The following is a 548,733-nucleotide window of genomic DNA, read 5'->3' on the forward strand; positions in this document are numbered from 1 at the left end:
TGGTCATAAAAATCATTAATTTATAATTTTAATTTATAAAATATTTTTTATTTATAAAATAATTATTTTTGTATTTAATATATTTATTTTATAATAACTATATTAAAATAGTGATTTAATAGTCATAATTAAAATATTATTAAAATAAATATTTGATAAATTATTTTGGTTTAATTATCCGATTGCTATAAATAATTAAACCAATGGTTTTAAATTTTGTGACAATATATTATTAATTAATAATACATAAAATGTATTATGTACAAATATATAATGTGTTAAAGTTATGATAAGATTAATTTTTTCTCTTAAATAATTCATTTTTAAGTTAAAGTATATCATATGTTATTAATAAATTAATAACTCAATGTATTAGTTTCGTTTTTGTTATTTATAACGTTATTTATTTATTATTTATAATTAATCATGTGCATATTTCATTGGCTCAAGTAATTACCATATGAATGCATAATAAAATATCTAATTCAATTAATAAATATATTAATATATTTAATTATATATTAAATAACTTATTCGTGTAGTAATAATGGTTGTTTTACCTAATTTGGGGTTTAAGGATTATGTTGTAATTAAGTGTACTGTAAGGGTTTAGAGACTCTCTTGTTTTTTACGTTTTTCTCATGTTGGGGCACTAACACGGGAAACTATTTTCCAATATACATGAAGTCGTCAACACTAACACCAAGTGCGAAGTTGAAGTTCATGTACATGACTGAATAAACAAAGTATATTGAGATTCACATTTATTAGTAATAAATTAAAATTTTTTAAAAAGGGAGAATTTTTTCATTGCTACCAATGATCGGACAATAGATTGTTAGATAGGAAAGACATCATTTTCTCTAGATCAAACTCATGGGCACTTCTCAAAAAATTGGTACTCTTAACCTTTATATCATGAGATTTATCAAACTAAAAGATAGGGGTGATAACTTCACCACAATTAGCCATGATAATGAGACTTAGAACAACAAAACATGGTACTAATGATTATTATGGATTAAACAGGGCATAACTTAGAGAGCAACATACACTTACCTTATCCAATGAAACACTAACGACCTCAGGACATGAATTGAATAATGCGATTGAAGTTCATATCCTGATGCATGTTGACTAAATACTTAACTATTGGTCTACTTTCAAGAACTGAAAAAACCATGCAACTTAAAACCAAAACTAAACGCTTTCAAACTAATGAATGCCGAAATTGGAAAAGATTATGTGTGTATAAACAAACTCTCTGTTTGATCAAAGACAACTTGTACAAACCAAAGAATGGTGATGTAAAATTAAAGTAGAGAGGAAAAAAATTGGTTTCAAAAAACACTCTCAAGAATGGGGCATAAGTAGAGACTAAGCTCACCATCAGTCCAAGGGTTGAGGCAAGAAAAAATAGTGGAAGAAGATGGGAGCCTGCTTTATTTGATGCCAAAGTAACATTGTTCAGAATCTTATTGAGAATATCCCAAGAAGAAGACCAAAATTGTACAATTAACTTCCCTTCACCTAGATTCACTCTGATACCATAAGAATTTTCAACGTAGAAAATATGCAAAAGAAGAGGAAAATTGAGGAAATGAGTGAAAAAAGACTTAAGAGCTTTTATGTGGTAGTTATGGAGGAGGACAAGAAGAAGAGTTGGCATTCGATTATGGAACACAAGGAGGAAAATAATCACCTCCCTCAAAGTTTAAACAATTTGGCAGAAAAATAAAAAAATAAAAAATAGATTCATAGGAAAGCTATAAAGAAATAAAAAAAACTTATTTTCATATTTAATTCTTATCAATGCATTTTTTGTCTTTTATTTCTCTTACCTCTACTCCTGTGTAGGCGCTTAAGTCTCCTTTCCCTAAAAACCATGGTTTTTTTACCCGATAGTTTGACCCATTACTCGACTACAAGGTTGACCCGGATTTTAATGGGAGAGGGTTAGGTCGAGGGATCAGACTTGCTCCTTTTTTTTTGGGACTAGTCATGAGTCTAGCTCTAGACTCGAGCAGAACCAATCCAACTTGGTTGAGTTGACCCGAGTTTTGAAGAACGAGGTCAGATCCCAATTCTAGGTAAAAAAACCATGCTAAGAACATGATTGCCACCATTCACATAACTAAATACATAATTACTATTATTAATTTACTGGCAAATGGAAAATACAATGCATGAAATTCTTCTCTAAATAAAAATTATAATTACATGGGTATATATGCTTAGGATTAAGAAAAAATAATAAAAGTTTCAAGTAGTTAAAACCCTCATCCCCAAGTTGGGCCTCTACATAAGAGTTTTTGGAGCAGATATCTGAGACCTCGGTTAAGTATCAGGTATATTGGCTATACACTCCTGTATCAATTTACCTCAGCTGATACAGGATGTATCAGACGGCAAAATCCGATCCGATATCAGCTGATATACAATATAGACCAGTAGGAATTCCAAACTGAACATCTCTGTTCATGCCTTTGAGGATTGATGTATCTTTATTTGAAGTTGTTTAAGACCAGAGGAATTCCAAACTGAATATCTCAGTTCAAGCCTTTGAAGCCTGCATCCCTTGTGAATATGATGTTATTTATATGGGGATTAGTGTGTCTTAAATTGAATCCCAACTGAATGTCTCTGTTCATGCCTTTGAGACCAAAAATAGCCATGGGGATGGGGCTTCTCCTTTCTGTTATTCTTCTTCTCTTTTGGAAGAATAAAAATTCGAGAAACGTCGTCACCACAAGAATTTTTGTATTTTGAAGATCTAGAATCTAAACACTTTAAACCTGTTTTGTGTCAATGGCTGCCCTGCAAATTGTGTACTTCTCAAACAGTCAAAAAATTGCTCTAAGCCTTCAGAATAATAATGTGTAAGATATGAAGCAACTTATGTACAGATTTCATGGTAGGAAGTCTTTGTGAAAGAATATACCTGCCTGACAAACTTATAAGTGTATTTCTACATCATAATCAATTTAACTATCAATCACTAGCTCACTGAACAAGTTTTTAGTGATGCAACCTGTAACACACAATTTAATGTTACTCTTGGAAATGCTGAAGCAGCTAATATTGGACCATAAATTGAGGCTGTTTTCTTCACACAACCTCCTGCGTTTTTTTTGGCTTCTTTTGTTCTTTGATGGAGCTCAGATCAGAGACCCTAAAGTTCAATCATGAACCTTTCATGATACAGCTGATCTTTTGCACAAAAATTATATCATGATAGTCTGTGTCACTAACTGATCTTGGATGGAAATTGAGCATTCTCAAAATCTTGTCCAAATTCTAAACCCGGAACATCTTCATGGGCAACTGATTCTTCCTCAGAAAATTTCCCATCCAAGTTTTGGGTATCAAAGAGGTTCTTCTCTTTCTGTTGCTGATCAAACATCCTTTGTAGTTGCTTCCCTTGTTCTTCAATTTGCACTTGTAACTTTCTCTGAATCTGATCCAAACAATTGTAAGATGGGTTGTACTGGAGCTTGATTCTAACTGCTCATGTCATAATGTTTGAAAAAATAAAATACCTCTAACTGCTCATGTCATAATGTTTGAAAAATAAAATACCTCTAACTGCTCATGTAGCCGCCTTTGGACATCCAATTGCAGCCGAAGTGCTTCTGTAATTTGAATACCACTTCAAAATACCCATTAAACAATTATATTAGAAACCACCATAAACCATGAAAAATGACTAGTTTTAGACCCAAGGAATGTGTGTGTGTGTGAGAGAGAGAGAGAGAGCATACGCTTTCAGGTTCAGTTGTGGAATATCACTGGTGAGTTGTGTTTTCTCAAATTTCTCTGTAGTAGAACAGCATAACATATTTTAAATGCTTTATCATCACAATCACTCTGCAAGTGATCATATTTTCTCGTTTGATTGCTCAAGAAGTGAAGATAAAAAATCAGTGAGAGATTCCACACACTCATGTGGTATCATAACCCTAACAAAATAAGGAAAAACGAGGTATTGATGAGCACTGGCAAACTTAAATGCTAGAGCATTTTTTTTTCCACCCAACTGAAGAAAGCTTAGCATATAAAAAATCCTTTGATGCTTGAGAATTGTTAATATCACATGATATAGTTTTCAAATTATCAGCATTTAGAATATCTCACTATTTAGGCACAACCTTTCTAAAAGCAGTCAATGACAGTTTGTTCCTCACTAAAACAGAAAACATACAGTTCAGAAAATGGTATGTGAAATGTTCATCAGTTTCGTGTAAATATAGAAGCCAAGAAACAGAAAGCTACATAATAAGCTTCAGTAAAATGGTTTTCTTCTGGTTTATCACTTTCTTCTTTAATTCTTTGATTATTTAACTCAAAGAGACATCACAAGCTTTGATCAGGTCAATTTTTTCACAGACAAGACGAGAAGTAGACTAGGTTCTCACAAGAGAACTTTCTCACTAGAGAAGTAGACTAGTTTCTCACTAGAGAAGTAGACTAAGCTCTCATGATAAAACTCAAAATCATAACCCATCAAGTAGATCACTCACCAGCTTTAGCTCCAGCCAGAGATAGAAGTAAAAATGACACCAGTTTGACAACAAATCCTACTCATTTCTCTCCCTCGACCCACTTAATGGGGAAAAAAGAAAAAGTAGGTCCAACAGATTTCTTTAACATCACTAATGTTCTATTTAATAAAAAATGTTTAAACAAACGAAGGTCTAACCAGTTAGGAAGATCTAGTTGATGGAAACGTTTGAAAAACACCTCATAGACACACATAGAGACAACGCAAAAGAAGAAATGGAAAAGCAAAAGTCAGTCGACATTGCAAAAGAAAATAAGTGAAACAAGAATGGATGGTTTCCCCAGACTTATTTGACTAACTTATTGAGTAACATATGCCAGAAAGAAGAAAATGCACACGGTAAATTCAACAAATCTAGTTAAACAAATAGTCAAATTCTCTCCTTAATTTAACATCTCAAGTACAGCACTTGAAAAAGAAAACTACAATCAAAATCCCCAGGTTTAAGTGCTGTGTGATATTTTTCCCCCCTCTTCAGTCTGGCTCACTAAGAAACAGAAGGCCCTCAAAAAGGGTACCTTTTATGTCCCAAACTAGAGCAGATTGGCAAACTAATGTATGATAGTACAACTAACTAATTCAAACACAAACAAAGTTGTTACAAATAACTTAAATCAATTTCATCTTAAGCATAATGCATTTAAACATTGAGAGATAAGCATCACATCAGTCCAATAATGTTCCACAAGGGCAAAAACACCTGTAATTACCTATAACTAACCAACAATTACAAAGACAGGTCAAACAAATGACAATTAAGAAAATAAACTTGCCACGTAAAATTGACTAATCATGTGCAAACATTTACCTTCAGTGGAATTACATACATACTTGGCCATTCGATATTTCTGAAATCACAAATAGAATAAGTTCCAAGATGAAAAGTACACTGTGCCAGAGTGAATTTGTTCCAATGGAAAGTGGTGGTCTAAGTTACCTGTAAATGGCTTTTCACATGAAAGATCGTCAATCCCTCATAATCCATTAACTTCAAAATCCCTTTTGGAGTTGCTTCTGAATTCAATTGAACAAAATTAATCTTCACTCACTGAAGTGTTTAAACGTTGACACTAGTTTGTCTGGAGAGAAGCTAAAGCCAATAGCTCTCCAGAAATTACTCACTCTCAGCTCCTCCAAGTTGATGCACTGCTTCAACAAATCGCTCATGAAGATCTTGAGTCCACCTGATCCGAGTTTTGTTTGAGACACTGGATGGCAAATTGCCTGGAGAAAGTGCACCAACCCCTGAAGGTTTTGGAGAATGCTTTTCTACTGGGGGTTGGAAGCTTGATTGTACTGGCGAGATACAGGTATCAGAGATGACCTGCAAAAAACGAAAGGAAATTCAATTCTTATCACAAAGTTACCATTGCTGGCAGATGATTCATCAGTATAAGGTGAGAAACAGGAAAAAAAAAAAAGATTACTGAATTCAAGCCAGGATTGCGAAGACTGTCAACAGGCAAGAGGCACTTCCAATTTAAGGTGGCATTGTCATCCATACCCTCACTTTGCATTGACTGAAGGAGCTCTCCTCCCTGAAAATTTGTATTTGTTATCCTTGAACTACTATCATAAGTTCTAACACTTTGGTTGCTGTATGAAGGAAATTTTACAACTGACTGCAGAGTATTAAAGGATTGAGGAGCTGTGTCATTGTGCTCTTCTATGTCGACGGAGAAGGCAGTGGAGGACCTGTAAGAAGGGAATTCAGGTGGCAAACGACCTACTTGGTAGATGTAAGGAGGATAACTTGAGTAAGAATCACTAAGATAGAAAGAGGAATTTTGTGACTGGAAACCGCTGGATGCGCAAGAAGATGAATTAGTGGGTTCAAGATTTGGCTGGGGAGAGGACCCTTGCAACCAACCCATAGAATAGGGGTACTGAAAAAGCCTGCGAGCCATGTTTTGCTGAACACATTGTTCAACCAAAGGACCCTGAAGAGAAGCATCCATGTGTGACAATTGGCTGGAACTTGAACTCCGACCAGACTGACCAGAGAACTCAACCAACGTATTCGTCAAGGATCTTGTCCTCTCCTCTATCTTCTGCGTGTTCATTTACAAGTGATGCAAAGCTGTGCAAGCACGACTGCAAGCCAAAACAGCACCCACTAATAACAGTTCGTTTCCTCTGAACTCAAAAATAGTACTTCCTGTGTTAGTTGGTCATCAAACAATACACACACCATAGCTAATAAAATTAAAGTCACTGACATTATTCTTCACAGGATAAGACACGGAAATCACACGTAAAAGGCAAAGGAAACAAAGTCATCAATCAACTAACCCTATTGCTGAAATTCAAAAAGGTTTTATTCCCAGATAGTCTCTCTTCTCCATTCTACAAGACTTGCTGCATAAGATAACGCATTAAAATGCATAATCCCATCGAAGCTTTTATACATTCCTAAGATGGATGGGGATAAGCACCGATTTAGTGATATGCCCAATGCCAGAAACATGAAAAAAGTAACATAAGATTAAAAAAAAAAAAAAAAAAAGTTACCCGGTTTTCCCTTCATAACGATGGGTTCTTGGTACAGACAAAGATAGATTTTCAACTGGCACAGCAGAAAAGGACACGGAACCGATGAGAGGAGAACTTAAAAGAATATATGAGCGCAATAATTTCCAACTCGATGCGAAGTTTACAGAGATCCTCAGAGAAGGATAGGGATGAAGAGCATTTGCTAATAGCGCCAATGCATAAAACAATGTAGAATAAAGTATTTAGTATCAATAAGAAACCAGAAAGTAGAAAACCAGAAGGAATCTAGCTTTTTTAATCCATTGAGTTGTATTCTCTACGTGGGTGGTTGAAAACAACACAAGCTTCGCATGCGTTTTTAACCCGCGAATAAAGAACGAAGACAATACAGAGAAATACTGTAGTAGCCATGAAAAGCAGACAATGATTATGATAAGCTTAAATCTAAAAACCTCTTGCAGATGTAAATACACTCGAACTGCAAACACGTAGGAGTTAAAAGAAAGACAAGAGAACAGTAATCTGTAAACGTAATATATGAAAACATGATATAAAAAACCTACTGCCTACTTCTACCGTGATTGCATTGGGATCTCCAAATCGCCACTTCACTACCAGTGAAAAACATTGAAAAGGGGATGAAAGTTATTCTCGTGGAGTCCGAATCGGATTTTTTCTAGTTGAAGGGTCGGATGGAATAATTAGAGCCGACCCGAACTCCACGACAGCGTAAAAGGACCGAAGATTTTACAATCTCTGCTGCTGAATCCGTATCCCTCTGCACTGGTGTAGTGGAATATGAGAAAGATATGAGACCCTTTGCGTAGAACGCATTAAAAGTGCAGCCATTTCAAGTACAAGATTAAACAGGAAAGTTACAATGACCCACGAGCATCGAACGTTTTCTTAATTCAGAAACCTGTTCAGAATCAACAGTCCAGCATCGTATATTTTATTATCCGATTAGAAGGGTGAGTGAAGAATGAATTTTGCTAGAGATTATCTAAACGTAGTTACAAATTCTTTCCTGTCCCCCTGCCCTCCTAGTATATCAAACGTTCGGGACCATCTCCACAAACAAGGAGAAGATCAATCTGCAGTATGAATGAAACAAGGAGAAGATCAATTAAAAATAATTTCTTTTGTGATCATTTCAATACATGCTTGCATGCAGAAATCTTTAGAACGGCTTTCGTTGTTAACAACTAATACACTAGAAAAATGTGAAAAACAAAGCTGTCTCCTCGAGGAAAAAAAATTTCCGAGAGAAGGGAGGAAGAAGAAACAGTGAACAAAGTCTTTCCTTTTTCTGGTTTTACAACGTGCCCGTCTTATGTGCGGGTAGGCCCCTGAAATATTGAATTCAATATTTTAATCGCAGGGATTATAAGAGTTTACAATCCCAGAACATGTAGGCAACATGTCATCGTCGTCCAAAATGCGGCAAAAACACAGTCGATCGCCAATTGTCGTCGCATTTCTGAGAGTCCAAACTCCAAAATCCAAACCCTTCGATAATTACACACTCACCCGGAGGGTAAAGAGAAGAAAAATTGGATGGTTCGAAACTATAGTCTGAAAAATAATGAAAGTGACCACATTGGCGGCCATCATTGTTTGACTCCGTGGCCTTGCAACTAAGTTTTTGGAATGTTCAGATTGTTGCTTTCATCAAAAAGACTGCGCTTATTCCACGTCCTTCTTCACTGTACCAAGGATCAAATGGCCCTTTGAGAGCTGAAAGGACCACTGCTTCGTCTTCCTCCATATGCCTCCACATCAGCTTCCATGCTAAAGACCTGAAGAAGCTGGTTAAATGCTTACTTCTTGTGGGTTCCCACAATCGCACTAGCTCAAACTTAGGGTGGACATGGGTGAGGTTTGTGTTAGGTTTCTTAAAAATTAAATGAATTTATTGCTCAAAAGATTTGATAGAGGACTAGTTTAGCTGACAAAAGCTCGAATTAATGGTTCAAAGTGGATTTCAAAACTTAGATTAGCATCCAAATATCAAATTTTGGTTCAAGGCAATTCAATTGTCAATTCTAATCTAATTTTATCTAAAGCAAGGAACAAACTTTCGACTTTTGAAAGTTCAAAAATAGTTATTTGAGGGCGATTAGGACTTGGGATATCCTTTTAGAAAACTTAAGTTGATATTAGAAGGCAGCATTACTATCACTAAAAGTTGCTATCACCTTTGCACACAATTGCCTACAAAAAAAAGTGATTTTTCTTCTAAAGTACACTAACGTGATCTAAATTCTGAAAAATTAGAAGTTTGGGTAGATATTTAAAAGGTGAAGTGGAGAGGGTTGCATAATATCCTCACAATTTGATTCTGTAAGATGGAATTTTATCCTTGAATATAATCCCTGTATTTGAAGGTTTAACTTGAGACTCGGAATTATTTACTTCAATTAGAGTATGCCTACACGATTCTCCCTATGCTTAACGTAACCACAATCTCGGTCTGCAATCTCCGATCTCAGTTCTCCTTGGTTGATATCCTTACGAAGAACTCGAATAATTTGAAGAATCCATTGGCATGATTCGACGTCCTTAGAGCTCGCCTGTTATGGAATCTCTACTGGGGAGAATTGTCCTGCTAAATGCTAAATAAAGTAAGAGCAATTTGCCGGAAAAAATTCCGGTATCGGAGCTGCTCGATCGTACACGCAAGAATAATATGCTAATTCATTGACTGTCCTTCCCATCCACCGTTTCGATACTCCCGGAAAAGAAAACCCATTTCGATATTCCATTTCCTCCCTGGGTTTTGGAGGAGAGAGAGAAGGAACAAATCCCCTGTGGCTACTTGTGAAAGAACCTTGGCACTTGGCAGTGCCGCAGTTAGCTGACATTCTTTCGCGATGAGCTTATCCTGTTGTCTTCCAGAGAGACCTTTCGCTTGCCCTCCCCTCTTGTCACTTCTCTTGTCAAAATAGTAAATTAATCTTTACATGCATACGAATTTGCTGTACATTACTATTTGTTAAATGGAATATGTGTCAATAAACTTTTTGTGTCATATTTATCTGCTTACCCAAAAAGGGCAAGCGTTGATTTAACAACAACTTGAAATTTTAATGAACAAGTTTACATACTTTTTATTCTTTTAATTTATTTTAATTTTATAATAAATATATATATATTAATATTTAAATGTTTATTTTAATTATGCATTTCCTTACACAGGGATAATCGAGAAAATAAGTTATTTCATATACCATTTCAGTTATTATTTGAGTATTTTATATCTATTCCGTTCGATATTTAGATTATGTTTATTTATGCAGTTATTGTTGGGTAAACGGATAAACATGTAATTATATGAAAATAGTAAATAACAATAATAAAGTAGATAATTTTTCTTTAAAATAAAAAAATATATAGCAACACGTTTATAATTTTTAAATACAATAAATAAGCCATATAAGGTCTTCGCTACGTAGGTATGTAAAAAATTACAATAATACTCATATATAATCAATAATCAGGTAAATAAGTGTCAATAAGTATTTACCCAGATCTATTCAGTTAGTGTTGAAGAGCAGATATAGAAGAGTTTTATAAAACTCTCAAAGTAAGATATTTTACAGAGCCAAAATTAATATGGTGGAATCTTATAGGAGTCTCACAAGAAAAGGTCTCACAAAAGAGTCTCAGTTAAAAATATTTTAATTATATTATTCTTCTATTTATGTTTAATTGTTCAGTTTTTGTAGGACTTATCTTTTAGTGTTCAAGTTTGGGTGTAACTGGAATAAGGGGTAGTTTAATTGTAATTAAATTGTAATTGTTTCTTCTATTATAAATAGTGGCTAATATACTCAAATTACAATAAGTTAATGATTTTTTTTTTTTTTTTAGAAATTGAGCACTCTTTAGGTTTAGTTTCTTTAGAAACAAACTGTTTCTGACTCTAAGCTATATTTTTTAAGATATCGATATCAGAAGTACCAAAGTTTAGTTTTGTAAAAAATCTCTCATTTTTTTGTATTTTCTCTCATATTATCTCTCTATGCATTCATGTGAATTGAGTTTTTTTTTTGCCTAAAATTCGAGATTTTTAGCCAAATTTCTCTTTTAATAAGAGAGTTTTGGTCAGACTCAACGACTCTATGATGTGCTCATTCAAGGTATGCGATATCTTGCTTCAATGTTGCTTACAAGTTTTATGGTTTTGTTACTTGGTTGTGCATCTTCCTCATAGTTAACTTCAAAAAATTGTGATCACCCCAAAAAGTTATAATTGGTCAAATTTATTATGTTCTACAGTTATAGTCTCCCCTAGTTTTAAAAAAATTATCACATTGGAAGTATGGGTGTTACATTGTCATCTCCTTCCAGTTACAATTGTTTTCCTGCACTATTTGTTCAATTTATTCAATTCAGAGCAATGTTTAGACCCACTACCTAAAAAGTATAGAAGTGTGCCCAACATCCAGCTTGAGTCAAGTATTTTGTTCTTCTCCCAATATGTGATTTGTGTTTTAGCTACCCTTAAAAGGTGAGCAGTCTCTTTGTTGTTCCTTAAAGTTAGATCGTTTTTTCGCCTTTAAAATTGAACATAATATGTTTTAGACTATGACCATTTTTACCGATGTATAGAGCTTTGTAGTACGACTAGGAGGAATTTTCTTCTCCCATATTATGTTTTGTCCAAGCTAGGTCTCTGTCTTTTTTATTCCCTGCTTAAGGGGAAAAAGTAGAAGAAGTACAAGAAAAAAAATAGTTTATTTCACATGTTGTAGTAATTTTTATATGACCAAAATATTAAAGACAGGGAAAACACGAAAGAAGAAGTTTTTGCATAAAGATTTTTCTTGCATATATGAAGATTTTTTTTCCAGCAAAAGAAAATTAATGACCAAAAATCATTTTCATTGCAAGTTGAAGTTATGAACTCCAACTTGAAGGGGAGTGTTGAATAACAGACATGGAAGAGTTTTAAATGACTATCACAGTAAGAAGTCTCATAGAGCCAAAATTAATATAGTGGAGTCTTACATAAGTCTCATAAAATGAAGTCTCACATAAGAGTATCGGTTAAATGTGTTTTAGTTATGTTAGAATTAAATTTATGTTTTGTTGTTCAATTGTTTTATGACTTTTATCTTTTAGTGTTTAACATTAGTGTAATTGGGACTAGAGTAGTTTTAGAGTAATTGGATTCTAATTGTTTCCTTTATTATAAATAAAGATTCATTATACTCAAATTACAACAAAATTATTAAATTATTTATCTTTTCTAGAAATTCAATAGTTAGAAAATGGGTAAAAGTACCTGATGATATATACGGGTAAGATTTGTCATTTTATATCTTATTCCGTTCAATAAATGGTAAATAAAAAAATAATTAATTGAATAAAATTGACACCCTTACTTGAGAATGATTGAAGTCTCTTTTTTCTTAGTTAACTCATCACATTTTATACAGATTGGGCAAGTCACAATGGGGGAGTGACTGAAACTATTGTTCCTTTTACTTTGAATTGCAGAAAGAAGGGCAGGATTTTTTATTTTTTTTTGTACAAAAGAAAAGAAAATTTGGGCGTCAAGTCTAGGGTTTAGTCTGTTGCTTTTGGATGTCAAAAAGAAAATTTAATGGTTTTTTTTATTTTACCAAAATTTCCAAAATAAAATAAAATTCAGAATCTTCATTCCCTGCCTGTCTGTCTTCTTCTCCAAGGAAGAATTCTTGCCGGCCATCTTTCTGCAGGCCTCATCTCCAATCTCTCCTGGGTTTTGAGTCATTTCTTTCTTCTCTCGTTTCTCTTTCTCGATGAATCGCAGCAAGTCTTTCTCTCCTAGAACTTGCAGCATCTGTGCAACAGGCACTCTTTTATTCTCCGTTTTCATCGTTTGGGTTTTCCCTCTTTTAGGTTTATTTCTTGCTCGTTCTAGAATTGTTTTGTATTCGTTCGCCAGAGAACACCCAGGCATTCCATGTCTGCTTTGTATCTCAACTCTGGTACAAACATTGATTACTGGAGTTGTACTGTGGAGATTGGACTTGTTTCATGAAGAAAATACAGTGAAGCTGCTTGGGACGGGAATCAACCCGAAATGCCAATCTTTCATTCTCTTCATTTCTACATTTCTGTTCCAAATCAAGCCTTGGGTCTCAGATTTTGCACCTCCTGATCCAATGTGAAGCAGGATTCTGCTAACACGGCCACTTGAAGACAGTGTGAACAGCTTTGATGATTCTAATATTTCTTTCATTGTTGCGTTTTCAATCAACTCCATTGGGGATCAGTCTTGGAAGGAGAGTGGGGAGAGGGGTTCTTATCTCGCCATTATAGAAAGAAAAGAAGGAAAATTAATCGATTGAATCAACATTTTGAATGCTGAAGAGAAGCAGTGATGCGTTGCAGAGAAGTCTTTCCAATTCTTATGGGGAAGGTGAGAGAACCGCCGCCTTTAATAGTGGGCCCGAAGTGGATTTGGTGGGTCCAGGACAATAAAAACAATACAATAGCGAGCCCATAAGAACGAGGAAAAGCCGGAAAGAGGGAGACGAGTCTGGTCAGCTTCCGAAGCAAGCGGCGGGGCTCGTGGTGAAGATTTGGCTGTGAAGTGGAGAGAGAAAGAGGAAAGAAAGGTTTAGAGAGAGAGAGAGCGTAGGAGAGTGAGGTGGACCTGACCGGGTCAGGGTCACCCTCCAGCCTTTTCCCAACCATATACCTCCCTCCCCAACTCCCGCGCCCATGCAAATCCCACTCTCACTCCCCCCTCCTTCTCTTTCGCGTTTTTTTCTCTCTCAAACCCTCGACCTCTCCAACTCTCGTGTTTCCTTATAGAGCAAAAACAACTTCCTTTCTCCTCTCCTCCTCCTCCTCCTCCTCCTTTTCTCCCCTTCTGCTTCTTTTCCTTGGTGGATTTGATCGACAATGGCGGTGTCTCCATCGATGCCGGCACCAGCCTCCCTTTACGTAGGGGATTTGCAACCTGACGTTACCGACGGTGATCTTTTCGAAGCCTTTTCTGGTATCGGTACTATCGGCTCCGTCAGAGTTTGTCGGGACACCATCACTGGTCGTTCTCTGGAATACGGCTACGTCAACTATATTTCCACCCAAGATGGTATTACTCCGCTAAACGTGTTACTTCTCCCTGCATGTTATTTTCTTCCTGTTAATCGTTACTCTTTTTTCTTTATTTTTATTCTGGGTGCGAGTTTCTTTCTTTTTTTTTGTCGTAATTTTCCCTTTTCTTTACTGTCTCGGTTGTTTGTTTCCTCAATTTCTTGAGACATACATTAGGCTTTTGTTTTGGTAATTCTGCCTACTGAATGTCTATTTTATTGATGAAAGTTTTGATTTTGTATTGAGGATATTGGAGGGCCGAGCATTGTTTACAGATTTCGTTCTCGTTACTTGTCCATCCCCATTCATTATCATATCCTTTTATTTTGTCTATTTTTTTTTTTTTTTTAGTGTTCACTTTCACAGTAATCTCTTCATTAGTTTCTATTACGAACCTTCCAACAGGAACTTTTACACCATTTTCTGGGCTTCTCTCTTTCCTTTCTTTTTATTCTGTTACTACACGATTCTTGGAATGGATCTTGTCACGGGAAACAATGTCGGCTGTTTTATTGTCTTATCATAATTTTTTCTTTGTTTTCTTAACGTTGCTTTCTTGTCATTTCTTTTGGTCAGCAACTAAAGCAATTCAGGAACTGAATCACACATTATTGAATGGGAAAGTGATAAGGATCATGTGGTCTCATAGAGATCCTGATGCAAGAAAGAGCGGGATTGGAAATCTGTTTGTGAAGGTATTCGATGGTATTTTTTGTTTTTGTTCTCTAGGTTTCAATGAAGATTAGAGGCTTTGCATGTTTGGGCATTAATTGTGATACCGTTATTGGCCTGTCTTGTCCAGAATTTGAATGAATCAATTGATAATGTGAAGCTTCATGATATGTTCTCGAAATATGGGAACATTTTGTCCTGCAAAGTTGTTGTATCCCCAGATGGCAAGAGCAAGGGATATGGATTTGTCCAGTTTGAGTCAGAAAAATCTGCAAATGCAGCCATTGAAAATCTCAATGGCACCATGTTTGGGGATAAGCAAATGTGAGTTCAATTCTTCTCTTTTTCTCTCTGCTGATCCTGGTGATCAAATCTTATGATTTCTTACATCTTTGGCTATTTCTTGTGAAGGTGATGCAGTTTCCTTTATTGTTAGTGTTCTTGAACATCTGCTAATTTTACTAATATATTTGCTGCAAGTTCCAAAATATTCCTTTAAACTAAAATAGTTTGTTTTTACTCTTTTTTTTGCTAACTTTTTCTGTATCATTTTAGATATGTTGGCATTTTCATAAAAAAGTGCGAGCGAGTCTTGCCCAGTCCAGATGTAAAGTATACAAATTTGTACATGAAAAATCTTGATCCTGATACAACTGAAGAGCTTCTCCAGGAGAAGTTTTCTGAATTTGGGAGTATTGCAAACTTGGTTATTTCAAAAGATAGCAATGGAGATTCAAGGGGGTTTGGGTTTGTGAACTTTGAAAACCCTGATGATGCAAAACAAGCGATGGAGAAGATGAATGGTGTACAACTTGGTAAGCTTTTGGTTTTCTCCCTTCTTGAAGCACAGACTGAAGATAGGATATTGACTTTTGTGGCTGATAAATTCTGTTTCACAGGGTCCAAAATTTTGTATGTTGCACGGGCCCAGAAGAAAGCTGAGCGTGAACAGATTTTACGCCATCAATTTGAGGCAAGGCGGAATGAGCAAATGCAAAAATTTAAGGTTTTCTTTTATCTCTTTTTGTTAACCACAATCTCTTAAGGTTTATGTGTTATATGCACTACTGCTGAAGTATTTCTCTATCTCCAGGGTTCTAATGTGTACATAAAGAACGTTGATGACGATGTTGATGATGAAGATCTTCGTCAATATTTCAGTCAATGTGGAACCATCACCTCTGTGAAATTAATGCGAGATGAGAGAGGAATTAGCAGGGGTTTTGGATTTGTGTGTTTTTCTACTCCTGAAGAAGCCAACAAGGCTGTGAGCACCTTACATGGTAATTAAAGCACTTAGTCCTTTGTTTTATTCACAAAAGAAACACCTGTTCCTTGAATTATGTTTTACAATGTTTTGTGTTTATTTTAGACATTATAAGGTTTCCTGTGTTGCACTCTTAAGCTCATCTGAGCCTTTGCATTTTCTCATATAGGATATATGTTCCATCGGAAGCCTTTGTATGTGGCTATTGCTCAGAGAAAGGAGGACAGGAGAGCCCAGCTGCAGATGCAGTATGTGCAACGTATGACAGCTTTGACAGGTCCCACCGCTGCTGTTATACCTGCTGGATATCCACCGCTATATTATACTCCGCCACCTCCTGGGGTTGTTTCACAACTTCCTCCAAGGCAAGGTCTGATGTACCAGCCCTTGGGTCTGAGACCAGGATGGAGGGCTAATGCATTCCCAACTCCTGCAAGGCCTGCCTTCCAACCAATGCCTCTCTCAGTGGTTAGCTAATTGGGGTGCTTAATTGAGTTAGTGAGAACCAAATTATCCAATGCACATCGCTTCTTTTTTATTATATCCTATTGTCTTTTTGCAGATACCTAATACTCCAGCAAGGCAGAACCGACAAAACAGGGGTCGGATGAATGGGCATGTGCTTTCTCAAAGTGGTCAATCTATGTCGTTTATGCCCCATATGCAACAAACAGCACAGTCACTGAAAGACGCCTCAGGCAATCAACAAGTACTGTTTTCATCCTTATCCAATCATTTATGGAGACATTTTTGTCAATTGCTTGCAGTTTCTCTGAGTTCTTTATTGTCTGTGCACAGCCTCTGGTGTAGTTTTAACTACAGTGTTAAGTAACTCTTGCCAAACTGCAAAAGTGATATCTGTTAGTGCAAAGTTTCTCTATCAGTCACTGGAAGATACTTCTGGCAATCCAACTATTTTGGTTCTCTTCAGTTTATTTGCTAGGGCATACTGTATAGCAGTTGGCTTTTCTTGAGTTCCTTGCCTTTTGGTGTGCCAATAGTCTCTGGTTTGGTTTAACTGCACTGGTTCAGTCATTTTCTTGTGAAGCTGGTAGAAATGCTTTCCTTTTGTGTCTAGGTGTATAATCATGTGGGCGTTGTTGGCACTGAGAAAATACTGTTGTTACTTTTGGGTCTAGCACTATAGTGAATGGCTATGACATTTCTTGTTCGAATGGTATTTTTAACAGAGCTTTCTTACAAGTATGCATCTTCTTAAATGAGGCCGAGAAATGGTGCTCCAAACTGTTTTTTCCATTCTACCATAAAAAAAGTCTCCTGAGTTGACATCAAAATGAAGAGCTGTTGACATGACTTCAACACTCGATATCATATTTACATATCCCATTTATCTTTTGTTGATGGTAGAAACAGTGTCTCAGTAGATCCACTGGTGGCTGTTTTGGCCCGTGGATTGCCTATGTTTGAATTTGGATTTGGGGAAGTCCCTTTATGAGCATATTTTTATTCGAACTGATTCAACTACCCACTACTAGAGTCACTTGTCATTATGAGGCAGAACCAAATATGGTACTCACAGTCTCTATTGTTTACAGCAGCGTGGCGGTCAGACTAAGTATGTACCCAATGGACGTTCGCGTGACCTCCACAATGGGCCCAGCATCACAACTGCTGCTCCTAACTCTCTTGGATCAGCAGCTTCCCAAGGAAGCTCAGAGATTTTGAGCAGTATGCTTGCTGCAACATCTCCGGGACACCAGAAACAGATACTCGGGGAACGCCTTTTCCCTCTTGTTAAGAAACTTAAGGTGATTATGATCAGCCCTGGACCAATTCGGCGATATCTTCTGACTATGGTTATGTTGGTGAGGTTTTAAATGCTGATGTTATTCTTTGCGTTCGTGCATCTTTCCTCTGACCTGCAGCATGAACGTGCTTCTAAAATAACGGGAATGCTGTTGGAGATGGACAACTCTGAGTTGCTACTGCTGTTAGAATCGCCAGAATCATTGGCTGCCAAAGTGGAAGAGGCAGTTCAAGTTCTGGAGTTGTCAAAGGCCAAAGTAAGCAGTGGAACTGGTGGCCAGGATTCTCTCCACACCAATTATTTGTCTGCGGAAGTTGCCGTGAACTGAAAAAGGTTTAAGTTCCCGACAGAAGCATTTTATGAGGTTCTGATTGTAGTTACTGTTTGCGGCAATTGGTAGAGCAACTTTGGAGAAGATCTTTCTGTTTTTTTTTTTTTTTTTTTACAAAAATTGAAACTCTTTACTTTCGTTTTAGTTCTTTGTTTTTTTTTCCCCAATGGTAGGAAACCCATTTTACATCTTGATGCCTCCAACTGTCATCCATAAATGGTAACTTGAGTTCACCACCATTCCACCCTATTCGTTTGAATGTCATTACTCAAAAAAACGTATTGCCTCTGCTTTGATATTGTGGTTCTCCACTTGTTTATCCTTCTTTTGCTCAACTCTGTTCTGTGAAAGGGAAAAAGAGTGTTACTATCACCCAATACAGCAATTCTTGAATCATGCCTATTGAACAACTGTATCTTTCCTTCTCTTTACAGGATCTGAATCTCTTAATTAAAAATAAATGGGTCCAGCTTATGGTGCCAAATTTTACCTAATCATTCGCTCTATGGCTTGTAAACAGATATATCCTGTACCCAGTGCAATAAAGAGTATCAAGTAACTGTTTTAAGATGATGGAAAATTTACTTTCCTCTTGACCAATATTTCCTGTGGAAGAATTTTCTCTTAGAAAGAAACTCCCTTTAATTCTTCCTGTTCCGTTTGTGCAATTGTAAGAAACAGTGTTTGTTGTTGCACCTACACTATCCTTGCATTTCTTTTCAATATAGTTATAAAAAAAATAAAAAATCTCTTCTCAAATGAATAAATTGACCCCAAGAAATCTTCTTTCTGGTTCTTCCTCTCATTTAGTGCAAAATCATCCACTTCTTGTCTTGTTTTCTAGATACGGGAATGGAAGCAGTGAGCAAGCTGCTGAAAGAACGAGCATTGAGTTATATTAGTGCACAAGGGAGAGAGCTGATCCTCCCCTCCTTTTTCCTTCACATGCAAGGAGAAGGATTTCCCAACTTCCCTAGACTTACGTATTTTCTGGTAAGATGTTGCCATTTTTATCTGTGTTTCCTCCCGTTCCCATTATCAGAAGGGAAGAGACGATACCAAATTACAAAGAATATAAAAGATACCAATATTGAGTGTGAGACCCTTCTGGTGGGGCGTATGCTCTGATAAAATCCCTGCACACACTCAAGACCCTTCACCTAAACTTTCAGTTTTCCAAACGTCTGGGTTAAAGTATGATCTTCCAACAGGAGTGTATCTAGATATTAGGAGGCAACATATAAGTAGAAAGAAACACCAATTCTCGGACTACACATAAGAAAAGCTATGTAACTAAAAATACATAAGGGAGAATATCACCCAAAAGAATATCGCTCACATTACCAGCCAGAAACTGCACCAAATGATGCAAATCCGGCCTGGAAACGAGCCTGATAGTCACCTTAAAGACCCTCTCACGCCTGCAAAGACCAAATACACAAGTAGGTGGTTTCAAGCTGTAAACAGACATGTATTGATGATTAACATTCTAGAAATATAATCACGAGTCAACGTGGTAACCAACTAAAATAAAACATGCACAATTGACGAAGTTACAAACCTAGTGAGTCAGCAAACAAGATGGGTCACATGTGGAGGTGGTTGGAACTTATAGACTTGTCCTAAATACTGGTTTTGTTTTAGACATTGAAAATACCTTTTATGTTCCATCCTTTTTCTAGAAAACCTTATCTTAGTTTATAGACTTTCACCTTATGGTTTCAGTTTCAATTTTCTTGGTCATTCTCTTCATTTGTATAAAGACAATATTCTTATTGGAAATGACATTTTGGATGTGAGTTGTTTAAACTTCTTTTAACTTCTACCCTTGATTGTAGTCTTAAACTGTGTATGGTACAAATATTGGCATTAAGCGTGGAGTTATAAATGAGAAATTCATCATGTTGTGGCACAAAAGATTAGGTCATATCTCCATTGATATAATTAAAATATTAGTAAATGGAGTCCTTGAAACTCTTGACTTTACTGATTTTGGTACTTGTGAGGATTGCATTAAGGGAAAACAAACTGACGAGTACAAGAAAGGTTCCAAGAGGACTTCTCATGTTTTAGAAATTATACACACTTTTATTTCAGGTCCTTATGATGCATGTTTTAATGGAAAAAAATATTTAATTACTTTTAGTGATGATTATACACGATATATGTATCTCGTTAAAATACAAGTTCAAGGGTGTTTTTGGTCATTTCCTATATTTTTCATATTATATTTTTCTCTTATAGTATGTTTATTAGATAGAGAATGTCTTATTTTATCTCTAGTTAAATTTTCATTCAATTTAGACATATATTTTAGGAGATGTAATTTTAAGTATTAAGGGGCATTTTTGCCCTTATGTAAATTTTCATTAAACCCTTATTACAAAGAAGCAGGAAGGAAACCTTTGTTATGTCATTGTCTACTTCCCATACACCTCATTCAGTGCAAGAAGCCTTGTGCTCTCTAGAATGGAAACAAGCTATGGTTGATGAAATGAGTACTTTAGTGTCACGAGAACATGGTGTCTATGTGATCCACCAATAAGAGTAGCTATTGTGGGGTATCGTTGGGTGTATACTATCAAATATAATGCGATGGCTCTATTGAACGATACAAAGTCCGGTTGGTAGCGAAAGGGTAAACGCAAACTTTTGGAGTTGATGTATTTGAGACATTCTCTCCTGTGACATGACTTACTTCGGTACGTATTTTGATATATGTGGTTGTTAATAAGGGCTGGTGTCTCTTTCAACTCGATGTGAAAAATGCCTTTTTATATGGTGATCTACATGAGGAAATGTATATGGAGCAACCTCCTGGGTATGTTGGTCACGGGGAGATAGGAAAGGTGTGTAAGCTGCAGAAGACTATTTATGGACTTAAACAAAGTCCACCGGGCCTGGTTTGAAAAGTTTAGTGATGTGGTAATACAATTTGGGTTCTATAGGAGTCATTGTGATAATTCTACATTCCTACTTAAAAGGAAAACTAGTATGGTGGTTTTGGTTGTCTATGTAGATGCATTGTGTTATCTGGTGATGATCTTGATGGTTTTACAGAAGTTAAACAATCTTTTGGCCACACATTTTCAGACAAAGAATTTGGGCTCTCTAAAGTACTTCATTGGCATTGAAGTCGCTCGTAGCAAGCGTGGTATTGTTCTTTCTCAAAGAAAATATATATTAGATATGTTACGGGAGCATGGTTTATTTGGTGCTAAACCCATAGATACCCCCATGGTAATTAATCATAATCTACATTACACCCAAGGTCCTACACTCAATGATAAAACTCAAATACCGATGATTAGTAGGTAAATTGATCTATGCTACAGTTTCCAAGCCAGATATCTCATTTAGTGTAGGAGTTGTGAGCCAATTCATGGAAAACCCTCAAAAAGTCTATTTAGAAGCTACTCAAAGGATTTTGAAGTACTTGAAGGGTACACCTAGAAAAGGTCTTCTGTACTCAAAATAGGAAAGTTGATATACTTGGGTATTTTAATGCCGATTATGCTGGGTGTAAGATGGATAAGCTTTCTACATCAAGCTACTGTTGTTTTGTTGGAGGCAACTTGGTAAGTTGAAAAAGTAAGAAACAAACAGTTGTGGCTAGGTCCAGTGCAGATGCTGAGTATCGAGCAATGACTCATACAGTTAGTGAGCTTATATGGATTAAGTACGAGCTTCTTGAGTTTGGTTTTACTTTACCTGCCACTTAATTAGAGATGCAATTATATAGGGGAAAGTGGTAACTCCTTATGTAAAGTCTTCAAACCAGTTGGAAGATATATTTACTAAGCCTTTGGAGAGACCTGAACATGTATCTTTTAGTGATAAGTTGAGATTGTTTGATATCTACTCTCCAGTTTGGGGGGGGGGGGGGGGGGGGGGGGGGGGGGAGGGTGTTAAAATATAAGTTCAGGGGTATTTTGGTTATTTCCTATATTTTCATATCACATTTTTTTCCTATAGTATGGCTATTAGATAGAGAATGTCTCATTTTATCTCTAGTTAAATTTTCGTTTAATGTAGACATGTATTTTAGGATATATGTAATTTTGAGTATTGATGGGCATTTTGTCCTTTTTATAAAATTTCACTTAAACCCCGATTATAAAGGGGCAGGAAGGGCCTTTCTAGCTCGGATTCCAAGGCAACAAAGTTGCCCCTCTTCTAGAAATCTTTTTCCTCTTCTATTTTCTCCCCAAATCGCCTATTTTTCATATCTCTATTTGCTTTATGATAAAAATGAAGCACTATATACTTTTAAGGTTTATAAAGCAGGGAAACAATTAGGCAAATATGTTAAGATCGTGAAGTTAGATAGAGGAGGTGAATACTATGGTAGGTACACGAAAAAAGGACAATTGCCAGGTCCATTTGTAAGGTTTCTTGAGGAACAAGGTATTGTGACACAATATACAATACTAGGCTCACCGTCACAAAATGGTGTGGCTAAAAAGAAAAACCGAATATTAATGGACACAGTGAGGAATATGATTAATAACTTTTTTTCTCTCATTATCTTTGTGAAGTGAAACTCTAAAAACTGCAACCTATGTACTAAATAGTGTTCCAACCAAGGCAGTTCATAAAACGCCACTTGATTTATGGAAAGGTCGAAAACCGAGTTTAAGGCATGTACATATTTGGGGTGGTTGTCCAGCTGAAGTTAGAACATATAATCTACATGAGACAAAATTACTCTAAAATAGTCAGTGGAAATTTCATTGGCTAAGCAGAAAAATCTAAGGGATATAAATTTTATTGTCCATCTCACGCAACAAAAATTGCAGAATCTAAGAATATTAGGTTCCATAAAAATGATGAGATTAGTGGGAGTAGGCAACCTCAAAACATAGTTTAGCAAGTCTCAACCTGCTCCTATATCTTCACATAAATTGGTTGTGTTTTAAAATAATCATCAAAACTTGATTCCTCAAGAACAACCAATAATTTAAGAATCATATCATCATGAAGATATTCCTATTGTTCATCTGGTGTCACACCTATTGTCAAAAGTGACAAATTAAATTTGGAACAAGGTCTTAAAAAAGATTTGAAGAGCAAAAAAATAAGAAAACATTCTATATGCTTCAGTGATTGGGAGTTTAACGTATACTTAGGTTTGCATAAGACTTGACATTGCATATGTAGTGGGAATGTTGGGCAGATATCAAAGTAACTCATGTTTAGACTATTGGAGAGCTACAAAGAAAGTTATACGATACTTTCAAGTGACTAAAGACTACAAACTTACCTATAGTCGATCTAATCATCTGGAATTGATTGAATATTCAGACTTTGGTTTTGCTGATTGCCTTGACTCGAGAAAGGCATCATTGAGATATGTTTTCTTATTAGCCGAAGGGGTCATTTCTTGGAGAAGTGCAAAATAATATTTAAATGCTACTTCTACCACAGAAGCAGAGTTTGTAGCATGTTTTCAAGTGACATTATAAGTTATATGGTTAAATAGTTTTATTTATGGGCTTAGGTTATATGGTTAAAGAGTTTTAATTTTGGGTTTGAAACTGTTAACACAATTTTCAAGTCATTTAGGATCTATTGAGATAATCATGTTATAGTGTTTTTGGCCAATAACAAGAAAAACGGAAGTCGTAGTAAATTTGACATCAAGTATTTAGCTATTCGAGAACATATCAAAGCAAACAAAGTGGTTGTGCAACACAGACAAAAAATCTACCATCCATTACTTATAAGAGACATATTGAACACATGAGACTTAGTTCTACTACGTAATTTTATGTAATTGAGATTCACTTTATGTTTGTATCGCATTTTTATCAATTGAAAAACTCCAGTAATTTAATATTTGTTGAGTATTAAAAAATTTATTTCATTCAATATATCACGCATGGTTCTCATTCAATATAAAATATTTCATTGTGATAAATGAAAGGTAATACTTAGTTTAAAGTACTTATTACGATTCATAGTTGCAACTAAAGTTGACGGTGGCGGCAGGCAGTGGCGGTCGAAACGGCTGGCAAGAGGGCTGTGCTTGGAAAAGTCACGGTTCCAAGTAGAGAGCAGTGATCCAGTGCAAAAGCCTCTATCGTGCAAAACTTATCGATTTCTGATTGTCTCATCCAGTTTAATTTCCTCCCGTATCGAGTTTCTTCTCTTCCTTCTTTCTCCCACCTGACCGAGAAGAACCCTGAGCCACACAGACGACCCTCACAGTCGTGAAGAGCTCGTTACTTGGTGCTCCTCCTCTTCTGCCCCCGGCTGGATGTCCAATTCATCACTGTCACCAACTGAACCTCCTCTCCCCAATTCTCGTATCATTATCATCATCTTCTTTCTCTGTAGCCAGCTCCTCTCCCCTACAGAGCATCCCTTTTTATCTTTTCTTCCGTTTCCCATTAGAAAAGAGAGCAAGTACAAAGACCCCTCCACTTCTCACTCAGACATTGGCTCTCGTTGAAAAGAAAATCATTCCTTAAATATTAACGATTGTTCTCCACTCTGTTTTAGATTGAGATCTGCTTCTAATATATATTTTTTTATTTGGAGTGATTTATTAAAGAACGGGAAGATTAGTGTCGTCGGTTGCTAACATTTTATTTTATCTCGTTTGAATATATGATTGATTGTTTGTTGAAAGCCAGTAGAAAATATATATTATTTCCTTCGAAAATTTGGGGCTTCAATAATCTCTATGCTCTAGTTGGAATAGAAAATTTTGATAAAAACTTCAACCTCCTTGATTTGTTTGTTAAATATTAAACCCATAATCAGGTCAACCAGATTCAAACTTGAACCCAAGACCTCACTGTGGAAACCTTTGAATCACCGATCCGTAAGTTCAAGACAAGGAGAACAATACCTAACAATCTCCCTCTCCACAGTCTGATTATTTGGGTGAAATAAGAATTTCCTTTTTAGTGTTTAGCATCAACTTCATTGCTCTCCTGCAAACAACTGGAATGGTGGTCTTCTAGACTAGAATAATCCATCCATATTTTCAGATCTGCATCCAAGCAATAGGCCTTGATTGTGTTGAATAAGTTCAGAATTGAGCCGGGTGAAAACATCCAATAACTCTTACCCGAAGAAAAGAAAAGAAACACTTACCCGAAGATAACTAAATGTGTCGATGCTAGACTTATAAGACCAACCACCGCCTAAGTGGATGCACTCCTCTCAAAGCCTACAACAAAGATACACTTTCTGCAAATAAACATGTTTTCACATTGAATGAATAGATTTATTATCATATTTGATGCTTTTTTTGCGGGGGGGGGGGGGGGGGGGGGGGGTAACGCAGCCTATTTAATATAAAAGGAATAGAGTAACTTCTACAGAAAACGAAGCAAGCAAACTTGTCTTTTCCTAACCCCAAGTCTAACACTTGGGGTAACTTAAGACCATATTAGACCGCTAACTCTTTAAGCCAGCTTACGCAGTTGGTACAACATCTTTGCTATGTAGTGGATAATTCTGTATCGCATCTAGACTGGTTGCAAGCAAACCACCAAGACTAATACTGTCTCCATTGATGATCTGTCTTGATGAAGATAACTGGCCCAGATCACATGGCCCCAAAGAACAAGACTGCATCCAATAATAAGAATTGAAAGAGAATTAGCTTCAGTCAAAACAGAAAGAAGAAGAAAAATGAAGGCAAATAATCAGATTACCCAGGATAAGTCTGTGTTTCCAATATTGTTTACGACATCATCTTGACATGTTTGATTGGTTTGAGAATTGTCCGCAGGTTCATCTGGACAACCTAGATGCTGTACGAGCTGTAACTCAGGCTTCACCTGTAAAAATACCACAATGAAAAACAATCTTACTAACATTTAATCACAGAAAGTATATTGAGAACCAAGGAAACCTCAAATGAGTGACAGGTTGTACCAAATGTGAACTAACATTTTCTCTCAAAGATTCAATCTTTTGGAACAAAAAGCCCTGACACGTTTCTTCAGCATCCAAAATGGATGTCGGAACCACTTGAGTGGAGAAAATTGGACTTTGATGTCTGTCAAGGTGCGCAGCAATAGCAGCATCAAACGAATCAGAGTTGAATGAAGCTTGTCTAAGGTGTGAATCTCCTTTCACGGCCATCAGACCAAAACGACTGACATCCATGAATAAAGATCCCATGCTAATGTTAGATAGACAATCGGCCCATGCATTCATTGACATTGTAGCTGCATCACTTCTTTGATTTTCCTGATGAAATTGGAAAACACAAGTAAGCACAACATAGAAAGAAAATATTGGTGAGAACATTTTACACAGACCTGCTAACAAAAAACTAGCTGCTTAATTTCATATACGTTCAAGACCTGCCAATAAAAACCTAGCTGCTGAATTTCATGTATGTTTTACTTGGTCTATACCAGAGAATGATCTGGTCAACTGGATTCTCATCTTGAAATTTGGAGAAATTCTCAATTGGACCTCACCAATTGATCTATTTTCCTATTGCAGTTGGAGATTTCATACAACCACTAGCACAACTGTTAAGCATATAGAATTGTTCAACTAATCAAATTGGTCAGTTGGAGCTGATATGCAATATGCACACTCGAAAATTTCTCTCTTACAATAATCTCCTACTTGAAGGGTCCATCCCAAAGTAAGAATCACTGAAAGAAATGGAGATGGAAAAATAATGGCATTTCAACCTCTTCATCAACTGTCTCGTTCCCGCCTTCTTTAGAATCTGATAAGTCGCTTGTGGGCCCTGGCAATGGCTCTTTAGATGGTTGAATTTCTACTCCAGAAATATGTACATTTTTATACTCTTTGTCAAGGACCTCCAGTTGCAAGGGATCCTTGACACTGGAAGATGTTAAAGGCTCCTCAAAAAGTCTGTGTAGTGGATTGGAGAACCAGCCATATCTGGAAAGGTTTCATTTGTACAATGTAAGTAATTGCATCTCACAGTAAATAGAAAAGTTTGCTTACCATAAAGAAACAAAGAAAAAAGTTCATGCATTAAATAAAGCTCACAACAAAAAGTCACAAGTAGGATTTTTAAGAAATATCAAGTAATTGATATAGTAGTAAACAGAACCAGGATTGCCAATCTCTGTAACTATCATGTATCAGGTCATTCATATAAACTTCTGGGGTACCATAGTACTAAGGTACTGACTAACCCATATCAGCTAATACAGAAGTCTAGATCCTGGTTCAGCACATCAGTATCAGGTACTCAAGAGTCCATGACATGCACCATAGATTGACCTCTATAAAATCTTATATATTGAGTGATATACAAACCAGTGATGAAAGCGACACGGTTCAGATCGTCATTATGTGAAAACCTCTAAAGAACAAAAACGCACATCATTTGAAGCGTGGTGAAAAGGAATCCCATCTGTTTCCGCCTGTTATTTTTCTATCTTCTTCTTCTCCTTCATCTTCTTCTTCTTTTTGTGGATTTGGTTGTTTCATCATAACTCATAGTTAAAAAGTAGATCCATTTAATCAGAAAAACCTGATATCTCCAAGATTTAAAGATCTCCAAACTTCTAATTCCTTTATCTAGAGGAACAGATGTAGAGAATTACACTAATTATCATGCTTGGCAGTTTTATAGTAAATGAGAATGTACACCTTAGACGGAAAACGGCAGGTCTTCCAATGATTCCATACACATCTGCTGCAGTGGTTTCCACATCATTAGATGTCCACCTCTTGCACTTGGCAAGGTTTCTGAGATCAATGTCATACGGGAAAAGCATGAGCTCCCCTAATGCGGCGTTTGAATTACCCCACTTACTATTGAGGTGCTTGAGCACTGATATTATCTTCTTCCGAGCACTAAGAGTCAACTCCAAATGTGGATTACATTTATCCTAGAAAACACAAATTTTATTAATAACTAATACCTCAGCACGGCAATTAGAAAGCTTCGAGTATATAGAAGTTATTAAAGATCTAAAATTACCTTTTCCAATCTTTCACGTGTTCTTTCATCTATAGGAAACAGCTGCAGCTTCAGCTTTGTACGGTGCTGTAGTGTCTGTTCAGATTCCACTTTGAGTGCTTCCATTGCAATTTTTTGGCGTTTTACAGGGTGAACCTCTGCAAAACAATATTTGAAGTTGGAATGAGAACTTATCCCAAAATTTGCACTGTTACAACTACTTATTTCTGAGAACGAAATTTTTTTTATACTCAGACAAGACATAAATTTGACAAGGGCCACCTTCTTCCTACAGCATACCAGGCAGGGTGTCTGAGTTGTGCAATTCAATAACATTTGCTTCGGTGGAGCAAAAATTGCTCGTTTTTGCCCTTTTGGAGTGTGCAGATTCTTCACAAACTGTGGACACTTGAATTTGAGTAAACTTTTCATTATGCTCACACGTTGGAGATGTACAATTTGAACTTCCACAAGGCAACCCTAATTCTACACCGCAGAAGTAGAAAGAACAAACAAAGAAGCAAAAAATCATAATTATTTCTTGCATACTCTACATCATAAAATTAGTGGATAGAAAAAGTAGATTTGTTAAAGGAAAGCAGAACAACAAAAATTGCACCAGTAAGTGAAAGAATTCCTAAAAATGACCTTTGATGGATATGGAAACCAGGGTCAAAGAAGAAATACTAAAAGCAATGAAATTAATGGTATGCAATAAAAACTTTCTGTGGCATCACCTTGTGTTTTCTTCTGCTGTGCAGAAATGACCATGGGAAATGCCTCAGCTTTGGCTTCAACTTTGGAAATAAAGCCCAAACTTGCTCTAGTCTTCAAAGGAAGCTTACCAGTTCTCTTACAAGGCTTGATGTTTTTGGTATTTGAATCAGGTTTTGGAGACATAACAGCTCCACTCACATTCTTCTTCATATTAGCCCATTTCCCTATAATTGTGAGATAGCAATGGTAGCAATGAGTCTCATGATCTGAATATTGACAAATTTTACAGACAAAGAACTAAAGAAGATTGACCAAGCCAATTGTCAAAGACCTGCAACACTCAGATGGACAATATCAGGTCCAAGAAAAGGCATGAAATTTCCCAGTACAAGGTGGAGGTTTAGGTCCTAAGATGTTTTCTATTTCAAATGGTAGTCAGGCAATACTCAAGGATGCTGAATGGACAAAATTTGGGGCAGAAATATCAAATAGCAAATGAAAAAAGCTCTCATCTGTAGGAACAGGAATGCGATCAGATATTCAGAAGTGATAACGCAAAAGGTACCAGCCACTTATCTCCCATAAGATGCATTTGGACACCAAAAGACATGTCTATCGCATCTACCAGATAATTTGTCAACCATTACCTCTCCATCCCATTAACCCAGTTGGCCATCCAATCTAATTCATTGCGGCAATGACAACTGTAGTTGTAGAGGTTTGGAGCCCTACTGAGGTTTATCCGCCGCAATATCAGGACAGCAAACTGCCTAAACTGACAATTTTCTCTAATAATAAAATGAACTGAGAGATATTTATTTGGATATCAGGAACATGATAAACAGACATAGCAATTTTCAAGCATGATATTACAGCCTGAGCACTACAGATAGAAGTACATCAATAGAGTAACCTAACAAATATAAAATTGTTCCCCCGCGTCTTCTTCCACCCTCCTTTTAAAGAAGGAAACAGCCAATTTGACACTTTTATTCTCCCACAATTACTTCTTCTGTCCCTAAATTTCGTTCCACAGCGAAACCCCTGAGTAGGCTCTCGTGACAGATTCAATGACTATTTTCTACGTTTCGCGTGCTTTCGAAGTAAAAAACCAAGGAGATAAGATAGAAAACAATTAAAAACTGCAGATCAAAGAAATCGCTTCCCCGTCGCTAAGATTGAGAAAGATGGGATCGAAACTCACCTCCAACTTCATAACGTAGAACGCGTAGTCAACTTCTCTGCTCGGAGATAGCAATGAACAGGAGCGAAAGATAAAAAACCGCCGACGATGAATCGAATTGGGAACGTAGATAGCAAAGGTTCGAGAAGCGGGGAAACGTGGGCGGGAAACTTTTTCCAGCAATGGGCGCTGAGGCGGTTCTTTATTTAAACCAGGCATTCCGCTACTGAAAGTCACGTAATGCTAAAGTGCGCCGCTGTCTCAAGTTTCAAAATAAGTGGCGTGACGAGTCACGTCGACAAGTGATGATAATGAAAATATACAATAATTGTAATATAAGAGGTTTTATGAAGGAATGGTGAGTCCCATTCTAACTTGATCAATTCGAACTCAAATTTTTATATATTTGAATCGAATCCCTAGTCATGTCATATACCTCTGACCCAAGCGTATTTGCTATTGTATTGTTGGGTATTTTTATATGGGATAAAAAAGAATTTGTCACCAGTAATCCCCACAGGAACACTTCCCACCTTCAAAATGATGGAACCTATTTGAATCTCTTACAATTATCTGTCGAGAAACTATCTTAGAAATATATCCTAATGCAGAGTGACAATCCCCACAAACTCGGAGGTTCTTCATAATCCGTATTGGAATGCCTGAAGTGTGAATAAGAAGAAAAGCAACTGCCAATTTCTCACTGTGATAACTTAAAATTTCTTCCTTGTTCTCCACTTCCAGATCATATAAGGCAAATTTTGTCTGGGGGATATAACCAGCACTCTTCATCTTCTCATTAAGCATCTTGAGCTTTGCATAGATTTTGTGACTCTCTGGATGAGATCGATCTCCAGCTACAAAAACATGGACCCCATCTTTCAGAGTGGCCCAACTGCAGCCAGCTTCCTTCTTGACTTGTTCACCCCTCATCAAGGTCCGAATTTTTGCTACATCTTCCCACCTTCCTGCGGATGCATGCATGTGGGATATAAGAACATAATTTGCAGGGTTTTCAGGCTCCAACTCCAAAAGCTTTTTAGCTGCTTGCTTCCCTAAGTCCGAATTCCTGTTACTTTTCCGGCAACATGCTGCAATAACTGTCCTCCATATAAGAGTATTAGGCGTCATGGGCATCATCCTAATGAATTCATCCATTTTATCAAGCTCACCAGCCCTGCCTAGGAGATCTACCATACAGGAATAATGCTCCAGCTTGGGAAATAAACCATAAGTCTTCACCATAGAATCAAAATATTTCAATCCTTGGTCAACCAGTCCTACATGGCTACAAGCTGATAAAACCCCGACAAATGTCACATGATCTGGCTTTTGATCCTTCTCTAGCATCTCTTTAAATACATTTAGTGCCTTTTCACCATGCCCATGTCGTGCATAGCCAGAAATCATTGAATTCCAGGTAAACTTATTTTTGGAAGACATGGAACCAAAAACCTTGGAAGCATAATCTATTCTTCCACATTTGGAGTACATGTCCACCAGTGCACTCTCGACTACAACATCGGATTCCAAACAAGCTCTAATCCCATGGGCATGTACTTCCGTTCCACACCCTAGAGTAGCAATGGAGGCACATGCACTAAGAACAGTGGCATAAGTGAAGGCATCCATTTTTTGTCCATTATGCATCATGTACCAAAGAAAATCCATGGCTTTCTCCAAAAGCCCATTTCGGACATACCCTGAAACCATTGAATTCCAAGAAACTTCATCTCTCCTATGGGACATCCTATGAAATATGAGCTCACAAATACTCATTTCCCCACATTTGGCATAGCAGGAAAGAAGAGCATTCTCCACAGCACTATCGTCTGCCAAAGAATACTTAATCACTAAAGAGTGAATCTGTCTACCCAACTCTAGCAAGGAGAGTGATGATATAGCTACCAAAATGTTTATAAAGGTTACTCTATTAAGACTCCATCCTCCCTGCATCATAGATGAGAAGGTCTCCACGGCTTGCAAGATAGATCCCTCTGAATTGGCTAATGCACCAATCATAGAATTCCAAGAAACTTGATCATATTCTGGCATCAGATAAAACAATCTGCAGCACTCGGACATAAAACCAGATTCTGCATATAGCTTAAGAAGAGAATTTGAAACTGAGACATCTAAATCAAGGCCAAGTTTTATTCCTTCACAATGCACTTGCATTCCAATTCTGATCCAGCCTAAGCTTGCACATGAACTCAAAGTGCTTATTAATGCAAAATTGGAAGGAGAAAATCTGTTTTTTTTCAAATCACAGAAGCAGTCTAATGCCTCTTCAAAGTGCCCACTTTGGTCAAGACCAGCGATAAGGGAATTCCATGAAATCAAATCTCTGACAACCATAAGCTTAAATACTCTGCATGCCACATCAACATAACCACACTTTGCATACACATTTATGAGCCCATTTGAGATGGCAACTTTCTCATTGCTCAAAACATTTTTAACCACATATCCGTGAACTTCTCTACCTTTTCTCCTGCCTTCTTCTTTATCTGTAAATTCAGCACAAGCACTAAGCAGAACCACGTAAGAATCAGGATTCTGCCCAGCTAAATCTCTCGATTCTCTGAAAACCTCTAGTGCTTCTTCTCCACGCTTCTGCTGCACCAAACCCACCAATAATCCATTCAAAGACACAGCATTTTTATTGGGCATTTGTTCAAAAATCCCTCTGGCAAGATCAAGTAATCCAAGTCTTGAAAATGCACTAACAAAAGCACTACCCACATATAAATCACTCAAAAATCCATGTTTCATAATCAGTGAGAGCATTTGTTTAAGAAGATGCAAGTTGGAACGGGGGTATAAGAGGTAAGAAGAATAGGTAGCAGTTATCAAACTACCATAAGTATATTCATTTGGCTTTATGCTGGTCCAAAATTCATCTCTTTGCATTTCTGAAAATAAATCGCATGCTGAGCAAATATCTCCTATTTTCGAATAAACAGAAATTATTGAATTCCAAGAAATTGAATTCTTAGTGGATATTCCATCAAAGAGTCGTCTGGCATTGTCTGGAGAGGAAATGCAACAATGTCCATACATGGAAATGAGTGCGTTGCCCACCACAACATCAGATATGTACCGGGTCTTCGAAATTAGAGCATGAATTTGCTTGCCGAGCTCAAGGCTGCAGGGCCCGGAGTCCTGGCAAGCCTTGAGTGCAGTACCATAAGAAAAGTGTGTGGGTACAAATCCTTCCCGAACCATTGAGCAGAAGAGACTGGAAGCCTCATCAGGCATGCCCCGACGAACATAACCAGACATCAAACATGTCCAAGAAACAGTGTTTTTTTCGGGCATTCCTTCAAATATTTGTTGTGCAAGAACCATCTCGCCAGTTTTACACAGTAAGTTAATGAGGGTGTTACATAAGAAGACGTCTTTAGTAAACCCGTTTTTGATGAGTTGAGTTTGAAGGCTTTGTGCATCAGAAGTATCGCTTGAACTTCCATATCGATGGATGAGCTTCTCGAAAGTACTGAAATACGACTGGGAATCATCCGCATGATTGGGAAATTTAGTTTCCGCTGGACTCGGAAATGGAGAGAGAACTGGGATATCGACACTAGGAAGAGATTGTTTATATTTTTCGACCAGATTTTGCAGTTGAAATGATAAGGAAGGAGGGTTTCTGAGATTAGGATTGGAACCTCTCCAACCGCTTACAACAAATGATGAAAGTGTTGAGAATGCAGCGAGACAATCGTTTGGAGAACTGTACTGCCGGAATGTGTTAGAAGGCGCCAATACGCGATTCATATTACTGGAGAAACACGCTTAACATGGTTTGTGCCGTGTGGGCATCACCTTGGAAATTCGTTGCAAATTTCCAAATCGTTGAGGCGGGGGCCTAGGTATAATTTCTGATACTCTTATGGTTGTTCCCAATTTGGTTCAAATAAAATCGACTCTGAGCGGTGACTGGTGAAACCGAAGGGGGTTCGAGGTAACGTAGAATTCTATTGGCTGGAATTCTCCACATTCCAACTAAAACTTTATTACAGTCCTGTTAGTGCCTTTTCCAGAAATTGTGGGAAAGTCATTTACAGTAGAAATATATTTTTTGGGATTATGAGTGTCTCTTGTTTTGTGGAAACACATTTCTAATTGAAAAATTCTTATCAGAAAAATCCAAGAAAATCATATAATTTTCTAATTAAAATGGGCCGCAAAACCATATAAAATTATTAATAAATATTTAATAATTAATGTTGTAATCCTTTCAACACAAGGTAAATTTTCTTGTCAATTTTCTATTAGACATTTTATTTTACTAAAAAATTATCGGATAAATATGATAATGCATAAAATTGATTATTAATTTTTATTTATTTACCTAAAAAAATAGGTCCATTTTATTTTTCTTGAAAATTTTAAAATTTTTCCATATAATTTCTTAATAAAGCACTAATAAGATTTTATCTGAAGGTTTCTTAAAAATGTGTATCCTAGGAAATGTAATTTTAGTTTTTTATGGGATATAACTTTTCAACCAGGGGCTTTTTGTTGCTCCAGGCAGAACTCAATCTATAACAGAGTTGAAAAAAGTTGTTACCAACAGGAATTTGCGATCAATATCTCCATAAAGAGCTGAACAGTAGTAGAATCTTGGTTCAAACTCACCTCTGCCAGCAATATCTTCTTCACTTAAAAAACTGCTTCCAGGAATTTGCAATCCAAATGAATCTAAATTAACTCCATGAAATTCTAGAAAATACATCAAAATATAACAAGCCACTCTTTGAGATGCATCTAACTGGTCAGTAGAAAGTTAGAGAACAAATAGAAGAAATCTAGCTGAAATCAAATGGAAACATTCTGTATTTGAAGAATGAAGGAAAAAAAGGAATTTTACAACTCATATAACACTATATGGTACCAAAAAAGAGTATACAAAGACTACAAGGTACACAACAGATAACTGATTTTAATATTCTAGTAGTTACAGAAACATAAACAGGATACTGTTGATGAGCATAAAGATGGTGGAGAAGAATCATTCCAGGTCTACAATTCCAAAATTGGAGAGCAGGATCTTTAGCTGATCAACAAAATCCGAACCTGTTGCATATTCTGTTAACAGCCCAACAGCAAAACCGAACATTGCCCATCTGCACAAAGAGCAAACTTGTATCTAGCAAAAGAATTGCTTGTCCAAATGCAGACAACCAAAAACCATGCAATGTCATCTTAGAGAGGTCAAAGTAATCAAAGAACATACCTATAATAAGTCTCTTAATTTGCAGAACATTATACGAAATAAGTTTAATTTACTAATGACAAGCATTCAGCAAGACTTGATACACCTCATCGACCCAGATTGAAGACAGTGGAGGAAAATCTGCTGCAGGGGTGGAATTGAATTTCTTAGAATACCAAACCATTTTTATCTTTTTCTTCTCCTTCTAACCTTCTCCACCAGTTGCCATCTGAATCAATTTTGGTGGCATTCAATCAGACTGCGCAGATGACTCTCTCAGCAGTCACCACCACTGCTTCTTCTACCCTACCCCAATGGTCATATTGGCTTTGGGTCCTATAGCAAAATCTTTTGCTTCCTGGTTCCATCCCCTTTCCCCACTTTCACTCTTATGAGCAGTACTTCCAAAAATAATTCCAGAAATACACTATGGGTGGAATTCTGCACTATAGAGCAACATGTTCTGGTTTCAACATTCCAAATACACCACTCCCAAACAAACAAATCTTTCACCTTTTCTCTTCTTCTTTTTCCTCGAAACATCTTATTTTCCAAATTAGACAACGAAAATGTCTAATGGTCTAATGTAACATGATTCTCAAACTCCTAAACCTTTAATAATGAATAGCTGGTAAATTTTTTAACATATAAAGCATCCATATAGTTCCCATGGAATTGTTAACCCAAAACCTGAAACTCGTAAGGTGAGCAGAATATCAATCTAATTCAATTTGATTTGTAAACTTTCGCAAAGAACATATCCATCCTGGGATTTTTTTATAGCTCAATATAAAGCATATCACCACCAAAGTCTTTTCCCAACTTCTGTTAGAATTGGTTAGAACAATCCACCTTCTCCATTCCCCTCCATGACTTCATGTATTTCATCAAAATATGAGAACATAATAAACCCATGTGATCATCCTTTTCTTTTTTTTGGATAGGCATGTGATCATCTTTCTCTTTTTTTTTTTTTTAGATAGGCATGTGATCATCCTGATGTATGCCTCTCAAAATTCCAAATGCCTAAATAATTCCAGCAATCGTTGCATCACTAAGCAAAAAAGAATCTATCCGATCTTAATTCTGTTGATGAAACCAGTATTTCATTTGGTAGACTGGGGTCGCAACAAGAACTATATTTCTCAGTTGCAATAATTAGATCTACAGGGTGAAACTGGAGAATTCGTGACCCCAAACGGACATCCTAATTGTTTGCCCTTCAGAACAAAAAATTCCTAAACAATCGCCACAGTTGCTGAACCATTGAGAGCGACAAAAACACGCATTTGATTATTTGCCTTTCTAGATTTCAATAAGCTAAATACCAATCAAACTGCTATTCACTAGTTAAAAGCCGAATGTCACATGTGAAATTGCTAAACTCTTGAGCTCATGAACACGCGCCGTCTAGTGGTCATCAGATTTCTAAATTATCTAAAATAATAAAGCATGTGAATTTCAACCATCGAGGAAAGAAAATACAAAGAGAAATTAGGGAGAAAAGAAAATTTGGACAATCTCACCTGCCATTAGCAATTTCGTTCTTTCCAATAAACCCAAAGAAGGGTCCCTGGTCGGCTTCTTCAAGCTTCTTCTGCCGGAAGTATTCCTGCATCTCCTTTGCCCTCTTTCTCTGGAATTCCAAGGTGACGACACCCTCTGGAGCAGCGGAAGTCGCTACCTGCTTTGGCGGCGCAGGAGAGGGAGATGGAGAGGGGGGCGGAGAGGGAGGAACAGGCTTAATAGGCGGAGCGGGTTCTCTGAGAGGGGTCACTGGTCTTCTCAGGGGGCCTTCAGCCTTAGAGCTCCTGATGATGGAAGACTTCCCCGCGAACCTGACATTGAATGTGGCAGACGACGAAGAAGAGCAAGACGAGGAGGAAATTCTAATAGAAGGAATTGAAGATGCTATAGACATTTTCCCCTTTCCAGTTCTTCTTTTCCTCTATCTCGACCACTCCTAGTTCCTGTTTTGCTTTGGGTAAGCTCGTCCGCGTAAGCATTTGAGCGTGGAGAAGACCCATGTGGATAGGATGTAGCCAAGTTTTCCACGCAGAATTAGCAGAAGAAAAATTGAGAAAAAACCAGTGATTGGCGAGGCTGTGGTTCGTTCCGACAAAATGACATTACGAGTCACGACTAGCAGGCAGCAGCAGAAGAGACTGGACCCGTCACTTGATCCAGTTCACTGACGGCTCCATATTCGAGTTCGTCCAGCCCAGATTCAAACGACCGGGTTCATACTGCAATCCCTAGGGAATCTGACCAACCCCATCCAAAAAACCGTTTTAAAAACTTAGGTTTAGGGTTACCAAAATTGATACAAACCTGACCCAACCCCGGCCCTAACTCAATCCGATCCGGCGTTAACCTTAACTAATTACCTTATATATCATTCTTTAATATATATATATATAATGTATTTAAACAATATTTTTTAATTTTTAGAAGATTTTTTTATATTTATTTATGTAGTATAATATTTTTTATAGATTTAAAAATATATATATATATATATATATATATATATATATTAAATGAAATATAGATTAGGGCTTTGGGTGTAAGCAGGGATAGTTTAGGGATATTAAAGATCAGTTTTTTAGACTATGTTTTCATCACATTATGAAGCTAAAATTATTTATATTCTCTAAAAAATTGGTACGGGATCTAATAGACCGAGAGGGAAAGGAGGCCGACTCGAGTAAGTGATCTCTATCGATGCAGGTTTCCACTGTAACAACGAAGGAAGTGGGGATACAGGGATGGAACAAAAACTAAAAGCCTAGAGACAAAATTGAAATCCCAAAAAGAGAAATCACCATAGAAAAGAACAATGGTCAAAATCAATTTCTCTCACAAACCAGGGCGCCGTGCGAGTCAACTGTCTTCCATAAATACATTAGCAATGATCAGAAGAATTTAAATGTGGAACAGAACACAGGATAAAACACATTGCCAGATACATTTATCGAGTGGAGCCTCTCCTTTCTCAGCTGGCATCTTCTCCAATCAATCTCTTTGCCTTGCACGTTTAGGTAACAAATCAAAGTTGCCCATGCACCAAATAAGTATCAAAATCAATTATTGGATCACACACCCACAGCTTTTGTCACGCTCATCCTCAAATGCCTCTTCAGAGGCGCAAGAAGAGCTGTCAGATCAAAGTTGATGTCAGCTTCATATTGTTGCATTCAACTGAATACAGAATTTTAAACTTTTAAGTGTTCATGAACTGTTAGCTTAATTTTGCAAACTGTCACATATAGGACATGAAATTGCACAAATGAATCATTTTAATTGATAAAAAAACTCCATTAACTGAACTTAAGAATGGGATAAATTTTTTAAGAAATTCGAACAAGGATGACAGATGCCCACAATGATTCTGATGCATCTGGGGCTTTCAAGAGGTACTTCCTTAAAATAGCTGGCTTGTTCACAGAAAAGTATGGAGAATGTTGATACCTCATCCGACGTTATAACATTTTCACAGACTTCTTCTCTTCATTTCAAACCAAATATAGGGAAAAAGCACAGAACTAGATTTGTTGTAGACAACAATTCTTCAGTAATAAGAAAAAGATGAAGGGGCAGCTCAATTTTCTTGCCATGTCCAAGTATCATTGCATGAAATTTAGCAGAAAGGGCTGAGAGAGAGAAAGAGAGGGGGGTGGGGGGCAGTGGAACTACAGAAGGTCTCCAGATGCCAAAATACTCAGGGCATTTTAGTTTTCAAATTTGGCTAGTTGCAGTTCACAAAATCCCTCCTTGACAACATGTCACTTGATTCAATCAAGACATATCCATGGAGGCATACATGGACACTAGAACAAACAGACATGAAAATACACACAGTCATACATGTACATATGAGCAGTATTAGTTCATCTATGAGGAAAGTAGCACTATTCAACATTTTAGTGGCGGGAACACTATCAGAGAACTGTTATTAAGAACTTTCATACCCTAAATCTGAAGTGAGGAAAGAAAAAAAATCATGCAAACAATTGCTGCATGAAAACAATATTTATGAGCAGCAGAATTCTATCAAAAGCAAATGGATCTCAACTTGGCACAACTATAGAGTAACTAATCAAAAAGTAAAAACAAACAAAATTAAATAAGGGCACTTAAAGTGCAATTTAAAATTAAATAATTGAAATGGTTCTAGAACGACCAAGAGTAGAAAATGGAAGTGTGGACTGCAGATTGGTTTGTCAAAAAGGTCACAGAGATGGTAACTTTCTTCCACCCCCAACAGCAAGTGAAAGGCCACCATAAGATATACGGCACCATAGCTGAGGTAGGAAATTATGCCGGAGGCATTAGTTATGGCCTCATTTTGTGGTACGGGCAAGAGTCTTTTAAGTTTATGAGGACTGAGCTAACACCATTTGCTCCTAGCTGATCTAGCCATTATTTTGTCTTGCAGATATCACAGTGAAGGAGACTGTAAATAAGAACTCAAAGCAGGATGACTGGGATACTCTATCAAGAACAAATTAAGATACTATTTTTTGTCCTCCATCACATTTATGGAAGCTGTTAGAGGAGGAAAGAGTTAAAAAGTGCTCAAAACATATAAGGCAGTAAGATATACTAGTGAACACAAAAATTGTCAGAATCAAGAATAGAAATTCTCGTCATTATGCACAACCTGTCAGTGTATATGACCTAGTAAAAGCAGAAAGAAATTGCAGCACACTCATCATGCAGGATGTCTGTGTTAACCATCTTCATTGAAACAGGCACAGGCATAGTGAGAGCAAAACAAAGTTTTCTTGATGGATACTGATTAGAACTAGAAGAGGAGATACCAAATATAGTTGAGACTTTCAAACCATAGTTAAATAGAAGATAAATTATGCTCAAGGTCACCACAGCTCCAAATATGACATGCTAGCTTTATATCATGTAGATGGAGTAAATGCACAGTATTTTCACTAAAACATACAGTGTTTTCTTTTAAAAGCAAGTACAGTACCTGACTTCAAATTCCCGAATCTCCACCAGCTCTCCCCCACATGTATCAGTCCATTGAACTTTCCTTTTTTCAGTATCCTGTGAGACTGCACTTAAGTCCTGTTCTCCTGCACCAACGACTACCGAACTATTTGATGGTTTCTTTAGATTACTCTTGAGAGAGACCTTCTTCTGATTGTTTGCATCATTGGCAATGTTTGATGAGTCCTTCAAGGAATCAGGGTGGTGGACGGGACCCACTTTAGGAGGAGATGGGCCATCTAGTCCTGCGGATGCACGATGAAAGCATATAAAAGATGCACATCCGCGGGTAATTCGGAACTCCCTGGGAGCCAGCTGGAAATCAGGGTCAGGTTCACGGTCCACCAATTGGTACTGATTCCACGGCGCAACTCTCATGGGTCTCTCTTCGGTTCTCCGGCCCAGTAGCAGAAGGGTCAGGCCCTTACTATACCCAGAGGCCGAAGAGGAGAAGAAACCTCCTCCTTCCACTGCCAGTAACATCAGTTCTGCTCATCGGGGCATTTGAGGTGCCTCATGCAGTCAATCTCGTCAACCAGTTGCAGTGTTTTCTTCCTTTAATCTGTCCAAGTACTCTACGGCTCAAGGAGGACAGAAGGAAGATCGGGGATCTGGAGTAGTTCTGCACAGTTGTTTCATATGAGTAAATTCTGTATTAGTTGTCCGCGAAAAGCACCAGACAAAGATGTAAGATCAAAGAAGGAACCAATAACAAAGACAAATTTGACCTTAGTGAATTTTAACGATTTTTTTCAAAAAAAAATGAACAAAAAGTCGTTATTTTCGTCTACAGGCAGGAAAGCTAAAGATGCAAGAAGCCAGCAGAATAATTTAGGGAGCTGCTCTGAAAAGAACAGGGGAAAAAAAGATTTCAAAACCTGTGCAAAGAACCGCGGCAACTTTTTATGAAATAGTTTCTTCTCTGGAAAAAAAAAAGAAGCAAAAAATGTGCCAGACATACGAATGTAGGAGACTAACCAAAACGATCAATCAACCCAAAAATTTAAGAACTAACAACGGCAACTAAAGAAAGATCCAAGGGCCATAAAACAAATTCCAGAGACATTTTCTATGGAACTAAATAATCTACATTCAAAACTACCAAACAAAAAGAAGAAATTTAAACGTAGAAAATCGAAATGAATAACACGCATAATATGCACTTTAAGTCTAATTTCTTGACTACTGTTAGCAACAAGAGAATGAATTTAAATCAGTTAAAATGTCAAAAACACGGCAAAAGAGGCACATACAGATGACAAATCTCCCAAAACAGAAAAAGAAAAGAACAAACCAAACAACGTGGCTTCGATATCGCAAAATTCGTTAGTGTGTCCCCCGTAGAAATCCACTCTTCCCCAACTAAAATCTTCACAAATTTCATCTTCTCCAGAAACTCCACCCTCGAACCCGAAATTAAAAGCGTAAAATAAATCAATTACAAGAGATGACTGAAGAACGTACAAAAAAAAAAAAAAATCCTCCTTGGAGCTCCGAAACACCGAGAATATCCCTGTCAGATCCCGGCCGTTCCGCAGTCGATCTCGTCTCCCGCTTTCCCGATCTCGTGTCGGAGAGAAGAACTGGAAGAAGAAGAAGACAGAGAATACGGAAAAAGAGGAACCGAAAAAAGGATAAATACGTATTAACCGGAAAAAAAAGAGAGAGAATAACGCGGGAGCGGAGGCAAGCGTAACGAGAGTAGCAAAAACATGCGATGACAGTTTCGAGGGGAGTAAATAAAGAGGTATAATGATGCGAAGGCGCATGATAGCGTAGGGCAGCCCATCCTTTTCCATCCTTTTCCTTGTTGCGAAAAAAGGGAAAGGTTGCTTTTTTAGTGGCCGCCTGGTTCACCACTTCTTTTTTTTCTCTTTCTTTCATCCTTCTTTTCAAGCTTAACTCGTTATCATATTTTTGACTCGTTGTGTGACTCGGTTACGTCCACTCAAACTTGAGAGGGTTTTACTACGAGTAGAAGGATCCAAAAAGATGACAAACGGATTAAGGTTGGGAAGGTGGAAGGGGGGGTTAGCCCATAACCTTCCCTACCTTCGACATTGGGATGATGAAATCACCGGAAAAGAGGGCAGGCGGCTATATTTCTATCTGGTTTATCCATATGAAGAAATGGGGGCTGATAAGACACCAGTAATTAGCGTTTGGATGCGTGTGGTTTCAACTGCATTGAGATGATAATTGTGTTTTTACATACAGATAATGGCATTTGCTTCCAGAAACCCTCTCCTCTGCTCAGTGCACTCAATCAGGCACTTGCATAGATTAAGGCTATTATATTGATCATGCTTGGCATGCGAGGACCACAATTAAGGATGCCCATGATAAGCCACAACTGTCTGATTCATATCAGATGTTTGTTAAAATGCTCAAATGAACAATACTGGCTTATAAAACTGAAAACTTCCAATTAGGAGCTCATGGGGAAGGGGATAAGGGAGGGGAGTATTGGGTAAAGGAGCAGACAAGTGCAGGAAAAGGGAAGAGGGGGCCAAGTTGAGGCAAAAGGTGCTCCTCTTCGCTAACTTTACATCATTTTCCAAGCTTGAAAGAAAAGCTCAGAAAGACGACCTCCAGGGGTTGTTGGATGCATGATTGGATGGTCAAAAAGTGGGCTAATTTACCTCAGATGTTACACCTGGACATCACGGGCTTTGCTCATATTTTATGAATTAAATGCAGTCGGAGCCGACGAGGGGAATTTTGGGACGCAGAAGAGAGAGGAGATAATGAGACGAAGGGACTGGCAACAAATCGGTTGAATACGCAGGAAGAAGCAACCCCACCTCAGCGAGAACGATTAGCAGAAATCAATTCCTCTTCTGGTGCTTGTTTGCAGGAAGGGATGTGCATGGGATTCCCCATAGTAGGATGTGACATTCTGTAGGAATCATTAACAGAGGACAAATTTTCGCACCAAACTCCGTGACAAACCTCAATGGTTTGAACTCTTCAGACTTGGAATCAAAACCCACTTTGGCCTGATGTGAAGGGTTCTAAACCATTGGAAGTGAAGTTAGGAGTAAAAGATGCAAAATGAAAATATAAATTGGCTTTTCTCTCTCCCTCTCTGTCTCTCTCTCTCTCTCTCAAGGTAGAAACTGTCTCATACATGAAACATATATCTTCACTTCATATAGTCTGTGTTCATATACGTTTTCGTATCTTACAATTGTGGAGTGGCTCTGTTACGGTTTCACGGAGGGGCTGAAATCTGAAAGTAAAGCAAGCAGAGAGCTGAGGACTGCGGAGACGGGTTCAGTCAAAAGACAACTGATCATGGGCTTACACTTTACAGTGGAACGACGCCGACGGCGCCAAGTTCCAACAGCGAGAGTAGGAGGGAGACAAGTGAATCGATCGATGAAAGCAATTATTCAGTACAGGAATGGAAAGCAAAGCGAGCGCTTCCAAAATATGATCCCATCAAGGAAGGTAGGTGAGTCGTCTAATTTGTTCTGTTGAAGACGTGACAGCGAGTTGAGTGCGAAGCAACTAGACAACACGGGACGGGACCCCTCACCGCCGGGGACATTCATTCCTCGCTCCTGCTCTGCCGCATGTCGCGACGATGCGCGCTGGGCGGTCTTTGCAGACGAGCAAAACGCAACGTACTAGACGAAAGCATTAACAACTGCACTCGGCCTAACAATTTAGGTCGAGGCTTTTGAACCAGTCCCGTCGCCATTTCTGTCCCAATTCCCAATTTCTAGATGACTTTCCGATTACATAACCCCGATCAAATGGCTTATAAAGGGGGGGGGGGGGGGGGTTAGTCGAATGAATTCCCCCGTATTACTTAGTTCATTAAAAAATAGCGTTAGTGTAAAAAGACTTGAATTAAAGCGAGATTATACTATTTCATTCGCTCAGGCAAAAACTGAGTGAAAATTTCCCACCTATTCCCCCCCCCCCCCTCCACGATCGTTTAGCAAAGTATTTTTTCCTCCTTTTGCCCCCGCCTCTGTTGCAGGGCACGGGAGGCCGAGCCTATGTCGCAGAGCCCCCCCCCCCCCCGTCCCCCACCCCCTCCATGATCTTTTAGCAAAGTATTTTTTCCTCCCTCTGCCCCCACCCCCGTCGGTCGTTTTCCCTCGGCCCACCTCCGTCGCAAAGCACGGGAGGCCGAGCCTCTGTTGCAAAGCCCCTCGGCCTTCCACTCTTTTCGCCCCCACCCCCCTATCGGCCTTCCTTCCTCTGTCGCAGAGCACGAGAGGCCAGAGCCCCTTGGCCTCCCTATTTTCTCCCTCTTGGCATACCGTTGGAGCGTCGCCTCCGTCGCCATCGCCGTTGCCAAGCCCGCCGCAGAGGAAGACGAAGATGATGTTTAATTTTTCCTAAGTTAGGAAAAATTAAACCATCGTCATAATTGGTTTAATTATCCAATTAATTAAACCAGTTTTCATTTTTTGTTAATATATTATTAATTAATAATATTTAAAAAATATATTAAGTTATTGATAAATTAATATATTTATTTATTTATTATGTATTTTTTATTTTTTATTAAAATAGTGAGTTTTAATGTTAAACTATATCTTATGTTATTACAGAATAATTTATTTATTTATTATATTCACTTATGCTATTTTTAACTTTTTTATTTATTTTAAATAATTTATTATAGTCACACGTAATTAGTATATTAATTTATAATAAACTATAATCATTAATTGGTTTAATTATCCAATTTTTATAATTAATTAAACCATTAGGTTTATTTATTATATTCTCTTGTGTTATTTTTTTATTTTTTATTAATTTTGTATAATTTATTCTAGTCACACGTAATTATTGTTTTAATTTATAATAAATTATAATCATTAAGTAATATAATATAGTTTTTCATTAATTAGGATATTAATATATTCTAATACTACACGTTAAATCACTTATAAGTGTAGTAATTACATTTATTTTTGTTAATTATATGTTTAGGTATATATTCTATTTAAGTATATTATAAAAGGTTACTTATTCTTTTTTTTATATCATATTTTTTATTTGGGGGCACTAATACTGGAATTTGTTTTTCAACCACTTGAACTCGTCTATACTAACACCCAAACATGAGTTGAAGTTGAATCAATTCATTTTATTTCAATTTAATTCTTCACTTCAATTCAAGTTCATTGTGGACTAACCCCCCCCCCCCCCCCCCCCCAAAGAGTAATTCATTAAACTTATTAACAAATTTATTCAATTAAATATTATTTAATTATATATATCATAAATAGCTATGATAGGGGGCCATGTAATTATGATAATATTTTATAAAAATGAATGTTCTTTTTAATTTTATTAAAAAAATTAGTTATGGTACTTGTGTTTATACTATAAATTAAAATATTTTTATAATAAGGTTATATAAAAAAATTAATTGATCAATAACCACTTTCTCTGTTTTTGGTTTTATATTTGGCATGTATGAACCCTATCAATGGCACCGCTGATCCAATACGAAATGTCATTGGGTACGAAACGGCTATCTCAGCCATCCGATCATGATAGGATGCTAAGATAGCCATTATTTGGAAGGCTGAAATAGCTGTTAATCATGTTTTGCACAAAATAACTTTTTTGTATTGGATTAACCCTCCTAACAATGGATCGACCAAATTGGGATTAAAAAAAAAAAAAATCTTAAAATGATGTTTCAGACCTCCCGAACGAATTAAGCCCAGATGAAACTGGACTTGATTGGCCCACGAGGGTGTCTTGGGCACAACAAAAAAGCCCCATAATTTGTTGAAAAGCCTAAAACTCAACTTATGGGCCTAGCCTAATTTGGGAAGAGTTGGGATGAGGTGGGCTGGCCCAACTTCCATTTACCGAATAAATTCATGTTCCTATTAGAAATAACGTAATATCTGAAAACTGTCAAAAATATTATTGTAACTTAACAAGTTAACACGATTGATTATACTAATATTTTAAAAACATTTTCATAATTAATTGAAATTAATTATTTTTCGTGCTTAGTTGAAATAATTATTTAGGGTAAAGATCAAATATTTTATGAATTTTTAATTTCTATTGTATATAATTACTAAAACTTGTTATTCTTTAGAAAAGATGATTTTTATAAAAAATATCATTTACTTCATGTATTTAAAATAATACTTTTAATTTTATTTTATTACTAAAATTTAATTAAAATAATAATAAATCACAAAATAACATCAATATATGATATAAATAAATAATAAATAATAACAATAAATCAGTTCTTAAGTCAAATTTGATAATAAAAATAAAAATCGAGTTTCCGACTTAGATCATACTACTTTTCTCTACACAAAAATGATTGTATTATACAAGAAAATATTTTTTTCTGAAGAATATAAATATATTAGATATAAATAGTTTACATATATTGAGTTCTAAGGCCAACACATAAACTCATGAGATCTTAAGGAAAGGAGAGAAGAAAAGAACTCCAGTTTTTTGGCGAGAAGAGAGAAGAAACCAATGAAGAGACAGAAGAGATAAGTTGCATTTGTATATGATCTTGGCCACTACTCTAATAATGCAAATTATGAGACCATCATAGTTTATAGCCTCATGACTCTAATAAGATGAGATTATAATTGAAAACTTGGATTATAACGTGACGGTAACTATACAGACGGTAGGACCATAATCGTACAAGTGTCAAGCTCAAAGAGAGATTTAAGGTGGCAACCATGTTAGGCATGTTCATATGAGATTCAGTCGTGGGTATCCTTTATTTGCTCGAAATGAGTAAAAGGTGTTGGAGAAGAGATTAAAAACGAAGAGGGAGGGGACAATCAGATTAAAGAGAGAAAAGGGGTGGGTCTGAACCTTTTGGGGCATCCAAAGCAAGCAGATGACCCTTCGTTCTATCTTTTATAAAGCTGTGATCAACTAAGAGAAGCAAATAGGATGATTGAAATCTATGAGTTCATTTTGTTTACTCTTTTGATTTTTCCTCAGCTGACGGCAGCATCTCCCGTTCCAATCATTCGACTGCACAAGGTAGTCTTTCGAGTTTGGATTTATCCCAAAGATATTTGTTAACTGGAACAAAAATAGAAGACCAAAAGGCAAATTTAATTCTTCCGAGTTTTTTTACACACAGTGTTTAATTGAGGTTGAAGAATACCCCTTTCTCCGTATAATTGGAACCATTGGGATGCAAGAGAAAACTACAAAATCATACACACTTGAACTTTACACAATTGAATAGATTCATCCAAAGCAGGTATAAGTATATTCATGTACACTAGACTATTTTATAGAGGGAGACTATGCCAGAACAATCTATAGCGTTCCAATAGAATCTTCACACTAAGAGAACTGTAACTAAAAACTACGCCCATGGTCTTTGGAGAAATCAAAGAGTGGACGAAAGCAATTTAAACCTTCAACATGCAATTATAAGAAACGCAGAAGATACAGATTCAGATTCACATGCTCCCACAAAACTAATTGACTACCCTGTACGCCTTTCTTTTCCTTCAACATCACCAATCTGCAACTGTGCATGCTTATTCTTTTGTTAAGCAGCAATCTTTCTATAAGGTGGTCCCTCCTTCTCGAGGCTGCGGTAAAAATAAAGATTGAATCAAGGGACCCACCGCACAAAATTTCAGTGGCTATCCAGAACCAAAACCCCCAAATTTTATCAGTAAGATTCATGCGGTGGGGGACTCTCTGCGTGCATATCCATAGATGTATCATTGGAACTGAGAGAGTTTGAATCCCTATTCTGAGGAGGAAAGCCGCTTTCACTGTTTCGAGGTCCACTATTACCAGAATGCTGGGTGTTGGTATTGTAATATCCATCCTGTGCCAAATGGAACGGCTGCAAACTCCTCCGGACAGGGCTTGATAGAGCATTTGAGAAAACCGAATTCCTGGATTGATCAGAATGAACCATCCTTGTACCTGTAGCCTGCCCAAATGAACCAGAAGTGGCATTTTGGGAGCTCGAATTTGAAAAGTGTGTGGTTGGCTGGTGGTGGTGGTGTTGGAACTGCATTCTTGGGGACATTGATGCTTCCTCTCCACTATAATCAAGCTCATGCTGCAATAGAAAAACAAATTACTAATTAGAAAATGGAAGTGCACAACCATTCTTGAACAAGTACAAATATCTGGATATAATGTTGCTCTCCCAGAGATAGTTTAACTGGGGGGAAACAGGAGATCGTTTTGCTACAAAGCAAAAACATAACCCACAAAAGAGACTTGGATACAGAGGAAAACAGGCATAATGCTGCACTGGTCAAGTAGATGCACACAAAAACGAATGTCTGTCATTTGGTCCAAATAAAAAAGAGTTTTTTTTTATGAATTAATAATAATAATAATAATAATAATAATAATAATAATAAGAGTTCATAAAACTTCAAAAAAAAAAACACAAATATTGGGCATTCCACGCTTCTGCTTGTTCTTGAATATGTTTTACCCTGGCCAACTATTTATTAAATTCAATACAGATACAGAGATTGCTTGGTTGGTTGTAATCTATTGATGAGAAACCAAGAAGCAATAGTTGCCAACAATTAATACATCCAACCCTAATGAGAACTACAAAAAACGTTACAGTGATAAACTTTGGTCTTTGGTGGCTATGTCTTGGGATTAATACCAAGCTTTTTCAGGTTAAAAACGGTGTACTTATTAACATCCCCTCTCAAGAAACAACATTTTCTTTAAAAAAATTAAGATATCAGAGAGCAAGTTAAGCAAACCTGCAAATATGCAACTAAATCTGCTCCTGAAACCCTTGATCCTTCCTCATGTTGTCTCAAGATCCACTGGTAAAATTTTTCCTGCACAAAATGCAAATAATATCTTTTTTGAAATTTAAATAAACTGATTTACAAGTATAAAATAGAAATCCAAAACTCAATTATCCATATGAAGTGGTTTCCAAAAATCATGAACTAGTTAACTTCACCATTAAGGGGTTGCATGGGAAAACTACTTAAAAGAGACCATACTTAAATCAAGAACAAATGATGGCAGCATTAAGTGTAGTAGCATCATTTTTTTATTTTTTTGAAAGTTATAGTAGTTTCTTTTTTTTCTTCTTTTTTTTTAGAGAGGGTGCAATGAAAATTATCGCAGTATAGCAGCATCTTTTGACTTGAAGAACTAAAACAAACTTTCACAGCATTTAAACAATGAAGAAAGGTTGAATCTAACAAAATGCACATACAAGTATACTGAAAAAGAGCATTTTTTTCGAAAAATGATCAGCAAGATTAGAAATTAAAAAAAAGTTTGTTATCCTCTTATGACATGCATTCCCTCTTTTCAGTCAAAGAGGGAGTTCAAGCTTCCATCATTCAGTGGATAGTTTACACAACATATCAAGGATGTCACATATCAAATAAAGAAACACCATGTGCTAAAAATACAAGCAAAAGTGAACTCTCTTAATGCAGATAGACAACACGAATTCTCCAAGGGCAGATCCATAAGATGCTCGAACAGTAGGAGCTTTAGCTGAGCTTTATAAGTTCTAATAAACCAATTCCCCATTTCTCTGCGAAAAGAGGAGGTGGGATGATTCTAGAAAAGAGCCAGAAGGCTTTTTGATTGGAATGACAAGAACACTTTCATTACTCTTTTACCAGACATAGTGAATGAATCCAGAATTCCACAGCTTCCAGTCCAATCAGAGAATCAGGGAAGAGAACAGAAACAATAACCATTAGAACATTTAATACTTGTCAAGGAAAAAATTACATCTTCCAAATAGAATGCTTCGCAAATGTCAAAGGTGAGATGAGCAGCAGATCCCCAATGTACATAGTCCAAAATGTGAATGATACATGATCGTCATGATAACTGGACTGCTAAACCTTATCTTTCAGGTACTATATACAAGTATTGAAACCCTACACAGGGCATCAGAAAGAAAAGTGATCTTGAAAAGCAGACTCTCATAGACAGGGCCCCTGGAACACACACACATACACACAAAGAAAAAATCGCTAAAATGTATTTCCATCTGCTGATTCTTATAGTCAACTAATTAAGTGTCAAGTGAAACATCTTTGCACACCCTAAGCTGAATTTAGTGATTGAATCACCGTCCATATTCCCAACTAAGGCAATAAAATAACCCTTTGTCAATAGTTCCCCAATCATTTCCATAGTAATGCAATAAGAAGAAAAACACCCAATCACAGCATCTGATTTATCATTACACTAACTGGATAAAAAAAATGCAATCGCCACATTATAATTCAAGTTACTATTCCCAATCAATGAGTTTCTTTTCAACAGGGAAATTTCAGTACTCATAGATTTTTTTGAGGCATCCTTTGAAGCACTTAGATCATTTCTTTTGATGTATTACTGATTTAAGATTAGGTGACATAGCGCCAAGAGCAATGTCAATAAATAGCACAAAGCAAATATTAAGGTCTTAAAAAATGGTACATTTTACCAAACATAAAAGGAGCTTCATCACAACAAGAATCTGCAGCTTTAGATTTAGTTTCATAAATAGTAATTTTGAAATCTTTCAGGTTGGTATGATGCTCGACCTTGAAGTGAAAACCAAAGATGACCATATACTTTACACAGCTCATTTTTCTAAGGATCAGCTATATTGAACCAGAATAGGAAACAGGAATTGGAGAATGCACATTTACAGGGCATAAAAGAAGAAATCCATACAAATCTCACATCATAGGTCAATTGAAATGAACAATAAAATTTCCTAAGTGCCAGTTTCCATGCCTCAAACACTTTTACCGGATTTCAAAAAGATTCTCTCCAAATTCCACAATTAAGTTGTGATTACATTAGACAGCCATTTGTGGTCTGGATAATATATTCAAATAATGATTATACTTTCTGATCATTCCCAAGGGCATCCAAACCTGTCACATTCTATAAGAATTTCCACCATTTCTAGGACAAAGGGAAGAGAGGGGGGAAGTACTTGTCATACGTCCCATGTATCTCAATATTTTATCATTTAAGAAGAAAATTTTAATTTACAAGTTTAGATTCTACACGTAGATATCATATTAATTTGTCTTAAGAACCCAAGAAAAAAATAAAGTAATAAAACTTCTGCCCATCTACACGTAATTCTTGATTGTCTACCAAAAAAAAAATCAGCAATGCTTCTGCATACATGAGGTACCTCAGACCAATTGTTTAGGTCATCAATCTTCATCAACAAATCAGAGAAATTGCAAGTGACAATCAGATCCTAATTGTTAAAAGCAGATGTATCGAGAAGTAGGATGCATAAAGTGACCGACACTATGAAGAACTTAATTGAAACTAATTTCAACATTCAAACGTACTATGCAAGAGTTCTCAACGAAGTTACTCACGCTCTTTTTTTTTCTTTTTGTGACTGGACATGTCGGCAAGATCTAACAAGTAGATGGTTAGACCCATCCACCGGTAACTTTGTATACTAAATGCACAAACGAGGAAATCAATTGATCACGCAAACTATTGAGCAAGCACCAATCAGTATCTCAAACCACTTTCTTCAAGTTAAGCGCTGCTTATCAGACTCGCAAGTAAATTGAACTCGTAAATTTGACATAGCTGCAACACAACGTGATCAAGGATTTACGATCAAACAGAAAACAACCGAATTTAACAGAGAAATCTCGAATCCGGATACAAACTATATTGACAGCAACGAACACAAGTAAGAGATAAAACAAGCAAGCGTCATACAGATTAATAGTAGGCGAAGATCCAACCGTAGTCGACAATTGAAAAAAGAAACATCCTTTTTCATGTAAAATAAAATTGACATCCAGGTCCAACAACAACCAAATCCCTGACAGAACCACGGAAATCCAAAATTCATGAAATCTAATTTAGAGAAAACACTACAGCTTCGAGCAAAAACCAAAGCAGTTAAGCAGGCGGGAGAAATATGAATGAAGAAATAGACGTACCATGGCATGGCGCTCTCCTGCTTGAAAGGAGAGTTTCTGCTGATTCATGGCCTGCGTGTAGAGCTGGGAGAGGGAATTGGCCGCACTGCAGAAGGTGGTGTACATAGTCCGATCGACCTCGTCAAGCCTGGTGGCATCGGATTTCCTCTTCTTCGCCATCTCAATTGCCCTTTCGTGCTCTTCAAAACCCTAGAAAAGCCAAGTGCAGTTCTCTCCTCCTCCTTCAACCCCTTGCAAGAGCTAGAAGAAAAGACACACGGGATGCTTTTAATGCCTATTAGTAGTCGTCTTGCCCAAAGCCCAGATTAAGAGGAACAAGGGGGCGACAGGTTTATTAACCTGCGCACACCCATTTCCGTGGCGCGCCGGAAGTGTTGACACGGATCGGGTTTTGAAAAGCCCGAACTTGCTCGACTCAAAACCATCCCCCGGAAAGACTCGGTCGAGTTAAAAAATATAAAATATACATAATTAAGAATTATAAAAGATTATATAATCACATAAAATGACATAAAAATAAGTAGTGTAAAATAAAATAATAATTTTTATTCAATATAATATATTAAAAAATGAAAACTAATTATATAATTAAATAATAAGTTCAAGTGCATACTATGACTATCTGACTCATCGAGTTGACTTGTGATTCAACCTTAGTTTGATAGAATTTGAAATTGGGGTGAGTCGATTTGAAAGGTGCGTTGAGTTTCCTTGTGATTTAAACCAGAGAGTAAACCGGTTTAAACCACTATGACCTGGCAAAAATCACTAAATAGTGATTTAAGCCAATCTGAACCGGGTCATGCAAACTGAACCAGACTGACCCGCACGGGTCTAGCTACTTTGAAGGTTCCAAACCTTGCGTTCTGTGATCCGTGGACCTCAGTGCAATAGTTTCTGGGCTTCCTGCTTCTTCATGGACAACCTTACTGGGCTTATTACGTCTCCGCCAAGGCTCAACATGCTAGCCCAGAACATTCTGTTCCCTCAACCAGCAGATAGTTTCTGGGCTTTTGAAGTGAAGAATCAACTCGCAAGACGACTTTCAAATCAATTGTGTTTTTCTTGTATTGAATGACTAAATGAGAATACTGAAATTTAAGGCCCACTAAATTTAATAGCTATCCACTAAAAAACCCAACAAAGTTGGGTCTGGGTTTGGGTAAACCCAACATGTCTTATTTTCAATTATGATAGACTCTTTTTGAAAATGACCAAATTTTGAGCAAGTATAAAATGATCAAAGAGTTTAGAGGTAAGAAATCATTTTAATTAAAAATAAGTAATTATAATGACTAGAAAATGTTAAAAGAGGGGTGGAAGGAGGGAGAGGGAGTCTTTCTCCTTCGTTTTTCGTTTTTTTCCTTTTCGACTGAGGGGTATCGAGGGTTGAGCCAGAAGGACTGCTAAGGCACGGAGACGAAGCCCAGAAGCTGAGTAATCAATCTACTTATCCATTCGAAGGATTGGAAAATTGAGAGACTTACAATGTAAAAAAAACCTTTGTCCAGAGTTGCAGGTTGGCATGGCACGGAGACTCCCGTATTCAATTCATTTACGGAAAGAGTTAAGGCAGTTCCAGTGTCGACAGTTGCAGAGACCCAGCTTCCATGAAGCCTCGCTCTTACTACCTTCAACCCCCCTTCCAAATCCCAAAGTGGTCCAAGCCTCCAAGGAGAGACCCACAAGACTTAAAGAGCAGTTTCATTTTGTTGTTAATTTAAGATTTCAATCGATGGAAGAGGAGAAGCAGGAAGAAGCACGAGGCCCCACGTGACGGCACCGTCGACGACCCTTACTTCAAGGGCGACCCCATAACTTACTCTCCTTATTATACTCCTCTTGTCCCCCTTTTAATACTCACACCAGACCCTGCCTGCGTGACAACGATACCCTATCTGCGTCACTCCCATTTGCAGTGTTCTAAACAAAACGAGAGAGTGAGATGCCCGGACCAAAAGCTTGATAACTAATCTCTGATTAACTAATTTAATTAAATATCTGGGTGGTGTCGCCGGTGCCGGGGCTCGAGTGGCTCAGCTTTTTTTGTTGGTTTGTGCTCTACTGGTCTCGGTCCTTATACGAGATCGAGGAGGGGACAGGTCACGGATCAGAGAGGTGAAAGGAGCTCCCGGCAGGATGGTGGCCCGCTGTCTATTGATCCCACGTGGCCCGGGCTGACCTGCCGCCTCCTCTCAATTATTTTTATACCGCCGGCCACACCCGTCTCCGTCTTGATTCTCAGTTCTTACTTCTTCACCCTCGCGGCGCGCGCACGAACGCGGTCATTGGCCCCTAGTTAACACGGTCATTGTCACCTGCTTTGGTGCCTTTCTCTATCCAATACTGGATAATTACGTGATTAGTATTTTATTTTTTATTTTTTTTGACTTGCAGGTACGGTGGTTGGATGATTGTCACACTCACCTCAGCTGTCCTATGCGCGTCATTAATGTACGTGAACTCCGCAGTTCGGAACTTCGTACCCGATAATAATTCGATCGGAGGTGATGCTACGTTGGATTTGAATAATGAAGGCAGAGCGGGTGGAATTTGAAAGCTTCAATCAAATGTGGGGAAGACCGACAGGGTCTTTGGAAGGAAGAAAGATGTTTGTAGGGTGGGCAGGGAAAGGCCCATGTGTCGTTGTAGGTGCGCGATATATGCCGAGAGCTACGCCTTCGCCTCTCTCCTCCACGAAAAATTTCTCCATCTTCTTCTCTCTGGTCCTTGCAACTGATCTTTCTAGTGTTTTTCGTAAAGATCCAAATCTCACCAAATCTGGATTTCGAAACAACACGTATCCATCAGAAAGAAAAAAACCAACCCCCATTTTATATTATACACTATAAAAAACACCTCTTTCATATATAAATATCAAGATTTTGATAGGATTATAATACATCATTGAGAGAGAGCCCGAAGCAATCTTTAGTTCTTTATGCACCGTGAAGGATAGTGAAAGAATAGTATGAGCTTCTTTAACTAGAATTGTCACCATCACTACCAAAGAATGTGGAAATTTCTTTCCATGACTCTTGTCTCTCTCCTGCTGCTACGGATTGCTTAATTCAGGGCCTTCTGTCAAGATGCTCATCTCCACCACACCAAAACTGCTGCCATCGGAAACTGAATCTGTGGTGTAACCTACCTGAATTTCCTTGAACATTGCCATTACCTGTATCATATTGGGTCTTCGCCATGGTCGATCATCTAAACAAGCACAAGCAATCTTCAAGTGCTGCAATAGCTCCATCTCTAAATTTGGATCTTCCTTGATAAGCTCTGGGTCAAACACATTGCTGATCTTTAGCTTGGCATGCTGCTTCACCCACCCCACCAGATTATTATCCCCAAAATCAGAAGAATCGGTTGGCTGCTTCCCTGTTAGCAGTTCCAGCAAAACCACCCCATAGCTATACACATCCCCCTTTGTGGAGCACCGAAAGCTTTGGTAGTACTCTGGTGGGACATAACCAGGTGTGCCTGCCAGCGTGCTTACACTCAAATGTGTGTCCATGGCGCTCATAAGTCTAGCCATTCCAAAATCAGACACTCTAGCTTCTAGATTCTCATCAAGTAGGACATTACTAGATTTCATGTCTCGGTGAATTATGTGAGGATTGCAGTTGTGGTGAAGGAAGGCCAATCCCCGTGCAGCCCCCACTGCTATTTTTCTCCTAGCAGCCCAATTGAGCTTGATACCAATCTTTTTCCGATCATGAAGTACATCCTCAAGACTGCCAAATTTCATGTACTCGTATACCAAAAGCCGCTCTTCACCGACTTTGCAGTAACCTAGCAGAGGAACCAGGTTCCTGTGCTTAATTTTCCCAATTGTTTCCATCTCTGCAGTGAATTCACGGTCACCTTGTCCACTGATGTGTATTAACTTCTTGATAGCAACTATGCTTCCATCTTTAAGCTGAGCTTTATAGACATCTCCAAATCCCCCGGAACCAATGAGACTATCATCATGAAATCCATTGGTGGCTTCAAGAAGATCAGCAAAAGTCAGCTTGCGAAGAGGCTTCTCAAAGGCGGCCAGATTGATGCTTAGAGCTTGTTTTGCACCGATGAGCTTCCAACCAGTGTGGGCTGTGCTTGAATGAGAAGGGTTCTCTATGTAGACATCAAGATTAGTATCCTTCTTCTTTTGTCTCTTTTTGCTCTCCACAGCTACAATTATGAAGCCAATGATACAAAAGAGTGAGAACAAAAGGCCCATTGCCACACTCCCAGCCAGTGAGGCTTGTCTACGATGAGATTTCTGGTGTTGAAAACTTGAAGAGGAGCCCGAACCACTTTCACATGCAGCAAGGGGGAATCCGCACAGGCCTGAGTTGTTTGCATATTTAGATGGCTGGAATGTGACCAACTGACCCAACTGGGGTATAGAACCACTAAGATTGTTGTTCGAGAGATCAATCTCAGTAAGCAAAGAGAGACCAGAGAAGGATCCAGGGATTGGCCCCTCAAGGGAGTTGTGAGACAGATCAAGAACCCCACAGCTCCTCAACTCTCCCAATTCATCTGGAATAACACCAGAAAGAGCATTATGTCCCAAATTCAGTATATAAAGATAAAACATTGTACCGAGTTCCTTTGGAATGTTTCCCTCTAATTGATTGTAGGACAAATCAAGAAAGATCATGGAGCCGTTGTTGTTGAAAGTGTATTTAGTGTTACCCATGTAGATCCTGGTGAAGTTACAGGAATGCCTGGGGACCCGGTTGAGCTGGTCCTGTCTGATTCCAGAGAACTCCAGGAGATTTCCAGCCCCCTTGCAATCAGTGCTGCCATCACTCTTCAAGTAGACATATCTCTTGCCGTTAACCAGACCAACAGCAATGTTGCCAGACTGCTTTGCAAGGGTGGGAGGGATGGTCCCATTCAAGCGATTGCTATTTAGATCCAACCAAATCAAACTCTTGCAGTCACCTATTTCGGGAGGAATCCTACCAGAAAATGAGTTGTTTCCCAGCTTCAGAATTGCCAGATTACTGAGCTGCCCAATCCATGATGGTATCTCCCCATTCAAACGATTGCTTGACAATGAAATCCAGTTCAAGTTGGTACAGTTGCTTAATCCAGATGGAATGGTTCCTGTCAACCCATTGTTGTCAAGAATTAGTTTCTCAAGAGTTCGAGCGTTTGAAAGCTCATCCGGTATCTCTCCCTCAAGAAGATTCAGCCACATGATCAGATCGCGAAGCTGAGACAGGGAACCCAGGCTCGCAGGGATTGCACCGGTGAGATAGTTGAAGCTCAAATCCAGAGAAACCAAATGGGAGCAGTTACTCAGAGACGCAGGGATAGATCCAATGAAGTGATTGTTCTGAAGAAAGAGCACTTTCAGACTGTTCAGAGGGTTTTGACAAAGACCCCATGGTATAGAACCAGATAAGGTGTTCGAGCTCAGGTCAAGCAGCTCCAAATAGGCCAGATTGGACAGTGCATCTGGCAATTTTCCCTCAAAATTGTTGTAAGAAACATTCAGATTCTTCAAAGTTGACATTGAGGCTAGGGTTTCAGCAGGAAATTTGCCGGACAATGTATTGTTGGCAAGGTTAATAGATTCTAAAACAGAACAAGAAGCAAAAGCAGGAGGCAGAGTACCGTGTAAGCTGTTAAAAGAGAGATCCAACTCAATGAGAGTTTTACAGGAGTCGAGAGCCAGTCGGGAAGGAATTTCGCCTTCAAAGCTGTTGCTTGAGAGGATAAGGGTCTGCAAGTTTGAGCTGCTGAAGGTCGGAACTTCGCCGTGGAAATTGTTGGACGAGAGATTCAAAAAGCTGAGATTCTCACACGAGGCAAATCCCAGCTTAATCTCGCCAGAGAAGTTGTTGGAAGAGACATCGAGTCGTTGCAATGTCTTACAATCGCCAAACGATGGAATAGGACCAGATAAAAGATTCGAGGAGAGGTCAAGAACTTCCAAGTTCCGGCAACCTGACAACGGAACATTGCCGGAGAGGGAGTTTCCAGCCAACTTTAAAACTTGCAGCTCCGTACAACCGCCTGAGGAAAGTGATAGTAGTATCTTTTGCCCGGTGAGCTGATTAAAAGAGAGATCGAGACTACGCAGCGTAAGGCTCATAGGAGCAGCTGAACTCTTCCCCGAAGACGCTAATCTGTTCGCAGAGAGATTCAAATATTTTAAGCTCATGCACGAGCTCAAGCTCGAAATGTCTGAAACATCGCCGATGAGGCCATTTCCGGAGAGATCTAGCTCGCTCAACGCCTTGCTACATGTGTGTTGTGAAGTAGAAAGAAGATTTCCGGTGAGATTTGCAAACTTTATCGTCAAACTCCCAATATTTTCTAAACTCATTAAATACGAAGAAACATAGCGCAAATCGCAGTCCAAATGTAGATAGCTAAGATCTACAGCAGACACCATTGAATCCTTACAAGTAACCCCTGAAAAATCACACGGGTTGCCGCTCTCCACCCAGGTCTGGAGCACTTGCGGAGAGCGGAGGGAAGACTTGAACAAAAGAAGGAGATCGACATCCTTCGATGCTCCGGAGACGGGCCAAGTTATGACCGCATACACGCAGAAAATGAGTAAGTGAGACTTCATGGAGGAGAAAACAAAGTTGCTCGTGGGTTTTTGGTAGACGTTATCAGTCAAGGTTTCACTTCCGCCATTAAAGACAGAGAGTTCCAGGACTCAAAAAGTATTTCGGCTGTTGCGGCCGGATTCTAAATTTCCATTTAGGTTTCAGAGAAGAGAAAAACAGGAGGGAAGAGAGTCAAAAGTCGGGGCTAAGGAGACGACGCATTTATACGTGACACAGCTGTTGGTCACATGCCACGTGGGTCCCTAACCTTGGTTAATGTGGATCCCACAATCTCCAGAAAACGGCGTTTTTTATTACAAAAGGAACTAAGATTTATTAGCCAAAATTACCAAATCGTATCCCATTTTTCGATTATTTACGACCCCTCCCTCCCGCCGTCACCAGGTGGTACCCAAAAAAAGTACAGAAACTATAAAATAAATAACACTCTTTAATAAGATTAAGCCTCGGAGCAAAAAATCAAAACGAATCTAGTTCAAGATGACGGAAGGGTGTTATCGTCACTCTATCTTCTCTTGTCCTCGTACATTTTTCCCTTACTGGAAAATGAATGAATTTTTTTAAAAAAGAATCATGGTAACTTACGAGAAATAACCAATGGCTTTAGGAAATGACGCACTTAGAATGCGAGCGAGATTTCTCCTCTTTTTACTTCTAAACATTTAAACAGGAGGACATCTGATCGTGATCTGTCCAGCTCTGGCTTGTACTCCGCCCTCACACGTGTGCGGCACTTGCCGACAGGCGGGACCACACAAGTAATTGACACACAAGCGGCAAACCCGATCCATTTCACTTGATGATTTTTTTTTTTTTTTTCTTCCGCTTCTAAGCAGAATTGAAGAGATCCCAGCATAAAATTGAGGCTAGCTGTTCTCGATGCTTCAACATTTCGTATCTCTCTCTCGCTCTCTCTTTAATACTGACTGTCAATGGCGGATTGGGGCCCGCGCTGCGTGCCTCTGCATGACGGTTCCATTGTGTTCCTTTTCTGCTCTCCCCATTGGAAATCAGAGAGGAAGTAACTACAATGTAGATCTGTTCCTGATACGGATCCAGGATCCACTCGTCGTCCTCGCGGTGGGATTTCAGATTTCTACTTGATCCGAGCTCTGTTTCCTTTTGGAGCTCTTCTGCTGCCTATTTGTCTATGTCATATGCGAACTGCGATGTTCTTATTTTACTTTTTCCACTGCTGTGTTATCCTAGAAAACCATGCCTGAATAGTTGCTTCGCTGTCATTTATATGACTTGGCAGGATGACCAAAGTCGACCATTCCGCTGCTTAGATTGTTGCCCTAGAAAACAAAAGCTGGAACGGGTTGAAGATCTGATCTGATTATCTACTAAATAGTGCTTTTTGTTTGGACATGATCGAATATTTTTGCGAGCAGAATGGTTGGATTGATCGTGTAAAGATGGAATTCGAGCAGCAGAAAACTGATCGCAAATCTGGTTTAATTGGAGGTTTTAATTTCAGTTAAGTAGCAGTTAATCCTAATCAAGTCAACGATACAATTGGATCTTAGGAGAGAGATGATGGGCCCCGCAGTCACCTGTATAATCCGCTGTATCGGGGCACGTTTTCTGGTTGTTCTTAATTGCCAGAGGAGATATCAGATAAGGTGGGCAATGGAGCCGAGCGAGTCTGGCGTCGGAACAGAGGAAAGGAAGAGGAGGAGAAAGGGCAGGACGGGAGTGGGTCCCACATTCATGCACACGGACACGTGCCTCTGTCCAGACCGTCTACGTGGCAAATTTTTACCCGTCGCGGGACCTGATTGGTACAATCATCTTCTTTGACTAATCGGCACCGACAAGATTCCAAGCTGTCGCTGTAGCAGGCCTCCCTATTTACACGTACGGATCACCGTAGTGCATCCACACAAGGGGCGCACGCTAGTCGAGCGGATGCGCACTGGGTGCGGCTTCGAGCCCGAGATCCGTTGTCGGTACCGTTGGATGGATCCGTGACCCATCTTCCTTACTCCGAGGCACCAGACCAGTTCACCTCCTCGCGAGACCCGAGATCCGGGTCGTGCTGCTTTACTGCAGAGTCGCAGACCTACAGTAGTCTCTTCGGTTCCATTTGTTCAAAGTAAATTTAATGGTGTGCGCAGGATTAGTGCGTACATTGAGGTGCACACGTTAGATTCATTCGGCTCCGCCTCAGAGATTATATGGTCCGAGAAGATGGATCGGGAACGAAAAAAACAAGCGATAGAATGCGGATAAGAAGGCCGGTGGGCCCAATAAGCATGGCACGTGATGTCATGCAAGAGTGTACATTAATGCGCGCAGAAGAGAGTCCAGGTCCAGTGCCGAGTCTGTTGCTTCTCTCCTAAACAATTCAATCAATGGCGAACAGTTGAAAGGCGAGAACGAAAAGAAAAAAACCAGTAGAAACAGAGAGTAGATTGCCGGTCTCATTAATCACACTATGGTCCCTCGTCTGCTCTAACTCAGGTGCTCTGGCTGGCACTAGAAGCCTTCAAATGTGAGGGTCGTAGTGAAAATGATTTCAGATTGTGGGCGCGCGAGGTATGTTCAGCTATTTCTGTTTTTCTTTTTCTTTTTACCTCCGCCATTGTTTTACTTTCACCAAGAACAAGAAAAACGGGGAGTCCTCTTTTTCTGCGCTAATTAATTAGTCTAAAGCAGAAATAGCGTAATAGAATTCGAAAGATGAAACTCTTTCAGGGAGTGAATTGCTGAAATGCCACAGAAACAAAGCATACATGGACGAGTCTCAATCCTAAAAAATCTCACACGTGCACAAACAAGCAGGACTACAATATCATGAAAGAGACGTAAAAAAATGTGGTCCACATCTTCTTTTCTGGATTCTGGATACTGGATACGTGACACAGATGTAACAAATAGTAAAAGCTCAAAAGCACTCAAGTATATATCAGCTGTTGGGAAGACTGGACAGGGCTGTCCTGGGTGAAGTAACCTTACCTCTTTGGGACTGATATGCTGAAAAAAGAGCATCCCTGAGAGGAAATGATGAAATTTAGTTATTTATCACAATTGATAGATTGATTGATGACGATTGTGTGTTTGGACGGGGAAAGAAAAAGGAAATGTAGTTTTATTTCCTAGATAACTTTTTCCAATTTTTCTGAATTTTTTTTTATTTATCATTTTTAAAATAAAAATAATCGTGATATAAATTAAAAGATTATAATAATTATTATATATAAAATAGAGATACGTAAAATATAGGAATAGTGAAGGTGTCAAGGCATCTCACGTAAACGTATGGAAGCAGTGTACTTTGGGACTCCTAAAATTCTTCAATAAGTGAAAAAGTGGGAACCACTAATGATAAAGAAAGGTGGCAATGGCTCTCCTCCACCGGAGAGAGAGAAAAAAGAGGCCGAGTTGACACTGGACATGGACTAGCTGAAGGGAAGACCACTTCGTTTTGTTTTTGCTTTCTTTTCAGATGACGTCAACCTCAATCTATTCCTCAGCATCAAATTGCCCCGTGGGCCCTCCACCACTGACGGTTCAGATGGTTTCTTCCCCACTAAATTATTTTATTTTATTTTATTTTTCTTTCCTTCCACCCGATACACGCACACAAAAATCCAATAACGGGCGCAGGTTAAAAAGGTCCCATCTCAAAAGTGTCACACACGTGCGCACGCTAGCAAAAATTATTGGGACTTTGAAAGGGGAGTGACCCACTGGGGGGCGTGTAGGATACTTACATGCGCGGGAGATGGAAGACAAAAGCGGGCCCAGCGGAGAGCAGACAATAATGGTAAAGCGAGATGTGTGTAAGATAAGGTACAATATAAAAACACTCAAGTGTGAGTGGGCCCACCACTTTTTTGGTCTTTTCAAAGTACAAAAAAAAAACATAAGAGGGATATCGAACGCTTTATCTTCAATAATAATCTGATTTTAAACAAATCAATGTGATTAACCCGTACTTAATGATGTTTTCTGCTTTTAATCATAAACACCGGAACGGTGATTTACGATCAATACTTAAAATGATAAACAAGAACAAGATCAGAAAAGCAGAAAAAAATAAGGTAACCAGTTGTTGATCTTTCCACTCTGAGTCCATCGCCTCCACCAGAAGAAAACAAGCCAGGGGGCATTAGTAAGAGACGAGGAGGCCAGATTCTTATTTGAAAAAAGGTTGCATTTGCAGTGGGCTAGTGGATGTGATTTGGCTTCACGTGAATTGTTATGGAAAAGAAAATCTTATCAGTGACATGAAAGCCTTCACCTTCATGTGAATGAAGAACCAAGTACTAACTATTAATGTTGTTCATTTGCAAGTGGAAATAACTGTCCATACGCGGAAGCCTTCATGTCCACCTTTCACGTTCCAAAAGTGAATGTATCAAACGGTATGTTTTGAATTCTCAAATTTTAGTTTTTATATATTTTACACAATAATATCATATAAATATAATTTTTGTTAATTGTGTTAAGGATAAAAACGATCAGCTGGTTATTTTTTTTATTTTTAAAATAAGATACATGATTTTTTTCCTTTATGTAAGGACAAAAATACCCTTTGAATCTACTTAAACACTTTTTATTATGAACCACTGAGTACCATAAATAATATTAAAAAATCAAAGTAATTTTTATTATTAAATTAATTAATTAACAAAATACCCGACTTTTAAATTTAATCTTCAAAATACCTAACTTTAACTTGTCAACCGCTAACAACATCATCATTGCCCACTAGTGTGGCGACACATTATCCTTGCCACATCAGCTCTAAAACCACGTCAACCCTTATTTTTTCATCTTTCTTCCTTTTTTTTTTTTCTATTTTTCACAATGTAAAAGAGGCGGCAGAAAAGTGCTGCCTCCAGCTACTGTTTTTTCTCTGCCACGCTGGCGGTCGTGGTTGACCGTTCGATGTGGTAATTCAATATTTTGATACAATTAAAATTGGGTATTTTGTTTAAAAAAAAATTAAATGGATTTTTTTCTCAAAATTCCCTTTCACTAATTGTACAAGTGCACTAACGGCCTCTTGGAGTATTTTTAAAAGTGGCGCGAGTGATGCTCTGGTTCAACACCATGAACTCATGAAGTCTCTTTTTCCTTCGTATTCGCCATGAAATTTCTCTCAAAAACCATTGCGCCAGCTTTCTCTACCCTCTCATACTCTGCTCGTGCTGGCCTCAATCAAATGATTCAAAAGGCTTCTCCTTCCGCGGTGGTTGGTGATTTCAAGAGATTTTGCTACCAAAAGGATCTCCCCCAAGCCATTAGTGTCTTGAAATCCCTACTGGACCAAAATATTCACGCTGATGCAGTCATCTATGTCGACATCATCAAATTATGCGCCCAACGCGGCGCAGTTGAACAAGGTAAACTGGTTCACAATCATATTTTTGCTTATGGGCCCAGTCCACCACTATTCTTAGTTAACACTCTCCTCGGCATGTACGTGAAATTTAATTTAATTGACGAAGCGCAGAAGCTATTTGACGGAATGCCTGAAAGAAATGTGGTATCTTGGACAACTTTGATTGCGGCATATACTAATAGCAACTGTGGCGAGAAAGCTTTGAAGCTTTTGGTTGTAATGAATCATGAAGGCGTGAGACCAAATGGTCATACTTTTTCATCTGTTTTGAGAGCCTCCGATGGGTTAAGGACCCTTAGACAACTTCATTGTAGTATACTAAAGTATGGTTTGGAATCCGATGTGTTTGTTCGTAGTGCTTTAATTGATATTTATTCAAAATGGGGTCACTTGGAAATGGCTTCCAGCGTTTTTGGAGAGATGGTTACTGGGGACTTAGTTGTGTGGAATTCAGTTATTGGTGCATATGCTCAGAATGGCCATAGTGAACAAGCGTTGAGTTTATTTAAGCAAATGCGAAGGGCTGGTTTTCCCCCTAATCAGGGTACCTTAACAAGTGCTTTCAGGGCATGCACAGGTTCGGTTATGTCAGAGTTGGGCAGGCAAGTACATGTCCAAGTTCTCAAATTTGATAGTGACCTGATTCTTGAAAATGCTCTTCTTGACATGTACTGCAAATGTGGAAGCTTAGAAGAAGCAGTCCTGCTTTTTGAGAGAATGAAGGAAAGGGATGTAATATCTTGGAGCACCATGGTTGCAGGTTTAGCTCAAAATGGTCAAAGCAGAGAAGCTTTGGAACTTTTCAAGTCCATGAAACAATCTGGAATCAAACCAAATTACATAACAATGGTAGGGGTGCTATTTGCGTGTAGCCATGCAGGCTTGGTTGATGATGGTTGGAACCACTTTAATTCTATGAAGAGGCTTTATGGAATTGAACCAGGCAGAGAGCATTTTGGTTGCATGGTTGATCTTCTTGGAAGGGCTGGCAGGGTTGAAGAAGCTGTGAAATTCATCAATGAGATGAAATGCGAACCAGATTCCGTCTCTTGGAGAACTCTTTTAAATGCATGTCGGGTTCATCGAAAAATGGAGCTGGCCATATTGGCAGCAAAAAAAATTCTTCAGTATGACCCAGAAGATATTGGGGCTTATGTCCTTTTATCTAACATATATGCAGAGTCCCGTAGGTGGGGAGATGTGGAGAGAGTGAGGGAAACCATGAGAAATAGAGGGGTGAGGAAGGATCCTGGCTGCAGCTGGATTGAACTGGAAAATATGATTCATGTGTTTACTAAAGGTGATAAGTCGCATCCATCAATAGATGAAATTATTTTGGAGTTAAATATGTTAATTCAGAGAACAGTGGAGGTGGGTTATGTTCCTGACACAAGTTTTATATTGCATGATCTGGATGGCGAACAAGGAGAGTACTCACTTCGGTATCACAGTGAAAAGTTGGCTGTTGCATTTGGGTTGATGAAGTCTGCAAGAGGAAAACCTATTAGGATCATTAAGAACCTTAGAATATGTGGTGATTGTCATTCCTTCATGAAACACATATCAAAGGTAGAGAGCTGTAATATCAAGATAAGGGACCCAGTACGATTCCATCATTTCAAAGATGGAAGATGTACTTGTGGGGATTATTGGTAATGTGCTGGTTATTCCCAAGAGGCTATACCCTTCCTTAGAGCTGGTTTTCAAGAGCATCCATGAATTTGGCCGAATCACTTGAGGCTTTCCATCAAGTCACTACTCATCTGATTGTCACTTGTGAGGCATATGACTCTCCTAAATGACCTCCTATATAAATGGGTCAGGAGACCATATCTGGTTCCTACTCATCTGGTTGTGTCGCGTATGAGCTCTCCTGAAATGACCTCTTATGTCAATGGGTCAGGAAACCTATTATGAACAGGAGAAATTAGTCCAAAGCCTCCTATTGCCGATTGGGAAGAGTGTTTCTCATTTTTGTATTGGCATAAGAAGAAAAATCACATGCTAGCATTTTGTAGATGCCTAAGGGAAACAGCGAGTTCAGCAATTGTTGGTATCATTGCTTATGGATGAATGACAAGCTTTCAACTGCATTCTCAAAAAAAAATTCATTGATGTAATTCTGTTGAAACTTGTCCCAGCGCCTGCCACTGGTAAATTTTAAGAGGTGAAGGAGAGACAATGTAGAAGATTTAGATCTAGAAAGGGGTGAAACTGGCAAGACAAATTTTGACATGCGCTCTGGAATTAGTTCCTCAGCTCTAGTAGAGTTTATGAAGAGAGTAAATCATTCCCTGTTATTGCAATTTGGTATAAGTGACTGAACCCTGAAAATTTTCAAGATAGAATGCCTAAACTCTTTCTCCTTGGAAGTTTCATGGACGGTGTTACCAACAAGAGATTGACATAGTTACATTAATGTTTTCAAGAATTCCTGCTTCAGAAACTTCTTACTGATGGGAAGATGCAGGAGTGAAGCCTCATGCTGGGAATCACAAAGTCTGCTCATGTTTATCATCTGTGCTTTACTCTTTTATCTTTTTTCCTCTTATAGTAGGATGTTTCATTCATTTCCTATTGGAAAAATGTTGATTATTCATTGTTGACTATTACAGTTTACCAATCATTTTATGAAGTAAAAATAAAAGACATATCTTGAGCACATCAAAGTGTGTATTATCAGTGTGGATTTAATGTGATTTTTTATATGGTTAATATTTCATATACTCCTGAAATTTAATAAAAGTGGAAGACATTCCTAGCCCTAGTTTTCAAAATAATCTCCATATTACTATCATTAAATTCAGTAAAAAAACTTTAATTTTCTCATGTGAAAAGACAAGAAAAATTTTTATAATATAAAATTTTGCAGTATTTATAAATGTGCATATGAATGTTTTAGTGTATGTTCATAAGCAATGTAGGACCTACCTAAACTGTATAAATGTATGACAGATTATTTTTGGAGAATCTTATTTCAAATTGGCCTATCTTTTCTATATAGACCTCAATTGAACAACTCATAAGGCCGTATGATTAAAAAAATTCATTGTAATATTCTCGTAATGGTCTATTAATGTTTTTAATCATCAAAGTTAAAGTTGACAGTGCATTCTGCTTGTAGATACATTTTGTGAAATAACAAGCATATGTAAATGTTGAATTTTTGGAAAAAAAATATTCAGTAATTTGAGTATAATAAATCTCTATTTATAATAGAGAAAACTAGTAAAATCCAATTTTAATTAAACTGCTTTTGTTTCCAGTTACACCCAAAAGTTCGAGTTCAACACTAAAATATAAGTCCTAGAACAATTGAATATAAATAAAAGATTAACGTAACTAAATCACCTTTAAACTTCTTCTATGAGACATTTTTCCATAATAATTTTAGTTTTGTAAGACTTCTTATTGTGAGAGTCATGTGAGATTTTATCATACCTACACTGTAAACATCAATTTGACAAACAGGCAAACTATTTCTTTCACTACTATACTTGGGGTGTTGGATAAAGTGGCTGCTAATCCTTATTGTTCACATTGAATGTTATCTGATGATGCAAGAAAGGTCTTGATTTCTGGACTTCCAAAGCAGCCCTCACCACAGGCTGTCAATGGTGTCCACTTCTGTCTGGGACCAAGAGCAACACCTGGAGCCCGGACCTTATGTTAGAATTGCCATTCGAGCCGATGATGCAAAGATTGGTAGATTAGTTTATACTAGTTAAATTATATAGTCAGTAGCACAAATTCTAGCTTTCCCTGTAGCCTCATCGAATCCACAGACGTAAGAAAAGTGATCTACACCTCCCCAATGCTGTAGAAAACTTGAGAGAGTTGATGCAAGAAAAATGGAGGCGAACCCTTACCTAGGCATTAGGGGCAATCTCTTAATTACCAAAAATAAGTTCCACCAAACCCTTAATCGATTTTTCCTCCCACAACGCTTTAGCGCCTTATAACAATCCAAATTGGTAGACTTAGATTGAATGATTTGCTCAGAATTAGATCCAAACCAACTTACTTTTGTAGTTAAATAAGAAATCCATCCGGTCTAACAAAATTATGTATCATAACCTGGCTACTTTCTTTGCCACTCTACTGCGGAAGTTGAGCATCATATCAATGAAAACTCTACAAATGAAATCCTAAAAGGCTCCTCTTCAAATTCCAAAACTCTTGTAAGACGGCAGCAACAAGGAAAAGCTCAACGCTTCTTGGACACACCAACAGTTTTACCTCTGCGGCCTGTTGTCTTGGTGTGCTGACCACGAACACGGAGACCCCAGTAGTGCCTCAAACCACGGTGGTTCCTGCAGTTAAGAGAAGATTATTAGGAACAGCTCTTCAAACACAAAGAGGAGACGCCTGGTCAAACTGACATGAAGAAGATGAGCAGGCACCAATGTTCTGATAAAAAACCTAATCAATGTGGCATTAGCTTAGTATAGTGTGTGTGGTATTCACAAGAAACATATCATAATTTTTACAGCAGATCATAGACCTATTTTTGGTTTTTTTACTATTTCTGGAAAAGTTGGTTTTCTTTAATGTAGGCTTAGTTAAAAATTCAGATACCCAGGCAACTGGGCCCCACAAGATTGTGTAAGGACACCCAATCCACAAAAAGAAAAAAATAAATGTCATATAGATAAGAAGTACTAAAATAATGCCACATCAAATCGTCAAACAAGCACCCAATACCTTTAATAAGTCAATTTCCATATTCTTCTTTTTTTCTTCTAAATTCAGGTACAAAATAGCTTGTCATAAAACCAAGCAGGACATGAAACACTGCTTTCCAATTATCTTAACATAGAAGCCACTTAATCAGCAATTCAGTTTTGCTCAAATATATTCTTGCAGCAAAAATTTCAAAATAAAAATTAAAATAATTCAAAATTATTCAAAAACAGGTCATAACTACAACAAACCACTGTATCCAAAATGAATTTGCATAACATGTCTTTCATAGACAAAACTTCTACAATAGGAAACAGGCTCGAAGTTGATAACAATACATTGTAACTCACTACATGTTACACACTATAAAAAATTGTGCACATGTGGACACAGAATTGCTTTTATATGTTTATCTTGGATCTGAATATGGCAGACAATTATAATAATTCTAAATACAACTTGGTTTAATCTCACTGCATTGCTGGGAGAATTAAAACTAAACAAGAATATAAGTAGGAACTTTACCTGCAATAGTTTCAACTCTAAAATAAAAATTGTTAAAACTAAATTGCTATAAATATGCCAGGTAATGTGCAGATCACACCCTTCAAAAACTTGAACCAGCATATTTCTAGAACCATTCAAATTGTTGGAAAATAGACCTCATAAGAAAGTAACATGCAAGTTTACCTATAGTCTTCGAGCTCAATTTAACAGAAAAATGATATAGCAAAGATGAATTCCTCAGAAGTCCATTACAAAGTGCAATTGTAGACAATCCACCTCATTTTTCTAATGAAAATAATTTATAACAAGATACCAAATCCTTGTGGTTAGAACAGAAAAAGAAGAAAAAGCAGGCTCTGAGACAGGGAAGTGTGAGGTTTAAGAAACCTCCCCACTGCTATATCTAAAAGAGCAGTCTCCTTACAATAAACAGAAGCCCGGTAACACAGACTCTGTCATTGTATATTTGATAATGGCATATAATGAAACTGCCATGAACAAGGAAAAAACAAACAAGGATTCTAGTTTTGTGGGCAAAGTCAAAAACGTAGTGTAGTGTTATATAGTTACAAAATGAAATGTACTTCCTCCAGTTCCAATTGCAATCTTCATGGCCCAAAAACTAATTTTATTCTGTTTGGCGTGACTTTACTGGGCTCCAAGCACATGTACAAGAAGTTATGGGCATAAGTCATAACTTGTATACCGTCATGAAAAAGACTACAAGATATCACTTTTTTTATATTAGTAGGATTCAACTACTTTGCCAACTGACAAAAAAAACCATATCCACTAATATAAATTCAGACTCAACTGCATCATCAACAAGTCAAGAAAATTAGTTACAAAGGTTTCGTGATGAATTTCAATAACCAGAAAATTTCAAGAAGAAATATTTTAGGTGGCTCTTACCATGGAAATTTTAATTCATTCATGACAACCACACATGCCCAAGTAAGATGAAAAGAATGAGAATCCAAGAAACAAAAACAGATCGAAGTTTGATAGGGTACTCATACTAAGCAGCACATTGTAACATATGATTTACCTGATCTTCTTCAGCCTCTCCAAGTCATCTCTTAATTTCATATCCAGAGCATTGGATACTACCTGAGAATACCTCCCATCCTTGTAATCCTTCTTCCTGTTCAAAAACCAGTCTGGAATTTTGAACTGGCGAGGATTGGCAACAATAACCATCAAATTCTCCAACTCTGCAGCAGATAGCTCACCGGCTCTGAGAGAAGGGCAGGAAAAAAAACTCTTAGCTAAATGGAAACCTAAATTAATAATACAGAGCACGGAAATCTGTGGATGGTCTCAATCAAAGCAAACCTATTTGTATTAATTTTTACAGACTGGGCAAGTAAACTGCAGTACCAGCTTCCCTTTACCAGAATCTAATAAAATAAGCATCAGATAGATCACACGAACGCAAAATCCATCGCCCAGCAAAAACCACTCATTCATACGTCAAAATATATTATTGAAAGATGAAAATCACCAAATCGTCATACCACGGATATAATAAGGATACTAAATGCACCAACGAAAGCCAAACAAGAGGATACCTTTTGTTCATATCAACATCGGCCTTCTTGCAGACGATATTGGCGAAACGCCTACCAATACCCTTGATGGAGGTCAGGGCGAACATGATCTTCTGTTTCCCATCGACATTGGTGTTCAGAACACGCAATATATGCTGAAAATCTTCGTTCGCCACCAAAGACTGAAAGAAAAAAAAAATCATCAAACCCATAGATCAAACTTCATAGTTTTTTTTCACATAAAAAAATTAAAACTTCATAATTAGGGCTCACTAAGTTTCTACTAACTATAAAATAGAACAAATCGAGCCAAAAATAAATCTGAACGGAAGAAAATAGAACACTTTGGAAGAGAACATACCATCTTTGCGACGTTCGCCGAGAGACGCAAGGGTCTAGAGCTTCTTCGCCGGTGATCACGGAAACAAAAAGCCGCGTAGTATCGGAAGATAGGGTTCTAAAGCCTTTTATCTGCCAGTTCGAGGGTTTTTTTTTTCCTCTACTGAGACGATAAAACCCTCTGAAATACTTCAGATTGACCATCATGTCCTACTGCAAAATGTTCTAATATAATAAGTGACTTTTACTATCAGGCTTCGGGATGGGCTATTTTGGATATGTTTTATGGGCCTCAAATTCCACCCATTTACTCTTTGAAAACATTTCCATTATCTTTCCCTTCAATTCACATTTTAATTTAAAAATATTTAAATAATTCATATATTTAAATATAAAAAAATCTAATACTTTGGTATTTTAAAAATATTAAATTCTATTAATTCATAAAAAATCATTTTTGACATAAATTCTAAATATTTATCTTTAAAACAAGCAAGCAAATCCATTAGAAGGATAGGGGGAAGCTTCCCATAAATAAATATTTGTATTAAAATAAGTAATAAATAGTTTTCATTCAATTCACTCAGTCTGATTATTGTCATATTTGTGGATGATTCTACTCATTTAACATGACTTTAGTTAATGAAATATAGGTCTAAAGTGTTATGTCTTTACATATTTGTGTACCATGGAGACTCAATTTCAAAGGAGAGTCCAAATATTTCATTCTAGTAATGCTAAATAATATATTTTCTAACAATTCCAATCTTATTGTAAACAACAAGTTATTATCATTAGATTTCATGTAAGTTATTGGAACAAGGTCCTCTAAATATTTTGTAGAGAGAACAAATGAAAACATTCCTTATGCTTTCGCGGTTGGGAATTTAATGTAAGTTTAGGTTTGCACAAGAGTTACATTGCACATGTAGTTGGAATATTGGGCAAATATCAAAGTAACAAATGTTTGGATAATTGGAGAGCTGCAAAGAAAGTCATGCAATACCTTCATGGGACTAAAAACTACAAGTTTACATATAGGCGAACTGATCATCTGGACATGATTGGATATTCATACTTTGATTTTATTGGCCACCTTGACTCGAAAGATAGCTGGCGTGGTCGTTTCTTGGAGAAGTTCAAAACTATATTTGATTGCTACTTCAACCACAAAAACATAACTTGTAGCATATTTTGAAGCGACAACACAGGCTATATGTGATAAATAGGGGTGGCATCGAATCGAGTCGATTCACGAGTGGCTTGGTTCCGGCTTTGTTCGATTTGGTAGAGGTGGATCTCAAACCGAGTTTGAGATCTGGCTCGTTTAAATTAACGAACCGAGCTCGACCGAACCAAGGTTCGGTTCAAAAGCTCGCGAGATGGCTCGTTAATTTAACGGGTGACCCAGGATTCGAGGGATTTGGGGGAATCAGGAGAAGAAAGAAGAGAGTTGCGTCACGGGAGTGTGGGAGCAACTCTTCCATTCCGTCTCCTCTAGCATGGCGGCACGATTTTCTCACTAACATCGTGGACCGTTGTTCGTGAGGCAACAATTCATCGAAAAATGGGGGATTTTGGTCTTCATATCCCTCGTTCTCCCTCTTCATTTCCCTCGTTCTCCCTCTCCCTCTTCATATGTAATTTCTTCATTTGCGATTTCTTCATCTGCGATTTCTTCATCTTTTATCTTCTTCCTCTTCTATTTCTTCATTCGAAGTTCTTCCTCGCCGACGAAAGTGACGCTCTGACGGAAGGAGGTAAGATTTTTATTTAATCTTCTGTTTTTTTTTTTTGTCGCCGACCTAACCCTACAAAAGCTCTAACTCTCGCTTCGCTTCAGCAGTGCTCCTTCATTATTGGAAAAACTTTTGAAAATATCCCTTAACACTCTTTCTGTTTCTGTAAGTGAAATGTTGATTTATTTTTTCATTTTTATCTGTAAGTGAAATGTTGATTTTTTTTCATTTTTATCTTTTGTATTCCATTATTTATCTTCTAACTCTCGCTTTGAATCAATAGTGCTCCTTCATTATTGGAAAGGCTTTTGGAAATATCCTTAAACACTCTTTCTATTTTTGTAAGGGAAATGTTGATTTTTTTTTTCATTTGTATTTTTTGTATTGCATTATTTATTTTCGATTAAGTGTTTTGTATTAATGATTCGGCACTATGCGTGTTTCATTCGACTTCTACATTAACCCAAATCCCATTACTCCTTTTGTGAAGAGAATACTAAGAGAAAAAGTGAGATTGAGAAGAAAGAAGAGGGAAAGGAGAAGTGTGTGCGTGAGAGAGACAAAGAAAGACATAGAGAGATAGATTACTATTTCTGAGAAGAGAAGACTAAGAGAAAAAGTGATATTGTGAATAAAGAAGAGGGAAAAGAGAAGTGTGTGCAGAGACAGAGAGAAAAGTAGTCATTAAAAAATAAATCACCCAAAAATAACAGAATAATGACTGCCTCATATGATTTTTTTAAAATATATAAGAATGTTAAAGTCAGGGGTATTTGGGTAATTTTATTTTAGGATATTGTGCTTTAAAGTTATAGTTAATGTAGAAACCTCCCTCAGGAGGTACATACAAGTTCCTACTTCAACACTTTTGAATTTTTTGATAATTTTGCTTTGTCTTTTCCTATCAATGTCGTTAAAGTGTTCCCCATAGAATTGTTAATTTCCGTAGGCATTGTTCTCCTTATTGCTTCTAGTATCTTATATTATGTGTAGGATCTTTGTTGTTTGGATTCCTTTATTTTTTTATGCTTTTAATTTACAATTTTATTTTTTTGTTGAAGTAAAAATGTCAACATCTCCTCCTCAATTGACATCAATAATTAACACTAGTTATAGTGTGGTCATAGATAGTGACTCAACTCCACCAAAATCACTTCCTCTAGAACTGTTAATGTAATAGAAGTGGCCTATATGAAAGTACCCTAAATGAGGATGAAGGTGACTCTACCCATACTTCAAAAAGACAAAAAAGTCTCATGTGTGGTTGAAATTCAAAAAAGTATCACTTAATGGTACAAAAAAGGCTCAATGTGTTCATTGTAAAATCATTTTGAGTGTTATTAGTAGTGGAGTGACTACACATATGAGTTGATATTTGAAACGTTGTCCTAGTTGAAAAGTGGCAATGAGAAAATAAAAAACCATAAACTTTCAATTAGTGAAAGTGGGGTCTAATGTTGATCAAAGTTCATTTGGACTTCCTTTTATGGATTTTGGAGGCAAATACAATCAAGCTAAAATGAGAGTACTCATTGCTCAGTGGATTCTTATGTATGAGCATTCATTCATGATAGTAGAAGATGAGAGATTTAATTTTGTAATGAAGATGGCAAATGTGAATTATGAGAAAATATCCCTAAAACCATTAAGAAGGAGTGTATGGAGGTGTACGAGGTAGAGAAAAAAAATTTAAAATTTTTATTAAAAGATATTAACAAGATTAGTCTTACCATAGATCTTTGGGAGTCCCAAAATCAAAAGATTGAATACATAGTTATTACTGGGCATTTTATTGACAGTAATCAGAAGCTAAAAAAATGACTCAAGTTTTATGCATGTTCCTCCTCCTCCTCGTGGCGTTGATATAACAGATGTTATTTACAAGTGTTTGAAAGATTGAAAAATTGAAAATAAAGTATTTAGTATCTTAGTTGATAATACTGCATATAATGATATTTGTATAAGAGTTTTGAAAGAAGATTTTTCAAGAAAAAAATGGTTTGTGGTGGAAAATTTCATGTGCGTTGTTGTGCTCATATTCTGAACTTATTAGTCCAAGATGGTATTGTTTAAATTATGGATATCATTGAAAATGTATGTGGGAGTGTCAAATTCATAAATCTGTCTGAGGCTAGACTTCCCATTTCTTTTGAAATTGTACAACAATTAGAACTAGTGAAAAGAGGTTGGTTATTGATTGTCCAAATCGTTGGAACTCCACTTATGACATGTTGTCTTCTGCATTAAAATTCAAATACGCATTATCTAGATTTAAAGTTAGAGAACGAACTTAAGATTGTTTGCAAGTCTTGATAAATAGGAAAAGGTTGAAATAGTGTGTGAGATTCTAGAAGTTTTTAATGTAGTTACTAATATAATTTTTGGGAGTGACTACCTTACTTCAAATTTGTACTTTAGTGAGGTATATAGGGTAAAAGAAGTTCTTAATTTTCATTCTACAAATGAAAATGTTTTCATTAGGATAATGGTTAGTAGCATGAAAGAGAAATTTGAGAAGTATTGGGGTGAATGTAATTTATTGATGACTGTTGCAGTTTTGGATCCAAGGGTCAAATTAATGTTGATTGAAATGTGTTTTCCAGAGATATATTATGAGGAGGAAGCTACGATGAATATAAACTTATTTCGACGCACCTTGTATGAGATCTACGATGAATATGTATCCTTATATAATGTGGATATTAGAAATGAAGAGATTGCTTCAAGTACTAGCTCTACGGGTGTTTCTACAAGTCGTATGTCATATTCTTCATAAGTTCAAGTGGGTCAAAGTTAATGAATTATGTGAAACAAGAGGAAGTAGTTAATTCACCAAGGTCATAATTGGAAATTTGTCTTGAAGAAGGTGTGTATTTTTGTGAGGAAACTTCACAATATGATTTTGATGTTTTAGAATGGTGGAAAGTGAATCAGATGAAATTTTGGGTATTATCTAAGATTGTAGCAGACATCCTTATAATTCTCATATCCACAGTAGCTTCAGAGTCTACATTTAGTGTTGGTGGTAGAGTAATATACTCACATTGTTATTCCTTGACACCAAATACAGTTCAAACTTTGATTTGTGACAGTGATTGGGTTCGGGCTCTTGATGGTGTCAAGAAAAATCAAAAGGTGAATTTTTTTGATTAATTATTTATTATGATATTTTCTACTATATATTTTAGTTTTATTTATTCAAAATTTGTTCTATGATTACAGCTTGAGAAGAAGAGTGTAGAGATAATGCTACCAGTTACATAATTTTTCATATTTTTCTCATCATGAAAATATTAATATTTTTAACTACATTAAGTAACTAGTAGTGGAAGAGTATTTTTTTATCTAACAATAATTAATTTTTTTTTTATCATAGGTGGAGATTTTGCTCATGCAGGGACGTATATTATTTTATAGCATGAAGAGAAACAACTATAGTTAATAAATTTATAATGGATTTATAGTTTTTATTTGGGTGATTGTAAATTGATATTGATATTTCATTTAATTTTGTTGTGTTTGATTATTGTATGGAGTTTATTCCTAATATTATGTAGTGTTTGGAGTGTTTAGACTATTTTATGGAGTCTATGGAGTGTATAAACAATTTTATGGAGTGTTTATGGAGTGTATAGACAATTCTATGCAGGTATTATGTATATAGATTATGCCCAATTTTAAGTAGAGGTCATGCCCAATTTTATATAGGTATTATGTATATAGATTATACCTAATTTTAAGTAGTGGTTATGCCCAATTTTATATAAGTATTATATACATAGGTTATGTAAAACATATGCATAAATTTATATAATATTTATTTGATATGTATTTTTTGAAAATTTTTAAATGTATGTTGAATCGGCTTGAACTTGGTTAAAATTATTGGGCTCGAGCTCGATAATAATTTTAAGCTCGAGGTTGGACTGGGTTCGAGCTCGAGTTTGAAATATTTAAATCAACTTTGACTCAAACATAGGCAGGTTCGGGCTCGACTCAATGCCACCCCTAGTGATAAATAAGAAACCTCCATATTAAATGTGATCAATAAGAAACCAAACCAAGGTAAGTTATTTTGTTTTAAATCTATGGTTTGGAAAATAATTGGTCAACATGCATTAAATCATTGTAAGAATATGTTTTTTTAAAAATAACATAGATATATTTTAAAGATAACATAAAGTAACTTACAAGTTGTGTAACTACGATTAGGTTTTGGCCTCACGCCCTAATTGTCCCTTCCTAATTTTGGTCAGATTGGGTTTCCCTTACCCAACGGTTGCCTGGTGCTATTATTGATACATGTCATATATCCGCCAGTTCAAGGTTTATGAAAATCCTTCCTAACCATTATGGGTGTGTCAGACGATATATGCCCGTATTGGGAGGTATCCCTAACCGTATCGGATTTTAGGTATTATTTGATATTTATCGAAAAACTGTTACGCAAAGCTCTTGCCGTACGTTGCCCTACCTGCCTCGCAGAAGCTAAGAGTTATTTCCACTTGAGCTCGATTAGGGTGCCATCCAATGGAGCCGGTTCGCGAGCGATTCGAGATAGGTTCGATTCGATTCGATTTATTTGGATATTGAACTGAGTTGAAGTACTCGTTTAAGTTGGATATCGAACTGAGTTCAAGTAGCCCAGACTCGACCGAACCATGATTTGGTTTAAAAGCTTACGAACCGGTTCGTTAACTTAACTATTGGCCCGGGATTCGGGGAGAAAGAGAAACCTCTGCAGTCGGGACCGAAGGAGGAAAGGCGAAAGCTCCTCCCCTTCTCCTGCTCGTGAACGCTCCCCCTTCTCCTGCTCGTGAACGCTCCCCCTTCTCCAGCTGAAACAAGGGCCGAGAGGCCAGAGCCAGTGGGACGGTCGTGCGTGCCTTCTCCGGTTACAGGTACTTTCCCCCCTTCTCCCTTGTTGTGTCTCTTTTTCTTTCTTCCTATAATCGCCTACTGGAGCATCGTCTTTTATTTTTTAAATGATGTATGAAGTTCTCCTTGGGAGCTTGTTCCGGCTGCGGCAAAGCAAATACAGGGTAAGGAGGAAATCCTGTATTTGCTTTTGTTCCTGTTTTTCCATCCCGAGAAAGCATATTCGCTTTTGTTCCCATTTTTCCACCCCGAGAAAGCATCACTGACTGACCTTCATTTTTCTGATATCTTCTTTGCCCTCGAGCTACAACCTTCTCTCAGATTACTTTGATTTTCATTTTGTTTTTCAAGTGGCGAATATCTTGTTCCCTTTTACAGAAATAAAAATCCTGTTCCCTTTTACATTCTCTCAGATTTTTCTGTTCTTTCTCAGATTATTGAATAAAGTTTATGCATACTATTATGTTGTGTTTATGAACAATTTTATGCAAAGTGTATAGACAATTTTATATAGGATTTATGTATAAGACGTCATGCCCAATTTTAGTAAGGTGGGCTCGAACTCGGTTAAAATTCTTGGGCTCGATCTCGATTACAATTTTAGGCTTGAGGATAGGCTCAACTTGAGTTTGAGTTCTAAATATTTAAATCAAGCCTAGCTCGAACATATGCAGGTTCGAGTTTTGCTCGATTCGATGCTACTCCTACTCTTATTTGCTTATTGGAGTCATTTATTCCGTAGACTTTAGCAACAAATCAATGTGGATTATTAGCTGACCAGGCCTACCTCTCCCCTGGCCCAATTTTATGCAGAAATTATGTACATAGGTCATGCCCAATTTTATGTAAAATGTATGCATAATTTTATATACAGTTTATTTAACATGTATTTTTTGCAAAGTTTTAAATGTATGTTGGAGCTTGAACTCGGTTAAAATTATTGGGCTCGAGGTCGGTAACAATTTTAGGCTCGAAGCTGGCCTGGGCTCGAGCTCGAGTTCAAATATTTAAGTCAAGCTTGGCTTGAACATAGGCAGGTTCGGGCTCGGCTCAGCTCGGCTCGATGCCGCCCCTACCTTCTACCTTGCTGAACGAACCTTCAGCAGATACCCTCTCGATTTCTCGTTTTCTCGCGCTTTGGCTCTCTGGCTCTCTGGCTCGCTCATGCTCTCTAGGTAATAAGGTTAAATTGCTTGCTCAGCTCTCACATTTTCCTTCTCCTTCTCTTTTTGGAAGTATTTTTCAGCTTAAAGAAAAAGGGCAGGTACTTTTGAAGAGGGACTGGTTACAATTTCCTTATCATAAATTTCTGGTTGCAGATATTGCAATGGTGTAGCCTGAAAGAGATAAAAGATGTATTTTTTTCTCTGCCAGGGATGAGAAATTAGCATCTCTCAAATGATAAAAATGATCCTACATTTCCTTATATCTTTTCTCTCTCTTGCTCAATCTTGCCTCCATTTCCCGCTGCCGTTCTGCATGGACAGCCTCCCAGTAACAAGGCATCATTATTCTTTGATTTAATAGCTTATTTATGGTCTTTTTCTCATGGCACACAAAGAATCTGAAATAATGCCATCATGAAGATCCTGGTAAGTAAAGCTCAATTCGTTGTACTGCAAAAATATTTCTTTACCTTTTTGTTGTATTCGTGTGTTTTAAGCTTTCATGATAAGCTCCAAGAAAACCTTGTAGTCCTTATAGTCTTGAACTTCTTGTTGTTTTGAGGGAGCTAGAGAACATTCTAATCACAAGGACTTGGACAAAAAATGCTCTTGTGCTTTATTCATTATTTAACCCCCACTTAGATGAAGATTACACTCCACATTAGACCCTAAACTTAAGGAGGAATATGTGGCAATTACTTTTCAACTCTGATCCTGAACTTTCAAATTAGATCCTAAACTACCTTCCAACTTGGCTACTAAACTTTAGTGTTGTAGAGAAATTGAAAATATATTCTGAGGTATTCAGCTTTCTCTAGAGAATGTGTGTGTGTGCGTGTGTGTGTTTTTTTTTTTTTTTTTTTGTGTGTGTATGTGTACGTTAGTACACGGAAAGTGTGTGGGAACACAATCTTTTTTTTTCTTTTTCGAATCCATGTTTGAGATGAAGGATCACCACCTCTTCTCCCTTAATTATTTTCTATTGAATGTGAAACTTCACCCATTTGTAGGGAATTCTATTTTTCTTTCATTTTATGTTCCAAATATGGCTAAGTTACCTGCCAGCTTGACACGGATTTGGGAGGGGTAGGGCTAGGTCAGGGGGTCGAACTTGGCCCAAGTCCAGCTTCTGGACTCAGGAAATTGACCTGACTTGTTTGACTTGACTAGAGTTCCCCATGGCTGATTTTGAGTCACATATCCATGATTTAAGTAAGCTGATTCACTTTTTCTGAGCAATGTGGATTCCATCAGAATTTTTCATCTATTCTAACGCATTCTGGGCACATCCTCTAGAGGTTCATTACCTCTTTCAATGTTTCCTATGCACTACCAGGTACAAAAAAATTACCTCTTGTAGGATTCTAGAAACTCTTGTAGCTAGGCTCTTGAGTATAACTGTAGGCTGGGCCAATGAGTCCCTTTGTTCATGTCACTTCATCATAGAATTGAGGGCAATATTTCTGATTTTCTCTTTTGTTTTTTTTTTTTTTTTTTGTTTTTAAAATGTTGAAATGGCCTTTTGGAGGAGCTGTCCTTATTTTATTATTATTTCAAGCCCCAAAAGTATTTTCCTGGTTCTTTAATGCATGAGTGGACCATCTAATTGAATGCGCTCAGAATGTCTCTTATTCGGTTAAAACAAAAAAAGTAGGGTTAATGAATAGGCAAAAAAAAGTAACCACATAATCCTTACTTTTCCTTTTTACCTATTTACATTGTTAAGTTTGCTTCAATATAAGTGTCCTCAATTACTTATGCTGTTCCTTTTATTTTATTTTATTTCTTTATATCCTCTTTGTGCAGCGAGTTTCAGGTTAACTAGGATGGATCAAAAATTGGCCAATAGCTGGCATATGACCATCAATGAGAAGAAGTTCATTGAGCATGCATTACTTTCTGATCTCAGAGTAGATGGCCGGCGCCCTTTTGACTACCGTCGCTTGACCATTAACTTTGGAAGGCATGTATATCTTCAAAGAATTATCAATAACTTGTCAGCTCTTATATTTGGATGTTGAAAAGATTCTTTGGTGGCAGTATGTTGTGAACAATTTTAAGTGCTTAAATAATGTTATGATAGTGGTTTTAAAACAAGCTTATAGCAGTCTCGAACAATTTAATCTTATAGCATTCCAGATACTCATTATTGCTTTCTGTTACTATTTACTTATTTATATGGTATATGCAGAGAAGATGGTTCATTGGAGGTGCAGCTTGGTCAGACTCGTGTTATGGGGTTTGTGACATCTCAACTGGTTCAACCTTATAGAGACAGGCCAAATGAAGGGACACTTTCCATGTTCACTGAATTTTCGCCCATGGCAGATCCATCATTTGAGCCAGGGCGTCCTGGAGAGTTTGCTGTTGAGCTTGGACGAATCATAGACAGGGGTCTTAGGTAATTACTGTACCATTTGCTAATGAAATTAAAGTAAGGACATCTATTTTCTTTTACACCACTTTGAAAATTTAATCATGGGAATGCAGGGAAAGCAGAGCAGTGGATACAGAATCACTTTGTGTCCTTCCTGGGAAGTTAGTGTGGGCTATTCGTGTTGACCTTCACATTCTGGACAATGGAGGGTAACATCCTTGACAAATTCAGTTTCTAGTTCTTGATTCTTGGGCAATATTATTTATGTTAAACTTTCAGGAACCTTGTTGATGCTGCTAATGTTGCAGCTTTGGCTGCACTGTCTACATTCCGAAGGCCTGAGTGTACTCTAGGTGGAGAAGATGGTCAGGAAATTGTTGTCCACCCACCTGAGGTTCGTTGTTTCTGCTGGTCGTCTTTCACTGAGTCAGTTCATAAATGGTGCAGCTTGCCTCAATGTGTAAAAATTGTTTCCACTAGAAATGTTTCATGCATCAAGAGAAATGTAGACACTATTATGCTTAGAGTCTTTCTTTTTGTAGCTTGCCCATGATTTTACAGCTACAATCTGTCAAGCTGGATATATGATTTTCTTGTTGAAATTGACAAAATTTTGCAATTTATCTAATTGTTAGTCCTTTTGGTTTTTTGCAGGTCAAAGATCCTCTTCCTCTGATAATCCACCACTTGCCTATAGCTGTCACTTTTGCATTTTTTGATAATGGGAACATTCTGGTACAGATGCTTGGTTCTAAAATTGGTATTTTATTTTGATTATTTCAGATTATAAATGTTTCATTTTCCTACACACATTTCTTCAATAGGATCTAAGAGTTTTTGAGAGTCTTATGACACTGTGAACTGGTTCCGGATAGGTGGTAGATCCTACATATAAAGAAGAGGCTATTATGGGAGGAAAGATGACTGTTACAATGAACAGCAATGGTGATGTTTGTGCCATACAGAAGGCTGGGGGAGAAGGTGTCTTGCAGAGTGTAATCATGCAGTGTTTACGAATTTCTGCTGTCAAAGCAGCTGATATAACTACTAAAATAAAAAATGCTGTGAGTTTCTCGTAGAAATTTGAGTATCTTTTTGTCAAGTTGTTCTCCTGTTTCTCTTGAATTTGACTTTCTAAATGATAGTTTATCTAACATATGGTAAGATGGGCATGTATTTGTGCAGTAGAAAGACCCACTTCTCTTAGATAAAGGTTACTTATGAAGCTCGACACATGACCTCAATTCTTAGTGTAATGGTGCATTACTGTAAATGAGTAAATCAAGTTACAGCTAGTCTTGAGATAATTTAATGAACCATATAAAGGGAAACCAATGCTCTTTTTTTTTTTTTTCCCTTTCACTTTGGCACATGATTTGGAGAAGAAACCTGCTTCAATAAATTTCACTTTTGGTTCAATCTTTTACTCTATTTGAGAGGTAGCTTCTACAAAACTTTTGGAATTATTATCATTATAGAGTTACATTACGTGAGGCTCACTATTCATATCACTAGATCCAAGACTAAGACTTAAGTGGGATGGATGGTAACAGAAGGTACCATTTCCTAGATTGTATTTGGTAGCAAAGTGCTGGGCTGGGTTCATTTCTAGTTGTGCTTGGAAGGTCATGACCCTGAAATCAGCCAGAACTCACTGTTGGTTGTGGGAACACCACTCCACCAGTTGACATGAAACTTTAAAAATATTGTAAATGATAAGGAAGGTCAGAGAAGGTAATACTGTCACACCTGGCAATATGTCTTGAGAACAACAAACTCTGCTACTGATATCTTGTCAGGGAGGATACTTATCTTCTTGATGTAACAATGGTGGTTTAGATTCAAGGAATGACAAATTGAATGCTTCCTCTGAGTGTGGGTAACCTAAACTTCTGAAACAACTAAAAAAACTACAATCTGTATTCAATTTAAATGGGTAAAACTTGAATAACAAAAAGTAGGGTTTCTGCAGTTATTTAGAAAAATAGCAAACAGAGAAATAACAAAGGATAGCTTTGTCTAAGAGAACAAAAACCAGTACTATATTCAATAGCAAAAGAGTAATTTTGTGTAACACATGAGGGCATTTTATAGGCATGCAAATCAACAAAACTCTAGACTCCTATACTGTCCACAACAAGAATAGATTCCAATTAGGATTTACTAAATCTAGCTCAACTTGATGGAAAGAAACTCAAAACAGGATAATAACTCGAAGACTGCTAATTTTAGGCTACACTAATTTGGAAACAAAGATGAAAATTAAGACAGGAAGCTACTAAAAAAGGACTTGCTAATTGAAGCTTTTAACTAAAATAGCAAGTTGCTCTATGGGCGATGCTTCCCATAAAAAAACAACAAGTTACTTGTCTAGTAAAGCTTCTGACTTTAGCAAACTTCAAACAGGAGTTCGTAAATTAGAGAGACTTTCTAATTTTAGATTTCCTATTCTCGAAACTTGAGTCTAAAATAGGAAATTTAGGCCTCTTTAAATTGATTTTCCTTTTTCCATAAACATGGGAAGTTGTGGGGTGATCTCTTGTCCTTAGATATTCTTCTGTTAGATCTTCTGTATTAAGATGTGCTTCGTCACTTTCCTATTATGTCAACCAGTTTGTCACTGTTTTGCAGGACTACTCCTAGTTTTTTCTTACTTTGCTGTTCTTGTTGTTGTGTGCAGTAATTTTTAGTTTCTTGTAATTCTGGGCCTCCTCTCTTTGGGGTGGGGGAACGAACTTCTGTTGTCTTCTCCACTTTTATGAACTCTCCTATCTGCCTTCTCAGAAAAAAAGAAAAAGAAAAGAAAGAAAATGTAATACTATCACCCCTCTGTTTCTTTTGGTGAAATTTTCAGAATATGAGTTGAAAATATACTTCAGGAAGAGGGTGTGTGGACTCTAGTTTGTCTAAGTTGGGTGAACCCATTTTCTAGTTTAGTTATTATTTTTGGTTCTAAGGGCTGAATTTTAATTTCTTTCTGTTTCCATATGTTCATGGTTGATGTCGTCAGTTGGCGCTCCTCCTTCGTGCCCCCACCGTGGCACCATTGGCTGGTCTTCCACCACTTCTGAGACTTAATTTCCAGTCTCCATTGTAATTGGTTCCATGTACCTTGCTCAGCTAATTCTTTAGCTGATGTTCTTGCAAAGAAAGGAGCCTCTCTTCAATTCCTTGTTGTAAAGGGAGGTCTCCTTTAATTGCCACTGTAATTCTGATTCTTTAGTTATAAAAATTCTCATTTTTCTAAAAAAAAAATGGTTGATGTCTACTTTGATTTATTTTTTTAATTAATGAATGATCTGAATCAGATTATGGCATTACTGTAGTGCATGACCCTACTTCATATCGAGTGTAAATATGATCAGAATTTTTTTTTACTATATTCTATATCCCAAACTTGTCTCTTCTTATACCATTTAGGTAGAAGCATACAACACAGGAAGAGCACTAAGCAAGGTGAAGCGCCATTCAACCTTGGTAGGAGTAGATGTTGTTGGACCTGATATCAAAATGAGGGCCATCAATGACTTCTCCACCAAGAAAGAGATTGAAGAAGGCTGTAGCAATGATATGCAGTTTGAAACTGATATGTCCCAACAAGGAAATATTAAAAAGACTAAAGCTTTTATAGGTGGTCCTTATAGTTGGTAAGCCATATTGTGGACTCCGAATCTTATTTTTCTTTTTGAAATGGCCTAGTCTTATTATGTATATCTATGTTTTGGATATTAACCAAATTATTAATTTTATATATTTTGTCTTATTATTCAGGGATCCGTACTCAAAAGGAGTTGCTTTAGATTCCTTCAGAAAGTCCACCAATTTATCAGGTTTGTGACTTCATTCGTTTTCTCAATTTTGAATAAGGTACATTTGGAATTCCAAATCTTTAGTTGATGGTGTGCTTCTTGATTGCTTAACATTTTGATAAAGGCAAATAGAAGGAGCAGTTACTATGATGCAAGGCTGTAATGTAGTAAACTTTATTTAAATAAAGCAGCAATTTTAACCTGAGAGTAATCACAAGGGAATTCTTTTCCTTGATCACAGCAAGAGCAGAAAGAGCTCCCTGGGGAGCAAATTGTACAGGAAGAGACAGACAACAAAGAAAGTCTAGGGAAAAAAAAAACTGCAGAGAAAGGAAGGTGGGAGTGGAGAGATGTTGTTGGGGAACCCTTCCCTAACTAATGTGTCAGAGATATTGTTTGTACTTAAGGCTCTCAACTCGAGCAGAGTAAACAAAAAGGGTGTTCCTTGAGGAGTCGCTAATCACGCCACACCATCTAGCTGGAGCCAAGTTGCCCAACAAGCTGCCATCAAAATTTAGCATCGGCAACTCCCTAGGAGAAAAATCCAGGTAGTCAGTTTGGGAATGACCAAGTGTGAGGAGTTTATTATTATTTTTCCAATTTCTTTTCATTAGGAATCTCGGGAGATAACGAAGTGTTTTGGAACTTGTACAAAAGATGATGGAGTGAGTTGTGGCTCCAATGATACCTACCTTTAAAAGCATGGCAGTTTCTTTCTTTTCAAACATTCCAAACAATTGCACCAAAACGTAGCATTCAAATATTTTTCCCAATAGTTCCTATGTGAGTGAAGGATGTTGGGGCTAGAACAAAGCAAGGAGTGGAGGAAAAATAATATTTAAGGCCAAACTTGAAGAGGAATGTACTCAAACTTTGCCCTAAGATGGGATAATGGAAGAATAGCTGGTTCACAATCTTGGGGTGCTCTCCACAAAGCTTGCAAGTTTGGTCCTCAATGTTGCTGCCCCTTCTACAGAGTTGGTCTGCTGTGAGGATCCTTCTTTTGTTACACATCACAAGAAGTGGTTGACCCTGGGTGGGAAGGGATATTCCAGATGATAGCCTCTGGGACTTTTTACTTTAAATCGTAGCCACCAAGGAGGGCATATTGGAGGTCAGCATGTATGACCCTGAGGCATTACGTTTCCAAATCATAATGTCCTCTTCCAAACCTCTCATGTAAATGTTTTCTAGAAAAGATGATCTTCATGGCATCACTGCATCAAGTTCTTCATTGTTCCTTAATACCTTCAGATACAAATTTCTAGACGCTGATGTTGTTTGAGGTGGTTTATGAGTTCATTATTGATATGCTCTGGTCTGTAGCAATGGGAATGGAGTTGCTAGGTTTTGCTCCCCCACCCATGTATCCTCCTAGATGGTGTAATGGTACGTCTGTTTGACAATTTTTCTCTGCAGACTACCTTTATCATTTCCAAATTTCCAAATCTTTTTGATAGGAGAACAGAGGTCATATGCCTTATGCTTCTAATGTGCAACCCTCCAATGCCTTTGGGTTGGCAGACTTCCACCCAATGTACCAAATGGTATTGGATCTCTGAGGTGACGTACCACTGCAACATGGCAATCAAGAAAAAAAAAGGAATATTTGGGCAAGCCTGCACGTAGTAAGAGTGGCTTGCCTAGCAAATTTAAGGAGGCTATCATGCCAATTCGCTAACAAGCCTCTTGAAGTGGTCAATGATTGGGTTTCAAAAAGATATTTAGGCCTACCAATAGAAAAAGGGTAGTCCATGTAAGAAACAGGAAGGACACCCACCTTATACCCAAGAACATTTACGAACAAGGTGACCAGATCTAGGCCTTAATCCCCATAGAGTGAGATTTTAACCAATTGACACCTTGGCTAGATATCATTTCATATACAGTTAATAAAGCCTTTATGCTTGTCATTTGGTTAACTTCTCCACTATATAAGCAAATAGTATCATCCACAAACTAGACTAGGGGAAACTCTTGCAAAAAAGTCAACGGAGGATGGTAAGGAAATTCAAACCCTGTTTCAAGTGTGAGGAAAAGCGTCATGAGGGCTTCACTGACAATATCAAATGAAAGTGGAGACCCCAATCAGGACCATGTTGTCAGTGTCATTCAAAAAAGGTCATGCTTTTTAGTTGCACTTGGAACGTTAAGGGTGCTGGTCTCATAATTATTTGTTAGAATTCATTTGACTTGCACTGTGATGTTCCTTTGCCTCCTTTCAAGCATTCCACTTTCGCCTCTTATCATTAATTGGTGTTCCTGATCTACATCCATGAATTACATTGTACGATCGATCTTCATGTGTTATAAACCAAATCCTATAGTATAATGTATGGGTGGAAGGAATATTTCCAACCATTTCATTACAGGGGAGGTCCCTACAAAGCTGTTTTGCAGTGGATGGCCACCACCTGAATATTGGTTATCAGGAAATATATTGTTTCGTCCATTGTATGGAACAAGGCAATACATTTGCATTGAACTGCTATAGAGAACATGCCATTTTGGTTGGTTGTGTCTGCACTTGTGAAAGATGCTTATTTTGGTGTTGTAGGATACTGCGTAGCTAATATAGGCTTAGAACATGCCTAAAGATCCTGGGAAGTGGGAATCAACTTTTCTGGCAGTAGCGAATGCCTGCTTTAAAAGGTTGCCTGACATAATAGGGCAAGCTTGGAGCATTCTACCTTGGGATGAAGCACCCGATCTGATTGCGCTGAAGCACCTATTGCTATATCAGGTGTGTGTTCTGCTGCAGTGCCTGTGGGCAGCAAGTGCCCTGAGAGTTGTGTTCAGTGCTTGCTAGTATGAGCTTATGCGGGCTTTTTTATTTTTTGCCATTCCTTTTATAATTAGAGGCACTGATCTATGAAGTTCACTGTCTATTCATTCACCACATCTTTGTTCTTGTAATTTTCTATAGCAGTGTTTTTTAAGAAATAACAAGAAATATATATGGAAGTATTTAGTAATTCTGGTTGCACACAGCACTTGTACCAAGTATTTAGTAATTCAGGTTGCATGTAGCACTCATACCATCCATACCACAAAACCTTGCACTTTGAGCTTGGTGAAAAAATTTGAAGTCTTCAACCCGCTTGGAATTATAACTCATATTTTAGTTTTTTTTAACTGCGTTTTAATTTTAGTCCTAGTTAGGCAGTGTAGTGTGTCTTATAATCACTAACTTGGTTAACTAGCAGAGCGCAAGCTTGGATGGTTTCAATGCATTTTTGGGAGTTACTCTCTTTGTGTAAGCAAGAATATTATACTTTGACACTTCTCCATTGGAAGAGGAGGGTATAAGATCTTTCACATGAGTACCAAATTAACAATACGAGAAAATGATGCATTTCCTTTTTGTTTCAACTTTATATCTCCCACCATTGGAGCTGCAGGTTCGTCAAAAATGGATGAAGCAAAGGAGGAAAGCGACCTCATAAAGCCAGATGAACAAATGCCCGAGAAAGTAGCAGTAAATCCTTCTGAAGTAAGTATGGTACAAGTTGAAGCAGTCCCTGTGGGTTCAGATTTGATTGGGAAGAAGAGTCTCAAGGATGCTGTGAAGCAGAAAAGCAAAAAGAAGAAAAACACTTCATCAGCCAGTAGTAAATGTTAGTTTACTTGATGGCTGGCTGGAAAAATCAAAAGCTGAAAAGGTACTCTTCATCCATTTCAAAACATGAGGGTGTTGCACGCCTACATATTTAAGTTGCGTGGCCTTACTCAGCATCATGAGACGGGGCTGTCAAGGAGCAGTTTTTTGCCAGAGAATGGTGCTGGGAAAGTCCAGAGTGGCTTCACTGTTGCCTATGCTTCTATGCCTAATTTCATTGTTACCCACCAAGATCAGAATGAACTCTGCATCTGCTTCAGTGCCTTTAATGCATCTATTCCCGGTGTGGGTCAGTGAAGTGTATCTTTTTGTTTTCTTTGGCCCCTTTCAGGTAGGGGCTGTGATTTTAGATTGTAGATCACATGCAATTTTGCAGGAAACGATACGTTAGCGTTTTGAGATGGTTACTAAATCAAGGGCTTCAGAATTAGGAATCAATTAGTTTCCTCCCGTCTCCTCGTACCTTTTCTTTTTTCCCCACACATCTGATGTTAATTAAGGCTGGCTGGTGATAATATAATTAAAGTTTCTGAGTTGAATTTTGTTACGCACAAGATAGGCTGTACAGACTAATCAGTAGGCAAGACCATGCCGCTATCTGTTATCATTTAGCCATTCTTTGCACAAGTAGGCTTGCTGGAGAAACGGATAAGCTTGAACAGGGTAAATGATGAAGGGTTTTTTGAGACGAACACAGTTAGAATGGGACTTGCAACTGATGGACCCATTTTGCTACTTGACTCAGATTGCAATCCCTTATCTATTAGTCAATGTGGTAAATATCTTGAAGCTCTCACAGCAAACAGGCTAGGCCCAGAGGATCACGAACTGGCTTCGGAGATGAAAACCAAGGTAGTAAGTCATTGTTTCCAAAGAGAGAGGGATAGGTCTGCTCCCTCAAAGACAGAGGGGCCCTTCACCCTCTTGGGGCCTTTTTCTTAGAGCGACGACGGGGAGAGGGATATCTCCTCCCTCTGGAGAAATAAGGGGAACGGCAGGACTCTGATCCCTCCCCCTTCGAGTTCAAGCAGACCAAGTCCAACTCGCCAGGCTAAGTGGTTCCAATATTATAACATTGCTTCTGAGTATTTTGTCCAGCTTTAATCAACTTTTATGCTTCAGTGAGCATGGTTAGCAATCAAATAATAACCAATAAGGAGACCGATTTCTTTCCAGCGTTCGCACGTCGTCGTCACTCTCCCCGGAGCAAACAAGCTCTTATATGCTCTCACTTTCAAGACCCTTTGGCAATCAAATCGAGATAAGCTAAGATTATAGCAGAGGGTGTCGGAGTTTTTAAAATAAAAGGTACGCACGACGTGTGTGTTTATGGCTCAGTTTGGTCACAAAGTATCTCTAATACGAAGAGCTCACTTGTTTGAGACCTGCTGTATTTATTTTTTATGAGACTCACACCAAATATCTTCAGTTAGTAGGGATCTTCAGCCTCGGCCTTGAAAGAGGTATTATTTAATTATTTTCTATCTGATTGGTGAAACGGATGGATAAAAGGTATGCATAATACCATATTTAATTTGGATTTATTCAAGTATTTATTTAAAGTTTTGTGAGTTTTGCACTATATTATTTTTAACAATTTCAAAAGAGATTCAGACTTCAAGAATGGGAAAATCAGAAAATTCACTGAACAAAACATTAAAATTCAAACCGTTTGATGGGAAAATTTTTAGTAAATTGTAGAAATGAATGGAATATTGGTTAACAACTCTAGAATTTTTCTCTGTGGTTGCGAGTACCCCACTAGTTAGTAGCCCAGAGGATTGTTAACCAACAAGATTAGGTGTTAAACACAAACATGTCAAAAATGATTATATTTGTCATGGTTTAATCCTTAGTGCACTAAGCAACAGTTTATATGACTTGTACGGTGATGCTAAATGTGTAAAAGGTTTTTGGAAGACTTTAGAGTCAAAGTATGGGCAAGAAATAGAGACTGAACATAAGTTTTTTCATATGAGAGTATTTCACCTACACGATGGCAAATGGGAATTCCGTAATCGATCAAGCATATGAAATTCAAAACATTGTTGCTAAGATTATCGCCAAGGGTATTCTTATTGATGATAGAATACAAGTATTTTCCTTCATAGAAAAACTTCATCCATCTTGGTCACACTTTAGGATCCAAATGATACATAAAAAAAAAATTCCCACATTAGATGAAGTGTTGGTGTCGATTCAAATAGAAGAAAAACACAGAGAAAAATGTGGGTAATGGATATGAAGTTAGTGGAAGAGTAAATTTGATAGAATCAAAGAAGATTAACTTCATAAAGAAGAAACCTAAGAAATTCATTGGTAAGCCTAAACAAAATATTCAAAAGGAACAAAACCGGGTCACTTTGTTAAATAGTGTAGACACAAGAAAAATAAAAAGCAAGGTGATAGTACGATTCCTTAGCCTAACATGATATCAGAACTAGCTCGGCTAGAACCGATGACAGGTTAGTAACAACTAACTTGGAAATAAATCTGGCATTTAATCTAATCGATTGGTGGATTGACACAGGAGTAACTGTCCATATTTGTTTTGATATTTTCTCTTTTCCTTCTTACCACGAGGTCAAAGGGAGAACTGTGACAATGGGCAGTTCCAATATTGCTCAAATGACAGGTGAAAGGAGAAATAGAGTTGAAGTTCACATCCAGGAACACTCTCACTCTTCACAATGTGCAGTACTTGTCAAACATATGGAAGAATCTTGTTAGCGGTTTCCGTCTGAGTCAGTTAAGTTACAAATTAGTGTTTGAATCGAATAAGATTGTAATTATCAAGGGTGGGTCTTTTGTAGTTAAGAGTTATGTTTCTGATGGTTTATTCAAATTAAATGTAATTTATGCAAGAAATATTAACGAGAATAAAGCTTCATCTTATGTCATGCTAGTTGATTCCTTTGACTTATGGCACAGTACACTTGGACATGTAAATATGAACACTCTAAAAGAAACGATGAGCTTAGATTTAATACCTAAATATAACAGAGAGTTAAAAAATAAATATAAAAATGTGTCCAATCAAAACAAACTAGAAATCCATTTAAGTCAACAAGTAGAAGCTCAGACCTTCTAGAGCTTATACACAATGACGTATGTGAGATGAATGGTATTTTGACCATAAGAGGGAAAAAATATTTTATTATCTTTATAGATATATCAAAACATTGCTATATGTTTCTAGTTAGGAATGAAGCATTAGAAAATTTTAAAATTTATAAATCAGAAGTAGAAAATCAGACCCAAAAAACAATAAAAGGATTTGAGTCAGATAGAGGAGAATATAGTTTTATAAATTCTATTAGGAACATGGTATCATACATGATACCACGACTCCTTATTCTCCTCATACAATGGTGTAGTTGAAAGGAAAAAACATAACATTTTTCAGCATAGCTAATTCTTTTTTGTCCAGTTCTGGTCTTCCTAATAATATGTAGAAAGAAACTTTACTTTCAACATGTAAAATACTTAATCTTATTCTACACAAGGACACTCAGAAAACTCCATATGAGTTATATGGTGGGGTAGAATACCAAGTTTTAAATACTTTAAAGTATGGGGGTGTCTTGCTAAAGTTAAAATTAACTTTAACAAGACGAAATGGAGTCCTAAGACTTACGATGCAATTTTCATAGGATATGCAAAAAATAACAATACATATCGGTCTTTAGTAGTACATTCAGATGTACCTGAAATTTCAGTAAACACTATTACAGAATTCGATGTTGCTGTATTTTTTTAAAATATGCTTCCAATGAAAGAAAAAAAAAATTAGTAGGAGATACTTCTAGATATCGCGTGAGGATACTAAAGCAATGCCACAAACTGAACTTAGGCGGAGTTAGAAACCTAGGATAGAAAAGATCCTATGAGATGATATTACACATTCTTCATACAGGATGATCGATTAACTTTTACCAAAGCAATGAAATCTAGTGAAACATCCATGTAGGAGTAAACAGGCTTACTTCTATGATATTGACCGATTGGATGCAAAATGATTTTCAAAAGGCAACAATTACAAATCTGATAAAAATAATTACAGATTTAAAAGTTAGATAAAAAAAGTAGTTATAAATATGAACCGTCAGATAAAAATGGTTACAAATGTGATAAAAATAATTACAGATCTAAAGGTTAGATAAAAAAAAATAGCTATAAATATGAACCGTTAGATAAAAATTATTACAAATTTGAATGATTAGATAAAAATAATTACAAATTTAAAGGTTAGATCAAAAGTAGTTATAAATTATAAATCTGAACCATCAGATAAAAGCGATTACGAATCTAAATGGTTAGATCAAGAGGTGGTTTTTCCTAAGAGTAAAAAAATGTTCATTTAAAATTCTGTGAGTTTTGCACTATATTATTTCGAACAAGAGACCCTGTAATATGCAACGGAGAGAATGTACGTGGCAGAGAAAAAAACTGCGGAATGAACTAAATTACGGAGTCCCAATACTCTATTCGGCACTCACAATCCTGGTTTCTTTTCCACTGCTACGCTCTCGACAATCGAAGGCGATGGGCTCTCCGAGATAGAGAACGCGATGGTTTTGTCTCATTTACAGGCAAGGTGGAACAGAGATATAAACCTGAGTCATGGATGAGTATGCTGTAGAAGATTTGGAACTTTTCATAAATTGGAGTTTGCATTTAAACCATTGTGCGAACAGGAATTGATGTTATTTGATTTCTTAGTCGCGTATACAATAAGTTGAGGCGGACCAATTCCAGCTCCATTAAAGTCTGATGGAAAATAAGACTTCTCGACGATCTTGAGCCTCTCTCATACTCGACTACCTTGACTTTTTTAAAGCCAGTTCGCAACCGTTTACCGGGAAAACATATTTTATTATTAGAAAATTTTACACGGAAAACACGAGAGGTATGTTTTAGTCAAATAAAAAAAATTATTCTTATTCTTATCCTTAAATAGGTTTAGCTCTCGTTTTTTTACTACGTATATTACAACAACTGAAGCGCAGGAGTTAACAGCGAACGAACCTGACTTATTTTTGTACTCTCTTTGTGCCAAAACAAAAAGCTCAATTATATATGGACATCCATCTGTGTTATTCACTTTCAGCCTCTCGCCATCAGGCATCTCCTCACCACCCCTACAACGAAATTATAACCGTCAATTCCATGCTTGGAGGATTTGACAATGAGTTCCCATCGCCTTCTCAAAGAACCACTAGCAGATTGAAAAGAATGGCCTGTAACTTGGTTTACATGCCAAGATCGCTCACTTGTCGTTTGTTTCTGTAACTCCATGTACGAGTTTGAATCTTGGAAGTACCAATGTAGAATTTTAGATCTATACCTGTGGCATGTCAAGTTCAAACTTGGGTAACCAGGATCTTAAACTACAAATGGATCCAACCAATAAAATCACTCCAGGATAGAAAATTAAATAATCAAATGATTGATAACTTAAAGATCTTTTGACTTCTTCTAAGAGGGCCAAATATGAGCAAAATTATAGGGAAAACCTGAAAAATTGACATTCACACAATGATATGTACGATATTTAAGAACGGATTATGTAACAGGCAAGGCAGACTCCGCTCAGATTGCTTTCCGAATTGTAATTCTGCGGATGGGTGGTGCCTGAGATACACAAATGGCATAAGACAAAATTAACCACAAAAAAAAACATCCAGCCTCCCGTAATATCATCCTCCATTGCAAGAACAAGCCTGATTCACCGTGTCTATATGAACAATGGAAATTTCAACTGGTTCCTATCTACAGTCCGTAAACCAGTCATGTTAAATACGAAAATGGATATGGTGATGAATCTTAACTAGCCCACCTGATCAGCAGCCCCCACCAACCTATGAGGGAATGGTGCAACCCAGTTCCTTAGCTGCAGCATCAAGGAATAATAGGGTCAATCCAGTGGCCCTCCGGCTGTTAGCTTCCCATCTCAAGCATTTCTCTATGTCTGCACGCCAGTCTATGATGCCTATAGTTAAGAATTGGAAAGAGACGGCATGAAGATCCTTTACACCCTGCGGTGTTAAGCTGGATTTAACAGATCCAATATGTATGATATGTCGAAGCACCGATGTACTGAGTGCACGCACATGTGCACTTGGATTAGAGAGACAACGGATTGTAGCAGGTAAACGACACTGCATGAGTTTGGTGGAGAAAACTGTATTAATAGAGAGGCTTAATTGAAAGAGGAAAGTTACGTCTCCAATAAGTACCTTCAGCAGGTTTCCAAGGCCATCAACTACAGCTGAGCTAGAGTCTCCCCAGCTTAGCATGAGCTCAACTGCTCTCGCCGTTGCTTCCAAGAGCTGCACATTTTTGTTGAGACAGAAAAGGTTATCCCAGCAATAATGACCATGCAGGTACAATTCTAACATATTGCATATACACATACACAAAAAAAGTGCTACAGTACACGAGCTCTCGTCAACGACATGCCAACTAATCAGAAAATGTAGTACAACTTACAATGCCTAGTTACCTACAATTATAAGAATTCAAGAAAACGCAAAGAAACTGCAGGAACGGGCCTTGGAGAAGAAGTTATTATGATGGTAAGACGATAAATACATCATTCAAAACGACTGAAGCACTAACTTAATGAATTCCTTGTTGATTAACTTTTTCAAGATACAAAGACATATACCTCTAGTTGTGGCAGAGTGCATGCTTCTCCATCAATGAGCATCCCATCTGTTGCACGAAGAAGTAGGTCTGAAGCACTGGCCAGAATTATCAAAGCTTCTGGGCTAACATGATTTCTCATCAGCTCTACCAGTAACTTTACAATCCGTTGATTGATTCTCCACATTTTCTGACCTTGCTCGTCATCTTTAGCAATCCAAGGCTGCAAATCTTTCTCAGCCTGCTCACAGGCACACGGCACTGGGTGAATGAAAAAGTTGACTACTGAAACGGTAGTAAAAATAATACAGCTTGCATGATATTTCAATAAACTTGAAAAAAGAAACTGATTTGAAACCTGCAAAACCACCGCAGTTGACGCTTTGGTTGGTGCTGACAATACAACATTGCATAGAGCATCAACTACCTATAAATGACAAATGGAGAAATTAAAAGATCAGTACATCTCAGATGCAAGTATCTGCATTACTAATCTAGGCTTCATTCTGATTCAGCCTGGTGCATTGCCATCCGTAGATGTGCGATAACTTGGAGAATCAAAGAAAGCTAAAGATTGTTTTTGAAATAGGATGGTCATGGGCATCTACATGTAGAAAAGGGAACTTTCATACATCAGAGTCTTTAAGCCTATTTTATACATCCAGACATACAGATACAAGTTCTTAGATACAAATAAATATATATTTGGTTAGCTACACCACATGATTATGATATATGATCAAGTTCCACATACTATATAAAAGGGTATCTTAGATCTTAGCCAATCTCAATCTATCATCCAGTTCATCTATTCATTCTTATAGAAAAATATGCATATCTGCCCTTTCAAAATGGTCTCACATACCCAATTGAAGTGTGGTAAGCTTTGTTAAGTAAATAAAACAGTGGCTGACATCCAATAAATTCAATTCCCAAAGTGTTCTTTCTTCCTCTTCTCACTTCCTTTTCATCCTGAGCTTATCATTTTCTTTTTTGTTATCTTTTGTGTCAACAAAAAATTTTTATACGTGTTTGAGATTTAAGGACACCCCCTTATCTTGGTATCCACTGTTATTTTGCCAAAGATTTCAAAGTATCCTCAAACTTTGAGAAACATATTTTAGACAGGACTGTGTAAGTCAATGGACACTTAAGACAAAAATCCATGGCTCATGCATTCCGTAGCGACCAATCTTTGCATCACGGCCACACTTCCACCTTCTACATGAATGAAGAAAGCATTGTCCACAATTGACAATACAGTTGGCATCAATGTCTCTGTAATATGGAAAACCAGCTGTTGGCATCCCTACAACAGTAATCTAAAACCACTGGCCAACTCCTAAATATGTTTTTATAAATCATTGAGCACATGAGAAAATTAGCCTTCAAGTTTGGCATAGTTGAGGAATAGCGTATAACACTACTTTTGGTTTGATACAGTGAACTAACTCTTAAAGTTTTGAGTATATTTCCTATATGCAATATAACAATTATACTGTAACATTGTTTTGTTAATAAAGACATTCTTTGCATTAAGACATGCAAAGAAACATCGCATTAGAGATTATTACACTAAAAACTTGAGTTCTTGATGCAGTATCTTTTTTATGTAATCATAAAGATTTGACGATAGAGAATTACCCAGGTCAGACATAAAAAATCTAAGTTGAATTCAATCAAAATGGGAATGTTCTCAATAAACAACCTAGCACTTACTCTAATCATACTAGCATCTGGAGAAACAAAAGAAGAAATACAATCCACAGAACAATAGAACCAGAACTAAGATAATAGAAAATGTGAACTTTGACAATCAAATGTGAACTTTCACACAGAATGAAAAGCAGTAAAATCCATTAGTCAACTATTCCAAGAGAGAAGATCTATATACTCTTAGAAGAAGAATTTCCAGATAGGTGCAAGTAATTTCAAAAATGTAAGTGATGAAGATTGAAACTAATACTTGAAACAATCAATAAAACAATTAAAAAAGAGGTACAATTGAAAGTAAGCAAAGATGGAGCAGAACAGAAGAGTTCATGAAACTAGACTGTTGGGACATAATACCTGCCTCCATCCTTGTTGAGCCGACGTACTTTCTGCTATCATTTCTGTTTCTGGAGATGCAATCAACTTGTGCCACAACAATGAAACAACAGAAAAACAAAGTTCTTGTTTTTCTGCTAGTACAATTCTAAGAAGTGCTTGAGCACTACAATTGAATCCAATATGCCTGTCAGTTGTCAGAAAATTGGCCAAATCTGATGCATCCACTGGCAAAGTGGCAATCTCTTTTCTAGAGTTATTTAGCATAACATCGGTTAAAAGTAATGCTTTGTCACATCTAAGGAGTGCTTCTGAATTGGCTACATCTTCTTTGTCCAAGCTTTCATTCTGTCTTTTTTGGTCCTCTAATTCAATGCTACTACTACTACAACAACTCATTCGCTTTCGACTATTGATGCACTTTAGAGCATCTCTCCACACGGGGGCCTGTACTATGTGAGCTTCTAGGGGCTCAGCCTTGTTCACAATAGATGCCACAGCTTTTCCATGAACGTCAATGAGATTGTATAGTGAAGAAGCCCTGGTATAAATTTCATTGTCCCACTTACATCTCATCAAGACAGAAAGAGCATGCATACATGCCTTAGATCTTCCAAACAGTTCAGAAACATGAGCAGCAACCATAGCAGCAGCAACAATCTCATTTGAACTGTGACTCCAAGAAGTCCCCACATTAGATGGTTTCAATGAAAACAGTGCTTCCAAAATTCCTAGGATACGACGAGTATGACAAATTGCTGAGCCAAGTCCATTTGGGAGTTCATTCAAAGACCGATTAACTTTTGTAACATTGACCAAGGAGGGAGACGGGGTCTCCTTAGGCTCCAAGCATTTGCCATTTCTTGATACCAAAGGAAATAGCTGGAGTTCACAAGCCAAAGCACAAACTGCTGCTAAGACAAAAGAGTCAAAAGTTGCAACTGGCCCTTGCTTTTTCCTGGTTCTGCTCCTGATTCCTGTTTGACCTCTGTTTAGCACCTGTGATTCCTCATCAGGAGGTTGGACATCTGCCCCAGTGGGCTTCTTACTCCCGTTTGGCAAGGCTTCATGACTGACACATACAGTTAGCACAACAAATAGAAGACGGGAAGCAAGTTCCGTTGATGCACACGACTCCAGAAACAATGAATGGATCATTGTACGAAGTTCTGCCACAGCTAGATTCTTGGAGGTGGGGCCTAACCCAACCGGATATCTTGATCTTTGGGTTTGCTCTTTCGGTGAATGCAGAGGAAATGTTCTTCGAAGGATAGCTTCAACTGTAGCTACAAAGATCCGCATAAGGCATGCTTCGGACGGGCTTCCTCGAGGGAGATATTCTAAAACTTTAAGTAATGGGATATAAAGGTTCCAAGATAAAGCAGGCGGTTGTAGTGGAGTTGCAACTATAATTTCTGGCAAATCAACTACCGATGAACTTAAAGGAAGGAGGCCATAAGCTGCTTCCCAGATTGTACAAATTCTCCATTCAACCTCTGGGCCATGGGCACATAGCATTGAAGCAATCCCTTGGGCTGTAGCCTCAATTGTTGCCTCATCATTAGAAGCTTCCATCTGTATAGGAGTTATTTGCACATGCAGCAGTTAGGTGTGATACATGCATGCACATATATGAAAAAAGAAGCAAACTCTAACACCTGCAACCTAAGTCTAGCTGTTTTTATGGTAAAAAAAGAACATGGAAAGTCGAGCACAAATATGATAAAGCAAATCCATCTTTGCATTATGTGTGTGGGCAATCTTCAGCCACCATTTGCTGCATCCGAACAAAAGTGAAAATCATATAGGTTAGCTCAAGTGGCATGCAGGTATCTTTGGACTAACTGAAGCGCATTTAGTTCTGTGTGAGGCATCCCCACAGATATGCTCATGTGGACCATCAATCTTGATACTAAATTCTTCTGACCAATTCAAAACAATACTTCCAGTGAGTCTTATTTCAATCACATATGTTTATTGGAAATCAGTTATCATAATGAAATCCCTTTCTCATTGTGCTCAAAGAAAAACAAAAAACAAAAAGCAATTTTGTAATATGTTACAGATCATTCATCAACATAGAGGTTAGTTTGTTTTGTAAGGTCATCAGACTCTCACCAGTCCTCAAATGACCTCTGGAGAGCAGGTCCAGCCTTATGTAACAGCAGTTTAACTTGAAGCATCAGATTACCTGGTTTTTATAGGAGATGTAGCCATTTAAGGGCTCATGTTGAATGTCAACTCCTTCAACATGTCTAAGTGGAGGGAAGAGTAAAGTGGGCTGTGATAGTATGCGGAAAAGCAAAGCTGCTGCAGCATCAGCAGCAATACCAGCTCTCAAGGACATTGCAGTTCCAATTGCACGCAAGAAATGCAGATGCATCCAGTTTCGAGGAAGCTACATGCGAAACCAAAAAGACCAAAAATTGTCAGTAAAATATTTATACACTAATTTTAATCAAGTTACAATAATTAATGACCAGACTAAGTACTCCATATATGAATTTACAAATGAACAAGGATATTATCTCCCTGTTATCATCTACATCAGTCCACTTCGCATAACATGACAGTGATGATGGTGGCAGGTTCTTCAATAGTTACAGCACAAGCTGGTACCCTTGTAAAAGACTAAACCAGTGACAGGGATATGGGATGTTTAGTGAGATTACTAGCACTTTTCTGATAATGATTTAAAGAAATGCTAGAAAACAAAGAACATCAGGGATGAAACATTATTATCAGATAGTCTTAATCGGTTGTTCCCACCATGATTCCACTCACCCTCATGCCAGTGGCATAATCTTCAGCTGCCCTAAGTAGTTCCACAAGTTGCACAGCAGCATCTAGTGCATCCGGTGCCCATGATGGCGGTGCCTCCAACAATCCAAGCAGAAGCCTTTGAGTAGCACTTGGTGTAGCAATTGCGTAGTACCTAGCCACAACAAACAACCTTCAGAAATTCTTCAAAAAGTGCCTAGCCTTGAGTATGCAGTAAGGAGGTCTAGTATTAACCTATGAAACAAACGAGCATAGGGTTCAAGTGCTGGCAACCCAGCAACCAGATGCTCATCTAAAGCAGATGTTGGAGGAGGAAGCAGAAGGGCAGGTACAGCTGCAGCTGTTAAATTTGCAGTTTCATAGCGAGCAACTTCTTCATCACAAACACTTAATATAACACCAGCTCCATTTGCAACTGCCCACCTTGGGGTTGATGGCATAAGCTGAGGATGCTTGCCAGATCCACGACCACAAGCTGCACATTGGAAAAAAAAATTACTGGGTTCAGACCCATCCCCAAATGAGTGGATGAGGTTAGGAAGCTTTTTTAGTGGGTCTTTTTAAACCTAAACCAATGCGAAATGATTATTTCCTATATAAAACAACTTTCATCCTTGAACAACTATCCTGAGATATGGAGCATGTACACCTGCAGACCAGTGGAGTTTTAGCCATATAACATTCCTCCTCATGTCCAGGCCAAAACTAACGCACAAGACAAGGAGTACGTACACACACAGACGGCAAAGCAAAAACAAAGAGGCCACACAAACACAAACATGAACTTGGGTTCAAACTTGGCTTTCATACCATGTTAACATTAGGTCTGGTTCCATCCAAATGACTTGCTGAAGTTAGGAGGCCTTCCCCAAGTAATAAAAACAGGGTCCAGACATTAAGCTATGTGCGATTAGTCCCACTACCAAGCCCCTTTTCTGCTCGAGCAAAATCACAAACAAGCATGAAAAAAGCAGGATATGGTCACTCATGGCTATTACCCTTTATCTTTGCTAAAGTAATGTTGCTGTGCTCAAATACTTTTCATACAGAATGTGATGCAAGGTGACAAAACCATAGAATATGTGTTTTTATTTATAGAGAAGGCATCATAATTCTGAATTTTTTTAGTTTTAGCCTAATTTTCCCAAGTCTACTCTTCGCTGTACAACAATTATTTTTAGATTCTTATATAAATTACCTTTTTTCTAAGAAAGTGGCTCCTCAGTAAGTTTGAGTAACAAACTTTAGCAAATCTAATAATTCTTAAAGTCTTGTGAAGATGAGAAAAAGAAGAAGAAGTCAAAAAACATTTGCCATTGTTACAGTCAATACCATGTTCCAATTACTTTGGTTTTAGTGCTGAAGTTTTTTCCCTCACTGGCCTTCACCCTGATTAATCATATAATCTATTGTCAGGTTGGCTTTTTCAAATCTTTCATCGCCGACAACAGGGCTTTGTAAGTCAGTTGATGAACTAACAAGAACTAAAAGAAAAACTAAAATCAGTGGAACGGTGTTGTTAGTAAGTGTTTTTTTTTCTCTCTCTTTTATCAAACTCTCATCTGAAAATTCTTATGTCTTGACTTATTTTTAGATATTGTCACCTCCATTCAACTTAATTAGTCATGGTCATTGTTAACACTAGTCACATTGAATTTCTCTTTACACTTTTCACATGCACCTATTGCACAAAAATTCAAACATTTTACACTCCTCCATTCTGCATTAAATTTGTTAGCTATCTCATCAGTCACCCCTTTAGGGAATTGGGGCTAGACAGCAGGTGCGGCTTGACATCTCCACTAAATGGCAGTCACCTGAGCTTGTCCTTTAATGCAATTGGCCAACTTTAAACCCCTTAAATTCTCCAAGAAGCTATATAAAAGCCAAATAACCCAAGAACAGCATAAAAGGCAAGACCAGAACTAGAGAAGGATTCTTGAAAAGAACATTGATGGGGCTGTAAACACATGCAAGTTCCCTGAAAATTTCAAAAATTCTAAATAAGCATTAACTTGCTGTTTTATGCATGAAAAGAATCCCCTAGACTTCAAACTTGAAAATTCGAACTAAATTATGAAACATACCCAATGAAGCATTCAGACCAAAAAAGTAATTCAATTTTCTTGCGAGTGACAAAAAAAAAATTATTTATCACACTTTAGTCTCGGATAATATAAAGTGGAAGTGGAAATTTTACTCACCAGTCGTTGGCGGCTTAAGCTCCCCACCAGCTGCATACTTTCCCATAACTCCACCACACCTAATAAAAGAAGCTCTTTAGGAACTCGTTAAATCAAAATGAGTCTCTAGGATTAGTTTATATTAAAGTCAAAAGGAACTTAAGAGACCAACTATGTTTTTGTCAAAGCTTCTTTTATAATAAAAACATTATGACAAAAATTCTCTGATGGAAATCAATCAAGTCCATGCAGAACATGTAAATAGCAAATTTTATTTTTTGAGTTCCAGGATAAAATGCCTGTGCTTCGGGCAACATCATTCTCTATTCATGCATGGTCATTACATTATCAACCATTTTGCAGGTAATCCTCGACAGTTATCTCACAGCAGTGTAAACATTTTTTTAATGTAAAATCTGATATCTGACTGATTTCACTGGGTATTCTACCCACCCATCAAAAAAAACTTACAGAATAAAACATAATAAATGTCTGTTTAGCATAAACTTTAGAAATAAAGAAGCACACTCAAGGGTGAGCTTTTTATCCAAGTAAAGAAGCTATTCTACCACATAATACTTAAACAAGTCAATTGAAAGTGGAATAAACTTTAGGTAATGAGTACTTTGCAGCACTGGATGCTGCCAACAGTGGACATATTTATACTGAAAAAGAACTAACTTTTACATGCATCCCAGCATACTTCACATAAAACCTGAGATTCTGGACAGTTCTAGATATTTTATGCATGTTATCAGGTGGCACATGTCACTATTATTATTACCTTCCTATAATTAACTTGTCAATTCTGTCTTAGAAGTCAAACCCAAAATGCATAAGCAATCCACAACCCCCCTAAAAAACATTACAACGTAACTCAATTCCAAAGGGAGAGCACATGTCACTATTTTTATCACTTTCCTATAATTAACTTGTCAATTCTCTGTCTTAGAAGTCAAACCTAAAAATACATAAGCAATCCACAATCCCCCTACAAAATATTCTAATGTAACTCCATTCCAAAGGGAGACCTCAGTGCCACATGATGTTTCCAAATGCTCAGAAAGTTAGGGAGCTCCTCTTATTAAAGGTGTGTACTATGCATGTACCTAACTGGATGGGACTTCTGTGTGAAATAATTTAAAGCTTTATGACATTTGTCAGAAGCCCAAAGTTTTAGCCCATTAATTTCTTAGCGGCCAAAAACTCTGAATTTCCTTCCAATGAGAGAATAAAACTGCATTTTTTTCAGAATATTCAGTAAAAGGCAAATCATTAACATGAATAGTCACTAATTTGTCGAAGATTACAGCTAAATCCTGCAACTCCTCTTGAAATAAATCAAATCTACAAATAAAAAATATTTACCATTCATGTATTTCAGTCTTGGGTCTACAAACTAAATAAAAAACAACAAAAAACTAAAGAAAATGGACTTTTACCCAGACTAATACAACTCCAACAGGTGAAATAACAAATGTCACTTACCAACGAAAATAATCGCTTCTAATACCCAGTGGTGCAGCTAGCAATATGTCGGTAATCCATGGAGTTAAAGGTCTTAAAGGTCTTCTTTCATGTTCTTGGGCAACTGAATGGCGAGCTTCTGCCTTCGAAGAAGTACTTGTTGTAGCCTCACTGCCACTGTTACTCCTCTCATTCTCAGTATTCTGATTCTCAATCTTATAAATTGGGCGATTGTAGTGAGTTAACACGCGCAAAATTTCTCCACATGCCAAAGCCCATTGTTCGGAATACTCCTTGTGTAAATAAGGAATCAGTAAAATGAAGAGTCATAACTACATTAAGCATTTAAAAAAAAACATATAACATTCTAGTACACAATAAAACATTAATCAAAATGAAGAGACTCATATCCAAATCCTCTCCCTTGATTTTATTTTTAACTGATGGAGGGCCAGCTATACTATTGAGCAGGCAAGGAGTTCTAGCCATCAGAATGCAATGCAAGAAAGAGAATTAGAAATGAGAGGTATCACTCTATGAGAAAAATGACAGGAAATTACCGATGTTAATATGTTTATACCTCACTGCTTGGGCAGACTAAAGAAATGAAAGAACTAAATGGAGGGTCATTCTTATCATACAACAATGTCCCATCTATGATACATGAAAGAATTGGATGAACAACAGCATGTCCATGCTCCGGATGATGAAGAACAAAGATTGCTGAAATTTAAGATAATTTGATAAAATTTAATCAGAAAAAGGAAAAAAATATTAAGGCTGACATTTATTGAACTAAGAGATGGATAAATAAGCAGAAGTACTATTTTCAAACCTAAAACTTCATCCAAAAGGCGTTTTTCTTTTGAAGGGTAGCAACTATGTATTAGCTGTAAGAAAAAAGCAGAATGCCACACTCAGACATCAGTAATGAATTAAGACCAATTATGCATGCAATATTTTTTTTGCTTGAAGATTCAACTAATATGCACTAGAGTAAAAATAGCAATTACCTCTGCAATATCCTCAGGGAAACGCTCTGAAGTGAACTGACTGAAGTACTCAACATAAGCCATGATTTGTGCCTAAAAGATTAAAAAGAAGATCAACTGTTGTTGTGAGGAAAACTAAAACACTCTTCAGGATCAACAAAACACTATAGAAGCCCTGGTAACTTATGATCAACAAAACACGCTAGGTAGAACCTGAAGGACTCTTTTTTTTTTGGACATTTACGGACAAGGGAAATTAAATGTGTAGGAAAAGTAGAAAGAGTAGCAACAGTGGGACCCAAATTGAAGAAGTCAACCAAAAAGACAGCGAAGATTTTTTTCCAAGAGTAGGAACTTTTTTTCAACCCAAAATAAAGTGATTATATCCTCAATCTACTTAGCACAATAAAAAGGTTCTACACCAAAATCTTTTCTTGACATGCTGAACCCAAGTAGGTGCAGCACACAGTCACGGGTCTTCAACTAATATAGATGTATAAAAACTTAAGAATCTAATATTTTTTAATTTCCATAAATTGAAAAATAATTCAGGGACATCGTAGGAAGTATGATGACCCGGTCTTTACACCAGATACATAGGTCCATTCTATTCTCAGTCTTTTCAGATGTTTGCTTATCGTGCATATCCTTGACCACAAAGTAATATCAGCCAGTTGCTTTATCAAGGCAACATCAATATCTTAAGCTGGATTTTAAGTGTCTTGGCATTTAGTGTTGCTAGATGTCAACTTCTTCATGTATGCTCTTCTGATCTCAAACTTAAGCTGATAGCCTCTCTCCTTGTAGGTATTTAAAGCTCGGTCATAATTAGGAGCTTTAATATTTACAAGGTTCTAGCGAGTGAACCCACTTTTTCAGACCATATTAGTAGGTTCAATTTTCAACATACTTGTTTGCATGTAATCGCAGTGTTTTCTACATATGACATCTCTTCACCTAGTGCAGACATATAGAAAGTAAAGGTATCCATTTTCCAGATTTAAAACTTAGTACTCGAGCTCAAGAGTTCAAATATAAATGATCACTTTCATTCCAAGAATGTTATTTCACTTTTTTCTTCCTTTCTGAAGGAAGAAAATTCAAAGAACAAAATCGAAGACAAAGAAAGAAACATGAATAGCAAAAAATCAAAGACAAAGTACGAAAGATCTTAAGCACTGGCTAAACAACATTGAAAAAGAAAAAGAACAGAAAAAAAGTGACAGTACGTATAAATTAACTTGTGTACCTGTCGTTGCTGGGCATCCTGTGGTGGAGGCCAACACAATGACGAAAATTGTAAGCCATCAACCCACTTTTCAGATGAAGACGACATGAGCATCCTCTCTCCAGTAACTAAATTATAACAAGACAGCAAGATGTTTCGACTTCAGCAGTGCAAGTGAAGAAGAAGTAATGGAAACTTATATTATAACTGCACTATATTTTTTATCTTCATAACTCTCACCTTCATGGACATCAAACAAAATTATATCCAAATCTTCATTAATCGCCACCAAACAGCCTTGCTTTTAGTTTATGATCACTCCATGCATCACTGCAAATAAATTCAGCCATCAATATAAACTAAAAAAAAAATAGATAATTAGATTTTTCTCTGCAAAAAACACTGAAAGATGTAAATAAACCCCGTTCATAGAGAAGTGATTAAAAAAATTGGAAATCAGACAAAATCCAAGTTTTCAACACCAGGCTAATCACTGCCAACCTCCTTGATTTTAATTTGAAACAAAGTCTGCCAGAGTTAATTTTGTAAAAAGTAGAAACTCACAATATTCGACAAATATAAGCATAAAATCAGTAGTTCAAAACCAAGAAGCACAAAGAACTCCAAAAAACAGAAAAAAAATAATAATAATATCAGTAAGTAAAAGATATAATTGCTCAGAAAAAAAAAAAAAAAAAAAACTTCCAACAGCTTATTTACTCCAACTAGTCTTCAATGACTCAGTCTTGGCTCAACTGTTATTGATAAACGAATCAAACCAGCACAGCCAGAGAAGCCACTCTCCAGGAAATACATGAAAAAAAAAACGTAAATAATCACTTTAAAAATATCTCCCTTCGGTTTAAAAAAACGTTCAATAATAACTTATAAAGGGAAAAGCAACTAACTAGCTGCTATGAGTAACATCAACGACGTGAAAAGAATACCCTAACCATCTAAGCGAAACAATGAATACACATAGCAGTAAAATTCCGAAAAAATAAAATAAATAAACGTGATAGATGGAAAGATTTGTAAACCAAAAAACAAAAACAAAAATAAAAGTAAGATAAATGCAAATATAAAAGTCCAAAGCGTAAAACACTAAACGAGGAAAATCACAAATGAAAATCCGCCGAAATTTTATAGGTTATACAACCATCAAAAGCATCGCAACGTCGGCAGCATCCGAAAATCTACCGATTTGAATGCATAAATTAGAACAAGAAGAAAACGCGAGAGCAAACTGAGACTACCTATGAAGCTAAGTGTTACTGATCGTAGAGTGACGGAGCTTTGGCATGTACTTGCAGTTCTCTTAGTTTTGGAGATTTTGATTTGGAGAACTCAATTATGCAGTTTTTCTGGTTCGGGGTGGTTTTTGGTCGAGAAAGGATACTTCGGCGATCCCTCGAGCTGGCGGGCTCGCTTGCTGCCTACGTGGCGAAGATATTTTCTAGCGCACAAGGATGGCCATGAGTAGAGAGATCGATCGTGTCATCTCAGTAGTATGCATAGCATGTTATGTATGACGCATGCATAAGTGAGCATTGCATTGAAGCAAGGACAAGGCAAATGCATCTCGTCAGTTTTGCGTGTAAACTCGGGAGTCGCCCACGTCAACAAGAATCGTAGTTTCCGAGAGGCGTGTACTTTTTTATTTTACAATTTTATAGATAGAAAATTTATAAGTTATCAATAAAATAACACAAAAATTATATTTTTTTATTTTTTTTTTATTTTGATTCTTTAATCTTTGGATAAAAATATTTTATAATCGATTAAATATTTAGATATTTAAAATAAATAAATAAATAAAAAGCACATGATTGTCTAAATTACATATATGTATAACTTTAATAAACAAATATAAACAAATATTTATAAATATTCCAATATTTCTGATTTATTTTAAAAGTTAGATGTTGGTAAAATTCAACAAATCCAAATATTTCAAAAGCTATGTCTTAGTGATCTTTGTTGGATTTCAATTTTAAATAATTAAAACATTATATATATATATATTAAATCTCTTTATTTTTATAATTAAAGAAATAAATAGATAAAAAGCACATGATAGTCTAAGTTATATATTAAATATTTATAAAATTTTACAATAATGTATAAAGTAAACAACATAAGTTGTACATGTTAATAATGTTATAGGTTATTTTTATGAGTATGTTTCTTATATATAATAATTAAAATACATTAGTTTGATTAAATAAAATACAATGATTAGTTAATAAAAATGTTACCAAGGTAATTTAATTTTATTAGATAATTTATTTTTATATTTTATTGTACTAGAAAATTCTTGTCCCGTCCTGTCACATGGATTAGGTCATGAAGCAATATAAAGTGAGATGAATTACTCTTTTATTACTTACGAGGGGTTAGTCCACAATGAAGTAGAATGAATTTTCCCTGCATTACTTAGTTCATTAAATAACATCGTTAGTGTAAAATGATCTCATTCACTCAAGAAAAAATCGAAGAATTTGGTTTCCCACCTATTTTGCGAATCAACCAATTGAATCGCACGTCATGCGTTGCTCTTCTCCCCCCGGCGATCCATCAGCCAATTTTTTTTTCTCTTCTCCCTCTCTCTCGTTGGCCTTCCTCTCTTCTCTCTCCTCTCCCTCTCGACCTCCGTTACAGAGCACGGGAGGCTGAGCCTCTCGGCCTCACTCTCTTATGATTCTCGGTGTACCGTCGAAGTGCCGTGGCCCATTGGCCTGCCATCGTCACCGTTGCCCGTGGCCCGTCGTGAGGAAAAGATGGTTTAATTTTTCCTAAGTTAAGGAAAAATCAAACCATCGTAATAAGAATAACAATTTATATTTTTATTTATAAAATAATTATTTTTATTTATTTAATATATTTATTTTATAATTACTATATTAAATTAGTTACTTAATAGTCATAATTAAAATATTTTTAAAATAAATATTTGATAAATTGTGTTGGTTTAATTATCCAAGCTATAATTAATTAAACCAATGGTTTTAAATTTTATGACAATATATTATTAATTATTAATACATAAAATATATATTATGTTATTGATAAATATATATATATATTTATTATATTTATTTTTTAATTACTATATTAAATTAGTGAGTTTTAATGTTAAAATATTTCTTGTGTTATTAAAAAATAATTTATTTATTTATTATATGCGCTTCTGTTATTTTTTACTTTTTTATTAATTTTTATAATTTATTTTAGTCACACGTAATTATTGTATTATTTTATAATAAACTATAGTAATTAAGTAATATAATATAGTTTTTCGTTAATTAGGATATTATATATTTTAATACTACATATTAAATCACTTATAAGTGTAGTAACTATATTTATTTTGGTTAATTATCTATCTAGGTATATCTTCTATTTAAATATATTATAAAAGGTTACCCATTCTCTTGTTTATATCATACTTTTCGTTCGAGGACGCTAACACAAATCTGTTTTTCAGTGCACTTGAATTTGTTTACACTAACACTGAACGATCAGTTAAAATTAAATCAATTTATTTAGATTTAATTCATTATTTACTTAAATTTAAGTTTATTATGAACTAACAAAGATGCGTGGATTATATCTGACGCACATAGTCCCTCCCACTCACTTTTATTTCGAGATCAGAGGTGATAATTTAATTTTTTATTTTTTGAAAAAAGTTTAACACGTGCCCTCCTAAGGTGGAGCCGTGGCATGGGCCGTACATGTCAAGCATCCAGAGAGATCTTGGTGGAGGATGCCGCACAGGTGGCGAAGATATTTTTGTGAGGAGAGTGGAGCAGTCGGCCAGCACATGTAACTGAAGTGACGTTTCGGCCACTAGGGTTTCAGGTCCGGATCTGTACCGCTGGATCTCGCCTAAAGGCCACGTGGCTCGCTATCCTAAGAGGAATATATCTCGCTCTGATCTACTCACGTGGGCCTATAATCTCCTCGAAGCCTTTGGTTTCATGAGCAGCCTGATATGTATGATACGGAAGGCATGATGTGCATGATAAGAGCTTATCGTAGCGGTGCGTGGTCCCCGCAGTCACAGTTGGGCATCACGGGCGGTTTTAGCTCCTGATGCTTTTTACCTTGTGTGAACTTGCCCAATGCGGTAAGAGGTTCGGAGTTTCGGATTTGTAACTGCAATAATTTACCCTCCAGAAACTTCTACGGGAGAAATTAGAAACTTCTTCCGGAATCCTGACCGGCCGTTCCAGTCTGGAGTGAAGATCAAGAATCGGTAAGAATTCGGAGGCTACGATGGATGTAGGGCCACTCGAAAAACGATTAATCTCAGCCATCATTCTAATAACACGACAGATTTGATGGAAGTAATTTCCGCGATGGGCCACCGTTGTTCTCCAATCTTAACACGGTTATTTGGTCCGCTTAAGACTTGTATTAGAGAGTTTAAAAATGGGATTAGTGAGAGGGACAGATATTTGCAAAAGCCGGTGCGACTTAGATTAATTAAAACGATTAAAAATTGAATAAGTAGGTAAAACTGTCTTTCGATAGCACAGTGGACGTCAACACCGGTTCTGCAATTATCAGAGACGTGTGTAAACCGTAAGTAGGGCAGAATAATAAAAGAGGGATATGGGCTAAGGGCCCACTATCGCATCATCGATTTGGCTCTAGAAACTTCGCCTGGACCGACCAATCAGTAATTGTTACCCACCTACGATTAGTGTTGTCTATGGGAATTCGTCTTTTTCAGCTATTCGCTGTCCAAGTCTGATTTCTCCGGTGACTTTGAACTCGTAATGAGTGGGCCAAAGTCGAGTCAATCAAATCGCCTGAGCTCAACTTGAACCATTCCTTCAGCTTAAACCAAAACCATCTTTTACTACGTATTAGTATCAGGGCCACATGGGGCCCCTATACACATGGGAACCCAAATCCGTTTAATAACTCAAACTAGACTCAAACTAAACCTGATATTGGCTTGACCTAGTTAGACTTGATTTGAATTAAGCCAAGTTAGACTTGATTTGAATTAAGCCAAGTTTGACTTGAACCAAACCAACCCAATGTGGAAGGAACCAAGCAAAAAAAAAAAAAAAAAATCCGTGTTCCATATCATTTCTATAACTTTTGACATTTGGACTTTTATAGCTCATATTATTGTTCTCCCATGTGTCACACATCAAAGACAAAAGGAAAAAAATTCGAGAAAGAGTGATGAAGAACGATTATACTTCCTCTTGCACAATCAAACTTCAACTTGAAGAGATGAATTAAAGATATCCTCTATTCAATTTAGAAGAATTCGTTTAGAGATGGTTATAAAATCTCTACTTATAACCATTGAATGATGTATCCACACTCAATCAATCAATTGATCAATCAATCAATCTGGGGCGGGCTCTTGTAGGTTTGCAAACTATTGGACTCAAACAAGGGGCCAAGTTCAAGTAGAATTTGGTCTAGTTTAATTTTTTAACTCAAGTTAGGGCTATCAAATTTGAGAAGATGTTGCACAAGAAGATTTCATTTTTAAAATCTCATCAAAATCTACATATTTTAATCATTTCGGTCATGGCTGAGTTAAAATATCATCTATCGGATGTTTTCCATATCACTATTATCTATTATCAAACAAATAATAATCATCCCCTTAATTTCTCAAAATATCTAGAATTTTATTTATATCCCCTAATTGTTAGCCATCCATTTCTTTCCTATTTTAGGGGGGGTTAGTCCACAATGAAAAATTGAATTGAACTGAAATGAATTGATTCAACTTCAACTCATGTTTGGGTGTTAGTGTAGACGAGTTCAAGTAGTTGGAAAACAGATTCTAGTGTTAATGCCCCCAAATAAAAAATATGATATAAATAAAATAATAAGTAACCTTTTATAATATATTTAAATAGAATATATACCTAAACATATAATTAACCAAAATAAACATGGTTACTACACTTATAAGTGATTAATGAGTAGTATTAGAATATATTAATATCCTAATTAATAAAAAATTATATTATATTACATAATGATTATAGTTTATTATAAATTAAAACAATAATTACGATTGACTAGAATAAATTATTAAAATTAATAAAAAATTTAAAAATAACATAAGAGAATATAATAAATAAACCCTATGGTGTAATTAATTATAGCAATTGGATAATTAAACCAATTAATGATCACATTTTATTATAAATTAATATACTAAATAAGTGTGACTATAATAAATTATTTAAAATAAATAAAAGAAGTTAAAAATAACATAAGTGAATATAATAAATAAATAAATTATTTTTTAATAACATAAGTTATAGTTTAACATTAAAACTCACTATTTGAATACAAAATAAAAAATTAAAAATATAATAAATAAATATATTAATTTATCAATAAAATAATATATATTTTACATATTATTAATTAATAATATATTAACAAAAAATAAAACTAATGGTTTAATTATCAAACAATGGTTTAATTTTTTCTAACTTAGGAAAAATTAAACCATCTTTTTTCCTTAGCACGCGTCATCTTCCTTAGCGGTGGGCCAACGGGCAACGACGACGGCGACAGGCAATAGCGAAGGTGGAGGCGGCGCTCCGACGGTATGCTGAGAGGGAGAAAAGAGGGAGGCCAAGAGAGAAGAGAAGTCGGGAGGCCGAGAGGCTCTGCGATAGAGGCTCGGTCTCCCGTGCTCTGCGACGGAGGTCGAGAGGGAGAGGAGAGGAGGCCGAGAGGAGGGAGAAGAGAGGGGGAAGAGAGGGAGGCCGAAAGATAAGAGAAGTTTGGAGGCCGAGAGGCTCTGCGACAGAGACTCGGCTTCCCATGCTCTGCAACGGAGGTCGAGAGGGAGAGGAGAGGAAGGCCAACAAGGGTGGGGGGAGGAGGGAGAAAAAAAAACCTTTGCCAAAGGATCGCGGGGGGGCAACGTGCGTGGCGCGAGGAAAGTGGATGATTCGCAAAATAGGTAGGAATCAGTTTTCTCCCGGTTTTGCCTGAACGCAAGAAACGGTGTAATATCACTTCAATTCAATTTTTTTTACACCAACGCCATTTTTTTATGAACTAGGTAATGCGGGGAGAATTTATTACACTTCATTGTGGACTAACCCCCGCGAATTGGACTTTTTATAATTAATCCTTCTAATGCATTGAGATCGAGATAATTTTTCTCTTCCTAAATCTGAGTTGACCCGCTCGAGCCCCATGTAACCCATGTAATGAACACTACGAATCGACACTGATAGAGTATGCAAAGAAAAATCAGAAGCCTGCAACGATTGCCTGAGGAATTGTCACAAGGCGGAGTTACAAGTTTTTCAGGTATCATCTGCAGTAAAAATACTTGATATTTCATGCAGGATCTAAATTTGAAACGTCATCTGAGCTGCTGCGACTGTAAATGAAGTAATAAACACTCTGTAGCAGAAGATTGAGAAGTAATTTGTCAAAACATTAGCAGTACTTACAAATTTCATTAAAAGCTCCCTTTTCAGTTTTCAACATTACAAGTTACACATCGGAACCTGGAACTCAGAAATCACAGTGCAAGCTCCAATACGACACCGTCTCCGACAAAACCGACAAGAAGAAGGGCGTTACGATCGTCCTCGTTTTCATATCCTCATCACCACCCCCATCAAATCTGACACCAGAGAGTGATATATAGATATGTACAAACCAGAGAAGAAAACTTCATGGCCGCACTTTTCCAGGATTTTATTAGTTCCGGAAATGGACAAGAGAAGCAAATGGAGTGAGGACGCTGCACGCAGCGCGTCGGACTACCAGAAGAAGTTGATATGGAAGGCTGCTTGAGGGTTATCCACATCGTCACGAGATGGCGAATGCACGTGCCTGCCTTCGTAGGTAGTGATCACCATGCGGGGGTCCTCAGCCAGCCGCTCCACCCTCTTCTTCACTCGGCAGTTGTCCTGAGTACAACGATAGTAACTCCTGCAACCCCAACAACTGACCTCCATTACTGACCTCTTTTAAAACAAATTTCATGTAAAGAACGTGATTGAAGTGAAGACGGGCTCCACTAGTTTCGAAGATGGTTGATGATGTCTTGCAATCGGACCCAAACATTGGGCCTTCCTGTTCCTTTGCCCCATATTAAAATACCCATCCTCTCAGTTCATGTGAAATCAGGATCGTTCATTCTGAGAAGTGGCTCAGGAAATCCAAAGTTAAAAGTGAGTGTGAAGAGGGGAAAAGGGATTTGCTGCTATGATACGAAAGGATTTCAAGATCAACAGTTAAGCACTTATTTCATCATCATTTGCTTTTTGCATGTTACTGTGATCCATAGGGTACCCTATGCATGAACTGTTCTCAAGAGTTTCCACTTTATTGTTAAACCTTAAGATGACTACTTTATCACAGAGCTTATAATTGCAGAAAGTTGATACGCTTTTAGAGGTGTGAGAATCTCAATCATGGAAGTTTTTTTATGAAATGGGGAAACGGAAAAACGAAAATGGTGTATGAATTAAAGGTTAATTTACATAGACAAAAAAAAGAAAAAGTTCTTCGAAATCATGGGAGACAAAAAGCATTGAAAATCCTCCCAGGCTACCATACTTTGCTGGAAAAATGACAGAAGAAATAACCATGGCACCTCAAATAAAGCAGATGATAGCTAAAGCAACACAACAGGTACTGATCTAAATGATGCTTACTGGTAGCTAATATTAACGAAAACAGAACTTTTTTTGTACTAATTAATTTCATGAAATAATGAACGAATGATTCCCAGATCTTCTGCTGTCTTAGACATTGAAACTCTGAATCTTAGGAAGAATCGCAGTTCTTCAGCCTCTAATCCCACAATTTCCTTGATAGGTTCTCTATTGCAGAATGTCTTGGAAAAGACTCCGGTTCATTTGGCTCTCCCGATGAGTTTCAGTGGAGTTTCGGAAGGCTGATTACAACTTGAAACTAGTCTAGGTTTTGATCAAGTTGGAGTATTTCCATGTAGTTTTTTTTATTAGGGTTTAAAGCATTTACACATGTAGAAAAACTGTCCCAGATTTAAATCCTACCCAGTTGGCGTTTTCTTACTTCGCTAGCATTGTTACCACATGAATTATATGAATTGGGTTATGCTCTTCCACAGAGGTCACTGATGGTATGCTTAGAAACATCAGTTGTCTGTGTGAACCTCTCACAATGTCTATGTTATAAAGAGTTTGCAGAACTAGATTTCTCATATACGAACTGATTATTAAACTATGTTTGATTAGTATCTTAGTTCGGCTGGAAATAAACTAACAAGATAGAACTAACAGAGATAAATTTTTTAGAAAAAAATGAAGCAAAATTGGCAGAATGGATCAGTGGGACAAGCATCGTTGCTACCTTGGATGCTGTGTGTTCTTCACCACCTTCTGACCGTATTTCCTCCACTTGTAACCATCATCCAGAACATCCACATCGCTCATGGTCTTGAAGCAGAATCTCGGCTCCCGAACTTTCCTCCTCCCCTTCACTTTCTTCATCTTCACCGCGGCAATTGACAGATGATCCTCTGCGCTGCTTCTCTTACTGCCCACTTCCGCCCACGGCCTGATTAAACCGTCAGAAAGGAACGCAAAGCCGTTAAGAAAAACATACAAAAAGAAAGATCGTTGGAAAGACTAGTACTACTGGAGACGTGATAAAGGTTATCGTATATACCATAGGTTATTATTGCTGGATCTTTGCACCAAAGATGCGCCAAATTCGGCCATACCACCAGCAGCAACAGCGTCGGACCTTTGCTTCGGAACAAGAGAAGTAAGAGTTTCAGCCAACTGTGAAGTCGCATCTCCGGTCACTGAAGAGAAGCTTTGCAATGTTCTCAGCTGCTGAAACCCTAACGGAGGGATATTCCAGGTGGAAGGAGGGTAGGCGTCGGAGCTGTGGAAACCACCGACGTTACATCCCACCATGCTCTCGCTGCCATGATCTACCATCAGCCCCTGATTAAGCATTTCTGCTGAAGATGGCATGAGTTACCTGCGTCGTTTGTTTCCTTTGCTCACCCTCTCTTCCTCTCATAAATAAAGATGGTTTCCGCCTTTCTGGTACCGGTATCATCTCCAAGAGCACGAAAAAGGAAAGACTATTATATTGCGGTTCTTTTCGTTATCAATTTATTTCAGATAAGAACCAGCCTCGGAAACCAACCTCCCTGTCCAACTAATTGCCTTATTGGCTCTAGGGTTACTTAACCAAGGGGGGAGAGGGATGGCAAAACAAGCTAAAAATAGTGTTGGACAGTGAATGTCACCGCGTGGGACATGAAGACACTTGTTAACTCTAGAGATGCACGCACTTTTGCTCTGAACATTACAGTAGGAAGGCTCTGGGTACCTTGTCTAGACATGGAAGTGACTTCCAGCATATTTTTGGTTGTTTCACGCGTATATATTCACTGTCCAAAAAAGGAAGCCTACCCCCACCACTACAGCAGAGAGTCTCCTGTTACTAGAAATTTGTTTAAGGACTTAATTAGAAAAATCTTTCTGTACTGGGTATCAGCTAAACCTCTTCTTCTCAAGTGTCTTCTTGTAAAAGAGTATCATTTGAAGAGACAAAAAGAATATAGTACTGAGACGTGAGAGGAGGAGAAAAGTTGCATTACATTGTCTGTGTAAACTGTAAACTAAAGCCATCCAGAATTTCGCACAGGAGCGAGAGAGAGAGAGAGAGAGAAAAGGTGATCAATGGTGGAGTTCAGATGAGTACATAATAATGGACGAGACATATAAGGTGGTGTAGGGTTTCTTTTGCACAGCCTAAATATCACGGCAATGATGATGAATCTTGGGGGCAATCTCGCCCTCCGCTTCGGCGGTGAAGATATTATGATTCGATGAAGCGCCTGTTTGACTTTGGTAAAGCCCCCAAAAAGACCATCGCCTTTTATTAGTAACCTTTCCATCAACTTTTCTTTTCCTTTTTTTTTTTCTTCGATTTACTACTCCCTAATCAGTAATCACCCTTGCACCCAGATTATAATTTGTCTCTTACTAAGCTTAGATTTTCACGTAGACCCACTTTTCATTCATATCCACTACTGAAGCCGCATCAGCCAATTCTTTCAAACATCACTTCTTCTTTTTAATAAACATCTGCAATCTTACCAGTAGTCATCTCTGGTTATACTTTTACAGTCTTCCTTGATTTATGGCCGAGTGAATTCTGAGCAGAAGAGAGTAGTCTGTGCTCAAATATCTATGAATGGTATTTCCTGCAGATCATGTAAGAAGAAGACTAGCTCATATATCGGCAACCATCATTTTCAAGTATTTTACTGAACTAAATTTAACAGAGTTGATCGGCCATTTGCATATACAACTGAAAGACCAGGTTCTCAACAATGAGGAACGTTAGAGAAACAGCCAAAAAAAGAAAAAAAGAGTGAGTTTTTCCAGTTTATTTAGATCTAGTAGATGCTGCAACAAGAACAAGAAAAATATGTCTATATGTTAGAGCAATAGAGTCTGAGCTCCCATTAGATGGAGCAAAGCAAGCGGTGGTGGGGTTCTCGGCATCATATCACCGGGTCCCACTTTGCTATGCCACTGGCAAAGACCTCGGGACACGACATATCATGTTCTTTCCTCAAAGCTCTGATAAACCCAGAAGCAGAAAAACCAAATAGATCAAGTTCAAACCAAAAAGATTACATACTACAAAAAAGGAGAAACAAGACAGAAAAAGAGCTTGTTCTGGCCTTCTGGGTCCCATCTCTGCTGCCTCCACAGTCCTCCCACTGCACCCTTAACCATCCCTAACATCCAAAGAAAAAGAATTACAGAACAGATAGAGAAAGAGAAAGGAGGAAAGTAGGGTAAAAGGAGAAATCCCGTTTCTTTTCTTTGAGAGTCCAGAATTGCGTAAGAATAGCGTGGGTGTGACATCATGGGGCCTACGTACGGGGGAATAACATTTTACATCACCTACAGTACAGCAAGAGGGCTCGTTTTTAGTTTTCTATTCTTTATTTCGTTTTTCTTTGGGAAAGTGAAGGTTGATCAGAACATTGGGCTGAGAAGGAAAAGAGGTGGCAAACTGCATCATTTCGTTTTGTCTCTGCTTATTGGTGGCCTCTGCCCATTGTCAATGAGACAAACTTTCCTTTTGTGATTTCTCGCTTTTTAATTCCCCAAAATTCCTCCATATTTTTCTTTATACGAGCTTCTTTCTCCCATTTTTGGCCAAGTTTACCAACATGCCCCTCTTTCATGCAAACATGGAAATTGAATTCCCTAATTCTGAGAAAGAAAACATTTTCTTGAAGCCTTTACAGAACAGCACTTGTGTTGATCTCTTTTCACAGTTTCATGTTTTACAGCACTTAACAGCTGGAAAAAAAAAAAGTCACAAATCCTGATTGAGGTTATTCCAGTGGGACCTTATCTTCATGATTAAAGAGATTAATTGTGAATTAGCCGTACATAAACTTGATTTTTTTCTTGGAAAAATACACTATGATCAGCGCATGAAAAGATCCATGATCAAGTTTACAGCTTCAAAATCTGTTGTTCATGGAAAGGGCAACAAGGGTTTTGATGGGTGATAATCACTTTATCATATTATGATCCTCATGAAATGAAGGGCATATGAGGACTTTCATTATTATGGATTGTTAACTCATTATTCTCTTTTCCTGTTTTTTAGGTGAGAATGAGAATTTAGAAGCAGATAACATGGATTTGAACTTTGAAAGACTTCCAGAGCATCAATCATCCTCAATTCCTTTGAATGATTACTCCACCCCACCTTCCCTCTCTCCTCTTTCCCTCTCTCACTGTCAAGAACCATCTGCTGCGCGCTCAGACCTGCCGTCTCCCTTCTGCGTTCTTGGCAGGCTTCACTTCCTCTCTTCTTTCTATGTCAGCCACTCCATTCTCTCTCTCGTTCACGTGGTAGTTGAATGTACATATAATGATAAAGAATTTCACCAAATCATTAGATGTTATATTCCATTTTTATTCTGTCTGCTCGCGAACTCAAATTCGTGATTACTTTACCTGTACCTTTGATCCTTCTGGTTGTTTCAAATACTCGTTCCCCATCTCAAACAAGGAAAACAATAGAGAGAGAGAGAGAGACACACACACACACACAGCAGCAGCAGACTTAGGAACTGGAAACAAGATACATTAACAAGGCAATGCTTATAGACAGCTCCTATAATTGGAATCACCAAAACCATTTATGTACACTTTGATGGAGTTTTGATTTGAGAAGAGGGATAACAGGATTTGTAAATTTTCTTTGGGGTTCAGGCTGTGACGAAAGTTTTGATCTGTGGGGTCTTAATGACACTTACCAAAACCCCATTAATGTCAGGGTTATTATTGCTATTTTTCACTTTAGTGAGAGAGTCATCAATGGTTTCCTCTAGTCTGCACTTTTCTCTATTGTTTTTGGTTAGTGTTTGAAAAAACTCTCCCATCCTTCCTCCCTTCCCTCTTGAAGACCCATGCAGTCTCTTTGGATTCCTTCACTTTTAGTTTTCTTGAGCTTTTTTTTCTTTTCTTTCATGGTCTGAACCTCAAAGAATATGTTTCTAATGCTGGGGGAAAAAAAATTGTTTCTAGAACCAGAGAAGGAAGAATATCTTCCCAGAAGAGTGCGGGAGGAGCCATTTTTACATTCTATCATTTGTGTTATGAACTCCAAGCCACAATGATGCCACCAACCCATCTCATAATTATGATCTCAAACGTTGTAGGTGTACAATTGTTTTCGATGGGAATGGCGGCATTGTGCAAGAATTTTTCGTGCAAATTACCAATAATTTTGCTTGCTCTTTCAGGGGTAATAAAACCCCGTACTGACTTTGCATATGCTGATCATGATGAATTCTTGCAATGGTTAAAGGTGAAGGAGATGGATTACTGTAGCTTAATACATGAGAATCAAAGAGCTCAAAAATGGTTTATGATTTTCTTAATCTTGACTCTTGTTAAACTATTTTTAATATTCTCTCTCACATGACTCTTTTGAAAGGAGAAATCCACTTCATAAAAGAGTGTTTATCAAGCTACCTTGTGGAGGAACTTCTTGTCTAACAGATAGGTTTGTGCCAACCTACTCCTTTGTTGCAGAGCAAAGGAAAGGCACCCATCTATCAATCGGGAATTCAACGGAAGAAGCTAAAAGTAAGAATCATTCTATTTCATATTTGAAGAAATGATTGAAACGCCATTGTCAAGTTATTCAAATTTCTTTACGGATTAAACTCTGATAATCATTTCATTTTTATATGAGGTTACGGAACTACACATTCATGGTTCTGTTGAAATCTTCTAGATGCTGGAGTGAATCCTTCACATAATCAGTGGATGATCAAGGATCAATAGCCATTTATACCAGAGTTGCCCATGCATTAACTATAATGAATGCATCAAAATCATTTTACATGCCCAACTGTGTGGCTTCTTGATTCTAATAATTATCTATAAACCGAAATGCTCTACCAAACTTTATCTGTTAGGGTAAAATTTATTTTAATTACGTATAAATTCATAAATTAAGTGAAAACCCAAAAACATCAAATTCCTAAATAATTCTGAATCGCCCATCTAGTTTATCCAAAATTTGATTGACGGAAATCACAGAATCATAAGAGTAGAAGTTGTAATTGATGGACAATCGACTACTTTGGAAAATTGCTCCCTAAAAAAGAGTAAAAAATTGAAGGTGTATCAACCTTGGAGTTGTACCGATGAAAAAAAAGTGGAAAAACACATCGGAAAAGTCCAAGGTTGAAGCTGATGATCACCTTACCAGATTGATGGCCAAGTTCATGTCTATGCCTACAAGTAAAGGATGTCACACAGGTGTAGGTGAAGTTTCTTGTCACAAAACTAAAAATACTACCGAAGAGCATTGATGGAGAAGCATGATCTTGTCCCATTTTCGAAAAATAGTTGCAGATTCTGAAAACAAAAATGTAATGCAATTGAGTTCCTCCTTTCTTAGAACTAAAAAGGAGAATCCTTTACGCTAGAAGTAAATGAAAACATTGAAAAGGAAAATGCAGTGAGAGAGATTTTGGATTTGAACACCAGTAAACAAATGGTCGGTAACTATTGCTGGGGAAAGGCTCCGGAAATCCCATAAAGTCAGTTGTGCCGGCACTAGAAGGATCGCCGGACTTTTCTGAAACTGGGCTTTGTTGCCTTGCTTGGAGAGCACGCGAAGCCCCAGTGTCCATTCATTTCAGTTGTTGAACGTAAGCTCAAATGGATATCCATCATTTGTTCTTTTCAACGCAGTGGGTGCTCTCTCACTCTCTCTCTCTCTCTCCTTCTCTTTCATCCCTTAATTGAAGTTTCTGGGAATCTGATTTCTCCCTTGTCGTCCATTGAAACAACAGTTTTGTGTAATGTCTATAAAATTTTCAGGCGACTAACAGTTTCAAACCATGCGGATTCACTGTTGAGGCGGCTCTTCTTTTCTCATACGTGAATTCTTTTTGTTTATTATTATTAAATCTGAAATACCCTTAAAACATTATCATCTTCTTCTTTTTTTTTTAATTTCAAATTTATCTCTCTCGTAACATATTAAAATCTAAAAGTACCTTTTTGTTCTCAACGGTCAATTGGGTTAACTAATTAGATTTTATTAGTTGATCAATGTTTTTTAACATTAGGGCCCCATTAGTGCACCTGGTCGAAAATTTATATCTCAATAAAGGCTATCAATGCTTTTCCTAGGATATACACTTCCAATAAAGCTTCAGATAAAAATCTTATTAGTGTCTTATTAAGAAATTACATGAAAAATTATAAAAATTTCCAAGAAAAATTAAATAGACCTATTAATGCCTTTTTTAAGGAAATAAATTAAAAAAATAATCAATTTCATATATTACCATACTTATCCGGTAAATTTTTAATAAAATAAAATGTCAAATACAAAATTATTATGACATTTGCCTTGTGCTGAAGGTATTATAACATCAATTGTCAAATACTTATTAAAAAAAAAATCATAAGGTTTTCTAACCCATCTTAGTTGGAAAATCTTACATATAGAAAAGTATTTTTAGGAAACATGAGGTACTAATGGTCATTAAAATTGTATTTCTACTAGAAATGTATTTCCAACATTTTTTTGGAAAAGGCACTAACAAAGCCTAGATGTCAAATGGTTAATTCAGTTAACTCTAGGATTCTTATATGTGAGTTCAATTAGTTTATAACAATTTGTTTGTCTATTATGTCCAATAGTCAATTGAGTAACCAATAAATTCCTATTAGTATTTTTATTTTATTTTATTGCGAAGACTCTAAGGCTTATTAGTGCCCTTAGTTGGAAATTTATATCCCATGAAAAGCTAAAAATATTTTTCCTAGGATACATATTTTCAAGAAACCTTTATATAAAATCATATTAGTGCCTTACTAGGAAATTACATGAAAGATTTTAGAAGATTTCAAGGAAAATTAAATGGACATGTTAGTGCCTTTTTCTAGGGAAATAAATGGAAATTAATAATCAATTTCAAACATTACAATACTTATCCGATAATTTTTTAGTATAATAAAATATCAAATACAAATTATCTTATGTTGAAAGTATCACAACATCAATTGTCAAATAGTTATTAAAAAAATCATATGGTTTTTTGGCTCATCTTGGCTAGCAATCATACGTAAAAATTATATGATTTTCCCGGTAAGAATTTCCATTTAAAAATATATTTCTAAGAAACATGAGGCGCTAATGGTCCCTAAAAATATAATTACACTAGAAATACCTTTCCAGTGTTTCCATTAGTGCCCCACTTTTTAAAAAAATACATATTTACCTAGAAATCCTTACTTGGAAAATTGAATGTCATTCCAAGCAAGATTTTCCGGCCCTATAAAATTCCTAAGCTGGAAAAGCATCATCAGGTTAACAAAGGCTTTGTTAGTGCACTCTGAAAGTGAAAGTACTTTCATTAGTGAAAATAACTCAAAACCTATTAGTTTGCACTTTAAGTGGCGAGTGAAAGTGAATTACATACAACTTCACTTATTCTTAAGAAAAACGAGTGAAAGAGAAATCACTCTCTAAAGCTAGTAAATTCACTTTCATTCACGCGCTCACTCTCTTTCTGTCTTGTTTTTTTTTTCGCCCTCTCATTCTTGCACTTGAATATTATAAAATTAAATATTTTTTAAGTATTTTATTATATATATTAAATTTAAATTAAAAATCTTAATTTATTTTTTAATTATTTACTATTTTAAACAACCTAAAATTTATCTTACTTTATTAACATAATACTTAAATAAAATTATCTTATAAAATTAATACAATAAAATACCCTCTTATTATTTATATAATTTCATAATATTATCATTATATTTTATTTCTAATTTAAAAGTGAGAAGTTAGATATTACAAAAGTAACAATTTGATTAAGTATTTGTTTAATCATTTTATTTTTATATCTAACAAAATAAATAATAAATTTTCTTTAAATTATTATTTAATTAAAAAAATTTAATTTATTTTAGTTTAGTAAAAAATATCTAAAATAAAATTTAAATATATTAAAGTAATGTTATATAATATAATACCCTTTTTATTATATATATTTTTAATATTATATTTAGTGACTATTTTAAGAGTGAAATTTTAGATAATGTAAAAGTAATAATTTGATTAACATTTGGATATTATAAAAGTAAGGAATTGTTTAATCAATTTATTTTTATATATCTAATTAAATAAATAATCTTAATTTAATTTTAATTATTTATTAATTTAGAACAAGTTAAAATATGTTATATTTTAGTTAAATAAAACTATATTATAAAATTAAATCTATAAAAGTAATTTTGTGTAATAAATAACCTTTTTTATTTTCTTAAATTTATGATTTTTAATATCATATTTAATTAATATTTTAAGTATGAGAATTTAAGCTTTTGGATGTTATTAAATTAAATTTTTTGACATATATATTTTTTAAATTAAATTAAATTAATTTTATTAATTTTATTTAATAAATACTTTAAATTAAAATTTTAATTAATTTATTAATTTAGATAAGTTAAAATATTTCAACTTATTAATAAAAATTAAATAAAAACTATCTTATAAAAGTTAAATTTATTAAATTATTTTATTAATAAATTTCTTATGTAATTTCCACTATACTTTTTACTATTCACTAACACAAAATATTACTTTCCTCTGTATTTTTCTGTAACTCAAAATAAGTAATTCATATTTTTACTTTTACTTTTAAGTTTTATTTTCGGTAGGTGAACTTTCAAATTACACTACCCCAAAGAAGAGAAGATTCTACGTGTCCCTCTGCGTCCTCGAGTGTGGGATCCTTCTCGCCTCGCGGTGGAACATCATCAGTTTCATGCTTTACTGGTACAACACCACCATCGCCGACGTGGCTGTCCGGTGGCCGGCACTGTATGCGTCGGTTCTCTTTGGGACGGTGTTCTGCCTCCTTTCCATGGTGAGTGTTCTCGCCGTGGCTATCCCCTCAACTATTGTTAACTGGATCACTGTCCTCGTTCTCCTAGCCTTCGCCGGGAAGCCCGCCTGACCACTCGTTCTCGAGGGGAGGAAGATCACCGTAGACATCGCCACTTTGGCCATCAAGATTCTCCTTAAAGAAGAGAACCTCGTTGCTGCCGTCTGCGCCTTTCTAAGCTTCGTCGCGCTGTTCTACAACCATTGGGGGTAGGATTGATTGTCTGAGCGAATTTTTTCACGATTGCTCTGCCTTCTCCTGTAAATTTGTTTTTGTTTTTTTGTATATTGGATCGTATTTACAGATTTCGGAGATGAAATCCCATACCATGCAAATAGATCCCAAATGGTCAATTACCTACCAAATTCTTATAGATTTCCTTGTCAAACCCAAAAATCCAAGAGTGTGTTTTCACAATCTAATAAATCTCTACCATTTGGTTAAATATTTATTATCTTCTTGATGCAGCAACCCTAGCGGCCGCTGGAGCTGCCTTAAATATTACAAGCTTTTGGGTCTGATTTTTTAGCTTTGCTTAAGTTTAAAGCATAAAAAATGAAAAATAAGCTACATGTAGGGATAAGCTGTAACAGAGACATTTTAATTCGCCATTATTGGAAGCGAAAACAGTGGGAAAAGAAAACCTCAAAGCCATTAAACATATTAGAAGAGCTACCGTGATCCTAATAACATTTCCTGATAGAAAAATTAATATCCAGTAATAGACTTTTGAACATGGTTTTCCTATTGAGAAATCAATATGTTCATGAACTCTCGTACTTTTTACATAATGAAGGTTACTCAACTGTAAGAGCTTAACAGGCGACCCCTTTCAGGATCTTGAATCTTTCGTCCCAGGTCAGGAGCTTTTTTGGGTTAAACAAAGCTTATCGAGGCTTCCATTTGGGACGTAGTCGTTGAGGAGAAGTAATTCTTTTTTTCTTCTACACTATCCTTGTAACTGGACCAGGTTGGGATGCTGTAATCTTCCCACACCGGTAATCTCAGCGACAAATTCCTTCTTTCCCTGCCTCAGTCGTGGGAAATCCTCTTGATTGCTACTTCGATGCCCGTGCTAGGGACCACTCCCTTGTAAACACTCCCAAATCCCCTTGAACCAATTAGATTTTTTTCTCCAAATCCCTTGGTTGCAGCAAAGAGCTCATCGTAGTCGGATCTGCGGGCTCCATATTCAATTTCCCAGTCTTCCAACTCTTCGTCGCCGTTCTTCAGTCTTCTCACAATCTGATAGAAAGCGAACATCCCCAAGAAAACGAGGGTAGTACCGGCCAATGCCCTTGGGCAGACCCATCGGTCCTGAGGCTCCATCCAAGTACGTTATGTTCAGCCGTGAGAAGACCAGTGGAAGCAGAAAACCCTATGTACATAATACTCCTCAAAGATTGTTGCCAGATCGACAGGGAATGATATCAAAGGCAAAGATGGCCGCGGTTCTCTGAATGGAGATATTGTGACATTCAGTAACTTCTCCTTGCGGCTATACTCAACCATGCTTGAACAGAAACTCCAGATTTCATGTTATGTTTGTCATTAGGCCTGTTGCAGTGAAGTAATCAGCTGGGTAGAATGCATGACCCAGGACTCTATGCATTCTTTCTGGGTTGTTGACTAAGTTGGTTTTATAACATTGTTTTGCACATTAATGTTTATAGAATTGTTATACTAAAACTTTATTGTTAGTATATATAATTGTAAAATAACATTTTTAGAATATAGAATTTTTGAATTAATGTAATTAATTAAATCTATTACATAATTGGCATAAACATTAGACAATCAAACAAGCAATATCCAATGTCAAACTACCAATTTATTTGAAAAGTAAAACTCATTAATTATTTAAAATTTTATTTTTTATTACGGAAATTCAGATCCGAATACTACCCGAATGGTTCGGATATTCAAAATCGGATCGGATTCGGAATTCCAGGATCCGGACCAGATCCGATCCGTTTACTCCCAGAGGAGAGTCGTTCGTCCTTTGGTTCCGGTAGTACTACTGTGCCAGCTATACCGCGTTGAACTCCCCAGAGGAGCTGGGAGAATCCCTGTCTTGTACAAACTTTGAAAATTGTTTCTTCTCTATTGGAGATGGAGCTTTTCTCGGTTCCATTTCTCATGCTTGTCTTCTCGTTCTCGTCTTTCCCGATCTCTACGTATGCCAGAGGTGGAGAACAACTCGTGTGGCGCTCAGGTTTTTTCCCCCTTCAAAATTCATTATTCCATATGTTTCCTTTATTTTTCAATTTATTCAATTCGATCTTTTTTTTCTTTTCTTCTGAAGCTGTATAATGATCCGCTATTGTCGAATTGAAGCTATTTGCGTTTTTTTCTCTCTTGAAATGTTGAAGTTCCCTCTGAGACATTTAATAGTATTGGTGACTATTTGACGCCTCTATGAATCATTGTTGTGGTAACCAATGAAGCTGTAACGACTTATTTAGTATTACTGGGTTGTATTGACTTTCTCATTGATGTGTACTTGCAATTACTGGGGACTTCAATGTACTAAACTCACCCACAAACTTAAAAATTTAGTTATTTACGTAATAATTTTAGGATTGTGATTCCGGCGTCCCAAGGTTGTAATCGCATTTTCTGAAAAAAAGGTCGTAATCGTATTCCAACATGTTTCTATTACTTTACCGCCTTCTTTTTGTCTTGATAACTTCATGCGCCACTGTGTTTTAGACGTTTCGATTTTCTAATGATTTTTTTCAAGTTTATAACAGTATTCCCAAGTTAATATTAAATGTGGCTGCTGTTGTTATTGCATTGGATGCTTCTGTGTATTTTTATTTTTAATTTTTTTTAAAGGCTTTGTTAACTATTCAGATCACTGAGTGGAAATTCCCGCCGGAGGATGCTTTATTTTTTAGCTTTATTGCTCACTATTTAATCCTTTTCATTCGGTAGGTATTGCAGGTTACTTTAGTGATGGATTTTTTTCTCGTCATCTATTTGACGAAAACCAATTGAAGACAAGGTATGTGAGAACTTCTGCTTCAGATGTTTAGTGTTATCATTACTATTATTTTGTTGTTGGTACCATACCAATAATGATAATAGCAATAGTTTTTATTTGTATTATTATTCATACTATACTATCACTATTACTATCATCATCATTATCATCATCTACTTTTACATTGCAAGAGTGATTTATAAACAAATCGGTCTAAAAATTTTGCTCCTTTGATGGTGCCATAGAAGAGTTGAGGTGGATGGCTACATGACTAATTCTGAATTGGAGAAGGCTGTGAAAGAATTTGGTCGAAGATGCCATACAATTTCTAGAATATACAGGTGATTTTTTTGTAAATAGTGGAGATTGATTTGTAAAGATTTAAAAAAAAATAAAAAAATCAAGTATATATATGTGTTATTTTCCTTCTTTTAAACAAGCTGAAAGAAAAGAAAAAATTTCCACTATTTTTGACAATAGAAAAGGAATAATAGTGTGACACAATTCACACAGATTGCTAGGCTGTCATTGTGTAGCTATGTTCTTCTCATTTGGACATTCAACATCAGAGAATGTACTGTCCATGATCCATATGAAGGAACACATCAGTAGTTGGTATATTTGATTCATAGAAATATTTGCTACTCCACATTCTATTGGAGGGAGCAGCAGCATCTGATGAACTTTTTTTTTTTTTTTTTTGAGAGGGGCATGGCGCGATTCGAACTCGCGACCTGATGCACCTAATGTAAACAGAATACCACAGACCAAACGGCCTTAGGTAGCAGCATTTGATGAACTTATAAACTCATTAGACCAAAATTTATACCCCTACAGAAAGAATAGTATGTTTCATGCGAGTCTACACATTTTGATATGCAAGTCATAGTCATTGTCCTTTCCAAGGGTTTCAGACTTAGAAACAGTTGCTAAGTACCAAATAACTGGCTACAATCTACTTGTAATGGGCAATCTGATGTCCAGCCAATGGTTCCTTGTCAATATCTACACAATGAAAATGCACATTCATTTGGTTGGTGATGATTGCTAGCTTTTTTTTTTTTTTTTCAATTTTATTTGGTTGTGGGATAGGGATTCTTTCTGATTTGTATTTTGTTCTCTCTTTGAGGGATTCTTGAAATTCATAACCAGTATTGGCAAGAGCGTGAACCACATACCTTTGGTAATTGCCCTTCCCTGTCTTAATGCTATTTCCTGCTCTTCTCTGTTTTAATTCTTTTGCTAAGCAACAAATTATTGGCTATAGATGGGCTGCTGTTGTTCTTGCCCTTTTAATGTTGGTATCTTTTCTCCTTAACAATCTCTGCTTTTCCAGAAAAAGAAAAAAATATGGGCTGCAGTTGGGCGGTCGATTTTTCTTTTTTCATTTGATGGAAGGAATTTATAATTTTTTCCTTGTAGTGGGTGATAGAGATTGCAGACAGGGCAGGTCAAGAAGAAGCTGAACCTGCATTCAAGGTGATAATTATATGGTTTTTCAGGATGAAAGTCCTTTCTTTTTTTCTGTTCCTAGTATCTCATTTTTGCCATCAATGCAAACTGTTGAGAACTCTCTCTCTCTCTCTCTCTCTCTCTCTCTCTATGGTTTTTTACATATAAGAAGTATGTTGAGTCGGAAAAAGTCAAACATTGAAAAACGAAAGAAAAGTTAATGGGTTATAAGGTTGAGTAATAGGCCTCCTAAGTGGCTAGTCATTTGGGGATGAAACCGGGCTCAACCCAAAAATCCAACAAAGTGATTAATGACATTGTGTATACAACAGAGTTTCTTTATACTGTTCTTGACAAATTTACATGTTTTTTTATTTTTTTATGTAGTTCGTTGGTAATGTGCATGGAGATGAACCTGTTGGTCGTGAACTACTCATGTTTCTGGCAAATTGGCTATGTGATAACTATAATAAGGATCCACTGGTATTTACGTCATCTTTTTTAGTTTTTCAAAATTTTCCTGTATTTCTTCCTATCTATGTTATTTTTTATTTGTGAATTGGCTATGTTTTATTTGTCACTGTCATGTTATTTTTTTAGAGCTATTTTGGTATTGAGTTCTCCTCAAAATGTTCATTTGATCTGATTTATATATATGCTAGTGTTCTAGGATGTTCTTTAGACTGTCTGGAGCAGTTTGACTGGAGTAGATTCCTTTTTATGTGGTGGATATCTTTGCCCTTCACGGACCTTTAATTTCTCTATGTTGGAACTGTGTGTTATATTGTCTTCTGCTGCAGGGGCTGAAATATTTCAAATTGCTCTGCCATCTTTACAGGCTACACTGATAGTAAAAGGCGTTCACCTTCACATACTTCCTACAATGAATCCCGATGGTTTTTCTCTTAGGCAACGTGGTAATGCTAACAATGTTGATCTAAATCGTGATTTTCCTGACCAAGTGAGTTTATTCATCTCTTTGTTTCCTTTCTTTAATTTGAGGGTTCCCTGCTCATATCTGCTAAGTCATTGTGAGAGCAATTTTCAGCTCTAGAATCCGTCTTGTTTACCTTTGTTTGTTCTTGTAAAAATTGCATCAGTGGTGCATATTGACTAACCTAAAGTTTAACATAGTTTTTTCCTAACAATGATGATGTGGACTTCCAACAACCTGAAACAAAAGCAATAATGAATTGGCTTAAAAAGCGTCATTTCACAGCATCCGCCAGCTTGCATGGGGTAATATTAACTAAATCCATTTCATTGCCATCATGTTCATATTTATATAGTCTGATTAGATACAGATAATTTGAACCTGCAGGGTGCACTTGTTGCAAATTATCCCTGGGATGGTTCTCCAGATAGAAGGTACTGTTTTATCTACTTGTGATGTGTACAAATTCAAGCTGTTGTGTGGTCATTTGGAAATTTTAATTCTTCACTGGATGGAGGTTCTATTCTCACTTCCAATTATGCCTTTGATATGCACTGAGCCTTTTCTTTTCCTTGTAGACTTGTATGTCCAATCATTGGTTTGTCCCAACTGGAATGGGCTTGCATGTACCAGTCAACAGAAAAAAATTATGCTTTAGTATAGCTTTTTCATTTAGCTTTTGATTTGGAGCACCAATAGCTGCAGTTTTCCTTTTTGTTTTCTTAATTGTTTAATCTCTTTATCAAATCTGTATAGTTTATGAGGATTCTTTCCCTTCAAACTTTCAATATAACTTTTTGATCCCCATATTTTTCTTAAAATGTAGTGCTGCATATTTTTAAAAGTTCTGCCACAAATGAAATTCTGATTGATATTTTATGCTATTATTATTTCAGATTTTACTCAAATTGGTTTTAGTTGCTTGGTGTTCATGTTTTTCATCTTCATGTTTCTGTATTTATTGTTTGCCGACCTCCAGACCCGTGATGCCTACCATCATAAATTTGCTATTAATTAACCTACAACTTACTTAATGTCTTCTTGATTGATGTGAAAGGAGAACTTATGATGTAATTTGATACTTTCCCATTCAGGTCTGATGGATAAATCTCCATATCATTTTGGAAATGCAGGAAGCAGAATTATGCATGTCCTGATGACAAAACATTTCAGTATATGGCAAGTGTGTATAGTAGCTCACACTATAACATGTCTCAAAGTGAGGAGTTTGATGGAGGGATTACAAATGGTGCCCTTTGGTATGATATACACGTAAAATATTACTCAATTCTGAAATTTAAAGTGAGCTTCTCTATGCCTTTTGGAATACAGGTTGACTACACACAATGGCTTAAATGAAATAAATGGAAATCTTCTGTTAGTTTACAATGTATGAAATCCTGCTATGCTAGCTAATTGTTTGCTGAGGTCAGCCTTTTCTATTTGTACTGATCTCATGCTGCTGTCAGCCATGTGCCGTATTGTGGAAATTGGACGAAGAAGATATCCTGTGCTAGCTTCTTTTGGAATTTATGTGTTTTATACAATTTTAATCCTGTAGATATATGATTGAGCAGCACTCGCTCATTTTTGTAGTCAATCCTAGTATTAGTCTACCCCCCACCATAATTCTATGAATTTGATTTCCATCCATTCATCTGTCCATCTGTGTTCTATCTATCTATTTAAGTAGCACCTAGGCCCTGCATGTACGGACTATAAATGTTTTCTTCACTGAAGTCTCTCTGTCATTTTCGTAAATCTGCCATCTGCCACCCCTTTCTAGTTATAAATAGTAGGTGCAGGGCCTAGTTGTGTAACCAGGCCCAGGTCTCATAACTTGTAATTGGTGGGGACTGCTGAATGACAATCCCTGTGGATCTAAAGAACCGTGAGACCAGGGCCTGGTTGTAAGTCCTGGCTCTGCACCTATGATCTATGACTGGGACAAATGGTAGAATAATACTCCTCTAAATATGGGGAACGGTGCAATGTGAATAAATCATTGGTTGAGGCCTGGTTGTGTGACCAGGCACATATGCCTCTCTCTCACTCTCTCTATCTCCCTCCTCCCCCATATAGAGGGATGATCCAATACAAAAAGCCATTTGGTGGAAACATGCGAAATGCTATCTCAGCCATCTGATCAACGACTATCTCAGCCGTCCGATCAACAGCTATTGCAGCCATTTCACACCAAATGATTTTTTGTATTAGATCAGCCGTGCCCCCATATATACCTATCTATATATTTTTGCATTAATGTATGTATGTATGTATGTATGTATGTATGTATGCGGGTATGTATATACTTTAAGTTATATATGCATAGACATGCACAAACTCATTGTCATAAGATTTGTGAATGTGCTAGCAGAAATAAGTGAATTAGCTTTTATCTAGTTGAAACACATTGTCAAATCATGTTCTATGTTCCACAACTTATGATGCAAATGCTGCTGTTTAGGTACCCCATATATGGTGGCATGCAAGACTGGAACTATATACACGGAGGTTGTTTTGAATTGACTCTGGAAATTAGTGACAATAAGTGGCCAAAGGCAGATGAGGTCCGGTTTCTCTGTTGTCCTCTGATGGATCCTTTGCAGGTTGACTTCATGAATTTTGTGGGTATAAAGTCACTTTTTAAGATTTCCAAATCTTTCGTACATGTGCAGCTTCCTGTCATTTGGGAGTACAACAAAATGAGTATGTTGAATCTTGTAGCAAGCCTTGTGAGGGTATGTTCCCATTCTGGAATCACAATGTAATGTTAGTCCTTGCAACATTGTAGAGTTGTGTTGTTGCTTCAATGATTTTACCAACACTGAAAATTAATAAAAAATCAGTTATTTTTTATGAAATTTGCTGAGCATCTCATCCAAAAAGCAATTATTGAGCCTGGTTGGCTCTGGTCTTATATCCAGGACTAGCGAAGTACTTCCTTCCAAGTAATTAGCATAATTTAATGGGGGGTTTGAAGTGTGAGGTCTGAGGTTTGTTTTAGTAGGCAATAGAGTTCAACATTCAAAAAGAAAATGTTGATGATGTAGTTTTAACTTTTTAAGTTATTTAATGAAATTTGTGACGGTCAGATTTTGAGAAATCTAATATCTCTTTAGCTTCTTTCCTCTTGTATTGTTGCTTCTTCTTTAGTGAAATTCTCTTCATTATAAAAAAAAGAAAAGAGTTTAATGTCTCTCGTAATTCTTTTGTTAAATTGCTTCCTTTACTTTTCTTTTTTTTTCTTGTTTTTCTTAGGGTCATTGTTGTCATTTGAAAATTTACTTGTGTGCTAAAAGCATATATGTATATAAGGAGAAGTTCTCCTAGCACTTCTTGAGAAACATGTACGAGTAGCAATATAGGACTTTAAAAGCATTTTACTGAATAAATAGAATGATACCAGTCATAAGTTTGGCGTTTTTAAAAAATATACCAACAGTCAAATGAGAAATTATAGTTCATTTACATGGAAAAAAGAGAATTATAGTTCATTTACATTGAAAAATGAGAATTATAGTTCGTTTGGGGACATTGGAAATCTTCACCATCAGTAAACAGTACTTGAGGAAACTGAGGTTTCTGGTTCCCAAAGGTTTTGAAGATATACATTTTTATTTCTTTGTATCTGCTTTTTACACTTGAAAGTTTTGTATATGCTTGCTAGGGAATATAGTAGTTTTTCTTATTGTATGTTTGTACCAACTTCATTCTATTTTTATTTCAGTTTAGAACCTTCATCTCAATGCTACTAATTTTTTAGTCAGGAGTTCATGGAAGAATTTTGTCATCTCGGAATGGTCAACCTTTGCCTGCTTCTGTCATGATCAAAGAAATCAATTATACCGTACGCTAACACTTATATTTCTTCAGAACCCTTCCTTTTCTGGAGGAAACGTTTATTTCTGAAAAGTGTTTTATTTGGTTTTTACCAGGATCATAAAATTTGCTAATTACCATTGTGCATTACAGGTAAGAGCTGGCAGTTTATTTGGTAACTACCATCGTATGCTTGCTCCTGGCAAAAGCTATGAAGGTTATATATAATCTTTTAACCTGTACTGTCTAATTTCTTTATCTGAAAGTTTTACCTGCCTTTTAAAATTTTATAATAGCCCCACAGATCCAGGACTAGTAAGATAGAGAAGATTCCTCCTAAGTTTGGTTAAGTCACTTTGAGCTGGACCTGAATCAACTTTAACGAGGTATTAGAGTGGGTACCTTCCATGAGCCTCGGCAAAAGATGTTCATGCATGTAAGCCATAAATAAGGTCCACACATGAGCAGGAGTTTTAGAATAGTCTCACATAAATCTTGGAATTGAAAGATCATGAGCTTATTAATTTGGAGACGTAACTATAATATGGTCTCAGAGTAGGTACCTGAAGGTGGGCCTCTACACAAAATTATTTATTTATAGAATCATTAAGAGGGTCCACATGTGAGGAGTGTTAGAATACTTCTATGTAGATTCTTAATTAGAAGATTTGTATTTATTGCTTGGGAAGATGCCTTCTCATTTCGGATAATCTTTTTTGGGAATGGACCTGGACCCAACTTTAACATTAAGTCATACTGGTTTTTTATTACTATCCACTCAAGAACCTCTATTATGTTTTGTTTTCTTATTCTTTTTCTCCTTAGTAGTTCTAATCTCCTTATTGACACTGTTCATTTGATATTTGCTGACAATATCAAATACTTCCTTCCCTATCTGTTAAATACCCTCACTAGCCAAGGCTCTCTTTTATGGAGAGCTTGATCATTTTTGGCCGGAGCCACTGAGGTGTGCATTAATGCATTTGTTGCAGTTGTGGCTACCATGCCTGGATATCGATCAAAATCTACAGGTATTTTGTTGAGAGATGAAGCTATGACTGTTGATTTTGTGTTGGATCCAGAAGAAGATCAGCATCGACAGCTTAGTAGTGTCTGCAAATGCAACTGTGAAGGCGAGGACAAACTTGAAATGATGGAATATGTATTAGGTAGTCACTTGGAGTTCTCTTTCCTTGGTCTTTCTATGCTTGGAGTTATATTATTATTAGTGTTCTTCCTTTGGAGAAGGAAAATGACGTCAAGACAGACAATTAGGGTAGGACATAAAAGAGAAAACGAAGGCCACGGTCTTGTATAAATATCTAATTCAGTGGTATTTGTTATTGGACGATGCCTCCCAAAGGTGTTTTTTTATCCTGTTTAAGGGTTTAAATGTATGGCACAGTCCAAGCAATCTAATCTTTTCACTTGGGCCCGGTTGAGTGAAAGACATTTTAGAAATTCTAAAAAGGGTTGGTAAGTTTGGAATTTGTTTTGAATTGAGTTGAGTTAATATATATGAAAAAAAAAAAAATAGTTTGGAGAAGGGGTGGTATCTTTGACCACATCGGAGGGTATTTAGGGTTTAGGGTTTAGGGTTTAGGGTATATGGTTAATAAAAAAACAAACAATAAGGACTACATAAGGCCAATAAAACTGAAAAATATTCATAGGCAATATAATAGTTCGGCCAAATGAAATTGCTTTATAGAAGTTTCTGATCTTATCAAGTATTTGTAAATTTATTTTCTATATTAAAAAGAATTAAAGAAACAAAAAGAAAGAGAAAGGAAGGCACAATCATCGTTTATTATTATTATTGTTGTTGTTGTTGTTATCGTTGTTGTTTCATCACATATTGAATAATAATTTTTTTATTATTATAAATTAAAGATTTATAATGAGTAAAAGAGAGAAAAAAGAAAATTATAATAATTTTTAATGAATAATAGATTACCTAGCAAGAACGGAAGTAAAAGTGAATTACAGTGCAATCTACATTATTAAGATTGGTGTAATTGGTTTGAAAAATGAAATCAACAATATCATTTATACTTGGAAAATTGGGTTTTAGAATAGATTTACTAATCTCGATAGAACAACTAATTGTTCTCTTTCAATGAATAAAAAACAATTGAATTGACATCCAATCTTTGAATCCTTCCAAGTTCCAACACAACATCAAATCATATCTCATTTATGACATTCATACCTGCCTAATTAATTTATTAGTCAGTCCAAATTCACGCGTAGGAATGTGGATAATTTGGGTGGAGATCCACATACGAGTACTTGATCTAATACTATGTTAAATTGGGTCCAAGACCTATCCCAAAATGACTAGCCAACTTTGGAAACCTCTTTTCCAATTAATAAACTCAAGATCTTTAGTCTCACTAATCCATGTGGGATTATTCATTAATATTACTTTTTTTTTACTATTCTTCTAAGTCATTTTCATATAAAATTTTGAGTTGGAATCTACAGAACCATGCAAAATACATCTCATACTCTTATATGCCATGTATTTACTTACTTTTTATTTTTTTCTATTGAAAGCAGTTTAGTGTTATGAGTTCTTGAAAATTTTCTTTTCTTGAAGCTTTTCATGGTGGCAGAAGGGCATGGTTAAACAATATGATTAAGAGCTAATTGACCAATAACTAAAAGTAACTAATCTTACTTAATAATGACTAATTAAGTTGAGTAAATAATATTTAGTCATTTAATGTAATTTCAATACGGAGAAAACCCTCTTCCCAACGTATTTCAAAATTCGTTTGGAACGATTTTTTTTTTTACGTTAAGTTGTTTTTCTTCCTTTCCTTATACCCCTTGTTCTATTCTTCTCCTTCTTTTTTTTTTTTCCTTGTGAAAGAAGAAAACAAATATTTTTCTAACACAAATAAACCAAAAATAACATTTGAGTATACTATTATTGAAGGATTTGCAAATGCATGTTAGGTTGGTTATGTATTTTCAAAGCATTTTACTTATTATCATCTATCAGAGTTTTCTAATCCTTCTACCACATCCTTCATTATAAATAAGAGTACAAAATGAAAATTTTATTCTTAAATACTAAGAATTTTTTTTTATTACAGAAGTACTTAAAATTATAAGTATAAAAAATATAAAAGAGTTGTATCACAGCTATTACTCAATTATATTAAGTAAATAAATTATTTTCTTTTCTTAAAAATTTTAAAATTATAAAGTCGGCCACCCTTCTTCCCTAGAATAAAGATGAATCACTTTTTATACCGTATCTTTCTCCCCTACTAATTCTTGAATGCGGCGCAGCAGCACATCGAAAACATCTCCACTCTTCAGAAGGCTTAGGCGCACGTAGCGCGATTCCGCTTCAAACTCGCTACCCTCACGGCCGATTATTCCCGCAGCTCTGAGAACAGCATAGCAGTCTTCGTCTTCCTCATGCTCGCACTTCAACCATGCATAACCTGTCGTGCCATTAATACTCAATTAAAAATACAAGATGAAGGATAATCTAACACAGCAAGGAAACCAAACCCACCTGGAGACGGACCCGTAACTTCTTTGAAATATGAGCAATGCCGAGGAGCAATTTTTTGGAGGGAGAAACGTCCGGAGGGTGCCAGGGCTGCACTCAGTTCGACCCATCGTTTCCTCATTGTTTTGTATCCAAACTCAAATAATTCCCTTCCTTCTCCCTTCAACGCTGCTCTGATCAGTCTCAGAGCTCTCAGCTGGGTGTCGCGAGAAACCCCGAGGGTGTTTATCCGCACGTAGGACAACATTCTCTCGTACACATCCTTGTCTTTTATTAGAGCCCACCTGGGTGAACACATACGACATAATTGACTTGAGAGTTAGAGAATACAGATGCCATTGTCATCAAATGTTTACTTGAGGAAGATGACGATTACTGCAATATCAGTGAAAAAGAATTAGTGCATCACCCAAATCTGCTGCCAGCATGACCGGTGAGCTTGGAAAGGGAGAAGAGCATCAGATCTTCATCTGCAGGACCTTGAATTGCCGTGAACTGAGGCCAGTAATAAGCGTGATCGTGAATTGTGTCGACTTGAACCAGATGTTTAAGGATTGATTCTTTAGGCTGTCCATCTGGATTATTGGGTGATGTCACAAATTCGATGAAGTTCACGGACTGGTCAGATGAATTTCTCCATCTGGACGCATCTCCACTCCACTCGTAATCCCTTCCCTTAAAAGTCGTTGATTGGGTTCTATACGCCTGCCACAAGCGATGATCACACTCAACAAAATTAAAAAAACTAGAAATTAGATGCAGAGACAAATCATGAGTAAACCATTCTTGTTTTTAGCTTTTGAGTTCATGGGGTTATAGAACTAACACCGTAATATGGAACAGATGCTACTACTCTTGCAGGTGGTGGTGTCGAACTTTTTGCAGAAAGAGCAGAGACGGCAGCTCCAAGTAGTTGCATTGATCCTACACCGAAGACAATATACCTTCCAGTGGTGTTTGCATTTCCCACAACCGAGTGAAGCCGTCTGATTTGCCTCTCGAGCTCCACAGAGATCAGATTGCCTTCATTCATTGAATAACTCATCCTATGCCAAGCAACCTCTGTTATGGAACCAGAAGCTTCATGCTGCCTCCAAAATGGCTCCAGGAACAATGGATCCCCGCTGCCAAAGTATCAAGTTTTGATTAGGCTTTCAATGCCAGGAAAAAGAACTTTTAATGAAAATTCTATTCCTCAGTACTAAGAACTCCTTACCACTTTTCCTAACACTAACTACTTCATTTAAATGGGTTAATTAAACACAATTTTTTTTCCCAGAAAATCATAAAATTTACATAGTTCCCTGCAAAACTTCGCAACTGATTACATTCACAGCTCACCCTGTTATATAACTCTAATATATAAACAACCAACAAGGTATAAAATTCCCTTGTAAACAACCAACTGCTCACAACTGTTTTAACTATTATATCTTCTTCTTCCCTGTTTTTTCCTGAATCCTGCCGCTGGTCTAAGCCCTCTATGCTTATGGAATTAAGCGGACAACGGCTCACTTACCTGTTGACGTCAGCCGGACAACCGGACTGGAATTCCGAGCAGTCAGGCCCTCCATAGCATGCATGGCACTCGCAGACGTGTCTCCCTTGCTCATCCAAAGGCCCGTCCACGAAGGCCTCGCCATGGCCGGAGCAGTAAACGGACGCCGCAGCTTCAGCATCTTTAGCTGATTCTCTGCTCCAAGTTAGATCACACCCCCCGAAGACGAAAAAATAGGACAAGAAGAGATTCAGAAGAACGGAGAAAGACACAAGAGACATGAGGCTTCTTCCAGCGTGGATTCTTTCCATGGAGGAGAGGGATCAGGAGGATACAGGTGATCGTTGGGAGAGATTCTGGCTTCGGATGAAACAGCCGTAACGGTGATAAATCTTTAAAATAAGAGACGGGCCCTTTCATGGGCAGCGAGTAGGGAGGAGGAAAGACAAAGGGAAGGGACATTGTTGTGCGTCCCAGAAGTCAAGATGAAAGGGTTGCCAAGCCACTCCATGGCCATTCATTTTGGTTAGAGGTATCCGTTTATTCAATGCTCGTATTCAACGAGTGAAGATGTGAAGGCGGCTTTACAGAGAAAGGAAAAAGGTTACGTGATGAAAATTTTTCTCTCCCGCTGCTTTTCAAGCTTTGGACGCAACTCAAGAGATCTCAGGGTCATGCAATCTTACTCTGATACGTAAAATTCTTAACATTCCATCTGACTTTTGTGCAAAAAAGATTTGTTTATTATAAATTTCCTTCTGATTCCAATTGATATCGACATACGAAAGAAAGATGGGAGTTAAACTCTCGGTATATTGGTAATACCAAAGAGACCCATTCTAATCCCCATTTCAGCAAGCTCAAATCAAGTTTATGAATTTGCCATATTTTCAAATCTTTCAGGCGGCTAACAGTTTAAGAAACTTGATTCAAACTTTTCAGCGTTGCTTAGTCAACCCTAGCATGTGAATGTAGCACGATTCTGCTCTGCATGGTCAATTATCAGGTGGCTTTTAGCGACTCCTGGAAGATTTTCTCTCTGATACGTTATCTGTGTTGTGTGTATGAAGAGGCTCCTGCATGGAAGAGGAAGATGTTTTTCATCAATTTGAACTCTTTAGTTTGACCAATGGAGAGATTTATAAGAAGTTGGTTATCCTTAAAACTTCTTAATTATTACCCAAATATGATTTTTATTTCTTACTGATTCATTATTTCAGTTTATGTATTTGGCTTCATTTACTTTTCTTCCTTTTGTTCTATCACACACAACAAGCAGAATTTCATGTTGATGAAGAATCATATTGAATAATTTGCTTGAATTTTTTGAAGAAAAAAATGACTAGTCAACTTAGGAAACCTCTTTACTAACTAATAAACTCAAGATCTTTGTACTCACTAATTTATGTGGGACTATTCCTTAACACTCCCCCTCACGTGTAGACCATCTTTTGTGGCTCTACAAGTGCATAATTTAGGAGTAGGTAGTTTAGGTGTAGGCCCTTTTTTGTGGCTCTACAAGTGGATAGTTTAGTTGTAGGCCCTCTTTTGTGGCTTTATAAATCAATAGTTTAGGTGCAGGCCCACATATGAGTACCCGCTCTGATACCATGTTAAATTGGGTCCAAGGCCCTATCCCAAAATGATAGGTCTTGGAACCAACATAACATTCCTTAACACTCCCCCTCATGTGTAGACCCCCTTTTGTGGTTCTACAAGTGGATAATTTAGGAGTAGGCAGTTTAGGTTTAGGCCCTATTTTGTAGCTCTATAAGTGGATAGTTTAGGTGTATGCCCTCTTTTGTGGCTCAACAAGTAAATAGTTTAGGTGCAGGCGCCCCCCCCCCCCCAAAAAAAAAAAAAGGCCTACACCTAAACTACCTATTCCTAAATTATTCACTTGTAGAGTCGCAAAAGAGGATCTACACCTGAGGCGGAGTGTTAAGGAATAGTCCCACATATATTAGTCAATACAAAGATCTTGAGTTTATTAGTTGGTAAAGAGGTTTCCTAAGTTGACTAATCATTTTAGGAGTTGAAGACTTTATTAGTTGACTAACAAACACTCCCTCTCACATGTAGACTATCTTTTGTGGCTCTATAAGTGGATAATTTAGGAGTAGGCAGTTTAGGTGTATGCCCTCTTTTGTATCTCTACAAGTGGTAGTTTAGGTGTAGACCCTCTTTTGTCTGGTTGAAGATTTTAGAGTTGGGACTTGGGAGCGAGTAAGAATGAGGGTTTAAGGCATTGGGTCATAATAATTTTCGGTGGTCTTTGGCTCTTCGTAATGATTCCTCCACCATATACATCTTTGGTACTTGGAGAAGTCTTGGGGCTAACAAATTAGAGTCCATACATATCAAAATATCTAAAACATTACCAACTTGAGAATACAATTAACCAACATGTATTCAATTATTCATTCTCAAATTGCAAAACACACTACATATGGGTAAAACATGCATTCCATACTTTTTTAGATAGGATCCAACCTGGATTATCTCCTTCATCTAGGATGCCAAAGAAATGCCAACCCCGACTCAAGGACTTCAAGTGTTGGCTCACATAGAAGTGTCAAAACTCTTCTAAGTTTCTAAAGTTCACGTCTTTGAGAGAGAATCCTAATCTCCAGTTAAAGTTATGTTTTTTTTTAGGGTCTAGTGAGGTGTTTTGGAAAAGTCTGATCTTGTATGGTTCTGAATTAAGCACATTTTTGTTCTAGGATGGGTTGAGACAATTTTGAGCCTTTGCTGGTTTCCCTGCGAGAAGCCATTAAGGACTAGTTTCTTGAGAAGGGGAGGAAGTTGAGAGGCTTAGAGAGAGAGAGAGAGAGAGAGTTGCAAGTTGTTGAAGATTTGATCAACCAGCGTATTGGCATAGGGAATGGAGCTTTCTCTAGCTCATTGGCAAAGGATAAAGGGCAATGTCTTAGAGATATCAAAGGACGCCTAATAAGCTCGAGATTTCCCAAGTTTAGCTTGTTAACTCTTGAGTCGACTCGTTAACATATATTTTTTTACAAAAATACTATTTACTCTAATTGCTCTCATCAATTCCCTCTTTAGTTGGTTGATAGTTGCTCTTATTTACCTCAAACCTAAAAACCCAACCGATCATTTAGACCTTTTGGGTTCTTCAATATCTAATGTTGTTGATTGTATATGGAATAAATACTATTGATAGAGGTGTTTGCTCTTTCTTTTATGTCTATTAAGATGATTATTATAATTAATATGCTTTATTGCAAAGTCTTGGACTCCTCTGTGATAGCTCGCAATTTAATGGTACTAAGTTCATCACAATATTTTATTTATTTATTTTTGTAACTTTAAATGTAAGTTGGAACTTGAACCCGGCTCGAGCTCGAGTTCAAACTCGGTTAAATTTTTTGGACTCGAGCTCGATTCCAATTTTACGCTTGAGGCTGAGCTCGAGTTTGAAGTATTTAGATCAAGCAAAGCTCAAACATATGTAGGTTTAAGTTTGGCTCGGCTCGTGCCACCCCAATGGCGGACCTTTGTTGTCGGAGTTTAATAGACTTCATTCCCATCCGGAAAAAAGAAAAAAAAAAGAGTTAGAATATAATGAAATTTTAAAACTCTTTTAGAGGCAATTGTGAGAATTTGATGGGGGCGGGTGACCAAGTGGTACAGAAAATCAGTGACTATATGTTTACAACTTCATAGCATGAATTGGTTTTGAAATACCAAAAAAATGGAATCGGTTTCAGTGCCACTTCGATTAGCTAATTTTAACAAATGCCAGTTTCGTGCCGGAATTCGGAGATCCATCAACTTCCAACTGCCGTTTGAACATTTCCACCGGTGGAGAAGCATTTGTTCCTCTCTTCTGTTTCTCTGTCTCTCTAACCTCTTCCAACTCCTTCCCATTCTGCAACCCCAATATCTACCCCGAAGCTCATACCCAGCCTCTTTCCCTTGCTGGTCCTCTCCGTTGACGGGCTGGAACCATGATCCGTGCCCACAGCGCCATGATATGGCTCTCGACCGGTCTCCTCCTATGCGCCACTTTGGTTCAAGGCATCGGAGTCAACTGGGGTACCATGGCCTCTCACCTCTTGCCTCCCAGTACCGTCGTGGAAATGATCAAAGCGAATAATATCCAGAAGGTTAAGCTGTTCGACGCTGATTCTTGGACAGTCAGTTCTTTAGCCGGGACGGATATTCAGGTCATCGTTGCCATTCCTAACGACATGTTACATCTCATGAGTAAAGATTACAAAAATGCTCAGGAGTGGGTGAAGCAGAACGTCACCCGCCACCTTTACGATGGAGGGGTCGATATCAGGTAACGCGACGATCTTGGTGATAACTTGATTTTTTTATTAATTTGAAGTTATTACCAATTCTTCATGGATTTGGAGGCGCAGAGTTCTTAGATTTGTTAGCTGGCTAAAGTCGAACAAGGTTTAGTTGCTTTAGAATAGGAGTTTTGATTCTAATCAGGCTTAGAGAGACCCTGCATGGTATTTTTACCCTGTTGTCATAATCTTTTCATCTGGGTCTTTTTCTGGACAAGACTTGTAATCTCATTGATGATATTGTCGACAGATATGTGGCAGTTGGAAATGAACCCTTCCTAAAGAGTTACAATGAAACCTTTGTGAACGACACACTTCCTGCCTTACAGAACATCCAAAAGGCCCTCGACGAGGCTGGCGTAGGCGGCAAGATCAAAGCCACTGTTCCCCTAAATGCCGATGTCTACGGATCACCGGCACACCAACCAGTGCCATCGACGGGTAACTTCCGTTCTGACATTCGAAGCGTGATGCAAACCATAGTGAAGTTCCTGAATTCAAGCAAAGCACCCTTCATAGTAAACATCTATCCTTTCCTCAGTCTCTATTACAGCTCTGATTTCCCCGAAGATTTTGCTTTCTTTGACGATACCGGCAAAGGTCTAGATGATGGCGGTAAGCACTACGACAATGTGTTTGAAGCCAACTACGATACATTAGTTTGGTCGCTGAAGAGAGCAGGCGTACCTGACTTAAAGATCGTAGTTGGGGAAGTAGGGTGGCCTACAGACGGTGACAAACATGCAACTGTAAAAAATGCAAAGAGATTCTATGACGGATTTCTGAAGAGGCTTGCTGCTAAAAAGGGCACTCCATTACGGCCGGGACCCCTAGAAGTTTACCTCTTTGGTTTGCTTGATGAAGACCAAAAGAGTATTGCTCCGGGAAACTTTGAGCGGCACTGGGGCATCTTTAGTTACGACGGCAAACCCAAGTTCCCAATGGATCTAACCGGCCATGGAAATGATAAAAACTTGCTTCCAGCCAAAGGGGTGCAGTACTTGGAAAAGCAGTGGTGTGTGTTGAATAAGGAGGCCAAAAGTACGAGTAAGTTGCCTGCTAATATGGACTACGCTTGCTCAAACGGTGACTGCACTGCTCTTGGATATGGGTGTTCCTGCAATAACTTGGATGCTTCTGCAAACGCTTCCTATGCTTTCAACATGTATTTTCAGATGCAAGACCAGGATGTGCAAGCCTGTAACTTCAACGGGCTGGCCAAGATAACCACCAAGAACATGTCACAGGGCGATTGCCTCTTCCCGATTCAGATAGAAAATGGCAGTGAGAGACTCTCGTTGACGCCGCGCAGTGTTGCTCTCACCTTACTCTCAGTGCTAATTGCTTTGGTTTCGTTGTAGGCCATTGGACGATTCCAGATGTCTCGTACGCAATAAATTTTTATTTTTTGTTCATAGCCGAAGGATTTTGAATGGTTTCAGACACAGAAAGGAGAAGAGGGAGGGGGCTTGCTGCATTCTGGGGCTGCGGAGAAATTGTTAAAAGAAGGGGATAATTGTATAAAATGGGTCAAACTACTTTGAATCCCAAAGATTCAAGGGATTGCCCCTGAGTTTGCATAATCAAGCCCAACTTTTCTCAATCTCACTTAAACGTAAAAAGAGTTTCAAGAACCTTTACTCCTTCAAGAATCACTCCAAGGTATTTCATATTTATAAGACACGAGATTAATTAAAAGTCAGGAATTTCCCTTAAATACCCATTTAAAATAAAATATTTTCAAAAATACCAACGTCATCAAAATATTTCTAAAACTATCCAACTTTGACTAGTCAAATGCTTATGTTTGCAGTCAAAAGTGACACGTAAGCTTTGATTGCTTATGTGTCGCCACGCCATCATTGCAATACACACAGATCGACACGTCGTCTGCCATGTCATTATTTTACCACGTCATCTGCCACGTAAGCTGACACGTCATTAAATAAAAAATTAAACAATCCTCACCATATTCCACCGCATTGTTTTTCAAAATAAGTTATTTTAAATGCCTTATGTGTCCCCTCTCATCTTTCTCCTCTCCTCTCACTCCCTCTCCTCTCGCCCTCTCGCCACCGTCGCTCGGCCTCCTCTCCTCTCCTCTCACCCTCTCGCCGCCGTTTGGCCTCTGCCTCCTCTCCTCTCGCCGTCTTGCCGCTACTCGGCCTCGGCCTCCTCTCCTCTCCTCTCGCCCCCTCTTCTCTCGCCCTCTCGCCGCCGCTTGGCCTCGACTTCCTCTCCTCTTTCCCCCTCTCCTCTCGGCCTCTCACCGCTCGTCGGCCTCGGCCTCCTCGGGCCTCGCCCTCTCTCCTCTTGCTGCCGTCGCTCAGTCTCGGCCTCCTCTCCTCTCCTCTCCTCTTCCCCCCTCTCCTTTCCCCTCTCGCAGTGCCTGCTGCCGTTGCTCCCCACCGCTCGCCCTCAGACCTCGCCCTCGACGCCCCCCTCTCAATTAAAAAATTAAAAAATATTTTAAATCGATAATAAAATATATTAAATTAGTAAGAGTAAGATTTTTTAATTAATTATATAATTTTTGTATTTTTAATTATTTTAAATATAAGGTAATAATAAATTTGAAAAAAAACATATTGATAAATTTGATTTTTAAACTCAAAACTAAAATTTTCAAATTTTTTTATTAAAATAATTTTTAAATCGATAATAAAAAGGTGTTAAAATGGTAAGAGTAAGATTTTTTATAACTTATTATTTTAAATATAAGGTAATAAAAAGTGTACCGGTACATTTATTTTTTAAACTCAAGTAAAATTTTCATATTTTTTTAGTTAATAAAAATTTTTAATTGATAATAAAAGGTGTTGTAAGATTTTTAATTAACTAATATATATTTTTAATAATTTATTATTTTTTAAATAATGTGATAAAAATTATACAAATAAATTATATTTTTAAACTCTAAAATAATTTTTAGGCTTCGAGACATAAAATTTATTACTTTTCCCAAAGATAAATATTCAATATTGTAGATATTAGGTAATAAAAAATATATCTGATTTTTTTTTTTTAAATTATTTAATTTTTATTTAATGAACAGCTTACGTGGCATATGACGTGGTAGAATAATGACGTGTCAGACGACGTGTTGATCTATGTTTACTGAATTGATGATGTGGCGACACATAAGCAGTCAAAGCTTACATGTCGCTTTTGACTGAACACATAAGTTTGACCGATCAAAGTTGGGTAGTTTTAGAAATATTTTGATGATGTCGGTATTTTTGAAAATATTTTATTTTAAATGGGTATTTAAGGGAAATTCCCTTAAAAGTCAAGGTGTGTTTATGTCAATATGACAGGGTAGAAAAAAATGTCGTAAGAAAATTTTCCAGTTGACTATTTTTTTCAGCATTTATGCCATTTTTTGAATCGAAAATTTTATCCTTTTGATTCTTCTTAGTTCTTCTCACCTTTAAGAAATGCTAAAAATTATCAGAAAATAAGTTGCTATTGCTTCAATAGGAACTGTAAGAAAAATAAACCAATGATCTCTAAAAGGGTTCCTGATCACTTACCTCTTACTTTTAACTTTATTTTTATTATTTATAAAAAATAATTTATTTCTATTATTAATACAAACATCATAAATAACTTTTATGTGGGTTTCTATGACAGCATAAATGTAAGAAAATCGGTTAAAAATAATATTTTCTAATAAAAAAATTCAATGAGAAAATTAGTTCATTTGATTTATCCGAAAAAGGTGTGATAGTTAAACGGGATTATTAGTTAATTATTGGATTTATTCATTTAAAAAATAAAAAAATTGATTTCATATTTTCCTCTTATTTTTAAATTCACGTCATTTTCTCAAAAAAAAAAAAAAACAAACAAATAAAATTTAAGCGAAATTAGAAAAGAAGAATTGACATATGTAACCCTAAAACAAGGCACAATTGTCTACGTAATCTTGGATTCTAAAATTAATTTTTAACTTTACTAGGATAAAAATTAACTCAAGTAACTATGTAATATTTTGAGGGGTATTATGGTAATTAAACTTAATAGATTTTCTGTTTCCTCTCTGTCTCCTTCCACGAACGCAAACTAAACCCTCACTCCCCCTTCGTCTCTTAAGATCCATTTCCCGTTCCTTATCTTAAATCCGATAAATTATTCTAGAATGAGGATCAATTCCACCTATCCCTTCTTTTTTCATTTTTTGATGTTTTTTGCGTCGTCTACTCTGCCGAGAGGGAGGTGCTGCTCGTTTGGCGTCGAATTCAGCTCATTCGACTAAGGGAAAGGTTAGTTCTACAATACTTACTTTTTGATTATTATATTTATGATTCGTTCTTTTTTTTTTTTTTGTTTTTCCTCCCCGATATTTGCTTTTTGTTTGAATTAGCCTAGGGTAGGGATGCGGTTTGGGGCAGGGATGGGGTCAGATTTAGGTTTTGGTTGGGCGATGCCATGCTTAATTTTCAGCCTACTTTCTTATGATCACTTGGAAGCCTCCTTGCGTCATGTCTTGGCTCTCAAAGATGAAGTTCCCAGTCCTCAAGAAAAAAGTGATCATATCTTTATGTTGCTCAGTTTCTCAGATTTTCTTCTGGTCAACTAGCTTAAAACTCATGCACAAATACGCCAACCATTGAGAAATTTATTACTTTAAAGTTTATTTTTATTATTCACGAAACAATGTCAAAGCTTGTTCCAAGAAGGAAAAAAAAGTGAAACAATATGAGTTAAGTTTACGTCAGTAGCTTCAGCAGCTCCATTGCCAAGTGAACCAAACTCAGAATTACGTTGTCAAGTTGTCTCAAAAGCGCCAACCCGGCAAATACCTCTGGAACTTCATACATTTTCTTTCGGAAGTTAGTCACAGAAAGAGGCTCAAGAATCCAAAAATATTAATGGATTCCTGAAGGGTAAAAGAGAAATTCTTTTCTCAGATTAAATAGAAAGAGATCACAATCTGCTTACCAGTCCTATTAGTGATCATGGTAGAAGGAAAAGGGTTAACACGATGGAATCGATGGCAGGCTATGAATGAAAAGCATTGTTAGTTTGCCATTCTAGGAACTACACATCCCTGAGAAGCATATGGCGGTTTCTGCCAACAGCACAAACTGTTAGTCACTTGGAGCTGATAGCTCAAAAATGGAGAGTATTTATGGAAGACAACTCTGGAAACGAGAGATTGGGACAAATCAAAGAAGACAACTCTGGAACCTCAAAGTGAAATCACATAAATAGTTAAGAGTTTTAATTATGGAATCAGTAAGCCTATAGAATTCTCTCCTGTATAATCTAAAAGATATGAGGAAGATGTTCTGTTTTCTTTTTAGCTCTAGCTTAATGTAAAGTAGAGACACGGAGTAAATAAATATAGTAAAGCTAAGTGAGAGAGAGATAAACCAAGAAGGTGTAGTTCTAAAAATTTTCTCATTGGAGATGATGTCTTACTACCTGTCATAGCCTCTTATCTACATTTCCTTTTTTTTTTTTTTTTCAATGTTTGAAAGTTGAGTACAGACGCACACTACACCCTATACCCCTAGATAGACTTGAACTGAAGACGTCGCAATGGATCTCTGCCCACATGCATGTGTCCATCGAGCCAAAGGCTCTGTCCACAACATTTTCCATCAGATTTCAATTTGTTCAAATAATAGGGATAGATAGAAGAATTTAGGCTTTTATCATTGGGGAAGATGTAACTGTGTATTGAGTAGGCTTGATGTTTTTTCTTTCAGTCCAATAAATCATTAAGCAGTTAATAGAAAAAGTAAGAAATGTTGTAATGTAGTTTCCTCACACAAAACACAATTGAAGCAAAAACAGAGATGGTCATGGAAATTTACCTTTTCAAGTTGGTCGAATACAGGAGTTTAGGGTGAGATGAGTCTCTCTATTCTATAAGGACTGAACAGGTGTCTCTCTAATCCAAATCTTTGGCCGAGTGGGGATTTGGTCAAATTTATTTCACAGTGCTAGTCTTGTGAATGAGAAATTTTACATCGGGAGAGGATCCCATTCATGAATGTGGGCCCATGAATGGGTTCTATTAGTACATTTTAATCAAACCTCTAAGTATATCTAATAGATAAATAGTTAAAAAAGCATCTTAAAACTACCCACCCTCTTCACTACTCTTTATTTTGATTAGCATACTTGACAAAAAACAAGCTAAAATCGTCGTGGAATGAGAAAACAAAATGGCATTGCTTCTTAATAGGCATGTTATGAATTTCTCATTCTTACAACAATCTTTTTGTTCCAATTGATAAGTTAAGAAATTCATAATCAATCAAATGTAATAAGTGAGAAACAATCATTGACAAAAACCTGGTTTCGAGGAGGCAGAGTCACGAAGATGCAATCTTTCGTTTTTTGGATATGAGATGTTGTATTATTAAGAAACAATAGTTACACGATAATGTTAAACCCCTAAACAGGGTTAGTATAAAATCACACAGCGAACAGTGATAAAAATCTCTATTCTGTATGTTTGGGGTTCTAAATTCGGTGGAAGAAATGTCTAGGACATGAAGACTTTAGTAAGAGCTTCCCTCTTTCGTCAGAGCATTTGCTACAGAATTTGCAGACTGGGGGATGTAAATCCATTGAACTATTATGTGTTCCGCTGCATCTTATAGCTGCATAAATAGCATAGAGCAGCCTCCAGAGAGTGTAAGTAGCTTAGTGCTGGAAAAGGTTCTTTCATTATACCGGTTGAGGCAATCTAAAGCAAGACTGTTCAACTAACATGTTGACTGGGTCAGTAAAATATCAACTGCTGGATCACCTGCTAAGAATGAAAGAATAAGTTCTAAATGACAAGAGAGAAGTGGAGTCTTAGTTTTCAATTCATCTGCATTTTATGTTTTGATTTTATTTATTTTTGTGTTTGTGCATGTGTTCAGGAAAGTTCTAGGGGGTAATTTTCAAATATGGTCCTCTTAGTTAGCGTAATTCTTAGTTATCGTATTTCCAAATATGACCATCTGGAGACTATACTTTCAAATATGACTTTCTTTGTAAGGATGGGAAATTTTATTAAAGAAAAAGACAAGTCGAAAGGTCAACAAATATTGCTAAATTCTAAATATATTATTCCAAAATTTAACATGGACTGTTGGATAGGGACAAATTTGTTATTAGTTAATTTTTAAAACCAATTTGTTTCTTCAAAAAGTCAGACCCGCCTCCTTTGAATTGGGTACCCTTCTTTGTCATCGTTGAGAAAGAATAGGGAGATGGGCACACAGAGACATGGATACAGGCATGGGGATGGGGGTCACCCTCTCTTGCCCCTGTCCTCCCCATCGTGCAAAAACAGGGAAGGGACCCACTCCATTCCCCCATTTTTCCATAGGCTAAGGAATCTCTCATAGGAGATGGGGCTGGGGTGGCCATATCCTACCCCCTTCCTCTTCATAGGGCTGCCTTTACATCCATTTCCCTATGCAACAAATTCCACACAAAAAGTGGGGAGAAGGGATGACAGACAACCCGTACCCGCATCTTTTTTTTGGGAGGGGGAAGGTTCAACTCATTAATTTGTGACATCTAAACTGAAGCCACCCCCACCCAGCCCACCAATGGCCACTGTGCCAAAGGCCCAATAAAATTGCGGAGTGGGGGGGAGCCAGCCCACCAATGTGCATGGCCATTGTGCCAGAGGCCCAATAAGATTGCTTTTTATAGCCCCAGGTCCACATTGATGTCACATGTGGTTAGCTGATCATATATCAGAAATTGTTGAGGTTAATGAGTTGGTCACTATGTTAAGTAGATAGTCATTCTAATGCAAAATGTAGTTTTTTTTTTTTTTTTTTGCTAATAATCTAAAGTTATACTAAAAATTTAACAATTTTATGAATTGCAGGTATATATGAGCATTTAGTACAATGGAAGTAGGTGTACATGAAGGTCACGAGTTAATGGAACCTGACATTGGGGGGGAAGATGATACTACAGAATGTTGCACAGTTGAACCTGCCGTGGCTGGCGATTCTATTGCAGTCAATGACAAGGAAATAGAGAAAGTTGTACCCAAGGCGGATGGTATGGTTTTAGAACCATATGTGGGTTTAGAATTTGAATCTTTGGAGAGTGCAAGGTCATTCTATAGCTCATATGCGAAGCGTCTTGATTTTGGAACCCGTGTCAGTTATTCCCATCGCTCAAGGCGTGATAGGAACATTACTGCACAACAATATGTTTGTAGTATGGAAGGATTTTCTCCTTCAAGCAATGAAGGTCCAAGCAAGCACGCTCGAGCAGGAATTAGTGTAGGTTGCCATGCATCAATGACTGTAAAGAGAGCAGGTCCCACTAAATGGGTTGTAAAGAGTTTTGAGAAATGTCATAACCATGATCTGGCAAATCTGAATCAATTGCAGATGGTCCAAGTTTTCAAGGATATGGACGCTGCAGGAAGTAATGTGTATGCATCAGAAGCATCTGGAGGAGAGGACAAAAGACAGGAAGACGAAGCTTGTGTAAGTGACAATGCATTGGTGGAAGATTTTCAAGGAAGGGACTTATTTGTAACTAAAAGAGATTCCAATTTGGAGCCATATGTTGGCATGGTGTTTGAGTCTGAAGTCGAAGCAAGGGCATACTATAATGCATATGCTAGACGTGTGGGCTTCGGGACCCGCATTAATTATTCCCATCGATCTAGGCGGGACAAATCTATGATAGCTCAGCAATATGTTTGTGATAAAGAAGGATTTCGTTTGAACAAGGAAGGCACAAAAAAGCGTCACCGAGCTGACACAAGGGTAGGGTGCAAGGCGCTGCTAAATGTGAGAAAGGTCGGTCCAGGGATATGGGTTGTTAAAACATTTGAAAGGGAACATAATCATCCACTAGCAAGCCCAAGTCAAGTCCAGTTTCTGCGTTCTCACAGAGGCGCTTCTGATGTACCTAGACATCAGATCTCAAGTCTGCATAAAGGAGATACACAGTCCATCCTTGATTACTTTAAGCACATGCAGAATGATAACACATCCTTCTTTTATGCCATACAAGTTGACAATGATAACTGTATGACTAATGCTTTTTGGCTTGATGCTACCTCAAGGATGAATTATAATTACTTTGGTGACATGGTTACCTTTGATACATCCTACTTGATGAAAAAATATGGGGTTCCATTTGCTCCATTTATAGGAGTGAATCATCATAACCAGCCTGTCTTGTTTGGTTGTGCACTACTAACAGATGAGTCTGAATCATCTTTTGTTTGGCTTTTCAAAGTATGGCTTTCTGCAATGTCAGGGAAGGCTCCGACTTCTATAGTTACTGACCAAGATAGGAACATTCAAGCTGCTGTTGCAAAGGTGTTCCCAGAGACTCAACATCGATATTGTATGTGGAATATTGAAAGAAAATTCCCAGAAAAATTTGGTGCTATATATCGTTCTCACAAAAACTTCAAGGAGGAATTTCAGAAATGTATTTATGAAACTTCCACCATCAATGAATTTGAGTCCAAGTGGGAGTTGCTTTTGGAAAAATTTGGTCTTGGAAAGAACGAGTGGCTTGAATTGTTGTATGAAGATCGCAAATTTTGGGCACCTGTTTTCTTGAAAGGCGTGTTTTTTGCTGGAATGCCATCAAACCCTAGTAGCGAATGTATCAGCTCTTTCTTTGATGAGTACATCAGTGCAGGGGGCAGTTTGGAAGAATTTGTGCAGCAGTATGATAATACTCTGGACAATTTGCATCATAAGGAAGTTGAAGCAGATTATGAAACTTTATACACAACGCCAAATTTAAAGACATCATCTCCTATGGAAAAACAAGCAGCGTCTCTTTACACTAGAGAGATGTTTAAGCAATTTCAAGTTGAACTGTTTGAATGTTTTGGTTATGTTGCTAAGAAAGTGACAGAAGATGGGGCTATCAAGACATACAGGGTTGCCAAGTTTGGCGAAGATCATAACCATAACAATGTTGAATTTATTCCTGCTGAAATAAGAGCCACTTGTGATTGTCACATGTTTGAATTCATGGGGATTCTGTGTAGACATGTTTTGAATGTATTTAGGGTTGCCAATGTATTTATGCTTCCTGATCACTATGTCTTGAAAAGATGGACAAAAAATGCCAAGAGTAAGGATTTGTTAGCTGAAGGAAATATTGAAATAAGAGATTATTGCCAGCAATCTATGATGCTGCGGTATAATGATTTGTGTCGACGAGCCATGAAAATAGCAGAGGAAGGAGCAAGAACAGCAGAGGGGTATAGGATGGCAATGTGGGGTCTTCATGCTGCATCAGAACAGGTTGCTATTGTCAATGATAGTGTCATCGGATTCTCACAGCCTGGCCTTGTTGGTGGTAGTATGCCTTAGGGTATTTCATATATTCCTTGCCGTTAATTTAATTTTTTTTACAGGCATTCTTGATATGGTTGTGTACAGGCAGTCATGTATTGTTTACCTTGCATGAAAATTACTCACCCATAGATTCGTTTCAGTTGTGTGGTATGTTGTGCTTTTGGACTCAAGTGGATGTTAAAATGCCTAAGTTGGTCAAATTGCTTTTGTTGGAACGATTCTATGGGGATTAACTTTGTGCAGAATCTGTCTTTTGCTGTGGAAGCCGTTCTTCAGAAGAATTGAGTTGTATTTATGTTCTATATCACACAAGACATGTCTTCTATACCATTCTTCAAGTTTTGATCTTATAGGAGTCGGACTCTGTTTCGGTTGTATATAATATCAAACCAATAATATGATGAGTTCGACTGTACAATTTGACCTGTAATTGCTGTAATTTTTACTAGCTACATTGGATGCTCCTTATTTGGTTCGTCTTTATGTGGACTTGATGCTCTCTTCTCTTCCCTTGGCCGCCGTTGTGGTGTGTCGGAGGAACCTCTAATGGTTGATTTAAAGTGAGTCAAAGTGTAAGAAAGAGATTCGAATCTTCAGTCCTACGATCGATCCAACTCGAATTTTCAGTTGGTCGGGTCGAATCTTCGGTGTCAGTAACTGTCAGAACTCGTGGCAGCGTTAAATTCCAATCTCCACGTGGACGTCCGTCCAAGAGCCACACCCACATGATTGGCTACAGAATCCACATGTTTTTCGAGTCGAGCGCCGCTGACACAGGCTTTTCGGAGATTGGGAGACGCGTTTCTTACTCTTCAGTTCTACCGCCATTGTTAGACAACTATAAAGTATAAACAGCTTGCTGAGATGGTCTCTGCTTCTCGATTCTCCCACCTTGTCGCTTCGCCTTGGTCCTTGCAGCTCGCCAGTCATCGCCAATTTCGCTCTAGCTCTTGCTCGCTGCCCTCCCGGTTTCCGAAACGTATTCTTTCGGTTGAAGCCGCTGGCATTTGTTTGGTGAGTTTTTCTTTTTTTCTGTTCTTTTTTTCATTTGCCGTTGCATGAATTTTTCTTATCGTTTGGATGTATGTTAGGATTTTGTTTGTCCGGGCGGAGTTTCATCATCGATTGGAAGACTATAGTTTGGCTTTCTAGTTTCTTTTTTGTCTTCGATGAAAATCTTTCTGAAAGTGAAGGGCTGTCCGTTTAATTTCGTTTTTTTTATATCGTTCTTTCGACTTTAGCCTTCTGCAGACTTGTGGATGCGCCGGGGAGAAGAGAGCTGACCTCACTTCTTAATAGATGAAATGAGCGAGAGCTGAGGAGTGTCTCTCTTGCAGTTTAGATTCCTTCTTTCTAAAACTAAAGTTTCTCAAACGAAATTCAAATCGAATCTTGAAGTTTTTTTTCTTATCCTGTTTCTGTTCAGTCCATCAGATTTCGGCTTTGATTTTTTAAACGATCGTTCATAGTCTTTTCTGATCCAAAAACGTGTTTGAAAGAACGCCGCGTACGAGCTGACCATGATTGTAAATCGCATTTGTTTTAACAGATTTTCTTGCGCGAGAATTAGATTAATCGTGGCTTTCAGGGATGTCGTCCTTGTAGATATCCCTATCGATAGATGTTCACAGCTCATCACTTCTTTGTATTCAGAGATCAGTACCATTCACCTGAACTTCTCATGACGGCCCTGTCCAATTTCCATAAATATCTGTCGGATAAGTTTGTTTTGAAGGTCACCGTAATTGGACGGTTATTATGTCCCGGAAAGAGGGTTGCGCTCATTTAGAAAGGTACTATGCTGCGTGCAACTGACGGCTGGTCAACTTTGAAGAATGATCGGCAGTTCGACTGCCACGTCAAATGCGTTAGCTGGCTCAGCGAAGATTTCTCGATTTTCCACCCTGCGGTCGAAAGTCAAGAACGAGAAAATCTGAGTTGGGACTTTCTGGTTGTAGATATTCGTCTAGCTTTGTTCGGTTTCGAATGCTCTGATTAGGACCACAGAGAAATCTCACCTAGTTCCATTTCTAGTAACTATCACAAGAACTTTATTGCTATTGAATCATTAATCGGTTGGTCCACCCATTTATCGCAGACAAGAGAGCAAAATCGTTAGGGCAACTTTTGTGAAATAGGAATAACCTGATTGACAAATTTATTCTCCGTTTTCGGATTTTTCTACTGTTTGCGCTGAGTAGAACAGGACTTTCTGGTGCAGTTCCGGTTTAAAATATTTAGTTTTCTCGGTCAAATCTATTGAGAGATCTGGCTTTTAAAATTTAATCTGTAGGAGCTATTAATTTGATTATAGTATCGTTAATCGCTTGGTCCACCCTTTTGATCGCTTGCAAAAAAGAAAAACTCAAGGGCAACGGGACTTTAATATTATTCTTTCTTTGGATTTTTCTGCTCTTCTCGCTGAGTAAAACAGGACTTTCTGGTGCAATTCCGATTTTAAATCCTTGTTTTCCCGGTCAATCTATTGAATTTCTGGGTTTTAAAAGGTTACTCTGGAGTAGATATTCATTCGATTAAATATTACATTGTCGTCTGAAATTCCTCTACTAACTTCTCCACCTTTGCTCTTCTTCGCTCTCTGTTCCTTTCTTTTATTTCATTTGAAGCAGTCCGCATATATTCTGAGGAGATTGGTGCATCCATTTCTGTTTATCAAAGAATCTTGTACAGCTTTCTGTTTCCTGGAGGTTTTCAATATGGTTGCTGATGAGATTGATAAGACTAACGATGATGGTAACAACAATGACATCCGAAACAGTCAATGTCAGCTTCCAGTAGAAGCTAAGAGAATTTTGCATTGTTTGGCATCAAATTGGAACAATGTCATTGATTCGAAGGCGATAGAGGTACTCAAACTAAAAGGTGCACTGACAAATCAGGTCTACCAGATCATCTGGCCAACAGATATAGGGTCAAAATCAAGGACGGTTCTTGTTAGGATTTATGGTGAGGGACTGGAGGTTTTCTTTGATCGGGAAGATGAGATTCGGACTTTTGAGTGCTTGTCAAAGCATGGGCAGGGCCCCCGGCTTCTGGGTCGTTTCCCAAACGGGAGGGTTGAAGAGTTTATTCATGCTAGGGTAAGTGACGTTTATCACTTTCAGTATCACTCATTGGATGTAGCTTATAATATCTTTTGAATACATTGACTATTTGTAATTTTTGTTTCCTTTATAGTAGCTGTTGGTATTGTTCATTCATCTCTTTGCTCAACTTCATCGGTATTGCATAACACCTTCAAATGACAATATCTTTTGTTTCATGAGTCTTTCAACTTTTATTTGTCTGGTTCAAATGACAATATCTTTTTTGTTCATTTGTGGGTTGTTTTAGTTTTTGCTTGTAAAGCAGTTTGGTCTGTAAATTTTTTCTGCTATCTCAATACTTAATAAATTTATTTATGATCTGTTCTTATGTTTGACTGAAGGATCCAGACAAAAAATTTCAAATATTTGCTAGGTATATTCAGCAGTGTCATGTGTGCAAGTTCAGTCTGTTTCTTGGCCACTTTGGTTCAAGCATCACATGTAATCAATGCTTGAAATGAACACCCTGTTTTTTTTTTCTCTTCCTAAAAGAGAAAGAAGTCATTCCAAAGGGATGCATGGTCAGGCTTCTAGTTTGAAACTTCTTCTAGGAAAATTCTGTACTACTTATTAGATGAAATTTTATTATTTTAGTAATAAATAGAATAAATTAGATATCATGAGGGAAGAAAAAAGAAAGAAAAAGTTAGCTCTTGATTTTGTGAAAAAGTAAGGAAAACAGGGGAATACGAACATGGATTCAAATGTTTATTCTTAATGTCATACTTATTGAAAAGTACCATGAAAGTCCTCAAAAATGAATGAAAGAAGATCATTATTGAAGTTTTCTTCTTCCATTGAAAATTAAAGGATCCAAAGGGTTTGTTCTTAATGTCATACATATGGAAGTACCCTGAAGTTTTTTCAAATGAATGAAAGAAGATCATCATATGAAAAGAAGTTGAAGTTTTCTTTTTCCATTGAAAATCAAAGTCGTTTACTTCCTATTTTAACATGGTTACGATTTAGACACTTTCGGCTGCTGACCTGCACGACAAAGAAATATCTGCCCTTATAGCTGTGAAATTGAGGGAGTTCCATGATCTTGATTTATCTGGCCCAAGAAATACTCCCCTCTGGCAGCGGTTAAGGTATTGTTACTTTTTCATCTGAAGAAGTCCACGGAAAAAAATCATAATTCTAAAGTTCTTAACAGAATATTTTTTTGTCGCTCTTTCAGGAGTTGGCTTAAAACGGCACAACAACTGTGCTCCCTTGAAGAAGCCAAACAATTTCAACTGGATACCTTGGAAGAGGAGATAGATACCATGGAAAGGAAATTGTCACATAACAACCAGACGATTGGCTTTTGTCACAATGATCTTCAGTATGGAAACATAATGATTGATGCTGAGATCAGAACTGTGACAATAATAGTAAGTCTAATTTGTTAAGTACCATATTTCTTATCATTTACTGCATCAAATGTCCATAGTTGAGTCTTTCCTAGTACCCCAAATGCTCCAGAACTAAATGGGTTGATTTAAGTATTAGGGAGAGGCCAGACTCAAGTCTAACTAACCTTGGTTGCATCCAATTTTTTCTTCTTAAGAAAAGTTACTCACTTACCTCATTACAATATACAACAATGCTATTATCTTTATTTTATCATTAAAATTTTATAAAAATAAGAAAAATATCAAATGACCATTACCATTAATGCATGGGATGATAAATAAATGTAGAATAAGAAGAACTTAATTTTTAATTTGTTTAATTTAATTTTGATGGTTAAATTAAAAATTGGGTGCACTTAAGCGTATATAAACTTAGGTCCGCACTCCTTAATATTAAGTTTATAACATTTGGGTGTCAATAGAAGATATATAGTTGCACTGTTTCTCAGATTTACTTGTTATGTTATTAGGACTATGAGTATGCTACTTTCAACCCTGTGGCATATGATATTGCAAATCACTTCTGCGAGATGGCTGCTGATTATCATACTGATACACCTCATATTTTGGATTACAGCAAATATCCAGGTCAGTTGATGATTTTGAATCTAACACTCTTCAACTATTTTGTTATAGAAAACAAAATAAAAAATCTTCAAAAGTTTCTAGGTATTTATTTATGTGAAAGTTCAATTCAAAACTCTATGTGGCTTCTGACTATGTTTACCATTTGACCTTATTATGGTGATAGAATTTGAGAAGCGCAAGCAGTTTGTCAAAAAGTATCTGAGCTCTTCAGGTAAAGTTATTTCACTACAATTTAGCATCTTCCAGCATACGAAGGTTAAATTATAACTTGGCAGAATCAAACAGTACATTTTTATTCTTTATGGATTTGGGAAGTTAACAGTGAATGGTGCTCTTGTTCATTCTGGTAGAATAATTAAAGAATACTTTCCTCTGCTGCAAATTTTATTAAATTGCAGGTTATTTGTAGTATGATAATTTAGTAGCTGTAGTTTAAAAGGAGAAAAAAGGGTCTCCCGATTTGTTGTACTCATTGATTAGATTGGATTGGATTCTTTTAGTTGTGATGGGGATTAGTAACATAGAAATATGAAAGAACTCATATGAGCTTAATGCGGAAATAGGCCCATAACCTTTTCTTGATGTTTATTTGTCCTTGAAAGATAAAGAATATTGTTTTCTTTCTGAGCAAGCTTCCAGGTTGATAGGCACCATTGGTTTATTCTATTTCTCATAGTGAAGGTGTCTTGGTTACCCTATTTGCCTCAAAAGTGTAGTCATTCTCAGTATGCCTTCATCATTACGTTTACAGGAATAGTAAGTCTGAATAAGAGTTTTAGCTAAATAGACGTATAAAAGTTTAGTGTGATATTGTGAGAAATAAATTGTGTTTAATTTCCACTAGGTAGTGAGCCTAGTGGTGACGATGTTAAGCAGCTGCTCCAGGATGTCGAGAAGTACACTCTTGCAAGCCATCTAACTTGGGGTTTATGGGGAATAATCTCGGTAGACAACCTCAACCATCATTTTTTTCTAATTTTCTTTTCTTACTTGTAGTGATTCGGATAGACCATGACGGTGTACTTTCATTACTTTACCTACAGGACCATGTGAATGAAATTGACTTTGATTACATGGAATATGCGAGGCAGAGGTTTCAACTGTATTGGTTGAAAAAGCCTATAATACTCGTTTCATCCTAGTAACTACATTCCAGATTTTTTTTTTGTAGATTATAGCCTTTTCTCCATATTTTTTGTAATCTGTAAATATTTTAAGTTTCAAAGGAAGATTTTCTTATGGAAGTGTATTGCAGTTATTATGGGTTTTTTTAGCAGAATTATTGGTTGGAGTTAAATCTGTGGGGTTTGTAAATGGTAATAAATGGAGTGGTGATTTGTTTAATCAAAACCATTTCATTATAAAGTAAGTTAATTTCTAAAGTACTCAAAATTCATGTGTACCCACTTTGCAATTGTATTTTCTCTCAGCATCTCCTAATGCTCCCTAATGGTTAAGAATAACCTGCAGATCGTATTATTTCTTTTAATCAAAACTCTGAAAGCCCTCTCTATAGAGCAGCACCAGTGGTCTAGTGGTAGAATAGTACCCTGCCACGGTACAGACCCGGGTTCGATTCCCGGCTGGTGCATTTTATTATTTTTGTTTTTTCCCTTTCCCTGCTACGTTTGGTTGTTATAGCTTAGATCTTTAGAAGAAAAACATGCTGCCGCTACCGAAATGGTTAGCTTTTAATCCTTAATTTGATTCGCTTTCAAATTGAGGGCTTCGATTTGTAAATAGATCAAAGTTTTTGTTTGTTTGACTCAAGAGGCTAACTGATACAATCTAAAAGATTAATCGTTTAAGTACAAAAAACCGACCTAGTCAAGAGAGTTAGATATATATATATATATATATATTTTGGACTCAAATCAATCCAAAATAGATACTAAGCTCGTAACCCGCATATAAATATTTTATATTTTATTTATATATTATGTCTATTAGACCAATGTTATAAAAAACGGACCGAACCGGCTGGTTCAACTAGGTAAAATCGAAACCGAACTCTTTTTTGGTTCTTATTTAGGAGAACCTGGATTTTGCTTGCTCTAGTTTGACCATAAATCGGGTATGGTTCGATAATCTATGTAAGAGACTTTAAATTTTTTTTTGTTGAATAATAATAGTAAAATTTTGATTTTCTTTTCTTTTCCCTGGATCCAATGTACCCATCAATTAGGATGTCAAGTCAATTGTAGCATGAATGGCAGGGGTGAAGAACTTTTCCCCTTCAGCATCCATACGAAGGAGACTAGGCTTTTACATGGGTGGAGATAAGAAACTCAAAAGGTTTCCTTATACTCGAGTTTGTCAAACAGGTATCAGAATTACAAAAACAACCAGAATTATGATACTGTAACAGAGGATTCACAACTACAAAGACCCCTCAGGCTAAATATTGCCGAACACTAAAGAGTTTGTCACACACGGTGGAAGTCCTTCCTGGATGGTTCAAAACTTATTTAGGAAGGTTGCACAAGGATTGGAGACTGTCATAGATGGAACCAATGAGGACATGGGAACCAGCGGTCCCTGCAAATGGCAAGTGTTTTGGTGCTTCCGCCCGATCAAAATAGAATGCGCCTGATACCAATTTTTCTTTGGGCTGTAAAGCTAACCAGATTATAGTGTCCGCACCTTCTTCACTCGATCTAAGCTTTCCAGACATTCTGAAAATTTCATAAAATGTAGAAGAGAACAGAAAATATGTCAGGACCAAGTGGAGTCTTTGTAGACTAATTTTGGCTTGTAATAGCATCAGGCAACAAGTTTTAAGAACATCTATTGTGGATTTTAGAGTGTCTTTTGACTCGCTCAAAGTTTTAGGCCATAAAGTAGCTGGCCCAGATCAAGGTTTGATTAATCGCCAATTAATATTCATGTAGGCTGATATGTATGGATTTTCAAGGTCCCAATATGTTTTTGTATAAGCTAATGTGTTTGGTGAATGCAACTTTATGTCAACTTTTCCTTGTATTGTCGACAGAAAATTCTTACCTTTGGGAAAAATCAGGTAAACTTTTGGCAACTCCTGGTGTATCAGCCCAACCGGGATGCATTGAGTAGAAACCAATTCCTTTGCTGCCATACTTGTCCGACCATTTTTCAGTTAACGCAACCTTGAAAGAAGGATAGAGATGTAACATGCAAATTACAACAATAATAAGAGCAGCCAATATCTAATTGCTTCTCAACTGGATATCTGGTTAGTCCAAAGAGATTGAATTCCTAAGACTGATTTACAAACTCCAATGAATAAAACTAAGACAACCTTGACAGATGCACTGTTTTCCTCCTAATAGAAGAAAATATAATACAAGAAATAAAGAAATAATTCTATTTCTGTGGCTCAATGCCTTTGAGATGTATTTCCATGTCCCAGCACACAAAAAAAGACGGAAACATGGGCTGGGTAGGTTATAGTAGCATATTTTTTTCTTGAAAAATACTAATAGTATATTAGCAGTTCCAGGTCTTTACTTGCAACAATCTCACAATTTTCTAGTGCTTCCTGCCTCTCCACACGAGATCTTCCAGAAAGCAACATTATTTTTCAGCATTTCTAACTTTTACCAATTACCGCTATAAATGGAATCAAATGGCAGAAACACAATACTTTAAATGCAGATGAAGAGTATGTTTCTGCAGCTCAGCACAGTGTGAATACAGCCAGACATGTAAATTATGGGTCCCAACTCCTTGAATGGGCTGAAGAATCACTTGCAAGGGGTTGGTCTCAATGGTATATAACATCCCATGCTAGAAATTGAAGATTTTCTTCAACAACAAATACAAACCGGCAATTGATTTGGCAGAGTACTTTGAAATTAGCATCTTCCATTTTCTACAAACAAAGAGCAGAATTAAGTTTACTGACCTGAACACGCTTATTCCTGGCGTATTGTTCTGTACCATTAAAGTTACTTCGACTAAACTGCCACAGATAAAAATTATCCAAATTAAGAATAAGCAAAAGACTCTTCATTTAAAAGGAAAAAAGTTATGCCCCCTAAAACTTTACCTACTCTTCCTCTCACGAGGATAGCTGCCCACTACATATGTTATCCTAACTAATTAATTGCATTATAGCAACCAATTGCCATCCTCACACGGCTAGCACTGTTGCCATTATTAGTTTTGGAGAAATGTTAAGCTGTTCCTATCATTATTATTGATAAATGATGAGCAGTTGCCATTCAGTATTTGAGGTTTAACCTCTTGGTTTTTTGTTCCTTCCTGTTATGAGCAAAGCGTAAAGAAGATGAGGAAAAGGAGTGACCAAAAAGAAGGTGACGGCTTCTTGTGTAGAGAAGAAAGAAAGAAGCTTAGCAGAAAGTAAGAACATTCTCTGAGTAAAGCCCTTTTAGTTGTTGTATTTCTAAAGCAGCTTCTTAGATGCTTATTTCTAAATATGGACAAATTCTAAACATAGTCCTCAATTTTCGGAAAGAATCATCAAATGACAGTTAGACTTGTCTTTTGATCATTCATTATATAATTCTTTAAAATATAAATAGTTATTAGAAAACCAAATGGTCCACCTCCCTTGACTGGAAAATCGGAGGGCAGACGAAGGTCATTCCCCTTCCCACCTTCTGCCTTGCCATGGAGGAGGGTGGGGAGAGGGTGACAGGGGAAGGGAAATGTGGGGAACAGGGGAAGGCCACGTCCACCCACCCCCCATGTACCTAAGAGGTTGAATTTGAAAATTTTCATATACACATCTAAGAGGAACTCATTTCAACCTTAAATAAAAAATTGGAGCAGTGTCTGCAAAAGCAAAGAGGAGGAAAATAAGACAAAAGAAAAAGAGAAAGAAGTGAAATAGGTTAGCTAAAGTGTCTCATCTGATGGACCATGAGCACCACCATATAAGACAAGACCTCTGTTCCCATGATCACCTCTCAGTCATGACATGAAGAAAGGTTTCACATTTTTTCAGTCAACCAATGATTATTGTCTTTTAGAGGTCGTATATCTAATAATAAGCTATGTGACTCAAAATGTACTATGCCACGTAATTGAGGGTCACGGAAAAAAGAACCATGCAAAATGGTCAGTTTACCATATGCAGAGTCAGAGCTGTTTCAAAAACAACTCACAAGTTGGGGCGTCTTTCAATGTTCTAATTTTTAGCTTCCAATGAAAATAACTTGCCTGCATATCTTGTGTCAAGGGTGCAGTATACATTCCACCTGAGGAAACTGTGATGACTCGAGCATCAGGAGCTGTTTTCTCCAATAATGGCAATATCGACTCCGTCATTAAGTATGTTCCTACTACATTAATGGCAAAGTTTAACTCCAACCTGGAAAAAATGATCAGCAAAAAAAAAAAAAAAAAAAAAAAAAAACATATTAGTCTCTCACAAGAATCAAATACAGAATCTAAAGTGGAGAGAACACTAAGGTTGCAAATAAAGAAGCGGTCCTACCCTTCTGAAGTAGTGACACGATTTTGCTCAAGCCAGCCAGCATTGTTAACCTAATTAAACCAAAAAAAAAATTATTAGCTCACCTGCCCGTTCTATTAGAAAATCTTATAATGCATGCCACACATCGCACTAGTTAAGCACATGTAATAATTCATCTGAAGAGACATATCAGCAAGGAACATTAAGTAATAAGTTCATCAATGTGACATTGAATCTCTAGGAGTTTTTCAATTCTACAGAGGAAAAACCGGTCAAGGGAACTAGAAAATGAAACAAAATTTTAAGGCCTCAGAAGAATGATCTGTTGTCAGTCGTGATACTCAGAGTGGATCAGAATAATATGTGAATAAACAAACAAACAATGGTGGTCAAAAGCTAGAATTTTATAGTGCAGACCAATCAGGAGACGTTCAGGGTGTGCATATAAGTTTTATCTCCATTGAGCATCACCATCAATGCAAGGTAACTATGCTGCCTCAAATATATATAAATAAAACAGAAAATAAACTGAAAGTCTTCATCCCTGTTAATGAAGTATACTTTTTTTTTTATTATTATTAGCAGAAAAAAATATATATGAAATAAGAGTTTCCGTATCATTTTTTCCTTTTCGAATGAAGTTGAACATTTTAGAACACAAAAACAAGAAATATTCCACATTTTCTCATTGCGATTCTGAGCTCACAACTAGAACATGCGACAAGTGCCCATAAATTTTTAATAGTAATAAAAAAAGTTATTGGAATTATGCTAATTCAGGCTCCATAGAATGTGCTTTTAACTTCCTAATCAAATTATCTCATTCTTAGTAGCAGTACACCTTGGTCTGACAGCAGTTATTCTTGCCTTTTCTCTACTCATCTTCACTTTTTTCCCACATTTCCACAAGAAATTCGACACAGCTTTATTTGATCAAGCATGTATCTTGCATTCAGCCAAAATATCAATTAGTTGAACCGGTGTTAAACATCCTATACAAAGCCCAAAACTTTACCTTAGATAATGATTCACTGTTTTTAATCCTATACAAAGCCAAAAACTTTACCCTAATTTAAACATCTTATACAAAGCCAAAAACTTGACCATTTTTAATCACTGTTTTTTTTTTAACCGATGGAATTATTTAGTAGTTATTTAATTATGCAACAAGAAGAAAAGAGGACAGAAACACCCTCAAGCCCCAAGTAGTAACGATACCCCTCAACAATGCACAGCCTTAAAACTCCTCCCTTGGCATTTTATAGTTACTGAGCACATAATTTATTATAATCACAGAAAGTTTTTATTGAAAGGTATAAAAAACCTTATTTATGTCAACTAGAACCAAAATAGTATTCTTTTTGCACCCTGAATCAAAGGGTTGTTAGTATCATGGCCATCATAACCTGTGACACCTTTAATCTAAAGATTACATGGAACTAAATCATACAATACCTAAAACTCAAATTATTGATTGAATAAACAGAATGACACTGTCAAAACAAGACTGAGGCAGCGAATGATGAAAAAAAGTGTACTTGACCATGTAAGAGAACTTCCATACTCACTCAGTATAACCAGAAAGCAAAAAATAACATTAATTAATTCTCACCTGCAACTTGTTACTAAATGATATTTTGGTAAGGAAAGGCAATACCAGGATATGAAGTGGCTGCTCCTTTGAAGAGAATTTTGATGCAAACGACTTGATCTCACCAACTGATGAAAGATCACAAACCTTCAAGAGAATCACTAAGTTATTTTAGCTCAGTAACTTTCTTATAACAGGGTGCCATTCTTCAAGCTTAGGCCCGAGCCCAGTTGATGATACAGTGACCTATTCAGAAAATGCCAGGTCCTGTACCAATCTATGGGCCTGGCCACTTGCTTCAAAGGCTTCATGCTGTTTTTTTCTAGTTTTAGGGTCCTGAGAAAGGGCATCGTTTTTTTTTTAAAAGAGAATATGAACCTCAAAAGACTGATAATAAAAATCTAAAACCTCAAATATGGAAATTACATAGGCAGGGGCATTTTGGTCATTTTCGTATATCTGATAAGTGTCATAATGTTTCAGATAGGTAGTCTTTTATGTCATGTGCCTATCTGTCAATTTGTATGAAAATATAAGTTGTATAGAGAGATTTATATAACGTTGTATATGAGGGGCATTTTAGTCCTTTCACACTATTTTCACTTAAAGAGATTATAAAGGGGATGAGTCTTGATTTCCAGAACTCACTCTGGTCCTCTTCCCTCTTCACTTCTTCTCCTCTTCTAACTCAAATTTCTCTTATTTTTTGTTTTCTTTTATGGTATAAGAGCAGCAGCTGCTGTGATCCTTAGGCATTTCTACTGCAGAACATCTCTCTCTCTCAGATTACTCAATCCCAAAGGTAGAAATCAGATCATTTTTTTTTCTTCTCTCTAGTGGGAAAAAATCCATTTTTTTCTTTTTTCTACTGCCATAACCTCCTTTGGTTGATAGCTACTGCTGTTGATTGAGCAGTTATAATGTTCGATTTTCTGAGCCTCATACCTGCCAAAAGTCAACTTTATGCTGCATTGATAGTATTATTTATGGAAATTTGGTTTAATTGAAGATTTGTGCAAGATCTGAGAAGGGTGTGCCCCAATTGGAGTGTGGAACCCATGTGCCCTAATTTAGAAAAAAATGAAGTGAACTTTAATTGAGTTCAATATTTTTTCTAATTAGTTTAATACACTTGTTGGGGTAAATTTGACACTCCAAATGGAAAAATCAAACACTCAAACAACTGCATTTAGACATCTGAGGCTAAGGATTCTGTGTCTATTCAAATCACATCAATTAAATTGAATGGGTCCAATCATATGAATTGGTCTAAGTCTATACTAATGTACCTGAAAGCCAAAAAGAAAACTAAATATATAAGGGACGATCCTCCTGCATCCATTAATGAAGATTGGGAAGCCGAGGACAACCAAGTCATGACTTTGTTAGTTAACAGTATGGAACCCAGGTTTAGTGACCAGATTATGACATGATGGTTTGGGATCAGAATATGATTCCATCAGGGCACAACTATTGGCTAAAGATGATACCGCTACTCATGAACAAGCGTTTAATAGAGTTATACAGGTAGAGGGAGTAGTTGTAGGCAAGGGGCAGAACAATACCCGACCATTTGATGCAACAACTCTCAACCTTCATCCTTCATATAATAAGGTTGAGAATAGAGGTCAAGGAAACAATAGTAGAGGGTGAGGAAGAGTATCCTCTACTTGTGGACATGGTCAGAATGATAGGGGTGACAGGAAATGTATTCATTGTGGAAGAAACAACCACTTCTCAAATAAATATTAGGAGAAGTTTGGTAAGCCAACTTGGGCTAACTCTATCATGACAAACCCATACACATCTTCTCATTCTGAACTTCAGGATAACATACAACAGTTGATTCAACGGTTGGGTCAATTCACTACTACTTCTACTCCAGCCACTACTACCACTGTGTCTGATCCCTCTACTATAGCAAGTGCCACAATGACAATAACAAGTATGATTGCACTAAATGCGTCACATTCTCCGTCCTGGATCATTGATCCAGGAGCGTTTACTCACATGTCAGGTATGAAATATTCATTTTAATCAATTAGTTCCTCCAAGTCCTAGTCATATGGCTTTGGTTGCTGATTCTAATTCCCCAATTCAAGGGGAGGGTACTGTTCAACTCCAAAAATGTCATTAGATTCTATTTTTTTTTTGCTCCTAATTTTTCAGTTAATTTGCTTTATTTTAGTCATATTATTGAGTCTTTAAATTGTTCTATAACCTTTTCTCCTACTTCATGTGTTTTTCAGGACTTGAAGACGAAGAAGATGATTGATTTCGGACATCAGAAATATGGACTTTATGTGTTGGGTGGTATTTCTACTCCAACACTATTGGCATTATCTGCAAAAGATTCGCTATTCTTATGGCATTTGAGGTTGGGGCATCCATCACCAACAAGACTTCATCAATCCTTTCCATCTATCCTTGTTGATATTTCTTTTGAGTGTAAGTTCTGTCACCTGGGAAAACATCATAGATCTTGTTTCTCAGTTAGTTCTAGTAATAGTTCTCGTCTTTGTTAATTAATTCATTTTGACGCATGGTGATGGGGCCCATATAGAGTCCTGAGTCCATTTGGTTTTAAGTATTTTGTGTCTTTCATTGATGACTTCAATCGAGTGACTTGGTTGTATCTTTTAAGAGAAAAACCTAAGGTCTTTGATGTATTCGTGAAGTTTTATAATGAAATAAAACACCAGTTTGATGCACGTTTTAGTGTGTTTCGTACTGATAATGGACTTGATTACCTTAATCAACAGTTTACAACTTTTTATATGTAGCATGGAACTATTCATCAAATTTCGTGTATTTATTCTCCCCAACAAGATGGGGTTGTCGAGCGTAAAAATCAATATCTTCTTGAAGTAACCAATACTTTATTATTTCATATAAACCTTCCCAAATCATGTTGGGGAGATGCAGTGTTGACATCTTACTTGTTAATCGGATGCCATCATCTGTAGTACATGAAAAAATTCCAATCTAGATTTTAAAGTCGGGATGTAAGCTATTTGATGTTATTTCTCGTATATTTGGGTCTACCTGTTCTGTTTATTCTTTCAGCTCATCTATGAATAAATTATCTCCTCATGCTATAAAGTGTCTTCTTGGGTTTTTCCCATAATCAGAAGGAATATAAGTGTTATGATTGAGTTAACAGGAAAACATATATCTTTTTTTATGTCACATTTTTTTGAGTCCACTCTATATTTTGCTTCTGCCACAGAGTTTCCTACAACACCTTATATGGATAACCCAACTCCTATGCTGTTATGGATGCTCCTCCTATAGGTCATACTCCACCACTTCAGGTGTATAGCAGGTTCTCTCGTCGTCTATTACCTCCACCACCATCAACAGACTGTCCAGCTTGTGAGCTCCCATCTCATGGCCAACCATCTTCCTCTTTGCCTGCAAGTCCTACTACCACTGATTTAGATCTTCCTATTAGTTTCTAGAAAGGTAGACAATCTTGTACTTCTCATTTGATATGTCAGTTTTGATTTCTTATCTCACTCCTACAAGCCATTTGTTATATCATTGTCCTTTTCTTTTGTTCCTCGTTCAGTGCAGGATGCTATAATTTCACCAGAGTGGAAACGTGCTATGGATGCATTGGTATCTAGAGGTACTTGGAGCTTCTGTGATCCTCCTTTTAGAGCAGTTGTTGTTGGATGTCGTTGGGTCTATACTATCGAGTATAAGGCGGATGGGACTATAGAGCGGTATAAAGCCAGACTAGTAGCCAAGGGCTATACACAGACATTTGGTATGGATATCTTTAAGATATTTTCACCGGCTCCTCGACTTACTTTTGTGTATATATTAGTTTCAGTGATAGTGAATCGAGGGTGGTTATTGTATCAATTGGATGTGAAGAATGTCTTTCTGTATGGAGATTTGGGAAAAAGTCCATATAGAGCAACCTCCAGGGTATGTTGCCAAAGGGAAGAGTGCTAAAGTATGCATGTTGAAAAAGCTATCTATGGGCTTAAACAAAGTCCAAGAGCTGGTTTGAAAAGTTTTGTAGTATGGTGATACAACTTGGGTTTTACAGAAGCCATTGTAACCACTAGATTTTTATACTCAACAGGGCACAAGGTATTATGATTTTAATTTTGTACATTGTTGATAATCCTGTTTGGTAGTGACAAAGATGGAATTGCAGAAGTAAAAAAATATTTGGCCACACTTTCAAACCAAAGATTTGGAATAGCTTAAGTATTTCCTTGGCATAGAAGTAGCTCAGAGTAAAAGAGGTGCTGTTCTTTCTCAACGGAAATATGTTCTGGACATGTTGCATTAATAATAGTATGTTAGGTGCTAAACCAGTAGAAACCCCTATGGAGGTGAATTCTAGTTTCTATGATTTAGATAGTCCCTTAGTTAAAGATAAGACCCACTACAAACGGTTAGTTGAGAAGTTGATTTATGCGACCGTACCCTGACTTGATACATCCTTTGCAGTGGGTGTGATGCAGTTTATGGAAAATCCGAGGTTGGTCCACTTAGAAGCAACTTACCAAATCTTGGTATTTGAAAGGAACTCCTGAAAAAGGTCTTCTATATACTTGAAGTGATATGATAGACATACTGAGGTATTCTGATGCAGATTATGCTGGGTATAAAATAGATAAAAGGTCAACTACTGGTTACTAGTGAGCTGGAAGAACAAGAAGCAAGCTATGGTAGCCAGATCTAGTGCAAAGGTTGCATACCGAGCCCATGTGGGTCAAATCAATTTTGATTGAGTTTGGTGTTTCTTTCCCAGATCCTATGACTAAGAAATGTGATAATCAAGTAGCAATTTTCTTAGCAAGTAATCATTTGTTTTATGAAAGAACGAAATACATAGAAGTTGACCGTCATTTTATTAGAGATGTTGTATTGTAGGAAAAAGTGGTTATTCCATATGTGAAGTCCTTAGAGCAGATTGAAGATATGTTTACAAAACCTCTTGGAAGGAAAGAACACGGGATTTTGTGACAAACTGAGACTTTTTTATATTTTGAAAAAAATTAAGGGGAGAGAGTTGAAGAGAGGCAATGAGAGGGAGAGAAAGCGGAGAAGAGAAAAGCTCAAGAGAGGGTTGCATTGGGGGCTGTGCATGTCCCCCAACCTCTATTTATAATGCTGGATAATACAATTTATAATTATGCCCTTACTTTTAAGTGAAATCCTAATCTTCTTATATCTCCTATTCTACATGAAACTTGGACCATAGATATGATTGGACATACAAAATAAGATTACATCAAGACATATAAATAAAGATAAAATTAAAAGACTGCAATGCCCTTTATACTTATTTTTCAATATATTTACTTTTCAGCATAATCTTCTTATATCTCCTATTCTACATGAAACTTGGACCATAGATATGATTGGACATACAAAATAAGATTACATCAAGACATATAAATAAAGATAAAATTAAAAGACTGCAATGCCCTTTATACTTATTTTTCAATATATTTACTTTTCAGCTTGAGGCAGAGTGTTAAATTACATACGCAGGGGTATTTTTGGTCATTTATATATGTCTGATAAATGTCATAATGTATCAGATAGGTAGTCTTTTATGTCATGTGCCTATGTTTCAATTTATATGAATCTCTAAGTTGTATAGAGAGAGATATTTAATTTTGTATCTGAGGGGCATTTTAGTCCTTTCATACTGTTTTCACTTAAAGAGATTATAAAGGGGATAAATCTCTGGAACTCCCAGCAGCCACCGTTGCTGCTTCTCCCTGTTCCTCTTCCCTCTTCATTTCTTATCCTCTTCTAACTCAAATTTTTCTAATTTTTTGTTTCCTATCATGGGAAAATATGCAACCTTAGTGAAATTACTTATAGAAATGAAGGAAACATGCAAAATTTGGCCAGCTTACCTCTAAGTATACGTTAGCGTTACCTGTTGCAGCACGAATTTTGGAGCATGCAGCTTCTCCCCTCTCCTTACTACGGCACACCATGTAAACAGTTGCACCACTGAAAAATATTTGGAAAATGCATGTTCATGAAAACTGCAAATTGCAAAAGAAATCCTCATTCAATTTTAACTATTGATGGATTATTCACCGTGAAGCTAGAGCCTCAGCAGTCACATAGCCCAGTCCAGAATTAGCTCCAGTAACTAAACAATTTTTTCCTTCCATTCTTGCTTGCAAATCCTCTGCTCTGAAGTTTCTGGAATGTTTTCTGGGACAAAAAAAAAAAAAACACATTTTATTACAGCATTTAGAAGGTCAAAAGTTCCAAATTGTATGAGAAATTGTTCACAGGGAACTTTCAAAGTGACCGTGCCATTTGTTGAGCCAATAAGCAATGGCAATCCACAATCCAAATATAGAGAAAAAGGTAAATGACGACGACAAAACATAGAGACTGAGTTACTCCTCTTTAGCCATTTGAAAAAATAATAATTATGATGCATATTCTTCCTCTTACCACTGCAAATACTTCCAGAAGGATCTACATAGGAATAGGAGCAGAGTGCTAGTTAATGGATTTTTTCTTTATCATGTCTGGAATAAGTTCCTTTGATGCTGAGAACGAAGAAACCACCAAGTTTCTGGTTAGTTCCTAGTCTTAACTTATCCTGAAGCCTTGCATGTTAGACAACTGGAAGGAGAAGGAGAGGGAATCAAGAAAAAATTTAAATTTTAAAAATTGAAACTAAATAAAAAAGACCTATATTAATTGGATAGAGGCTACTGGAGGACTTGTTAGATTCAGCACACGCAAGTAAGAAATAAAATTGGGAAAGTGAAGAAATACGCTAGAAATCCAATTTAGATGAAATTTAAAATCTTTATGGAGCTATTTAGCATCAGAAGTGCCCAGTGGAGATCAACAATTCACATACGCAAACAAAAATTTGCTCATCCGCAGCACATAGAAGATCCAAACGGAATAAAACAAGCTGGAGAAGCAATTTTAATAGCTAGAACTATAAATTTAAACACGATAAACGGAAGAAAAAAAAGACGAACTTACTCGAAACCAGATTTTGTAAAATGCATTAACCCGTACAAGCCGAAAGCTGTTGTCCTCCATGCCTTGTTCAATTGAAATTCAACTTGAGAGTTAGCAGAAAAAAAAAAAAGAAGAAGATATTTTTCGCGTGAAATTTGGTAGTTAGAATTGTGAAAAAAAAAATAAAAAAACGAAATTACCATCTGAAGAAACATTGACGGTTTATGCAGATAGGACGTGCTCAAAGCTTTTGAAGACTGGGGGTTCCTAAATGATCTTACAAAACTAGAGCTCCAGATTACGTTGGAGCAGGGGTGTGTGGTCTATTAGTGATGAGCTCTGTAATAAATGGAAACGTTTCATACATGGATGTTCACGCCTGTCACAAGCATACTAGATTCAGAACCAACTACAAGCATTCTAGATTCTGAATGCATTTATCAAACTCGATTCGCATCGTTTAATTACGTGACATTCACTTCGTATACGTGGCTCGTCAATTGAGAAACACGTTTCAAAATAAATAAAAACACTTAAATTACTCAAAAGATGTTATAAACATTGAGATAAATAATAAAATAGCCCGAAGACATCAAAATAACCAACTCAAACATTTGAGTTGCTGTGTTTGCCCTTGAAACGCACTTAGACGCAATAACCACATAAAAATTTAGAAGGTGATTTTATTTTATTTTAAAAGGAAAAAGAGGGGAGACTGTGACAATAAAACTGTAAAAATAACTTAACAAAGTAATTTAACAAGAATGACTCGAGGGGAAAGAAAATGAAAAATACAAACCTAAACTACTAAAGATGATAAATAAATAAATAAAATAATATTATCTTTGAAGGTTTACTAAGTAAAGTCATGAAACGGACTTTGATACCATATTGAATTTCTTAAAAAGAGAAATAATTCTATGTACTTAATTATAAACAAGTCAATGAATTATTTCTTTTTTTCATAAATTCAACAATTCCTCAAACAACAAAATTCATGGGAATACAATTCGAATTTTGAACTCTCGACCTGGCACACCTAATATAAAAAAAATACACTAGACCAAACGGCTATTATGAACAACAACAAAACTTCAAAACCTGACCAATTCCCATAACCATTGTACTCCTTTTCGAACTGTTTGGGGGAAGTAAATGCTAGATTAGGTGGAATACAACGGGATTTGTAGCTGACGCTAATACATACTCTTCATCGTCAAAACCTGACCAATTCCCATAACCATTGTACTCCTTTTCGAACTGTTTGGGGGAAGTAAATGCTAGATTAGGTGGAATACAACGGGATTTGTAGCTGACGCTAATACATACTCTTCATCGTTTATTGAGTGGGAAACACATAACACTATACATGAACATGCAATGTAATTATAAGATATACATAATTGCATGACTGTTAACTAGTCGTGGAGGCTAATGCCTAGCATCTCTTCCTCATCAGTTCAAGAAGGCGAGTCAACATTTAATTCAACGCTCCCAGTCGAGAAATTCCTGCACGGGTAATGAACAAAACATGACCTGAGGGGCGAGGCTTGTTTGGTAGCTAAGTTTCTAACGATCCGATGGCAGTCTACTACGGATAACAGAAATAAAGAATCAAATTTTTAACAGAATTAAGTGTGTGGCGAGAGGCCAATTCGCATTGGACCAACCTCATCTCTTAAGCGCTCCAAGCTAAAATCAATTTCCACATCTGATATAATGTCACCATCTTCAATCTCTGCATCTGTAAATGCAAGAGCCTTTTGAAGCTTTCTAGAAGAAAAGACTTCAACATCTGCCATGAAAGTGGCGGTTACAGGTCGATGATCCGAAAGCTTCTGCTCTACTCTTCTATATTTCAAAAGCCGCATTCCCTTCCCAAATGAAAGAATCCTATCGCACCTGAATAAACAAAAGTGGTTGTTACAAACTTTACATGCTGAATCAGGAAAAGAGAACAGAACATGCCTAGTGCAGGAAAAAGGTGCAGCCTTTCCAGGTTTATTGGTCACACTTCACTGTTTTCATTTATCAAACAATTAAGGTAGCGAAGAACAAAAACAAATTAGAGGGGAAATAAACTATTGGAATAGTGCTATTTCTGAAACGCAAAGGAAGTTACTTATCCAAACAGTAGTTTCTTCAGATTTCTCTCCCAGACGGTTCTAAAAGTACTCCAACAACTGGGGTTTCCTAATAGCAGGCACCCAGAGTCCTGATTAAGCATAGATACCAGTTTCATACACCCTTTAACTACTCTTCCGACATTAATCATTTGGTGATTCTGGAGCAGCGGAGGTCAGTCGCAACCAATCACTTGACTGTGTGAATGATCTCTGCACTTAGCAAGCCCCATTTGGGAGGCTTGAGTGATTAACCAGTTGTATTTTTATGCTGGACAATGATACCAATTCATGCACACAGACTCAAGTCCATATTTTATTTTGGTCGGAATGCCTGTATTGGCCTGTTTTAAACTAAATCAAAATTGATAAATCAACAGTGAATAAGTAACTTGTGATTAGCAATGCTCACCATGCAGGAGTCCGTCTCCCAGCCTTTGGATCCTCTCCGAAATACTTCTCTGAATTAAGTTCATATTTATATGTTGGGGGGAAATTTAAAGTACCTTCAGACCACCCATCGAATGCTCGGCCTTTCTTTAGTTCCCGAACCAGCTGCCACAAAATGCAGTAATATCTTCAGCATATCACAAAAGGGATAAATAAAGGACCAAAGGAGCCAGTCATATAAGTAACTGCTAAAGCCGGTTGCTTTGATTTCTATTCAAAATTTATGTTGCATGGGAAGATGTCGCCTGAGGATCGGTCAAAAAGACACTTAAAAATATCGGTGAGCTTTGGGGAAATGAATCTTGTCCGCTGTGAAAACTGTATTATAAGAATTTGAAAGAAATAACAAAAAGAATAACTTTCAAAAAAAGGAAATTTGCTATGTAAGAAAGTCACGAGAGCTCGTGCTTAAGGTTATCTTTAAAGATAAATTTTTTGCTATTTTATTTTCCACATTAACTAAAATAAATAATATTTTTGTTCAGGTAAAACTAAAACCTTCGTTAGAAGTCCCTACACACCCAACACATTGAACATTTACAGAAACACAAAATGAAGAAATATCACACCTTGTGACTCAGGACAAAAAGTGTCCGTGTTCACCATAAAAATTGGGTGGTTCAATGAAAGAAATGAGCGACACTCAAGTCTAAAACTTTAAAAGGGGAAAATTTCCTGAAATCCCAGAAGGCATTTAACCAGTACCTGATCCCCCTCAGCCAATTGTGACCACTCTTTCCTGGAGATGTGTTCTCGGACTTTTTCATATGATAAGTTGAGACGATAATTTAAATCACCAAACCAGATAATTCTCCTGAAAAATAACTATGATGTTAAATGACTGCACCGACTTGAAGCATTAAATAAAGACAAGGAAAAGTGATACTCAATTGTCAGATATGTGGCTGGATTTTATACACATTCACTCACTTAGAAGAACTAAGCGGTATACACCACATAAACTGAGTTTCCTACGTCACATGTGAATAGAATTCCACCATGGAATTTGAAGTTTCAAATAGTTTTTTAATTATTTATTCTTATGTCCTATGTGGGCTTAAACAAAAGAAGAAGAGAAATATGCTTCAGCTAAATCAACTACAACAAATGTCTCAAAATCATTTTAAAAATAAAGCAAACTTGTACTATCAACATAAATGAAGAAGAGTGTGGAGACTTACTCATGATCACGTATGCTTTTAGTGCTGAAGTGTGTTCTGCGGTGTATTTCTTGCACATCAGCATTCCTTCGTAGTTCATCTCCTTCCTTTTCTCCTGATGTGAGGTGGGTGCATATGAAACAGAAAGGTGTTTGATGAATAGACATGCTGATTGATACTGATCCCTGATGTGCATATTCAAGGACGATGTCAGTCAGTAAATCTGCTTTACCCATTTAACATATCAGTGAACTATTTCAGAAACTTAATAGATGGATCTGCTAAATTCAAAATTGGGGAGAACTGACCTTGTTGCCTATGTAACCCATGACGCCAACACCAACTGTAGATACCTTTAAATTTTGGATATGCTGGCGTAGGCTTCTCCTTACCCATATTGTCAGGAAAATCCCAACCATTTGCTTACTGACAATCCTTACAAAAGAGCTTTTCTTTGTCTTTAGAAATGAATCCAGGTCAAGCTCTTCTAAAAAAGGTGGAGTCTTTACACCCTTTAAGTCCTCACCTCTTGGCAACTTGAATGAATTTGATGCTCTGAAAGACTTGACAGATCTGAAAGAATTTGGTATTTCCAAGATACCTTGAGGAAGCAAATCCAGTGGTTGCTCAGGCCAGCTCAATCCTAGTCGTTCCGTACTACTTAATGTTTTAGTTAATTTGAAGTTAGAATGCATAACCATATTTTCTGAATCTGGGTCATCGTCTGTTAACCTCAAGCAGTGTAACCTGTCTAATCTCTTTGAAGAAAGATTTGTTTTGCAGAAATCAGCATTTCCAGAGCTTTGCACTTCTTTTCCAAATCTGAATAGACTTCTCACATCGCAGTCAGTAAAAGTCGGAGCTTCTTCTTCTTCCAGTGGATGGATTTCTTCTTCATTCTCACTATCAGTCTCAGATGACAAAGCATCATCCATAAATGGGTCATCATCAGAAGGTTTGAACCTTGAAGGAGAAGAAGGAGCACTGTAGCATTTAAACTTTGTCTTTGCAGGCTGAATCCTGTTTAAAGTTTCGCGAATGATATATTCCCACTTCAGAACAGGACGGTTGTCTTCAGCACCAAATATATTGCCAGCATTCAATGGAACAACCTCCTGAAGACTTCATGTTCAAAACAAGAAAGAAAAAAAATGCTACTCATCAGAATGACACTCAATGGAGCATGATCAAATGGTCACATAAAACACACTTCAAGCCATATGTGAGGCCTACCATCAATGCTAAATGAACTTTCTATATAGTACTACTCCTAGCAACATTGTTGAAAAACAAGTATTAAGGAGTCTTACATGACTCTCACAGCAAGAAGTCTCACAGAACCAAAATTATTATGGTGGAGTCTTACAGGAGTCTCACAGAAGAGTTTCAGTTAAAGGTGTTTTAGTTATGCTTGTCTTCTATTTATGTTTAACTATTCAATTGTTCTAGGACTTATCTTTTAGTGTTTAACTTTGGGTATAATTGGAATAAGGGTAGTTTAATTGTAATTGGATTTTACTTGTTTCCTCTATTATATATAGAGCATTAATGTATTCAAATTACAACAAGTTAGTGAAGTATTTATCTTTTCCAGAAATTTAACAAACATAATAAGATGATTATGGAGTTGGAATACAAAATTATTTTTTTCTATAACAATGAGAAGAAGTATTCCATTAAGAAAGCTCCTTAGGGAGAGAAAAGTACAAGTATCGCACAAACAAGAGAAAATGGAAAAAAAAGCGGTTCCCTAGAAAGAAGTGTCAGGCCCAAGTTAAAGAGGAAGAGTGGAATATCAAATGATGTTTAATCATAAAAAATGAAAATTCATTTGTTGAGTGAAACAAAAGTTACAGCTGATATACAAAGCGTGAAAAATCACACACATAAACAAGAATGCAGAGTCAATCAGATTCAAAACTATGGCAACATCATAAATGTTATATTTGTGAGTAATCACTAATAGACGGAGACAGCATAAAGAGCTATACCATGTAGCATAGGTTTGTCTTAAAACTACATCAGAGCAAACTCCAAGGCACATATTAAGTTACATAACTTAGGTGTTAACTCCCTTGAGAAAGAAGGTCTAGTAAAAAGTGTACCTTGCCATTTGAAGGAAAAAAAGAGAGCACGATTTGCACTTAAATTCATTCAGTTTGAGCTTACAACAGTTAATGTGGAAATCAAGTTTAGGAGAGCAACTTAAGCCCCAGCGCATTATGGTCTTCCAATGATATGTGATGATCAGAAAATCTCCTAACTAAAAGGCTATATGGAAGCTTCTCAAGAAATTTTTCAAAAAACATGCTTTGGAGATTGGTTGTTGTGGATGCAGAATAATGCATCCAATCAGGAAAATGGGTCCAAATTGAAGTTCTTGCATAGACACAATATTAATCTACTAAAAATTATTCCAGATTATGGAACTGAATAAACTGAGTTAAAAGATATGTATGGGAAAAAAAGGAAAATCAATTGACTGTGTTATGTTGTTCGGAGAAGGCATTTACCCCAGCACATAGATGTCTGCAGGTTCTTCCATGTCCAGCCATTTTTTTATGTCTAGGTCATCTGGTGGTAATTTCCCCCCAACATTCCATGTCCCAACACAAACCCTGCAGTATAACTCATAGTCACACATCACATAGGGGCAAAAAGAATAGAGCAACTCCAAACAATCTACCATGCAAAATGTTGCTCAACTGCTCTCAGAGAACAGTGTTGTCAAGTGTACCAAATTGAAGATTTTTTTTTTATGTTTATTAGCATTTAAAATTTTCATAATTGGACTTTTGAGAAAATTTTGTGAGGACATTGGTTACTAAATGACTCTGTGTATTATTTATGGCTAAACAATCCTATGGGGATTCTTACTGTAAGGTCGTGGGTTCAAGTCTCACCAGTGTATCAGGTACTTGCATATGCATAAAATCTACATCCAAAATATATTACAATGACCCTATTTCGGGGGCTCTACTGCCAATGAAACAGTCAGCATAAGTTGGTCTATGATACTTCTATCAGAAACGGTGAAACGCATATCTACTTGTTTAGAGGATAGTGGGAAGAGAGTGAAATGAAAGAGTATGCTAGACTGAGCCTATACAGGTAATGGACAACTAGTGTGCATCTTTTATCCTACAAACATATATGTATGTGGGATTTACCCCACCAAAGTTTGAAAGATGGGAAAATGGTAAGAGCTTGAACTGACAGTATATAATGAGTCATATGGAGAAAGGAATAGCTTGCCTGAGTTCCTTGGTGTTTATATACTGTGCCCTGAGAGTCTCAGAGTTGCGTCTTTTGAGCTTACACGAAAGAATCTCAGATGGGTTGCCTGCACATCAAGTCCATTATTGGAAAAGTATCATAACCTTTCACATTCCAGGATAAGTTCATTAGTAAGAAAGTACTTGTAGTTTTCCCAGAGAGTTACACAAATTTAAAGTCAAAGAGATAAGTTTAATATCCTTCCGGAGTACCTAATTTCAAGCAACAGATAGCTTCACACCACCGACCAGCCTAACTGTATGAACCTCGATTGGATGTAGTACAGATCTACATCCACTGTTTAACTATGGTTGTCTGATCTATAGGTTTCTTAACATTCAGCTCGATTCATGAGCAGCTATTTTATTCTATGTGAAAAAATAACCTATTTGAAGAGTATCTACCGAACTCACAACCAACTATATATAAGATGGAATCATATTTATAGGATCCTAGGAAAACTAAAACTTTTCCATGGGAAAACAGAAGTGCAACTTTTTTCGTACTAAATAACCGAGAAGATTGCTGAAATTAACATATTGAGAGCTCAAACAAATTAATTAGATGTTTATTACCATTGTTACCCAACTGATACTCTTCTGTATTCTTGCTTTCATTGTGCAATTCACGTTCCGAACCGCATATTTCTGCCAGGGAAGCATTGATTAAGAGCAAGAAGCTGAGAAGTAGAAATGAGTAGTGAATAAAAATCTGTATTTAGTTTCGCAATCTAACAAAAATATACAATTATCCAAAATAATTTCAGAAAATTAAAAAGAACAAATAAAGCAAAAATAGTACAAAACAAATCACCTCCATCATCACCATCGCTGTCGCTGTCTCCTTCATCGGCGCTGAAATCGGTTTCTCTTGTTTCTTTGTTGAGCCATTTCCTCAAGACAACTCGTGGCCAGAAAAACTGTAGTCATGTGCAACCCAAACAACAGAAATCAACCCAGTCCCACTGGCAAATTTTCCTCTTCAGAGACAAAGAGAAAAAGGGAAACGAAGGAGGTAATTCTCTACCAAGAGCAAATAGGATTCCGTTGAAAGATTCAAGGAATATTAACCAGGGATGTAGAGAAGTACCTGTCTGTGGTGACTTGGAGAATTCTTCATTAAGAGTCAACGTTCTTCTTCTGCTTCCTTGATTTTTCCTGCTAAACGTGAAAAATGGAACGGGGGCTTCCTGCGATCTAAAAATAACCGCAATGAAGAGCTTCGCCTTCATTCATAGGAGAGCAGTTATTATCAGAGGAGACCAGACTTGAGAGTTGGGAGCAGTGTATCGTGTTTGCCGCGATTTGGAGAGTTCAGAAAAGGCTACGGTTGGACTGGACGAGACGAACCCCAACCAAAAATAGAAAAATGTGACGTTCGGCATTTTCCTTTCGTCAGTGGCCTCTCGCCTTCTGGTTCCGGGAACGGGAAAAAAGTACTCTCTCTTCAGCGAATCAGCGGAAGAGATGGAATGATTAACAGTCAACTCCCAGTAATTCATCCAGCTTGTCATGGACTGTCAAGCCGACATTATCCCGGTTCCCATTTTCAAAGATAAAAACACGTGAGTAATAATCATCGCGCTCGGAGCAATGCAGGATTAGCAAAGAACCATCAACAAAAAGCTATACCTCAAGACTATGGTGTCAGTCGCTTACTCTCTATATTTCTTCATCATACTTTATGGTTATATACCCTAAAATCCTCTATACTTTCGTTTTGGGTTTAGTCAACAAAATAAAAAATTTATCTTCGTTTAATACATTTACATAATCTTCATCTTCGAAATGGGTGTTAGTGTGGACAAGTTCATGTTCAAAATCTTCATAATAAGGTGTTACTGTAGACATCTTCTTCTTTATCTTCAAAATTTAAAATCATTAATTTTATTAATTATAAAAATAAGTTAATTAAACCAAGTGTTTGAATCAACAATATTTTAATTACCACTATTAAATCAATAATATAATAGAGTAAATAAAAAATAAATATGATTAATGAATAAAAAAGTATTATATTAATAACATAAGATAGATTTTTTATATGGTATTAATTAATAATATATTTTTACAAAATTAAAAGTAATTAATTAATCAAATTTTATTAATTATATTTTATTTACTAGAGACTTAAATATGAAGTTTAATATAGTAATAAAATTGATATAGTACTGGGTTGCATTAGGCGTTGAACCGACGCCACATTAATTTTTTCCTAACTTAGGAAAATCAAATTTTCCAACAGTGTCTTCTTTCCACGGCACCGAAAAACCAGAGATCACGACGAATAAAGAAAATCAATCTAGGCAGCTAATTAAGCTCCAACTGAATTTACGGAGCAGATCAATACGGCTTGTCCTTAAACTCGAAAGTAGGGTTTGTATGCCGACGTCTCCACCTGTGCCCAAGTAGCATCCACGATAGCTATCTCCACTCTTTGGACGCCCAAAACTGGAGCCTTTTTTTATTATTTTTTTTTATTATTTTTTTAGTTGGCCTGGTCCGAGTTAGCATGGGTTGACATGGTTCAGTAAGCTCGGTCCAGCACGCGACTGCGCTGATTAAATTTTCCTAACTTATGAAAATTGTAATCAGAAACCTTCTTCCTCCTTATGCGGAAATTTCATCAACGGGTCGTTTGTCGTTGTGCTACTGAGACGGAAGTTGAGCAGAAATGTCGCCGACGGAGTCTCCTGCTTCTCTGGTGGCGAATCGCAGCCCATTGGGGCTTCGCCGCGTAGATAGTTTCCGAGACAGAGGGCTCTCGAAAACTTGTTAAACTCTGTTTCTCAGCCCCTCGAAATAGAGAACTCTTACGGAAATTTCACCGACGTAGTCTCTTGTTTCTCCGGTGGCGAATCGTAGTCTGCTGGAGTTTCGCCACTTGGAAAGTTTCCGAGACAGAGTGCGGGAGAGAAAAAAAAAAAAAAAAAAAAGGACACGCGAGAGAGGGGGGTGCGAGGAGAGAGAGGGGAAAAGGAAGTGTCGTCACGCATCCTTCATCTCAAAGAAAATCAAATATAGCCTTCTTTGAGATGAAGGATTTTAAACCGTAGAGATGAAGGACCGTTTCATCTCCTACATCCTGATAAAATGTCATTTGCGCTCTACTAACTACTTCAATTTTTTAAAGGCATCATACAGTTAAAGATTATCTCGAACTTAAAGTTTGACTAACCCCCCAAATAACACTAAACTTAGAATGATAAACTCAGCTAAGAGCAAAGAAAAAAAAAAAAAAAGCTTTCCTTTTCGGTGAAGATTCAAATTTTTTGTGCTTTCCCTTATCAGTAAGTGGGGAAAAGCACGACCTATACGACGGCAGACAGTCCAGGTGCCTCCGGAGGAAGCGCCAAATCGTTGTCTGAATTGACAAATAGGCGTTGGACAACCATTTGTCCAATTACACGCTACGTCCACGTTCGTCTTTATCTGATATCGACCGGGCATATCCTCCTCTTCATTGTAAGAATCTCCAACTCCTCCAACCGCCCAGATGAAAAGCCTTTTTCTCACTAGGTTTTCTCACTATTATATAGTACCTAATTTTGTTTCCTAAACATAGAAGCTAGGGCAGATTCTATACAAAAGAGTTGCCAGAGTATTGGAGGGAACAAATCATTACTAGGCGTTTTTTGGTTTTTAATCTATTCTCTTTTATGTGCGTTAGGCAGAAAGTTATAAAGATAAACACAAAAGGGTCCTCCACTAATCTCTTCAGTAGTAATTTATTTGCCCAGAATCATTCCAGAACGAGATAAGAGTTAAACTTCAAATATTTAAACAGCCTAGAGATAAAAATTACTCATTAAGTTATCCATGATAAGACACTTCATTGGATAATTAGATAGATACGGGTAGGTGCCATTAAAAAAGGCGAGCTGACACGCGTCAATTTTGTATCAAGTAGAGTAGATAGTGGACGATAAAGAATTCACTGGATTATGGTAGTTCTTGTTTGGGTGAAAAAGTAGTTTGATTCTCTGGGTTTTCATTAATGGTTCTTCCAATTGTGAAGGTCTCACCAAGAAATGTCGTATACTACCGAAATAAATCAGCGAACCAAATTTCTTTGGCGATCTTTAATCTGAAAGCTTCAGCAGTTTGTTCAGAAGCATTTAAAGCTATTATACCGATTAATAGGCGAACTTCATTAATGAGTATTTTAAACCATGTGAACTATCTGTTAGACGAGCTTCTAAGAAGGATCTAAACCTAAAAAGGTAGAATCTCACACCACTGCAGGAAACATTTTGACATCTGAGAAGACTACTGTCAATGGCGATTGTGAGTAAAAAAAGAAAGAAAATTGAAAAAGATATGTCTCGTTTATGTTATCACACAGGACTAGTTCATACTTTCACAGTCCTCCAGCAATCCGTTCAAATACACTAGCACTCGCCTTTTGAATTCAGTAACAGACTCGACAGTCTTAACGATTTTAAAATATCGAAGAGTAGGGGCAAAAAAAAAAAAGTAATGGAAGAAAGCAGAGATCTAGGAAGAACAGAGAAAGCTAAAGAGGAAAAGAAATAAAACCGTACCTTACTCCAGTTGCTCCACTGCTCCTCTTCCTCCGGTACATGAGAACAGCGGGAAGTATTTCGCAGGACGCCGTCCATTTATAGCGCCAAAGGAAACAAATAGTCATGCGTGTAAGTTACAAAAATACCCTGATCGAAGTAGTCGTATTTGACTCGTCCAAGAAAGACTTAAAGGAAGCCACAGCCACAGCTGCACTGGGAAAGGCTCCCGGAAACACTCGGTATAAAAGCGGAAAAAAGTAGAAATGTGAACAAAGATCGGAATATAGTCGGTAAAGATTTAAATATAACCTTTTCCGGCAATGTTGTCTAGTCGGTATCTGGTTCTGGGCACCAGCCCTTTCTGTAATTTCGGGACAGAAGGAACAGATTAACAACTTTTCAGCCTTAATACTTGACTGCAACCGTCGCTGTCGTCGTTCTCTGCCAGATCCATACGAAACCAGCTCGTCATCGTCGAAAGCATGTGCATTGAACCTGTTTATTAATTTCGAAGACCCAACGCAGCCACTTGTCCCAGCCTTCCGCTTCAATCACCCAACTAATTCAACGCTGCTTTTGCTTTTCTTCTTCATTATGAAGGGACGACACCGGGAAGAATAAAACGGAGTTGAGGTTCTTTGTGTCTGTTCGTTGATGCCACGTGAAACCGCACTTGTGCCATATGGGGCAAGCATTTTAAAGTTTTAAAACATGTCAGATAATACATATACCATCTTATTAATACGCGCACCCTTGCCCGTTTTGTGACATTGGATGAAAGCAAATTGCACCTCTTATAAACTTAAGGAAAATGTTTTGTATTGTTAACGGATAGAGATAGAGATAAATATAGTGATAGATATAAAGATAATGATAGAGATTCAAATTCAAATTATAGAGTCCTAATTACCTATGATCTCTTTGTATAAATAAATAATTTATACGTGATCAATAATAATCATGACAATATTATTCATAATTCTTATATTCTATATTAACTATGTTTCATTGTCAGCTAATTGTAACCCTTCCAAATACAAACTTCTGTAGCAAATTAGTGCTTGGATAGAGATGGCAGCTGTGAGAGTTTCGTGGAGAAGTGTCCAACTCTGCTCTGCCCCTTGCTAAATTGTAATATAGTGACTATTTTGGAATATATATTTTAAATATTTTAAAATAATTTTTTATGAAGATTGTTAAATTGGGTCGAAGACTTTATCCTAAAATGACTAACCACTTTTCTGTCAACTAATAAATACAATATCTTTATACTTACTAATGTATATATAAAAAATAACTGATGAACTCACACTCTCGAAGATGACTTTATCAGCCACTAAACTGAGGCCACCTTTGATGACCAACCACATAATTCTTTATATTTTAAAACAAAATGAAAGATTTAATGATCATGATCACGTCTCACAAAGCTTAAGTGTAAACATCTTGAGGTCAAAATGATACTCATTGTTAGTTAAAAACAGGATTTTTTTGTAAGTTTCAAGGAGTGGATCATTGGAGTGAAAAATAGACAAAAGACTTTTGATGCTCGATCCTGAATCTGCTCCTCTCGTTGCAATTGACTACAGGGTTTTGTTTGTCGTGGTTAGGTTTGTCCGTAGTCTTTCCTCGAATAAATTGCATTTTCAGCTTTTGCTTTCTGGTCCACGATAAATTTTTCAAAGAGAAAGAAATTCGTTAGGGGCGAAGGAGAAGTCAGAGTCTGAGAGAGACGTGTTTCTTGTTCGTCATGCACCCCTGGCCCTGCCCCTCCTCCGTCTTCTTCTCCTTGTTCCTTTCTCTTCAATGGGACGTTGCCTGTTAGAATTTTTCTTTCTTTTGTGGCCGTAAATCTTTCTCCAATAGTATTTTGTTGACGGAGAGCGATGGGTACGCCTTGGATAAAATAGATTGTCTGTCACGATTCAGGTCTGAGACACTAATATCATTTACAGTTTGCAGGGAAAGCGAGTGATGTTTACCTCTACTGCACTCGAGAACGAGAGAATGGGAAAGAGTGATGTTTACTTTTAGTGCTCTTGAGTCTAGAGAACTCGAGAATGGGAAAGAGTGATGATGTTTACCTTCTAGTGCTCTAGAGAACTCGAGAATGCCCAAAACGATAACCCAACTAAGAAAAAAAACCCACTAACAGAAATTTTTATGAGGCAAACAATTACAAATCAATGACAATACTCACATAAGCCATTTACAAATAAAAAAAAAAAAAACATAAAAAAATTTGGTCTTTCAATTTCAAAGTCTAATTTTTTTCTTACCTAAATGCCCTCAATTAAAAAATTTTAGTTTTTGTACGGAGAAAAAATATTTAGTCTTTGTTTTAGAATAAAAGGGTATAAACATCCATGTAAAAAATGTTTTCAAATAAAAATTTTGTTCCTTAAATACACTGATTAAAGTTAAGAAATTATGTTCTTTTGTTTATTAAACCTCATGTCATTTTAAAATAAAATAGGGGAATTACATGTATAAATCTTCACAGTCGATTTCGAGGAAACCCGTCCTTGATCCGAAACTTGACAGGTTTTATTTTCCATCTCTGTCCCCACCCCGTAGGGTGGAAATATAATCACGTCCCCGCTTTTTCGAATCGGATCAGGTTCCCGCCGAACTTGACCCAATGCCCACCCTTACCACTCTAGGGACCCACTCTGAGGTTAACAAATACATATAATCAAATCAACTTGCAATTTTAGTTTAAATGTTTGAGGTTACATATCAAACTAGGGACTCACTCTGAGGTTAACAAATACATATAATCAAATCAACTTGCAACTTTAATTTAAATGTTTGAGGTTACATATCAAACTACATATACCTTTTTTTCAGGAAACATTGGAAAGGTATTTCTTGTAGAAATATATTTCTAGGGATCATTAGTGTTTTTTGTTTCTTGGAAACACTTTTCTAGCTGGAAATTGTTACCAAGAAATTCATATAATTTTCCAAGTAAGATTTTATAGCCAAGATGGCTGAAAATTTGTATGATTTTTTTTAATAAGTATTTGACAGTTGATGTTGTAATACTTTCAACACGAAACAATTTTTCATTAAAATTTTGTATTTGATATTTTATTTTACTAAAAATTTATCCGATAAGTATGGTTATGTATGACATTGATTATTAATTTCAATTTATTTCCCTAGAAAAGGCACTGACAGGTCCATTTAATTTTCCTCATAAATTTCTAAAATTTTCCATCTAATTTCCTAGTAAGGCACTAATAGGATTTTATTTGAAGGTTTATCGGAAATATTTATTCTAGAAAAAAATATTTTTAGCTTTTCCCGGGATATAAATTTCCAACCAATGATACTAACGAAGCCTTATGGTGTTATATTCTTCTTGTGTAAAAAATAAGTCATGTATATAAATCTTATTATATGTTAAACACTTAAACTACAATTGGGAAAATTGAGACTCGGGATTGATTCGGACAACTCTGGAAACATTGACTTGGGTGACTACTTGAAAAGAATTTTGTAAATTTTGACTCGATATACATAAACTAATAAATATTAATATAAATATGTGCATATTCACAAATTTATGTAAATATATTGTAACTATTTTATAACTTCAAATATTACATGAAATTAAAATATAATTCTTCATCATTTAATTAGGTCTTCATCTTAGTGTTTTTCATATAATTCCATTTTTTTTAATTTTCATTCGGATTGTAAGTTTAACATTATTTATATATTGGTGACCAATTACCAAAAATCATAAATATTAAATAATTTTTCCAAAGTACATATTAAAAATGCAGATAATATGTAGCCTTGTCCTTCATATATTCACATTCAAGTCAATAAATAAAGAAAATAAAATAACACGTGTTATATCTTTATACTTATTTAAATACATAAAGATTTAAATTTTAATATTTGAAAAATAGAAATAGAAGATAACTCTATGGGGGAGCCCCTGTCTCCATCAACCTCTTTATCTGTTGATAGGGAGGTGGCGGTTGGGTGCTTTGCTCCACCATCCCTCATTCTTGAACCATTTGTAGCTAGGATGATAACCACAAACCCTCCCCGAGCAATAGAAAGGAAGGGGAAGGGTAGCTAGCATTTTCTCCATGCCTATCTTCCCATTGCGACACCATCACGGTGGAGAAAATTTCATGCTCTCTCCAATTTATGATTTAAAGAGGTGATATTAGTATAAAGTCATTAGATTGAGCCAGGTTCAACCATATCCAATCACCTCATTGCATTGACTTAATAACATGAGTCTAAATTTAGAAAGTGAGTACTTTATAACATTGATTTTGCAACGAGTTGGGCGTTCATGATATTTTCTTACCCCCAGTTTGAGTGGGAGTGTTGGAAGATGGGTCCAAACCCACACAACCAAGTGTGTTTGAAGATGGGCTCAAAGTCCACACAACGATGGTATGATGGTAAATAAAGAGTCATTTTATAAAGATGACATTGATGTAATTAGTTTAAGTTCTAGTGGCATAATTGTAATATTATAGGATTATTAATCTATAAATTGAACTTCAAGGAAAGGGTTAGGACACAAGTTCATAACCTCTTTTATTCCTCCTGTTTTTTCCCAATGAGTCCTCTCTCCCTGAGTTAAATCCATGGAATCCTAAAAATTAACAAAGACACATCTTGTTGCATCAATATTAAGAAGAAAAAAAAAAGTAAATCTATGGAGTTATAGCTTATGCTATTTTGGTAGGATCTGTTCTTCAGACTGGTACAGTGGGTGGTGACGACCATGGAAGAAAAGGGTGGTGAGTTAGCATTGGTGTGGGGCTTGGTAAGACTAAACTTATCGAAAATTTATGAGATATTTTTTGGGGGGCAAAGCAATTAATAGATTTGTCATTCGAAGTGGTCAAGTCACATTTACATTTCGAAAAATTCATCTCCCACCACTATGGTCTAGGAATCAAAAGTTTATCAAATTAACCATTTTCAAGCCTAAAGAAATAGTCATAAAGATTTCCTTCAATTCATGAAAAAAAATGGAGAGGCAGCAAGGACAGACCTTCTGATTGTTGGAAGGTACTTTTCTTGTGTTTGTTCTGCCACTGGAAAATTAGACGCAGGAAGACGCAGGAAGACAAGAGTAAATGGTCATTCACATCAACCTTTGGATAATTTATTAATAGGGATTTACTCTCCCTGTCCTCGTCAGAACCTTGGACGGGAAGAACTTTTAAAATTTCCAGTGGATTTATCAGGCCTGTCCATGCAGCTCCTTTGACAACGTACGACTTATAATAAGCTGCTTTGAATGCAAAAGAGTAAATTCTTAGTAGTTTGTGTAGTGTGAGTCTGTGATAGAACGTCATTCAAGTACTTCAGCAATGACTGAGCTTTTTACTTTCCACGCTTATGTTAGCTTATTGACCTTCAGTCGTTTGAACAAGGTGGCCTGACTTGGGGAATGACTCAGCTCCAGTAAAACTCCGGTCGAATTGCCTGGATCGCTTCGGTTTGGGGTCCTATATCTTCCTTGTGGCATCTATATGGGTTAGGAATTTGTGGGGATGCTTTCTCTTGTTTGGTTCATGCCTCCCCATGGAGTGAGCTTATTCGAGTTTGCGAAGCAAGCATAGAAACCCACCACCCACAAATATACATACACACAAGCAAGGAGGAGCCTTGCCTACCCTTGCGAGAAAGATACCGTCAGAAATCACAAGCAACATAGCTTATTTTCATGAAACGGAAAAGAGATAAAATCCTGTAACAAAGACAAACTAAAGAATCATTAGCTCTAACAAATACGAAGATAATCACGAACTCAGCTTTCCATCTCCTTATTATCTTGCTGGTGGAGATGAAATCCTGAAACGAAACCAACAACCATCACAGCGATCTCGAACTTTCATCTCCCATGCATTTTTAGAGACGAAAAGATCCAAAGCAGATAAAGAGAGAAGAGGAAAAAGGAGATCATGAATCTGCAATCTTCATTTATTTCTTCACAGGCGTCAACCTTTCCTCTACGCTTGTCTCTCTTACTATCGTTCTTTTTCGTGAACCCCCCTCCCTGGGTCTTTAATGGAAAGGGAGGTTTCTTTCTACCAAGCTTTCAAAGGGTATCTGTGGATGCAGTCGTTCCATGGGTTCTCTGCTTCTCTTCGTGAGTCCCTCAGAGCCTTCCACACCAGACTACAGACTTTAAAGCCGGTGCCGAAAGCCAACATCCACATCTTGTCTCCCTTCTTCACCCGCCCTTTCGCCTCAAAGTACGCCAGCTCATAGAACACCAAGCTGCTTGACGTGTTACCGAATCGGTGCAGAGTCATCCGAGCCGGTTCCGTCACCTCGCCACCGAGACGCATAACCTTCCCCACCTGTTCGATCACCGCCTTCCCCCCCGTGTGGATGCACATGTGATCGAACGCCGTCGTGAAGTCCGGCACCTTCTCCTTCGTCTCCCCGCGGGAGAGTTTGGAGGAGAGTATTGAATAAGCGCAAGAGAAGAGCTGCGTGAGGGGCAGCACTCGTGGAGCCAGGGAATGAATGTGCACCCGCAGGCCCTCGGTGGCGACGCGTATGAGGTCCTTCGTCAGGGAGATACCCATGTTACCGTCGGCATCTTCCTCCTGGAAGGCGGCCTTGTAGGAGGCATCGTCGGCGCCGTGGTGGCTACGGAGAGAGGTCAGGAGCTCCATCTTGGCTGTCGAGCGCCGGGTGGGATCGTTGGTCACCAAAGCTGCAGCGGTTCCCACTCGGAAAATGCAGTTGGTCACGAGCATGGAGCGATTCTCGCCGAAGTACCAGTTCAAGCTGATGCTCTCGGTGACCACCACCAGCGCGTACCGAATTCTCCTGTCCCGACTCAGAAGCTTCGCCGCCATGTCGATGGACATTACCCCTGAACTGCAACCCATTCCGCTGAGGTTAAACGTCTGCACATTGGGCTTAAGGTGGTAACGGTTAACGATCATGGAGGACAGAGACGGGGTAGGAGAAAACATCCCGCAAGTGGTTATAACGATATCAATTTGACTTGGGTCGATCATGGTAGTCTGCAGAAGGGAGTCGACGGCGGAGAACATCCCTTCTTGGGCTTCCTGAACTGCAGACTTGAGCTTGGCCTCGTAGTCCGTCTGGAAGATGAAAGGAGGAGCGTAGGCCTCGTCCCCCAGCCCGGACTTGAGATATATCCGCCGCATGAACTCTTCACTCACGGTGGTAAACCGGCGAGATCGGCGGACCAAGTACTCGCAAACTTCGTAGCTGCATTTGCGATCAAAGTCGGGCTTGAAGCAGGCATAGTCGACAAGGAGAACCGGGCGGCGACGACGGGAAAGGTACAAGAAAAGCGAGAGCGCGAGACAGCATGCACAAGTCAACAGTATAACGCCGTTCAGCGAAACCAGGTGAAAAATGAGGCGGTTGAGAGAGGTGGTGGTGGACAAGAGGAGGCGCAGAAAGATGGTAAGGGTGAGCAGACAGGCGAAGGAAGCCCGGGGGAGTTGGATTTGGGTGATCGACTTCATGGTGCCTGTTGAAAATAACCAGAGAAAGGAAAGAAAGAATCAAACAAGAAGAAGAGAGGAAATTTGATTTTTGAAATAAAGGATTCGGAGAAGGACTTCAATATATAATGCTCCTTCCGCCGTTACAGGTTCTCTTCATAATTAGAGACCTACTCCGGGAGGCTGGTGAAACTGGGAAATGTTGTGTTGAGGACTGAGAATTGAATGAGAGTTGGGAACCGTTGGGAAGCGAGGCATTAAGAGAGCAAAGCAAGGCGAAAAACAGAGATGGTTGATCAAAGAGAGAATGAAAATTGAAGGGAAAAACAGAGTGAGCAGTGAGCATTATGAGAGATGGTTTTGATGTCAATCTCAAAACCCATTGGCAGATAGATGCTCTCACTTCATCTGTTTCAACAAATAAGGTACTACAACGAGTCCTTTTATATTGTGAATATTAAATTCATTTACAAAAAATAAAATTAAAGGATAAAAATTATCCTAAAAAATCAATTAATAAATATGTTGTTTAGAGTATTTGAAAATAAAGAATATGAAATAATGACTTCACTCTACAGCTGCAACACTGAACACTTACCTCGTCGTCTTCAGGGAACGATTCCGACTCTCTGATGGCTAAATGCAGTTCCAGGACGCTTGCTTTCTTGTCGCTTCTGCTGCAACACTGAACACATACCTCGTGGGAACGATTCCGACTCTCTGATGGCTAAATGCTGTCCCAGGACGCTTGCTGTCTTGTCGCTTCTTCTGCTCTCATCCTCTCCTATCAAATCTCAACCAAAACTGATGTTGGAAGGAGCAATCCACCTACCCCGGTCTTGGTCTGCTTTAAAATGACCCTTTGACCTCGTTAAGATTTGGCTAAAACTCAACGCGCGAAGGAGACAAAGCTATGACGAACGAATTTCAAGGTTAAAACGAAGCGCTCATGGCTGTATCTGTTGGACAAGAACTGCTGTCTTCATTTATTCCGGACTAGGTTTCAAAAGCTCGTAGAAGCAGCCAAGCGCCCACCAGAACCAGTTGACGATAGTTAAACACTTGATTGTGTAGAAGAGTCCGGGTCTTCGTGCTTCCGCCATGAAGTGTTGGAATTAAAGCGCCGTCTCGTCCCATCGGAGATGAAAGAAAAAGGTTACCAAGTCAATAGGCGACAGTGGATTCAGCTCGTTCGGCTCACAGACATTCACAGACATTCACAGACATGGATTTTATCGAACCAGTGAAATGTCCTATTATGATTCAACCGGGTCCAATGGGGAAGATGTCATCTACCTATATAAAATATCCTATTAAGATACTTATGTACAAAAAAAAAATTAAAAACTATTAAAATGACTTTATGAAATTAACAGTTTAATCTAACCATATTTAAAATTCAATTTATCCTCAAATAATTATGTTTTCAACAATTCTAGTATAATCGACTTCTTCAAATAAAATCAAAATAGTTATGTTCATATATAAAAACATAAAATTATTCTAATGCTCCATGAGGTCCAAGTTTTCTTGTCACCTACTATAGATCTAAAAAAAAAATAGTTCATAAAAGTCCCATTCATTGGAATTTTATAATGGGGGGTTAGTCAACAAATTGGAAGTTTGATCTTCATTTTCATCTCATGCATCTACATGATCTTTATCTTCGAAATGGGTGTTAGTGTGGACAAGTTCATGTTCGAAATCTTCGAAATAGGGTGTTAGTGTGGACAAGTTCATCTTCATCTTCAAAATCAAAATGGGGAAATTGAACGAAATTGGAAAGTATTTTGGGGGAAAGGAGAATAGCCAGAGAGAGAAGGGAGTGGGAGGTCGAGAGGGATAAGAGAGAGAGAGAGAAACGAGAGAGAAAAACGGAGAGCGAATTCGAAAGAAGAGAGGGAGGCACAAAGACGAGAGAGGGGGTGCAAGAGAGAGGGCGAGTCCGAGAGAAGACCGAGAGAAGGAGGCCGGAGACGAGAGTCTGAGAGAAGAGAGGGAGCAGCGACGTTGGGGGTGCATGGAGACGAGAGAGGGATGTGGGAGAGAGGGAGGAAAAAAGGGAAATGAGGACACGCGAGAGAGTGGGAAAAAAAAAACCAAGCCGCGCGCGTCCTTCATCTCGAAGAAGATAAAAAATGGTCTTCAACGAGATGAAGGATTTTAAAACGTGGAGATGAAGGATCGCTTCATCCCCAACATCCAGATGAAATGTCATCTGCGATCCACTGACGACTTCAATAGATGAAGGGCATCCCCCCCCCCCCCCCCCCCCCCTCCAAATATGTTTACCTTAATCTCCATTCTCTGATTGAACTAAATTTGGTTGCATATTTTCCCAATTTTTTATTTCTGTAACATCAATTAAAGGATGTTTTGTTTATGCTAGTCAATATTCTAGTAAGTCCATGTCCTCAAAAGAAATTGGATCATAACAAAATAAAAAAAAATCCAATAAGTAAATCCAAGCTTTAAAAAAATTTATAATAAAAATACATTTGTATAAAAATATGTATTGACTAGAAGCATTTTGTCACTTGACTTGATAACCATCATCCATCCAAAATCCCCTTGCAGAGTCTATATATATATTTGAGTTCATTTAGGGGGGGTTAATCAACATGACTCAGGACATAATCTTCATGCACATTATTCAGTTCATGTCCTGATGTCGTAAACGGCGCCAAACTTCATGTCATGTACATGATCATCTATGACTCAGAAGTTCATGTCCCAAGAGTAAACGGCGAAAAGTGTTTTTTGCCCGATTTTGAGAATCAAGTACATGACTCACGCACGGGGCTCTCTCTGGCGCACCCCTCTCTCGTTCCCGTAGCCCCTCTGTAGTCTCCCTAAACCCCAAGCTCTCTGCTCCCTCTCTCGTCTCCACCGTCCCTCTCTGGTCTCCCTCTCTACGACCTCTCCCTCTCGACCCCTCTCAACCTCCGTTGTAGAGTACGGGAAACCGAGAGGTTCTGCGATAGAGGTCGAAAGGGATTCCTCCCTCGGCGACGACTTCTCTTCTCTCTCGGCGTTCCTCACTTCCGCCCCCCCTCCATGAATATGGCCCGAGCAATGGAACAACGACAACAGTTGCAACAACGTAAGCCGGGTTGGTTGAGTGAGAGGAACACTTCCTCGACGTGGCAAGGGCGCCACTATAATTCATCTCAGGGAGCATCTACAGCAGCACCATCCATACACACTCCGACTACGACTCGGGTAGCCGATCCCCGCCCTGGTAATTCCCTACCGAGCTTTATAAAAAAATTGACGAGTGCGGAGATGGCAGAAAGGCGGTCCAAAAATCTCTATTATAACTGCGATGAGCAGTATCGGGTCGGACACCAATGTAAACGATTATTTTAGCTCGAGATGGAGGATTCGGAGGATCTAGAAGAACCAGAGGATATTATCGAGGAGGAACCACTAGAGATATCCTTGCATGCTATTACTGGGCAGAAGTCGCCTACTAAAATGCAAGTCCGAGCTCATGTCATCGACCGAGAACTGGTGGGACTAGTCGACTTGGGGAGTACACACAATTTTCTGAGTTTGACAGCCGCACAACATCTCTAGCTCCAGATACACACTCATCCGACAGCCACCGTCTCAGTGGCCAATGGCGAGAACATCCCTAGCTATGGAATTAGTAAGGCGGTAACTTTTTCCATTGGATTTACTTTATTTAATGCGGAATTTTTTGTTATTCCCCTGGCGGGATTTGATATGGTTTTAGGCATTAAATGGTTACAAACATTGGGGCCCATTCTGTGGGACTTTTCGGCTTTAACCATGAACTTTGATTTGGCCAAAAGTCGGGTGCTCTTACAGGGTTGTCAGGTGGACAGGGCCCACCGCATACACACTTTGCAGACACAGGATCAGCCTGACAGTACTAGTGATGGTCTGGTTGAGGAGTTCTATGACCTCTTCCAGGAGCCTTCGAGGTTGCCTCCCATGAGGCACTGTGACCATTAGATCTGTCTGAAACCAGGTTCTGAGGTAGTGGTCGTGCCACCATACCGTTACTCACACCTTCAGAAGGACGAGATAGAGCGTCAGTGCCATGAGATGTTGAAACAGGGTTTTATTCGTCCCAGCCGCTCCCCGTTTTCTTCACCCGTCTTACTTGTGAAGAAACATGATGGGACATGGAGGTTCTGCGTGGATTATCGGGAGTTGAACGTGCAGATAGTCAAAGACAAGTTCCCGATTCCGATAGTGGATGAACTTTTGGATGAGTTACATGGGTCGTGGTTATTCACTAAACTCGACCTCCGTTCGGGATACCATCAGGTCCGGATGCACCCCTCTGATATCGAGAAGACGACGTTCCGCACGCACCATGGCCACTTTGAGTTCGTCGTCATGTCGTTTGGGTTATCCAATGCACCCTCCACTTTTCAAGCTTTGATGAACGAGGTATTTAACCCCTATCTTCGAAAATTTGTTCTTGTATTTTTCGATGATATTTTGATATATAGCAAGTCGGTTGAGGAGCACTTGGCACACTTGAGGATTGTTTTCGACTTGTTAAGAGCACATCAGCTCTATTTGAAACACTCCAAGTGTTCTTTTGCGGCTTCACATGTGGGATATCTGGGATACATTATCTCACATGAGGGGGTTACGGTGGATCTTGAGAAGATCTGAGCTACTCACCAGTGGCCGCAACCACAGTCGTGTTCTGCATTACAGGGTTTTCTGGGTCTTGCGGGCTACTACTGCAAATTTATTCAGAACTATGGACCAGTGGCAACACCATTGACAAGTTTACTCAAGAAAAATTCTTTTATTTGGAATGAGGGGGCCACCACGTCGTTTGTGGCACTCAAAGCTACCCTCGCATCTACGCTAGTATTACAACTTCCCAACTTTGACGAATTGTTCGTGGTAGAGTGCAACGCTTCAGGCGTGGGCATGGGGGCCGTTTTACAGCAGCTGGGCCATCCTATTGCGTATTTTAGCAGACAGTTGGCAGTCCGCCATCACAAACTGCCGGAACAACTTTGGGTTGGCCAAAGTCGCCCAACATTGGAGGCCTTATCTCTAAGGCCGGGCTTTTCTCATACGCACGGATCACTACAACCTTAAATTCCTATTAGAATAGTGTTTAACGATGTCGCCACAACAACACTGGATCAGTAAGTTGTTGGGGTTTGACTTCTCGGTGGAGTATTGTGTGGGGAGATTAAATAAGGCGACAAATGCCTTGTCACGGTGTTTTGAAGATTAGCAGTCGGTCTATTCTATCAGCCAGCCGAGATTTCTCATTATGGACTTGGTGCGAGAAGCACATGCTACTAACCATGCACTGCAGGAACTGCATCAGCAGATCTCAGAAGGGACAATGAATGTGAAGTGGTCCATCCAGGATTCACTTATTTATTACAAGTAGCGGATTTTCCTTCCACCTGAGTCCGAGTTGATTCCAGCTATTCTCTCGGCCTACCATGACAGTACACACGAGGGGATCCAGAAGACCTTGCACAGAATTCGAGCTGATTTTTACTGGCAAGCCATGAAACCCTCTATTGCGACTTATGTGGGCGACTGTCAGGTATGCCGGCGCAACAAAGCCGAGTACTTGAGTCCAACCGGTCTTCTCCAGCTTCTGGCCCTTCCTACGCAGGTTTGGGCCGACATTTCAATGGATTTTGTGGAAGGCCTACCCCTGTCAGCCGGCAAATCCGTACTTTTCATAGTATTTGATCGATTCTCCAAGTACAGGCATTTTATACCGATGGCTCATCCGTATACAGCAACATGGGTTGCTCAGACTTTCCTGGAGCAGATAGTCCGCTTACATGGCATTCCAGAATCCATTGTGAGTGACAGAGATGCAGTTTTCACGAGCACCTTTTGGCGGTAACTGTTTCGCTTGAGTGGGACAAAATTTAAGTTCTTCTCCGCCTATCATCCACAGACAGACGGGCAAACTAAGGTGGTGAACCGCACCATCGAGATGTATCTACGGTGCTTGGTGGGGGATCGTCCGCCACAATGTGTTCAATGGCTTCCGTGGGCTGAATACTGTTACAACACTTCGTTCCACTCTGCATTGCAATCCACTCCTTTTCGGGTTATATATGGTCGGGATCCACCTTGCCTCCTCTCGTACAACCCAGGGTCCACCTGCGTGGACACGATTGATCAGGCACTCATAGACAGGGATCTACCGCTATAGAATATCACAGAACGGCTACGACGCGCCCAAGCTCGGATGAAGGATGTATACGACAGAGGCCACCGTGAGGTCTCTTTTGAGGTTGAAAAGTATGTGTGGCTACGGCTCCAACCCTACCGTCAGCAGTCTCTAGCGGGACCTCCACGTCATAAGCTCTTACCCAGATTTTTTGGGTCGTTTCCTATTCTTCGACGCGTGGGACCAGTCGCCTATCAACTCAAATTACCGGACACAGCCAGAATTTACGATGTGTTTCATGTCTCTCTTTTGAAGCCGCATTTCGGAACACAGCCTACATCCACTCCATTCCTACCACCGGTTGATCATGGCGAGGTTATTCTTAACCCAGCTGCGGTATTACGCGTACGGCTGACCAATGATCATTGGGAGATTCTCGTTCAGTGGACGGACACTGACCCCGATGCTGCAACATGGGAACGTGTGGACATCTTCAAACAAGTCTACGTAGCTTTTGAGCTTGAGGACAAACTCTTTCTCCATGGGGAGGCAGATGTTGTGGACTCAATAGCACACTGAGTTACACAACGAAGAAGACAACAACAACTCACTCAATAGGATTTAATTCTTATATTTCTTTGAGTAGGATTTATTTCTTATATTGTTTTAAGTAGGAGTTATTTCTAATTACTTTATATGTAAGGGCATTATGGGGAATTATTGTAACCCTAACCCTAAAACTCCCTATTTAAGGGAAAGGTATGAATGAAATAGGTAAGCTTTGAGATTTTAGAATAACCTAGTCTAAACAGGTTGAGATCACCTCTTGATCTCGAGTTTAGGGTTTACTCCAAAAATCCAACCTATCCTTCACCCCCCATTGCCATCCATCTTCACCCAAATTCATCCTCCATCATCCATACTAAGAAGAGGAGCTTCCTGCCCCTTTTCCAAGCCCAAAGAAAGGGTTCTCCCTCTTCATCAACGTCAGCCACCATCAAGGGGTCTAACACTCTTGACGAGCAGCAAGTGGAGAGTTTTCTGGTCATTCACGTGAAGGAGATTAATTGTTGTTCCTAAGCTTGGAGCCAGCAAGGAAAGAGCGCCGCCTCTATCGGCATTGCCCGCTGCCGTCGCCGTTGCCCACTGGCCTATCGCTGTTGCTCGCTGGCTCGCCGCTGAGGAAGATGACGATGGTTTAATTTTTCCTAAGTTAGGAAAAATTAAATTATCGTCATAAAAATAATTAATTTATAAATTTTATTTATAAAAATAATTTTTTTATAAATAAAAAATTATTTTATTTATTTAATATATTTATTTTATAACTACTATATTAAAATAGTGATTTAATAGTCATAATTAAAATATTTTTAAAATAAATATTTGATAAATTATTTTGGCATAATTATCCGAATGCTATAGTTAATTAAACCAATGGTTTTAAATTTTGTGATAATATATTAATAATTAATAATACATAAAATATATTATGTACAAATATATAGTGTGTTAAAGTTATGATTAGATCAATTTTTTCTCTTAAATTATTTATTTTTAGGTTAAAGTATATCATATGTTATTAATAAATTAATAACTCAACGTATTACTTTTGTTTTTGTTATTTATAACGTTATTTATTTATTATTTGTAATTAATCATGTGCATATTTCATTGGCTCATGTAATTACCATATCAATGCACAATAAAATATCTAATTCAATTAATTCATATATTAATATATTTAATTATACATTAAATAACTTATTCGTAGTAATAATGGTTGTTTTACCTAATTTGGGGTTTCAAGGATTATGTTGTAATTAAGTGTACTGTAAGGGTTTAGGGATTCTCTTGTTTTTTATGTTTTTCTCATGTTGGGGCACTAACACTGGAAACTATTTTTCAGTGCACATGAAGTCGTCAATACTAACACCAAGTGCGAGGATGATCTTCATGTACATGACTGACATGATCTTCATGTTGGACATGAACTTGAACTTCAAAAATTCATTTGGGGGACTAACCCCCCCTTAATAGTTGCTCCTTGAATATCTTGATCATTACTGTAAAACTTCTCAATGACATCTAATAGATTTGCCTTGACTCGAGGTCGTTGAGCTATTGATGTTAGGTTAAAGTGAAATATGGGTTTCAACCAGTAACCTACTAAATGAAGAGGTCGATGGAGTTGACTTTCCTAATGATCATTTTTGAACTTAAAAGTAAAGCTCATAGTCCTCTTTTTGCCCTTCTGCGATGGCCTTTACTATCTCTCTGGCTCTTTTCATCCCTCAAAGATGTATCCCATTGATCTATAATCACACACAATCATCCTTAAAATTTTAATAAGAGGCTTTGTGATATTAATGTATTTAGTGCACATGAGGATCGAAACTCAAAATTTAAAACTTAGAATTGCATTCACTATATGTTGTAAGAATCTTATTATTATTCTATTCTTCACTAGTCACCATAAATTTGTTGCAAAGTGAGTAACTGCTAAAGAAATCAATTCTCCCCTAGTTGAATTTTCTCATGAAATTCAACACAAGTATATCATTGCAAACAAGGTAATTATCCTTGCATCATTAACCACTTTCCAAATATTTACCAAAATCCTTAAGCATCAAGCCCATAAAATGCACATTGTAGGGAGTCCAATGTGACTTTGGAATCTCTTACATCAAGAACCTTCTAACAGCCACATAGTTTGTTGCATTATCTGTTACTATTTGGACTAAATTATCTAATCTAATGGAGTTCATAAGTTCCTTGAACACTTTAAACAATATTTTCATATTTTTAAATTCTTTAGATTATTTTAAGAAAACTAACCTTCAAGGACAATGAACCAAAAAAATCATTAGTCTTGCTACTTGTGTTTGTCCAACCATCAACTATAAGGTGCATCTTGTTTGTGCCCGATATCTTTTACAAGATTCAACATGATCTTTAACATATGTAACACTTAAATCCAAAAAATTTCCCAAAAGTTATAGCATCAAGTGTAGGTTGAAATTATTGATATTTAAGAGCATTGAAAGGAATACAAACATGAAACATTCATTTCATATACTCCAATTTTGCCATTGCAACAACTCTTTCCCCTGTCATTAAACATCTAATGCATGGTTGAGACCCAGGGTTACTTTGCAAAGGATAATACTGTCCCAAGGACCCATTATTCTTAGATTGAGTACCTATAAATTCAAGTCTTTTGTTTTTCCTAAAAGTTTACCATTTATTTTCATCTTTTACATCCACTACTCTTGCCCTAGATGAAAACGCCCTCTTAAAGCCATCTAAGGCACAACAATTCTAATATTCTATTTCGAACTTTTAGACAAGGAGTAAGTTTCCCTTTCCCTTTTCTTAAATGAGATTGCATCCTATATATTCCTCCACTATGAAAGTTTTTCGAATAATAAAGACATTAAAGTTTTCTACCATTAACACCTTTATCTACAACAAGTAATATGCAAAGATTTTGTCTTTACTCATGTTACTTGTGATGCAATAGGTGGTGTAGATAGAGTTGAGCTAGAACTATTAGCCATGACAATAATACCTTACAAACTTCAAATTCAAAAGATATAAAAAAATTTACGTACTAAAAAAAATCGGACTATCAATTAAATAGGTGCCCTGAGACAAAAACTGCATATTCATAAATACAAAAACAAAAACACACAAAGGTGACAAAAGAGGATATAATTACTTAACCCTGCATAAAAGAAAATGAGTAATAAGCAACTAAGGATTTGAGTGGTGTGGTTCATCCTATTGTTTTTGGTCCTGTAAGATTGACAATATTTGGTAATAAATGAATTTGTTTTGACAGGTCGATCCATATATATGAGTTGAAATCTGCTCTCACATAAGTTAATTGAAGAAATAATTAGCATGGTTCGTATCATGATTAACAAATACAACAAGATGTTAAAACATAAACATTTGAATTCCAAAAAACAACTTTAATTCAAGTTAAGCACAATGGGACTCTTTTTTCAATAATTACAAGCGCAATGGCATTAAAAAAAGCAACGCATATTCAATCTTCCACCATGCCAAACAAACCAACAAAATAAAATTCCAATAAAAACAATGGGAGAGGTAACTTTTATACAAATTCGTAAATTGAAACATAAGATTAGTCAACAATGGCCTTGAATTCAGGAAGAGATATCCCTTTTCAGCATATTGACTATGACATTCTATAGTGGATAAAATTCTACCAACCCTCGTAGGTAAGAAGGCCTATAAGGATCTCTGGAGAAATGTATTGACAAGAAAACAAAAGAAAAGATACAAAAAACAATGAATAGCAACAAAATCCAAATTAAATAGTATGAAACAATTTATTGTACAATAAAGAAATTTTTGCAATAGGATGCTATTGGGAGACTCCAGGACTAGCCAAGAAACTGGCAAGGTGGTTAGTATAACTAGGGGAACAAATGCTTGAGATGGTAAAAAGTCTACATAATCCCTTAACGCATCTCATGAGATTTTTGTAAAACAACATAACAACTACATGCTAAGAGGTCCATTACATGATAAAATGTGAAGTATAATGGTTTCTTCGACCCCTTCCTTTATATCAGTGATCCCTCCAAATACCCCTTCAAATCTCTGCAAGCCCCTGGGTTTAGATGTACTGCACAAACATCTATCGCGAAAGTAAACCTTTAACAAAAAATTTAGCTAACCAGGTTTTCTAAAAATTGCTCACTCTAAGGTACCAACTTCCCCTTAGTATTGTTTTTTGTTGTTGTTCTTTCTCTTTATTTATTTATGTTGTTTCTTATCTTTATTTAATTTTGTCATTTCATCACTTTATTTTCATCTCATCCTCATTGTTAGGAATTAGAAACCTTAATTCCAAACTAATGAGAGTAATAATAATAATCGCGAAAGAAAGGAAAAGTAAACACAAAAATAAACAACAAAATTTATATAAGTTCGCCTCAAGGTGAGACTACGTCTTATCTTCCGCTATTGCAGTAATCCACTATAAAGATGAAATAGTTTACAAGAGAAATCACACACACTTATAGGTGTTTTCTCTAACCTCTTTCGGGTTGCAACTCCAGCTCCTTCTTGGTGATGATAAAACCCTAATAGTGGTACCCCTCAATTATAAAGAGAAAATTAGGTCAACCGCGATACAAGAGTAAAATTTCAAAAATGCCCTTAATGAAACAATAACTAATATATCCATGTATCGACTCAGCATATGGCGTTGATTAAGCTCCACAATTTAACACTCATGGTGTTATGTTTTCCTATTTAAGTATGTGCTCCAAATATATGAAAATAGATTCACAAGTACATGGGGAGAAAGAATTCAGTATAAGACAAGTTTGACGCCATAGAGTAGATATCTACCATCGAACACAAGTCAATTATTTGTTTGTATAGTAATGCTCTGAGGAGAAATTAAGTAGTAAAATGGATACCATCGGTGTTTGTCCTTCATCAACTGACAATTACATAAACCCATAGGGTTACACAAAAAAAACAAAAAACTAGACAATCAAAGAGAGAGGCTCCCATGAGATGGAGTGCAACCTCAATCTAAGAAGGCAATCGTAGACCTCTAGATGAATGCAGCTCCCGGTCTCCAAGAAGATGATTGTTGAACTACTGATCCTTCTTAAAAATAGAAGAGTCTTAAAACCTAGAGACTAAAGACTCAGATTGTCAGAAGACCCTCTGAAATGGCCAAGGACGAGTCTTCCAAATAGACCCTTAGAGTGTTGCACCTCCTTCTATTTAAAATTTCTGGAGTTAGTTTTGAAAGTAGAGTGCTACATTATTGCTTCATTTTGTCTAAATTATGATGTACTATTATCCTTGTGTTTCTTTAATATTTCTTCAATTTATCATATTTTTATTACTTTAGAGCAATACCTAAACCCACTACCTAAAAAGTATAAGAATGTGTCCAATATCTAGCGTTAGTCAAGTCATTTTATTATCCACTCAAAAAGTGGTATTTTGAGTTTACCCTTAAAAAAAGAGTAATCTCTTTTTCATGCCTGAAATTAAGTGTGTGTTTTTTTTTTTTTGCCTTTGAACTCTATGACCATTTTGACTTGTATATAGACTTTTGTTAAAGTTATGAGTAATTTTCTTTCTCATATTTATTGTTTGAGGGGATGCTCAATGGTGCTTTGTTCGAGGAGAAGATTGTTGGGTATACAACTAAAGTCCCACATTGAATAGAAATAGGGAAGATCATGGATATTTAAGTGTGGACACTACTTCTATTGGTATAAGGCTTTTTGGGGGTAAAACTCAAAAGTAAATCCACGAGGACTTAAACCCAAAGTGGACAATATCATATCAAAGAAGATTAAAGATAAAAAATATTTTTCTTTGTAAACTAAAGTTATAAATTCAAGTTTAAGCAGGAGTGTTGAGGAGCTTTTTAAGTGGGAAAAAGTCCCATATTAAGAAGTATTAGTAAAATGATTATGTTATAAGGTTAAGCAATAAGTAGTTAGTCAAAATAATTCCACCTAAAAATAGAATACAATATGGGGTTGAAAACGATTCTAACTACTATCTGCTGGGAAACGCTTATCAGCCGTCTGCGCCATCGAAGGATGGGGAGGAGGGCGTCTGCTCCAGTTTTATGGTCTTCCTCATCTTCTTGACCGTCGTCTCAGCGGATTTTTTGGCAAGGAATTGGAGAAAGAGTTGAGTGGACAGAGTGATGAGGAAAAGCGCTGCGGATTTACGATTTCCATTACTCAGCCCAGAGGAAATGCGGGAACGAGAGACTCGATGCTTTCTTCCTCCGTCCCGTTCTTGTTTTCTACAAACAGAAAAGCTCCGATCAGACGAGAAGCGCTCAAATGGGTATAAGCGCAGAGTGCACCGAATCGCATCTTCTCCTTGTGTCAAAATGTCGACTTCACAAGGGTTCCCGCCAACACAATCAAAATACCGCATCAAAACTATGGGCCTAATGGGGCTACTGATACAGTGAAATCACAAATTCTGGGCTGAGCCATCTTTCGACCTTGGTCACTTTCTTTTCCTTTCTTTTCTTTTCTTCGGGTTCCTAATTTCAGCTAAAATTGGGAAGAGGGTCTCCTGTCCTTCAACCCAAAATATGTTCTCTGGTCTTGGAAGAAAAAAAATTAATCTGAAAATCCCTGAATCTTATCAATCAACCCTTTTAATTTATAAAATAAATGATTCAAAACGTTGATTAATGAACTACTTAAATTTGAAGGCTAATTAGAATAAATGATCACAATCCGCCTCCCTAACCAGGGAGTTTCTCCCTCTGTGCGTGGACAAGGGAGGGCCATGGATCACTTCCATACTCTATCTGCTGTAGAATAGCAAGCTTTAGTAATTTACTACAGTTTTGGACGTTAACCCCCCCGCCCTGGTGCCCCTTCAGAGCAACCTGCGACTTGGGCAGTTTGGCACTCCTTTCTCCAGCGATTCTAGCGGATTTCAGTGGGGTAATGCGAAGCGTCTCTGCAGTGGGCGTTTCGTGCGTATCAGAAGAAACCACATGTAAAAGTAAAACAAGATAGATAGAAACAATGTTTTCCTTCCTTAATTCTGGAGGACTACAAGCACTTGTATTTATAGGAGTTTTGTAGATAAGATACATCTGTTACAAATATTTGAAAAATATTTAAATTTGAACAGATTTGGTTATATCTTGGATTATCTTCCATAATCGTCATCCTCATCTATTTGTTTAGCTTTATCTGTTTGTTGAGATTCAGTTGTTCCAATACGCCCCCTCAATCGCAATGGGAGCTCGTGTACATTGTGATTGGCTCGAAGTTGGCAGAAACGTGCAGTGGGAAGCGCTTTTGTGAATGAGTCAGCTAGTTGATCTGCGCTGGAGATGAACCGAACCTGTAGTTGACGTTGGGCAACCTGATCGCGCACAAAGTGAATGTCTAGTTCGATGTGCTTTGTGCGTGAGTGATAGAGAGGGTTAGCCGTGAGATATGTGGCCCCTATATTATCGCACCAGAGTGTAGTTGTACGTTGACTTGAGATGCCGAGTTCAATGAGAAGAGAGCGGAGCCACATAACTTCTGCAGTGGTATTAGCAATGGCACGATATTCTGCTTCGGTACTGGATCGTGAAACCGTTGGTTGTTTGCGGGAGCTCCATGATATTAAATTAGAACCAAGATATACACAATAACCATTTACAGATCGTCTGTCGTCGGGACAACCGGCCCAGTCGGCATCAGAGAAAGCATGTATTTCTGTGGATGAGTTACGGCGGATGAGAATGCCATGGTGAATAGTTTGCTTAAGATATCGAAGAATGCGTTTGACTGCGGTCCAGTGCTCTGTAGTTGGACGTTGCATGAACTGGCATACTTTGCTGACTGCAAAGGCGAGGTCGGGTCTTGTAAAAGAGAGATACTGGAGAGAGCCAACTGTGCTGCGATAAAAAGTAGGATCACTGAAACAATCACCTTTGAATATTGATAAGTTGGCTGTTGTGGACATGGGGGAGTTAACTGGCTTAGCTTGTAGCATATTGGTTTTCTTGAGCAGGTCAAAAATATATTTCTGTTGTGAGAGAAAAAGTCCACAATCATCATGTAGTGCCTCAATACCCAAAAAATAGTGAAGCGGCCCAAGATCTTTTAGGGCGAAATCTTGCTGAAGATTGGTGATGATTGAGTGTAAAAAAGATTGGTGAGGCCCAGTGATGATAATGTCATCAACGTATATGAGTAAGAAAATAACAGTATGTGTTGACCTGAAAATGAATAAGGAAGTATCGGCCTTGGAACCAGTAAAACCCATTTCTACTAGTTTATTGCTGAGTCGTGAGAACCAAGCACGGGGTGCTTGTTTGAGCCCATAAAGAGATTTTTGGAGATGACACACAAACTCAGGACATGATGGATCTGAGAAACCAGGAGGTTGGGTCATGTAAACCGTTTCTTGTAGATTTCCATGTAAAAAGGCATTTTTGACATCTAGTTGTCGTATAGGCCAACTGTGTGATACTGCAAAAGAGATAACAGTGCGAATGGTTGTGGCCTTGACCACTGGACTAAAGGTAGCATCATAGTCAATACCTGGCAATTGATGAAAGCCTTTTGCAACGAGGCGGGCTTTGTAGCGATCGATGGACCCATCAGCCCGTTTCTTGATTCGGTAAACCCACTTGCAGCCCACGAGGTTAATGTTGGGTTGTGGAGGAACTAGAGCCCATGTGCCATTATCGATGAGGGCCTGAAATTCTTCAATCATGGCCTGTCTCCAATGTGGATTTTTCGAGGCAGTAGAGAATGAAGTAGGTTCAATTTCCTGGGTTTCAGTGATTAAGGCCCGTGGAGGGGGAGTCATATCTGGGGGGAGACTTTTGGGTTTGTGTATATTATTTTTGGATCGTGTGATCATGGGATGGGAGTTTTGATTTTCAACATGGGGTTCGGGTTGAGATTTTGGGCGGGACGGTAGGTCTGGTTGCGACGGAGGGTTATGTGGCGACGGGTTCGGAATGTGCGTCGGGTTTGGATTTTGCAACGGAAATTCATTCTGCGACGGAAGGGTATTTTGCGATGAGAGGTTGTTGTGCGCCGGAAGAGGAGGTTGCGACGGAAGGGGATTTTCCGTTAACGGAAGGGGAGGTTGCGACGGAAGGGGATTTGCCGTCAATGGAAGGGGAGGTTGCGACGGAAGGGGATTTGTCGTTGACTGAAGAAGATTTTGCGACAGAAGGGGATTTTGCAATGGGGGGTGTGTTTGTGACGAGTTAGATTCTGAAAGAGAGAGAGATGAGGGTAGTGATGGGAGAGGGGTCTGGGATGCAGGAGAGGAAGAATCTGGTTGCTGAAACGGGAAACGGGATTCATCGAAGATTACGTGCCTGGAGATAAATATTCGGCCTGTTGATTGTTGCAGGCACCGATATCCTCGATGATTGGGGCTGTAACCAAGGAAGACACAGAGGTCGGAGCGGTAAGACATTTTGTGTGAGTTATATGGGCGAAGATAGGGCCAACAGGCACACCCGAAGGTACGGAGGAATGTATAATCGGGAGGTTGGTTGAAGAGGCGTTCAAGTGCAGTTTTGTGTTGAATGACGGGAGAGGGGAGGCGATTTATGAGGTAGGCGGCAGTGGTGAAAGCATCGTCCCAATATTGGTGGGGAACAGACGCAGAGGCCAGGAGAGTGAGACCCGTTTCAACGATGTGACGATGACGACGTTCAACAGTACCATTCTGTTCGTGAGTGTGGGGACATGATAGACGATGAATGATGCCAGAGGTGAGAAAATGTGATTTTAAAGCCTGAAATTCACCTCCAAAATCAGTTTGCACGCTTTTGATTTTACAGTCAAAGTAGCGTTCAATTTGAAGTTGGAAAGTGATGAAGGTATGTGCAACTTTTGATTTTGCAATGATAGGAAAAAGCCAAATGAATTTAGAAAAATCATCAATGATGCTTAAGTAATAGAAATTTCCATGAAAAGACTCGGTGGGTGAGGGCCCCCATACATCCATAAATAGTAACTCAAAAGGAGTAGAGGAAATAGATGGGGATAAATGAAATGGTAATTTATGACTTTTCCCTAATTGACAAGCATGACAAACTGAAAAACTTTTATTACTGGTGACTGCGAGATGATGCTTGGAAAGGATTGCTTTCACTGTCCGTAAAGCAGGGTGACCGAGGCGTGCATGCCATTGTGAAACCGAGACTCTTTCGCCAATGTAAGAAGCTGGACTGGTGGAGGGAGATGAGAGAGGATGCAGCGGATAAAGACCATTCTTACTCGGTCCTTGAAAGAGGATAGCTCCCGAGGATGGATCCTTGACACAGAAAAAGGACGGGTGAAATTCAAAATAAACATTATTATCATTTGTGAATTGAGAAACTGATAATAAGTTCTTTTTGATTTCAGGAGCATGCAAGATTTTGTTGAGAACGAAAGATTTTGAAGCTGAATGAAGAAGAGAAGAGCCAGTGTGAAGAATTTTCAAACCTTGACCATTGCCCACTTGAATTTGATCCGATCCAGGGTAGGGATCTGCATTGAGGGAAAGGTTGTGGAGATTGGAGGTAATGTGATTTGTTGCACCAGTGTCAGGGTACCAGTTTGGATCATATTTTAGTGCAGGAGTTGGAATAGGAGGTGGGTGTGATTGAGCTATGTTTGCTTGAGGATTTGGTGTGGAGGGAGGTTGGAATTGTTGGTCGAACCTATACCAACAAGTAGTAGCTGTATGGCCAATTTTGGAGCAGATTTGGCATTGAGGTCTGTTTGAATTTGACACATGGTGAGGTGAGGTATTTTGGAAACCACGCCCCCTACCTCTGAACCGATTTCCAGAGTGAGGAGCACCTCTATTTGAAGGTGAACCACGATGACCTCGACCATGGTAGGAGGTGGCAATATTGGCCGAGGGTAAGGTGAAGTCATTGGAGTGATTTTGGTGCTCAAGGCGATTTTCATAAGTGAGCAGGTAACCATATAGGTCATCAATAGAGATTGGATCTAATCTGGTGGTTATAGAGGTAACAAGGGGGTCATATGAGGAAGGAAGACCAGCAAGAAGATAGGAGGTGATTTCTGAGGGGCTGAGGGGATGACTAATAGCGGAGAGAGTATCTGAAAGTTGTTTTACTTTGGTGAAGTAATCGGTGATTGAGAGGGAGGCCTTTTTAAGAGTAGATAATTGGAATCGAATACTGAGGATTCTGGCAGAGGAAGTGGAAGAAAATGATTTTTCTAATGCAAACCAGACTTCTCTAGAAGTTGTAAGACCAATAACTTGGGTGAGAAGAGATTCGGTGAGGGAAGAGAGGAGAACACTTAGAATGGTTTGATCTTGTTGTGACCAGTGAATATATGCAAGATTGGGGATGTGTATGGAGCTATTGGAAGATGAAGGAATTGTGAGAGGTGGGCAAAGAATGGAACCATCGAGATAACCAAAGAGATTTTGACCACGGAGGTATGGAATGAATTGGGCTCGCCAAAGAAGATAGTTGTCTTTGGTGAGTTTGATTGTAATGATATGATGGAGTTGGGTGGGGAGAATGGAGCTGGCTGTAGACAAAGAAGAACTGTTGGAAGAAGGTTGGCTTGTAGAGGACACGTTGGAAGCCATGGATGAGCGACGTATGTCTTTGGAAGCTCTGATACCATGTAAAAGTAAAACAAGATAGATAGAAACAATGTTTTCCTTCCTTGATTCTGGAGGACTACAAGCACTTGTATTTATAGGAGTTTTGTAGATAAGATACATCTGTTACAAATATTTGAAAAATATTTAAATTTGAACAGATTTGGTTATATATTGGATTATCTTCCATAATCGTCATCCTCGTCTATTTGTTAGCTTTATCCGTTTGTTGAGATTTAGTTGTTCCAATACCACAGTCCTAGAGTCATCTTCCCTTTCTTAGATTCGCTCCTGGATGAGGTGCTCTCAGTAAGGATGGCCGCGGTGCTTCATTCTTCTACCTTCTCCTCTAACTTCTGTCAATCGTCGCAAGTCCTTTGTGGCTTTTCTTCGAATATCTCAGCTTCGTACACCCGTAAAAGCTTCCTCTCTTGTCCTGCTCAAACCACTAGCAAGAGGATCGTAGGCCTCTCATCAGTCCGAGGTAAAAGCCACGTTTTATTTTGTGCCCCCATCGATTACATTCGCCAAGGAAATTTTCGGCTCTGTCTCTCAGCAAAGCCCAACGACGAAGTTGAGCTCGAATTGCTTGGAAAACCATCACCAGTGGTACCTCCATCTCCTGGTTCTACTATAGAAGTAGAGGTCACGGATTCTCAGAAGGCACAAATAGATGAGGTCTTAGCTCCATTTTTGAAGTTTTTCAAAGCTAAAGATTCATTAGAAGCTCAAGATGACAAGGAATTAGAGGTTAGTGACGAGAAAAAAGAAAAAGAGCCGAAAACAGTAAAAAAAGTGAAGGTGGAATACTATGATCCTAAACCCGGTGATTTTGTAGTTGGGGTTGTCGTGTCAGGTAATGAGAACAAGCTTGATGTTAATGTTGGAGCCGACTTATTAGGTTCAATGCTCACAAAAGAAGTACTTCCTCTGTATGGCGAGGAGCTTCCGTACCTTCAATGCGATTTGGCAAAGGATGCCGAGGAGTTTATGGCGCCAGGGAAGATTGGGATTGTTAAGGACGAGGAGGCTTTTAACAGAGAATTGATGCCGGGAAGGCCAGTTGTTGAGGTGGGTACTGTTGTTTTTTCGGAGGTCCTGGGAAGAACGTTGAGTGGAAGACCTTTGCTGTCGACAAGAAGATTATTCCGGAGAGTTGCCTGGCATCGAGTGAGGCAGGTTCTCTTCTCGTCTGCATTAAATAACTTTGCCATGGGCCATACTTCCACTTTAATTTGCTCTCCATTTTAATGTTCATATAAACCTGTTACAATCCGAACGCCAAAGCTACTTCTGCCTATGTATATATTTTTTTCCTATATATAACCATTACGATTTGCTGTTATACATAATCGATTTCTAATTACATGAAGTCAGGACAGCGTATTGCTCCTTCATTGCTTGGATTTAGCCTCTTCTTGGGTGAAAGCCCTTTCTGTGGAGCGGCAGTTCTGAAACAATCCCTCCAAAAGATAAATATCTGCTACTTGTAGAATGCAACAAAGGAGGAGAGAAGCAAAGAGTTGAGGTTTCCAAACGAGTTACTACTCATGTATTAATCTTGGATTCTGAAGTGTGGGTTTAAGTTGGAAGGAGAGAGACTGAGGTGGAGAGAATCATCCTCAATAACATTTTGTATTTTTCATTGCTTATGCTAATCCTTCAGTGAAAATTTTATCCTTTTCTTCGTGAACTCTACTGTATAAGCAGTTGCATTTCAGTTTTAATATGTTAAAAGTTTTGATAATTGGTCAAAAAGAAGAAATCTCGGCATGGGAAAAAAGTATCCTGTATCCGTCTCTTTAGTCAGGGTTGCTGTTTGATGTTATTCCTGTATAAGTCTCAGAGGAATGCTGGTGAATTAATATGCAGCTTGAATCAAAATGATATTTTTTTGTCCATGTGCTTCTCTATTTTATAACTTAATACATGCAGTGAGTTTCTGAATTAGTATTTTATGGCTGTAGATAAAACAATTCAATGAGCCTATTGAGGTCAAAATATCTGAGTGGAATACTGGTGGTCTTCTTACACGAATAGAGGTATGTCAGGTTTGCGGTCTGCTACAATTGCTATAATTCTTCTTTCTAAAATGAATATGAGTTGTTACAGTTTTTATTTCTTTTGTTATAGTTGATTGCACATTTAAAAGTAGTATTTTGCAGGGTTTGCGAGCATTTCTCCCTAAAGCTGAATTGGTGAAAAGAGTCTATAGCTTTGCAGCTTTAAAAGAAAATGTAACCATATTTTTTTGGAGAGTTTATTTTATTTTTTCAGTTTCACAACACCAACTTTTTGAATTGTTTTACTTGGACTTATGCAAACCTTCTGTTATCTTACTTTGATAATATAAAATGTGTCTCAAAAGAGTTTGTTCTGTTCAGTAACGTTGAATCTCATTGGAGTCATTCATTCTGATGCAGGTTGGCCGCAAGATGTTTGTTCTCATTAACAGAATTGACGAAGCTAAGAATGACTTGATAATTAGTGAGAGAGAAGCATGGGTCAGTTGCTCAAATTGATATTACATCTGAAAAATGTGTATTTTTAATTTCACCACTTACTTTTATCATGGAAGTTGGTCACGAGTTCAACAAGTGCTGTCTGTTGATGTTGACGTTACTGATTTGCATGAAGCTTAAGAGCTGCTAAAGGCTGTGGAATCGTAGCTTCTTTTATAGTTTTACTGACAACTTTAGAACAGTAAGCAGGGTGAAGCAGGTTTCTCACTGCTATGTTTTGGCTGTGGTTTTGGACAAAAGCCAACTCAAGATCTCAATATTAAAGTGGAGAAGCCCAACCCAAGTACTTATATTAGGTTGTTGTTCAATCTAATCTAATATAGGACTATTCTTAACACTCTCTCTGGCTCCTAACACATGTGTCATTTTGGGTGGAGACTGACTACAGAAGGAACCAGCATACCTGCTGTATATGGTAGGCTGACCCACATCCATCCGAAATGACTGTCCCTAAGGAGGCTTATACCTAACATATAAATCTAACAGGCTAATCTGGTACAAGCTACAACAATTTGATCTTACCTTAAAACTTAAAAAAGAGAACCATCCATCCATTCCAGTGGGTAAGACTTCATTTGTCTCCATCTGCTTCCTTGCTCTCCTGGTATGCACTGTCTTCATCAGACCCACCCATGCAGAAGGGCTTGCTGCTGCTGTTGCAGTTGGCACAAGAACACTGGCATCTGGGGTGGCACAACCACCCTTCCACTCACAAAGTTTGTGACGGAGGATTTGGTTGAAGAAGATGACTTGAGTTTTTTCCAGGAACGTGCTGTTTTTATGGGTCATTAGAGTTTTCCTAATCAACTCATTAGTGACTAATAAGAATGCTTTACTGCATGATTTTCTTCTTCACCTGTTTTAAGCTATAATGCACTTTTAGCCTTTTGAAATATCTTTGTTCTGTTGTCTAGATTAATGATTATATTGAGTTTGGAGAAAATGTTTGATTGAGGTTATTGGCCTTGGGATGTAAGAATCATCTCCAAGTATGTTTCACTAAAAAATGGTGTTAAATTTCTGAAAAAGATAAATAATTCATTGACTTGTTTTTATTTAAGTACACTAGGCCTTTATTTATAATAGATGAAATACATGGAATCATAATGAAATTAAACTACCCAAGTCCCATTTACACCCAAACTTTAATTAATAAAGATAAGTCTTAGAAAATAAACATTTGTACATAAATAGAAGACTAAATAACTAAAAGTCCTCTAAACTGAAACACTTTTGTGAGACTTCAATTTTCATTGGTTAAAAGAATTCTTAATAAATTGAAATTCTTCATCTTCCGTTCTCTCCTTTTCTTGGATATTTTGGTTACACAAAAAATATCACAATATGTGGAATAAAATACCTCTTTCTTGTACTTCTTCTTGTACTTTTTCTCCTCAAACTAGGGATAAAAAGGATATAAAGACTTAACATGGATAAAACTAATATGGAAGATGAGGAATTCCTTAGAGACGACGAGGTAAACCCTTAGAGAGGTTTGATGGGGAGTCAATGTAGGGACAAGGAACTAATGAAAATAAAGAGACATTGTAATAAAAGAAAAGTAACTAAACTAAACAATAGACCTATGGTGGATTAGAAAAGCATAATTTGTGGGTAGACTAAGTCAACTAACAGAATATGCTCTGATGCCATTGTTGGGTGTTGGGTTGAATCCGCTTCCATCCCAAAATAATTAGCCACTTAGGACACTTGTTGCTCAATCTTATAACCAATTAACTTTTTTTCTCATTTTTCAATGTGGAATTTTTCTCCACTCAACAAATGGAATTGGAAATTTTATCTTTATCTAAAAAGAAAACAAAAAATCCAATAGGATCTCAAATCCCAAGCCATATCAAATATGAAACTTTTAATGGGCATTATGGTTTTTGTTGATTAGTCTAGTTGTGTTTATGTGGAGCCTATTTGTTGTTGAATGTAAGATATTCACTAAGGTTGGGAAGTAAGCACAATCAGCCTTGTGTCTTGTTGTTTTTCTTTTGTCTCTCGTTTGTAGCTAAGTCTGTATTTCTTCCTTTCTCATTTAGTGTTTTATATTTTTCAAAAACAATAAAATTTCAATCTGTCAGCGATATATCAGATTCAAATACATGCACTACGAATGTATCACAAAGTTGAATCTTCGAACTCCAAAGGATCATTAGTTATACAGGTGGAGTCTTGACTCCTGCAATGTTTCTAAGATGCCTGTACGTGCTGTAACTATTAAAAATGTTGGATTTGAGTAGCCTATATTTGATTTTTGTGAGATAACTATCCAACGGTTTTTGTCATTGGGAACTTATTCCACCAAATAAGAGCTTTTAAGGTTCTCAAACTCATCATTGGAGTTTGGTGTGATAGGACATGTTGCAATCCCTTGTATGTTTATTTGTTGTGCTCAACTTTGCAGGATATGTTGCATTTGCGAGAAGGAACTCTGCTAGATGGAACCATTCGCAAAATTTTTCCGTATGGAGCACAAGTGAGGATAGGAGAGACTAACAGAAGGTGAGTTGACTAAGATTGAGGTTATCAAGGATGCTAACCTTTGATTTACTAGGTATGTAAATCTCCTACTTGATGTTTGTCTGCTATTAGGAGTAAGGATCCAAAGCATCTTTGGTTGGACATACTGGCTCCGTAGCTCAATTAATAGCACGTAAGGTGACTGAAATACTCAATAAGATTTTGTCCAACAGCAATCACAATAAGTTTCAAGAGTCATTTGAGGAGGTCGCTGTCTTGAGAAATTTGCATGATTGTGTTTTCTCTAATTTCTGTGTGGAAGAATGGGCACAAAAGTGATAATAATGTGAAAGGTGATGGATAAATGCATCATCCAAGTTACTAACCAGACAGAAAGTCTACATTTGGGTATGTAGAACTAAAAGGCAAGCAGAATTGGTTGACATGGCTGAGATATGACAACCTTATGCAATGAGTGAGCACATTAAGAGAGCACTATTCCCAAATTTTTTAAGTGAACACGATGAAAGCAATTAAAAATGCAAAGATTACTCAAAACAGCTGATAGGTTGAAATAAAGTAGATGATGAATATTAGTTTGGGTTTAAAAGTGCAGTAGGCTACAAAGAAGAAGAATGAACATCGGGCAGGCATTTTCTCATCAGTGATCAGAACCATTTCTCCCTCTTTTGCATCCTATTAATGAAAGGAAAATGATCATGCGTGACCTGGACTGAATCTATACTGGCCTAAACCTTGACTTGCAGCTAATCCCTGGGAATGAGGCTGGGCAAAATCCATGAGATGCAGCTAATCCCTTGGAATGAGCCAGATGATGATTTACTTTTTTTGGTAAGAGAAAATACGAGTAAATAATGGATAAGATTGAGCAATGCACGTGAAAGCTTATTTGGGGTAAAAAAAAACCAAAGGCTCTACTATCATTTTTAGCTGTTTGTGCCATTCCATATGTTGATTAGTTGAACAATTTTCATAGAAATGTTTCCATGTAGATTTTTATCTGCAGACTGAAATGCTTATATGTTTTATGCATTGGCAGCATGTTTTTCCTAAAGAACCATGAAACTTGAAAGTAATCTGTACTGCTTATTCATGCATGGTGTTTATATTTTGCATAATGTGCACCATAGAAGAGAATGTACTGTTGTACTTTACGTGTTAGGCATGAGAGAGAACAGATTTCTTTAGTGCTAGATTTGGGTAGTCTTCCACCTGTTTACTAATATAATATCTTGGGAACATCTACAATCGTCGTGCAATTGTAGTACTTCCATGCTGCTCAAATTTTCTTTGGTGCTATGAATGCTGTTGGTTTGATGATCTAATATCTGTTTGGTAATTTGCAGTGGATTGTTGCATATATCTAATATAACTCGTGGCCAATTTAAATCTGTAAGTGAATTATTGTCCGTGGATGAGAGGGTGAAAGTTCTTGTGGTGAAGTCGATGTTTCCTGACAAGATATCTTTGAGGTAAGCATGTTATGGATACAGTGATTCTTGTTTAAATTCACTCTTTTGTACAATGAAGCAACTACATTTCCTTGCTGTGTTATTTCTAATGTTGCATCCCCTCGTGTGGTCTTATTGATTTATTGATATATTTATTTTTTATCATACACGTATCAGATGCCTCAGCATGAGAATAGAGCAAGTAACTTGAAATTTTTTCTCTCTCTCTCAGGCACATGCTCACTCACATAAACACACCCATTTTCTCTCTAAAAATCATACGTAATTGTTGTCACCAAATAGTTGTGTAGAGAAATCTATTTTATTTAATATACTCATTATTTTTTTCTCTAGGTTTGTCTAGTAATCAAGCCTGTGGTTGAATCCATGGAAGGAAATGAAAGGATAACATTGCCACTATTTGCTTATCTTCCTTACTGCAGTTTTCATTTTTCTTTCTTCCTTTTCTTTTTTTTGGTGCTTATTTATACAACTCTTGACCCGCCGCTCTTCTATTACTTCAAAATTTTCTTCTTTTATTCTTCTTCTTCTTGTCATTTTTTTTTCTTGTTCTTCTCTTGCAATTGCTTGTGGTGCTAATAAGTTGAGCAAGCAGCAGCAAAGACTAAGAAAACCTATCATTTTCCTTTCCAAAAAAAGTAAACTAACAAAATGTATCACTAAACACTGAAGAAAATTTAAGAAGAAAGAAGGTTTGCAACTAGGACACTGGTGCTGCTTAAGCTTGCTGCATTGCTTCACTGAAACTGTTTCACGATATGATTTAATAATAACCCTTTGCATATGTCACTTACATTAATTTGTGGGATTCCCACTAACAGGTTTTAACGACAAATGCCAAACAAGGAAAAAGCTAACCTAGTCCAAAACCACTTTCAAGTAAAATGCTCCAGATAAATTAGGTAGTCACAACCTACAAGATAATCATGAACTTGTGTGAACCTTCTAAAACAACAAACACAAAGTCAAAGAAAAGACCTTACAGTGAAAGTCAGTTGGAAAGAGAGATTACACTCAGTTTAAGGAGCTAATGACAACTCCACAGGATGATCATGAATTTGTTCACACATTCTAAAATAATTTTCAACAAACAAGTATACTGGCTGCAAGGGACTAATAACAACATGCCCTCTAATTTGGGTATGATTTTACTTAGTTGATTGAATTTGTAATTTGAGAAACTGGAAAACTTAGTTTCGTAATCTTAAATTAACGAGAATAATTAAACTATTTAAAGAAAATTGGTTAAAAGACTATCAAAGAAAATATTTTGCAAAATGCTTGTCATTTACATCAACAAGTTTATAATTTCTTTCTTTCTTGCCTACCAGTTATTGCAAGTTCTTTTGCTGGCTATACCCAAACTGTCTTCTTTTTTTATTTTTTATTGTACCACGTGATAATGTTTGACAAATAGGTCATAGTTTAAAATAAATGTCTGATAGTAAAAAAAACAAAATCTGTCATTGTACATGTGTTGGCTCTGATAGCTTTTGTGGTGTTCAGCATTGCAGATCTGGAGAGTGAGCCAGGCATGCTTATATCAAACAAAGAGGTGAATAAATCTTGCACTCATGTTTAATGTTTACCATTTTCTTGCCTAGACCCCTGTTCCCATTAGGAATATTGATTTCTTCAGTGGACTAATTTTTGCATTTATTTTTATTTTCAGAAAGTGTTTTCTGAGGCAGAAAAAATGGCCCAAAAGTACAGGGAAAAACTACCCACTTGGCTAGTAACTCGAAAATCAGATCCGATTTCTCCCCAAGTGCTTCCATTCGATGATGAAGCTAAACTGTATGCAAACTGGAGCTGGTTCACCTTTCAAAGAGAGAAGGAACCCAAGGCCGATTAGGGTGTTTACCGTGAGTTATCCAGCGACTCTGTAACCGTTCCTGTGCTGATCCCAGCTTCATACTGGTAGTATAGGCCACTTCTTGACACCGCCTGATTGAAGCAGTCACCTGTGTTTTTATTTCAGTAGTGGGTTTATATACTATTTAGATCTGCTGTAAATTACAATTTTGTTCTCTAGCAAATATACAATTTGTTGTTCTATTCGCCCGTACTGGTGTCACCTCTGTTTGCAGACCAAGTTAATCTAATACAGTAAAACGACAACTATGAGAAGTTTTTCATCTTCACTTGGAACAAGCATCAACTCTAAATCCCTTTCAGAGCTTACATTTGGTAAGATGGTAGATAATTTAAAATCTTACATTCAAGTGCAGAATCGTTAGAAGCACAATGCTTCTATAAACAAACAACCAACTGATCTTAATTTTAAAATCTCTGGATACGATCTCAGTGATCTCAACATGAAAATGAATATATATCTTCTGCTCCATCAAAAGTGATCGATAGTCTTGGACTAGTAGTGGTAGCCGTAGGCTTGCGGCTCTCAGTAAAAAGATAAACGAGGTGAAAGACTTTCAGCCAGAGCAACATCTCCATCTTTGGAAAAAATAAAAGAAAACGCCGTTGCCGGGGATCGAACCCGGGTCACCCGCGTGACAGGCGGGAATACTCACCACTATACTACAACGACTCGGTTGATAGTTTTTTATTCACTTAATTTATGACAATACGAAGACTTCCAGAGTGTGGGACAAATCTGTTCTTATCGTTTCGATTTAAATAATCCTTACTCGAATAGGGAGCCAACCTCAACGAGTCGACTCGCTCATTGACCTACCCGATCTAACTAGCGACTCGGTTTACAGTCCACGCCGAAGTCAAAAAAATATTATGCAGTCAACATTATATCATCTCGTTCATTATCTTTTATTCTCGTGAGAAGTCAATGCGTAAGAGACTTGGGTGAGTAGACGATAATAAAGCGTCTAAAGTCGTGCGAGAAATTGAAGCAAAGACGAAGCATATTCTCGCGGGTTACTAGTCAAAGGCCCCTCACGTGATGTCTCTAGGTGTTATTATTATTTTAATCGACTCTGATTTCTGTGCGATTATATAAATAATTATACGTAATAATAAAAAGTTTCGCACGGTGCTCTAAGTCTCCCAAACTCATGTGTCACATCGAAAAGTGGAGCCCACAAAGCTGAGTCGTAAAACTTAAAATGGGCCCCTGCCTATGGGCCCAATTTGGTCCCTCCCACCCCTCCCAAGAAGACTCACACCCTATCCGAATTCTGAGTACTGAGACATAAATTAATAATTTATTTATTTATTAGGACATACAGAAAAATCGTACCACCGTCCCCAAACAAAACTGAAAACCCTAACCAGGGAGAATCAGAAACCCTAATCGTGACTCGAGCCTCCCGGGAGTAAAAATTGTTAAAGAGTCCGGTCCCCGAAACAATCCCACGATTTCTTCCTCGAGAAACACTCGCCTGAGCTTAATTAAACAAGGAGAAGGTGACCAATAAACTAGCTTGGAAAAGCCTTTTTCCCTCCGCTCCGCCCCCCCCGAAATATTTTTTTTCCCAAAACCCGGCCTCTGTTGTCATGGCGGAATGCAAATTTTAAAAGAAGCAGAACTCTGGATTTCAACAGGGGAAAACATTGAAGTGGTTGCTCACTCCAAGCCTTTTTTTTACTTTCACAACCTCCGACGCTGCCTCACTCCCATAAGAAATAGACTCCCATATATCATATCATCAAATCTCCACTTCCCAAGGCTCCACCTCTCTTGTTTCCCGCCGGAATCCCCCCCACCCACTTCTCCCCGGATTCTCACTCGCTTTCCCCTTCTTCGGACCGAAAGGCCCTTCTACTTGTAACCGGGTCTCAAGTCTGAACCATCGTATTCCTATGGGTCGACTTGTTTTTTTCAAGAGGTCCGGTTCGAGTCGATGGTCGGATTTTGAAGTTGTTTTTGACTAATAATAAAAAAATAAAAAAATATATTTTTCAAATATTTAAACTGAGTTTTTAACCTAAAAAATGATATTTCGCATAATAGCCCAAAATGGTTTGAAAGTTTTATTTTAACTTGTTGGGTTGAGCTATCAAGAGACCCGGGCGGGTCCAGGTTGGAGTTTAAATTAAAGGGTAAATTTAGACAATCGGAGAGCACGGTCCTGGAGAGCCTAAAACCTACAGCGTCACGGTAAAAGATGAGCAGCGCCATTTCTTCGAAGGCTGTTCTGTTCTCTTTTGGTGAATGTGGGTGTGAAGTCCAAGCATTTTCTGCTTCTCACTCCCTCTGCTGAGTGCTAACCTCTTCTTCTTGGTCAATGCACTTTCCCTCTCCTCCTCCATCATTTCCTTCTCTTTACAGCACGCTTCCTATAAACTAATAAGCCCTCCCTCATCTTCGGAGATAGCTCTTTGCCAACAAAACACCTCGCGCCATTTGAGCTTTCAATTTGAAGATATATAACGCTTCCCACCACCAGAGCAACGGTGGCGGTGTCTGTAGCTGTAGCGCCACCACTAGTCCACCACTCAGTTGCAGAGGAGACGCACGCCCTTACAGTCTTGAGTATCTCCATGATCAGTATCCTTTGTTCCTCATGTGCATGCATTCATGCTCTAGTGTGTACTTTAAGCATCACTCTCGACCATCCTTCTCACATGGACCTTGTCTCTTTGACTCCTAACTCGCATCCATCTTCTTTCCGTCGGCAGAACTCTTCCTTCTAAAAGTGTTTCTTCTGTCTTAGAACCAGAGTATAGAGAGTGGGCGAGACGGAGAATCCAAATGAAGAAACCCCATTGCTGTATCATCAAACCCAGTACTTCTCTACTGTCAGTCTTCTTCTTCTATTTTGTTTTGTTGCCGTCTTCTTCGACTACTTTGGTCTCTTGCCTTTCGCCAGATGGTCGGGCCCTTCTCTCTCTTCTCACCGAAGCCGACGTCTCCTTGCCTTCCTCTCCGCTCCCCTCTTGGGACCCTTCGCATTCCACGCCGTGCCAGTGGCAGGGAGTGACGTGCTCTCCCCAGAACAGAGTAATCTCTCTCTCGCTCCCGAACACATTCCTTAACCTCACTTCTCTTCCTCCGAGCCTCTCTTCTCTCACCGCACTGCAGCTCCTTAACCTCTCGTCTGCTAATATCTCCGGCTCAATACCACCGTCACTGGGCCAACTCTCCCATCTTCGCCTCCTCGACCTCTCCTCTAATGGTCTCACGGGTTCTATTCCTCCACAACTCGGTGCTCTCTCTTCGCTCCAGTTTTTACTTTTTAACTCCAACCGACTCTCCGGCCAGATCCCCCCACAGCTGGCTAACCTATCCTCACTTCAAGTCCTCTGCCTCCAAGACAATCTCTTTAATGATTCAATCCCCTCGCACTTCGGTTCTTTATTCTCACTCCAACAGCTTCGTATTGGCGGAAATCCTTACATAACTGGCGAAATTCCACCCCAACTTGGCCTGCTCACCAATCTCACAACTTTTGGCGCCGCAGCAACTGCCCTCTCTGGTGCAATTCCACCCACATTTGGCAATCTGTTCAATCTCCAAACGCTGGCTCTCTACGACACCGACATCTCTGGCTCGATTCCGCCAGAGCTAGGTTCCTGTTTCGAGTTGCGAAACTTGTACTTGCATATGAACAAGATCACGGGTTCAATCCCAGCCGAATTGGGCAAGTTGCAGAAGCTGACAGGCTTGTTTCTTTGGGGTAATTCAATCACCGGAACCATCCCACCTGAACTTTCGAACTGTTCTTCTTTGGTCATTTTTGATGTCTCTGCAAATAAGATTACAGGCGAAATTCCACACGAGCTAGGGAGGTTAGATGTGCTGGAACAGCTCCATCTCGAGGATAACTCGATCACTGGTACGATTCCTTGGCAGTTGAGCAATTGCACAAGTTTAACTGCTCTTCAGTTAGATAAGAATCTATTATCTGGGTCCATTCCTTGGCAGATTGGTAATTTGAAATTCTTGCAGAGCTTCTTTCTTTGGGGTAATTCCATATCTGGAACCATACCTACCACCTTTGGAAATTGCAGCGAGTTATATGCTCTTGATCTTTCCAAAAACAAGCTTACTGGGTCTATCCCAGAAGAGATTTTTGGACTTACGAAGTTGAGCAAACTTTTGCTTTTGGGAAATTCTCTATCTGGTGAGTTACCTAGAAATGTTTCTAATTGCCAGTCTCTGGTAAGATTAAGACTTGGAGAAAATCAGCTGTCGGGTCAGATTCCTAAAGAGATTGGTCGGTTGCAAAATCTTGTGTTCTTGGATTTGTACACGAACCATTTCTCCGACTCTCTTCCCGCTGAGATAGCCAACATTTCAGTCCTGGAATTATTGGACGTACACAACAATCACCTTACTGGAGAAATCCCACCTCAGCTTGGTGAACTGGTCAACCTAGAGCAGCTTGATCTAAGCCACAACAGCTTCGCTGGTGAAATTCCTTCGAGTTTTGGCAATTTTAGTTACTTGAACAAACTCATTCTCAATAACAATCTTCTGAGTGGGCCGCTGCCAAAGACTATAAAGTACTTGCAGAGACTGACGTTGCTTGATTTGAGCTACAATAGCTTCTCGGGGCCTATTCCTCCAGAGATTGGTTCAATAACAAGTCTGGCAATTAGTCTGGATTTGAGTTCAAATGGGTTCACTGGTGAAATTCCCGAGGCTGTATCAGGTTTGACACAGTTGCAGTCATTGGACGTTTCACATAATCACTTGTATGGTGGGATTAGAGTTTTGGGTCTTTTAACCAGTCTAGCTTCGCTGAATATTTCATTCAATAATTTTTCAGGTCCAATACCTGTGACTCCTTTTTTTAAAACCCTACCAGAAACTTCATACCTTGAGAACCCAAAACTCTGCCAATCTTTTGATGGATCAACCTGTTCTTCAGCTTTAATACACAGAACTGGGCTTAGGTCAGTTAAAATGGTTGTTTTGATATGTGTCATAGTGGGTGCAATGACTATGCTAGCTTGTGCTGCTTGGATTTGGTTGAACAGAAACAGAAGGCCTTTCTTTGAGAAATCATCTGATTCTTCATCTACCTCTTCTGGAATTGATGATTTCTCTTATCCTTGGACTTTCATTCCATTTCAAAAACTCAACTTCAACATAGACAGTATCTTGGATTGCTTGAAAGATGAAAATGTCATAGGCAAAGGATGTTCAGGGATTGTCTATAAGGCTGAGATGCCTAATGGAGAGATAATAGCAGTGAAAAAACTATGGAAGACGAAGAAGGAAGAAGAACCTGTGGATGCATTTGCTTCTGAAATTCAGATTCTTGGGCACATTCGACATAGGAACATTGTGAGGCTTTTGGGGTACTGTTCCAATAAGTGTGTGAAGCTGCTTCTGTACAATTACATCTCTAATGGTAATCTGCAGCAGCTGTTGCAAGAAAATAGGAACTTAGATTGGGAAACTAGATACAAGATTGCTGTTGGTAGTGCTCAAGGCCTAGCTTATCTCCATCATGATTGTGTACCAGCAATTCTGCATAGAGATGTCAAGTGTAATAACATACTGTTGGACTCAAGATATGAGGCTTATCTGGCAGATTTTGGGTTGGCAAAGTTGATGAATTCGCCAAATCTCCATCATGCTATGTCCAGAGTTGCGGGCTCATATGGCTATATTGCACCAGGCAAGTCTTTTATCAATCTTTTTATCTTCTTGTTCATGTTTTACAGTCTCGGTCATTTTTTTCTGAGTGTTACTAGTGAATTATAGCAGGTTTTAGGCTGGCATTCTCATTACTTAAAAAAAAATTTGTTGGCAGAGTACGGGTACACAATGAACATAACAGAGAAGAGTGATGTATACAGCTATGGCGTGGTTCTGCTAGAGATCCTTAGTGGCCGCAGTGCTGTTGAATCACAGGTTGGTGATGGACTCCACATAGTCGAGTGGGTGAGGAAGAAGATGGGAAGTTTTGAACCTGCCGTTAACGTGTTGGACACAAAGCTTCAAGGATTGCCAGACCAGATGGTGCAAGAGATGCTTCAGACTCTTGGCATTGCAATGTTCTGTGTCAATTCATCCCCAACAGAGAGACCCACCATGAAAGAGGTGGTGGCATTATTAATGGAAGTAAAGAGCTCACCGGAAGAATGGGGGAAGACTTCCCAACCTCTCATAAAACCTGCAAATCAAACTTGATTTACTCTTTTCTGATTTCTAGTAGATATTCAATATTTTCCTTCCATCCTAAAAAAGAAATGATAGCCTAATAGTGGGAACTGGGGGGAACTTAGGGAGGGTTTTCTGGGTGTTAGCTGGTGTTGGGGTCTACTGTACAGTTTAGGCAATGTGGGCTGCTCCACGGATTCCTGTCTTTTTTATTGTTTAATCTTTTCAGTTGTCTCTGAGATTGGAATTTGATTTATGGCAGAGAAGCATTTAACCTTAGAATATTTTTCATGTTAAAGCATCAGAGCTAGTCTGAAGCATAGTAATGAATAAAACAACAATCCACACGAAGGAATAACAAATAAAGGATACTCAGAACTGATTGGAGGTACTTTCAGGGACAATGGATAAAAGTCATAAACCCCACATTAATTTCAGACGAATGTAAAAGTCTGATGTTTTGTTCTTAAATAATGGAGAATCCTCCGGGTTCCTGATCACAAAGGAAAGGATTACAAATGAACGAAGAGAAATAAAAAATCCATTTCTGTTACAAGGGACCAATCTTTTCAGTGATGGGGGGACAAGAGGGTAGCTGCCCCATGTCTTCCTCCCGTTCTCCACATGCATGACAGAGGGCACGTCGTTCTCAGAGCGGAGCACCTGCTTTCGGCCCCGTGAACTGTTCCGCTTCCAATAGCGGAGAGGATCTCGTCCTGTTCTTTTCCCTAGGAAAGAGATGCAAGAAACTCCACATGAAATGTTACTTCCTGCGCTCCCTGAAGTGATCCCGCTTTGGCCCGCTATAAATGTCGCCCATATGTCCTGTCTCAGAGAAAATTCCATACGCCACAGATTCATCTGTTTTGTTATCTGCATATCTGACAGAGCAAATAATTGCGAAAGAAAGCAACTATACAGAAGACCTTGATCACGTTTGAGATCTATAGCTTCTAATCCTGTCCTTCTCTGAGTTGTTTCTAACAAGCTGCTCGGCTTCGGCTTCCATAGGCCCAATCCTTGTCCCTTATCAACAAAGAAATATCTCGGACATCAAAACATATTTGAGTATAGGGTGGCATACCTGCTTGTCGGCCTGAATGGTCCTTTGTGAAGAGAACAGTTTGTCCGTTCCACTCGAGGGGCTTCGGCCACTTTCTGTGTATCTCTTCAAAGTTATCCGCACATAATTCGTCTCTTCCACACACTTTTCCTCGGTTCTTTTTGAACAGTATTTGCAGTAATTCCTGTCAATCTTTTCAGTTATTATATTCTTTTTACAAAAAATAAAACTGCTTACGAGGTTGTATGTCAAATACACCTGTTTACAGTCTTGTTGACAGGTATTTCCCGAGGCCCCAGTTCTTGTGATACTCCAGTGATACTCCACTCACAGAACCTTGAGCTTCAATAATTTAAGATAAGGTTGAGATACAAAGAGTAAGCCATGAGAGGGACGCACCTTTCTGGGAGTAGTGGTAGCGTGTTAAGGGACCACGAAGATTCTCAGATTCAATGTATGAGTGAAACCTTGATCCTGTCTACAGCCATTTTGGTTAAAGTTACGGCCACAACAGCAGCAGGTAGCCTTCATACGCCAGTCACAACAGAAGTGTTTATGATGATAGAACAAGTCACCCACTTCTTAAAGAACATCAAACGCAAAATCTGAATGAACCCATTTCATTCATATCTGTAGCTTCTGATGGGATAAGCTGTCTGGTTGTTCATAGACAAACAAAAAGGAAAAAAAGTTAAAAATGGTAATGCTGATCAGGCATTCTGGCTCTGTCATGCATGTGATGCTCACGACCTTAGACACAAGTTGTTGCATTAGTGGACAATCTTCATTCAAGAAACCAAAACAGGGATGAAGAAAACAGAAGAGGAAGGAAAACGACTCACACTTGAGAAATTGGATCCGAAATCAAATAATTTTACATGCTTAGCTGTTTAATCTTCCTTGTGCATCTACAATGAAATGAGAAGGTTACACAACATCTGTGCCTTAACACAAATACCTGAGTCAGATTCAGCATGTAAGTAAAATTAATGACTGCCATTCTTGTCCAGAAACCACACCACTGTAAATTTCCCTGCATGAGAAAACCAGTACTCCAGTCCAACTGGCTTCTTCTGTAAATTTCCCTCCATGAGAAAACCAGCACTCCAGTCCTACTGGCTTCTTCTGAATGATTGAACTGTTTGATGATCATCAGGCTAGATCCCAAAATTTAGACCAATCATATGTTTTTTGGCTTTCTCGCAAGAAATTAGACAATCTATAAGACATATCCAGCTGTGACGGATAACCCTTAATGCTAATTTAATTGCATTGCAAAATTACCATATTTTATACTCAAAATTGCAGATTTTGGCGGTGGGAAGTACAAATACAAGCAAAGGTGAGGTAAGACGACAAAGAAATAAAGCAGTCAAAGTGAAGAGGATTCAGCAGCAGGATCTTTTAGCAGTTGAGTTGAAGGCATTTGATATTCGAAAGGGTTTTCAAATAAGACTTGTAAACAATGCAAATAATGAACTTGGAATTCATCTTGGCCAAAAGAGTGTTACAATATCTATTCATCTCCTTTAATGGGCAAGATCCAAGAAATTTCGCTAAGAACTAGAGAAAAAGGAAAAAAAGGTAAAACTAAAAAACCAGAACTTCCTTCAATCATCCAATTGCTCAATTTTAAGGCCCATCGATCTCTCCGCTTTCTCGTCTTCCGGAAGTCTAGCCAAAAGGCCGTCAAACATATCCAAAACAGTTTTCACCACATCTCGAGTGCAATTCGCCTCTTCGTTAAAATAAACACTCTTTTGACTCCAACGCTATCTCTATCTCCTCGCGAGCTTTTGCAAATTTCAGATTGATTTCATCTATTGTTGGAATGACTTGTCTTTAATATGCATGTTGCGCCTTCGCTAAAAGACCGGTCTTTTGGCGCAATGGTTAGTAACATGTATCAGAGCAGGTGGTCTCGAGTTCGAGTCCCGCTCTCCCCGTTTGTTTCGTCCCCGCATAGGTGGGACTTTGTCTTTGTTTCGTCCCCTCATAGGCGGGACTTTGTCTTTGGCCGTCCCCGTTTAGGTGGGATTGTACATTTATATTTATACACGAGTGTTCCCGTGCGGCGGGGGAGTGTTAGAATGACTTGTCTTTAATATGCATGCTGCGCCTTCGCTAAAAACCGGTCTTTTGGCGCAATAGTTAGTAACATCTATTTCTTTGCTGTGATCAGAACCTGCGTCAGACACATAACTAACATGCTTAACAGTCTCATGATCCCTGAATCGGCCCAAGGGACTCGAGCGGCCAGGGAACAGAAACGGACGAATTTTCGAAATGAATATGGAAGATAGGTTAGGATTCGCGAGTGAAAGAAGTCCTGAAATGGACCGTTTTTGCCGAAGAACAGTGTTTTCCAAAAGAAAGGACGATGAGGGTTTCAAAGGTTGTCGAAAATGGTAGTGGAGAACAATTTGCAGAGCAAGTAAGGTCGAGTGGGAGGCATTATTGAGAGTTGAGAGGAGAAACGGTGAGAGGCAGAGACGACCGATCTCCGCCCGGTTAGTTGAAACGGATAAATCCGTCTTCTTGGATTCTGATTTCGTATTATATATAGTCGTTTAATCTTCTCATAAACGATTTCAGGCTGAAGTCTGTAGTCTGAAAGACGTTAGGTATAACATCCATTAACACCTTTCTTGAATCACCAAAACCACTGGGGTCAACCTGCCTCCAAGATAATACTGGTCGAACACAACTAATCCTCTACACAACCTGCACCACCGACCTAACCTTATAAATTGGGAGAGGAAGACGGAAAATCTTGGAAACCAGAATTAGACTTGCAGAATCGATCGACTTTCTTTCTCCTAGAAGCTCTGAAAAACCTGAAATGGCCCGCTTGATGCCTCTTCCACATGATCTCATAAGCCCAGCTCGAGCAGGCCGCATAGGAGCCATGTCATTTCTTCTCTGTGTAGTTGCCTTCATTATGTGTGCTTCCCGTCGTAAGAAATGGCCCCGGTCCCGGCACAGCTCTGATCCTGTTATGCAACTTGACTTGGATTCCAGGTTCCTCACCACCACAAGGGTTCAACCGGGTGGGTTTGAAGAAGGGTTTATGGGAGGAGAAGCAGGAGCAATTTGTGTTTGGCAAAAGAAGATCCTGATGGGAGAAAAATGCCAGCTTCCTGACTTTTCTGGCATCATTTCTTATGATTCTGATGGAAATATCATTCCTGCACACTCCATCAAGTGAAAAAAAAAAAATTGCAATTCAGAATTTGTGGTTTAAATACATATAGAGTTCAAATATATGTAATGTATGATTTAATTTATGTTTAATATATTTTTAAAAAAGGTCTCTCCCACCCCACTTAGTAGAAAGAAGGGGGAGAAGAGTCGACTCGTCTCTAGGGCCGGCTCGGTTTGATTCGGTATTTCTGGATTTCGAGCCGAGCACGAGATCCGGGATTGGCTCGTTCAAATTAACGAGCCGAGCTCGATCGAATTCAGGTTCGGCACGACGGCTCGCGAGCATGTTCTTTATTGTTATTTAGTGAATTTGAGATAAATGTATAAGCCATAAATAAGTAAAAATTATTAATAAAAATAGCATAAAATAAATAATAAAAATAGCACATTTCTCAACTAAGTAACATTTCATTGATAAATAAAAAGTCATTGTTTTGCTGGGACAAATTCCATTGATAAAGAGCTATTCTTCGAAGGAATTCAAATTCCATCAATAATTATTTTCTGGCTAACACCTAAAAAATCTTTTGTCCAATGTTTTTTACTGGTAACTATACATAAAAAAATAAAAATAAAACTCATATTTTTGGTGAAATTCATTTTCTACCAATAATAAATTTTCAACAATCCCTAAGAAAGTCTTTTACTTAATAATTCAATATTGATAAAATAAATTCCTTTGAGTATAGAGTAATTCTTTGGTAGAATTATTTTTCTTCAATGAATAAAATTAATATATTTTTTATATTCCCAATAATTTAATATTTAAAATAAAATATTATATACAATGTAAGTGTAATTAAAGTGAAATAAATTTTAAACTTCATGATATATTAGTGTATTTAAATAATTCGAATTAATAATTTAAATGATTTAATTATACATTTATTAAAATTAAATTATCAATTTTAAATAAACTTACTAAGATTTTTAAAAAAAATTAAAATGTATACAAAAATAAATACAAAAGAAGGAATTAATTAAATTTCATATTTACTAATAAAGAAATTAGTATAGCTTAAATAAGTCAAATAAATAAAAACAATATTATATTTACTGACCTAATAAATAAATAAATTCTTATTCTGATTCGAAATGATACTTTAAAAAAATTTCAGCAAAAAATTTAAAACCATAATTAATCATGGGCAAGAAAATTAATATACAAGTCTTTTCTTATATGGCTCCATATCGACATTACTGTTCCATTGTTTCTTTACACAAAGAACGTCGTTTTGTGAGTCGAAAATCTTGAAGATGTTAGATGGCTGCTGGTCTTCCATTCTTTCTGGGGTCGCTTACAGCAGTGAGTAATCCCTGGTTTGTCTTTTTGGCTGCGTTTCTCAGATCATGCACGACTAGTTGGCAACTGGCCCCTCTTGGTAGAGGACTCAGAATGTGGCCCCATTGCTTCAAGAACAGCTCGGACTCTTGCTGGAGCTCTATGTGATCCCCGTCAATGGCGGTGATGTTCTCGTAAAATACCAGGTTGGGCGTCAGCTGCATCATCCATATATTGCAGAAAATATATAAAGTTTAGCGAAGAAGACGAGTAGATGAGAAGAGGGAATTAGCTTAAAATCAATATGAAGAAACATACCATATGGTAGACTCTTGGTCGCAGGACAGCATCAAGAGGTTCCATCCCCACTACAAAATGGTTGAGAAATACTTGAATCACTGCTGGAGTGATGAAAAGACCGCCACTACCACCAAGAACCCCGGCCAATTGATCGCCCTGAAACCCATAATTCACACTATACCCAAAACTGTATTAATTAATTAACCATGAACGGAACTCGTGATTTCTTGAATGTATAATATATATTTATACCTTGAGAATGATAATGGGAGTCATAGATGACAAGGGTCTTTTGTTGGGTTGAATGAAATTGGACGGTGGTGGAGGAAGACCGTCGATGGTTTTTGCAGCAGGAATTGAGAAATCATCCATCTCATTGTTGAGCAGAATCCCTGTGGAAGGTGAAAGCATCTTGGCCCCAAAGTAGTAATTCACTGTAGTCGTCATCGACAGGGCATTTCGATTAGCATCCACAATGCTGAAATGGCTCGTTCCGTGGTCTCTTAGCTGACTCCATCTGCACCAAGAGAAGAAATTAAAACACTCGATCATCAGATTATTATGAGCCATACGGTAATGGCGTAGAAGCAAAAGAATGCCATATTCATTCTGTAGAGAGTTCTGTTCCTTACTTGGCTCCATAGTATCCTGAAGCGAAAGTTGTGTTGTCAACGATCGCTTGGTGAATTTGCTGCGCAAAAGAGGAAGAAAGCATCTTCGACACTGTGTGGGTGACGTTGACTAAGTTACGATCACCGAGATCTATGCGAATGGCGAGCACGTGCTTGTTATGCATGCAATAATATTATTATTTTAGTTATTTTATTTTATTTATTTTATTTTATTTCAGTTTTAGGCCATAGGGGTATTTTTGGAATTATTTATTAATAAAGATATTTTTGGAATATTTTATTCATAGGGATATTTCTGTAATATTTTATTAAACCCTAACAGGGTGAACCCTATTTAAGGGGTAAGAGTAATGAGAAAAAGGAAGCATTGAAATATTAAGAATTAGGTTAAATCTCGCGTAAAGAGACTTAGAGTTCTCCTCAGTGAGCTCTAGGGTTTTTAAGTTTCCCTTTGGCATGATCTTTCGTTTTCGTTCTCCATGTCTTCCTTCAATCCTTACTATCCGTACAGTAATCTGTGGCAGATTGCAAATCCTCCCAAAGAATCCACATGTCAGATCCGGGACCGTAACAACTGGTATCAGAGCAGGAACACAATGAGTTATTTTATATCTCAAGAAAGATAGATGGCTATGGGTAAGGAATTGGAAGAAATACGAGCACGGTTAGATGCTTCCATTGAACGTTATGCATGGGAAGAACTCGTTACTGCAGCAAAACAGGTCACACGACCTCAAATCTCCGACCAACATGAAGTACCAGAAGCTATCTCAGACGGGGCAACAGGCCAAGGGCCAAAAAAATCAAAAATTTCGTCATCGTTACCGGAAAAAATCCATGAAGAAGAGGCGGACGCTGTTTTTTTAACAAAAAGGGGCGTTGATTTCGACCTCAACATTTTCGAAATCGCACCTACGAAATCACGGCCGATTTTGGCCTCCACATTTCCGCAATCTCCCGGCGGGACCTCAATTTTTAGCATCTCGGAAGGGTATTATGCCTCGCTCCCGTCGGTAATCAAGAGTGGGGGTTCCACCTCCCAAAACCCCTCCCCACGGCCAACCCAGTGTCTTCCGGCGATTCTTCAGATAGGGGTGTGTTTCCGAGAGCCCTAGGTCTCGGAAAATTACCAAGCGGCGATGCCCAAAACGGCTGCTCTTCACCACCGGATACGAAGGCGACTCCGTCGGCGCCGTCATACACAACTCCGGTGGGATTCGACTTCCAGCCACCACCTCCCACACTCAATCCACCTCTCGGCAGAACAGAGCAAACCATTGTTCCAAATTGGGAGGGGACAGTGTATCAGAATTTTTTTTTTTGAGGGGCTTTGTGTTTCTGTGGATGAGCACAATACCTGTGCGGATGTGGATCTTCGAATTGCAGTTGTGGGATTTAATTTTCTGGATCTTTTGTATATTGTTCGACCACAAACTTTCCACCCTGGTCGGAGCCGTGTGGACGGAAGACGACCGTCGCCCGCCTTCGTCGGCGCCCTGAGGTAAGGAGTAGTTGTCGACAAGGTTTCAGCACTTACCGACGGCCGCTATGCTCGGGATCGACAGGAGGATAACGCCGGATTTCAATTTCCAAAGAATCGTCGATGAAATTTTCGCCGAAGGAGGAAGAAGATGGTTCAATTCAAATTTTCCTAAGTTAGGAAAATTTCATCAGCGCACGAAGCTGAGTTGTGCGCCGGACCGGGTTCCTGAACCGAGTCAACCCAGGTTCACTTGGACCGGGCCAAAAAAAAAAAAAAAATCGTGTCCAGAAGGGGGGGTCGTGCGCCGGACCGGGTTCCTGAACCGAGTCAACCCAAGTTAACTCAGACCGGGCCAAAAAAAAAAATTGGCGTCCTGAAGGGTGGTCATAGCTATCACAGATGCTACTTCGGCACCGGTGGAGACGTCGGCATACCGACACTACTTCCGAGCTTGAGGACAAGCTCGTCTTCCAAGGGGGGTGTAATGTTATGCACGCAATAACATTATTATTTTAGTTGTTTTATTTAATTTACTTTATTTTATTTAAGTTTTAGGCCATAAGGGTATTTTTGGAATTATTTATTAATAAGGATATTTTTGGAATATTTTATTTATAGGGATATTTCTGTAATATTTTATTAAACCCTAACAGGGTGAACCCTATTTAAGGGTTAAAAGTAATGAGAAAATGAAGCATTGAAGTATTAAGAATTAAGTTAAATCTAGCGTAAAGAGACTTAGAGTTCTCCTCAACGAGCTTTAGGGTTTTCAAGCTTCCCTTTGGCTTGATCTTTCGTTTTTGTTCTCCATGTCTTCCTTCAATCCTTACTATCCGTACGGTAATCCGTGGCAGATTGTAGATAATCCCAAAGAAACTTGAGAGGAAGGCCGAGAAGACCCTTTACCGCATCTACAGAACCATAACTCTCCAAAATCTTCAATACCAGAGATAATCCGACGGTTCCGGCGGAAGCAGGGGGCATGCCCAGAATGGTGTAGCCCATGGCATCCACTCTCATGGCCTCCGTCACTTCCACCTTGTACTGCCTCAGGTCATCCATGGTTATGATGCCGCCTGCCGCTCGCACGTCGCTTACCAACTGCTCTCCCAATGTACCGTTGTAGAATGCGCCGGGGCCTTGATCTGCCACCATCTCTAAGGTGTCAGCCAGCTTGGGGTTGTAACAGACATCACCTGCTACGAGCGGCTTGCCATCGGGTGCAAAACACTCGGCGTAACCCAGGGTCGGCCATGACTGCTTTCTGGGATGTCTTGAGAACGCCCGCCAGACAAGGAGGGACGACGAAGCCGTCTCTGGCGAGCTTTATAGAGGGTTGGAAGAGGGAACGCCATGGGATTCGACCGTGCTGGAGCCAAGCTACGTGGAGGCCTGCTATCTCACCGGGGACACCCAGGGACAGCGGACCGTTGCGCTGAGCTTGGGGGTTCCGCTCGTAAATGTCCAGCGTTGCGGCCAAAGGTGCCGTCTCTCTGAAGTTGAAGGCCTGCGATCGACCGGTTTGGCCGTCTCGGAGCACCATAAATCCACCGCCTCCGATCCCACTAGACATGGAGTTCACCACACCATGGCAAAGCGCGGTCGCCACTGCAGCATCCACTGCGTGACCCCCTTCCTTAAGCACGGACACCCCAATGCTGGAGCACCTGCTGTCATCAGCCGCCACGACACCCACCTCCGACTCTGCCACATCCCGGTCTTTGCTTTTGATTTTCTCCCAACTGGGTAGTCCATCCCATCCCTCCGCGCCGAAACCATCGTTGTAGTAACCGTAGCACAGGGCGAGTGCTGAAGCTACAACTGTGAATGCCGTCAAAGCTGCAATCAGCACCTTGAAACCAATCTTCCTATCTGTTCTGTGAGACCCCAAGAGAGGGTCTTTGAGATTGATTTGAGCCATGGAATCTAAGAAGGGAGGTCAAGGAAACAGATGGTGGCGGAGATAGAGAAGCAGTAAGTTGCATAAGCTATGGGAGGGTGAGTCACTAAAGATTGAACTGATATCTCCTAGTCCATAGGAGGCCTTATAAAGCGTAGGAACCTCATAAAATAATGGAGAAGTGATCTTCCGCGAAACGGGATTTACTGTGTGGGAGATAACTGGACTTGCATGTAACGGAGACGTGAGATATATCGAAACGATAGCGCGGTTTGTTTGACAGTCAAGAAGATAACTGGACTAATAATGCAACTGCAGCAAATCCCGGATACGATTTTTTTAAAGGAACAAAGGAACGTGACAAATGTGCAGGCAGAAATGGAGAATAATGACAGTAGAAAATAGGGAATTTCACTTAAATACCTATTTAAAATAAAATATTTTTAAAAATACCAACGTCATCAAAATATTTCTAAAACTACCCAACTTTGACCGGTTAAATGCCTATGTGTGCAGTCAAAAGCGACACATAAGCTTTGGCGGCTTATGTGTCGCCATGTCATTAAATAAAAATTAAATATATTTTTTAAAAAAATAAAAAATCAGATATATTTTTTATTACCTAATATGGATGGACATTTATCTTTGGGAAAAGTAATAAATGTTATGTCTCGAAGCCTAAAAATTATTTTAGAGTTTAAAAATATAATTTATTTGTATAATTTTTATCATATTATTTAAAAAATAATCAATTATTAAAAATATAATTAGTTAATTAAAAATCTTACAACACCTTTTATTATCAATTAAAAATATTTATTAACTGAAAAAATATAAAAATTTTACTTGAGTTTAAAAAATAAATGTACCGGTACACTTTTTATTACCTTATATTTAAAATAATAAGTTATAAAAAATCTTACTCTTACCATTTTAACACCTTTTTATTATCGATTTAAAATTTATTTTAATAAAAAAATTCGAAAATTTTAGTTTTGAGTTTAAAAATCAAATTTATCAATACGTTTTTTTCAAATTTATTATTACCTTATATTTAAAATAATTAAAAATAAATATATAATTAATTAAAAAAATTACTCTTACTAATTTAACATATTTTATTATTTATTTATAATATTTTAATTTTTTAATTGAGATGGGGGCGTCAAGAGCGAAGTCTGAGGCCAAGCGGGGGGGGGGGGGAGCGGCAGCGGCAGGCACTGCGAGAGTGGGGAGGAGAGGAGAGAAGAGGGGAGAGGGGGGGTGATGAGAGGAGAGGAGAGCAGAGGAGGCCGAGGCTGAGCGACGGCAGCGAGAGGAGAGAGGGCGAGGCTGAGCGACGGTGAGAGGGTGAGAGGAGAGGGGGAAAGAGGAGAGGAGAGGAGGTCAAGGCTAAGCGACGACAGCGAGAGGAAAGACGGCAAGGCCAGAGGAGGCCAAGGCAAAGTGGCGGGGAGAGGGCAAGAAGAGAAGAGGCAAAGCGGCGACGAGAGGGCAAGAGGAGAGGAGAGGAGAACGATGAGAGGAGACACATAAGGCATTTAAAATAACTTATTTTGAAAAACAATACGGTGGAATACAGTGAGGATTATTTAATTTTTATTTAATGATGTGTTAGCTTACGTGGCAGATGACATGGTAAAATAATGACGTGGCAGACGACGTGTTGATCTATGTTTATTGCACAGATGATGTAACGACACATAAGCAGTCAAAGCTTATGTGTTGCTTTTGACTGCACACATAGGCATTTGACTGGTCAAAGTTGGGTAGTTTTAGAAATATTTTGATGATGTCGGTATTTTTAAAAATATTTTATTTTAAATAAATATTTAAATAAAATTCCCAAGAAAATATTGTGAAATAATCGGTGAACGCCCCGCCAGCACAGATGACTAGAACTTGGCAGATAAGAAAGCCGAACCAAAATAATTATCATCGGAAGCGATGTGATTAAATAGCCGCTTCTCTCTTTTTAATAACACAAGTCGCTTTTTTTATCTTCACACGCGAGATTCCTTCGTCCTTCTTGCTGCTTCCTATAAAAATAAAACTAGAAGAAAGGTGTTAAATTAAATAATTGGAATTATCTCAAAGAAAAAATTATGACGGCATGCAAATGCATCATGAGATGCCGAAGATAGGTTAGCCTTGCTATTTATTGATGATCTTCGACGAGATAAAACGCAGATTTCCGCCATCCTGAGACAAGTCACAATCTTCTGAAATCAGACAAATAAATGCCGAATCATAGAAGATTTTAATCAAAACCAATGTCTTAAACCTCTTCTATCGATTTAATTAAGTACAGAGTCTTGAAGTTCCACTCCCTATAATTAAATAACTCCATTATTTCTTCTGATTCAAGTGGGTGGGACGATTTTCAGTGCACTGGTTTCAACAGAAAGAATCAAAGATTACACGGGTAGAAATGGACAAATGGAATTATTTCAAGGAAGATATGAAGTCACTTTGGTTGGTAGAACTGCATGCAGCGTGGGTAGGTCTCGCGGACGGAATGGCAGCAAATCAAATAAAATCTGATATTTTAATGTGGAGGATTTCATTCACGTGAATACGAAGAAGAGAAGTTATTCACTCACAGGATACGCTGCGCAGAGAGCAGAATTACTGTAATAGAAAAAAGGCTTTCCGCGAAACCATGTCTCTGTGTTCAGCAGCTTTCATATAATCATAGTGCAGTCAAAGTAACAGTGATTAGAAAGAAAACCTGTCGTCTATAAAATTCGATTGGGAAAGACCAGGGTCGCATGGGGGAGACCCTTCTTTTTAGAGATTAGAGCCTTTGATATTAGTGGAGGATCCTTTGATTTTGATCACAACTAAGCCGTAGTTGTAAGGAGCCATTAATGGGTTTAAATGAACAAAAGCTGAGTACAATTCTTTTGGCGATCAAATGCTAGTCTGAGGCAAGTAAAGGAGTGAAAACTCTGAAAATTTCATCAGGACGAGTAAGACCTGGCTTCGCTATTCCGAGAGGCTTCCTAGTGTGGGCGCTTACAACGTCCGTCTACTTGGCAGCGCCAACGCTCACAGACACCGAAGAGCGTAAGCACAAAGGGCTGCTTTATTTTCTCAACGGAAACCAAATCAAAGATGAAAACTCTGATACCAAAATGAAAGACTTCGTATATGAACTTCATAAACTTAAAAGGGAAACATAACTCCCATCACGTCGATCAATTTGTGGCGATGATCGTAAAGTCTCGTCTATTTCAGAACCTCGTCGATGGAAACATCCAAGCATCCCTCGACCAGCTGAAATAGCTTACAACCGACGACAACCGTCGTCACAGGGAAACCGACAATAATCCATCCAGAGCATTACGTCTTCATTTTACCAGTATCTAGCTCTGCCAAACCCATCCATATGGTGGGACAAGCTAGAGAACACTCTGGAACAAATCGTTTAGACATCTTGTAAAGGGGTTATCCCATCTTGACTTCTGGTAGGCACAAAAATATCTCTTCGCTTTGTCTTTCCTCCTCCCTACTCGCTGCCGATGAAAGGGCCCATCTCATATTTTAAAGATTTCTCACCATTTCGGCTGTTTCATCCGAAGCCAAAATCGCTTCCTCGGATCAGCTGTCTCCTTCTCTTCTCTCCTCCATGGAAAGAATCCACGCTCGAAGAAGCCTCAAGTCTCTTCTCTTTGTATCTCTGTCCGTTCTTCTGAATCTCTTCTTGTCCTATCTTTTCTTCTTCGGAGGGTGTGACCTAACTTGGAGCAGAGAATCGGCTAGAGATGCTGAAGCAGCGGCGTCCGTTTACTGCTCCGGCCATGGCGAGGCCTTCTTGGACGGGCCTTTGGATCAGCAAGGGAGACACGTCTGCGAGTGCCATGCATGCTATGGAGGGTCTGACTGCTTGGAATTCCAGTCCGGTTGTCCGGCTGACGTCGACAGGTAAGTGATTCGTTGTCAGCATAATTCCATAAGCATAGAGGGCTTAAACCAGCGGCAGGATTCAGGGAAAAAAACAGGGAAGAAGAAGATATAATAATTAAAACAGTTGTGATCAGTTGGTTGTTTACAAGGGAATTATTTATACAAGGGATTTTATACCAGGGTGAGCTGTGAATGTAGTGAAGTTTTGCAGGGAACTATGTACATTTTATGATTTTCTGGGAAAAAAATTGTGTTTAATTAACCCATTTAAATGAAGTAGTTAGTGTTAGGAAAAGTGGAGGAATAGAATTTTCATTTAAAGTTCTTTTTCCTGGCATTGAAAGCCTAATCAAAACTTGATACTTTGGCAGCGGGGATCCATTGTTCCTGGAGCCATTTTGGAGGCAACATGAAGCCTCTGGTGCCGTAACAGAGGTTGCTTGGCATAGGATGAGTTATATAATGAATGAAGGCAATCTGATCTCTGTCGAGCTCGAGAGGCAAATCAGACGGCTTCACTCGGTTGTGGGAAACGCAAACAACACTGGAAAGTATATTGTCTTCGGTGTAGGATCAATGCAACTTCTTGGAGCTGCCGTCTCTGCTCTTTCTGCAAAAAGTTCGACACCACAACCTGCAAGAGTAGTAGCATCTGTTCCATATTACGGTGTTAGTTCTATAACCCCATGAACTCAAAACCTAAAAACAGGAATGGTTTACTCATGATTTGTCTCTGCATCTATTTCCTTTACTTTTTTTATTTTTTATTTTCTTGAGTGTGATCATTGTCAGGCGTATAGATCCCAATCAACGATTTTTAAGGGAAGGGATTACGAGTGGAGTGGAGATGCGTCCAGATGGAGAAATTCATCTGACCAGTCCTTGAATTTCATCGAATTTGTGACATCACCCAATAATCCAGATGGACAGCTTAAAGAATCAGTCCTAAAAGATCTGTTTCATGTCGACACAATTCACGATCACGCTTATTACTGGCCTCACTTCACGGCAATTCAAGGTCCTGCAGATGAAGATCTGATGCTCTTCTCCATTTCCAAGCTCACCGGTCATGCTGGCAGCAGATTTGGGTGATGCACTAATTCTTTTTCACTGATATTGCACTAATCGTCATCTTCCTCAAGTAAACATTTGATGACAATGGCATCTGTATTCTCAACTCTCAATTCAATTATGTCGTATGTGTTCATCCAGGTGGGCTCTAATAAAAGACAAGGATGTGTACGAGAGAATGTTGTCCTACGTGCGGATAAACACCCTCGGGGTTTCTCGCGACACCCAGCTGAGAGCTCTGAGACTGATCAAAGCAGCGTTGGAGAGAGATGGAAGAGAATTATTTGAGTTTGGATACAAAACAATGAGGAAACGATGGGACGAACTGAGTGCAGCCCTGGCACCCTCCGGACGTTTCTCCCTTCAAAAAATTGCTCCTCGGCATTGCTCATATTTCAAAGAACTTGCGGGTCCGTCTCCAGGCGGGTTTGGTTGCCTTCCTCTGTTAGACTATTCCTTCTTCTTGTATTTTTAATTGAGTATTAATGGGGTTTTATAGCACGACAGGTTATGCATGGTTGAAGTGCGAGCATGAGGAAGACGAAGACTGCTATGCTGTTCTCAGAGCTGCGGGAATAATCGGCCGTGCGGGTACCGAGTTTGAAGCGGGATCGCGCTACGGGCGACTAAGCCTTCTGAAGAGTGGAGATGTTTTCGATGTGCTGCTGCGCCGCATTCAAGAATTAGTGGGGAAGGAAGATTTCCGCCATCCTGAGACAAGTCACAATCTTCTGAAATCAGACAACTGAATGCTGAATCATTAAAGATTTTAATCGAAACAAATGTCTTAAACCTCTTCTATCGATTTAATTAAGTACAGAGTCTTGAAGTTCCACTCCCTATAATTAAATAACTGACTCACTCTGATTCTCTTCACCCTCGCCTCTTGTCTCTCATGTTTTCTGCTTCCTGGTTCCTACAGAAAGAATCGAAGAACACGGGAAGAACATGCTAAGTATGAACAAACGGTATTATTTAAAGGAAAACCAAGTGAACTAAGAGAGAAAGTATAAAATATCTGATTGTAGGAAATCAAACACTATCAGATATTCTATTGAGGTGGTTCTCATTCAGCTGAATACGAACGGACTCATTCGCTCACAGGATTTGCTGCGTAGAGAGCAGGGTTGCTTGAGATGCCGGAAATTAGCCTAATCAATTCCCCCCTTTTCTGCTCGAGGATTCGACTCAAGTCGATACCTCAAAACTGGCGGCTATCAAAAGATAGAGAAATGATCTAAAAGCACTCAAACCAAACATACACGTAATCCTTCCATGTAATGAGTATGGACACAACCTATCTCGACATTGGTATGATAATATCTATTTGGGCCTAAACCCTCATGGATTTATTCGTGGGCTTTATCTCAAAAAGCCTCGTACCAATAAAGATAATGTTCACACATATATATCCGAGATCCTCTTCACTTCTAACCAATGTGGGACTTTGGTCGTATACCCAACACTATAGAGTCTATTTTTCCAGATCACTTGTAATCTTTATTAGAATCGATTCCTTTGTTCACTTCATAGATCTGACTCTACTTGATGAATTTCCTAATAAAATCCCTAAAGTCTTGGGTGAATCCATAAGGAGTACAAAAGATTTAATATCAATTAAGTTTCATCTAAGAACTATGCTTACAAATGCTTCTGTTTTGGTATTACAAACCCTCTTACTGGCTATTATAATGTAGCCTTCCCTCAAGAAGGTTTCCATGTTCTTCCATTGTAGACGCATTTGTATCTCTGCTCTTCTTTGTTTTACTGCTATTGACGAGTAGCCATATCACCTCCAATCTCGAGGCTTCCGCGACTTAACAGAGGCGTGGGTGACCGCCATTATTGTGTTTCAAGACAAAGGTGTCTTCTAAACATATTTTATTTCATTTGTGGAGCCCATGGGAAGCAAATTTGATCTCAGCCCATTTTCTCTGGAACAAAACTTCAGCTACGTACTAAAAATGATATAGATGTTTTTGAATAAAATGAGGTAGATATTTCATTATTAGGCTTTAAAGGAGCCATTTTATGATAATCTTCTTACGTCTGCATAAGAATCTTTTCTGATTTCTCCATGAAATAATCCACCACCAACCCGTTCTTGTGGTATGTAAGAGTCTCTTATTTCAAGAACTGGTGAGCAAAATTTTTGAAAGAGGCCAACTAGGCAATAAATGATCGAGCAAAGTGGAGGAGGACCATAGGCTGACATTGACATAGTTGGGACTGGAGATAAGGCTAAAATAAAATTGACAAGAAACCATCTCAGGTGAGTCTGGAATCTGTACATAAACATACACAAACAGGATCTGTGACCCAAAAAGCAGGAAACATTTCCCTCGTTCATGTTAACCAGCTGCATCCAGGTGTTTTACTTGACCTAGCTCTATTCAGTTTTACTTCTCAAATTCTCCAATTCATCTAATCGACCTGTTAACTGATACATCCTACGCAGGTGCAAGTATGGTAAAGGATCCTCAGGATTCAACTGAAGTAACTTGGTAGCTGCTCGTTCTGCCATCTCAATATTAATATTGAATTGGCATCCGGTAAGAAGAGAAGTCCAAATTACACAATCAGGTTCAAACAGCATTGTATCAACTAATTTATCTGCATGTTCAATAAACGCCCATTTTACACAGAAGATCAACCATGCATGAATAATGTGCCATCTCTGGAACCATGAAATGGAATTGACATCATTTTCTCAAACAACTGCATCACCTCCATACTGAGGCCATTAACTGCATACATATAAATCAAGGCATTCCATGTTACCAAATCATGCTCAGGCATGTTTTCGAAGATCAATTTAACTTTTGATACACCTCCGCATTTTCTATACATGTTTATTAGTGAATTTGCTACCACCAAGCATAATTCAACACCATACTTGATGGCAGCCACATGAATTTGCTCTCCACAGCTCAGGAGGGACAGGCTGGTACATGCAATGAGAAGGGTAGCTATCACTGACTCACTAGGTAATATACCAGACAGTATCATTTGATGGAACAAAGAAAACGCCTCAACATGAAATCCACTCTGGACATAAGCCTTTATCATATGCCTCCAAGATATCTCATCCTGCTCTTGAGATTTACAGAACAACTCATACGCTTCCATGACCTTACCCCAGTGGATCAACCTAGCAACCATAACATTATAAGATACAACATTGTGCTCATGCATCTCATTAAAGAGCTGCCAAGCATTGCTGAACAAGCCTTCCTTCACATAACCTGAAAGTAATGCAGTGTAAGCCACCACATCTCTTTCAGGCATCCTATAGAATAACTTCTCTGCTTCATCAAGCTCATGCATCTCATTAAAGAGCTGCCAAGCATTGCTGAACAAGCCTTCCTTCACATAACCTGAAAGTAATGCAGTGTAAGCCACCACATCTCTTTCAGGCATCCTATAGAATAACTTCTCTGCTTCATCAAGCCTTCCATTTTCAATAAAAGCTGACATTAAAGTAGTTACAGTTTCCAGAGTTGGTTCAGTCACTTTTGAGATCATTTCAGCAGCTTCGTCAATCCTATTGTCACTCAAATACCCACTAATTATTGAACTCAAAACTACTGGGTCTTCTATGCCCATCTGATCAAAGAAGCTCCTAGCCTTGTCAACCTGGTTATTACAGGTATAACCACATATCAGGAAATTCCATGACTTCATATACTTAACATTCATTTTATCGAATTCTAACTTTGCTTCATCAATTTTCAAGCAACAGACATACATAGACACTAAGGAGGCCTCAACAACTTCCTTAAAATCATAACCAATTTTTATCACATGAGCATGAACTTTTTTGCCCTTTTTTCACACTCCTCATACTTGAACAAGCATTAAGGACACTTGCTAGACTCCCTCCGGTAGCCTGAACTCCATCCCTGATATGATCGTCATGGCTGGCAGAGGGTACAAATGAAGTACCATTTCAGCACACCGAATCAACTATAATGTTCAGGCTTCAACACCCCAACATAGGGCAAGTTCCTGTATAGTTCAGCAAAGTCCATGCCATAACCAACGACGAAATAATCTGGGCACTGCATAAGAAGTGGTGAAATCATATTAACTTCATACAGAATACGGAAATAATATTCCCATGTGCATAGTTCAGATTGTATTTCATAGCAAATAAAGATGATATAAACAAATCTGTCTTACAGTTGTTCTTTTATTATTTCGAAAAGGCAAAGCATTACACATGTGAGAAAAGATTAAGGAACTAAACCATGAAGTTCATTGAAAGGAACCACGCTGTGAAGGAGAAATCAGGTTGCTTGTCAATTTTTCCACTTGATAATAACATATAACCTTTCTCGCTCTGCTTAACTCTCTTCAGGGGACCATACTCACCCAAGGCCTTTCTGATTGTCTTTGTATGGTTTTACTCAATACAAGATGGTAATGTTAACACTGTGACAGTAAGGTAATAGAGTTCAGCTCTTTCTAAATTGTAACTTTTGTGAAGACCAATGGTTACTAATGGTTTTCCGGGATGAGGCGATAAAACAGTAATTGAACTCCTTAAAATAACTGCATGAAACAGGACTTGTGGTCTCATCTCAGTTTTATTTTATGAGGAACTATTGCAGCGACGCTTTAAGTAACAAAAGTTTATCTGTTATTTTTACCCATGTTTCTTTCTATGCAAGTATGTTTATGTTAGAACTTAAACACTGTAGCAACCAGTGATGCAAGAAACTAAGCTCTGGATGCAGCAGTTCTTTGCTTTCACAAAATACAGTATGTAATTGCAATGCTTACCATGTCACTACTAAGCCACATGAAATTATTACCAAAAAAAAAAAAAAAACACATACATGAAGTAATCAAAATAAAAAGTCTGGTAGTCCACAAGTACATTACCTCAAAGCCTCTATAAAGCTTCCCATCTCCCACAAGTTCAAAATGGACCTTCCTCCGCGAAGGCTTGTCTAGAAAAGCACAAACCGAAACTGAACTAGCTCCTTTTGATTCCAAGTGTGAAACTAGACAAGATAAAGTATTTCCTGTGTCCACAATGTCTTCCACCTACAAAAGGAAATGCATTGTCATATTTTGAAATTAATTTGCACAGCCACAATCTTCCATGTACAACTAGAAAAGGTAACCGAAACTGATGAGGTTGGGTGCTTCCTCCAAGATAATAACTCGAAATTTGAAGTCCCAGCTAATAAGATCAGGATCTTCCAAAAACATTAACCGAAGAGCATTAACCATGCACTTACTACCAATCTCTGCCTTCTAAATCTAAATAGACAACTCAACCCAAGACAAGGAACATGCACAGATGGACCATAAAATATAAAACTGGATTCACTCAAAGACTATTATGAAGTTGCATTATTTCCAGTATCATTTAAAAAAAAAAAAAAAGTTGCATTATTTCCTTTCAAAATAAACAACTGAAGTTAAGAGGTCTTTTCCCAACTAAAGACCTCACATGATTCCAAGCCAAAAAATGATATGAGATTATCCACCCACTAACCATCCTTCTCATATCAGACCAAAACATACAACTACACGAATATGCAGAGAAACAAACATTTCACCATATTGAACACATATATGCACACACTTCATGGAGAGCTGAAAAGAAACAGGGAAGAGATTCCATGCATGGAATATTAGGATAAGAATGTAAATAAATTATTTAGCAGACTGAGTTGAAGAAAGTTTTGTGCATCAATATCAATCTTATAAATGCAATTAAGTAATGAATCCTTTTATACTACAAGTAGATCATCCCTAAATTACTTGCTACTAGAAGTCAGCATCATAAACAGTCTACTATTTAAGCTCTCTCTCGGTTGACTAAATTCTTCGACACCACGTAAAGGGTCTTTATCTTCTTAATTAAACTACTGTAAAAAATTAGACCTCTATGATATTGACAAAAAATCCTTTTATTACAGATAAACATTGTTTCTTATAAAGTGTGAAGGCAGTAGTAGGCAGTTTCAAAGGAAGAAGAAGCTCATCATATACTCTAGAAATTGTGCACATACTATTGGGTAAGCACATCCTCCGACACACGCAAGTACGACATGATTCAACCTTAAAGCCTTCATGGCTTACATCAAAAAGCCCAAATACCAAGTTGAAACCCTATGCATGGTTGGCCTTCACAAACAACAAATCAAAAGGGGGTTAACTTGAAAAGTGTTTACTTTTAAAAATTAAACAAATTTCTGCAATCCATTTCTATTATGTAAAACTTGATGCTCTGCCTCATGTTGATGAGACGAGAAACAGTTTGCAAGCTGACAAGGTTAACGTCTGTAAAAGGTCATGCAGCTTAGACACACCAGCCACACTCTCTTTCTCGAAAACATAGCCACATGTTCTAATATCCTTCCCTCAGCAACACATACATAGAGATCATCACGTCCTCTTAAGTCTCTGATAAAACCAGTAAAACAGTGACAAAATACTTGGGTCAAACTAGGGTATTCGTCTTCCTAAAGAAGCATGATGAGGATTAAGGCAATTACAAATACTAGAACCACCTCACAAATGTACTGAGCAAGTCACCCGCTGCCTATTCTAATTGATAATTAACTAGAGATAGAAAAGTTAGAGGCATTTCCACCAGAATGATGTCATTTATTGTAAGTGAAATTCAGAATTAAAGCACTTACAGACCTCCAGGGCTCCATCTAGACTTAAAATAAATAAAAGAGCACGACACTATACCAGAATAACATGTTTTCCTTTGACATCAGTCATGATGTCCCAAATAATCCTCGGAGCACCACTGGATTCTGTGCCAGAACCGTAAGATTCAAGTCGGATAAAATCAAGTGTTAGAGATAACTTGATCTTCCGAACAATGTCCGCAAAGAAAAGGAAGGCGCCTGTGGCAACTCCGATAAGGACGAGAGGAGAAGTAGTTAGTTTAAAGTCGTCGGATATTTGCGCGGCGAGGTCGGAGACTCGGGCTGCGATCTCCGTTTCCGTCCACAGAATACGCTCGATATGATCGTCCAACGCCATTGGAGATTACAGCCAAGAGTTGGGAAAACTTCGTCTTCCAACTTTAACTTCTAGGGTTTTGCACTGCACACTATTATAAACTCAATCTTAAAAAGGCGGGAGGGGGACCATTCTCGTTTGAAAAGAAGAGGAGGAATAAGAATAATTATAAATCGCGGTTCCTTTGCTCCATCACCTTGGCGATGATCGGAAGTAATCGAATCAATTCAGCTTCGAAGCCAAAAGTGGGCAGTTTGGTTTTGACCCTATTACCCTGTTTTACTTTAAAATGAAAAAAGGGTATTTATCAAACGTGACCTCCCTAATGATTTCAATCGTTATTAAATTAAGATTTTTAAAATAGAAACAATTTTCAAATAAACATTAACTCAAAAAATGGGGGTCAAAATCAAAGCGAGGTTCTCTTTCTCACAAGATCTAAGAACCTGCACTCTGAAAGTGAAAAGTGAAATTACTTACCGTGGTGAAAATAACCCAAAACTTGTTAGTGTACACTATAAGTCGTGAATCATAAAATGAAGTAAAATTGAAATCATTCCTTCGCTTGCGCTTTCACTATCTCTCTCACTCTTGTTCTGTTTATCCTACCCCTTTTATTCTTGTATTTGGATATTATAAAATTAAGTATTTTATTTTATATAATTAGTTCAATTAAAAATTTTTAATAAAAATTTTTAATATTTATTAATTTAAAAAAATTGAGATTTATCTTAGTTTATTAATATAATATTTACATAAAATTATATTATAAAACTAAGTAATTTTAATAATTTAAATTTACATAATTATATTCATAGAGTGGACGTGCCGGAGTGGTTATCGGGCATGACTAGAAATCATGTGGGCTCTGCCCGCGCAGGTTCGAATCCTGCCGTCCACGCTTCAAATTTTATAAAAAATAAAAAACCTTTGCTTTTATTAATTTGTTCATATTTTCTTCCAGGTTCTTGTTAGGTTTTTTCTCTGCCGTGAACCATCCAGTCTCGCACAAGAAATAAAACAGTTTGAACCAGAAACTGCCATTGCTAAGCTCCAGAAGAAGAAGAATCACCCAATGCCTCTGTATTGCAGTTTCGAGAATGGAAAGAAGCAGCGTTTACAAACCACGCTAAACTAAAATAGCGGTTTAATCTTCCTCCCCTTCTTCGGAGGCGGAAAGTTGAATGGAACCAAACTATACAAAATTAGCTTCGACTTCATCTGGCTGGGACTTTTAAATTGTGAATAGTGTGTGTTTTTTTAGGGTATTTCACTCGTTCTTAAACTGAAATCCTTCTCCTGACCCTGAGAAAGTAAGAACATCCCACCCTCGGCACGAAACCCTATGTTGCCTTCCCCGTCGTTGAGAGGCCTGATACGAACCCCATATATCAATTTCTTTGAAGGTTTTGTCGATTTAATTGATAAAAACGTGCAAACTGGAGCTCCAGAAATCTATCTCCCAAATTCTTTGAAGGTTTTGTCGATTTAATTGATAAAACGGTGCAAACTGGAGCTCCAGAAATCATCTCCGTGTTTGAGCATAATTCTGTAGGAGTTTATAGAGATTGAAATAAATATAGCGATGGATATAAACATAATAATAAAGATAAAAATAATTAGAGATTAAATTAAAGATAAACTCAAATTATAGAGTCCTAATCACCTATAATTTCTTTGTGTAATTCTATAAATAATTTACACCTGATCAATAATAATTATGATAATATTATTCTTTATTCTTATACTCTATACAGGTTTACTGGAACAGTAAAATGCAAAATGACTTAAAATAGTGCTCAAATGAGGAGAAAGTATGGGGTATTGATACAACGTTGCAATTTTGTAATTTTTTTTTTTTTTTCTGTCGAAGACAAGATGAATTCCAAGTTTAAATTTGATGAACCCATTTATGGAGTAGCAGCGTTGTTATTTAGTAGAGAAATTAAATTGTGCTGAAAAAAGGGAAACCTTTTTATGTTGATTTTTTTATAAATTTTATAAATTTAAGTTAAAAAATCCTTTTTAATTTTATATATTGTGTTGTAGTGTTGTATTTAAATGATTTTATTTATAAATAATTATATAAGGTAAGGTGGATAAGGATGGGTAAGGCAAGGACTGGATAAGTTAAGTAGGAATTGTCAAAGTTAGGTGGTTCTGATCCACTTGGGTTAGGTTATGTCCACTCCTGGTCCACCTAGGTTAAGTATTTGGTTTTTTGCACTTAACAAATCAATCTGTTGGGTTGTATTAACAAAGCGTTTGACAAGAATATGCCAGGAGTTGGATTTTTGAAAACCTGAATCCGATCTCAGCCAAAACCTAAAAGTAACACTAGAATTATAATAAATAAATTAAAATTGAAAAATAATTAAATCACAACATATTATTAATAGTTGGATTATAAGAAAGGTTAATCAATGTAATTGATGTCAATATAATCATAATATGTAGGCTAACAATGTAAAAAGTGTATGAGACGGCCTCAGAATATCCCACTTGTATAAAATAAATTTGAATTTAAAGTACAACATTAACATATCAACAGTGCCGGTTTAGTCGGTCATAAAATGGGCTAAACTGGCATTTCCAAGGATTAATTAACACAAAAAGGAAAGAAAAGGAAGCAAGCAGCAGCACCAGTAGTCACTTGGTCTCCTGCATTTTAACACGATTGATTGATTTAGAAGCATTTCCTGTGAACAATAGATGGCCCAGATTCATCATACTCTGCCTTGGCAATCCACATCTGCAAAAACAATTATAAGAACCCTCAAAACTTTAGACCTCGGCAAAGAAAGAAAGAAAAACAGAACGCCCAGAAGGAATTTAGGAGACGGGGAAAATTTTTATTAACATCTCACCTGCTGGAAAGTGCTAAGGGAAGCCAAAATGGATCCTCCAATCCAAACACTGTACTTCCTCTCGGGAGGAGCCACCACTTTAATTTTCATGCTGCTGGGTGCTAGGGCTATGATCTCCTTGCTCATCCTGTCAGCGATACCAGAGAACATAGTAGAGCCACCACTGAGAACAATATTTCCATACAGATCCTTCCTAATGTCCACATCACATTTCATAATGGAGTTGTATGTGGTCTCATGGATACCCGCTGCTTCCATACCGATCATGGATGGCTGGAAGAGCACCTCTGGGCACCGGAACCGCTCAGCTCCAATTGTAATGACCTGTCCATCAGGGAGCTCGTAGCTCTTTTCGACAGATGAAGAAGCTGTCTTTGATGTCTCCAACTCTTGCTCATAGTCAAGGGCAATGTACGCCAACTTCTCCTTCATGTCTCTTACAATCTCACGCTCAGCTGTCGTAGTGAAGGAGTAGCCACGTTCAGTCAGGATCTTCATGAGGGCATCTGTTAAGTCACGACCTGCCAGATCAAGACGGAGGATTGCATGGGGCAGGGCATACCCTTCATAAATGGGAACTGTGTGGCTCACACCATCACCAGAGTCCAGCACAATACCTGCAAGAAAACGCACATCAACAAAAGTGCCAAGAGCACTTCAAAAACTGTTTTTTTTTTTCTTACCAGTTGTACGACCACTAGCATAGAGAGAGAGAACAGCCTGAATTGCAACATACATGGCTGGAGTGTTGAATGTTTCGAACATGATTTGGGTCATCTTCTCACGATTAGCCTTGGGGTTGAGAGGTGCTTCAGTGAGAAGAACAGGATGCTCTTCTGGAGCAACTCGGAGTTCATTGTAGAACGTGTGATGCCAAATCTTCTCCATGTCATCCCAATTGCTCACAATACCATGTTCGATAGGGTATTTCAGAGTTAGAATACCACGCTTCGATTGGGCTTCATCCCCAACATAAGCATCTTTCTGACCCATCCCAACCATCACACCAGTGTGCCGTGGGCGACCCACAATGCTAGGGAACACAGCTCTTGGGGCATCATCTCCAGCAAAACCCGCCTTTAAAAAAAAATAAAAAATGTAAATGAGACCCTGAAATGAGATAAATACCACATAATTCTGCATTTCTTACCTTCACCATTCCAGTTCCATTGTCACAAACGAGAGGTTGGATATCCTCAGTGTCTGCCATCTTCTATATAACTGCCAAAAGCAGAGGAACAAATGTCAAGTAAAGAGCACAGGTCAACCAAGGGGAAAATTTACTTCAATATCCAACATGTAAAATGCCACATTGCCTTTAACAAATAGTTGGAGTTGTTTCACTTGACAAAAGCATTTAAAAAGCATCAAAAGACTCGCAGGTGATTTGAGGAATAGAAAATTTAATCAAATATAAAGATTATGCACAATCGAATCTACAAAAGAGTTGGCAATGATAAGGAAAAACTAATTGTAAGGACACATGAAGAATGGAGAACATTTTATAAATATATTTGATCAGAAATTTTGACTTAGATAAATTAATTAATTTATATTTTTATCAAGGAATACTACAAAACCGTCTCTCATTAACCATAAGCCTCGGTAGAGCAATGCGCAGCGCTCAATCAGATAAAAGAACCCTCAATGTCCTCCTCGTTTTCTATAACTGGAGCAAGATCGATTACTAAATGTAAACATAGTGGGGCAAAATCCAAAGCCGACTCATGAAACATCAGATTAATGACACAAATCAAAATGCTCAAGAAGAAGTCTTCGGTGTAAAAACAAATTGCAAAAGCTAAAGCTGACTTCAAATAAGAACACTCATCCCTCTAAAACTAAAGCACAACATAACATCATCGACAAACAAAAACCGTAAATGCAAGCATTTTCCACCAAATGAATTCAACAAATCAAAAACATATAAATGCTCAAACGCAAAAAAAAAGTTTGTTTAAAATCCGATGTCCAAACACATAAGCATTTCCACAACGAGAGAATCAAAATGTGAAAAGAATAAATGCAAAATGAAGATGTACCTTAGAGGATTTAGATTTGAGAGTGAATTTTGATCGAGGAACGAGAATGGTTTTGCTGCTCTCTCTCCCGTTTAACCAACTCTAGGCGATCCTTGTAGCTATGCACTTCAGCTTTTATCATAAAAAAAAAGGCCGGCTAATTTTTGGATCCGAGTAATAGTAGGAAAGATTGTTTTGACTAATTCTATTGTAGCATTTTAGGGTAAAAAGCGAAATTCATCCATCTAATTTTCTAAATAAAAAATAAAGTTTAATTATATTTAATAAAATAAAATTAATTTTCAAATATAATCTTATATGTCATTCCTTGATTTTTTTTCTTAAATAATGGTTCTTAATATTTGCTTTAACACAGAGACCCTAAACCTTAAACATTTTTGTTTGAAAAATTAAGAATAATTATTTTAGAAAAAAAAAGTGAAAAACTCAAAAAAAATATTATTTCAAAAAAAAAAATCGAAGAATAGTGATCTATCCATAATCTAGGGAATTGAAATGTAATTTTTTTTTCCTGAAAATCATTTAAGTGCTAAATTTAGTCCTTAAATTAAGACATATAATTAGCTTGTCTTAACAGAAGGAAGGAAGGACAATGTGTTGAGTAAGACAAATTTACCCTGGTTTGTTGAGTTTTTTCTTAATAGCAAAAATACCCTTTAGCAACTTCCCTTGCAACAATCGGTTTTCAATTTTTAACACTCCAACAATAGTCTTCTTTTAATGGAAGAAATCTTCTATTTTTTGGGGTTGCAAAGAAAAGAAAGAGGCATAATCTGTTTGAAATGATAGAAAAGATGAATGAAGAAAAGAAGAAACGGAATGAGATTGTAAAATAAAATTCATCTCAATTCAATTGATGCCTCTAAGTCGGTCAAACAAGCCTTGAAGCTGGCCCAAAACAAACAAAAACAAGAGATGTCAAGATATCGTTGCTTTTAATGCTTGATTTTTTAGGCAATCGAAGAATTCCCAGGCATTGTTGATGCCTCTTTAACCACTTATCTCCATGGTTTTGTTTTTCGTGTTTTGGAAAGAGAAAAATCAAGATCTCAACCGGATCTGACTTTAGAGAGATGAATAAAAAAGTTACCAAATTCCTCTAGTGGGGGGGAGAGACTTTGTTGTTGTTTTTGTGTGCTCAAAGTAAAGTGCGCTGAAAAATATTTTCTTGTATTAATGCCCCAAATGGAAAATGTAGTGTAAACAAGAGAATGAGTTACTTTCTATAATATACCTAAATAAATAATATTCCTAAACAAATAATAAACCTAAACAAACATGATTACTTTCATAATAAGTAATTTAATTAAAATTTAAAATATATTAACATAATAAATAAATAAATAGGGTATTTTATTAAAAAAATAAAATAGATTGTAGTTTAGTCTAAATTAATAAAATAATTACGAGTTAAAATTAAAATGCTAATTTAATTAACAAAAATGTATAATGTCCAGATACTTGATGAAATTCTTACTTTAACAATATCTTAATTAGCACTCCTATATCACTAATTTAATATATTAGTAACAGTAATAAATATAATAAAAATATAATCTAATATTTTATTAATAACATAAGATAGATTTTAGTGTAAATACTTGAACAAATTCTTACTTTAATAACATCTTAAGTATCACTCTTAAATCACTAACTTAATATAGTATTAATAGTAATGAATATAATAAATAAATAAATATAGGATTTTATTAATAACATAAGAAAATTTTTAGTGTAGTATAAATTAATATACTTAGGAAAAAATAAATTATTAGTTTAATTAATATAATTGTGAAAAAATCAAAGAAAGATAAGGAAATCGAAGGAAGAGAGTCAATGAGAGAGGGAAATCAAAGACGAAAGGGGGAAATCAAAGCGAAACGGAGGAGAAATTTTTTAGGGAAATCGAGGCCAAATGGGGGAAATCGAAGAGGGTTAGTCGTTGTGAGAGGAAAATCAAAGCCAAATGGGGAGAAAAAATTTAGAGAAATTGAGGCCAAATGGGAGAAATCGAAGGGGGTTAGTCATTGTGAGAGGGAAATCAAAACCGAAAGGGGGAAGAACGAGAGGATTTGAGTCGGAGAGAGGGTTCGACGAGAGGGCACGACAACATGGCGAGACAACGAGCTGGCAAAGACCACAGAGATGAGGGTTGGGAAGGATAGAGGGTCAAGAAAGAGGAGGATGCAAAGAGCGTCAAGTGAGCAAAAGAAAATGAATGAATTGGGTTTACAGTCAGAATTCGCTTTCACTTGTTTTACATTGAAGTGAGTGAGAGTGAATGAACGAGTTCATTCATTTTTACTTTCCATTGTGTGCATGCACTAACGCTTTTGGGGCCACTTTCTCCAATTTCACTTACACAATGCACTAACAGGCCCTTAATGTCTAATCATATAAGATTAAAAGATATTTGTTGTACGTTTGTCTGAAATGATCTTGAACTATCCAAGGAGAATAGGGCTACCTCCATTAAATTTTGCTGGCTATGTTGTTTATGTAAACATTCAGTCGATTGAGCATGTTGATGAATGAATGAAGGCCAAAAGTTTGTCCTTTCAAATCTCTTAGATTTAACGTTTTATCAGTCCTATAGAGTATGGAGACGAGAAAGAGGTTAATAGAAGAATGAGAAGTTACTTCCAAAAATCAATTTTTGGAACATGCTTTTGGATGAAACTTATTGTAGAATATAGAGATGATAAAGAGGCTAATAGAAGAAAGCATTTTTTATTGCATATTGAGAAGCTGCTTCTCATGACCCAAAAAAATCAATCTTCGAAACAGACTTTTGGAAAATCCTACTTTTTCTGAGACCGGCCAAATACAATGGTGGAGGAAATAAATTGTCATTACTTGCACATACTATTCACTCGATCGAAAATTGATAACGACATTTTCAGTCAGTATCCAACAATTCATAGAATAGAAGAAGATCAAAGTTTGGAAACAAACTTTGCTCATAACCAAGGTAGAAAGCTGACACACATCCCCAATATGAAGAACATGTCGCAATCCGTTAAGCTGTAAAGGAAACAACAATTCACACTCCTTTAGTTGTTCAACTTCATCAATTACATATAATGATAAGGGATTATCTTCCCTTTGTATTTATTCTTATCCCTTAGGTTTAGGAGATAAGATCTTCATGATTGTATTTATCCTTTTTGTTTTAAACTGTATGTAAATGCACCCTTAATCGATACGAGGGTGTGGTTCAGTTCAACATCTCATATGGTATCATAGTTTACTTGATTAGCTTTGTTCTAAATTATTTTTGGCTTCCTCTACCTCTCTTCCTGTAAAGCTCCCTCCTCTGCAACGCCCTCCAACATTTCAAACTGAATCACTGGTTGCGCTTCGTGTGAGTTGTGCGCATGTGTCACCCCTGCTCTAGTGTTACCGCAATTGGAGCCTCCACCATCCACCCGTTACTCAGACCTCTCCGCCATCGCTACCAAACCTTCTCGGTCCCCGCTGATGCTGCCCACTCTACTTGTCGTCAGCTCCACTGACCACTACACCAATCATCCCCGTCGGGACTCGCCGATGTCGTGCCACATAGAACTTTTCCTCACCCCTACGCAAAAAACCTCGCCATCTCGTCCAGCCTATCCTAAACTGGCACTAGCTGTGATGTTAACCTGCACCACTCATCGAACCCCAGGCCCGACCTCCACCCGTCGCACCTTTAGAACGACATCTCCACCGCATGGCTCGCCAGCACGTACACATTCACCTCTCCTCGTGAGCACTCCATCCAGCGACCACCGCTCTCGATCCCCTCCGCACAGACGATTAGAGCTTCCACTTCTCCGATTGTTGTCACTAACACTGGCCTTTCGTGACTTTATCTCATCTCTCTGATTCCGTCCACGTCGCCCTCATCCACCGTCGTCCTTGGTCCGACTCTTCTCTTGTTGCCTGATGTTGCATTCGCTGTCACCAAATACTAGGAGCCAGCTAGTCGCACTCCCCCTGTGTTGAGCTTCAATTAATTAGCTTGATTAATCAAATCCCTAAAGGGAATTGCACACGTGTGACTTCAAGGTCAGTCACACGTGAGAGAGAAAAAAAAATTCCCACCATCAACGTCTGATTCCTAGTCGACAATGAACGCAGCAGATGCTGAACGGTTTCGTCGGTTCCAGTAAGACAAAACTAAATCGATTCATCAAAAATTTCTTGGAGGTTGTCGTCAGTTCCTTGCTGCATTAAAAACGGTCTGCAGCCAGAGGGTTTTAAAGCAGATTGCAGCTGATTGTTCCACCCAGAAGTGATCCTCCACGCAATCTTCCAGAAAGATTTCATCTAATTCTTCCTCGTCGATTTTCATCTTTTGCAGGCGGCCATAGAGCACGATATCTCCAAGCAAAAAAGCTTTCCCCCCGGATGCTTTGATCTGCTTAAGCAGGCGAAAGGCGATCTGCACGACTGCCATATTGGTAGGAACGCAGGTAACACTTCTGTGCTTCTTCCGAACCAGTGGCCATAACAATGTGCTCATAGTTTCAGTATTCTCTGTCCACGGAGGACCCCATACGAGCTGCACTCGATGCTTCTGATCGCATTTTCTTATGGACATGGCATCTGATATTGCCGCTGTCTGAGAATCGTTCAGCTGGGAAAGAAAGAAGGCACCTTTCCTAGATTCAGAGCAGATATTGGAGTTACTGGCGCCCTACAAGAAGGATTTCAAATTGCAGATAGAGGACGGGCTGATCGACCAACTGAACAATAGTAAAATCAATTGAGATTTTCCTGCAAAGATATGAAACTTCCAGTAGCAGAGGAAAAACAACTCATGGAATTTTCTTCTTGTTGTTTGAGAAATCAAAGCAGAATAGATCATGAATTAAAGGGTATCGAATTTTTTTACAGAAGGATCCGTATTCAAAACATTCTGAATGATATTCAAGTTCTTCGCCATGTTCACGTTGAGCGACATCCATAGCCTACTGTTTGTAGTTAGAATCAAGAGTCGGGCAGCGAAGTCGTTCGTTTTCCACCACTGCGATCGACCTCGATGCGTTGATCTTTATTTTGTACTCCAAAGGTTGTTAACACACCGTGAAGGGGAGACGTAATTTGGTCTTTCTTCCATTATCCTAGACCTGAACCCGGCTGCTTCTCTGGGTCGTCGGTTCGTTCATGGGTTGAGGGTCGGTCCATTTACGACACCAACCTTTATGATTATTTATTACATCATTAACCAATTAAGCTCTACCCGCCAATTTCTAACGCCTCTCTTAAGCCACGCGTCGCACATTTAGTGGCTCATACGATTTCTCGCCTTTCTAAGATCACCTCAGGATAATACGTACATAATAATGTTAGAAACTCCGACGTCCGGCAGCCATGGCGCTTTCTCCCTCCCGAACTCTAATCCCCTGTAGGAGATCACTCACCAGGACCAAAATCTCCCTACCCAACCTCCCCTTTCTCTCCGTCCCTTCTCGCTGTCGCCCCTTTCTCCCCTTCTGCTCTTGCCGATCGTCGTCTCCACTGCTCGAAGACCCATCCAACGATCTCTCAGCCGGCGACTGGCATATCGATTTCCCCAACCCGAAGCGTCTGCTTTCAGATCCCTTCAATTTCAACCAATCCATATGTAATCTCTGCAAAGACCCACGAACTGAGGCACTCGCGTTTGATTACTACCAGAAGGCGAAGAACCATCCGAATTTTCGTCCGAATGAGCTGACCTTGAAGCTTCTGATCCGGTTTGCTCTGAAATTCAAACATTGGGGGTATCTAGTGGCTATCGCGGAGGATTTTAGGAACTTCCGAGTGTTTCCTGATGTGTCTACCTGCGAGAAAATGATGAGTCGTTGCGTAAGGGCGAGGAAGATTAAGGTGTCGGAGAGTTTGCTGAGAGTTTTCGAATCCGAGAGGGAGATGGCCGTGGCGGTGTTTGATTCAGCGATGAGCAGCTACAACAAGCTTCATATGTATATGAGCACGATTTCGGTGTATGAACAGATGAGAAAGGCTGGGATTTCGCCGGATTCCCGGTGTTATTACCGGATAATGGAAGCTTACTGGAGAACTGAGGATACTGACAATGTAATTTCTCTGTTCCATGAATTCGAGAATAGAAAAGTAGATTCAGATGCGTTTTCGACTAAGATTTACTGGATTCTGTGTGATTCATTGGGAAAGTCTGGGCGGCCTCTGCAAGCGCTTGAATTCTTCAGAGGGATGGCAGAAAGGGGCATTCCATACGATTATTCGTTTTACTCTTCTTTGATCTGCTCTTTCGCTAAGAACAAGGATGTGAAGCAAGCAGAGAGTCTGTTTCTGGAAGCTAAAAAGAAGGCCATGGTGAAAGATTCAGTGATCTTTCTTAACCTAGTTCTGATGTATGTAGAACAAGGTTTGGTAGATAAAACATTAGAACGGGTAAAAGAGATGATTCGCATGAAAAGCAGGGTCTCAGATTGCATTTTCTGCGCAGTGATCAATGGCTACGCCAAGAAAAGGGGATCCAAGGCAACAATCAGGGTTTACAATGAACTGACTGCACTGGGCTGTGAACCAGGGCAAGTGACCTACGCTTCAATTATTAATGCCTACAGTCGACTGGGGCTCTTCTCCAAAGCAGAGATGGTTTTCCATGAAATGAGGAAAAAAGGTTTTGATAAATGCGTTGTGGCCTACGCAAACATGATCTCCATTTACGGCAAACAGGGAAGATTAAACGATGCAATGAAGCTTGTGGCGAAGATGAAAGAGAGGGGATGTGAACCTAACGTTTGGGTGTACAATACCCTGATGGATATGCACGGGAGGGTTATGAATTTGAGGCAGGTGGAGAAGCTGTGGAAGGAGATGAAGCGGAGGAAGGTGGCTCCTGATAAGGTGAGCTACACTAGTCTCATCAGTGCCTACAACAGGGCAAGGGAGCTTGAGGAGTGTATGAGGTTCTACAGGGAGTTCAGGCTGAATGGGGGCAGGATTGATCTGACCATGGGGGGGATTATGGTGAATGTGTTCTCCAAGAGTAGTAGGATCGATGAACTGATCAAGCTTCTTCAGGAGATGAAAGCTGAAGGGACAAGGCCGGATGGGAGGTTGTACAAGTCGGCCATCAATTGTCTGAGAGACTCGGGGCTTCAGGTTCATGTAGACTGGTTTCAGGAGAGTTTTGGGTAGAAGAAAGGGCTCGCTGGATTTGAAGAAACATTTCTTCTGCACCCAGGGTACTTCAATTAACACTGACCAGTGACATCTAGGAGGAGAAAGAAGGAGAAGAAAAAGAACAAGAACAAGAGAACCATGGACACAGCTTGAAGCTGGATCTGGGTGAAGGCTGACACTGAAACTACAGAGTCATGGATGAATTAACCTTGAAAATTGATCCCCAAGGTTTCTGTTTTATTATTTATCGTTTACACTCTGCCATTAAACTGCAGTTACATGGGCTATCAAGTTCTATTTGGGGAATATTTTCACATGTGCCTAGAGCCCAACCTTTTATTCTCTTCACTAATAATTGAGATTTTTTTGGCTATCAAAACACAAAGAAAAAAAGTTGAGATGTTTATTATTTTTTGCCCTATTTGTTGTTGTTCAATTCCCAATCTGGCTGTTGCAGCCACTTCTTCAAAATGAATTCTAGCAATATTTAGATTCAAATAAGGGTTCTTATATGATTGATACGTATTATGTATCGGATTTTAGGGGTATCAATACAAATTGTTGATTTATAGGGTTATATTTATAGTTGCGAGAAGGTGTTTAGAACCTCTACCAAAAATATTAATTAGAGAAAAAAATATTTTGTTGTCTACGGTAGGACAAACCCCATAAATTTTCACTATATTTTTTTAATTTTTTAAGATAATTTAAAATTAAATTATATTCATTTAAATAAAAAAGAAGAGACTCTAAAATAAATTAATCTCGTTCTTATTTCATTTAAATGGGATGGATCTCATTTTTTTTTATTTCAGTAGTCTCATCCTTTATTTAAAGACAGTGGAATTTTTTAGTTTTATTACTTGAAAAAACAAAAAAATATTTTTTTATATATATAGTAAAAATTAATCAAATTATAAGAAAAAGGATTATGAACTCGTTTCATGGTGAGCATGTAAACGGGCTCTCAACTTTGGGAGAGACAAAGATCAATTTCTTGATCTTGTGCAACGAAACATTCCCTATTCTGAGAGATCGTAGCAGCTGCTTCATCCAAGATGATTTTTCTATAGATCACATTTGGGTGTCAATCTTTTGAAGAACATTTGAGTTCACATGGATCGAATTTCCTTTTTTTTGTTTTTGAAAAGACGATGAGAAAAGGAAAGAACAAGCTTTTCTATTCACAGAAGATCGTGTCGCAGAATTTATCGTTGTTTATCGGTACAGAAATCACCAAAATCATATAGAAACTGTAAATTCGTTTGTACAATGAGAACTTTTCGTCTAGTTCAGGTTATATAGAAGACACAGAGGCTTAAAAAAGGGGCCTAAGATCAGCAGTTCCTTTCTCGACCGTGGAAGGGAATCCTGGTTCCTGACCCTTTTCTGCAAGACTACAAAGAGATGGAAGAGATAGGTACGGCCATTTTCTTTCACTTCAAGCGAACAAAGCCGTTTGGTTAGAAAGATTTGCGGTCCTTTGGCGAGTGATTGGGGGTTTGTTGGCACAAAAAGCTGTTCCTTTTTGCACCTAGTAAGGAGCAGGAACCCTTCGAAGCCTTCTTCGAGATCGTCCTGGAGCTGGGTTTGGGGGAGAATGATTTGTGATGGCTGTCCAGTTCTCCCCCATAGCTCTTACATGATTTCAGCTTCTTCTTGTACGGATTCTCTGGTTTGGCCAGATCTTCTAAGCACCTCACGTTCGAGAGAGATGTGAAAGATTGGGACTTTCCGTTGAAGAACTTTGAGAGACCCCTCCTGAAAGATCCATGAAAGTGCAATCAGAAAAAAAAAAAAAAAAACGACACGAAATGATCAAATGGGTTTCTAAAACAGAAGAACGAAGATCTTTGTTTTTTTTTTTTTCCTCATCAATCAAAGAACAAAAAAATCAGGAACTCACTTGAAGGGAAGCTGTTCCATGAAGGTCGACATCTCATTAAGCGGTCCAGCTGCAACAACAAGCTGATTCGGGGAGGAAGACGAAGAGGCCGACGAGTTCTCATCCTCTGCAAAATCTTCCGACAAAGTGGACGATACCCCAGAATCGCAAGAAAGATCAGACCCGGAAGACAAACAGTTCCCGTATTGCTCCTCGTCTTCTTCATCCATGATCCCACGGTTGTTTCGTAGGACGAAAGAAGCCTCCATTCTCATTCCAAGAACTACTCCAGTGCTCCGATACCATGCGTCTGAGTCTCAACAAGAAAAACCAAATTATACCCAGATATCCCCGGCCTTCAACCTCCCCGATATCTATCCCTAACCCCTCTCACCCTACAAAAGTTATCCAGAAACATAGAGAACATGGAGTGCAGCGCTGCAGGGAGGAACAACCCAATTATATATAAACGAAGATCAAGGGATAATCTCCTTCGTTAAGAGGATTAAAAACAGGAAGAAAAGGTGAGGAAGAAGAAGACGATGTAGTGAGAAACGGAATTAATAAAGGTAAGTAATTTAAAGATTCGGTATTATCCATTTCCATCCATTTCAGCTTTCTGCATCTGCCTCCGTACTGTGGAAAAGAGAAGAGGATAAGGCTCCACCCATGAATTCAACCACATCCTGCTCGTCCCCATTATTTTATTTTTTAAAAAAAACTTTTCAGGTAGGGTGGGGGAGAAAAGGCTAGCCCGGCACTCCAAATTTTGGACGGATTTATTTGATTTGATTTTATTTTAAAATAAATATATTATTAAGATTGCAACTCGTTAAGTTAGGTGAGTTAATATTCAAGGTTACACTCGCTATGAGTGTCAATGAATCGAATAAAATTTTGTAAGTATTGAGATACTTTCTAGTGTGGGTCCAATAACCCATGTTTCTAAGAATAATTGACCAAAATAAATTTATTATTTAATACAAAAAAATTAAAATTAATTATCTCATAATTTTATTTTCCTATGATGACACAAAGGATCCCTTAATATCCCAAATCTTTTTTTTAAATAAATAATAAACCTCTCATATTCTCAATTTCATGTATACATGAGTACACTAATATAAGTGAGTACACTAATTGGAACATTAAATCCAAAATTAAAGCTTGCCCTATCAAGTGACCAGACCTAAAGGTGGCAAGGTGAGGTTCATAGGAGCCAGCTGACGCTTATGAGAGATGAGAACTGAGAAAAGATGTGACGATGGTGATGGTAATGTCTGTTTGCTTTCAAGACTACAACTCTTCCTTCCTTGCCACGTTTCTTCACACGTCACTCCGTCCTTATCCCTCGCATGCATTAGTGTGCGGACAGGCGCAGGTATTAATCGACCAAAATTAATCTTAGTGTCGGGGAGGAAAAGACCAAAATTCTGGGCCCTTTTAAGAGTGTGGGACCCATTAAGATTTAGGACCTAAATCTCGATGGCGTTTTGGGGGACATGTGGGCCCGGGATACCCTCTACTCCAATTGATTTAATTAATTATTTGTTTATTTTGTGGTTAATTGATGAGAAATAAGATTTTGTTTTTTAGAATTATTACAAGCACTTAAAATACCAAATATTCATTATGGAATAGGGCGGACAATTTTAGTTTATTTTTTATTTTATCATTCTACTTTCGTGCATACCAATCATAAAAATAATTAATAAATATCAATAAAATAATAAAATCATTTTAAGTTTAATTATCTAATCACCTCAACAAGTAAGTGGGGTACCTTTAAATTTTTCCATCCCTACCATAAGAAAATAGCACCTTTTTTCAATGTGATATCCAACACTGATATCATATCAAATGCCTAGCCAATACAACTCAACAGACCAAGTCTGAATACAGAAAACCAAGTATCTAACCCAAGTGGACCAGGGGTGGACGGATAATCCTGGATCATATCTAAAAAAGTATGGAATGCATGTTTCACCCATATGTAGTGTGTTTTGCAATTTGAGAATGAATAATTGAATACATGTTGGTTAATTGTATTCTCAAGTTGGTAATGTTTTAGACGTTTTGATATGTAAGCCCCAACTCTTCTCCAAGTACCAAAGATGTCTATGGTGGAGGAATCATTACGAAGCGCTAGGAGCACCGAAACATACTCTTGACCCAGTATGCCTTAAACCCTCGTTCTTACCCAAGCCCAACTCTAAAATCTTCGACCGGACATTCTGTCCTCTCCCACTGAAAACTTGCTCTCTGCATCTCAGGCTTTGCGACTCGCAAGGTGTAAATTTTATCTCTGCTTCCTCTACGATTTTCTTTTCGTTTGCGCGTCATGAGTTATCGTCTTCCTGGCCTGGTCTTCTACCAGTCGTTTATAAGCAGCACTTCATTCTGTAACTCCCTCAAGTACTGATGTGGGTTTTATGTCATTAGGACATACAAGAATTTCCCATTCCGTACGAGGAGGTGACTAATTTTCTGTTTTTCTTAGCTGAAGATTGTCGGACCTCCATGGGTCATCCAATCATTGCGGTGGATGGCAACACTTCTCTACCAACGTCATCAGGTACATTCTTTCGATACAATGCCAGGACTAAATTTGTGATTTATCGCCCCCAATTCTGCTTACTACAATTTAAAAGACATCTTCAATGTTGACCAAGTCTGCATTTTATGTAAAGTGAGAATTTTCCTTGTTGGATGATAAATGCCGTATTATGTTGTGGTGTTGTACTTTGAGAATTACGAAGGAGCATAATTTTCGAGCAATGACACTCTTGGATAGAGTTTAGAAATGTCAAAATCTAGGTATTGCTGTCTCGTTCTGATCCTACGTCCTTCTCTTCTTCTTACTCTCTAGCAGAACCTGTAGACAGTTTAAAAAATCCTATTTTTATGATTCAGATTCATATACTTGGGTTATTTGCACACTTTGGTTCATGATATTGATTTATTTGTCTATGATTGCACCTGTTTTACTTCGTATATTTTGATTATCCTATTTAAGGTTCTTCTTATTCTCACCCGTTCTCTTATTTTAGTAATTGAGCCCATTTTGCAGAAGCATTCAGAATCGAACATCATAACCATGGAACAAGGACAGCAAAGCCTTTTGCATCGGTCACTGTCCAAGAGGAGAAGCCATTTGATTTCTTCCGTGTTTTATGTGGTATGTCTTCAAGAGCTGCATTTTTTAAAAAGAGATATACCTGATGCAATATCGTGAAACATTGTAGTTTTCTATGTCAAGCCTACAATTAGAATTGTTTTGCTGGTTATCAGTACTTCTGGAACTCATCTATTCACTCTAGCTGCAAATAGGTACAGTATGAACCATCTTGTATGTGATTTATTAAAAGATCTGTGTTTCATCTTTAACGGACATTGTTTTGGATCTGCAGAGGGTGTTGTAGCTGGTGGTGCTGCAGGTGTTGTGGCTGAAATGGCTCTCTATCCCATAGACACAATAAAGACTCGGTTGCAGGCAGGTTTATCACTTTAGTATTCTTAAAATTCCTGTTTTTTTTTTTTATTTACTATTTCAAAAAAAAAAATCTGTTTTTTTTGGGTCGAAATCCTACTTGTTCCACTATTAGTTACGCCATATCAATGTCTAAAAAAACACAAAGTGAAAAAAGTAGCAAAATTGTCATTGCTCACGAGTTTTTACCTTGTATGCAGCCAAAATTATTTAAAACAAACAACTTGGGTTTACAGTAATTGGATTTTAATTTTTTTTAATGTTGTTTCTACAGTAATTGGATTTAACCTTTTGTGTTAAGGCTGATGCATAAAGCATATTCCCAGGTTTCGTGCTAGGCTAAAGGGTTAGGTTGAAGGTTTTACACTTGTCCAGTGCCCACATAAAGGAGGAGGGCTGTCTCAGGAGTTGATAATGGTGTAGAACATTTGTCTGTTGGCTTTATGGTTGTAAAAAAATTATAAATATTTTGAAAGGGAAGAAAAGAGAAACTGATACATTATGGTATTACCCATTGAGATTATCGCTGTTATGAAGAAACAGAAAATCATGAGGTGTCTTACTTTACTGGTTACTTATAAAGCCATATCTTTCCATCCTTGTCGGCTAGGTCATGTTTACGAACATTGTTTCTCTGTTTCTTTCTATGTATGCATAAATAGTATTTGATTTAACATATACTGAGATAAATGTTCTTTATCACTAATCTGTTCAATTACATTTTATGAATTTTCTTAATTAAAATAGGCTGCTCGTGGTGGAGGAAAAATACTATTGAATGGCTTGTATTCTGGACTGGGTGGAAACCTTGCAGGAGTTCTACCGTGAGTACCTAAAGCTCACCTCTTAAACATGGGTTTCCTGATCAGAAAGACTCGTATCTAACTTCTGTTTGTTTTACCAAGTTGCATATATGACTTCACCTTGTGTTGTGAATACCATTATATTGTTAAATCATATACTAGTTCTACCCTAACCTTTAGAATTTGTCATAATGTTCTGGTCTGGATTGAATATTTTGTACAAGTACTTTGCCTTTTCAGCCTCGTAAGATTCTATTAGCTTTATTTTGGAGCATTCTGTTATCCTGGATTCCTTTTTAGTTGACTATTGTTTTTCTTATCTAATAAAGGGCATCTGCCATATTTGTTGGCATATATGAACCTACAAAGCAAAAGCTGTTAAAGATGTTTCCAGAGAATCTTAGTGCTCTTGCACATTTGGTAAGTTGAACATATTGCTTCAGGTCATAAGGTCATTACTGTTTATCTATCATGGGTTCATGCAATTGGTTATATGATTTTTCTATTCTCTGTCTTAGGGATGTTGAATGAAAAATGATTCCACTTATCACACTTCTTATCACATTTTCTGATTATTACCATGGACTTGTTTCTATCTACTTGTTTAGTACTTTTCTATTTTTTTTTGGAAAGGATGCGATTGTATTAAGGCAAAAGCCAAGGCAAAACAGAGCTATAAAGAAGGCAGACAGGATCCATTTACAATGAGAGATTGGTGCGAGGTCTCTTGCCTAGCAAAGTGGTCAGCCGTATAATGGGCTGACCTAGGAACATGAAACCAGGAAATATAAAAATTTACAGAAAAATCCAAAAATCTCCTGAAGGGTCTGTCAGTGACGGCACAGGGGAGCCGAGAAGGAGGAGACCCAGCCAATAACCACTTTTGAGTCACCTTCAACCTAGAGACACTGAGACCGACATCAGACATTGAAGTTAGAGAAGATAGAAAGCCTAGATTTTAACCGCCAGAAGCTTAGCTGTGGTTGCATCCGCTCTGTCAATGGGCCTCGAATAGGTGATTTGGACCTACTCATTTTGGTCTCTAAACATCCCCCTGATACCAGCTGGCCCTGAGCACCACCCCAAAGATTGTCATCAAAATTAAGTTGAATAACACCAGGGGAGGGGTCCATTCTTGCTGAGAGTGGGTCGTGGGATAGACAACTGGGCAATAAGGCGCCAATTGTCACCAAGGGGGGAGGCTAATAAACTTCTAAATTCACCACGGATACTCAACCAGACCACAATGGAATCGGTAATTCTACAAATGACTTCATCGTCCATGGCTCTAGAATGCTGAAAACGACGCTTGTTTTGCTCAAGCCATAGTCCCCAAGGAACATGAGTAAGTATTGCTGAGAACAAGCATTTCCCATATTTTGGGAGACTTGCCCACTTGCTGAATTGGCAAGGATACACAGATTGCTCAGGGTCTAAAAGGAGAGACCAATCCTACTAATGAAGTGAGCCTAAATGCACCAAGCAAAGGGGCAATGGAGGAGGATGTGGTCAACACTTCTTCTGCAACATCACAAAAGTCACAGAATGCATTTAGGACAGAATTGCCCCGATGTCTGAGATTATCAATGATGAGAATTTTACCAAGAAGAGCATACTGCAGCTATTAGCTATTTAGTACTTTTCTATTGTGGTGCAGCTGTCTCATCATGTCCTAAGTATTGCATCAAAGAGAGAAAAAAGTATTTTTTTGTTTCAATTAACAAAATAAAAAAAAGATAAAAGCACATTTTTTTACCAGCAAGAGGCCATGTAGTAACGGACATACCCTCCTTTCTGTTACTTCAGTTGCCTATGAAGATCAGTTTTAACTCCTGCTCCATGGAGAAATATGCAACTTGATAACCCAACGAGGGCCTTTCTCATTATTTTATTTGAGAAGTAATCTGTTTATCAAGTCTGGAGTAGTTGAGTCGCAGCACTTTTAAGTGTTTTTTGTTTAGTTTTAGATGGACGTCACTCGTGTTTTTGGCTGAAACGGATTTTTCCTGCAGACAGCAGGTGCCATTGGAGGTGCTGCTTCCTCTCTCGTTCGGGTCCCTACAGAGGTCAGAAAACTATAATTCTGAAAACTTATTGCTTTCCCATGAGATCACTATATTCATCTGCAGGTCTACATTACAGGTTGTGAAGCAAAGAATGCAGACCGGGCAGTTCAGTTCTGCCCCAAATGCTGTTCGTCTTATTGTTGCTAAAGAGGGTTTTAAAGGTCTTTATGCGGTGTGTGTTATCTACGTGAACCTATTTTACAGTTAAATTATCAGAGAACTCATTGTTTTTATCTCTTTTTTACTATTCTATAGGTTTCTTCATTTGAGTAATGTCTTGGATATAACATAATAGCTATTAGGTATTATATCTTGTGACTTACTGTTGTACCTGCTGTTCACTCTCGTTTTCTATCTTCTTGGAGCTTAGGGGTATCGGTCCTTTTTATTGCGAGACTTGCCATTTGATGCCATCCAGTTCTGTCTTTATGAGCAACTTCGATTAGGATACAAGCTTGCGGTAAGCACATATTTGTCTTATAAGAAGAGACATCAGTTTATTTCATAAGCAATGGGGTTTAAGTACTGGGTTGGAGATATCTGTATTTTTCTAGGTTTCCCATGGGAACTCTTGGGGAATGGTGTAAAAAGGACACAAACCTTAAAAGTAACTGATGACAGATGAAAAAAGAAAGATTTATCTTGATCAGGTTGTACAAATGTCTGTCTAAAGTATGTATATTTTCCAATTATTATTTTGTACAGTTTGTTATGGAATATAATTTATTATTTTTAGGAATAGAGTTCATTATTTGCATTCCTCACAATTTTTTTAATTAGTATAATTTTTTAAAGGATTTTTAGGTTTAGGTTAAATGCCTTAATCTTTATTCACTACTTTGTACAAGACATCTAGTTGTTCAACTGCTTGACGAATTTTTTTTATTATGCTTGGTTTTCTCTTCAGGCACAAAGAGATTTGAATGATCCTGAGAATGCTATAATTGGTGCCATCGCTGGTAGGGTAACCCATTCCTGTTGATGGTTTATATCTTTGCTTCTAGAATCTTGTTTGATTAAACTTTTTCTGGAGGTGCTAGATGTTCAAACTATGAATTGTATTTTGTTAATTTACATATGTAATGTATTTTTGAAGGTGCGATAACTGGTGCAATTACAACTCCGCTTGATGTGGTTAAAACAAGGCTAATGACTCAGGTACTCTCTCTGTAGTTTCTTGCTTCGGCTTATCTAGTTAGGGCTTTATTAGTGTCTCTCCAAATAACCCTTGACCTTTATTTAAAGTCTACTTCTCCTCCATTCGCATTCCCCATTAATGGGTTTTCTCACTTCTTTATCTCTGACATTAATGGGTTTTCTTCCCCCTCTGATGAGCAACTCCAACTCTTGCAAAGGAGGTAAGAAGAGGATCTTCCTCTTCTTAGGTGTTTTCTTTTTTACTTGACCGAGAGGAACATGGATGGAGACTCTCAGCAGTGTGTATCCATCAATCCAATGAAGGTGAAGGTGGAGAGACAAAAAAAAAAAAAATTTTAAGAGAACCCTAGGATGAGTATCTGCCTCTCCTCTTTGGGTATTTTTGTTTGAAAAATAAATTCTACTTCCAAGTACCATTTCATATGTAGAAATCACTTCCTAAGGAATGAGAAGCCATTAGTAATGTGAGAAGGTCATTTCCTTACAGGAACAGATGTCCTGTAATTCTTTTTAAGGGCTCTAATGTGCTCTAATGGTGCCTTACTTTCTTTTGAAGTTGTTGCTGAGCTGATTCATTCACCATGGTCTGTTTTACAGGGCCCAGCAGATCAGTATAAAGGGATCTTTGATTGTGTTCAAACTGTTGTCAGAGAAGAAGGACCTAATGCTCTCTTGAAGGTTTCTCTCTCATGTTCTCTGCTCTTTTAGTGCTGAGTAGCGTTGTATAGTCTAGTAGACATTCTATATGAGCTAATTATCCAATAGTATTGGAGACTTTCTTTTAGTTAGAACAGTTATTTTATTTACACTCTAGTTTCCACTTTGAAAGAGTTAATCATAACATGTTTCTTTTTGAATGGCTTCACCCTCGTGCATGCTGTCCTACATGAGTTCTGCTCCTAGGTCACAGATTACACTCCTTGCAGCCAAGGTTCATCTTTTGGTGATCTAGTAGCATTAGTATAGAGTGTTTAGGTTATGTTTTGCTCTTAAATTCCCCAAATTTCTCTGTTTGTTTGTTGTTACAACAGTTCCTAGCTACCTTTGCAATTGAGAATTTGGATAAATGAGAAGTGGAAATAGTTAATGGAAAAGCGAGAAACAGGTAGTAATGCATAAATGATAAAACATTCACTATAAGCTAATCATCTAATTATTTTGGAGTTCGTGTATTTAGGTGGAAACACCTACCCTGAGTGATTTCATCTCTACAACTGTGAGAAAGTCCGCTGCTTATGACTTTTTATATTCATGAGGTCCAGGAATTGCACATTGGGTCCAAATTTTGCTCTTAGATTACAGAATACTCTTGTCTTCAGCTAAGGCTGATGTTTTGATAATGCTGTAATCTTTCCTCATTGTTGAGCTTTGCTTGTTAGATTCTTAAAATTTTTCTTTACAGCTAATTTCATCTTTGGAGAATAGAATAAAATCTTTAGCTATGAATAAAAGGAGGAGCAGGCCTCGCATTTAACTTGTTAAATTCTGCAAATCTTTCTTTACAGCTAATTTCATCTTTTGAAAATAGAATAACATCTTTAGCTATCAATAAAATGAGGAGCAATCCACGCATTTAACAGGGTTCTTTAATTTTCTGACAGGGAATAGGGCCGAGAGTTCTATGGATTGGAATTGGAGGTTCAATATTTTTTGGTGTCTTGGAGAGGACAAAACAGTTTCTTGAGGAGCGGCGTCCTGTAACCCAAGACTTGCATAAGTCCAAACATGAGTGATCCTGCCTTTCTCAGTAGATTATTAAATAATTTCTCCTTTAGTCCATTATTCCTCATCTATTCTATTAGTTCCGTTCTGATGGAAAAAATAAAAGAGTATCTGTACTATGGGTATTATTTCTAGGATCTCATCTACCAGCACAACCACTTCTTACCACTACAATCCATTCATTGATGAACTCGAGAGGACATTGCAGACAACATATCGACCACTCATCTCGGAGGATGAATCGACCAAAGACAACTAAAAGTAGACCTTGGAAGCCAGTACATTCATCTCTACTTAGATCATGTGTTAAGCAGACAAATGTAAAGCCAACGTGACATTTGTTCAGAGATTGCAAATGTGTATCAGAGAAACGTGTTACAAGTAACCACACAAAGTGAACTAAAATGGGACAAAGAAAAGAGGCCTGATTAGCATATTCTTCATGAGCACCGCGTAAGTATATCGTGGTAGCATTGCAATCCTAGCCAGCTGGTCTTATTAGTCTGTTTCTGGGTTCAATTCTATAGCTGGATGACTTTCAGATTACAGCATCCATACACTGAAGTGGGAACTGGTGGAATGCTGTTGACTTGCTATAGAGGCTATCTTCCTTTACACTCCCTTGTAGGATAAGAACGTAGGAACTCCAATCCTACGTTCTTTAACTCTGAAATTTTATGTTCTATGAGATGAAGGTAGAACAGTTACAGAGACGAGGAATCACTCAATTGGGTTTACTACTGAACCTGGATTTGGGAGTGGGCGGGTTGGACTCGATGTCTGATCTGACTCAGCTAATTCAACTTTAAGAGGTCAGCTAATTATTGTTCTTTAATTTTCCTACGAATTCCGCGGTTGATGAAACCTAAAGTCATTTTCAACACAAGTCCTTCGATTTTAATTCAACGAGCCATTCTCATTGGAAGGAGTAAGTCTAAAAAATTTCAGCAAAATTTTACAACTTCTAAGACCATAATTCATGGGCAAGAAAAATATACAAGACTTTTCTTATAAGCTCTATAGCTCAGAAAAAAGAATGCAACTGCGCATTGCGGCCGATCCATATAAGTATAATTACTGTTGCTATGTTTCTTTAAATCTTGAAGATGTTAGATGGCTGCTGGTCTTCCATTCTTTCTGGGGTCGCTAACTGCAGTGAGTAATCCCTGGTTTGCCTGGTTTGTCTTTTTGGCTGCGTTTCTCAGATCATGCACGACTAGTTGGCAACTGGCCCCTCTTGGTAGAGGACTCAGAATGTGGCCCCGTTGCTTCAAGAACAGCTCGGACTCTTGCTGGAGCTCTATGTGATCCCCGTCAATGGCGGTGATGTTCTCGTAAAATACCAGGTTGGGCGTCAGCTGCATCATCCATATATTGCAGAAAATATATAAAGTTTAGCGAACGAAGACGAGTAGATGAGAAGAGGGAATTAGCTTAAAATCAATATGAAGAAACATACCATATGGTAGACTCTTGGTCGCAGGACAGCATCAAGAGGTTCCATCCCCAATACAAAATGGTTGAGAAATACTTGAATCACTGCTGGAGTGATGAAAAGACCGCCACTACCACCAAGAACCCCGGCCAATTGATCGCCCTGAAACCCATAATTCACACCTTTATATACCCAAAACTGTATTAATTAATTAACCATGAACGGAACTCGTGATTTCTTGAATGTATAATATATATTTATACCTTGAGAATGATAATGGGAGTCATAGATGACAAGGGTCTCTTGTTGGGTTGAATGAAATTGGACGGAGGTGGAGGAAGACCGTCGATGGTTTTTGCAGCAGGAATTGAGAAATCATCCATCTCATTGTTGAGCAGAATCCCCGTGGAAGGTGAAAGCATCTCGGCCCCAAAGTAGTAATTCACTGTAGTCGTCATCGACAGGGCATTTCGATTAGCATCCACAATGCTGAAATGGCTCGTTCCGTGGTCTCTTAGCTGACTCCATCTGCACCAAGAGAAGAAGAAATTAAAACACTCGATCATCAGATTATTTTGAGTCACACGGTAATGGAGTAGAAGAAAAGAATGCCATGGTCATTCTGTTGAGAATTCTGTTCCTTACTTGGCTCGATAGTATCCTGAAGCGAAAGTTGTGTTGTCGACAATCGCTTGGTGAATTTGCTGCGCAAAAGAGGAAGAAAGCATCTTCGACACGGTGTGGGTGACGTTGACGAAGTTAGGATCTCCGAGGTCCATGCGAACGGCGAGCATGTGCTTGAGAGATTCGATGAGGCGATGAAGGCCGAGAGGACCCTTTACCGCATCTACAGAACCATAACTCTCCAAAATCTTCAGTACCAGAGATAATCCGACGGTTCCGGCGGAAGGAGGGGGCATGCCCAGAATGGTGTAGCCCATGGCATCCACTCTCATGGCCTCCGTCACTTCCACCTTGTACTGCCTCAGGTCATCCATGGTTATGATCCCGCCTGCCGCTCGCACGTCGCTTACCAACTGCTCTCCCACTGTACCGTTGTAGAATGCGCCGGGGCCTTGCTCTGCCACCATCTCTAAGGTGTCAGCCAACTTGGGGTTGTAACAGACATCACCTGCTACGAGCGGCTTGCCATCGGGTGCAAACACTCGGCGTAACCCAGGGTCGGCCATGACTGCTTTCTGGGATGTCTTGAGAACGCCCGCCAGACAAGGAGCGACGACGAAGCCGTCTCTGGCGAGCTTTATGGAGGGTTGGAAGAGGGAACGCCAAGGGATTCGACCTTGCTGGAGCCAAGCTACGTGGAGGCCTGCTATCTCACCGGGGACACCCAGGGAGAGCGGACCCTTGCGCTTAGCTTGGGGGTTCCGCTCGTAAATGTCCAGCGTTGCGGCCGAAGGCGCCGTCTCTCTGAAGTTGAAGGCCTGCGATCGACCGGTTTGGCCGTCTCGGAGCACCATAAATCCACCGCCTCCGATCCCACTAGACATGGAGTTCACCACACCAAGGCAAAGCGCGGTCGCCACTGCAGCATCCACTGCGTGACCCCCTTCCTTAAGCACGGACACCCCAATGCTGGAGCACCTGCTGTCATCAGCCGCCACGACACCCACCTCCGACTCTGCCACATTCCGGTCTTTTCTTTTGATTTTCTCCCAACTGGGTAGTCCATCCCTTCCCTCCGAGTCGAAACCATCGTTGTAGTAACCGTAGCACAGGGCGAGTGCTGCAGCTAGAACTGTGAATGCCGTCAAAGCTGCAATCAGCACCTTGAAACCAATCTTCCTATCTGTTCTGTGAGACCCCAAGAGAGGGTCTTTGAGATTGACTTGAGCCATGGAATCTAAGAAGGGAGGTCAAGGAAACAGATGGAGGCGGAGATAGAGAAGCAGTAAGTTGCGTAAGCTCTGGGAGGGTGAGTCACTAAAGATTGAACTGATTTCTCCTAGTCCATAGGAGGCCTTATAAAGCCTAGGAACCTTATAAAATAATGGAGAAGTGATCTTCCGCGAAACGGGATTTACCGTGTGGGATGGATGTAACGGAGAGGTGATATAGATCGAAACGAGAGCGCGGCTTGTTTGACAGTCTAAGAAGATAACTGGACTAATAATGCAACTGCAGCAAATCCCGGATACAGTTTTTTAAAGGAACAGACGAACGTGAAAAATGTGCAGGCAGAAATGGAGAAGAATGACATCAGAAAATACAAACTTTTATGTTTTTACTCAATTTTTTAAACATAATTAGATAACTGAAGAACTTTTAAACTTATTTAAGAAAATACCTAACTTTAACTTATAAACAATACACGTATACAGTCAATAGTAACACATAACGTGTCATCATGCCATGTCAGCTATCAGTGAGTTAAACGACACGTCATTACCTATGTAAGCCCTTGTCACTTTTCTTATTTTGTTTAGTTTTTTCTCGCCTCGTTTGAACTCACCCAAATTTTATAAACCGATTTAACAGGGTTATTTTTTAAGATTTTTGTTAATTAAATATAATTATTATGTTTAATTATCATATGGTAGTCAAAATATTATCTCTTTGTTCCAATCTGCGGTGGTTGGGTTTTATAGCAAACAGCGGTTCGATGATTAAGATTACAAAATTTTGGAACATTTGAAATTGACAGGGGCCGCGCGTACGCGTACCCCCGCTCCCACAAATTATGACGTGCACTCTCCCACTTGGGGAGATGCTAAACCGATGCACCTCCAAGTGCAATGGAGGCCACAAGCTTAGGCCATGGGCCGTATTGATCACCCACCGACCCCGCCCAGGTAAGTATGATTGCAACTGCCCCTTCCCTCTGTATTTATAGTCCTCTCTTTCTGCTCATTCTCCTCGTCCTTTCCCGATGTGGGACTAAAACATATTAAACTATACAACGTTGTTCAAATTAAACTCATTGCGGTTAAATAAATTTATCTAAAATAAGTATTTAAACAACAATAAATATCAAGTCAATTTAATTTGAAAATTATGTTCACTTAAAGAACCATTTTTATTTCTTTAAAGGTTTGGAATGAAATACCGATTTAAAATAATATTATATTTTTAATAAACTAGAGAGAATAAGAAGAAAATTGTAACGTTTTTATTTATATTATTGGGAACCTCATAGGATCTTGTAATTGTCAGAATAAAAACCAAAAAATATTTTTTTTACTTATAATCATCTCTAAATTGAAATTATAAATATTTTATATTATGGGAAAATAAAAAATATTAACACCAATTTGATGTGACTTTAATCCACTTTAAGAAGTTGTTGAGACATGCAATCAAGAAAAAGGTGTTAAATACGTAAGAGTAAATTTTTTAATTAATTAATAGATTAATTTATATTATATTAAATAGGTAAGAGTAAGATTTTTAATTAATTATTGTATTTTTTTATTATTCTAAATATAAGGTAGTAAAAAGTGTAACGATAAATATTTTTTTGATTTATAAATAATTTAAATTGATAATAATAATTTTTAAATAGGTAAGAATAAGATTTTTAATTAATTAGTATACTTATTTTATTTTTTATTATTTTAAATGTAAGGTATTAAAAAGTGTACCGATAAATTATATTTTTAAACTCTAAAATATTTTTTTGAATAAAAATTTTAATTTATAAATATTTTAAAAATATAATAAAAGGTTTTAAATTGGTTAGAGTAAGATGTTTTAACTAATTAGTATGCTTATGATATTTTTAATTATTTTAAATATAAGGTAATAAAAATGTACTGATAAATTTGATTTTTGAAACTCTAAAATATTTTTTTAATTAATAAATAATTTAAATCAATAATAAAAGGTGTCAAATAGGTAAGAGTAAGATTTTTTAATTAATTAGTATATTTATTTAATTAAATTTAAAACTCTACTATAAAATTTTTATATTTTTTAATTAATAGATATTTTTAATCAATAATAAATGGTGTCAATGAGGTAAGATTAATATTTTTAATTAATTAATATAATTTTTTAATAATTTATTATTTTAAATATAAGGTAATATAAAGTTATCGATAAAATTTTATTTTTAAACTCTAAAATAAATTTTTTGAATAATTTTTTAAATTTTTTAATATTTTAATTCGATGATAAAATGTTATATTCATGTTATATTGGTTTTTGTGTCATTTAATAACGTGGCATCCAGGTGATGTCGTATCATTTGACTCACCGAAAGTTGATGTGGCATGATGATATGGCAAGCTTACTTGTCCACACGTATAATTGACCGGTCAAAGTTAAGCATTTTCCGTTTTTCTAATTATGTTTTAAAGAACGAGTAAAACGGCCGCCGGCGCAGATGACTATTTAAACAATAATCATCCGAAGCGATGTGATTAAATAGCCGCTTCTCTCAATTGAAACACAAGTCGCTGTTTTTTATCTTCACACGCGAGATTCCTTCGTCCCTTCTTGCGGCTTCCTATGAAAATAAAACTAGAAGAAAGGTGTTCAATTAAATAATTGAAATTATCTCAAAGAAAAAATAGTGACGGCATGCAAATGCGTCATGAGATGCCGAAGATATCTCTACCATTGCTATTTATTGATGATCTTCGACGAGATAAAACGCAGATTTCCGCCATCCTGAGACAAGTGACAATCTTCTGAAATCAGACAAATGAATGCCGAATCATAGAAGATTTTAATCAAAACCAATGTCTTAAACCTCTTCTATCGATTTAATTAAGTACAGAGTCTTGAAGTTCCACTCCCTATAATTAAATAACTCCATTTTTTCTTCTGATTCACGTGGGTGGGACGATTTTCAGTGCACTGGTTTCGACAGAAAGAATCAAAGATTACACGGGTAGAAATGGACAAATGGAATTATTTCAAGGAAGATATGAAGTATCTGATTGCTTGCACTTTGGTTGGTAGAACTGCATGAAGCATGGGTAGGTCTCGCGGACGGAATGGCAGCAAATCAAATAAAATCTGATATTTTAATGTGGAGGATTTCATTCACGTGCATACGAAGAAGAGAAGTGATTCGTTCACAGGATACGCTCCGCGGAGAGTAGAATTACTGGAATAGAAAAATGGCTTTCCGCGAAACCGTGTCTCTGTGTTCAGCAGCTTTCATATAGTATTCAAATCATAGTGCAGTCAAAGTAACAGTGATTAGAAAGGAAACCTGTCGTCTATAAAATTCGATTGGGAAAGGCCAGGGTCGCAGGGGGGGAGACCTTTCTTGTTAGATATAAGAGCCTTTGATATTAGTGGAGAATCCTTTGATTTTGATCATAACTAAGCCGTAGTTTGAAGGAGCCATTAATGGGTTTAAATGAGCAAAAGCTGAGTACAATTCTTTTGGCGATCAAATGCTAGTCTGAGGCAAGTAAACGAGTGACAACTCTGAAAATTTCATCAGGACGAGTAAGACAAGTCAACATGCAACCTTTTCCTTTCTCTGTAACACCGCCTTACGATCACATCTTCACTAGTGATAGGTTTGATTTTTTATGCCCGATCCCACCCTGCAACCCCCATCCCTGTCTTGTCCCTATCCTCGCAATGGAATTGATTTTTTAAGCAAAAACAAGATGCTCCTCCACTGGTATAATGACAGAGTAAATAACATGAGCCAAAAAAGAGGATTAGTGAAAGAAGATAAATAAACGTAGCAGCCAATATTAGTTTCAAAGAACATTAAAGGCCCTTCCCGTAGGTATTATGAGAGATCAATAACAGGAGACGAAAGAGAAGATCAGTCCAAGAAGATAAATAAAGTAGCAGCCCATATTGGTTTCAAGCAAAAACTACGTTGTTGCAATTGTTGTCAGCTGCTCTCTCAACCTCAGGTCCCTTTGTTCTCTTCAACAAGCTTCTGAATGACTTTCTGATTTTCAATTCCCAATCTACCATGGTTCTGCAGTATATGAAGAAAGAGAGAGAAATCAACCATTGAAAAAGTTTGACCTTAATATGAAGAAAGAAAGAGAGAAATCAACAATTTCACAATAAGATGTGAGCTTCTACAAGTTTGCGCTGACTGATATCAACTTAGGAACCTTATAAAAATAATGAAGTAAGCGATCTTCGGCGAAACGGGTTTTACTGCGTGGGAGATAACTGGACTTGCAGGTAACGGAGAGGTGATATTCATCAAAACGAGAACGCTGCTCGTTTGACAATCAAGAAGATAACTTTGGACTCGGCACTAATAATGCGATTTTTTAGAGGAACAGAGGAACGTGACAAATGTGCAGGCAGAAATGGAGAAGAATAACAGAAGAAAAGAATCAGTTGAACGCCCGCCAGCACAGATGACCAGAACTTGGCAGATAAGAAAGCCGAACCAAAATAATAATCATCGGAAGCAATGTGATTAAATAGCCGTTTCTCTCTTTTTAATAACACAAGTCGCTTTTTTTTATCTTCAGACGCGAGATTCCTTCGTCCCTTATTGCTGCTTCCTAGAAAAATAAAACTACAAGAACATGTTTAGTACGAACAAACGGTATTATTTAAAGGAAAACCAAGTGAACTAAGAGAGAAAGTATTAAATATCTGATTGTAGGAAATCAAACACTATCAGATATTCTATTGAGGTGGTTCTCATTCAGCTGAATACGAACGAACTGATTCGCTTACAGGATTTGCTGCGTAGAGAGCAGGGTTGCTCGAAATAAAAAAAAAAGGGCATTCCTCGAAATCACAGGCCTGTGATTTGTCTTTGACAGGGATCCAATCCCATTTGCACCAAACACAAGACGATCTCCATGACTGTCACAAATCCATCTGTATCATTGTAAAGGCTTGTGAGGTATTTTATTTTAACTAAAAAGGTAAATTGGTAATTAAAAAGGCAATAATTAATCCATCTGTATCATTGTACTCTTGCAATTGAGCTACCTTGATATGTTGTTATATGATTTTTTAATGTCTTTAGAGATTATAAATGTGATGTTTTCCTTAATAATTTTATAAATTTTTATTATTTTATACTTTTTTCCATTAATCTATCCATTTATAACAAGGTAAATAAACAAAATCAAAATGCTTTAAAAAATAATTGACAAAATGGATATAAATTAAGGTAATAGCAGTGGAAATTTTTTATGGAATAACTTATTCCATTATGTCCGTTTATCAATTATAACCCTAAATGTAGAGTTAACTGCAATTCAAAAGAAGGCAATGCCATGAGGATATCTACATTACTAGCAAGGAAGCATGTTATGCAATCACAAGTCATGACTCTATGCCCTAGTAGGTTTAGATAGAAAAGGATAATTGATGCAATTATCGAAGAGTACTTTGTGGCACTTTGTTATACCAACCAAAAAAATTGGTCAAAGTTGTCCAATTCTTAGATAATCTTCAAAAAGTTGAATGTCACAGACAATTCGAGTTGTTAATTGGACAACAACCCTTAACAATGATGCCCCACGCCTTTTGCCAAGCCAATCTCGAAGGAGCACCATGGCCCCACAACCGTCCAAGAGATGACAAGTACATGTTGATCTTGCACATTCCTTTGTAAAGTTGTCTATCACATGAAGAACTTAGAAGATCAACAAAGAAATTGGAATTCAAGGTCATAAACCTTGGGCTCATGAAAGTTAGACCAAAACAATTGCCAACAAGGATGCAAGTTCGCAATGTTTTCTATGAATGTAACATAAAACGTTATAATGAAAACGCATGTAAGCTTTTGTTGAATTTTAGGAAAAGGGAAATAATTCACTCACTTGTTCTTAATTGAATATAATAAGTCTATATTTATAATAGAAAAAATAAGTAGAATCAGATTATAATTAAACTATCCATTACCCCCAAAGTCAAATACTAAAAGATAATTTATAACACAATTAAACAACCGAACATAAATAGAAGACTAACATAGCTAAAACATATTTATTAAAACTCTTCTATGAAACTTTCTTCTATGAGACTCGTCTTAAACTCTACTATAATAATTTGGCTCTATGAGATTTCTTGTTGTAAGAGTCATGGGTAAGACATTTCTATTGATATTTCCAGGGCAAACACATAAACACAAGAGATATTAAAGTAAGAAAAGAAGAAAAGAACCCTATCTCTTGGAAGAGAGGAGAGAAGAAACCAAAGGAGAGAGAAGAGGAAAAAAGAGAAAGGTGTAAGGACAAACATGAGGCAAGAAAAAGGGGTTTGAATGCTCTACCCTATGCCTTGAGGTTGTATTTATAGTTGTGTGAAGGTGTTTACAATGACTACAATGTCTTTAAGGTTACATGTTTCAAAAGAAAAAAAAAAGACATAAGAAAACACACACTAACTTTCATAATTACAATTCAATGACATTTCTATGAAAGTTTTTTTCGTATTTACTAGCCATGTCACCCTTACTTGGATATGATTCATCTTCCTCTTGTTGGCATTTACTTGTAGTATTCATCTTGTTTGCCCTTTACTTGGATATTCTAGCCACATAAAACTTGATTGCAACATTGTTGGAAGATATGGTGGACTGCTATTTTATATAAAAATATCCTACACACTATTTACAACAAGTTGGGCGTTCATGATGTTTTCTCACCCCTAGTTTGAGGGGGAGTGTTGGAAGATGGACCCAAGTCCACACGATCAAGGAATGCTCACACATCCAAGAGATGTGAAAGATGGGCTCAAAGCCTACATGTCAAAGGGAAGGCCCATAGGCCCTCATAGTGATGTCAGGATGGTACATAAACAGTCATCTCATAAGAGATGACATTGATGTAATTATATTAAGTTCCAAGGGCATAATTATAATATTATAATTTCATTAATCTTTTAAGGGGAAGGGTTAGGACATAAGTCCATGACTAAATCTATGGAGTCATGAAAATCAACATTGTATCAGAGCATTGATTTTCAGGACTCATAGCTATGAGTTTTTAAACCAATTTCTACTTATCTTTTCCTTTTCTCTCTCATACTCTAAAATCACTCCTAGCCATATGACAAAATTCCATACACTTGTTAAAACGGTCATTCTGAAACACACTCCTCTCAATTTCAAAGGCAAAAAAATTACCCAACTTTAGGGTATAATAAAGAGACTATTCACTTTCTAAGAGTAGCTCAAACAAAAAACACTTCTTGGATGAAGAATAAAAAGACTTGATTCAAATTGGATGTTGGGCCAACTCCTATACTTTTTAGGTCATGGGTCTATAGGTATTGCTCTGAAGTGATTTTAAAAAAAACAAATTGAAGAATTAAAGGTGTGAATAAAAAAATAACAACTTTCATACTTCAAAACGAAGGAGGCTCACAATGTAGTTCTTCATACTTCCAAGTAAGAAGGAAACACTTGAAGACCAATAGATAGATACAATGTAACCAAGTTTTACACAAGAGAGAGGTAATAAAATAATTCATCTATAAACATGATGATTAAGGAAACTTAAAAAATCCAATAAGAAAGTTTTAAGATAGAACATAATATGGAAACTTCCTAAAAATAGACTTCTCATATAAGGCAATTACTTTTTAATAATTTCTGGAATATGGAAAGTTTAGGATACTAATTTTTGGAATTTAGAATGAGCAAAGAAGACTCTCTAATTCAAAATTTCCGGACTTTGTCAAAAAATAAAACTAAACTCATGTGGGGAAAAACGTCTCTAAGGAAATTAATGTGATGTGAGATCAAAGAAAGAAAATTTATAATGAAGGAAAGATACTCAAATTAGTAAAATCTTGACTAGATTTTGAAAACAAATAGGAACCTTAACCAACATTAACAATTCAAAAAGTGAAGAAAAATATCAGCTTAAATTCGAATTTTTCGCATCCAATATGATAGTAACATGACCTTTGATTCTTCCCATGCAGATATTTCTCTCTAGAAAGATCAGATTGACAAACAATTTATTAGTATAGAAAACAGAATCACATAGCTTTCTTTTGAGATATAATTCTCAATATAAATTCTCAGTTATATTGATACAAAACATTTAGAAATTTGAGGTTTTCTATTACTACACAAAATGTTTTTGCTATTTGACCTCTGCTGCTTCACATGTCAATTTCTCTTTTGATACAAATCTGACTTCAATGATTTTTTTTGAGTTGGAAACTAGACTCAAAGATGTTTCCAATGGTATATAATTTGATATATTAAACATATAGTAAGAGAGTGAAATATCTAACACAAAATAAGAACCAGGAAAGAAGACTAAAAGAAAAACGAGAAACTCTTATTTCTTTTTATTTTTCTTCGTCTTGTTCTTCCTCCCTATCTTCTCCATCTTCTTCTCCTTTTCCATCTCAGATATTTGCCCGCTCTGATACCATGTTAATATCTATAACCAATACATAAACATAAGAGATCTTAAGGAAAAGAGATAAGAGAGGAACTTTAGCTCTTGGAAGATATGAGAAAAGAAACCAAAGAAGAGAGAAGAGGAAAAAAAAAAAGTTTTAAGGATGAATTTGAGGCAGGAAGAAAGGGTTTGAATGCTCTACCTCATACCTTGAGGCTATATTTATAGTTATGTGAAAGTGTTTATAATTACTACAATAAAGGACTATATACTTCAAAAGGAAAAACACTTAAAAAGGACATACACCAGTTTGCATAATTATCATTCTATGTTATCTCTATAAAAAATTTCTTTATTTACTAGTCATGTCACCCTTACACACGTGGGTGTTTTTTAACATTTTCCAAACCTATTCTTCAACACCCTTCTCACACATTTAGCTTGATAGCATCAAAGATCTGAATACCACCTTTAAAAGAAGGTAACTATATCATTGATGATTAAGAGGGGCTTGTTGCAAAGTGATGTTACCTGGCAACAAGAAGCAGAGCTGTGACAATTTCCATAGGAAAATTGGTGAAGAACAACATAATTTTTCCATTATTTTTTTCCTGTGACGACAAAAACAATGCTCTAGAAATCACATGCAGTTGATGATAGTAAAATTTAAACAGGTAAGACATGATTGGTGTCAAGAAAAATCTCAGGTCACGTCATGTTGCTTCATAATCAAGAAAAACCCTCATTTTAATTTCACAAATTTGTATACGGAAACTTTACCTTCCAAATCTTTGTTGTGTATAACCATTTCCTGCTAATCTTGGATTAACTTGATGGATATCATGAAATTCTTTTCATTTCACAGATGAACGGAACAAGAAACACAAGCCTCATAAAACATGACCAAACCACTCTGCTAATGGCAATCACCTTAATTGATTCATAACAGTCTCCAAAATTATATAGATTTTTTGGAGTAAAATAATGTAGATATTTCATTATTAGGCTTCAAAGGAGCCATTCTATGATAATCTTCTTACGCCTGCATAAGAATCTTTTCTGATTTCTCCTTGAAATAATCCACCACCAACCCGTTCTTGTGGAATGAAAGAGTCTCTTTTATTTCTGGAACTGGTGAGAAAAAAAATTGAAGTCATAAAAGATGGAGCAAAGTGGAGGAGGACATATGCTGACATTGACATAGTTGGGACTTGAGATAAGGCTAAAATAAAACTGACAAGAAACCATTTTCAGGTGAGTCTGGAATCTGTACATAAGCATAAACAAACATGATCTGTGGCCCAAAAAGCAGGAAACATTTCCCTCGTTCATGTCAACCAGCTGCATCCAGGTGTTTTACTTGACCTAGCTCTATTCAGTTTACTTCTCAAATTCTCCAATTCATCTAATCGACCTGTTAACTGATACATCCTACCCAGGTGCAAGTATGGTAAAGGATCCTCAGGATTCAACTGAAGTAACTTGGTAGCTGCTCGTTCTGCGATCTCAATATTAATATTGAATTGGCATCCAGTAAGAAGAGAAGTCCAAATAACACAATCAGGTTCAAACAGCATTGAATCAACTAATTTTTCTGCATGTTCAATAAAGCCCATTTTACACAGAAGATCAACAATGCATGAATAATGTGCCATCTCTGGAACCATGCCATAATCACTTCTCATAGAATTGAAATACCCCCAAGCTTCATGAATTAGGCCATTATGGGAACAAGCAGACAAGATACCAAGAAATGTAACACGGTCAGGTTTAACCCCCATTGACCTCATTTTCTCAAACAACTGCATCACCTCCATACTGAGGCCATTAACTGCATACACATAAATCAAGGCATTCCATGTTACCAAATCATGCTCGGGCATGTTTTCGAAGATCGATTTAACTTTTCTTACACCTCCGCATTTTCCATACATGTTTATTAGTGAATTTGCTACCACCAAGCATAATTCAACACCATACTTGATCGCAGCCACATGAATTTGCTCTCCACAGCTCAGGAGGGACAGGCTGGTACATGCAGTGAGAAGGGTGGCTATCATCGATTCACTAGGTAATATACCAGACAGTATCATTTGATGGTACAAAGAAAACGCCTCAACATGAAATCCACTCTGGACATAACCCTTTATCATATGCCTCCAAGATATCTCATCCTGCTCATGAGACTTACAGAACAACTCATACGCTTCCATGACCTTACCCCAGTGGATCAACCCAGCAACCATAACATTATAAGATACAACATTGTGCTCAGGCATCTCCTTAAAGAGCTTCCAAGCATTGCTGAACAAGCCTTCCTTCACATAACCTGAAAGCAATGCAGTGTAAGCCACCACATCTCTTTCAGGCATCCTATAGAATAACTTTTCTGCTTCATCAAGCCTTCCATTTTCAATAAAAGCTGACATTAATGTAGTTACAGTTTCCAGAGTTGGTTCAGGCACTTTTGAGATCATTTCAGCAGCTTCGTCAATCCTATTGTCACTCAAATACCCGCTAATTATTGAACTCAAAACTACTGGGTCTTCTATGCCCATCTGATCAAAGAAGCTCCTAGCCTTGTCAACCTGGTTATTATAGATATAACCACATATCAGGAAATTCCATGACTTCATATACTTAACATTCATTTTATCGAATTCTAACTTTGCTTCATCAATTTTCAAGCAACAGACATACATAGACACTAAGGAGGCCTCAACAACTTCCTTAATATCATAACCAACTTTTATCACATGAGCGTGAACTTTTTTGCCTTTTTTCACACTCTTCGTACTTGAACAAGCATTAAGGACACTTGCTAGACTCTCTCCGGTAGCCTGAACTCCATCCCTTTGCATTTCAGTGAAAAGTTCAATCACTTTTTCAAAATTTCCTGCACTAACAAGCCCATTTAACATTACTGTCCATGACACAGGATTCTTCGCTGGCATGGCACTAAACAACTCAAAGGCAGCCTCGACTTTCCCTACTTCGATGTACCCATCCATAAGAGCAGTCCAAGAGATGACATTCTGGCTCGGCATCCGATTAAAAACCTGATGAGCCTCATCAATCTGGTTGTTTCTCACAAAGCCCGATATCAAAGCATTCCAGGATGCCACATTAGGGGCATTTATTTCATTGAAAACTCTGGGAAGGCATTCAGATACATGACATTTAGAATACATAGTTATCAAACCAGTGCCTACAAACACATTAGAAGAATAGGAAGCTTTTATAGAAAGTCCATGGATCTGCTTGCCTTGATCTAAAGCAGACAGCGTAGCACAAGAAGATATAGCAATAGAAAATGATGTTGGCGTGGGCTTGAATCCAAGACTCTGCATCTCTGGAAAGATGCGAAGAGCACTCTCAGGATGCTCATTGTATAAATATGCGGACATAAGGGAATTCCAGGAAATGACATCTCTCAGGGGCATTTCATTGAATGCCTGGCATGCAGAGACCAAATCTCCGCTTCTTGATAATCTTACTATGGTACAGTTTAGGGCGGCAATGTCCAAACTGGGATTTTGAAACTTGTCGCAAAAGGGATGATGTTTCTGTCCATACGACGGAACGATATCGTTGGTAGTCAGATACGAACATGCTGCAAGAAATTGAGGATTTGTAGAGGTCCGAAAGGGGTACTTGATAATCTGAACCTGGAGCCCGATCGACCATCTCAATCGCATCCGAGGCACATGAGAGAACTCGTCAGCTATTATTCGCCTGGAGGTAGTTAATTTAGTTGCTCCTTTCAAAGACCAGTCTGATGAATCTGAGGGAGTTGACAGAGTGAGAGGGTCTACACTGCCAATTGGAGATAAATAGCGCTATAAAGTTAATGTAGCTGACTCGCTGATATGGTTCACGGGACCCGGTGAGTTGACCCACAATTTGATAGAGTTGACTCGGTTTGTTAAGGGGGTGGGTCCGGTAAGAGGGTTTGGGCAAGTCTTCCTTAACTCACTCCTGAGTTCAGTTTCAGATTTGAATTGGATTTGGCTCAATCTAACTTAGCTGATCTGACCCCGATTTTGAAAAACCTAGGTCAATGTTTGAGTTGGCCTAAAAAAGACTATGACAATGAGTCGAGTTCCTGACAATATACTTCAACTCACTTCAACTCACTTCAACTCACTTCTAAACAGTTTTCACTCGAATTTGTCCGTTAGGGTTTAAGGTTTGGACCACTTGTTTTCCCACCACTAATTACTGAAGTGAGAAGGTATGGTAAGATCCCCCATTGCCTTGGTTCCATATTTTAATTTAGTTTTTAAATTTTATATTTTTAAATTTTAAATATCTTCAAGTTCAAAATGGGAAGAGCTTTCTATTTTTTAGAAGATGTAATTCAAATCCACCGATATCCAAATTATTAGTATTAGGCACACCATGTCCCGCGTTCAAATCCCGTAAGAGGCAATAAAAAATGGGCGAAGTGAGTATCAAAATAATTCAGTCTTTTAAGTGTATTAACTAACCGTTATCATGGTATTAGTATTGGGCATGCTATATCCCTAGTTCGAATCCTGTGAAAAACAATCAAGAATGAGCAGGTCAAAATAGTTCCGTCCACTCTTGTAAGTGATTTAACTTTCCTTACCTAACAGATCGATCTTTTAAGTGTATTAGCTAACCGCTGTCAATTAGTATTATCTTAGTACAATAGGTATTTTTAGTTCTTATGCATAAATAATCATATTATTAGTAATTAATTTTAAAAGTAAGTTATTATACTAAAATAATATTTTATCTCAAGTTTGTGTTAAGAGTATTTTGGTAATTATATAAAGGAGCATTCAATAATTTAACTAGTATGAGTTGCCCGTGATTTTTGTATAAGTTTAGCAACTAACATCTTGTTAATTTGAATACTAAAATTTAAAAGTAGTTATTAATATGCTGCTAAACAAGGATATACTTGTCTTATTATATCTAAATATTTTTATTCTAATGTATATAAAATTATTATAAAATTAAATAAAATTCAAAATAATCATATAGTGACAACTTTTGAATTCAATTTTTTTAACTTTTAAACTAATGAGTTTGTTAAATTATAAACTGTACAATAACAATGATTTAAAAAGAAAATAAAAATAAAATAATAATATATTTTAATACAGCATTTGGCGTTAAAATAATATATATATATATATATTTGGCGTTGCTGCCTGCCCATTGCAATCTCAGTTTTTCTCATAATATAATTTGTTTTAAAAAATGGGTAGAAATGAGGTACCATTGCAGCACACCGAATCAACTATAGTGTTCAGGCTTCAACACCCCCACAAAGGGCAAGTTCCTGTACAGTTCAGCAAAGTCCATGCCATAACCAACCACGAAATAATCGGGACACTGCATAAGAAGTGGTGAAATCATATTAACTTCATATAGAATACAGAAATAATAATCCCAAGTGCATACTTCAGATTGTATTTCATAGCAAATAAAGATGATATTAATAAGTCTGTCTTACAGTTATTCTTTTATTATTTCGAAAAAGCAAAGCATCTACACCATGAGGTTCATGGAAAGGAACCACGCTGTGAAGGAGATTCAGGTTGCTTGTCAATTTTTTCATTTGATAATAACATATAACCTTTCTCGCTCTGCTTAACTCTTTTCAAGATGGTAATGTTAACACTGTGACAGTAAGGTAATAGAGTTCGGCTCTTTCTAAATTGTAACTTCCATTAAGCACAATGGCTGCTAATGGTTTTCTGGGATGAGGAGATAAAACAGTCATTGAAGTCCTTAAAATAACTGCATGACACAGGGCTTGAGGTCTCATCTCATTTTTATTTTATGAGGAACTATTGCAGGGATGCTTTAAGTAACAAAAATTTATCCGTTTTTTTTTTTTCCCCATATTTCTTTCTACGCAAGTATGTTTATGTCAGAACTTAAACACAGTAGCAACCAGTGATGGATGAAACTAATCTCTGAAGAAGTAGGTCTCCAGCCTGGATGCAGCAGTTCTTTGCTTTCACAAACTACATTGTGTAATTTCAATGCTTACCACCTCACTACTAAGCTACATGAAATTACTGCCAAAAAAAAAACACATGAAATAATCAAAATAAAAAGTTTTGTAGTCCCCAAGTACATTACCTCAAAGCCTCTATAAAGCTTCCCATCTCCCACAAGTTCAAAATGGACCTTCCTCCGTGAAGGCTTGTCTAGGAAAGCACAAACAGAAACTGAAATAGCTCCTTTTGATTCCAAGTGTGAAACTAGACAAGATAAAGTATTTCCTGTGTCCACAATGTCTTCCACCTACCAAAGGAAATGCTTTGTCATATTTTGAAATTAACTTGCACAGCCACAATCTTCCATGTACAACTAGAAAAGGTAACTGAAACTGATGAGGTTGGTTGCTTCCTCCAAGATAATAAGTCAAAATTTGAAGTCCCAGCTAATAAGATCAGGATCTTCCAAAAGCAATAACCGAAGTGAATTAACCATGCACTTACAACCGATCTCTGCCGTTTCTAAATCTAAATAGACAACTCAACCCAAGACAAGGAACATGCACAGATGAACCATAAAATATAAATAGACGGAGCTAGATTCACTCAAAGACTACTATGAAGTTGCATTATTTCCTTCCAAAATAAACAGCTGAAGTTAAGAGGTCTTTTCCCAACTAAAGACCTCACATGATTCCAAGCCAAAAAATGATATGAGATTATCCACCCACTAACCATCTTTCTCATATATGACCAAAAGAGATTATCCACCCATAAAGCATCCTTCTCATATCAGACCAAAACATACAACTACATGAATATGCAAAGAAACAAACTTTTCACCATATAAAACACATATATGCACACACTTCATGGAGTGCTGAAAAGAAACAGGGAAGAGATTCCATGCAGGGAATATTAGGATAAGAATGTAAATAAATTTGTTAGCAGACTGAGTTGAAGAAAGTTTTGTGCATCAATGTCAATCTTATAAATGCAATTAACTAATGAATCCTTTTATACTACATGTAGGTCATCCCTAAATTACTTGCTACTAGAAGTCAGCATCAGAAACAGTTTACTATTTAAGCTCTCTCTGTTGACTAAATTCTTCGACACCACATAAAGGGTCTTTACCTTCTTAATTAAACTACTGTAAAAAAATAGACCTATATGATATTGACAAAAAATCCTTTTATTACAGACAAAAAATCCTTTTATTACAGACAAACGTTGTTTCTTATAAAGTGTGAAGGCAGTAGTAGGCAGTTTCAAAGGAAGAAGAAGCTCATCATATACTCTAGAAATTGTGCACATACTATTGGGTAAGCACATCCTCCAACACAAGCAAGTACGACATGATTCAACCTTAAAGCCTTCATGGCTTACATCAAAAAGCCCAAATACCAAGTTGAAAGTGGTCCACATTCACCCTATGCACGGTTAGCCTTCACAAACAACAAATCAAAAGGGGCTTAACTTGAAAAGTGTTTACTTTTAAAAATTAAAAAGTTTCTGCAATCCATTTCTATTATGTAAAACTTGATGCTCTGCCTCATGTTGATGAGACGAGAAACAGTTTGCAAGCTGACAAGGTTAACGTCTGTAAAAGGTCATGCCGTCTAGACACACCAGCCACACTTTCTTTCTCGAAAACATAGCCACATGTTCTAATATCCTTCCGTCAGCAACACATACATAGAGATCATCACGTCCTCTTAAGTCTCTGATAAACCCAGTAAAACAGTGACAAAATACTTGGATCAAACTAGGGTATTCGTCTTCCAATAGATGCAAGATGAGGATTAAGGCAATTAAAAATACTAGAACCACCTCACAAATGTACTGAGCAAGTCACGCGCTGCCTATTCTAGTTGATAATTAATTAGAGATAGAAAAGTTAGAGGCATTTCCACCAGAATGATGTCATTTATTGTAAATGAAATTCAGAACTAAAGCACTTACAGACTTCCAGCGCTCCATCTAGACTTAAAATAAATAAAAGAGCACGACACTATACCAGAATAACATGCTTTCCTTTGACATCAGTCTTTATGTCCCAAATAATCCTCGGAGCACCACTGGATTCTGTGCCAGAACCGTAAGATTCAACTCGGATAAAATCAAGTGTTAGAGATAACTTGATCTTCCGAACAATGTCCGCAAAGAAAAGGAAGGCGCCTGTGGCAACTCCGATAAGAACGAGAGGAGAAGTAGTTAGTTTAAAGTCGTCGGATATTTGCGCGGCGAGGTCGGAGACTCGGGCTGCGATTTCCGTTTCCGTCCACAGAATACGCTCGATATGATCGTCCAACGCCATTGGAGATTACAGCCAAGAGTTGGGAAAACTTCGTCTTCCAACTTTAACTTCTAGGGTTTTGCACTGCACCCTATGAACTCATTTTAAAAAGGCGGGAGCGGGACCATTCTCGTTTGAAAAGAAGAGGAGGAATAAGAATAATTATAAATAGCGTTCCATTGCTCCGGCACCTTGGCGATAATAGGAAGTAATCGAATCATTTCAGCTTCGAAGCTAAGAGGGGGCAGTTTGGTTTTGACCCGATTACCCTGTTTTACTTTAAAATGAAAAAAAGGAACGATGCAGGCATCTTCCTCAAACTTTAACTGCCCATTTGATTTTAATCATAAAATCTCATTTGGAAATATAAAATCTAGTTGTTCATATTTTATGGTTTATTAAATATCATTTATCCGATAAATAAATATATAATAAATCTGCGATATTTTAAGCAAAACTGGATCCCCTGAAGCAAAGTGGCCCATTAGCCTCTCAAATGGGCCTAACAGTAGCCGACGTGAACAATCTGACGTTTCGTTGGCGCCAGCCGCCAAATTTCGAAGCAGAATTTGAAGTTTTACGGCTTGCCAAAATTCCTCGCTCCTGGTATAGATCTGTCTTCTGAAGAGAGGAAGGAGGCCGCCAGGAACAGGCAATGTCAACCATCTTTCTCGCGTTTACTACATTCTTTCTCGCTATCTCACTTCTCGCGCTGTCTTATTTTTCGATTTTTTCCAGGTGAAGCAGCAGAAGATGAGCAGCCAAAAATGGACGTGCGTCATCTGTAACCAGAAGCAATCAGTCCGCAAGGTCTTCTTCCGTGGATTTGTGGCCAAGGACGTCCGGAAGTTCGTTCAGGATTTTAACATGTCGAGGCAAATCGTCGATACACTATTGTCGGTTTCACCTGATTGTGAGGAAACTATACTGCAAGAATCTAATCAGCATCAGAAGAAGAAGACTGACTGGATGGAGTATTTGGACGATCAGGACAACGAAAATAAAGGTACGTTGATGGAATTTAATCTTTGTGGTGTTTTATTTAGGTTTTTCAGTTTGGATGTTTTAAACAGGGCTGCAGTTTGTAATTTCCCCGTCTCCTTCAATAGAATCTCTAAAAAACCATTTATGTGGAAATAAAATTTTCCTTTCCTGTTTTGATCATTAGATTCGGACTCCGATGGTAAGCTCCAGATTGTTACGGAGCCTCCACGAGAGATGTCAGAAAAAGCTCGTGTTAGAGCGAGTGACTCTTCTCCAGATTGTTGCGTCAACGACGGCTGGAGGAAGCAAACTTTTGAAACCTAATTCCCCGAAAAGGAAGGGAAATCAGAATTTAATCCAACAAGGTGCACATCATTTCAGATTCTTGTTTCCAATTTGCGGTTTCTACTTTCTAGGCTTAAATTCGGCTGAACATCATATCCCATCTGCTATCATTTCTGCCAGATTTTTTTTTCTCGTTTTTTTCATTTTCAGTGGCCACTACCATTAACAAATGATCAAGCCATGGGCTTTACACTGTGCTCTTCTTCATATGAAATTACATAACGAACTTGGCAATTTTGTTAAGATTTACATAAGCATGGTCCGTTTCGTGTCTTGTCAGACAAGTTTTGCTAAAAAGATATGTATCCCTCGGAAATGCAGAGCCCACGGTTTGGTCTGTGAATGGAAATGGAGACATTTACCTTTTTCCTTTAGCAAATCTAAGTCTCGTCAACGTTTAGCATGTAGCACACAACTCACCGGAATGCACATATTGGCTGACTGCTTCTGTTTGGCCAGAGAGCACTGATTCGAATAAATGCAGACGGGATGAAACACAGATTAATGGTTCGAAGTGGTGCGACTATTTGGACGAAGAGGAAAAGGAAAGACTCCCTGCATCCTTACATGACTTCGAATGAGGATTTAGCTCCCAGAACGGATTCAGAGAAGAAAGACGTTCACCCCGATTTCTTGTGATGTTTCTTGGGCAATCTTGTATGATATCCAGTGTCGGAAGAGTGATATAAATCTCTTTTCTGTTCTAAAAATACCTTGGATAGAAATCATTCTCTTTGAGGTCTAAAAAGCAAAAAAAAAAAAAAAAAAAAAAAAAAAAAAAAAAACAGAATCTTTGCTCATCCATACATAACTTCTATGGGTATTATCCACTTGATATGTAGGAACGGTAACGGGCATGGAGGAGGACTTTGGGGATTCGCTATGTGGCGTCCCAACATGATTTTCAACGGGGATCTTGTATTTAAGGTTCTCCAATAGAACTCCAGGTTCATGGAGGGTCCTATTCAGGTATTCTGTATATCTTTGGCACAGGTAGTGTACAATCTCTCCCCACAATTTTTTTTTTATTTTTTATGGCACTACGGTCTTTCCCTCTTCTCTGGCTCTCTGTTAGTTTGATACTGAACCCTAAATCCTAAAGCCTTACCCAGCTCCTTACCCAGCTCCTTTCTCACTCACTTACAATATCCAATTGCACGAACGTTCAACGTACCCTTCATCTTATTTTTTGGCCGGACAATGTTGTAGATCTAGGGTGGAGGAGCATCGCCCCAGTGTGAGTTTCTACATAGGAAGTCCTTTTTTTTCCAACTAATAAATTTAAGATCTTGGTATTCACTAATTTATGTAGGTTTATTCTTAATACTCACCCTTATGTGTAACTATTTTGATATCATGTTATGTTGGGTCTAAAACCCATCTCAAAATAACTAGTTAACTTAAGAAGTCTTTTTCCCAACTAATAAACCATAGATATTTATATTCATTAATCCATATAGAACTATTCTTTAAAATGGGATTTGCAGGGTAATATGCCTGGAGGCATTTTCAAGTACAAAAACTGTCCCACGGCCATCTCTATTGGTTCAAAGTGTATTACACTACAAAGATTTAGCCCATTTTTTGGTCTGCTATGTGCACCCACCTAAACAAGAGCATACAGGCATTCATATTTCCATGCTTTTCACAGCCCTAAGTCCTTATACATCATAAAAGGCTTCCAAGTCTTTCCGCAGCAATGCTACTACCAGAAGTAACATGCTAATATATATTAACAGTCAGCTTTCACAATATATAGAGATTAGAAACTTAGCCCACAAGAGAGGGGAGAGTTACCAACACATTCACTATTTGTTGATCCCTTATGAACTCCCAAAACATCATATTACTGTATATACATGTAATGAAACAGTAACTGATACTCCTATATTTTCTCGTTACAAAAATCATATCTGAAGACAGAAAGGAAACCCCAGTTTCAAGGATAACTCTCATAATCACCTGTAGAACAGTCCCTTCGAAGATTGAACTCATATTCCATCTAGCTAGCATTGAAAGACGGCGGCTATAACCTGTTATAAATGGTAATGAAACTCGTCTTTCTCATATCTGGAGCTTGTACAGACGAGAGCTAGCTCATTCTAATCATTTCTTTTCTTGGTTCAGCACTACCTGTTAGGATTGATGCAACTGCTTCAAGAAGAAAGCCAGAGAATGATCTCCCCAACGGCTAGCTTGAAGATTTCTTCCACTGATGCTGCCAGGGGCAAGTGATCAGAAATTCCGTTCGCCTGCTCAAAATTGAAGATCAAATTCGAGTATATTTGATCTAAAGGGCTAATTAAAAAAAAAAAAACTTATTTCTTGTTGATTAGGGAAAAATATGACCACTCTCTTTATTATTTGAAAAATAACTGCACTTTGAAGCAGATAACTTCGTCCAATTAGTCTATTTTAATCTCTGAACCAGGTAACCATATCTCTTATCCTACCTGTGTAATTAAATCTAAGGAAACAAGATAGTGCATCAATTTTTTCTTAGTAAATCCACTTGAGGGAAGAATTAATGAGAGAGCAATTGCACTTACATGAGCGTGAATCATGTACATGCTTCTGAAATAGTCGGACGAGATGTGAGCAGTTAGCACTTCCAGCCTATGCTTCTCCAGAATGTAGAAGATGTTGACCAGAAGCCCTGGTTTCCTGGAAGCACAGACGCTGATATGTGCATCATCTCCAGTTACACTCAAGATCACGTTAGGAGAAGACCACGTCTGGAAGCAAAGGGGAAGGCGAGGAATGGAGATGGCGGGGGCTGAGTTTACCATGGCCCAGTTCTTGGAAGATCCTTTATCAGCTAGATATGATTCCCTAGACTCATAAGGGACGGTTTGTGGCATCACCATTGCTGGCTCGAAGTCCATACTTGCTCCTTGAATCATCTCGAGCCTTTGTTTTTGCAGTTTCTGAAGGGAATGTTGAAGAGTTTTGATGTAGTTAACTGCTTCGTCAACAATGGTCGACTTGTCAGCCTGCAAAATTTATCCAGCAAAAACTGAGACAGAATATCTTGAGTTGGAACCCATGTAGAGTGGATTACTGGGTTTTATTTTATATAACAGTATTCAGTATTCATGAAACGACGAGTTTTGACAGAATCAATTTTGAATCAATTCAAAATATTTACAAGTGCCAACTACGATTGGTACCCAGATAATCCCCTTCCAAAACCTCCATGTACAATAAATGCAAGACCTCGAGAAGTATAAATGGTTGCTTAGATAAATCAGTTTTCGCTTAGAAGAAAACTAAATATAGAAATTAAGCAATCTATTGGTCATTGATCGAGTAAAAGGAATCCATACACGACCCTCTGCATGGTACTTGTCTAAATGAATAAAATTAAAGTTAAGAACGCTTCGCTGCCACTGTATTTTAGTTAGAAATAAGGCGAACACAGATCTATCTCCTCTACCCAAAAGAATGTAAAGAAAGAAGAAGAAGAAGAAGAAGTTGAGAAAGAATAAAAAAAAGTCCATAGTGTTTGAAAAGCCTTTTAAGTTTAGATTGAAGATCGAAAGTTGTATGTATTGTGGAAAGCACAAATTAATCAAATTAAACATCATCATTTTCATGAGAAAGCATAAGAAAACTCATCAAATTTTTTTTCAGAAGAAGAAAAAACAATTGAGGGAGAGAAAGGTCTGTGTGTGTGTGTGTATATATATATATATTTCTCCGTCGATGTGATATCATAGTAATCATATACTAACCTTGGCCGGCAGCTGAGGGAGCAGGGCATGAAGGCTAGAGAACATGTTTCTCATCTTCTTCCTTCTCTCTCTTTCCGTCCATATATGTATCTCATGATCTGATTCACTCCCTTTATTCTCAGTAGTCCACTCTGTGGCCTTCCCATTCTTGGCCAACCCATTCCGCACCCGCTTGGGAACAATGGAGGCGGCCTCTAAGGGGCTGCCGGACCTCGATTCTGGCGGTACTTTTTTAGCGGATTTGCTGTCGATGCCGCCGGGGGAGTTATCGGAATTAGAGAAAGCCCATGAGGTCGTCTCCCAGGGAGGGTTGCAGCCATGCCGAAATCCTCCTTGTTCAGACATGGCGATGGCTGGCGGTGGCATAGAGAGACGAGAGAGAGAGAGAAAAGGCTTTGGGGAGACGTTTAAAAAGGTGGCGAAATTTAGGTGCGGAGACGATTCGACTGCGGGAAAAGACCCAAAATACAATCATAAGCCAATGCCGTTATTGGCGTCAAGACAAAAATGGATACCTACGCGCGTGCTACAAATATTTGTGGGACTTGGGACCCACCCAGGGCTTACCCAGAACTTCCCCTCTTATTTTCTATCTATTTACCATATATGCCACTCACTGCTTCTGCCGTAACGATGGGGGCTTTTTCTGAAGCTTTTATCTTGAATAAACACATGAAATATGTCACTTTTAATATTTTAAAATAAATTTTTTATCTTGAATAAATGAAAGGTTCTGAAAGCTTTTTCTTGGAGCTTTGAATAATTTTTCATTAAAAAATCCGATTTTTTTATTTTAAGAAAACGAGTTATTTATCTGGCTCTCATATTTGCTACATTGGCCTGGCAAACCCATGTTTGAGACCTTCGTTTCGATCTCCATTCTTCCGTCTCCGAATTCCACAGACATGAAAATTAAAACAGTTCTGAATTCTGAACTGTTAGGGAACTAAAATATTTGTAGAAAAAATGAGGAGGGTGGAGTGGATGCGTGGGCAAAACTGAAGTTACGGGGAGAAAAGAAAGACAATTTGGGAAGGAGCGAAGGGGAATACGCGTCATGTAATGGCGGCAGCTGAAGGTATGATTTGGCCGTTATTTATCAAGAAATCTGGCACTCAAACTGCAGCTGTGGCCGTCTTTTCCATGCAATTTCTGTTGATGGATATGATAGCCTCCTCCAGACGACAATTCGACTACTCCCACAACGAAACCCCCTTTTCAGTTTCGGTTTCGGTTTTGGATTCTTGGAGCAGAAAAGAGGAGGAGAGAAGCAGAGAAGCCTTCTTCCCCTCAGTCGTCATTCCTACGACTCTTCCAGCTGCCAAAAAGGCCTCTTTTCTTAATCATCATCGCGAGGTCCCACGGCTGCTTTCTATCCTTCCTCTGTTTCCGTTTCACCCAACTGTGTGCTGTTACAGTTAGGGGTGATGATTAGTGTAACTCTTCCCTCCCCCCCTCTGTAATAATTTTCTCTCTGCAGATTCGTTTTCCATGGCAGACTCACCCTGTTTTGTCAAATGGTATGTTTTCTTTAATAAAATTTTGTTTAATAAGTAACAAACACATTCCCAAATGAGAAAGAAAGAAGAAGAGATATCCAATGCTAGAAGTAAGGAAAACATTGGGAAAAAATAATAATCCCGGTCTGGTCTGGTCTGGTCTGGTCTGGGTCAAACTGTACCCCACTCGGGGTCTCGGCTGAAATAAATAAACCCGGCGAGTGGCGAACGATCCTTTTTTCTATATCGAATTCAGTAGACAAAGTACGACTCTTGCTGGTTGCTTCAGTCCGTCTCGGACGTTAGAGAACGAGGAGAGAGAGAGAGAGAGACGCGTCATTTATTTGTTTCTCACGATCCACGTTGTCATTCAAAAGAGCGACCCGCACGTGCATCTCCTTCTGAAACCGCTTCCCTTGTCGCCACCTCAGCATCCCCGCGTGCCAAACCTTCCTTTTTTAAGCAGTTGCCCTGGCGTTACACTTCCTCTTTTAAGAGACTCGTTCTCTCTTCCCTGTTTTTCCTCCCTCCGTCCCTCCGTCGCTCCTCCCCCTCCCTCCGCCCCTCTGTAAAACCTTAAGCGTTAGAAAAACTATAAAAAAACAAAAAATAAAAAAATATCTATTCTCTTCCTTCGGTCTCCATTTGAATTCCTACTTTGTATCTATTTTTTTCTTTGCGTTTGATTTTATCCGGTTTCTTTTGATCGACAATGGCTAGTGTTCCACCTCCTCCGCCTCAGCCGATCCAACAACAACAGCCGTCGCAGCAATCTCAGTCTCAACCGCAGAGTCCGCAGTCAGGGTTTAACAATCCTTCGCTTTATGTTGGAGATCTCGACGCTACTGTTACCGAGGGACAGCTTTATGATCTCTTCAGCCAGGTCGCTCCCGTTGTTTCTATTAGGGTTTGCAGGGATCAGATCAGAAGAGTCTCTCTCGGATACGCTTATGTCAACTATAACAGCCCGCAGGACGGTAAGACCGAGGAGACGATCTCTGCTTCAGTGTCTAATGTATGGAGTTGCTTTTAGGGTTAGGGTTTCGGTGTTGTCTCTGTTCTGCATGTTTGGTTTTTGCTTGTCTATATACAGTAGCGAGGTGGATATTGTTATATGCATCGTTTGATTTTAACTCTAGGATTGATTTATTTTTTTCATATCAGTGTTACAGTGTTACCGATTCAGATGTGGTACTAGTGCGATTGTTTTTAAATTTTCTTTTTTTTTGAAGATTTATTATGCCTTCAACGATTCCGCTATCGGATTCTTTTGGTATTCAATTGGCAGTGCCTTTGTCATGCTTGCTCCGTTCGTTTGGTCATTATATCATTACTTTATTTGTCTTTTCTAGTTGAATGCTTTCAGCCCTATATGAACTTTTCCAGTGCAGTAACAGGAAGAATGACGGTTTCATTCATCTGTTTTGTTTTTCATTTTTATGAAGGAAATATTTTTTTCTTGTTGTCAAAGCACTGTCTCTTTGTTGGCAGTTACTGCCGCCTGTTGCTTACATGTTGAATACTCAGTAATGTATTTGCAGCTTTAAATGGAAATATGTCTTTGTACTAGGCTAATTCCGTATTTTCCACTAACTCTTTTGTGCACCTGGTCTTTTATCTCTGTGAATGAACTATGAAACGTTCAAAGTTTCTTCATAAATTTTCTCTGAGCAAGTTATGCTGATGACTTAACAGGTGAAATCCTTGTTGTACTATTTTATCTAGGTGTGGAAATACACCATGTGATGGAACTTTTTGGTATCTCACACTGATGTGCCAATAGTGGAAATTTATTTGGTAATATGAATTAGAATTCTCATCTACTTCTGGTGACTTGTGTGTCGAGTGTTTCCCCTTAAATTAAAGCATTCTATGCTACTCATTACAGATAGTAGGAAATGAGGTTTATTTATTAATATCATGTTAATTTGACATGACTGAACTTTTGACTGCAGCGGCTAATGCCATGGAGATTTTGAATTTTACTCCTCTTAATGGTAGACCAGTAAGGATCATGTTTTCTCATCGTGATCCTAGTATCAGGAAAAGTGGGTATGCTAATGTGTTTATCAAGAACCTGGACCCAACCATTGATAACAAGGCATTGCATGACACTTTTGCAGCCTTTGGCACTGTTCTATCCTGCAAAGTGGCCACTGATAACAATGGCCAGTCAAAAGGTTATGGGTTTGTACAGTTTGATCAGGAAGAGGCAGCAGAACATGCCATTAAACAACTCAATGGCATGCTGATAAATGACAAACAAGTCTATGTTGGCCTTTTTGTTCGTCGCCAAGAACGAGAACGTGCTAATGGATCACCAAAGTTTACTAATGTATATGTGAAAAACCTCTCTGAAACAACTACTGATGAGGACCTTCAGAAAAGTTTTGGTTATTATGGTCCCATTACAAGTGCAGTAGTTATGCGAGATGCTCATGGAAACTCGCGAGGCTTTGGATTTGTCAATTTCGAGAACCCTGAAGATGCAGCTTCTGCAGTTGAGAATCTGAATGGAAAAGCTTCCAGTGATGATAAAATTTGGTATGTGGGCAGGGCTCAGCGGAAAGCAGAAAGAGAGGCAGAACTGAAAGCAAAATATGAGCAGGAAAGAAATGGCAGATTAGAAAAATTACAAGGTGCAAACTTATATCTGAAAAATCTTGATGATTCTATCGATGATGAGAAACTTAAAGAGTTGTTTTCTGATTTTGGAACTATTACTTCCTGCAAGGTACGATGTGATGAGCTATCTCCGATTCTGATTTTAAAACAATAAAAGAAAGACCTTTTGGTGTGTATTAATTGAGTAATGATCTTCTTTGTTTTGTTTTTTTAATTCTTTTCAGGTTATGCTTGATCCGCATGGGCAGAGTAGAGGTTCTGGGTTTGTGGCATTTTCTACTCCAGAGGAAGCTGGTAGAGCTGTATGTAAAATCTGCTATCATTTGCATGTATCTTTTACTTTCTATTTTGTAACTTTTTTTTTTGTCAACATATACCTCATGGATATTGTTCAGGTGAATGAAATGAATGGGAAAATGGTTGGGAGGAAACCTCTATATGTTGCTGTTGCACAACACAAAGAAGAAAGAAAAGCAAGACTGCAGGTATGTGTTGTTCTAGGTTCCCAGCGAATATGAAATCTTCTTTTCTCGTGTTGTGAGTCAAGGTGTATAAATAAGTTGGGAGTTTCCTGCAAGTTAATGTGGCAAGAAATCTTTAGATATATTTTTTTAAATCCTACTGAATGTACTGCAAACTAACTATCAAGCAAGTGCAATTTTATATACTATGTCAAATTGTGCAATGGTGATTATCACGGTTGTAGGCTAGATGCTTTAATCAAGATATCTAGAAATGCTTACAATGTATTTTTATTTAACATTTTGTAGGCTCATTTTGCTCAGTTAAGAGCTCCCGGTGGAATGACACCTGCTATGCCCTCAAGTTTGCCTGGATTCCATCCAGGTGCACCTAGGCTAGCACCTCAGCAATTGTATTTTGGTCAAGGTACACCTGGTCTCATCCCGCCTCAACCTGCTGGATATGGCTTCCAGCAGCAACTTATACCAGGCATTCGACCTGGTGTACCTCCAAACTTTATAATGCCATATCATCTCCAGAGGCAAGGACAGCCTGGACAGCGTATGGGTGTAAGACGTGGTGGAACCCCTCAGCATATGCAGCAACAGCAGGTACATTAGCCTTTCTCAGTTATCTGGTTAGATTTGTCTTTTCCTTCTTAAAGTTGATGTTTATTTTATGTTGTTTTCTTGAGCTCGACTGGGATATAGTCTTTTCTTCGTCTGCAAAGGTACTATCTTAGATGGTTCTTATTTTCCTAGATGGACACAACACGCCTTCTTTGGTGCTGTTGTTATATTACTAAATTTTTCATGGAGATTATGGCAGATTGTCTAAAATTTCTGTTTCTGTGGTTTGTGGCTTAAAACAACTAGTTAGTTTGCATGTTGGTTGAATCTCTCTTGAAATAAGCCATAATTGGTTCTATTATCATTCCGGTCAAAGTAATCAAGAAGCAACTTATTCTAGTTATTTCCTCTGGCTTTCTCCTATTAAGTGTTGATTTGGTAGTGCAATATTTCATTTGCCCGCAAGGTGGTGTTTTTCTTGCATAATATTTATCCTTACATTCATTCATTTGAAACCAGTTTTTTTATGTAGCTTTTATCTGCAAAAGAAACGATAAACATTAAAAACAAATGCCAAACTTTACATTGCCTTCTGATGGTTGGGTCAATAAAATTGTTTTCTTCGTATGAGAAGGATCTGGGTTTTGTCTCTACCTGCAAATGGTTGATGGTCAATATTTTTTTTCTCTAATTCCTGCTCGATGGTCTTTTGCAATTTCCAAAATGTCAGTTGGTTCAGCGAAATGCAAATCAAGGTGGATTCAGATACATGCAAGATGCTCGTAATGGGGTTGATCCATCCATGGTGCCTCCTCAGGGTCTGATGGGTCCCATGATGCCAATGCCCCTGGATGTTTCTGGAATGCCAGTAACTCCATTGGATGCACCCAGGCCTGGGCCTATTCCAATTACAGCACTTGCCTCCGCTCTAGCTTCTGCAAGTCCTGAGCATCAACGACTGGTACGTTTCTCAAAAGGGTTTTGTTTTTCTGCTTGTCTCAAGTTCGGTTTAACCGTGTGCCAATTTTCAGATGTTGGGAGAGCAGCTGTTTCCTCTAGTTGAGCGTCTGGAGCAAGATTATGCTGGGAAGGTTACTGGAATGCTGTTGGAGATGGACCAAACGGAGGTTCTTCACCTAATAGAATCTCCTGATGCTTTGAAGAAGAAAGTTGCCGAAGCCATGGAAGTTCTCCGGTTAGCTCAGGTATCAAGCCCCGACGCTGTTGACCAGCTTGGTGCGTTGTCCCTGAACGACTGAAAGCAGTTTCTTTATACTAGACTGGGAGCTGCCTTGGCCATAGCGATGGTGGTAAGGAGCTGATTTTTTCATTCATGTAGCTGGTTGGGGTTGGTGAGTAGCTGGAAGGGTGTGTCGTTGGAGGAGTCTTTTATTTTGTTGACTATATTGCTTTTCCATTAGATATTTGATTTTGGCTGTAGGTTATTAATATACCTAGCAGTTATGCTGCTGGAAATTTTTGGGCGTCTGGTTTGATGTGAGGACTAGGTAAAGGTAACTTTTTGAAGGTGGTATTGGGTGATTTTCAGGATTAGATATTATGTACCGAGTTAAAACGAATTATTTTGGCTTTTGCCGTTGTGGTTGGTTTTTTATTGACCGAGCACTTCTTTTGGTGGGTAGTCTGCCCTTGATAGGATTTATTACATTTACAACAGTGACGATGAGATCGAAGGAGAGGGCTCCAAGTGTTTTGCGCCTAAAGGGACTTCGAACCCCAGAAGGAAACATCTGCTATCTAATGAACAAGTCACAGAGAAGTGACCGGTTAAGGATTTTTCTTTTGAGTAGGGTAAAGTGTCTTTCTCTCTTTGACACTATTTCCGAGGAATCACTTCACAAGGCATTTCGAGCAGAAGTAATACGACGACTAGATTCTCCGTTGCATCGTGGAAAATGTAATGTATGGGTGCCTCGGAGATATCTGTGTCAGCTAGATTTGAATTACAAGGCCGTGTATGAAATTTCAGCATCCAACTACCCATATTTGAAATTACTCTTGTTTATACTGTTCTATCCATCTGTTTTCTGTAAATTTTGACCAGCGATCCCAATTTTTCATAAAAAACTGGTTTGTTGAAGATAAAAACTTCTTTCTCAGATGTAATATTAACCCTCAAGTAGGCTTTACATACAAGAAAACTGCTTCAAAGTACCATATGATACCACTCAGATACTATCTGAGCTTTGAAGGATCATCTGGAGATGATTTTCATGAATTTGTTTAGGGAAGAAAACATGCTTGTCGCTTTAACAAACAATGATGGCGCCTCGTCTGATTTTTCAGCCACTTCCCCAAATATTATCTGCAAGGAAAACAAAAGAAGATATTCATGAACCAGCAGCTTCAGAAATCTAATCATAAAAATTCTGTAGCCAAGCAGAGTCTGAAGGCACCACTCCATGTCCACAAAACCCTGAAAGGCGAGTCAGCCATTGGTAACACCAGCAACAGATTGCCCCAGGAGATGCACAGAAAATTAAAACAAATCAAAATAATAATAAAAAAAGAACACCCTGGACTGTATGACCTCAAGTTCTTCTGCATCAGGCCGGCTGTATTGTTCTTTAGCTAGCAAGTATCGATTTGGCCGGTCTTTGTCATCATAGAACACCTTCCACAAGCTGGTGGATGTTAAGAAACGAAGAGGAATCAGTTAAAAATGCACTTAGTCTGTCATGTTCGGCACCTAAAAGCTTTTGGATAACACGAGTAAGAGAAACTTAGGGTTGTTTCTTACCCTGGATGGAACAAATATCAGTTAAAATGCACTTTTCAAGCTTTTGGATAATATAAGAGAGAGAAACTTGGGGTTGTTGCTTACCCTGGATAGAATCGAAAGACTGCACCTGAGGGCAAGGGTCTCATTGAGTATACTACTGTAAAAGTACTGCATGGTGCAAAACAATTGTCACTGAAAATTCCAGGATAGGCAACTGGATACAATGTTCACCTCCATACTCAAACATGAAACACAATATCCTTTAATATTGAAAAATCAGCTCATAAAATGGAGTCAGAAATAAAAATCCAAAAAGCAACCCAGAAGTGTGCACAACTTTATTTTTTACTAAAGAAACGAATAGGAGTGGCTCAGACTTAGGATTTGGTGTGGAAAAGAAATTAAGAAGCCTCTTGGCATTTCCCTGCAAAAGAATGAAAAGATTTTGGATTCTTTTAAGAGTGTTCATAGATTTCTAGTAAATCAAGCGAGATCAACAATGCCTTTGTAACAAAGTGAAGAGACCAAAAATTATGTAGCTACCTAACTTTAAGATGGATATTAATTAATTTAGAAACTTCATTTTTTCTTTTAATACTACTATCCTACCCAGTGATAATGCTGGTAAACTATGATCTGAACTCTTGTTCTTTGAAACTTCTATCACCTACTACTGCAAACTAGAAAATCCCATCATTCATCGCCTATACTTTACAGTATGCAAGAGGTAAAATTCTTTCTAAAGATTTTCTGCTTCGTTCATCTACAAATTTCTTAAATAATAAATCATTTCATGCCATAATGTGATCCCAGTTCCTTCATAAAGGTACTGGGAAGTAGTAATGTTTCCAAAAATTTTACTAAACAATTTGATTCAAGTTAACCAAAATGAAAAGTCCACAGTTCTAGAGGAAAAATTCTTCAGTGAATAGATGTAAAGCCACTGCAAAACAGCCTGGTCTTGGAGTAGCATTCCTGAAATCTAAGTTGGAGTCAAAGAGAAACATACAATTTTAATGCTCTGAACCTTTAAAGCACAATTTGACAGTGTTTCACACGACCACTGTGGTTGATCACAACCATTAAAAATGTACCTTAAAAAGTATCTACGCAGCCTCCGAACATTGATGCCAATTCCTACATCTTCACTGATAAGACGTGGGTTCCACATGATAAGGGGCTTTAGCTAAACATAAGAATCAGAAATCTAGTATAAGGGATCTCTCTAGCAAGAAGAAAACATAAGGAATTTGCATGATTTGCCTTTATTGAATATTACAAAGCAAGTGGCAGCTGGAAGGACAAGAACAAGATGCCACCAATTCAAGTACATAGAGTTTTCTCAAATGTGTTAATTTTTTTAGCAGACATTTCAGGCAAATTATTATAAGTTGCTAAGACATATTGGAGAGTTCTTCCCAGTTTGGAGCAAGGGTTACTCATGAAAACTTGAAGATTGGTAGATCTACTGTTTGTTGTCAACATCACAAGTGGGTGAAGTCCTCAACCATATCTTTATGCGTAAGAGTAACTCAGTAAGCGAATTAAAAAATAAAAAATAAATAAATTCAGCCATACCGGATCCTCTGACAATTGGGAAGCAATTCGCTGGACATATTCCAGCATTTGGTAATCAGGAAGCACCATGACCACAATTTCATCTTCATTTTCAACTGGCTTTCTGTCACTCAAGCTATTACAAGATAAGAGAAAGCACAGTTACACGAGGTATTTAAGGACAATGCAACTGGTACAGAAAAACACCAAACAGTTGATATAAGTTTATCAGGTTAATTGAGTGAGCTCGTCATAGAATAGATGCAGAGTCCCAGAATGATTGAAGCTTGAATAAATATATAGATATAGGACAAAATTTTACATCCACCAGTTGAGGCATCACCTAATAGTCCAAAAATCTGTATATTGGAGACTCCTAAACATCCTGTTCTACAAGCTGATTGGAAGATGTAGTCTTAGACCTTCAGCTCTATATAGCATAAGTTTTTTGGACCAAAACAGGGATGATAATTTCTCCTAAGAATCAAGGGGTGACGACTTATAATTGCCAGGTATCCATATTGCAGCATGTGCCAGGCACTTCCACTCGAAGTGACAATTATTACTACTTTAATGATGAGGAAAGCCTACTCATTCTTTCAAAAATAAAATAAAAAATAAAATATTGAGGGCATGAAATCACCTTGAGAACCCGAAATTAGCATCCTTCCACTGGTGTTTTAGCAGTGCAGCTGCTCCAGCATCAGGAAAAATCGCTTTTATTCTCTGAAAGAGGAAAAAAGAAGGTCCGGGTTTTACAGTATTTACAGGTGAACTTCAGCCAAGGAGATGAGCAAATGGAGTCAATGAAAGACTGCTACTTTGATTCAAACTGATATTGAGCTGACAAGCCTACTACTTGAAATAAGCTTAAAGTGCCAAATCAGTGTGTATAAGAACACAAGTCGAAAGGATGAAAAAATTCCCCTACATAATTCATAAGTTAATTAAACTTCAAATACATGAAACAAAGTTCAGAAGAACAGATGCAACGGTCAAACCTGGAACCCGGTTTCCTCCCTAAGCGACTCCAGGAAAATTCTCGACAATTCCCAGAGCGCAGCTTGAGCACCTTCATCATCGAGAAACTGCAACTGAGGAATTAAAAGTTCTACCTGAAAGTAGAAAATCAAGAACAAATGACAATCTTAAAATTGACTTCCGCTGCCAAGGTTGCAGATAACATGAATAATAGGAAACGCACAATTGCTCTCATGCCGCCGGACGACACAAACACTGCACTAGCACGGCCTGACTGCCGGATTGCATCCTCCATGTCACTTGGCAAGTCACTGCAACATAAGAGTTTGGTCATCAAACAGAGTCTCATCCATCATGGGCAAAGAAAAACATTATAGCGAATGAGTAGGAGGTAGCAGAACCTGTCATCTTCTTCTTGGTCACCTAGCTCTTCTCCGACGGTAGGCTGTTGAGTGGTGGGCGAATTATCAACATCATCCTGGAGACCTTCGAATTTCTCAAACTTGGCACGGCACAGGAGGACGGACTCTCGCGATTTGAGAGGTTGAAGTTGAAGAAAGCCGCCGTGAAGGGTGGAAGAAAAGAACCCTCGGGAGGAATTGGTGGCTGAAGGATAGCAGCATATAGGATGGCCATGGAGGGAAGCCATGCCTAACATCCTCTACCACTACCAATCACTTCAGCTCCCTGACAGTTATGAGTATACAAAAGTAAACTTTCTTCTCTTGACCACCATGAGTCGCCGTAAAAAAGAGAAGCCCGTCAGAAGCTGTTTGAAAGAGAGAAGAAGCTTTACTGCTGCATGAACAACCCAAATTCTGCTGAGAACAAATTAAACAATAATTTTCATTTTACATTTTACTGATCAAGTTGTGATCAGAGTTCATCCTGGTCAGGGAAATTACCTCCGATCGACCAAATCTACTACTCCAATTCACGTTATATAAAGCTCCATCAAACCTTTTCGACAAAGCTAAGCCCTTTATTTTTTTCCCTTTTGATCATGTATATTTAGACCCACTGAAGTCTGCATCACACAATCCGAATCTTTTGACAAAATTACTAAATCTTACTGCACTGTAACCATCAACTACATAATGCTCCGTCAAATTACGATCATTCCAGATTTCAAGAAATGTCCTGCCATTTCGAGAATCAGAGTATGCCCTCTGAACTAACAGAGAGGTAATAGTTATACATGAAGATATTACTAAACTAGTTCACGTATTCAACAGAAGAGTGACGAGATGATTAATGGCTCTTTCTTGAGAATCAATGTCCAGTTTACAATCTAAATACAGTATGTGCCCATTTGAACTTTCTTTTCGTTTATGTAAACAGTCTGGGTTATATTTTTTTTTTTTTCACATTTCAGCAGCAAAGGATTTGCCGCAACCACAAGTTTGTGTTGCATTGGGATTCTTAAAAGAGAAGCCACCGCCAATGAGGGCATCACTGAAATCCAACTGCATCCCGAACATGAAGAGGAGACTCTTGGGATCACAAACTGCAGAGAGTAAACAAAAAGAAAACACAAGTTAGACTGCTAGGCAGAAACCAACTGCAACACCTCTCTAAATAAGTGATATCAATTCTTTGAAATGAAATGAAAAATTGGTGACAGACAAAGTAAAATACATCCTTAAAATTGGCATTGAGCTTGATTGTTCATATTAGCTTTTATGGGATTCCAATGATACTATAATTATTTCTACTGCGTCAGATTCTAAAGAAAGAAAGACAAGAAACAAGGAGGGATTTACCGATGGTGAATCCCTCATATTCAATGACAGAGTCATCAGGTCTTGTGTTGGAGCAGTCTTCAAAGTCCATTGTGTATGACATGCCAGAGCAGCCACCTTGTTTCACCCCAATTCTTAAGCATAGATCCTGATTCCTCTCTGACCTCATCCTATTCAAATGCTTAAGTGCATTGTCAGTCAATGAAATTGCCGGTGCGATGCTCCCAGGTGTAGTGGCTGAAAACACAGGAAACAATCACTACATAAAGAAAAAGCCACAGAACAAACAAGAAAACGCTGCAAACTTGACAGCTTATCTGGATATCTTTGCTCTCCTGCTCCCAAAGGGAGGGAAACAGCCTAAGGAGAAATTAGATTACCATAACTTGGAATCATTACTTTATAAACAAATGCAACCCATGGGAGAGGATACAGAGAAATGGCTTCAATGATAAAGACACTAGATGAAAATTCAGATAGATGACCAAAACGATTGGGTTTCATGTTTCTCACCAATTTTTTTTATTTTTTTTTGTTCTTCTATATTCCAAAACAAATTCATAATGGTGGAGTTTACACCACAAGGACTATATTTACATTGTAGGGTATGATACACCAAATCTGCACCTTAAAATTTTTTGTCCTTATGTAGATGGGACAAAAAAAGAATATAATTGAAGAAAGCGCACATACACTTATATTTCCTAGGACATTGATGAAGACTGAAAATGGACTATGGGTAAATTATATGCAAAAGAACGAATTGCAATTTGCATAAAAAATCCTATATGGGTAAAATATCCTAAAGCTCATAAGAAATAACTCAGATAAACAAAGAGAATGATATCTTCCACTGAAAGCTAACAATGCCCATACGGCTATACCCTCGTCGATGCTTCAATTAAAGGGGAAACATAAGAAGCTTATCATATCTAGCTCAAAGAGGAAATCTCTCCAAAAAAAACAACCTAAAGACTCTGAAGAAAACACACATCAAGGCCGTCCACCATTAATCATACTTATATCCAAGTCCTCCAAGAGGATGAAATGTCTAATTAGCAAGAGAAGCTTCTGCTTATGCATAGACATTGGAAACTAATGTTAAATCGTTTTAAAGACTGACACATAGAAGAACAAGTCTACACGTATTACTCCACTAAAAGTACAAATTATTCTTCAAGGACAAAAATTCTCCACAATTACCCTTTCATTCTTAACCATTTCCAGATCTGTAAATAACATGGGAGAAGTTAATGTTGTAGCACAGATAGGAAATAGACCAAGAACATAATCATGAAGTGACTATTGCCAACACCAAGATAAGCCAAAACTTAAAAATTCCCTATTAACTGATATCATTCTTGGTTTAGATCTAAAAGTACTTCCATACGTTAAAATCTTATGTCTACATTTAAGAAAGGTCGCTGGCGATTGCATACTGATTGAAGTCAACAGCTCCAGACAGTAGCGGAAATAAAATACGGAATATAAGAATTTCTTGTCTTCCATGCATTTTCAAGACATATTTGTCTTGAGTAAGCATTCAGTTAAACCGAATCCCTCGAAGGAACACTGCGTGCCTGTTGAAAAAAAGTGCTCAGGAGGAATTACACAAATTGCTCGATCAAGCTAAAACACAAACCTTAAAGCCTCATGTAAACGGATAACGTACCCAACAAAATAATACCTTCACAACACAGCCAAATTTCATCACGACATAATAAATTTGAGGAGTTATAAACATCAGTAAAGATCAACAAAATAAAAATTACAGAAAGGTTGATTACCAGAAAGGGAGCTGGATCGAATCGAGACGAATTTCAGGCGACTGGCAGCGGTCGACCACGGCCGGAAGGAGACGGAGGACGTGGAAGGGGGCGAAGAAATCGAATGTCTGACCGAGCGGCAAATTGGAAGAGTGTGAGAAGTCGCAAAGAGAGCCATAAGCGAGGAAGTCAGAGGAAGGGCCGGCGAAGCGCTTGCCACAAGAAATATAGTTTCGAGTTTGGACTAGGGAGAGTCGAACTCGAGACGTAAGAAAATGGTAGAGTCAAATCTTCTCGCGAGCCGTAGCTCTTGATCAAAGACGAAACTGGGCTCGAATTGCAAAAGATCTGCTTTCAAATCTGTGGTTAGTATTCATTCGGTATGACCCTCGAGAGAAAAGTAAAGAAAAGAGGTTTTTTTCTCTTATTCTATGGAAAATGAAAGAAAAAATAAAAAATAATAATAGTTTATTTGGTTTAGATACATATAGAAAATGAAAAAATATTTTAAAATTTTCTCTGTAGTTTCTATTTTTTTCCCAAATTTTATCATTTTGTGAGAGAAAATTTATTAACTAAGAGAGAAAATAATTTTTTTTTCTATCAATTATCTGTTATCAAATAACAAAAAATAATTTTTTTCCTTCTGTGGGTTCAAACTAACTTGGTGGGGATGTAACCGGTTATTTCTGGTTAAATTTTGGTCAAAGGCCCTATCCTAAAATGACTAACCACTTAAAAACTCTTTTTTCCAACTAATAAATTCAAGATCTTTGTATCTACTAATCCATGTGGGACTATTTCTTAATACTGTCACTCACATATAGGCCCACTCTCTTTTGTGGCTCTACAAGTGGATAATTTAGGTGGAGCCCAACATACTCATGTTAAATTTGGATCGAAGGCCCTATCCTAAAATGACTAACCACTTAGGAAACTTTTTTTCCAACTAATAAACTCAAAATCTTTATATCCACTAATCCATGTGGGACTATTTCTTAACACTCCTTACTGAATGGTTTGTTCTGATACCATGTTAAATTTTGGTTGAAGGCCCTATCCTAAAATGACTAACCACTTAGAAAACCTTTTTTCCAATTAATAAATTTAAAATCATTATATCCACTAATCTATGTGAGACTATTTTTTAATATTTCTTAGTAATCAATAAACAATTAAACAAGCGGTACTAATTAATAAAATTATTGTTAAAATCATTATTTTTACCATAGAACTATTTTTAAAATTATTATTTTTATTACCAACGAAAATCACTGCCTTTTATTGTAAAAACACCGTGTTTGATTGGGAAAACACTGTTTATTGCTAAAATATTATTTTAAATTATTATAAAATCAGTGTTTTTAAAATATATATATTTTCTTAAAAAACTATTATTTTTGCTTCTCTAGTAACTGTTATTTTCAATCTCCAAATTTGATCAAATAACTAATTTTTCTTGATCTGGTCTGGCCTTTTTTGTTACAAAAAGCTAGTTGACCTTGTAAATCCAGCTTTGACCTGGCTTAATCAAGCCATAACTGGGACTTAGCTGAGTAGGGTTTCGAAACAGCCAAACATCCCAGCTGGGTTAATTAGTTCATCTGGTAAACTGAGCTAGTTTATTTGGGGATTTTAGCCTTGAAATTTTAGGAAAAGAAGTAAATAATTAAGCTGTTAGGTTTTGTTTGGGGTTGAACTGTGGTTGAAATTGTAGGATCTAAAGAGCTCAATTTTAAAAATACCCTTTTAACTGTCTAATCTCAAGTGGCAATATTTTAAATTGAGCTATCTGTTTGACTGATTGAATAAAGAAAACTCGGATTGGACCGACCAGATGGACCTGATTCATTTGGATCAACCCCAGATCGGAGAGATCAAAGTATAAAAAAAAAAAAAAAAAATTAAAAGGAAGGAAAGAACCGATAAACCTGACCAGTTTTGGCCGCAGAAACCGTCTGGATAGGACGATCTCATCCCCTCCTCTCTTGGACATGGCAGATGAGGCTTCCCTAGTTGCACCGGGTCTGATTGGACTGAATCACCAAATAATTGACCATATTGATTTTAATGTAAACTACAAGGAGCGAAAAAATGGAGCTGAGAAATAGGGGAGGGGAGAGAATAAGGACTCCTTGTATTTGATGAAGGTGGAAGGAAAAAGCAGGTGCGGAAAGGCAAGAAAGAGAGCAGGCGAAGCGTTACGGGAAAAAGGGTGCGAAAATAGGGAAAAATATGAAAACTCAGGCCCCCAGAATTCCCGCCAGACTTTGCTCGAATTGGAGTACGCCCAAACTCACTTCAAATTCAAAAAATCAGAACAAATAGGGATTTCTTAATCAATTTCTCGTGGAGAGAGAAATTAGGCACTTTGACTAACGGTCAGATGAACGAACCGGAAGCGGGTCCATCTCAGACAACCGACCCGCTTCCGATGCTGTCCGATGCCTCACTACATTCCATTCGTAAAAAGGGCACCGAAAATTTCCCTAAAAAGACAAAATAGAAGTGAGCGCACTCCACTAAGGTGCGCGCTTTAGCAAGTTCAGACGGCTGAACTACGCTACTGCTGCTATTTACTGTTTCTTACCTGGCTGTCAACCCTTCCGTATCTTATTCGTCTTTCGGAACCAGGCGAAGGAGGGAGAGAGGCCAAAGTTCCTTTGAATCGTATCCTTCACTGTAAGCTCTCTCTCTCTTTTTTTTTTTTTTTTTTTATTCTGATCTGCTCTTGAATGTTTTGTTTTGCATGCTATTATGTCCTGTTACTTGGCTGTCTGCCTTATATCATGTCCGATCTGCATTTGTTGACCAAGTTTAAGTTGCGGCGGCTTTCAAATTCTAGGGTTTTCAGTTCCTACTCTGGTATAGTTTACATCTTTTTACCATTTAGACATTTATAGGAATAATTTTTGTGCTCTGGAAATATCGACAGACGTCAATAGTTGATTGGCTTTTTTTTTTTTTTTTTCTCTTCTCTTTTTCTGCTTGTGAATTTTGATAGTTCTTGTGAGGCGATCGGATGAATCGATAACGCATTTCTTTGTTCAAAATTTGAACTATTTTCTTCCTGAGAAATTTTTCTACAGTTATGTGCGTATCTTTGCGATTTTCAAAAAATAAAAAGAAAGTGAATGGATCTTTGAGTTCAACTGCTGCATTTTGCTTGTTTTGGATTCTGTAATAAGAGTAAATTCCTGACGTGTTCAGATTTTTTGGAGAAGTGAAAGCATGAGTTGGAACTGAGTAAATGGGATGACTTTTAGTAAGCTGAAGTAAAGTGGTTAGATTGGAAGGGAAGGAAAGTTAACAAAAGCTTTTAGTCATACTGAATGTCCACTTAATGACTTAAAATTCAAATTTAAAATTTTAAGTCACGTTAGTTATGAGTCAGTGGAAAGTTAGCAAAAGCTGTTAGAGTCATTCTTAATATCCACTTGGTGAGTCAAAATTCAAATTTAAGTTTTTAAAAACACTTCAAGTCATATTGCTTATCAGCCAATTTATTACAGATAATAAAGACTCTTTCCAGTCACCTTTACAGATAATAAAGATTTTAAATATCTCTTTCTCGTTATGCTACAAAAAATGCAAACACAAACACCAAGCTTTTCAATCAGTTTCAAGAACTTGAGTTAACATTGACTCATATACAAGAATATGTAAAATATTCTTTGTCATAATTTACATATTCATTTTGAATCTATGGGCATTTGAACCGTGTACATGACTCAGAACTGGGCGACCTGATCAGATCAAAATTTCCTCTTTTTACTAATGACTTTGTTATGCTTTTAAACAAAAATGAAAAACCTTTTTGATGTACATGTCTATGCTAATGACATGTAGATATCAACTCTGTCCTCTTGATCCTTATCTTTTGGTCCACTGTTACATATAATCTTACCATAGATTTCAAACTCAAAGAACTTTAGTTAAAATATGGACAAGCAAATTAGTAAGTCTTGATAACTTTTAAGAAGTCTTCCATTTCTCAAAAAAGCAATAATTTTATATTTTATTCTCCTTTCAGTTATGCTGATGGTTGAATTCAGGGTTTTCCGTGATGAGATTTTTCCTCAAGATAGAATTGACTTTTATTTTTTCTTTGCTCATTTTTCTGTCTTAACTTGCAGTTTTTTCTTCTGTTGTATATTGCACTGCAAATGTTGCTTAATTTGTTTTTTATTAGGCGATGTCTGTGAAAACGACCTATATAATATACTTAGATGATCCAAGTTAATCGTTTGTACTTAAATGCAAAGGATTATATGATCAAGTTGGCATCATTTGAGCAAGTGAGTATTAAATTTCATCATGTTTGCTAGATCGGAACCCTGCACCATTGTATGATATTGGCTCTTTTTAGGTCACATGTTTGGATGAGTAATGGATCCGACCTTTTGGCTCAACATATCTCTTTTGCATCATCAACTGACTTAGATCACACAAAAAGTGCTCTAGAAAAGCATTGGTTACAACCAAGAAGACATGTGGCAAAACACAGATTTGTATGATCTAGGAAATATGGGGAAACACTGGGTGTCTGTTAATGGGGGAGGTTTATTTGGTAAATGAAAATCGGAATGGGGAGAAAAAAATGCTTGAATACTGTAAAGAATTTTGCACCTCTCTCTCTCTCCCTCTCTCTATCTAACTACATATTTGTGCATGTGGTTCTTGACTAACTCCTGAACTGACACTCTTAAGATAGAATAATCAAGAAATCTACTTAACACCCTCTTGCAAATCGATTATTCTATCTGGTCTCATGTTATTGTATGACTTTCAGACTCTCTAATTGATCACTCGCTTCCCTATTGTATTCTATCTACACAAGCAATTTAAAGATATCCTCTACTTGTTATGTGAGTTCAAAGAATAACATATCTTCAGGAAAAAAAGAAAAGAAAAAGGAAAAAGTTACTAAATATCATAATTCATGGGATTATCTGGTTATTGAGGACTGAAGCTGTATCTACTTCAAAAATTTTGACTTCTAGTTATTAAGTTGCTTGCAATTGTAGATTTAAAAGGAAAGTTTATAGTTCACAAATTCCTAGACTTTTATAAATCTTTTCAAGATTATGTTGTCAGAATCTTCTGCTACTTTAATGTTATTCTGAAGAAGTAATATCACTCGTATTTTTTAATATCTGAAATTTTGAACTGCAGTCTGAGTATCCAGTCTGACATCAGTTTGTGTTGTCTGATCAAAATCCAAGCTTTTGTTGGCTCGCTAGAAGGATGTGTAGAATATAATGGTTAGGTTTTCAAGCTACAGACTCTTGACCTAATAGTGAAGATCAAGTTTGTGGAATTTTTTGCAGGAACCGTATAGATTCTTTTTTCATTTTTTTGAATGCTTCCCCTTAATCAATCTTATTGGAAGTTTGGGATTATGAATAATGGAACAACTTTGATTTACTTGTGCAACAAAACCAACATTATTTCTTTGTTTTAGCTGCTGTTTTGCAGACTAGTTTGTCAAGAATATGTCAGGCATAAAGGCTGATGATGACAAAGAACTGGAACATGTGGAGAATGCTAATGGAGAAGGGGTTGATGAAAATTCAGCCATGGGGGACCCAGAACATTCAAATACAAGTGAGGAAAACTCAATGCCGTCACCACAACAGGAGGTATTCTTATTTTTATTTTCATCATCATCATCATCATTATTGTTATTGTTGCCGGTATTTTCATTATTGTTATTATTATCATCAATATAATAATTATTGCTATTGCTGCTTTTTTTATATTATTATTATGATGATGATGATGAGAATGATGATAATGATGATGGTGTTGTCTTCAAGAAAAGAGGATGTACTGTGATGATGATGTTGTCTTCAAGAAAAGAGGATGTACTGTGCATTATTTGCAGTTACCTTATATTCTGAGATGGATTGAATGATCTATGTCCAGAATTGAAAGCATTAATTTAAAGTTTATATACTTGAGTTTTCTGTATGGTCAACTCTTTGTCCATCCAGTTCATTCTCATTGTTAGTAACAATTACGGTCCTGTCTCATGTAGGAGGAAGTGCTAAAGAAAAAGTATGGTGGATTAATACCTAAGAAACCACCTCTCATCTCTAAGGTAATAGTTTCTCACTTCACAATGAACTTGCTAGTAGAGTATGTAATCAATGGAGTAGCATTTCTGGGAGACTTTATTCATTTGCTTGCTCATTGAGTGAACTTCGGATGTGAACTATATGAATTTAAATTTTTTATTTTGTTTCCATGGCAGGATCATGAACGAGCTTTCTTTGATTCTGCAGATTGGGCTCTTGGAAAGGTTTTAAAATTTGTTCTTTATCCTTCATCATTCTGAGCTGTCTCAACAGTAACTAATATGCTCTCTCCTGGTTCTTTATGTCTTTGGCAGCAAGGTGCACCTGTAGGTCATAAGCCCAAAGGACCACTTGAGGCACTTCGGCCAAAACTGCAGGTATGTTTTTTCTCCAATTCTTATTTATTTCGTACAAGTTTCTAAACAGTTTCTTATTCATTGGCTAACACCCCACTACAAGTTCATTCATTTCATTTTGGTTTATTGATTATATACCACCTTTAAAATTTTCCATTGGATTTCCGCTTTTGTGGTTTCCTTTTCCATTTCCATTCTACTCAACTCTGTTTAGCACAGTTGGCTGGGTAAAGTAGTGGACTTTGCTAGAATATTTAAACTAGGCATGTGAAGTTGACATTTATATTAGCACGGCCATTTCTGTAATTATAATGTGACAAGTATCCGCTATTATTTTCAGCCTACACCACATCAGCAAGTACGCTCTAGGCGATCAGCTTATGCCCCAGCTGAAGGTGAAGGTATGTATCCTACCACTACGTACATCTTTATCTGCTGGCAGCCATAATAATCTATGTCTGGTTTTTAAGTTTAAGCAGGATAATGCTCTCACTAAATCAACCTGTATTGTGGTCTCTGTTTCTTTGTCATTTTGCAGATGGGGGGAATATAGCTTCTGAGGATCCTGGGAGCAACGAGTAATGCTGGTGATTTTTTTCTCATATAACCAGTAAACTATGATGATTGTTCTGATAGGCGAGGAATGAACTTGATAAGCTAGTCTCTCCTTCACACCCAATTCATGTATCAATTAGTGATACAATTGCGTTTACGTATTTGTGAGAAGGAATCTGCTTTCTGCTGTATCATCTCACCGTGCCAAGGTTATGCATTGTTAAGAATACGGCCTGTCTGAGATACAGAAACTAATGAGTAACGACAGCTTATTAATATGTTCAGTGAAGGAGATGGGCATTAATATCATCGAATTGTTACATTATGTGTGCCACCGGCGCACTGATACTCCTTTAACCTATACTTACCCATCCCATTTACACAAAGGATAAGGAGTAAAAACAATTTTGTGTCCCCATAGATTCAAGTTATATAATACAGCTTTGAAGTTTGAATGAACAAAAAAGTTGCGCTTCACAGCTATGATAGCGATTGATAAGGAACACCTGCATTGCTGCTCATTTTAGTGTCAGGCAACCTGCCATAAAAAAAAATGCTTAATATCGAAAGTCAACATATCTTTACCAAAGAGTATCACCGATCACAAGCGTAATATGCTCTAATTCGAAACAATTTGAAGTATGCCTCAATGAAATTTGTCAGAAGATGTTATATGAGCAACTGAAATTCTATTTACACAAGGGGCCAATTGCATGTATCTTATAGCAACAGGCTGAATACAACAGAAAAGAACTTCAATGGATCTAAGGCAGGATCTCAGAATTCCTACCTCCTGGGCTTTCTTCTCCAACTCGTGTTATGACTTATTACTCAAACAACTTTTATACTTTGTTTTCTGGCGTAACAGGAAGAAATTACTTATCAGGTCTCTGAAATTAAGTGTCATTCTATCACAGTAAAAAATAAACAAGAAATGTAAAGTTTGCTCTCAGAATCAATGGTGAGTGTCTTGGATTGGAGCAAACAAAGGATGGTCGAGTCAATGTTTACAAGGGGGAAAGGGATTCAAGATCATAAAACAATTTTTTATTTTTTGAAATCACTTAACAGGTAATTTTAGAGTTGGAAGCATTCCGAGAGAAGCTATGCTTCTGCCTTGACCAGGACAAACACCAAGAATGATGCCCACATTATGGATCAGAAGAAAGGATTCTCCCAGTTCAAAGGTTTTTCAACTGATATTTAACAACTGAGAAACTAGTCAGTTAATTGCATGACATGTGGGCTGGAAATAATACACAATTTATCCTGCCTCATGAAGAATAATGATGCCACCAGTTACCCTGTGCAATCTATAAAGATCACGTAAAATTCAATCATCATTTTCATCATCAATGGCCCTAGTGAGGTGGGCAGAACTGCCAATTCAATGAATTCATAAAGATGGAACATAATTTCGTACTTGCCTGCTGCTACTGTTCAACAGGACTTTGTACAGTGGCTCTTGTGAGGATAACTTGAATAGCTGAATTACAATATAAGTACATGTGGTAATGCTGCACAGATAGAAAAAGGACATTACCAAAAACCCTGAGGCAATAATTAGTTCCATGGTAAACTAGAGACGATTCACAGCATAGTCATGGAGATTTGACTACAGATTGGTGATAGCATGGTTAAATCTTGACATAATTAACGTTTAAACTGTAAAAAGATCATTACCTTCCAAAGCATACCAATAACAAAATCCAAAAGAAAGCACTGATCCAACTTGCTTCCTTGTAAGTGATCCAAACCTGATGATAAAGCATACACGTAAGGAATAGATTGACATATTTTATTTCAAGTAAAGGAAAACATCAAAACGAAAAGGTCTGGTATCTGTTAGAAACATCAAAGAATACTTGACAAATAAACTTGAAAAGCCAGCGCCGCTTGGAATAAAGTATCTGATGACAACTAATGTAGTTAACCATTCCTGACAGCTTAAACATTATAATCTCGTACCGCTATGGCCACAATATTAATATAGAAGTCAACAAGAGTTGCTACCAACCACCTGCAAAGATTGTCATGATATCAGCTGATATTTATTTGAAAATACAAATGCAGTTCCAGAATAACAGAACAAGTAATCACCAAAAGAAGCTTACATCATGTCATGCCTTGGTTACTTCTCTATTTTAAAGAACTTGAAAAGACACCACCAAATAATCACGGATAGAACAGCATAAGAAAAGAACAGAGATGAAATCCAACTCACGGTGTCAAAAGCTCTCTACGAAAAGGAGAACCATCAGAGAGGAGTGTGTAAAGCAGAGTTGCCAACATCAAGCAACCCAATGCAGTGAAGAGAATCCTACCCGCAACAACCAAAGAGAAGTTCCTCTTTTTTTGATTAACAGTCCTACAGACAAAATATTTCAGTCAATAATTGATTGTTCTCAAAAAAAATAAAATATTAGAACTACTTTTTTGAAACGTAATGAACAGAATGATTTTTATTTTGGGTAGTTAAATGAAATTATAAATGGAAAAGAGCCCTCTAAAATTTAAAAAGGCAAACAATGACGAATAAGATGCAGCAAACAAAGCAGTTTGTCTGTGGATGTCATTCTTTGAAGGTATCGCTTTTCTTTTCAGAATTGCGATCTTTAAGCAAAATTTGATTAAATAAAAAGAAGTTAGCTTTTGAAATTCTTTAGTACTTTTGTGTGAGGATTTTTCTCTTTGTATTTTTGGAATAATTAACCTGACCATTCGGAATAAGACGGGCAGTCCAGGAATTATAAACATCAGCTCATGAAGTTTACGAGGAGAAGAGATCAAATAATAATAAGATCCATGTACCCAACCTTCACAAAAGACATCTCTCAAAAGAGAGAGGAAGAGGCTGTTTGAAATAGTGAATGGCATATGAAGTAATGTTAATCAAGCCCAAACAATGAAAAAATGAATATCAAATACATAGTGTGAATAAGAAAGTAAACGAGTCACAAACAACAGCTCATCTAGGCCCATGACCTACTCAAGGAACTCAGATAGCACAGATAAACAAAGTTCTAGTCTGGTCCAATTGAGGATATGTGCGATTGCAGAACAATGTGTCCGGATAACTATCTTTTGTCTGAATTAGATTATAACCTGCCTATAATAAATTCTTTGAAAAAAAAAAGAAAAACTTGCCTGCTATCGGATCTCAGCAATATATGATAGAAAGGATCTTGCATCTGCTGTGGTGAGAGCTTGAAAAGCTGAAAAATAATATAGGTGCATGTAGTAATGCTGAAATAGACAAGAAACCAATTGTTATTAATTTCAATGAAACAAGTGTATGGGAAAATTGTGAAGATCTGGAAAACTTTGAATATAATAACTATAAGCCGTTGTTGATAACTATAGTGGTTGGCCTCATCTTGTATCAGCTTATATGTTTCTTTGATGAGGCTCAAACATATCCAGTCACTTCATCCATACCCATCTTCATAACATACTGTATTTAACCATTTCTGAGATAAACCATCCATCAAAGTGACTAAAAAACTCTCATGCAATTGGGTCTTGCATAATTGAGAACGTGATAGAAGAATTTTCCTTCACAAACATCAATGGAGGAACCTAGAGTTGAATGAAATATACTCCAAGAAATTATGAACAACAGATTGTTACACAAGGAAATGGAGTTTAAGAACACAACCTTGAGCCGACTATTGATTGTTTTAAAAGAAAAAGGTATATAAACTAAGCTGCTAGATCAGATATAAATAATATTGATTTCCATTTGAAAATGAAGGCTTCTGAAAAACATATTTTTTGTCTTACAAAGTCTCATTTCTTTAAAAATAAACGCAGAGAAGATAGAAAACATGTAACCTAGTGGAAGTTATTCAACTCAATTTCCAGGATTCTTTTGAGGAATATAGTCTTTACTCTGTTTTTTCAACTAAGTTGTGTGCTGCTACTATTCAAAGATGGAATAATATATCACAGGGTGCCAACAATTTGACATTATTATTAATGCAAAGACAATTCATCCCTTTTCAGCTTATCTGAACAAAAAAAAAATGTAAATTTCTTTCTATTTGAATAGTTAAAAGACGAAAACAGATGAGAACAAAAGGATCATTCAGAACTTTACCTTCCCAAACATAGTAGAAGAATTATCCAGAATACAGCACTGATCCAGCTTTGTTCTTTGTAAGCAACCCAAACCTGGTAAACAATAGTGAGGTTTCATGCTTCTCAGTTGTCATGAAAAAATTTGTTCTTAATTTCCCCAAGGCATGTATATGTGGTGCTGTGCCACTATTTTTCAAAAGCGCCATGGGGAAATTAAGAACAAAATTTTCAGTTGTTCAAATAGTTTTTGCAGTAGCTTTATAATGGAACTTTGTTCCACCCTCACCCCCCTCCACATACACACAAAAAGAAGGAAAAACAAAAAAAAAGGTAAACTATACAGGTTTAGATCTGTTAGTTCATGGACTAGCATTGGGGTTGGTCCGTTCTGATCACATGAGGAGGGTGAATGGGACCTATCTCCCCATGTGTTTAGAAGGGATCAAACCTGGTGCTAGTCGATGGACTAACAGATCTGAACCCAACAAACAGACTCAAAATCTTATTTTATTTCACATCTATGAAACTGCAGATATCCTAATAACATCATTCAAGCAACAATATAACTTGAATAGAATGAGCTGTTCAACACATGTCATTTTAAAAGTTCAATTAGTCTTTCTGGAATGTCTAGTATGCAGTAAAGTTTTCAAAAATCTTGTCATAAAAAATACGCCTGTAAATCAGTTTAGCAGTTTTGTTACTGGAGCTCCAAACCCCATGACTGTGGATGCTAAAGTTGTGTTCACGGAATTTTCCCTAGTATAACAAGAAAGACAAGGTTGTTGTGACATACGGCAATAGGAATGATGTCAATATAAAAGTCAACAAGAGTAGCCACCATCCATCTGCAGAGAGTAAAAAATTGCTTTAGTTTGATTAGTTTAATCCAAAAGGGAGTGTATAAGTCATTTACGCTCCACTGCACTTTTTCAGATGGCAGAAGAAGATCAGTTTAGCTGGAAGACTACAATCATTTGAAGTTTCATGCATGCTTAGGAATATAATTGCATGCATTGTCGCAGAGATGTCTACCTGAAATGTTCAATATGAGGTAGGGCCTAGGGCAGTCACTGGTCATGTCAAGCCAAAATTCAACATACCTAGGGGTGGGCAAGGATTGGGTTTCCCGAAACCCCAAACCCTGACAGTGAAATCCGAACCCGAAAAAAAAAAAAAAGCCCGATACATCGAACCCGACCTCTACCCAATCATCATCCCCACAACCCAGTCCCTGCCCCAGCCTCATAAACCCAACCCATCTCCGCCCCATCCCTCCATTTCATATCCCCGCTTCGTCCCCGTGGGTTGGGCCCCGTCCCCAACCCACACTAAAACCCGACACGGTGTCCACCCCTAAACATACTTGAATTCAAGTATTTTTTGGTCAAATAAGCAGCTACTTTTGAAATTAAAAAATACACTATCTAAACCGACATAATAAAATGTACCAGACAAGTTGCTCAAGTTGAAAGCTAAAGTAACTAAATAAATTACTCATAATTGAATAAATTTCTCATGTTCATATCCTGTGGTATATTATTTTAAAAAAAATAAAAAAATCCAGCAGTATATCCTCTCAGCACACAAACCAGAGTACAGACGGAATACATATTAATGACCAGAGAATGTATTTACTCTTGTAAATTCACCATACAAAAAACATGAGATTACTGTCATACTTTATAGATATCCAAGTCAATGTACAGATTTTTCTGCTCTTCAAGACAAACTTTATCTGATGAAGCCCAACAGCTTATGTTCACTCACCAATAGTCCATACATGAACATGACCCATTCTCGAAATGGTGAAAACGGTTACAGTCTCTCACAATTATCTTACGATCATAAAGTTTCGAAATAAGCTTTATTGCTGAATGACAATCTCCACATATCCGTAAATTCTTTGTTATTTGTAGTGGTGTACTGGGGCTGGTGCTAATTAGACCGAATGCAATTGCTATCTTCTCACTGTGATAGTAAAGAATGCTTTCTTTCTTCTCCTCACCCACATTGAGCAATACGTGTGAGGTGTCTGGTCTGTAACCTACTGACCTCAACTTAGAAGCCATCTCCTCCAACATAGAGTGGATCTCTTTGGCTCTTGGATGCAAATCATCATCCACCAGGAATTCATAGACTATCCCATCAATGATAATGCTGCTACAACCAGGATCTTTTCTTATGTCCATCTCCTTCATCATCAACCGAACCTTAGCAACAGCCTCCCAATCTCCCAAAGATGCATACAAGTTTGATAGAAGCACATAGCAGCCACTATCTTGAGGTGCTAACTCCATAAGATGCTCAGCTACGCGTTTTCCAATCTCAATCTTACCATGGATTCTACAAGCACTAAGTAGTGCTTTCCATATCACATCATCTGCTTCAATTGGCATGTTCAAAACAAGCTTCTCAGCTTCTTCTGGCAATCCAGAACGTCCCAACATATCAACCATACATCCATAGTGTTCAAGCCTAGGTCTTATATCGTATACTGTGACCATTTTGTTAAAGCATGACCTACCCTCATCCACCAATCCGGCATGGCTACATGCATTCAGTACAGTAATAAATGTGACATCGGTTGGAGCTATGCCTGATTTCTCCATCTCAAAGAAAAAGCTAAGTGCATCATTAGCCCTACCGTGCATGGCTAGGCCTCCAATGATCACGTTCCAAGTTACTACATTTCTCTGTGGTAGAGCCTCAAATAACTTAAGGGCCTTCTCAATATCACCGCATTTTGCATACATATGAATAAAAGCAGAACCGAGCACCTCATCTAACTTGATCCTATTCTTCTCTGCATAAGCATGCAACCACTTACCCAAATCAAGAGACCCTAGACGTGAAACTGCGGGGAGGACACTAACCAAAGTGAGATAATTAGGCTGGATGTTGCTTATTTGCATATCGCGGAAGATCTCTAATGCCTCTTTAAAAAAACCATTCTGTGCATACCCAGCTATCATCTCGTTCCATGATACCACACTTCTTTGAGGCATTCTATCGAACAAGTTTCTAGCTGCACCAATATCACCATTTCGGATGCATCCGTCCACCATAACATTCCACAAAACCACGTTGTTTTGTCCCCTCTCGTCACTCATTTGACCCAATCGAATGTTTCTATTGAACAACTTCTGAGCGTCATCCATGACACAGGCAATGACATACATCCGAAGGAGGTTGCTTAAAATAAACCCGTCTTCAACTAAACCAAGTTTTACAACCTGACAGTGGACCTGTCTCCCCTCTCTGACTCCAGACACACGAGCACAGGCTTTTAAGACCGAAGGGATTGTGTATCCGTTCGGTCGAACGAATTCGTCATTAAGCATTTTGCAGTAAAGATTTAAAGCCTCAGCGGGGTCATCACTTTCAGCAAAAGCTCTAATGATGGTGTTCCACGAAAAGCAGTTGGGCGTTTCCATGCAATTGAAAACAGTACGAGCATATGGTAGGTCACGGAAATGGGAGAGAGCATAGAGGTGTAAGATTTCTGCGGCGGTGACGGGATCGCGGATTCCGCCTGTTTTGATAATGAGAGCGTGAATTTGCTGCAACTCTCTTATAGTTTTACATTGTTTCGTTTCAATACAAGTGGAAGAAGAAGAAGAACGGTGGCCAGCTCCTGGAGCCGGAGAGACGATGGGAAATAAAGAATTTGAAAGTATCATTGCATGCATGTTACCAACATAAAAAAGATACAAACTTAAGAGATAAATCAAGCCGTATAAAAAATTGATAAGTGATCCTTATCAATGCTCGGTCGATGCCCAAAGTTAGAAATAGAGGAGAGACAGAGAGAGCATCAAGTAAAGCTTACGGCGTCAGGAGCTCTCTGCGGAAGGGAAAACCATCGGTAGCGAGAGTGTAGATGACAGAGGACACTATCAAGCAATCCAACACGATGAAGAGGGTTTTCAATACACTCACAGATGAAGACGACATCGTAGGAGTCCGCCAGAACAGATGGAGAACTATGCGATTCAGAAAGCAAAAGGAATTAAGCAATTCACGGTGAGAGTTGCGCGGAAGAAAGACAAAGCAACGATTCTGGACAGGCAAGTTCCACGTCGCCGGAGGAGACCGCAGAGCTGGAAATTGAAGTACAGCCACTCGACCCGCCTTCTAGAGAAACTCTCGGTTGGGCAAACCGATGACGTTAACGATAAGAATTACAATGGTTAATACATTCTTTAGTTTAAATAACTTTGAATTAAATAACTAAAAATACAATTTTATCAAAATGTCAAAAACCTGGTTAAGGCCCTGTTAGTGCAGTGGGTAATGGGAAAGATTCACTCCATGATACTTCTGAATTCGCTTTCACTTGTCATTTCAATCGTGTCATTTCAATCGTCTTGTTGTTCTCGTCCTTGTTTTTGTTCCAGTTCGACCCGTCCAGCACCATTGTACGAAGGTCTTCCACCATGATTTTACACAGCCGACGAACTACACAGGTATTATTTCTTTTTCCAGTGCTTTGATTTCTCCTTTTAATTTTTACTTTCTCTTTGACAGTGAGGGATTCACATCGGCAATATCGCATCTACAGATTTGACACCGACGTTTTCGTCAATGTAAACTAATAAACAATCCAACCATTTTTCACAAGTGAGAAGAGTTGTTCGACGATCATGGTATCGTCTACCATCTGAATACAGAAATGCATCACCCTGGATGGCAGCCATGATTTCAATGGTGCCCTTTGTTGAGCATTGTGGAGACTGGTCCACACCGTTTGAGTAGGTGGGCCCAAGGGACACGGAGGACCTTCTCATTGCGTTAGTGTGTGCTAGGAAAAATTAAGTTCCTTATATGTTGATTTACCCCCTTCGGGACTGATAGAGGGAGGGCGGGCGCAGAAACAGAGAGTCACCGATAAACAGAGCCTCGGGACTTAGCTGGAAGAGGAGCTCGAACTCGGCGCCAGAGCACTGCCACTCGGCGCTGTTGCCGGAAGAGGGAGCTCTGACACCCGGCGTTGTTGCCGGAAGGGTGCTCTGGGATTTGGCAACAGCGCCGGAAGAGAGAGGTATTCGGGATTCGGAAGAGAGGGTTCGAGAAGGACGACACCGTTGCCGGTGCTTCTGGACGACGCTGTTCTGTTGAGAAGAAACAGAGACGCTGCAGCGTCTCTCCGGTCGACGCAGCAGAGTGGGACTCTCCGGTGACGCGAAAGAGAGAGCGTCGACACTGATGCTGTAGAAAAGCTCTCGGGATATCGGATCTCTGAGTCGGTGTGTGCGGCCAGTGGGAGAAAGCTCGGGACTCAGTTACAGAGGAGTTTTCTCACTGTTTCGAGTTTCGGCACTATCGCAGGAACAGGGAGGTGTGCCCGATGCTGCTGGGGGAGACGTCTCAGGTGTTACTGATAGAGGCAGTATGGATAGAGGCAGTATGGAGGCGTGCCCGGTGCTACTGGCAAAGGCAGCAGGGAGCCATCTCAGGTGCTACTGACAGAGGCAGCAGGGAGTCGTCTCAGAGCCGTCTCAAGGGCAGCAGGGAGCCGTCTTAGGTATTACTGATAGAGGCAACAGGGAGGTGTGCCAGGTGCTGCTAACAGAGGCAACAGGGAGCCGTCTCAGGTGTTGCTGATAGACGCAGCAGGAAGGCGTGCCAGGTGCTGCTGACAGAGGCAGTAGGGAGTCGTCTCAGGTGCTGCTGACAGACGCAGCAGGGAGGCGTGCCCGGTGTTGCTAGTAGAGGCAGCAAGGAGTCGACTCAGATGTTGCTGGTAGATGCAGTAGGGAGGCGTGCCAGGTGCTACTGGCAGAGGTAGCAGGGAGCCGTCTCAGGTGCTGTTGACAGAGGCAACAGGGAAGCGTGTCCGGTGCTGTTGGCAAAGGCAACAGGGAGCCGTCTCAGGTGTTGTTGACAGAGGCAACAAGGAGGTGTGCCAGGTGCTGTTGACAGAGGCAGCAAGGAGCCGTCTCAGGTGCTACTGACAGACGCAGCAGGGAGGCATGCCCGGTGTTGCTAATAGAGGCAGCAAGGAGCCGTCTCAGGTGTTACTGGTAGATGCAGCAGGGAGGCATGCCAGGTGCTGTTAGCAGAGGTAGCAGGGAGCCGTCTCAGGTGCTACTGATAGAGGCAGTAGGGAGGCGTGCCAGATGCTGCTGGCAGAGACAGCAGGGAGCCGTCTCAGGTGCTACTGATAGAGGCAGCAGGGAGGCGTGCCCGGTGCTGCTGGTAGAAGTAGCAGGGAGGCGTGCCCGGTGCTGCTGGCAGAGGCAGTAGGAAGCCGTCTCAGGTGCTGTTGACAGAGGCAGCAGGGAGCCATCTCAGGTGTTGCTGACAGAGGCAGCAGGGAGCCATCTCAGGTGCTGCTGCTAGAGGCAGCAGGGAGGCGTGCCAAGTGCTGCTGACAGAGGCAGTAGGGAGGCGTGCCAGGTGCTGCTGACAGAGGCAGCAGGGAGCTGTCTCAGGTGCTGCTGACAGACGCAGCAGGGAGGTGTGCCCGGTGTTGCTAGTAGAGGCAGCAGGGAGCCGTCTCACGTGTTGTTGGTAGATGCAGCAGGGAGGCGTGCCAAGTGCTGCTGGTAGAGGCAGCAGGGAGCTGTCTCAGGTGCCGCTAGTGTGTACTGCACTCAAGGGAAAATTAAGTTCCCTGTATGTTGATTTGTCCCCCTTCGGGACTGATAGAGGACGAGCGTAGAAATAGAAAGTCGCCAAGAAACAGAGCCTCAGGACTTGCTGGAAGAGGAACTCGGACTCGGCGCCTGAGCACTGCCACTCGGCGCTGTTGCCGGAAGAGGGAGCTCTGAGACCCGGCGTTGTTGCCGGAAGGGTGCTCTGAGATTCGGCAACAGCGTCGGAAGAGAGAGGCATTCGGGATTTGAAAGAGAGGGTTCGAGAAGGACGACGCCGTTGCCGGTGCTTCTGGACGACGGTGTTCTGTTGAGAAGAAACAGAGACGCTGCAGCGTCTCTCCGGTCGACGCGCAAGAGAGAGCATCGACACTGATGCTGTAGAGAAGCTCTCAAGACATTGGATCTCTGTGTCGGTGTGTGCGGCCAGTGGGAGAAAGCTCGGGACTCAGTTACAGAGGAGCTTTCTCATCGTTTCGGGTTTCAGCACTGCCGCCGAAACAAGGAGGCGTGCCTGGTGTTGCTGGCAGAGGCAGCAGGGAGTCGTCTCAGGTGCTGCTGACAGAGGCAGGCATCAGGGAGCCGTCTCAGGTGCTGCTGACAGAGGCAGGCATCAGGGAATCGTCTCAGGTGCTGCTGACAGAGGCAGGCATCAAGGAGCCGTCTCAGGTGTTGCTGACAGAGGCAACAGGGAGGTGTGCCCGATGCTGCTGGCAGAGGCAGTAGGGGCAGGCATCAAGGAGCCGTCTCAGGTGTTGCTGACAGAGGCAACAGGGAGGTGTACCTGATGCTGCTGGCAGAGGCAGTAGGGAGCCATCTCAGGTGCTGCTGACAGAGGCAGCAGGGAACCGTCTCAGGTGCTGTTGATAGAGGCAAGCAGCAGGGAGCCGTCTCAGGTGCTGTTGATAGAGGCAGGCAGCAGGGAGCCGTCTCAGGTGCTGCTGACAGAGGCAACAACAGGGAGCCGTCTCAGGTGTTGCTGATAGAGGCAGCAGGGAGCCGTCTCAGGTGTTGTTGATAGAGGCAGGCAGCAGGGAGCCGTCTCAGGTGCTGCTGACAGAGGCAACAGCAGGGATCCGTCTCAGGTGCTGCTGATAGAGGCAGCAGGAAGGCGTGCCAGGTGCTGTTGATAGAGGCAGCAGGGAGGCGTGCCAGGTGCTGCTTACAAAGGCAGAAGAGAGCCGTCTCCGGTGTTGCTGACAGACGCAGCAGGGAGGCGTGCCAGGTGCTGCTAACAGAGGCAGCAGGGAGCCGTCTCAGGTGCTGCTGACAAACGCAGCAAGGAGGCGTGCCTAGTGTTGCTAGTAGAAGCAGCAAGGAGGCGTGCCTAGTGTTGCTAGTAGAAGCAGCAAGGAGCCGTCTCAGTTGTTCTGGTAGATGCAACAGGGAAGTGTGCCAGGTACTGCTGGCAGAGGCAGCAGGGAGTCGTCTCAGGTACTGTTGACAAAGACGGCAGGGAGGCGTGCCCGATGCTGCTGGCAGAGGCAGCAGGGAACTGTTTCAGGTGGTACTGACAGACGCAGCAGGAAAGAGTGCCAGGTGTTGCTGACAGAGGTAGCAAGGAGCCGTCTCAGGTGCTGCTGACATAAGCAACAGGGAGGCGTGCCCGGTATTGCTAGTAGAGGCAGCAGGGAGCCGTCTCAGGTGTTGTTGGTAGATGTAGCAAGGAGGCGTGCCAGGTGCTGCTGGCAGAGGCAGCAGGGAACCGTCTCAGGTGCTGCTGACAGAGGCAGCAGGGAGGTGTGCCCGGTGCTGCTGGCAGAGACAGCAGGGGACCGTCTCAAGTGCTGCTGACAGAGGTAGTAGGGAGGCGTGCCCGGTGCTGCTGGCAGAGGCAGCAGGGAGGCGTGCCCGGTGCTGTTGGTAGAGGCAGCAGAGAGCTGTCTCAGGTGCTGCTGACAGAGGCAGCAGGGAGCCGTCTCAGGTGTTGCTGATAGAGGCAGTAGCAGGGAGCACTCTCAGGTGCTGTTGATAGAGGCAGCAGGGAGGCGTCTCAGGTGTTGCTGATAGAGGCAGCAGGGAGGCGTGCCAGGTGCTGCTGATAGAGGCAGCAGGGAGGCGTCTCAGGTGTTGTTGATAGAGGCAGCAGGGAGGCGTGCCAGGTGCTGCTGACAGAGGCAGCAGGGAGGCGTCTCAGGTGTTGCTGATAGAGGCAGCAGGGAGGCGTGCCAGGTGCTGCTGACAGAGGCAGCAGGGAGCCATCAAGGAGGCGTCTCAGGTGTTGCTGATAGAGGCAGTAGGGAGGCGTGCCAGGTGCTGCTGACAGAGGCAGCAGGGAGCCATCTCAGGTGCTACTGACAGACGCAGCAGGGAGGCGTGCCCGGTGTTGCTAGTAGAGGCAATAGGGAGTCGTCTCAAGTGTTACTGGTAGATGCAGCAGGGAAGTGTGCCCGGTGCTGCTGGCAGAGGCAGCATGGAGCCGTCTCAGGTGCTGCTGACAAAGGCAGCAGGGAGCCGTCTCAGGTGTTGTTGACAGAGCCATGCAGTAGGGAGCCGTCTCAGTTGCTACTGACAGAGGCAACAGCAGGGAGCCATCTCAGGTACTACTGACAGAGACAGCAGGGAGCCGTCTCAGGTGCTACTAACAGACGCAACAGGGAGGCATGCCCGGTGTTGCTAGTAGAGGCTGCAGGGAGCCATCTCAGGTGTTGTTGGTAGATGTAGCAAGGAGGCGTTCTAGGTGTTATTGGTAGAGTCAACAGAGAGTCGTTGTTGTGAGGGACAGTGGGACGACGTTGCTGCTGTTACAGATAAGTCTCTCTATTATATTGTGATTTCTCTGATTTGAAATGAAATTCTCTGTAGCTCCCGTGGACGTAGGCAATTTGCCGAACCACGTAAAATTTTGTGTCGTGTGATTACCTGTCTCTTTATTGTCGTTCTTCGTAACACCCTTCTGTGATGCATGTTTTTATTAAGACATGGTGAATCGATATATTAGCATAGCAAACAAGATTATGCTATGAGTGGTCTGCTCAAATCGACTATACAAGGTTCCGTTCTGGCTCGTGATTTCTAGGGAGCCAAACAAAAGATAACAACTTCCTCTGTCCACCAACAAGCCTTACAAATCTCTCTCCGTTCCTCTTATGGGCGTGGAGACTACGAGCTTCAAAACTCCCTCTTCTAACATAGTCCGTCTAGAGATGCTCAGATGACTCCGGTCATGTTTAGCAAACATATTAGAAGAGAATGGAAGGGAAGAAAAAATCGACCCAAAGCGTCACTCATCGGGATCCTCCTCGGCGTCGAAAGCTTCCTCAAAAATGGTGTCCAAGTTTGGGATGTTAGAAGATTTCGTTGGAGAGATGACATAGGCGGGCACCACCGCCATCCATGGCTGCAGACGTCTGCCTTCTTTTGCCATCGCTCCTTTCAGTCTCTATGTTTCAAGGCTTTCGGGGAGACGAGAGAAGAGAGAAAAGAGGAGGATTTTTGTGAGATGCCTGTTGAGGAGAAGCTGAGCACCGGGCACTCTTAATTAACTATTTTTATATTATAAAGTAAGCATTTGTTTAATTTTTATACTATACTTTCTATTGTAATTCAGACCAGAAAACTGGTTATTAGTTATTACAGGTTTTGTCCGCAAGGCCATTTCCCAGGCACCTGCCCCCCTTGCAGGAGTGGTGGAGAGTTCGCTTCATCTTCTTTCTTCCATCCAATCTACGTCTCTTGGTCGTTTAAATTTTCGAATTCAGGAGTGGTGGAGAGTTCGCTTCATCTTCTTTCTTCCATCCGATCTACGTTCTCTTGGTCGTTTAAATTTTCGAATTCGGAATTCGGAAAGGAGAGGAAATTACGAGACTAAACATGGCAACGAACTTAACGGTCCCAAGAAGTATCTCTGACCCAAACCCTGCCTCTCGGAGACCGAATCGATACACCGTTCCGGCCACAGTTTCTCTGATCAAAATGTGTAAAATCACGGAAGAGGTTCACCAGGTTCATGGAATTCTTGTTAAGACTGGTTTAATCCAAGAAATTGGCGTTGTTAACGCTCTCATTGAGTTTTGTGCAAGCTCTTCGATTAATCTGCAATATGCTCAATCAGTGTTCCGCATAACCGAGGATCCGAGTCTGTTCACCAAAAATATTATGCTCCGCTGCCATTCTCGAAGCGAATGCCCTCCGTCTGCTGTTTCCTTTTACGTCCAACTTCTGAATGAAGGGTTCCAGCTCAATAGATTTGCTTTCTCGTTTTTGGTTCAGGCGTGCACTAGGTCTCAATTAAATGCAGAAGGGAAACAGATCCATGCCCAAATTATTAAATCTGGGGAGATTGACTCCTATCTTGCAAGCTCAATAGTTAGTTTGTATTCTGGGCGTGGAGATTTACATTCTGCTCAGCAGGCTTTTGAATTGAGCCGTGGGGTGGTTGCTTCGTGGAATGCCATCATTGATGGATATGCGAAAATGGGGGAAGTTGATGTGGCGAAAAAGCTTTTAGAAGAAATGCCTAAAAGAAGCCTAATTTCGTGGACGGCTTTGATGACAGGCTATGTGCATTCAGGAAGGTACAGAGACGCACTTGATTGTTTTCAGACCATGCAGAAGGAAGGAATAAGGCCTGATGAGCAGACATTAGTGAGTGTTCTCCCTTCTGTTTCTCGCTTGGGAGCTCTAAGTTTGGGCAAATGGATTCACTCTTATGTGGAAAATGCTGGGATGGAGATGAATGTTTTTCTTGGATCAGCAATGATAGACATGTATGCAAAGTGTGGAAGTATAGACAGTGCTATGGAGTTGTTTGAGAGGATAGAACCCTCCAAAAGGAATGTAGTAACCTGGAATGCAATTACTGGTGGTTTGGCAATGCATGGCCGAGGAATGGAGGCACTGGATATGTTCCAAGATATGCTCAGAAATAGAGTTAAACCTACTGATGTAACTTTTGTTGGTGTGCTGAAGGCTTGTAGTCATGGTGGAATGGTTGATGAAGGAGTGAAGTATTTTAAGGAGATGGAGGAAGTTCATGGCATTAAGCCCACAATGGAGCTCTATGGCTGCATGGTTGATCTTCTGGGTCGTGCTGGTCGGCTGGAAGAAGCAGAAAGATTAGTGAGGAGTATGAAAGAGCAACCCGGTTTAGTGGTGTTGAAGGCACTTCTAAGTGCGTGTAAAGTTCACAGGAATGTTGATATAGGTGAGCGCATGGGTCTGGAACTTATTGAGTTGGCATCTGATGATAGTAGCTGTTATGTGCTTCTTGCGAATTTGTATGCACAAGCAGGTAGATGGGAAGATGTGAAATCTGTGAGGAACTTGATGAGAGAGAGGGGATTGAAGAAGATAGCTGGATGTAGTTCAATAGAACTGAACGATGAGGCTCATGAATTTCATGCAGGGGACATGACCCATCCTTGTACTAGAGTGATATATTCTAAGTTAGATGAGATGAGGCAAAGATTGGAGGAAGAAGGATATACACCTGACACGACCCAGGTGTTGGCTGATATTGAGGAGGAGGAGAAAGAAACTGCACTATATCGTCACAGTGAAAAACTGGCAATTGCATTTGGCTTGATAAATACGGAACCTGGAAGCACAATACACATCATTAAAAACCTTAGGGTTTGTTCAGATTGCCATGCTGCTACAAAACTCGTATCAAAACTCTATAACAGGGAAATCATAGTCAGGGATCAAAACCGTTTCCACCATTTCAAGAATGGATTATGTTCGTGTATGGATTATTGGTAGCTTGTTTTTTCTGCTCCCAATCTTTCTACTACAATTTCACACTGTAAAGATATCATGCTTTGTTTCATGGAACCATTTATAAATCCTATCAATGTCGGCAGATAGTGTTGCAGACGATGTTTAGAATGAACAAATGTATTAGCCATTGGCTGTCTTTCTTTATCGAGATTCAAGTCGGTGTACAAAAATCTTCAGCTCTCAATTGCGATCTTCTCACTGTGATGCGAAAGAATGCCCTCTTTCTCCAGTATTTTGAGGTTTTTGGTCTTTATGCTGCTGGGTTCAACTAATTGGGAGTCAACTCCTCCAACATACTCTTTGGCTCAAATCATCCTCTACGAAGTATTCATGGCTTAATCCATAAAAAAAAAAAAAACAAGGCTGCTACAACCAGGATATTTTCTTATGTCTTAGCAACAACCTTCCAATCTCCCAAAGATGCATTCATGTTTGATAGAAGCACATAGCAGCCACTATGCCGGAACTGCTAACTCCATGAGACACTCGGCTGCAGGTTTGTTCTATCTCAGAGTTGCAGTGGATTTTACAAGCACCAAGTAGTGCTTCCAATATCACATCATCTGCTTCTAATATTGGCATCTGCTTCTAATACAAGCTTCTCAGCTTCTTCTACTAAACCAGAACATTCCAACAAATCGAACCATACATCCATTTAGTACTCAAGCGTTGGTCTTAGACCATATACTGTGACCATTTTGTTAAAGCATGAGTCATAATTTATGCTACTTTGGAGAATAGTTGTAAACTAATTAGACATATTACTTTGATTTGTTAATGGGGTTATTGGTAACTAACACTACTCTGCTAACTTAGAATTAATAATTTAACACTAGTCTGCTAAGATAGGTAACCAATTTACCCTGGTCAAGGCTGTGCCATATGAACAAAAATACAATTCTAGTCGTGCTTTCTTCAATTTGACTCATACTTTTGAGTTTCTTCCAGAAAAAACATCTGTCATTCATACAGCACCCGCAAGAATAAAATTCAAGAGGTCTTTAATGGAAGTTAGTATACATGTGGTACACTGAAAAAAATTGGCCACAAGGTGTAGGAGAACAAAAAGAAAACCCCAGCATAGAATTGGCAAACTGGAAGATTCAAAAAACAGTAATTGCATTTGTTGCTTCTGTATAATCACAGGAGCTAACATCAACAAGCGCAACCTCCTCTTTGCTCGGTGTCTGGAACTGGTTCTGGAATGGTCTGGAAATAGCTGCATAAGGAACATAAATTTGAGCTATTGAAACAAAGGATTACAAAAAGAGAGGCAAGATTTATTGACTCAAAGTCTCGTGCAATCCAAAAGGATTAATAGATGGCAACAGAAAATAGCAAATAACACATCTTCAAAAAAAAAAGGAAAAGAGCAAATAACAAAGACCACACTGACAGATGATACAAACTAATTAGAGGGCCTGAAACAGATTGGTATGCATTGGGAGGCAGCAAACACTAAAAAATAAAATGGAAATCAACCCTGTTATTGAACAACTACATTGATACGAGGCACTAGTTTACACTAGTATATAGTACCACCATATGTGGGATAAAACAGACAGTCAATTGTGCAATACTATGAAATAATCAGAATTAAACACTTCTGAAAATAGGAGGGAGGAAAAAGCATAGGAAAGCTATGTAAGCAGATACCTGAGAACTAAATCAAGGTTAAAACTCCATAGAAATGGAGACTGTCCTGCAAGACATCTAACAGATTTATATACGCTTATCTTTGCAATCAAGCAACAATAAAGAATTCTTTTCCAAATAAATCTGTCCTTTCATGTAAGTTCTCTATCTCATTTTTTAAATAACTGCAAGGATGGGGAACTGCATCAAAAAATTTTAAAAAATGCTGAGTATGGCCATCTAGGACCAAGTCGCCAACAACTAAGTGTTGAAAACGAACCCCATTACATGCAAGCGAGTTGGCTAGACAATTGTCTTCCTTATGGATGCACATGTAAGGTGTCTCAGGGTACATCTTGCTCAGTCTTTTTTTTTTTTTTCAGAATGAATACACAAGCAAACACACTCAACTGTTGGTGAACCATGAACCCAAGACATTGGACCAGAATAAACAACCCCCCAACCATTGAGCCACTCTGCTTTACAACAATTTTTGACAAAATGTTTTACTCAAGTGAGGGTTCAAGTAAATCAAAAGGTGACATCAAAATATTCAGCAGCCAATCTTGCATAAACATGATATAAGTGACACTTTTGGGACGAAACACTGGAAATTGGATAGCAACCAAAAAAACCCTCACAAGACATATTTATATATTAATCTCATGTTCAATGGCAACTGCACACCTGGAATTGAATTCAGAACCCAAAAAAAAGATGAAACTTATAGGCCCACAAGAGATACTTACATATCCTGCTCATGTTCATTAGCAAGAGCAGTTTTTGCAACACATAGAAAGGCGGCATCAACATTATAATCCTCCTTTGCAGAGGTCTCAAAATAAGGTAAATTTCCCCGGGAAGCACACCACTCCTTTGCTTTTTTCTCAGAAACCTGTATACTAGATGTTAGATATCTAAAATGATGTCAAAAACAAAAAAGTAAAGAACTCAAGGGATCTCTTGACTTTACCACTCTACTGTTCCCACCATCTATGTCAACTTTGTTTCCAAGTAAAATAAATGGAAATGTCTTGGGATCTGATGGACTTGCCTGGAGTATAAGAGAGAATCATAATACAGCAGAAGGATTGGCAAACTATTAATAAAAGAATCACCTAATACTGATTATAGTGATACCACAAAAAGGTGAGAATCAACAAGAATCCAGCACACCCCTCTACACAAATTGCATGACTATGCTGATGCTATGATTTGAAGGCTAGATCTTGTCTCCTTCATGCATATCAAGAACAAAGATTACTATAGAACTAAGATTAGTTCTGCAGGCGCCTTCCTTTGACAAGAAACCATCTAGGATGGCTGCCACAATGTGCCAAGACTCAAGTACATATACTTTCCTGGTAGAAAGGTATGCATGGAGTGCTTAAAAGGAGAAATATAAGGCTCTGAAGTAATCTCAAGAGAATAAGATCGACTATATCATGGAAAATACAAGCAAATGACATATTTCTGAATTAAGGTAAACTATTCTATCCTCTGTGGTGCTTAAATTTTTTATGAGCTTAAAAAGGTTGAGGGTGGATGTCAAAAAAATATATAAAAGAAAAAGCATAGAGGAACAAAGAAGAAAAGCAAGACCAAAGTTTTAAGACGAAGACAGCATATACCTGTTTAAGAAATTCCTCATGCCAATTATCAAGGTTATCAAATGATTTTAGCACATTGACATCATATACAAGAACACAACAATCTGCTCCGCGATAAAATGCAACACCAAGGCTTTGAAATCTTTCCTGCCCTGCCGTGTCCCAGATCTAGCACCAACACATGGATAAATTCATAAAGATGTTTAAAAAAACAAGAGAGAAAAAATAGTAACATATCTTATAAAAGAGAGCTCACTTGCAAAGTGACTAGTTTGTCATCAATTTGAAGTTCCTTAGTGACAAAATCAGCACCAATTGTAGCTTTGTACTGTTGGCTGAACTTGTTGTGCACATATCTAAATAGGCAGTTGAGGACAATGACTGCTTCAGCCCAAATAAGAATGCCGATCCAATGTATTGAAACTTTAACCCTAGCAACAATAGACGCTAAAAGCACGAGTAAACATAGTAATAGAAGTACATATTCACTTCGTTCCCTGGCATATCAATGAACAGCGATATTCTACTAGCCAACCTTAAATTATAGCATCTCCAAACAGGTACTAAACCTTTCGCTCTGCCTCCAACTCGTGAGGTGATCAGATCAGACAAAGACGAGTAGATTTTTATAACACCAGTATAATCTTCTATTAGTCCGGAAATGTGTGGATCAAGATCTAGAGGAACTGAATCCACTGACTATCATAGCATAACAGAGAAAATTCAGACAAGAAGCAAAGAGTTTAGCGAAAATTTAATCAAATTACATAATCCTCGTAGAACCAACACGACGTCCAACAGTAACAGTCATCAATCACTGCAATCTCGAAGTACGAACATCACTTAAAACAAACAAATAAACCATTAACCAGCTCCTACAGATCCATTAATCACACGAAGGATACTGATTCATCAAGGACGTCTTCCCTACCCTGCAAAATCGACAACCAAAACGAAAACCGTCAAACGCTTCTAAACGCAAATCAAAGAAACCTACAATTCTGGAAAACAGCGAAACAATGACGACAAAAAGTCTAACAAAGCTCGAATAAACAAAAACGAAATCATAAAAAAAAAAAAAAAATGTTAATAAAAGTAATCAGCGAAAATTAAAAAGGAAAACAACTACTGACCCGCTGTCACCGAGGACGATGATTTTAAGCAAGGTCCGCCTTCGCATTGACATTGCGGAGAAGATCGAGGAAAACGAAACTCTGAATCGCGCTTCTGTAATTCTTCAGCTTTCAGGTTCAGCAACGGAAAGTACAAGAAACAGGAAGAAGAAAGGGGAGGGGTAGTTCTCGAGGCTTCGCTTTCTCTCCTCTGTATCAGGCACGTAGGCAGCACGGGGACATGCAAGCGAGCGAAGGTGCAAAAGGCTCAGGCTCGAGCGCTGGACCGCCGGATTCGGAGCGAATGTTGTTGATCAAAAGGAAAATATTTATTTCACTAGCAACAGAAATGAAAGGGAACGGAGGGATCAAACCGAAAGAAGGTCGTGAAGAGGAGGCTCTGGAGATAAAAAAGAAGACAGGTCAGAGTCAGACTCAGACAAAGCTCGTGCAATTTCCTACTTTTTTTTAGGATTGGACCTCACACGTTCCGGCACGGCGCCTCTCCTTGTGCCCTTGTTACAACCTTCGCGATTATTGCGGAGAAGACGAGCCCACGCTTCGTCCTAAATGGACAGCGGCTGGTGGGGCCTAGGGATCCTACCTAAACCTTTTGGCGCGCCTTGCTGTGGGCCTCGATGTTCAAAGGGCCCAATGTTTTTATTACTCCATAAGACTAATAAATCTCAACCCAACAATTGTGGTTTTTAGCATTATTATTCTCTAAATGGACGCTAACAACAATATTAGGTTTTTTTTTGTTATTCTATTTTAGCATGTTCGTTATGGGGTAGGGGCAAGCATGCAACATGTTTGTAACTAAGATAGAAAAGAAGTGTAAGAAAGAAAAGTTCATTTCCATTTCTTTTGGCCTTGCATTGCCTATAAATGATGTAGCAAGAAATCTATGTATCAACCCCAACAATGACTGATAAGAGGAAAAGGAAGCCTCGGTGCTTTTCTCAATTCTCACTAGTCATGTGACAAGGGGGACCCTTCCCTCTTTTTCCATTTGATACCAGGTTTGGCACGGTAAGCTCTGCAACATCTGTCCTTGTTAGCTCATGTAGTTGACATTGGAAATGAACTGGGATTGTGCACATTGTGTGCAGTTCTTCAGAAGAAGAAAAAAAAGTTAGTTAACCATAACAAAACGAACCCTGTAGAACTTACTGCAATCGTAAAGAATCACATCAGGTTTTGATTCATTAATAATCAACAATCAATATACATTCTCAACATCTGAAAACATGGGTGAGAGAAACCCTCTCAGTCACACAGACAATCGAACAAGTTACAGGTGTGTATCGCATAAAAGGGGGGAAAAAAAAATCATCACCACCAAGTGCATGCTCCAAGTAGATAAATCAGACGTTGATGTCAGCACGTCTTGATTTTGTATTGCCCATCTCCAGAGAGGTATTCATGGTGATGAATCTTGGAAGATTACTCATATTATGCCCTTCAGATATGGAGGATGACATGGGCTGTTGAGGGTAAAGAGTTGGAGGCGGAGTGAGATTTCGCTGAGCAGGAAGTGGAGGAAGTGCTTTGGACTTGTAAAAATCACCGTTTATGCTGCCAATATTTAACAACAACAACAAAAAAAACAGGTCATGACATTTCTTGATAAGTTCACTGCATTCCCAACTGAAAAGATTTATTTAGTAGACACCGTATGGCTCAACACCAAATTTGAGACCTTCTTCCATCCTATGTAATAGGTGGTAAACAGTCGTTATAAAGAGATCACAAGCTTCTACCCTTGTGAACTGAAGAAAATTTAGTGCAGAGCAGCCAAAGAATATGGTCAAAGAGGGTATTTGCCAGTATCAGAAAACTGCATGAGGCTGCTAGTTGTTGCAAAGAGTGGAAATCAAACGACTAACTCATATATGTTGCACCATAAATATTATTGGAAAGCATACAGATCCATCTTTAAATGTAGCTTCAGGAGTCAGCATTTGTATGGCACAGTATGCTTATTCAATAAATTGGTAGAGAATCCATTTTTTCTTTGAAGCCCTCTTGGAGGACACTGCTATCTAAAAGAAAGACAGAAAGAGAACTGGCATGGAGCATATTGGGACAACATCTCCAGAATATCATGACAACGGAAATCAGGAAAGTAATATAAACCTAACTCATCGGTGGAGGCACGAACCTTGGATTCTTGTGGAACTCATCCTCATCATCAAGTAAATTGTCTGCTGACGAATGAATGGACCTCTGGATTGGCAGTGTCGACCATGAATTTGATGTTGACAATTCGTCAGAGAAATATCTCCTCCTAATCAACTGCAAAACCATACGTTTTTCACTAATACTATATTAAAAGCTAATTGTCTGCCAAGAATAGACAGTAATCAAGCAAGATTACAATAGTAACCAGGACAGACCAGCCTAAAAAATTTGATTACTGCTTCCTTGTCAAACCTGGCTTCTTTGGCAGCCTGTCAAATAATAAACCAATGATAGTTAATATTTTGAAAATGATTTATATCAAAGTTTAAACCCAAAAATTTTTTACCATTAAATTTACTTTCCAATGAAGTTTTTAGAAAGAAGGAAATTATAACTCTTCTATTTCTTATATAAATTGCAATGGTTTAGTTTAGACACTGAGGAGCGAACTCCCAAAGAGGTATAAGCTACTCATGGAAAAGAAGAGACATTTCTAAAGCTCTAGTAAGTACATCTAATAAAAAAAAGTGTTTACTTTTCCCAAAACAACACCAAACCTTTTCAATATAATCAGAAATGAGACAGCCAATTTATATACAGAAAAACATGATATTAAGAAAACTGTTTTAAGACCTTCTGCATATCATATAAAATACATAATAAATCTGCCAGAAGTTATAAGTAAATCCATGAGAGGATCACCCGGTACGGTATCTATATAGGCCATCCATTATCTGCCACCCCCAACAACTGCAACTTCATTCTAAATCCAACTGAGACAGCCCCATTATGGGAGGCCAGAGCATGAAACTCCCAATTTGAGATTGTGTGGATCTAACCCTCCTAATAATGGATAAGCAATCCACTTAAGTTTCATAAATGTTAAAGTTGGTTCGAGGTCCATTTTAAAACGGCCAGCAGAAATTAAGAGACCTTTTTCCAACTAATTAACAAATGGATTTTTGTTGACTTTCAGGACTCTGTAGGAATATTCCCACTAATGCTCCCTTACGTCCAAGACTAGATAAACTGACAATACGCTTGAGAAGTGGATAACATAAATACGATACAAATTAAATGGGGCACAAACGAGGCTCAATAAAACATGCACACTATACTAATACTATGTTAAATTTGGATCCAGGTCTATCCCAAAAATGATTAGCAGAAACTTAGAGGCGCCTTTACTGAACTAATAAGCAAAAGGATCGTTCTAATCCTGGATCAATGTGAGACTGTTTTAACACTCCCCCTCACGTGTGAGCCTTTTTTGTGGTTCTTACACCTGGATAATTTTGGGTGGAGACCCATGTAAAGGCACTCGCTCTGATACTTTGTCAATGTTAGATTCATCCATCTTGAAATGACTAGCAATAGTTAGGACACCTCCTCTCAAGTAATGAGCACAATATTTTTCTAATCTTAAATCCATGTGAGACTATTCTTAAAAATAAATAAAAGAGTGACATGAATTAGAGCATGTAGATCATTTCAAAAAGGACATTTGCCACACAAATTAGATGTGAATGGAACTGCACAAAGTTTACTTTAGGCACCGGTATTGGCTACATCAAACAAAAATCAGGGTCTTTAGAAAAGTGTTACTCCATAAGTCCACAAGGCAACTTCAAACTTTTCAATCAGAACTCAGTACCATAACTAAAGATATAACTTGGGCTAGGTTTTACTTTCAAAAGGAAAATACTGGGCATGAAACGAACAAAGTGTCACCTAAACATTTTGAAAACAAAGTATCAAATTAAAAGAGGAGCTTTTACCACAGCAAGTCCTCGACTGCTAGGAAAGGCTTCTACAAGGGGAATTTCTTCACTAGATGGAAGCAAACCCTGCTTCTCTACCCATTGACGGGCAGCATCAACCAAATTTCCACTGCTTCCTCTAGTTCCTTCCTTGGCCACAATGTCTGCTTTGTTACCAATCACAATGTAAGGAACTGGAAGACCACCAGGCCCACCTGATCCTAGGGGAGCAGAGAATGTCCCTGTTGCTGCAATCTCTGCTGCCCACTTCGACAAGTTTGTTTTTGTCTTTCTTTGAGAAAGGTCATGAACAAAGATTACACCTACACAAAGAATACAGGGAAGAACAATACAAAACAAATGCCAACTATCAATACAGCATACATTTGACAAGATGGATACGGAACACGATGGGCACATAGAAGTACATTTTGATACCATTGATTTGTGTGTAAAAAAGAGATCTGCAATCCTTGTATCGCTCATGCCCAGAAACATCCCAAAGCTCAACAAAGAAGTCCCTTTCTGCATCACCTTTGATACTGCTTGAAGAACTGCCAGAACTCCCTTGAGTGGTATGCTGAGCAAGAAGATAAAAATGAATGAAGATTTAATAAAACTTGCTCGAGGTCATCCAAGTGAAACAATTAGCTGGTAGGTAATCACCTTCACACTAACAGTACATCCAATTGTTTGATTAGGGCGAGTAATTGCAGAACCCTTCACAATTAGATGAACAAGAGATGTCTTCCCCACACCTGCAAACAGACAAAAGAGAATTTCAAGTGATCAAACTGTCCCATAGCAGGGAAGTGAAGAAGCTAATTTCCACACTAGCACTGAATATATACAAATTTCCGACTGCTCAATGCTTCTTTTGTGCAAGATGCATAATTTCATACAAAGTTGGGTTTTACCATCTGGCAAGGAGCAAGAAGTCAGCCCCAGAGCTCCCTCCAAGCCATATAGTATATTAGGTCAAAAAGGGGTTATAAATATGTGTGTGTGTGTGTGTGTGTGTGTGTGTGAGAGAGAGAGAGAGATGTTGTGTTTAATGATATATTGTAAATGTGATCAATCGGAGGTATATAGGTAACTTATTAGAAAAATATCTAGCTACTTTTATATTGACAAAAATCTCACATCTTCAAGCTTCTTTTATACTGATAAAAATCTTTCTCACCTCTGAAACTCATACATTGGCAAACCATATTCCCTTAATCAGATCCAATGTCAATGAATACTCCCAGGGAATTACGAAACAGCTTGCAGCAGTTTGCAACATATATATCCATGATTGTCATTTTCTGAAATTCTATGTCCATTAAGGAGTAAAGCATACAATGAAAGCCAGGGCATGATCTCCAGTAACAGGCTATGGATCTTCTGCACAACTACTTTGCACCTCAATAATGACGACCCTCTCAAAATGACTAATAAAGAAGAGTGGCCTTGGAGATCACCCAATATTAGAACATACTGTGTGATATCAGTCAGATATCTGACAGTTTTACCAGTCCCACATCCTCAAAGGGAGTGCTTGCTTATAAAGGAATGGGCGATCCTCAAAATCAGCTAACTATAGACCCGCTTATGTTGTTTAAATTCGGTGACCTGACTTAACATGGATTATCTTACTGTTTTGTCTCATCAATCCAATTCAATGTCGAGAACAGAGTAATAAGTTTTTGCTTAGTGCTACACCGACCTGTTACAAATTCAAAGTTTAGGGACTAATAACTGGAACAATAATCATATTCCTCGAACTTGGTGTAGACGAATCATTTGACATTTAGCTCAGAATTGAGTAGCAGTGTAATATGCATCTTTGTATTGTGTAATCAAAGCTTTTCTCATGGAAAAACACACATACGATACTCAACGGTCCTTATATGACCTGAATTTAAGCAGCTAATACAAATGGGAAAACAAAGAGCACAATACATTTCGACCACATTCCAGGCGACTTATAGCCTTGAAAATCAGTATTTCGTTGATATATTGTAGTTGATTCATTTAAAATGAAAAATAATAGAAACCCAACCTTATTGTTCGTTCCAAGAACAAGGTTGGAAATAAATAATCAAAATCGAAGTACCTGAGTCTCCAACAACAAGGACACGGACCTGTCCGCAGGGAGGACCGCCACTCTGCTCCTTGATCTCCCTTTCTCTTTCACGCCAAAACATGATTGCTCAGATTCGCAAACTCAGTTATAATCAACACCCAACCGCAAGAAGATCTCAAGGATAAACCCCCTCGAAATGCCACAAACAATGTGTCTTAGAGATTCCACTTTAAAATTCGAATCTGCCATCAAATGCCCGAGTGCCTCGCCAGATCGAAGAAAAATCCCAATTCCCGATAAAGCTCTCGATGAACTCCTCTTACTAATCAACCTTACGCTTCTGCAACTAATCCTTGGAGTTTTTGGTCTCGACGTACAAAACCAATCTTCTGAAAGCTAGATCCAAAGCAGAGTGGAAATGAATTACTGAATCGGAGAAGAAGAAAGCTGGAGCTGACGGCGCTATTCTTGACGATGTTTTATTATTGCTACAGTTGACGGGCGTCGGCCGCGGTGCTGTATTACCTTTCTCGTATTGCTTGTCGCTGGGGATCCGGACAACCGGAAATTAGGTCGCCGGAAACTTCTCCAAGAGCCCAAGACTGTCAGGCGGAAGCAAGTCGAGCGGAAGCGAGTCGGGTAGAAGCAATTTTGGGGAAGAAGAACATTAAACCAATTCTGCGGATTTTGATTTCCCGGAAACGCTTTTTCAGGTATTCGTTTCCCAGTCCATTTATATTATTTGAAAGAAACATGTTCCTGAAGAGTGCAAAAAAGGCATTGTAAAAAATAAAATAAAACCGACCTGGTCATCAACTCGGTGAAATGACCGGGTCCGATTTCACCCGGTTCAACTGGGTTTGACCTTCAGCTGAATCAGATGACATCATAAATAAAAATAAATGTATTTAAATAAAAAAATCCGAGAGGCTCTCTACTTCTCCGATCCCAACTTATAGCGATAGAGAAGGAGAAGGGGCAGGCTCGAGGGAAACAAACTCTCCATTGCCATATAAGGGAGGAAAGGCAAGGGTCTACCCCCCTCTCCCCCATACATTTTCTCTATAGCGAAGGAGGATCCTCCACCCTCCCCACCATTGATGGAGGAGAAGGTAGGGGATCCTCCCTATTGATACACAAATAAAGGGAGTGAGGGTTCTACACCTTTCTTTATCATCCCTTTTCGTGCAAGAATTATCCCTGGAAGCACATCATGATCGAAAGATCGATGAATTCATATACTAAAAGGTATATGTATCTGTAATTTTTGCAAAAAAAGGTGAATGCATCTTAATTTCTTTATTTAACCATTATGAACTTCAAGATTAATAATCTAGTGAGTTTGTTTGTTTACTTGATCATTTTGTTGTCCTTAGCACATACATGAGAGGAAGATTTGTTTTAAGTTGAAAAATTGTGATTACTAAATGGCAATGGTTTCCACTTGAGGGGAGTGTGATAATCACAGCCCAATGAGTAATGAAGTTCATAGCCTTGCTTAGCAAACTCAATAAGGAGAACCGACATTGGGGCCAAATTCATATGTGCCCTAGTGATAGGAAATTAATAATCCTAATAAGGATAGCACTAATACTAGGGTTATAATATTATATTAATCGACATGGGAAGCGTATTGGCCAATACGATAAATATGTACCGATAGGACTATGGATACGGTTAGGTTTAGGTTGGACCCTCTGTAACTGATATCTACCGATAAATTCCAAAATTTATTTGTTTCTAAAACTTAGGAAACGATAATTACAAGTCGTAACCCTCTTTATTAATAATTAAACCCATTTTCATAAGTTTTTTAAAATTTCATATGTGTCGATAAGCTTCCACTTGGATCAATTGATACGTATCCTTGTGAATCGATACCTCAATTTTTCCTATTATTATAAAAATACCCACTTAAAAATATAAATTTTGTGCATAGTTTTTATTTTTAAAGTTATATTTAATAATTATTATTTTATTTTCCTAAAAAATTAATTTAAGTTTTTACTAAATTATAGATTAAATTAACATATTTTCTTACTAGATATGTCCCAAACTTAATTAGGTAACTTCATCATATAGACCTATTTATAATTTGAGATTGGTTGCTTATATTGTTATAATTATCATTATTATTGTTGTCATTATTATTTCAGTGTTTAACTTATTTTCGTATATTGACCATCACATTGTAAATTTCAATTTTCACTAATTTAATTTGGTTATTATTTTTATGATTTTTCATAAGAATTTTTTAATCTTTTATATTTAATTTGCTACTATTAAAAAATAATATTAGCACATAATTATATAAAAAATAAAAATAAAATAAATAAGTATATATTTTTATAATACTTAATCATAACATCTTTCTAATAATTTTAACATGTCCATTATGTTCAAATAATAAAAATATAGCACCATCAATTCCCAAAACCAGACGTTCCTTAATTCTGAAGGAATGATACAAATCTCCATCAGAAAAGAAGAGAAGTCGGCCAAGAGAAAAAGAGTCATACAAAGATGATCTGAGTTATCGGTTTCTACATATACTCCTATATGGTGATTGAAAGTATAGAACTGCATTTTTATTTTTGCTTAATTGGCATAAAAAAATTACTTATATCGATTACAAACGTAGTTAACAAGATGTTACCTAAAACTTTCATATAGTAAGCAATTATAGGCCATATCCATTTCATAGGAGAGGTCTAAGTTCAACACTAGAACTAGTAAGAGGTTGTAATTGTCCTTACTTGTGTTAAGGCAACATTTGCTAGCATGGGAAGGAGGCAAATAAAGGGTCCAATTGTTTCTAGGAGCCTTGTGCTTAGCTTTAGAAGAAAGTGTGTGTTAGGAGGTAACGTTCTACCTTACAAAGCGATTTCCTCTATTTTATGAACTACGTAGAGATCAGGAGGCAGATACATTTTACAAAGGAAAATATCTGTTCAAGCGATACCTCTTGATTGTCTCATCATGAAACCGCGGGAATCTCACGCTTATTCTAGAGCCATTTATGCCTGTCAATGCAGCTTTTTTGCGAAGGGGACCAATTTATTTTATTTCTGTACTGTAAAAAACCAGATACAGCAGCAAAAGAGCACAGCAAAAAGTAAAAACTATGAAGAACAAGCAGATCTAAGTGCGAAGCTGCCGCTTGTGATGAATGAGACTGTCAACATGACATTGGCGGCCTTGATGCTAATACCCTGAGAATTCTTTCCCAGAACAAACAAGAAAGTATCTTGATTTCGAAAAAAAAAAACCCTGATCTGAACTGCATTCTATAATGGGTTTTGTTCTGGGTTAAATTTCTCAAAAAATTGATTCCTAGTTCCTATCGTCACCTGGCCCAGTGTTAGAACTGATTTTCTTGCTATGAGGACTGCAAGCAGTTCCATAAGTTCATCAAATAACCTCCATGACAGGAATGTCAAGTAAATATATAGATGACCAGACGATTGAGGGAAGCCCGAGCAAAGAATTTTCCGAACTTCAGGTCTTCTGATTAGCTGATTTACATCCTATCATCACCTACCTAAGTACATTTCTTCGACCTCTTTCCGGGAACAATGAGGACGAGTGCGTCGCCTGTAAAGTTCCATGGCCCCGTCGTTGGCTTGGTCGAGAGCGGCTGTGGCTACATGTGCCGAGGCGTGCAGTAGATCACGCAGGGGCTCTCGTGGTTATGTATCCCCTCGTACGTTGTAATCACGTAGCTCGGGTCTTCTCGGTCGCGTTCTACTCTCTTCTTCACCGAACACCCTCCACTGGAACATCTGTAGTAGTTCCTGTTAACAGCCGTCGTCATCTATGTCAGATAAGTCGGTTTCCTTAATCCCCAGAAAGAAAAAAGAAATGGTAATGCTTCGTCGGTTCATTCCATTTCTCAATAAAATTCATCTGTAACACTGTGAAAAAGGATTTTTTCACATTGTTCTCATCTTTGTTCATGACTAACAGTAGCGACGAAGATTCCAATTTATAGGTTTGTCATTTTCAGGAAGGTAGCATTATTAATTGGACTGAAACGAGAGGGAGAATCGAAATGGAAAACTCATTTGGCTGTAATAATTAATGATAATAGAAAAGCTGTTATACGAATCAATTAACTTACCTTGGGTTTGGGCTGTTCTTTACAGTCTTCTTCCCATACTTTCTCCACTTGAATCCGTCATCCAGTATCTCGAGCTCAGATTTTGTTCTAAATGCAACTCTAAATCCGGCATCCATCCTAACTCTCGTCGCCTGAGTTTCATCATTTCTGACATACGTACAAGCAAAACAACAGCCAAAATAAGGGAAAGATCGGATGAACAAAAGAAAGGAGGAAAAGCAAACTTCCATTAAAAGAACCAAGCAAGGAAAAGAAAAAAAAGCCGAGAAAAAACACTTACGGTTTACTACTTGCGGAGACAGTCCCTGTACTGATCAGGCCCTGATCATCGATATTATTATTATCCATGGAAAACACTGGACTTTCTGAAAAACCCATCATGGCAGAAGAGGAATCCTCCTCGGAGCCTTCATGCAAGACGAGATAATCGGACCATTCGAGGGGTGGATTATCCGGATTAACAGCCGGAAAATCAGCATAAAATTGGGCATCAGAGAAGTTCTCAGATGAGTAAGGGAAGCCCGCCATTCCGCTCATATTGCCCACTCGCTAGATTAATTTGTGTTTCTGACAGACAGGCTCATGAATTCCCAACAGTCATGATCGTCAACTTCACAATATCTAACAAGTGGTAAGCAACCAGACGATGTGATTATCCCCTATATATAAAACCATATCCCCGAACGCCATTAGAGTGGTTTAAAGACTTGAGAGGAGAGGCTAGTGCAGCTTCGCGCGTACTTTCGCCCAAGGAGAGGACGAAGCTTCTTCTCTGCTGCCACGTATCATGTGCTCATGACGTTACCATTGGTCCCTCCTGCGTCAGCAGCTTGACGTTGGAATTCTATGAGTGGGGGAGAGAGAAGGAAAGGACGACCATGACGGCGACTCGAAGAGAGACTAGGCTGCGAACTACGGTTTTGCTTTCTGTTAATTACAGAGGGAGAACCGGAGGAGGAAGAGAGAGTGTGAGTTCGTCAGCAAAAGGTGATTCCTTCAACCCTGTCCCACCTTGGCGGCCCGCAAACTCGCGCACGTGCTATCCAAAGTCCAGTCTTGACAAGTTTCGAAACTCTTTTAACCACGTAGAGGATGTGGGATCCTCTCGACCAACCGTTTGGTTCAGTGGATCTAGACCAGGTCAACAACCTGATCTCTTTTTTAATGGACCTGGGTTTCTTATGCATACGGCCCATTTATCTCTAACTGACACATGAATATTTATACAATAATAATTAGGGTTAATTGGATCCACTTAAATTGAGTTTCACGAGCCCAAATGATATCAAAGCGTATTTTTTAGCAAATGGATTAATTAGGCTTATATTTTTCCTGTTAAATACCGCTACAGAGACACGACCCGACCCGACCCGACCCTCGGAACGATAAGAGGGGTTGACCGCCGCCCGGAATTAAACGGTGTGGAGGGCGCCATTGATGATGCTTAGTTTACACGACACGACACGACACGACGTCGCCGAGCTCAACAAAATCTCATCCATGAAACCCTTTCGATCTGCCTCTCCCTGAAATCTGTGATAGATCGGCGAGTGACACCGCCCACATTGATTATTGATGTTCTTATCACTTGTTGTCCAGATCTGTCACTGGTCAGCATCATTTTTACAATGACATTAACTTCTCCCTAACGTTTCTCGGCCTCTGTCAACATAAAAAGCCAACGTTGGGCTAATAACGGCCTGAGGCGGCTTCTGTTTCTGCGAATTTCGAGCAAAAGACGAGCTCTTCAAACCAAGGTTGAAAACCTCAAAACGCTTTACGGAAAACGATGCTAATCTTTTATCAGTTTTTCTTTTTGCATTTTGTAGGGATGTTGTTAATGGTGCTGTGATGCCATTGTTTAGGTCAAGAAGGGTTCCAGTTTCTGTGGTTTATTGTTGTCATCTGACCGACAGACTCGAGCAGAGACGGTGTTTTCATCAACTCTGACCGTTTGGCTAAAATATTAAAAGAAAAGATTAATGATGTCAATCGCTTCTCTTCGGTCTTTCGCGTGGGTTTTGTTGTCACTGACGACTCAGAGGACAGGACGAGGCTGGGAATGGAAGAAATACAAAATATCATCCTTCTCACTTCTGGGATGAGAGTTTGATTTTCTATTTACAGAATTGCTCCTCACACCAAGTCTTCCGTACATAATCTTTAAGAGTGCAATTGTTTAGAAATGAGGGAAAAAAAAAGACCTGGAGTGGCTTCTTTCAATCTCTCGTTCTGTTCAGACAAGAAGCTGAGATTTGCTGAAAATTCAAACTGATATGGGATGAATTAGAGGACTTCTGCGGTCAGAATCGTGACATGTTTTCGTAAAGCTATCTAGCCAATCCCTCGGCTTCATTTTCCACAGGAGGACCCACGTGAAATACTGAGAGATTTCTCACCGTTCCTGTCCCCTCAGGCTCCAAACCGAAACAAGAGAAATCTTATCGTTTCTTGCTTGACTCAGTCGTTTTTTAGGCAGGTTTTATTGGCCGTTGCCTGAAGAAGCTCCATCCAACACATGTCTTTTCGCTTGCTAGCTTTCTGAGTGACATAACAGGGTAAGGTTTGGCAACTGGCAAGCACAACTCGAGCAATATCCTGGAAGCCCACGGAAGATGATAAACCATCACGAGTACAGCGATCAGAAACTGCTAGGAAATGTCTTTCGCGTCTATAAGATTGACTTATTCGGAGGTCCCTTCTGTGGGGCATTTCATCGAACACAAAGGAAACTTCCTATCCAAGAAAAAGTGGCCGCTCATTAAGATGATAATCTAAATTTTTAACGTCAGTTTCATAAAGTGCTGTCTTCTATAATCTATTCTAACTTGCCCACAAATGGGTAGTCACGGATGTGGGTCAGTAAATGATGTTTGCAGCACTTTCGGCATATTCTGATGGGGAATCCGGAATTCTTTCCCCGAGAAGAAGAACGAACTCAGCAAATCTACACGACTTTGTGTGAGATGAAGAACATACAATATTCAAGCTGTATTTATCTCAAACAGAGGATCTTTTAGCGTTACATAACATCATTAATGGTTGACTCGTAGTGGTTGATGGGAGCAAACTAAGTCTATCTTGCCGGTATCTCCATACTGCAGCTGATGGACGTCAAGTCAACCTGGGTACCCTTGTCTTTGCCAAGATCAGAAGGAACTGAGAAGTTCAGCCTTTTGTTGGATTCTACGATGGCGTGTTCGTTAATTGTCTTCTTTGAGAATATCGTGAAGAAGGGTTTCCATTCGCCTTTGGTTTGGAATCCAGATTAAGGATTGATTAATATCTAGAAGGTAAATACAGAGTCAGCTTAGCTGTAAACCTTAACCTGTTACTGCAATCAAGACATGAAAATCCAAGCTTCTTTCAATTGATCAGGTAGAGTCGTTTTCTTTTTCTGTAGCTCTTACCCGTTGTCCGTAGTTAGATACCTGGGATCACGCCAGACTCTGGGCACAAGCTTCTGTGAAGTGAGTAATTGACCTTTTAACTTAGAAAAAAGGGCTGTGAATTTACGACCCTTTGAAGACGGTGAAAGGGGTGTCAATTCAAGATTCGGCAAGTGACACTGACCATCGCCTTCGAAGCTAGTCAATATGAAAGGAGAAGCAAGTTCACGGGCTACTACACCTGGCATCGCCAATTCTTTCCTGAAGCTTTCCTTCTCTGTTCGTGTTGTTTTACTTTTCGTAAGCTTAACTGGGTGCAATGAATCCATTTTTAGTCTCCGAGCAGTACTGGAAGAATTAGAGGCCAACCGCACGAACCTGGCTTTTGCAGCAATAAGTATCTCATGAGAAGTTAATTTACAGAAAAAAATTTGTGTTCAAATATAAGGATTAAGGGCCCCTCTTGAAATTCCCACTATCTAAAATAACCAAGCAGAACTGCTCAACTTGGAATTCCAACAAGCAATCCATTAGTGAGATCCCAGGTGAGTAACTGCAGAATTTTAAGGATCTTAATTTGGACGAAATAAAAAGGTCTGATTTGCTCAAAAATCAGTATTGAGTTGGTAAAGAACCTTGCCTTCCTGGTTCAAAACCTAGAAAACACGGAAAGAAGTCTTCCAATTCCCAAGTGACATCTTCAATAATGGAGTGGTCCCATTGAACTACTTCAGTGTGAAGGCTCCAGTGTTTCTTCAAATTGCCAGGTTGTTGAAGGACCGAGGAACTGCCAAGGTACGATAGAAATGAAACAGCAACATGGCGGTCTCCCATTGGAAAGCCTGAACACATGGAAGACGGGATGAAGGGTAGAATTGGGAGAGAGCTGAAGTCTATAAGCAATCAGGAGACCCAAGCCATTCTCCCTGTGCCACAGCAAGTGATAAACTTTGAACTGCAAGCTTCACAGAACCGGCCCCCTTGCCCTGGAACTCTTTTTTCAGTTTATGGCAGAATTGGATGGGATATTATTGGTTTTTTCAGTAAAATTTCAACCCTGTGTCACTGCATTCTGCCAGAAACCAATTATAATTCAAACTTGACCAATTCAAACCAGCCCATCATAGTGGGCATCCACAGCATAATGTGACAGTCACTGCATTCTGCCAGAAACCAATTATAATTCAAACTTGACCAATTCAAGCCAGCCCATCATAGTGAGCATCCACAGCATAATGTGACAGATAGTAGAGCCCTTGATACAGAGAGAACACTTGACACTAGCTCCATCGCAATCAGACTCTGCCATAAGGTAATCTCATGTTTTTCGATTAGTAACAATATTTAATGGTTTTGCTTCAAATTTGTCATCTTTTGTGTTTTTGCTATGCTTGCTTGAGAAGGTTGCGCCCTCAATTTATGTCGTCCAGATATATCATATGCAGGAAAACAGAAGTTAGAATTACCAAAACATGAAGTCGAAATTGCAAAAAGAAAACTTAGTAGACATTCATTGGGTTGCATGGGGTCTGACTGTCATCAAATAGGCGAACGCCTTTGTCGGTGTTGCTAAAGGGATGGGATCATTTGCATTTTTTACCGGTTGAAGTTTTATCCTTGGAGCTTCAAGCAGCTCAATCAAGAACTTCTCCTAACAATCAAAATGAATTGCAAAAGTTTGTACAGAATTGAACGATTCTTTGCGAGCAAGAGGGAATAGCTTCAGTATTTATGTAATTACCAGTAGCTTCAACATATTGACGAGTCATCTACTAAAAAAAAAAAACTACTTATAATAATCAATCATAGTTCCTTCAGCTCCACATTGTATAGATGGCTCAGACATCCATTCACCACCCATACCTTTTCAAGAAATCCCTAGTTCTCTTCCTCATACGAATAAACACTATGACAATACACGCAAGAACCCAAGGAGGGAATGTAACTCCACCAATTGACTTCTTGAACCATTCAGGAGTTTCCCTTACAAAAACTGCAATTAAAATCACCAAGACTGCTAGACTGAAGATTGCCTTGGTTATCGGTTTGACCAAAGAGTCCTACAAGACAAAACGTGAATATCAGAGTCAGATATCAGTTGAGATAGCTTAAAACTGGTATCAAATATCTAAGTTGAGAAGAAACATGAGCATTCCAGCAATGAGAAGGAAAATGTTAGAGATTTGAAATAAAGAAACACTACATGGAACAACAGAGATCCAAAAGAAAATTCAGCAAACTTCTTTCCGAAGATAAAAGAGTAGCCTAACCATTTATGAATAAAATGAAATAACAGAAACCCCATAAGTTTACCTTTAATGGAAATAACGAGACTTTTCATGAAGATGAATAAAAGATAAAGATCTCGCCGCGTAACTTAAGGAAGTAAGTACCCTGTGGAAGGATGTTACGAAACCAAAAAGTTTATGACAAGACTAGTTTCCTACTAGGATATCATGGACTAGAGTGTGATGCTTCAGACAATGCATGTAAGAAGAGATCTTAATGGTAAAGTAACTGCAGGTAAAAGCTCACTTGAATAACCATCTCCGAAAAACTATGTACACATTGATCGAGGAACACCATACTCATTTGACCTACTCAAGGTGAAGTATACAACATTAGATAGGTAAAATGCATCAGAAGCATGTAAATCTTCTTCCCTCACAACCTTTGCAGTTGAGGATAACTACTAAACCAGACAACAAATTTCCTATCTGCCAATATATTTTCTTTCTCACAAAGTCAAATAAAGAACTAGACATCCACCTCAAACAATTTTCAGGAACAATTTTTCAAGCCTCTAAACCATGTAACAAGTCTTTTCTGAATGAATCCAATTTCTTCAAAAGCTTCAAAATTAAATGAATACATCCTGAAGCAGAATTATAGTCATGAGAAATTGAAGTGAAGAAGCTATCAATCACCTTTTCCACAGGGAGTCCACTGGAGCAAGTCCTGGTTCTTTTAATATGAAATATCAGGTCAGATAGTGGATGACAAGCTCAGTGTTGTCCTAATCTCTAATTTGTTTCATTGCCCTGATCCATGGCCACTCGTTTTCCAGCAATTTAAAAGGTGTATATGGCAGAAGATGAGTAATTGGGTCTTTAGAAACATAGAGGACTCCCATTTAGAGGACAGATAGGCTGATCATCTTACAGATTACAACTAAGAAGATTTCCCATTAAGTCAGGAAAAATTGTTCCACAGTTGCTTGGTCTTATATATTTGATGAGACCTGTCAATCTGAATTTTGATGCGTTCAAGCAGTTGAGAAGGTGACTTTATGGATCACCCCAAGATGATCATGGAAGCAATGGCAAACCATGGACATGGAGGATGATGGACCTTGACTAATCTCAGTCTCTTCTGGAGGGAAGCGGATATCCACAGCTTCGCGAACAAGTAGACCTTATCATAATTTTGAATTGTCTTACCTTTAAATATAAAACCATTCTTAAAGAGACTCCAATCTCCAACTATGCTCACAAAAATGTCGGACAAAATGCTAATTCAGCTATAGTGAAAAGTGTAAAACTCTCTTGTTCCCACTGTTATTTTTTTCCCTTTTCAGGAATGTGTCATATGTAATTTGAAACCTCAAACGGATCTTTCTAACTGTTACATCCAAATGTATGCTCATGAAGCTCAGACTATACATCCATTAGCGTTCAAAGTTCAGACGGGAAACAGCTACTAGCACGACAATCACCTGGCGCTGTAACTTTATGCTATATCATCACGAAATTATGTAAATTATTGTGAAATGAGGATATTATTTCAACCTCCAGGATGGTCCCAATATTCAATATCAGGACTTACAAATCCCGAGTGACGCTTTGTATAATGACTCCAGCCAGAAACGAAGATAACTAGGAAAACGAGACGAACATATCCAACTCAAAACCTAAAACATATAAAATAAATAAATAAATCAACAAGATGTACCTTTGGCTCTCCATCAATATAAACAACGGACCCGTCAGTGTAAGTAAGCAACGACCTTCCGTTCTTCGGATTGAAACGGACGGGAACGCCTCTTTCCGATTGGGTATTAAAGGCATAGAGGCATTTGAAACCGTAGTTGTCGAGAATGTCAAGCACCTCCAATTGATCTCGATCCCAACCTCCCAAAGTCGATTTAAAGACATCGACGGGGCCTTTTCCACGACGAAAGAGATGAACTTCAATTTCTGGGACTTTGGTTTTTACCGATTTGGCGGTCTGGTTCGGCGAAGGCTCCTCGTCTTTGACGAGCTGGATCTCTTCCTCGGCCTTCTCCATCCGGGCGAATCTGCGTTAAGAATGCTGTTGCCGTCTCCGAAGCCGAGATTGTTTTTATTGGGAAAGAATAATAAAAGTAAAAGAAAAAGGGTGACCGTGTCTATTTCTGTTCATCTGTACTTGAGCCCTTTTGGGCCTTGTCGGTTCAGATAGGCCTGGAATGGATCTGGGCCTACCAAGAAAAGGTCAAGTGCAGATTTAAATTGATTTGGGTTAAGAAATTTTGTTCCTAGATTATAACGTTTCAATAGACTTAATTATTTGGTAAAGCCCATAATATTTTCTTTAAGAAAAGTTTTGTTTTCTCTCCAAATTCCATAATTTTGTGATAGAAAATTATTAACTAAAAAAAATTGATTTTCTCTCTTATTTTCTTTTCTCTCAATAATTCTCTATTGTCAAACAACCAAAAAATCAATTATGCAAGGGTTTATTTATCTAACCCAATTACTAATCGGGTCCGAGTTATAGTTTAACACAAGGACCCTATATGTGTTGTTTTAATTGCGCAAAATAGTAAGAATCCGACCAAAACACTCCCCCGCACGGGGAATACCCGTGTACTAATGCAAATGTACAATCTCACCTATACAGGGACGAAACAAACGGGGGAACGAGACTCGAACTCGAGACCACTTGCTCTGATACCATGTTACTAACCATTACGCCAAAAGACCAGTATCTTAGCGAAGACGCAACATGCATATTACTTAAAATAATTTTAAAATATATATTTTTTGAAATTTATACATTTAATTTTACTTATTTATACATATTTTTGTCATATTTTTAATTGCTGAGGCATTATATATGAGAGCATTATCCTTCTATTTTAAAAACGTTTCTTTTTTGTGTAAATTTAATGGGTAACGTTGTTCTTTCAGAAATTTAACAAAAGTCACTATTAATCTTTCTCGGTTATGAAATGCGTCCATTTTTTTTTATAACATCAAGGCAATAAATTTAATTCAAAACACGGATTACCAGTTTTATTCCATCGGATTCTATGAAGACTCATAAACTCGACCTGAATGAGTTTAAATGATGCTTATTCGAATTCAAACAAACTCATTTAAGTGAAAATTTATGGGTTCTCTTTATTCAGTAGATTTTCAGTTTTTGCAGTAGCAAAGTATTAATTTTTACATATCGATTGTTCTTCAACGTGAGACAGTTTTTGCGCTCCTTTTTTATGTCTGATACAAGTTTGAGGCCTCTGTAATTCGTCTCAAGAGATCCCTTCAAGGCTTCAAGCTATTTAAAGATCCAAAACTACTATATTTCTCCGTGGTCGTTCTGCTTCTGAGAGAAAAAAAGTAACGAAAACTTGATCAAATGGAAGACTCCTCGCATCGGCCTCCCAGTTTCTTTACGCAGGCAGATGCTTTGGTGAGGAAGAACATTACGATTCAGGTAAGCTTTACCATGCTTTGTGCATCTTTCCAGGTTCGTTAAGGCTTAGAAAAGTTCTGAAAGAAAACCAGTCTTTGATATGTTGATGTCCGAATCCAGAAGCGGGATTTGCCAACAACTATCAGGCTCGTCCTGTTTCCGGCTCTGCTATGCTTGCTGCTTTACGGCATACAAGGCCTGGTTAACCAGAGCCTGGGAACCACCGAAGAGAGCTGCGACTGTGGAAGTCGTAACTGCCCGCCACCACTTATGGCTGCATTAAGCGAAGAGCTCTCTACCTGTCCAATTTCCAGCCCAATCCAATGGCCTGTTCTGTTTCAGATACCAATGCCTGAATTTCGTGCCACAACAAGTAATATGGGTTCCAATCTTTTTCCGGATTTGCCTAATGAATCGTGCAAAAAAAAGGGTTCTGGTTCATGTCCTGTTACTGTTCTTCTTACTGGTGGTAACCGATCGCTGGTGGAAAGTGAGTGATCCTTCATCTCTCATGGAATAAACATTCGACTATGAGAAGAATTTTCCTTGCATGAATAACACTGATCATGGAAATTAATTGGTAGAGCTTGGCCGGAATCTGTTTTCGTATGGGCTGCGTTCAGATTCCTTGGAGGGTTCAAAGCCTCTGGATGCTTCAAAAATATCATCAGAACACCTTCTTGTAAGTCTCTCGTGATGTTCTTTCCTGATTAAAGGAAGTCCTCTGACGGTTTTTTTTCTTTTCTTCAACTGTTTTCATTCCCAGGGAACAGATTCATTTCCTCCATCCACATATTTCTTCGAGTCTGCATTTATCACTGATTTGTACGCCGTTGAGCCGGATTGCATGCAAAATTCAACCTCCACGTTATTGTTAGAGATGGAGGGATTCCCATTCCCAATAGGTGAGCAGAAAGCAACACAGATGCCTTCTCTGTAATACAGACCTCAGTGCTTTCTATCATGAATGCGCATCTGATTTGCTCAACCATAGGTTTACAATGTGTACCTGGTTTGCATCTATGGCGTGATAGCTCTTCAGAAATTAGTGAGGAGTTGTACAGAGGCTACCAACAGGGTAATCCCATGAACAAGATTAATGAAATTGCCGCAGGTTAGACGGATACAAAGCTTTTAAAACACTCCGAAGATTCCCCATTCTCGTTCTGTAGCACTTCATTCCGTTTATTTTTTCTGTTGCAGCATATGATTTTCTCAGCACTAACAAGAGTAATTTCAATGCCACTGTCTTCTACAATGGAACGAACAGGGGTGCTGGATTGACACGGATTCTTCGTTCCGTAAATATGGTATGTTTTCAGAAGAGAAAAATGAAAGTCTGTGTCGAATTCTTTTCTCTCTTCTACTCTTGATTCAGCTGCCAGTTTGCCTCTGAGATCTCCCATTGCTTCCAGGCATCAAATTCCTTCCTCAAGCTGTTGAAGGGTGCGGGAGTGAAGATGATAGCAGAATTTGTAAAAGAAATGCCCAAAGGGCTGACTGCGAAAAGTAGGCTAGATCTCTCTTCTCTGCTAGGTCCACTATTCTTTACATGGGTCATTCAGTTACTCTTCCCGGTAAGCATGAAATGTGATAACTGGTGTATTTACAGTCGGTTGATATGCTTCTATGGGCTGCTGAAGGCCACACTCTCTTTCTTTCGTTGACCAAAAGCAGGTTATGCTGATAACCCTAGTCTACGAGAAGCAACAAAAACTAAGGAAAATTATGATGATGCATGGACTGGGACATGGAGCTTACTGGACAATTACTTACGCTTACTTTCTTATAATTTCTTCAGTTTACATGACATGTTTTGTACTGTTTGGATCCATGTTAGGTGAGTTGTGATCTCAGAATCTAGAACAAATCACAACAGTAATCCCTTCAGTGAATCATGACCCCATCAATCTTAAATTTTTCAGGCCTAAATTCCTTCAGGTTGAACGATTACACCGTGCAGCTCGTGTTCTACTTCGTTTACATGAACTTACAGATTGCTTTTGCTTTTATTGCGTCAACGTTCTTCTCCGAAGTAAAGACTGCTTCAGGTTTGAACTGATAGAGGATATGGATTTATGCACTTTGCCCGCAATGTATTAACATAATCACCTCTCTGGTAATTGAAAAACTCTACTATTTTGCAGCTATAGGATACTTATATGTGTTTGCTTCGGGGCTTATGGGTGCCTTCCTATTTCAGCATTTTCTTCAAGATATAAAATTCCCTAGTAAGCTACAGACCCATTTTGTTTGAGTTACTTTTATGTTGGGTTCAGAGGCTGAGAAGCACTATAATGAGAGTTATTGTTGCAGGATACTGGGTCACAGTAATGGAAATTCTTCCAGGCTTTTCTCTCTATGGGGGACTCTATGAGTTTGGACAGTATTCCTTTTCGGCACAGTTGATGGGGACTCATGGTATGACCTGGAAAGATGTCAAAAGCAACGACACTGGAATGAGAACAGTTTTAACTGTCATGTCTGTCGAATGTCTGGTAATGCTCCCAGTTGCATATTGGTTGGATCAAGCTGCCATTCTCAGTTACAGGATCAGAATGCATCGTCAAAAGCTTTGTCAGTATTTCTTCACTACCAGATGTTCTTCTTCTTCCAAGGCAAATAATTACCAGGAGAGGAAGGGATATGATGTTCTTGTCAACATGGAGAGGCCCGATGTGTTGCATGAGGTAATGAAACCTTTTCCTCAGAAGAATGTTGATATCTTCTTTATAAGTAACCTGTGTCAGTGGCTCACATTCTGCTCTTGCAGAGGGAGGTGGTTGAGAAATTACTCTTGGAAAACAGTAGGAATTATGCCATCATCTGCGACAGCTTGAAGAAGATCTACCCAGGAGAGGATGGAAACCCTGACAAATATGCAGTACGAGGATTATCCCTTGCTGTACCGTATGGAGAATGTCTAGGAATTCTAGGTCCAAATGGTGCAGGGAAGACCTCTTTTATCAATATGGTCAGTCGAAATCTGGGCTCTTACTCATTATTCAATTTATCGAAATAATGAGGCTAAACCAAACTCTACTACTATCTTTTGTCATCCATCTAACTCTACCAGCTCCTGATTTAGGAATCAGGATCAGCTTTACATCCTCACCTTTAAGCTCGAAATGTTTTCAGATGACTGGCGTCACTGTTCCAAGCTCTGGTGCTGCATTTGTTCAAGGGCTAGATATAGAGACTCGTATGAATGAAGTGTACTCCAGCATTGGTGTATGTCCACAACACGAGTAAGCAAAGGCAGTCAACTACATTTCTTCATTTTCCAGTCTCGAAAGAAAAAAAATATGAAAGGGGTTTGAAAGAAAATATAATACTAAATTCTGTTGTTGCAATTGTTAGATATTGAACTGAACCACACCTTTACAATTCTTTTGTTTATTGATACAGTTTGATCTGGCAAACGCTAACGGGTCGAGAGCACTTGTTGTTTTATGGAAGACTAAAGAATCTCAAGGGCCACTCTTTGATGCATGTGAGTCTGTACATATGATACTAATTACTACCTTTCACTCAAGTAGGAACGAGTGATAGAATCAGCTTTTTGTACTATATAAGAAAGATCGAACATAGATCTAGCTCCAGGAAGTAGCCTATCAAGTTCTAAACGATTCTCCTGTTGCTTACAAAAAATTGCAGGCAGTGGAGGAAGCTTTGAGGAGTGTATATCTGTTTGATAAAGGAACTGCTGACAAACCAGCAGGCACATATAGTGGTGGCATGAAGAGAAGGTTAAGTGTTGCCATTTCACTAATAGGGAATCCCAGAGTACGTGAGAAGCAAGAAGAAACTACCCCTCTGCTGGTTTCTATTGTCACTGTTCCCTGAAATATTACTGAAACTGACATTGGTACAAACACAATTTTGTCATAGGTTGTCTATATGGATGAGCCAAGCTCAGGTCTTGATCCAGCTTCCAGAAAAAATTTGTGGAAAGTAGTGAAACAAGCCAAGAAAGGGAAGGCAATTATTCTGACAAGTAAGGTTCTCTTGTCTTCGTTTCCGAATCGAACATCCTTGATCTGAATCAAACAAACAGTTCTTCTCTTCTACATCCTTGATCTGAATAATCAATCAGTACTGGAGTTCACCTACAATCTGATTTATCATTTGGATTTTCAAAGAGAACAAAACGATAACTGGTGTATCCCTTCCTGGTAATTTTCAGCACACTCCATGGAAGAAGCAGAGATTCTATGTGACCGAATAGGAATATTTGTCGATGGCCATCTACAATGCCTGGGAAATCCAAAGGAGGTAATACAGTCTTTCTTATGTTCTTCAATCTTATAATAAAAAAGAGTAATTTGCTAAAGTATTATCAGTGATGCAGCTAATAGCCAGATATGGAGGACACTACGTGTTAACCATAACAACACCTTCGGATCATGAAGAGGAGGTGGAAGCCTTGGTTCGTAGGCTTTCTCCAAATATGATCAAGACGTATCATACGTCAAGAACGCAGAAGTTCGAATTACCAAAAGACGAAGTCAGACTTGCTGATATTTTCCATTCGGTTAAAATTGCAAAAAGAAAATTTGAGATAGATGCATGGGGTCTGACTGACATCAAATTGGAGGAAGTTTTTATCAATATTGCTAAAGGGATGTGGCCACCAAATACATTCAAATAATTACTGCCTACCAATGGAACTGTTTTACTTAATTCATTCCCTTGTCATTTGCAATTTTTATAGGTTGAACTTTTATTTATTGGGGCTTCAAGCAATTCGATCAAGTATTTATGTAATTATCAGTTCAGGCTTTTGAAAATAAAGGGTGTGGGCACCAGATTTAATTCGGGTTTGTTTAGTGTTTATTGAAGTTTTGTGAGTTTGCATCATATTATTTCCAACACAGTAATACCCTTCCGATCTAAAAGATTATGTTTTGTATCTTTATAAAAAAAAATTATGTAGTTGGATAGCCTAAGTTCTGTAATTTTATTTTTATTTCTGTTGGTTTCATCTATAAGAAGGTTCCTGATCCGTCACTTAAGTGACCTATCCGTCGGACGGTTTTCCACTAATGGTGTTCGCCGTTTATGACCTTTAGTTTTTCGTTGTTTGGTGGTCTCCTTTGATGGAGAGGAGCCTATAAAATACGGTCAGGTCTAGCAGAGGCATGCCTAGCCGTTGCCATCGACGAGCCTCTGTGATAGACGAGACGTTCTTTTCGCCGGAGATGATAGCCGAGAAGCTCTGTTCGTTGGAAGTTGACGCCATGTTAGGAGGTACGATTTTGGTTTATGAATTTCATATATGTTTCCGAAATTATATTTAAAGTATTCCTACATCACCCATTACATTTTAAGATGAAAGGTATAATGTTTATAAAATTTTATTGGTTCATTTACAATGATTTCAAGTCTTACATGCACAAGAAAAGTTTTTGCTTCCAGCAATAGCAGTCCCATGCACGACCTTGATGAACACGTCCTCCAAAGAAGCATCAGTGAGACCAAATGCAACAATGTTGATCTCTCTTCTGAACTTTTCAACCGCAAGGAATATGTCTGCAATTCTTAGTTCTTCCTTGGGAAGACGAAACTTCTGAGTTCCACCGACGTCAGAAATTTTCACTGCATTCCAAGAGAGATCCCTCACCATGTCTTCAACCTTCTGTGCATCAGCCGGATTCGTTGATATTGTCAGAAGATATGATCCCCCATATATCCTTTTGAGCTGCAGCAGCCAAAGAAGGGCCAAGAAATCAGATATGAAAGAGTAGAACAAAGATTAATGAAATGTTTCCTGGCGTGGTTACCTCTCTTGAGCTTCCTAGACATTGCAGGTTGCCATCCACTATGATGCCTATACGATCACAGAGGAACTCCGCTTCTTGCATGCTATGTGCTGTCATCAAAAACCATAATTCATTAAAAAAAAGTCCAATATAACTCTACAATCCAGTACAGAGAGACGAGATTACAAGCTCCATCTCCTTACCCATCCATTCAATAGTTTTTAGAATTGAAGAGAGTTATACATTTCATATGATCAGTTCAGATGTCAGAGTTAAAGATGGAAGTCCATTACAGGAGTATAGCTTACTGGTCAGAATGATAGCCCTATTTTCCCTGGCTTGTTTAATGACTTTCCATAAGTTATTCCTTGACTCAGGATCTAGTCCTGTAGTGGGCTCATCCATAAAGACAATCTGCAGAGTTGTTGCAGAATATAAACAAAGTGAAAGGAATACAAGAGGCGTAAACAGTTTTCTTCAATTTTAAGATAACTCTGAGCCTACTTGAGTATCTCCAATTAGAGAGATTGCAACACTGAGCCTTCGCTTCATGCCTCCACTATATTTACCAGCAAGCTGATCACCAACATTACCTTCATAGAGATCCAATCGTTTCAAACATTCATCCACCTCCTGTTACTCCACATTAATTGGTTGTTATCTTTCGACTGAACAATGGAGCAAAGGCATATGAAAAAAAAGAAGGAAATGTCCAAGATATCTTACGTGTTTCAATCTTTTTCCTCTAAGATTTCTCAATCTACCATAGAATAGTAAGTGCTCTGTGCCAGTTAAATCCTCCCAGATTAAGCTGAATTGGAATGTTCAGTCGGATTAGAGGGAAATTTTTACTTGATTCATGTGTTGAAATGAATATTTATGAACAATGTCAATCTAAACAGAACGAATAAAAATTTTAAAATAATATATGCAGATGAAGACAAATTAAACATGTTTCAAATACAATTATTTTATTCAAATAAGCAATTTTGACAGCAAATTTTCCTATTTCCCCTTGTCATAAAAAATTTGAAAAAAAAATTTTCTTCACAAATTGTGATAGAACAAAAGATGCTGTAATCTCTTCAAACCCTTTTTTCCTCTTGACAAATTTCATGAAGAGCTTGCCTCAAACTGTTTACCTTGAGGAGATAATATGCTCGCCTCCAAGGCCATACTACTGAGGTAAATAACGGAAGTTCATATAGTAAAAAGAATGAAAAAACTAAACATTATAAGTTCAGCTTTCTTACTCCTGCTGCGGGCAAATCCCAACTCTTGTGGAAATATTTGCTCTGAAGTCAGTTCCAGCAATCAACACAATACCAGACGTGGGAGAAAGAAACCCAGTCACCTGAAGAGGAAAAAAATCACAAAATTCTTAAAGAAGATCATAGATGAAACCAGGAATGGAAAACATGAAGCTAACAAAAAATATGGAAAGGAGAACATGTATAGGTACAGAGAAAAGACAATTTTTAAATGAAAAATCACAAATTCCCCCATGATGGTTTGTTTTCTGACCATTTTAATTATTGTTGTCTTCCCTGAACCATTAGGACCCAATAGACCAAAGCATTCTCCCTGTGGCACAGCAAGTGACAAACTTTGAACTGCATGAGTCTTAGAACTGAGCCCCTTGCCCTTGAACACTTTTTTCAGTTTATAGCAGACAAGCGGGTGGGATATAGTTGGTTTCTTCAGTAAATTCTCAACCCTGTGACTCTGCAAGAAACCAGTTATCATTGTTCATTTGATCTCATCAAAACCATCGTATGAGACACCACCCCAGATTACTAATCAATGGAAAATCAAACTACCGACAATATAATTACCTCTTTCACAATATTATATTTCTCCATATCAATAAATACTGATGAACTTTTTCTTGAGCTTGATTTTGGGAGAAGTTTCTTGTTTCTTTTCTGAAATTTTTTAAAGAAAGTATGTTGACGAAAGCCTATTCCAGTCCCTGAAAAGACAACTTGATCCAGGTAGTGTGCAACAAAAAGAAGCATTATCCACTCGAAAGTCATGACTGCCAGAGTTCCCTTCATGCCATTGTATCTGTCATTCAAACTTGACCAATTCAAACCAGAAGTTGAATCATAGCGAGCATCTACAGCATAATGTGACAATTCGTAGAGGCCTTGATACAGAGAGAACCCTGGTACCAGCTCCATTGCAATTAAACTCCGCCCTACAGGTAATCTAATATTTTTCCATCAGTAATGATCTTTGATGATTTTGATTTAAATCTATGATATTTGGGTTACTATAATGCTTACTTGAGAAGGTCGTGTCCTCAATATAGTGTTCAAACAAGAAAGCACCCAACAGACCCGAACCAAACACATATATGTAGCCTACAACTGCACAAGTTATAAAGGAAGTAAGTCTAATGTCCATATGAAGGTTATTAAAGAGCCCTCTTGAAAGCAAAACCATCCACATGAGAAGCAAATTCATTGTTACAGGTGATCTTGGGTTCCAAAATGGCTCTGCTAATTTAAACAGAGCTAAACTAGAGAAGAAACTGCAAACCTGATGCAGTTCTGGCATCTGAAAAGACAGAAGCAGCAAGAAAGGCAAAGGTAATTTGTAAATTTATATAAACGAAGAAGAACAGGAGCTGGACTGAGTAACTATTGCGCTGGAAAATCTCCAATCCTGTCAGCACAAAAAATGTAAGAGAATGAGTGTCTTTTCAGGTGTAAAGCACCCATTAGGAAAGCATAAAAACAAGTAAAAGAATCACATACCAATGGCAGAACCAAGAAGGAAAAACCAGAACATATATATGGACGATATGAACAAAAAATAAACATATGAAATCAGCCAATATGGCCCATCTCCCAGTCCATGCATTTTCATCATAATTCTGAGCTTATGTTGCTTCTCATAAACCAGAGATGTCAAGAACACCTATAACAAGCGAGATGTCAGCTGTATTTAACAGAAATATGTCAATATGATGAGCAGGAAAGACATCTTAATATAAAAGAAAACAGAAGCCAACGTTCACCTGAATCTAGAAAGACATTTAAGATGATGTTTCTGGTTATAAATTAATAAATTTCTCAATGAACTGTCAGCTGGCAGTAAGGAAAAGGGAAAGTTAAAACCAATTTTGTCTTCACCAAGTGAAATGCAGAAAATTAACTCACTGGGAATAACATCTGAATAACCCAAGCAAAAAGAAGCGGACCGATGGAAGACAAAGTCAGGGCATTAATGTGCCCTGCCTTAGGCATTTCTTTGACAAAATCAAGTAAGACCTGTATATTTTCATCTTTGAAATGTCTGAGGAATGCATTTGAAACCTGCATATAGAAGCAATCAAGAAAGGGCAATCAGTGAAACAAGTAAACTCTATTCTTACAGCTATTGATGCATAAGTGGATCCTACATAAGGTTAGATTTTGGTCTAGAGAAAGCTTTAAAACACAGGGAAAATAAAGAAGAGAAAACGACACAGTAGAGATAACATTCAAACGCGGGAGGATATCATACAATGTTTAAAGATTGAGGCACTCGCAGGACTCGTGGTTTTATGGCCACATTGCTGTACGAGGAATTGTACCAAATGATCACATTGAAGTTACTATTACTCGAATTTGAGAAATCATAAGCTGCATACAAGAAACGAAAAATCAGAGCATTCCATATAAAAACAAAAAAAAAACGATAGCAGAAACCACAAACCCAGAAGTATAAAATTTACCAGAAAGAATTTCGTTGATCTTGAGAGCCGAATTCCCCTTCTGGTAACCATGAAATATTTCCCGATTGATCATCGACGAATTTTCACGCCATAGGTACAAGCTTTCTACACAGTCGATCACTACAAAACATAAAGAGGACTGAGTTATGATCGTGTTTAAGCAGCGCAAAAAGATGCACAAGTGACAAAGGCGTGTGCTGACCGTGCTTAAAAGTTGCGGTTCCCAGTTTCACAGAAACCGTAGAGTTGCTCTTTAACAAACATCGGGGAAGAAGAACATGAACAGGAGATTTGGAGGTATATCCAGGCTCTACGTAGTTGGTGAAATCGGGCTTGCTCTGCGTCCCCTAAACCACCAAGTACTGATTGTTAATGTATGAGTGTAAAAACCAGAGATGTGGATGATAGAGATGTTCAAAAGTCAGAGCAGAAGACGAATTACAAAATGAAAAACGACAGCATGGAAGGAGTAATACAAGATTAGAGAGAGAAACAAGGTGGGAGAGGTCTGCCGCTTCGTAAGCATCCTGAAGTACCCTTTCTATAACACCTGCAACAATTAATTTGCAGAGTCAGTTCAAAAAATTTGCCGAGTCAGTTTAGCTTCGATACAACATAGAAGGAACGACATGAAATCGATTGACAACCGAATTTTCCAGTGCATTTGGTTCTTTGATTAATATTGGAATTAAGAGTGAAAGTACGTATACCGTCAGCAACAGTTCTGTTCATTCCGGTGAAAAGCGAAGTAACCGGACAACTTTGTTCATTCATACAAGAACTATGCGGCAAGCCTGTAAATGGGTGAGAAGCCGTTTGCACTGCTCGATACTGAGGTGCCGGAACTTGCAATAATGCAGGCCATTGCTGCGGCGTTGGAATTGGGCAAGAACTTGCCTGCATTGCAGTGGAATACTCAATTCCACAAACATTTTGGCATCTCCCCTTTCCATCTGTGTCTATACATTTACACCCACAATGATGCTTGGGGTTATCTAATTGATTGTCGATTGCTGCTTGGATGAGGACGATCACTAAACACAGAACTGCTGGGAACATTACCAAGCTGACATTCGTTTTGTAATTCCGTTTCTGCAAAGAAGATATGTGACTGATGCTTCTTTAGCTCCATGCATGGATATGACAATGACCGTGCTTGCAGAAGAAAAGAAGAAGAAGAAGAAATCCTTCTAAGAGAAATCTCTTTCACCTCGGATAAAAAAAATTGTGAGGTTAAATGTGTTTTGGAAGAATGTCTTGTCTCTCTGGCTCTTCAAAGTCCAGACTTTCAAATTTGTTTGAAAAATATTTAGAAAAAATAGAAAAAAATTACACACGCATAAAAGATTACCTGGAAGGTGAGAGTCTTTCTCAGCAATGCGTCTGCTTGAACGAAAAAGGAAGCGGAAGCCATTTTTTGAAGAAATCAAGAGAAGTCTGAGAACCACTCAAGACTCTGAATCAAAGATACAATGAAGGTCGTGGAAGAAAGATATATCTCGAAAATTACGTCTGTCACCAGAGAGCAACTGCAGCAGCGGCTACTTTCGTTCAACGGCTGACGATCAACCCAGGCATCGACGTAAAACTAATTTCACAGCTTTTATTTGCTACGAACTGATCTTGTCAATAAATCCAATGATCCATGGAAAGACATTAAGCCTCCGTTAGCAAATTGACTATACGATCAAACCACGAGATCTTAACAATTGGCAGCAGCAATCATGTCGTGCTGCAAATTAAGTTCATAAATAGTCGTCGTCATTTCTTCTGTACCGTCATGCAAAGTTCGAAATTGTCGTCTTCTTTCGTCTAAAACAAGACTTGATCGGCTGGCGCTTCCGGAAGAAAGATATGAAGCTTTGGAGAGTCAAATCCTTGTTTTGAAAATTGACATGTTTGGCTCTTAATGTTGCAGAAGGGAAGTGATTCATCGATGTGTCCATCGAGAATCCTAAATCTTGTCAACGAAATGACAGAGTTGGATAGATTGGAGCTTATCTTAATGCATTGGGATTAATTTACATTGAATTTTCAGATCGAAAACAATACGAATTATTTATCGAGGATATCATCAAGGCGCATCAGTCCTCGGCGAATTTTTCGAAGATCAATTACAGTACTGGACAGAAGAAACTGCCAATAACTTGTAGGCATCAGCTGGAAACACAGACCTCTAAATTTCATGGGTGACCCATTCAAGGGACCAACTAACGATTTGTCTCTATCTTAATGAAAATTTAATTTAATTACTTCTTGATCTTATAAAAAGATGGTCCCTACTCATGGACCCCTTTATTTTTATTTTCCCTGCCCCGTCTTTGTAAAATCCGGCCAAATCTCCACCACTCCCTTCCTGTTTCATATCCCCTCGGGTTGGATTTTGGAGAAACCCATCCCCAACCTAAGACCCAACGGGTCTTTTCCCACCTCGCTCCCAACCAATGCGATGAAACTCGAACCTAAACCTAGGGTTTTCACGTATAAATAATAATCATAGAAACGTATTGCTTTACATCATCTTATAAATGTACAAAAAAAAAAAAAACCAAAAACAGAAGCACAATAGATCAAGTAAAACTCTCTATACATCAGGAAAGAATGAGAGACGACTGTGCCCCTCGAGCAACTTCAATGAAGACATCCTCCAAGGTGGTATCAGCTAAACCCCATGCATGAATACTGAACTTCTTCTTTGCATTCTCTACTGCCTGGAAAACATCAGCTATTCTTACAGCTTGTTTTGGCAGTTCAAACTTTTGGGTGCCTGATATGTGATATATCTTGTTTGCATTCGGTGAGAGTTCACGGACCAATTTTTCAACCTCTTCTTCTTGATTTGAAGATGTTGTCATTGTGAAAACATAAGATCCTCCATACCTAGCCTTTAGCTACACCCAGAACCAGAGTTTGCACAAAGTTGGAACAAGCTTATGGGACCGGCTATATATCCTATCACCAAAAAAATTTAACTTACCTCCTTCGGGTTTCCTATGCACTGCAAGCCTCCATCCACAAAGATCCCCAGCCTATCACAAAGAACCTCTGCCTCTTCCATTGAATGTGCTGCAAGAAGAAGGAAGCTTAGTCAAAGGTAGGAAAAGCTTTTACAAGAGACGAAAGGTTTTATAATTAGTCATGAGACCCAAATTTACCCATATTGACAAGTTAGTTTGACTATGAGAAGAAAGTACTGATACAAATAATATAACAGAGGAACAGAATATTAAAAATTTTGGTAGAATTCTCAAAAACAAAATAAATATATTACTGGTGAGAATAATAGCTCGCTCTTGTTTTGCATGCTTGACAACATTCCATAAGTTATTTCTCGAAGCTGGGTCCAATCCAGTACTAGGTTCGTCCATATACACAACCTACCAAGATTTTAAAGACTAGTTAGATAATATAAAGATGCAGAAAACACAGTTTTGAGCAAAAGAAACTATAAGTTACACCATACTTTAGGATCTCCAATCAAGGAAATGGCAACACTAAGCCGCCTCTTCATACCACCACTGTACTTCCCAGCCAGTTTGTCACCAACGTCTCCATGAAACAGATTCACACTCTTCAAAGATTCATCCACTGCCTGCAACAACCCACCAAAAAAATCGTCAGCAAGCTTATTTTAACAGCATTTGGTCACCGAGTCCATTAAAAAAAAGAAAAAATAGAAAATAAAAGAAGCATGCCAAAGAACTAAAATTTCAACCAATCTAAGACAACTCTAACAGACTTCGGGGTGCGGTGGCTGGTAAGGAACTAATTCCTGCTAATGTAAGCAGTGATTTTAGGCTCTTGGTATTTGTAGAGGGATAGCCCAAACAACTGAAAAAATTAATACACCGATATAACTTACATGAGTTAAAGCTGCACCTTTGAGGTTCTTCAATCGACCATAAAAGAACAAATGCTCCCTACCTGTTAGAGTTTCCCAAAGCAAGCTGTATTGGAATAAGACCACATGAAAATTATTACTGCACTATATTATATTTAGACTCGTATATGACACTAAGTCCATCATCCTGTTCAAGCACTGAATCTGCCATTCATAAAGGAGAAAGGAATAGTTGGACTTACTCATGCTGTGGACACACACCCATGCTGGTGTATATTTTATCCATATCTTGTTGAATATCCAACCCTTGAACAAATGCAGTGCCTGAGGTTGGAGGGGTGAGTCCAATCATCTGTAAATGATGCAAGGTGAATATCATGTTCCACATTTATCTTAAGAGAAACTAGCATTGTGCAGAACACCTCTATTGGGATAGACACAGAAAACTAGAAGCCACTGTTTGGTTCCCAAAGCCAAAAGAGAAGAAGAAAACTAGATGCTAATCCACTACCCATTGGGATGACATTTACAGTATGCTATTATCCAGAAAACCAAAAGCTTCAGTCAGTGAACCATCTAATTGAGCAAGATTTAGAACAGGTACTATAATCTACTGACCATATTGATAAAAGTTGTTTTTCCAGCACCATTTGGACCAAGCATACCAAAGCACTCCCCCTGAGGTAAAGCTAGAGACAGCCCCTTAACCGCATATTTACCAGGGTTGCCATCCTTTCCTGGGTAGAACTTTTTGAGATTGTCACAGATTATGGCATGATCCTTTCTGGAGTTCAGCAGTGATTTTTGCACCACCTCCCTCTGAAACCAAATCAATTAAAAAAACGGTTAGTTTAACTCTAGAGACTTATTATGAAACTGTGAGACAACGCAACAGATTCAACAAAATTATTTTCACTTTATAGTGTTCACAAGAAATCCATCTATTGGGTCTGGCATCATTCAACGGGGGACATCTCCAGATTCACTCAAGTACGTTTGTTTATCTCAAAGCACCCAACAGGTCCTCTAACACCATAATTCACTTCCAGTGATTTCAGAGCATTTACCTCATGAGCAACATCAGGCTTCTCCATCTCTATACAAACTTTTGAATCCTGTCTCTCCAAGCCTGTCCTCTGGATGGCTGGAGGGACCTTCTTCCCAAAATATTGCAAGAAGAACAGAGGATGTTTTCTAATTCCACTACCTAATGAAGCTACCTGATCCAAATAATATGCAAATGGAAGCAAGACCATCCATTCCACAAACATGATAATTAAAACCTCTTTGATCCCATTATCAGCATCATTCAGATCCCTCCAGCGCATTCCAGAAATTCCCATATAATTCCCATTAAAGGCATACTGTGCAAACTCATATAGACCTCGGTATAGAGAAAAGCCGGGAAATATCTCCATCACTAAAACCCAGCCTCCTGAACAGAGAAACACGGATAAAACAAAGATCATGAAAGAAATCTGGAAGATAAAATAATAATTCTACCAATCATGATTTCATTCACTTACTTGAGAAGGTCGTATCTTCAACAAAAAATTGAAAGAGAAAACCTCCCAAGAGTCCTGATCCGAAGACCCACGCATAGCCTATAACTGTAGTTTCCAAGATCCGGCCAAGTTAGTGAATGTACTGATCAATGACCTAATTTAGGCCTCTTTCTAGATATGTCATAATAGTAGCAAGCGTAAAAATTAGGTTGTTCGCAATTCAAGAACCATCAGTATACAGAGAACAAAGAGAAAGTCTAACAAGTTAGACTAGCCACCATCTTGCTCAATCAGCCTCATTGATGACCTTTCACTTTAGCCATCCATTTATTAGTCAAAAACAGGGTAACAAGAGTTGCCTAGCAGCTGGAGATTTTCTAACTGTGACTAACCGTCACTATGGAAAATACAGACAACTAACACATGTGCCACTGTATCATGCATATTTATTGAGTCAGGTAAACAAATGATTACTGCATCAATGCAATCTTTTCTCTACAGTAAGACAAAATGGATGCGGACCTGAAGCAGTTTTTAAATCCGAGAAGACATTTGCTGCCAAAAACCCAAGTGCAATCTGCAAATTTATATAAATGAAAAAAAATACAAACTGGATGCTGTAGTCATTCAAGGTGAAAAATTTTAACCCTGAAAGAAAGAAGACAACAGATCAGGAATTGTCCAATTCAAAAAGGTAAGAACAACAACAACAGAAAAAAAAAAAACTGTATGTTACTATACCTACAAGGGAGCCAAATATCACAAACATCAACAAATAGACTACTGAGATGAAAAGAAAATAAGCATAAGATATCATCCAATAAGGACCATCCCCAAGTCCATGCATTTTCATCATAAGCCGTAGATTGTGTTGCTTTTCATAAATTAGACTTGTTAAGATGACCTGCAGCAGGAAAAGACAAGAATTAAGAGATAAACAGATCCAGCCAGCTGAATATGCAAGTTTCTTTCTTTTTCCCTCAGAACTTAATCATTGGGGAAGTAGTTCATGTTCCAACTATATTTTTCCTTATCAAAAGAAGCTTTTTCCTTTTACCGGCCATAATACACTCCTCACATATGCATGAGTATAAATTAAACCATAGATGAAAGATAAACGAATTGACTAGTGTTGGGACTGGGAAGAGGTCCATTTCCACAGTTGTCCCCATCAGAATCGTTTCTGCAATGTATATAGAAGAACCAAAAGAATAAAGTTGTCTATGGCAGAATTTATTACCGGGAAGAGCTGCACAACAACCCATGTAAAGAATAAAGCTCCAAGAATAGATGAAAAATCCAAACTAATCTCAGTTTTGGGTTTTGGCATTTCTTTCACAAAATCAAACTGCATGTTTATCCCAGCACCTCTCAAGAACTGGAGATAAGCATTTGATGCCTACAAGTATGAAAATTGATACAAACCATTAATCGCACTTCAAAGTAAACCAAATATTAAAAGGAAAGTAAATTAAAATAAAGCCTGATTCCATCCCAAAATGACTAGCCAGTTAGGAGGCCTATTGCTCAATCTGATAATTCATTAACTTTTCCAAAAAAATTGGACACCGCAAAAGGTGAACAAGAAAATGATTCTGAACATATTGTGCACAAAAAGTGCAAAGAATAGTATCCGTACCACATTTAGTGAGCGTGGAGCCCGCACCAATGCTAGAGGCGAAGTACCACTATCATTCCCATAGGTTCCATTGTACCAAAGTCTCACATTAAAATGACTCTCGTCAGTATCTAAGAAATCATAAGCTGCGAAAGATAAAACAAGAATATTTTTTATAAGCCATCATGAGGAACAAGAATATATAACATAGTAAGAGATGAAATGTCATAAGAAGAACCTGCAACAATTTCATTGATCTCCCTCTTTGGGTTCCCTTCCCTATAACCCTTAAACAGTTCATCATTCACTGCCAAGGCATTTGCACGCCATAAAGGCAATCCTTGCACACACTTCACCTCTGGATCCAAGAATGACAGATGTAATGCAAAGTTTTAGTACAGGAAACACACATCAAAGGTCACTTAGAACATAACAAAGACATACAATTATTGAATAAAAAAACGGAGATGTACACAGTAAAAAGAAAAAAAAAGACAGCTATCTTTCATAAAAAATATAAATAATTGAACATTGGGCATCTTATATCAAGAAGATTAGGACAAAAATATATAAAGAAAGACAAAGACATGTTTCATCCATTGTTCATTAGCGTGTACTTGATATATCTGTCAAAGACCACATCATATAAAAAAGTCTCACATTAAAATGACTCTATCATTATCAGCATGTAGTTGATATGTCATAGGAATTGGAGAAAAATGAGCATCCTTCTATTGGAAACAAAAGACTTACCTTGCTGAAATGTAATTGTTTCCACTTGGATGGGAATCACAATCCTAAAATTTGGGGGGCATTGGGGTTGAACAATGTATATAGGTCTATTAAAGGAAAAAGCAGGCTCAATATAATTCAATGATTCAGTCTCCGAGTCCGATCCCTGAAAAAGTTCCAAAAGCTTTTAGACAGATAACCTTTTTTGATCAATTCTAAAACTATTTGCACCCCATACACAGTTACTTTAAAACTATCCAGAACACTAAACTATCCATACAAAGAGATAAAATGTAAATCCTGACCGGGACAACTTTTGCTAAACTGCTCAAGTAATCCGAGACATCCAGTGAAGAAACAGTTGGGAATAACCTCCCGACCAAATCTACAAGGGTCAGCAAAAAAGAGAGAAAAAAGTTACATATCTTTAAATTAACTAACTAACAGTAGAGGAAAGTCTCACATACTTTCTGCAAAGGATTGATTGGTCCCAGTCAGAAGTACTGTTGCAGGGCAGGACTGCGTCTCCTTGCAAGATTCATCTGGCAAGTCTGTGGAAGGAATAAAATCTGCTCTAACAGCGCGATATTCAGGAAGAGGTATTTGCAGAAAAGCAGGCCATTCAGGAGGATTAGGTATTGGGCAAGTTGCAACTTGATCTGGAGTAGAGTATTGGATTCCACATACAGTCTCACATGATCCATCACCATTTGTGTCAATACATGTGCACCCACATCTGTTTTTTGCCTTTCTCAAGTCATGGTTGACAACAGCTTGAATGATAACGAGCAAAATACATAGTACAAACGGAAAGAGTATCAGCCTAATGTTTGTCCTCAGATTGCGTTTCTGCAAAAAGGTAGGGCAAAAGAATACGTATGAAACATATGCAGATAGTTTACATAATTCGAAGAAAAGAAAAAATTATTAACAAGTCAGAGCTCACTTAAATTGGAAGAGTTAGAATGTCATTATTCCACTTTTTTTTCTGTTGAATGCTTTTACTGGGTGGTGTTACGGTACAAATTCAGAAACTAAACCACTTTACACTCTGACACTAACAAAAAATCAGACAAAATCTGATGCCTTTTTGTTTTAACTGTTATGGCAACCAATGCTAAGACATATAAACAGATCTTCACGTTCCAATTACACGTATATGTTCCTTTTTTCGTTTGAAGAACCAATTCACGAATGAAGACCCTTACTTCATAAATCATAAGAACTTTCGAAACCTCAATGAAATACTTCTGTTGCCCCGGGTAAGTGACATAGCAAAAAGGAAATTTACAAAAAGCAGTTAAAAGAAAAGGGAGGGAAAAAGGACAAATTGAAAGGAAACAGTGAAAGAAAGTCCATGAGCTTAGTAAGATCCTAAAACTAAAACTTTAAGAATATAATCACGTTTTTAACGTGACTTCAGAAGATCAAACAAGTTCAAACTTCAAACGCCGCTGCAGATTGAGATGAACACATCGACCAATCCATGCATCAACAACAACAATCACAATGATAATAACAATAATAACGATAACAACAGATAAAGCAGAACCCCAAGTACATGCTTCGCAATCAAACGGACATCTCTAACGAGCCATAACATGAACGACACGTTCATACATTTCGACAAGATCAAAGTTGACTAGAATCTCGTGGGCTAGTAGAAGATTTTCCTTCAGAGTGATTTTTCTAAACTTTTCTCTAAATGGCTAAGAATGATTAAATAGAAAAATCTATATAGATGGAAAGTTCAAAGGAAAAATAGAGAGGAACCTTCCATATGTCTCCAACCAGAAAAGTCGAAATTTAAGGCCGGCAAGAATTAAACAGTCAAAACGCTTCAAGATTAAGTGCGAGATACAGAAGAATTTGCAGCCCAACATATCACTATAAATCGAAGTAATGAAGCGATTATGGTACAAGAATAAAAAAGAGAAATAGAAACATAAAAAGAATACGCTTAGACCTGATAGCAGATGTTCTTCCTCAGTAGAGCGTTTGCCTGCGTCCAGAAACTTGGAGGTCCATGTCCCTGCGAGGACGCATCCATCTTTCTTGATTTCTTTTCTCTGCTTTCACGCTTCTCGCTGTGGTGTCTTCACTGTCAATCTATTCAGCCATCAAACTCCCGCCAGATTCTGCTAAAGAAGCTGCAGGGCAATTTTATAACTTGCAGAAGTCTTCCCCTCTGGTAAAATGACTATAATGCCCTTTTCCTTATGTAATCGGAATGTCAGAATCCAAATAACTGACAGACGCACCACTCCAAAATTAGGTATTTATGCAGCTACACATGGAATAACTCATAAATATCAATATTAAATTATGAAAAATTATAATTTGTGATATTGGAGACTTAATTTAAATTTTTTAAAATATATAAATTTAATAAATAAAAAAGGAAAATTAAAATCTTGTTGATTCTAACAATTTTATATTTATATTTATATATATATATATATATATATATAAAATATAAATTGGTCCGAAAATTGTTGAATATGGAAAAGTAGTATCTACATCACTGGTTCGGTGCCAGGAAAGTTCAGGGATCCAAGAAAGTCAATAAATTTTAAATTCCATGATCTTACTACGACCAAATCCAGAACGACTAAACACCCGATGTAAGTCCCTCACCGACTAACACAGATGGATAGCTACTACGAAGTTCCCTGGGATTTTTTAATTTCGCTCTACTTCCGTTTCGCAAGATTCACAACTCCTCTCAATCTAATAAATAATGACTCTGTTGTAAGCTTTTCTGTTCTTCGTTTTCGACCTGCTCTTTCACCTCCTCCCTTCCATGCTGTCCAAGGGGCAAAGATAAACCCGATCTTTCACCATTTACCTGTCAAACCATGAAAAGGGATTAGGTCGGCCATTTTTTCAGCTCTCCAGAGGTTTATATCTTTTAAGTTTTTTTATTTAAACCACTTGGCATGCAGTTTCCTCCGAAAACATTCTGCGTCAGACATTGTTTATCAGAGGAGGGTGCTCACTCCTACTTTGAACCTGGTTTTGCTTTCTTCAAGGACACCCCGCCCCATGAAAGCTACTGGTAGATGTGAGGAACTACAGAAATCTGAAGTCTGAAACCCACCCATCAAATTCAAACAAACAAGTATGACTATGAATTGAATGGTGGACAAGTTAATAGGAGAGTTCTCAGCAGTTTCTCGCTTTTTCAGTTGATATCTCTGGGTCGTTCGTTAGTATAAAATGCAGGAATGTGAATAAGAAACTGGATTAAAAAACTTGCAAGTCCCCACAACTCAGATTCCTATACACCTACAAACATACACAAAATATTAATAAATCGATGGAAATTTCAAAAGTATTGTAAAAATACTAAGGGCGTGTCAGTGCGCCTACTCTGGGTCAAGCGAAAGTGAGAATTATTACACTGTCAATTGAACTCGTCGGGTCGCGAAATTTTCTCTCTACTCACGCTCTCGGCACCCTTTCCTTCTCGCTCTCAGCCCTCTCCCTTCTCCCTCTCGCAATCGCTCTCGCTCTCGGCACCCTTTCCTTCTCGCTCTCAGCCCTCTCCCTTCTCCCTCTCGCAATCGCTCTCGCTCTCGCTCTCTATTGTCCCGCGGCAGCTCTGCCTCTCCTCTTCGACCTTCCTCCCCTCTAGCCTCTACCACTCTTTGTTCCCTTTCTCTCGCTTCTCACTCTCATTCCCCCTAAAAATCCTCCCGATTTCCTTCGATTTCTCCGATTCTACTAAGATTTCCCTCCAATTTCTCCCTTCGGCTTTGATTCCCCCATTGGGCTTGGTTTTCTCCAAATTTCACAAGGTAACCCTAAATTTCGTGTTTAGGGTTAATGGTTTAGTATTTATGGTTAGGGTTAATTAAACTAATATTTTTAATTTTGTGGAAGTATATTATTAATTTATACTACATAAAAATATGTCTTATGTTATTAATAAGATTTTATATTTATTTATTTTTATATTTATTATTTTTGTTACTATATTAAATTAGTGATTTAAGAGTAGTAATTAAATTTTTTAAAGTAAGTATTTTTGTTTAATTATTCTATTTTTATCATTAATTAAACTAATGATTTTTAATTTTTTAAAATATATTATTAATTTATACTATGTAAAAATCTATCTTATGTTATTAATAAAATATTATATTTATTTAATTATAATATTTATAATTTTTATTACTATATTAAATTAGTGAGGTAAGAGTTGTAATTAAAATAAGCATTTGATTAAGTTTTTTCTTTAATTATTATATTTTTATCATTAATTAAACTAATGGTTTTTAATTTTGTGTAAATATATTATTAATTTATACTATGTAAAATATATCTTATGTTATTAATAAAATATTTTTATTTATTATTATTATATAAATATTTTTTATTAATTAAAAACAAATTGGTTGTTGATGAAGAAACAAATTGACTGAGTTGTTGATGAAGAAACAAATCTCGAGTAACTGGAAATGTTATAGAGATTCTGATCTGGTCGAGGCATTCCACCGAAGACCTTACGAGCACAACCAACGAACGAGAAATAATTCAGTAGATGCTTCATAAACAGTGTGTTGTGGTCGAGATTTCCACATTTGATAAGGGCGTGATTTTGCTTGAACTGGTTCGCATGGAGAGTAGAAGACTTTGATTCATTTACTACCAGCTTCAGACATTGAAAGCAGCTTCTTCTTTTCTTTCAGTAAGAGATTTCCAGGTTGGGATTGTCCAGATCATATATATCATAAGGGATAAAACTTCTGAGATCTTGACCACAGAGACGAGTTGAACAGGCAAGAATGAAAAAGACAGGGTTTTTATGAGACATCACACAACGACTATCGCTGATAACGAAGCTGCGATAAAGTTTCACCTTTTGACGTTTCGATTTATATATGTTTCCAAAGACTCCGAGAGTCGATTCCTTCCCAAGTAAGGCTTCTGCTATTCCAACTTATGCAAAATCTGGTTCTTAATTGTCTTCATGCGAAGCATTACTCTTTATCTGGTCGAACACATTATTATTATTATTGATCTGTTTGATGCGAAACTGGTTGAAAAGAGAAGTTGTACTGTTGTTTCCTTGAGACTTCTCCTGATCTATATAATCCACCGCTTGTTCGCATCTCTCTCTTCTGTTCTGAAAGGGACACAGTAGTTACCTCGACAGCGAGCTTTCCACATTTGACCTCAGCGTTGCATCATCTCCGATTGTTGCGGCCGCTTGGTCTTCATACTCCGAAACAGACCTCCATTGAAAATTTCGCAAATTTGGAGGCGCACAGCCGTGTCGAAGCGCGTGGCGGAGATTGCGAAATTTCCGAGGGTTAATTGAGGAAAGTCAGGCGTACCCAAAGAAAAAAGAAACTCTGAAGAGTAAGGAAACCAGAATATTGTAATCGGCGAAGCTAATTGGTGAGAAATTCCAATTGAACTGCAATTTGAAATTTGTGGAAAGAAGGATCGGAAGCTTTGTCTTTTCTGTCGATCCGTTTAGGTCGCGGGTGCTTTCAAATCGCTTGGCCGTTACCTTCAGACGTGATTGAATGGTCTTTCTTTTATAGCAGGACGTTATTGAAGTTAAAATTGAATGTTGGCACCAGAGTTACACTAGGATTCAGCTCTTCACCGGCTGGGGGGTTCCTCGAGAGTACTTCCAGAAACTTACGATAGCCGTTTAGCTTAGGACTCTACATGTCCGCCCTCCGCGCGAACCGACCCCAGACAATATAAAATGGAACCTCGAACATCTCGGAGCGTTTTGTCTCGCGCTCTCTGTCGCTCCAATGGCGAGCTCGGATTCTCAGCTGCAGACGGGATTTCCTCTCTTTCGGCAGCAATTCGGAGCTCTGATTAAGAAAAATTTTCTTCTCTCATGGCGACAAAGGACAACTACCTTTACTCAACTCTTCTCCTCGCTTTTCTTCATCTTCCTTATTTTCTGTATAGACAAAGCTATAGACTCTCGTTACTCCACGACTACTTCGTATCAGAATGTCTTCGATCCGGAACCTCTGGTTTCTCCCCCGATTCCTCCCTGCGAGGATAAGTTTTTCGTCAAATTGCCGTGTTATGATTTTGCTTGGAGCGGGGATAGCAGCCTGAGAATTCGGTCAATCGTGAGGAGAATCATGGAGAATAATCCTGGAAGAGAGATTCCTGACAGCAAGGTATTGCCTTTTGAGTTTAGACTTACGAAACTTCGGAAGAAACTTGATTTATTTTCCGCTCCTTTCATGAATGAATCAGTGAACGTGTTGTTTCTGAAATTTTCGGATTTAAAAGTCTTTAAAAGAACATTGGTTTCTTACTTTTATGGGTTTTAATGAATTTTGTGATAAGATCGTGCCTTTTTGCAACAAAGGAAGTTTATGTACCATGGAATCTGAAAGGAGTTCTGACTTCCAAGGTAGAACTGCTTGAAGTTTTCTGATATGGAAAGTGGGTGGTAGGATTCAAATATTTAGACTGGGGGACTTCTTAATCTTTTCTCTGCAATGGATAACGCTGATTTTCACGCGCACAGGTTAAATCCTTCCGGACACCAGCTGAAGTAGATGCTTGGCTTGAAGCGAATCCCATGCACTGCCCAGGAGCCCTGCATTTTGTGGAAAGAAACTCAACTGTCATTAGCTATGGCATTCAAACGAACTCCACCCCTGTAGCTAAGCGAGGGCAATTTGAGGACCCCACCTTCAAGTTTCAAATACCTCTCCAGGTTGCTGCTGAGCGTGAAATTGCCAGGACCCTTATCGGAGGTCGAGCTGACTTGTGATTCTCTTTAGTTTCGACCATTAGAAATTTTTTGTATTTACATTCTTGTTGTTATTGAAAGACTGCAGGACATAAGAGTGAAACTTTCTGCTCTGCTCTGCTCGTTTTGTTCTAAATTTCTAACTTCTGTATCCTGATTTCTTTCAATTTTTTAGTCGTTTGAGTAGATTAATATACCTACTTTTTTTTCTTTTTGATAATTCTAATAATACATTATGCTAGTTTTAGCCTTTTTCTTTCTTTCACTGCTGCCTCTAACTCACGCTAACCTGCTTGTACAGTTACTAATTTTAGCTGGGTCGTTGGATTCAAGGAATTTGCACACCCGGCTATAGCAACATTCTCTGCTGTTGGGACTGCAGGACCCACCTTTTTCCTTGCGATTGCCATGTTTAGTTTTGTTTTCCAGATGAGCTCATTGGTTACTGAAAAAGAACTTAAACTTCGTCAGGTACATATTAAATGTCTTAATTATGTGACAAATTCAAATTTTCATCATGGATTTTCCACCCCAAGTTGAAATCAGATTTCCCATATTTGTCTCAAGTGCTCTATTCTAGACTCTAGTGGTAAAGAAGTTGAATGGATTGACAGGGAATTTTTTGAATTTGCAGGCAATGTCTATGATGGGTCTCTATGAATCTGCCTACTGGCTATCATGGCTTACATGGGAAACCTTTTTGGCACTTATATCTTCAATGCTGTCTGTACTATTTGGGATGATGTTTCAGTTTGACTTCTTCCTTCATAACAGTTTTGTCATTCTTTTCCTCGTTTTTTTCCTCTTCCAGTTCAATATGGTAAGTTTCTGAGTTTCCTTACTCAATGAATTAAGCCTGTAGTTTCTTGAGAGCATGAAATAGATTGAATCTCATGGAAGTTCATTCTTATTTTCTCCATGACATGGCTCCATCTCAACATTTTTGCAGACTGGTTTTGCTTTCATGATTTCAGCTTTCATTAGCAAGTCAGCATCTGCCACTACCGTTGGATTTTCAATTTTTATTATTGGCTTCTTGACACAGGCAAGTTTCTGCTGTTAATATTGCCAAACAAACATTTTTTACCAAAGACTCTGAAGTTATCTTTGCTCTTTGCAGCTTGTTACAACATTCGGATTTCCATATAATAATGAGTTCTCGAAGACATATCGTGTTATCTGGTCATTTTTTCCTCCTAATCTTCTTTCCAAGGCACTTAGTTTGCTCGGGGATGCAACAGCAACTTCTGAAAACCCAGGGATTAGTTGGAATCGACGAGCAGAATGTCCTTTCAATGATCATGACTGCGTGATTACTATTGTATGTTAAAAGAAATTATAAGCTAGCCAGTCATCACATTTGCAGTATACACAATACGTTATTTTTTGTTTTGGATTATTTCAAATAAACCTAAGAATGAGTTATTTCAGTACCATTGTGGATAGCTACCTGATAAAGTGATATGTTTTTATTACAGGATGGTATTTATAGATGGCTTATTTCTACATTCTTTCTTTGGTTTCTCTTGGCCATCTACTTTGACAACATACTTCCAAATCCCAATGGTGTCAGAAAATCTGTGTTTTACTTTTTGAAGCCTTCATACTGGACAGGGAATGGTGGAGACAAGGTTGAAGGTAATTGACCCTGGATACCAGATACCCTTTGTGAGACATCTCTACTTGATTAGGGATCATGAGTGTTGTTCTGTTCATTATTTCAGAAGGAAGCCTATGCACTTGCATGAGTTCAATTCCTCCTTTAGATCATATAATCCCAGATGATGAAGATGTCCTTGAAGAGGAAACAAGAGTAAAACAGCAAGCAACTGAAATTGAACTTGAACCAAATATTGCTGTGCAAATACGTGGTCTCACAAAGACTTATCCTGGCACGACAAAGATTGGTTGTTTTAAATGTCATAGGACATCCCATTTCCATGCAATTAAGGTACAAACAACCAGTTCTATTTTATACTTGGGAATTGTTATAACAGTATTTATGTTTACAAGCTAAAAGCTTGAAATAAATTGATATTATCCTACTTTGTGGAGGGGTTGAGGCCCTCTCCTTCTGACTCTCATGGGGAGGGGAGCAGAGTGCTGACCCTCCACTTTCCTTCTTCCTGATGTTGCGAGGAAGTGGAAAAGGTTCCCTTTCGTGTCCCCCCCCCCCCAAACAACAAAATGCTTGTTTTTTTGTCTTTTTTAAAATTAATAAAATTTAAAATGGGTAAATAAGTCTTTTTTATTTAAAAAGCTACGGGTTAGAGTGCAATAATTTTTTAAATTAGGGGGACCAGTGTAATTTATGATTTGTTAGAGGGTGAGAGTAATTTTGTCATTTTCTATACGCTTGACTGTAATTAACGAATTTATGTTTTGTTTTTTTATCATTCATGAACATATAATCAGGGAATATGGGTAAACTTTGCAAAGGATCAACTATTTTGCCTTCTTGGACCCAATGGAGCTGGAAAGACAACTGTTATTAATTGCTTGACTGGTATAACACCAGTAACACGGGGAGATGGTAAGGTTGCTATTGCATGTTCTTCATTTCTGTGATCTCATTTTATGTCAATATTGAGCAACACTTTCATATCCAGCTTACGGAACACTTTACACAAACAGCATTAATCTACGGGTATTCCATCCGAAGTGCTGTTGGCATGTCAAGCATCCGAAGGTTGATCGGAGTTTGCCCTCAGGTGCTCCCTATTATATAATTGTATTTGGTATCTGGTTAAATAACATATTATATAGCCTCGGAATTTTGGGATTTATTGGAAACTAGAGCTTATAGTTGCCTTTTACTTTCACAGTTTGACATTCTATGGGAAGCCCTATCAGGGCAAGAGCACCTCCATCTCTTTGCAAGTATTAAAGGCCTGCATCCGGTTTCAATCAAAACGGTACAACCTGGTGAACCTAATTGATCTAGATTGATATTTACACTTGGGTTCTGTTGGAATAAATTAGTCAGATTTTCCCTTATTTTGACTACTTTTGTTAGGTTTTACTTCTCTAAATTCTTTGGCTTATTTTTCTACTTGTTTCTCACTTGAAAGAATATTTCTCTTACTGTTACAGGTGGCAGAAAAAGCTTTGGCAGAAGTAAAACTTAATGATGCAGCCAAACTTCGAGCTGGGAGCTATAGTGGAGGAATGAAGCGCCGCCTCAGTGTAGCAATAGCTCTTATTGGGGACCCTAAATTAGTTATTTTGGATGAGCCGGTAGGAAGATCATGGAATCAAGCATCTATTTTCTATGTTCCTTTTGTACGCTTACCATTGTTTGAATGAATAAACACACACAACTTTGGTTTCGTTTGCCCATGAATCTTTATGCCATACCCATTCGTATTTTTATTCTATATCTTGATGCTCCTCTCCAATTTTCAGAAGCATTTAAACTTTTTTTTTTTTTTTGAATCATCAAAACTAGCTTAAATGCAACTAGCAATAGCTATCCAGTAGATAAATTTTCTTCCTGTTTAGGTTTTCATTTCATGTGCTTCTCAATAACTTCAGCATTTTGTTTGCAGACAACTGGCATGGATCCAATTACTCGGAGACATGTGTGGGACATCATTGAAAATGCCAAAAAAGGGCGAGCCATTATATTGACAACTCACTCGATGGAAGAAGCTGACATACTGAGTGACAGGATAGCTATCATGGCAAAGGGAAGACTTCGTTGCATTGGGAACTCAATCCGATTAAAGTCACGGTTTGGGTCTGGCTATATTACTAGCGTGAGTTTCTCTGGCGGTACTCCTGGGCAAACCCCCAGTGCTTCCAGCGAAACAGGTGCAACTGAACATCAACTGGAGACTGTAAAGCAGTTCTTCAAAAATGTATGGCAGAAAACCATAAGGTCTTCTATACCATTTTGCTAAGAAAGTAAAGAAGTGAGTGGTGACTGACATAAGATTTGATTTAATTGGCAGCGTTTGGATGTGGTACCCAAAGAGGAAAACAGAAGCTTCCTGACATTTATCATCCCACATGAGAAAGAGGAACTGTTGATTGTAAGTTCTGTTTATTGCTTATGATTTCATTTAAAGGACTTAAAAAGCTGTGTGAATCCCAAAACATTTTTCAGCTACCTGCAAGGCTAGAAGATGAAATTTACCATTGCTATTGCATAAAGTGGCTTACTTGCTAGGCTTTATTCATAGGTGACACCTATCTTTTGGCTGATTGTTTGTAGGGATGTCCACCTGTTATAAGTTCACACTTTTATTCTTTCTAGTGATCAGCTAAATGAACTCTGTCTTCTGTATCATTCGCTTGTTCTGTTGTTATATTTCATATCAATTTCCTTACAATTATATTCTTTTGCAGAGTTTTTTTGCTGAGCTCCAAGATAGAGAAAGAGAGTTTGGGATCTCAGATATCCAACTTGGTCTCACAACTCTGGAAGAAGTGTTTCTGAATATTGCAAAGAAAGCAGAGCTAGAAGATGCTTTGGCTGAAGGCAGAGGGGTGCCTCTAACATTGGATTCTGGCATGTCCCTTGAGGTAAAGTCACTTGACCCACTTGTTAATAGTTATTTACTATTAGGCACAGTGGCCCTACTCATGGAAGACAATTGCTTGCAAGAAGAATGTAGAAGCTCAAATGCAATCATGTGCATGAATTAGTTAAAGAACTTAGCAACTACACATTTAAATTTTAAAACGGTTCAACCTTTCGCACGAATAATTCTACAATATATACATACATACAGTTCAGGATTAATGTTGATACTCTTGGAGTAAGCTAGTCGTACTGAACTTAATAGAAAAGGCAATTCCTTTTTGATGGACCTGTAACCGCCTCATGACTATTACCATCAAATTGGCATTCTCTAACAAAAGGTAGGAGCATGAACAGACTTAGACTTGTTTGGGGAATGTGAGACTCAAATACGAGTTAATGCTTTAAACCTTCAGATGTCTCTTCTCACTGAACAACAAGAAGTAAATTACATATCCATCTTTCAGAGGACTTGAATTACAAAACGATTTTGTTTATGGACCAAGTTAATATCTATACCAGGAATAGTTTCTGTTAGGAAAACCAATAATGAGCTATTGAATGACTCAATAAATATATGCTGATGATACTTGCCCCTCTGTAATTGTACAGGTACCTAGTGGAGCCAGGTTTATTGGGATTCCAGGAACAGTGACCACAGAGAACCCACAAGGTCTCATGATAGAAGTCTACTGGGAGCAGGATGAAGCTGGAGCACTCTGCATTTCAGGTCATTCGTCCGAAACCTCTATTCCTCCAAATGTTCAACCGGTTGCAGTTGCTCCCACGTCCCAGCATGGTTTCCTTGGTCGATCAAAACCTGTACGGGGTTTTGTGATTGATCCAAATCAAATTCAAGCTCCTAATGGCAGGTAAGTGTCACTGTTTAAAGAATTGCATGTACGTTCCTAATGGAGCAAAGACATGCCTCTATCTCTTTGTATAGATATACACACATAACCTTATTCGTGTCAATGTTGTCATTGTTTTTACTTTATTGGTGGCAATGCTACTGCCATAATTGTTAGTTTCATGCTCTCAGAATAAAATGGAAAATGAAAGCTTTGTTATCATATGCTTCAAGATTGAGATAGAGAGAGAGTCATATGTTTCAGAGCAAATCCCATTACTCCCAAACCAATATTCTACTCCCTAGCATGAAATTAAATACGACAGCTTATGGGTTTTTTGGATTTCAGATATAGCCGTGTTTGAGCCTAATTTTTTTTTTATTGTCAAAATAGGCACGCTTACTATGGATAATCTTGTCATCCATAGGCTGAGAAAAACAAGTTTCAATTTCTTGCGTTTCTAATGTAGTAGCTCAGAGAGTAGTTCTGTTTAGAACAAACATCGAATTCAAGGCAGAATCCAATCTTATAAAAATCGACCCAATCATCGACATCGTTGATTAATTCGTAATGATATCAATAGGACATAATTTTTATTAAAAACTGAAAAATAAAAAAATGATAGAGGTGTTGATGGAGTGGTGACTGGAGAAGTGATCCCCTCTGCAACAAAACTAGATGAAAGAAAAGCCCAAGAAATTTTTAGCTACCTGTCAAAGCTTCCAATGTGTTTTTCGTTTTGGTATTTCTTTTTTTCCTCCTCTTGTTCTCTTTCATGCTTTGCTTCTTTTTCTTATTTCCAACAAGTGAAACTTGGGCACGAAGCCACTAAGACACCCACGAGTCCTAACTAAGAAACTTGCATGTTTTGGCTCACGACTCCATCAGCATTTCAAGCTAAGACCGTCATACAAAAGTAAACTTCTTGACTGCTATCAACAATAGAGAGGGGTTTAAGCATTACCTGTTTAGAATGGAGAGTCTATAAGCCTAAGAAGCTGGGTGACCTCAGCATAGAAAAATAGGGGAAATTTGATCATTATCTCAATTACCAAGCTGTAGTATATGAAGATGGGCCTATTGACAATTTGATGACTCCCTTCCCCTTTGCTAGGAACAACCAGATATTTTTCTTTTGGGGATGATTGGGTATCAGCTTCTGTACCCTTTCCGGTTTCAAGACTAATCTCCCAAGAGCTCGGAATAGCCATGCCAAAGCTGGGTAGGATTATATTCCAGCCTCTGCATAGCTCACATTCTATGGGGAATCTAGCTAAAGAGAAATCATAGGCACTGAACAAAAAACACACTAGGTGCAGAAAAATGTCACCTGAGTTGGCCTTGGGACACTGGTTGAAAGACTTAAATTTTTGTAACTGCACTTGGAAACAATTGTAGCTATTCAAAATTCGACCAAAATATAAAATCGTATTCACCAAATTACTCTTAAATCAATACAATTTTCAGGAAGATCCAACTGCACTCTTCTCAGAAGTAGCAGTTCCCAGGAGTAGAGCTTCTAGAAAGAGCGTGTCTCACCAAAGAAATAACGAAACTTAGACAGTATTCAAAGAAAAGACTACAAAAGACTGAAGAAACAATGGAGTGCATCCACCATCGGCCAGACATTAAAATATCACAGAAAGATGTTTCAAGTTTCGATGATGAGAAGTCACATACTATATGGTGGATCACAGACACTTGACGAGCAGGTCCTCAGCCGTTTGCATTGGACAAAAAGGGAGAAGAGATGAGATTCTAGTTCAAGCCAATTAAATCAAATCTCTCAACAGATTAAACATCTCTATACAAGGCACTCGAAATTCACAAGTCCTAGACATATGAGGTCAACCATCTCGGCACACCACAACCCTGTTTGTTATTCATCAGTCACACATTTAGGTTTTACATCAGAATTTTACATCATAAACACACCTATGCAAACAAAATACAACATAAAAATCGCAATAATTAACCCTTTAAACAACGCTTCACCTGGACATCTTCCTTTTGGCTACAATCACCTTCTCCACTCTGTTATCACCTTCTCTGCAATTCAACAGTAACTCTTAGATAACATCCAAGATTCATATGGCACGAGACATTTGACAGTGGAATTAAATTCAGAATGCTGGTAAGTAGCTTCCTGAAAACTAAACAAGCATTTATTATACAAACGGATAATGCTGCAGCTATATATATATAATCCATTACAGTCAAGATACTTGTTTTTAACTTTTTTTTCTTTTTCATCAATACTTGCATTTCATCATAATATACAAAAAATAAAGCTTGTCTTTAGGGTCTGAAAATGACTTTCCAAAATCATATCTGGAATAAAAAATAAAATAAATTAAGTGAAGCAAATTTGAAAGAAGAAATTAAATCAAATTAAAAAATTGACTCAATCATCACATGGTCCAGGATTTTATTGTGATGCTATAGGTGCAGGTCTCACAAGGTTAAGGATTGTAGTGTGCATGAGTCAATCAACACTTGGAAGGGGAAGAAGAAGAAGAAGAAGAAGAAGAAGAAGAAAAAGAAAAATGTGATAGAAAAGCTAAAAAAGTTCAAGTGGAGAAAGTAAAAAATTTTGGTCTTGAGTATTAAAAGAACCAAATAAAAAAATAAATAAATACGTATGTGTAACCCAAACTAGCCTTAATTTAATAGCAAGTCTATTCTTTTACTTTTCTTTTTTGTCTCTTCTTTTCCTCACCAGCAAGATCATCTTTGTCATGCAACTTGAGAAATACAAAGCTAGAAATAACTACAGGAATATACTCTTGACTGACGCAAGTCAGGAACCCAAGGAGCAAAAACCAGAAAGAACAAGCAACATAGGAAAAGAACACTTACCATTCCCATCTCTAGAAGACAACAGTGATCGGTCACTTCTGTTTCCTCCCTTGCCACTTCCTTGAACCAACCTCTGGGACCGCATTGATGGTGAATTCACTTTGCCATTTGTAGAAGTTGGCAGAGAATGTCTCCTAGTAAAACCATTCTTCTCAGTAGCATCTGAGCCAAACCTTGGTGAGCCTTGGCCTCTCAGTTTTGCCTTCGCAGATTCTGTAGCCGCCATGTAACTCGGAAGGGATGGAGTACTTGGCAGATCATTTTCATCTGCCTTGGTAGACAAAGATGCCCTCCTCTTACTTGTTTTAATGTTTTCTTGGCCAATTTGGTCCTCCTGAGATTTTAATTCTCCATTTGTCAAAGGCACACTGGCATCATTTCCTCTGTTTTCTGATGGAGGTAACTGGACCGCTGGTTGATCATCATGTAAAGCATCTTTTGGCCAATCTTCATCTGCAATTGACTTCACAGCAGTACTTTCCACTTCAGGAGGTTTCATTGAAGCTACAGGAACTTCTTTCTTCATCTTCTCTGCAGAATCCCCTATGGAATGATCCAAAACATCAGATGGAGGGCTTGGTGCCTTTCTCACACCGCGTTTTGGTCTCTCAGGTTCAAGTTCCTGCCTATCAGAAGAAGGCTCTACGGTGGAGGCAGAAACCCTTCGCAAATTGCGCTTTACCTTTTCAAGCTCACCCTGTGGATTTTCTAGAGCAGAATCCACAACTGGGGAACTCGACACTTTTCGCAGGTTGCGTTTCGGTTTGTCATTTTCAGAGGTCAACTGAGTTGAACCAGAGGACTCAATGCTAGTTGAAATATTCCTTCGGACATTGCGCTTAGGTCGACCAGGCTCTCCACCATCCAAGCCTTGTTTCCTCTGCGACTCTGGATCCATTGCCACTTTCTTTGCTGGTGAAATTGATATCCAGAACCGGACCAAGGTCCAGCGCTCTAGCCAATTCCATGCCGAATTTACTTCTCCTTTAGCATAATGAACCCGCAGGGGCAAGGCAGTAGGAGACGGAGCAAGAAGCTAACAGAAAGTACAGAAGAACTGAGAAAATGGTGCAGCATGTAATGGAGACAGATAAGGAGTAGAAACATTATACAATTTCTTAAAGTAAGTAGTGTTGCAACGTATGAATAATCATGACATGGATACTTGTGAACTATTGGAGATAACAACAAGAATGAGATAAACAGGCAACTACTCATCAAATTACACATTCTGTTACCAAACTGATGGTAACACATGAAGCTCAACTTACTTTGCAAATAAATGCATTTGTTGACAGTTTATCCCTCTGAACTGATGCATCCAAAGGCTGGACCTCCTGACAAGGAATGAAGCAACTACTCTTACTAAAAGTGAGACAGCCAAACTAACCAACAATCACTGAGAACAATGTTCACACAAAGACTGCAGACAAAGAGCCAACAATTAAAAAATGGTTACATAATGATGTATCTTTTCTTATTATACATACACACAAATATCTGAATTCATCTGTCTAAATTTCTCACAAATAGCTTCTTTTCCAGTATCTCTCTTGGTCCAGAGAGAAGAGATTCATTACATGGTTAGAAAAGACTAAGGTTCTGTGACCCAACCTCAGGATCTGACATGGACCTCATAAAATTCTGGTCAGGGCAGTCCAAGTGAAACCGATTCTCCTGAGTCAAGAGGCCAGAGTCAGGGGCGACTCAAAGCAAGTACACGGGGCAAGTCCGACCTCTAGACTGAATTCAACCTCCCCCAAAAGCAGGTCCACCATCCACCTGGCTGATTCACAGGTTAAAACTTCTATTTTACAACTCAGGATTTCATGGGGAGGGTGAGTTGATATCAGGGTTTAGGGAATGGATGGAGGACCATTCCTTTACAATTCTTCAATAGAAGTTGTAAAATAAAATAACTCTTGGTCAAAACTTGATTCTTTACAACTCCAAACACAACTCTTCAAAATACCTTGGATCTCCATAAAAGAGAAATCTGAAAGGGCAGGCAATGAGATTTTGTTGGATGGGTTCTTAGCTTGCCTTCTAAATAGATCCACAGAAAATATATCAAACAGAGAGCAGGAAAAATATAATCATCCTTTTTATTACTTGTGACAGCTTTTGCTTAGTCACTATGACCACTACAAACTCCAAATGTTATTTCCATTAAGATCTAAGCAAGTAGTATAATTTTTCTTTTGAAATAGAAGCAAACAGATATTTAAGGTAGAGAATTAGTATGAATGAGGGGTAAGTTACCGAATTCTTTCCCTGAATCTTTTTTCTGTATGTTTCAAGCCCCAGATCAGAATGCCTCACTCTTCGACCTCGAACCAGTGCCTGAAACTTAACAATTCCATGCAAACAATAGAGAGTGGCAATAGCTTGTCTCCTCACCAAGTGACCACGAACTAAGGCTTGCAGCCTTATGATACCTCTTAGTGCCCGAAATGCCCTGCGAGCCTGAAAAATTTTATGCTCAAGTTAGCCTATACTGCAAAATTACTATTTCAGAGAATGCACCTGCAGAAATAGAGTTGAGGTCCACAAAAAAAAAAAAAAACTATGCAAAATACAGTCTTTTCCAGATGTTAAAAGTAAGCATAAGATGTATGAAATCTACCAGATAACCTCTGAAAGCTGCCTGTGCTTTTATAACGGCTTGCTCTTCTCTGAGTCTCTCAGGACCATGAGATACCACTGAACCTACAGGTCCTTGAGTTTGTCCAGCATGATTGACTCCAGTGCAAGGTACTAGTAAAGGTACACCGGTTTCCAACTCCAAGACCCCACTTCTGTCACTGGTCACAGGTAGTGGACGTGAGATGGAGGGAGAATCTGAACACACTTCAGCTGTTGGTCCCTTACTTGTAATCCAAACCTCTTTATCATTTCCCGGTTTCTTTGCACATGAGTAGCAAGATTGATTAGAAAGCCACCATCATAGTTAACATACATGCAGTGCTCTGCAACTTTATGTTTTTGTGAGAACGTGATAAATCAAGTAAGCTGTACTTAGCCAAAAATCCAGTTCACATGATACATTTTGAAGACAAGCTTTCTGGTTCATTACAAATGGGAACAGAAGAAGCCCAGACATATAGTTGACCAAACATTGGCTTCTTTTTTAGTTTTTTGACACAATAATGAAAAGATGTCATTAAGAATCAAATATAATTGAACTAAATAATCGAACAGTTAAAACCAACAAGTTCTCAGAAATAGATGATAGATGGACAAACGGGCAGACGGACATGCAAATAGATACATAAATAGATATAAACATCCTAAGTTTTATGGACATTATGGTCAACAATAGCTTAAATATCTCTTAGCCAAAAAGATAATATTTCCATCTTTTTGAGTCAACACTACATCCTGGTGATAGGTACCAACAGACGTAGCATCCCAACACTATTCCTCACATGCAACCCACAAGAAAACAGATATACTAATTTTACTGCCAGCTGAAGGCAAATGAAGGCTAACAGCAAATCTTTCTCTAATATTGTTAACTACAAACTTATAAAGGATAAAATATTAAACATACAAAGGATAAAACTAGCCTTTTCATCAAACTAAATTTTTTAATATATATAGCTTCATCATTTCCATTCAATGAATGAGAAAATGTGTTAATGTAGTGAATAAGTTTATATCTCAACAACATAAACACTAATTTCAGTAACTGATCAAAGTATATTGTTTGAGACTCAGAAATTTCCAACCCAGACACAATTATCTCTTCCAAAACACACTGGTAAAAAAAATCAATATAAATTCGCTCAGAAACAAAAACTCTCTGAAAAGTTTACATCGAATATACATATGCCAAAAACCAAAACTTCAAAGAAAAACAAATCAAGTGCACAAGACAAGAAACTTGTTTAAGAGTATTGCTAAAAGAAGGAGGAAACAACCAGCCATGACAAAAGTCACTCTTTAGTAGTCTAAGAAGCATAAATAATTCAACAATCACCCGTTAGATCGAGTAGAGAATTTGATACCACATAAGATCAAACAAAGAGTTTTTTTTAATTTTGCATATACTTCACATTATTACAAGATTAAACAGAGAATTCAACAACGTACACATATGAAACCTCAGGTAGGTCAATACCCTTAGGATTTAAGTCAGAAAAAAACTAGAGGGGTTCCTCGCACAACCTCCAACTATCCAAGTAATGGGATTGTGGGATGACTCACACCTATGGCGGCATGTTTCCTAAAGATTAAGCTATAGACTACAGGACTTTGGTTATTTACAAAAGTAACTCTCTAGCATGGTTTTTTTTTTTTGCTACATCAAGTACTCTACAGTGAATAATATTCATAAAACATGAAAACGAATCTACAAAAGAATAATTAGGGGTTGACTAGGTCAACAATAATCACACCAACTGTACTTGCACGATCAAAATCAAACCTCAACTCAAGGCTAAAAGCATACCTGAGCTTCTCTTCCTTTTCCTGCAGTAGACTTGGATGATTTCTTGCCAAAAAGTAACGTCTTAAGCCATTTTCCAGGAGATTTCCCCATTGAGGAAAAGGAAGACCCTTAAATCTCCAGAATCTAGAATCAAAACCTACAGGCCAGTACAGAAGAAACACAATATAAACAAAAAAAAAATTAAAAAATATGAACTCGTCAAGAGAATCATTAACAGATTTGTTCACCATTTGAAGGATCTAACGGAACAACTGTTTGGGAATTAACTGAAAATATCTACCATTTAGAGGATCTAACGGAAAACCGAAAAGCTAAGCCAATTCGAAAACTCACTTCCAACAACTACAAACTAGAGTAAGCAACAGAAAGAAGCTCGGAAGAATGGGTACACCCAAGCAATAACAATAGTTTTCGGCCATGTATACCATCCGAAAATTTGCCAAAAACTATAACGTGCAATAAGATAGATCTCCGGGAAAAACGAAAAAGGACAAAACAACTGAAGGACTAGGATCTATAACCCAGCACAATGTTCAGTATATTGAAAAAGTAATGATCTTTAAGTGACACGCACCAAAACCTCCAATATCAACGTTCAACTCTGACGAGAATAAAAATACAAAACCCTAACACCGCATTTTTCAGCATCCTCTCCCAAAAAACCTCTGAAGAAAAAAAAACATTAGCAATGGAAAGCGTAAAAGAATAGAAGAAAAAAGACACGAAATAAAACCGGAAAGACAAGCGTGATCCACTGATAGAAGTATCTATTTCAACATAAACAACATGACCATGAATCAAACAGATCTGATACTCACCGGACCAATGCCGTTCCTCTAAACCTTCACTCCGTCATGCTTTCAACAACAAACCAAAACCAAACAGCACTCATCAGAGTCCAGAGATCTGAAGATCATATTCATAGACGAAAGAGTAAAGGAACTTTATTTAAGAAAAATATCGAAAAAAAAAGGAAAAATGTACCATCATTTCGTTTCAATTTCATTTCATGTCTGCCGTCTCAAAGACCTAAAGAGCAAGCAAAGCACACTCTGCACAAGAAAAACGCATAAAATGGAGAAACGATACCAGACACCGACGAGTAACTATTTTACTGTCCAAAGCAACCAAAATTAAAAAAAAATTAAAAAATTTTAAGGAGAGTTAAAAATCAGAAATCACACAGAGAAATACGGCGAAGTAGGTGACCGAGGCGTATGACTACGCAATACAGCTTTAGCCTTTAGCGTTAAAAGTGATTTATCTTCCAACCGTAAGGCAGTACTTTGTCAGAAGAAGCTTCTTTTCTTTTTAACAAAAGCAAGACTAAATGACTCTAGTACCCTTCCATTTGAGGTAAATTCCGACGAAGTATTTATTACGACTTCTGCAACGTTGGAAAGTGGCTGGCTGGTCCTTATCCCTGTGACGGTCCTCCCACATGGATATGATTTTCCGAGCCCATAGCAGTTCGATTTTTTTACGAAAAACTCGAATAAATTAAAAAAAATTATAAGACATGAGGCGATAAATAAGAACTTTTGAGCGGGGTAGTATAGTCATCTAAAAACGAAAAAGATCAGGGGCAAAATCGTCACATCGGTACAGAATAATAATTTATTTGTTATTATTCTCTCAAATACGATGCTTTTTCAATCCGACAGAGGACCCGGTTTCGGTACCGTCAGAGATTGATTGAGTAATCTTAACTAATTCGAATAAAATGCCACTACCGGAGATTGTATTTACCGGAACGCCACCAGTCGGGGAGGGGGTACCCTGTTCGACCTGGGGGCGTCGTGGGAATAATGATCGAATCATGAGATGCCGAACAATATCTAAACAAATATAGCGAGGTAGAGGGCCCACCTAATTTTCGGGCCTCCCTTCTCTACCCCTTCTAATGAGATTCCTCACCAGAAGACAATAGAGGAAATAACACTGGGAAGGTGGGAAACATGTGGGGTCCTGCCTTAACGTTTCTCACTCGTATACAAGAGGGACAAAAAATAGTTTATATATGATATATATGTAGGTATATTTAAGGATTTTAATATGTTCTCTTTTAGCCATATACTTTATGTCAATGTATTTGCTTCGATTTTTACTATTATTGTTTTTGGCCATAAAAACAACAATCCAATGTTTTTCTTTCCAATTGAGGAGAAAAGCGAAAAAGTTTTTTTTGGCTCATTTTCTTTAATTATATTATTAGGTGAAATACTCATATCCATCACATATAATAAGAAACATAAAGGTGAAAAGGTTGCATATTATAATGTCACGATCGATTGGATAAACATTCCCTTCAAGCTTCAATAAGGTTCTCATTCTAACAAAGTAACCCAAAATGATGAGAGATTTGATTAATTAAAACAGAGGGCCAGGAGATTGAAGCCCCTCCTCCACCGCCACAGTTATTCTTAAACCTTTCCAACCTGCTTAATGACAAACTTGAGTGGTTGTGTCGGGTCAGTAGGGCCAACGGTGCTGCGCCTGGGAGGGAGAGCGGAACCCCCTTGTTAGGTGATGGTTCGGTGTCAATTGTCATGGGAGGAGAGGAATTCGGATCAGGCTGGTCTGATTCGGCATGCGAGTATCCAATAAGAATGAAGATACACCGATATAAGTACAATTAGGGATCCGAGGACACTTGCTACCCATGTGGGACCATGGTTTAGGTTAACCTTACCACTATCAATTATTGGCGAGACGGGTCGCATTGCCACCAGTGATTCGTGACACAAACGTGGCGACCGGCTACTGGTTACTGGTTACAGCTCCCCATGACGACGAGGCATTTAACACGTCTGCACGACGTTACAGTTTGAATTTCGAAATTCGAATCGAGGGCTGTGGACTGGCTTTGGCGTGGGGCCCCAGGACGCGGCTGCAGCTTCAAACTTAAGCCAACGTTTCTGGGGTTTTACCTATTTTTAATGCTACTTGGACCGTTAATGGCTTTAGTTTGAATTCTCTGGATGCCTCTTTTCCCGCTCAAACGCATTACCATGTTTATGCAATTATATACCATCCCTGAAACCTAACTTCTTCACCCCTGAACTTAGTGCCTTTTCGATCTCTGTCTTTTTCTCTGTGATTCTCAAGCATGGATGCTGCAAAAGATCAATCCGCGGGTTCTGGTAATTTCTTTCCTCTGTGTTTTTCTTCGGCTGGTTTTTTGTGGTTTTTTTTTTTTTATCGGTGTATCCATTATCGATATGATCTTGTTTCGCTTTTTGTTTTTTTTCAGCCGCTTCAGCGATGTCATCCAAGTTGAGATATCCACTACGATCTGGGAGTAAACCCAAGTATGATAAGTCCGGTATTGCTGAGATATCGGCTTCTTCATCCGCCGGGAGGTATTTCATTTTCCCGTTTCTTTTGCCTATTAGTTTCTCCTCTTGAGTGACGTTGTCATATAATTTTTTTTTCCGGTATTATTTTAAATGGATATGCAGTGTAGCTTCAGATATTTTTATTACTGAAATTTCAAAGAAAATTTGCTACTTCCTTTTTCCGATTAAAAGTCCTGATTTTGAGTAGAGGAGACTCCGCTTTAAACCGACTGAAGATTTTTTTTTTTTGGTGAAAGAACGTAGGCTTCATTATTTTCTGTTGACAACATGTCCGCCTAAAATCTGATGGCAAGCGATCGATGATTGAGCAGTTTTTGTAGTTTTTAAAAAGTGTCACTTAAACAAAGGCTTAGTTTTTTTAGCTGATGCACTATGCCACTTCCATTTCTCCTTCATTTGACAGTCTTCTTGCTGGAACAACTGTAGTATGCCTTTTTTTGTTATCTCATGGAATGGAGATGGGGTTTCTGATTGCATTCAGTGGCCTAAACTCTTCCGTTCAAGTTTGACCTTTGATTTTTATCCATTACTGTCAGTTTTCGATCTCAACAGACGATCTTAGATCGTGCAAAGTAAAAATTGTTTTGGCTTATCGTTGTCAAAAATTAATCGGTGGTTGTCCTAAAACGGTTTTTTTTTATTTTTTATTAAAAAGCAATAACTGATTGTAGTAGTCACTGGACGAATTATCATTTTCTACATTCAGAATCTCGAGTCACATTCTGTTTTGAAAATTCGAAAAACACTTGAAGATTTTGGCTTCTCCGTCCATATAGTTTTTGCTTGTCCATCCTATAGCATTCAGCTATTTTTGATGAATTTGTGTTGCAATCTATTCCAGGGGAAGGGCTCCTTCTAATGTGAGTAAGAGTGTGAGTGTACTTGAACTATCAGCCAAAGAGAAGTCTAGCAAACCACCCCGTCGGCTTTCTATTCCTCCCAAGCCTGCTATCAGTCCAGCTCCAACGCTATCTCGTAATATTACTCCGATATCAGAATCTAGGTCTAAGAAAAGAACAGGCGGCCTCGATAAAAGCGATACACCAAAATCAGATCTTTCAATGTCAGCAAACAGGAGGAAATTCAGCATTCTTTCTTCAGTTTCTTATTGGCTGTCGCAGATTAAGTTGTCTGAATCAGCTGCCAAGCACTCAATATCACTGGGATTTTTTAAGCTTGCTCTAGAATCAGGGTGTGAGGTACGTTTTTAAGCTTACACTTTCTGCATATTGTAGTATCAAACATTTTCCCCTTTCAACTGGATTCTGATTAACTGGTTTGAAGATACAGCCCCTGCAGCGCCTGCGAGAAGAATTAAAATCATATGTTCGTCGCTACAATTTACTGGAACTTGGAGAGTCAACAAAAGAGTTACTTAAAAGTTACGACATAGTTGAAGATTTGGGAGAGGTTCAGGTTTCTGAGACTTGTTCTCAGGGACCTGATTCATCCGATGAAGATAGCCGTATGTTTTCCTCAGCTGGCGCAGGGAATTTAAAACCCAAGTCCTTGAATTCCGAAAATATTCCTGCTTCTGCGGATACTGAAATGGTTAAAAAAGAGAATCTACAAACGAGACTCCCTGTTTCGGGGAACAAGTCAGCAATTAACAGAACCTCCATAAACCGGAGTTCTGTTAAGGGTAATAATCAAAATCTTCCGAGAAAATCTCAGAGGCCCACTAGGGGGCAGCTTTCTAATATAGAACGGGGAAGGAAGAACAAATCTGAGAAGAAACCTACTCTTGTGGAAGGTAAGGGTGTTTTGGGGCATTTGTCGAATAATTAGTTGTATAGAGGCTAATCCACCAAATTATGTGAGTCAATTATGTGAGTCAATTATGTCAAGCCTGCCAAATATTCATATTACATTCAGCTACCATTACTAATGGTGTATGAGTCCCATATAAATCAATTCTCTCTGTACTTTCAAATTGTTTTCTCTGAGTTTGAGTCATTTCGTGGCCTAATCAGAAAAACTTATTCTGCAGATTCTGCTAATGAGGTGGCTAAGGAGGAGGAGATTCAGCAAGAAGATAAGGAAAACCTGGTACGCTCTAAAACCTTAAAGAATTCATAAATAGATTTGTTATTTTTGCAGGTGTTTAGGGGAACTAAAACTTTTACCTGAATTTTTTTTTTTTGCCCTACAAATAGTTATAGGGGGATAGGAAAATGTTTTCCTATTGCTTCAGTAAGAAACAAGGAAAAACTTAACCAAGAAGCCCCAAATTTGAGAAAATCTATCAGAAGAAATAGAAGTTCTGTTATTTTGGTTTCAGATGAGCAAACTGATGGGTCAAATTCTGATTTTCCTCCTTTCTTCTCCTTTTGTTTTTTTCTTTTGCTAGAATGTTTCAGAGATTGGGGTGACCGAAGTAGCTGCTGAAGTTTAGATTATGACACATATTTCATGTGAAAAGTTATTGGAAGTACATATTTTTTCTTTGCTTTTTCGGTTGGGGATTTCTCTTGAAAATTTTATAAAGAGAATGGGAAGTGTTTGAGCGTGAGTTTGAGCATGGTGTGACAGTGAGAAGTGCTGTTTGTCTTGCTACTATCTGTATTGTTTATTCATGTTATTATACTTTGAACAGCGATTGATGGTTCTGTCAATGTCCGGTGGTGGTGACTCTTTGATATGTACTGTGTGACAGTAAAACTTGAAGACTGAACCATCCATTTATGTCGGCAGCAAAGTAAATTCAGTAGCTGTTCGTCCTTTCATTATAATTGCCTTATGTAAATTGTAAACATAATAGTTACGTTGGAGGTGATGGATCTTTACTTGGTGTCGGCAGTGTTGGTTTCAATTGCCTTGCAAATCCCTTCTTGTCTTTGTCACCAGGGTAGGCCCTCCCCTCTTTTTGTCAGATTTACGAATTGAACCATCAAATTTGATTGAACTGGTAAGTTGAGGCATCGAGTCCCATTGTTCTGGGTTCAACTGAGCATATTGATTCTTATAGCATTGGTGGGACCTACTTAATGAGCTTGGCCTCCAGTTGGTAAGGATTCTGGATTATACCTCTCCCTTGCCAAAATTGGAGGGACTTTCAGTTGGGCAGGCAGTGCGAGAGGTTCCCCATGGTTCCCTCCACTTTACGTAGGCGTAATTGGAGTAAATTTTGGCTTCCTTTTTGTTTATAGATATTATACCGTATTAACATAAAATGATTTATAAAATAACAGTCCCCACTATTTGTATATACCGTTTAGATTTGGTTAGTGCCTCTTGTTGAAAATTTATATTTCAGAAATAGTTAGAAATATTTTTCTTAGGAAACACATTTTCAAGAAATTTTTAGATAAAATTCTATTAATGATTTATCAGGAAATTACATGGAAATTTTTTAAAAAATTAAGGAAAATTCAATAGATCTGTTGATATATTTTTTAGGGAAATAAATAAAAATTAATAATCAATCTCATTCATTATTGTACTTATCCGATAAATTTTTAGTAAAATAAAATATCAAATACAAAATTGATATAAAACATTACCAAGTGGTAAAAGTATTACGATATCAATTGTTAAATACTAATTCAAAAAATTTTCATATGATTTTCCAACTCATGTTGGTTAGAAAATCTTACCTAAAAATTAGATCACCTTCTTGGTCAGAATTCTTAGCTAAAAAAGTGTTTAGGCATTAATAATTCATATAAATATTTTTCCAGTATTTCCTGGAAAATACACTAATAGGGGAAAAGTTGGAAACTATGTCAGAAGAGGCAATTAAAGCCGTTGTAATTGAATCAAACATTTCAAGTAGGAGAAAATGTGAAAAAGCACTTGTCAGACATAGTTTTTTCCTTGAGAGGATGAATCTCCAACACAATCCTTGCGAGGATGAATCACGAATAAGTGCAGTTTTGTAATTTTGGCAGGATGAGTGCAATTAAGTCAATAGAAATGGCAGTCACCCAAAAACAGTCAAATAAGAACGGCGAAACGGTATTACCGATCAATTTGATGCTTAAATTAGGCGACTTTATGCAGTCATTAATTCATTATTCTCAAATTAATGCTCCAAAGATTGATAAATCGCATTTGCCTCTCTCGGTTGATCTCAGCAAATCAAGCTGCAACTATTCTCCTGCTTCGTAGTAAGCTTCTACAGTTCGTGAGCCAGCTGAATTGCTAAAACCGAACCTCCCCGTCAGTCTAGGGGAGCAGAGGTCCAGAAGAGGCCTGGGTTGTTTAATACGCACATGCGGCAGCTGCAAAATGATCTCTTTATCATGACAGAACCCCTCAGAAATCTTAGCTCCGCTCGCGGCTCTCCGTGACAAATAAACCGGCATCAACGCTCCCTCGTAACGGCTTTGGAAAATGCTCAGCATCTCTGCTACTTCCCTGCAGCTGCTCTTCCACAACCCTGTCCGTTCTATCATAAACCCTAATATCTTGCCGTTTGAAAACTGCGAGACGCATTTCGTTGCGGGTCTCGATTAGAATCACCTTTCTTGTAGCCGATCTGATGTCGGCTATGTAAAGCTTGGAGCATTGTTCCGTTTTTCACAACTTTAATTATCTCATTTCTTCATTTTTTTGGATAAATTATTGGATTGTGGTCGTTCGAGTGAAGACAAGCCTGTGGGGTTATGTGGTTGGAATGAGCATTTTGTTGTAGTTTTCTTCGATTTGCAGGAGTTTGTAGTAGTTATTAGTTTTGAGAATGAGGAGGAGAGATGGCGCGTTTCGACGGCCAGCGAGGAGGAGGTTCTCGGGGGGATTTTGGTGGATTTTGGTCGGCATGGCGATTTTGCTACTCATTGTTATTCTTAGTCGCGAGAGGAAGAGCAGATCTGAGCTGCTAGTTAATCAGGTGAGCCCTTTTCGTTTGTTTTTAATCAGTGCTTATCATTGTGATTTGTCGGTTTCTTCCAAAGTCGATCGGATATGCACTCTCCCTTACTACTTTTGGTTTCCTTTTAAAGTTTTAGAGCATGATCTGCAAATTTTAGCGTGAAATGCACTCAGAAATGAGCTGGACTTAGTTAGTCATAGGTGAACGACAATTTGGTTAAGAATATTAAGCTGCTCTTTGCAAGAGCTGCTGGAGGGATGCTGGTCCCCGTGTTGAACCAGTGAAACTTACCATTGAATTTCACACGGTTTGAGCTGAAATGTTCAATTACGATCTTCTTGATAAGATTGTTTAGGCAGACATGTAAAATATTGATTGCTTAGGAATTTGCCTTTGATAGTCTTGACTTTCTTGCTTTCAGTACGGCCCGGAAAAAAAAAGGATTGATTTAGTATCTGTCCAGTTGCATTTTCTTGTCCTCCCTTTAATGGCCAGGCATCCAAGTTTATGTCAAACATGGTTACCCTTTGTGGTTCACTATACTCTAAAGGAGGGTTTCACAACTTGATGCAGGATGTTGTACCTGGTGGTGCAGAATCTGGTATGAGATTTGAGATCTCTTGCCTGGAAGTGAAAATATCTCGTCAAAATATGAAATTAACTTACCCAATAAGCATTACCAATTTTTGGAACATGTTAAGCATTGATTCCAGCTTGCTTATAAATCTCATTCAATGGTCTCCTTCCAAATCTGTAGATTTTTGTTTTTGCTAAGACCTTGATAAAGATTAACCTGTTAAATTTAACATTATGCAACCAGTTTGCATGATCTCTGTCTAGTTTTTATTTTTTTGTAAAATTTTTAAATATTGGCCAGGCATGCCAATACATGTCAAAGATAGTTGACCAGTCTAATATATAATTAAGCTGGGCTTGGATGAATGTTTCAGAATTTTTTATTTTATTTTTAACATTCCGTTCAACTAAAAATGACATTCATAGTTCTACTTCCACACTCCTGTAATTTTAGTGCTGCTTGAAGTTACAGGGGCAAACATTACAAATTAGTGCTGTCTATACATGATGTCAGCTTCATTCACCATGAGATAATTTTGGAAGGTTTCAGACTCTGACAGCTAGAATGTCTGGTTTTGAAACAGAGAGCCTGAGCAAATGTCTTTTGCTACTCTCTGTTACCGTTATAAGGGTTCAATCTTGTAGTACCTTCAAGAATTGCTCCTTTGGATAGTTTGACCAGAATGCTTTGGCCTAGATTTTGCTGTTAAAAGAATCTGGTTGTGAAATATCATAAAATACTAAGAACCGAGGAATCCTTTGAACCTGTACATGTAAACCAAAAGACTTGCTTCATTCAGGTCACATTAGTTGTGTTTTATGAGAAGTATTCCAGAAATACACTGTAAATTACTTTTATTTATTCTTTGGAATGCATTGCAAACATGTTGAAGACCATCAATAAAATGGTTCTACAGTGTTAACCAAGACTAATCTTAAAGTTCATAGGAAGGAAAACCTACTAACATTTCAGAAAAAATCTCCCTTTATTTACGATTTGCTAATTGATTTTTTTCCCTTGTTAAAGGTATACTTGGATGGCGCAACTAAATCCACTTGATGACTACTGGTGTCATTGAATGACCAAATCGTGCTTGATCTTTACATCGGCTTGAGTGCACTAACTACATGCTACCTTTGGCATTTATAAAAGTTGCCTTTTTATTAGTTTTGAAGGTTGAACCCATAATTTTGTTGAGATTTGAATTCCAGACGTCATACTAGAAACACACCCCCATGGCCATTCAGCCTAAGGCCCAATCCACTAACACAAGTTTTACTTGGACATAAAATAAAAAGAATGTATTTTTAAAAAAAAATCTTATTATTTGAAAGATTTTTGTTATTATTTTGAAGGCCAATATGCCACTGATTTCAAGGGTCATTACATGCCAAGAAAGCTATGTTTAATATTATCACAAAAAGACTTCTATTTTGTTGATTTCTCTGGCACCATTTACTGATTGATTTTAAATGCCTTTCTTTTTTTATTCCTGTTCATGCCACTTTTTTTTTTAGACATTTTACTCCATGCCTATTCTACTTGACCCTGTTGAGTTCTGTATTATGAGCAAGATCTGAGAGAGAAGCATTGGGTTTACATTTTCAACCTTGCCAGTATGTGATTTTGGTGTTAATATGTTATTGATGCAGTTACTTTAATTCTCAGGAACTTTAAATTCTTAGACTTTAAAACAATCTCAGAACAGAGAACATTCCGCTAAGCTTGTATCAGAGATAATGAATCACCTTGTTGGAATTATTTTCTTCCAAACCATTAGCCTCATTGTTTGGTGGAGTTGAGTACAGGGTGTCTGCTCATGCATATTCGTGATACAACCATAATTTGTGTAGTGATAATTTGGTATGTTTGATTGGTTTATTATTCAGTTTGTCTTACCCAGCCTCTGTTGCATGTCACAGTCTAGCTCACATCTCAAAAGCCTATCAGAGTCTTGACTGTTCAGAGTTACTTTTAGTGTTTTTTCAAAATCATTTTACTTCGAACTTCAATTAAATTTGCTAATGATTCACTTTCTTATCTATGGGGTTTAAGCCTTGTCTATCTGCAATCCAAGAAAAACATTATAGGGGCATTATGAATATGAGACCGAAGTTTGTTATTTTTATTTTTAGGGAATTTAAATCCTATGTGGATGAAAAACATAGACACACAGGCCATAAAGAGCAAACACATGGGCCACATAGAATAAAAAATGCGTCATTGGCTCTAATTCTATGTTTAAGATGGATTCACTTTCACCCAAAAATGATTAGCTGAAGTAATGAGGTCTCTTCCTTGCTAACTTGCGTAGGATCTTTTTTATCCCTAATCAATATGAGGCTACTCTCCTTCACAAAATAAGTCTCATTCTTAGATAACTAGTCTGAAATGTGGGGGCACATGCACAACTATAGACTGGTGAACTTTTGTGACCCCCAAAACATGTGCAAATACTTGTTTGAATTATTGTAAGTATCTAATTTTTAACTAAATACTGATATGGTATTTAACTCTTTAGCATGTGTTAACAAGTGCATGAATTTCGCATTTTCAAACAAATATGAACTTTATTATTTCGAAATTAAAAATAAAATTTGAAAATATTAGATAATTTTTTTTATATTAATGTTTGATGGGGTTGTGCAGTAGGGATGTGGACAGGTCGGTATGTGTTTTTCCGTGACTAGAAACACCCTACTGCCAGTAGTTGCCATGCCATTTGACCTCTCTGATTTTATGGTTGTGTGAAACATACCTTCTTATAACTTAAGATTTGGATTAATTCTATCCAAATGCCTGTTTGCTGTTTATCAAACAAAAGAGAGAGGAAAGAGTTATTCTGCACCACCTTTACCTAATCACCCAGATAAGAGATGAGTCACTTGCAATTTCACAAATTACCAACATATGCTCAACCAAATAATGGGTGCTATGTTTTGTCTACATTGCATTTGAAAAATTTTTATGTTTTACATTTGTCATTTGCGATATATTTGATTGTAATATTAGAACACGTATTTTATATCCCATGGTTCTATTATTTGTTGTGTTGTTTACTCATATAATAATTTTTGTATGGGTTATTGTCTTTTTTTTTACATAAATGGAAAGAATGCCTCTTCAGCGAATAAGATTAAGGGGTTGAAATGTTGACGGATGATGCTTACCACATCTTTTTAAGTTGACAGCATCTTATCATGTTCTCTTACATGCAAATGCTCAATACTGTGTATAAAACATCAATGAGTCCAGGAGCCTGCTCCTTCTTAACGTCTGAATTCTTAAACTTGTAATTAGGTGCAAAACAGACACTCAAACGCTGAACCTTATGAATGTTTGAAATTGTAATTTCCCTGTGTAACTAATAACTCAGTATTATATTTGGAGATCTTCTTGAAACATCTCCTGTTGTTTTTTTTATGGTTGGAGATCTTCTTGAACATCTCCTGTTGTTTTTTTCTCATATGTGATTCCCAAAGTATGCTAGACACTATCAAGGGCCTAGGGTAAAGACCTGCCGACAGTATCTCTTCCATATCCTAGGGGTAAATTGATACTAAAAAGACCTGACCCTTAATCCTCAGATTTAGTACTCTTATATCGCCATATTTTAACTTGAATGCATCTTGTCACGTTTTCTTCTGTAGTAATTTTTACTACTGCAAACAATACATCTAAGGTCCAAGACTGAAAATTTTGCAAATTCTTAAACGTATAGTAGGTGCAAAACTGATATTCAAACCCATAAGCTTATGAATGTAAATTATAATTTGTTTGCATACCTAATAACTCATTTTACGTGTGTACTGCTATTTTGGTTAGAGATCTTCTCGAAAATATCTCCTCTTAAGGATTCCCATAGTAAGTTTGGAGTAAAAACCCAGTGTCAACAACTGTCCCATAATATGGTTTACTTCTTTTGTATAGGGGATAAAGGGCCATTCTAAACCCCTGAATGAATTCTTGGAATCATATTTCTAGGTAGACTTATTTCTTACAGGCATTGGTCAGCATTTGTGTGCTACTCAAATGTGAACCATTTTGGGTGTGTCATCTACTCTTGTCCTTAGTTTTATGTATGATAGCTCTGACAACCTGTAGTGTTCTTTGAGACATCTTATAGGGAGGTTGGAATATTGGAACTAGCTGCACATGGAATTAGTTGCTTAGTCTTTGACTTTTTTCTGATTTGAATTTGTTGTTTTTGCATTCAGTGTGTCCTCATTACTTGGGTTGGATTCATGTTTTTTCATGTCAATTAACATAAAATTTTCTCCTTTTTATCAAAAACTTCTACAGAGATCTTATAGGCATGAAAAGGTGATGGAAGCTTTCAACATAACTGAAGAAATTCTGAGCCCTCACTCTATAACCAGACAAATGGGAGATCAGATCTCTCTTGCCAAAGCACTTGTAGTAATAGCAAAAGAGAGCAATAACCTCCAGTTTGCATGGGAGCTAAGTGCCCAGATACGCAATTCCCAAGTCCTCCTCTCTACTGCTGCAACTAGACGGGCTCCTCTATCTATTGAAGAATCTGAGACTGCCATACATGACATGGCATTACTCATTTATCAAGCCCAGCAACTCCACTATGATAGTGCTACAATGATCATGAAGTTCAAAGCCAGGATTCAATCTCTTGAAGAAGATGTGAGTGCTCTCTCTGATAAGAGCACCAAACATGGCCAAATTGCTGCGGAAGAAGTCCCCAAAAGCCTTTATTGTCTGGGTATCACTCTAACTCGCGAGTGGTACAAAACCTCAACCGTCCAAAAAAGGCTTCCAGAGGGGAAGGTTGCTGACAAGCTCCAAGACAACAGTCTCTATCATTTCTGTGTGTTTTCAGACAACATTCTTGCGACTTCAGTAGTAGTGAACTCCACTGCATCGAATGCCAAACACCCGGAGAAGATTGTCTTCCACCTGGTCACCGATGAAGTAAATTATGCTCCGATGAAGGCTTGGTTCTCCATGAACAGTTTCCGAGGAGTAACGGTTGAAGTCCAGCAGATTGAGGACTTCAGCTGGCTTAATGCATCATATGTTCCAGTTCTAAAGCAGCTGCAGGATGCCAATACCCAAAAGTACTACTTCTCCAACAACAATGATGATGGAAAGACCCCAATCAAGTTTCGGAACCCAAAATATCTGTCAATGCTAAACCATTTAAGATTCTACATTCCGGAAGTTTACCCTGCACTGAAGAAGGTGGTATTTTTAGACGACGATGTGGTTGTTCAGAGGGACCTGACCCCACTTTTCTCTGTCGATCTGAACGGAAATGTGAACGGAGCAGTTGAGACATGCATGGAGACATTCCACAGGTACCACAAATACCTGAATTACTCGCACCCGTTAATACAAGCACACTTTGATCCGGATGCATGTGGGTGGGCATTTGGGATGAACGTGTTTGATTTGGTGGAATGGAGGAATAGAAATGTGACAGGGATTTACCACTACTGGCAAGAAAAGAATGTGGAGCGAACACTATGGAAATTGGGGACTTTGCCTCCGGGGCTTTTGACATTTTATGGATTAACAGAAGCTTTGGATCCAAAGTGGCATGTGTTGGGACTGGGGTATACAAATGTTGCCGCACAGACTATAGCAAATGGCGCGGTGGTGCACTTCAATGGTAATATGAAACCCTGGTTGAAGATTGGGATGGAAAAGTACAAGGGGTTGTGGGATAAGTATGTAGATTACTCGCATCCAATATTGCAACAATGTAATTTCCATTGATTATGAATCTCCGGCTTTACGTTTGTTCCCACTAATGGGAGGCCTTTTTAACAGTCTTGTTATGGCTGAAATTTTGTAACTAGGGGACGCTTTATGCTGCCAAAGTAAAACAGAATGACAGAAAAATCATTTTTCCTTTCACTAGGAAAATTTTCCAATTGGAAAAAAATTCCATTTAACCGTTTTTAACCTTTGGGGAAAGCTTATTCTAGCCTAGATCATTCCTTGATTGTTCCATCTACCATCTAAAATATCAATGGATTATTTTCCATTTTGCTCCCCTTCCTTGTGTTCAAAGCTTGTAGTCAAGTAGAGTAATGTGTTGCCATTAAGGGTGGGCACAGGTTGGGTCAGGTTACGTTCATCAAAACCAGAACTCAATATTTGACCCCAAAATCGGAACAAAAAAAACCCGATTTATCAAACTCGAATCCAACCCAATTACTATTCTTATAACTCCGTCCATGTAAACTCGATTTAAACCAGACCAGTCTCAACCCTAGGGTTATGTTTGGGTTTTTTTTCCATACCCAGTCCCCAACCGGTAGGGTGAAATTATAAACCCGACCCAATGCCCACCCCTCGTTGGGATAAGGGATGAGACAGTCCAAGGGAGAATTAGGCCTCCTTATTTTTAACTTTTAATTTATTAAATATATTTTTTATATATTTTTATTTTTATTTTTTGAACTATGACTATATACGAGCAGCTCTAGAAGTTTTAACTGGGTTCTGATGGGATATCCAGTAGATCGAAATGTCCAAATTTTAACTGGGTTTAGGGCTTGGGGGGACTTCTTTTTGCGCTTTCATAAACCTTGAAGCCCTACAACCAGCAGTAATACGATGAGAACGAAATAGGTTTAGATTCTCCAAGCAGAAAAGACACTTATTGTAAAATTATCAATTTTCTGCATTAAAAAAGAAGTGGGAAAATCATTAATTTTGGTTTCTGCATTTACTTCGTCAGTTTCGATCCGTAGAACCCAAAAGAGAGACAGAGGCATGCCGGAAAATAAATGAGCCCTCATCTCATCTTCTGAAATCCTGACAAATGAGCCGGTGCCCATTAATAAATCCTTACTCACAAGAGAATGACCGGAGCACATGCAGAAAACTCTACCAGTTTCCTGGCGACCTTCGTCGCTACCAAATCAGTACAGAAAACAGGAAAAATAGACAGATGATCAGGTTCACTGAAAGCAATGAAACCGCGATGAAACGGAGCTGGAGCATTAAGTAGGTATAAGTGTTTTGACAAAGACAAATGCCTAGTAAGGACAAACAAAAGCAGGTGGAGAAGAAGACAAGGTTAGAGCATATAAAGCTAGAGAAGTCGGGTACAGTTCACCATGGCAGTCTGGCTCACATGCGAAGCCTCTGCGCCTTACTGATGAGGGTGATATTGAATTGAAAAAGGTCAAAATGCTCTTTACGACAACATGATATGGGACAGACTTCAAACTCACTCAATAACAGTCACCGAGATTCAAAGCTTTTCTGATTATCAAGTCAATCTATGATCTTTAAGAGAGATTCTGCTTACTGCATTGTGACGACGATAACCAACCACCCCCGGTTACCAGCATTGGACTGGTCTCTTCCGATTAGATAAAGAAAAGATGAATGAGACCCATTTATGCAGAGAAATGAGTCTTATTTGTTATGCGATATGATTGAAAAGAACTAGCTTTGCTACCAGTATAAAGACTAGTAAATCTGATCAGTTCCATTGCCTGTACATGGGACTCAAAATTAGAGCTTTACCTCTACTCTACCATGCTTGCGACTTCCATGGCCGTTGAGAGGTGAGTGGAAGCTGATCAACCAGCTCCAGGTAAGTAAAATCACATGCAACCCGGAAAATGTCAATGAGGGTTAGGCCCTAGGATGGAAATCGTCGTCAAAGTTTCTGACTGCATTGGTTTCGGTCATCTTCCATTAATGACTCACATAAACAAAAACAGAATTTTCTAAACAAAAGCAAATTTGAAGGACTAGTTTTCGAGCTTACGATAACTTTCCCACGATTCCGTTAATCTAATAGATTCTACTGGCCGTGCTAAGGAAAGAAATAAGTGACAGAGCACTGATCTGAGAGTTGAGACTTCGAGAGTCATTTCCTTTTTCTGATAAGAAAAGAAAAAAGAAGATGGCAACCCATGTGGCCCTCAGTCGACAATAATATCTAGAAACTTTAGTAAAAGGAAAGCGCCACTGATTGGGTTATTGGAAAATGATCGGTTCAGAAAGAGAGAGAGAAATTCTGACTCAAGCAAAAGAAGAAGAAAAGGGATGCAAGCAAACCAACAGACAAGAAACGCAAATAAACAATGGCGACTGCTAGTGTGAAAGAACCGACAAAAAAAAATAAGATTAGTTTAAAAGAAAAGAAATGATTAAATCAGGATTAGTCTGCATCAAATAACCACAATCATGGGACCTATGATAACGGTTGTGGAGGCCTTTAAATATTAAATACGACACAGTAAGTAGCGCCAATGCCGTTCCAGCATGTGAATCGGACACGGATTTCGTTATATTATAAAACCGGTTGAATGAGAACGAGAAGGGAGCTCTCACAGGGATTTGCGTCACTTTGCATGTATGGAAGGATTGATTGAGCTTTTTTTTTTATTTTTCGCTTTTGGTTGAAGTAGGTGGAGATCCACCGCCGTTCGCTTTTTCCAGTTTTTTCGTGACGTTCATATTTCTGGCATTTATCCTTCTGTGAGCTTTTTGGGTGCTTGTTTTCGTACTACTGAGATTCCACTCTGCCCAGCTGTAGCGCGCATTTCTTCTTCTTCTTCTTCCTCTGGAAGAGCAGTGGTTGTCACAGTCTTTTCTGGGTGGGAATTCTTTATCCTTGTTCTGCATTTTCCGTAGGAAACAGACAGAAGGTAGTTCTTTCGTTCTTATATTACTGGTTCTTGTAATCTCAGTCTGTTTTGGAGGAAAGTTCTTCGTCTTCTAATCTCACGCATGTTAATGCATGCGTCGAATGTTCAGTTGCTCTCTGTGATGGACACTTTGTTTTGGAGCATGAGGTTCTTCTCTGATATTGGCAGCTTTTTTCTTGTCAAAAAATGAATTTCAGGTTATTTGGTTTGATTTGGTGCTGAAACGTCTTCCTGGTGACCGAGTGGCTTTGTTCCGCATCGTCTGTTGTGAAGTTTTTAAAACAATTTCTAATTTATCGGCGACATTTTATTGTTGATGTTGAGATTTTCATCAGTCTCTCTGCCACACTGAGATATCTAATTTTCTGTGATTATGGATATCCACCCCGAATTCTCTCTCTATGTAACGGTTTTTATTGTTCTACTCTTTTCTCCGTTTTCATCCGGACGATTAAGCTCGTCCGAAGCCCAAACCCTGTTCAGATTTCGGAGTCAGTTAGAGTACCCACCTGTTATCAAATGGTGGAGCAGGTATACGGATTTCTGCTCCCTCCCTTCTTCTCCATCTCTCACGATTGTCTGCACAGAGAACCGAATAACTGAATTAACTGTCACCGGTGACAAGGGGCCTCCTCCTCCTCCTCCTTCCCTTGACTCGACCAGGTCCGCCCAGCCGTTTCACGTTTCTCAGCAATCCCTTTCGTCGAGATTCTCCATTGATTCTCTTTTCACCACTCTCTCGAAGCTCCACAGTTTAGAGGTTCTCTCTCTTGTTTCCTTGGGGTTGTGGGGACCTTTTCCTGTCAAAACCAGTCGGTTCTCAACGCTTCGAGTGTTGAATCTAAGCTCGAATTTCATTTATGGGCAAATACCGCAACAAGTTTCTTCCCTGTCCAGCCTTCAGAGTCTTGTTTTAGACAATAATTTGCTGAACGGAACGGTTCCAGATTTTGGTGGGTTAACTGGTCTTCAGGAATTAGACTTGGGTAATAATCTTCTTGGACCAGAACTTCCCTCTTTGGGGAACAAGCTTGTGAGTGTTATCCTCAAGAGCAATAGGTTCCGCTCCAGCATCCCTTCCCAGTTGAAGAACTTCAATGAGCTGCAGAAATTTGATGTTTCCTCCAACAAAATCGTGGGTCCGATCCCTCCTCTGTTTTCCCTCCCACAAATTCAGTACGTTAACTTGGCCGGAAACCAATTGAGTGGTGCCCTTCCTTCGAACATAATTTGCAATAATGAACTGGGATATGTGGATCTCTCCCACAATCTTCTGATTGGAAAGCTGCCTGCGTGCATTCGATCAAATTTTTCAAACAGGGTTGTTTTCTATTCCTGGAATTGCTTGTCTTCTGTCGATTCTGTTCATCAGCATCCCCATTCGTCTTGCCATGAGGAAGCAATAGCGGCTGTAGCGCCACCTATCACAAAGAAGGCATCAAAGAACAAGTTGGTGCTGGTGCTCGTTATTTGTGGGGCAAGCATTGGGTGTTTGATCGTTCTGGGAATATTAGGTTGGATAATTTTCAGGAAAATGGTGTCACAGAACGCAGATAAGGCTCTGGTTCACAAATCTGTGACACAAAAAGCGCCAATGCAGGTTCCTTCAAGAATGGTTGCCGATAACAGTAAGTTTTTCAACCTTTGTCACTGGTAATTTGATTCATCTACCAAATATGAAAGACTTTCTCTTACTCTAGTTACTGAAGAGGAGCGTATTTCTTTGAGCTTACTGATCTGAATGCCCAATTCTGTTTCATGTCAAAAATTTCTAAATTTAGTGAGAAATTCTTCCTTTGAATGTGGCTATTGTGTAAGAAGCAACTTTACTTTGCAGGACACATGTCTCAGGGAGTAAAATTGGGCGCCATGGGCCTCCCACCCTACACTGTTCTAACTCTGGAGGAGCTTGAAGAAGCTACGAACAATTTTGACCCATCAAATCTGATTGGAGAAGAGTCCAAAGGACAGGTAAGAAGAGGAGCCATCCCCAACCTCAATCTCTTCTTCTAACAATATTGCTGATATTCTAGGAATTGAAAAGAGATGCTTCGTTTAGTGCTGCTCTAAACTGAAGATGACTGTGGCTTCAGAATTATAACTCAGTTTTTTGTGTATGCCTGCAGCTGTCCTTATAGAATCCAAGCTTTTCGTTTCTTTCTTTCTTCTTTGTTATTTTTACAGTTATCCATTATGACTGTAGTTCTTCGAATCAATGCATAGGCCTCTTGCTTGTTCTTACTCTTTTGCTATTCTTTATTCTTATTCTATTCATTACTAGTTTGAGGTATTTTCTCCTTTAATTTGGACAAACTAACTGGTTTTGCAGATGTATAGAGGCTGGATGAGAGATGGATCGGTGGTGATGATAAGATGTGTAAAATTGGGACTGAAGTTTTCACACCAGAACTTAATGCAGTACATGGAATTCATTTCAAAGATAAGGCACAGACATGTAGTCAGCATTCTCGGCCACCACATTGATAGTAACTCTATCTATTTAGTCTTCGAAAGTGTTTCTAATGGAACACTTAGAAGTCACCTTACTGGTACTAAGAAAAATCACTACCCAGCTTTCTGTGTTCTTGCTTCTTATAAATCATAGCTCATTCTGATTTCTCAGGTAGGCAAAATCAAGAGATGTCGAAATGGCCCCAAAGAGTATCCACTGTTATTGGTATTGCAAGGGGCATCCAATTCCTGCACACAGGGCTGGTGCCAGCGATTTTTGGGAATGATCTGAAGATAGATAATATAGTACTGGATGAGAATCTCATAGCAAAAATCAATGGATATAATCTGCCTTTACCTTCTAAAGATAAGATTCCCAAGGTAACATGCTCAGTTTGGCCAAATCCCTGCAAGTTCTTCAACTATTATTTCTTAGAATTCTCAGATACAGCTTTAAGAATGCAAGTTTGTTTTTTGAAATAAAAGATCAATGGTTCAGCTTACTTATCATTTGAAACTGCTAGGCTGGGTCTGAAAGTCCCAACAGATCTGACAATATTCGCAGGTAAATCATCTTTCTCTACATGAAACTGGTCATTTAGAAAAAAATTCCAGAAATATACAAAATGGGTTCAAGTATTTACTGAAGAGAATCCTGTTGCAGCAACTCAGATGGCGAGAAAGAAGATATCTATCAACTAGGTGTCATTCTTATACAAATTGTTACAGGGAATCCCATCTCATCAAAAAAAGAAGTAGAAGCAATGAAGCAAAAGGTGAGCACAGAGGGAGAAACTCCTTTTGTCAGGCAACTTAATTTTTTTAAATGTTGGAAACTGAATATCGTTACTTCTCTATGTTGAGGAACAGCTTGAGAGGAGCCTAGCAGATGGCCCCAAGAAACTGCAAGCTGCAATAGATTCCTCCATGAGAGGCGCATTTGTTTATGAATCAGTGAGGAATGCAGTTGAGATTGCGTTAAATTGCCTTTCTACAGATATTAACAAGCGTCCGTCTGTGGATGATATACTCTGGAATTTGCAGTACTGCATACAGATTCAAGATGGATGGACCAGCAGTGAGAACCTTAGTGCACAGTCACAGAGATTTAATACGTAGGTTTCCTCTGATTAGTAATTGTTGCATTCTATTGTTCTTCATAATTCAACTTCAGTAATTTGTAATATGTTGAAGAAATTTGTAAGAAAAATTGTTGAGTATCTACAAATAATTATATCAGAAAATAATAAATAATTATTTTTTTTAGATATTAAAGTGATTTTAAAGTAATTGAACGTCAAAGCTTCAATAATGAAATAAAAATCAAATAAAATTTTGGAAATTTTCGATAAGAGAGACTAGCCAGGATCTTACAAGTAGGTCCTCTTCAATGCGGACCACCTAAGGGAGTGAACTATCCGGTAAAAACTATCCAGAGCAGTCGGTTCTCCTCAATGCGGTCCTAAGGGAGTGAACTAGTTTGAGCAAGACTGCTTTGACGGCTTCCAAATCGATTTTGGCAGCATATCTGAATGTTCCATCCTATTTTGTAGCCTTTGATTGATTGACGAATCCATGATCTAATAGAAATAAGTTCTGACTCAGAGGAAAAAATATACCAAGCATCAAGCGCTCATTTCTCTACAGAGTTTGGACAGTAAGATGTATCATTTCCAGCAAGTAGTTTGGACAGCCGAGGCTGATGCCTTCCCAAAGGAAACAGATACAAGACAGTTATGTACATAGAACATTAAAAGGCAGCAAGCCAAAGACACGGCAATAAAGGAACTAACGAAAACAAGCAAAAGTCAGAAGGCAAGCAGATATCTGAACTCAGTTGGCAAGCACAAATGTTTCTTCTCTGAAAGGTGGCAATATCACTCAAGAAAACACATTCACAATTATGCAGCAAAGAAAGGGCAGCTCTATCCAAAGCATGTTGCAGAAAGTTAGTCTGCAGTCCAGCTTTGCTCCACAATCTCACGTACTCTACGGTTGTATTCGCGCTTGTTCTCACTGAACATACGTGCCGCTTCTGAATTTGCAGGTGAATTTGGATTTGGATCACATAGCAAAGACTGCAAACGAAACATGGCCTAGGTTGTTCAGTGTCACATGTAAATAAGGGAGAGAAATAAAGTCCAATAATCCTTGCTGTAGTTTACTTCAAACCAATTAATTAAATCATCTGTAAATTCATAGAGATGTAAGACCCACATTAACCTCAAACACGTAAAGAGCTACTCTTGCTTTATACAGTAAACAAACACTAGTTAAAAGGTAAAACCTCACCCAAAATTTCAAGGTCAATTATCATTACTGTAAACTGATTGAATATTCAACGAGCCACCTACTTAAGCTTCACTAAAGACCTGGAAAAAAATCCTACAATTGCCTTTTAAAATAGTGTGTTTTCTGTCTGTGAAAGTTGAAGACAGCTAGTTAGAGGAGAAAGTTTGTCTAGCGTGTTGTACAAGCCATAATGACATACATGCATCAAAACGTCAGATTGAGATCCCAAGGCCCAAAAATTTCAGTATAGCATTTTAATGTGAGATAATAGAAGATGGTAAGGCCAAAAGTAACATGTATATCATTAGCCAGGATAAGATAATTAACACATAAAGCAACAGTTGGACTTTGGAACTCCTAAGGTATAGGAGCTCATCAACTGCCCTTCTTTCTAAGTGCACACATATAAGGTTGTACAGCAGGAATAAGCATGGTCACCATGTCCTCAGCAGAAGCTAAACTTATTGCATAGTTAATACAAACTGAACCATCAATAAAGCCAGAAATAAGGTAATAGAGTTCCACATTAGAAAGTGTTAAAGATAATAATTTGGTTATACGGTATAAAAATAGGCCTCCTAAGTGACTAGTTATTTTGGGATGGAACCGAGCTCAACCTAACAATGATCAAAGTAGGTTGGGTTGTGGCCTAGTGTGTATTCCCCAGGTTATTTGTGTCGTGTGGGCTCAATGACTTGAGAGCCCCGTTGTTTGTGTTTTCTGGACATGCCACAGACCCTTTATGTGTAAGCCTGGGCATAAGGGGGTGTTGAGTGGAAAAAGATTCAGAAGTTTTAAGAGAAGACGATTAGGTAAAAAGTTTAGCAAATAGGTTTCCTAATTGGCTAGTCATTTTGGGATGGAACTGGGCTCAACCCAACAATAATATCAAAGCAAGTTGTGTATATGGGCTGAGGCCCAACGTGTGCTCCCCAAGTTATTTGTGCTGTGTGGGCTCCATGAGGTGAAAAACATGTTATTTGTATGTTGTGGACACATCTGAACAAGAAAAGGGAGTGTTGAGTAAGACAAAGTTCCACATTGAGAAGTGTTAAGAAAAATGATTGGGTTATAAGGTTGAGCAATAGGTCTCCTAAGTGGTTAGTCATTTTGAGATGGAATCAGGCTCAACCCAACATAATGCTTTCAATATTTATTTCTCAAAGCATCCATTCCAGACGAATCAATGAAGAATTAATTTCCACACAAGGCTTTGAGTATTTATTTTGACTATTAATTGAAACTAGTAGTCTAAGAAATTAAGGAGATACCTATCATTAGTGAACTTCTATATCTCATACATGTTGAGGAGCATATTTTATAGGTTAGACTACCTGAATAGATGTGAGTATTGCAGCTACATCATATATGGGGCTCCATTGATTCTGTAAAATATCCAAACAAATACTCCCATCTGCATATACTGAAAGAATTCAAAACAGCTGCATTAGACTTGAGAAGATTAAAAAAAGTTATAAAAAAAATTCCTCCACAAAAAAAAAAGAAATGGGCTCAAATGATTGAACAGAAATAGTTTGCTAAATATGCCTCATTAAAAAATCTTAGCACCTCAATCCCAAAGTTTCAATGCCTTTTGCCTTGCAGTGCTGCTTAACAGACGAGGTTGCACATTTGGCTCAATATCTAATGGGCGCAGATTCCAGATCATGTATTAAAACTTGTCTACTTCCCTAAACTCTAGAAGATCCCAACCTATCAATTTGCCCAGTCATAATTCTTTTATTTTATTGTCGTCCTTCTTGAAATTTTCTCCTTTTTGAGACATTTTATTTTTCCCTCCCAAGTTAGCAAAAAACAATGCTCCCTTCATGTTCAATTAAACAACAAATAGCCTCCCCTCTGAGCTTCTATTTTCTTTTTTACCTACTTTCAGCCTTCTGCGCTTCAAATAATATCTTCCATTTTTATTTACCAATACTTCTCTATTTAACTAAATTCACAACACCAACACAATTGTTGAAGCTCAATAAAATGAGAAATGAGTAGGGATAATCCAGTTTGCATCTTACTATTAGGATGGAACATCCGAGAAACAAATCGAACAGTAGGCGGCTTATTTGGATAATCCTCTGTGAATTGGAGAGTTAACTTGAACGTACCTGAAAAACTCAAATATATTTTAACTCGTGAAAATAATGCACAAGACAGGCAGATTACAAGCAAGGAGAACACTAAGGTTTACAACATAGTTTACAAAAATGATCTAGTCAGAATTGGTTAGCAAAAAAAATGCAGTACATACAACATAAGGAAACAATTTTGACCAGACAAAGTGCATTGAATATACTATCTGGCATAATTTCCACATATAGCAATAAATTATGGTCTAATTACAAATACGACCATAAGTATTTGCCTCAGTTAACATCCAAATGGAAAATGCTTTAAACAGGGTGAAAACATCAATTTTCATCATTTATTCAAAGCTTCTACAACCACTTTTCCCTCACCTTCCCCATGCCTGTTCATGAATAAGAATCCCGCTACCTTTTTTTTTTTTTGATAATTTTTTTTTTATAAAGAATCCCACTACCTATACGAATCCATTAAGGCGATAAGCATACCAAATGAATCTGTCTCAATTTTCAGATAAAGTTACCAAGCTTTTAAGTTCGCTTCAGTTAGCTTCTTATATTAGCTGGCAAGAATAATGTGGAAGGAAAAGGAATCCGCACAGCTCTTACAACTTCAGTAAAAAATACAGAACTGATCAACTAATCCGTCAAATATCAAACAATATTCCATGTCGATAGCTGCAGTTGCCCCTGCTTATTGATATTGAAAAGGGATCCAATAAGGCCAAGGCATCTTGGCATTAAAATATCGTGCAAATTGGGAAACTACATAACAACCAGCTGTCAGCATAACATTACAAAAAAGGAAAAAAGAATGCTTAAGCATAAGTCCACATCTAACCGCGATGTCTCACAGCATGTCTTGGATTTCAAGATACCTTGTAGGAATAGGGGTCCTCAGGACCCCTAAACAAGAGCAAATTTCGCTGAGATATCTTGCAACTTGGGCAAGATATCTTAGATCTTGTATCAGAGGAGATATTCACACCTCATGCAATATGACCCAGACCTCGTATCAGGTCAATAACAATCCGGTACAGTAACCACTAATCAATTTGTGGAACTCCGGCATGGTAAAAGACAAACATATGGAACAAGTCATACAAGTTTTGAACACTTGAATTCATGAATTTCTTTGGTAATGAACAGTTACCAAACTCAAATCCCACAGATAGTGGTCCCCACTGTTTTTATATCAGCATGAGGACATTCTTTTGCTTATTTTGGATCAAGCTTCAGACTAGGTTAGGAGTTTAAAATTTTATGCAGGAAAGGAAAACAGCATCTCTAAGTGAAGACATCTCTCAAAGGAATTGCCATGCCGTCTATTAGTAAATATCATATGCTCTGTGCCACACTATTGTGCGTTCTTTGTTGTTCACATAAGGAGCATGCTCCTGTTCTACAGCATATTTCAAGTTTTGAAGGAGCTTAGGAACTAAAAACCTCAGGAAGAAACCATGAACATGACCTCCAAGAAATATCCCAAATGCCAGGTTCGGACACTCATAATGCATGCAAGAGGAAAGGAATGAGTTTGTAAGTGAAAGAGGATAAATTGAGAAACTCCAATCTCTAGTTGTTAAGAAGCATTCCTCCTTGTCTATACCTCATAAGGAACATTCCTCCTTTCTTGTTTCTGGAGTCATGTTCCTCGATCAGCTAATGATAAGGCTGATTCTCTTGCTTGCAAAATAAGAAGTTTCCCTCCAATCTCTAGTTGTTAAGGGAATGCTCCTTAATTAATTGTTTCCCTCTGTTGGCTTAATAAAACTCATCATTTTCAAAAAAAGAAAAATTGAGAAACTCCGTCTATTATACATATAAACACATGTACAAATACAAATAAAACGTACACAGACACACAGACACACACACATATATATAATTCACAAACGTAGACACTCTCTCTCTCCATTATACATGTACACATTCAGTAGCCAATTCACATATAATACATGTGGACTGAACTAGGTATCCAAAATGAATCAAGCCACTAATTTGGCAGTATTTGACTTTTGACTGGTAAGAAATAACTTTGAGCCATCCAATCATGGTTAATTTTTCTCTTTGTAGATATGTTGCTATAAGAAAAATAAGAACCTAAAATTTGAGTGATTTCACTCAATGTTTATCATCCATCACTAATGAATGACTTCAATGGTGAAAATTAGGATTAGGCCCTCCTAAAAAATACTCTCAGAAAAGTTTCTACAACAAATAGCATGAACAAAGACACATAAAATATAATTAAATATTACCTACAATCATCCTCCCCAGAATGTTGATAGTTATGCTCAACCTCTTGCTCTCATAGTTCTATCGAGAAAAGAAAACATAAGCAACATTGGGGCAGTACTCTTGTTCAAATAGAAATTTTTTATTTCGAAGCTGTGGCTTCAAATCCCACACTCAACACCAAAATTTCTGTTCTAAAAAAAATAGAAATTTTTATTTTATAACAAAAGAAAGGAAGACCAGGCCCACCACCACAAGAGAATGGGGAGGAAAATACAAGAGGGGCCAGCAGAGAAGGGAATAAGAGAGGACTATTCGTTTTCGTTATATAAATTTTTAATTAACATGAATTAATGCCCATTTATAAATATTTTTTGTTCTTTTTTTTTAAAGAGAGAGAGTAGAGTGAGGAGAGAGCAAGAGAGCAATGGATGAGTGTAACAGAAATAGACCAGGTGACTGAGTGCATATATCCATATACAAAGGATGAGTATAACTGTCATGAATAAAAGGGCATAAAGGTTGCCCCCACCTTTTTTTAAGATAAAATTTTCCAATAAGATACAAGTTGATGCCATTTTCATGAAGGTATGTTTGCTTCATTTGACAAAAAAATTGTGCATGAGGTGAATGTAAGAATTTAAAACAAAGGGAGTCAGTGCAACTTATCCCACAATTTGTATTATTGCAAGTTTTCAGGTGGTTAACTGTATTTACAGGCTGGCAATCCAAGTCCTCCAATTATAAATTACTTATGTAGATTATTTAATAAAAGATATCATGATTAAACCAAACATCCCAAGGACACCTTTCAGCCAAACCCTTTGATGTTTTTAGTGCATTTCATTTTTTTGTTTTAGCACTATTCAGAGACTGTTTTATAAGCACCCAAGGACACAGCCAAGTGGCAGTCCTCAAACCATAATCCAATAATTTGATAAGTCTCAAGGAAGATATCAAATGGAAGCGAATTATGTAAAACCCTGAACATAGAACTAGTATACCACCAAAACATGATAATAAAAGCACCAAATGAGACAGAATCAGCACTCAGAAAAGCACATCATAACATAAAGGTACTAGCAAAGAATTGCTTGAACAGGAAATATTTGAAGTTTTAGCAACCAAGAAATGACTAAAAAGTGTGACCAAACAGAACAATTGCAAGGTCGTCTCCTTTTCTGGTTCCTGCCTCTTATTTTGAAGCATAATATTGTACCCTTTTCTCCTTCAATGAACTTATTTTCTTATTATGCACCAAAGGATGTTGGCAATAACAAAGCTGAGTGTGATAAACTGTTATAATCAAATAGAAACCATGTGCTAATATCAAGAAGTATACAAGGACATTCTACAGCAGAAACCAAAAGGAGAAAAATAAACTAACCTCCATCCCAAGGAGTGTCATCTGGACTGCACACAAAACAGCAAGATTTCATTGAGAACAAGAACCATTTGAAAACCATAATAAATAACTGAACCAGAAAATTTTTAATCCAAAAAATGATGAATTTATGCCCCTTACCCAAATATGACAGCATTCCAAAGCATGATATTGTTGTCTTGGGGTGCGCCACTTATGCCAGCGGGAGGATCCTGCTGGAGTCTCTTAAAATCTCGCATCAGCCTCTTCCTTGCTGGAGTAGACATCCTCACCACCTATAATATTCCCAGCAACAAACTGAATGATAAGAATTACAACTCAACATAAATTCTAAGCATGTCTGACAAACATACTCCACCTAATGAGGAGCACGGAATTTATAGAACTCAAAATAAGACTTCTGGTTACTGGGGCTTCTGAGAAATAACCCAATTTAACACAGAACTCGATGCAAATAGACAAAACCAATAGGAAAAGCTCCGGAACTTGACAAAATGAAGTCATACGTGTCGTATTGTGAGAAACTAAAGATGGAACTGATTCATAATTCTCTATAGAGAACTGGAGACGATTCCGCTCTCCAATTCTAACAGATCCCAACCCACAACTCATACCAAAAGCTATAACCATACCATAAAAACTCTTTAATTCCTATATGAAAATTATAAAATAAAAGCGCGTTCAGCAGAAAACAGATAGAGAACGAGAAGCATCGAAAGAAGTAATGAAATCATTATCAGACAAATCATCACGAACGAGATGGATCAGTCAGTATTGGAGATCTTATCGCCGTGAAGGTTAAATGATATGGCCACATTCTTAAATTCCTGTATCATTAAACTTTATTTTTATCTTTGCAGGAACCAAGATTAGTAAACTAATAATAACTGAAAAACAACCTATCACTCCAGAGATCTTCTCGTGGAAATAAATAGTTCATACACAACGCGACCAAAAGTAAAACAATAAAATAGACAAAGAAAAGAAAAAAAGGAACCCGGAACTGGCCGGTGCATATTACCCTATAGAAAGTAGAGCAATCGGTTCGGTTACAACGCCAATGCCTTAAGGGTGTGTCCCAAAGTTTTGCAGGATCGATGAGAAAAAAGGTATCGCTGCAGCCTTTAGGGTTTGGGCGTCAAAACCCGTCGATGAGAGTGTGCTCGCGGGGGTGAGAAAGAGAGAGAGAGAGAGAATATATGCTTGTTTCAGCTTTTATGGCGCGTTCTGGTCTGCCGTCTCCTCTCTCATCCTTCTCCTTGCGTACTTCTCCCTTGGGTACACCACCTCCTTGTTGCGGGCTTTAACTCTCTTTTAACTTGTCTACTTAAAAAGCGTAAAAGCTACTGACAACAGCAGCCACTTGTACAATTTCCTACCGAAACATTTTACGTTACCGTATGTGGACGAAGGCAAATGACAGCCAGGTTCAGTTACTGCTTCAAACTTGCAAAATTGCATAAGGCTCCAAGATTCAATGTCGTTATCTCTACGCACAAAGAGAAATCCAACTATTTTACAAACATCTCCTTGCAAACATTGAAATTTAAACAGAGTTCGAACGAAACCTCGCCCAAGAAATTTAAACAGATTTATACATGATGCTGTAAACGAATAACCAACAATACGTCGGTCTCCTTGCATCGCCCATTTGGGTCAAATCTCATGATCAAGGATACGGGTGAAATGAAACAAATTTTAGAGATCTTGAAAAACACAGCATGGTTCATGTAAACTACCCACTTCATGCGTTCGAAAGTTTTACATTGCACAAATAAGTTCATGTAAACTCAAGCAAACACTCAAAGACATGGAACTGCTGTTAGTGGAAGTTGAAGAATGCTCGGCTCTGTAACAATGACAAAAAAAATAACCCAATTGACCTTGAAGACATTTACAATCCAAACCACAACCTCTAGCATTTTAGTTAGTCAAATTTCAAAAGCAGTCGGTAAAAAGAACTTTAATCTCATCTTAAACTCTTATCTTTTTCCATGTTTCTATGTTCTCATCTTAACACTTGATGAACTCGTCATTGCTTCCCTCAAAACTCTCTTTTTCTTTCTCTAATGATATCCGAAAAGCTCATAATTTTCCCCTTGCATCTCCCAAAACCTCCAAAAGTTGTCTCTAAGAAAAAAATTTGTTTGAAAACCTCTCCACTTCTTGATATCCCTTTTTATTTTTTGGCAAGATCTTTGTTGGTACGCTTATAAGAGAAAATGATTTTGTATTGGATTTATTTTATGGAATTATGGGAGCCATGTTTTTGCACTTGATGCTCTCTGGTTGAAGACTGATAACTAAGATATCGTAAAAGTAAGAATTTGATTAAGTATCTATTAAACTTTTTTGTTTAAGTATTCTATTTTTATATTATACTTTTTATTTGACTTTAAATTAATATATTATTTAGATTACACTAAAATCTAGCTTTATTTATGAACAAAATAACTTATTTGATTATTGATTATATTTATGACTTTTAATATTATATTAAATTACTAAGTTACGAGTGATAATTTAGATATTGTAGTAGTAAGAATTTGATTCAGTATCTAGACATTATATAAACCAACTCGTCTGTATATACGAAGTTTGCACATTTCTTGGAAAAAAATTAAAAAATTAAAACCATCTAGTTTTTGTTAAGATTTACTCTGAGATTTCTTCCCTTAAGGAAAAAATATGTAAATATTCTGTAAATCCTATGATTGTGTAATCCCGTTAATCACTCATAATTCTTCCATGTATATTTTGTAAAACGGCTATTTAAGCCAATGATGTGAATGAGAAATTAAGATTGAAAGTGAAGTATTATTTTCGAGTTGGTATTAGAGTGGGAGAATCATCTCCTTCTCCTTCTCATCGCTGAAGAGCAAAGCAAAAGCTCTGTTCCGTAATCTCAGTCGACAGACTCTGTTTCGCCGCGAAACAGAGCTTTACGCCGACGACCGTAGTAGATGGTGAATATAAATTGTTTTAGATGAGATTCCATTCAGGATGTAGACATATTATGTTTTTATACAAAAAAACTCTCTCACTTTGTTTTGTTTCGGATTTTCTTAAAATAAAAAAGTAATTAAAGACTATTTGAAATAATATGAATATTATTTCTATTCATAAAATCATACAAAAATATTAAATATAAATATATAACATAACAATGTTATATTAATATTTAAATTAACAGAAAATTAAAAATATGAAATTGAATTAATATTTAATATAAATATATATTATATCAAATTTCTAATATAATTTGAATAATAATAGAATAAAAATTCTAATAAATAATAAGCCTGGCTTGGGTAAATTTTTCTCTTTTTTTTTTTTCTTTTATAATATCACAACACAAATCGTCAGATGTAGAAGAATGCCTAGGGATTTCTATCATAGGATTTATGGTATATTCCACTTGGTTTGTGTTGATGTATTCTTTTCATTAGGGTCTGGTTAGAGGATCGTCATTCTGTCTATTGATTCGATACAGATACGGAAATAGAATGCATCGGCCAATTAGATTCTCTCCCTTTGTCCCAAATTTATACTTAATTGATTTGATTCAATCTGTTAGAATCGGTTTTTTTCATATGAATCTAAAAATTTGAAGTCTTTATTTTGAATCATGTTAGAGCATCTCGGTTCGATAGAGTTCATTAATATCCGAGCTCATTAGTTTACCCCCATCTATCTGAATAATGGGTCTCGACTCGGGAGGAAGAACTGGTAATAAGCACAAAACCATCCACTCTGGTTCCACGTTTGTTCGGATAAAATGCTTAGCTAATTCTATGCGTCTAACAAAAAAATCCTTTCTTCTTCCAATTTTTCTATCTTCCCATTCATTCCCGGTGGAACCTCTTCCCCTAATTCCTTCCATTCTGCCAATGAATGATCTGTAATAGTGGTTTCTGAAACATAATCAGACCTGCGTTTTTTACTTATCTATCGTTATTTGACTAACTCCTCATCAATCTCGATTCATTTCAATATGAACAACAATTTTTTTAACCGATTTGATCGGCCGAGGCCTTTTTTTTTTTTTTTCTTTGATTTTTTGTTTCTAATCCTAACTCTTTTTTACTGACGAGCCATAGCAATTTCACCTATCAAAGCAACTAAAAGAATTATAGAAACAAGTTCAAATGGAAAATAAAAAACCGTTGATAAATGAATCCCAATTTGTTGAACGTTACTTATCAGGTCCTATTCTATAATCTGGCTTGATCTTGTAGTCCAAATAATCCGAGCCACTGCTCGGCCTTCCATCAGAAAACTTCGCCGACCGACGAATCGCTGCGAAAAAAAGGAGTTGTTCGGAAGTTCCGCAGGCCGCCGACGATCGTAGCCGAGCCAGTGCTTGGCCTTCCATAAAAAAGCTTCGCCGATCGACGAAGAAGAAAAAACAAAAAACAAGAAGGTGAAAAGCCTCATCGGCGCCGGTCCAGCGTGCGTCTCGACGAAGAAAATTTGCACCGATGATGGCCTTCCCGAAAACCGTCAGCCCAACCGACGCCGGTGAAGGGGAAGAGACGCATTGTCGAGCGTCTCGACGAAGAAGAGGTACAGTAAATTTTATTTGTTCGTTTAAACTTAGGTCCGGGTTATTTATTTGCCGAGTGACCCGGTCTCGGACGGACCAAGATCAGCCCAGCAAAATAACGTGAACCAGACCAGACCAATTTTGTTTTTTAGAAAGCGAACCGGACCAGACCGAATCAGTATACGGATCGGACCAATATTTTTTTTTGGTGTCCCCGCCGATCTTCTTTTCATCATGTCGAAGGAATCAACACTGATTATTCATGTGCAATCCGAAAACTCTGGTTTTACAACCAGCGTCACTCTTACCGAAGTCAACTATGATGTATGGTCCCAGATCATGGAGATGCAAATTGCACGACGAGAATAATTCGAATATATTATGGGAAAAACACCATTCCCACAAGAAACGGATGCCTCTTATACGAAATGGTATACTGAAAATCAAAAAGTCAAGGGGTGGTTGTTAACCTCTATGTCACCAGATATTATGAAGCGCTATATTCGGCTGAGTACCACATGCGAAATATGGAATGCTCTAGAAAAAGTTTTTTATAATGGGTCAGATGAATCACAATTATTTTCATTGAATCAGATAACTTTCTCCACCCAACAGACTGGTCGCCCTTTATCAACGTATTATGGTGATCTTGTGGAAATTTTTCAAAAACTTGATCATCGTGACAAGACTATAATGAAAGATCCTGATGATGTGATTGCTTATAGAAAATCCGTTGAAAGACTGCGTGTTCATATTTTCTTAAACGGATTGGATGTAAAATTCGAACAAGTCCGTGATGAAATTCTCAGAAAAGACCCGATATTGGATCTTGAAGAAGCTTATGCCTATGTACGTCGTGACTCTGTTCGTAGAACCACTTTAAATAGTGAAGTTGATCGTGTTGAGACATCTGCAATGGTAGCACGTCGAGCTAAGCCTAAAATAGCTCGACCAACTGGTCCTAACAGTGATCAAAATCGAACATCAGGATCTCAGAATTGTAGCTATGAGGTTGGAACAACCAAACCAGAGAGCATTTGTACTCACTGTGGTGAGACTGGGCATATAAAGTCACGATGTTATGAACTTATCAGGTATTCAGAATGGTGGGATCCTACAAAAGCGCCTCGCAAACGAAACTCTAAATCAAATAATCATGCTTCCGTTGTAGTAGCAGAACCTTCCACCTCTCACACAACTGAGGATGCATCAGTCTTAATCGCTACATCTGGTAAGGTTCTTAATACTTCCGCTCCTAGTAGAAATAGTGAATGGATAATTGATTATGGTGCTACTGATCATATGACATTTGACAATCATCATGTTAAAAGTATGAAACCATCTGAACAACATATCGTATCTACAACAAATGGTACTCCATCTCACGTTATTGGAGAAGGTTATATCACTCTCACTAAAAATCTGAGTATTGATTATGTATTAGTTGTTCTAACCCTCAATCATAATCTATTATCAGTTGCTCAAATAACTTGTACTCTGCATTGTATTGTGGTTTTTTGGCCTAACCTTTGTGTTTTTGAGGACATTCGAACTCATAAGACAATTGGGTATAGTACTAGAAGGGGTAAACTCTATTACCTTGATCTGTAGCCAAAAAGTTTTCATCGGTTAGCTCAAGCGTTCTCCATGAAGAAAAAATCGGCAGATTTTGATATTTGGTTATGGCATAAACGGTGGGGTCATTCATCATTTGGTTATTTAAAGAAATTGTTTCCTACACTTTTGGAAAAATTATCTATTTCAGATTTTAAGTGTGATGTATGTGAATTGGCAAAAAACCATCTTGTTCCATTCCCAATAAGAATGAATAGGAGTCCAATACCTTTTATGATTATTCACTTTGATGTGTGGGATCCAACAAATATAACCTCCCTTACTGATAAACGGTGGTTTGTTTCTTTTATTGATGATCACACCCGTATGACTTGGATTTGTTTAATGAAGTCAAAAAGTGAAGTTAGTTCATTGTTTAAACAATTTCACAAAATGATAGTCACTCAGTATCATTCTACAATACGAACTCTTCAAAGTAACAATGGGGAAGAATTTGTGAATCAAAGTTTCAAAGAATATCTAGATGATCATGGTATTACTCATCAAACTACTTGTCCGTACACCCCTAAGCAAAATGGAGTTGCAGAGCGAAAGAACCGCCACCTTCTTGAGGTTGTTCGTGCTTCCTTGTTTGAAGCTCATTTGTTGGCAAGTTACTGGGGTGAAGCCATCACAACTACAGCTTACCTTATCAATCGAATACCTTCGAATGTGTTACATTTCAGACTCCCTTGAGTGTTATTCATAAAACCATAAGTTCACCTGCTGTGCCGAATCTACCACCTAAAGTTTTTGGGTGTGTAGCCTTTGTTCACCTCCATAAGTCATTGAGACATAAATTGGAACCTCGAGCTCTCAAGTGTGTTTTTGTTAGTTATGCTCAACATCAGAAAGGTTATCGTTGTTATCATCCTCCATCTCGCAAATTGTATGTCACTCTTGATGTAGTATTTCACGAAGAAAACATGTATTATTTTACTCCCAAGTCTTCAATACAGGGGGAGAACAGGATTGAATTGAAGACCCTTTATCATCATTTGGATATCTTGGATACTACAAGTGGTCAATATTCTGATTACAACTGTGGACATCCAAATAATTCACAGGATGGAGAAAGACAAGACCAGATGGAAGTGATGCAACCAGAGTCTCAGCCGCCATCTTTCCCCCTTCATAAATGTACCAATGGATCAATTGTCTTCTGAGTCCGAGTCTATGTCTGAACCTCAAGTAAGTTCCGAAACTCAACTAAGAGTGCTACCTCATCGAACCACAAGAGGAAAACCTAGAGTCAATTATGAACCTCTTCTCACCTCTAAATCTCAGTATCCCATGCATAATTTTGTGTCTTATCATAGATTGTCAAAGGCAAATGAAGTATTTGTGAATCAATTATTTGCTATATCTATTCCTAATAGTGTGCAGGAAGCCTTGAAAGATTTTAAATGGAAAAAAGCCATGAATGAAGAAATGAGGTCTCTTCAGAAGAATTCAACATGGGAAGTGGTTGACCTACCTGTAGGAAAGACACCAGTTGGATGCAGGTGGGTATTTACCATTAAATATAAAGCCGATGACACCATTGAAAGGTTCAAAGCAAGGCTTGTCGCCAAAGGATATACTCAAACCTACGGGATCGATTATATGGAGACATTCGCACCAGTGGCCAAAATCAATACCATTCGGATTCTACTATCTCTAGCTGTGAATCTTGATTGGCCCTTATATCAGTTTGATGTAAAAAATGCATTTTTACACGGAGATCTCCAAGAAGAAGTATATGTGGAATTGCCTCCTGGATGCATTATGCAAAACAAAGGATGCAAACTGAGGAAATCCCTATATGGTTTGAACCAGTCCCCGAGGGCGTGGTTTGGAAGGTTCACGAATTTTATGAAATCTATCGGATACAAGCAAAGCAACTCAGATCATACTCTCTTCCTGAAATATAACAAAGAGGCTATCACAGCTCTTATTGTATATGTTGATGATATGATAGTAACTGGGAATGATCCAAAAGAAAAGAAATCATTGCAAAGTCGTCTTGCTAGAGAATTTGAAATGAAGGATCTTGGCTACTTAAAATATTTTCTTGGCATTGAAGTGTCCAGATCCAAGGAAGGAATTTTTCTATCTCAACGAAAATATGTTTTGGATTTATTGAAGGAAACTGGTATGACAGCATGTAGTTCAGTCAGTACTCCTATGGAAGAAAATCTGAAACTGGGAATACATTCAGATCAAGTTCCTGCTAACAAGGAGCGTTATCAGAGACTAGTTGGGAGGTTAATGTATCTTGCATATACCCGACCAAACTTAGCTTATGTACTAAGTGTGGTTAGTCAATTTATGCACTCTCCAAGTGAAGAACATATGAATGCCGTCAACCGTATCCTACGCTACTTGAAATCATCTATAGGGAAAGGAATTTTATTTAAAAAGGGAGGTGACTTGAAAATTGAAGGTTATACCGATGCCGATTGGGCTGGGTCAATAGACACCTCTCGATACTTTACATTTGTAGGTGGAAATTTGGTCACTTGGAGAAGTAAGAAACAAGAGGTGGTGGCTAGATCTTCAGCTAAAACCGATTACAGGGGAATGGCCAAGGCAATATGTAAATTATTATGGATAAAAAAATTGATACAAGAACTACATATTGAGCAGACAAGTCTTATGAAATTATATTGTGACAATAAGGCCGCATGTGATATTGCCCACAACCCAATCTAGTATGATAGAACTAAACATGTTGAAGTTGATAGACACTTTATTAAAGAAAAGTTAGAAGCAAGAATCATTGAAGTCCCTCATGTTCGATCTGAAGATTAGTTTGCCGATGTGCTAACCAAGGCAGTGTCTTACCGAGCTTTTAACAAATGTCTTGACAAGTTAGGCATAAGTGATATCTATACACCAACTTGAGGGGGAGTGTTAAGATTTACTCTGAGATTTATTCCCTTAAGGAAAAATTATGTAAATATTTTGTAAATCCGGTGATTGTATAATCCCGTTAATCACTCATAATTCTTCCATGTATATTCTGTAAAATAACTATTTGTGAATAAAAAATTAAGATTAAAAATAAAATATTATTTTCGATTGTTTTCAGGTTGAGAATCTGGTCGTGTGACGTGGCCATACCCCTCGCTTTTGTTTCCTCGGTGTTCCTGTTGTGAGCCCTCGTGGGCGGGTGCCGGCTTGCTCGAGAATCAATGTACAGGTTTGGTCTTTGGAGGCTAGTAGCATCGATCATGTATAAACGTAACTTGTAAAAACACGGAACTTGGTACGGCTCAATCTGTTGGATCGGCTTCGATTCAAACTCCCGAGTTCCGCCACCATGAAATCTCACAGAAAGCCTAAAATTAACGACAGCGAAGTCAGATAACTGTATCAGGTAAAGCCCTCAAATGGGTTACCTGAAACGAGCTTCAAAAGCTCTGGGGTCAAAGTATAGTTATCTGTTATCTGCTTCCTCCGTGCTTGGAATAAACGCAACTTCAGGTGGATGGTGTTGGTATCCCTGCCGCTGCGAGCGGACTTTTTGTTCCCATTCCCGCCACAGCTCCAAGGAGAATGTTATTGATTTGAACAGTTATCCCGCGGAAAGGATTCGGAACTTCTCCATTATTGCGCATGTCGATCACGGGAAGTCGACACTAGCGGACCGCCTTCTGGAGCTCACAGGGACTATCAGGAAAGGACATGGTCAGCCTCAGTACCTCGATAAATTACAGGTAATTAAGAGTTTTCTACTAATACATCTAAGCTCAATGCTTTTAAACATTTATTTATGTTCAGTTTCTCCCACAAGCGAGAGCGTCTGACCTTTTTCTTTAGAATGTGTAGTCCCCATGCCACATCTATGAACTCCCCTGAAAATGCATTGGCACGGATGTAACTGGTGCTCTACCTAACTGAGTTACAGTCCTCGTCTTAGATATCTTAGCACCTAGACTATTTCTTTTTTCAAATACATATTATGTGGTTTTATTTGGTAGCTCTGGAACCTGTTTGACTAAGATTTCCTTGCTCAGTAGTGTTTCATCCACAATTCCGTGTGAATGGATCGTGTATTTTCTTTTTAATTAATCCAACTTGTTGCTGATTGAGTTATGGCGAATGTTTAGAAGAAACCAAATACTGATAAAATTCATTCATTCCAAAGTTGATCGAGTGATAGGGCTGCAAAAGTAAATGATTTATTACAAACCCCTTGAAGTATAACATGGAACTCTATCAAAAAAAAGAAAAGGCTAGAAAATGAGAGTCAGTTGATTGATCACCTTGTCTCCTGTGTATCTACTCTTTTTCTTGCTATACACCTGTATGATCGGGTCACATCATGTATCATTTGATAACCCTAGAAATCTTCCATTCCTTTAGTTCAGGTATAACCTCAAATTAAATGGATGAATTACAATGATATTTAGAAATAGATAGACATCCACAATAGCACTTCCTACATCCACTTCTTTTTTAGAAATCTTATCTTGACACTTGCTCGTAGTAATGGTTTGAATGGATCAGTTGTTTACAAGTTTATGGAAATTAGTTCACTACTTGTGAAATGTCTATGTAAATTCATCAACAGAATCATTTCGTTAATTCAGTTAGAGATTCTTATCAAAATCATTAGAAAGTGCATGAATTTGGATCCTCAATTTATATGAGAGGCTTTTGCAGCCATGGAAATTCCACCCTCCCTGCAATTACTATCTTTCCTAGAAGAAAAAGTATGAAATTTCATTATGCATGATCTATTTATTCAACATATTCCTTTTTTCTAGGACAAATTATCAATTTAAATCATGTCTTAGCATCCTAGTGCCCTACCATCCATTCTTGGTGTTCTTTCCTGTTAGGAATTGGGGTCTCACTACTCAACAATTGTTCTTTTTTAAATAACCACCAATATACTTATTTTTTTTTTTATGACCATCAATGCGTTTTTCTCTCTCTTTCATATGTTTAATGAAATGTTTTTCTCTATAAGATGTTTGATGACATGAAATGGTTGTTGTTATCTGCTCCAAGTTTGCAGTATATACCTATATAAAGAAAGATATTTTTTATGTACCTGTGAATTTGCCGTATGATGCTCCTATTGTTATGAAGGATATGTGCTAGCTCCAATACTATACGGGCATTAAGCTCAAGGAAACTTGTACTGTGCTTGTTGCTTTTCTGCTAGAGAGTGGGTGTGCGCATGTTTTCTGTATGAGACCCTAGACATAACAAGTGCCTCCTGGCCTTCTGTGACTGTATCTGTGGTCCACCTAGGACTTGTAATGTGCATGTTTTCTGTATGAGACCCTAAACATAACAACTCCTCCTGCTTCAGATAAACTCACTCGATAGAATTAGTACCTTGCTAGCATCAAGATATTTCAATGTTAAATTACTTGACGTGGGATGGGAACCTGAAATGTAATGTATATCAACTGAGTAAATTGCCTCCTTATTGATCAATCATGAGATTTTAGATTATTGAAAGATTTATCCACCCTCATGAGAATATATAAAGGATGGAGGAGTTTTTTTAATAAAAAAAGATGAATCCTACCCAAGTGGGAATCTTTTCCTATTGAAAGTTTAACATGATCCTTCGAGAGTGAACTACCTTTCTTTTAATAGTTGTGGGGTGTGGGTAGAACTTGAGTCAGTGCTTGGGTAAACAAAGATGAGATTGATTTAATGCGACAGCCTTGAAGGAATGATTTGTTTGAGGGAATTTGTACATGAAGGAACAAAAGGTTAGCTAGTTCACTAATTTCTCTCTCTCTCTCTCTCTATATATATATATCTAAGTATACATTCACATGTGCATGTATTGTATATACACAAATATGTGTGTATGTGTATATGTATGTAGGAAAGAAGAATGTAGACTCGAGTCCATATACAATAGGTGAAGCCACATTTTAGTTTACCAATTAGGTTTAATTTAGAAGCTTATAATATAATTGATCTTATTTCTAGATTTTCTGCTTGTCCTATGTGTCACAGTTGATGTTCATTTTAATTTTTTTTTAATTTTTCCTTTTTAATAAAAGGGCACTGCTGTAAATAGGGTAAGCTTAATGACCAGCTTGTAAACACCCTAACTTCTTCACGAGGGAAAATTTGGCTCAAGCCATCCTTGGTTGGACTCGTGGGAATGGATGCTGGATCTAGCTGCATTCAAATTTTCCCTTTGTTTATAAGTGACTTTATTTACAAGATTTCAATGTACATTATCTTAACAACAATGTCATTCTCTATATTTTAGTGTTAAAAAATTAATTAAAAATATAAAAGCTAACTAATATATAGGCAATACAAAATTGTAGAAGAAATATGAATAAAATTTTAGCTATTAAATTGCATGTGTTATGTAAATGAGGGAGAAGGGGTCCACCTGATTTACATGGGGTTGGGTTCATATTCCTTTTTTCTTTAGATATTTATGTGTATATGTATTAATATATGTCTATATGTGTGTAGAAAATATATATATTTATTTATATATGTTTACATATAGATACATATATACAAGGCCCCAAAGAACTTTGAACCTCACTCACTCTCTTTCTCTCTCTGTGTTTCACTCTCTCTCACTCTCTTTCTCTGTTTCATGCACTATAGACTGTGTTGCAAGTCATTGTTTGTGCCTGTCATTGAAGCTCCAATAGTTGTATTCTACCTTTGACTCTGAGTTTAGTTTTTTTTTTTTTTTTTTCTTCTGAAATTTTTTTGGTTCATTTTTAGGTAGAAAGAGAAAGAGGCATAACTGTAAAAGCACAGACAGCTACAATGTTCCATGAACATACAATTCGCCATCCTGGTGTTGTTACTGAGGCAGATGAACCCAAAAACTTTTTACTGAACTTAATTGATACACCTGGTCATGTTGATTTCAGCTATGAAGTCTCAAGATCACTTGCTGCATGTCAGGGTGCTCTGTTAGTTGTTGATGCTGCCCAAGGTGTCCAAGCACAAACTGTTGCGAACTTCTATCTTGCCTTTGAGTCCAACCTAACTATAATCCCCATCATAAACAAAATTGACCAGGCAATTGCTGACCCTGAGCGTGTGAAAGCTCAGCTAAAATCTATGTTTGATCTTGATCCAACAGATGTCCTTTTGACCTCTGCTAAAACAGGTCAAGGGCTTGAGCATGTTCTTCCTGCTGTTATCGAGCGGATACCTTCTCCCTCTGGGAAGATCAGTTCACCTTTAAGAATGCTTTTGTTGGATTCATATTATGATGAATACAAAGGAGTAATTTGTCATGTGGCTGTCATTGATGGGGCACTGAGGAAAGGGGATAAGATTGCATCTGCAGCAACTGGCCAGGTCTATGAGGTATTGGATATGGGAATTATGCATCCAGAACTCACTCCAACTGGAACGCTTTTGACAGGACAGGTGGGTTATGTTGTTAGTGGCATGCGATCTACTAAAGAGGCACGAATTGGTGATACTCTTTATCATGCAAAAAGCATTGTTGATCCCCTTCCAGGTAATTATGTTGATATTTTACTTTATTACTTTATTTGCTTTTTGCTACATTTACTTCATTATGGAGCTACTATTTATGAATATGTTTTTTGAAATGGAGCTACTATTTATGAATATGTTGGCTAAAACACATGCTTTTAGCTCCACATATAAGTAATATTTACACTTTTACCACTGAAAGCAATGAGTTGTCTTGGTGACGGAGTCTCTATGCTCTCAGATGTGCTTGCCAAGGAGGGAGCTTTCCTGCAATCTCTCGTTGTAAGAGATTTGGTCCCTCCGCCTTTGTAATTTTTCCTTTTCCTTTTCCTTTTCCTTTTCCTTTTCTTTTAATAAAAATACATCTTCATAAAAAAAAAAAAAAGTCTGTATGCTCTCAGGACCTGTTATTCATTCCATAATTTTTGCATGCATTTGTACAGTGCATTGAGACTGGCATCTTCTGACATGATATACCTTGAATTGGTATGTGATATGTCGTACTAGGGCCTGTTTTATTTTAATCTAAAGTCTTCGTTGGCATTTCTAAAAGGAAAAGATTTTATGTAGAAGGGTGGTTATGACAAACTGTTGATTAACTTGCAAATAATTAGCTTAAAATTGTTTGATGCATTGTTCTTTGTTGTGGATGTAGAATGACCTTATGTTTGGTGTTGCTTTCAGGTTTCAAGCCTGCAAAGCATATGGTATTTTCTGGACTCTATCCAGCAGATGGATCGGATTTTGATGCCCTTAATCATGCAATTGAGAGATTGACATGCAATGATGCTAGTGTGTCTGTTACCAAAGAGAGTAGCATGGCTCTAGGTATGGGTTTCAGGTATGCAGGTTTTCTGTGAGTTAATCCATGTATCATTTTCTATACTTATCTCAAGATTATAGTTATTGTTAAAGATTCTGGTTCCTGTGCAGGTGTGGCTTCTTAGGACTACTTCACATGGATGTCTTTCATCAGCGCCTGGAACAGGTACTGTCTGTAACTCTTCTCTTACCATGTACTTATAATTGAGAAACTAGTGACAGGAATTTTTGTTTTTGTTCAATTTTTTTATGTTTAAAATTGATTTCTTGCCAGTTCACCCAATGGCATGAAATTGCACTTGCATATCATGCTATCATAGAAAACCAGAGCTCTAGCTGTCAGTTCATACACCTTGTGTTAGTTGTTTGGCAAAAAGGGAAGGATCTCTCTTGCTTAAAATGAGTAGCATATGGATCATTAAGTGCTTAAAAACAAATATGTGGTAAGACAACCTGGAACCTAGAGCTTGTAAGCTGTTTTTATGTTCAAGTTATAGTCCACTAAAGTGAAGTATTATAGCTCCCTTTTCAGTGACATTTGTGTTGACTGGATCTATCTGTATGGACTCATTGATGTGTTTTCACTGGTCTATTTATTTAATTTTAAAACTACTTATTTATTACTTATTTCTTTTATGAACTCTTGCTACTTGCAATTTTTATAGGAGTATGGAGCTCAGGTTATTTCAACCATTCCAACTGTGCCTTACATTTTTGAGTATTCTGATGGAAGGTAATAAGGAGGAGACATTGCTTCTGTTTGATTTTGATTAGGGCAATGTTTACTTTATATAGTTTGACTATTGGTGGCTTGTGTAGCAAAGTACATGTTCAAAATCCTGCTCAGTTGCCATCAAATCCGGGAAAACGTGTAACTGCATGCTGGGAACCATCAGTCATGGCAACCATAATTCTTCCTAGTGAGTAAGCCCTAGCACTCTCATCTTCATTGTATTTATTGTAACCGTAGTACTTTCTTATTCATTATATTTATCATAATCCCAGAAATATCTTCATTGTTATATCTACTATTTCTAGTACTACAGTCATGGCAACCATAATTCTTCCTAGTGAGTAAGCCCTAGCATTCTCATCTTCATTGTATTTGTCGTAACCCTAGTACTTTCTTATTCATTATATTTATCATAATCCCAGAAATATCTTCATTGTTTAATCTACTATTTCTAGTACTACATATGGAGCTGCGACTTGGCTGCAGTGGTCACACGGGAGGTTTTCTAGAAGGAGGTCTTGAGTTGGAGTCTACCTAGGCTAGGACCCGGGGGTTAGTGGGTATAAATCCATTGTAATAGTTACACCAAAAGAAAAAAGTACTAAATAATGAGCTTGCTTGAGTCCAAGTCCTCTTGGGATTGATAGTAAATAATGAGCTACCTTCTTCCGTTGTTTCCAAAGCATGTACGGAGTGCACTTTCACAGAACTAATGTTTGTTATGCACTTTCAGATATGTGGGTCCTGTGATCACCCTTTGCTCTGAGAGGCGGGGGGAACAGCTGGAGTACTCATTTATTGACAGGTGATTTTATTTGACGACTGAAGTTGCTGTTCAGAAATTAAAGAGTGGACACCTTATGATTTATATATTTTTCTTTGCAGTCAACGGGCTATGTTTAAATATCGTCTACCGTTGAGGGAAATTGTTGTGGATTTCTACAATGAATTAAAAAGTTTGACATCTGGCTATGCCTCATTTGATTATGAAGATGGAGGGTATGTTCAGGCCATTATGCTTTCTCTTCAATGTCTACTTTTACCTTGTCTCACAAGTCGGCTGATTCCCAGACATTTTAAATGTTAACCATAATTTTGGCAATAATTTTATCTTAAGAGTCGTATATGTTAATTTTCTGGTGTCCAATTTTTTTGAACTTTTCCATGCGTTCCTGCCATGAAAGAGCTAGCAAAGTTGAAAGTTACTGTTTTGAGAGGAGTAAGGAAACAGTACCTCCCATTCATGATGCTACTTTTTGCCTGCTACTGTTCTTCCAATATTTCCAATGTGAGGACATGTTATTGCGGAGGCTCTTCAGAATGAAATGTTACTTTTTTGTCTGCTGATTAACAACTCTTCATGGAAGGTACCAAGCTTCTGATTTGGTGAAGCTTGACATTCTCCTAAATGGACAACCAGTTGATGCTATGGCGACCATCGTTCATAATCTGAAGGCACAACGGATCGGTCGTGAGTTGGTGGAGAAGCTCAAAAAGTTCATAGACAGGTATACTTCGACATTATTTGCATTAGGTTAACTTGATTTAGATAACTGAAGAAAGAAGGAAAGTAACATTTCAGAAAAAGAAAAAAAGAAAAAGAAAGTAAAGGGGGACAAAAAGACAATTAAACTGTGATCCAATCTATGACCAAGAGTTGAATTTGTAGATAAATCCTGAGAGAAGAAAAATATTTGTGCTAAAGCCTAAAAGTGCTCCAAAAATTCATTAACATGATAATATCGATCTGATCATAAGTAACCACAACTAGCTAACAGTTCAATATCTGTGATCTCCTAGAACTAAGTTTTGAATTAAAAATTCAGTTCTAGACTTGCTTTAACATTACTCTTAAAGAACTTTCGACAGACTGGCCTATCTAGTTGTAACTTCGACTTTTAAACTTTAACAACTTACTGTAAAAGACCTCAAATAAAAGGAGGCCATATTCAAGTCCTGTGAACTTTGGCTTCATGCAAATTTTTTTATGAAAGTCAATTATTTATTGTAATGCCATTTCCTTGATTATATTTACAACAATGTCATTATCTGTAATTTATCATTCAAAACAATACAAAATAAATCTAAAAGAGACATCAATCATGAATACATAGGATAAAAAATAAATATAGAATAAGAAAAGGATTAGTTTTTATTAGTTCTGTTAAAATACCAATCCAGGGGTATTTTGGTCATCTTCCACAATCCCATATTACATTTTTGTCTTATAGTATAGCTATTAGATAGACAATGTTTTACTTTATCACTGGTTCAATTTTCATTCAATTTAGACATGTATTTTAGGAGTTATGTATTTTTGAGTATTTAAGGTCATTTTTATCCTTTTGTAAAATTTCACTTAAAACCCTGATTATAAAAGAAGAGGACGCGCCTTTCTGGCACTGCGTCCAAGGCAGCAAGGCTGCTGTTCATCCAGGCCACTTTTTCTTCTCTTTTCTCTATTTTCTCCCCAAATCACATATTTTCAAGTTCATGTTAAACTTAATTGTTAAATTAAAAGTTGGGTGCACCTAACTTAGGCAGACTTTGATCCATACTCCTTTTTTTCTTTCTATCTGTAATGTTCTCAATTATTGATTTTCTCAAAAAAAAAAAAGGCTACTACTTAGTGTGAAGAACATATGACCTTTCAGGGTAAAAATCTTCTAAACCTAGAAAATTACTCGATTCTTGAGAAAGAAACTACTGAAAGATGAGAGTTTCTTACTATAGAAAAAACTTAAAAATAATAAAAAGTAAGATTTTTGGGATCCTTCCTTTCTTTTCCTTGAAAAAGTCTTCTCTAAACTACAAAAGGAAAAAAAGACGTCTGGTCACAGACTTTGCTTTCTCTGTCTCTGCATCAACTACCGCCTGCTAAAAATAATAAAAAGTAAGATTTTTGGGATTCTTCCTTTCTTTTCCTTGAAAAAGTGTTCTCTAAACTATAAAAGAAAAAAAAGATGTCCCGTCACAGAGTTTGCTTTCTCTGTCTCTGCATCAACTACCGCCTGCTTTATAGGGAACTTTTAGCTGAAGGGCATTCTCTACTGATTATTATTTCAGGCAAATGTTCGAGATAACAATACAAGCTGCTATTGGGTCAAAGGTCATTGCCAGGGAGACGTTAGTATCTCCACTCTTTTGAATGATGGTCACATGGTCTTATTCTTCCGATAGTTTTGATCTCCAATTCTTGCTGATCTTTATTGACTGTTTGGGAATGTCTTCTCACATGTATTCTATAATTTTGAGTTTGAATCTCCTTTAGTATATGATGTTGGTGCCTTGTTCCTCCTGATATTAGAACATTCTGGTCAGTCTTGACAAAGGGGGCCTGTGTTTTTATTGCCTGTTGTTGAGTCTTTGCGAAACCAACAAGAAGCCTTGAGAAGATGTGGTGGACAGGTTGTCTGTTCAGCTAAAATGGCAGTTTGATGAGGGAAAAAATAATCCAGAAAAGTGAGCCCTATTTCAATTAGTATGTTTTAAGTTGGAAGTGTGGTAAAATAGATTTTGGTTGAACTGATCAGGTGAATTTGAGTAATGCACCTGTAACTGTTGAGGTCTTGGTCTAACATGGATAGACTGGCTAGAATGGACCATCGATTGCTTTGACTAAATTATTTTTCACTTTTGTTTATACTATCTGCAATACTTATAGATACTGGTTGGCATAGAAATTGAAGCACTTTGTTTGGTGGTATTAACCTTGAATTGGGTCCTTATTCTTTTCTGTTGAAAATTTTCTCAGCATTTCAGCTATGAGGAAGAACGTTCTTGCTAAATGCTATGGGGGTGACGTTACTCGCAAGAAGAAGCTTTTGGAGAAGCAGAAAGAGGGAAAGAAGCGTATGAAGCGTGTTGGTTCTGTTGATTTACCCCAAGAGGCTTTTCATCAACTACTAAAGGTATCGTGAGAGTTTTTCTAAATAATGAGCAGAAGGAGATAGTGCAATACTACTGCACAAGCCAAGGAGTTGTGTATATCATCACTTCAGCGTTATAGGTTTTTCGACATGCTGCTTGATGCATTTCTCATCTTTAACTTTTATGGAGCGGGGGCAGTTCATTTTTCTCCTCCCTCATTTGTTTAATTTGTTTGTCAAGAACAAGTTTTCATCTTAGATGTTGTGTTAGCATTTCATTGGGTGGTTGGAAAGAGGAAGACAGTTTCAAACAATAACTTGAAGAAGACAAAAGGACATCCAATTATGCGTTTAGCTTGCTATCCAAAAAACAAATTTTATCTAGAACTCAAATAGCCTAAGTTTGTTCAGTCTTGGCGTTTGTCTACTGAAACTGTATATTATGTCGTCAGAAGTTCGGAATATAATTATCTAGCTCTAAAACCTCCGATTGTGAGTTTCCACAGTTCCAAATAATGAAGATCATAAATGGGATTTTCTTCCTCTCCGCAGCAACATACTCTGAGTAACGACGAAACCTGTATATCAATGTTCGTCGGACATTATACCAATCCTGCCAGACTTGTTGTCTAGCATTCCCCCGTAATTTTATTAGCGCAATCCATTAATTTCATTCTTAGTCTACTGCCCACGCTTTTGATTTCTCATTTGTCATTGAAATACGAGTAACAAGCAGCATCGATGAGTGGCGATCCTAAACTTTTGTGGAATCAGATCAGGTGCCAGGGGACGAGTTTAATCTTTGGCAAAACAACGAACTCCGTCATTGCGTGGGCAATCTTTTAAGACTGCTTTCTATGGGAACGTCATTCTTCAATGAAACGATTTATTCACATTTGGTGCTTCCAGGCTTTAGTTGATGGCAAACCAGAAACGGTTGGAGAAGTGAATGACTAATACGTGATGGTTGGGATTGATTGGCACGATAATGGTAGGTATTACCTCCATAAGAGAACTAGTCTCACAAGGATTATACAGAGAAGCTCTTTATTTATATGCTCGGCTACGTTCCTCCGGTTATCGTCCCAATTTCTTCACCTTTCCATCTCTCCTGAAAGCATGCGCCAAGCTACTATCATCCGCGGACGCTCGGAAGCTCCATACCCATGTCGTCAAAACTGGTTTTCTTTCTCAAGTCTACACGGGTACTGCTCTTACAGATGTCTACATGAAGCTCTATCTATTAGATGATGCCCTTAAAGTGTTCAGTGAAATTCCGAACAGAAGCTTAACTTCCTTAAATGCACTCATAGCCGGCTTTGCACAATTTGGTTCCTTTAGGCAGGCTTTACATGTTATTAGAGAACTTCAGCGGAGAGGACTACGACCCAACTCTGTAACTCTGGCTAGTGTTTTGCCTGCCTGTGGAAGTCCACAAGATGGTCTGATGCTCCATTGTTTTGCCATAAAAATGGGGAGCGACATGGATATCTATGTTGCTACTGCTATGGTGAGTATGTATTCGAGGTGCCAAGAAGTGGATTCGGCTTTGAGAGTTTTCGTGTTGATGCCTTATAAGAAGGTGGTGAGCTACAATGCTTTGATGTCTGGACTTCTGCGAAATGGCTTGCCTCTTATGGTCATTGATCTTTTCAAGGCAATGAGGGAGAGGTTAGTAGAAAGACCCAGTTCAGTCACCTGGCTTTCTCTTCTTTCAGCTTGCTCAGACCTTTCAGCATTGCAGTTCGGACGACAAATTCACAGTTTTCTGTTGAAGCATGAATTGGAGTTTGATGTTCAGCTTGGCTCGGCATTCGTAGATATGTACTCCAAGTGTGGTTCCCCTGCATTGGCTTATAAGTTTTTTGGAACAATGAGTGACAAGAACATAACTACATGGAACTCCATCATCTCTTGTATGTTTTTGCACAGCCAGGGAGATATTGCACTGAACCTTTTTGAACAAGTGGAATCAGAAGGTTTGGAGCCTGACACAGCCACCTGGAATACCATGATTAGTGGGTTTGCACGACTGGGAGATGGAATTGAAGCTTTTAATTTCTTCAACATGATGCAGTTAAAGGGCTCAGTGGAACCAACTTTAAAAACAGTCACAAGCATTTTGCCTGCTTGTTCAGCTCTGTCTGATCTTAAACATGGGAAAGAGGTTCACTGTTACACGATGAGAAGGGGCTACTACGATGATAATTTTCTTTTGACTGCAATCATTGACATGTATATGAAATGCGGGTGCCATTACAAGGCCCAACTTATTTTTGATCGAGTTAACAGAGAATCTAAAGATGTACCAATGTGGAACGCAATGATTGATGGGTATGGACGAAATGGGGAAAATGAATTAGCACTTGCAGTTTTCGATCAAATGCAGAAGGAAAGAGTTAAACCAAACTCGGCCACTTTCCTTTCCATCATTTCTGCTTGTGGAGGCAGTGGTCAGCTCGATAAAGCACAGGAGATGTTCAGGATGATGATTGGGGAGCATGGACTCAATTCCTCTACTGTGCATGTAAGTTGCATGGTTGATCTTTTAGGCCGGGCTGGAAGGCTTGGTGAAGCCCGAGAACTTAGCAGGCAGATCTCCAGCCCTTCGGCATCTATTTTTGCTTCCTTGCTTGGTTCTTGTAAAATTCATTCTGACATTGAACTTGGTGAAGAGATGACTCGAAGACTCTTTGAGTTAGATCCAGGAAGTGCAACTCCTTATGTGATTCTGGCGGCTATATATGCCCAAAATGGGATGTGGGCAGAGGCAGAGAGAGTGAGGCAGATCATGAAAGACAAGGGGCTTCAGAAAGTCTCTGGTTGTAGCTGGATAGCAGAAAGCTAAGTACAAAATAGTTTGAACACAAAATTTTCGTACTGACATCTTCCCTCGGGTACAGTCCTTGTGCAAAAGCCATTCTGTAAGTTTGTAACTCATACTTGAATTCATTTTCAGATTGCATAGTTTGAACCAGAGTTCTAAGCTGATAATGTCCAGTACTCGTCCAACATTTCTTTCATGGCAAAGCCAAAATATTTGTCAAAATGGTCAGGGGGGTCGTAGATAAAACATGAAATGACATCTTTGATTATCACAACCCCAATTACTGCAAATTCCCTCCCTACCACATAGATCCTGTGAATTCCCTTGAAAGCCAAAATTTGTGTCACACTCCCCAGCAGCGATTTGGGTTTGCATGTTGTTGGTGGGGTTACTTGGATTCTGCCACATTCTGGACTTGTTGTGACGTTTTCGTGAATTCCATTACAGTCAGCTGCCTGCAAAAGAATAAAATGGGAGACAACCTGGGGAACTAAAAGACTCACTTAAAGAGAACCTGACTATACCCTGGTGTTTGTAGATTTTTTTTTATTTTTTTTATTTTTTGAATATTGATCACAAACGCACACACTCCTCTTATCCCCTGGTGAGACTTGAACCTTTTATACTAGAAACCCATGTCCATTGAACCAAAGGCCCAAGTTACTGTTTGTGGATATTTGATATCAGGATTTTATAGTATCAGCTTCAGATGCAGAACTCAGAACTTCTCTTCAGGGATTAAATCCATAGGCACTATGCACTCTTTTGGAATATGACCATTTGCAACTGTTTCAACTAGTCTTCTTTTCATTTTTTTCATGTTAGACTACTTGGCATTTTCCTCCATTGCCAAACTTCTTGGTGCAAGCTTCATTCTTTCCAAGTGGAGTGCAGCCTAGAATAGGATTAGCAGAAATATAAATTCTTTGCAACTCTGAAGGGTTCCAGAATGGTCGGCTGGGTCCCATTCTTGGGACTCTTCACATGGACCTGTTCCAGAGGCATGGTATCTTTTTCAGCAAATCCCAACCCTCTATTGATGATCAGATCTAACTATTTTTTTTTTTTTTTTTTTGCATTTGACCACTAACATGTGCTTGATTTTTATTTTATTTTTTAAAATTTCATGTGCTTAATCTTTGGTATCTATTTTTCCAGGAAGAGAAAATAGACCGACTACTTTTAAAATACAGAAAGGTTGATGCCAAACGTTAAATGCGTTAAAATGCAGAAAGGTTGATACCAAGAGTTATGGTTAAATGCAGATGCCTGAAATTGGAGAAAAGATCAGGTTTGAGCAACAAGAATCTGATGTCTCTTATGCTTACATTCCCCAGAATTTTCCTTTTCTCGCCTTTCACAACTGGCAGTCTTCCAATTTTGTGGTGCTTCATGCTCTGAAGGCATTCAGGATTAGATCTGGGAGCGGACATTCCGGTATGCAATCAAACCAATCTCTTCCCATGCATTCTTGGAGGCACTTTTCACATTAGCTGATTGAGTAAAAAAAAATCCTAATGCAAGGCTTTTTTCCACTTGGATTACTGGGACATTCCTCATTCTGTATTTTGATAGCAACAACATCAGGCTGAGCATGAAACTATCGGTTGAAACTGGGATAAAAGGGTCCCACCTGTAGGCCTTCAAGAGTAATTGTACCTCAAATGAATAGACATCACAACAGAAAAAGAAAAAAGAAAAAGAAAGAAAGAAAATTTGAATATGGGATTGAACAATATGCTGATAATACGGGAAGATAAGTGGCTTGTTGCATATGGGTTTAGGTAGTTAATATAGAAAGTGGAATCAAATTCCTAAACAAAAATGATCTTACTATGGTTGACTTGAAAAGGATTTTTTAGTAGTCTTCTCCTAAATTATTGGCAGCATCTTTCCCAATTCCTCTACCTACAGCTACTCCCCCAGCTACCAGAGCACCAACAACTGCAATAGTTAGACCTGCAACTGCCAGGGGCCCTGTAGCCCCCAGTGCAAGAGCTCCTAGAGCACCGAGAGCCCCAGTTTCAATCACGTCTAAGCTTGGCCTCTTGAATTTCTCACTGGAGCAGCTAAAATGTTTTTTCTTAGGTAGAAATCTTACTGCATCTGCTACCGGTGTGTCTGCTGAGATTTCAACAACTGGGAACAGAGAAAGGAGAGAAAATAGATAATTATAAACACTAATCTTCTGCTACAAAGGAAGTTGTCTATATAAGCAAACTTCTATAAGCAACAAAATAGTAAGAACATGAAGGGTTGTAAGTCAATATCTGGAATGACCTTGCCCCCCGGGATATCTGGGAATCAAGAAACAGGAATTTTAGCAAATGCTGCTGTTAAAGATACTTGTAACTCGAGTGGCAACTTTTTCCGAGTCTGATTTGTCTCAAAGTAATCATCAAAGCGTGGTATTTTTAGTTCACTCTGACCTTTATGCTCCTCATCCTGTGTGTCGTATCATGGTCTGTTCTTCCTGAGAGCAAGAATTGTAAACACCCAAAGGAGAACAAAAAAACAGCACAGACCACTGGCTTCTTCAATAACAAGCAGACTGCAAAGAAAATGCCAGAAATAGCATCTACACTGAGAACTTCACACTTAATCAAATAATTTTTTGGAAGCTCCGAATATCTTTTTCTTGCATAAAGCTGTCTCATTCATTTGGCAGTTTCCATTTGGTACCCGGAATTATTTGGAAAAGCACTAAATGCCTCTACTTAGTATGAATCAAGGGAAATCTCCATGAACAAATTATCTCTAGAGTGAATAAATCATCCACGAACCTTAAACCTCTTAACGAAAACGTTGCTTTTTCATGGCAATAGAAGATCAACCTACTAACCTCAATCTCAGAAACATACACAACCCAAAAATTTCATTCACTAGTAAAGTTTGCAGTAGAAATTTAATTTATTATGAGAAAACTAGAGTCTCCTACGATGCACCATGACTGCTGGGTTAACAGATCAAGGCTCTGAGAAGTGGCTTTATCAAATTTTATGGCTAATTTTATGAGTGACTTGCACAACCATCAAAACAGAGTTATAAGTCAATCAACCACAACACCAAGAATTTCTAATATTAAAGTTTACTACTCTACTCCCAAGGAGTCCTTGCCCTAGGACCCAATTAATTGAATTATGATCAACAACTCTTAGGTACAAGTACCTAGAACCTGATTAAGAGATTTTACAACTCTCAATCAGATTATACATATTTTGCAAGGGTGACTTGCTTAACTATTCAAAGTACATATAAACCTCTTGAAAGACAGATTTAAGAATTAAGAATCAAATTGACTACACCAATCCTATGGTGAATCTACCATCAATTTTCAGCAGCACTTATGATATGAGTTTCAAAGAACAAGGCTTTTGAATGGTCTAGACAAGCTGGTTATATAGAAGGATTTTAAAAATATGGTCAAATGATATTAAAAATCAAGTCCAAAACGATTGAAGCATTAAGAAACCACTCTTCCACAATTTAGAACGCAAGCATGCAAAACAAACCTAAAAGTCAATGAACATAAATACTTAAACTTTCAGTAACAAACCTGGAGTAAAGTACTTTTGCTTGGCTCATAAACGCACTAGCACTTTGAAAAATCACTTGGGAGCACTTGGGAGTTTTGAATTTTGTTTAAGCAAGTATATATGAACTTTGTGTCAGATTTCATATATATAGCATGAATTCCAACATTAAAAAAACTACTTGTTAGAACAGATAAGGTTGATTTTGGTATTTTAAAAAAATAAGTAAAAATGTGCTCTAAACAATTCTAAATTGTAATCAACTAATTATATTTTTTTTGTTGAATATGTTGGTAGGATACTTATAAAATGTAGAGACCTATGACCCTTTAAATCCACCTCTGAAATGGTTTAGTTCTAAAGATCAATTGTATGGTTGAATCTTTCTTTGAGCACTCGAATCCTTCTATAGCTTTTGTTTAGGGGTTGACTCCATCTCTTTCTTTTTTCTTTCAAAACAGGGTCTACTCCTCAAAGGGCTCGACTCCTTCAGTTTTCATGATGTTGGGGTTGACTAAAATTTTTAATCCAAAACTTATTGTCTTTTGGTGTTGACTCTATCTCTCCTTTTTACTCGCTCTAAGGAGTCATTTGAGTGTGCTAGACTTTTTCAATTTCCATAGTGTCAAGGTCGACTCCATTTTTTATCCAAAACATATTGTAACTGGTTGTTCACTCCATCTTCCCTTTTTACTTGCTATATGGGCACGACTCCATCTAAGTGTGCTAGACTCCTTTGGTAGGTTCAGCTTAAGTCTTGACTCCATTTTTTACTTGAGACCTTACTATACGTTGGATTCGACTCCGTTTGTAGTTGTATGTGGCTCATGGGCTCGATTCCACCATTATGGAGTCATTCCATATCTGAAAATAGCGCTCATATATTTTTAGTTAACAACTTAGTTTGTTATTATCAAAATATAGGTAATTAGAGGTGCCATAATCATCAACTCCCAAAAAAAGATTTTAGGTTTATTAGTTAGAAAAGATATTTCCTAACTTGGCTAGTCATTTTGGGATAAACATTGGACCCAAGTTCACAAAATATCAGAGCAAGTGATCTTACTTAAGCTTCCACCCAAACTATCCATGTGTAGAAACCACAAAAGAGAGTGTACACGTGAAAGAAGGGTTAAAAAATTGTCTGACATAGATTAATGAGTACAAAGATTTTTGGTTTATTAGTTGAAAAATAACTTTCTAACTTGGCTAACCATTTTGAAATGGACCTCAGATCCAATTTCTTATTAAAATATTCCACCTCATCTTAAACCTAGGGTGAATTACATAGGCATGCAGTATTAATTTCTCTGAATTTGGGGTTATGTTTCTATTGGGCAAACAACCTTACCTTCATGTTTCTCTTGTATACCCTTTAAAGCTGGTTTGTGTCAAGTGAACAAATGAACAACCCTAGCAAATATTGTTGCCTCGGTGCAACAATGTATCGAAAGTGTTGAGGGTTAAAGCCGACTTCAACTAATTCAACTGCAACAATGCAAGAACATAAATAATTCATTTGAATTTTATTTTCAAAGGTTCAGTAGTTAGGTTGGGTCCTCATGTTAATTGTTGAATTAATAGGTCCATCCATATGTTCTAACTTCATAAAATTCACACTAATGAGATGAAATAGAATAGTCACTAGTCTAGGTTCTACCTGAATTGGTTAGATTGAATATGTTGGTGGAGTTAGCAAGTTTTAGAAGGGATATCTAGTAATATTGGGACAATGGGATTAGGATTAGGTTTAAATACTGCTTTATTTGAGATTTGGCAAGAATATTTAAGTATGAACTTTCACTTGCCCTTTTTTTTTCTGGGATTAATGAAAATTTAGTTCGTGACACTAGTAAGATTAAAATACACTATTAATAACTAATCCCGGGCCATCGTCCCAGAATGGGAATAAACTGCATTTCTCTCTTGCTCTAATCTCTCTCCTTGCTTCTTTTATCTAATGACAGGCTCCTGTTATCTTATCCTTCATTACTTTCCCTTGAAACTACAGCTTACGTCTCGTTACTTTGATAAAGAATTGAAGCCCATCCTTTCAGAAATTTCAACACGAGATGATGACACCAGTAGACAGACAATGAACGGAGGAATTTTTTGTCAAAGCTGGCGGTGGTGTCGTCTGGTCATCCTACTGTATAAAGAACTCATCTTCTACGTGCATGCAGCATCCAAAACAGGCCCGGTGAAGGGCTGAGGGCCCCTCGAGCACACCAAGGGCCGTCACAAGTGTACCTTGATTGTACGGCTCTTTCTTCTCAAATTGCATAATTTCTTCTCGTTGTTAGACTAATAATACTCTCCTATATATGAAAACTGAAACAAGTGAGGAAGAAGACTCTTGGGCTCTTGCTTGTTTATTTCCAAAACAGGAGCATATTCATCGGAACTTTTTTTTAATTCAGGATGACTTTTGGAAAGGTAGATTATACAAAGAATGAGAAAATGATGTATACGCCCCATGTTAGTCTCATATTGGATCTGGATTCTGAAAGATTATAGAACGGGTTGTCTTCTATTTTGTATAAAAAAAAAAAAAATCAGAGGAATTTTGACTTGTTCATTTTCTGAGTGATCTGATCCATCACCCATCAAGCTAATTTTGTTTGCAATCTCAAGGCAATATCTAACTTGTTGACTCTGACATTATTAGATTATGAACTTTGCAAAAGTGTCGTAATGACAGCTTAAACTTGTATTATATATGTGGAGAGATCAAAACCATTCTTCGACTGGATCAAGGATTCATAGGCAAAACCTGTTGTTAGTGTACTTCAGTTAGGATGATAAGCTTTCATAAAAATGATCCTTAATTAGAGTTAATGACAAGATGATTAAACATTAGTATCTGGATACAACTTGTAGATTATGAGAATCAATCAAATCCCCTGGTATTTGTTTCAGTAGGGACTTGATTAATATGTCAGATCAATCTAACCCCAACCTTTCATCAGAAAGCAAATGCAAATCTTACTTGAAGTAGTTTATAATGCGTAAACAAGTAGTAGAAATTGACATCTCTTCTTTTAATACTCAATTCAATGCCTGATCAAAGGCATTGACTCAGTTGAATTGAATAGCAACAATTGGGACTTAACCTAGCAGAAAATAACCAAAGTATCAAGTGTTCCCACTTATTATTTAAAACAACACACTAACAAACCTTAACAACCTCCACATAAACGATTAGAAGAAAGGGTATATGCCTCGGAGGAGGCTCAAAACGCCTTTCCATGATGAAAATTTTAAGGATGAATACTGGTTGATTAGTAAGCTTTCTAGGCTTTTGTTTAAGCATGCAGAAGTCCTTTGCATCTTTTATATTGAGACTAAGGAGACTTTTAGTGGCACTTATCTTCCTAATTGGTTTGTTAGATAAGCTACCGTTGCCCAGATGATACCGATAGCAGTGAAAAGAAAATCAAGTCTGCAGTTTTTTTTAAAAATATCAATTGTTGGTTGTGATCAAGAGCATGTGTTAAAAAATATATTTTTTGGATAAATAATGAAGAGGCAGTCTTCTTTGTAGGTTTTAATTGTAAAGACTTGTATTTAAAATTTGACTAAGCTTCAAAATACAGCTTTTTAAAGGAGCCAGTTTTAAACAATTTGCCCTGGCATCAGCGTATTAGATTACATGAAAATCTCCTCTCCAAGTTGATCATTTGGGAAAAACTTTGCAACCTCAGCTTCACATCATCTACTAAAAATATATGTAAGGTCGACGCTTACCCGCTGACTGTTTCTATTTTTTCTTTTCTTTCTTCCTCTCCTACTCCTATCGCAAATGTTAGAAAAGTTTCTCAACAACTTGATACTCTCACTTGAACATCTGATGACTTCATTCACATCTACCAGATGAGGAAAAAGACGACCTATTTCACATTTGTTTGGTGGAATCAACCGACCCTTTGAACACTAATCATCATATATTACCGGGCGTTTTAATTTCCTTTTCATAGTCTTCTATCTTCTTTTCTTTGTGTTTAATTTTCTTGTTTTTGTTTTCCGGGCATCTGTAACTGGGTTGGAATGAAGACTTTCTGGGTTTAACAAAGACTGGAAGAAGTGAAGAAGTCCACGTTAAAAACTCGTATCGATGGCAGTTCTGTAGAGTTTGAAGCGAGGAAATATTAGAACTGGGTGGAAATGGTATTCTCTGTATTCTGTTCAGTGTTAATTCTCCCTTACGGAAATTAGATCGAGTACGCATGCATGAAGGATATCATTCCTGCGAGAACATCAACAACGTTTGCATGGTGATAGGCGGATTGAATCAAGGCTTTTTAAAGCAGAAGTCAATCTTATCCAGAGGAAAAAGAAATACCGTGAGGGAAACGTTGGGCCGCCGTCTAGTCGTAATATGAATACCACCAGTAAACGTCGTCCCAGTTCATCTGCGACTTTTGATTCTTTCATAGTTTTGAACAGTTTTTCCGTCTGTTGCCTACGATAATCCTCCTTTAAACACCTCCCAACTCAACTCTTAATTTCTTTCTCCATGAAAACTACAACCTTCATCATCAACTAAACCGCTTTTTCCGTCCTGAGAAAATGTGGGTAACCTCTGGAAAATTTAACCACCATGTGGGGATGCCAGAATTCTTTTCTCTGCGATATTTAGCCCACAAAAGGGGGTTCTTGAGCGAGTAATTACTAAACAAAGGCCGGTTTCGTCGGCTGAGAAAGTTAAATAGCTGGACCAGGGAAAAAAACAAAAGACGGGAATCTAAGCAATCTTCAATCCACACTAGGAATCAATCTCTCGTAGATCTTTCAATTTTCAATTTCTAGTTTCAACGCGTCAGCCTACAAGCGTTAAACAAGTAGAGGAAGAAGCCCACTTTGTTGACCGAATCCAACCGCCGGTGGTCGTCGGCGGGACTGAGAACTGGTCTTTCGTAGAGCTCCATACGTTAATGGCAGCCCCACCTCGACCCTTTTGTCTCCATACGGCGACAGATCTGGCCCCAGTTGCTGCACCAGACGAAACGTCAAAAAACAGGGCCCGGAGAAGGAGGCCATCTTGTAGGAAGGGACCCATATCTGGCAGCTCATGCATGCTGGGCAACGTGGAAGTAAATGTGATTGATCGATACATGTACCCAAAACATGAGTTTAATCCATGGTACCGCCCAATTCCATTAACTAACCGGAGCAGACAAAGTTGAGATCCCAACGTAAGAAACACATTAAATAACATTGTAAGCACGTATGAATCATATCCCGAGTTTCAGTTAGTTTAATGGATTAAAATCTCAGAGAGGTCGATGAGGGGGCGGGAGAGATTGAGACAGAGGAAGAAGGAGACAGGGAAGAAGCCATATTCTAAGATGGAGAAACATTGACCCATGGATTATAATAATTTGACATGCGTAGGCCTTGTTGACACTAGTAAAATAGATTAATACATTAATTAATGGGGACAAGTCGTTGTATTGGGAGCTGGAAATGAGTAGGATCATGATCTCATCAACTCGGATTAAAAACTTTTCATGGCTTCTGTTGGTTTGAAGAAAATGATATCCTGCTCAAACTCTCATTTAAGTAAGTAAGTTTTTAAATATAAAAAAATGTATTTTATTCTACGATTGAACTGTTTTCTTTTTTCCTTGAACATATGGATTCTTTTTTTCCGTTTTCAATGGGGAATTTCTATCAAACGCAGAGAGCTGTATTTATTTGAACATTGATGAAAGGAGAAATGACGACCAGCAAGATTTTTATGGTGCTCGACGGAAATGATCATTTGTTAGTTCTTTTGTTTTTTCCAGTAAGATCAATCAAACAACTCAAATCTCACTGGATCGGAGTAGGAGAGAGAGAAAAAGAGGAGAAAGAACTGATTTCCTGCCGATAACAGCGTAAATTATAACCAAGGAACAGCTGGTTGTTTATGAATAACTTCCACGGTGAAAACTCTACCTCCGTCACTTTTTTCAGTTTATTGCGAAACGAATGACCGTTCTTCATACAGTTACAGAAGAATAAATTAACTACATCACAGCCACCGGAGATTGATTCGCAGGTTTGTTTTCCATACGAAGGGAAGGGCAGTATTAATGGTCTTATTTGACCGGAGGCTGAGAGGAGCCAAGTGGGCCACTGGCGACCGGAATCTGACAGGAGGTCTGGTCTGACCGGGACGGGTTGGCATGTGACGTCGCGTTGATAAAGAAGGTTCAGAGTTGAAAGAGTATCAGAAAGAAAGCGAGGAGTGCGGCTTAAAGCTAGGGTTATAAGGAAAAGAAAAACCCCATGTCGTCCCGTTGAATTCTCCCTTTTCTTTTGCTTCTTCTGCTGCCCTTCACAGTTGACATTATTATCTTATGCGTTTCAGATAAGCACTTGCGTTTGAACTTATTTTTAACAAGTCAAAAATGGGAGGCTCCATCTATAATAAGACGACCCCTGCTACCGGCGTGTCGATACAAGAAAGAACAAGCGAAGGACAGATCTTAATTGGTCATGGATGTGATTGTAAAAAGACCTCTCATAGGTGCGCCTTATGGCGATAAAGTAGACAAGAAGGTCCGTCTTTGTGGTGACGATGAAGATGGTGGAGGAGATACACAAAAGGTGGAGCTCTCTCTTTCTCTTCTATTTCTTTTCTTCTCTAATTTCCTGTTTCTCTTCGGAGGATATCTGTTGCGTTCTGCGTCCCTAAGGAAGAATATGTAATGGAATTTTTATTGCTGAAGGTAATTGATTCTGAATTTCCGGGGTATTTCAGTTCAGACGAGTGACCGGTTCTGCGTCGTATAGAGTCCTAGATATACAGATTTATATGTTCAATCTTATGTTAAAGTTCTCAAGTTCATCTCTGATTTTGAGGTTGTTACTCGCTAGTTTGCTGTAGTTTAGATGGATATACAGCTCCTCCTCCTTGTTCTTCTGTAGACAACCTTGAACAACTTAATTACTCGTCAAATATTTTCTGAATAAGAATCTGCTGTTTCTGAAGGCTGGAAGCAGAAGGTCATCACCCGATCAAAGTGGCTCGAAACCGGCTTCGCCGAACCAGAAAGATTCGGCTCTCAGCAAAGAGGTAAAACTCCCATATACATATTACAGCATGAAACATCAATGTATCAGATAACTGGAGATAGTATATGAGTTCAGTAAGATCAGATCCCCGTTTTCTTATAATCATTCTAACAGCTACGTCTTCGCGCATTATGGCTTGTGGAAAATCATTGTATAAAGGTCAACTGAAAAACTGATCATGCATAAATGAGAAGCTCCATATTTAATGACTCAACTACCTGAAACGCCTCGTATTGGTAACTTAAGAAAATGTTTCTTCTCGAGTTCGTAATCAAATATGTTTCGACAGCTTTCTAATGTTTTGAAAGCTTTTTTGTGGCAAATCGTTTTTAACAGTGTTGATTATAAGATGAATGACCCTTTCACGATCGAATTGTCTTGAGATAGAAGCTATTTTACAAAATTGAATATTGGTGTTCGGTTCGATGCGTCACTAATTTTCCCATTTTTATTGTTTACCTTTTTGTGGTCAGATTTCTGCTGTGATGGTGAGTGGTAAACTCTCAACTGTGGATGCGAATTCAAGATCGTCTCCTTCAAAGGGGAAGGACTTCGGCGTATCGAATAGCGTATGTTCAGTGTTGTTTTCTTACTAAGAGTATCTGTGATTAACCAATTGATTTTGATATATCTTGATTTCATATGTGAAAACAATGCAATAATCAACCTTCTGAAGGTCAACTAATCATAAGATGAATAACTGCTGAAATTTTCGGCAATATGGTGATGTCTTACAAATGGGTTTTGTTATACAGGATCAGCTTGAATCTGCTAAAGCCGAAATGGGGGAGGTGATGGAAGAAAACGAAAGATTAAAGATGACCTTGGCACGAATAGTGAAGGATTATCAGTCCCTTCAAATGCAATTCTACGACACCGTAAAGCAAGAACAGGCTAAAAAATCAACAGAAAGTGCTTCAAATGATCGGGATATAGAAGAACCAGAGCTAGTTTCTCTAAGCCTTGGAACAACTGCGAGTGGATCCAAGAAAGAAGACAAGGGGGGAAATTCCAGCAAAACTAAAGAGGATGAACAACTGAAAGAAGCCCTAACTCTTGGACTAGACTGCAAATTTGAAAAGTCGAATACCGGTCCTGCTGATGCTCCTTCGAATCGGAGCCCTGAAAACAGCTTGGAGGAAGCTAAGGATGAAGAGAAGGGCGAGCCATGGCCACCCAGTAAGATCCTCAAGACGTTGAGAAATGAAGATGATGAAGTATCACAGCAGGCCCAGGCCAAGAAGGCTAGGGTTTCAGTGAGGGCAAGATGCGACGCCCCAACGGTCAGTCACTGTGGATCACTTTTTTCTCTATATTCTGCATTTAACTCCTTGAACAACCCTGCTCGATCCGTTCTTTATGTTGATTACTAAACAATCATTTGCTCATTTTCTAAATTTCAGATGAATGATGGATGTCAATGGAGGAAATATGGACAGAAGATCGCAAAAGGGAATCCATGCCCAAGAGCGTACTATAGATGTACAGTTGCATCAGGATGCCCAGTAAGGAAGCAGGTACTCATTCGTCACTGTCTTCATTTCTTCCGTTCATCATCTGTAAACTATTCAGAAGCATCAATACATACAAGCAGTCGACCGCCAGCATTTGTTTATTTACAGTGGGATACGTTTTCTGAAAATACAGGTCCAGAGATGTGCTGAAGACATGTCCATATTGATCACAACCTATGAAGGGACTCACAGTCATCCACTTCCAATTTCAGCCACTGCCATGGCTTCCACCACTTCTGCTGCAGCTTGTATGTTGATGTCTGGTTCCTCAATTTCTCGGCAAACAATGGGTGGTGTTCCATCGATATCAACAACTTCTGCGGATCTCCACGGCCTCAACTTCAATCTCTCAGATAGTTTAAGATCAAGGCCTTTCTACCTGTCCAGCCCTTCAATCTCTTCTTCACCTTCATACCCGACAATCACCCTAGACCTTACTGCACCTCCAACTTCGTCCGCATCCTCCCAGTTCAACAGATTCTCTTCGAACTTCCCATCCACCCCCAGATTTTCCTCAACAAGCTTCAACTTCTCAACATCCGAATCCAGCACCCTGCCACTATTATGGGGCAGCAGTGCAAGTGGCTACCCAAGCTACGGAGCTCAGCCATACAATAAATCCTCAGTAGGGTCTTTCAATCTGGGCACACAACCTCAAGAAAACTTGTACCAGTCTTACTTACAGAAGAGCAGCTCAACAGGGCCTCCTCAGCAATCGCTAACGGAGACGATTTCTGCAGCCACGAAGGCGATAACTTCAGACCCGAATTTCAGGTCGGCACTGGCAGCGGCAATCACATCTATTGTGGGAAATGGTGGAGTTAATGGAAACAACAGCGCAGGGGAGAGTTTTGGATTTCAGGCTGCTACGCCCTACTCAACTCCTCCCAACGTGAATAGCTGTGCACCGAGCTACTTGAATAGATCATCTTCTTCTTCAAATCCACAACAAGGGAATTTCATGTTTCTACCACCCGCACTGCCGTTTTCCTCCAAGAGTGCCTCGGCTTCTCCGGTCGACAACAGAGATCATATCAGTTGACGCAAAATATACAGGGGGACGGAAGGACTGATCATTGGGTGGGGAGCTTTGTGAATAATGCTGGGATCATGGGGGTGAGAGATGAGGCGCTTAATATTAACTCCACTGTGTGAAGCGTGGAGGAACAAAATTTGTTTTACGTAGCTAATTGACATTCAGTGTACGTGCAAAATCATTGATTTGTTCTTGCAAAATCATGGTTTTTGCTTCTCAACTTACTTGTTATTTTCATTTTTTTTTATAAATATTATTTTTTGGAAAAATTAGTAATTTGTTTGAGTAAATCAGTGATATTTAAGATAAGTCAAGCATTGTTTTTAGTATACAACAGTTTTCATTATTTTTCATCTTTGAGAGTGTCTTTCATCATTAAAAGAATTATTACAATGAAATTAAATTTTTAATGATAATTTTTTTTATAGTTACAATTTTTGTGTCATAAAATCAATGTTGTAAAACTCAACATGGTCATGTTCAATTGGGAGTTATTGGTGACTTGGTCTGGTTGAGGGGGGTACAACCTCCTCTTCTACATTGGGAGGGGAAGCACATCCCCCTTGATCCTTTCTCTCGTCATCGTGCAGTCAAGTTCAAGTTGTAGAAATTATGCTCGAGTGAAAATCAAATTAACTTGTGTACATGCTCAAGATCAAACTTAAACACAATTTTAATGGTTCAAGCTAAGCACGAGCTAACCATAGTTTAAACTCGGCTTGGTTTGACTCGTTGCCACCCTTATTGCTTCTCCTCTCTTCTCTAGGTCTCTGTCTCCTAAAGAGGAGAAAATAACCTCTTTGATGAACCTACAAATGAAGTATCCCCAAATGACATTTTTTTTGTATTAAGAGAAAATAAATATTAATATAATAATTATACCTTATAATATTACAAAGTTTCATACATACTCTTATAAATGGTTGACATAATAGAAAACACACTTTTAGTATGGGTCCATACATTTGTGGACACACCTAATAAAATCGTTTACAAATGGGCTAGCTCATATGGGTCTAGGACTCAAATATGTTGAAATGAAATGATGACACAACACTACAATAAGTCATTGGTAGTTGCCACATATTCAAGTGGGTTGTTGGAACATGAAAATATAAAAAAAAAATCTATAATTACTAGTAAAGAATTTGGTGAAGACAAAATTGAAATTTCGCATTGCTGGAACAAATCTGACAAACTTAAATTGCATCTAATAGAACTAAAATTGAATCTAGTGAAGCTAAATTGAGAATACCACAATTTGGAATATATGTCACAGTTCAATACCTCAGTTTCGAATTACAAAATTTTGCCTCCATCAAATTCACTTTGGGTCTATAATCTTATCTGTGGCCTGTTGTGTAACTTTTAATTGATTTTACAATCTATTACATCTATTTTATTTTAAAACTTATGGTATAAAAATAAATTATAGTAATATTATATACAAAATATAGTAGGTGGAAAGTTTGGCTGAAGAGGGCATCTTTTGCTTGTCTTTCCATATGTCAATCTTCTCTTCTTCTTTTCGTAGGTTTACTTTCATTTATCTCATTTTCCTACATCCTCTTTTTCTTCTTCTCCTCTTTTGTAAGCCACTGCAATGCAAATGGATCGAAGATGCTAGAGACTATCAGGTTAAATTCCTCCTCTTCTCTATTATTTTTCATATATCTCATTTTCTCTATTCCGTTGTCGCACAATTTTTATTTGAATCTCATTACTCCTCTTCCTTTTGCTTCCAAAATTTTCTCTCTAATTAGCATTTGCTTTGGATAACTTCTCTTTCATTATCATTGGCCATACTAAATTCTTATGTTGAGAACTCTATCGTTGTAACTACTCGTTTTCAATTATTACGTTATTACTTAAAAACAAAAAATATCATCTGTAATTGACCTAAAAAATTATTTTTCCCTGTCTATTTACTTATTTGAATTTCCTTAGAACGGCTTAAATGAATTAGATAGTCTTATACTATATTTTAAGTTTTTTATTATACTGCATTTTGGGGGGAAAAAAAGGATTTTGTTAATTACTTTAGAGAGCTCCTCTTTCATTTTCATTGCTTATTCCAAAATCATGTTGAGAATTCCTTTTTTATTATAATTGTTTGTTCTAAATTCTTACGTAATTACTTGAAAATAAAATTTTCATTTTTGTAAAATCATTCCCCCCTTTATGTATGCTCTCTTGTCTTTTCTTTTTTACTAATTATGTTTTTGTTTATATATTCTTTTTTTTTTTACTTTGAATTGATTTTATTTGTTTATGGTTCACTTGCTTCAATTGTCTTAGATAGTCATATACTATGTTTTCCTCTTATAATATTTTTATAGATTTCTAATTTTTATGAAATTATTTATATTCACATTTGGTTTAGATAAGTCTTTCTTTCTTATTACTCATTCTAAATTTTTATGGAAAAAAACTCTTCCATTATTATGTTATGGTCCTTGGTCAAGTACTTGGCTTTCCGCTACTTACCAGGCCTGTCTTTTGGGTAGTATTGATTAGGTACTTAACATTTGTAAATCTTTTCTCATGAAGTTTTATTTTAAAAATTTGTAAACCTATGAGGTTCTATTGTTAACTTAACCATAATTAATTAAACTGAAATATTGATTTTATATAAAAATGAACCTTAAACCCTAAACCCTAAACTTTAATACTGAAAATTTGTTTTACTTTTTTTAAATATTTGAATATAGGTAATGGAGAATAAATATTTACTTTATAGCAAGCAGACATAATATAATTTTGTATATAATTATAAAAAAATAAAATAACTTAAATCATTGCTAAAATTGTTTATTATATTTACTTAATTATACCATCTCTAATTCCTGACTTAGAGCTTATCCGATCGAAGGAATAATACAAATCCCAAGCCTTTGGTTTGGGAGACGAGTGACGAAGGAGACGTAGACACGTGGTTTTGGCACTCCAACCGATGACACCTAAAGTGCCCATTTCACCAGATTATATGCCGGAGCATAGCGTTAGGCAGCATCTCATTTCATTTCCATTCCTTCCGAGTATCAATGAAGATGCATCTGCCTCAAGGATTTCTTTGATGCTATTACCCTAGAGTCACCCGCCACAACATGCTTACGTTCCGTGCCTGCAGAGAAATGAGAGCCAAATTGCAGAGCTCCACTCTTAGATGGTTTGCTTCTTCCTTCAACCATCCGAGGTACGTAACTCAAAACTTTTAATGGATTTGTAAGTTGTTGCTTCTGATGCTTACTTCCACTTATGACTTATCTATTGGTTCCTAATGAATGAGTTGCATCACCGGATTGGGATTGAGTGGCTCGAACGCTGGTTTTTCATTCCAAACATGCTGAACATTTGTTCTAGATGGTGGAGATTTGCTAATTTGTTTTTCCGTGTAGTTTTACTGTCTCCATTGACGTTATCTTGTCTTTATTTTGAATTTATGTCAATATCAGCACCTTTCTGTTGTGATTGTCTGGTGTCTGTGATAATTTTATCGTTTGACTGAAAATGATTTCTGGTTTGGAGACAATTGCGCCTTGCGCCTTAGGTAGCGGTACTTGGACAGCTCAACTATTGGCAGTGCCTCTATATGCCTTGATCTTATGTAGGACAATGTGATAAGATAGCTTAAACGTTACTCAGACAGAAGTGCCGAGTTTTTGTTCCGATTCGTTGTTAATTGTTTGGTTAAACGTTGCAAAATTTCATTTGGTATTGCTAGGGTTGTTGCTCAAATTATTAAGCTTTCATCTGAGGATAACTATGGAAGAATTTCATTTTATTTTATTCGCTAATATCGCTGTCACTCGAATATTATCTAAGGTTTTCTTTGAGAAAGGTGGTTATATTATCTTTCATTAATAATATATTTATGTGAATCATTAATTAGTGTATTTTTCTTGGAAGTCTTTGTGTATAATCTGCCTCGTTTTCTATTTCATCTCAGCTTGCCACTTTGAAGAGTTGGATAGTATCATATTTGAAAATCGTTGTCCATTTTGTGCCAGGTCTTTCCATTCACCTGCTTTTGCTACTGTTACTGCTGAGAATATCTCGGGTTCCCAACCCGCACAAGTTCATAACTTGGGTAAATACTTTGCTCGAGCATTGTCTGTTCCTTTTTAACAAATAATGCAAGAAGATCACATGGAGTTTGATCTAATAGACCTTGATGTGCATGTGCTTGCTGTTGAACCTTCGTTATGTTATTCTCTTGTTGACTTCGATCAATGTCCAACTCTGTCTGTAGAGATAGAAATGTGTCCTTCTTAAGAAAATGGAAGTGTTCTGCAGAAATTTTCTGACAGGTGCAGAGCTCCTCTTTCTGTTTTCTCATCAAATATTTGTTTTCTGCACTTTAGAAGAAGCACGATGCCTACACTTTTCACTATGACTTTTCATTATGGTTGTCATATTTTATGCTCTTTCCCTGTGGTTGCAGTTGGTCCACAGACTAGACTTCCTCCCTGTATCCAATCCAGTTATTTTTCATTCTAATTGTTGTAGTTGTCATGTTTTATTTGAAGTTTCTTACTTCATTAGATGCTTAATATTATTATTATTATTATTTTCTTTCCTTTTTTATTTAAGTGAAATTCCATTATGAAATCCTAATCTTGATTCTGTTTTTATTTCATTCTAGATGATTATTCTCATGTATTTGGTTTTGCATAGTTGTGGACATGGGTGTGCTTGCCATTTGTTTGACTACCTTGTTTGATCTCAAATGGGTTATATTTCATCTTCTCGTTTGATCACTCTGTTACTGATGATAAAATTGGAGATAATGGTGTACTTCAGTGCAGGGAAAATGGGTAGGATCTTCCAAGTGGACGACAATACCGGATCCTTTAAATGGTGAACCTTTCATTAAAGTTGCTGAAGTTAATGAAATGGAGCTGAAGGTAATTGCACAATTGGTGCAAAGTTGTATAAGAGTCTGATGCAGTCAGATGTTCTGTCTCTGTGTCATGTTCCATATATCTACTCAGTTTTCCATAGCTTGGATTCATACTTTTAGATTGGCTAATGGTAGTCGTTGGTTAAATTCACACCTTTTCCTAAAAAAAAAAAAATAGTAGTGGTTGGCATCTCCCAGCAACATTTAGTCAGTTTTGTGGTGTTTCTGTTTGTGTGTGGCATTACATTCTTATTCCTTGTGCTTCGTGTATCTTGTTATCTATTAATGTAATTTCTTTCTCATCATATTAGATAGAAAGGTGTTCTCAAAAAAAGAATGCTAAATAAGAAGGTGACAGTGTGCATGCTTGCAGCTGAAACAACTCACTCTAACTCGCCTCTGTCTGTTTATTTTCAGCCTTTTGTGGAGAGTCTGGTTAAGTGTCCAAAATATGGGCTTCATAATCCACTTAGGTGTCCAGAGAGGTTTGCTTTTGGTTATTATTCTAGTTTTCTATTTACTTTGTACATTTTTAATTTCTATCTATTGAATTGTATTCTCACTTGCATACAAGATGACAATTAGTGAAGATTAACAAAATGGCTTCTTAAATGTAAACTCATATCAATAGCGCTGGCTTGCTTAAGTGGAAGATGTTAAGAAATCATTAAGAAAGAACAGTCATCATGCAGGCGTGCTAAATGAATGTTATGGTTTATCATGCTCTGGCTCTTCATTGAATATGGTTATCAGTCTTCCACTCATGGTTTTTGGGTGGAACTACCATCGAAAGTCATGTATTATGTGACTGCTGTCTACAACTAAGTATATTACAGGAATTTTTATACTTCCAGACAGTGTTGTTTTCTTACTTATGGCAGTGATAACAGTTTGTAATTTCTCCATCTTTCTGTTTTAAACTGTTATCCTTATTTATTTATTTCACATTAAAGTAATGTTACAGGTATCTTTTATTTGGAGACATATCTGCAAAGGCTGCCCATATACTCGCCCAGCCAGAGGTGCAGAAATGTTTCACTTTTTATAGTTCTGGAATTGATATCACTCTTAAAGTCTTGAATATCTTTATGCCTTCATTTTAAAAAAAAAAAATCTTTATGCCTTTGCTGGCTTTACAATCTGTTCTACTATAAAGTTAAGATGCTTGTAGTTTCTAATTATTGGATTATCGTGGAATTTAGGTTTCAAGTTTTTTTGCAAAGTTGATCCAAAGAGTATCTCCAAAGAGCTATAACCAGGCCCTTGCTGAGGTCATTGTTTCACAGAAATTTTTAGAGAACTTCTCAGGAGATCAGGTAAAGTGAACTAATTGTGAGCTTAAGTCCAGTGTCAGATAATGGATCTGCAGTTTCCACTTACATCATGAAAATGTACTGAATCTTGAGATATTGAAAGTTTCTAGATTTTATTTTCAACATGAACCTGTTGGTCGTCTGTTAATTTATTAATGACATAACTTGGAAGCAAAAGCTATCAATCAAAAACAAAAAAAAAAAAAAAAAAACTTGGAGGCAAAAGCTTTTTCTACAACTTGAAACAGCAGGTTGGCAAAAAGAGGTCGTAAAATTTTCATTTTGTTAGTAGGATAAAGAAGTTTAGTCTTATAAAATGTTACAGAAGTTCCATAATATGGATCTTTCAGACACTTATCAACAGGGATAATGTTGTTCTCTGAAGTTGTAACTAAGGCTATTAGTAAGAGAGGGTTGAGCCCCGTGATTATGCTTGATCCTTTCTGTGCTTTCTTGATCTCTCTGTTCCTATTTATAACATTTTTTGCTTCTCTTCCCTCATTCTGTCCCTTAATTTCTGAGTCTCTCACATCTATCTCTCTTTTCTCTTCATTTTTTTTGCTGATTCCACTTTTTGTAGAATAAAATTCCCTCATTCTGTCTGCTGTAAATTTCTGCGACTCTCAGATCTGTTTCTCTTTCTCTTCATATCTTTTGGTGATTCTACTATTTTTTTAGATAAAATTGTTACTTAGTTATTATCAATGAAGCCTAAATTTCTTAATCTAACAAACCAGCATGCTTCAAAATAATGTCCGTAACTCTGCACACAGTTCTTTTTAAGTTATCTTCCCCATATGTCTATCATCTGTCTACACTATGCATGACAGATGCCTCAAAAGACTTTGTTATCAAATGGAGATTAATCTCTGCATCTTTTTCTTGTTTTTTTGCTATTTGTTTGGGTGGCATTATATTATCTATTTTTAATTTCTTATTTGGCAGGTCCGTTTCCTTGCAAGATCCTTTGCAGTCCCTGGAAATCATCTCGGCCAGCAAAGTAATGGTTTGTGTTGGCCATTTGGTCCTGTAAGTGTGTGACCTCTATAATTGTATCACCTAGTCAGCTTTAGGATGACTTTTTTTATTTAAATTGTGGAATGCTACCCTCCTAATACTTTTCATGTTTAATTAGACATTTCAGTCATGCAGGTAGCAATTGTGACTCCTTTCAATTTTCCACTGGAGATTCCTCTGCTGCAATTGATGGGTGCACTGTATATGGGTAACAAACCCACTCTTAAAGTTGACAGTAAGGTATCACCTCGTCAGTTTTATATCCATTGAAAAACTTTTTTTCCTTTTCTTTTCCTTTCCGGGTATGAACACTGTTGGTGTGGGACTATGATAAGATGGACTAATTCCTTCCGAAAATGACCAGTCACCTTAGAAACATTGTGTTCTGACCCGCCAAGTCGATCGGTCACTCAGCTGGGTCAACTCAGAATGGGGAGGGGGCTAGTCAGATTGGGGGGTCGGACTTGCCCCAAGTCCAGCTGTTGGACTCATGAGTCTCGACTTCTCAGGTGATCCAACCCAGGTTTGTAGGTGCCTGAGTCAGTTCCCATGTCTGGATTATATCACCATGTTTAGAAGGCGCATATTTATTGACCCAAGAGATCCCTACCCATAATAGACGTGGTACTTTGGCCGCTCTAGAAAAGAGTTTGAGTTATGAAGGAAGTAAGAGATGCAAGTAACTATTGTCTGTTAATGGAGTCAGCCCCCTTGAGAGAAAGCTTCCAAAACCACTATTTTTATTTTTATTTTAAAAATGGAGTCAGTTCCTCCTCCCCCCCCCCCCCCTCCTTTTTTTTCGGTTATTAAAAAAAAGTTAGGGGGGCCTGACTTCATTAGCAGATACAGGAACAAGCTCAGTTTCTGTTGAGATAACGGTCAAGATAGTGACAAAGGCTATTCTACACTTTGATAGTGAATCATTCAGAGTTTGCCATTTAATTGTGATTGCTGGATGCATGAAATAACATGCATGTTTTTCTTTGAAAACAGTAAATTAACTAGCATCTATACTAAAGTATCTTGGAAACATGTGCATGGATGTAAGTTGCGAAATCTGGAGTGGTGTAGAACACTATTTCTTACCACATGGGAGGAATGTGAACGAGTGGAAATTTAGTGTTTCAATTTGTAACAATCTTTCAACCTGCTGTCTCCCGTCCCCATGGCTGTGAAGTCTAATGGTTCTGCTGATTGGTTGATATGTCTGATGTTGGAGATTTTAGGGTTAGATAGAGAGAGAGAAGAAAGTGGAGAAATGAGAGATACTGCAAGAGAAAGTGCAGCAGGTAGGGATCAGGTTCAACCTCTCTGCGATATTTACCCCTCTCTCTACTACATGAGTACAACATAGTTCTAAGAGATATAAACAGAAAACTTATGACTGAAACATGTATAAATAAACCTATAAGAGTGATAGATAATGATTAAGCTACCCATGATGGAAATGACTGATATACTGCTAGATTACAATACTCAACAATACACAATATAACTCACTGAATTGGCTAATTGAATTATATGAGAGTATGATACTGATTTCTGGCTTATATTACTGCCATCATCAATTCAATTAGATACAAAGTCATCTTATGTGGTTTTCCATTTTAGCAGCTTCTCATGTCAGACAGTCCAGGTTAAATGTCGTTCGACCATATGAGATTTGTGACTTTAATAGAGAAACCTGTTGATACCGATACTAAATTATTCAGAACGCTTGGTTCAGCTGTATTATTTGCAATGGTAGTTCTTTCTCCACACGTATTTTGTTTGATTATTGATCTAATGCAATGTCTGACAGGTAAGCATTGTGATGGAGCAAATGCTTCGACTACTTCATGAATGTGGATTGCATGTTGGCGATGTTGACTTCATCAACTCTGACGGGAATACAATGAACAAGCTCTTAAAAGATGTTGGTTTTTCTATCCAGGATATTTAATGCTTTCACTACTTTGATGTCTCTTATTTTATTATGACATTCATAAAGGGTAATGAAATGTATAAGTATGCCCTTCCTGACTTTCCAAAAATGAAATTTTATTAGAAGTAGGATTTTGAGCTACTTCCTTCCCTTTCCTTGAATATATTTTCCTGTAAATTTGTTTGCTCTGGATCAGAGTTGCAGTTCTTAACACATTTTTCTGAGAAAGCTTATCTTTCTGCCAACTGCTGTTTTCTATCTGCTCCTTTCACGATATCTTTTTTATTTCTAATTCCACAAGTTAAACTGCAACATAGAATTGGTCATTAAGCTTTTGGAATCATTTGAATTTTGAATAGGCAAATCCACGGATGACTCTTTTCACCGGTAGCTCACGAGTAGCAGAGAAATTGGCTGTTGACCTAAAAGGACGTATTAAATTAGAAGATGCAGGTTTTGACTGGAAAATCCTGGGTCCAGATGTACAAGAGGTTTGTTTGGACAATCAGTAGTGGAACATAACTTGTTTGAACTGTGATTCTCTTGACTCTATGACAATGCATCACAATTATTCTCCTTGTTTTATTTGGCAGGTTGACTATGTTGCATGGGTTTGCGATCAAGATGCTTATGCATGTAGTGGTCAGAAGTGTTCTGCACAATCATTTCTTTTCATGCATGAGGTGTGCCGTATTTGCTCTATCTACTGTCTGTAATACTTTATTGTCCAGTAAAACTTAAGAGCTAGGTGCAAGTAAACAACTAAAAAAATCAAGTTTTCCCCAAAACTGTTGGCACTTGTGAATTGGATAGGTTAAGGATCTAACAGAGCCCCTCATTCTAAAGTCGGGCATACTATGTGTGTCTAGTATGGTTAGTTTTTGGTCTATATGCTTAAAGAAATAGTCTTCTTGGTAAAATGTTAAATTTGTTATTATAAATTCCAGTTTGTATATGTTGAGCTATTACATTGTTGTTGATCTTTATTTTTATTGCTGGCATGTACATAAAGTGATTGTAAATTTGTCAAAATGAACTGTTCATCCATTTCAAAAAAAAAAAAAAAAAAAAAAAAAGAGTACCATTCGTGTTAACAAAACATATTAAGTTTTCCAGGCATTCTATAAACATATATGTATACAATTGAGCTCTTGTAATTTTCTTTCCTGTTAATAAAACTTTTCTGCTTACCAATAATAAAATGTGTATAAAAGTGTTGATCTGTAACCTGGTGTTGTTCAAGAAGGAGATGAAAAGGAGAGTTTTCTTTTATGCTTTTTTTTTCTTTCATTTTTCAGAAGAAAAAACATGAGGGATGAGGGACAATATAATTAAGCGTCATGGGGGCCTACACAAACTCATTCATATATGATGTATGTTATCTTTGTGCAGAACTGGGCTTCAAGTGATCTTATTCGGAAGTTGAAATATCTTGCTAGCAGCAGGAAGCTAGAGGATTTGACCGTTGGCCCTGTACTTACTGTAAGCTATCTTCTTGTGACCTTCATCATATCTGTTCTATGACCGGGTTCTTGTCCTCAATACTACTTTTTGGAAGGTCCCCCTCCGACAAAAAAAAAAACCCTTTTTTTGTTTTTTTTTGTTTTTTGGCATAGTTGGTGAAATTACTGAAGTACAGAGAAAGTTATTCATCAATCTGCTGAACTGCTTAAAATTTTGTACATACTATTATTTCCAAAACCAGATAACCGGTATTGTCCACTCGGACTGATGAAAGACTCACTGGAAGTATATCTATGAAGATAATTGTTTTTGGCATTGCAGGTTACGACTGCCAGCATGCTGGAGCACGTAAATGAACTGCTTAAAATTCCTGGGTCAAGGTTGCTGTTTGGGGGTGAACCCTTAGAAAATCATTCTATTCCACTTGTGTATGGAGCTATAAAACCAACAGCACTTTTTATTCCCTTGGAGGAAATAGTTAAGGACAACAACTTTGAGCTTGTCACTAAAGAAATCTTTGGCCCATTCCAGGTGATTTTAGTTTTACCAGTTTCTCCTCAATGTATCTTTTTAGTTTTTAATGGATACTTAGAGCTGATAATGGTCTGGGCTGCACTATTGGAGTATTTTGACTGAGAAATCAGAATTGAGCTTCGTAGTCTCTGATCCCGAGTTTGTAAGGTCAAGGCAAGACAAACCTAGATTTCCAACTTTTACTCTTTTTGTCATGCTACAAATAGATTAAACAGCAGAAGTCAGAAATTGAAGTGCTGTAAATCAACCTGGGTTCCACTTCTGAAGTTCTGCTCATGCTACTTGATTTAAGTATAAACATAGGGAAAATGAACAGGTGTAAATGTCTAGAGCACCAAGGAAATAAGTTGGAGTAAACAATGACAAATTACACATGATTGCTATTTCTAGATTAAAAGTCATTGGGCCAAAAATAATATTTTTTCAAATAAAAATAAACAGATTATAAAAGAAAATAAAACAATAACACTTCACACTTTCTAGGCTCTCTGGCAAGTATATATCCCACAAATCAGGCTCCAGGATGTGGGCAGTCCTGAGAAATTTGGTGAAATCTGAAGGTCACCTGTTAACTTTTGTGTCTAACTCTATTTTTAGTTTTATTTATCTTTTGATTCTTGAGCGTGCAATTGTTTGTGACTTTAAAAACGACTCTTATCAGTGAGTGATACATTGAGACTTTGAGCAAATTGAAGCTGTTGCCGAAAGCATGTTTCATCTTTAGATTTGAGAAGTACGACTCTGTTGATGGACAGCAAGAAGGAAAAAGACTAAAATATTTTACATTCGTAGTTTTTTTCCTTCTTTACGCATTTCTCCATTCAAGTCCTTAATTTTGAAGCCATACTCATCTTTTTCAGGAACTGCAAAGATGAGGTTCTACTGACTACAACTTCATTCATGAAACCAAAAACTTTTCATGATATTATCGTAGTTGATTTTACTTATACTTCTATATTGATATGCTTTCCTTGCATAAATGTTTGTCTGTGGTCTCAGATAGTGACTGATTATCGCCACAATCAACTTCCGATGGTGTTGGATTGTTGTGAGAGAATTCATGCTCATTTGACAGCAGCGGTGGTTTCAAATGATATTTTGTTTCTACAGGTAGGATTTGCTGGAACTGGACATCCCTTTCTCAGTTCTAAGCTTACACTCCACTGATGTGTAATCTTGATACTTCATTCTTTATTATCTAGCTCTTTGAGCCATGCCATTCGTTGGAACAATAAGGATCAGGTAAACTGTAAGTGATGCAACTTGCAAACCATGACTAATCAAGCTTAGGAGATGACCATCATTATGATCAGTAAAGACACTAGCATAGCTGCTTGAACACGATGTTGCATTTCTGAAGTCCATAGACTCAAAGAGCATTTAGATTTGACAGAAAACTCTACTTGTGAGCCAATTTGTGGACCATGGAAGATATTTGCTGCCTTGGATTTCTTTGTTGATTAACTTTATTACGATCTATCAAATAAGGTACTTGGACAACGTTTTGTGGCATGAAATCGAATGAAAAAAATGTAAATTAATTAATATTACTTGTGAGCTCTCTGATATAGACAGTCATGATCAGTGAGAGTCCTTCAATATATGCACATTGTCTGCTAAATGCACTAATTACAAACGATAGTCAGTTGATCTATTCTTTTCTTGCAGGAAGTTCTAGGAAAATCTGTGAATGGGACAACATATGCTGGTATAAGGGCACGGACGACTGGAGCCCCACAGAACCACTGGTAAGCATAAAGATGTTTTCCATGAGCTCTTGTTTCCATCCTGTGCTACAAACTGCTCAGAAATGTAATTAATATGGTATCGTAGGTTTGGACCTGCTGGTGACCCTAGAGGTGCTGGAATCGGTACTCCAGAGGCGATAAAGCTAGTTTGGTCCTGCCATAGAGAGATCATATATGATGTTGGACCCTTGCCACAGCACTGGGAGACCCCACCAGCTACTTGAGTCTCTAAAAGAGCAAACGGGAAGTAGGCACTGGCTTTTCCCCGTATGAACGGTTGTTTTCTTTGTTTTAATTTAATTTTTATCTTCTTTTGCCTTAGACGTCAACATTTACTTGTTTATATATTAAATAAGAAACTAGTTAAGGGAAGCTAAAGATTCTCACTGACGGAGGAATCTCTTCCTAGTCACCACTCTGTAAATGGCTAGTGATGGCTGTCAATGTAGTCGGCCTGACCCTCATCAGATGTTTTTAGAAAATCATCCGAACCTCCGGTAATCAGGAAAATTAGATAGCCATTCAATGTTTCACACTTGTACATTTTTTTTTGTATTTTGTTTTCTTTCTTTCAGTAACCTCAATAGACAAGGGGCGAGGCTTTAAGACAAGACCTGTCAGTTGTCATCATCTCATCATCCAAGAGAGAATGACTCGAAGATTTCGCAAGACAGCCGTCATCTTGCAAAATTGGCTTAAAGGGAGGCTGAAATCCCAATAGCCGTCTAATCCTGTTAAAGAGATTGATGAGTCTTTAGGATGATGAGACCAGTTCGGACTTTCAGCACGGGAAAACTTTTACGGGCACAAGTTGGAAGCTAAGGAAACGGCGATCTTTCAACTTTTAATCTCCGTGGTCTTGAAATTGGACATATTACTGATTTCTGCAGTCTAGATGGGTGAAAAAATGAGGTATTCACAGGACACTGCGTGAAAGTTGAGATATTCATTCTGTGCAGTCTTTACGAAGAAGCTAAAACAACCTAAAATCTCTCTACCTTTCGTTTTCCGTCTCCTTTTCTCTTTTGGTCTGATTAGATGTTACATCTTTTTAGCGTGAAAAAAAGATAAAAAGAGACGCAATATGTTGATGCTTCCAGAGAAGTTTACTGGACCCGGATCAAGACATGACTCTGTCTAAATCCAGACATTGAGACCCAGCTAAGAAACCCCAAATGAGGACGTGCGATCCAGATGAGGAGACTATGTTGGCCTTTAAGAGTACAACCACTCGTCGCATTCCCATGCCAACGCACTACTGTTGGAAGAGAGCTGGTACACAAGCAGCACAAAAGACGATAGACAGCACATAATGGGTATGTAAATGCAAAGCACTACTGTTCTGCGTTTTTTTTTTTTTGTTATCACTTGATATGCAAGATCGGACCCATATTAGTCTGATCAAATGAAAAGATTAGACCAGCAAAGCTTAAGAGAGTTCCTCAACCATCTTGGGCAAGATTCAAACTTCTTCTATGCAGAATCAAGCGCTTGCCAAATGAGAAATTTACTTTGTCGGAACATCACTACCTCTCAAAGTCTCAGTCAAGCATTTATTCAAACACCTAGTATGAAATTACTCATCCCTTTACAGCAGCAGGCTCGAACCAGCCGCTGAGATGCCCCTCCACATATGGTAGGGTATATGACTGGGGTCCATCATAGGCAATACCGAGTGGAGGCACAACCTTCTGGCCTTGTCTGTCGCTCCACTAGAGCAGCACATCACGTGGCACTGTTTCTGAGTAGAATCTCATCGTCCCATCCTTCGAAGGACTGTTTGTCACTTCGAGAGTCCGTTTTCGGGCTTAGTGAAGAGGAAGCCATAAAGCAAGGAGGAGAGAGGGAATACCATCTAGTACTACTACACGGAAGTCTTGTGACCTCAACACAGCACCAAACGGGAAAGCGATGATAAGCAGTAACAGAAGTCGGATAAGATGACGTAACGACGAATTCCATTCCTTGATGGATCCACACAGGAGAGAGCAAACTGGGAAAGAAGGAAGGTGAGTTGGGAGTGGAATAAACATATGCGACGTCGCGTTCAAGCTTTAATGGAGTCAGCGAAACGACAGGTCAACAAAACCTTGCCAGGAGCCCTTTGCTGCCGACCCGGCGGCCCCCCATTACGTGAAAAGATTGAGAATTAAGGAACGGCAATTCTAACTTTTAGGTGAGATTGAGAATCCAATTCCCTTTCAAAAAAAAATCTGAAATCTTATGGTGGCGGGACCCCGTACTAAGGTCTGAGAGGACTTTGTACCTAGCTGCTAGTTATCGGTAAATTTTAGATTTCTAGATTTTATAATACTGCTACTGGTCGACCAGACTTGAGGCAAGTTGGAAGAGATTCAATAAAAGGAACAGAAGAATCGAGTTCCCCTACAATTCAATCCGCCTACTCCAAATGCTTTGAAGCATGATCATCTGTTATAGTTATGTAGAATATAGTAAATGAGTCATCCCCCTAGGAGTACCACATAAGAGTTGACAAACTAGATGTCATTTAGCTGTATTTGTCATACTAAATGTATCAACCTATTTTTAGGTGCCTCCTCCTCTTAGCTTGTCTCATCTATTATTTGCTTGTCAAAACTTGTCTTCTTAAACTAGAAGTTGGGCAACCCATTGTTATTTTTTATTAGTCGTAGAGGAAAGAAGCTTGAATTCTCTTACAGTGCTAAAAATGGGTAATAAACTGAAGACATAAGGTACTTCTGCCCTACTTCATCACTCAAACTATTAAATTTGGGTAAGAAATATTAGTGTACCAACTTATCACTTATTCTTAGTAACACTCCCATCTGTAATTATCTTTAACCCTATAGCAAACATTTCCGGTGCTTCTGGATTAGCAAACATATTCCACAATCGAGTAATGGTGGATTCAAGCGAAACCATGGCGGCTCTCTGGACAATCCTCCCGACAACCCATTTTCACGCACCCATTAACCGAAGAAAACAAAAAACAAGTCAGTGACGCATTCAGTGACAGAAGGATGGCAGAGTGTCGTCCCTTTGAAGTACGATGAATTCCATCACCTACGGAAGAGCGTGCCACCGCATGTCCACTCCCCTTGATCACATCACCTTTTCTGTTGTTCTGGAAACCCCACCATTTGCGGAGGGGACTCACGGAGAAGCACCTTCAAGTTGCCCATGCTCAGGTTGCCAAAACCGTCCCAAGAGTAGGAAAATTCAGAAATCAATCCATATCTGCTGACAATGGCAGGTGCAAAACCATCCCAAGAGAAGGAAAATTCAGAAATCAATCCATATCTGCCGACAATGGCAGGAGCAAAACCATCCCAAGAGTAGGAAAATTCAGAAATCACTCCATATCTGCCGACAATGGCAGGTGCAAAACCATCCCAAGAGAAGGAAAATTCAGAAATCAATCCATGTCTGCCGACAATGGCAGGTGCAACTTGGCAAACACGAGGAGAAAGAGAGATGGTGAGCTTGCGATAACGGAACGAATAAGATGCGGGTCATGAACTGTTGGCTAAACTTATCCTGCCGAAGACGACACCGGCTTTTGGATTTTGGCGTGGACGGATTCTCTAGACTGCAGCCTTTGTCTTTGAAATCTGATCTCAAGGATGTCATCTTTGAATTAAATCGCAGACATTACACCCTTCTTCATTATTCACACTAGGCCGCTCTAATGCTTCTCTCCCATGCCAACGGTCTGGGGGCTCCTTTCCGTTACCGTTCCAATTACATCATTCGCATCTTTTTCTTCTTCCCCATCCTTGTCGGAAATAAATAAGAAAATCATACCGACTTGGGTAAGATCGCAAATGTGAAACGAGTGCAGAAGCTGTCGAAGGCTCAGCAATCCTGGTGAACGTGTCGATGACTATAAGCATCTTGTTATGCTTTAAATATGCGCAGCAAATCGGTGCCAGAGGAAGCACCCCATGTTGCGGCATTAATTATATTGGTAAATCCGCTGTGCTTCAGCAGTAGTGCCTCAAAAAGTTTGCTCAGTTTCCTCTGTTTACTCATTTATTGCAACATCACAGCAGTAACGGGGAAAACTCATCTCTCTTCTACCACCATGTTACGTATATAAATACGAGACAGAAGCGGATTTATTGATTCCATCGTTCAATCAATTTTTAAGAAGAATTTGTTTTACCAACTAGGCCTGTTTTTTATGTTGTAATAAGCTTCTTAATCAGTTAATCTCCAAGTTTAAACTTCTTTCGTTTATAATCAAGTTAACCAGTTCACTCGCCCCTGCTCTGGTTATCCCAACTAAATGGCTGTACTGTGGACTGTAGAAGGCACAGTTTAGTACAAATTTCGATTTTGTTTATACGTAAAATAGAATTTTTTTTAGTGTTTGTTTATTTTGAGTATGTAATGTATAATTGTATTATGAGTATTTTTATTGGTATTTGGCTTTGAAAATTGAAAAGGGAGTGAAAAGAGGGGGAGTTGTTTGGTTTGGATGTATGGAGTTTGTAATTGATGGGATAAAATCCGCTGTTTGAGCAGCCCACGGAAAGGCGGAGAATGGCCCCTGGTTTTCACTTGCCTCGACTTATAATATTTCAGGAGAGGATGGTCCCTGGTTTTCACTCCCTCCATATTAATCTTTCTCTCACTCCTTCCATTTTAAGCCCCATCCTCAATATCGCCTTCAATATCCACTACAAACCGAATTTTTTTTGGACAACAATTCATTCAACCCCGCTCTTCATTTCCCCTGTTACCAGCCTGTCTCGTCCTGTACCCGGAGAGAGAGAGCACCAAAGATACTGCTGCTCCCTCTCTGTGTTCTCTCTCTTTCTGCTTTCTGTCAACTGGGTCTGCCTAGGGTTTCTTGTCATCTGGATGAGGATTGAAACGGCGGCGTTGATCGAAAAGAGAGGGCAAGAGGTGCGAGAATTGCCCAAAGAGAAGAATCACCGCTCCAAGAAGAACAGGAGGCGCTACAAGAAACCCATGTCCTCTGTTGTGCAGAAACTGTTTGATACCTGTAAAGAAGTCTTTGCCGATGGTGGAGCAGGGGTCGTTCCACCGGAGAAGGATGTCGAGCGCATCAAATTGGTTCTAGGTTCGTGCAAGGGTGATTTTGCTATGGTTGTTTGTGTGTTTTACCTAGGGTCTTGGTGTCTGTGTATGCTAGAGTTTGTTAATTCCATGGCCTAGAAGTCGGCACTTGCGTGTTTCAAGGTCCCCAGTAGTTGGCTTTGAATAAAGATTTTCTTACCTTGCTGTCGTTTCTCCTTATTACTCTGCGATTGTGATGATAAGCTAATGATATTGATCTCGTTTTCCGTCGGAATTTTTTCCTTTTTTCTAGTACTCTGATATCTTGTACACTTCTTTCGACAGGCGCGAATTTTTCTAAAGTTTTGATGTTTCAACCTCTGGCATGTTCTAGAGTTGGATTTATTTTGTCGTACATTGTGATGCTGCGGCAATTCTTCACACTCCGTGTTGTCTGTGATATGTTGCTGAATTCGAATTTTGTTTCTCGTATAATTACTAGAACAATGCCGTCTTTTTAAGCGTAGCTGAAACTGTTCCATATATGATCAGATATGATTTTTCAAGCATGACTACCCTGCTCATGGATTCATCTAATGCTGAAGTCTGGTCCGTTGTTTAAATTCTCATCATTTATGCTTCTTTTGATAGAAAGTATGAGCCCATCAGACGTCGGGCTGAACCAGGACATGCCATTTTTCAAGACACTTGAGACAGAAGGAGCCCCTCCAATTACATATCTACATCTTTACGAGTGCGACAAATTCTCGGTATAGTACATTCTGGAGATTTAAACTAGGAGTTTCGGATCAATCCAGGTGGAATTTTCTGAATTTGCATCTCAGCCCACTCGTCTTTGGCTTGCAGATGGGTATCTTTTGTTTGCCTCCAAGAGCAGTCATTCCTCTGCATAATCACCCAGGCATGACTGTTTTCAGCAAGATTTTATTTGGCTCCATGCACATCAGATCATTTGATTGGGCTGATATTCCTCAAAATACCAATCAGAAACTCAATCCCACATATTGTAAGTCCTTTGCTTCTTTCCCAATCTGTTGTGTGTTTGGCTTCTGTTGTTAATGAAACTATCTCTCTCTTTTTTTTCCTGAGTTTTACTTTGTTTTGGAAGGGATGATATGTGTCCCCATAAATAGCATAAACATAGGATCATTACCAAAAGATGATGGAATCAACCCTCAAGGGGCCTACTGCTCGAGTGAACTCGGACATTCGTCACTGTAAATTTTGGGTGACTAAGCTGTTATTAGTCAATGCACTGCCTATGGGTTTTCCCCACTTGAGCAGAGGTGGGAAGGATTACCCATTGAGGTCCAATGCTTGCATCAATCTGATTAAAATTTCAGAAGACTCCACTGAAACTTAATATGACAACATCTTACTCTATGACTGGCCTTGATTTTATTTTCTTTACCGAGTGTTCCCTTCCTTCTTAGCCCCACTACAGTGTCCTGAAATTTCTTAACATACGACAGTTCAGCCAGCTGGGGTGCGATTGGCGGAGTCGAAGAAAAATACAGTTTTCACTGCCCCTTGTGATACCTCAATACTTTACCCTGCAGCTGGCGGCAACATGCACCGGTTTACTGCCATCACTGCCTGTGCAGTATTGGATGTCGTAGGCCCACCCTATTCCGACTCAGAAGGCAGGCAGTGCATGTATTACCAGGAGTTTCCATATACGAGCTTCTCAGGTATGCTGGTTCACATATCTTTTTACATGTTACTATCTGTTTTGAACCCTAGAAAAGAAAATGAGAATTTAATCAGGCAATAACGACCTCCGTTTTGAGCCCTTCTTTTTTAGTTCATAGACAATGTTCAAGTGGGAACTTCCTTAAATGTGTTTTACCTTAAAATCGTGTGTAATTTAAAGAAATAGTAAAATTTTACGCAGGATGATTTAAATTGAATTTAGTTGTGACATGTTAATGGCAGGAACTTGAGAATTCGTTCTTCCTTGCTATTCCTCTCTATTCCTCAAATGTTGGAAACACTTGTGGGAGGCAACTTTTTCATATCTTTCTCATGTTACCCATCACTAAAGTTGCTCTTCACTGTTACTGGCAAAAATGGAAGTGTTGCTGTGATTATGTTTCCATTTCATGATATGGTTGCATCCTCCAACTTATAAATCATTAATCTGGAATCCGGAAGAACAGTTTGGGTCAGTTCTTCTGAGGCAGTAGGCTTTGACAAGTGACATGCCTCCACTTTTATCTATCTGGAGCTAGGAAAACTGGTTTGATAGAATACAAGGAAAAACTTGTTACTTGTTGTGTCTACTACTATATAATGCCTCTGATTCATGAGCTCCATTAACGCGGTTCGTGCTGCTCTCTATGCATATATTCACAGGTGATGCTAGCTTTGCGCCTGTCGACAATGAGAAAGAGGGATACGCCTGGTTGGAAGAGAAGGACAAGCCTGATAATTTCTTTGTTGTAGGGGCCCCTTACGGAGGCCCCAAAATCACAACCCAATGATAGGAAAAACAATGGGAGGGGGTGGTGGAAATGAAATTGCTTCCCTTGCTCTCTTATGCACCAACAAATCTTTCTTTACTCCTTCCATGTACATACACAGAGAAAGAAGAAGAAAATGCATGAGAAACAAAGGCAATTTCTGTCTGAATTTTTTCTCTTTTTTATTTTTTTTATTTTGTCAAATATCTTCCTTCCTAGCGCAGTCTATACAGGTCTTTTGTCTTTATTTTTTATCTATAGAGAAATTGTTGTACCTTCTGATATTCCTCTGTTACTTACACGTGATAACAATAACAACAATAATAAACAAAGAGTGGATCAGTATCACTTACCCCGTTGCCCTCCCTCCTATACGGCACAGGGAACTGAATTTTGATGTTGGCAATCTTGTTGGGAGGTGTTAAACTTGTCTATCACACTGAATATTTTAGTTGATTTGAAATTTCCGATGAAAAAGCCTGTATAAATGCAACCATTGAGACTCACCGGTTTGTTGGCCGGATTTGATCTCTTTCGATTCTGCAGAGTGGAAAATCGAGCCCCACTTTTGACTCTAAAAAGGAAATCATGAATTCTACTGCATCAATGAAGATTGAAATATTAAAAGAGTTTTACTATCTGCACATGACACGTACCGTAGGTGAGAAGCGAGTAGTAGTCTCCTCCATTTTTTATCGTCGTCTGCTTCTCCGACATTCTCAAAGTCTTGCTCTAATAAACTCGGTTTTGAATCATGAAGTTGTTTTATAGTTGTTATGAAGTCCAAAGAATACCATTTCATACCACTACCAAGTCACATAACATCGAAATATAAACAATAAGTCTAATTATATGCCATCTGCAAAAATAGAAGAACATAGTCTCAAGTATAATTCCAGTATATTTGTTTCGATAATACAAAAATCTCAAGACTAACTCCTTTCAAGGAAGATAATGGTGGCCTAGTAATTCCAACACTTCTAAATGTCCAATCCAAAGAGTTGACACAATGAATGACACAACTCAACGAAATACAAAAAAAAATGATCCTTCAAGTAATCATACCCAATGTCTTTTAATTATAGCTAAAACAAAGGTTTATGCATTCATTACACATAACCATTTCCTTCTTTTTCTTGCATTAATTTATCAGGGTTTTTTTAATTAATTTTACAGTTTTGTAATATCTTTTAATAATATTTTAGATCATGAGAATATGTTTATGTTTATCTTGATTGAAATTTGGAGACATACCCTGACAGCGAAGAAGATAACCTTAGCAACCAATCTCATCGATCTTGCAAAGATAAATTTCTGTTGGTACATCCATCCCGGTGCGCTTACTTTCTAGCTATGGCCTACGGTGGTTCTTCACTTCTGGTTTCCCGCCCTCTGTGCCACTCATTCTCCGTAGCCAAGATACTGCATGAAATTTCTCCAAAGTGAACTGCGAAACTTCAGCTTCTCATGGTTAGGAAGGCATTCCAACTTATCCTATATCAAATCTTGCTTCTGCCATAAATAAGAACTCCTGTTTAGCTAGGCATCAAGCAGTTAGTCATCTGAGTCAGAATATGAAGTTGGCTGCCAAAATCTGGAAGATTGATTACAACCACCGGAGGAAAGTTGACAAGAAGATTGAGTGAAATCCCTGTAGAACGTGAGGCCTGGTCCACTGCTAGTAACTATGCGATAACCATCCACAGCCATGGCAGACAATCCACCAACATTTCCCATGTCCGTTGAAGCAGAGCAGATCAAAGAGTTGGTGTGCAAACCTGTGTCGGTCTCCCAAACCCTGACAAAAGAATCGCTTGGCCCTCCAGTAACAATTTTGTATGGATCCATTCGTACCTGGGTAACATGACCAACGTGACCATCCAAATCAGCTATTGGCTCTGGTTTCTCATCGTTTTTCCTAATATCCCATAGCATTGCTCTGCAAATTATCAACATTTGCATCCATTAATAGGAAATACGTTGTAACAATGAAGAGAGATTTAGTATTGAAACTTGTACAAGATAAAACCTCAAAGCAAGTTCCAATAAGATATAAGAAGGCCAAGTCAAATACTTGAGCACAACAAGAAAGTTCCAATTACTGCATGAGATAAAAAGGCTATTGGAATTTATAGGAAGCAAAAAATGGGAACAATTACCTATTTAGAATGCAATCAATTATAAAATCACATCCATGTCCTTCACAGGCCATGACCGCCAAGAATCTAGTGTCTAAGAAAAAATACTTTCCAATCAAGTTAGAGCATATAGTTTCAGCTTCTTATAAAATTAGTCTTCATATGGCTTCAATGACTTCAAAATTTGCGACTTTTGCTGTCTTCAGCTTTTAAACTTACACTTTAACTTCAAAATTTTCATCTTTTATTCTCCCCTTTGGAAATTCTTCATTACAAGTCCATAAAATTTTTTTTATCACAACTCATAGAATTCTTCATGGTCTTAAGACTGAAAAAGAAAGAACATTGTTCAATTTCAAAGGAGAAGAATTCCAATTTTAGGACATGGAATAGAGACTACTCCCTATTTCATGGGTGGTTAAAAGAAATCACCACTTACTTGAAGAAAAAAATACTTGACTCAAACTGGATGTTGGACGTACTCCTGATCTTTGTAAATAAAGTGACAAAAAAATAAAAAATTTAAGAATTACTAGAGATTTAACAGCCTACACTTGTAAAAAAATGACTCATTACTCAAGAGAACAATCGACTAGTTGGACACCAAGGGATAAAAAGAATAAATTTCTCAAAGAGAAGGATCTAACTATAAAAATTGACCAAAAATTTAAAGACAGAGAAGGCAATAGAATCTGACCATGACAAATTCCCATCAAAAGAAACATAAAAGAAAAATGATTAATGGGGTAAACATCAACCACTAGACTTTCATGATAAACTGCACAATAATATGACGTGTGGAGTTTTCTGTTCGGACAAGATCTGGCCCTTCCTGTAAAAGTCACACCCAAAGCAGGATCACAGTTGAGTTGATCCAATCAAGAACAGCGAGCCAGCAGCCAAGACTGTCCAACCTCCTCTTTGTTGTCAGCCCCGTACAGAACAAAACATGTGCTACCAACAAGCTTGGGATACTGGATATCTTACAATTGGGATGAGAAACATCATGTTGCAAACACAGACTCCCTTTGGGTTTGAGTTGCTTGCTCTCCATGTTTACCGAAATCCCAAATTGAGCTTGAACAACAATCACTCACAATCCACGAAAGCCTTCAAATTCTGAATCCAAGGTTATAATTCAGCCCAATTTCTCATAAAAAAACAACCTCCACTGGTCACCAAAAATCACATTTTTTTAAAGCAATCAATTCTGTTCCGAAGTTTTTTGACCAAATGTACAATTATGCTTAGCATAAACAAAAACCAAACGTCACCATTGTTTCCAGTTTCAGCCCTCGAATTCAACCTTCATGTGCATCTACACCCTCTACATGTGTATCTACCTCCAGATTACTAATGAAAACTCCAGATTGCATAGAAAAATTCTACATCGGCACAAGAAATAATGGAACACAGAAATTAAACAAATGATAGAGAAAAAACCCCCTACAAAACTAAAACATCAAAGAATAAAAAAAGGAACACACTACCTCTGTGAGTTCATGTTGTCAACTCAAAAACCCTGCTTCGATACCATGTTGAAATTTGCAGGAAGAAAAGAGTGGGAGAGATCAGGGTCTTCTGACTGCTCTCCCCTATTTATAATGTAAAAAATTATCAAAATTACATCCATGTCCCTGCAAGCCGTGAACCCTAGGAATCTACTTCCTAAGGGAAAATATTTTTCAGGAAAACAATTAAAACCTAATAATATCTTCCAACAAAAGTAGACAGTCAATAGGATATAACACATTTAAGAAAACAAAGATCCACATTACCTCCAATTTGGGAAAGAAACTACCAAACTACCCCACACAAAATAATTATCAAGAATCAAGCTAACAAATTCTATACGAACAAACTTAATAGTGTTTTTGAGTCTGAGAATTGGAATTGGGGCCCAAAGGAAACTTGGGCATTTATTACATACTACAACGGCTCAAAGTTTGCAAGGTATATTAAACTAACAACTTCTACACCAACAAACTTAACAGTGTTCTTGAGTCGGAGAGGATCAAGTAACATCATATTAGCACTCTGTCTCAAGAACAGGTACATTTGAAATGTTACTGTCAATAAATAACTTGCATTTGCTCTTTTGAGTTCCTTATTTTTGGATGATTGCTCATTTTGAGTTCCTTATTTGAAGGATCCAGCAAGTTTTGCTATAAGATTATAATGAACTTAAAAAATTAAAACAGAAGAACCATGAAGGGAAGTTATCTGGTATCCATACTTATCCTTTCCACCGGTGCAAATCAAGTGCTTGGATGACAAAAACTCAAGTGAGTACAGTTTTGGCTCATGAACGGCTACTGTAGCAACTTTTCTCATTGTTCTGAAGTCAATGACTACAACAGAGGACCCGGCAGCAACAAAAGACAACATTTCATGGCATTTCATTCCAACAGGATCTCGGTTGATACAAGCCATCCCCACACACTGTGAAGAGCGAGAAGCAGATGATGCATTTGTGTCCCAGACACGCACCTAGTTTACCAGAAAATGAACATGAATCCTGGAGTAACACAACAACACAAGAAAAATAAAATAGCTAACAAACACTTGAAGAAATTTTTTCTGTTGAGAATGTTTGAAAGGCATTAGAGGTTTTCCTTCAGCATTATTAACTCATATGAAAATCAACATATATATGGTTCTACTCCGCAAAATACAACAAGCTGTTTTTTTTCATCCTAATTTTCTAGAATGGTTACTGCTCAGAAAAACAACCTTCTCATTTATCCATTAAGACAAGTTATCTTGAGCACTTCAAACAGCAGATTAACAATAACATAGCCAACAACACATGAGATCTAGTCAAGTAGGGTGCAGTTGAACATTATATTCCAAATGACTCAGAATCAAGAACAAGTACTGTTTAATTTCTCCATTCAATAAAATCAATGGATGCAACCAACCTAACAAATACAAGAGAAGAAAAAACCGAAAGCATTTAATGTTTTAAAATCTTAGCCAAAAATGTGAATCAAATTGAACTTTTTTACTCATTAAGAATTTAAGATTATTGAGGAGCTAAATATTCTCCCCAGATATTCAACATACATATCCAATATTATGTACACATGCTACCAAAAAATAAGAAGAAAAAAATTAGATGGAAAACTGTGCTGTGGAACTTTAAAATAGGCATGGTATACTATAAGAGCCTCCTCTAATTGAGTTTATTTTAGCAAATCAGGTAGAAAGAAAGAATGCTGCAACAAAGTAGAGAAATTTGAATAGTAACTTGAGCAAAATCTCATTTGTAGAGGTCATTGAAGTTCACATACCTTTGCATCTTTTGAAACACTGACCAGACGAGAAGAACTATACCTGGAACATGGTTATACAATGTTAAGAATGCTATAAAATCAGTAAATGCCACTTGAGTGTAACAGTGAATAGCACTCATCAACTGGTTCTATTCTTAACACTAAAGATGAGAAGGTACAGAATTGAACTTCTGAAAAAATTCATAGATATGAGGATAAAAAAAAAAAAAAAAAAAAATTTGGATGTCTGCCATATTGATATTCACTAAGCATCATTTGTTCCAAGTGCAGGACCCTTCTGATATTCACTGCCAATGGATGCCAAATGTTCAACATACACAAGGATCTTTTGATGTAGTGAACTATTCAAGAGCAGATTTGAAATATAAATAAAAAATAGTACTCAGCAAATTCCAAATGGCAACAAACGACAGGTTGTAGTTCCAAAGAAGTGACTAATCCTGAGGAGTTCTGCTTGTGAAGCTTCAACATCTTGAGCTGAGTTGATTTCAATACTGAGGCATGTAAAGTGCATTCTTAAGAAAATAGTTAGCACATTTTCTTTTTGAATCAGTGGAAGAAATTTACACTAGCAGAAGAAATATGAATCAAGATGTCTGACATAGAAGACAATTATACAAACAGAGCGGCATCCAAAACTCTGCCAACACGAACTGAATTTTCTCAACATTACACTTGCAATACTCTGTCAATAAAATGAGAAGCCTCATTTTCAAAGAAGAAGAAGAAGAAGCTCATACCCAGCAACTGACAACAAGGTGACCTTTTTCTCATGCCCATAAAATGTTGTTCTTAAAGTATGGTGACCACGCTTCCTGCTGGAGCTAAGGGACCAAAGGCAGACAGTACCATCCTCACCTCCACTTGCAAGTACTTTCCCACTACCATCTTCTACCAGTTTATCCACAAGGGTGCTCACTGGACCATTATGGCCCCGAAAACATCGTTGAGACTGACCCTAAAAGTTTATCCCCATGGTCAACTTAAGTACTCAAACACATTTTGCAAGATAAGTAAAAGTAACCAATGTGAACATCACTTTGAGTAGTTTACTTGTTTCAATCAAGAACAAAACAACCGGAAGATTTTGATGACAACAAATCCAAGAGTGCATAGGGTGGCAAACCTCACAGGGGGGCTCAAATTACCCAGAATAAGTTCAGCAGCAAAGCAGTGGCAAGACAGACATTGATAAAATGAAAATGGAAACTAGAATGTGGTAGTATTGGGATGAACAGTGTTGGATTTCAAATTGATGTGAAATTTCAGAGGCTTGCAGCATATAGGTAGAATGGTCTCACTACTTGAATGGTCAGTAAGAGAAAATAGGAAACACAGAGCAATGACTGAGCAATCAATAGTTTGATATAATTTATTAGTCAAAAGACTACAATATGTATTCATCTTTACCAGTACCTTCCACCAAAGTCGAATTGTGTGGTCACTGCTGGCTGTTACTAAAATATTATCTTCATTTTGAGCATCGTTTCGGAACAATGATGTGTTTTTGAGGGGAAACTGCCTGCAGATAACAAACACATCAACTGCAATAGGATGTCAAGATGGCTTCTAAAAGATGTTCAGCCAGAGATGCTAAGGCAATTAACTTTCCAAAAAGAAATCAAAGGCCATAAACTTCCATTTAAAGCTTGAAATGCCGATCAGGCTAGCATAACCAAATAAACAAATCTTAAAGACCTAAAAATATTTTACTAAATATGGAGACTAATTGGATCCTTCAAAAAATAAGATAAGCACCAACGGTTGCTCATATAATAATAAGCACAGGAAACAATAATTAGTGAGATCAAAGATCTTGAGTTTATTAGTTGGCAGAAGAGGTTTCCTAAGTGGCTAATCATTTTGGGATGGGCCTTGGACCCAATTTAATAATTATTAACTCACAAAGTTATGCAGCCAGCCCATACCAAAGAATTAGGATTTTCCTTTTATTTTCCACTTTTGTTTTATCTTCACATCTAGCAACTCAAGACCACAAATTTTTTCCTTCAGCAGTCCAGAACCTTAACAATTGCTGCTTCTATTTGCATTATCTTTATAGACCTGCCAAATGATATTCAATGTTCAACCTAATAAGTCAGTCAACATGCCAGCTGCTAGTCATTTGTTCCTTTCTGGAATTGTCAACTGTAACCCTCTGGAAAAAAATAGTACAGGACAAACAGACTAGTTTGCACTGATAAAAACATGGATCAAAAGTGAAAATATTACCTCATACAAGTTATTCTTGCATTATGACCTCCCAAAGCTTCAGAAGAATACTCTCCTATTGAACAAGTATCAATCTTCAGGACTTGTATGGCTGACCCCTGTAAAGAAGGAAAGACAAAGTAAATAGGATATTTATGCTTCTTTAACAGTCAAGAAGCCATCCATGCTAGTAAATCCCCTAGAACAAAATACTAGCCATTCCAGTGCCCCTATCAAATCATCCAAAATTATTTTATCATCCAAAGACATCAAATTTGATGGGAGAAACACTCCCATTGTTCACATAAAATAAATATATAAATAAATCCCATTGTGAGTAAACTTCATTTTTAAGCGCCTCCTCCATGTGAAAGGCAAAATAATGGAAAAAGAAAATTTTAGCATTAACAACTTAAAGAAAGTGTACCGGCTGAGTTTCAGTCACATAAAAGGGTTGAACAAGAATCTTTCATCGTTTCAAAATATATACCTGAGCAAGAACAATATTTGATTTGTCAAACAGTAAATGGCTGGAAAGAGCAGGAGCCATCACAAACACTTTGGTCAAAGGATCAGAAAATTTGAACTGCTGCAATGCAATGTGTCTTGCAACATATGCTTCCCTGACACCAAAAATTTGAGATAAACCCAAAGATGTATATTGTTGAGGCCAGTGATCCCTGTATGGTTCACCAGAAACACCAAGGTTATAGCAATTGCAAGGCACCAAATAACTTGCATCAATTTCTATAGATGGGTTGTGAACTTCTCACTCCTTCACAAAGTAAAATAAAAGGATAAGAAACCTGGAATAAGAAGTTTCCTCTAAAGAGAAAAACAGAACTCTTGTACATAACAACCTAATTTGTCAGCTTCTCTTCTTCCTTATTAAAAACTTGAGTCCGTTGATTAGGAAACTCTAAATGGTTAATTGGCAAATGCCTGAAATATGTTACAATGCCTTATACACCTGCATTTTTATTCTTGATAACAGAGAAGAAAACTGTTATTCCACAAAACAAAATAAATAAAACACTAAGTACACAAGGTTAAGAAGAATGTTGGGTTGAGCCCTGTTCCATCCAAAATGACTAGCCACTTCGGAGGCATATGCTCAACTTAATAACCCAATACTATTTCTTAACACTTTTCAATGTGATTTTTTTTTTTCACTTAACACTTCTCACATTCAGGCTTACACATAATAGGCTTGAGCCTTGGGCACAAGCTCCCAACGGAGCACATACCACATAGACTTACCTTATGGATTCAAACACAAATAACCTGGGTCACCTCATCGCCCACAACACACAATTAACCTAAGGAGCACAAACTGGGCATTGTCCCACGCACACCTTTTTTTTATACCATTGTTGGTTTGAGTTGGGTTGTATCCCCAAATGACTAACCACTTTAAGAGACTTATTGCTCAACCTTATAATGCAATGTTATTTCTTAACACTTTTCAATGTGAAACTTCTTTCCAACTCAACATTTTATTTTTATTTTGAGTATCAAAGACAAACATTGGCGTTAGACATTCACAAAAACCTTTCGGTAGATCAAGTTTCCAAACTTTTCTCTGCGTATTGAAGTAGTACCTCCTTTTCTACATCTTCAATGGTAGTGGTAGCCGAAGTTGGCATTGTTGTGTCATTTTGAGATCAGCGAAAATGACTGCTCATCCCCTTGAATTAGGATGTACAGTACCCTCCCCTTGAATTGGGGAGGTAGAACCACCATCTAAAATGACTGATGATATGACAAAGAAGGACTAATAGATTGAGAAAAGGACTTCATACCTGACAAGTGAGAAAAGGCTCCTAAATCCATGATCCAGGAAGGAAAGTGGGATACATGTAGTGTCGGCATACCTGTGCTAACCATTGTGGCACTTGTTGAGGTAGAAGTATAGAAAAGTGTAATAAGGGCAATAACAATAGTAGTACAGGTCAATTAACCAAGTCTCTGAAGTAGTTGCTGAATTTCTTCCTGACGAACCCGGATAAGGGGATGGCTCAAGACTAGTCACAGTAGAGTTAGCCCAAACTAGCTTCCCAAATTTCTCCTAATATTTATAGAAGAAATAATCAGTCCTTCCACAGTGGATGCATTTCCTATACCCTCGATAACTACCCTCGTCCACATCCTCTACCATAACTCCCATGACCTTGGTTCTCAACCTTATCATAAGATGACTAAAGGTTGAGAGCCGTAGCATTAGAAGACCGTGCATTTTTCTCATTCTTACTTGTCACTACCTTCTACAAGTATAACTCGGTTAAATGCCTGTTCCAGTGTAGTCACGTCATTATTGCTAATAATTGAGCCCTTATTGCATTATACTCTAAACCCAGACCATTAAGGAAGCAGCCACTTGAATCTAATTTTTCTCCTGCATAATATCTTCAGCATTCGTAGTAAAGAGATAAAAGGTGATTATTGCCTGAAGTGAACCCCTCATTTTAGTAGAGTAATCGGTCATTGACCAGTCACCCCTCTTCAAATTAAAATATCAGGCATAAAGCTCATATATATAAAATAAATTACTCTCCTAGGATAGAATTGACGACAAAGTATTTCACATCTCTTTTACTATTCCCACAACTCAAAATCTGATTACTGAACATTGGTTCCATACTGTTAACTAACCAAGTTATAACTTTGTTGTCTTCTGCCTCCCAATCTTTAGAGATGGGAGTAGGTGGATCATCTTTAATGTACTTTGCCTTCCATTTGATCTTAAAAAACATAAGAACTGAATGAGACCAGTTCACATAATTTGCCCCATTTAGCTCAATGGAAGTAATCTGTATAGAGCCAAAACCTTTACTGTCTAAGCCCTCAAATTATCTAACGACAACAACTTGTTTGCCAGAATCCGTCATTTAAGTAGGTGTTCTCAAGAAGCTCCAAACTCACTGCAACAATACTTCTAATTCCTCAAAATGGTCATGTTGGCCCCACACTCAAAATTAGGGTTAGGGAAAATAACCCAATGTGCACCAACCACCAAAATATGCACTCAAATCAATATACGCCACAAAAAACACCACAAGTAGGCTGATGTCAGCCAATTGAAGGATGACACAAGCCAGGAGACATTAATAGGGGTTCGCACAAAGTTAAAATCAGTAAATCTCAACTCAATAAACCCTCATGGAGCAGTAATTAGGTACGAAACTGTTCAATCTGCAGTATTAGCCATCAACCAAATGGTTATGGTAGTAGAAAAGGAAAAAAACAGAACTTTTACCCAACCAGTAGCAAATCGAGTAAATACCTTTCTCTAGATGTGAGAAATCTGTAGAAACATCTGAGATTATTGAGAAGGGACTCCCAAAAACAAGGATCACAGTTTTGATACCATGAAAAAGGATGAGATTAAGAAGAAATAGAAGAGAGAGAGAAAAGAGGGAAGAGAGGAGAGAAGTTGGAGAAGCAGCAATTGAAGGCTGCTTTTGGATTTGGTTTCTAAACTCAAGCCTAATCCTCCTTTTATACCACTTAAGTGAGCAATTACCAAAATGGCCTTCTACCAGAATTTCAACAGAAATAATTTGGAAGCCATATAGAAATTAAAGGTGACATCACCATAAAAGAGACCTTTAAGCAAGACTTGGAACAAGTAACTTCCTTGAAATTTCCTTTAAAATCATGAAATCTGCATCAAAACTTAAGATTTGTTAACAGAAAAAAAATGCAATTTCCGTGCTTTGACACTGTTATCTTAGTAGAGATTAAGGCTTCATGGCTTGGAAAAGGAAGACAAATCACAGACAATGGATCATAGAAGAACAATGGAAGAGGAAGGCTCAGACATAAGAGAGGACAAAAGACAACAAGGGAGAGAAGAAAAGAGAAGAAGAAGACCGAATGGGTCAAAGGAGTGGAGCTTATGATTGTGCACTAACCTACTTCTAAATGCAGCCATATTGACTGACCAACTAATACACATGAATTAAAAATATCCTCCTACTACTAGAATTGTCCTAACTATAAAAGGTAGTAATGTAGTGTTCTCGCAGAGTAGTTGTTGCATCAAAACAGAACCGTGCACAGGACTGCATCCTTCCCACTTACTGCAAAATTATCTTCTATGATGCAAGTTGGAAGGAAAGATTAGGGACAGAAAAAAGGAATTATCTAGATCTTCTTTTTGTCACGAAAATTCCTAAAAAAGTGAATTTTAACACTCCCCCTGATAAGTAGTTATTCTTCATGGCTTTTAGAATCAGACAATTTTGGGCAGACGTCCATGTACATGACCTATTCTAATACCATGTTAAAGTTAGATCCATATATATCAAAAACTGATTTACCGGAGTTAGGATGCCTCTTCATAATAATAAACACAGTACTTTTCTAACCCCAATGTTCATGTGTGACTGTTTTTAAGAGACCCACAGGTTGATGGATCAGATCTGCTCTGATACCATGTAAATAAGAAGATCATACAATAAAACAAAGAAGAAAATGAAGTACCTGTCATGAAAAGTAGACCTTCACAAAGAGAAAAAAAAAACTCTCCAACAGAAGACTAATTAGTCAACATCTCATCTTCTTTTATCAATAACTTAAATTGTTGGTTTTCAAAAATCTAAAAACCTCGTCTTCATTACATAGAACTACCCTCTCAGTTTATCTGATAAATATGTCCTCATACAAGAAATAATAAAACTCGAAGATGGAATGTTAATTTGATCTCCTTTTCAAAAAAAATGTTAATTTGATCTCAAAGTCCCAAGCTACAAGTTCAGATTTTCCTTTACACTTTCTTCATGTAGTTTAGAGATTGATTGACTGGATATATATCTTTCAAGTCTCAGCACGCCAAAGAAGGTGGACTTAATAAGGGAACTTCAATCCTAAGGCTAAAAGATCAAAGGGAAGATAAATTTCACCTTTGTGGTCAATTGCACGCTTCTGATAAGCTTCATTTTAAACATCACAAACTCGGGCATAACAGGATTGGAGAACAGATGAATAGGTCACTTTTATTTATAGAAAAAAGTTAGTAGATAACTGCTTCTGGAGCTGAGCAGAAGTTTGGAGTTGTTTCAGTCGTAAAGTTAAGTAGAAGAAATTATGGACAGCAGTAGAAGATGATCAGTGAAGTCTTTCGTTCGTTTCCTGGATCCTGATTGCAACCCCACAAAAAGTTGTCTTTAGCGTTTTGCTTTGTGCAGATTTCCGAATATTATAATTCACACTTTCCGATTCAGGTTTTTGGATAAATAGTGATTATTGCGTAGAAAAATAATCTCAGTCTAAATACAAACAACGTCGATAAAGTCATGAAAATTTAGACAGATATAATATATATATATAGATATATATATATCCATCCAACAAGGTAGAACATTTTTTTCCTGAATGAACTTTATACTTCACATATTTCGAAACTTTTTTAGAAAAAAGTTCATTAGTTGAAGCATAAGAAAATATTCTACTCCGAAGTCCGTGCGTCCGACATACAGTAAAGCAAGAAAAATGAAGTGCAAAACGTGTGAATAAAGTAATAACTCAAAGAGGAACCTGAACCAACGACGCCAGACGGAGTCGGAATAGGCTACATCGCGGAAATATTTGCAGGAGATGGCCATGTTAGAGAGATCACGAAGACTCAATCTGTTAGCACACTGGACCAGCGCATCGGCGTCCAGATCCAGGGCAGGGCAGGAATTCCCATGCTCCATCTTCCACTGTCCAAACCCTTAACCTATAAGGAGTGCCAGACATGCAAGATGCACATCACGCTCAAGAAAGGGTTCCTCTTTTTCTCACTGAAGCCAGTAGTACTAGAATTCTCTCTCCATCTGTTTCGTGTAGTAACGAAGAGAATCTTGCCGAATTTGGCTGACAGAGATTCTCACACGCGTTGCATCATCCTTTATCATGAGCCTCCCCTGGGTCCTCTCCATATTTACTGCTGCGCTCTGGTGTTTTACTTTCTTGGATCCATAGAACGACAAATTTCCCATTTAGAGTGCGTGCGGCTCGAAAATAGGTAAATTTAGTTCAATTTTTATTTTAGTTTGACTCCAGTTCAAACTTAAAATAAAATTAATTAGCTAAATTGTTAGCATAATTTTTTTTACAAAAATACATTTTACTCTAATTGTTCTTGTTAACTCTCCCTTTAATTGGTTGATAATCACTTTTATTTACTTCAAAGCTCAAAGACAAGATAGCATTACGTCACCTAAATTTTCAAAAAAATAGTATAAACACATTTTTATTGAATTGTTTGCTTTCTTTAATTGAGAAAACCATCTTTCAAGGTGGGTGAATTTACCTATCAATTCCCGATTTAATTAATTCATATTTTTTTTCCTTCAGTTGATTATCTCCCAAAATGATAGAGAAACCAGGGAGTTCGACGTGAGAATATTTGCTTAGGAGCAAATAGTAGCATGGATCTTGGAGGTTGGACGGTTGTCGATTCCATCTGTTCAATCACATAAATAAAAAAGGCATCAGAAATTCAGCAATGCTGAAGGGAAAATTGACCCTGAAAAAGCTTTGTGATTAACGATGAGTATGAAAATAAATTCCAGCTTCATTGAACAGAGAAATCAAATGCAACATCTCTTCAACAGAGACGCCGGCTCGTAAAACACCCACAGTCTTCTCTTTCAAGGATCTCACCTTCGTTACATGCGCACAATCTCCATCATGGTCATCGCCGTCATCTTCACCGTCGTAGTTCATTAGACAATCTTCGCGAGAGCTCCAACAGCTTTCTCTTCTGCTTAAACAAATGGCCTGACTCGAACGACTGAAGAATCAACTTTCGAACAGGGGACGAAGTCTCTCCTGCTGACGTCCAGTATAAATTCCACCGTGGCAACCAACTGCACGTTCATGGCCAAGCGGTTGAACTCCGAGCCGCAGGGCTTTGCCAGTAGCCAGCGGGCAAATTCCTTCTGAAGTAGAAGAGTGACACTTCGGAAGGAATGACCGCCAAAAAGAAGTTTGGCCACAAGAGATGAGTATATTCGTAAGGAATGTTGGCCACGCAGAGATCGAATTGGAGGAACTGAGTCCTCGTAGCGTCTTGACAGATAACCTGGAAGACACCCGGGACGTAAAAATTGTCACGCCAGGTGCAATCATTCTCGCAACATTACGAAAAACTCTATAAAAACAAGCACTCGGTACAGTAAAATGAGGCGGTCGTCGAGCTTGCAGTCGGTGACCCGATTGTGGAGAATGTCGACCATGAGTTTGTCGATCTCCACGGTGACCACCTTGTTGGCAACCTCCAGCAGCTTGAGCGTGAGGTTTTCGGTGCCCGGGCCGATTTCAAGGATGGTATCAGTCGGACGGATCTCGGCTTTACGGACGATGGCATCGAGAACTCGAGGATTGGTGAGAATATGTTGTCATCGGCTTTTGCAAACGCTTTTGACAGGAGTCCTCGTCTTCTACTGCAGCAAAACGGTTCGCTCCTCGGCTGTGTAAAAGGACAGAATTCCATCTGAATCCTCGGTTGCAGCTGAACGCCAAAGATTTTGCACGGCATATCATACTAAGATAGAGCTAGTGAATGACGGTCTGAAGTCTGCGAAGTTCACCAACACAGAGGTGGCCTTGCAGGACGACGGAGCCGGTGAGAAAGTGAGACTCTAAACTGGGTGAATGACGGAAGCGGGGGTTTCTTCTCCACGCCGTTAACGTAATCCTGAAATGCTGCGACGGACCTTTACGTTAACATGAGACCCTTTCGATATGCAGTTGGTAATACTCAACTGAACTGTTGAACTAAGTGCGAGGCTGAACTACAAACGAAAGAAGCTCGCAGGAAATGTTCAGTGACCAAAGACGAAGATGAATAAGGTCTTAGGAGGTCCAAAACCGGGAGCCAAATACATGGTTTTAACCATTGTCGTGTCTTTGCTGTGAACAAAATAACTGGCAACGAGCCGTGAAAATTTTCAGCGTTCATGGTCGTTTTCGGTCTCCCTCTTCAAAACCACTGCTTGAAACACTCGATACTCTTGTAAGAATTGGTGGACATTTCTCTTACGAAAGAAATTTCCAAATCGCTTGCATCTAACCTACGCAGTGCAGGATTGTAAGAAGATGCAGAATTTCTTTGAAATATTGAAGGATGGGCTTAATAGTAGTAACAACCAAGGGGAGCAGGGTGCAAAAGATACACAATTCAGGGTAAGTTGTCGATAGATCACCCTCTTAAATCTGAAAAGGTTAGAAAAAAGAAAAGACAAATTGTGATTTTATCTAACTTTCACTTCAATTGATCAGTTTAGCTATACACGATTGCCAGTTTCAGTATGGTTGAAAGACAAGTATTTGCAAACCATTAAAATTGGGTAAGGACTTTCAGGGCGTTTTCATGATACCATGACCCTTCAAACCCTAACTTCAACAAGTCAAGGAACACAAAACCTGATGCAAAAGCTATTTACAACATGAGCACCCCTTGACCAGAAAAACTTTGTCAAGGCACATGCTTAAACCTTGATCTGCAAGCACATCGGTCTATGCAGCTCTCTACAGAATTCCGTCCCAGTTTGGCCACTCTACTACATTCTTGCTGTTATTTTCATGCCTCCAACGAAGTTATTAGAAAGCGGCAATATTGACACTCAATATCTTACCTCCTCCTACGTTTATTGTCAACCTGAAAAACACGCAAAAATTATGAGCATCCCAAATATGATTCCGGCAGAGACATTTCATCTTAAATCCCACATCAAGAACACCCACCCATTCTCAGATGCAATACTTCTCCCCCTTCCCGACCCTCACTCCAGAAATAAAAAGGAATAAACAAAAAAAAAAATCTTGCCCCTTAATACTCATGCATACTTTTTCCTTCTGCTAAAAGCTGGTCCTTTTGGTTAGTTTAGATCAAGGTATTAAAACTTTTGACTTTTCACTAATACTTGGCTCCATTCAGCAGGTAGGTTTGTTGAATTTTGTCAACAGTATGAAACTGGCATGTCTATGAAGTTTCACCTCAGGAAATAAAATGAATAAGACATCCTGAACAACAGAGATTTGATACCAGAGGGAATATCTAAAATTCAAGTACCATGAACCTACCTTCACCTCTGGCTGTCTTTGAGCAGTCTGGGTATCAAGAGTCTTTTTCTCACCATGAGATGCACAAGTCTGACAGAAGAAGTGTTCAAGCCTTTTGGCTTCCGCTACTGTCATATTAATGCATGGGGGATGAAACCTGTAAAATAAAACAAGAAAGAATTGTGATTGTGGTATCATGATTGACAAGGTAGGCACTGAAAACCCACTAAGATCAATACAATGCCAAAAGAAGAGAGTATAGATGCAGCAGATTACATGATATAGTGACAACCTGATGTCCAGAGCCACAAGGAGATCTTAGACTTGAATCTTTTCCAAATACAGATATGCATTTATATTAATCAAACTTGAACTAGCCAGACCTTGAATACTGCAGCTATGATCACTAGAATCTAAAAGACCTCTGACCCGAAACACAGTAACGGTGATATCCATCTAAACCTACTGCAATAGCAAGCAACAAACTTCATGGAGTCTCACAGAGCAACCTAGGGCAGCATGAGAAACATAGGTAGCAATCCTTCTGCAGAATGTCAAAGTTGGAAGCATTGAGAAGACTGCATTCAGATTATATGAGTGAAGACGTAACAAGTAATTGCTGAATAGGTGACAACTCTTATCTAAATAATGATTAACAAGAGTTTCTCAAAGTACAAAATTGAAGCAAGGTAAAATGTTAGGATTCTCTGAACCCTAGGCACTTTCCAATACAAACTTCTTCAGAGCTATAACTAGTTCTCTTAATCATTCTGTTTGATTCAAATGAATGATGTTGGCCTCCAAGAGAAAAATAACAAATTGAATTGCTGTTTCAATGTGAACCATAAATACACATTATTTAAATGCTATACATGTATAAATTATTTGTCTCTCAATTACAATACTGTGGTTAGAAATGAACCAAATACAAAATAAGGAAAATTTTGGAGACTGTACACTACAAGCATGAATGAGAGGAGGCCTCTGATAGTGATAGGACCTTGATGCTGACATCAGTTGCAACCAACAAATACCAGCTTTTTCAGAGATTTCATCAAGTGGCGGGTCAAAAGTTCATCCAATAATCACTCAGGTAGCCAATAGAGTACACGAGCTCACTTTTCATGGCCAAGGATGCACCAAATAGCCAAACACAGAAATTGGGACATACATATGCCATCACAGTTTGTGGCTTCTAATTTTATATCTCAAAAGAAGTTATTCAGTTCAAATTCCAGCTAAGAAGCATTTTATTCATGGTATTGCAAAACTACTGCTAAACATTCAGCAATTTGTAAGTACCGGCCTTACATTTGTCTTGGAGAACATCTGGTTGGTTGTATGACATTTTCTTAGTGACACTGTTGTAAAATAAGAAACAGCAGAGTCCATTTTGAATCAATCAAATGGTGGTCAAGACTCGCTGAGTAACCCTCCCATTGATAAGAACTAAGTCAATAATGTATAGAGGAACATGCAAGGATATATGGATATCTCCTTCACTGTCGACTAGCATGCTTCTGGAATAAGTTTGGAATTGTCACTGAAAATTTAACAAGAAGATTTGGCCAGACAGAAAAAAGGCTAAAAGGGGAAACAGACAGAGAAGCATTTCCCAACACCCATTCCCATTAAAGAATTGGTGAGGAAATTAACCAATTACATAGATGCCTCATGCCACTGACATTTAGTTTTAAAAAAATCACCATTAGCATAATCAAGAATAGCAGCTATGGTGATTGTTTCTGCTGACACACAACTTTATGGGACTTAAAGGAAGTCAGGAAAAGGCAGTTCAATCACCAATCACCAATCCTACAAAATAAACAGGCATCCCCACCAAGTCAGTTAATTACAATGAACTATGCTAAGTGTGTTTAGCTTGATGTCAAAAAGAGTTTCCAACTGAATTAGTTAGCATCTCCAAAAACCATCTTAGCAATCCATTATGACTACCAGCATTCACGAGTCTTCAATTTTCCAATAAACTAGTAGAGTTCAAGAAGCACTTTTAAGACAAAGTTTAGCATAAAATCAGATAATTCTGCAATTGAACTTGGAGAAAACATGCCCCTAATCCAAATGTTATTGCTTGACATGCTTAAAATAGAATGATGGTAATGGGATACCAGTAAGCAGACAAATAACATCAAGACTCACCAATCATTGCAGCCTTCACACTGAATCATTAGGTCATCAGGATTGTAAGGCATCTCACACTTGCAATAGCTGCCACACGTAATCAAACAGTAAGCACCGAGGCCAATAATTAAAAGTAATACTAATAATTAGCAAATTACCAATATAGTTCGTCAATTATGAACAAATATACAAGCACACAAGCTTGATTAAAGCAAGTGAAAAAAATTATCTGTTAGAAACAGAAAGAAAAGAGCCTGATCAAACTTTCTTAGAGAAAATCCATGGAGCATCCACGAGGCCTATCACACACACTGTATCACCCATTTATGGAGATGAAGTAGACTGAGTCGCTGTAGTACTCATCACACTTTCTTCACTGAGAAATGGATAATATTTAAAACTACAAAATATCCTTCAATAACTGCTTCCATCTATTTGCATTAAAAAAAACTGCTTCTATTTATAGCACTTGCTCATAGATAAAAAAAAACACTTAGAAAGAGGTTTTTTATGTCCCCCTAACTAAATCTGCAGTCATCTCACAGTGTACTTCTACACCCAGGTTAGATCATAAGCAAACTATATTGAGATTAGTTAATTAGCACATTGGGATTTCTGTCATGTGTAAAAAAAAAAAAAATCATCTTTCAGAAATGTTCAGTGTAATTACAAAACTTTCAATAACTCCCCAAAGACTATGGAAATCATGGACAAAAGTTTCTCCATCAGTTTAACTAGCATCGAAAAGACAGCAGCAGGAGTGGGTGTGTGTGTGCATTGGGATTTCGGTTATGTCTAAAAAAAAAAAATACATCTTTCAGAAATGTTCAGTGTAAATTACAAAACTTTCAATAACTCCCAAAGACTAGAGAAATCATGGACAATAGTTTCTCCATTAGTTTACCTAGTATAGAAAAGATAGCAGAAGGTGTGTGTGTGTGTGTGTGTGTGCGCTGAAGGGGTGTGGGGGGAGAAAAACTAGTAGGTCTCTGTAACTCTAAGCCTCTCGCCCGCTTTTTCATTTCCCCGTTGCTGTCACAGCAACTAGAATGCATTTGAGCACGAAAATGACAACTTTCACCAGCAGGCAAGGGAAAGGACAAGAAAAATAATGACTTCCATTTTCTGCATGAAGAAAGGAACCAGTTACAGCCAGGAAATTTTCCTATACGTGCCCAATGAAAATACTCGCACTTGCTCTTAATCACAACCCACCGAAGTGATATGGTAATGGTACGACAGTATGTAGCACTTTAATCTGGATAAGAAAAAGAAAAGAAAACAGGAGCCAAGAAGAACGGTTCTACAATCTACTTAGAACCGCAACAAAAATTTAGATCAAAACTGTATAAAAATAAAGAAAAGGGGAATTAGTAACAAAGAAAACTCGAGGGAAGGTAACTTACACGGCAACTCTATCCGGATTAAAGCTCCCCGTGGCGGATTTGTATTCGAAGCGGCAGAAATAATCCTCGTTTCCGACAGCATCAAGTTTGGTATAACTCTTGAAAGTGTGAACAGTGCATTTTCCTTCGATGGTATCAGCACTCTGAACGTCATAGTGGTCGGAGAGGAATACCTCCTTGGCACCATGAAATTGACGACGTCCGCCTATGGACTCCTCGGGGCGATAATACCAACGGACTCTAACCTGCACGTTGCCTCCACGACCGTTGGACTCAATCTTCTCGATCTTGGCCACGTACGGGGGCTTCGATGAGTCGGCAGCCCGCATCAAAACGCAGTCACCGGCTGCGACAGAGGCATTGCGGGAAAGGAAGAAATGAATCGGGCTCGAAGAAAGAAGAATTTTTTTTGAGGTTTGGGGATTTCGGAGGGTTACTCACCTCTGATGATCTTGTTTGTGCCTTTGATGGTATAAGAATCTAAGGTTTTTCTCGGCAATCGGGGCTTCGCCATACGGGAGAGAAGAGGATGAGCAGCTTCATCGGCCAAAGACGGCTTTTCTAAACGTTGTAGTAGATATGCTCGTCTACTCCCTACATATATATATATGCTATTTATTTGTCCAGCGAAGGATGATGACACACACAGTAACGGAGACGAGAGGCTGTCCGCATCGGATCATCCTCACGCTACACGTGGCCACATGTTGTATTACGAATTCGAATTTCTATCCGCTTTCCAGAAAGAGCCTATCAAACTACTCTCACATTCACACGGATCACGCCTGGGGCCCGAGGTATTATTGTAAATTTCAGAAATAGAAAAACGGGTCAGCATCCATTAAATATGTACTGGCATGTTAACTATCATTATTTACATATAATATTTGAAAATATAAAGTGAATAATTAGCTTCTACTTATAATTATAAATATCCATTTAATTTTTAAGTACTCCCCGACGATTTCTCTCATTGATCCTCTCTTTCTCTCGCCGTCCCCAACCTCTCCCGCTCGAACAAGGCTTCCTAAGTTAGGTATACTCACCCACTTCATTCTGAAGGTTTTTGGAGGCTTCTTTCAGGGGTTCCAACACTTTCAAAACCTATGGTTGAGTAGCTCCCTTCTGATGCCGCTGAGCGCTTTATTCTTCCATGGCAGGGGCAAAAGTTTCCCCTCTTTACAGCATCTTCCCCTGAGAACAAACCTGGATTCCTGAAAAAGAGACGGTCCCTTTTTTCAATTTCTTAGCTCCTCAAAAGGCTCAAAGACAAGAAGCAGCAGCACCTCCATGAAATGACAAGTCTATCCCTATTACAGCAAATGTCTCCCTTTGCCGAGTTCTGCATGGTACTAGCCGATGGTGGTGCCAATCAGTGGCGGAAAACGGTGTTCTTATAATCGAAATTTTGTTTTATTTTTATATATTTAATTAATAAATAATTTAATTAATTAATTATTATTTTTTTTTTGTAAGTTCAAATCTATCTTAGTTTATTAATAAAAAAATTAAGTACAACTATAGTAAGAGTTAATAGACTAACTTTATATAACTATTTGATATTTATATATTACAAGATTACAATTTTAATATTATAAAAGTAAATATTTATTTAATTTTTATATTTAATGTATTTTATTAATTAACTAAGTTTAATTTAATTTTCTAAGTATTTAGTAATTCATCACAAATTAAAATCTATCTTTTAGTTAATTAATAAAAAAGTTAAGTAAACATTATAAAAGTTAGATCTATTAAAAAAAATTATGTACTTTCCATTGTGTGTACTAACATAAACAAATACTTTACAATGCATACACTAACACAAATAAGTAATTCACTTTCATTTTCTACATCACCTACAAAGTACAATACTTCCTCTAAACAACTAAATATAAATAAAAAATTAATATAATTAAAACATATTTTAATTGAAACTCTTATGTGAGATCTTATTCCATAATAATTCTAGATGTAAGACTTTTTATTGTGAAAGTTTTATAAGTCTCTTTCATATTTGATCTTTAATGGGGTTCTTGAGCCTAATTTGGGTAAGTTTAGTATAAAACCTAGTATTAGGTCAAAACCTTGTTAATTAGGCCAAGTTTCTCAATCCATTTGGTGAATGACAAAAATGACCTAATTAATTAAGTTATTACCCTTTTCTTTTCATAAAAAATAAAGAGGGTGAGTGAAAAGCAATATTGAAACATAGAGTATTTAAGAAGCAATTATAATTAACTGCTAACCCTAAATATTTATATAAATTTAAAAATAATACTTAATTAAAAAAATTATAAGATCCAAAAGTATAATCTTTAAGACATAATATTAAAACCAAAAAATAAAGAGGATGGTCCAATATGAAAAACATTTGGTATAAAACATGTAAAACGTTATCTCAGCCGTTCCATAGGTCAATGGCTTATATTAACCATCCAATCACGGAATTACTTTTCGTATTGCTAAAAATAAGACTAAAAATGTTTTTTATTTATCATTTTCGAGTTCAGCTGTACTTGCAAATATCTCTTGGATTCCCGTCACTAACAATTGATTTGTGGCACGTGCATAATCCGCCAGATCCTTCGTCTCTGCGTTGCATCCCGATCTCCAGAGCCGAGAGGAGCCAATTTCTGCCAAACTTTGCTTGAATCTGCAAGTCTTATTCCTCTCTCTTCCTCTCCAAAGGTACGGTAAGAAGACAACCTCTTTGTTTGTACTTCTTCCATTCAGGATATTTCTCTGACTAGCGCTTAAATGTTGAAGTGTTATCTAAAAACACAACGATAAGATTCCTGAAGGTTGGTTTAGGGAGCCTACCTCTCGATTACGATTCAGATGAAGCTTAGGTTGTTTGATTTTATTCGAGTTGTCTCCGTTGGTTACCGGATTGATGGTTTGATTTCTGCATAGTGAATAATTCCTACTGAAATTTCGATTCAGACAATGTCAGTTAAAAAATGTTTGAGAATCGGAGGCTGTGGGAATATTTTGTTCCTTTTATGCCTGTATTATCCTGAGTCTTTGATTGATTGTTTAAGTTCCCGCTTGAAATGTTATTGCTTTTACCCCCTATATTTTACTTTATATACAGCAAGGACTAAGGATTGTTAAGACCGGAGGTAGCTGCTCAACTAACAATGTCATGGAAGTTCGTTCCAGAGTTTTATAGAAAGAGTTTCAGAAATTCGCTTGAAGGGGGAATGAGTTTTAAAGTAAACTGGAGGGTGGAAGGAAGTGAGAAGTGCAAAAAATGATTTTCCAATTCGTGAAAGGAATCTTTCACAGACTGAATCTTTTACAGTTCTTCTCAATAATTTTTGTTTTGGTGCAAGCTTTTATGGCTATTCTACTAGTTTCTCTGCCTTAGTGAGACTTGAAATCAATACCTCCCACTGGAAAGCCTCCCATGTGGCCATTGAGCTAGAACCCGATCCACTTAAATATTTCATTTTAATATTAGAAGAGCTCATAAGTGTAGATGATATTTTATCATTTTAGTGGCAGTCTACTTTTGTGCTTTTGACATTGATCTTGGAAAAATGTTTTCTGCTTTTAAGTCACTGAAAATGTAAAAATCTCTTTTTTCTAGGTTGTTTTCTTTTTGTTTGGTTTGTTTTCCTTCCTCCTCGGGGCTCCTAATCCCTATTTGTATTCCCTTCTCTCTCTCTCTGTTTTTTTTTTTGAAATGTCCCTTCTCTCTCTCTTAATTAACTTGCCATATTCAGGAAAAAGTATAAGGCATCTTTTGTACAGAGGCTAAATTACAAATTGCAGTCTGATATTTGTTACAGCACCGCAGATTCTTCATGGAAAAGACTTGAACCCAATATCTCACTGTAAGGGGCCTTCACTGTGGCATTTGAGCCAATGACTCAATCCATAGATAAGGAATTACTAATAAGAGTTATACAAAATTAGGTCTAATAATTTACAAAGGCATAGTACTTTATTCAGGCACAAGGAGAACAAATTAAGCGTAATTGTCTTTTACAAACATGATATAAAATTTATTAATCATTTTTTTCTTGTAAGAATGAATAACCTCATTTCTTTATTCTTAGTTAAGTATATATCAACTTTTTGCAGTTGTTTTACTTCTAGTGAAGTCTGCTGAATTCACCAAGTGTCATTTGTGTCTGAGAGTTTATCCAGAAGTCTAAAAGTTGTTGCTAATTAATTTTTTTGAAATATTTATTGTCTCAAGTGGCACAGCAACTTGGAAATCCCGGTTTCATGTTATAAGTCCATTGTATAAAAGCCGGACTTCATGTCCAACTGTTGTCCATTAACTTCTAAGGAATATATCATATGACTCTAGATAATTTAGTTGTGTAAATTTCTTGTCTTAGGCAGATCCACAAAGCTTCGTAGTCTTCCATATTCTTGTGTATTTGTTCTTTGCTTTGCAAAAAATCTGGTTCATTTGGTATTCACGAGGCAGGAAAGGCAATGATTGTTTATTTAACAGTTGACCTAATTCTAAACATGAGTTGAGTCTCTGGTTTCTAGGCCAGAACCCATTATATTGAGTGGTTCTCATTGAAGTTCTCTCATAAAAGCAAAACCAAATGTTTGAATTTGCTAATGCTTGTTAAAGCTAGTTTCAGCTGACTCCCTAGTTCTCTGGAACCAATCCTTATATGAATAACTCATTGTGCCTGCTTTTTCTTCTGTCTTTTAACCCATATTTAAGAGCTGCAATAAAGTAATGGCATGAAATTATACTGAAATGTTTCAGAATTTGTTGCATGTTCTTGTTTTGCACAGGTTGCTGAAACTTAATCTGAGGGTGTATGTAAAGCTGTAGAGAGGTTATGGATTCAGCAGCAGCTATTGATTGTCGGCTGGTACTGGACAGAAATTCCTTGCCTGATGAAATTGATCCTAAAAGAGCCCGATTTCCTTGCTGCATTGTTTGGACCCCTTTGCCTGTGCTTTCCTGGTTCATTCCCTTTATTGGTCATATTGGCATATGCAGAGAAGATGGGGTCATCTTGGATTTTGCTGGTCCCAACTTTGTTTGTGTTGACAACTTTGCATTTGGAGCAACTGCTCAATACATCCAAATAAGAAAAGAGCAAGTAAGTTGACTTTGTTTGTTAATTATTAAACTGAGAATTATTTAAGCTATATATTTTTAAACAGTGAGATTAATATTAAGAGAAAAGGGAAAATACGAAGAGCTTCCCCTCTACAACCTGTAGCGGGGGGGGGGGGGGGGGGGGGGGGTGTTTACTAAAGAAATACATAAAAAGATAATGGGACAGTAATAGTCATGAGACACTAATAGTCCCAAGAAACTTATTTCTACTAAAATGTATTTTCAATTTCTTCAAGAGCCATGAGGAAGGAGAGTTTAAGGATTTTTTTTTTTTCACTTTATGATCTCGCACGTGCGAAATCATCTTCGCATGGGGGGGGGGGGTCTGGTTTTCCGCCGAGACAACGCAGAGGGAAGGGGGTTACGGCGCCGGCAAGGACCTGTCGTCGGGGATGACGGCTGCGACGGAAACAGAGGCGAAGGCGAGGGGAGGAAGAAATCAAACAGATGGCTACAGAGGCGGTCGACGACAGCTGTCAACGGCGACAACAACTGATGGGAGGGGCTCGGCGGTGACGAGGGGAGGAAGAATTTCCCCCCTCGCTCCTGCTCCCGGTTCCGACTCGGCCCGTTAACGAGCCGGCTCACGACCCGTTGAGCCGAACCTGGTTTTGGTCGAGCTCGGCTCAAAATCCAGGGATACCGAGTCGGCTCGGTTCGAAGCCAACCCTTCCCTTGAGATTGAGATCCACTCATGATGGTGTGAACTCTCAAGCTAGGGCCTCCAAGACTCTAGGTCAATGAAGATCTCACCTGTGCTTCCATCACGTGAATCCAACACCTTTCAGACTTCTTTTCATGCTCCAGATTTAGGGGCCAAACAGTTGTTCTCAAGGTATTTCATGTTGGGTGGATATGCAAGGTTCCAGGTCTATTGGATTCAGATTAAGATGTCCTCTGCTCTCAGGTTAGGGTTGGTCACTATGTCATATAGGCAAGTTTTCAAGGTTTCTTGGCATTGGAGAAAAAATGTCTGGCTAATATGAATGATTGGGTGTTTGGATACTGGGTTTTGTGGGGAGAGGAATAATTGTTGAAGGGTGATTACTGCTGAGGTTGATTTGATGTCTGCGAAGGGGGGTTGGGGTTTGGAGGGTGGGTGGTGGCTGGAGTTTGGGATGGGGGTATGTCTGAGGTGGGCATAAGAGCTGGGATGTGGGGTGGAGGGATTGGGGTTGTGAGAGAGGTGGGAACGTTTGGGTGATGGGCTAAGAGGGTGTCAAGGGGTAGAGCAAATTGATAGAGAAGGCAATTAGAGCCTTGCAAAAAGCGTCCGATTGAAACCATCGTGTGCATACTTTGGAATGTCCACTGCTGCCAGGAGTTGCCCAGCTTGATTTCCCAATACTGGGCACAGTTCTCCTTTACAACTCTCCACCACTGTGAGCCAGTACAGGGAGTTCCTTCTCTAGATTTCCTTTTTTCCTTTTATCCGATCCAAGCATTCCACCACTTTCTTGAATTGGGAGATGAGGCTAGTGATACCTCTCCCCTGAGATTCGGATGGATAAGTTTCTCAATCTGGTCCTCGTGGAGATCTCGAGTGCAGGCTACCGTCTCTTTAGCACTACTCCATGTATAGATGGGTGCTGTTACGGTGGTAGGCCAATATGAGGCAAGTCACCTTGGCTTTTTCGATCTCTCTTGTATCCGGTTCCCTGGCTCTGTCTTCTCTTCCTGGTCACTGTCCTCCATCCTTCTTCATCTTCTTCACCATTCGTCAGGTTCTGTGCTCCACGTGAGTCCATCGCTCACATGGTGGTTGATTCCGTCGTTCGCCCGTCTTTCGTTGTCTCATCCATGTGTTAAAATTGAGCAATTTTTTTTTCTCTCTCACTCTCTCTCTTCTTCTTCTTCTTCTTCTTCTTCCTCTTTTTTTTTTTTTTTTTTTTAATACCTGTGTCTGTCTATGTTGTTATCTGCAGTAGAATTGTTTAAGATTTATTTGTTCATCTCCTTGAATCTGTCTAACTACCATCCTAGACGGTTGGATACCATGTAGAGCAAATTTGCTGAGAGTCCCTTCAGTTTGTTACATAAATGGCAATAATTCATATTTAAGTAGGAGTTGTGTGATAAATCATTTGTTTTAAAGGATTCTTTCTTCTGGTGGTTATCAGTGGTACTTGTGAGCAAGCAAACATGGCAAGCCTCTGTGGTCTTAAAATGGTTAGAGAAATATATATAAATGCTGCACACATGGATCTTGATTTTCAGTGTTTCTTTCTTTCTTTCTTTTTAGCCTTTTTATCACTATGGATTTGTAGCTGGACCCCCCTGAGCCTAGTGAGGCTTGAAACCAGGATCTCATTATGGAAAATCCCCCATGATACGACTGAGCCACAACCAATTTGTGATGTTCATTTATCTCATTATTTTTTTGAGTATATTAATTATGTTTTTCTTCATGCAGTGTCTCTTGTTTACTGAACCTGATAAAGATATGAGTTGGGATGATGCTGTCCGAAAGTGCACTCAAGAGTTCCAGCACAAAGCTTACAACCTTTTCACTTGCAACTGCCATTCGTTTGTTGCCAATAATCTGAACAGATTGTGTTATGGTGGATACAACAGGTGGAATGTGGTGAATTTGGCTGCTCTCGTTTTCCTCAAGGGCCGTTGGGTAAACAAAACTGCTATCATGAAATCTTATTTACCATTTATTTTAGTATTTTCTCTGGGAATTTTGTTGGGTGGCTTGACCTTTTTGATTGGCCTGGCTGCTTTTTCATTTGTGTTGGTTTGTTGGTTCATTGTGGGTACTTATTGTCTGAAGAATCTTATCCAGCTTTAATCTACCGAAGACATCTTGGTGGTTTTTACTGGTATCCGTGTCAAATGTGAAGCTACTGAGCTTGAAACTCAACTTAATATGCCTAGTCGTGATGTTCTGCTGCACCATTCTTGATCTTTTACTTCTTAGAAACTTACTTTTAACTGTCTTCATCACTGGATGATCTTGCCATTCCCATTTGGTCATACAGTGATGTGCCAAAGAAAATCCTAAAAAGGGTTTTGGGGTCAGTGGGTGCCACCCCTCCCTCCCACTGGGGGAAAGTGGCAAATGCATGGGGAGAAAAGACGATTCTTTTTTTTCTTTGACTTGATATAGGGTAGATGCAGATTATCTAAAGTACTTTGCAGCTATGTCGTTTTTACTACAGATCCTTGCTTTTGATAGGTGCTAGGTGAAGTTAGGGTTGAAATTTCGGTGTTCTGAAGCGAGTTGTATAGATCACAGGTGGGTCTTTTTCAACACAAGTTGATGTGGAGTTATTCAATTGATTCATTGAGGTGGTGGAATGATTTCATTTGGATTTTATTCAATTGATTGGTTATGCGGGTCGATGATTTGATTTGGATTTTATCCAAATCCAAATCCAATTCAAACCCAAATCATTAACTTACTGGATATTCCAGAAACATCCAACAAGCTATTGGATACTTATTGGACATCCGATAAACTTAATTGTATTCTTATTGGAACCCGTTAAGAAATTCAATGAATTCTACAAATTTTATTTAAATTATTAAAATGGTTATAAATAAGTTAAATTATCTAATTACGTTACAAAAGTATAAATTATAAAAAAATATTTTAAATTACAAAAAAGTTATAGAAATAATCTAAAAAACGAAAATCATCTAAAGTAAAAAAAAAAAACTTAAATTAAAAAATATACAAATACATAAAAAATTACTTAAATTTTCACATGGTGGGAGGGAGGGCTAGTTTTAATCTCTGTTCTTCCTCACTTTTAACTGGAGAGTCATTTAAGGAATTACAGACACATGTAAAGGGGTATTCTTTCTAAAGGCAGTCTTACAAACATTTTTAGTCTTTTGAGCTCCTTTTTGAACATGGAGGAGCCAATTCCTGGGTTTACATCCGGTGCTTATTCTGGACTTAGATCTGAAATAACTCATTTTTTTTAGGTTTCCCAATAAAGGAGTATGCCCTGGAAATAGTAAATCAAACTTTTCTGAAAATTGAGCACTTGTAGATTGAGTTATTTGAATATTTTTTGTCTCACAGGGAAAAAGGAGAAAAAGAAGCAAATACTGGCCTCAGTTACACAGTTCATGTTGTAGAGAGACTAACTTGCTTCTTAGACCTACCCATTACATCCAAAGAAAATGCATAAGCCAATTTGTCTCATTTAGCAAGTAGGTGAGCATCAAATAGAACACTGACTAGCAAATAAGTATAAAATGAGCTACAAGATTGGTGCAGCCAACTTGGTCTTAGAACTTTTGTGCAGCCAGTAGTTTTTGAAACAGGAACCAAGAACTTACATTTTAAGCAACTATGACCACTAATGGAGATTTGAGGCTATTCAATTATATTTTTCTAGCATAAATTACCTGCTATAGAAAAAAAAGCAAAAAAAAGAGCCCTCAAAATTCCTTTTCTTTGAAAAAGGTCAATGGGCAAACGATCAAACATCTACTTTTAGAAATGAACCAATAATTTAAGATCTTTGCCAATTTGGAAACTAATGCCTCTATAATTTCACCCATGAGCTTTAGTCCTTTCTACAAACGATAATTTTTTTATGGAAGGAATAAAATAGACAGCAAAAATAAATTTAATAATTATTCACCATCGAGTAAAAGACCTTGACAACACAAGCTCAAGGGGATGAAACTTTATCCTCTCCACTTCAACATTTTTCTACTACCACACTTCTCAATAAGCAAATCTAGGATGAGGCCACAAGTAGGGGTGGCACTAAGTCAAATTGACTTGCAAATCGTTTGAGTTTGACTTGAAAAAAGCTCAGCTCAGTTCAGTTTTTACTTGAGTTCGGTTCAAGCTTAAACTTGAGATTCTCCGAGTTAAACTTGTTAGCTCATGAGCCAACTCGTTAGCATAGAATTTTTATGAAAATACCTTTTACTCTAATTTCACTCGTCAATTCCCTCTTGAGTTGGTTGATAGTTGCTCTTAGTTCACTCAAACTTCAAGACGATTGATCGTTCAACCCTTTTGGGTCCTTCAACATCTAATGTTGTTGTTTACCAATAGATCAAATAATATTGATAGGGTGTTTACTCTTTCTTTTAGGTCTATTAAGGTGGTTATTATACATTCGTATGTTCTACTACAAAGTTTTGGACTCCTCTATGATAGCTTGCAGTTCAATGGTACTAAACTCATCACAATATTCTCTTTATTTATTTTTATAGTTTTAAATATAGATTTGTCATCAATATTAAATAATTGCAGTTAGTTTCCCATACTCGTCAAGTTCCTTTCTGTTTTTCCTTTTCCCCCTACCTGCTCACATCTTACATGTACAGTGGATTCCTAGAGGAGATTCACAGACGTTCGAGTTTTGCAATTGGTTTTTGCCAGGAAGAGATTTCCACTGTCGCTTATCTCGCATTGAATCTGCGGCAACCCATGAACGATAGAAAACGAAGCTCGTGGAGACCAACTATGCTTTGACAACGTTGAGGAAAAGAACAAAATGGTAGTTCCGTGTTCATGTTATGTCCAATCGCTAATGGCCTTGATGTTTAAAGTTCATCACTGTATCCTCTGGGTGTCAAATTATTTAGGCCTTTCTTCTCTGTAAAGAAGTGTATCAAACCTCTGCATTCCCTTTGGAACTTGTCGTTCAAAATGATTTTTTTTGTTCTCAAATGGTGGCAGTACATTGTGTTGGTAAAACCCCAGATAGGTCTCCTTCATTGCAGGTCACGAGAAGATGATTAACTCCATTCATGGAGAAGGCTGCCGAAGCATCTGATACCATTCATGGGTTCATTCATGGTGGGAGACCTGCAACCGTCCGAATGCTCGCTCCTATTCTTTGAAGCCGTTCAGATTACAAGTCAATAAAAATAAAATAGAATTAGAAGTTAGAGCCAGTGTTACCACTACCAGCATTAGCCATGGTTTGTCGACTCATTGGGTCAACTTGCGACTTAGGTGAGTTGTATGATCTCTTCGGATCTCTTCTTCTCCCCTTCGAGAGCTATTTCTGCTCTTCTTCTCGTGCCCTTAATTGTTTAGCAGCTTGTGATCAAGTATGGCAATCTGAGCACAAACTTCTTCCTGGTAGCAGAGTACACCCCCAGTGATGCCTGACACTTACTTTCTTAATCTGTTAATTAGTTGAAAATTACAATGATGGAAACCAATATGAAAGTAAATGATTCCTCGTTTTAGTTTCACGATCTTCAACACAAACACCCATACATCAACTCTCATTCACACTTTCTCATCTTCTGCAATAATACAGGGAAGATCATCACTTTTAATTTATTTAATGCAAGAAAAATGACAAACCAATCAACCAAAATGTGCATCACCCTGTATCTTCTGCCTTGTTCCTTCTCAGGTGCTCATCCTTGCTTAAAACTCGGGCACCAGAATCAAACAGGCTTTAACATAGGACCCACATTTGGACCCTGACCTATACTATTTTACAAATGCATTTACTCCCTGCTGAAAAGAATGAATGCATTATACATGTAATCAAACTCCACATCTACATTGTGACTGATACTCAGACGACATAACAGCTCTCCTATATACTACTTTTTCTCTTCTGCTTTTTTTACAGTTAAGCAAACCAATCCAGTAGATTATTGAGAAATCTCTGATTGCTTCATATGGTGTTAGCCTCTTGAATTTGGATCAATTGTACTGGAGCAAATTGCTTCCACAGCTACCCGCTTCATCACCTTAGGGCATGGATCCCCTCCAAAGTTGTTCATCGATATGGCTACAGAGCATCTTTGTTGTCCTACACACTTCTGTGAAAACACAGATAAGATCAGTCAGTAGACTCCCTTCATGTGTGCTGACTATGTCCACAAATGATAACTGAATGCAACTTCAAACGAACTTTCTTAAGTGAATGAATTCCTCAACACTTTACCTTCAACGGGTATAAACAAGCAAACAATGTCATGCATGCAAGCACAAGTGAATTGGCAAATACGGAAGTACACATAAATTAGAGAGATGAGAGAGGAACCTTCTCCAACACCGTGTATGAGTTCGAAGAATGACACACTCCCTGCTGGAAATTGCCACAAGTTCCTGAAGGTGTCCCGAAGCTAGCAAATTTAATGGAAGAGATGGTTTGTCCGGGAGAACAGTGCAAGTGCACCTTGGCATTGTGGACCTCTTCAGGTCTCCCGTAGCTCTCAATATGCCAATTCTTTAATGTGGGATGAAATTCCGAAACATCAGCGCAAACTGTTGAAACCGATCTTTTTACAAGGGTAATTTGTGACGCTTCCCCACCCAGTTCTTCAAAAACAACCAAAAGATTTCTATTTGGCTTCAACCAGGACCTTGGTACATGATACCTTAAAATAAAGCAAAAACAAGTTAGTAAGCAAAGAGAAACTGTTGATGTGTTTAAACTTTGCCAGCGAACAGGTTTATTATTTATTCATCAACAACTTGGAAACATGCAGAAGAAAGATCCTAACATGTCACTGTCCTTACCAGCGTTGAGTTGGTTTGCCACAGCCCAATTGGCACTTTGGTGCTCGGAAAGTTCCAGCATAACTACAGTCATTACAGTTACCGCTGGCCCATGCTGTCCAATATCTTCCAACACTTTGCCCATTGACCCATATTTGACCCTTGCCCATGCCATTCATGTCCAATGCCAATGGTTCATCTCCCTGAGGTGTATCAAAATACGCCTGTGGCACCAGATAGTAAGTTTTAATGCCAAAAAAAGTTACAACAGAAACAGATAGTTGGGAGTATACTGCAGATTACCTTGTACCATGTTAAAGGCTGCTGCTTTTGAGCAACGAATGACCCCTGCATCCACTCCACAGATGAAATGCCATCAGCAGAGATGAGATTCATGGCTTCACCCTTCAGACCAACCTGGATGGGAAAGTATACACAATTTCTCAATTGAATGAATGGTTGCTCTTTCCAAGGTAAAAATTAATTTTAAGCAGAATATGGACCTGGTAGAACCATTTCTGCCATGTCAAGTCCCTTTTCCCTTGGTCAAGACCATGCAGCACAACCGGACCTAGGACCCCGGTATTCCATGTCTCATAATGGGATCCAACATTCTTCATCCACCACAGGAACAACTTGAGAGTAAGTTACTTGACATAAATTTCACAGGTAGTTGAAATAGAAGAAACAGTTACCGGCAATCCAACCGCAACACTTAAAAGTGCAATTCTATTGGTTCCGGCCCGCAGCTTAACATCACCGGTATAAGTAAACCTTCGGTCCTCTCTACTACCATGGGCAGCCCCTATGATGACACATGCATAGCTATGTTAGATATAAAATTCACCTAAATAGGCTACAGATTTGACCAATGCTCTGCTGATCAACAGGTTCGCATACCTGAAAGTTCTCCATTGATGAAGACATGGAGAGCATGGCCTGCTGACTGTACAGTAAGTGAGGGAAGCTTCCCCCCTCGCAAGAATGGTTCAGATGGATTTATGTCAACACTGAAGGAGCACAAGGAAAACAATAGAGCATCAAAACAATCTAAGAATGAGAATTCCTTTAATAGGATTAGATGATTTTTACCTGGTCATATACCAAAGGTAATCACTTGTGTCACGAGTCACATTTATTTGCTCCAAGAGGCCAACAGCAGTTATCATAGAGTTGTCTCCAAGTGAAGATATATCCTCATCATATGTCTCCCATGAAAGTAGATTTGAGTTGCCAACAGAAACCATTTGCATCTGTGATGATTGGACCCCAACCTGCATTGGAACAGCCCATATTATGTTATAATGATGCATGTGCACATTAATCATTGTAGGCAAAACCCAGCTACTATTTGTCAGCTTTCTAGAACTAGTCCGGCAGAACAGATAATTACCTACAAAATTAATAAGACAACCCACAAAAAATGGTAACAGAATGTCATAATATTGCAAAGCTCAACATTTCCACAAAAGCTTTGAGAAAATGAATGCTAGCAAGTTTTGATTTCCTATTAAAGTCTTGGTTCTCTTTGCTGACTAAACTTATCAAGATTTATTTACTTATTAATCTATATGTTTGAATACAAAACTCTTCAACATTCAAATATCAGGGCCAGAGGTAACAGAGCTTGTACTTGTGAGGTTTAGACAAAAAATTGGCAGAAAGAATGAGCAACATACGCAAAACAAAATTGAAGATGATGGTAGATGCATGATTTATTTCACTTGCCTTGGCAGTGTTAAATACTACATTTCTGCAATCAGGAAGAATGCTGATTGACCATGGAGGAAGGTTGTAGTGCATGTTATTGAACATAACTCTTGCAGCAGATTGTGAATTAAAATTTGAAAGGAAAGCTGCACATCCTCCCGATCTAGAAGAGAAAACATGAGCCTGCAAACTCATTTTAATGAGTCAGTTCAGCACAGTCAAATCACCAAGTCATCAAAGACAAGAGGAAGACTCTGGTTCAAAAAGATTAAGAGACCTGTTGATAAGCTCCTAGGGAAGTAACAATTGGGTCAGCAGAAACCAGAGCATTCTCACAGAGCTTAATAGACTTATGGAGTTCCTTCAGATGCCCATATTTAGGTTGTCTGGGCAATCCTGCCAAGTTGATGAAGCAATTAGAAACTCTTAAAAAGGAATCCACATTAATTGAATATTGAAATGCACAGTCTATTGTGAAAAATGAGAACACATACCATATTCATCAAGTGGGGCATCATAGTCGTAGCTTGTTGTGATGAATGGTCCTCCAGCAGTGCGGCCAAAGTTAGTTCCACCATGATACTGTTTACGACAAGAACATCAAACTTCTAGTAATTGTTACATATAAAAGTCCCCTAAACCAAATACCCAGTCACGAGGACTTCAGAAAATTGGACAGCAGATCTCACCATGTAGTAGTTAACAAAGGATCCACCCTTTTGTATAAAGCGTGCAACAGCAAATGCCAAGTCTTCAACTGGGCGTTTGTGGATTGGACCACCAAATTCATTGAACCTTCAATAGAATATGAAGAAACAGGATTAGCCTTCACCTTCTAGCTCTAAAGTGGAAGACAAATACAATTCCACTACTTTTTGTAAAACAGAATGTGCACCCTAATATGAGTTTGGAAAATATCAGTTGAACTATTACAGACTGCCATATTGACATGATAAACTTTCAGAGATGAAAGGCTAAATTTACCAGCCACTCCAAGCCTCAGTCCACATCAGAGGCTTATAAGGTTTGTTGGGAGTAAAAGCATCACAGTAAAAACCGTTACAGGCATTAATCTGCGCCAAAATTTGAGGAAAAAAAAGGGGCAATTATAATTCACAAGGTATAAAGGTATACTCTGGAGAATTGATAATACAAGAAGCTACATGAGATTCTAGGGAAAAAATACAAATTTAGGTGGTAAAACTTACCACAGGATCTGGGGCGTCATCTTGCTTGCACATCACCCATGGGACCCCTGTATCCAATCCAACTGCCATCTTTGCAGCCCAATTCATATAAGCGTGCCCAGGAGCTCCAAAAACCTTTTCCTCCGCCCCGTATTCATTTTCAATCTGTGCACACAAAAGTGAAAATTTCCATCGATTCAATTATTTGAGCCAGTTGAAGATTTCATGTTTTGCGCTCCAAAAGAGTTTGCAGAGTAGTCCTAAGCACCCGCATAATTAGATTGATTTATATACTAGTACATCCTTATAAACCAGGATCTCTGGATGGAAATTAATAACCAACCAATTTTCGTACCTGAGAAAGAATGATAGGACCACCCTGGGTTTCAAACAGCTTTTCATCCTTCATCATCTGAACGATCTTTTGAGTAAAAGCTTGCATAGCCATCTAAAAACATGCACAAAAGCAAAAAGAAGAAAGGTTGTATATAAGCGAGGACAAATGTAAAAAAAATAAAAAATTCCGCTCATGAACTTTCCCTTCATTGCAAATATAGAGATATCAGGAGGAGAAAAAGACCTTGAATGGCTCATTATCTGTTCTGAAGCTGATTCCCGGAACGTACTTCAGCCACACAGGGAAACCACTAGAGAAGATGGCGGTAAAACAAGAAAAAAAGCTCATCAAATAAATATAAGCTTACAAGTGAGCAGATCTAGAGATATGTTATTCGGAAAAGTAAGTTAAAGTACCCGAAGTTCCATTCTCCGCAAATATAAGGTCCAATGCGCAAGTGAACAAGGAGCCCGGCTTTCTGAGCAGTCTTTAAGAACCGCACAATGTCATATCTCCCCTCGAAATTATACTAAAACACCCAAAAATATACTGAACATTAGATTACACTGCTAAAGCAAGAAGAAGGAAGCAGGAAGGTAAAACCAAGAAGAGAAATCAAAGTACATTGCCAGGAGAAGGCTCATGAACGTTCCAGAAAACGTATGTCTGTATGACATCCAGTCCTCCATCTTTAGCCTTCTGCATAAGGCCTTCCCACATCTACAAACCCCAGTTTAAACAGGGTGAGTGAAATACAGAACATGCAGTCTGTGAAAACTACGAAGCAAAGAGAGAGCAAAGCAGAGAGAGGAAATACTTCAGGGGTGCTTCTGGGATAGTGTATGGAACCCGAAATAAGAATTCTCCTATGTCCATTGATGGTTATGGACTTTCTGTCATAAGTCACGGTGCATTCAATCACCTGGAAGAAGAAAAGCAAGAGGAAGAACAAAGAAGGGGATGCAGAATTTTTGACACCCATTTTGCCTTTCTTCCTCCGTGGAGGGAAACTTGAACAGAAACTACAGATTGCTGCAGAGAGGAAACACCAAAAGAATTGTAGCAGTTTCTGGGTGGCCTTCTGACTCTTCTTTAGGCTTTAACCTGCTAGTCCAAGTGTCTTATATATAAAAGAAAAAAAAGTAAGAAGGGGAGAAACGCAGAGATTTAGAATCTCTGGAGTCGCTTTTAAATTGTTCGTTTTCTCTGCAATCGTTCACACTTTCTACTGTTGGTGGAACTTTGCTAAAAGCAACCCCAATTAACTCTGTCACCACTCATCTCTCACCAGACTCGTTTTAACTCCATTCACGTGGAGACCAAACTTAAAAAAAGCAAAATTCCCAAGTGAAAGGGAATTCACAAGTGCGATTAGTATCAATAGCCGTCATTTACAGTTGTAATAAATCAGCTCCAGGCAGCATCAGCGGCGGCGACAAGAGGGAAAAATAAAATGAAAGACAGAGACCCAAAATGGGATTTGGATGTTTGCGTTGCTTTTATTGCCCATGTGATACCTTATCTTTTTCTACATTTCCCCTGTCCAAAATCTATGCTTCTGCTCTGCACAGAGCCACAGATCCAATCTCGTGAAGAACATAAACCCAAAATTACAATAACGAAGACAAGCTGTCAAAGAAACCAATCAGAAATTTGTTTAATAAAAAATCAAGCAAGTGTCTTTGTTATGTGTCACGACTCACAAAGGCGGAAGAACCCTAAGACTCCGGGCTGGTCTGGTCCACGCTCGTGCCACTGACAACAGTCAACACCGCCACCCCATTAACCTTATCTTATGAAATTATTTTGTATACTTTATTTCATATATTTGACCATACTTAAAGTATGGAACCCGACGCCATCTTTAAGTATGCACGACAGAAACTGGTAGTGGCGATCCATCGGGCCCACATTTGTGTCCAATTGAAAGAGTTAGGGCGACATTGGTTGCGGCAGATCCGGTGTCTTTTGGGCTTCTACTCGCAGGAAACATGGGTAAGTGGGGTCTATCGCTGCAACGTTAGGAGATCAAAAGAGTTCGTTGGCAGGTGGAGGGTAAAAGAGTAAATTCCGACGGTGATTAAGAGGATATTTTTCGAATATGAAATGATACGATGTCCATTAATTATAAGGGCTGAGGAACCCTAAGAAAAAGGGTCACTGCTGGTGGATTGCCTTCACCGGACCAATGGCGGTAGTGTCGGCAGAGCGAGTGGGAGTGGGACCCATTATGATGATTGCATGTGGGGTACCCCTCCCATCCCAGTTTTAATAACTGTTTCTGGGAATCTACCCACGCGGTTTTATTGTTTTTCAAATCGCCCTAAAAACCTAAATTTTCACCATCTCCGTTCCGTCCCGTTTACGTCGGTGGCGGGAAATTACAGAGATTCGCCTCGTTTCCCAAATTTCCGTCTTCGCGCCATCGATGGCTCTTGCATCTCTTCTGTGAGAGGATCCTCAGACGCGTCTCATCTTCCGGTTCCCTCCCGTACTGCAAAAAACGAAAAAAAGTACGGAGAGACGGAAGGTGCGTTGGAAATCAAAAGCCAGGAAGGGGTAGCTGCTTAACGGGTGATGGCTAATGGCTCCCGTTTGGATTGGCCACCTACATACACGGGAAGCCGGTGTATGCCCTCCCCTTTCCACCGACATGGACATTTGAGGCCAGAAGATTTAAAAGAGCCCTAATGTGGATCCGAAAAGGTTTTCATCTTTTGGTGATAAAGTGGATCGTTTATTGAACGAATGAATGAATTCTATGTCTTCTTTTACACACCGAATCTGAGGAGAAACAGTTATATAATTGTATGGGATCGCTGGAGTTCGTTTACACAGATCCAACGATCGCTCCAAGGCTCTTAAATGGACGAGGTAAGCGTGGCATAGAAAGTTTAGTTTCAATTTACGTTCCTCTTTCGAGTAGTTGCATTAAGTAAATGATGTAACAGGGAAACTTCTAGGAATCATCTTAATTCTCGATGGAGGAGGAGACATCAGACAGCAGAGGGACCTCTTCATAACTCGTAACCGTTACCTCTCCTTTCCCCTTTCTCTGTCTAATCACTAATTGGAATTATTAGACCTCACACAGCTAACGCTCCTTTAATGATGCGATGGCAGGACTCGCGCAAGCCATATCTCACACTCCCGGTGAAAAGGATCAGTGGTTTGTATTCTAATTTTGATTGAGGAATTTCTTCGAACAGAAAGAAAACGAATGCAGAAAGGGTGAAATCATGTTCTGTCGGCGAGGAAGCATTACGATTTAGTCTGCTGCAAGCACAGCATACAGAAGACCGAAATCATGATACCCACCAATCCTTTTGGTCGAATTGCCGCGTTATACCCTAACAACAGGTATTAACACGCTCCACATGAGTAAGATAAAGTAGACAATTCGATCAAATTAGCTGCTGAAAGATAAAACTAGAAGATTAAGGAGGGATTAAATACTGTAACACGATTCCATGAGGTGAAATGGGGGGAAGCATAACTCCATGTGAAACCATGATAGAGATGGAGGAAGAGATGAGCAAAAAGGAGACAATAGGAACCTCAGCGTGATGGGCGTCCTAAATCACAATCCCATGCGGATGTGGCCTTCATTCTTCAATGCCCATTGCTTCCACCCCTCATCATCTCTTTTCTGCATCCCTTCTCTCTCTCCAACTACCCATATTGTTGCATCACTTTACTAGCATAGAAACTCAAGATAGACAAACATCATCATGTATCAGTCTTGCATGCCGAACCTTTCTTTTGTCTAAGAGTTTGTATAATCTGAAATTCTTGTCTTTCCCAGAGATCTGATGCCATATGTATAATTCCATCGCCGTCGATCAGTTTTGTCGGTGAAGAGATGCAATTGTTGAGACTCAGTACCCATCTTTGCTTGACACGAGTATCTCTTGCCCATCTCATCCTCTGTTGGATCCTAGCAAGGTGGGTATGTGTTATTTTCTGTCTCAAAGTCTTTGAGTAATGAATTGAATTATTGATGATCATCTCATTCTTGGATAATATTTAAGTTTTTTTCTGTCATTCTCATCCATCTACATCAGCTCACTGGTATCACTCTGCCTTGGTGCTCACCTATTATTCATCCTTCACCATCACATACCCACCTTGCTTTTATGTCTGAAGAGTGACCCTCACTGATGTCACTACAGGGCCTATCCATGCATAAAGTTTTATGACAGACATAGAGTATCCATAGTAGGACTCTTCGTTTTTTCTTTATCATTAGCATAAATTCTGATATGTTTGGGATTAAATTCTCTACGTTGCTTTTCTTTCCCTTCTTCTCGCAACTCGTATGCCTTACAGTTTGGTGTTTTACTCCCTTAATGTTGTTCCATTTTAACGATTCTCTCATGATTTTTTTCAGTTGTCTAGATTCACTCTTATCAACCATCTATTTTCATAGAATATACGAAATTATAAAACCATCAGTAAGGCTATTAAAAAATATTTTAAACTACCTTGGAGTTTAGGCCTCAAATCAAGTCAGACCTGGATCAAAATCTTGTTTAGGTATGTTTCAAATCTATCAAATTCAGGTTGGACCCCACCCTTTACAAACTCTTATGGAGTTTGTTCAAGCTTGCCAACAACAGGTCTGGCCCAAGTTCCGATCAAATTTAGGTTTGGTTGTCTTATGTAAATAAAAATAATTGTTATGCACATAGATGATTCATCAAAGCATGCCACTGAAAAATAAAAATAAAATAATATTAAGAATAAAATAACATGGTATTCATTGATACTTAACAGCATCAATTATACTAAATCATGTAAATCTTTTTTAGAATTATTTTCAATTTGTTGATTCCAGTTCAGCCTTTCTTGGACAATATAGAACATGTTCGAGACTTTTATTTATAGGTAGGGGTGTAAATGATATATAAACGGAATGAAATAAGTTATTCTATATATAAGTGAACTTATATCTGGTATATTGATATGCAATATCATCAGTATATAGAATAAATTGTTCTATATATTATTTATTTAATGAATAGTAGAATGGGCTATTGTGTAAATAAAATGAAATAATAAAAAAATGACTTAAAAATTATAAATTATAAAGAATTTAAAAAATTACATTATTATAATACCCATATGCCTAAGAAAAAAGATGTTGTCACTGCCAGTAATTTCAAACCCATTAGTTAGCAATCTAGTGGTCTACAAGCATATTGCTGAGGTATTTGCTTCAAGATTGAAGACGGTAATTCCAGGAAAGTGGCTTCATGGGTGGTAGGCACACAATTCAATTGACTCAACATTAATGATATATAAGCTGATAGACTCATGCCAGTGCAATGGGAAGCAAGGTGTTTGGTCAAGAAAATTGGCAATTTCTAGATTTTATACTTCTAGGCTTTAGCAGCAGATGGGGAAGATGGATTAACAATCGTATCTCCTTAGCCTTATTCTTCGTTCTTGTTATTAACTCAACTAACGATTTTTTCAAAAATTCTAGGAGGCTCATACAACAAGTCCCTTTATCTCCTCTTCTATTCAATATAATAAGTGAAGCTCTGTGCTCACTTCTCCAAATGACATAACAAAATAGTTGGCTAGTCGGATTCAACCCATGAGAATGAAATCTTTTGTGTCCCTTCATTATAATTTACAGATGATACTATTTATTTCAGTGAGGGGGAGAAGATCGAATTATCAACATTAAAGCTCTAATGGCTCTACATCAATGTATCTTAGAGCAAAGAACAAATTGGATTTTTTTTTTTGGCATACTAGATATATATCTCAATTCTGAACAAGCGCAACAAATACAAACAAGCTTAGCATATAGCAGTGACAATCTCTTGTCGTTCCATTTGGGCTTGCTTCTATGTATTGGTTGTCCAACCTAACACTTTTAGATTCCAATTTTAAAGATTTGAGAGAAGGTTGACTTCGTGGAAAGGGTGGTTGCTCTCCCAAGTGAAACTACTTCTTGTGAGACTTTAAAATCACTAATTTTCTCTTTTGTTTAGTCTTAATAAGTATAGTAGCCAAGTTAAAGTAATGCAAATAAAACTTTTGTTATATGGATCTTAAGAAATGTTTTGTTAACCCAGGGATGAGATGCTGATAGTTTGTCAAAGAAAAAAGTTTGGTGGGTTAGGCATGAAAGATGTAAAATCAATGAACCTCAACTTCTTAACAAAATAGGTGTAAGTGATATATACTGTACCTTGTGTGGTATTATACATTTTGTTATCTATGACATTTGTAATGGCCAAATGTACTAAAAGGAATGCCTCCTCTTCTAAGTGATATATACTGTACCTTGTGTGGTATAATGTCTTTTGTTTGAATCCCAATGGGTGATAGGAATAGGAGTACTTAACACCAGAGTGAGAACCAATCATAAAGGTATTTAAACAAATGGGTATAATATTTAATTTGTGGGCTATCATATGAAGCTAGGATATGGTAGATAAAACAAAAAGAGTTTTAACAGTTTAGTTTTTGTTTAATTTTACTTAATGTTTATAAAACAGAAGCTGGTTTCAATAATAAAGCTAAGACGTGGACTCATTATTATCTTCCTTCATTGTTTCTCACATTTTTTTCAATAAATTTCTCTCTTGTTCTTACTTCTACATTTCTTTCATTATTGTTTTCTTTTCTTCTACCTACCTTCTTCCTTTTAAATGCCACAACTAATGAACTATTTAAGATGATTGATTCCTCCTTTTATCTCTATGCTATTTAAGACATTGAAAAACCATCTTAGCATTGTATGATGTTTATTAGCTCTTCCCTCATAGGGTCCTATAATGAGCTAACTAACATCAATGGGAACAAAGGGTGTTCATCTCTTTTTCAACAAAGTTGCTTTAAGAGGAACCAAGACCATTTTGCTATCCTCTTGATTGAAATCTAGCAATTGATATTTTATATAGTATTAAAAATTATATTTTTTTCTCTTTCCTTAAAGAAAAAATTCAGGATGTATGATTTTATAATTGTTTTATCCCTATGTGTGTGTATATATATATAGATAGATAGATAGATAGATAGATAGATAGATAGAGAGAGATAGAGAAAGAGAGAGAGAGTTGGTTGGCGCAAAAGCAAAGAGTTGAAAAAAAACAAGCAATTCAATTGAAATATGAGGGGCAGAAATCCTTTCATCACTCACACCCTTCTCCTTCCTCCATTTAGGTAATACAGGAAGGACTCCCGTTTGAAGTTACCCCCCAAATTTAACCATACATAAACTCGCCTAATTTGTTCGTATTGACTTAGTTGAGTCCCAAGTCAACTCATCAAAATTTCCAATTTTAACAGGGCCTTTTTCGAGACCATGGAAAAGAAAAAAAAAAAAAAAAGAGGTGAGAAAGTGATTTTTTGTTGTTTGGTAGTAGAGAATCATGGAGAGAAATGTGGTTTATCTGCTAGTTATAATCTTTTTCATCTTGAAATGATGGATTTCAAAGAGAAAGGAAAAGAAATAGAAAAGGGTAGAGAAAATTTTATCAAGCTCTTAAACAAATTGCCTTAGTTTGTGTTGACAGACATTGTCATCTCCAACTTTGTTTCCTCTCTCAACGAGCATCGGACATTTTTTTGTCTCCAACTCTCTTTCCTCTATTAGCGAGTTTGAAGCACTCACAAAAAAATGATCGACATTTTTTTAGTTCTTAGGCTTTATATAAGTTTAATTATTATAAAATTTAAAAAATATTAATTTAATTTTTTCTTTTTTCCTTGTATGTCCAAACAAGAGAAACTATGTTTTCCTTTTGTTTTCTCTCTTATTTTCCATAGCATCAAGAGAAAAGAAATTTCTTTTCTTTCCACTTTCTGTGTTCTGAACACGCTAAATAGAATTAAGACGCAATCAAAAGAAGCATTAATATAAGTGTCACTTAACAAAGCATGAAAGAGAAACACTCGTTTGGAGAGAATGACGTATGAAAAGGGCTATTTGCAAACAGAATAAGACTAATGTAACATCATTAAAATGGGCCATCAGTCAAATAGATATCCCTGGACTGGGCTGTAGTATTCTGCAACTAGAGAAAGGCCCAAATTCAGCTCAAATCGTCAGTAAGCGTTCTTTTAAGAGTAGTGTGGGTCAACTCTTAAGCCCAATCACGTCAGATAACAACTTTTAAAATTTTATGCAAGCAGATATTCATACCACCGCCGCCAAGACGCAGACATATAGTCGAGAGGAGCACACAACAACAGCTCATCTAAAGAACAAGAAGCTGGAGCACGCAAGAGGGGGATCAGGATGGAGTGCATACCAAACTTAGGCAGGTAAAAGAATCAGATGACTTCGGCGGGAATAAAAATAACTTCCGGCTTCAAATGGTCAAATAATATGGAACAATTATTGATCGTCTTTGCTTGGCAGATTCTTCGAGCAAATTCTGTTCATTCGGAGTAACGCAACGCAACGCAACGCAATCTATCCGATAATGGTAAGCCTGAATCTCGTCCGCGTTTCGTGTCGATTTGCATTAAGAGGAGTTTCACAGCCCCCGCCAAACCCTCTCGTGATTGGCAATAACCAAATCATACTTTTCTCATTTGAAATAAGAATTTGATCGTCTCAGGTTTGAATCTCCAACTTTTCTGCATGCATTCCATCCAGTCTCAGCTACTGTCGCATGCCAACAATAGTTTATTCACGCTTCAATTCGTTCAGACCTAACTTACGTGTTGTGTTCTCCTTCCCCTTTTCCAGTTTTCGTGCAACTGGATTTGTCCAACCTCTCGTCTTCAACTAGATACACTGATTATTGAGACGAAGCTGGCTGGTTATACGCGTGAACTTTCACAGGCAAGATGCGTCGTCAACTCTTTCTTCTGACGTTTTTGAGTTACAATTTCACGTTTTCAACTTATAATATTTTAGCACGCTACTTGAAATGCAGTTTTTGGTCGCTACCCGGTTGGCTATGTTCATCTTCAGCAGAACAAAAAAAAAAAAAAAAAACACAAAGAATCGATGGGTGCGCGGCGCCTCCACCCGGTAACCTGTTTGTCAAAATGCTTAGCCTATGCTGCTCTTCTCATGGCATGTTTTGCTTGAAATAAATAACTGTGATAATAAGATGGAACGACCTATACAATATTGAACTTACATAGTAATCATTTAATGCCCCAATTTATTGGAGCTTAAGTTGCAAATGTGGGTGAAAAATATTTAGTAACTGTAGATCTTCTGGAGGGCGCGGCCATCTGTTATATCAGTGAAGACGAGGGTGCCCTGTGCAGCCCTCCAAGAGCAACGTTTCTCTTTGACGTCCATCATGAATGTTTTCTGGTTCTTGTTCTGCTAGCTTCTGCTGTACAATATAGTATATAGGTATGCTGGATTCTATTATCAACACTTCTGATGGCTTCTCACAACTGTATTACTTCTCCGGGTTTATGGAAGGAGAGGGAAGAAGATGAACGGTAAGAGAGATAGGAGGGTGAGAAGATCCGTTGGCCTGTGGCGAGAATTCCCTTTGGATCGAACTCTATCTTCCTCTTGAGAAAGGTGTCCCATTTAGGGCCGAAGTGATGTTCCCACTCGCTTTGGGTGGTATAGTGAGGGAGGTACTGTTTCACATGAATGCCGGCCTTGTCGCAGAAGGCGAGGATCTCCTGGTTTTGACGGCTGAGATAATCTAGGGTTTGGGTTTCGTCCCCGGAGGATAAGGCTGATCGAAGCAGAGCCACAAGGTAGAAGATATCCTCGTCGGGTGTAACAGCCGAGCTTCTCTCGTCCCACCTGCCATAACCAACAAAATGACGACAACATCTTAGATTCTTTTCTTTCCATTTCTGTAGGAAAGCTGCGAGGTCCCACTCAGTTCTACTGATATGCCAACCATCTCGTCTTTTCTGCTCGGAGGTCCTCGCTTACATGTGACCAAGTTGTGGACACTCCCAAGGTGGGTTCCATTCCTCCACCGTGAATGATTTCACGGTATATGATTTTCATCATTTTCTTCCATCGTCATCCTTATTATTCCCGTTATAAGAAAAAAAAAAAAAAACATCCAGCTTCTCTGTGATTTTCTCCCTTCGGTGAGTGAAAGGGTCTACCACATGGAAAGCACAGGATTCATTGCACAGAAGAGTACAAGTGAGGTTCTTACTTGTTTTTGTTCATGGGGTAGATGAGGATGGGTCCACTGGTCTTGTTTCCCAGAATGCCTTTGAAGACTCCGGCGTCGAAATCAGCAATTCTCGACTTGGGGACGAAGAGGTTGAGCCAAGGGTGGGGAACATCCCACAGCCCCTTGGCTCGGAGCTTGAGCTCGGCGCTGTGCACCCGGTCCAGGAAATCCACGTAGGGAAGATCCGTGGTGAAAACTGAAGCCGGAATGAAGTTCAGTTTCTTGAGCAATGCTTCCACTTCCTGCAAAGCAGAGAAATTCCCATTTTTAATAATCACCAGCATTATCGTATTTCAAAAACTCTTTCAAGGTTGCCCAACACGAAAGTGCGCTTCCACTTTTAAAATAGGGTGAGAGATCCTATCTGCTTAACTAGAGTGAATCTGTGATCATTTTTATTAGCAACACCCATTTATTTTTATGGTCGACGGCATTAATCTAGTCGAATCTGTTCCTCCAAAATAAAATGAAACGAGGAACAATTTCATCTTCCCCATGTGATGACTGCGTCATACATTTCCAAAGCAGTTGCTCTGTTTTTCTAAAAGAAAATGATTTGGGTACACCAAAGGGACTATAATCCTAATGCGAATAGGAGAATTTCTTTTTCCAAAATGAAAAAAAAAAAAAAAAACAAAGGCAAACCTGATCGACGGTTTTTGCAGAGGCATCGTTGTAGTTTTTGGTGATTTCCAGGCAGTAGAGAACGCCGCTACCAGTGACTCCAAGCGAGCTTACCTTAACAGGATTGCGAGGGGAGAAGAAGGACGATCTCCAATTATTGGTGAGGCCTTGCTCCACAATAACAAAGCCTTCAACGTAGTCGAACCTGTTGCTGGCGGGCTCATCTTGCAGGGAGATGAGATGCTCTTGGTCTCTAGTAAACGTGGAGAAATCGGAGTAAAGTACCCGGATCCACCTCACCTGCGGCGGAACCAAACAAAAGAACACCAGAAGGGTTGAAGACCCACACGCGATAGAAAGAGAAAGACGTATCAAACCCAAAAAGCCTGCAGCGAAAAGCTGATGGACCCAGGTAGTGTTAGACAAATTGGGTCGAATAATCGTCTCCTGTCCTATGCTGGGTCTACCTCAAACAGTTCTTTCTGGGAGAGGCCGTGAGGGATCATCAATGCCGGGGAAAATTTCAAACACAGGGCAAAGAGATGTTCCCATCCAAGAAGCCAGCAAGAAAGGAAGATGATACATAATTAATCTAGCTTTTCTCTGTTTTTGTTTTCTGTTGTTCCTCTCACTGGGAACTGAAACAAATGGAGGTATATGGGAAGAAAATGGAACTAAGTTCTACCGTACCCTTTCCGGAGCCGGTTCCAGAGTGATTCTAGCGCGAGTAATAATCCCAAACTGTCCTAAACCGCCAAGGACAGCATGGAAAAGCTCTGCGTTTTGCACTTTTGAGCATGTCATTAGGTCGCCTTTGCCTGAAAATGTAGAAGAAATGAGAAAGAAGCAGCAGAAAGGCTAACGTGGGAGACTTTGTTGTAAGAAAATCACCTGTAACAACATCAAGTTCGTGTACATTGCTGATCTGAGGGCCATGGTTGAATGCCTGGCCGCTGATTCCCGCGTTAGATAGAGTCCCACCCACCGAGAGGTAGAGGTAATCCGTCCAGGATTTTGGCGCAAGCCCATGTTCGAGGGTAGACTTCAACACGTCTATCCATAGCTCACCGCCCCAAACGTCCGCGTAGAATTCCTTGTGTCGTTTCGAATTCGACGTCGGCAGCAGGCCGACGGTGACCAGGCGGTTTTCTTTCTTCATGCGGCTCATCTCGATGACGACACCATGGCCAGTCTGAGCCTGGCCGTTAATTGAATGACCGTGGCCCCTCGCCGAGACCGTGAACCCGCGATTCGAGCCGTAAGAGGACAGCACCAATGTCACCACGTCTTGAACAGAAGCAGGCTGAAGGACGGCAAGTGGCTTAGTCCGGATGAGGCCGCCGAAATCGAGAGAGGCGGCCTCGACGTCTGCGGAGTCAATGGTGAGGTGGCCCTGCACACCCAGATGAAGCACTTCGGACGGCAGTCCGACAGTGGAGATGAGACGACAGATTGCTATTACGAGAAGGAGATGCTGAGAAGCCATTTCTTCTAAAGAGGCCGGAAGGGATGGCTCTCTATGAAGATATTAAATGTATTTATAGACGAGGTAGGGTAACTGAAACCAAAACGAAAACCGGAAAGTAAGGGAGAGAGACGACGGAAGCTATCGGAGAGGTCGAAAGCAGCGGATCTTCTGTGAAACTTCTTGAGCGAAACAAAATCTTGTGGCAGCAGCGTGGGAACTCGTGGTGCTAACGTAAGCCGGATTGCGCTTTAAAGATCTCCTACGCAACATGCACAGATTCGTCCGCTCTGCTTTTTCACGTCCCGCCCGGCCTCAAAGATTTCCGAGGGAGAGAGAAAACTCAGAATTACAGAAGATAGATTCCGAATTACACCGTCTACCAACACAGCGTATGGGCTGCTCGCTCGAATTTGAGCCTGGACAGAGAGAGAGACGAGAAGAAGGAAAAGGACAGGATTATGGCTAGCAAAACCCTGAAAGGAGGGAAAGCAGAGGAGGGAAAGAGAGAGGAATCCGTGCGGCAGATAAGAGATGGGCGGAAGGGCGGAGCAGCGGCGACGACGGTCTGTTTTCTGTCTAGGATTTCCAGAACAGCATGGTTCGACATTTATAGAACAAAGATCTTTTAAGCCACGTGGACATCACGTGCGAGATCAGTCTTGACACGTGTAAGTGGGGACCACAACAAACGTGGGACCCGGCAGCCGATACGGCGAATCGATGTGGGGACGTGAGCTAACTCAAGGGAAGGTTCACGTGGCTGCCTTTTCATGGCCGGAAAATCGGAAAGCGATGTAAACCCAACCATCCCCAACTCTCCTCTCTTCCCCTTACACAGATTCTCTCCGTTTTCCATTGCTCCCTCTCCTCGGCGTCATCAAACCTCAATATTCTCCCTAAATCTTTGATCCCCAAAACCCAGTAATCGGTTTCTCGTCTGTCTCTCTCCTTTTGAGCTTAAAAAAAAAAAACGTCTTTGTTTCTCGTTTTTGATAATCGAACCTCATAAGCTCTCATGTCATGCAAATTAATTTACAGCAGTCTCCCGTCTTTTTCATGCTTTTAAGTCTCGGAACACTGCAAGCTACTGGACCTTTCTTCAATTATCAAGAAATTAATGAAACAGATTTTATTATAGTATACGGAATCTTCCTTTATGGCCGCTGTTCAGTTCCAGCATATATTAATTCTTGTCTGCTTTTTAATCTATCGATGGGAATGTGTCTCACCTTTGATTATTTTTTATTGCATGTATTACTCTTGATGATTATGGCGCATAGATAAATCATGGTTTCTTGTTTCTCCTTGCTTTCTGGCTTGGATTCGTCGAGTCACCAGAGGTTCCGGCCGATGAAAGTACTCCACGCGAACCGCCTGTTTGATTTTTTGTCTGAGAAAGTATAAAGTAAGTGGGTCATTGAATTCAAAGTAGGAATTAATAATGGACATGTAGTTGAAATATTTGATCTGAGAAATCCGGTGACTGTGGGTGATCAGTGATAGGAGCGAGCTGGTTTTATCGTATTCCACCATCAAATCTTTCACTGTTGCTGCATGAAGATGATGGGGAAAATCCAAGCATGCATGGAAGCCTAACTCTTGACTAGAATAAAAAGTGCAGCATTCAATATAAATTTTCTTCATGAACCTCTCTGATTGGTCTGGACAAGCCAGCGAAGATCTGGATGGGAAGCAGGGAGGAGCTTGTCTTCCCTGTCCGAATTTCCTCTTTGTCGGAGTAGAGGCATCTGTCCTGCACTTTCTTTCACAGGAAAATGACACAAAACAACAGAGACCCTCAATTGGCAGGAATTCTTGCCGGAAATGGACCAGATGAAGTAAAAGGAGCATTTCATCCAGTAATTCATGTCTACCCTTGTGTTTCCACAATCTCTTTCTCTCTCTCTCTCTCTCTCTCCCTCTCAAACGAAAGATGAGGCCAAGCGAGTTGACAAGAGGAAGTAATTCCGGAATGAAATGCCATGCTTGTTACAGGGAGAACAAATTTGGATGGATTGATGAATTCTTGTTTTGATACTTGGAAAAAAGAGAGCTCTGTAAGTGTTGATGGAGTAAAATGTTGAGCAATCGATGGGAAGTAGGAACAGAAACCCAAGACCCTTCCCTCAATGTGGTCCCAAAGCGCGCCGCCCCGGTCATGTAAACATTTGAAAAACAATTTTCAGGTGAGGCTTCCAAGCAACAATTATTGCTTCAGCTCTCCAATTTTAATGTTTTGCCTGGTTCATGTTCTGCCCGCGAATTTTATTGTTTTATGGGTAAAAACTCTTTAACATAATGGTTGTTCCTAGTATTGCTTCATATAAATATAATTATCATACCTAACCTCAGAATTCCGGCTACCTAAAACTGCTCAATTCTGAAGACTTAATGGTTACACTGACATTATTGACTATGGAAATTCTTTAGATTCACATTGTCCAACTGCTCTTTTCTCTCATCTTTTTCATTGTCTTTATCATCTATCTCTTTTCCTTACTCCTCAAATTTGTCATCTACCTCGCTTTTTCTTCTTTGTCTTCATTCTCAACCCTCCAAATTGGCACAACTATACATTTTAGAGGAACTTCAAATTCTATTGGGAGGCCTTTGTTTGATCAATGGTGGTTATTTTTTGTTCTAAGAAATCGAATACATGTTTCATAATCCCTAATTACACCTCTAACTATGACTCCCAGATCACATCCAACTTCTTTGTTCATTTGAATTCGTGATTCCACCTTGCCATTTTGGGTATTGTTTATAGAATTGTATGTTAGCAACATTTCCATTCACCCCCCCCCCCCCCAATATTCCATCAATATAATTTATTCACATGCATATACCAAGCTTTGTTCCCAAAGTAGGTGAATGCTAGTAAAAAATAATAATATAATATAACTCTTAAATGAGTGGTTACAATCCATGCAAATAATTTAAATGAAAAGCTGATGATAAGCTTTTATGAATTTTTTTTATTAGACTACAATGAATGTCAATTTGGTGAGATGAAGGTGGAGATCAATCAACTCTATCTTCTCAAACCAAAAGAACTCTCTAATCCTCCTAGCACTATCAACAGCTTAAACTAAAGTTCGATTGAGAAAAATAAATTTCGCAAGAAGACAATACCAAATTATATTATTGGCAAAGGCATGTGTTCTCCTAGTGTATGGATAGTTTGAGCAAGGATGATGTAGAGAATGGTCCTTATCAAATAACAATGACAAAATAGCAATAGGTTCAAACTTCAATTTCTTCTTCCATTCTTCAAGGAAAAGAAAAAGGCTGAACATGGTTCATACAAGTAATTACCTTCAAAAGTCAAAGCCAAATAAAACCATATCTTTTATTAAACTGAACACGTTTATGTATTAAACCTAACCTAGATTAGGGTATGGGTATCGTATGGGGAAAGTACTCAAAGTTCAACATTGTCATGGTTGTCTATACGATACGTTACCCTTGGTTAGGTTATGAACTGGGACAGAGTTGCCATAAACACTAGAGAGAAGAAAAACTAATTGATGACTGGTACTTCTTCGAAAGAGATGATACTTCAGCAACGCATGTGAATGGAATCAGCTTTAATTTGGGAGGGCCCGCTACAGAGGGATTGTTTTATCTCCTCTGCATGCAAAAGAGAAGATTGGATTAAATTAACGAGTGCAGTATTTACAGGTGAAACAGTGCAAAAATGTAACGAAAGCAGATATAAATAAGAAAAAGAGTGAGCAAGGGACCACTCAAAAGCAGTGAAAAGCACTCAAAAATGTCTTTTAAAACTTTCTCTATTTGCCTCAAAGTTGAAAGATATAAAAGCCATGAAACAAAAGAAAGAAAAAGCACTGGATGGGAAAAGCTTGCGGTTTCTGCCTTTGCTTTCCCTTTTACATGAACTCGCCACACCAACTGAGCCCACCGAACCCCATCTTTAGAGACAAAACCCCAAACCAATTAGTCTATGCCCCCTCCTGCACTTGAGATTGGAGCTCTGCATCTGCATGGCAAGGCATTAATAGCTATTTTTTTCCAATCTGGCTAAGGTGGTTTGTTGCTTTTTTAATTATTGACGAAACTTCTTTCTCAGTTTATTTTATCCGTGAACGTAGCTGGCAAGTGGCACAGCAGTGTCGTAATGAAGTTCGAAAAAGAAAAAGCAGAAGAAGAACAAAATGAGAACAAAGTGAGCAAAGTGTTGTGTTTCTGTTAATTGAGTTGGAGAAACAGGAGGAGACGAGCAGCTTTTGGATTATTTGACCTACGGAAACTGGGCATGAATATTGGGTACAGACAAGACAACGTAAATGGAAGCTAGGTTCTCCATGGTGGCTGGAGACAGAGTTGTCATCGACATATTTTAATGTTGCAGTAGATGACCCGTCTTTCAGGCTTGATCTCATCCATGTCATGATCTGTTGCCCATTAGTGCGATGAACCAGAGAGGTAAGCAAGGTGATATGCTGCATGTAGTTGTGATGACACAAAGGATGTACCTGCTACATGTCTGCCCTACATTGATTGCCTGCGGCAACTGTAATGTGTAGGCAAAACCCTAACGATTTGTTTCAGCCTTTCAGCCTTTGTCTTAGATCGATTAGACTCGATGACGACGGTATCGACGTTTCCTTCCCAATTATGTTCTTATAATGGGCATCTTTGCGTGGCAGACTGTTCATAAATTATAAAAACACGAACAATACCCCCTAGGCTCCATTATTCATTTCCCTTTTCGTTGATTTCTGTTTCAGGAGTTCTTCTTCTGTCAATTTATAACTTATTTTCAGTCTGATGCATGGGAATAGGAGTTGTTCATTACAGACGGAAAATATCATAGGGATTTCAATCTAGCAAGTTAGTTAAGAGGTGGGTTATGATTTAGTGGGATGGATAATGCATTATCCAAATCCCAGATTAAAATAAAGAAGGGTTTGCAGGGTGAAACAGATTGATATCTATACGCAGATGAGTGTGGTGACAAAGGTGGAATGTCACGATCAGGACGAGGCTTTTATGTTATGCCTCGAACCTCCATTATGTCCCGAACCTCCATTATGTCCCCAAATCTAAAACACCAGCCCTAATTATTGACTTCATGTGCAGAGACAAGTTAATAAACTCTTCCTTGCCTTAATAGATATTGTTGTGTTAAAAGCAGTCTTACATAATCCACGATTGGAAAGATTCTAGCCAAAATATATTTGAACTTGAACCAACTTTAACAACATGATATCAGAATAGAAACTTGTACATGGCCTCTCTATAAACAAAGAATAAAGAAGAAACCAATTGGATTTTTTAACAATAAAGCTTTGTTAGTAACGATTTCCTCTGTTTTATTTTTCAGAGGAAGAAGAAGAAGAATGTTGGAAATATCCCGCCGCCTGTCTATAATATCCACGTTGCGCCTTCTCTAACAGGTCGATCTTTTAGATAATATGGTATCAGTGCAGGTCAGTCATGTGTTTGAATCCTCCCGCTACCCTCGTATCGGTTGTCGAATATGATCCCCCCACGGGTTAACATGGTCCCCGGTGTTGTGGGCGTCGCACGGGTGGGAGAGTGTTGGAAATATCCTGCCGCCTGTTTATAATATCCGCGTTGCGTCTTTTCTAATAGGTCGATCTTTTAGAACAACTGTTTCTAATAAAGAAACTAAAAAAAAAAAAAAAAGAATGTACTCAACCCTGAATAAGTTAAGAGAGAGGATAAGGAGGAGTGTGCTGAGACCATAAAAGAAAACAAAGTGAAGAGTGAGGCTGTCCATAAATTTAGAAACAAGTGAAGTCAATTATTGTGCTCCCACCGAATAATAGGTAATGATTTTGTGCCCCAAAAGGTAAAGACACACCCACTTGGGTTCCACCCTGGGTGCGATTTAAGAAGCTGTTTGTGTTAAAAAAAACGGGAATATGTAAGCACAGGGGGACCCGAATAGGGTTAGGTCTTGTTTGGCTTCTCAAAAGCTGAGATGTTGGAAGGCTTTGATCTTTGATGTGAGTTGGGAGTTAGGACAAAGTGAACTACAGCTTCATTTTGTGGCCCAAAAGATAGACGTTTCATGGTAACTTAACCAAGCCTCCATGATTCATCAGCAGCAGCTGAAGTAAGATGCCACTCTTTTTAAGGATTTAATGGAATGAAAAACTCAAGATATACTCCTCATCTGTTCAGTTCTTTCTTCGCTTTGTAGATAAGAATTGCTTAGCGGGTTTTCTTTCCTACCTTTTGTGATTAAATCCATCACAATCCAGCAAAGGAAAGAGGAGTTACTGGTTCATCGTTTCAGTTAAGGAGAGACGAATGGGTGAGAGTGGGAGAAATTAAAAACGGAAGTGATTAAATGAGAGGGATGTGGACTTGGATGAATGTCTGGTCTATTTGTCAGCCAATTGGATGGATGTTGCTACAAATTTTTATGAGCTGGGACTCGTCTGTCTGCGTCGGGAAGATGGGTTGTTTTCAACGCATGAGACATGTTTGGTGATGGCCAAGGCCATTGAAGGCCCGAACCACCGGCAGGCCATGCAACTTGTTCGACGAAATCGAATCTCATATGCCCTTTGTTTTAATGCCAATGTGTGGTTACAATAACAGCTAATGGCCTAATCCATCTCTAGCTGTCCATCCTTGTCTTATCGGTTTCCCATCGCTTCCCAGATCAAGAAAGTGGAAGGAAACACAGTAGCAGCAGGCACGCAGGAGAAGGGAGGAGACGAACCAGAAGGGGAAACCCATCCGCTTGAGCTGGATCCCAACGATATGTACACAAGTTTGAATCACCGCTGGGACGAACCATGCTCTAGCTGGAAATCAATTGGGGGAAAAACCAGTCCAATTACTGGAAGCCCCGTTCATTGTTCTCAGCCATTTTATTAACAGATCGGTTCTATTTAGTTTTGAATGTACATCGTTTGTTATCACCATGAATAGTTAGATTTGTAAAGAGAACTTTGATTAGCCATGCAATAGGTCAAAAAGATGGGATTCATGCTACCCTTCTAGGTTCCCACCCATCAAATTCTTCTGTATCCAGTTGTGATTTAGGTTTCCTACATTATGTCTTGGTTTGCTCTGTTTGATTCGCATACGATTTCTGTTTGTTTTTTTTTTTCATACAAAGCATGAGCCCATTTTTAAGTCTTGATTCAACAGGTCTTACAAAAAAAGACGTCCATTTAGAAGAATGGATATGACCAGATCTGAACTCATTTTCAGTAGTTATTCCTTGAGCCACATTTCAGCATAATATGGAATCAAGATGATCCTTTCAGGCGCGACTTAGCTGGGCTTCGTCTCTAATAACCGATTCAGAGGCCCAGGATCTTTTTTCATAACCCTGACCAGATATTAAACACAGACGCGTTCCAATCTTTCCTTATTCCATAGGTCAAGCAAATACGCAGGTCTAGCCAAAAAATAAGGAAATCTTCTTCATGGCAGGTTTGCCTTCCCCTAACCAGTGTTGCATGTGGACTCCAATGGCGTCTAAATACAGGCTACACCTCCCATGGAATCCAACCACCTTCCCCTGAGTCGTGGTAGAAGTGAAGAAGGTGCCTACCTCCTCTCCATATGGCCCGTATTTTCCTCTGCTTGTGTGGAACGTCAGAGACTTGATTACTTTGTGCGTCTCCACTCTATCCACGGATCCGTAATAGCCACAGATACAGTTCAGGATCTCATTTGGGTACTCGAATCTGATCTGCGATAATCACAAAAAAAAAAAACAAGATTTTTGGGTACTGTTCAAGAGCACGAAAGAAGGATTTGCCGGAAAAAAGTTTAATTTGAAATGGATACCCTATGCGTGGCCTCTCCTGTGCCGCTTCCATACATTGCAGACTTGATAATTTGCCCAATTTTGTCATACTCTATCTGTATTGATGTTATCCCTTCCCTTGATCTTGTCAGAAAAATCTGTCTCACCCCGTTATAGACTCCATCATCCCAAGGTCTCCCTCCTGCCCCGCCCCATGGTCCTGGTCCAGAAGGGATTGGTTCCTTCACCACACCATGACTGATCTGAAAAAACCATGAAAAGGGATAGTTTAAGAGTCACGAGGTCGGCTGATTGAAGGTAATAAGCATATGAGCACCTCAGCTAGAGTGGCATCAGCCCAGGAGACTGGTGCAGGAGGAGGAGGCTGTGGCAGGGTTAGTTTTCCTTCGAGAACATGAACTCCGATGCTGTCTATATACCATCCTTTCCTCCCATGGAACCCTACAATCATCCCTTCGCATTTGCTGGAAGAGAAGAAAGTTCCCTGTTCCTCTCCGTAAGGCCCATACTTCCTCTTCGTGGTGTGAAACGTCAGGCTTTTTACTGCAGTCGGTCCCATGAAGAGTGTAGTTCCGTAATAGCCTGTTATGTGCGTCAAGATCTCGTAAGGGTAATCGAACATTATCTGCGACAGGAAGAAGTCACCTTTATTTTTAGAAAAAAGAAGATGCTCCTCAGAAAGTGAGCCAACAAGGAATACGAAATGCAAACCTTGTCTGTTTTAATACCGCCAGCTCCGCCATGTTTCCAGCTCCCTAAGGCTATCCCGCTCTTGTCATACACCACTTTAATGGAGGTTATACCTGCGTTGCGGGTCAGGGTGATCTGACGAACGCCTGTGTAGGCTCCATCGTCGAAGACCGATCCTCCACTGCCTCCCCAAGGTCCATATTTAACAGGCCCTCCAGGAGTTGAGTTGGTTGGGTAGTTAGCTTCCGTCGGCTTCTGTACAACGAGCAACTTTCCAATCCGTGAACGCCTGGTGGAAGATAATGAATGCTTCCTTTTAGAGGCGAAAGTCAGAAGAACGACTTACCTTGGTCTTTGACACAGAGTCGCTCAGGCCTTCACTATCAGAAGAAGAAGAGGACGATTGCCTTGACGAGCCCCTCGGACGGATTTTGCTGTCCTCCTTCTCTCTCACGGCGACCACTATGTCGTTGCCGTTGCCCGCAGATCCTCGGACGATGTTGTAGCCGATCTTGTTCATCGCCCCTGACGGGACTATCGGGCTTGGCTTGTTGAGGGGCTTGATGTGAACTCCGACGCTGTCGAGATACCAACCGCAGCGGCCATGAAATCCTACGATCATTCCTCCGGTTACCGGCAGTGAGAAATGCAATCCTTGCTGGAATCCAAATGGTCCATACTTTCTCTTGTTGCTTTCGAAGGTGAGGGATCGAACCATGAAGGGGCCTCGGCTTGTTATTGAGCCGTAGAACCCATTGATTGAAAGGAGTATCTCATCTGGGTAGTCAAGCATAACCTGCTTCGAGGTGGATATGAAAAAGATGAATTAGTGAATGAAATCGATTTCACGATCTTAATTACTTGTGGTGAACAAAAGCAAAGGTTGACCTTATCGGTTCTGGTACCACCAGTGCCGCCATGCCTTTCCGACCAGACGGAGGCGCCCTTCTTGTCGTGATACTCGATCAGCAATGAGTCAATGGCTGCTCCATGAGACACCACCAGTTGCCTGATCGTCGTGTAGAGCCCGTCGTCGAACGGACTTCCCCCGCCGCCTCCCCACGGCCCGACCGTCACGACTTTCTTCTTGTCATTCCCATTGAAGTCCTGTTACACACCATTAATTCGTCATGTCAATCCAAAACAGACGTAAACCTATCGGGATTAAACAACATAAGTGCTTGCAGAGTTGTAGGTATGTCACTACCATTTTTGCAGCAAAATAAGGTCGAGAAATTAAAGGTTACGAAGCTAGAGAAGATGAAGTGTGCTCTGAAAATTAGTGAGAGACATCGACATGCCTTTAAAGGAGTCCATGGCGAGAGACCCTTGGAGAATCCATTAAACGGAGCAGTGGGGAATTAGATTCCATGTGAACTTTCTATTCTCCTTTTTTTTTATTTCTTATCAATTGATGACTGATGAAGGTAGAAATACCATTATATGGTAGATTAGCTTTGTCAGTCTCATTTTCCTGATCATTCTTGGAAAATACCGAGCGTCCATGCAAAATTAACGCTACCTCCTCAAGCTGGACAACGTAATAGAACTTCTTTCTGGAAGATTAGGAGGTTCTCTTGTGTTGAGAGGACACTCCGAGTTTCCATTGACAGGGTTGGTTGTCTTGCACCACACCTTATCCACAGTTAAATATGGATCAGAATGGAGATGCGTGCTTGCAGAGAGCAGGAAACGAAGTGAAAACTATGTAATAATCCACATGTATATAGAATTATATCAGTAAGCGTAAGAATACTTTGAGAAACATATCTTGGAGATGAAGATTTGAGAAATCATATGCTCTATCTCTGGCCATGATTGAGTTGCTTTTCAATTTCTTTACACAACTTCTTTTCTGCTTTGATATCGAAAGAGTCTGTTTAATGTCCGTTGAGGTCCAATCGCCTTCTAATTGGATTATGCTTTAAATCACATATAATTAAGTAAGAAGTTGTTACATATTAAATGACACTTCAATATGAAGTGTAGGGGAAGCCTTGCTATGAAGTCTCCTGGGTACCAGTCCATTCTAAAAGATGGTCAAAAGGCCCCACTTAGATATGCATCTTTACTTTCAATCTCAAGCACTTTTTTTTTTTTTTTTTTTTTGCAGAATCAACTCTTAAATGGAAATTATGTTTTATGTCTTTATTTAAATCTAATTTGTCCCATTTCTAGAATTAACAACTTTACCTAATTACTCGCTCTATCGTTCTTCCGGCCCGTTTATATATAAACATATAATATGCTAAAAAATATTGTTTATTAAATGGAATAAATGTGTGAAAACATTTTTTATACTTGTTTTCGTAATTAATTACTAAAATGAAGAGAGTAGTAATTTATAATTTTAATCCCTACCTATGTAATATTATATGATTCATAATATTTTATATAATTTATGTATTATTTAAATAATTTCTATAATTTTTATGACTCCAACGTTTATATTTTTAATAGCACCTTATTAGCTTTGGGTAATTGGGGTAAATAAAAAAATAGGTAAAGAAATACATGTTTTACCCATTTCAAATAAAGCAGAAATTACAAGAACAGGTATAACACACATTCGATACATGTATTACAAGAAATTGCATCATTTTATTTTTGGCTAATTTTTATGTAAATACTTTAAAAAAATTAAGTGTAAATCATTTTGAACATAACCAACTCTTAGATGACTTTGATACAAAATACATGCCCTGGTGAGATATGATTTATTCCTCCAAGGGAGGGTTAATATGTTTGCATCTACATTATTGCGATCTAGTTTACTAGAATTCTATTGGTACAATATGTTTTTTAATATATAGAATAAAAGATTTCAATATAGAATGAATTTAATTAATTTTCATATTTTTACACGATAGACCTTCAAAGTTACTTTGTTAATTATCATTGCTAAATTAATAAACATTAGAGAACTTTCATAAAAAGTATATAATATATTTAAGGCTATAAAAATTTTAAAGAATAATTTTATAGTTTTTTATAATAAAAATGAAACTTGTTCTGGTCATAGGTCGAAATTTTTTTTTATAATTTTTATTGGTAAAATAACAATAAAATTCAGACTTTTTTTATTATAAAATGAAAATTAGATTCAATTTGTTACACATGAGAAAATAGAAGAAATAATATTTTTATTTCAGAAAATATTTAAAAGAGGGGAATTGGATTTGTATAAATTTTATACTAAAAAACTGAAAAGGTTAGTGCATGTCAAGTAATTTTTTATTTTATATACTGAAATTAAATAGGTTATATGTGAAGGAGTTCACTATTCTTGTGTAAGACAACTCAATATTGTAGAAAAGAAGAAAAAGTGAAAAACATTCTTTGAATTCCATCCACTCTTGGATAGGTGAAATAAATATCATCAGTAAAAAAATTTGGCAAACTGTTGAAGAAAAAACAATGTTAGGATTTGGTCATTGGTGATTATAGTTGTAAACGAAGGCAAATTTTTCATTAATCAAGTGATGTATGAATAAAAATTTATGGTTCATCCCAGAATTATAATAATTTAATAATTTCCCTAGAGTTACAAAGTATTTATAACTTTTATCTTGAACAAAATAATTAAGAATAATTTTAACTTATATCTTCAACATCCCCAACCCTCAAACAAATCACAACTTAAAATGATATGATCATAAAAAATCCTCCTTCCACAATCTAGAAACCAAAAATGTAAATCAGATATATCTTAAAATCAATGCACATAAATACTTAGTTTTCAATGACAAACTTAGCTCAAAATGCTTCTTCATGACTTTTAATGGCTCTAGCTCTTTGAGAAATAATTTGGGAGCTTAGAAATTTATGTGGGTCAACATATCTTGAATTTTGGGTTAAGTTTGACATGTGTATCACATTTTCCTACATTCAAAAAACTAATTGTTAGATGAGTGGATAAAGTTATTTTTGGTATTTTACAAAAATAGGTGAAAAATAAGCTTCAGAAATGATAAAAAAAAATCAATAAATCCTATTTTTACTGATAAACCTGCTTGTACGTTTATTACAATATTTAAAGGCCTATAGTCCTTTGAATTTGCCTTTAACATTCTAAAAAGTTGAATTCCTACAGTAAGGATTCAAATCCAGTGTTGTGGATTCGAATCCATTCCTTCCAATGGTGTGATTCTGTAGTCCAATCCATCTCAAGGTTTGACTCCATATGCTTTAGCTTCCAACATGGTTCAAATCCAATTTTAATTCCAAAGGTTTTTGTAACTCGGGTTCTTTCGATGTTGTTGCTTTTCCCCTAAATGGGTTTGAATCCAACAACTGGTTTGATTCCTATACTATGCGTCTTCAATACATGGTTTTAATCTATTTTTAATTAAAAAAATTCTATAACTTAGGTTCTCATCCTTTTTTCTTTTAGTTGCTTGTTTGTGGATTCACATCCTATCAAATTGGGTTCAAATCCTTCTTCTTTACAAGCTTCTTTTAGTCCTTGGGTTTGAATCCTTCTTGTTGATGGGATTGAATCCAATGGAGAGTTCTGCTTCTTATTTAATTCTGAAACTTTTTATGTGCTTTTATGCATGCAGATGGGTTTGGATCCATATATGAATTTGTATCCATTTCTCAAAAAAATTCTAGAATCGTCTTTTCTGAAAAATTCTCTTTCAAGGATTAGTGTGAAATGCATGTGTTTGTTATCATCAAAATCCAGGTGTTTGGGGACATCTCAAACCTTTTCTTTTACATTCTCCCCCGTTTTGCCAACGATAAACTTAGTACAAGAAGGTGATGCAAAATACAAGTTAAATCAACTTGTGTTTTCAAAATTTTAAGACCAGCTCCCCTTTATGTTTTATGCTTATATACATTAATGTCATAAGCACATTCTTTATTGCTTTTATATTTTGAAGGTTCTGTATTTTTTGAAATTGTCATAGTTCTTCCCCCAAAGTTAGTACTGAACCCTTCTCTTGACTTCTACTTTTCTCCCCCTTTTGTCATCATCAAAATTCAATTGTTAGTCCAAATTTGATACATAACGGATAAAGAGATAATTTGTATTAATCCAAATAAGAGAAAGTTAATGTACATCCAAAATATATTTGAGCCAAAATGAGAAACACAAAATGTGTTGAACTCTCTAGACACAACTAAGCAGAATAACTAGGAGGAGCAAAACCGGATGGTGGCTGATTAATGGCAATATTGAGTTCCTCAAAGATAGTCTAGAACGTGTGGCATTCATCTTTTGGAGGTGCAGGTGCTTTATGTTGGTTTGGCTCCAATGGAGGTGGATGACTTTACTCACCATGCTGATCAAATACACGACAATGATAGGGGACTTCCTCAGCCTGTGGAAAGAAGCCTGAAATGACATTGAAAGGTCGTCACTTGGGACTCAAGAGACTCCACTTTCTAGGTGATAGAGTGTCTAAACTGTTAGTGTGTCAATGTCCACCTCTCTCAAGTTACTGTTAATGTAATATATTCACTAGCCCCCAATTATGAGGAGCGCCAATGTCGATAGTGAGTAAATTAGTTAGTTGTTCCAACTTAGACGTTGATGAGGTCAAATTGTGACCGTAATGGTTATTTGTGAAGAAACTGTAAGACAAAGGCGGGGTTCGGGGCGTCAAGCCCGACGGGGGTCCAAGGGGGTTGGCCCCACGGTATGCCCTTTGTCACGATTGGGAGACCCATGTATGAAGGGAAAATTAAAACACCCAAGTGTGAACGGGAATTAATGGACGCAGTGAAAAACAAAGGCGCACTCTGTACTGACCGTCGCAACGGACAAAGGCCTCTATGGGCCCCGAAAGAGAAGAGAAGCTTCCTACCATCATTTCCGTAGCTGTCTTCCTCGATTGAGTGCTACAAAACACCTATAAATAGAGGTGTTCTTCAACAACGAATGGCATCCAAAATCATACCTATTCCCTATTCGTTTTATTTTGTTTGCTCTTCTGTAAGTCTAAAAGCCATTGAAGCTCTTCTAAGAGCGTGTGGTGGGATGTTATCCGTTTGTATAAGAATAGAGATCAGTGTTGACTTTCTTCTTGATTGTTGTTGAGACGTTCCTGGGTTAAGTTTACTTTGTTTTACATAAACTGCCTGAACTTTGAAATGAGCAGAGTAAACATCTTTACAATACATACTTCTGAGAGTGTTCGAAATATTTTTGTGGTAACTTCATGTAAAAGAGAGTTGACTACATCGTGTTTAGTCTCTTAAACCTCTTCCTAGGTCTCATCATCAATATCACTGCTATTGTTGTTGCTAGTATCATTCGATTGAATAGGTTGTGAGTCATAGGTCTTTGAGCGACAATTGCTCTCCATATCACTTGACTGACATACTCCATTCCTTCTCTTATTGAAAACCCCAAAATTACTTGTGCCCTTCTCAACATAGCTACAATAATCCATCTATGAATTAAGTTCATATCCTTCTGAAGTCAATATCCATAATTGCATTAATAATATTGTTGTTTTTAGGACTCCATCATCTCTGAACTTTAAGGTTACGTGTGATGAAGGAGAGGAGGAAGAAGGAGAAAAGAAGAGAAGAAAGAAGGAAGAGGAGAGGATGACTAGAATGAGGCTTAGTAGATGGGGCTTCTACTTACCTAGGATGGGTTGAAAGCTAATGTTGATTTTTAGGACTCCATTGATTAGCTCATAGAGAAAAAGAGATACGACATATTGAGGAGAAAACAAGAGGAAGAAAGAGGTAATGGACTTGTGTCCTAACTATCTCCCTGAAGCTCAATTTATAGATTAATAAACTATAATATTATAATTATACTCTTGAAACTTAAACTAATTACATCAATGTCATATGTATGAGATGACTCTTTATTTACCATCATACCACCACTATGTGAGCCTTTCATGGTCTGTGGGCTTGAGCTCATCTTTCACCTGTGTGAGCCTTCCCTGGTTGTCTTGTGTGGGTTTGAGCATATTTTCTTACACACCTGGTCATGTGGGCCCATCTTCCAATACTCTCCCTCAAGCTGGGGGTGAGAGAACATCATGAACGTTCAACTTACTGTAAAATGGCGTATAGGATATTCCCGTAGAAAATAACAGTCCATCATATTTTCCAACACTCCTCAAGTTGGTGGTCTCTTTGTTCTTTTCAAGAGACTCGATTGGCATAATAATGGTGAGAGAAAAAATCATTCCTAGCCATATGACAAACCTCTATACTCCAGTCAAATAGAATTACTCTCCGCTCAATTTCAAAGGCAGAGAAGAAGCCCAACTATGGAGCACAAAGTCTACCCACTTTCTCCCGGTATCTAAAAAAAAATACCTCTTGGATGAATAATAAACTTGACTTACGTTGGATGTTGGGCACACTTTCATCCTCTATAGGTAGTGGGTCTATAAACATTGTTCATAAGTGATAATAAGAGGGTAATAGGGAATCACTGAAAGATTATATGCTGGAGCCACTATATGCTTTCTTCTTCACAAAATATTAAAGAGGGTAATTAAGGGATTTTTTTACGACTTCCAATATGCTTATATAAGTTTTGATTGGGTTACATTCAAGAGTGACTTGTTTTTCAATTCAAAGCACAAATACACCTCTTATAAGGCAAATATGACACTCAAGAATGGAAACTAGATTACACCAATCCTATAGTGAATCTACTTGAAATTTCAACAATACTAATTTGAATTTCAAAATAAAAGAACTTGATAACCTAGAAATGCTAGCAATATGAGAAGATTCTCAAAAAGTATAAATTGATATGAAAATCAGAGCCTAAATGATTTAGAAACCAAGTATCTAAATTATATATTAAAATCAATGCTCATAAATACTTAGCTTTCAATGACAAACTCAATCAAAGTACTTCTACTTGACTCTTAATGGCACTAGCACTTTGAGAAAATCACTTGTGAGAACTTGGGAGCTTAGAAATTTGTGAGGGAAACATATTTTCCGATGTTAAAAACTAATTGAAGTGAGTGGATAAGGTTGTTTTTGGTATTTATGAAAATAAACTCCAAAAATCATGAAAAATAATCAATAAATCTTATTTTTTCTTTTGAGCATGTTGGTAGGTCACTTACAAATTTGGAGATATATAGCATTCTAAATCTACATTTGATATTCTAAAAAGTTGAATTTCTATATAAAGGTTCAAATCTAGTGCCAAGGATTCGAACCAAATCCTTCCAACAATATGATTTTGTCGTTGAATTCACCCCTAGATTTGACTCCACTGACTTTTGCTTCCTACAAGGTTTGAATCCATTTTTAATTCCAATAGTTTTTGTAACTCAGGGGTTCATATCCTTATTATTGTTTTTCACCCATATGGGTTCAAATCCACCTATGACTTCAACTCCTATAGTGTGCGTCTTCCATATAGGGTTCAAATGCACTTTTAATTTTAAAAGTTTCTATAACTAGGGTTCAAATCCTTTTTATTTTCTTTGCTTGCTTGTGAATTTGCATCCTATCAATTGTGTTTCAATAAAGTGGAATGCATATATGTTTTTTTTTCAGGGATTCAGATGGGTTTGAATTCAAGTATAAATTTGAATCTCTCTCTCTCTCTCTCTCTCTCTCTCTCTCTCTCTCTCTCTCTCTCTCTCTCTATATATATATATATATATATATATATATATATATAGGTAAATACAACACTTGATAAACTTGTTAAGAAGATGTCACATTGGTTGTCTCTACACTTTGAGCTTTTTAATTTTGGATGTGAAAGTGGAGTTGCAGGTAATTTAAGTCGCAATTAAATGATTTATTGGCTTGAATAACTTGGATAACCTCCTATTCTTGTGATAATGAGCATTATTTGGTCTTAATCATAGATGATTACTTAAACCCAAATAGAATTTTAGTTTCACAAAACCTGTTTTAGTGAGAGTTCACGATGGCTGGCGGCCGTGGCTCCTCGTTTGCTCAAATACAAACTGTTCAAGTGGTAATTGATTCTTCTTCACATAAAACCAAATGCTCGCGTAGTTGTTTTCTGGATAAGCAGATCTCCACATGGCCACCGCCCAAGCCACAAAGAGCCCCCACTTTGGGCTCCACTTCTCCACTCCCTCACTCTCCCTCACTCCATATTTCACCTCGGACAAATATCGTGCACATCACTTCTCCTTTCGTCTTCCTCTATCCACAAATTTTCCTCTCCCGTCCTCAGTCACTACCCCTTGCAATCACTCCACCAGAGAAACGGATTTCTGTGTTTAGCTTATTTTGTGTCTCGTTTTTTTTTTCTTCTTCCTTACTATGGTATTTTTCTTATCAATTCTTCGCTCCTCCTCGCTGAATAGTGGGCGTTTTGGTCTCTGAGCTTCCCATAATCTTTGGAAAGATGGCGCTTCCTCAGATTACCAACTCTCCTTTCAGATGCAAAACCCCTCTCTTAATCCCCAATCCGCGAACGTTCTTCCACATCAGATCAAACCCCAAAACCCTAATCGCTCGTAGCCCCAAAAGGTCCGTCTTACTCCTCCGCTGCTCCGCTTCTTCCTCCTCCGAGCGCCACCATGCCAGCCCCCACGAGTCCAAAGACACTGTCGAGCTCCCACTTTTCCCTCTCCCCCTTGTCCTCTTCCCGGGGGCCATCCTCCCTCTCCAAATCTTCGAATTCCGCTATCGTATCATGATGCACACACTCCTCCAGTCCGACCTCCGCTTCGGTGTTATCTACTCCGACAGCACCACCGGCACCGCCGACGTCGGTTGCGTTGGTGAGGTTGTCAAGCATGAGCGTCTCGTCGACGACCGTTTCTTCCTCATATGCAAAGGCCAGGAGCGGTTCCGGTTACTCGACATTGTCCGCACCAAACCTTATTTGGTGGCCGAGGTTGCCTGGCTCGAGGACCGCCCTTCCCCGGACTCCGACGAGAACTTGGACACGCTTGCCAACGAGGTTGAGACCCACATGAAGGACGTCATTAGGCTCTCCAACAGATTGAACGGAAAGCCCGAAAAAGAGGCACAAGATTTGAGGAGGAATCTGTTTCCCACCCCCTTCTCCTTCTTTGTTGGGAGTACCTTCGAAGGGGCTCCCAGGGAGCAGCAGGCACTGTTGGAATTGGAGGACACCGCCGCCCGGTTGAAGAGGGAGAAGGAGACTTTGCGGAACACGCTCAATTACTTGACAGCTGCATCCGCGGTTAAAGATGTTTTCCCCTCTTCTTAATCGGCTCGAGAGAGAGAATGATTTGCTATCAATTTTCTTCTTTGAACGGTGAGCGGGTGAGATTTGATGGAGAGATATGAGAAAGGAGAAGTGCAAAAGATGGTAACTTTTATTGCTATAGTTGTTGATAATCGGGCGCTTTGTACAGTATTTGTATGTGCTTTTCTTTTTTTCTCTTCTGGCTTTTGTGGTTGAAGCTGCTCTATGTTCATATATATCTGTCTACAACTGAGACAACCTCATAGACAACCAACAATTAACATGTTTCTAGTGTTACTTTTTGGCTTCAGTTCATGGATAAAAGAAGTCTTCTAGGTGATGTTGTTGGTTTTTGTTTACTCTCACCATCCTTTTTGCTCTAAGAGTATGCAAACGGTTAACGATGGGTTTGGGTAGTATATTACCTTCTGGGTGCTGCTCATGGGAATTTTGTCTGGAATCTATACTAGCCTGAGAAAATGAATCTCCTTGTTTATGCATGGGGGTATACATGAATGAGTTTTTCTATTTAATGGATATGGAAACTCCATTACCTTTAGGCCTTCCTGACATTACCGGATGGCTTAAAAAACTAGTGTATATTACACCATGCATAACACCTAGAAAGAACGATCCAAAACCTTCGGCCTTTAGGATTGCTTCAAAGGCATAATCTAGAGAATGAGGCAGTATAATGACATCCTCCAACTCAACCTTACCCTTCAAATAAAAGTTTTTAAGTGCCTGCTCTCTACTGAACTTTCCACTTACTTTATTAAAACACACTTTCTTTGGAGAAAGTACATAATCTTGAAATGAATTTGCTCTCTCCTTTGCTAATCATGGGCCATTGACACATATTTGTTGGTGGTAGATAATGTCTTGTCTGTGTATTCTTTTCTCACAAGGAATGTGAAAAAGAACTAAGATCCTATTACAAGGATCTTACCAGCATTTCTATAAGCTGTTTTAGGACAATTCAGTGCCTGCTGATACTTGTTTGAAAAGCTTTAGATTTACTCATCTGATCATCTGATGCGTCAGTCTCTCATGAAATGAAAAGTTCCTGAGTCCTTATATTCCTGAGATGGCATTTGCAATGATTTAGACATGGAGCCTTATTATTCAATTTGCTTTTGTTTCAACTTTTTTGTTATGTGATGCTTTTCTAGTGCAAAGCATGTAGCTGGAGCAGAACATCTAAAATTGCTAAAGAATATTCTAGTGGTTTCCTGTCTCAATTCTTAGAAATTTTGTGTTTTGAAGCAACAAACTTACTATTATTAGTGCTTGATGTGCTGTACTTATCAATTCCCTGCCGTACTTGGGAAGTAAGCAAGAATAGAACATGCTTCAGGCAAGACGGACCAGCTTTCATTTTTGAAAATGGGTTCAATAGGTTTATAATGTTTGAATGGAGTTTACTAAGTTATAGTGCCATGTATAGTTGAAATATTTATGTGCTTCGCTAGTCTTATATTAAGTTGGTCCCTAGTCATAGTCTAACTTCCCTCAAAGAGTGACTTTATGATAAACAGTCATTTGCGTGTCCAAGATATAATTGGAAAGTCCAAGAAGAGAGGCACATGATTTGGTGAGTGCTCTTTTTCCCATTCCATTCTTCTTTCTCTATGGAAATTATGTCTGAAGGGACCCTATAGTAGCTGCAGGGACACTTGGTATCCGAAAACAGCCTGTGCCAGGTTGAAGGAAGAAAAGGAGGCTTCATAGGAGCTCTTTCAGTTATATGATGAATGTATTGGTGGTCAAAGATGTTTTCCCTTCTTCATGATTGGTTTGAGAACATTTCTTCAATGAAGGGAAAACAAATACGGGGTTGAGAGACAGAGAGATAGAGAGTAATGAAAGATTAGAGGTGGAACTGATGGAGACTAATGAAAAAGGATGTATGAAGTATGATAACTTTTAAGTAATTAACTGGGTACATTGACAACTTGTCTGTGGTTTCACCATCTGTCTGTTCTGATTTGTTTAGGTTGGCTTGGCTTTGTGCTTGTAGTTTGTTATTGTGCATATCCATGTTCTTGTGGTACATGGCCATGGATAACAAATGGCTGAGACGTTTTCCATATAAGTGGTAGTAGGTTCAAGCTTTGGACAAATAAATTCTTGTGGAGTAGTTCTTGATTTATATTTATTGCCATCTCTTTTTGCTTGAAGGGCCTTATGCTAGTTTGAACATCCACTACAATCCTGGCTATTGCAATTATTTTTCAGTTCTTATGTTACTTTTTGTACTATTGTGTTCTGATAGATCCCTTTTCTACCTGTATTGCTTTGTTTTCCTTTGCTTTTTGGGTTTTAATATATGGCCTTTAAAAAAATGTTAGTGTTTGAAATACAAAATAAACAAATAGCATCACGAAACTGATCCACTAACTAAAAGTCTTCCGATGACCAATTTCATTTCATTGTACATGTTGTTAACATGGGTTTGATTTTTTTGTAAAAGTTATGAGACCAAGTCGGATAACAGTTGTGTCATATAATGGTCTGATATGATCTGCATGGCATCACATATATGAATGCAAAAAATCCATGGAATTGCATCCTTGATAATTGTTTGTATGATGTTTCGCAGAGTAGTCATAGGATATTTGCCTTGAGGTCTAATGTCCCTATTAGGTATACACTTTTACCTGTATACATAAAAGTTTCAATAGGGAGTGTGATCTCTAAATTGTCCAGCCCTATGAGAATGAGAAGTCACAACTTCCTTAGTGGCAAAATATTTTACCCTGAGTTCCTCATGTTCTGAGTATGCTAGGGACGAAGAACTGCCCAATAGGTTTAATAAGCACTGGATGTTTAGGCCTAATGGGCATGGTTTTCTTAGTAGTTAGTTCTGAAACTGGTAAAGAGCTTTTACCACGGGCTCTTAGGTCATGTGTATGAACAGTAGACCGTCGAACTTGATTTATGAGATTATTATTTGTTCTTTAGCCTTAATTTCTGGAAATGTATACTGTGTTGGCCGAATTTAGTTGGATTTTATGTTTGAAAAATATAAAAAATTGAAACCAAGTGGAGATTGTTAGAAATGTGGTTTTAAAAATGAAGTTTTGATTTATGAGTTTTGTAATGAAAAAGTTTTAATTAGGTTTAACAATGGCTTATTTAATTATTAGGTTTTACTTGTTTTATTAATTTCTCTATTAATTTCAAAGTTATTATGGCATTAAGATTTGGTTATCCAAATAAGCTTGCTAAGTCTATGTGAAGTCAGGTAGACAATCCGGATTGCAGGTGAAATATGCAAAAGCACTTGTTTGACTACAAGGAGCAAGCTTATCACCCCTAAAATTCTTCTTATTCATATGGTCAATTTCTTGCAACAATATAATTCATCATAAAAGGCATGTATAATTTATGTTATCATGAAATTCTTTTGTTTATCATCTCCTAAGAGGCCAAAATCTGGTTTTGATTCTAGTGTCGGGATAGTTTTAGCTTGGAGTAGCATTGAGTCGAGACGACTTTAAAACCTGTATATGTTTGAGTTGGGTTTGATTTAAATATTTTGAACTCGAGTAAAGCCTATCATCAAGGCTAAAATTGGAATTGAGTTCGAACCCAAGAATTTTAACCGAGTTTGAACTCGAACCTATTTTTAAAATTTTGCATAAAGTATAAGTCAAATAAATTATATATAAAATTATTACATAAATTTTACTTAAAATTGAGCATGACCTCTATACATTAAATTTGTAAGAAGTTGTTTATATATTGCATAAAATTGTTCATTAACATTACATAATGTTATGTATAAACTTTATTTAATAATCAAAAACAAATTTTTTAATAAAATATTTATGTGAATTTTACAATCACATAATAAAAACTATTAAATCTAATATAAATTTATAAACTATAACTCTTTCTCTTTGTGTCAGAAAGTTTTTTTTCGCATGACCAAAATCTCTACCTTTAACAAAAACAAAAGCATAAAATTGTAGTGAAAAATATTAGTCAATAAAATCTTTGGTCATAGAGTTCTCCTTGCCAAATAAATGGGACTCAAAAACAGCACACTGCTAATACAGAATGAGTTTCGTGACAAAGACAGGATTGAAAATCTAAACAAAATGGTAGGACAAAGTCGAGTTAATTCAAATTTATTGACCAAAATAGTTGACCCAAGTTCAACTAGAATCAATCACCTCCCTAGGTTAATGATTAAGTCATTTTTATAACATCAATATTAAACATAATTATAAAACCTAGATAGGACGTGGTGATTGAACCAGATTCCCTTTGGGTCACAGATTAGAAAAGTCAGGGAAGAACAAAAACTTGATTGACCCTAATTGGATTCCCTAGCTTAATTGATATTACTCTCTCCCATGCGTACCAACAGGGAGGGGTGTTTGGTCATCCCCTGCCTTTCTATTGCGTCAATGATGCCCAGCCATGATGACTAAGAGAGCAGAACTCCATGCTGGCACCAAAAAAGGAGAGGAGGCTTGGTGGCTCTCTACCCCACTGAGTCTCTTAGTAATAGATCTCTGACAAACAAAGAGAAGAAGAGGGGGAAGAGGGAGAAGAGGGGCAGACAGCATTCAATTATTTGATTTTTATAAAAAAAAATCTAAAATGAACATTGAATGCATGGACTAGAAATTTCTTCTTTGGCAAAGCGCAAACGGCACGGCGGATTTTGATTCAAATTTTACTGTGGTTCGGAGAAAACCCTCCCACATTGACATGACCATTTCTTCCTTCTGTACGTTCTAACCGGTCGATTAGTTTTCGGTGGACGTCAGACTTTCGAGCAACGCGCAGAAGACCCAGAAAAGGATGGAGGAGGGGCTAACATTTAATGAGTCTCGTCCTTTTGTCTCTGAGAAACTTCTCCTCTGCTTCCACGGATCAGACTGCTGATTGCGTGTTTGGAAAGAGAGAGATCGGAGGACTGATAACAGGAAATAACAGAGAACTTTACTAAATTATTTATTTAAAAAAATTATTAACAAAAATAACCCATTTTCCAAACTTAATATTAAAATATTTAACTATTCATGTATACGGTCCAACTTGCCACATCAGCTTTGACTACTTACTAGGTGCCACATCAGCATGCCACATCACCACTTGAAGGAACTTATATAACATCATATACCACGTCATCAAATCAACATCTCATCATCCAAGTAGGATACCACATCATCATGTCTTATCATCGTAATGCCATACCAGCCCTCTCTCTCATGCTTCCTTCTAGACATTTTAGAGTTTCAAAGTATATTCCTCTCAACCCAATCTTCGTCTAAACCACGTCTTTGGTTCTTCTTCTTTGTTCCTCTATGTTTATTTCTTTGTTCATCCTCTTGCCTCCCTCTTTTTTAAAATCAAAGCCTATCATTTCATCATCTTGCCGCCTCCTTCTCTCAAAATCGAAGCCGTATTAAATTCCTCTCACCCTCCAAAGCTGAATTTCATAAGCCGATTGACCAAAGTAATTTTTTTGGGTTTATTTTAATTTTGATAAAAAATATTCTAAGGGTTTTCTGTTAATTGAATTTAATTTGTATTTAATTATTGCATTGATTTTAACTTAGGTATTTAATTATAGTATTGATTTTTCGTGCGATTTACAGTTTAATTTCTGAATTTCTGTTAATATTTTTTTTTTGTCAATTACTGATCAATTGAATAGTGATTTAAATTGAAGTTATTACTAATTTTAATTGAAACTTGATTGAATTGATCTCTGTATTTATTAATTTTTTGTATTTTAGTTTATGGATTTCTATGCCATAAAATGTTGTATTTTATTTCAATAAATTGAGATAATTATTCAATACTGATGATTTTGAATGTTGTTTTTATTTTTTTTAATTAAACGATGATTTTATTTTGATAGATGATTTATCGAAGTTGATTTTCTTTTTTTCAATACAAATTACAATTTTGTGTGTATAGGGCCAAAACCCTTTCCAAATTTTTAGGATTTAGGGTTTATGGTTTGAAACCCTCAAGCCTAAACCCTAAACCCTGTCTTATGGAAGTTGATTTTTGTTTTTTAATAGAAATTATAATTTTGTGTGTTTAGGGCCTAAACCCTATCCAATTTTTTTTAGGGTTTAGGGTTTGAAACCATCCTAAACCCTAATCCCAATGCCCTAACTCTAACCTAAACCCTAAACCCCAAAACCTAAAAGCCCATACCCTAAGCCCCAATCCTTTAACCCTAATCCTAAGCCCTAAACCCTAAATCCTAAGCCTAACCCTGAACCACAAACCCTAAGCCCTAAGCCCTAAACCCGAAGCCCTTAGTCCTAAGCATGAAGCCCTAAGTTCCAAACCCTAAACCCTAAACCTCAATCCTATGTCCTAAACTCTAACCCTCGCCCTAATCTTAAACCCTAAACCCTTACCCCCACCCTAATCTCCCCCCTCCCCTCTTCTCTCTCTTCTTTTTTATTTTTCCTTCTCTTCCTTGAACCAAAGTATTTTGAGTTCATATTTTAAACCGGTTGGGTTTTGAAATGTTGTTATGTTCAATTTGATGGTGTGTTCAGTTTTGGATTTATTAGTTGATGATTCTGATTTGGATTAAATCTGATTTCGTTCTTAAAT

At 38.0% G+C, this 548,733-nt stretch overlaps 67 protein-coding genes, 1 long non-coding RNA gene, 4 other non-coding genes and 3 pseudogenes across 112 annotated transcripts; 31 read left to right on the forward strand and 44 right to left on the reverse strand.

Annotated features, from left to right (window-relative positions):
* Positions 1-3,247: 3,247 nt before the first annotated feature.
* Positions 3,248-6,624, reverse strand: LOC137946879 (protein PHOSPHATE STARVATION RESPONSE 1-like). Its single transcript, XM_068793164.1, has 7 exons — positions 5,989-6,624; positions 5,684-5,885; positions 5,499-5,575; positions 5,370-5,409; positions 3,762-3,816; positions 3,580-3,649; positions 3,248-3,457 (listed from the first exon to the last, which is right to left on the reverse strand). The coding sequence occupies exons 1-7, from the start codon at positions 6,622-6,624 to the stop codon at positions 3,248-3,250; spliced, it is 1,290 nt and encodes a 429-aa protein (XP_068649265.1).
* A 7,101-nt stretch (positions 6,625-13,725) lies between these two features.
* Positions 13,726-18,512, forward strand: LOC137946093 (polyadenylate-binding protein 7). 2 transcript variants are annotated; one of them, XM_068792275.1, is made up of 10 exons: positions 13,726-14,147; positions 14,726-14,844; positions 14,952-15,145; positions 15,377-15,636; positions 15,721-15,827; positions 15,915-16,104; positions 16,258-16,556; positions 16,651-16,797; positions 17,645-17,857; positions 17,975-18,512. In XM_068792275.1, exons 1-10 carry the CDS (start codon positions 13,955-13,957, stop codon positions 18,182-18,184), a joined length of 1,932 nt encoding a protein of 643 aa, XP_068648376.1. In that variant the 5' UTR covers positions 13,726-13,954; the 3' UTR covers positions 18,185-18,512. The 2 variants fall into 2 exon arrangements, with proteins under 2 accessions (XP_068648376.1, XP_068648377.1); XM_068792276.1 differs by having other exon boundaries at positions 17,648-17,857.
* A 6,949-nt stretch (positions 18,513-25,461) lies between these two features.
* On the reverse strand, positions 25,462-30,152 carry LOC137946386 (TSL-kinase interacting protein 1-like). Of its 4 annotated transcripts, none has more exons than XM_068792657.1 (9): positions 30,028-30,152; positions 28,952-29,047; positions 28,407-28,592; positions 28,128-28,264; positions 27,794-28,035; positions 26,857-27,073; positions 26,096-26,398; positions 25,858-25,983; positions 25,462-25,771 (listed from the first exon to the last, which is right to left on the reverse strand). In XM_068792657.1, exons 2-9 carry the CDS (start codon positions 29,031-29,033, stop codon positions 25,616-25,618), a joined length of 1,449 nt encoding a protein of 482 aa, XP_068648758.1. In that variant the 5' UTR covers positions 29,034-29,047; positions 30,028-30,152; the 3' UTR covers positions 25,462-25,615. The 4 variants fall into 4 exon arrangements, with proteins under 4 accessions (XP_068648758.1, XP_068648757.1, XP_068648755.1 ...); XM_068792656.1 differs by having other exon boundaries at positions 28,407-28,505; positions 28,844-29,047; XM_068792654.1 differs by having other exon boundaries at positions 28,407-28,514; positions 28,844-29,047.
* A 304-nt stretch (positions 30,153-30,456) lies between these two features.
* On the reverse strand, positions 30,457-33,786 carry LOC137946880 (putative pentatricopeptide repeat-containing protein At5g09950). The gene has a single exon (XM_068793165.1). The coding sequence runs from the start codon at positions 33,784-33,786 to the stop codon at positions 30,508-30,510; it is 3,279 nt and encodes a 1,092-aa protein (XP_068649266.1). The 3' UTR covers positions 30,457-30,507.
* A 933-nt stretch (positions 33,787-34,719) lies between these two features.
* On the reverse strand, positions 34,720-37,287 carry LOC137945426 (light-harvesting complex-like protein OHP2, chloroplastic). Of its 2 annotated transcripts, XM_068791315.1 has the most exons (3): positions 36,754-37,287; positions 34,993-35,138; positions 34,720-34,845 (listed from the first exon to the last, which is right to left on the reverse strand). In XM_068791315.1, exons 1-2 carry the CDS (start codon positions 37,146-37,148, stop codon positions 35,024-35,026), a joined length of 510 nt encoding a protein of 169 aa, XP_068647416.1. In that variant the 5' UTR covers positions 37,149-37,287; the 3' UTR covers positions 34,720-34,845; positions 34,993-35,023. The 2 variants fall into 2 exon arrangements, with proteins under 2 accessions (XP_068647416.1, XP_068647415.1); XM_068791314.1 differs by lacking the exon at positions 34,720-34,845 and having other exon boundaries at positions 34,865-35,138.
* Positions 37,288-38,048: 761 nt separating this feature from the next.
* Positions 38,049-41,936, reverse strand: LOC137945424 (uncharacterized). 2 transcript variants are annotated; one of them, XM_068791312.1, is made up of 3 exons: positions 41,702-41,936; positions 40,218-40,859; positions 38,049-38,384 (listed from the first exon to the last, which is right to left on the reverse strand). In XM_068791312.1, the coding sequence occupies exons 2-3, from the start codon at positions 40,718-40,720 to the stop codon at positions 38,315-38,317; spliced, it is 573 nt and encodes a 190-aa protein (XP_068647413.1). In that variant the 5' UTR covers positions 40,721-40,859; positions 41,702-41,936; the 3' UTR covers positions 38,049-38,314. The 2 variants fall into 2 exon arrangements, with proteins under 2 accessions (XP_068647413.1, XP_068647414.1); XM_068791313.1 differs by lacking the exon at positions 41,702-41,936 and adding an exon at positions 41,532-41,687.
* A 5,528-nt stretch (positions 41,937-47,464) lies between these two features.
* LOC137946377 (uncharacterized) lies at positions 47,465-52,416 on the reverse strand. The gene is made up of 3 exons (XM_068792643.1): positions 52,177-52,416; positions 48,979-49,059; positions 47,465-48,305 (listed from the first exon to the last, which is right to left on the reverse strand). The coding sequence occupies exons 1-3, from the start codon at positions 52,333-52,335 to the stop codon at positions 47,904-47,906; spliced, it is 642 nt and encodes a 213-aa protein (XP_068648744.1). The 5' UTR covers positions 52,336-52,416; the 3' UTR covers positions 47,465-47,903.
* Positions 52,417-54,971: 2,555 nt separating this feature from the next.
* LOC137946115 (brassinosteroid LRR receptor kinase-like) lies at positions 54,972-58,917 on the reverse strand. Its single transcript, XM_068792304.1, has one exon. The coding sequence runs from the start codon at positions 58,760-58,762 to the stop codon at positions 55,232-55,234; it is 3,531 nt and encodes a 1,176-aa protein (XP_068648405.1). The 5' UTR covers positions 58,763-58,917; the 3' UTR covers positions 54,972-55,231.
* Positions 58,918-63,864: 4,947 nt separating this feature from the next.
* Positions 63,865-65,775, forward strand: LOC137947004 (pentatricopeptide repeat-containing protein At2g03880, mitochondrial). Its single transcript, XM_068793298.1, has one exon. The coding sequence runs from the start codon at positions 63,865-63,867 to the stop codon at positions 65,773-65,775; it is 1,911 nt and encodes a 636-aa protein (XP_068649399.1).
* Positions 65,776-68,123: 2,348 nt separating this feature from the next.
* LOC137945528 (small ribosomal subunit protein uS13z/uS13y/uS13x) lies at positions 68,124-71,302 on the reverse strand. Its single transcript, XM_068791464.1, has 4 exons — positions 71,221-71,302; positions 70,881-71,041; positions 70,358-70,546; positions 68,124-68,432 (listed from the first exon to the last, which is right to left on the reverse strand). The coding sequence occupies exons 1-4, from the start codon at positions 71,221-71,223 to the stop codon at positions 68,327-68,329; spliced, it is 459 nt and encodes a 152-aa protein (XP_068647565.1). The 5' UTR covers positions 71,224-71,302; the 3' UTR covers positions 68,124-68,326.
* Positions 71,303-77,659: 6,357 nt separating this feature from the next.
* On the forward strand, positions 77,660-89,320 carry LOC137946208 (exosome complex component RRP45A-like). Of its 4 annotated transcripts, none has more exons than XM_068792422.1 (10): positions 77,660-77,838; positions 80,788-80,944; positions 81,173-81,382; positions 81,472-81,567; positions 81,638-81,752; positions 82,013-82,093; positions 82,234-82,422; positions 84,779-85,005; positions 85,130-85,188; positions 88,569-89,320. In XM_068792422.1, the coding sequence occupies exons 2-10, from the start codon at positions 80,808-80,810 to the stop codon at positions 88,787-88,789; spliced, it is 1,335 nt and encodes a 444-aa protein (XP_068648523.1). In that variant the 5' UTR covers positions 77,660-77,838; positions 80,788-80,807; the 3' UTR covers positions 88,790-89,320. The 4 variants fall into 4 exon arrangements, with proteins under 4 accessions (XP_068648523.1, XP_068648525.1, XP_068648524.1 ...); XM_068792424.1 differs by lacking the exon at positions 88,569-89,320 and adding an exon at positions 87,725-87,961; XM_068792423.1 differs by lacking the exon at positions 77,660-77,838 and adding an exon at positions 78,770-79,407.
* Positions 89,321-94,212: 4,892 nt separating this feature from the next.
* LOC137945430 (protein GIGANTEA-like) lies at positions 94,213-107,540 on the reverse strand. Of its 4 annotated transcripts, none has more exons than XM_068791323.1 (16): positions 107,391-107,540; positions 106,375-106,464; positions 106,156-106,262; positions 104,928-104,999; positions 104,750-104,804; positions 104,495-104,637; positions 103,936-104,207; positions 102,469-102,527; positions 100,499-100,739; positions 100,268-100,418; positions 99,675-99,881; positions 97,505-99,058; positions 95,793-95,861; positions 95,457-95,675; positions 95,026-95,118; positions 94,213-94,947 (listed from the first exon to the last, which is right to left on the reverse strand). In XM_068791323.1, the coding sequence occupies exons 3-16, from the start codon at positions 106,246-106,248 to the stop codon at positions 94,648-94,650; spliced, it is 3,528 nt and encodes a 1,175-aa protein (XP_068647424.1). In that variant the 5' UTR covers positions 106,249-106,262; positions 106,375-106,464; positions 107,391-107,540; the 3' UTR covers positions 94,213-94,647. The 4 variants fall into 4 exon arrangements, with proteins under 4 accessions (XP_068647424.1, XP_068647422.1, XP_068647423.1 ...); XM_068791321.1 differs by having other exon boundaries at positions 94,213-94,420; positions 94,626-94,947; positions 95,457-95,861; XM_068791322.1 differs by having other exon boundaries at positions 95,457-95,861; positions 103,936-104,204.
* Positions 107,541-113,598: 6,058 nt separating this feature from the next.
* LOC137946480 (probable WRKY transcription factor 12) lies at positions 113,599-116,162 on the reverse strand. Its single transcript, XM_068792791.1, has 3 exons — positions 115,816-116,162; positions 115,498-115,704; positions 113,599-114,090 (listed from the first exon to the last, which is right to left on the reverse strand). Exons 1-3 carry the CDS (start codon positions 116,127-116,129, stop codon positions 113,919-113,921), a joined length of 693 nt encoding a protein of 230 aa, XP_068648892.1. The 5' UTR covers positions 116,130-116,162; the 3' UTR covers positions 113,599-113,918.
* Positions 116,163-126,683: 10,521 nt separating this feature from the next.
* LOC137945983 (carboxypeptidase SOL1-like) lies at positions 126,684-135,200 on the forward strand. 4 transcript variants are annotated; one of them, XM_068792114.1, is made up of 15 exons: positions 126,684-126,848; positions 127,571-127,640; positions 127,865-127,960; positions 128,772-128,802; positions 129,042-129,098; positions 129,459-129,554; positions 129,910-130,032; positions 130,206-130,310; positions 130,393-130,439; positions 131,139-131,264; positions 132,473-132,575; positions 132,684-132,746; positions 133,772-133,855; positions 133,981-134,044; positions 134,820-135,200. In XM_068792114.1, the coding sequence occupies exons 1-15, from the start codon at positions 126,746-126,748 to the stop codon at positions 135,143-135,145; spliced, it is 1,494 nt and encodes a 497-aa protein (XP_068648215.1). In that variant the 5' UTR covers positions 126,684-126,745; the 3' UTR covers positions 135,146-135,200. The 4 variants fall into 4 exon arrangements, with proteins under 4 accessions (XP_068648215.1, XP_068648212.1, XP_068648213.1 ...); XM_068792111.1 differs by having other exon boundaries at positions 132,473-132,746; XM_068792112.1 differs by having other exon boundaries at positions 127,580-127,640; positions 132,473-132,746.
* A 1,885-nt stretch (positions 135,201-137,085) lies between these two features.
* Positions 137,086-139,138, reverse strand: LOC137946881 (tryptophan aminotransferase-related protein 3-like). Its single transcript, XM_068793166.1, has 5 exons — positions 138,879-139,138; positions 138,186-138,483; positions 137,769-138,064; positions 137,363-137,643; positions 137,086-137,288 (listed from the first exon to the last, which is right to left on the reverse strand). The coding sequence occupies exons 1-5, from the start codon at positions 139,136-139,138 to the stop codon at positions 137,086-137,088; spliced, it is 1,338 nt and encodes a 445-aa protein (XP_068649267.1).
* Positions 139,139-142,828: 3,690 nt separating this feature from the next.
* Positions 142,829-144,540, forward strand: LOC137946919 (glucan endo-1,3-beta-glucosidase 8-like). Its single transcript, XM_068793200.1, has 2 exons — positions 142,829-143,166; positions 143,430-144,540. Exons 1-2 carry the CDS (start codon positions 142,829-142,831, stop codon positions 144,538-144,540), a joined length of 1,449 nt encoding a protein of 482 aa, XP_068649301.1.
* A 2,731-nt stretch (positions 144,541-147,271) lies between these two features.
* Positions 147,272-153,759, forward strand: LOC137945879 (protein FAR1-RELATED SEQUENCE 9-like). The gene is made up of 2 exons (XM_068791949.1): positions 147,272-147,444; positions 151,032-153,759. Exon 2 carries the CDS (start codon positions 151,054-151,056, stop codon positions 153,508-153,510), a length of 2,457 nt encoding a protein of 818 aa, XP_068648050.1. The 5' UTR covers positions 147,272-147,444; positions 151,032-151,053; the 3' UTR covers positions 153,511-153,759.
* Positions 153,760-156,212: 2,453 nt separating this feature from the next.
* On the forward strand, positions 156,213-159,737 carry LOC137946882 (probable choline kinase 2). Its single transcript, XM_068793168.1, has 7 exons — positions 156,213-156,596; positions 157,572-157,693; positions 157,783-157,978; positions 158,470-158,587; positions 158,751-158,798; positions 159,432-159,532; positions 159,631-159,737. The coding sequence occupies exons 1-7, from the start codon at positions 156,213-156,215 to the stop codon at positions 159,727-159,729; spliced, it is 1,068 nt and encodes a 355-aa protein (XP_068649269.1). The 3' UTR covers positions 159,730-159,737.
* A 370-nt stretch (positions 159,738-160,107) lies between these two features.
* TRNAG-GCC (transfer RNA glycine (anticodon GCC)) lies at positions 160,108-160,178 on the forward strand. Its single transcript has one exon. It is a non-coding gene; the product is annotated as a tRNA-Gly (tRNA).
* Positions 160,179-160,785: 607 nt separating this feature from the next.
* LOC137945482 (uncharacterized) lies at positions 160,786-172,992 on the reverse strand. 2 transcript variants are annotated; one of them, XM_068791380.1, is made up of 10 exons: positions 172,779-172,992; positions 172,600-172,661; positions 171,682-171,801; positions 171,492-171,591; positions 165,664-165,744; positions 164,028-164,077; positions 163,751-163,901; positions 162,471-162,527; positions 161,591-161,712; positions 160,786-161,262 (listed from the first exon to the last, which is right to left on the reverse strand). In XM_068791380.1, exons 1-10 carry the CDS (start codon positions 172,791-172,793, stop codon positions 161,052-161,054), a joined length of 969 nt encoding a protein of 322 aa, XP_068647481.1. In that variant the 5' UTR covers positions 172,794-172,992; the 3' UTR covers positions 160,786-161,051. The 2 variants fall into 2 exon arrangements, with proteins under 2 accessions (XP_068647481.1, XP_068647482.1); XM_068791381.1 differs by lacking the exons at positions 172,600-172,661; positions 172,779-172,992 and adding an exon at positions 172,051-172,144.
* A 679-nt stretch (positions 172,993-173,671) lies between these two features.
* On the reverse strand, positions 173,672-181,072 carry LOC137945336 (type IV inositol polyphosphate 5-phosphatase 3-like). 2 transcript variants are annotated; one of them, XM_068791183.1, is made up of 10 exons: positions 180,677-181,072; positions 180,401-180,506; positions 180,163-180,234; positions 179,567-179,654; positions 178,825-178,929; positions 176,620-177,433; positions 176,333-176,496; positions 175,857-175,965; positions 175,114-175,256; positions 173,672-174,480 (listed from the first exon to the last, which is right to left on the reverse strand). In XM_068791183.1, the coding sequence occupies exons 1-10, from the start codon at positions 180,704-180,706 to the stop codon at positions 174,210-174,212; spliced, it is 1,902 nt and encodes a 633-aa protein (XP_068647284.1). In that variant the 5' UTR covers positions 180,707-181,072; the 3' UTR covers positions 173,672-174,209. The 2 variants fall into 2 exon arrangements, with proteins under 2 accessions (XP_068647284.1, XP_068647283.1); XM_068791182.1 differs by lacking the exons at positions 179,567-179,654; positions 180,163-180,234; positions 180,401-180,506; positions 180,677-181,072 and having other exon boundaries at positions 173,672-174,087; positions 174,249-174,480; positions 178,825-178,990.
* An 8,659-nt stretch (positions 181,073-189,731) lies between these two features.
* On the reverse strand, positions 189,732-191,647 carry LOC137946457 (3-ketoacyl-CoA synthase 1-like). The gene has a single exon (XM_068792760.1). It carries the CDS (start codon positions 191,615-191,617, stop codon positions 190,190-190,192), a length of 1,428 nt encoding a protein of 475 aa, XP_068648861.1. The 5' UTR covers positions 191,618-191,647; the 3' UTR covers positions 189,732-190,189.
* Positions 191,648-210,153: 18,506 nt separating this feature from the next.
* Positions 210,154-218,433, forward strand: LOC137946184 (protein PIGMENT DEFECTIVE 338, chloroplastic-like). Its single transcript, XM_068792395.1, has 8 exons — positions 210,154-211,070; positions 211,859-211,933; positions 212,057-212,128; positions 212,315-212,395; positions 214,827-214,924; positions 216,250-216,375; positions 217,882-217,930; positions 218,048-218,433. The coding sequence occupies exons 1-8, from the start codon at positions 210,207-210,209 to the stop codon at positions 218,228-218,230; spliced, it is 1,548 nt and encodes a 515-aa protein (XP_068648496.1). The 5' UTR covers positions 210,154-210,206; the 3' UTR covers positions 218,231-218,433.
* Positions 218,434-218,851: 418 nt separating this feature from the next.
* TRNAD-GUC (transfer RNA aspartic acid (anticodon GUC)) lies at positions 218,852-218,923 on the reverse strand. The gene has a single exon. It is a non-coding gene; the product is annotated as a tRNA-Asp (tRNA).
* Positions 218,924-220,495: 1,572 nt separating this feature from the next.
* Positions 220,496-224,654, forward strand: LOC137945681 (LRR receptor-like serine/threonine-protein kinase RGI5). Its single transcript, XM_068791657.1, has 2 exons — positions 220,496-223,922; positions 224,058-224,654. The coding sequence occupies exons 1-2, from the start codon at positions 221,045-221,047 to the stop codon at positions 224,435-224,437; spliced, it is 3,258 nt and encodes a 1,085-aa protein (XP_068647758.1). The 5' UTR covers positions 220,496-221,044; the 3' UTR covers positions 224,438-224,654.
* A 3,658-nt stretch (positions 224,655-228,312) lies between these two features.
* LOC137946883 (uncharacterized) lies at positions 228,313-228,678 on the forward strand. Its single transcript, XM_068793169.1, has one exon. It carries the CDS (start codon positions 228,313-228,315, stop codon positions 228,676-228,678), a length of 366 nt encoding a protein of 121 aa, XP_068649270.1.
* Positions 228,679-229,934: 1,256 nt separating this feature from the next.
* On the reverse strand, positions 229,935-234,292 carry LOC137946884 (glutathione hydrolase 3-like; annotated as a pseudogene).
* Positions 234,293-237,902: 3,610 nt separating this feature from the next.
* LOC137946885 (tryptophan aminotransferase-related protein 3-like) lies at positions 237,903-240,000 on the forward strand. Its single transcript, XM_068793170.1, has 5 exons — positions 237,903-238,198; positions 238,552-238,849; positions 238,973-239,268; positions 239,393-239,673; positions 239,759-240,000. Exons 1-5 carry the CDS (start codon positions 237,903-237,905, stop codon positions 239,998-240,000), a joined length of 1,413 nt encoding a protein of 470 aa, XP_068649271.1.
* Positions 240,001-241,900: 1,900 nt separating this feature from the next.
* Positions 241,901-243,001, reverse strand: LOC137946886 (pentatricopeptide repeat-containing protein At1g09410, mitochondrial-like). The gene has a single exon (XM_068793171.1). The coding sequence runs from the start codon at positions 242,999-243,001 to the stop codon at positions 241,901-241,903; it is 1,101 nt and encodes a 366-aa protein (XP_068649272.1).
* LOC137945903 (uncharacterized) lies at positions 242,828-246,473 on the reverse strand. The gene is made up of 3 exons (XM_068791981.1): positions 245,969-246,473; positions 244,139-244,303; positions 242,828-243,312 (listed from the first exon to the last, which is right to left on the reverse strand). The coding sequence occupies exons 1-3, from the start codon at positions 246,266-246,268 to the stop codon at positions 243,214-243,216; spliced, it is 564 nt and encodes a 187-aa protein (XP_068648082.1). The 5' UTR covers positions 246,269-246,473; the 3' UTR covers positions 242,828-243,213.
* A 593-nt stretch (positions 246,474-247,066) lies between these two features.
* TRNAS-AGA (transfer RNA serine (anticodon AGA)) lies at positions 247,067-247,148 on the forward strand. The gene has a single exon. It is a non-coding gene; the product is annotated as a tRNA-Ser (tRNA).
* Positions 247,149-248,933: 1,785 nt separating this feature from the next.
* Positions 248,934-250,324, reverse strand: LOC137945593 (actin-like). The gene is made up of 4 exons (XM_068791534.1): positions 250,265-250,324; positions 249,798-250,191; positions 249,115-249,731; positions 248,934-248,999 (listed from the first exon to the last, which is right to left on the reverse strand). Exons 1-4 carry the CDS (start codon positions 250,322-250,324, stop codon positions 248,934-248,936), a joined length of 1,137 nt encoding a protein of 378 aa, XP_068647635.1.
* Positions 250,325-256,513: 6,189 nt separating this feature from the next.
* Positions 256,514-258,583, forward strand: LOC137945971 (pentatricopeptide repeat-containing protein At5g13770, chloroplastic-like). The gene has a single exon (XM_068792095.1). The coding sequence runs from the start codon at positions 256,515-256,517 to the stop codon at positions 258,309-258,311; it is 1,797 nt and encodes a 598-aa protein (XP_068648196.1). The 5' UTR covers position 256,514; the 3' UTR covers positions 258,312-258,583.
* A 907-nt stretch (positions 258,584-259,490) lies between these two features.
* On the reverse strand, positions 259,491-260,596 carry LOC137946977 (protein OXIDATIVE STRESS 3-like). Its single transcript, XM_068793266.1, has 2 exons — positions 260,203-260,596; positions 259,491-260,057 (listed from the first exon to the last, which is right to left on the reverse strand). Exons 1-2 carry the CDS (start codon positions 260,454-260,456, stop codon positions 259,760-259,762), a joined length of 552 nt encoding a protein of 183 aa, XP_068649367.1. The 5' UTR covers positions 260,457-260,596; the 3' UTR covers positions 259,491-259,759.
* Positions 260,597-262,376: 1,780 nt separating this feature from the next.
* LOC137945902 (S-adenosylmethionine carrier 1, chloroplastic/mitochondrial-like) lies at positions 262,377-270,051 on the forward strand. Of its 3 annotated transcripts, none has more exons than XM_068791978.1 (13): positions 262,377-262,471; positions 262,682-262,756; positions 263,252-263,359; positions 263,592-263,674; positions 264,419-264,495; positions 264,804-264,894; positions 266,487-266,540; positions 266,617-266,712; positions 266,911-267,000; positions 267,448-267,499; positions 267,637-267,698; positions 268,296-268,376; positions 269,300-270,051. In XM_068791978.1, exons 2-13 carry the CDS (start codon positions 262,702-262,704, stop codon positions 269,429-269,431), a joined length of 981 nt encoding a protein of 326 aa, XP_068648079.1. In that variant the 5' UTR covers positions 262,377-262,471; positions 262,682-262,701; the 3' UTR covers positions 269,432-270,051. The 3 variants fall into 3 exon arrangements, with proteins under 3 accessions (XP_068648079.1, XP_068648081.1, XP_068648080.1); XM_068791980.1 differs by having other exon boundaries at positions 262,688-262,756; XM_068791979.1 differs by having other exon boundaries at positions 262,624-262,756; positions 269,300-270,050.
* A 404-nt stretch (positions 270,052-270,455) lies between these two features.
* LOC137946887 (glutathione hydrolase 3-like) lies at positions 270,456-272,711 on the reverse strand. Its single transcript, XM_068793172.1, has 4 exons — positions 271,501-272,711; positions 271,119-271,383; positions 270,880-271,017; positions 270,456-270,778 (listed from the first exon to the last, which is right to left on the reverse strand). The coding sequence occupies exons 1-4, from the start codon at positions 272,709-272,711 to the stop codon at positions 270,530-270,532; spliced, it is 1,863 nt and encodes a 620-aa protein (XP_068649273.1). The 3' UTR covers positions 270,456-270,529.
* Positions 272,712-273,513: 802 nt separating this feature from the next.
* On the reverse strand, positions 273,514-273,673 carry LOC137947119 (U1 spliceosomal RNA). Its single transcript, XR_011111168.1, has one exon. It is a non-coding gene; the product is annotated as a U1 spliceosomal RNA (small nuclear RNA).
* Positions 273,674-282,463: 8,790 nt separating this feature from the next.
* LOC137946888 (putative pentatricopeptide repeat-containing protein At1g77010, mitochondrial) lies at positions 282,464-284,833 on the reverse strand. Its single transcript, XM_068793173.1, has one exon. The coding sequence runs from the start codon at positions 284,831-284,833 to the stop codon at positions 282,464-282,466; it is 2,370 nt and encodes a 789-aa protein (XP_068649274.1).
* A 1,492-nt stretch (positions 284,834-286,325) lies between these two features.
* LOC137946493 (uncharacterized) lies at positions 286,326-289,673 on the reverse strand. The gene is made up of 3 exons (XM_068792808.1): positions 289,137-289,673; positions 287,259-287,423; positions 286,326-286,502 (listed from the first exon to the last, which is right to left on the reverse strand). The coding sequence occupies exons 1-3, from the start codon at positions 289,434-289,436 to the stop codon at positions 286,404-286,406; spliced, it is 564 nt and encodes a 187-aa protein (XP_068648909.1). The 5' UTR covers positions 289,437-289,673; the 3' UTR covers positions 286,326-286,403.
* Positions 289,674-292,900: 3,227 nt separating this feature from the next.
* Positions 292,901-294,823, reverse strand: LOC137946889 (transcription factor bHLH95-like). Its single transcript, XM_068793174.1, has 3 exons — positions 294,479-294,823; positions 293,294-293,737; positions 292,901-292,996 (listed from the first exon to the last, which is right to left on the reverse strand). Exons 1-3 carry the CDS (start codon positions 294,821-294,823, stop codon positions 292,901-292,903), a joined length of 885 nt encoding a protein of 294 aa, XP_068649275.1.
* Positions 294,824-296,514: 1,691 nt separating this feature from the next.
* On the forward strand, positions 296,515-301,315 carry LOC137945439 (polyadenylate-binding protein 2-like). Its single transcript, XM_068791333.1, has 7 exons — positions 296,515-296,954; positions 297,933-298,711; positions 298,827-298,904; positions 298,998-299,087; positions 299,373-299,675; positions 300,364-300,594; positions 300,665-301,315. Exons 1-7 carry the CDS (start codon positions 296,690-296,692, stop codon positions 300,890-300,892), a joined length of 1,974 nt encoding a protein of 657 aa, XP_068647434.1. The 5' UTR covers positions 296,515-296,689; the 3' UTR covers positions 300,893-301,315.
* Positions 301,316-301,631: 316 nt separating this feature from the next.
* LOC137945440 (uncharacterized) lies at positions 301,632-305,672 on the reverse strand. Its single transcript, XM_068791334.1, has 9 exons — positions 305,316-305,672; positions 305,138-305,225; positions 304,935-305,048; positions 304,577-304,659; positions 303,955-304,069; positions 303,471-303,562; positions 302,479-302,544; positions 302,185-302,278; positions 301,632-301,959 (listed from the first exon to the last, which is right to left on the reverse strand). Exons 1-9 carry the CDS (start codon positions 305,570-305,572, stop codon positions 301,849-301,851), a joined length of 1,020 nt encoding a protein of 339 aa, XP_068647435.1. The 5' UTR covers positions 305,573-305,672; the 3' UTR covers positions 301,632-301,848.
* A 193-nt stretch (positions 305,673-305,865) lies between these two features.
* On the reverse strand, positions 305,866-310,667 carry LOC137945441 (iron-sulfur assembly protein IscA, chloroplastic-like). The gene is made up of 4 exons (XM_068791335.1): positions 310,359-310,667; positions 308,444-308,770; positions 306,678-306,893; positions 305,866-306,421 (listed from the first exon to the last, which is right to left on the reverse strand). Exons 2-4 carry the CDS (start codon positions 308,598-308,600, stop codon positions 306,279-306,281), a joined length of 516 nt encoding a protein of 171 aa, XP_068647436.1. The 5' UTR covers positions 308,601-308,770; positions 310,359-310,667; the 3' UTR covers positions 305,866-306,278.
* Positions 310,668-310,971: 304 nt separating this feature from the next.
* On the forward strand, positions 310,972-315,799 carry LOC137945766 (uncharacterized). Of its 2 annotated transcripts, none has more exons than XM_068791783.1 (7): positions 310,972-311,104; positions 313,901-314,064; positions 314,463-314,525; positions 314,679-314,726; positions 314,817-314,879; positions 315,199-315,259; positions 315,397-315,799. In XM_068791783.1, the coding sequence occupies exons 2-7, from the start codon at positions 313,918-313,920 to the stop codon at positions 315,438-315,440; spliced, it is 426 nt and encodes a 141-aa protein (XP_068647884.1). In that variant the 5' UTR covers positions 310,972-311,104; positions 313,901-313,917; the 3' UTR covers positions 315,441-315,799. The 2 variants fall into 2 exon arrangements, with proteins under 2 accessions (XP_068647884.1, XP_068647883.1); XM_068791782.1 differs by having other exon boundaries at positions 310,973-311,104; positions 313,887-314,064.
* A 67-nt stretch (positions 315,800-315,866) lies between these two features.
* On the reverse strand, positions 315,867-323,634 carry LOC137945765 (uncharacterized). 6 transcript variants are annotated; one of them, XM_068791778.1, is made up of 10 exons: positions 323,326-323,634; positions 320,290-320,341; positions 319,513-319,586; positions 318,561-318,659; positions 317,638-317,781; positions 317,382-317,433; positions 317,097-317,170; positions 316,841-316,930; positions 316,204-316,269; positions 315,867-315,951 (listed from the first exon to the last, which is right to left on the reverse strand). In XM_068791778.1, the coding sequence occupies exons 1-9, from the start codon at positions 323,448-323,450 to the stop codon at positions 316,245-316,247; spliced, it is 735 nt and encodes a 244-aa protein (XP_068647879.1). In that variant the 5' UTR covers positions 323,451-323,634; the 3' UTR covers positions 315,867-315,951; positions 316,204-316,244. The 6 variants fall into 6 exon arrangements, with proteins under 6 accessions (XP_068647879.1, XP_068647878.1, XP_068647882.1 ...); XM_068791777.1 differs by having other exon boundaries at positions 316,837-316,930; XM_068791781.1 differs by lacking the exon at positions 316,204-316,269 and having other exon boundaries at positions 315,875-315,951; positions 323,436-323,634.
* LOC137945764 (pentatricopeptide repeat-containing protein At5g48910) lies at positions 321,028-323,393 on the reverse strand. The gene has a single exon (XM_068791775.1). The coding sequence runs from the start codon at positions 323,183-323,185 to the stop codon at positions 321,260-321,262; it is 1,926 nt and encodes a 641-aa protein (XP_068647876.1). The 5' UTR covers positions 323,186-323,393; the 3' UTR covers positions 321,028-321,259.
* Positions 323,635-329,905: 6,271 nt separating the features above from the next.
* Positions 329,906-331,849, forward strand: LOC137946890 (pentatricopeptide repeat-containing protein At5g48910-like). Its single transcript, XM_068793175.1, has one exon. The coding sequence runs from the start codon at positions 329,906-329,908 to the stop codon at positions 331,793-331,795; it is 1,890 nt and encodes a 629-aa protein (XP_068649276.1). The 3' UTR covers positions 331,796-331,849.
* Positions 331,850-332,723: 874 nt separating this feature from the next.
* LOC137945682 (ras-related protein Rab7) lies at positions 332,724-336,636 on the reverse strand. Of its 2 annotated transcripts, none has more exons than XM_068791658.1 (7): positions 336,192-336,585; positions 335,964-335,990; positions 335,315-335,414; positions 335,080-335,226; positions 334,422-334,502; positions 334,198-334,343; positions 332,724-333,032 (listed from the first exon to the last, which is right to left on the reverse strand). In XM_068791658.1, the coding sequence occupies exons 1-7, from the start codon at positions 336,242-336,244 to the stop codon at positions 332,969-332,971; spliced, it is 618 nt and encodes a 205-aa protein (XP_068647759.1). In that variant the 5' UTR covers positions 336,245-336,585; the 3' UTR covers positions 332,724-332,968. The 2 variants fall into 2 exon arrangements, with proteins under 2 accessions (XP_068647759.1, XP_068647760.1); XM_068791659.1 differs by lacking the exon at positions 332,724-333,032 and adding an exon at positions 333,479-333,515 and having other exon boundaries at positions 336,192-336,636.
* A 715-nt stretch (positions 336,637-337,351) lies between these two features.
* LOC137946017 (small GTPase LIP1-like) lies at positions 337,352-342,820 on the reverse strand. Its single transcript, XM_068792165.1, has 7 exons — positions 342,213-342,820; positions 340,781-340,872; positions 340,553-340,694; positions 340,133-340,437; positions 338,570-338,623; positions 338,335-338,468; positions 337,352-337,748 (listed from the first exon to the last, which is right to left on the reverse strand). The coding sequence occupies exons 1-7, from the start codon at positions 342,301-342,303 to the stop codon at positions 337,538-337,540; spliced, it is 1,029 nt and encodes a 342-aa protein (XP_068648266.1). The 5' UTR covers positions 342,304-342,820; the 3' UTR covers positions 337,352-337,537.
* Positions 342,821-345,271: 2,451 nt separating this feature from the next.
* On the reverse strand, positions 345,272-346,830 carry LOC137946891 (probable WRKY transcription factor 50). Its single transcript, XM_068793176.1, has 3 exons — positions 346,583-346,830; positions 346,303-346,449; positions 345,272-345,976 (listed from the first exon to the last, which is right to left on the reverse strand). The coding sequence occupies exons 1-3, from the start codon at positions 346,828-346,830 to the stop codon at positions 345,826-345,828; spliced, it is 546 nt and encodes a 181-aa protein (XP_068649277.1). The 3' UTR covers positions 345,272-345,825.
* Positions 346,831-351,398: 4,568 nt separating this feature from the next.
* On the reverse strand, positions 351,399-354,026 carry LOC137946913 (uncharacterized). The gene is made up of 2 exons (XM_068793194.1): positions 353,643-354,026; positions 351,399-351,751 (listed from the first exon to the last, which is right to left on the reverse strand). The coding sequence occupies exons 1-2, from the start codon at positions 353,976-353,978 to the stop codon at positions 351,542-351,544; spliced, it is 546 nt and encodes a 181-aa protein (XP_068649295.1). The 5' UTR covers positions 353,979-354,026; the 3' UTR covers positions 351,399-351,541.
* Positions 354,027-355,313: 1,287 nt separating this feature from the next.
* On the forward strand, positions 355,314-360,167 carry LOC137946892 (ABC transporter A family member 8-like). The gene is made up of 18 exons (XM_068793177.1): positions 355,314-355,391; positions 355,491-355,860; positions 355,955-356,052; positions 356,137-356,275; positions 356,365-356,484; positions 356,574-356,680; positions 356,786-356,947; positions 357,048-357,210; positions 357,296-357,421; positions 357,518-357,601; positions 357,687-358,060; positions 358,144-358,344; positions 358,509-358,618; positions 358,779-358,863; positions 359,028-359,156; positions 359,262-359,367; positions 359,557-359,645; positions 359,722-360,167. The coding sequence occupies exons 1-18, from the start codon at positions 355,314-355,316 to the stop codon at positions 360,019-360,021; spliced, it is 2,841 nt and encodes a 946-aa protein (XP_068649278.1). The 3' UTR covers positions 360,022-360,167.
* Positions 360,168-360,750: 583 nt separating this feature from the next.
* LOC137946893 (ABC transporter A family member 7-like) lies at positions 360,751-365,915 on the reverse strand. Its single transcript, XM_068793178.1, has 17 exons — positions 365,567-365,915; positions 365,333-365,406; positions 365,059-365,203; positions 364,857-364,976; positions 364,646-364,764; positions 364,300-364,455; positions 363,895-364,057; positions 363,677-363,802; positions 363,421-363,504; positions 362,968-363,332; positions 362,657-362,857; positions 362,386-362,486; positions 361,859-361,943; positions 361,637-361,765; positions 361,441-361,546; positions 361,154-361,242; positions 360,751-361,071 (listed from the first exon to the last, which is right to left on the reverse strand). Exons 1-17 carry the CDS (start codon positions 365,913-365,915, stop codon positions 360,751-360,753), a joined length of 2,733 nt encoding a protein of 910 aa, XP_068649279.1.
* Positions 365,916-367,344: 1,429 nt separating this feature from the next.
* On the reverse strand, positions 367,345-376,314 carry LOC137945449 (ABC transporter A family member 7-like). The gene is made up of 19 exons (XM_068791343.1): positions 375,955-376,314; positions 374,519-374,800; positions 373,020-373,401; positions 372,858-372,937; positions 372,574-372,718; positions 372,059-372,178; positions 371,842-371,966; positions 371,443-371,601; positions 370,944-371,106; positions 370,725-370,850; positions 370,224-370,307; positions 369,765-370,132; positions 369,316-369,516; positions 368,940-369,049; positions 368,719-368,803; positions 368,320-368,448; positions 368,128-368,233; positions 367,834-367,922; positions 367,345-367,747 (listed from the first exon to the last, which is right to left on the reverse strand). Exons 2-19 carry the CDS (start codon positions 374,600-374,602, stop codon positions 367,448-367,450), a joined length of 2,856 nt encoding a protein of 951 aa, XP_068647444.1. The 5' UTR covers positions 374,603-374,800; positions 375,955-376,314; the 3' UTR covers positions 367,345-367,447.
* A 1,877-nt stretch (positions 376,315-378,191) lies between these two features.
* On the forward strand, positions 378,192-384,867 carry LOC137945448 (ABC transporter A family member 2-like). Its single transcript, XM_068791342.1, has 16 exons — positions 378,192-378,713; positions 379,070-379,301; positions 379,599-379,768; positions 379,932-380,117; positions 380,247-380,342; positions 380,418-380,618; positions 380,776-380,935; positions 381,022-381,248; positions 381,713-381,830; positions 381,932-382,008; positions 382,123-382,212; positions 382,391-382,534; positions 382,846-383,157; positions 383,251-383,331; positions 383,648-383,824; positions 384,435-384,867. The coding sequence occupies exons 1-16, from the start codon at positions 378,330-378,332 to the stop codon at positions 384,696-384,698; spliced, it is 2,919 nt and encodes a 972-aa protein (XP_068647443.1). The 5' UTR covers positions 378,192-378,329; the 3' UTR covers positions 384,699-384,867.
* A 1,557-nt stretch (positions 384,868-386,424) lies between these two features.
* Positions 386,425-393,069, reverse strand: LOC137945452 (protein IQ-DOMAIN 31-like). 2 transcript variants are annotated; one of them, XM_068791350.1, is made up of 9 exons: positions 392,970-393,069; positions 392,804-392,842; positions 392,560-392,650; positions 391,986-392,121; positions 390,159-390,437; positions 389,795-389,998; positions 388,804-388,869; positions 387,533-388,568; positions 386,425-386,722 (listed from the first exon to the last, which is right to left on the reverse strand). In XM_068791350.1, exons 4-9 carry the CDS (start codon positions 392,073-392,075, stop codon positions 386,694-386,696), a joined length of 1,704 nt encoding a protein of 567 aa, XP_068647451.1. In that variant the 5' UTR covers positions 392,076-392,121; positions 392,560-392,650; positions 392,804-392,842; positions 392,970-393,069; the 3' UTR covers positions 386,425-386,693. The 2 variants fall into 2 exon arrangements, with proteins under 2 accessions (XP_068647451.1, XP_068647450.1); XM_068791349.1 differs by lacking the exon at positions 392,560-392,650.
* A 1,886-nt stretch (positions 393,070-394,955) lies between these two features.
* LOC137946993 (uncharacterized) lies at positions 394,956-398,013 on the forward strand. 2 transcript variants are annotated; one of them, XM_068793286.1, is made up of 6 exons: positions 394,956-395,128; positions 395,239-395,347; positions 396,186-396,543; positions 396,635-397,097; positions 397,335-397,393; positions 397,941-398,013. In XM_068793286.1, the coding sequence occupies exons 1-6, from the start codon at positions 395,095-395,097 to the stop codon at positions 397,995-397,997; spliced, it is 1,080 nt and encodes a 359-aa protein (XP_068649387.1). In that variant the 5' UTR covers positions 394,956-395,094; the 3' UTR covers positions 397,998-398,013. The 2 variants fall into 2 exon arrangements, with proteins under 2 accessions (XP_068649387.1, XP_068649388.1); XM_068793287.1 differs by having other exon boundaries at positions 394,961-395,128; positions 397,695-397,959.
* A 1,427-nt stretch (positions 398,014-399,440) lies between these two features.
* LOC137945956 (probable galacturonosyltransferase 10) lies at positions 399,441-406,628 on the forward strand. Its single transcript, XM_068792070.1, has 2 exons — positions 399,441-400,175; positions 405,037-406,628. Exons 1-2 carry the CDS (start codon positions 400,026-400,028, stop codon positions 406,483-406,485), a joined length of 1,599 nt encoding a protein of 532 aa, XP_068648171.1. The 5' UTR covers positions 399,441-400,025; the 3' UTR covers positions 406,486-406,628.
* A 2,611-nt stretch (positions 406,629-409,239) lies between these two features.
* Positions 409,240-413,054, forward strand: LOC137946274 (probable LRR receptor-like serine/threonine-protein kinase At1g14390). Of its 2 annotated transcripts, XM_068792501.1 has the most exons (8): positions 409,240-409,385; positions 409,583-411,013; positions 411,223-411,356; positions 411,715-411,934; positions 412,009-412,217; positions 412,361-412,401; positions 412,501-412,612; positions 412,707-413,054. In XM_068792501.1, the coding sequence occupies exons 2-8, from the start codon at positions 409,759-409,761 to the stop codon at positions 412,953-412,955; spliced, it is 2,220 nt and encodes a 739-aa protein (XP_068648602.1). In that variant the 5' UTR covers positions 409,240-409,385; positions 409,583-409,758; the 3' UTR covers positions 412,956-413,054. The 2 variants fall into 2 exon arrangements, with proteins under 2 accessions (XP_068648602.1, XP_068648601.1); XM_068792500.1 differs by having other exon boundaries at positions 409,240-411,013.
* Positions 413,055-413,437: 383 nt separating this feature from the next.
* On the reverse strand, positions 413,438-421,135 carry LOC137945403 (ubiquitin-conjugating enzyme E2 2-like). Its single transcript, XM_068791284.1, has 6 exons — positions 420,868-421,135; positions 419,988-420,121; positions 419,850-419,875; positions 416,159-416,248; positions 415,463-415,551; positions 413,438-413,914 (listed from the first exon to the last, which is right to left on the reverse strand). The coding sequence occupies exons 2-6, from the start codon at positions 420,110-420,112 to the stop codon at positions 413,786-413,788; spliced, it is 459 nt and encodes a 152-aa protein (XP_068647385.1). The 5' UTR covers positions 420,113-420,121; positions 420,868-421,135; the 3' UTR covers positions 413,438-413,785.
* Positions 421,136-429,286: 8,151 nt separating this feature from the next.
* LOC137945777 (translation factor GUF1 homolog, mitochondrial) lies at positions 429,287-439,263 on the forward strand. The gene is made up of 11 exons (XM_068791796.1): positions 429,287-429,707; positions 432,721-433,474; positions 434,137-434,293; positions 434,386-434,440; positions 434,940-435,007; positions 435,094-435,198; positions 435,741-435,812; positions 435,893-436,006; positions 436,375-436,515; positions 438,074-438,133; positions 438,762-439,263. Exons 1-11 carry the CDS (start codon positions 429,381-429,383, stop codon positions 438,925-438,927), a joined length of 2,019 nt encoding a protein of 672 aa, XP_068647897.1. The 5' UTR covers positions 429,287-429,380; the 3' UTR covers positions 438,928-439,263.
* Positions 439,264-439,456: 193 nt separating this feature from the next.
* Positions 439,457-443,372, forward strand: LOC137946303 (pentatricopeptide repeat-containing protein At2g02750). The gene is made up of 2 exons (XM_068792543.1): positions 439,457-441,800; positions 442,862-443,372. The coding sequence occupies exon 1, from the start codon at positions 439,865-439,867 to the stop codon at positions 441,722-441,724; it is 1,860 nt and encodes a 619-aa protein (XP_068648644.1). The 5' UTR covers positions 439,457-439,864; the 3' UTR covers positions 441,725-441,800; positions 442,862-443,372.
* On the reverse strand, positions 441,859-444,360 carry LOC137946894 (SNF1-related protein kinase regulatory subunit gamma-1-like; annotated as a pseudogene).
* Positions 444,361-452,263: 7,903 nt separating this feature from the next.
* LOC137946986 (WRKY transcription factor 72A-like) lies at positions 452,264-454,854 on the forward strand. The gene is made up of 4 exons (XM_068793280.1): positions 452,264-452,299; positions 453,054-453,581; positions 453,702-453,815; positions 453,946-454,854. The coding sequence occupies exons 2-4, from the start codon at positions 453,081-453,083 to the stop codon at positions 454,852-454,854; spliced, it is 1,524 nt and encodes a 507-aa protein (XP_068649381.1). The 5' UTR covers positions 452,264-452,299; positions 453,054-453,080.
* A 3,012-nt stretch (positions 454,855-457,866) lies between these two features.
* On the forward strand, positions 457,867-468,163 carry LOC137946004 (probable aldehyde dehydrogenase). Its single transcript, XM_068792141.1, has 16 exons — positions 457,867-458,044; positions 458,859-458,938; positions 459,652-459,755; positions 460,169-460,236; positions 460,716-460,773; positions 460,954-461,067; positions 462,010-462,093; positions 462,217-462,321; positions 463,883-463,996; positions 464,365-464,496; positions 464,599-464,688; positions 465,398-465,487; positions 465,791-466,000; positions 467,003-467,113; positions 467,672-467,751; positions 467,837-468,163. The coding sequence occupies exons 1-16, from the start codon at positions 457,956-457,958 to the stop codon at positions 467,973-467,975; spliced, it is 1,668 nt and encodes a 555-aa protein (XP_068648242.1). The 5' UTR covers positions 457,867-457,955; the 3' UTR covers positions 467,976-468,163.
* Positions 468,164-472,360: 4,197 nt separating this feature from the next.
* On the forward strand, positions 472,361-475,523 carry LOC137945472 (plant cysteine oxidase 2). The gene is made up of 5 exons (XM_068791368.1): positions 472,361-472,822; positions 473,410-473,528; positions 473,626-473,785; positions 474,252-474,470; positions 475,135-475,523. The coding sequence occupies exons 1-5, from the start codon at positions 472,600-472,602 to the stop codon at positions 475,260-475,262; spliced, it is 849 nt and encodes a 282-aa protein (XP_068647469.1). The 5' UTR covers positions 472,361-472,599; the 3' UTR covers positions 475,263-475,523.
* LOC137945470 (uncharacterized) lies at positions 475,280-488,693 on the reverse strand. Of its 6 annotated transcripts, none has more exons than XR_011110996.1 (11): positions 488,425-488,693; positions 483,377-483,566; positions 482,908-483,005; positions 482,086-482,197; positions 481,416-481,633; positions 480,673-480,715; positions 479,616-479,869; positions 476,496-477,180; positions 475,898-476,100; positions 475,595-475,815; positions 475,280-475,343 (listed from the first exon to the last, which is right to left on the reverse strand). XR_011110996.1 is itself a non-coding variant. In XM_068791367.1 (8 exons), the coding sequence occupies exons 1-8, from the start codon at positions 488,583-488,585 to the stop codon at positions 476,796-476,798; spliced, it is 1,461 nt and encodes a 486-aa protein (XP_068647468.1). In that variant the 5' UTR covers positions 488,586-488,693; the 3' UTR covers positions 476,110-476,795. The 6 variants fall into 6 exon arrangements, 1 of the variants encoding a protein (XP_068647468.1); XR_011110997.1 differs by lacking the exon at positions 475,280-475,343 and having other exon boundaries at positions 475,592-475,672; positions 475,749-475,806; XR_011110994.1 differs by lacking the exon at positions 475,280-475,343 and having other exon boundaries at positions 475,599-475,672; positions 475,749-475,815.
* A 724-nt stretch (positions 488,694-489,417) lies between these two features.
* On the reverse strand, positions 489,418-490,414 carry LOC137946895 (ribosomal RNA small subunit methyltransferase, mitochondrial-like; annotated as a pseudogene).
* A 735-nt stretch (positions 490,415-491,149) lies between these two features.
* Positions 491,150-496,044, reverse strand: LOC137945970 (chromatin remodeling protein EBS-like). Of its 4 annotated transcripts, none has more exons than XM_068792092.1 (5): positions 495,930-496,044; positions 495,489-495,834; positions 494,101-494,169; positions 491,962-492,097; positions 491,150-491,536 (listed from the first exon to the last, which is right to left on the reverse strand). In XM_068792092.1, exons 1-5 carry the CDS (start codon positions 496,000-496,002, stop codon positions 491,510-491,512), a joined length of 651 nt encoding a protein of 216 aa, XP_068648193.1. In that variant the 5' UTR covers positions 496,003-496,044; the 3' UTR covers positions 491,150-491,509. The 4 variants fall into 4 exon arrangements, 2 of the variants coding, with proteins under 2 accessions (XP_068648193.1, XP_068648194.1); XR_011111038.1 differs by lacking the exon at positions 491,150-491,536 and adding an exon at positions 492,217-492,484 and having other exon boundaries at positions 492,009-492,097; XR_011111037.1 differs by lacking the exon at positions 491,150-491,536 and adding an exon at positions 492,217-492,518 and having other exon boundaries at positions 492,009-492,097.
* A 1,989-nt stretch (positions 496,045-498,033) lies between these two features.
* On the forward strand, positions 498,034-503,414 carry LOC137946309 (protein RTE1-HOMOLOG). 2 transcript variants are annotated; one of them, XM_068792549.1, is made up of 3 exons: positions 498,034-498,184; positions 500,262-500,575; positions 503,009-503,414. In XM_068792549.1, the coding sequence occupies exons 2-3, from the start codon at positions 500,309-500,311 to the stop codon at positions 503,387-503,389; spliced, it is 648 nt and encodes a 215-aa protein (XP_068648650.1). In that variant the 5' UTR covers positions 498,034-498,184; positions 500,262-500,308; the 3' UTR covers positions 503,390-503,414. The 2 variants fall into 2 exon arrangements, with proteins under 2 accessions (XP_068648650.1, XP_068648648.1); XM_068792547.1 differs by having other exon boundaries at positions 498,034-498,179.
* Positions 503,415-506,747: 3,333 nt separating this feature from the next.
* LOC137945474 (beta-galactosidase 5-like) lies at positions 506,748-512,413 on the reverse strand. The gene is made up of 19 exons (XM_068791372.1): positions 512,097-512,413; positions 511,904-511,999; positions 511,696-511,808; positions 511,523-511,589; positions 511,298-511,390; positions 510,964-511,107; positions 510,740-510,828; positions 510,445-510,550; positions 510,250-510,337; positions 510,033-510,151; positions 509,774-509,938; positions 509,138-509,319; positions 508,946-509,055; positions 508,741-508,850; positions 508,549-508,659; positions 508,349-508,462; positions 508,067-508,269; positions 507,588-507,924; positions 506,748-507,363 (listed from the first exon to the last, which is right to left on the reverse strand). Exons 1-19 carry the CDS (start codon positions 512,259-512,261, stop codon positions 507,226-507,228), a joined length of 2,550 nt encoding a protein of 849 aa, XP_068647473.1. The 5' UTR covers positions 512,262-512,413; the 3' UTR covers positions 506,748-507,225.
* Positions 512,414-513,807: 1,394 nt separating this feature from the next.
* Positions 513,808-520,299, forward strand: LOC137945476 (uncharacterized). 3 transcript variants are annotated; one of them, XR_011111001.1, is made up of 8 exons: positions 513,808-514,153; positions 514,231-514,311; positions 514,403-514,639; positions 515,085-515,224; positions 519,434-519,565; positions 519,663-519,729; positions 519,996-520,091; positions 520,186-520,299. It is a non-coding gene; the product is annotated as an uncharacterized lncRNA (long non-coding RNA). The 3 variants fall into 3 exon arrangements; XR_011111000.1 differs by having other exon boundaries at positions 514,231-514,305; positions 515,085-515,228; XR_011110999.1 differs by having other exon boundaries at positions 514,231-514,305.
* A 111-nt stretch (positions 520,300-520,410) lies between these two features.
* LOC137945475 (cytokinin dehydrogenase 5-like) lies at positions 520,411-524,054 on the reverse strand. Its single transcript, XM_068791373.1, has 5 exons — positions 522,937-524,054; positions 522,736-522,863; positions 522,067-522,345; positions 521,401-521,663; positions 520,411-521,030 (listed from the first exon to the last, which is right to left on the reverse strand). The coding sequence occupies exons 1-5, from the start codon at positions 523,529-523,531 to the stop codon at positions 520,658-520,660; spliced, it is 1,638 nt and encodes a 545-aa protein (XP_068647474.1). The 5' UTR covers positions 523,532-524,054; the 3' UTR covers positions 520,411-520,657.
* A 6,728-nt stretch (positions 524,055-530,782) lies between these two features.
* LOC137946896 (jacalin-related lectin 3-like) lies at positions 530,783-533,802 on the reverse strand. The gene is made up of 7 exons (XM_068793179.1): positions 533,743-533,802; positions 532,875-533,093; positions 532,348-532,782; positions 532,008-532,256; positions 531,613-531,921; positions 531,317-531,538; positions 530,783-531,218 (listed from the first exon to the last, which is right to left on the reverse strand). The coding sequence occupies exons 1-7, from the start codon at positions 533,800-533,802 to the stop codon at positions 530,922-530,924; spliced, it is 1,791 nt and encodes a 596-aa protein (XP_068649280.1). The 3' UTR covers positions 530,783-530,921.
* Positions 533,803-541,107: 7,305 nt separating this feature from the next.
* LOC137946311 (uncharacterized) lies at positions 541,108-542,593 on the forward strand. The gene has a single exon (XM_068792552.1). The coding sequence runs from the start codon at positions 541,321-541,323 to the stop codon at positions 542,152-542,154; it is 834 nt and encodes a 277-aa protein (XP_068648653.1). The 5' UTR covers positions 541,108-541,320; the 3' UTR covers positions 542,155-542,593.
* Positions 542,594-548,733: the final 6,140 nt, after the last annotated feature.

Source organism: Aristolochia californica, unplaced genomic scaffold, assembly GCF_029961685.1.
Source record: "Aristolochia californica isolate CCGP_79_NKW_82.1479 unplaced genomic scaffold, dmAriCali1.0.hap1 SCAF_12, whole genome shotgun sequence".
NCBI lineage: Eukaryota > Viridiplantae > Streptophyta > Magnoliopsida > Piperales > Aristolochiaceae > Aristolochia > Aristolochia californica.

Excerpts from the sequence above, each read along its gene's own strand:
- LOC137946879 (XM_068793164.1), bottom strand. The coding sequence starts at position 6,624 with ATGAACACGCAGAAGATAGAGGAGAGGACAAGATCCTTGACGAATACG. Across the intron at positions 5,886-5,988 it reads GCAATCCTGGCTTGAATTCA|GTCATCTCTGATACCTGTAT; the intron begins GTAATCTTTTTT and ends CGTTTTTTGCAG. Across the intron at positions 3,458-3,579 it reads GGCTACATGAGCAGTTAGAG|ATTCAGAGAAAGTTACAAGT; the intron begins GTATTTTATTTT and ends TGTTTGGATCAG.
- LOC137946093 (XM_068792275.1), top strand. The coding sequence starts at position 13,955 with ATGGCGGTGTCTCCATCGATGCCGGCACCAGCCTCCCTTTACGTAGGG. Across the intron at positions 15,828-15,914 it reads AGCAAATGCAAAAATTTAAG|GGTTCTAATGTGTACATAAA; the intron begins GTTTTCTTTTAT and ends CTCTATCTCCAG. Across the intron at positions 16,105-16,257 it reads GGCTGTGAGCACCTTACATG|GATATATGTTCCATCGGAAG; the intron begins GTAATTAAAGCA and ends TTTCTCATATAG.
- LOC137946386 (XM_068792653.1), bottom strand. The coding sequence starts at position 29,033 with ATGAAGAAGAATGTGAGTGGAGCTGTTATGTCTCCAAAACCTGATTCA. Across the intron at positions 28,265-28,406 it reads CAACTCAGACACCCTGCCTG|AGGTTCACCCTGTAAAACGC; the intron begins GTATGCTGTAGG and ends ATTGTTTTGCAG. Across the intron at positions 25,984-26,095 it reads TTGAATCTTTGAGAGAAAAT|GTGAAGCCTGAGTTACAGCT; the intron begins GTTAGTTCACAT and ends GTATTTTTACAG.
- LOC137946880 (XM_068793165.1), bottom strand. The coding sequence starts at position 33,786 with ATGAATCGCGTATTGGCGCCTTCTAACACATTCCGGCAGTACAGTTCT.
- LOC137945426 (XM_068791315.1), bottom strand. The coding sequence starts at position 37,148 with ATGTCTATAGCATCTTCAATTCCTTCTATTAGAATTTCCTCCTCGTCT. Across the intron at positions 35,139-36,753 it reads AACGAAATTGCTAATGGCAG|ATGGGCAATGTTCGGTTTTG; the intron begins GTGAGATTGTCC and ends CTCTTTGTGCAG.
- LOC137945424 (XM_068791312.1), bottom strand. The coding sequence starts at position 40,720 with ATGTTACTGGCAGTGGAAGGAGGAGGTTTCTTCTCCTCTTCGGCCTCT. Across the intron at positions 38,385-40,217 it reads ATTCGGGAATTTGAAGTCAG|CTCTTCTTGCGCCTCTGAAG; the intron begins GTACTGTACTTG and ends TTGATCTGACAG.
- LOC137946377 (XM_068792643.1), bottom strand. The coding sequence starts at position 52,335 with ATGGCGAAGAAGAGGAAATCCGATGCCACCAGGCTTGACGAGGTCGAT. Across the intron at positions 49,060-52,176 it reads CAGGAGAGCGCCATGCCATG|GAAAAATTTTACCAGTGGAT; the intron begins GTACGTCTATTT and ends CATTTTGTGCAG. Across the intron at positions 48,306-48,978 it reads ATTTAGTTGCATATTTGCAG|CATGAGCTTGATTATAGTGG; the intron begins GTTTGCTTAACT and ends TTTCTATTGCAG.
- LOC137946115 (XM_068792304.1), bottom strand. The coding sequence starts at position 58,762 with ATGAAGTCTCACTTACTCATTTTCTGCGTGTATGCGGTCATAACTTGG.
- LOC137947004 (XM_068793298.1), top strand. The coding sequence starts at position 63,865 with ATGAAATTTCTCTCAAAAACCATTGCGCCAGCTTTCTCTACCCTCTCA.
- LOC137945528 (XM_068791464.1), bottom strand. Across the intron at positions 70,547-70,880 it reads GATGTTGATATGAACAAAAG|AGCCGGTGAGCTATCTGCTG; the intron begins GTATCCTCTTGT and ends CCCTTCTCTCAG. Across the intron at positions 68,433-70,357 it reads GAGAGGCTGAAGAAGATCAG|GAACCACCGTGGTTTGAGGC; the intron begins GTAAATCATATG and ends TCTTAACTGCAG.
- LOC137946208 (XM_068792422.1), top strand. The coding sequence starts at position 80,808 with ATGGATCAAAAATTGGCCAATAGCTGGCATATGACCATCAATGAGAAG. Across the intron at positions 81,383-81,471 it reads ATCATAGACAGGGGTCTTAG|GGAAAGCAGAGCAGTGGATA; the intron begins GTAATTACTGTA and ends ATGGGAATGCAG. Across the intron at positions 81,568-81,637 it reads CACATTCTGGACAATGGAGG|GAACCTTGTTGATGCTGCTA; the intron begins GTAACATCCTTG and ends TTAAACTTTCAG.
- LOC137945430 (XM_068791321.1), bottom strand. The coding sequence starts at position 106,248 with ATGCTCATGTCGTCTTCATCTGAAAAGTGGGTTGATGGCTTACAATTT. Across the intron at positions 104,638-104,749 it reads CCTTTTGGATGAAGTTTTAG|CAATCTTTGTTCTTCATCAT; the intron begins GTTTGAAAATAG and ends CTTAAATTTCAG. Across the intron at positions 94,948-95,025 it reads GCCTTGGAAACCTGCTGAAG|TGTCGTTTACCTGCTACAAT; the intron begins GTACTTATTGGA and ends AAACTCATGCAG.
- LOC137946480 (XM_068792791.1), bottom strand. The coding sequence starts at position 116,129 with ATGCCATCTTCAGCAGAAATGCTTAATCAGGGGCTGATGGTAGATCAT. Across the intron at positions 115,705-115,815 it reads TCCAGCAATAATAACCTATG|GCCGTGGGCGGAAGTGGGCA; the intron begins GTATATACGATA and ends CGGTTTAATCAG. Across the intron at positions 114,091-115,497 it reads AAGAACACACAGCATCCAAG|GAGTTACTATCGTTGTACTC; the intron begins GTAGCAACGATG and ends TTGGGGTTGCAG.
- LOC137945983 (XM_068792111.1), top strand. The coding sequence starts at position 126,746 with ATGGAGCTTTTCTCGGTTCCATTTCTCATGCTTGTCTTCTCGTTCTCG. Across the intron at positions 127,641-127,864 it reads GAAAACCAATTGAAGACAAG|AAGAGTTGAGGTGGATGGCT; the intron begins GTATGTGAGAAC and ends ATGGTGCCATAG. Across the intron at positions 133,856-133,980 it reads TCAAAGAAATCAATTATACC|GTAAGAGCTGGCAGTTTATT; the intron begins GTACGCTAACAC and ends TGTGCATTACAG.
- LOC137946881 (XM_068793166.1), bottom strand. The coding sequence starts at position 139,138 with ATGTCTCTTGTGTCTTTCTCCGTTCTTCTGAATCTCTTCTTGTCCTAT. Across the intron at positions 137,644-137,768 it reads CATGCTGGCAGCAGATTTGG|GTGGGCTCTAATAAAAGACA; the intron begins GTGATGCACTAA and ends GTGTTCACCCAG. Across the intron at positions 137,289-137,362 it reads AGTTACGGGTCCGTCTCCAG|GTTATGCATGGTTGAAGTGC; the intron begins GTGGGTTTGGTT and ends ATGGCACGACAG.
- LOC137946919 (XM_068793200.1), top strand. The coding sequence starts at position 142,829 with ATGATCCGTGCCCACAGCGCCATGATATGGCTCTCGACCGGTCTCCTC. Across the intron at positions 143,167-143,429 it reads GATGGAGGGGTCGATATCAG|ATATGTGGCAGTTGGAAATG; the intron begins GTAACGCGACGA and ends TATTGTCGACAG.
- LOC137945879 (XM_068791949.1), top strand. The coding sequence starts at position 151,054 with ATGGAAGTAGGTGTACATGAAGGTCACGAGTTAATGGAACCTGACATT.
- LOC137946882 (XM_068793168.1), top strand. The coding sequence starts at position 156,213 with ATGGTTGCTGATGAGATTGATAAGACTAACGATGATGGTAACAACAAT. Across the intron at positions 156,597-157,571 it reads AAGAGTTTATTCATGCTAGG|ACACTTTCGGCTGCTGACCT; the intron begins GTAAGTGACGTT and ends GTTACGATTTAG. Across the intron at positions 157,694-157,782 it reads CCCCTCTGGCAGCGGTTAAG|GAGTTGGCTTAAAACGGCAC; the intron begins GTATTGTTACTT and ends TCGCTCTTTCAG.
- LOC137945482 (XM_068791380.1), bottom strand. Across the intron at positions 165,745-171,491 it reads ACGCTAACGTATACTTAGAG|GTTTGTGATCTTTCATCAGT; the intron begins GTAAGCTGGCCA and ends ATTCTCTTGAAG. Across the intron at positions 162,528-163,750 it reads CCTTGACACAAGATATGCAG|TTTAGTCGAAGTAACTTTAA; the intron begins GCAAGTTATTTT and ends TATCTGTGGCAG.
- LOC137945336 (XM_068791183.1), bottom strand. The coding sequence starts at position 180,706 with ATGAAGAATTCTCCAAGTCACCACAGACAG. Across the intron at positions 180,507-180,676 it reads CTCCAAGTCACCACAGACAG|TTTTTCTGGCCACGAGTTGT; the intron begins GTACTTCTCTAC and ends ACATGACTACAG. Across the intron at positions 177,434-178,824 it reads GCAGACATCTATGTGCTGGG|TCTTCAGGAGGTTGTTCCAT; the intron begins GTAAATGCCTTC and ends TTGAACATGAAG.
- LOC137946457 (XM_068792760.1), bottom strand. The coding sequence starts at position 191,617 with ATGAAGTCGATCACCCAAATCCAACTCCCCCGGGCTTCCTTCGCCTGT.
- LOC137946184 (XM_068792395.1), top strand. The coding sequence starts at position 210,207 with ATGGCCGCGGTGCTTCATTCTTCTACCTTCTCCTCTAACTTCTGTCAA. Across the intron at positions 211,071-211,858 it reads CCTGGCATCGAGTGAGGCAG|ATAAAACAATTCAATGAGCC; the intron begins GTTCTCTTCTCG and ends TTATGGCTGTAG. Across the intron at positions 217,931-218,047 it reads TGCTTATATCAAACAAAGAG|AAAGTGTTTTCTGAGGCAGA; the intron begins GTGAATAAATCT and ends TTTTATTTTCAG.
- LOC137945681 (XM_068791657.1), top strand. The coding sequence starts at position 221,045 with ATGAAGAAACCCCATTGCTGTATCATCAAACCCAGTACTTCTCTACTG. Across the intron at positions 223,923-224,057 it reads ATATGGCTATATTGCACCAG|AGTACGGGTACACAATGAAC; the intron begins GCAAGTCTTTTA and ends ATTTGTTGGCAG.
- LOC137946883 (XM_068793169.1), top strand. The coding sequence starts at position 228,313 with ATGGCCCGCTTGATGCCTCTTCCACATGATCTCATAAGCCCAGCTCGA.
- LOC137946885 (XM_068793170.1), top strand. The coding sequence starts at position 237,903 with ATGGAAAGAATCCACGCTCGAAGAAGCCTCAAGTCTCTTCTCTTTGTA. Across the intron at positions 238,199-238,551 it reads TGTCCGGCTGACGTCGACAG|CGGGGATCCATTGTTCCTGG; the intron begins GTAAGTGATTCG and ends ATACTTTGGCAG. Across the intron at positions 239,269-239,392 it reads CATGCTGGCAGCAGATTTGG|GTGGGCTCTAATAAAAGACA; the intron begins GTGATGCACTAA and ends GTGTTCATCCAG.
- LOC137946886 (XM_068793171.1), bottom strand. The coding sequence starts at position 243,001 with ATGTATGTCTGTTGCTTGAAAATTGATGAAGCAAAGTTAGAATTCGAT.
- LOC137945903 (XM_068791981.1), bottom strand. The coding sequence starts at position 246,268 with ATGGCGTTGGACGATCATATCGAGCGTATTCTGTGGACGGAAACGGAG. Across the intron at positions 244,304-245,968 it reads AAGGAAAACATGTTATTCTG|GTGGAAGACATTGTGGACAC; the intron begins GTATAGTGTCGT and ends TTCCTTTTGTAG. Across the intron at positions 243,313-244,138 it reads AGCTTTATAGAGGCTTTGAG|TGCCCAGATTATTTCGTCGT; the intron begins GTAATGTACTTG and ends CTTCTTATGCAG.
- LOC137945593 (XM_068791534.1), bottom strand. The coding sequence starts at position 250,324 with ATGGCAGACACTGAGGATATCCAACCTCTCGTTTGTGACAATGGAACT. Across the intron at positions 250,192-250,264 it reads ATGGAACTGGAATGGTGAAG|GCGGGTTTTGCTGGAGATGA; the intron begins GTAAGAAATGCA and ends TTTTTTTTAAAG. Across the intron at positions 249,000-249,114 it reads CCCTTAGCACTTTCCAGCAG|ATGTGGATTGCCAAGGCAGA; the intron begins GTGAGATGTTAA and ends TTGTTTTTGCAG.
- LOC137945971 (XM_068792095.1), top strand. The coding sequence starts at position 256,515 with ATGGCGCTTTCTCCCTCCCGAACTCTAATCCCCTGTAGGAGATCACTC.
- LOC137946977 (XM_068793266.1), bottom strand. The coding sequence starts at position 260,456 with ATGAGAATGGAGGCTTCTTTCGTCCTACGAAACAACCGTGGGATCATG. Across the intron at positions 260,058-260,202 it reads ATGGAACAGCTTCCCTTCAA|GAGGGGTCTCTCAAAGTTCT; the intron begins GTGAGTTCCTGA and ends TGGATCTTTCAG.
- LOC137945902 (XM_068791978.1), top strand. The coding sequence starts at position 262,702 with ATGGGTCATCCAATCATTGCGGTGGATGGCAACACTTCTCTACCAACG. Across the intron at positions 263,360-263,591 it reads TTTCTTCCGTGTTTTATGTG|AGGGTGTTGTAGCTGGTGGT; the intron begins GTATGTCTTCAA and ends TTGGATCTGCAG. Across the intron at positions 263,675-264,418 it reads CAATAAAGACTCGGTTGCAG|GCTGCTCGTGGTGGAGGAAA; the intron begins GCAGGTTTATCA and ends TAATTAAAATAG.
- LOC137946887 (XM_068793172.1), bottom strand. The coding sequence starts at position 272,711 with ATGGCTCAAGTCAATCTCAAAGACCCTCTCTTGGGGTCTCACAGAACA. Across the intron at positions 271,018-271,118 it reads CTCCCATTATCATTCTCAAG|GGCGATCAATTGGCCGGGGT; the intron begins GTATAAATATAT and ends TATGGGTTTCAG. Across the intron at positions 270,779-270,879 it reads GACCAAGAGTCTACCATATG|CTGACGCCCAACCTGGTATT; the intron begins GTATGTTTCTTC and ends TGGATGATGCAG.
- LOC137946888 (XM_068793173.1), bottom strand. The coding sequence starts at position 284,833 with ATGCGATTGAGATGGTCGATCGGGCTCCAGGTTCAGATTATCAAGTAC.
- LOC137946493 (XM_068792808.1), bottom strand. The coding sequence starts at position 289,436 with ATGGCGTTGGACGATCATATCGAGCGTATTCTGTGGACGGAAACGGAA. Across the intron at positions 287,424-289,136 it reads AAGGAAAGCATGTTATTCTG|GTGGAAGACATTGTGGACAC; the intron begins GTATAGTGTCGT and ends TTCCTTTGGTAG. Across the intron at positions 286,503-287,258 it reads AGCTTTATAGAGGCTTTGAG|TGTCCCGATTATTTCGTGGT; the intron begins GTAATGTACTTG and ends CTTCTTATGCAG.
- LOC137946889 (XM_068793174.1), bottom strand. The coding sequence starts at position 294,823 with ATGTCTGAACAAGGAGGATTTCGGCATGGCTGCAACCCTCCCTGGGAG. Across the intron at positions 293,738-294,478 it reads TCCCTCAGCTGCCGGCCAAG|GCTGACAAGTCGACCATTGT; the intron begins GTTAGTATATGA and ends TAAATTTTGCAG. Across the intron at positions 292,997-293,293 it reads TGTACATGATTCACGCTCAT|GCGAACGGAATTTCTGATCA; the intron begins GTAAGTGCAATT and ends AATTTTGAGCAG.
- LOC137945439 (XM_068791333.1), top strand. The coding sequence starts at position 296,690 with ATGGCTAGTGTTCCACCTCCTCCGCCTCAGCCGATCCAACAACAACAG. Across the intron at positions 298,712-298,826 it reads GAACTATTACTTCCTGCAAG|GTTATGCTTGATCCGCATGG; the intron begins GTACGATGTGAT and ends AATTCTTTTCAG. Across the intron at positions 300,595-300,664 it reads GTCCTGAGCATCAACGACTG|ATGTTGGGAGAGCAGCTGTT; the intron begins GTACGTTTCTCA and ends GCCAATTTTCAG.
- LOC137945440 (XM_068791334.1), bottom strand. The coding sequence starts at position 305,572 with ATGTTAGGCATGGCTTCCCTCCATGGCCATCCTATATGCTGCTATCCT. Across the intron at positions 304,070-304,576 it reads GCTAATTTCGGGTTCTCAAG|CTTGAGTGACAGAAAGCCAG; the intron begins GTGATTTCATGC and ends ATCTTGTAATAG. Across the intron at positions 303,563-303,954 it reads CCCAATTGTCAGAGGATCCG|CTAAAGCCCCTTATCATGTG; the intron begins GTATGGCTGAAT and ends TCTTATGTTTAG.
- LOC137945441 (XM_068791335.1), bottom strand. The coding sequence starts at position 308,600 with ATGGCTCTCTTTGCGACTTCTCACACTCTTCCAATTTGCCGCTCGGTC. Across the intron at positions 306,894-308,443 it reads TCGATCCAGCTCCCTTTCTG|CCACTACACCTGGGAGCATC; the intron begins GTAATCAACCTT and ends CTGTGTTTTCAG. Across the intron at positions 306,422-306,677 it reads ATATGAGGGATTCACCATCG|TTTGTGATCCCAAGAGTCTC; the intron begins GTAAATCCCTCC and ends TACTCTCTGCAG.
- LOC137945766 (XM_068791783.1), top strand. The coding sequence starts at position 313,918 with ATGTCAGGCATAAAGGCTGATGATGACAAAGAACTGGAACATGTGGAG. Across the intron at positions 314,727-314,816 it reads CAGATTGGGCTCTTGGAAAG|CAAGGTGCACCTGTAGGTCA; the intron begins GTTTTAAAATTT and ends TGTCTTTGGCAG. Across the intron at positions 314,880-315,198 it reads CACTTCGGCCAAAACTGCAG|CCTACACCACATCAGCAAGT; the intron begins GTATGTTTTTTC and ends TATTATTTTCAG.
- LOC137945764 (XM_068791775.1), bottom strand. The coding sequence starts at position 323,185 with ATGCATGCAATGATACTTTCAAATTCTTTATTTCCCATCGTCTCTCCG.
- LOC137945765 (XM_068791776.1), bottom strand. The coding sequence starts at position 323,450 with ATGTCGTCTTCATCTGTGAGTGTATTGAAAACCCTCTTCATCGTGTTG. Across the intron at positions 317,782-318,560 it reads TTGCTGAGATCCGATAGCAG|GACTGTTAATCAAAAAAAGA; the intron begins GCAAGTTTTTCT and ends TTTTGTCTGTAG. Across the intron at positions 315,952-316,840 it reads CTGTTGAACAGTAGCAGCAG|GTTGCCTGACACTAAAATGA; the intron begins GCAAGTACGAAA and ends TTTTTATGGCAG.
- LOC137946890 (XM_068793175.1), top strand. The coding sequence starts at position 329,906 with ATGGCAACGAACTTAACGGTCCCAAGAAGTATCTCTGACCCAAACCCT.
- LOC137945682 (XM_068791658.1), bottom strand. The coding sequence starts at position 336,244 with ATGTCAATGCGAAGGCGGACCTTGCTTAAAATCATCGTCCTCGGTGAC. Across the intron at positions 334,503-335,079 it reads ATGAGGAATTTCTTAAACAG|GCAAGTCCATCAGATCCCAA; the intron begins GTATATGCTGTC and ends CTTATACTCCAG. Across the intron at positions 333,033-334,197 it reads AATGAACATGAGCAGGATAT|CTATTTCCAGACCATTCCAG; the intron begins GTAAGTATCTCT and ends TTCCTTATGCAG.
- LOC137946017 (XM_068792165.1), bottom strand. The coding sequence starts at position 342,303 with ATGTTTTGGCGTGAAAGAGAAAGGGAGATCAAGGAGCAGAGTGGCGGT. Across the intron at positions 338,469-338,569 it reads TAATCAAATTTTTTAGGCTG|TTGATTAGGAGGAGATATTT; the intron begins GTCTGTCCTGGT and ends ATGGTTTTGCAG. Across the intron at positions 337,749-338,334 it reads GAGTTCCACAAGAATCCAAG|CATAAACGGTGATTTTTACA; the intron begins GTTCGTGCCTCC and ends AAATATTGGCAG.
- LOC137946891 (XM_068793176.1), bottom strand. The coding sequence starts at position 346,830 with ATGGCGGGCTTCCCTTACTCATCTGAGAACTTCTCTGATGCCCAATTT. Across the intron at positions 346,450-346,582 it reads GTCTCCGCAAGTAGTAAACC|AAATGATGAAACTCAGGCGA; the intron begins GTAAGTGTTTTT and ends TACGTATGTCAG. Across the intron at positions 345,977-346,302 it reads AAGAACAGCCCAAACCCAAG|GAACTACTACAGATGTTCCA; the intron begins GTAAGTTAATTG and ends GGCTGTTAACAG.
- LOC137946913 (XM_068793194.1), bottom strand. The coding sequence starts at position 353,978 with ATGGAGAAGGCCGAGGAAGAGATCCAGCTCGTCAAAGACGAGGAGCCT. Across the intron at positions 351,752-353,642 it reads ATATTGATGGAGAGCCAAAG|GACTCTTTGGTCAAACCGAT; the intron begins GTACATCTTGTT and ends TTTGTCTTGTAG.
- LOC137946892 (XM_068793177.1), top strand. The coding sequence starts at position 355,314 with ATGGAAGACTCCTCGCATCGGCCTCCCAGTTTCTTTACGCAGGCAGAT. Across the intron at positions 355,392-355,490 it reads GGAAGAACATTACGATTCAG|AAGCGGGATTTGCCAACAAC; the intron begins GTAAGCTTTACC and ends GTCCGAATCCAG. Across the intron at positions 358,619-358,778 it reads GGTGTATGTCCACAACACGA|TTTGATCTGGCAAACGCTAA; the intron begins GTAAGCAAAGGC and ends TTATTGATACAG.
- LOC137946893 (XM_068793178.1), bottom strand. The coding sequence starts at position 365,915 with ATGTTCCCAGCAGTTCTGTGTTTAGTGATCGTCCTCATCCAAGCAGCA. Across the intron at positions 363,333-363,420 it reads TGAGGACACGACCTTCTCAA|GGCGGAGTTTAATTGCAATG; the intron begins GTAAGCATTATA and ends GATTACCTGTAG. Across the intron at positions 361,766-361,858 it reads GAGGAAAAAGATTGAAACAC|GAGGTGGATGAATGTTTGAA; the intron begins GTAAGATATCTT and ends GTGGAGTAACAG.
- LOC137945449 (XM_068791343.1), bottom strand. The coding sequence starts at position 374,602 with ATGGATGCGTCCTCGCAGGGACATGGACCTCCAAGTTTCTGGACGCAG. Across the intron at positions 372,938-373,019 it reads CAATCAATCCTTTGCAGAAA|ATTTGGTCGGGAGGTTATTC; the intron begins GTATGTGAGACT and ends TGACCCTTGTAG. Across the intron at positions 368,449-368,718 it reads AAGGTGCAGCTTTAACTCAT|GCAGTGGATGAATCTTTGAA; the intron begins GTAAGTTATATC and ends GGGTTGTTGCAG.
- LOC137945448 (XM_068791342.1), top strand. The coding sequence starts at position 378,330 with ATGGCGAGCTCGGATTCTCAGCTGCAGACGGGATTTCCTCTCTTTCGG. Across the intron at positions 380,343-380,417 it reads TTATTGGCTTCTTGACACAG|CTTGTTACAACATTCGGATT; the intron begins GCAAGTTTCTGC and ends TGCTCTTTGCAG. Across the intron at positions 383,825-384,434 it reads ATTCTGGCATGTCCCTTGAG|GTACCTAGTGGAGCCAGGTT; the intron begins GTAAAGTCACTT and ends GTAATTGTACAG.
- LOC137945452 (XM_068791349.1), bottom strand. The coding sequence starts at position 392,075 with ATGGGGAAATCTCCTGGAAAATGGCTTAAGACGTTACTTTTTGGCAAG. Across the intron at positions 388,870-389,794 it reads AGATTCAGGGAAAGAATTCG|GAGGTCCAGCCTTTGGATGC; the intron begins GTAACTTACCCC and ends ATTCCTTGTCAG. Across the intron at positions 388,569-388,803 it reads CAAATGCATTTATTTGCAAA|CTTCTTGCTCCGTCTCCTAC; the intron begins GTAAGTTGAGCT and ends ACTTTCTGTTAG.
- LOC137946993 (XM_068793286.1), top strand. The coding sequence starts at position 395,095 with ATGGATGCTGCAAAAGATCAATCCGCGGGTTCTG. Across the intron at positions 395,348-396,185 it reads GCTTCTTCATCCGCCGGGAG|GGGAAGGGCTCCTTCTAATG; the intron begins GTATTTCATTTT and ends AATCTATTCCAG. Across the intron at positions 397,098-397,334 it reads GAAACCTACTCTTGTGGAAG|ATTCTGCTAATGAGGTGGCT; the intron begins GTAAGGGTGTTT and ends CTTATTCTGCAG.
- LOC137945956 (XM_068792070.1), top strand. The coding sequence starts at position 400,026 with ATGAGGAGGAGAGATGGCGCGTTTCGACGGCCAGCGAGGAGGAGGTTC. Across the intron at positions 400,176-405,036 it reads CTGAGCTGCTAGTTAATCAG|AGATCTTATAGGCATGAAAA; the intron begins GTGAGCCCTTTT and ends AAACTTCTACAG.
- LOC137946274 (XM_068792500.1), top strand. The coding sequence starts at position 409,759 with ATGGATATCCACCCCGAATTCTCTCTCTATGTAACGGTTTTTATTGTT. Across the intron at positions 411,357-411,714 it reads GAGAAGAGTCCAAAGGACAG|ATGTATAGAGGCTGGATGAG; the intron begins GTAAGAAGAGGA and ends CTGGTTTTGCAG. Across the intron at positions 412,218-412,360 it reads CTAAAGATAAGATTCCCAAG|GCTGGGTCTGAAAGTCCCAA; the intron begins GTAACATGCTCA and ends TGAAACTGCTAG.
- LOC137945403 (XM_068791284.1), bottom strand. The coding sequence starts at position 420,112 with ATGTCTACTCCAGCAAGGAAGAGGCTGATGCGAGATTTTAAGAGACTC. Across the intron at positions 416,249-419,849 it reads TGACACTCCTTGGGATGGAG|GTACGTTCAAGTTAACTCTC; the intron begins GTTAGTTTATTT and ends TGAGTTTTTCAG. Across the intron at positions 415,552-416,158 it reads TCGGATGTTCCATCCTAATA|TATATGCAGATGGGAGTATT; the intron begins GTAAGATGCAAA and ends GAATTCTTTCAG.
- LOC137945777 (XM_068791796.1), top strand. The coding sequence starts at position 429,381 with ATGGGTTACCTGAAACGAGCTTCAAAAGCTCTGGGGTCAAAGTATAGT. Across the intron at positions 434,441-434,939 it reads TTCATCAGCGCCTGGAACAG|GAGTATGGAGCTCAGGTTAT; the intron begins GTACTGTCTGTA and ends CAATTTTTATAG. Across the intron at positions 438,134-438,761 it reads AAGGTCATTGCCAGGGAGAC|CATTTCAGCTATGAGGAAGA; the intron begins GTTAGTATCTCC and ends AAATTTTCTCAG.
- LOC137946303 (XM_068792543.1), top strand. The coding sequence starts at position 439,865 with ATGGTAGGTATTACCTCCATAAGAGAACTAGTCTCACAAGGATTATAC.
- LOC137946986 (XM_068793280.1), top strand. The coding sequence starts at position 453,081 with ATGGGGGAGGTGATGGAAGAAAACGAAAGATTAAAGATGACCTTGGCA. Across the intron at positions 453,582-453,701 it reads CAAGATGCGACGCCCCAACG|ATGAATGATGGATGTCAATG; the intron begins GTCAGTCACTGT and ends TCTAAATTTCAG. Across the intron at positions 453,816-453,945 it reads GATGCCCAGTAAGGAAGCAG|GTCCAGAGATGTGCTGAAGA; the intron begins GTACTCATTCGT and ends CTGAAAATACAG.
- LOC137946004 (XM_068792141.1), top strand. The coding sequence starts at position 457,956 with ATGCTTACGTTCCGTGCCTGCAGAGAAATGAGAGCCAAATTGCAGAGC. Across the intron at positions 458,045-458,858 it reads TCTTCCTTCAACCATCCGAG|GTCTTTCCATTCACCTGCTT; the intron begins GTACGTAACTCA and ends ATTTTGTGCCAG. Across the intron at positions 458,939-459,651 it reads CGCACAAGTTCATAACTTGG|TGCAGGGAAAATGGGTAGGA; the intron begins GTAAATACTTTG and ends GGTGTACTTCAG.
- LOC137945472 (XM_068791368.1), top strand. The coding sequence starts at position 472,600 with ATGAGGATTGAAACGGCGGCGTTGATCGAAAAGAGAGGGCAAGAGGTG. Across the intron at positions 472,823-473,409 it reads GCGCATCAAATTGGTTCTAG|AAAGTATGAGCCCATCAGAC; the intron begins GTTCGTGCAAGG and ends TTCTTTTGATAG. Across the intron at positions 473,786-474,251 it reads GAAACTCAATCCCACATATT|TTCAGCCAGCTGGGGTGCGA; the intron begins GTAAGTCCTTTG and ends AACATACGACAG.
- LOC137945470 (XM_068791367.1), bottom strand. The coding sequence starts at position 488,585 with ATGGAGCATGGGAATTCCTGCCCTGCCCTGGATCTGGACGCCGATGCG. Across the intron at positions 483,567-488,424 it reads GTCTGGCGTCGTTGGTTCAG|GGATCACTGGCCTCAACAAT; the intron begins GTTCCTCTTTGA and ends TGAACCATACAG. Across the intron at positions 483,006-483,376 it reads CAAATATTGTTCTTGCTCAG|GGGTCAGCCATACAAGTCCT; the intron begins GTATATATTTTG and ends CCTTCTTTACAG.
- LOC137945970 (XM_068792092.1), bottom strand. The coding sequence starts at position 496,002 with ATGGCGAAGCCCCGATTGCCGAGAAAAACCTTAGATTCTTATACCATC. Across the intron at positions 495,835-495,929 it reads CACAAACAAGATCATCAGAG|CCGGTGACTGCGTTTTGATG; the intron begins GTGAGTAACCCT and ends CCTCTGTCGCAG. Across the intron at positions 491,537-491,961 it reads AAAGACAGCCAGAGGTGAAG|GTTGACAATAAACGTAGGAG; the intron begins GTAGGTTCATGG and ends CGTGTTTTTCAG.
- LOC137946309 (XM_068792549.1), top strand. The coding sequence starts at position 500,309 with ATGGATTCAGCAGCAGCTATTGATTGTCGGCTGGTACTGGACAGAAAT. Across the intron at positions 500,576-503,008 it reads TCCAAATAAGAAAAGAGCAA|TGTCTCTTGTTTACTGAACC; the intron begins GTAAGTTGACTT and ends TTCTTCATGCAG.
- LOC137945474 (XM_068791372.1), bottom strand. The coding sequence starts at position 512,261 with ATGGGTGTCAAAAATTCTGCATCCCCTTCTTTGTTCTTCCTCTTGCTT. Across the intron at positions 511,108-511,297 it reads GTCCTATCATTCTTTCTCAG|ATTGAAAATGAATACGGGGC; the intron begins GTACGAAAATTG and ends TTGTGTGCACAG. Across the intron at positions 509,056-509,137 it reads TACCTTTGGTATATGACCAG|TGTTGACATAAATCCATCTG; the intron begins GTAAAAATCATC and ends GTGCTCCTTCAG.
- LOC137945475 (XM_068791373.1), bottom strand. The coding sequence starts at position 523,531 with ATGGCTTCTCAGCATCTCCTTCTCGTAATAGCAATCTGTCGTCTCATC. Across the intron at positions 522,346-522,735 it reads TGGAACCGGCTCCGGAAAGG|GTGAGGTGGATCCGGGTACT; the intron begins GTACGGTAGAAC and ends GTTCCGCCGCAG. Across the intron at positions 521,031-521,400 it reads TACCCCATGAACAAAAACAA|GTGGGACGAGAGAAGCTCGG; the intron begins GTAAGAACCTCA and ends TGGTTATGGCAG.
- LOC137946896 (XM_068793179.1), bottom strand. The coding sequence starts at position 533,802 with ATGGCCAGAGATAGAGCATATGATTTCTCAAATCTTCATCTCCAAGAT. Across the intron at positions 533,094-533,742 it reads TCCAAGATATGTTTCTCAAA|GACTTCAATGGGAATGACAA; the intron begins GTATTCTTACGC and ends GGTGTGTAACAG. Across the intron at positions 532,257-532,347 it reads GTGAAGGCCTGAGCGACTCT|TTGCTCGTTGTACAGAAGCC; the intron begins GTGTCAAAGACC and ends CGGATTGGAAAG.
- LOC137946311 (XM_068792552.1), top strand. The coding sequence starts at position 541,321 with ATGGCGCTTCCTCAGATTACCAACTCTCCTTTCAGATGCAAAACCCCT.